This window comes from Pleurodeles waltl, chromosome 6, assembly GCF_031143425.1.
Source record: "Pleurodeles waltl isolate 20211129_DDA chromosome 6, aPleWal1.hap1.20221129, whole genome shotgun sequence".
Classification (NCBI taxonomy): Eukaryota; Metazoa; Chordata; class Amphibia; order Caudata; family Salamandridae; genus Pleurodeles; species Pleurodeles waltl.
The window spans coordinates 133089769-133666484 of NC_090445.1; the positions used below are offsets into that span (position 1 = coordinate 133089769).

Below are 576716 nucleotides of genomic sequence, written 5' to 3' on the forward strand. Positions count from 1 at the left end.
ATGACAACTGTCGGCATAATTCATTTCCGGCCAACTATCAGCACCTCATCTCTGCCCAAGAGCAATCAGACGCATGACATAATGACTTCTCAGGGAAATTGTGGTGAATCAGAGGCAGGAAATGGCTCAATAAGATCTTTTGAATCAGCTGCGTCTTAGATAAAATAGCATGAAATGCAATCATTAAGCTGATGAAACATACAGGAAGCAAAATAACGACAAGGAAAGTGAAATACAGGAAAAGTCTCACCATACTGTCACTATGTGCAATATATGTGATTCCTAACTAAGCTATGTTAAAGCACAGCAGGATAAGCCCTATCCACCCTTCAGGATTCCCCCCTGGGAAGACATCACCCCCCTATACCTGAAAATGACAGTACTGGAGAAGCCTGTTGTAGGAAGTTGGCTCTGTATGTGCTATTTCAAAGTAAGGAATAGCATGCACAGAGTCCAAGGGTTCCCCTTAGAGGTAAAATAGTGGTAAAAAGAGATAATACTAATGCTCTATTTTGTGGTAGTGTGGTCGAGCAGTAGGCTTATCCAAGGAGTAGTGTTAAGCATTTGTTGTACATACACATAGACAATAAATGAGGTACACACACTCAGAGACAAATCCAGCCAATAGGTTTTGTTATAGAAAAATATATTTTCTTAGTTTATTTTAAGAACCACAGGTTCAAATTTAACATGTAATATCTTGTTTGAAAGGTATTGCAGGTAAGTACATTAGGAACTTTGAATCATTTCAATTGCATGTATACTTTTCAAGTTATTCACAAATAGCTACTTTAAAAGTGGACACTTAGTGCAATTTTCACAGTTCCTGGGGGAGGTAAGTTTTTGTTAGTTTTACCAGGTAAGTAAGACACTTACAGGGTTCAGTTCTTGGTCCAAAGTAGCCCACCGTTGGGGGTTCAGAGCAACCCCAAAGTCACCACACCAGCAGCTCAGGGCCGGTCAGGTGCAGAGTTCAAAGTGGTGCCCAAAACGCATAGGCTAGAATGGAGAGAAGGGGGTGCCCCGGTTCCGGTCTGCTTGCAGGTAAGTACCCGCGTCTTCGGAGGGCAGACCAGGGGGGTTTTGTAGGGCACCGGGGGGGACACAAGCCCACACAGAAATTTCACCCTCAGCAGCGCGGGGGCGGCCGGGTGCAGTGTAGAAACAAGCGTCGGGTTTGCAATGTTAGTCTATGAGAGATCAACGGATCTCTTCAGCGCTGCAGGCAGGCAAGGGGGGGCTTCCTCGGGGAAACCTCCACTTGGGCAAGGGAGAGGGACTCCTGGGGGTCACTTCTCCAGTGAAAGTCCGGTCCTTCAGGTCCTGGGGGCTGCGGGTGCAGGGTCTTTTCCAGGCGTCGGGACTTAGGGTTCAGAGAGTCGCGGTCAGGGGAAGCCTCGGGATTCCCTCTGCAGGCGGCGCTGTGGGGGCTCAGGGGGGACAGGTTTTGGTACTCACAGTCGTAGAGTAGTCCGGGGGTCCTCCCTGAGGTGTTGGTTCTCCACCAGCCGAGTCGGGGTCGCCGGGTGCAGTGTTGCAAGTCTCACGCTTCTTGCGGGGAGTTGCAGGGTTCTTTAAAGCTGCTTCTTGAAACAAAGTTGCAGTCTTTTTGGAGCAGGTCCGCTGTCCTCGGGAGTTTCTTGTCGTCGTCGAAGCAGGGCAGTCCTCAGAGGATTCAGAGGTCGCTGGTCCCTTTGGAAGGCGTCGCTGGAGCAGAGTTCTTTGGAAGGCAGGAGACAGGCCGGTGAGTTTCTGGAGCCAAGGCAGTTGTTGTCTTCTGGTCTTCCTCTGCAGGGGTTTTCAGCTGGGCAGTCCTTCTTCTTGTTGTTGCAGGAATCTAATTTTCTAGGGTTCAGGGTAGCCCTTAAATACTAAATTTAAGGGCGTGTTTAGGTCTGGGGGGTTAGTAGCCAATGGCTACTAGCCCTGAGGGTGGGTACACCCTCTTTGTGCCTCCTCCCAAGGGGAGGGGGTCACAATCCTAACCCTATTGGGGGAATCCTCCATCTGCAAGATGGAGGATTTCTAAAAGTTAGAGTCACCTCAGCTCAGGACACCTTAGGGGCTGTCCTGACTGGCCAGTGACTCCTCCTTGTTATTCTCATTATTTTCTCCGGCCTTGCCGCCAAAAGTGGGGGCCGGGGCCGGAGGGGGCGGGCAACTCCACTAGCTGGAGTGTCCTGCGGTGCTGTGACAAAGGGGTGAGCCTTTGAGGCTCACCGCCAGGTGTTACAGCTCCTGCCTGGGGGAGGTGTTAGCATCTCCACCCAGTGCAGGCTTTGTTACTGGCCTCAGAGTGACAAAGGCACTCTCCCCATGGGGCCAGCAACATGTCTCTAGTGTGGCAGGCTGCTGGAACTAGTCAGCCTACACAGACAGTCGGTTAAGTTTCAGGGGGCACCTCTAAGGTGCCCTCTGGGGTGTATTTTGCAATAAAATGTACACTGGCATCAGTGTGCATTTATTGTGCTGAGAAGTTTGATACCAAACTTCCCAGTTTTCAGTGTAGCCATTATGGTGCTGTGGATTTCGTGTTTGACAAACTCCTAGACCATATACTCTTATGGCTACCCTGCACTTACAATGTCTAAGGTTTTGTTTAGACACTGTAGGGGTACCATGCTCATGCACTGGTACCCTCACCTATGGTATAGTGCACCCTGCCTTAGGGCTGTAAGGCCTGCTAGAGGGGTGACTGACCTATACTTGCATAGGCAGTGAGAGGCTGGCATGGCACCCTGAGGGGAGTGCCATGTCGACTTACTCATTTTGTTCTCACTAGCACACACAAGCTGGCAAGCAGGGTGTCTGTGCTGAGTGAGAGGTCTCCAGGGTGGCATAAGACATGCTGCAGCCCTTAGAGACCTTCCTTGGCATCAGGGCCCTTGGTACTAGAAGTACCAGTTACAAGGGACTTATCTGGATGCCAGGGTCTGCCAATTGTGGATACAAAAGTACAGGTTAGGGAAAGAACACTGGTGCTGGGGCCTGGTTAGCAGGCCTCAGCACACTTTCAATTGTAAACATAGCATCAGCAAAGGCAAAAAGTCAGGGGGCAACCATGCCAAGGAGGCATTTCCTTACACAACCCCCCCCCAAACGAAAGAGGATGAGACTAACCTTTCCCAAGAGAGTCTTCATTTTCTAAGTGGAAGAACCTGGAAAGGCCATCTGCATTGGCAAGGGCAGTCCCAGGTCTGTGTTCCACTATAAAGTCCATTCCCTGTAGGGAGATGGACCACCTCAACAGTTTAGGATTTTCACCTTTCATTTGCATCAGCCATTTGAGAGGTCTGTGGTCAGTTTGAACTAGGAAGTGAGTCCCAAAGAGGTATGGTCTCAGCTTCTTCAGGGACCAAACCACAGCAAAGGCCTCCCTCTCAATGGCACTCCAACACTGCTCCCTGTGGAGTAACCTCCTGCTAATGAAAGCAACAGGCTGGTCAAGGCCATCATCATTTGTTTGGGACAAAACTGCCCCTATCCCATGTTCAGAGGCATCTGTCTGCACAATGAACTGCTTAGAATAATCTGGAGCTTTTAGAACTGGTGCTGAGCACATTGCTTGTTTCAGGGTGTCAAAGGCCTGTTGGCATTCCACAGTCCAGTTCACTTTCTTGGGCATTTTCTTGGAGGTGAGTTCAGTGAGGGCTGTCACAATGGATCCATATCCCTTCACAAACCTCCTGTAATACCCAGTCAAGCCAAGGAATGCCCTGACTTGAGTCTGGGTTTTTGGAGCTACCCAGTCCAGAATAGTCTGGATCTTGGGTTGGAGTGGCTGAACTTGGCCTCCACCTACAAGGTGGCCCAAGTAAACCACAGTTCCCTGCCCTATCTGGCATTTGGATGCCTTGATAGAGAGGCCTGCAGATTGCAGGGCCTTCAAAACCTTCTTCAGGTGGACCAGGTGATCCTGCCAGGTGGAGCTAAAGACAGCAATATCATCAAGATAAGCTGTGCTAAAGGACTCCAAGCCAGCAAGGACTTGATTCACCAACCTTTGGAAGGTGGCAGGGGCATTCTTTAAACCAAAGGGCATAACAGTAAACTGATAATGCCCATCAGGTGTGGAGAATGCTGTTTTCTCTTTTGCTCCAGGTGCCATTTTTATTTGCCAGTACCCTGCTGTCAAGTCAAAGGTACTTAAGAATTTGGCAGCACCTAATTTATCTATGAGCTCATCAGCTCTAGGAATTGGATGAGCATCTGTCTTGGTGACAGAATTGAGCCCTCTGTAATCCACACAAAACCTCATCTCTTTCTTTCCATCTTTGGTGTGAGGTTTGGGGACTAAGACCACTGGGCTAGCCCAGGGGCTGTCAGAGCGCTCAATTACTCCCAATTCTAGCATCTTGTGGACTTCCACCTTGATGCTTTCCTTAACATGGTCAGACTGTCTAAAGATTTTGTTTTTGACAGGCATGCTGTCTCCTGTGTCCACATCATGGGTACACAGGTGTGTCTGACCAGGGGTTAAGGAGAAGAGTTCAGGAAACTGTTGTAGGACTCTCCTACAATCAGCTTGCTGTTGGCCAGAGAGGGTGTCTGAGTAGATCACTCCATCTACTGAGCCATCTTTTGGGTCTGATGACAGAAGATCAGGGAGAGGTTCACTCTCTGCCTCCTGATCCTCATCTGTTACCATCAACAGATTCACATCAGCCCTGTCATGGAAGAGCTTAAGGCGGTTCACATGGATCACCCTCTTGGGGCTCCTGCTTGTGCCCAGGTCCACCAGGTAGGTGACCTGACTCTTTCTTTCTAGCACTGGGTAAGGGCCACTCCATTTGTCCTGGAGTGCCCTGGGAGCCACAGGCTCCAGAACCCAGACTTTCTGCCCTGGTTGGAACTCAACCAGTGCAGCCTTTTGGTCATACCAAAACTTCTGGAGCTGTTGGCTGGCCTCAAGGTTTTTGGTTGCCTTTTCCATGTACTCTGCCATTCTAGAGCGAAGGCCAAGTACATAGTCCACTATGTCTTGTTTAGGCTCATGAAGAGGTCTCTCCCAGCCTTCTTTAACAAGAGCAAGTGGTCCCCTTACAGGGTGGCCAAACAGAAGTTCAAAGGGTGAGAATCCTACTCCCTTCTGTGGCACCTCTCTGTAAGCAAAAAGCAGACATGGCAAGAGGACATCCCATCTCCTTTTGAGTTTTTCTGGGAGCCCCATGATCATGCCTTTTAATGTCTTGTTGAATCTCTCAACTAAGCCATTAGTTTGTGGATGATATGGTGTAGTGAATTTGTAAGTCACTCCACACTCATTCCACATGTGTTTTAGGTATGCTGACATGAAGTTGGTACCTCTGTCAGACACCACCTCCTTAGGGAAACCCACTCTGGTAAAGATACCAATGAGGGCCTTGGCTACTGCAGGGGCAGTAGTCGACCTAAGGGGAATAGCTTCAGGATACCTAGTAGCATGATCCACTACTACTAGGATGTACATATTTCCTGAGGCTGTGGGAGGTTCCAGTGGACCAACTATGTCCACACCCACTCTTTCAAAGGGGACCCCCACCACTGGAAGTGGAATGAGGGGGGCCTTTGGGTGCCCACCTGTCTTACCACTGGATTGACAGGTGGGGCAGGAGAGGCAAAACTCCTTAACCTTCTGGGACATATTGGGCCAGTAGAAGTGGTTGACTAACCTCTCCCACGTCTTGGTTTGTCCCAAATGCCCAGCAAGGGGAATATCATGGGCTAAGGTCAGAATAAACTCTCTGAACAACTGAGGCACTACCACTCTCCTAGTGGCACCAGGTTTGGGGTCTCTGGCCTCAGTGTACAGGAGTCCATCTTCCCAATAGACCCTATGTGTTCCATTTTTCTTGCCCTTGGACTCTTCAGCAGCTTGCTGCCTAAGGCCTTCAAGAGAGGGACAGGTTTCTTGTCCCTTACACAGCTCTTCCCTTGAGGGTCCCCCTGGGCCTAAGAGCTCAACCTGATAAGGTTCAAGCTCCAAAGGCCCAGTTCCCTCAGAGGGCAGAACTTCTTCCTGAGAAGAGAGGTTCTCTTTTTCTGACTGTGTTGCAGTTGGTTTCCCAACTGACTTTCCTTTTCTCTTGGTAGGCTGGGCCATTTTTCCAGACTCCAGCTCTACTTTTTCACCCCGTGCCTTGCATTGTGTTCTTGTTTTTACACACACCAGTTCAGGGATACCCAGCATGGCTGCATGGGTTTTTAGTTCTACCTCAGCCCATGCTGAGGACTCCAGGTCATTTCCAAGCAGACAGTCCACTGGGATGTTTGAGGAGACCACCACCTGTTTCAGGCCATTGACCCCTCCCCATTCTAAAGTTACCATTGCCATGGGATGTGCTTTAGTTTGATTGTCAGCATTGGTGACTGTATAAGTTTTTCCAGTCAGGTATTGGCCAGGGGAAACCAGTTTCTCTGTCACCATGGTGACACTGGCACCTGTATCCCTCAGGCCCTCTACACTTGTCCCATTAATAAAGAGCTGCTGCCTGTATTTTTGCATGTTAGGAGGCCAGGCAGCTAGTGTGGCTAAATCCACCCCACCCTCAGAGACTAGAGTAGCTTCAGTGTGGACCCTGATTTGCTCTGGGCACACTGTTGATCCCACTTGGAGACTAGCCATTCCAGTGTTACCTGGATTGGAGTTTGGAGTGGAACTTTTCTTGGGACAGGCCTTGTCTCCAGTTTGGTGTCCAGACTGACTACAGTTTCGACACCAGGCCTTTTTGGGATCAAAGTTTTTACCCTTGTACCCAGGATTGTTTTGTGAAGAGGCTCTGGGCCCACCCTCCTGTGCAGGTTTTTGGGGGCCTGTAGAAGACTCTTGACTATTTTTATTTTTGGCTGTCTCACCACCCTTCCCCTGGGGAGGTTTTGTGACCCCTTTCTTTTGGTCACCCCCTGTGGAAGTTTTGGACACCCTAGTCTTGACCCAATGGTCCGCCTTCTTTCCCAATTCTTGGGGAGAAATTGGTCCTAGGTCTACCAGATGCTGATGCAGTTTATCATTGAAACAATTACTTAACAGGTGTTCTTTCACAAATAAATTGTACAGCCCATCATAATTACTTACACCACTGCCTTGAATCCAACCATCTAGTGTTTTCACTGAGTAGTCTACAAAGTCAACCCAGGTCTGGCTCGAGGATTTTTGAGCCCCCCTGAATCTAATCCTATACTCCTCAGTGGAGAATCCAAAGCCCTCAATCAGGGTACCCTTCATGAGGTCATAAGATTCTGCATCTTTTCCAGAGAGTGTGAGGAGTCTATCACTACACTTTCCTGTGAACATTTCCCAAAGGAGAGCACCCCAGTGAGATTTGTTCACTTTTCTGGTTACACAAGCCCTCTCAAAAGCTGTGAACCATTTGGTGATGTCATCACCATCTTCATATTTAGTTACAATCCCTTTAGGGATTTTCAACATGTCAGGAGAATCTCTGACCCTATTTATGTTGCTGCCACCATTGATGGGTCCTAGGCCCATCTCTTGTCTTTCCCTCTCTATGGCTAGGATCTGTCTTTCCAAAGCCAATCTTTTGGCCATCCTGGCTAACTGGATGTCCTCTTCACTGGGGTTATCCTCAGTGATTTCAGAGTTGTTGGTCCCTCCTGTGAGGGAACCAGCATCTCTGACTATTATTTGTGGAGTCAGGGCTTGAGTAGCCCTGCTCTCCCTAAGTAGGACTGGAGGGGGGGAATTTCCCTCCAAGTCACTATCTTCATCCTCTGAGTTGCCACCCTCAGAGGGGTTGGCCTTTTCAAACTCTGCCAAAAGCTCCTGGAGCTGTATTTTGGTAGGTTTGGGGCCTATTGTTATTTTCTTTAGTTTACAGAGTGACCTTAGCTCTCTCATCTGTAGATGGAGGTAAGGTGTGGTGTCGAGTTCCACCACAGTCACATCTGTGCTAGACATTTTGCTTCTAAAAGTTGGAATACTTTTTAAGAATCTACAACTAGTTCTAGGTTCTAATTCAAACTTTTACAAACTTTTAAACTCTAAAAGAAATGCTAAACAGGATCTAACACAAGGCCCTAGCAGGTCTTTAAAGAATTTAGAAAACTTTTCAAATTGCAAAAAATCAATTTCTAATGACAATTTTGGAATTTGTCGTGTGATCAGGTATTGGCTGAGTAGTCCAGCAAATGCAAAGTCTTGTACCCCACCGCTGATCCACCAATGTAGGAAGTTGGCTCTGTATGTGCTATTTCAAAGTAAGGAATAGCATGCACAGAGTCCACGGGTTCCCCTTAGAGGTAAAATAGTGGTAAAAAGAGATAATACTAATGCTCTATTTTGTGGTAGTGTGGTCGAGCAGTAGGCTTATCCAAGGAGTAGTGTTAAGCATTTGTTGTACATACACATAGACAATAAATGAGGTACACACACTCAGAGACAAATCCAGCCAATAGGTTTTGTTATAGAAAAATATATTTTCTTAGTTTATTTTAAGAACCACAGGTTCAAATTTAACATGTAATATCTTGTTTGAAAGGTATTGCAGGTAAGTACATTAGGAACTTTGAATCATTTCAATTGCATGTATACTTTTCAAGTTATTCACAAATAGCTACTTTAAAAGTGGACACTTAGTGCAATTTTCACAGTTCCTGGGGGAGGTAAGTTTTTGTTAGTTTTACCAGGTAAGTAAGACACTTACAGGGTTCAGTTCTTGGTCCAAGGTAGCCCACCGTTGGGGGTTCAGAGCAACCCCAAAGTCACCACACCAGCAGCTCAGGGCCGGTCAGGTGCAGAGTTCAAAGTGGTGCCCAAAACGCATAGGCTAGAATGGAGAGAAGGGGGTGCCCCGGTTCCGGTCTGCTTGCAGGTAAGTACCCGCGTCTTCGGAGGGCAGACCAGGGGGGTTTTGTAGGGCACCGGGGGGGACACAAGCCCACACAGAAATTTCACCCTCAGCAGCGCGGGGGCGGCCGGGTGCAGTGTAGAAACAAGCGTCGGGTTTGCAATGTTAGTCTATGAGAGATCAACGGATCTCTTCAGCGCTGCAGGCAGGCAAGGGGGGGCTTCCTCGGGGAAACCTCCACTTGGGCAAGGGAGAGGGACTCCTGGGGGTCACTTCTCCAGTGAAAGTCCGGTCCTTCAGGTCCTGGGGGCTGCGGGTGCAGGGTCTTTTCCAGGCGTCGGGACTTAGGGTTCAGAGAGTCGCGGTCAGGGGAAGCCTCGGGATTCCCTCTGCAGGCGGCGCTGTGGGGGTTCAGGGGGGACAGGTTTTGGTACTCACAGTCGTAGAGTAGTCCGGGGGTCCTCCCTGAGGTGTTGGTTCTCCACCAGCCGAGTCGGGGTCGCCGGGTGCAGTGTTGCAAGTCTCACGCTTCTTGCGGGGAGTTGCAGGGTTCTTTAAAGCTGCTTCTTGAAACAAAGTTGCAGTCTTTTTGGAGCAGGTCCGCTGTCCTCGGGAGTTTCTTGTCGTCGTCGAAGCAGGGCAGTCCTCAGAGGATTCAGAGGTCGCTGGTCCCTTTGGAAGGCGTCGCTGGAGCAGAGTTCTTTGGAAGGCAGGAGACAGGCCGGTGAGTTTCTGGAGCCAAGGCAGTTGTTGTCTTCTGGTCTTCCTCTGCAGGGGTTTTCAGCTGGGCAGTCCTTCTTCTTGTTGTTGCAGGAATCTAATTTTCTAGGGTTCAGGGTAGCCCTTAAATACTAAATTTAAGGGCGTGTTTAGGTCTGGGGGGTTAGTAGCCAATGGCTACTAGCCCTGAGGGTGGGTACACCCTCTTTGTGCCTCCTCCCAAGGGGAGGGGGTCACAATCCTAACCCTATTGGGGGAATCCTCCATCTGCAAGATGGAGGATTTCTAAAAGTTAGAGTCACCTCAGCTCAGGACACCTTAGGGGCTGTCCTGACTGGCCAGTGACTCCTCCTTGTTATTCTCATTATTTTCTCCGGCCTTGCCGCCAAAAGTGGGGGCCGGGGCCGGAGGGGGCGGGCAACTCCACTAGCTGGAGTGTCCTGCGGTGCTGTGACAAAGGGGTGAGCCTTTGAGGCTCACCGCCAGGTGTTACAGCTCCTGCCTGGGGGAGGTGTTAGCATCTCCACCCAGTGCAGGCTTTGTTACTGGCCTCAGAGTGACAAAGGCACTCTCCCCATGGGGCCAGCAACATGTCTCTAGTGTGGCAGGCTGCTGGAGCTAGTCAGCCTACACAGACAGTCGGTTAAGTTTCAGGGGGCACCTCTAAGGTGCCCTCTGGGGTGTATTTTGCAATAAAATGTACACTGGCATCAGTGTGCATTTATTGTGCTGAGAAGTTTGATACCAAACTTCCCAGTTTTCAGTGTAGCCATTATGGTGCTGTGGAGTTCGTGTTTGACAAACTCCCAGACCATATACTCTTATGGCTACCCTGCACTTACAATGTCTAAGGTTTTGTTTAGACACTGTAGGGGTACCATGCTCATGCACTGGTACCCTCACCTATGGTATAGTGCACCCTGCCTTAGGGCTGTAAGGCCTGCTAGAGGGGTGACTGACCTATACTTGCATAGGCAGTGAGAGGCTGGCATGGCACCCTGAGGGGAGTGCCATGTCGACTTACTCGTTTTGTTCTCACTAGCACACACAAGCTGGCAAGCAGGGTGTCTGTGCTGAGTGAGAGGTCTCCAGGGTGGCATAAGACATGCTGCAGCCCTTAGAGACCTTCCTTGGCATCAGGGCCCTTGGTACTAGAAGTACCAGTTACAAGGGACTTATCTGGATGCCAGGGTCTGCCAATTGTGGATACAAAAGTACAGGTTAGGGAAAGAACACTGGTGCTGGGGCCTGGTTAGCAGGCCTCAGCACACTTTCAATTGTAAACATAGCATCAGCAAAGGCAAAAAGTCAGGGGGCAACCATGCCAAGGAGGCATTTCCTTACACCTGTTACCTATAGAGACACCATCCCCATGTGGTCCAGGGAAGCGGTGGTTTCAGCGAGCAGCTGTAATGAAGTCAGACAGCATGCAGTCGTGGTCATCTGGCTGGAACCTCCCTCAGATGTGCATGAGACAGGGAAATGTTTTTATGTTAAAACAACTGGTGTTCTAGGAAAGTGTCCCCATGTACAAATAAGTGTGTTTCTGGCAATGTTAGAGAAACAATGTACCAATTGTACCGACAATCCTATCTCTCTGCAGCCTTGAGGAAAGCACAGAGTGAAAGAATGTTGTGCTAAGAAATGTAATGCTTTTCTAGGCAAAAGGACAACAAGATAAAATAAAATACCATCACGAATGGCACTGATTCTAAAAGAATAAAATAAAATAAAATGTTACGAGGGTAAAGGACCGAAGCAGCGGGCCTAATTGCTAAAATAACTTGTCCAGAGACATCACTAATAAACCAACACCATGCATTACATCAACAAGCAAAGATGCACACAGGGGGTCATTCTGACCACCGCGGGCGGCGGTAGCCGCCCGCCTGGCGGGAACCGCCAGATGACCGTACCGCGGTCAAAAGACCGCGACGGTCATTATGACTTTCCCGCTGGGCGGGCTGGCGACCGCCAAAAGGCTGCCCGCCCGCCCAGCGGGAAAGCCACAGCAACGATGAAGCCGGCTCCGAATGGAGCCGGCGGAGTTGCTTTTGTGCGACGGGTGCAGTTGCACCCGTCGCGATTTTCAGTGTCTGCTATGCCATTTAGTGTCCTTAAGTTGACCTAAGTGGGAAGGGTATGCCCAGACGTGGGTCCCTTGCTCACTGTGCCACTGTATTCAAGCTAGCCTGGCTGATGAAGGGTGATACCCTGAGACCGGACCCAGGATGCTTGTTTCCGGTCCAGGGAGGACCTGGCCTGGCAGTTCGGGCTGGACTGTTCCCATGGGGAACAGGGTCAAGACTGATTTACATATGGCTGGGTCCAAACTGGGGTGGCATGGTGAGCAAAAGAACAATGGATTAAACTCAGATCTGTGACTGGGGCTGAGTGGTTGAAAAGTTTCAGCACTCCGTCCATCATCCTTTTGTGTTGACAAACCAAGTCTAGGTCTGTCTGCAACTGCAGACTTGACGCTGCAAGTACTCACTGTGGCTCTCATTACAACCCTGGTGGTCAGTGTTAAAGTGGCAGTAACACCGCCAACAGGCCGGCGGTAAAAAAAATGGAATCATGACCACGGCGGAAACCGCCAACACATACAGCCATTTTAACACTCGGACCACCACAGCGGTAGCAACAAACACTGCAGCGGTAACCACCAACAGCCAGGCGGAAGACAATGTACCGCCCACAGCATTACAACCCGCCCATCCACTAGCTTTTCCGGGGCGGTACCAACGCCATCAAAAGCACGGCGGAAACAGTACTCTGAAGGGAAACAACACCTCTCGACACTCAAGGAAGAACCAGGACGCCAAGTAGTCGGAGCTGCAGGTTTTCCCCATGCTGGTGTATCTTCTCATACACCAGGATCATCAACACCGGCGACGACGAGCATGGGGAGTACTGCACCTAGCACACAGGGGAGGGGGGAGGACACACACACGCAACACCCCCACCCCCACCCTCACCCCTAACACCATACACACAAACACATGCAACAACATTACATATACACCCCGTAACCCTCTGGAATAACGTAAGGACAAAAGGAATGGAGTCAAATGAGTGTAATATTAGAAATATGTTCATAAATCAAAAACAGTATTTACAATATCTATAATATATACAAAAGGCGGGACAATGCCCACTCAAAAATGTCCGTGGCCCACTGGGCCAAACCCATAGGCCATGCCCACACTTGACTCCTGCCTCAATACGGAGAGAACACTGCAGGGGCATCAGGTCGAAAACACACAGGCACCTCAGGGGGATGTGGAATGGGGGGGGCCTCAGCCGGAAGATGGTACAACACCACTACTCCTGGAGGGGGCTCCATGCCCACTGCTTGGTCCTGGGGTGTGCAAGGCCACAGTCTCTCAAGTGGGTGGTTTGCCCACTGCTTGGTCCTGGGGAGTGCAAGGCCACAGTCTCTCAAGTGGGTGGTTTGCCCACTGCTTGGTCCTGGGGAGTGCAAGGCCACAGTCTCTCAAGTGGGTGGTTTGCCCACTGCTTGGACCTGGGGATTGCAAGCCCACAGTCTCTCTAGTGGATGGCTTCCCCACTGGTTCTGGGGTGGGCATTGTGCCCAGTGTGCTTCATCCTGGCAAGGAGGGGCTGAGTGGATGCCTTCTTCCACTGGTTCTGGAGGGGGCCTTGTGCCCAGTGTGCTTCATTCTGGCAAGGAGGGGCTGGGTGGATGGCTTCTTCCACTGGTTCTGGAGGGGGCCTTGTGCCCAGTGTGCTTCATCCTGGCAAGGATGGAGTGAGTGGATGGCTTCTTCCACTGGTTCTGGAGGGGGCATTGTGCCCAGTGTGCTTCATCCTGGGAAGGATGTGGTGAGTGGATGCCCTCTTCCACTGGTTCTGGAGGGGGCCTTGCACCCAGTGTGCTTCATCCTGGCAAGGAGGGGCTGAGTGGATGGCTTCTTCCACTGATTCTGGAAGGGGCCTTGTGCCCAGTGTGCTTCATCCTGGGAAGGAGGGGCTGAGTGGATGGCTTCTTCCACTGGTTCTGGAGGGGGCCATATGCCCAGTGTACATCATCCTGGCAAGGAGGGGCTGAGTGGATGGCTTCTTCCACTGGTTCTGGAGGGGCCATTGTGCCCAGTGTGCTTCATCCTGGGAAGGATGGGGTGAGTGGATGGCTTCTTTCACTGGTTCTGGAGGGGGCATTGCGCCCTGTGATGCAGATGTTTTGAAGTGCAAGGTCACAGTCTCTCACATGGGTGTCACAACTACAGCTTTTGTAGGGGCCAGGTCACACTGCAGCCCAGGTAGTCACCACTACACACAGCTCTCCGGCGGTGACGGCTGCTCAGTGAATCGCAGTTGCGCTACAGGTAGCGGTGCTGGCAATGGTGGTAGCCTTCAGGCCTCCACCTGCAGCCTAGGACGGCTGCCCACTGGGGCTGCTGCTGCTGGCAGTGGTGGTTGGTGGTGCTTTCAGCGGTGCTGGCCGCTGTGCAGGTGGCGGTGGTGGCAGTGGTGGTAGCCTCCAGGCCTTCACCTGCAGCCTCAGACGGCTGCCCACTGGGGCTGCTGCTGCTGGCAGTGGTGCTGCTTGCGGCGGTGCATGTAGCAGTGCTGCCCGCGGTGCAGGTGGCGTTGCGGGCGGTTGTGGTGGTAGTCTACAGGCCTTCACCTACAGCCGACGGCTGAAGTGCCATGGCTGGTGTTCTGTGCCCCTTCCTGCCCTTGGCAGATGGTGGTGCCTCCTTGCTTCTGCCAGCTGGAGTCTTTGACTTGGCCTTCCTGGCTGGTTGTGACTCCTTTCCCTTGCTGGATGCTGTCCTCTTCTTGCCCGTTCCAAGGTGGTGGAACCTTTTTGGCCTTGGCAGGTGTTGGTGGCACACTGGCTGGGCTGACAGGTGCCTCCTTGGAGCTTCTCACAGCTGCAGAAACCACAGCGGACGTGGACTGGGTGGCTGTGGTGCTGGGCTTATTTCTGGCCACCCTGGCCCGAGCTGAACAACGTGGGGGGTGGGGGATGGGAGTGGGCGGCGGGTGTTTGGGTGGGGTGGAGGGGGAGGGAATAGGTCATGGGTGGCAAGGAAAAGCTTCTTAGGGACATTGGGGCGGGAAGAGGGTGTCAGTCTGCTGTGTTTGGGTGCAGGTGCATGAGCTGGATGCTTTTGTGAGGTGATGGTTGTTGGGTGGGTGTGTGCTTGCGTTTGTGTACTTTGGGAGGAGGGGGTCACAGACACAGTGGGAGAGGACACAGGGGACGTGTGCATGGATGTGGGAGTTGTGACTGCCAGTGAGGGACATGTAGTGATAGGCGTGCTGGTGATGGAGATAGTGGATGAGGATGTAATGCATGCAGGTGTGAGTGGAGATGCTACTGGGAGGGAGGTGGATGATGAGGAGGAGGGGAACACAGTGGAGGCAGTGGATGTTGGTGTGTCTGCATGGGGATGTTGCTTGTGTGAGTGCCTGTGATATGTGGTGTTTGTGTTTGCCTGAGCCACTTCTGTGTGTTGATGTGGGTGATTGCTGGTCTGAAGGTGTGCTTGGGATAGGTTGGGGTTGAGGGGATTGACACTGGGTAGAGGAAGTTGGAGGGGGGAGGATGGAGACAAGGACAATGGCTGCCATCAGTGCAGAGGCCAGAGCCTGAAATGCTCTCTGTTGGGCCGCCATACCAGAATGAATGCCCTCCAGGTATGCATTTGTTAGTTGCAAATGTGTTTCGACTGTCAGGGAGTCCGGATCCTCGGGGTTTGCGCCTGTTCCCAATATGTCCACCTCTTGGCAGCTCCAAACTCTACTAGCCATTATAGCACAGAGTTAAAGAATGGCCAAGTGGGGGATGGGGTTTTAGGTTGGGAACAGCGGGGAAGGAGACCTGTGGAAGTAAAACTTAAGAACACAATAGCCAGATTATTCACATTGACTTTCATAAGCTTGGTTCAAAATATCTATATACTGATAACATGAATGATCAAGAGCTTTCCTATATCCTGACCTTATTAGCTCTGAGTGCCTGGAAAATAAATAAGGAGTATGCAAGCTTTCATATGAGAGTTTTGTAGAATACAATCTTATGCTCTGAACCTTGAACTGACTCAAGTTATTTCTTTGAATAGAAACTACTTAATAACAGTAATCAATAGACACGTTAGTTTTCAGGAATAAACTGCGTTAGACTCATGAATGATACTGCAAGGACACATTATAATAGTAATGAATGAACACATTGGTTTTCAGGAATAAACTGTGATAAGCTCATGAATGATACTGCAAGGATACACTCTGTCTAGACTTTCAAGATTCAATTATACACTTTGAATACCAAACTGTGCATCAAGATTTCAATGTCTAGAAATTATCGCGCAATCTGCCGACCTGAAACACAAGGGTTAAATGCCAAGAATGACGCACGCGCTCTGCCATTAATTCATCCATCAGAATTTAAATGCCAAAATACGATGGTGCACTCTGCCGATCTGAGTTGCAAGTTTTAATTGCCAAGAATGAATCGTGCACACTGATGCCGATTCGACCATCAAGGTTCAAATGTCAAAAACATAATCGCACACATTGCCGATCTGAACTACAAAAGTTAAATGCCATGAATGAATCGGGCACACTGCTGTTGATTCAACCATCAAGGTTTAAATGCCAGGATATGATCGCGCACACTGCTGATCCGAACTACAAGATTTAAATGCCAAGAATAAATCTTGCACACTGCTGCCGATTCAACCATCAATGTTTAAATGCCAGGCAATGATCACGCACACTGCCGATCCCAACTGTAAGAGTTACAGGCCAAGAATGAATTGTGCACTCTGTTGCCGAGTCAACCATCAAGGTTTAAATGCCAAGGTACAATCGCGCGCACTGCTGATCCAAACTGTAAGAGTTTAATGCCAAGTATGAATCGTGCACTCTGCTGCCGATTCAGCCATCAAGGTTTAAACGCCAACATACGATCGCGCACACTGCCGATCCGAACTGCAAGAGTTAAATGCCAAGAAAACCATTGCACACGCAATTTAACCAAAAAGGTCCCAAAACTCGAGTATTTCTGAAAACGGATTCGGGGGCCTAACCCGACCTCCCCCTTACCACCCTGCTTGAAGATCACCAAGGAAATGAAGACAGGGCCTGGAAATCCTAAGTAGGCCTCTGGAACAGGAGCTCAGGAAAATGTTGCTGCTCTGCACCGGGACCTCTGAATAGTGAGCACGTGGAGCTGGGCTGGCTCCCTTAAATAGAGCCAGGCCCCGCCCATGTGCCACACCCAGCCAGGCTGCAGGAAAGGTTTCTAGAAAGGCTTAGAATAGGGACCACACCCTAACCACACCCTGTAGTCCTGCAGCAAAGTCTTGAAAATGAGCAATACATTACAAACAGCATTAATGACGTTTCAATATGAATCTCTGCAATGCAAAAGGTTAACATACTGCATTAACACATAATTCATGAATTATTATATTATATAAGGATTGGCTTTTTGCATTACGTCGCCCGTATGGCGCGCACTGTCCTGATGTTGACATCGACACCCTGGATGGCATTCAGTATGGTTGACTGCCCAACAGTGAGGGATCTCAGGAGGTCAATAGCCTCCTCACTGAGGGCAGCGGGCTGACTGGGGCAGGGCCTGAGTTGCCTGGGACGAAAGAGATGCCCACCCTCCTGGGTGAGCGGGCATGGGAAAAACACTGAGGGGCTGCTGGGAGGGTGGTGCTGGTAGGGGGGGTGGCGGCTGTACCTGTTGTTGGGTGCTTCAATCAAAGGAGGAGTTGCTGTTGGGAGTGTCCCCTCCTGTCTGCATCGTGGTGCTCCCTTCGCCCACCGTCCCACTGGATGCCCTTACCGTCGGTGGATTCTGCCTCCAGGCCCATGTGGGATGCAGCTCCCTCCATCGCCGGTGCCTCTGCTCCTCCGCCAGATGATGCTAATGCACACAAGGACAGGGTGACAAAACAAAAAGGGAGAGACAGAGGATACATTTGGTCAGTGCCAGCAATAACACTACAGTTGGCGTACACAACACACAGGGATCTGCCCTATTCACTAGGCCATGCACTACCAGTTACAAAGCTAGTCACCAGCCCATGGGGTGCATTGCCTAACACCATTAGCTGCACACCTGAAACCAACAGGGCCCTGCCCAGTAGTAGATGCCCACTAACACTATTGGGGTTGGAGTGCTTCAGAGCCTGCCCAACAAGGGACCTACCCTGCCAGTTCGCCCTGGCCTATGGGCACCCTTAGCCCACATCCCCCACCCAGGTAACACCTTAATGCGCGCAAAGTCATGTTCTGAAACTTTTACTCACCACCTTGTGGCTACTGTGATGCCATCTAGCACCCATCCAACTCTGGATAGGCCACCGCCAGGATGCGGAACATCAGGGGGGTCAGGGTACGACGGGCACCTCTTCCTCGTTGGGAGGCCAAACCCAGCTGGGCCTCTGCCGTCTTCCTTGCCCAGCGGCACAGGTCCTCCCACCGTTTGCGGCAGTGGGTACTCTGCCTGTCAAAGACCCCCAGGGTCCGCACCTCCTTGGCGATGGCAGGCTAAATACCCTTTTGCTGATGGGCGCTGACCTGCAGGAAAATATGCAGAGAAAAAAGGGATTAGTCATACCGTCCGGACTGTTACACTCATGGCCCACAATATCCCTCCCATCCCCTTACGCACAGACAGTGACCACCAGACATGCAGCACTCTGCCCAGGACCCCTCAGCCCCCCCCTCCATGAGGCTTACACACACAGCAATCCATACATTAATGGCCCACGCATCATGCTCACAGTGTACTCACCTGTTTGTCTGGAGGACCATGGAGTAAAGTGTACTGGGTTAGGGCCCCATCCACTAGTCTCTCCAACTCCTCCACAGTGAAGGCAGAGGGCCCTTTCCCCAGAACCTCGATCCATTGTCGCTTCCTGACACAGGTCACAGCAGCACTTGCAGTGCAGGTCCTCTCCTGTTGATGGCCAGGTAGCAAGTGAGCGAACAGATAGAAAATGGTGGTGACGTCCGCGGCGGTGCGTACCGTCACTGCTGGCGTACATAGCCATTTGCTCCTGGAACCCATAGGGCCCAATGATAACCAATGTGAAGTTGCGCAGCGGTCGTCAACCGCCGACCGCAACGGTGCACAACGCCAGCAGAATTACCTCATTTCTACTTGTCTCGCCTCACGGGTCAGGCATCCGCCATTTCAGGGGGGCACAGGCCATGGCACCTAACTGCATCACAGCAGACATTGGCACATCAACTGACTCTTGAATTCACATACTGTTTCTATAAAGGAAGAAATGCATTTTTATTTTCACATATGTGTGAATATGACCCTCTGCTCACCGTTTTACGCCCTAGAGTTCAACTGCTGAGGATGAATAGGAGATGGAGACATCCCCCCATGTACAAACGCCTGGTGGACCGGGCTACAATGGAGGACAAGCACATTATCCTGACCTACAGACTTGATAGGGCCACAATCCAAGAGCTGTGTGTCTAATTGGAGCCAGACCTGATTTCCGCTATCCGCCAGCCCACAGGTATCCCCCCTCTAGTGCAGCTCCTGACAGAGCTCCATTTCTTCGCAAGTGGTTCCTTCCAAGCAACAGTGGCCATGGCATCAGGGATGTCTCAGCCAATGTGTTGACCAGAGTGTTGTCTGCCCTGCTGAAACACATGCGCAGCTACATCATATCCCCCAGGTGGTGGATTTGGCCAGAGTGACGGCTGACTTTTATGCCCTGGGACATATCCCTAACATCATTGGTGCCATTGATGGTACACATATAGCATTTGTCCCCCCACCCCTCCCCCCGGAGAAATGAACAAGTGTTCAGGAATAGAAAATGCTTTCACTCTCTGAATGTGCAGATGGTGTGTTTGGCGGACCAGTACATCTGCCATGTGAATGCCAAGTATCCTGGCTCTGTGCATGATGCCTTTATCTTGAGGAATAGCAGCATTCCATATGTGATGTCTCAACTCCAGAGGCACCGGGTGTGACTAATCGGTGAGCCCATGGTCCCCACCCAGTTGATGTAGGTATATGGGTGTGGGCTTGGCCCTAAGGGTGAGTGTGTGGCTAACAAGTATCCCTTGATATTTGCAGGTGACTCTGGTTACTCCAACCTCTCATGGCTACTGACCCCAGTGAGGAGTGCCAGGACAAGGGCAGAGGAACGTTACAATGAGGCACATAGGCGAACAAGGAGGATAATTGAGAGAACCTTTGGGCTCCTGAAGGCCAGATTCCGGTGCCTCCATCTAACAGGTGGATCCCTGTACTACTCACCCAAGAAGGTGTGCCAGATTATCCTTGCATGTTGCATGTTGCACAACCTGGCCTTGAGACGCCAGGTGCCTTTTCTGTAGGAGGATGAGCCTGGAGATGGTTTTGTGGTAGCGGTGGAGCCTGTGGACGAAGAGGAGGCAGAGGAAGAAGATGTGGACAACAGAAGTACACTCATTCAACAGTACTTCCAGTGACACACAGGTAAGTCACTGTAACTTCACTTTCCATTGCAGTTTTGTGTTTGACATTGAACATGGCAGCCTGATTTCCCTATGTCTGTGGCTACTTACTGTACCCTTTGGCATCTCTAGTTTCAGATCTCTGTGCCCCACTCTGACTCCTGGTGTGTTTACTGCTGCCCACTACAGGTTATACCCATGTTAATATTACAGTAGATTAGAAATGCAATGTTTACAGTCAGTGAAACAAATACATGTGTCATATAATCTATAGACTCCATACTTGAATTGGTTTAAAGGGTGTTTATTTATATGCTAATAAGTGGAGGGGGTATTGCAATGGGCTGGGTTGCTGATGGAGGAAAGTCCAGGGTAGAGTCCAGTCTATTTGTATAACAAGTGCATTGTCCATGGGGGCATAGGAAGGGGTGCAATGGCAGTTCAAGGTAGACATGGTGACAGAGTGGGACAGAAGGGTGACAATCAGGAGAGTCTTATTTCCTGGCAGGGGTCTTGGTAATGTTCTCTGGCTTCTGCCTGGATGGCAGGGACCGTTTGCAGGGTGGTTTTCCTTCTGCAAGGTGTGGGGTGCTGGTGGCCTGTTGTTCCTGTGGCGGGGCCTCCTGTCCACTAGCACTGGCGGAGATGGAGGGCTGTTCTTCTGTGTGGCTAGTGTCAGGGGCCCATTGGTGTGCCACTGCCTCCCTCATAGTGTTGGCCATGTCTGCCAGCACCCCTGCAATGGTGACCAGGGTGGTGTGGATGTCTTTCAGGTCCTCCCTGATCCCCAGGTACTGTCCCTCCTGCAGCCGCTGGGTCTCCTGCAATTTGTACAGTATCTGGCCCATGGTCTCCTGGAAATGGTGGTATGCTCCCAGGATCCCTGCAAGTGCCTCGTGGAGAGTGGGTTCCCTGGGCCTGTCCTCCCCCTGTCGCACAGTAGTCCTCCCAGCTTCCCTGTTGTCCTGTGCCTCTGTCCCTTGAAAGGTGTGCCCACTGCCACTGACTCCAGGTCTCTGATTGCCTTAAGTTTGTGGGGTTGCCAGGGGTCCCTGTAGTGGTTGAGGTGTCATGAGGATGGAGGTTAGGGCCCACTGGGTGGGTGCTGTGGTAGTGTTTCCTGAGGGGGAGGCTCTGTGGTGGGTTGGGACTGTGGCAGGGTAACCGACTGTCCAGAGGTCCCTGATTGGCCAGGTCGGTCATCGTGATCCGGCATGCAGAGCTGCTGTCATCACTGTGGGCCTCTTCTTGGGGGGGGGGATTGGATGTTGGTGGCACCTCCTCTCCGATGACGTTAAGTGGGGGTCCTGTGGGGATGTAAATGCAGTGTTATTGTATCTGCGTGTGCCATTTTGTGTCTGGATATGTTTCCCTCTATGGTTGTTATTAGCAAGGCACCTTTGGGTTGTGTGAGATGTTATTGGTTTGGCTAAGTGATTGTCACTAGTGTGCATGCTGTGGTGATGGGTGTCCATGCAGGTCTGTGATGGGGGTCCATACATTGGTGTTGCATGCAAGGCTTGGTGTTGCATGCAGGGCTTGGTATTGGGATGGGTGGGTTGTGATAGTGGGGTAAATTGTGAGGTGGTGGAGTGATGGCGGTGAGGGTATGGGTAGGAGTTTGTGATGGCATGCAGGTAGGGTGGGGGATATAGTAGTAAAGATTTAACTTACCAGAGTCCAGTCCTCCTGCTACTCCTGCGAGGCCCTCAGGATGCATGATCGCCAAGACTTGTTCCTCCCATGTTGTTAGTTGTGGGGGAGGAGGTGGGGGCCCACCGCCAGTCCCCTGTACAGCTACCTGGTGTCTTGCCACCACGGAACACACCTTCCCCCGTAGGTCGTTCAACCTCTTCCTGATGTCATCCCTTGTTCTGAGGTGCTGTCCCACGGCGTTGACCCTTTCCACGACTCTTCGCCATAGCTCCATCTTCCTTGCAATGGACGTCTGCTGCACCTGTGATCCGAATAGCTGTGGCTCTACCCAGATGATTTCCTCCACCATGACCCTTAGCTCCTCCTCTGAGAACCTGGGGTGTCTTTGTGGTGCCTTGGGTGTAGTGTGAGTGGTATGTGTGGGGTGATGTGGTGGGGTGCATGCTCTGAGGTGCGTGGATAGTGTTATGTGGCTCAGATTCAGTGGGTGCTCCTGTCGTCTCTCTCTCTCTCAGTTGGCAATATTTTTGTTGTTGTAAGGGGTTGTGGGTAATGTGGGTGTGTATTTTATATTGGATTGGGTGTGTGGATGTGGTGTGTGTATGTGTGTCAGGTGCGTGTAGTTTGAATTGTCCAATGTGGTGCAGTTTTGTTAGTGTGTGTGTATTTTGAGCACGGCAGTGTGTACCGCCAGTGGTTTACCACGGTTGAATGACCGCCACGGTGATTCGTGGGTCATGATGCTGTGGGCGTATTTCTGTTGGCGTAACGGTGTGGGTTTTGGTACCACCAGTTTATCACTGACCTTTGGGCTGGTGGACTTGTGTGGGTGTCTGTATAGTGGCGGATTCTCTGTGTGGGTCATAATACCCGTAGCGGTATACCGCCGCGGTCACGGTATGTTGGCGGCTGTCAGCACGGCAGTCAGTGGCATTTAGTGCCAGGGTTGTAATGAGGGCCTATATCTTTTAGCTCTTATGCACTTTCACTTTTATATATTGAAGCACCATTCTACACTCAGTGTGTTTGGCCTTTTTAACCAGTTTTTTTTAAATCTTGGTGCCTAATTATTTTAGTGACGCTCCTTCGCTTCATTTTCAGTAAAGGGATTGTTACCTTTGCCGCGTGACTGCCAGATGACTCTTTTCGGGTGAAGGACCTGTTAGAGCTCTCCCCGGTAGGTGGCAGCGGTGGCTATCTTTGTGGTAGAGGACTGGTGGGTGGTCTAGTTGTTTGCTCTGTTGCCTCGGCCCGATCGCCAACCGACATTTAAGCCGATGGGGATGTGCCCGCGCCTAAGGCAAGCACATCTGTGCCCATCCGCGCCCGGGGCCCGACTCTCTGAAGCAGTTTTTACACCCCCCTTACCGCAAAAGTATACCAGACAGAACTTTTAGACATCCGATCTAGGAAATCCTACAATGGATGTGACCATGTTGATTTCAATCGGATTAAGGGATGGAGGTGTGGGATATGTAACTGGGAACCTAAAACTGTGGGGAAAAAAGATTGCCCAGTGGCGAAGCCACAAGCCCCAGTTCAACCAGTGAAGCCTGGAGAAAAAGACCCTACAATATGTTAAATATGGTCTGATTAACGCTCGCTCATTGAGCAAACACTGTGTGGAAATAAGGGAGATGATTGAAGCCTTTAACTTGGACTGCCTTTTCATGACAGAAACATGGGCCAGAGAGGACTCTAACCCTGATTTTTTAGTTGCCTCTCCCCCTGAGTACTTGTTTTCTAGGCTTGATAGGACTGGGAAGAAGGGAGGAGGTCTGGTATTAATCTTCAAGAATAATTTGCATTGTGCACTTGTATCCATCAAGGTCAGCCCGGCCCTCTGTGAAGGGGGCTATTTTAAGATAAGACGACAATACTCCTTACTCTTTGAGGGCTTGTTAATTTATCGCCCTGTGGCCCGAAAAATGTCTTTTCATCTTCTTGGCCGGCCCTGATTAAACCCATTGCCATGGCCCCTAAGGCACTAATATTGGGTGATTTTAACATTCATCTTGAGGATACAAAGGACTTAGCAATAGCGGAATTTCTAGATCTGATGGCAAGCCTGGATTGGGGCGGGACAAGCTCAGCTCCTACACATTATACAGGACATACGGTAAATGCTATTTTTATTTGTCATGACAATGTTTGCAGACTAGACAATTCTCCCCTGGATTGGACAGATCACCATTTGTTAACCATAAAGGCTGCATGCATATGTGCCCCCACTAAGATTTCTCCTACCCTTAAATTTTCTAGACAATGGCACAAGATTGAGGAGCAGAGCGTGGCTTGTGCCCTCAAGGATGGCTGGAATCAGGTAAGAGAAACCATTACCTCAGAGTGGGAGTGTTTTGAACAGGGACTTAGAGGTGCCAGCGATAGGTTGCCCCCCCTGGTTAAATTGGGCCCTAAGCCTGAGAGGGCTATATCCTCCCCATGGTATACGGAGGAACTAAAAAACCTACAGAGATTATACAGACGCCAGGAAAGCAGATGGAGGGTCCACCAGAACCCTGAGGAGAGAGCCAAGCTTAGGGCTTAGCTTGAGAACTATAAATCATGAATCAAAAAAGCTAAACCAGATTTCTTTACCCGCAAAATTAAAGAAGCGGACAATGGGCCTAGAGAACTCTTTAAGATTGTCCGCACCCTAACTTCTCCCCCGTCCTCCCCGGTGTTGGAGAACTCCCCAGATTTCTGTCAAAGGGTCTCTGATCTCTTTAAGAATAAAATTATTCTGCTTCATGCTAACTTCAAGCAGCCCCCCATGGAGTTGGGAGGGGAAGATCAAGGAGCAGCTTCAGTCAGAGATTCTGGACCAAAGCTTACCTATTTTTCACCTTTACAGGCGTTTAAAATCAAAGAACTGTTGGGGAGAGTGAAATCAGGGTCGCCTTTGGACCCGTGTCCTCCCAAGTTTCTAAAATTAGTTCCTGATCTGATTTCGACCGCCCTTGAACCAGTCTATCAAGAAATTCTGATAGAAGGGCTCTTTCCTCCTGCCTGGAAGGAATCCATTGTGATTCCTCTCACTAAGAAACCGGGCGGGGAACCCAATGATTTTTTAAAAACTACGTCCCATCTCTCTACTCCCCACCACAGCTAAAATATTGGAGAAACATTTTAACACTGAATTGGCTAGTTTTCTTCAGCCTAGTGGGGGCTTGGTTCCATCACAACATGGGTTCTGCAAAGATCACAGCACTGAATCCGCTCTGGTCTCCTCTGTGGACATCATCCAGAGGAAGTTGATATTCCTGTTTGTGATGACACTGTGGCTTCAGGAAATGGTCGCCTTTACCCCAGGCAGAAATCCCAGATCTGGATTGCTGGTAAGCATCCTGACTAAAGCACTCTTCCAAGTCAATAATCATCCTTTCATTACCTTTCCACATGAACTGCAAGCCTGTTGGGAAAATCCACTGGTATTTGAATTGTTTCTTTTTTAGGACCTCTGTTTTCAGCTGAAGATCGCACCTGTGCTGTGAGGTGGCTGCTGAAATATCCTGAAAAACAACACTGTGCTACCTAAGTACTGACGTCATTCAATTTTCCTAGCATGGGATAGTATCTTCTCCTAGGACCAGTAGTCAGAACAATTTGCCACAATGTTTCCTGGCCTTGCCACTGGGTCTTTGGGGGGTGTCTCAACTCTGCACTTTAAGCATATTATTTGGCAGGTCTTTGTCCTCTTTCATGATGCCCTTGAAGAGCTCGATAATGCATGAATAAATATTTTCCTCTTCAGCTTCCTCCTTCAGATTATGGGTATGAATATCTTCCCATCAGGATCTGTCCTCAAAGTATTCACATTTAGTCATCAGTAGCTTACTCTGGAATTACAGATGGGCTATTGAGGTGCGCATGAGCTGTTTGGATACCATATTTGCCAATAGTTGACTTTCTGCAAGTGCCAGTCTTTGATATAGTGATGTATATTGGACTTGATGTCAGCCATGTCTCTGCCTATGTCAGCTAAGTGTTTTACTGCCACCACTAGAATGTTCTCAAAGACCACCTTAAGTTGAGGAACAGTTGTAAATTCCTCCTTCCCGAGAGCACAAGAGCCCTCCTTGTGATCTTTCCCTTGTTCTTGGTCACTACTGAAGTATCAGTACCCATCAGGTAGTTTACTATGATCCAAACTCTGCTCGTATATTATTTGCTTTAGGCATGTCAAGTCTCTTTCTGTGGCCCATCCTTTCTTTTTCCACAGGAAGCAAAGTCACAGTATGGAGTGATGTGCTAGTGCTGTCACTGTGACACCATCTTAGGTGGGGGTCTAGTACATATAATTTTAATAAAGCAGAAAAGATTCTTCCTGGCAGGCAAGTGTACTTAAAGCAGTTACAGTAATTGATTTTTTGGTTCTAATGCAAATGCCAGGAAAATACGATTCTTATTATCACATCAAAAAGATACTGTTGGATTTGAATTACTGTAACATGTAGATATAATTCAAATAAATAAGGATGACTAAAGAGGTTACAAATTGAAACAACAAAAATTGGCAAAGTATTGGTCCATCAACCCTGACAATTAAGTGTACTTCTTTTTAGACAGATGTGTGCATGTGATCAAGCAAAACAAACGCTGTATATCAGCTGCACAATCTGCGAACTTAAGAATAAAATCCTTGAACGTGCTAGAGCAACTCAAAACATGGATAAAAGCAATGTTGTTAAACATATGGAGCAGAGTCACCAAAGTGACTGGTCAAAGTTCAAATTCTACGGTATAGATAAGGTAGATACACCAGAAGAAGAAAACAGAGAACACAGTCTAAGACAGAAGGAATCTTGTTATATTATATCTCTATGCTCTTGGACACCATATGGATTGAATCAAGAAGAGGAATTGTTTGTACACTTATAAATACTTGAGAAAAAAGTGAAGACCAGTAATTAGAAGTACATAGTATGATTGCAGTTAAATAAGAAAAATTAGTATCAAGGATGAATCCAAAAGTCTGCTTTCCTTTTATTTCATTTTATATGACAATATAAGTCAAAGACACAAATAATTATGGATATTAAAGAGAATTTGGGAACATTTTCTGAAGAAAATAGGGAATCCGTTGAGCCCAATCCAAGAATTTTGCCTCTGGGGGGTTTTTAACACCCCCTCCCCCCCCCCCACACACACATAATTCACTTCTTTCACGTTTCACACTTATGTTGAGTGAACGAAAGACACGCATAATAGAAGGGAAACATTGATATTAGAAAAGCTTGTTCATCTACCCATGAAAGGGTAGGGAACCATTACTGAGAGAACAGTAAATGTAACAAACATCAAGCATTGTGTGTAGGAACAGTGAAGAAAGGGTCACAACTGCCCAACGGAGGGCTTTAACCAAATTGTGATAGTGAGATGTACAAGTATAACATCTACTGAAAATGTGTGATACATTTGTGACAGCAGTAGTGGGAAATATGGATGTATATGGAAAAGAAATTTAAAGAATAAGCCCACAGGTGCGCATTTGTAATGTGATAATCGAAAACTATGACTGAAGGACAGAGGAATAAACTACTAGTACCAGCAGCCCCTTCTATAGTCAGAACGACAATTTATCTCTCACAAAGAGGGGACAAACATTTAAATACGATTAGATATTATTGGGTTAAAATGAAATATGACACATGAACATTATTGTGAAACACTATGCATTGCTGCTTTCTCTTGATTTTAATTTAGAAACTATTACGTTTTCTGCACTTTATTCACCGTATTAATTCACCTAACACTTGTTACTAATGAAAACGGGAAAAAATAGGTAGCATGTAATTATAACTCCCATGTCACTGGAAGTTGTGGTGATGGTGAAAGAGGGAAACGATTTAAGTGTGTTCAAAAGTAATGAAGGACTATTACATTCTGTCAACTGAGCAAGGTCCCAGGTGGACCAAAACGTGTCAGAGCTTTTCAACCACTGCAGAGTGGAAAAATAAATGAATTGCAATCCTCCTCTAGAGTGCGACTTGTTATATACCGGGCTCAGTATTTTGGAAAGTTTTATATATAGACACTGAGCACAACCACAGTGAAAAACTGATTTATGGTCTGGCTCAAATGTGCAAAACTACTAAAATTCAGCAGTTACGGGTACTATTTCTCACCACACACACCATCACTCGAGCAGCATGCACATGGCATTTGGCCCTGCACAGTGGGCGTTGGACATGGGGACTGACCTTTGACTGGATGGTGCATTCAGCCTGCCACAAGACAGTCAACTCCTACTATTCATTGCATTTTGCCCTGCGCAGCAGGGTTGGCTGCAATGCACCTGATCACCGCTCTATATGCACATATATATATTTACACAAACATGATCATACCTATATTTTCCATAGGAGAACCATTTGAAGGTCCCCTACCCTGGCCTGGAAGCCAGGGTGTACCCACCCTGCCCTTTATATGGCCTATTGCCTTTGTTTTCATGATGCCACGAATATGCCCTGCTTGCTGAAATGGTCACAGGAAGGGAAAATGTTCTAGTCAGTTCACTTGGATCCACAGGACCCACTCAGGAACCGCATATTTGAAAGGGGCCACAACAGAAAAGGCTTGCTTGTTCAACTGTATTCCTTTTTCAGGGTTGAGCGCAAAGTGCTCTGTCCCTGTTGTTATCTCTCTATGGGCTTGTAACCAAGCCCATGTCAGACCCATCACTTTGGTTGGTTCGTGGGCTTGCCTTTTACAATTCGCTTAATTTCATTAGTGAAAGACATGCCTTTTTTGGTGTTTAGCCCTCCTCGAGCACACTGGCCAACTACTGAAAACATACGAGGCTTCATATTTTCTGTATGTTTTCTGGACTACATTTTCTCTTTATTTCATAGGCAGCGTGATCTCGCACCTTGCATAACATCGACCCTGTTACATATTTTTTCCCTCTTTGCTGGTTACATGGATAATTGCACTTTTGCCGATACGTTTCACTGCAAGCTAAATTCTGTTTCCTTTTGTGTGTTTGCTTTGCGCTCATGGCGGCCGTTTGCTCGCTTATGTGAAACTATTTTACTTTTCAATTTATGTGGCAAGAAAAGTCCGGTTAGGAGTTTACAACGCTAATAGCTTTAACTCGAGGAAGCGCGAGACCCATTGCATTACATATGCTGGTTTTATTACTGGTTTGGTGAAGGGTTTGCAAAGCCCAAAGAGCACAGTAATAATACTGTTAACCCTTTAGAACCCATGTTGCAACTTTTTTAAATGCTTATATCTCAAAAACTGATGAACAGATTTACATCAAACCAACAAAAGCATGCTTTCTACTTTCATGCCAAGTTTAATGTAAATTCTTTATGCAGTTTGGGGTATAGGCATAAACTAATATGCTACGAAAGCTAATATGGCATCCCTCCTTAACATTTTCCCCCAGTGATGACGGATCGGCATACCGGACATGATGCTATTCAATCAATCAATCAATTTATTTGTTGAGTGCGCTACTCACCTGGAAGGGTCTCAAGGCGCTGGGGGCGGGGGGTTCTATTGCTCGAAGAGCCAGGTCTTGAGGAGCTTCCTGAAGGTCAGGAGATCTTGGGTCTTATATAGGTTGGCAGGGACTGAGTTCCAGATTTTGGCTGCGAGGTGAGAGAAGAATCTGCCGCCGGTTGTAGTACGGTGAATGCGAGGGACTGTTGCGAGGGCGAGGTTGGCGGAGCGGAGCTGGCATGTCGCATTGTGGAAGTTGAGTCGATCGTTGAGGTAGGCCGGTCCAGTGTCATGGAGAGCTTTGTGTGCGTGGATTAGGATTTTGAAGATAATCCTTTTGTTGATGGGTAGCCAGTGGAGGTCCTTGAGGTGGGCAGAGATGTGTTTGTGGCGAGGGAGATTGAGGATGAGACGTGCTGGGGCGTTCTGGATGCGCTGGAGTTTTTTCTGGAGCTTGGCCGTTGTTCTGTGTAGAGGGCATTGCCGTAGTCCAGTCGGCTGCTGACGAGGGCGTGGGTGACCGTTCTACTGGTTTCTACGGGAATCCACCTGAAGGTCTTGCAGAGCATTCGAAGGGTGTTGAAGCATGAGGACGAGATGATGTTGACTTGCTGGGTCATGGACAGTGAAGAGTCTAGTATGAAGCCGAGGTTGCGTGCGTGGGTGTTGGGGGCGACCCCAGGGTGGCTGGCCACCAGGAGTCCTCCCATGCTGACTTGTTTGGGCCGATGATGATGATCTCGTTTTTTTTTTAGTTCAGCTTGAGGTGGCTTGCTGTCATCCAGTTGGCAATAGCGAGGAGTCTGATGTGGAGGTTGTTCTTGGCGGTTGCGGGGTTCCTCGTGAGGGAGAGGATGAGCTGAGTGTCGTCTGCGTAGGAAGTGATGTTGGGGCTGTGGGATCGGACGATGTTGGCGAGCAGAGCCATGTAGATATTGAAGAGGGTGGGGCTGAGTGAGTATCCCTGGGGGACTCCGCAGATGGTTTTGGTGGCCTTTGACTGGAACGGGGGGAGGGGAACTCTTTGTGTTTTCTCGGAGAGGAAGGGGGTGAGCCAGTCCAGGGCTATGTGGTGAATTCCGGCGTCAAAGAGGCGTGTTCTAAGGGTTTGGTGACATACGGTGTCGAAGGCTGCGGAGAGGTCGAGGAGGATGAGGGCAATGGTTTCACCTTTGTCAAGCCTGGTCCTGAAGTCGTCGGTGCAGGCGATGAAGGCGGTCTCAGTGCTGTGGTTTTTGCGGAATCCAGACTGGGAGACGTTGAGTAGGCTGTCGTCCTCCAGGAAGCGGGAAAGTTGGTTGTTGACTATCCTCTCTATGACCTTCGCGGTGAAGGGGACTAGGGAGATAGGTCGGTAGTTTTTTAGGTCTTCGGGTCGGCTTTGGGCTTTTTGAGTAAGGCGTTGACTTCGGTGTGTTTCCAGCTTTCCGGGAAAATGGCGGTCTCGAAGGAGCTGTTGATGATGGTCCGGAGCTAGGGAGCGATGATTTGTCTGGCCTTATTGAAGACGTGGTGAGGGTAGGTGTCGGCGGGGAAGCCGGTGCGAAGAAGTTTGAAGATTTTTTGCAAATCTGACTTCCCAGGGTCAAACATTAGCGGCAAATCAAACAAATGCCTTTCCAATGGAAAGTGTGGCTGAACCATAATTATACTGTGGCGACCGCTACTATGTTTAAAAGAAAAAAAAAATATATATATATACATATATAGTTATTGTCTGTCTGCAGAGTGCAGTATGCTGTTTATTACCTTTGTTGAGTTTTCACAGGAATGTGACTCCCAAGAGGTGACGCCTCAAGGAGTCATGATGCCCTTCCCTTCCTTCAACGAAAAGAATAAGTGTTGATTTCCCTAGAATTTTACATTACTAATTACTTAAGTATTTTTGTTGTCTACAAATAGTGTAGCCCATTATTTAACTCACGATTTAACAATAAAAATATCCCCTTTGAGAAAAACACATTTTTAACGTTACCACTTCAAAAATAAAAAATACATAATGGGTAATGTGTAACATGGCCCCGTATTGCGATCGCTAGGTTATGGTGACAATTACAAATCACCTGGCCTGCTGATTTGTGCTGTTACTGAACACATCAGTAACAATATAGGACCATATTACATGGTTAGTGTTTATGCCTACTCTCTACAAATCTAATATATATATATATATATATATATACACAGTCACACACACACTTTACTTTCTTCTGATATACCTAGGAGGTACACAAATATCTAAATAGATAGATAGATAGATAATTAGATAGTCTCAGTTTACGGCTAGTGCTGCAAGAGTTCTCTGTGCTCTGTTGATGAAAACAATGTGAAGAAATGTTCGTGTTTTCTTAACATAAACAACGCATAAACAACGGAGGAAGGCTTATTTTAAAGATATTTCCTGACGGTTTCCGCCTCCTTTTGCAGCAGATGCAGTTGAGCTGCCATCTCCCCTACCCCCAAAAACTCCCTGGAAATTGCATCTTGTCCCTAATCTCTGTTCTGTGACCCTGCGGTCCGAGGCGGTTCCTCTTGGCGCCAGGGGCTCTTTGATGGCGAGGCTACCCTAGGAATCCCATTGACGAGATGGAAAGCATTGGGGGAGGGGCACCCCGGGAGGGGGCGGTTAGAGTAAAGAGGCGGGGGGATCCTGTGAATGGGGGAGGCCACACCAGATGGTCAAATATTTATCACGCTTGGAGGAAGGATGGAAGTGGTTATACGCAGGTAACCCCCCCACTCAGTCTACTGCCCCCTCCCTCGGGGAGAGGACACTCCCTTCCCACCACCCACCCCAAAAAAAGGAGGTGGCTCCTCGATCTAACAAACCACGTGTCTCCCCTCCCCCTCCTTACACAAAACAATTTTCAGCCCATTTTTCAGGTCGATTTTATTTAGAGGCGGCGCTAAAGCGGGGCCGGGAAGGTCCTGTGACAGATTGAGGGGTGGGAGGAGAACTCAAAGGGGCCGGGGGCAGGAGTAGTGGGAGGAGGAGAGGTGCTGTAGCCCGCCATAGCCAGAGCCTCAGCCCTGCCCGCGCTGCCGTCGTTGCACCGCCGAGCCAGCCCCGGGGCCCCGCCATGAACAAGCTCTACATTGGGAACCTGAGTGAGGCCGTCACGGCCCCAGACCTAGAGCGGGTCTTTCAGGAACAGCACATCCCCGTGGCCGGCCAGTTCCTTCTCAAGGCGGGATATGCCTTCGTGGACTGTCCAGACGAGCAGTGGGCCATGAAGGCCATCGAAACTTTCTCGGGTAAGGCCCCCGGCCATGTCGGGTGGGTTTCATTCAACCTGTTTACCGCGCGCACACACTTCTTTCACTCTACACCGCACCACCTTGGCCCTCCTCCGCACCCACACGTGCTAGTAGAATAGGGCCCTGGCATGCTCACAGGGTCTGTGTACGTCCGGTATCCTGCCTTTCCCGGAGGCAGCTCTTTCGCTCTCAAGCGCTGGGAGTTCATGTGGGTTCCTGCCCCTGCAATTATTCTCCAGCCACACGGTGCATTCCCCTCTCGCCCCTACCCCTTTGCTTTTTGAACAACACTGCCCTTTCGGTTATGTGTTGACGCGAGGGTAAAGTGAAAGTGTGCCGTAAAACACACGCTTGCATTTTGTACCCACTCCTCTCCCTCATATGTTTGTGTCGAGCATAGTGTGCTGAGGGTTTCCTCGCCTTTACCCGTGGTGGAGCGGCCTGATCTCTACCAGGACGTCCGCACCATCCCTAAACCCTTCTATTTTGCTTAAGTTGTGTTTCCTCCTCCTGTATTTCCTACTGAGCTCAAAGGCCTCGGCAGGAAAATTCGAGGTTAGGATCTGAATGAGGGCTGACAGGAATGATCCTTCCTCGACCCCCATCTATAAGGCTGGTGTGAATGCCCCTATCCAGTGGTGTGGGGTGCAAGAGCCAAGGTCGCCATGCTGCCTTCACAAACTTCTGCAACCAAGGCAGAGCCCACGAAAACAGGAACACACAAGCCTGTACTGTGGGTGGACGTTCACAGTAAAGGCAAACATGCCTCCTTCACAGCACAATCTTAAGGGAAACACGGCCGCTTGTTAGAACCTTCAAACGGGCCCGCTTATGTGGAGCCGCCCAATCTCTACAGACGAAGTTGATAAAATAAATAAAATATTCTCGCTTTGCTTTCCAGTAGACTGATTCTGCATTTTGGAGGGGCGGGGTTGGTATGGCATCTCGGTTGGCTTCTGTCCCCAGGCCTGGGTTGGAGGGAGGTTGCATTGTTACATTCAGTTCGTTAGGCCTGCACATTTCCTTGCTCGCATTTGTTATTACAACCTACTCCCTAATTGTAAAGGAAAAACAAATCCCCGCTTTTTTTGTTTAGGTAAAGTGGAGCTGCACGGCAAACAACTAGAGATTGAACACTCTGTCCCTAAAAAACAAAGGTAACCCTTATTTTTCTAATTCACGTGTGCGTGCTTTTTGTTGGCAATAAAGTGGCAAACGTGAGACTGCTTCATACGTTAACTGTTTAATCACAGCTGTTTCTAATCAATCCAATCCTTTTTAAAGTGCTATGTGTTCTGCACTGCAATTTCTTTTGTATTTAAACGCGCAACAAGCGTCTCAAGTCTGGCAGTTAATATATTAAATTGTTTTTGGAAGGGAAGGTGTTACGATTAAATCGGAGCCAGGAGCAGACTTCGGCGTACATATGTTATTTCACAACTCTTTCTGTAGATTTGTCTGGCTCCGGCGTGTTTTGTGAGGTATTATTGTGTGTTTTTTTTTGTTGTTGTTTATAAATATTGTCAGTTTATTTTCCGCCCGTTGGTTGATGCATATTTGCCATTGATTACATAGTTAGCTTCCGTTGAAGGTAGTTAGAATAATCAATTGAAATCTCTGTGCAATATACGTTACTTAGCTCATTTGATCCTTGAACGGCGAGCCTTCTGTTTTCTCTTGGCAGTTGTATCCTGTTTGCGTAGGCCACCGTGTAGTTTTTTTTGGGGGGGGCAGTCACGTGACATCATGTCTTCTATGTTTGCATATCTTTAAAGATTCAGATTTTTCTTACCTGGTCACTTTTTATTGTAGTTCTATTCGTCTCAAGACTGCCATACAACAGTGTGTGTGTGTGTGTGTATATATATATGCATGATCAAGATATGGGCACTTCTGTTGCATGAACCGCCTTCCCTTGTGTGACGTTTAATGGTGGTGGCGTAATTTTTTTTGCTCTTTCTGAAATTGATATGAATCTAAATGTGTTAAATGCACGTATGTGTATCGGAGCAGATAACGTTTGAGTGCATGGTGCTTGAATATGTAGTATATCTAGTTGACTGACCTTTGCATGTGTGTGCATATCATTTGGCTAGGTGACTGTGTGTGTGTATGTATATATATGTGTGTATGTATGTGTATATATATATATATATATCTCACAGCAGTCGAGTTAACTGTACATGATGGGTATGTGCCATGCCAAACTATTGGGGGCAGTGACGTAACAAAGGCATATCTCACGTCATGCTGGGCACTCCCCCCTGAAGTCACCAGCCTTTAATTTCATGGTGGTTCGTAAGGGTTTATTTTGGTTTTTGAGTCACTGAGGGTCACTTGGGGAGTTAGGGCCATATGCACTAAAGCATTTTCCCATAGACACAGAATGGGTACAATCCATTGGTACATCTGGCCCTTAGTTCATTGTCCTGTGCATCCGTTGTGCCGTTTTCTTCGTTTTACCATGGGTTGACCAGAAGATAACAGGGCAAAGGGAAGGGGTAACTTACATCCTTTTTTTTATTTATTTGCCCTTTTCAGTATGTGCCCTTTGTTGGTGGGACTGGTCTTATTCATATTCGCTTCCCTACAGGTGTGGATAGGTTAGGACAGTTGTAGATAGTTAACAAAATAGAGCATTACAGATGGGTATGCTAATTCTATGCAGGCCCCAGACACAGGCCTCGTGTGTTTAGTTGACCAAACACGTTTGTCATTTGGATTTTTCCCCTCCGAGCCTCCTCATAATCTGTACCCTGCACATTAGCGACCCCTCCCCAGCAACGTTGGAAACAGTGCCTGTGGAGTCAAATGTTTTGGTGCTGGTTGCTGCTCTGACCACGTGATTTGGCAGTTAAGCCAACAACGATAATTTGAAATGTTAATGGGAAGCTCATTCTTTACTCAGTTTGTTCGGTGCTTGTTGTAAAATGACCTTTAGATTACGTGTCACGGGGGAGGGGAGGGGCGAGCTATGTTACGTTTTAGGTCGGGGCATGCGAGGCCTTGTCGTTGGTGCCATTTTGTTTTATTTTTGGCCCCATCTTGTGAGGGAACAGGAACTCCCAGCGGGTTATTGAGCAACTACATCCGGGGCTAGTTCGAGAACCTGCATGTGGTTGGGTGACCGCTGCGCTCCAACCAGGGGACCCTCACATGGAGTGAGGCACGTTGGCAGGCCTCTCGTGACGAAACTTCGAGCCAGAGTTGCGTTAAAAGATTCGGTCCTTATTTGCATCTCTCTCCCGCCATGTTCTTGCTAGAATGTTACGTCATGTAGCCTCTAACGCCTTGTAGTGGATACCCTTTTTCATGGGGTGATTGGGGTTGTTTTCTAGCAGACATTTGAAACCAAAACATTAGGTAATATTTATCAGTCTTCAAATGTAGGCACACTTTTTTTCCATGCTGGCTCTCCAGCTTTTCCAGGAACAAAATATTATATAGAATGATGCTTTTAACACAGCCAAGTGTCTACAGGGCCACAAACACAAGTACACCGTTGTAGTGCTGTTTATTATGTTTTAACGTGGGCTAATGTATGTGTTTGGGTGCGTGTACCTGGGTTTGGGCATGCTTTAGTTAAGATTACTGGTTTTGTGCTGTTTACATGCCACGTGTGCTCAGATATTGTAGGCTCTCGAGGAGCCGGTTTAAACGTGTGGGGCTTTTTCTTTGTTTCCATGTTGGTGGCTCTTAAAAGTGACCCAGAACATGCGTTTCAAAAAGGTTGGTTGCAGGGGTATCTTTATTTGTACCTTGTTTTGTTGACTAGTCAGAATTTATGTAATACTCGATTGCATAAATTATACGCTTCCAAAGCCTGGTGGGTCAGAGTTGCTTATGCCATTTATTTGTTTTACCCAGGGAAATCACGAGTATTGTCCATTTTGTCAACGATTTTACCATGAAATTGTGCTTGCTTTCATTCTGATTAGTGGGCTTTTTTATACCACGTGATTGTACAAACAGTTTATATTTTGAACCTTCATTACAGGCCTCTGCATGTACTGTACATACTGGCAAATACAGAAGCATTTCAGTAAAGCCTGTTACTGATTTGACTACTTAAGTTTGTCCAGGCCCGCACTGTTTGATTTCATACAATAATGTACTTTGAAACTTGAACCTGTTAAAAAAAAAAAAAAAAAACTGTGTATGTATGTATGTATATGTGTATATATATATATATATATATATATATATATATATATATATACTCCATTTTAGAGCGTTACCTCAAAATAGTCCTTGCGGCGCATGCTGCTTGATAAAACCATAATGATGTACATGGCATTGATTCTAGCCAGGTTTAGCTGTCACATCTAGAAAATGCATAAAAAATGTTCACGATGCCAGGTATACTTATTTCAGTATTGCATAACTGCTGTAGTGGTGTCTTGCGTGTTGTTGTTGCGTTTTTTTTTTTGTCAGTTGTTTTGGGTCGATAATGTGCTACAAATGAAGTGTGCATGGAATATTTTTTATACACTCGCCTTGTAATGTGGGCGTCTGTACCATAATCCCCCCCTTTCTGTGCATTTAAAAACTCTTTGCTAGTAAATTTTTTACATTTTAAAATAACATTTTTTTTTAAATAGTAAAAATGTCTCTGAGACCCTGCTCTGTCATTTCAAGTTGGATTTCAAATGTGCTAGAGCTTACATGTTAATGTTCTGCTCGTCCATGTTTATGGAGTGCCTGAAGTTCTTGCTGTTCCTATCTAGCCCCCATTTCCACCCACTTAGTCTGTACTGTTTTGGTATTTGTGTCGTGATTTGATGCACCTGCAAGCACTGAAGTTGTGTAAAATCCTACATGATGTCAGAGTAGACCAGCCTCCGAAGAGGAACATTAATTCACAGCTTCCTATATTTGATTTCAAATGTGATACAGATTACAAACACTCCACGTTTAGAAGCAGAGTTTAAAAATGCAAGGAATGCATGATGTATGAGCTGGTTTTGAAAGTTATTCTTTCTATGTTTAATTTCCAGTAATGAGTTTTCATGCTTGATTAAACGTTGTTCTACCCTGCATTCTGTTTTTCTATCGGTTGTATCCGTAACGTTGTTTGAAACGTCTTCATAACGCCTCACTAAAATCGGGACTAGTTGGTGCACTGTTGCTTCCTTATTGATGTCTTGGTTTTGTTTGTTGTATTTATTGTGGTCTGAGAGGGGTGTGCTCCACGTGGAGTCTGTCTTCTCCCCATACCCGAAAAGGCCATGCTGGTGCAGTGTTATTGTTTTTAAATGGCAAATCAGGCTTTATAATAACCTATGTAAAAATGAACACTCTTTAGAAACACGCAGTTTTTTTTTGAGTGACATGGTTCGGTGCTTAAATGTTTCAGGTTTGTGAGAAAAATGGGGAAGCGTGTTTTGATTCGGTTTCCTGTTCTGGGAGTGCTTAAAGAAGGCGGACGCTTACCCTCATTCTCATATTGAGCAAGTCGATTTTTTTAATAGAAAAATACTTGTTGTTGAGTCTAACACTGTACTGAGGGGTGATGGAGAGTGTGAGCTCGTGTCCAATAAAATGAAATATATCTTAGTTCAAATGCTGGCTTTATTTTTTTCAGTTGGCGTATTTTCGAATTCATTGTGTAAACACAGAGAATGAAGCCTTTTGTCCTGTCTTCATTAAGTACTTGCATCTTCTGAAACAGTGCATTTTATACCCCTTCATGTGGATGACTCAGTTTGTGGGTGTTATAGAGGGTCCCTTGAAGCTTAAGCAGCTACCCTTAATTTGTCTAGCTGACTAAATGTGCCTCTACCTTTCAAATTATCTTTAAAAAAAAAATGTTTATGTTCCAATGATCTTCCTCTTGGCTTGCTATGAATAAAAGGGGCAACATTTTTATTAACCATTTTTGCCCAAGGGTAAAGCCCCTCTTTTTCCACTTGATTTCCAAGAGGCTAGTATCGCGTTGCTCGAGGAAGGTTACAAATGAAGCACTTGTATAATTAGTGTTTAGTTGCCTTAAAGTGGTATAAAAACATACATAAACAGCATACTTAAGCGTCTTATTCTGTGCCCTAGTGCACGGGGACTTGCAGCGTGCTTGGTGGGTTTTAATGGCCAAAACAACGTGTTTAAAGGGTAGTAATAAGAAAAATACATGATTTGTTGACATATCTATGCTTCAACCATACACCGTTCGGGTGCTTTCGACGTTATTAGGTGTGGTAGAGGGAGTGGTTGCTTATTTTGAGCACACACCCCTGTCACTGTCAAGTCGGACCGATTCGCTTTGGCGTTGCTGTTGAATGCAGGTGTTAAGATGTGTCTGTAAAGAATTCTTTGAAAGTGGGACAAGTGTGGTCTGCTCAAGTCCAGTCCCATCCACTATTGTAACTGTTATGGTGGTGACTCTTATCTGCACTGTATCGGCAGTTTCCTGTCTGATTAGCTCACCTTTACCATCAGTGCCCTGGAAAAAGTCTTCGTGTCTCCTTGTCACATAATTTTCTCCCCCCGTTTCGTATTTTAGAAACGTTACGATTAAAACGTTTTTTTTCTTTTTGCCCCGCCCCATATCCCAGGAAGCCTCACTCACAGGGGCTAAACGGGGTGGGTTGCCTTATCCAATTTAAAATGTAAACGCGAGCACCACAAGCGGGGGAGGGTGCCACGTGAATATAAAACTCTCACTGTTAGTTCAATGATCTCTGGTTATCCATAACAATTCACTGTTTTTGATACATACTATTGAGTTTCCGCTGATTAAGACTAAAAGGGGGCGGGGATAGTTTCCCTTCCCTCAATTCGAGGGCCGGGTCTTTGTCACCCGGAATCCCAGCCCACCCCCACAGCCCCCCAGCACGGGCGCGCTGTTCTGATCTGAAACAGCAAACGAGCCCTGTTCTGGTGTGTTCTTTAATCTGCACCGGCGGGGGAGGGGCGGCATCTGGAGGGGCTTTGGAACACGCTTACACCCCTCCCTCAGCACGTAGGCTGTCGGGTCGCTTTCATAATTGAGGTTATCAGGTGACGGGTTTTCCTCTGGCCGAAGAGCTGATGGGTTTGTAGATCAACATCGTCTATTATACACTAATACATTTTCATGAAGCGCCCTCTCCAAGCCTCTTGGCGCTCAAGATGTAGGTGTTCTGCACGCGCGTTTACCCTACCAGTGTCACGCTGAGTATGTACATGTGCATTGTAAACACCTGTAGCGCAGCTTACGTTCACGGTATGTCTTTTGTGTTCCAATATCCTCAGCCATCTCTGCGTCCCTTTCTTTTCACCCGCCCTAGTCCCTTCAGTCTAACAGATGAATAATAACGCAGATACGACCCTTGTCTAACGACCTACAAGAAGTGCCCCTGGCAGTATGGGCAGCAGGATGGCAGATCACAGTGCCAGGCGGGTAAGATGGATAAGGACCATCCTCTCTCCCCTTTCCTTCCTTGCGTGGGGCGGGCTGGTAATAGCTGGGAGGACTTCCAGCCAAGAATAGCACTGAGTTTTTATGAATGGAAGGTGCTCCCTGCGAGCCTTGCTGCGGCGGCTCCTCGGGTGCGCACAGAGCGCGCCGAGCGCCGCCCAGGTAGAACTCCTTCAGCTGTAGCGTGGGCACCGTGCCGGCCTGCCCCTCCCGAAGGAAAGCACCCAGACTTCGCTAGGGACGCCCTGTCGGTACCGAGGCGGGGCTGTGGTGGGAGGCGCCCTCTGAGCGCTCGTCTCCTCCCCTCTAGTGTGCCGCGTGCTCCTGCCCGTGGGGTGGGAGGAGCAGGTCGGGCAGTGTAGTGAGGAGGGGGATGTTTACCCTGAAAGCCCCAGTACCTTACTAGCCTCTTGTGGGCTAGTCCCCCCCACCCCGTGCCCACCGGGGTTCCGGCGCTCTCGTCGTTCACTTTCTAGGGTCTTAAGTCCTGAAGTAGGGACGTTTCACCCAAGACGTGCGCAGCAATGTTCAGTTTCGAAATGTGCGCTCGGGTGGATTAGTTTCTGGGCGGTGGGTGTACCATCCCTAGAGGGTAAAGTAGCTGCTCGCTAAATAACCTTTGCTTTTTGAGAAATGTATTTCGTTGGCTTTGTTCTGATTTGAATTTCTGTAGGCTTGTAAAGTGCTATTCCTTGTTTTGGACAGGAACTAAAACAAATGTTCAAGCTGTATCCATCACTGTTTGGGAGTTCATTGTTTTGCTATTTGTTGAAGCTGTTAAATGCCTGTTTTGATGACTGAGTTCGCTGTGGTCTGAGGGTTAATGTTCTAAAGAGAAACCATGATGGTGTTCTGGTGAAAGATCTTATTTTCATGCCGCTCCCGTTAGGAATTGGTGCTATACGTTGAATTTGTCTAATTCGTAGTCGTAGACAATTTTTTTTATTAATTTACTGGACTTTACCGCGGCTTTGGTTCGAAAGTGTGCTTTAAAAAGGCTTGGGTTGGTTTAAAAATGTTTGTGGGAAGTATACCTATTACTTTTGCCTATGTAAAGGTAGATAGATCTGAATTGGCGATTTCGGTATTATTAGGAAATGCTTCTGTCGTGAAAACTTTCCTTTTATAAAGTTAAGCTAAGCCGTGATGTAGTAATTATGGGAATCTTTGATCACGTTTCTGATTAGTTTTTTGTCTGCTTGGTGTGATTTTAAGGTTAATACCTTTTCAGTTATAGAATATTAATGTATGGTAATACGGTTGCTTTGAGTTAAAGTACATCTTTTAAATATTTAGTTTTTGTTGCGCGTGAAAGTGTTTTTTTTTTAATGTGATTATTTCCGCTTAACGTCGGATAAGTGTCTTATCTGGTGTGAAAAAGCACATTAAAGTTTCCTGTTTAAGACGTGTGCAAAAGCTGTGTTTTGGTCAGATACATTAGGGGTTTAGAGAGGTACATAAAACAGTGTATTTACGTTTGATTTCTTTCCTTCAAATGGCTGTTTTCTGAAGTCATTTTGTGCTTTTTCGAAGAGACAAGTTGCTGCTTTTGAAACGTCAATAGTGTGCTTTTGAGCACTTCTGTAATGCAGTGTTCATGTTTTGGACTTTTTATAAATTCTACGTTCATCCACAATATAATTTGTTGTGAAATGTATGGCTCTCCGGGTCATTCTAACATGTTTGTGATTAGTTGGATAACTGCAGTTGGATTATGCTTATTGTGTTTGTTTTAATGGTCTGCTATCGAGTTCGGTGGGGGTAGGATGTACAAAAGTCATGTTCTGCTTCTCTATGTAGTTAGTATTGCTTCACAAAATGTTTATTCATTTGTTAGCCTCCTATAGCTTTTATAGGCGGCATATTTGTGTATTAATTGTTTTAACATCCAAAAGACGTAAACTTTTGATATATACTCGTTTTCCTATTGTTTCTCGTTTAACTTTTGTGGGCAGTAGCTCGTGTATTTGAACGCTGATCTATGTTGGATTCCAGATTTTTGACCCAGTTCGTGGATATAAATAAGCGCCTTTTAAAATAACTATTGTCCTTCTGCAGTTGTGTATCTCCCCGCCCCCATATCTTTGTTTGAATTTTCTTGCCATTCCAGAGATCCAGCGTTCACTTGTTCTTTTAATGGCTCTGATCCAAAAAGACCGTGTGCAGCTTTATATGTGGTGATAATGTCCTGAACAGACCCTTGTCTTCAGATGAGGAAGGTGCGGGTTTTCACCATTCCGATCATTTAGATATGTCGATCGACCTCTGCTCCCATTTCTTCCTTTGCGTTCTAACGCCATGTGTGATCCGCACCATGCTTGTTCCACGGTTGTGGTGGTACCACCATACCCAAAATAATCATCAGGTGCCGTCTTTGCCCACTTCCGGCTTTTTCCACCGTGTCCTTTCGTCTTCAGTTTGTCTCCGGTCGCAGGTGTGTTGGGACTATTTGTTACATCCTTGGTTCACGGTCTTAAACTTTTCCGGATGTTCCTACCCCCCCTTTCCTCTTTAAGTTAGTGTGTATTTAAAAAAATCGGGAAATGCACCATTTTTGTCTTTTAATTTATATTGTACTGCATTGTTAAGTGCTGGGCTTTGCTTTGCCATACGTAAGCCCTCTCCATAGAGGTCACAAGTCTATAGTCCATGTCATGATTTAACCCTTGAAAGCCAGTGAGATCCCTGCATCCCACAGCCCCAGTGCTGTAGCACTTAGTGGTGATTGCGGAAGGAGAGCGACCGCGGAGGTCCGCACCGCTGTGTCCCACCCCAGGAGAGAGCTGACCTCGCCCATCCCATCTTTCATCTGTATTCTGCAAAGCTCTGTCCTGCAGCCTTCTAAGGAGGGAGTTCCTCCATTAAAGCGAGGCGACCCCGCCCGATTCCAACCTGCAGCACAAAGATTCTTAGTCCATCCCTCCGCGCGGGATTCTCGACCGCGGGAAGAAGTCGCCCCTACAGGCATTAACATGCTTAGGCAAATAGACCTTGATGCACGGTTTCGCCGGTGGATAGCGCCCCTGGTCCTTTAAGCGCCACTCTAATCCCGTATGTACCCCTGTGACGGGGTGGCGCCTCACGAACTGGGGCGGAAGCACCAAAATCTGCCCCCTACCCGGCGGCGGCTCTGCTGTCCCGCAGACTGCCACCGAAACATCAAATTGCACGGGGCGTGGCCAGTAGTGATTCGCAAGCCGGCCCTCGTGGGGTGGGATCATACCTTGAGTCGCTGTTCTGCTGTGTGATCCTGGGCGCATATATGGCTGCTGTTCAGATGTTGCGCCTTGTGGTTCGTGCGTTGCCCTAGAATTGGATACCTTTTTGTCTTTCGACTCGCGTTATATTGTATCGAGTCGCCGGTGATAGCAGTCCCATACGTCTCCCGGACTGACAGTGACTAACTGACGCAGTGGGCACGTTTTATATTTCTAAACATGACTTCTCGTATATCCCACACATCACATGTATGGACCGGCTGCTCTGCCAACAGGGCTCCCCGTCCCAAAGACCCAGCTACCAGGTTGATAGCATGTCCCCCCCACCCCCCCTCCATCTTTTCAGATTGCTTCCAGCCCATCCCCCTGCCCAGGGCCTTTAAACCCAACAAGCTGAGCATTCCTAATTCCCAGCCCTCCCCCCACAAAAGAATTCCATGGAGGCGGAGCCCAAGGCTGGGAGAGTTCAGCGGTGGGGCCGGAAGATGGGGGCTGGGAAGAGGAGGGTTTGTGCCAGCAGCGAACACCAGGCAGTGTCACTGGCGACTTTTGTTACAAAGGGAATCTCTACCTTGTTAAGGTTGCGAATTATAATTTAATAGTATTGTTACTGTTTAGCCAGGCTTCCCTTTGAGTGAGGCTGTGACTAGCAGTTTGACGGGTTTTTGGCACTTTCAAAATAGCTCTAATGTTGGCAGATGCTATCTTTAAATTGCGCTTAAAGGAATGGCATTCCTCCCTGCTTCCAGTGTAGTCAAACCCCATCGAATAAAGTGTATGGTCCACCGTTTGACCACTCTGGATATAAAGGATAGCTATTGAAATACCATCTACGTTAACGCACGTTTTTGTTTTCCCTTCAGTATCTATTACTCCCTGCATAGCCTATTGCATCTGCCTTTTGCAGCGCCCCGGTGTGCTCCGGCGTGCCGTGTTTATCGGGACTAAGTGGAGCGTGTGGCCGAATGAGGTCGTTGAGCCGGAGTTTGCTCAGCTTCCTTTAACTTGCCCTCTCGTGGTCTGTTCGTGTGCTGATCTTTTTATATAGAAAATGGTACTCGGGTGTGTTAGCTCTATGGGAGTTTCCAGCCAGGAGATGTTCGCCTCTAGACGGGACCCTTAACATTTAATGAATTTTAGTGGCAATGTGTGAGCAGTCGGAGAAGTGATTTCTGCTCGTATACTATTAACATGCTCGTTAATGGACTGGGGTAAGCGTGTTGACGCAAGGACCGCAAGGAAGAGTCTTAAATACACATTCAGACGGTACTTGCTCACTGCATCAGTCATTTCAAGGGGCAGGCAGTTTCAAAGACTCCCAAGTATGTAGCATAACTGTTTCTAGGCTTGTCCCTGCAGTGATGAATGAAACCCCCTCTGCCCTGCAGGGCTGTTACTTATCGCAGAGCTGCACACCGTCGGTATAGTGTTATAAAACTTAATTCGGGTGTGTAGAATAAAAGCTTATTAGAAGAACTGCGTTCACAAGGGCATGTTTAGCAATGGGTGCTTCGTTTCAGCAACCCGTTCCACTCCAGGAGATAGCGGGGGAAGTTTAAATGAAATGGCTGCAAATGTTGAAAACGGTACCAGAGCGCATATGGTTATTTAAGAAAGCTATTCTTTTTCATTGGTATTGTAATCCCTTTTAGGAGGTAAAATGTGAAAGTAATGTTTTTGTTGCCCCGTGTTTTTTTTTCTTTCTGCGTTGCAGCATAATTTGACCTCGAATGTAGTAATTCCAGGGGCTCGGCTTCTACGGCAATGTTTAAGGCATCTTAAAAGGTCAGTGTCAAACCATGGTGCTGCCAGTCTGTTGGAGGTCGTTTGGTCCTTGATCAAGCCATTGCTGATTGCACAATTGGTATTTCTCCCCTCTCACCGCAAGCACAGTGTGAAAATAACGCGGTACCTGAGCCCCACTTCAAAGAACGCTGTGGTTCATACCCCAGAAATGAGCTGAAATTCCCCCCCCCCCCCCCACCCCCCCACCAAACGACCTATATGTAACACCATTATTTAACGAGCGCACACCGAGTGCAGCTCCTCAAACTACAACGCAACACGTTTCTGGACTGGATGGAACGCTGGGCCTCGGAATGCCCACAGCATTTCCTTATTTTGCCTTTTTAAAGGATTGTTCTTAACAAGGTTGGAGGGGTCCTGGCTCACCTGGAACGGGGGCCATATTTTGTGGGTTGCCGTGCCTTTTGTCCCAATGTACCTGAGTGACATAAGTGGACCGTGAATTTGATTCTTGTCACCACTGGGAGGCGTTGGAGAGCTTTCAATGTTTTTATACGGCTGTGCTTGCTAAGATCCAGGCAGTTTGGCTGCGTGATTTCCCAGTGTTATTCCCGTGCTCTTTCGGGAGCCCGAGGTAGGGTGTTGCAGTAGTCCCGCCGTTCCATCGCTACAGCGCGCCCCCAGCTGGGGAGGGGAGGCTTGTCTTGTATAAGGTGTTCTGCGCTTTGGCAGTTGAAGGCGAAAACTTCCCAAAGTTGGATGGATCTGTTTATGCTCCATTCAGGCTGGGTACTTTTTTTTCTCATTCGGTGGAACGCGTGGGCCTTGATGGTACTCTTGAGGTGTGGGAGTGTGTGCACGTGGAGCAGTGTGAAGAGAACCTCTTTAGGATGTAAGTGAGGCGTTTGGGCCACACCCCCTGCAAGGGTCGCAGTTCCTGTTCACGTGTTTATAAAAGGGCACTGCAACTTGTGATTGCGGGTACGTTGTAGACGGATGAAATGGCATTGGATGAAGATGCCACCGGCAATGGAGACCAGCGATCTTACCCCAAGTTATCTTGCCGTGAATCTACTTTCCACGGCTCGAGTGTCCATGCCCTAAGTTCCTATACACATGATGCACCCCCACAAAGTGGTGGACACCCACTCCAATACCGCAAAGAGGCCTTTAGTTTGTGAAGTCAAACTTTAAAAAGGTGCACTCCTTTTATGAAACACTCTGAGGAGCCTACTCACAAAAGCCATTTCGGCACACACAGTATTATTACATCCACTGGCCGATGTTTGGAGAATATCTTTTCTCTTGAGAGAGCTTTGCACACGAGGCATGGGTTTTAGTACACACACAACTCAGATCATTTCAGTTCATTTTCTGAATGAATATTACCGATAAAACGAGCTACAATAGCCAAACATGGCATTTACTCAAGTATGACACTTGACCAACAACTTGTACTGCAAAACCCATAGAAATAACTGGATGCAGGGGATATCTCTTATAGAAGCGAGTGAAAATCCAAAATGTTAATTTACTATCAAATATTTTCAGTGTTGCAACTTGCTGATTATTATTTTATTTTTTTGCAGTTTAAGGTACATTTCAACCATTAAATTAGTTTAATTGCAACAGTAGCTTAAATCAAAATGTATATTACCCTAAATCTCCACATGTAACCGCGATCGTAATACATTCTATACAGCTGATAGCATGACGGAGGCATTCATATTGTAGTTAATATGAATTGATACATTTAAAAATATGGACATAATACATATTTCAAAGATTTGAAATTTCGATTAACCGGCTGCTCATTTTTATTTATTTTTTGAGCTGGTGTGTTCGTGTGATGGTCCTAGAAGCTGCGGAGTTAGGAACGCGTTTTTTAAATTGTATTTATTTATAGATCATTGAAACAGCCCCTTGCTCTCATTGGACACCTACATTTTGAGCGCCGGGGGGGGCGGGGGTTGGGGGTTGGGGGGGGAAGAGAGTGTGCCTCACGAACATGTATTGGTATTGGACACTTTCTTGTCTGTCTAGTCTCCCTGCTTATCAGTGGCTTTCCTCTTTTCTGACTAGTGGATCTCTTCTTCGTTGTTCTGATTGGATAGCTTGTGGCCTTGCACTCCTTAATTAGGGACCCAGCTTTTCTTTGTGTTCGTCTCTCACGCTCTCCTGTGTGCTGCTCCCTCCTTCACACTCCCTCACCTTGCACTCTCCATGATGCTGCCCCACCTCGGCTCATCCGTTACTTACTTGATCTCGCTCAGCTTTTTTTTTTTAATCACCTGTTCTTGTTAGTCACTGCTCGTTGACATACATTTAATTTTCCCTCCCTATGCCCAGCTTCTCTGCTTCCTAACCCCACCCACACGTTTTGCTGCAATTTACAACTAACCTGCCTTTCACACACATTTTTGCCATCTTAGACAGGTGAAAAAAAACAAAAAAAAACACAATGAACCCACTATGAAACATGCTTGTCCATTTGTGGTGATGCCTGCAAAGGTCATGCAGGTGGAACTAGCGTCAGGGTGCTATTAGAGGGGGGGGGGGGGGGGGGAATTTCTGTGAATGACCAACACAATTTTACTTTAACATATTCCTGTTTCTTTCTATCTGGCATGAAATACACAAGTCCAGACGTGAAAATGAAATAACTCTGGCAGTTAGTCGATATTTAAACACAAAGAAATTTGGATAGCAAAAACCCATATTTAATTCCAGGAGACCTTTAAGGATTCTGGGTAAAATACTGCTTAATCTGGATTCTAGTCTTAATCTGAAAAGGCACAACCACCTTTACATTGGATGCTCGAATTGTTATCAATGAGAGCTTCCATATAATTTGAGTTCAATTTAGGGCGTTCTTTCCTTTACTTACACGTCCTTTTAATGTGTAATCCGTGAGGTAGCCCTTGTTTACTGTCAACACTGCTACCTACGTTTGATAGGTCTTGAGACGGAATTCGCAGCAGATGCCCTTGCTTAGTCGAGATCTATCTAAATCACTATGCACAAGGTCACCCCAGCACCCTAAGATCCACTGTGTGTTTTGTGGTGGGATACCTACTGAGGCGTAGGTTACTTTAGTTTTCTCAATGAACCGTGGTTCCTAACCTGTCCACTTCTGTGGACCCCCACCCTCCCTGCTACGTAATTACTGGAAGCCTGGGACCCCCGAAAAGCAATTTTGATTTGAGCCTCAAAACAATGCAGAAATAAACGTTCATCAAACTACACAAACGACAAAATATTTTATTAAATTCACAAACAATTCAAAAATGAAAGTTCATTTTAGTGTAGAGGTTATAGTTTTTCTAAATTCATCTGAGGCCACCATTCGCCCGTACTATATTCTGTTTGATTCGTCCATACCATATTCTGTTTGATGCATTTGCACTGATTTAAAAAAATACATGTGAGAAGGCCAACTTAATTTTCAGCTCACCAGTTTTCTTAAACTTTTTTCGTTTTTACATACTGCTTCTTTGTACACTTTAGTAATTAGAGAATATTTCATTTTCTAAGCAGTCACTGGGCGGGGTCCTGTGAGTAAGTGGTGCAGACCCCCATAACACGGTAAGATGTTAAAAACCACTTTTGCTGCAGAAGTGCATCCAGTTTGCTATACTGTCCTGAAGACGCTAAGAACGAGTCAACTTTGTGTGATGGTTTACTTTAAAATTGCACCAGACTCGAATGCTTTTGTTTTATGTTGGTGAATTCTGGCAATTTCAATATTTACCTTTTGTATATTGACCAGTTTCTTGTGGTGGTAACCGAATGTATAACGCCTATGCAACCTTTAAGCGGTTTCAGAGCGCCTGAGGGGAATCGAAGAGTATGTGGAAGGAGAATGCGCTTCAAACACTTGTTGCTTTAAAAAGTTATCCTTTGATTCTGCTCCTGTTACTGGATTGGAGCGTCGATGAATGGACCTGGGGAGGCGGGGGCTGTGGTGGTGGTGGTGGGGGGGGGGGGGGGGGGGGGGCGGAGAGAAGAGCTCTCGCAACAAAGCTGACCCTGAGTGACCCCCCCCCGCCCAGCCCTTGCTTGGAATCTCTGTTGCAGATTTTTGGTGTTGGGAGACAAAGCTGCTTGTTCGAGCCCCCTCTGGGGGAGATGCCTTGAAAGGGGGAGGGGCAGAGAAACCGCGCTGCTGGGTGGGGACTGACTCCAAATGGGCGTACAGGGGGGAGGAAGCGGAAACGAGTCTGGGCGAGGGGCGGGGTCGAAGATGTTTTCTTTTTGTGTACGTTTGCCTGCGCGAACAATATTACTGCGTTGGAGACCTGCGCTGCGGCTCGCACTCTTTGACCCGTTGTAGGGGGGGGGGGGGGGGGGTGCTCGCCGTACGGACTGCAGGAGCATTAAATGCAGAACGCACCCGATGCGTAAACCTGCCGAGCTGTCTTAGCCGATCCACTGCCTTGGTGCAGTAGGGGGATGAAGGCATTGTGAAGGGTAGCTTCGGAGGAGGGAAGGGGGCAGATCAATGGTTAGCTATACGTCATTTAGCTTTGTCCTAAAGCCGCCACCCTTCTCGACATCTTATGTGTTTTTCTAGTGGGGTAAAATCCCTATTATACATTGTTCGATAGACTTGATGGTTAATGTGTTCGTGATATTTTGTGTATATAGTACTTTTTATTTTTTTTATTTATTTCGCAAAGAACTCGGCCACCCATGGACACACTCAAATCCTATGTAGAAATTTTGCACTTGTAATGCTACATCGCCAACGAGGTGTTCCCCGATACATTCATCCCAGTTTCTGGTGTGTAGGTAAGTTTTAGCCCTACGGTGGCGTTGTATTAATTTGAAAGAATCGTTTGGAGACCTTTTTTGACCTGTTCACAGGCGTTCTTCCATCCGCCATAGTTAAGCGGGTGACCGTTTCTCACGTGCCACTTCTATGCGTCCAATACTGTCATTTGCTGAGGCAGAGTATAAGAATGGTGGTCGTTACTTCCGTTCCTGGTGGTTCTTCCCTGGAAACTTAGTCCAGATTTCTCTTGTTACCTTAGCTGATCATGCATGGGGAGAAATTGACCTTTCACACGTTAAAGGTGTCTAGCGCTTATAAAGTGTTTATTCAGGTGTGCCAAACCCCATCCTGTCATTGGATTTGAATAGTTCCAACGTCCACAGCAAAATGTCTGAATCAAATTGTTTTTTTTTGTGTGTTTTTTTTTTTTTTTTTACTTGCTGAATTGGTAAGCACCGTTAGTACACTACCCATGTTGAAAATATATTGGTATGTCTGGTCGTCATTCGCTTGAATTACCAAGTTTTGATAAAGTTCCCTTTCCTAATTTTATGCCAACATCCAGAAACCCCTCGACCGGTGTCTGTCACTTAAAAGATGTTGACTGCTTGACCGGTGTTGACTGTACTGTGTCTCTCAGGTAGATTAACGTGTTGGCCTCCACGACGTACGTTGCGTTGTCCCAACTTCTATGCCCTTCCGTATCAGTACATTAATATTGCGGCTTACATGCAGCTTGTTCCATGGTAACAGCAAATAGCATAGACTACAATGGACACATCACCTCTGTTTTACCACTTCAGCAGTGTCCATTCATCGAACACCCAATCCGCTGTGCTTACTCTTGCTATGGGTTAGTGAGATACTAGACTGGTTGAGGCTAAATCTCATTTGTTTTATCACTGCCGCGAGACTGTGTCGAAGGTCGCTCTAAGATTGCTAGGGTCAAATCCCCGTAAACTCCTTTAGGTAACTGGCAGATACTCTGTTGTGGTTACATGGGCACATCTTCAGTTCAGTTTTCCAGGTGAAGACTGTGCTTGGGGCTGGTTGATGGCTGGCTGGGTTTCCTTCTCCACCATAGCCCATAGTGGGCCAAGACCTGTTTGTGCACGTGGTGCTCGCAGTGCTCTCTTTCTTTAGTTAGAGGGTTCAGACCGTCAAGGTTTTTGCTTAATTTCCTCTATTGAAGTTTTGAGGAAGTGGTTCCAAACCTTTTGGCTTCAATGGACCCCCACTTTATCAAAACTGGACCCCCACTGAATCATTTTTGGAATCCGGGGACACCCGCCTCCCCTTCCCACCTTGCAGAGTCATTAATGAAAGGTGACGACCTAATCTGTTAATATAAATTTTTTCTAAGCGGTCGCGGACTCCCTGAGGAGGCTTCAGGGGACCCCGGACCACAGGTTGGGAACCACCAGTGTAGTACAACTTTTCCTTGCAGTCTCCGTACCCATGCGCCCCTTGAGAACTGTGGGGCTTTCATACTTTGGCACTCGAATCTTGTGGGCATTGCTTGCAAAGATGTTCCTCTGGACTCTTGTCTGTTAAAGGCTGATATCCAGGGACCTCCTGGGAGGCGTATCAAATACTAGAATTCCCTGACAGTGTCTTTGACTAATACACTGACTAAATGTCAGCCTATTTCTTTAAAGCGGTTTTTTCGCTGACTTTCGAAAGTGCCTACTCCAGTTGTGCCCATGTTTGAGTCTCAATAGTCTTTTGAGCTTCTCTTATGGAGAGAAACTGCGGCTAGTTTGCCGGCTGTAGCACCTTCCTCCATTTCTGTGGCTGGTGTACAGGCTTCTGTGTAGCCTCTTACACAGTTTGGGAACTTAAGGGCCTGTTTTCTGAAGGGTTCAGCTGCTTTCCATCGTTACACTTATTGCTCTGCATGGGAACACTGGCTAGCTTTCTGCTTTATCCGAGTTGGGGCCGTTGTCCTTTAACACAGCCTCTTGCACTATTTCAATCTAGTTTTGCTTTCTAGCGCTGGGAAAAGGCATAAAAGAGAGGCGCCTTTTTTGGCCATTTTTTATGTATTTAACTTTGACACTGAAGGATTTCTGACGACAATTTGCTGCCATCCTGGTGTGACCTCTCCAGCCTGTTCCAGTGCCTTCATCTGAATTGATTGAGCCTGCTTTCTTGTTTCTGGTGTTATTCAGAGGTGAAAAGGGAGTTGGAGCTCTCTCTAGCAGAAGATTTCTCGAGGACATTATCTTGGTGAACGCCACATTTCATATGGATGAAAAAAGGTGTTGGGGCAAAGTTTGCCACAGCTTTGAACTGTTTGAGCAGAACCCCCTCCCCTATTGGATAAAGCTTGTAATCAGTCAATTGGATTTATCTTGTATATTCCTTTGGATGAAACGTGTGCGGCACAGTCTGCTTTTGTCGAACTGCTTCAGTTCAACCGACAATCTTCAGTAGCCTTAGTATTGTCAGATTACAAGGGGAAAAAGGGGGGGGGGTCTGTATATTTTACGTTGACTTGTGTGTGGGTTTATTATTATTTTTTTACCACCCTCCCTGCACTCTTACTCTTGACAGTTTAAGACACATCATGGGGATAAGCTTGTTAGCAAAGGCTGCGGTGAGGGGAAAAGCCATAGTTTAAAGTTAAGCACGTGCTTGAAGACGGGTTGTTACATTACATTTTTTTGTAAGAACACATTTCCACTACTTGAGTCCAAAGCGCTCTTGGAATATACACAACCTAGATGGTTTATGGGGGTATTCACTAAATCAAAAGAAACCTTGTTGTGTTCCCTATTGTCGGTGTGGATTAAGTTTGGCAGCAAGAAAGGGCATGTGTGGCATGATGCACCTCAATTTGTGGTAGTAAAACTTTATTATGTAGTAGTTTTTACGCGTTACACATGTCTGGACAAGATTTGCCCCCATTAATACAGATTTAACACCCATATAAAGCAACAGAGGGGCGACTAGTCCACTATTGCGAAGGGGCTTCCACATGCTGCAGCATCATGCGTCGCTGCGTTTTTAGTAACTTTTGTTCGTCTTACGTCAAACGGTTTTTCTTTAAATCTGCAAATTAAGCAGCAAATGATTGTAGGAAGCTGGCTCTGTGTATACTGTATCAAAATGGCTAAAGTAGATAATACTAATGCTCTCTTTGTGGTAGTGTGGTTGAGCAGTTAGGCTTATCAGAGGGTAGTGCAAAGCATTTGTTGTGTACACACACAAGCAATAAATGAGAACACACACTCAATTACTTAACTCCAGACCAATGGTTTTTATATTGCAAAAATGTTTTCTTAATTGTTTTTTAGAACCACAAGATTCAAGTTGCAGGTAAGTACTTTAAAAGTTTCCTATTTCACACAGGTATCAACAGTACTTTGAAATAGGTAAGTACACAGTTTTTGAATAAAAAGCTATTTTAAAAATGGAACTGCATTTTTTTTTCAAACAGTTCCTCAGGGGAAGAAAAGTTAGATCTGTTCACAGGTAAGTATAACACTTAGTCTCAGTCTCCGGGTTTTAGGAAGTCCACCGGTTGGAGTTCAGGTTAATCTCAAACACCCACCACCAGCAACACGGGCCGGCTAGGTGCAGAGTTCAAAGTTGAGGACATTTAACATGGGGCTCCTATGGGGACTGGGGTATTCCGACTCTGGTCAGCAGCAGGTAAGTACCTGCTACTCGGAGGGTAGACCGGGGGGTTAGAAGAGCACTTGAGGGGCCACAAGTAGGCACCAAAATCATGCCCTCAGGGGCGGCAGGGTGCAAACAGAACGTTGAGTTTCCAATGCTGGTCTATGGGGAGACCCTGGGGTCACTCAGAGGCTGCAGGTGGGATCCAGGGGGGAGGTGTCTCCAGTACACCACTGGTCAGATAGGGAAGAGGGCCGCCTGCTGATCGATGAGGCACCGGGGGTCGGTTTCTCCTAGGCCTGGGGGGCTGCGGGTGCAGGGTGTCCTTTAGGTGTCGGATATCTTTGTTTAGAGTGCGCTGTCATGGGGGTCCTCGGGATGCCCTCTGCAGGCGTCATTGTGGAGAGGTAAACGAGGGTGGGCACTTGCTCACAATCACCTGGGGCCCTCTTTTGCTGGGTGGACCACCTGGACACGGGCTGTGGGCAGCGGGTGCACAGGGGTCAAGCCTCGCTCATCTGGAGTGAGGTGGGAGTCCGTGCTTGTAGAATTCTTGGTCCTTTTGAGTGCAGGGCAGTCCTGTGGAGTTAGCAGAGGTTGCTGGTCCTGCTGGACGTGTCACTGGTCTTTTTGCAGGTTCTTCGAAGCAGGAGATAGGCCGGTAGGGGCCAAAGCAGTTGTCGTCTTCCTTCTTCTCTGCTGGGGTTTCCTTCTTCGTGTAGGTCGCCAGAAATCTGGTGAGCTGGGTTCAGGGAAGCCCTTAAATACAAGATTTAGGGGCATGTCAGAGGGCAGTAGCCAATGGCTACTGTCCCCGAGGGTGGCTACACCATCCTTGTGTCCACTCCCTTGGAGGTGGGGGCACATTCCTAGCCCTATTGATCCCTGTCCTCCAAACCAAGATGGAAGATTCTACAGGGAGGGGGAGGGGGGGGTCACTTCAGCTCTGGACATTTAAGGGTGGTCCCAACTGAAGTGGTCACTCCTTGTTTTTCTTAAGTTTCCAGCTGAACTGGCTACCTAGCGTGGGTGTGGGGAGCATTAGCATCTCCACTAGCTGGAGTGCTTTTGGGTACTCTAATAGGAGGCCTGAGCCTTTGAGGCTCACTGCCAGGTGTAACAATCCCTGCAAGGGGAGGTGTGAAGCACCTCCGCCCAGGGCAGGCTTTGTGCTCTTGGGTCAGAAACAAAGGCCCTCACCCCGTGGGATCAGAAACTTGTCTGCTAGTGGCAGGCTGGCACAGACCAATCAGTCCTACACTAGAGGATTGGGTAAGGTACCGGGGCATCTCTAAGATGTGTGCTTTTATAGAATAAATCCAACTCTGGCATTAGTGTTGGTTTATTGTGCTGGGACGTTTGATACCAAACTTCCCAGTATTTAATGACTCCATTATGGCTCTGTAGAGTTTGAAATGACGAACTGACAGACCATGTGCCTAATATGGCACCACTGCCATGTGGAAACAATGGTGTGGAAACAATGGTACATTTTTTGGGAAAGAACACTGGTGTTGAGGCCTGGTTAGCAGGATCCCAGCGCACTGTCAAGTCAGCATCAATATCTGGCGAAAAGTGGTTGTAACTGGAACAAGTGCCAGTTTCCTACAATCGTGGTTTGTGTGGCAAATCCAAAGCTATGCAAATGCATAAATATGCGTGAAAACAGTGTTCTAGTGTATATTCCAGTGGCCCAGCCTATCTAGAGATACGCCATATTCGCCAATAGACAAAAAGGTTGGAGTAGAGTAATCTAGTGATTAAATATATGGGACATTGGTCGACTAAATGTTATTGTTCACTGTATAGTATTATGCACATGTACTAAAATACAATGCTGTTTACTTTCTTGGTGTACAGTTGTCTCTTGGTTTCCGGTTTGTTTCAGGGCACTTTCCTCCTGGTATAAGTAGTATTCTTTGTGTATGTAGGAGTGGCTAGATGAGAATGGATATATAATTGCATTTGAAAACGTGTAGCCAGTGACATTAGTTTGAGCTTTTTGCATGCATTGCATTGCCAGGAATGGTCTAATGTGTTCAATAGAAAGTCCTATCAAGGATCTGTCTGACTTCGGCTGTGTGATAAGTTGTGTAAGGGAAAAAGAAAGGTGTTCTGCAACATTTACCTTTAGAAACACCCTCATTTATAAATACAGTGTGCAACAAACGCACACGTGGATACAATCTCAGAACTCAAAGTGCATTTAAAGCACATAGAAGTGTTTCACATTAGTACATCGGATTATGTCACTGATTTGAGAGGCGTTTTCTTATATGAATTTAGAAACAGTCGTGTCTGACCATAATCCCACTAGTGAACACATGGGCAAGTTTATCTTGTGCACACCCTGGGTGGCCTCCGTTGTTATACATAAAACCTAGTTTATCAAATCAAAGATTTTGTACAAAGGTGGCTAAGTGAAATAAACAATTTTCTAGGATCACACAGTTTGATCAAGTGGGGAAGCTGAGATTATCCCAATCTTTTGGTTTCATATTGTGCGGTTCTGCTACTTAACGAGTATCCCTTTTTTCCAGTCTCGTGTTACATCTAAATGAATTGTCTTAAATTATTGGTGCATCAGGCTACAATGTGGGTGGCAAACGGAAGCCGCATAAATGTTCTACTTGTTTTAGGCTAGAGGATCCAAGAGATCCAAGAGAATTAGAGCTGAGCTAGGCATCTACCTTGAGCTTAGCTCAAGTGACTTGCCCACCTCTTGCACATAATGGCAATTAAGGTGACAAAAGTAGAGGAAGTTTATGAATAGACTATTATCAAGAAGTTTGGAACAGGAGTTTGGAACCTGAGTGCCCAGGGTTTGGTAGAGGGATAACGACTCATACAGCGTAACACGGTATTTGTAACTCCAGGGAACAAGGGCTTCATTTCGAGGGCAGTGTGGAATGAAAACTGTAAGTTAACACCACAGCTCACCAGCCACTTCATGCTCGTGCTTTGCTCCCTCTACGTCCACCTTACACAGCCCCACGCTACCCTCCTGGCATCGGTGCACCCTCTGCCACACCACAGACCATACCACTTTTCCCCCTGGGAAAATGTTTGTGAGCACACATGCACTGGAGCGTGTTACTGTACCAGTGTAGGGAGTACTGGACACAGACAACCTGTCCACTCAGGAATGACACATACAGATATAGTGATTGCAGAATGAAAACAGTTAGTCCTTTATGATATGTAATTATACACTATGGACTCTGTAAAGCATTGAAGTAGGAGTACACCGTGCGGTATAATTGTCGAAATGAAATGTTCAAGGTTTCACACTGGTCTCCAAAGTGCGAAGGTCTTCGGTTTGATTTACAGTAAGGCTTTTATATATTCTTTAATGTCTCCGTCATTTCATTAGTATTCAGTAGCGTTTGATAACCCACCCATGTACTGCAATTAAGGTCGCACATATCATCGCAATGACTTCTTTCTTAGCCTTACGCGTCAACAGCACAGGCGAAACCATTCAGAACCCTCAATAGGTTTGATCATTGAGTTTATCCAATTCTTCTCCTAATTCTTGTCTTAGACACACGAGTACTTTGCAAATTGTGTGCATAATGGGGCATTGCATCACTTTTCAGAATGATCCGATTGTGGAAACTCGGCTGTTTCCTTAGAGGAAATCATTTCAGGGTATATCTTAATCCACTCCAAGTTTCACATTTCTCCTCCCAACCCTGTAACAGAACAGAAACTGGTAACAAGTAAATTGTTTTTGTAGTATTTAACTCGGTGTTTGGGATTGAGGATCATATCTGCTCAGTCCCATCCCAGTAGATTTGATCCATTCTTTGACACACATGTCCTCGTGGCATAATTGTTATGAAATTCAAGCCCTTTCCCTATTTTTTCTTCTTTTTTTTTCTCTAACTTTAACTTCTTACCTCCACATGCAAACAGTGTGAAAAACGTGGTTAAAGTTTTCAGATTCTGGTTCCCTTACCAAGGTAATCAGTCTGCCATAATATTAATTTTGTGTCTGTTAATTAGTACATTGAAGTAAGGTTTGTTCTCCTTATTTGCCTTATTTCTACTATCTCTGCTGCTTCCACACTGGTCTCGTCCTCATTTACCATCAAAACGTGACTTTACATACTTTCTCATTGTTCACTGCCCAATGCCTTAACGACCAGTAATGGCTTCTATTTTCGTGTAATACTCACAATACATACCCATGCCCCCTCTTATATTAAAACTACTCCTGGGGCTTAAAACTGGACACTTTGTGGTTGGTAAGATACATAGGGATCACAACGCAACACATTACTTTCCCTTTGTTTGGAGATGAGACCAGGGTCGTTGACCTTGCTTAGATCCACTATTCTTAGTTGTAGGCTTGTCTGCACTACTCTTGTGAATACTTTTTTATCCCCTCCTGTTCCAGTTCCTACAATCAAAACTTTCATATATATTTACGGCTTTTTATGCAGTTAAATTTAAATTTGAGCAACGTTTTTTTTTTATTTTTTTTTTATTTTTTTTATTTAATTTATTTCCTCTATGTTAAGTTTATTTGTTAATATGGCGCCAACTCTAACCAGAGAGCACTGGAAACTGTATCCCCATACTAGGTCATGAGCTTGGAAGGTACTTATTGGAAACTAATCAGATGAGGTGATCCTTAAAGAGGAGTGTCTTAATCTTCCCTTTTTCTCCTTTTGAGCTGAAGCTGGTAGCATGTCTCAGTGCCCTCTTAATAAAAGGGGGTGGGTGTGTATATGTGTATCAATAGATATATAGATCTGTCTCATCACGGCTTATTTTCCAGTCAGTCTGGCATATGACGGTTACATTAGCTGGCTGAAGTGTGCAGTTTTTAGTTCTAGCCCACGAGACAGCACAAGCTTTGTGAAGCTCTTTGATATACACACCTAGTTGTGCGACTGTTCACCCAGGACTTTATAGTCAGACTCCAGCAAGTAAGGCATTGCTGTCATATATCTGAGAGGCCATGATCTTGGGCATTATTTATTTTTTTTGTTTAATGGAGGTACTTTTTATCCTGCAAAGCAACGATAGCTAGTATCGTACTGTCTGACTTTTTGGATTACGACTTGTTGGCAACAAATTCTGAATTTGTGTTTTAGTTGTGGTGGCGACTGCTGTGAATATGTTCTGGTTAATGTTGTAGAGCCATTGCTTGGTAGTATGATCAGTTGGATGCTTTAGTTGAGTTCAACTACAGGTTTGCTAAATATCGGTGGTCGAGTTTCTGTGTACTTACACTTTTCAGTGTACTTACACTTTTCAGTATTGTTGGATATCACTGATTGATCTTAATTCTGTGATTGAGTACATAAAGGGGCTCCGTGCCGAGGTTGAAGGTGACCTATTGGAGGATACTATTTGGGATAGGTCGCTAGTACTGTCTATCCCGCTATTGTGGGGGTACTGCTCTTGGCTGTTAGAGAGACGAGGCAATCGATTTGAAGTTGGATAATGCTGTGTTTTACGACAATGTTGAGCAGCGATTTTTATTTATTTTTTGGACTGTCATAGGCTGCAGTGGCATCATTCAGCAAAGGTTCAGTGGCAGGGATTGCTGTTGTCCATGACTTTGTTTGTTGCCTGGGTGCTGGATTGTGGTCTGGAACTACACTGACCATCTTGCAAGGGGCGTGCTTGTATATTGCAGTTGAATTTCCTGTTACCTGATTTCCTCCCTTCTTTGGTTCTGTCTTGGTTTGGATGTCCTCCATTGCTCCAGTTGACAATTAAAATTAAAGACTTGCTAGCACTTGCATCAGCGTTGATACCAACACGGACTAAAAGCAAAAACACAATTCCAACTTCCTGATAAGAGCAGTGAGCCTGGGATAGCTCCCACATGGGTACAAGCACAGTAGGCTATTACCCTACAACACACGTGCTTTTGTAGTCCCACTTATACAGCCCAAGTGTCCCCAAAAGAAGTTCATGATGTGGAAGGTGATCTTGACTAATGATATATATTCAGGGATTTGAGTTCTTTTTTTTTTTAATCTTTTTTTTATTTATTTAATATAAAGAGTGACTGCCTCCATGCTAGACCTAAATTATCTACCTTGGATGGATTTGGGTCTTCTTTCCTTATCCATTGGCCGGGTCGTCTTACTCGCATATTGCTTCAGCCCACTTTTGCCATTGGCTTTCTCGTACATAATGACAGTGTTCCCCTGATCATGTGTACATCAACCTAAAAAGTACACTTAATTTCCAGTACATTCCTTTGCTGGTTGCTTTTATTCATTTTGCTCTTTACATGTTTTAGTCTTCCTTGTGAACGTGATCCAAAGCAAATAGTGCTTTTTTTCTTTGCACCATTTAGAATCGCATCCAACAAATACTCCTCACAGCAGCTTGCCGGGGCCAGACCTGTTGGTTTTACCAGTCCTTGTTGGCATATGGTGGCACTCCGTAAAGTGTTCGAATTATATGCCATACAGTTCAGTGGCGGTTTGACCTTATTCTAAAAACCTCCCTTTGTGCCCTAACCACCACGAAGGCTATCTCTAAAGCATTTCTCCTGAAGTCGTCTTGTGCCCATGCTCTCACCACTTTGCATTCACCGAATGTTAATGCTCATAACTGGGAGCTTTTGGGGTGTGGCCCCAGAGGCGGGAGTGCCAGCATTGTAATCCTGATTGGCAGAGGACTCGTTTTTTTTTCTTTTTTCTTTTTCTATAAATCTTTCTGAAAGCCTGTTATAGGCTGAGGGGTAATTTGCAGTAAGTACTGCCATCTGCCCATTACAGAGCCGAGACAGTACTATGGCACAGACAGTGCGAATACTGGCATTAAGTAGTAGGATTTTTACAAGCCTTAGAAAGCAAGCCTAACCTACTATTTATGCATGTAGCCATGGTTAGCGAGATTTTGGGACAGGTCACAAAGTGAGCGCTTAAATTTTAACCTGGGACCGATATCTTGAACAGATATTCACTTACTGGCGGGTTAAAGGGTGATACATATGCTGCAGAACTATTTTACCACCCAAGACAATCGTGACTAACTTTAAAGGAACGAGTTGCGCCAGGCTGCAAATTCAGAAGCATTTGATGACCCGAATAAAGTGATAAAAGAGCACAAAATAACTCTGAACAATAACTTGAAGCAAAACAAATTAACTCCAACATAACTGAGGGCAAAACATCGTTCAAAACATACTCAGCAAACCTCAGCCATAATGTAAATGCCTCATTTTACGTTTAAAAAAAAAAAAAAAAGGAAAAGGACAAAACAAGTGCCACGAATGGCCGATTGTGTTCTGGTGGTTGTTCTTGGGCTCGGGCACTTTCAGTCTGCAGCAAAATGCAGCATAATTGCATGACCCTGGCATCAGTTTGGCGAGACCCCGTAGCGACCGAGAGATTACGCGAGTTATGTTGGTGTCCTTTAAATTTGCCAGGAAAGACTTTATATCTGGTGAAGTGTTATCTTGCCTTTCAGATCCCATCCGTTGATTATCCTGTTTTGCACAATCACTTCAAAACCAACAAATTTAAAGGAGGACTCGGTCATTGCTAAAATAAGCTATTCTTTGGTTTACTGGCGGCCGAAGTGAGGATAGTTACTCTGCATTTTACCTGGATCTTGCAGGCTTTATGTAGCGTAGGTACCCCAGATTAAAGAAGGCTCTGAGAGCTAATCTTACCTATGAACATGTCTTCCAGACTGAACTCTCAAGCTTGGTTTCTCGCCGAACCTCAGTCCATTTTAAACAAGGTCAGTGTTTTGCTGTTCCTGATTGAGCATGGTTGAGTATTATACAGTCAAATTAGGTTCGGCGACGTGTGCGTACACCCTAATTTACTTGGTGTAGATGTACCGAAACGCGTTGCTTGCACTGCCTGGATCCTGTGTATGCCAAAATCGAGACGTCTCCGCACAGGAAGCATTGGTTCTGCCAGTTGTGCCCCATAAGCCTCGGAAGCTAGCAGGCCCCTGTTTTCTTCGGACAAAGACTGAGGCACGGCAGCAAACCCGGTACACTTCCGCCTGCGTGGTAAGGCACCAAGGTCAGGAGGAAGTGACATCGCCGGAGTTGAATGGCAGGCTTCAATATTCCCGCCCTTTATGCAGTGCAGCGGCGAAAAGAAACAGTCGCACTGAAACGAAAAGTCTTAAAACTCACGGGAATAAATGAAAACGAAACTGAAGTCCCAGGACCCCTTGTTAGAGAGACGTTTACATTATTTATCATTGTCAAAGAACTAGGTGTTAGGTGTTAGCCGTTAAAGCTGCTTGGGGTGGTGCAAGTGGACTTATTGGGGACTGGTTTTATGTTACTTTTGAGATAGTTTTCACTTGTTTTGCACTTCGATATTTGAAAAATTATAAACGTTGCCTTCTACCCACCGACTGGCCTTTTTTTATCATGTATTTGTTCCTTAAGGCCTATGGCCTTGCTGTTTGATGTGCCTGTTTTAGATTGACAGAATCCATTTCTGTTCCGGGTGGTGCCTTCACACTTTCTATTGGGAAATCCTCTTCACCAAATGCAAAGTTGTCTAGGACGGCCCAGGGATCTTGTGATATGGCGCTGCCCCGTTGAAGAGTGCCATCAAGTTTTATTGTGTCGATTTTACATGGGTTCCTACATCAGATTGGGGGATTTAGGCCTGGGAAAGGAAAATAATATGAATACAGATAATCTAGGGCAGCGATTCTTAACTTTAAAAAAAAATAATATATATATAACCCTTCCCCCAGGACATTCGAATCCTGGGACCCTGGCAATAAGCAATTTCGTTGATTTGAACTGCAAAATACATACAAACTTTGAAAAAACATTGAACACACGTTGTTCAACTTTTTGTTGCATCACAGATCTATTAAAAAAAAAAAATCAATGACCATTTTGATGGGAAGGTTGGAGCTTTTCTAAGTTGAGTCCGCCCATGCTATATTTTGTTTGGCGGCTCCCAGAAATCAGTCTGGGGATACCAACATCGTTTTAGCCCTCAATTTAAAATTCCTTTACATAAACAGTTTTACAATTTTCAGTTCAACATTTAGATTCTTTATGTATATACTCCTTATTAGCCTCTTATTTTTTTAAAAATCTTTTAAGCAGTGGCAGACCGCCTGAATAGGCATTATGGACCCTTATGGGCCTTTGGGTCAGGTTAAGAACCCCTGGTCCAGGATGAATCCGGAGGCCAAATAGTGTTCTAAACATATGTTTACAAATAATCAGCTTCTTTGGGCGCTATGATTATCTACACCAGCATTGTGTAAATCCACCCTTTTCCCTTTTTTCATTTGAGTCCGCATTTCTGATAGTTTAGTTTACAAAGGGGCCAAAATGATAGCTGGCATTGTTGCTGTGCATTGTATGTTGGCTGATACGTATTTTGTAGGGAAATTATTTTGGTAGGTTAATGCTAATTTAAGAAAAACGTTCCTTCTGGCCTAGAGTATCCTTTGTTAATATGTATATGAGGTGAACTTCTCCTTATTGTAGGTAAGTTTATTACCCTTGCGTGAGAATAACGCATTGCGTTGACTTTCTAGGCTGCCCGTTTAGGTACTGGTTCACATCATGTCTCGTGGCCCCTTCCTGGAGTGGTGGCTAGGGCTTTGACGTTGGTGATCGGGAGATCCACAAATCTACCAATAATTAGCACATGAGAGCTTCAGCAGATAGTTTTCTGCATTTCAATACTTATTTCATATCGGCAATGTCTCGCAGTACAGAAGACTTGCTGGTTCCTTGTTTAGCTGAAACTACATTACTTCCAATTGTAAACAGTGGATCGAGGAAACCTGTAATGGGATGATACTTTCAATGTAACGGTCGTGTTCTGCACGAACAAACTTAAAATACGCACTAGAAAGGATGTAGTTTGAGAACAAAACTAGGAATTTAGGCCGCCAGACTACTAGTCTTTCACCGGACGAGGCCGCCTTGCTTAACGCCTCCCTTTAGCCTCTGCTGGTCCTGCTCTCAGTGCAGATACGGCGAGCCTAGTCAGTGCTGCGCCTGCCTGGTAGGGTTTGGAGGGGGTGGGGGATCCAGGGTATGTTTTCTGTTAAAAATAAACCCCCTTTGGCCCGCCCCTGTACTACAGCATTCCTGGCATTCTTGTGATCTGAGACATTCCCTCCTCTTCCTCTGTGTTTAGCACATGGCGCGGCGGCCAAACGGGGCACTTGGTCTCAGTTGGGAAACGACTTCTAGAATTCGCATCAAGCCTTCTAATGGAGGGACGAGTTAGATATCATTAAAACGGCTGCAAAGATCCCTTGAACAGTCGCAAGATAAATCTTTGTAATGTCACCATGTGAATGTTATTCATCGACGGTGTGTGCAGGCTTGAATACAGTTTGTGTGTAATATAACCATATATTAGTACATGATACAAAAATAGTTCATTGGGATAGGTTAATAATTTGTAGGTGTTCATAACCAACATAATTATTCGTTATTCTAATTGAAGCTTTGAACATAAGACCTATAAAATGAAAGCTCATTTCAGCTTGTATGTTGGCTTTGTGAGTAAGATTTATTTACTGCTTTTGTTTTGGAAACGGCATTCACGGTCCGACGAAGTGATCCATTGGCCATGAAAGCTTGCAGAGGAAATGCTTTCCCATTTGCTATCAACGAATAAACTGCGATATTTCAGACACGTGTATTTCTAGTAACGAGCAAAAAATCTCAAGTCGGGGTATTTTCTGAAGAGTAAAAATACAATGAAACCTCCAGTTTTAAAAATAACCTAATGGAAAGGCATTGAAGGTTAGTGTGGGCACACCTTTCTGGGCTACTGTGGTCCAAGGCACCGAGCTGTCTACTGGGAGCAGTTTCAGTCTCTGTGATAAGGTGCTGGCCAAGTCTGCCCACGAGCAGCCACTACTCCTTTTGTGCAGGGTAAGACACATGTGGCCACTCTCGGTGCTAGACTGGTGTATCCCACTAGTGCAAAGGGATAGTTGGTAAAGTCTGAATGATTGCACTTGAGTGAAGCCACCAACAGTGTCACGGGAGTCTGGATAAATTCGGGGGGTTGGGGAGTGGGGGGAGGTGTTGTCACAGTGCCGTTTAGTGAAAGCCATTCTGAAGAAGGCGGTGGCAATGGGGCCACAGGTTACTAAGCTTGAAGCTCTTTATCTCCGAATCAGTCAGCGCAGCACATTAATAACCTACAAATACGAGGGATGATCGAAGGTAAAATGGGTAGATTAGGCTAATTGCAACGTTTAACCAGAATGAGGCGTTTAAGAGCAGAATTGAGACATCAGTTTCAACTAAATAGAACCACACGCGCGATGCATTTAGGACACGTGAGCATAAGGTGAAGCATGGCGGAGTCCGGTGAGTTTTTAAATGTCCCCAAACGAGAAAAGCTAGCTGTGTGGGAAAGCTCTGGCATCGTGAAAGAACTATCAAATCCAAAAGCCAACGACATCCCGCCCTCCCAGAAACTCTGCAACGACCTCTCCACCTTCTTCCACCAGAAAATCGCTACCATCCACAACAGCTTCAACACCGGCCCACCGCCAGATCCCCCCCCCCCCCCCCCCCCCCGACGTCTCCAACCGTGACTGCCGCCTCACCGCCTGGACCCACGTGGACGACTCAGAAACCATGGCAACCATGAACACCATCCACTCAGGCTCCCCCACGGACCCATGCCCTCATCATGTTTTCAACACTGCCAACGCCACCATCGCTCCCAAACTCCGCAAGATCATCAACCTCTCCTTCACTTCCGCCACCTTCCCGGACAGCTGGAAACACGCTGAAATCCAACCCCTCCTCAAGAAACCCAAGGCCGACCCAAACGACCTCAAAAACTTCCGCCCGATCTTTCTCCTCCCTTTTCCAGCAAAAGTCATCGAGAAGATCGTCAACACACAACTCACCCACTTCCTCGAAGACAACTCCATCCTGGACCCCTCACAATCCGGATTCAGACAAAACCACAGCACGGAGACTGCTCTCCTCGCCGCCACAGATGACATCAGACATCAAATGGACAACGGCGAAACCTCGGCCCTCATCCTTCTCGACCTATGAGCCGCTTTTGACAGTCTGCCACCGCACCCTACTGACCCGCCTCCAGGAAGCCCTCCACTGGATCTCATCCTTTCTCTCCGACAGAACTCAGAGAGTCCGACTCTCCCCCTTTCGCTCCAAAGCCACCAACCTCATCTGCGGCGTCCCCCAAGGATCCTCCCTCAGCCCTACTTTGTTCAACGTCTACATGGCCCCCCCCTCGCAAAACTGGCCCGCCAGCATCACCTCAACATCATCTCCTACGCAGACGCCACCCAGCTCGTCCTCTCCCTGACCAAAGACCCACTCACCGCCAAAACAAACCTCTACGAAGGACTAAAATCCATCGCCGAATGGATGAACAGTCGCCTGAAACTCAACTCCGACAAGACTGAAATCCTCATCCTCGGGCGCTCTCCTTCGGCCTGGAACGACTCATGGTGGCCCGCCGACCTCGGACCCCCACCCACCCCTGCCAGCCACGCAAGAAACCTCGGCTTCATCCTGGACTCTGCACTCACCATGTCCAAACAGGTCAGCACCGTCTCCTCCTCCTGTTTCAACACCCTCCGCATGCTCCGCAGAATCTTCCAGTGGATTCCAACAGAGACCAGAAAGATGGTGACCCAAGCCCTCGTCAGCAGCAGACTTGACTACGGCAACGCACTCTACACAGGCATCCCAACCAAAGACATCAAACGACTCCAGCGTATCCAAAATGCCTCCGCCCGACTGATCCTCGACATACCCCGCCGATGTCACATCTCCCCTCACCTGAGGGAAACTCCACTGGCTCCCGGTGGAGAAGAGGATCACCTTTTAAACTCCTCACCCACGCTCACAGGGCACTTCACAACGCCAGACCCTCCTACCTCAACTCCAGACTCAATTTCTACGCTCCCACACGTCAACTTCGATCCGCCAACCTCGCCCTCGCCGTCGTCCCCCGAATCCAGCGCAAGACCTGCGGCGGCAGATCCTTCTCCTTCTCCTTCCTCGCCAAGTCCGGGAACTCTCTCCCCACATCTCTACGCCAGACCCAGGACCTCCTCACCTTCAGGAGACTCCTCAAAACCTGGCTCTTCGACTGCTAACTGCAGCACACCTCCACCCCCCCACCCCCTTCCCCCCAGCGCCTCGAAACCCTGACGGGTACATAGCGCGCTTTATAAATATCGTGATTGATTGATTGGTACTGTGGGTTGTAATAAAGTTACCTGGAGGGCAGCTCTTCGGGCGGATGAAGGCGGGTTCATGCTGGTTTTTAATGGGCGACAAAGGTGACTCCTGGTTTAAACCCGAAAGTCCAAGATAAGGGGCTTTAGATCAGTAGTAGACACAAAGTTCTCCCCTGTTCTTGGAAGGTAAGGTCGTAGTACTCTGAGGTACTTGGCAATTTTCAGCCACTTGTTGTGGTTCCAAAGCACTTATGAGAATGTTTAGGTGAATGAGAGGCGTACTACTTCGTCAATGCGTGGACAGGAAAGGGTGTTGCCTGAAGCAAATTATCAGTGTTTAGTTTTGGTGTCCTTTGTGAGGCGAGGAATGTGTGCTTCAGGCTTTGCTCTTGCAGCATGTAAATGTGTGAAACGTGCGAAAATAAGGATCGGATCGCAAATAGTTTGGATATGACGGGGCATATTTAATTTTTTTTGCCACCAGACCTAGTTTTCCTTGAACACGGGCACATTATCTGCCAAGAGAACAGATAAAAGAGCAAAAAGGGGTGGGTGGCAGAATATCAACATTATGTAAACCGTTAGGGACGCTTCTTTCGTCTAATTGAAACAATCTAGAATGAGTCTAAAATACTTATACCGTTATTAAAAACCCATAAACTCTTACAAAATAATTGCTCTTTGGTTTTTGACCCGAAGCAAAAGCAAAAAGGCATTTACCAAGGCAATAGGTCTGTTCTTGAAGCCTGCAACTATTTATTATTTGCCTGCAATCCTGCAGTAAGCCTAAAGTGTAAAAGTAATCATGTTGTATAAAGGTGGTTTGTGTGTGTTTGCTAGAAGTCACAAATTACGTATTTTAATCTTAAGTGAAAAACAAATTATCAGTTTATTCACTGAAGAGAAACTACCTTTTGGATTGATGTGCACGATCGAAAGTGTCACTTACAGTGAGGAACGCTTGTGGCTGAAATGGACTTGACCAACTGCGCGCCATGATGTGATTGTCGGAATCAAAATATGAATGACAGTTCAACAGACAAATTAATGAAGAGTTCTGACCAACAGTTCCTGTGTCTTTGTGTACAATAAAATATTTAACACCAAGTGCAAGGGGCAGGGTTGGGAAGGGGGTTTGTCAGTCTAAATTTGTGTGAGTGAAAAAGGGGCACTGCATGTTGAAATTGTTTTCCCAACCATCTGTTTAGCAAGCAGCTTAGTCTCTCCGGAGCAGCCATGGCTCTGGGAGACATGTTTGTAAATCTGCATCTATTCCACGTTTGCAGACGCACAGCGTTGGTGCGCATGAGGCAGAGCAGGGTTTACAGCTCGCACCAGGTGCATTGGCTTCATGGGCGGCTGCTTGCTCACGGCTCGTTTGTAACTCATCACAAATGCTCTAAGTGAAACTTAAGCGAGAGCAGTAGTGTTGCTTACTGTTTGCCTCCGCACAATGCTGCTGCAAGCTCGCTTCTCTTTGGGGTGGAAAGAAAAGTAAATAGGTGCCGTTGGAAAGCAGCGTCTGACATTTGATCTCGGTCTTTGAGTTTACAGCAAATGTGATGGGATGAGAACACGATTTACAGGCCTGTTTACAGAGAAGCTTGGAGCAGTGAAAACACAAGCGCTTGTGTGAAGTGCTCTTTAACAAAAAAAGTAGTTCCTAAAACTGTTCCTAAAATGGGAGCAGTGGATGTATAGTAGTAATTGGTCCATTCTCTCACAGTCTCGAAAAAACATAATGTTTATTAGACCTGCAGGTCGAGTAATTAAATAATCTACTCAACTTAACTGTAATGTACTTGACCCATAAACTGGTCTCATTGTGTGATCTTAGGGAAATAGTTCAGACACCTTTTTCTTTATTCTCACATATGATTACACCTCCAAATATGTGAGCTTAGCATTTCTGCAGTACAAAAAAAACTCTTGTTTTAGTTTGCTGCATGCATCACAAGAATCTAGCCTACATACCTATGACGTCTAGCCCACATAACCTAGGACTTTTAATTTACTAACAACATTGTCATCAGGGCAGGAGTGTTTCTCAGTTTGTTTAAACACTCAATTTTAATAAATATATAACAAACCATGATGTGGTAACATATTGTCACCTACACAGTAACTTTCCAAGAAATTTCTAAAAACCTCTCCACTAACTTGCAGCTTTAATAATAAAACTATATAGTGTATTCATCTCTGAAAATTGGGTTTCAGAAAACATATCCTTTGCACATCAACATATGGTATTCTGATTTGTTTTCATCCTATTAAATTTTTTTTTTTTCATCAAACCGAAATATAAAAAAGGGCTTTCACAACTACTGAAGTGTTTGCACAGTTGACTTAGTCGTTTAAGTGTGTTAGGAAAAACCTGACACCCGATATCCTTTTATTCTGTTCTAAGCAGCAGGTCGCAGTTCACCTTACAAAGTCCTGGAACTCTGCAGTCAGAAGGAAAATTAATTGTAAGAAAAACTGGCATTTGAACTCTGTGAACACAGAGCAAATGTGACATAAGAACAAGATTAAAAGGCATCTTTTATTGCCCCTCCACTTTTCAACTGTACATAACACCTGTTCCGTGTCAACTGCCAGAAAGGAGGAGTAAGTATTAAAAATAGCTGGACCTGATCAAATAACTCACCAATGTGAGTGGTGAGTGAATTTTTTTTCAGCCCCGTCTCGGGGAGGGCTAAACACAGAAAGAGGCATGATGCATGCATTCCATGAACAAATGGGTAGGAAGAATGAGTGATGATGGAGCCAGCAAATAGAAAGCCTACGGGTGGGCTTAAGCCACAAAGTATATACAAGAGTCTGTTCAAAAGAGTGTATGCACTGTCTAGCCGAGACCTAGAAACAACTCTTTCTAGATCAAGATCTAGCTTTTATTTGGTGTAATTGTGTTCAGCAGTTCTGGCTGTGGTACGTTCTACAAATTGCAAAATGCCTATAGACGTTGCATGGGCAAAGTGTTTTAAGGACCCCCCCCTTTTTTTTTTTTTCTCGGTCCTCGCTTAAAGAATCTCCCCAGAAACTTTACATGCACCAGCTAAAGTTAGTGACAAACTACTTTTGAAATTTTTTATTGAAGATTTGTCTAGGGCACCAAAGTTATTAGCAAACAAAATGCTTAGTCTTTGGGAAATGTTTGGTCCTAACAACTTGTAGGACATGGATACACACACACTTTTTTTTATTTTCATGAATTTTATAAAATATTTACTTCTCCATTGGGCAGGTTGCTTCATAAATCTACTTGTCGAAATGTAAAAAAAAAAAATCCACTTGTTCCTTTGGTGTCGAGTAGTGCGGCATTAAATTATAGCAGCAATCTCATTAAATAAGAGCTCTGATATTAGGCTTTCTGATTTTGGCAGGATCCCTACTATAGTAGGGTTTGAATTCTAGCAGTTGCCACATTTTGCCACCTTTTCACAGATCTAGAGTCTGGGTATGGAGGTAGCATTAAGCAATAATCCCAGAGTTGGAATGCTCTTTGAAGTCTGTGCAAACCTTCTAACTTTCAGGATTTAGGGGTTTTCACCAGCTTTTCCCATACTGAGAGAGGGTGGAAATTCGCTCCTGACAAAGGGAGAATGAAAATTTCTCCTAGGGTTAGGGGAAAAAAAGTAGGGGGGGGGGGAGGAAGTGAACTTGTTAATTTGCAATAGGTTTTCGCATGAGCAAATCTACACATGTATTTGCTTGTGCTAAAATGCAGTTTGCGAATATTTTCTAGATGTGTGATTTCCTGGCCTACTTCCGTACATTCTGAATTCATAAACTGTAAATCTACACTAATGCAAGGACATACATCATGGGTGCACTTTTGTGACTTTTATAAAGCATTGGGTACATAATTAGGACTTGCATTAACCAATCCCTTTATGTTTTTATTAAAATTCTGTCTTTATCTATCTGTAGACTGGCTTTACGGTGAGTGACCACATTCTGCCCTTTTCATAAGGAGCAAACCAACACACAAAGTAATTATTTAGTGCCAGGGACTAATCTGTGTTTTTTGAGACCAAAAATATAATATTACTTTTGCCAATGTTTGTTATAATGGTGAGGGTCTAGCAGCTCCCACAACAATAAAGTTGTACTAAACCATGCAAAAACATGACATGCATTGATTGACAAAACCCAAAGGCTGACCACCAATGTCAGAGCTATTGGCTTTGCCAAGGACGTTTTTTATGTTTTCCATAATCTTGTTGAAACTGGTTGCACAGATTTTCAATTATGAATATTTTTGGGAATACTAGCAGGCATCTGTACATTTTAATAGAGGTTGCTTCTAAGAAATGATTCCTAAAATTTCACAGAAGTTTAGCAAAACAATTTTTTTCCTAGTTCCAGTGGTTTTTGCGAACATTTAATTGATGAACAAAGACTCCTCAATCTTGCTTTCAAGCTTCTGCAAACATTTGGATCTAATCAGCGCTTTGTGGGAGCATTCTACCTTGCCTCACATTGTTAAACTTTGCAAACGTGTGTACACATTTTTATAGTGGGACCACTGTCAGCAATGCAGTCCGAGCTTTCATTTTCTTACAGCCCTCACCCTAATAGTTAAGACTTTGCATTAATGAACAATAAATACAATTTCGAACAACATTTGCATATCTGCACAAATTACCTTTACTGCAGGTATTGCCCTTCCCTGCTCTAGAATGCGGAACTGTAAACTGACAGCCAAAGGGTTTGTGCTGCAGGGGTTTGGGCCTACTTGTCCCAAGGACAAAACACTCACCTACTCTAGCATAAAACACACAAGCAAATACATTTTGAGACTCTTAACTTTGGTAGGACCTCTTCCCTACCCCAGTGAGCTCCTGCTATGCTGCTTGAATGAGGCTAATGCAGTGCAGTGTCGGAATTAATTAGCTCTCACTGAGTCGCATGTGAAAGTGAGAATATGCAATGATTCAAATACTCCACTTTCTTCTAAAAACCGGGACAAATATTTAAAATAGTTTAATGTCGGGACACTGGGATAGACATCTAAAACCTGGGACTGGTTGGAGAAATCAAGGATGTCTGGGCACCCTACCATGGCTGCCAGATTTCATGCAGATCTGTGAATTGACACCAAAGTTGTTACCAAAACAAATGTGTCCACCCCCACGGCCTCCTGCATTAACTTTGGTTTTCCTGGTCAAGCTTCATTGAAATTGAAACCTAAACCCACCCCTTACACTGGGCTTAACCTGCTAACTGCCTGCAAAAAAACTCATGCAGATGAAAGAGCCTCATTAAGTCGAGCCTAGGCAGCGCACAAGTGCTGTCTCTCTGTAATCTACATCTGTGGCCTTGCAACAAGCCCAACTCACGCCAATTACTTTAATTTGTTCCTTGGCCTGCCTTTCAAAATTCTCTTGATTTAATCGGTGAATGCTTTACATTTGTCCCGCCTTGAGACTGCTTTGTTACCACCATGGAGATGGTTGTATGATGGAACAACGCATGCGCCAGTCATACCTGAACAACGCGGTCAGAAAAACGTCAGCGTTGTTACCGTGCATGCCTTTTCAACAATTTTTCATTGTAAAGGCATGTGAGACTGTCGCATGCCACCCCACCTTAAAAACACAACTACCCCAACCCACCCCCACTGGCCCTAAAAACACTACCTGACCACCCAACCTGTCCCTAAAAACAAATACCCCAACACCCCTGCTCACAGCCCTAAAATCTTCCTCTGACCACCCCCACGTGCCCTAAAAACAACCGCCCTAAAATTAAAACTATCCCACCCCTTACAAAAAACCTACCCTGACACTCCACCCCCAAAAAGGAAACTACCCCACCCCTAACAACTACCCCGTCCCTAAAAACAAAATTGCCCCTGCCCCTAAATACAAAACTATCCTGACCCAACCTAAAATCCAAACTACCCTGACCCCCCACCCTATAAAATAAATAACCCAACCCCCACCCCTTTAAACTGCCCCAGCCCCACTTACCTTACTGCGCCCTCCCCTGATGCACTCTCCATTTTTCTCTGCCTTAACCACGCATGTGCGGTGTTCAGCACATGCAAGTTTAAGGCAGAGAAAAAGGGAGTTGTTAACGCAAGCGTGGTTCCGCTTACAATTAACAACGTAATCGTTGTTCCGAAGTAGGCATTCTGGTTGTTTCCCCATGGCGACTGACCCCGTTACATGGATTATTGCACGATCTGCCATATACCTTAGTGTGGCGCATTACTTTTTTATTTTGCTCCATGGTGCATGATGTACGTTGTTTCTTCCTTGTGTTGAGCATGCAGCTGTTTCTTTGTGTATTCACATAGGCTGCAAGAAGTGCTTTACATGAGTTACCACTTAACAAGTTTAGCAGTTGAAAAATATGCAAACTGGAGCATTTAACACAGAAAAAACACAGAAGTCTTCAAAGTGGCTCTTGGCTACTACAATATTCACTGTGTTTTCCCCCATAATGGAAATTCACCCCATAATCCTTTGGGGGGCATTTCTTGCAAAACATTTTTACCCATAACTCAGCCTGTGGCAGTCCTACGACAGTGGGACCACCACCAAAACCGTTCAACATGACGCACTCTGTCTAGGTAATCTCTGGGTCCCCACACTAGGTTTGGGGCACGGCCGTGCAAAAGAGTAACCGTTTCCACCTTTCAATGTCTTCTAAAGCTCTCTAATGGCTGGAACTTTTGTTTTATAGTGGGTAGTAGTTTGTGTTTTAAGGGCCTTGTTTGTAATATTATTTTAGTAGTCCTGCTAGGCCTGAAAATGTGTAATGCACTACGCTCTCTAGGGGCTATATTCATGGTTACACTGCATTATGTTATGCCATTCTGCTTTCATGTGGTTATGCTCTGTATGGGCTGACTATATGGTTACATGACAATCTTTCTTACAAATGTTATTTTTATAGTGGTGCCCTCTAGGGGCTGTTCTGAGCATTTCCGTCAAAATATTACAATACTTGCTGCACTCGGAAACTCTCCCCATAATGCTTTTACAAAATATTGTTGCCCATAACTGACTGCACGGAGTGTAGGTCGCATAGCCCCCCCTACCCGATTTCCATGAAACTAAAAATATCAGGCCACACGGAGCTGCCAAGCTAAAATAATTTCTGACCTCAAATCCCCTAAACACACACAGACTTGAAAGAAACCTGAGAATCGTGCACTGGGCTTTTGATAACAGCCTGCCGATGTTATGCTGATTAAACAGCACCAAAAATGTTAACATGTGTAAATACTCCCTCCCTCATTTTCCTGATCAGCAAATGTCACATCCAGTGAAGATTAAACATGCTACATGTTTGTAGCATTTCATGTTGCGTCATCAGCTGATGATGGAACGTTATTAGCCAATGTACCCTTTGCCACCCCTTAACTGCACACATCCATTTGAATCTGCACAGATCTCAAAAAAGTAAAACGTTGCGTGTCTAACCAATTTCATGCAGTTTTCTCGTGTGCTGAAGTTAAAATAAGCATAACTTTCACCTATGATAGCGCAACAATTTTAACTTTCGAATTCCACAGACACCTGTTTTGAAACGCTATTTTTGATTTAATAAATAAATTTAAAAAAAACGCAACAAAATGTATTTAAACCAAACCATGCAAAAGCTTTCCTCCGAGTAAAGTTCTATCTTTATGTCACTTATTTTGCTCTGTGGCCTAGGTGAAATTTAAATTACCCAAATTGCAGCATTGGAATTTTAGAAATTTCGTGTTTACTAATAACTTTCAAACTACACAATTACGCCATTGTATGTAATTGTGTGCCATTTGCAGTAAAAAAGTTTTTAAGTAACAACGCAAGTGGCTGTTTGCCGCGCCATTTTTTTTTGTTGCACTATTGTTTTAGTATAATGTGAGTCCTCCTGTCAAAATATTGACGCAATAAAGCGTTTTGTGCCAAAATATACTGCCAAGTGACAGATTTGCATTTCGTGTAATGCATAATTCTTACTGTCATTTCACTTAATTACCCAGAAGCAAATTGCGCAAATTTTACACCCCTGGTTTACCCCCTTTTCCAATTTATTTTTATCCCTACGCCTACTTACCTCTTCGAACTTCAGCCGTTTTGTGAGGATTCTTTGAACAGCACCAAAGTTATTAGGAAAATAATCCAGCCTTAACATCGCCTTTAGGATTTATTCGCTTTGTGAATACCTTTTAGCCATGCAGTTCAGTATCTCTGATGCTGTGCTGCATGGTTTGAGGGGGGAAAAAAGTGTAATATGTCATGTTGTACGTGCCTTATGTGTGCATGTAAAAAAAAATGTATTTTTCTTTTTTTCTGGAATTCAGCATTTTTTCCAAATAAAAAGCAAACAAAAGCTTTGTGTGAGGAGGGTTCAGAAGCAATAGGGTGTCCGAGACAACACGGATGATGCAGTCGGGGGAAGGAACCCAAAGAAGGTGCGCTGGGAGCAAACTGGGGAAAGGGGATGGGGTAGAGTGCAACATGGAGCTGTGAGGGGAAGAAGCACACAAGGGAGTTAAATGGGTGAAGGAACACAAAGGCGAGCTCATTAGAGAGGGGGGTGGTGAAAACCACACGGGTGAGAGCAGTGTGAGGAGAGAATGAACAGCATACTAGGGAGACGGCTAGAAAACATGCGAGTGCTCAACAAAAAAAGACAAGCATTTGCAATGGTTCTCGCATTTGCTCAAGTTAGAGCTATTAGCATTGCAAACTCCGAACCGAACAGTTCTTGCCACATGAACTGAAAATGTTAAAGTAAAACAGTTTTACGTAAGCAAGCCGATTCAGAGCGCCACAGTCGCCAAGACAAAAGGAAAAAGTTCGCTCGCAGTCAGACTTATCGGCAAAAGTGCAATTAGCCATGTAACAGGGGCGATGGCCAAGGCGGTATCAAAGCCTCCCCGAGAAAGGACAAACTTAAACCATTTACTAATGTCATCAATGGATTTTTTTGAAGGGCAAGCCCACGAGCAAGTGAAAGTAATGGGCATGGGGTGGGCCTGGTTAAAAGCCCAGATACATAGCAACAAGTGGGAAAAGCAGCGCTTCTGCGATGCCATGCTCGAGCAGAAAAACTTAGTGCCCGGATTTTTTTTTTTTTTCCATGTTCACAGGCGAGGATCAAACAAGAGGAAGGAAGGGCCACATATGCGAATGAATAAGAAGCAGGCAAATTAGTGAAATGAAACCACAAAGTAGGATGGCTCTAATCTTAAAGTAAGCTAGCAATACTTCTCAACAGGCGTGTCTGTGTGAGATGCACTAGAGAGCGAAGACCGGAAGCTGGTGAAACTGTCATTAGTTCACACCTACAAATAAAACTGAATTGATGTGATATTCAAGAATCTACACTTGAATACTCGAAAGGGGGGATATGATAGAAATTCATATTAAATTCTAAGCAGCGTAAAGTCACTCCCCTGTTTAAGTTTGTGTGTGATGCTTGTTCCATGTTAAATCCTACTATATCTTATACACATTTTAAGTGGTTTGGGGTCCGTTTCCTTACTCCTTGAGCTTTTTGTGCTCTGGTATCTTCAGGCATTGGATTGAGATAATGTTTATATTTTTTCGGTCTACAGCAATTCAGTATTTTTTTATTTTTTTTAAAGCTGTTAGTGCCCCTCCTCCAGTAAACAGACAAAGGGTGATGGGAGAAATGCTTGCAGTAGTCTAAAACGCTGGCAGTCGCCCAATGATGTATTTCATCCTTTATTTTTTTCCACCCACTGTGTCGCTCTGTCTGAGGACTACCTCGCTCTAATAACTACCGATCCCTGTCTTCATGGGAACAGTCTATCCCAAACTGCCAGATAGGGCCCTTCCAGAAGGAAACGCAAGCATCCACAAGTAAAAACAAGCAAGCATCAACAGCATTCTGTGCCCAGTGCATTCCAGCAGATATAGCCAATAACTAGTCATGGACCCGCACTTAAAGGTACTGTCATTGTGGCCCAAAATGAGGGGTAGGTTGGGGGAAAGCAACGATTAGCTTTTTCAGGGTTTGGGGCGGGAGACTATATAACATGTGTTCTTCGGGTATGGTGAGTAAACAATCATTGCTTTCCCCTACACAAGATACTGTAAATTACCCTTTGAGCGTCATGATCCACTACCTCAAGTTAAACACCAGGACAACAGTGTTAAAAGGCTCCAAATGCCGGTCTGACCCCAGTAACCCTTGATTATTCCTGAAAATTCCCACTCAATGTTTTTTTTTTTTTTTTTTTAAGGTCGAGTGTGCAAACGCTCCAATGTATGGTAATCTATCTGGGCTTATAACCACTCCCATCCCTATCAATCGTTCATAGGCTTGCCTTTCAAAAATCCTTTATCATTGGTAAATGCTGTTTGTCCCTCCTTTGGGCAGTTTTGTTACCGCCTTGGCCATCGACCCTGTTACATGGATATTTGCACCTTTGCTGATAATTTTGACTATGAACTTTTTTCCCTTTGTGTCTCTCCTTTGCGCTCATGCTTATGGCAGCTGTGCACTTTGAATTAGCTCTCTTATGTCAACTGTTTTACTTTTCATTTTAAATTTGTGGCAAGAAAAGTCTAGTTCAGAATTTACGGCTCTAACTTGAGCAAACACGAGACCCATTGCAGGTGAAGTTGCAGCACCTATATTAGGGTTACCCAGGCTCGCTGAAGTCTTATTTCTTTATGCTCCAGTCAGCTCTGACCTGGAGAAGAGCTACCCCTCAATTTTTGGCTGGATTTTTTTATTTTTTACATTTTGAGTTTTTTTGATTTTCCTCTTGATGTGATAGGAATGTCATCTAGGAAGACCAGATTTAAGCTCTGCGGAGCCTGCCATTAGCTGATATCTGATGGACCTGCACCATGTCAGCATGTGGTGTCTGGAGCGTGACCCCAAGTCTTGGTTTAATTGCTGTGCCTTGCATCTGAAAGCTTTAAGGAAGCAGTCCCAAAACCTCATGACTTCCTGGTATGTGACTGTGCAACTTGAGGTCCCGGTCGAGAGGAAGGGACCTGTTGCAGAGCCCGAAGTCATAGTCGTCCCACTCCAAGTCTTCTGGATGGTGGGGGTAAGTCGAGCTATAAGAATAGCAAGGAGTTAAGTCTATTGTAGACTTCTCTTCTGATGAGACGAGGGAGTGTCTGCATTGAAGGCCTGGTCAGATTCTGCGCCTCCCTGACTTTCTGGGAGCTGAAGCGACCTCGCCCAACTAAGTTCTAGGCGGCCACATGCCTCATTTGGGCGGCCTGATCCCTCTCACATGCCTTCAGCCCCCACAGGGTTGGTGGGGGGCATATGGTTCTGTACTGGCCGATCCAGCCCCGGCTCCAGTCCCCCCCCCCCCCCCCCCCCTTTCTCCCCCCAGTGATCTATTAATGAATGCAGACCAGCACCTGTCTTACCAGCTGTAACTTCCCTGGTGCTGGCCCTGATGCAGATGCTCCCAGCACCCATCTGTGGCACTATCTCTGTTGTGATCCCCGACATGGAGCCGGTGGGGCATCACCCAACGCTGCATAAGATGCCGGCAGGAGCCGTGCTTTGTAGATCAGAGCCTGATCCCTATTCCCTTGGGTTAGACCTAGGGGGAGAAACAAGGGTTTGCTGGACCCTACAAAATACCAGCCCTTCGTAGAAGACCCAAATATGGACTGGTGTGAGGAACTGGGTAAAACCAGTGAGCTGGCTGCTTCTCCAGATACTGGTATGCCTTCTCTCCCTACTGTGGCTACAAAGGAGGGCGCTTCATATGAAGTGGTAGTGCGAAGGGCAGCTGAGGTTCTTGACCTTCAGTGGCAGTCAAGATTAACATCTTGATAGAGAGGGTGGAACCAGAAGTTTTCTCATCTGAACCCCTCTCTTATTCAATGACGTCACTGACGTCTTTTTGGGAACTTAGTCTTATTCACAGGAGCCCCTGTGTTGGATTTGGACCATCGCCTGCCACCACTACTTCGCCCTAGTGGACCTAAACGCCATCACCCAACACCATACCCCAGAGAGCTTGGTGGTCCAAGCCTCGACATACCAAGGCACGTTCTCTACCATAAGTTTGCTTCCACCAGCATTACATTGCGGTCTGTGAACACCACATTCCTTTTGGGCCACTACGCCAACACATTGTGGAACATGGTTGTGCAAGTGCTGCCACAGGTCCCGGATGAGGCCCAGGCTGTGCGCTCTCAGGCTGTTGCTGATGGGAGAGTTGAAGAAAGTTTGTAATATGATGTGGACAGAACCTGCTCACTGGGCAGAACACTTTCATACACTGTGGCCATAAGGCACCATGCCTGGTGGAGGACAACTTGCTATTTTTGGGGATGTCCAAGCTTCCCTTATGGGTATGCTTTTCAGTGGCACCAGTCTCTTCAGAGACCAGGTTGGTTTGGAGCTGGAGCGAAGTCATTGGGCCTCTGCAGTCCCAAGTCATCCAGTCTGCCTTTTGCCACTGCGTGGCCATGGGTGCAGTTAACCACAAGCCTCCTGAGTCAGGTAGCCAGTGGTCTGGTCAGTCGATCACCCACCTGGCAGCAGCAGCCTCCAAGCCTTTCTTATCTGCCTTTTTACCTTCATGGACATCCAGTTGGCGGCAGGATTCACCATCACCTGCCCCAGTAGCTCTCCATTACATCGGACAGGTGGGATTGGCAGTTGGTCTGAAAGGACTACGACCTCCCCTTGCTGACTACTCCTCCATGTCACAATTTCACGACCAGCTGATGGAGAGTCATTTGTCCTATTTTAGATCCCTGAGCCCTCTTCTTCCTCAAGAAGGAGAAATTCAAATTATTCCTGTTGGCTCTTGTCCTGTCTTCCCTGGACCAAGGAGTCTGGATGGTAGCAGTTGCAGGACGGCTACTTCCATGTTCGCATCCTGTCTTCCCACGCGATCTGTGTTTTACATTAGGCCTCAAGCATTTTCAGTTCACTGTGCTCCCTTTTGGCCTTACCAGCACCCCTCAGAATTTCACCAAGTGATGGCAGTGGTTGCAGCTAATCTGTGGAGATCAGGGATGCCAGTCTATCCCCAACATTCCCCCCCCCAAATCTTCATTGATGAGTGGCTATTAAAGGCAGTCTCACCCCAGGCTACTGTACAACCCCCTTCTAGACTAACATTGGTATAGCTCCCTTTGGGGAGATATACACAATATAGGCACAAACTAATTAACAGAAATAGCATAAATATACAGGGCCCTATGGGAGGACCAAACTATATACTAAAAAATGGAATGTGAAATGGTGAGCCCAACCAAGGTAAGAAGTAGTTAGCTAGGGGTAGATCGAAACACCAGAGGGAAGTACTGGAAGTGTCCCCAGCGACCAGGTGCAAGGTAGTTACCCACCCAGTCTTCCCATAGGCTAACCGAGTTGTGGTTGGAGCTTGTGGGATTTAGGAGCCTTCCTAGTGGACCCTGAGGAAACCAGCAGACAAGAGGAAGGTTGGAGAGTGCCCCACTCCAGGATACCCAGAAGTCACGGGTACCTACCCCAGTAACCCGGGTACAGCAGGAAGAAGATACTCTCGTGGAAATCAGTGGATGCCTCCGATTGTCCAGCTGGGGGTCACGACCCGTGGACCAGGCTGGTGGAACCCAGGGATGGATTCCAGAAGTGGCGAACCTGCAAAGGATAGGTGAAGTCCAGCACCCTTGGAGGTGCCCAGGTGGTACAGGTGACAATGCCCACCCTCTGGTAAGTGAAGTTCCTGCAAGTTGGTGGAAGAAGTCCAGCTGCAAGGTCCAGGAGCTGCAGAAAATCCCAGGAGTTGCCTATGAGCTGTCCCTCAACTGTTGCCAGATTGCAGGAGGGTCAGTGACCAGCCAGGTTACCAACCAGCACAGGCAAATGAAAGTATGAGCTAAAGAAGTATTTGCAAAGTTTTTGAGGACCAGTAAGGTCCTGGAGCTCTACCCTTGAAGGGGAGTCAGGGCTGGCCCTAAACACAGGAAGGCTAGCAGAAGTCAGTGAAGCCCCCATGGGTGACCCACAGGTGGTGGACACTGAGTAGCAAGGAGGCCTTACTAGCACAACCAGACAGAATTCCCAGTCAAAGCTGTCGGTGGTGCTCAGAGGCCACCCCACACCACCCCTTAGACACTTAATAAACAGGGGGTTGGGAGGGGGGTGGGAGTGGTCACACCTCTCGCAGGAAATCTTTTGTTCTGCCTCTCCTGAACCTGGCTCAGCAGCAGGAAGGCAGAACAGTGTCTGGTGTCAGCAGCACAGGCAGAACCAGGGGATCCTCTAAGGAACCCCCAGAGTACATGGTATCATGCAACTAACCCTGGAATTGGTGTAGTTGCATGATTCCAGCATGTTTAATACCAAACATGCCTAGGTTGGGAGAAGCCATTATGTAGTTGGACCACTCGTGTTCACCAGTGTCCACTACATACCATAAGATGGCTCCCCTCCACTTATGGAGTCCAGGAATTGGCCTGGTGTCTGTAGGGGCACCCTGCTTATGCAGGAGTATCCTCACACTTGGAGACATGCACACCCTGCCCTTGGGCTGAAGGGCCTACCAGAGGTTGTGAAAAGGTGTATGCACCTTTTCACACAGGCATCAATGGCAGCCCTGTTAGACAGCCTGCATGGGCTCCCATGGGTGGCACAATATATGCTGCAGCCTGGGTACCCAAGTACCATATACTAGGGACTTGCATTGGAGCACCAGTATGCTAATTGTGGGATTGTCGTCGTCGTCGTCCTCATCCTCCCAGTACACTACACTCCAAACCATATTGACACCATGCAAATAAAATAGTGTGGAGGGGGTGGGGTGTACTACACCCAGTACCTGGCTTTCTACACTGAACTCACATCTGACTCCCTCTCTGCTTCCTTTCATTAGAGCTGTTCTGGACACAGTGCAGTTTAACATCTGGGGAGGTATTGCTTGGGTATCTATACAAAGGTAAGGAATCTGCAACTAGAATTTGCTATCAGATGAACAAGCTGCTTGCCTTCTGTAACACCTTATCTGTCAGACTACAGGGAGTGCAGAATTATTAGGCAAATGAGTATTTTGACCACATCATCCTCTTTATGCATGTTGTCTTACTCCAAGCTGTATAGGCTCGAAAGCCTACTACCAATTAAGCATATTAGGTGATGTGCATCTCTGTAATGAGAAGGGGTGTGGTCTAATGACATCAACACCCTATATCAGGTGTGCATAATTATTAGGCAACTTCCTTTCCTTTGGCAAAATGGGTCAAAAGAAGGACTTGACAGGCTCAGAAAAGTCAAAAATAGTGAGATATCTTGCAGAGGGATGCAGCACTCTTAAAATTGCAAAGCTTCTGAAGCGTGATCATCGAACAATCAAGCGTTTCATTCAAAATAGTCAACAGGGTCGCAAGAAGCGTGTGGAAAAACCAAGGCGCAAAATAACTGCCCATGAACTGAGAAAAGTCAAGCGTGCAGCTGCCACGATGCCACTTGCCACCAGTTTGGCCATATTTCAGAGCTGCGACATCACTGGAGTGCCCAAAAGCACAAGGTGTGCAATACTCCGAGACATGGCCAAGGTAAGAAAGGCTGAAAGACGACCACCACTGAACAAGACACACAAGCTGAAACGTCAAGACTGGGCCAAGAAATATCTCAAGACTGATTTTTCTAAGGTTTTATGGACTGATGAAATGAGAGTGAGTCTTGATGGGCCAGATGGATGGGCCCGTGGCTGGATTGGTAAAGGGCAGAGAGCTCCAGTCCGACTCAGACGCCAGCAAGGTGGAGGTGGAGTACTGGTTTGGGCTGGTATCATCAAAGATGAGCTTGTGGGGCCTTTTCGGGTTGAGGATGGAGTCAAGCTCAACTCCCAGTCCTACTGCCAGTTCCTGGAAGACACCTTCTTCAAGCAGTGGTACAGGAAGAAGTCTGCATCCTTCAAGAAAAACATGATTTTCATGCAGGACAATGCTCCATCACACGCGTCCAAGTACTCCACAGCGTGGCTGGCAAGAAAGGGTATAAAAGAAGGAAATCTAATGACATGGCCTCCTTGTTCACCTGATCTGAACCCCATTGAGAACCTGTGGTCCATCATCAAATGTGAGATTTACAAGGAGGGAAAACAGTACACCTCTCTGAACAGTGTCTGGGAGGCTGTGGTTGCTGCTGCACGCAATGTTGATGGTGAACAGATCAAAACACTGACAGAATCCGTGGATGGCAGGCTTTTGAGTGTCCTTGCAAAGAAAGGTGGCTATATCGGTCACTGATTTGTTTTTGTTTTGTTTTTGAATGTCAGAAATGTATATTTGTGAATGTTGAGATGTTATATTGGTTTCACTGGTAATGATAAATAATTGAAATGGGTGTATTTTTTTTTTTGTTAAGTTGCCTAATAATTATGCACAGTGATAGTCACCTGCACACACAGATATCCCCCTAACATAGCTAAAACTAAAAACAAACTAAAACTACTTCCAAAATATTCAGTTTTGATATTAATGAGTTTTTTGGGTTCATTGAGAACATGGTGGTTGTTCAATAATAAAATTAATCCTCAGAAATACAACTTGCCTAATAATTCTGCACTCCCTGTATATCTAGCTACAGATTCCTTACCAAACCACCCATCCTCCCTGCTCTCTGTCAGATTCCTGGAGACCGGGCTGATAGCTTTCTGGGGCCTACTTGCTCACACCAGTGGTCAGTGCACTTCATGGCTCTGTGCTTCTAGTGTGGAAAGTCAAAAAGAAGGGGGAGGTGTGCAGTGTTTGGGGTATACATATATTTCAACTCCAGGGGAGCAGGATGTGTGCTTTTCCCCTCCACAGATGGATTTCTAGGCCTGTAGATTTCAAACGTTGTGCTGCCTGAACATGGCAGCCATATGCTTGCAGTAAAAAAATGTGATAAAATTATATATAATTTCAGTAAGTCACGGTGTGCTTAGAGATGGAACACATTTCCAGTTTTAATACGCATCACAGGAAAAGGTTTGTAATTAATGCAGTTAATCACTATTGGCTTTGCATTAATGTAACATGAAGATTTATTTTAAACACAACCTATCAACAGGCAAAATGGCATAACTCGGTGCTAAAGGTTGTGTCTGAAGTGACGCTGCCCCGTACTATGTGTTGGTGAGAAAAAAGAAAAAAAAACAGTGAAATGGTTTGATAAAGAGGGCTCACCCAAAACCCCTCTGTTTGTGGTTTTATGATATATTTCTTTTTGAATAAATGATTCTGGTGAGATGGCTAAACCGGTTTCTGAGCCTTACTTTATAAAGAGCTTGTTGAACATGGGTAGGAAATTAATCTGAAGGGAGTGTAAATGAGAACCTAGCCAGGCACCTCCAGTCGGTTTCCAATATCTTAGAATATCAACTGGTAGGATCATTAAATCTTTGCATTTTGAAAGATAATGTATAGTATTTTGGGTATCTGTAAACACAGATGACTAACCGTAGGCGTTATAAAGCAAGGATGGCTTCTGTAGTAGTGTTCTGATGTTTGCAGGCACTACAGGGTTCAAAGGAAGAGTGTGGCATTAGATTATGGCTCGGTTATGCGAATATACCAGGAGGGTTGCACACAAATAGGTTGCTCAGATACCTTGGTGTCACTTGAGGGCACCATGTGCACAATGAAGCCCCTGAAGTCCTCCGTTTGATCTCTTGGTTTTAGAGAACTAAACAATCCTAATGTAAGTTTATCGTTGTATAGACCCACTGGAAGAAAGGTAATGCTAAGGACTTCATGCACGAAAGGGGCACTAGTTATGGCCCGAAACCTAAAATGGCCTGCCAAAGACCAGTGGCAGTGGTATTTTGCGCTACACGGCTGCATCTCACAACTGATTACTACAACTTTTGAAATCTGTGATACGTAAATCTGGACAGAAGACAGTCGATTTCCACACACTGTTTCAGCGAGCCACTGATCCACATCGTCTGCCTCATCTCATTATCTGGTGGGAGAAAAAGTAGGATAATGCACGACAGTTTAGGCTCGTTACTCGAGAAGAGTAGGGCTATTTTGATTCACCTACTGAGTGAGTTCCTAACCTGTTTAAGTCCTTTGTCGTACGAGGCTTCCATTCTTTTCGCAATGGATGCTTGGCTGTGGTGTGCACCACTCCCAACCCTCGAAATGTGTTTTGTTGCGTCTGTCTGCAGCCACGCTAATGTTACTGCCTAATTGTAGGAAGTTGGCTCTGTATGTGCTATTTCAAAGTAAGGAATAGCATGCACAGAGTCCAAGGGTTCCCCTTAGAGGTAAAATAGTGGTAAAAATAGATAATACTAATGCTCTATTTTGTGGTAGTGTGGTCGAGCAGTAGGCTTATCCAAGGAGTAGTGTTAAGCATTTGTTGTACATACACATAGACAATAAATGAGGTACACACACTCAGACAAATCCAGCCAATAGGTTTTGTTATAGAAAAATATCTTTTCTTAGTTTATTTTAAGAACCACAGGTTCAAATTCTACATGTAATATCTCATTTGAAAGGTATTGCAGGTAAGTACTTTAGGAACTTCAAATCATAAAAAATGCATGTATACTTTTCAAGTTATTGACAAATAGCTGTTTTAAAAGTGGACACTTAGTGCAATTTTCACAGTTCCTAGGGGAGGTAAGTTTTGGTTAGTTTTACCAGGTAAGTAAGACACTTACAGGGTTCAGTTCTTGGTCCAAGGTAGCCCACCGTTGGGGGTTCAGAGCAACCCCAAAGTCACCACACCAGCAGCTCAGGGCCGGTCAGGTGCAGAGTTCAAAGTGGTGCCCAAAACACATAGGCTAGAATGGAGAGAAGGGGGTGCCCCGGTTCCGGTCTGCTTGCAGGTAAGTACCCGCGTCTTCGAAGGGCAGACCAGGGGGGTTTTGTAGGGCACCGGGGGGGACACAAGCCCACACAGAAATTTCACCCTCAGCAGCGCGGGGGCGGCCGGGTGCAGTGTAGAAACAAGCGTCGGGTTCGCAATGTTAGTCTATGAGAGATCTCGGGATCTCTTCAGCGCTGCAGGCAGGCAAGGGGGGGGTTCCTCGGGGAAACCTCCACTTGGGCAAGGGAGAGGGACTCCTGGGGGTCACTTCTCCAGTGAAAGTCCGGTCCTTCAGGTCCTGGGGGCTGCGGGTGCAGGGTCTCTCCCAGGCGTCGGGACTTTAGGTTCAAAGAGTCGCGGTCAGGGGAAGCCTCGGGATTCCCTCTGCAGGCGGCGCTGTGGGGGCTCAGGGGGGACAGGTTTTGGTACTCACAGTATCAGAGTAGTCCTGGGGTCCCTCCTGAGGTGTCGGATCTCCACCAGCCGAGTCGGGGTCGCCGGGTGCAGTGTTGCAAGTCTCGCGCTTCTTGCGGTGAGCTTGCAGGGTTCTTTCAAGGCTGCTGGAAACAAAGTTGCAGCCTTTCTTGGAGCAGGTCCGCTGTCCTCGGGAGTTTCTTGTCTTTTCGAAGCAGGGGCAGTCCTCAGAGGATGTCGAGGTCGCTGGTCCCTTTGGAAGGCGTCGCTGGAGCAGGATCTTTGGAAGGCAGGAGACAGGCCGGTGAGTTTCTGGAGCCAAGGCAGTTGTCGTCTTCTGCTGCAGGGGTTTTCAGCTAGGCAGTCCTTCTTCTTGTAGTTGCAGGAATCTAATTTTCTAGGGTTCAGGGTAGCCCTTAAATACTAAATTTAAGGGCGTGTTTAGGTCTGGGGGGTTAGTAGCCAATGGCTACTAGCCCTGAGGGTGGGTACACCCTCTTTGTGCCTCCTCCCAAGGGGAGGGGGTCACATTCCTAACCCTATTGGGGGAATCCTCCATCTGCAAGATGGAGGATTTCTAAAAGTTAGTCACCTCAGCTCAGGACACCTTAGGGGCTGTCCTGACTGGTCAGTGACTCCTCCTTGTTTTTCTCATTATCTTCTCCGGCCTTGCCGCCAAAAGTGGGGCCTGGCCGGAGGGGGCGGGCAACTCCACTAGCTGGAGTGTCCTGCTGGGTTGGCACAAAGGAGGTGAGCCTTTGAGGCTCACCGCCAGGTGTGACAATTCCTGCCTGGGGGAGGTGTTAGCATCTCCACCCAGTGCAGGCTTTGTTACTGGCCTCAGAGTGACAAAGGCACTCTCCCCATGGGGCCAGCAACATGTCTCGGTTTGTGGCAGGCTGCTAAAACTAGTCAGCCTACACAGATAGTCGGTTAAGTTTCAGGGGGCACCTCTAAGGTGCCCTCTGGGGTGTATTTTACAATAAAATGTAAACTGGCATCAGTGTGCATTTATTGTGCTGAGAAGTTTGATACCAAACTTCCCAGTTTTCAGTGTAGCCATTATGGTGCTGTGGAGTTCGTGTTTGACAGACTCCCAGACCATATACTCTTATGGCTACCCTGCACTTACAATGTCTAAGGTTTTGTTTAGACACTGTAGGGGTACCATGCTCATGCACTGGTACCCTCACCTATGGTATAGTGCACCCTGCCTTAGGGCTGTAAGGCCTGCTAGAGGGGTGTCTTACCTATACTGCATAGGCAGTGAGAGGCTGGCATGGCACCCTGAGGGGAGTGCCATGTCGACTTACTCGTTTTGTCCTCACTAGCACACACAAGCTGGCAAGCAGAGTGTCTGTGCTGAGTGAGAGGTCTCCAGGGTGGCATAAGACATGCTGCAGCCCTTAGAGACCTTCCTTGGCATCAGGGCCCTTGGTACTAGAAGTACCAGTTACAAGGGACTTATCTGGATGCCAGGGTCTGCCAATTGTGGATACAAAAGTACAGGTTAGGGAAAGAACACTGGTGCTGGGGCCTGGTTAGCAGGCCTCAGCACACTTTCAATTGTAAACATAGCATCAGCAAAGGCAAAAAGTCAGGGGGCAACCATGCCAAGGAGGCATTTCCTTACACTAATGCCTTCCGGAATCTATTCCCAGAGACTATCTTTAAAGCCCCCACTGAACTTGTAGACATCAGATGTATGACATGTTTAGTCCACCCTGCCAATCTTCAAACTTGTAACCTGCCATGTGCACAGACCTCTATGCAGCAAGGTTATTTACCCAAAGAGCTAGCTGTTAAGATCAGACTTAACACTGCATTAGGCTTCCCCACCCCACCACTGTTGGTATGATCGTACTACATCCTCAAATCATAAAGCTCAAGCCTTGCCTTTCAGGGCGCAGGCAATGGTGTGTATGCTTTGGAATTAAATTATTTTTTTCTTTCTTAAAGCAAAGCACAGCTGAGGTTCCTGGCTAGAAGTAACATACATTCCATTAACCAATACAAAACATCAGAAAACCAAACTGTAGGAAAGCGCCTCTTTTGACTGACACTCTGTCTCTCTAGCTCTTTGGTTTCTGGTGTAATTTTGACTGAGCATTGGCTCCTGCGAACCAGGTCCTCGGTACCTCTCTGCCCCCCCCCCCCCCCCCCCCCCAAAACTGCACAGTTGTTTTGCCAATTGGCAAAGCCTTTAGCACCCACTATAAGTCCTTACTAAATGATACCTAGGGGTACTAATGAGTGTCCCTAATAGTTGCAGTACTAATTGTGCCATCCTTATGAGCCCCTCACCAAGAATGTTACAGGCTGCCGTTGCAGCCTTCCTGTCTTGGTGCAGACAAAAGTGAAAACACAACATGGCACACAGCATGTCCCCTAAACACTGCATGCAATATGTTGATCACCCCTTTAAACAGGCCTTACAGCTTTATGGCCGGGTGTTTTATGTTACATGTCAGGGCATATCTGCACGAGCAGTTATGCCACTGCTATGTCTGTCGATTCTCTTACCTAGTAAGTGGCCATCAGGCCATTTTAAATGCATGTGGTGGACACTGGTCACTACGAGCTTCCCAGCTACATGATGGCTTCTCTGAATATAGGAATGTTTGGTATCAAGCATCGCAGATTAATAAACCCTCACTGATGCCAGTAAGGGTTTTATTAATACCTGCACTCAGAGGGCACCTTTTTGAGGGCCCCCCTGAAAAAATACTAGTGGGTTGACTGACTGACTGGTCCAGACCAGTTCAGCCACCTTAGACCAGTTTCTACCTGGAACACCCCCCCATCCCCCCCCCCACACACACACACTCCCCCTTGCCCCCTTTGTTGGCAGAATAGGCAGGGAAATTAGTCAGTCTAGGGGGATGTCCCACACCTAAGGTAGGCGAGCTGAAGTGGCCACTACTTTTTTTTTTTTTTTTTAATTCCTCCATCTTATTTGGAAGGAACTAGGCCACTAGGGTAAGGGTTGTGTCCACTTCGCAGCAAAAGTGGTCATAGAAAGGGTGTAGCCCATTGACTGGCACTCCCTGTAACTCTCCTGAATTGAGTATTTAGGTGTCATTCCTGAACCCATAATAATCCGATCCTGACAACCTAAGAAAAGGACACAGAGGAGTTGCACCTGCAGAAGAGGAAAAGTATAAGGAGAAGCAGCTGACTTGGTACTAGCCCCACAGTCCTTCCTGCTGACCTCAACAGACTCTGCCCAAAGACTCTTCCTGCAGCTGTTTCCAGGAATTGCAAGAGGACTGTTTGCCCTCCATAAAGACTGACTCCCATGAGCAGTGGATCTGCTCTGCTCAAAGTCTCAAGAATGGACACTGCAGCCTCCAGAACAGCAAAGACCCGACACACGAAGTGCTCTCCACCTGACGTCCATGACCCGAGGTGATGCCAGCAAGGTTCCCAAGCTGTCTAGAGTCAGTCCCCCCCCCCCCCCCCCCCAAGTTGCCTGCAGTCTGTGCACGCAGGCCCCCCTCTAGTGGCCTTGTGGTGAGAGAAAACCGGATATCTCCAGCAACAACTGAACCTGTCGCTCTTAACCCAACCTGAGGTGGGTCACTGGTACAAATGACATCCCCTGGCTCCCATGAGCTAGAATCCACCCCTACTAGATTCCCCAACGATGCCTGCAGCCTCAACACAGAGGACCCCCTGACCTAGAGTGCTCCTGAATGGAGAAACCGGACACCGAAGGACACCACTGCAACTATCAACCCTGGACCCTTGAGAAAGACCGAAGGCGCACCTACATCCAGGAGCACCAGAAGTCTACAACCTACCTGTTTGTTGTCCCCAACTGGCTTCCTAGTCAGAGCCTGCAGCCTGTTTTCACGAAGACAAATTCCCATAGAACATTGGCACCTGATGCCTTTCTGCACCTGGCTGCCTGGAGTGACCTGCTGGTGTCGAACTGATCAGTGCCAAGTACTTACCTTAATACTCTGAGATTGGCCTCGTAAGTCTTTAAGTGTGTTTGCTGAACATTGTTTTTTCTCCATAGGTTAACACTGGAAGTTCCTTAAACTGCACTTTTTATCTTTTTATTTTTTTAAACTAAAGTATTTATGCTTGAAAATGTACGTACCTTATAATGAAGTTCTTGGGTTTGTAAAACACACACGTGTGTGTGTGTGTGTGTGTATATGTGTATATATATATATATATATATATATATATATATATATAATCTCAGAAGTATTTTTGTAAATTGGTCTTGGATTTATTATCTTGGTGTGTCCCGTTTGTTGTCGGAGTACAACAAATGCTTAGCACTACCCTCTAATAAGCCTAACTGCTCTCTCACACTGCCACAAAATAGAGCATTAGTCCTATCTACTTTTGCCTCTCCAAACCAACTGGAAATCCAATGGACTCTGCACAGTGTACTTCTTTTTAGTGCACTGTATAAAGAGCCTGCTTCCTTCACAAACCGGTCTTCCCAAACCAATACCAAAATACACTAATTACCTGGCTCAATGACTTGAACTTTAACTGTTTTGAAGCACATTAACCAAATGCCAAGCCACTTGGATTCACCCAGTACTCCAAACCCCCACCCCCACACACCCCCACTCCTCTTCATGGTCAGCCACAAACTTTTTCCATTTCCCTCCTGTCTTGCTGAATCTATACATTTTGTATTTTTTTTGCCTCTGGACTTTGTGGACTGTACCAATGCTAACCAGTGCTAATGTTCTTGTGGTATCTCCCTAAAACACAGTAAAATTGGGTTACGCCTGATTAGTATTTTTAATTTACTTACGTGCCTAGTAAAGTGGTATATCATATATCCAGGGTTGGTAAATTAAATGCTGCCAGTGGTCCTGCAGCACTTATTGCTACCCTCTTAAATGCCCTTAAAAACACGCCTCATGCTTGTCATTGCAGCCTGTGCGCAGTTCTACATTGCAAATTAGATGTGGCAAAATGAACCCCTTGACAGTCCTAATCTCTTGTGGTGGTGTTTTTTTTTTTTTTATTTTTTTTTATTTTTATTTTTTAGTATAAAAGTCTCCCCTATGGTGTGCCCTAAACAGCCCATAGGGCAGGGTGCATTGTATTTAAAAAGTTGGACACATACTTTTGGGTCTTTCACTATCAGTGATAAACTCACAAATGTGTGTTTTCACTGTTGTGAGGCCTATCCCTCCCAGGAGATAATATTGGATTACTTTTTGACATTTATTAAATGATAACATTTTGTGTCTATTTAGGATGGAAGGAGTATGGCTTAGGGTGGTGATTGAGCATGTGGGTCATATTGTAAAGCTCTAAATTGTGCAATGGATGAGACACCGGCAAATGAGTTATTGTGTTGGTGAAGATAGAAAATGTGGGTGTAAAGATGGATTTTGATTTGTGTTATGGTGTGTGGTCTAATTTGTGATGGAAAGTATTGTGCATGTGATTTTGATGTGTTGGTGTGTGTTTTGTTTTTATGGACAAGTGAGAGGAGACATTGATGTAGTGGTTTTCTAAGAAGGATTTGTATGTAAAGTACTGCTGGTGAGTGGTGCTTGAATTGTACAGGCGGTGGTGATGTGTTTTGGAGAACAGTATGTTGGGATGGACAAGTGTTTGTGTTAGAATTGATCACTGGAAGAGGTAATGTGTGCTGGAGTAGACTAAGGATTGTTTGGTTGTGTTTTTTTTTTTTTTTTTTTTTAAAAGGCGGGTTTTGGTGGATGATATGATGGAAGGCTGAGTATAGGTTTTGTTGTGATAACTGGGTCTGTTAGGAGAAAGAGGATGGAGCTGGTCTTTTTGTATGAATAGGGAGTGTCTGGGTGCATTAAAGTTATGTATAATGTGACTGTGTGGTGTGGATTTGTTAGTGGTATGAGACAGTTTTGTGTGAGAATGAAGGTGCTATAGTGTAATAGTTGGGTTAGAAGGGTGCATAGATGTGGTTTGTGGGTTTTTGTAGTGATTTTTGAGACACTGAAATCTGTATGAGGTTTGTTTGTAGTGCATGAGTAGTATGCATTGCTGATATTGTATTTTGATGTTTGTGGATGGCTTAACGAGGTTGCTGGTAAGGAAATAATTGGGCAGCATCTCTGGCCGTAGGACCAACAATTGCCCATGTCCTCTCCACCCTTAGCCTTGACGCCTGGGCTGAGACATCTGAACCCTAAGGTTAAATGCCTTATTGGCCAAAAGATCCCTAGCCCTAAACCTTAGAGCTAGTAGGAGACACCGTCCTCTAAACCAATCACAGCCCTAGCCCGATTAGCCAATCCAAACCCTAATCATTAAGTCCAATAAGCAGCCTAGCCTAACAGACCGTCAGAGCTCAAACCCTAGCCTTAGCAGCCAGTCGGAACTCAAACCCTAAGCTCTCAGCTCTGGTGCAACCATTCAGATCATAAGATGCAACAAACAGTAAAAACGTCTATAAGGGTAAGAACTTAAGCACAGGCTGCTGGGTCTGGGGGGGCGAGAAGTGTTCTTCAATTCAGAATCTCCTTGGATACAGACAGGCTCAATCCACACTTTCTAGCTTCCTAAGACTACTCTTCAGGTAAGGACCAATTCTGAGGCCACTGAAATACCTCTTTTCATGAACTTGAACTAATCACTTTATCAAACAAAAAACAGCTTAAACCATAAAGCAGATTAAACAGTCTCCTAAACAAATTCTGGTTAGCCACTGCGGTGTATTTTACATTTTTTAAACCTTGTAAGGGAAGATGGGTATGGGGTGGTGGTGAGGCCCAGCACAGTATGAGGAAAAACTCAAAGGAATGTATACAGTCACAGGTAGAAAAAAACTGTGGTTTAGAATGACTAAGTATGCTGAAAACCAAGAGAAATTTAAACCAATATGTGTAGGAGAAAAGCACTTTTACAATTACAAGAATACTGACCTCTTCTCAGGCAACCACCACAATCCTTCTAAGGGAGAACCACAAAGTCACTAAATTACCTGTGATTAACCATCTGCTAGCCTGGCACAAATGCAGTCGGGCTTAACTTGGAGGCATTGTGTAAAGTACTTATGCAGCACTTAAACAGTAATGAAGTGAAAACTCAATACAAGAAAAATCCCACGCTAATTTAGAGAAAGAATAAAATGTATTAAGTTTGACACCAAAAATCAAATCCGTAAAGCTCAAGGTATGAATTTTTAAAGTGAAAGTTAGCAACTAAAAGATTGAAGCCCCAACTGCAGACCTCTAAAAACTGGAGACTGGGGCACAGTTGAAAGTTGTGGCTGACCGTTGTGAAGTGCGTTCAGACAAAGTGGGTTGGGCCTGGTCTCTACTTACCTTTGGACTCAGACATTTTGAAGAATGTCTGAGAGGGTAAAGTTCAGCAGTGCAAGGCATCCAGTGATGTCCCAGAAGGGATTGTCATCGGGGAGCCGCAGGACTAAGTAACGGTGAAGATTTCTATGTTTTAGACTTGGGGCCTCATGTAGGTGGTGGCACTGCCAAGCCGCATTGGACCCGAGAAGACCAAGTCAACAGTCTAACACCACCATGACAAAATTATGTGTTGTTTGATGCAGGGTGACATACATGTGAAGGGTTGAGTGTGTGTGACATCTCTAACCCACGCACAAAGAGCAGCTGATGGACTGAATGTGGAGCCAAACAAACATTCACCTCCAGTCACAGATCTGGGTTTAATCAACATATTTTTTTTAGCTCCCCATGCCACCCCTTTTTGGATCCAGCCATATGCATATCGGTCTTGACCCTGTTCCACATGGGAATAGTCCAGCCTGAACTGCAAGGTCAGGTCCTTCCTGGACCCGAAACCTATGGGGAACAAGGTCAAGACGGCTGGGTCCAAACTGGAATGGCATGGCAAGCAAAAAACAGATGGATTAAACCCAGATCTGTGACTGGGGATGAGTGTTTGGTTCGTTCCACGTTCTGTCCATTATGCTCTTTTTGAATTTGTCGCCCTAAGTGGGAAGGGTATGCCCAGACATGGGTCCCATGCTGGCTATGCCACAAGATTCAGCTAGCCTGGCTGAGGAGGGGTGATACCCCAAAACTGGTCCCATGTTGTTGTTTCTGTTCTAAGGGGGGGGGGAGGGGGTTTGGTGGTTGAGACAGTGCGCAGCGCTACAAGGCCTAAATATGGGTGACTTTTTAATTTTTAAAAGGGAGGGTTTGATTAGTTAAATTGGTTTATTTTGTCAGGTTGAATTAGTCTTTACACTGCTAAAGGCAGATAACAGTGGGACGCCTGAAGCCAGGTTTGCACTGCCACTGTAGTTGATAGTACAATAGGTGCCTTGGTTTACTAGTGCCATTTAAATTCAAGGCCCTAGGTACTCTTTGTAATATATAGTAGTGACTTCTGGGCAAGATAAATATGCCATTCCCACCTAGTGTAAAGCAGAGCACAAGTACTTTCCTACTGGTACATAGGGATAAAGTGCAAAGAGTGCTAAAGCCAGAATTTTTTTTGGATCCAGCAAAAGGTAGACAATCCAGGGTGACTACAGAGAAAAGGCAGATTTCCTACAGAGACCCAATTAAGTGACATCAGATAGACCAGATAAACGTAACTACATTCAGAACACTCCCAGTAACCACACAGAATGAACACACAAATTCAGAAAACTACAAGAAACGAATGCAATAAGTGACCTATAAAAGTGCTGATTAAAATACGGTGCCATGTTTTTCCAGTTATCCTATCTTGTGCATTATACTTGACACAACAAGTGTCAACCCTCTCAGTGCTCATAGACAATCGTATGACAGCATGTGACTTTATATATCTGTTTCCTGGAGAATTTCATAAAATATTATAGGCGTTGTTTTTCCTAGAAGTTTTGAACGTACTTTGTAGTGCGTGCTGTTCTGGACTTCGTGGCAAGCTGGCCCATTAAACACATCGTTTATAGGTATTGGCAAAAGCCAGTAGGTCTGGCCTTGGCAAACAGGTGTGATTATAATTTTGTGTTTTTGTGTGTTTTTTATTTATTTTTTTACCTTTTTATGGAGAAGTATAAGCTGAAAAAGGAAAATGGAATATGCAGTACTCTTAACGTGGCTGCCTTATGCAAACAAGAATGTTAAACTTAAACTTCAAAATACATTCAGCTGCAGCCTTATTAGTGCATGTAAATAACAAGCCTTTCCGTCGTGCATAGCAATTTCAAAGGATACTAGCATAACTCACCACTTAACCAAGCAACCAAGTCACCCAGGTGCAACGTTAGTATGGTAAGGACACTTGATAACATCAAAGTAATGGAGAATACATTGCAACTGAAGGAAAAAAAACTATTTTAAATGTGATGTGAACAAAGTACACAGGCTTTGTGCAGTCACTCAAAGTGAACAGAACTAGTAGGTAATTTGGGCGGACCTCATTGTCTCATGCTGTATTCTATAGTGGTGGAAGCAAAATGTGAGTGAGTAACTGGTTCAGTGGGTGAAGGCTCTTGACTAAAAGCCCCTTTGCATGTATATAATGTAAGGGTTACAGTAGCTTGCAAACTGTTTCCAAGACGGACTCTAGGTAGGTTGCTAGCCTTGGCTGCAAATCAGCATTTGAGTCGCCCTGATGCTCTTGGCCATTATGGAAAGGGTGCAGTTGAATCACCCAACCTATATTCTGGTACCAAATTAGCAAAAATGGAATCCTTTAAACGCAACCGTAGGTCTTGCCTATAGATCTGAGTGAATCTGGCTAACTACTTCAGTAAACCTGCATCCTCTATGTAGATCTTTATAATAAGATAATATTCTCACCAACCTTCCTAAAGCAAGGTTTAAACTGTTGAAATGTTGAGCTGCTTTGTAGAGATTTCTTGTGCCAGCACTTTCATTTCTTGAATTCCGATTAACGCCACATTTAGCAGCGTTGTTTTTTTTTTCTTGTGGGCCTTTTTTCATTGGTAAAATCCTCTTCTCACGGAATTTGTAAAGTCACGTTTCTCTTATTGCAGGCTTGCTGGGCTTATTTTTTTTTATTCTTTTTAATCTGGTTTTTCCTATCCCGAAATAAAAACGCGGTAAGGTTTACTTGGAAAGTATGGTAAACTGAGCTGGTGCTACCGGGATTTTCCCGTTGACCTGCAGGCTGTAGCTTACTGCTGAATAATGCACGCCGTGTGCCATGTTCCAGTTGACTTTACAAGCCCGTTGCCTTCTGCTCATTTATACGGCTCACACCGCCTGTGGGTCAGATATGTACTTCATGAATACTCACACTCTTGTTCCTTTCTTTCGTCCTGCACAGGGTGTTAAATGGGGCCACTAAATTTAAGTTGCTCCATTCTTTTTTTTCCTTTCTTTTTAATTGGGCACGGCTATCTGGGTGCGCTCAGAAGGCTATTTTGCTGGTGCCAATCGAAGTGTTGTAGAGATGTGAATGTAGGATTCTGTGGCCACCCAATGGAAGTGGAAGGGCAGATAGAGTAGTAGGTGATGTGGACGTGGAGGGTTCTGCTTAGGGTTCAGAGGAGGCGGGCTCCTGATGTCCTTTTATGGTCTAAGACCCCCTTATGAAAGCGAGTCGAAGCATGCGTGTTCATTGCCACCAGTACAAAGGCGTCACTGTGAAAGCCATTATACCCACCAAGGCAGGACTTTAGTATAGCACGTTTCAGGTCCTCACCGATCCCATTTCTGACAGCTTGGGTTCCCTAAACAACGCTCCTCTTGTTTGGATTTATACAGCCTCCTGCAATCCAAAATAACCCAGAGGATGGGCTAGCCCAGGAATCCACCTTCGTGTTTCCCTCGGTCCTGCGGGTTAGGCTTTATTGTGAACATAGTGCTTTTTGGTGCCATATTCTCCCGTATCTGTAATATAATCTGTTGTATGTAGCGTTCATTGAATTGTCTGTAGGGTGCAGGTTTCAGGCAGCTCTTTACCTCAAGCCTGGGACTCAGTGGACACTCTTGCTTCCTGGGCTTGTGTGGATGCATCCTTGGCGACAGCAGGGCCAGGACAATCATCTAAAACCAACCGAGACAGAAATGTGAAAGAAACTGATAGGAAACTGCTGTTCCTTCCCTGCTCGATTTACCCGTCTCCTGCAGGAGAAGTAGTCGTGGCTGTAGTTAGCCTATCTCTAAATTCGGTGATGTGGCAGCGGGCTCAGTGGGTAGTCACTCACTGTGATGGCACCGTAGGCTTAGTAGTATGAGTCGGTTTGTGACTCTTAGCCTTGCCCAGCATGAATTATTCTGTGCCTTGACGTTTGCATCTAGGTGATTACTAATAGTGGAAAAATGTGTGCTTTTTAGAATAGTAAGAACTGCGCGTTGCCTTTGTCATTTCAGAGTACTGATTTGGCTGACCCTATTCTGCCTTCCAGAGAGTCTAGTTATTCCTATTCCTGACAATCTGTATTTATGTATGGAAAGACACTTTGAAGTGATTCACGAATGAGCCTATGACTCGCTTGATGAAGTGTTGGCTGTTGGAGTCTGCCGATTTGTGCATGGTATGAGCACTACTCCAATCCCTTCATGTCTCTTGTGGTCTTAGAATGTCTGCCAGTGAGAGGTAGCATTCAAGTTACAAAATCTATATGTACAGGTTGATTTTTAGGGTCGGGCCTGAGCCAGCGCATGTGTCTCACGAGCAGACTGTTGTGTACAGTAAAGGGCTTGGAGCCTGCCTGTCACTTACCATTTGTTTACTTACGTGGCATTCTGCTTTACTGCCTCGTAATTGGTCACTGCAGGCCTGGCATCTTTTCCGTTCCTCTGTCTGGAGCATTGACCAAACACTGATTGATTCAACTTAATCAGAGTCCGCCTGCTGCTCCCGAGGTGAATGAGGTACTGTTGTGTTACTTTTAGCTTCCAGTGCCCTGCAACTAGAAGGCGTGCGACTGTCAAACGTGCCCAGATGCAGCAGGACAAAGTTGTGTGTGTGTGTGTGTGTGTGTGTGTGTGTGTGTGTGTGTGTGTATATATATATATATATATATATATATATATATATATATATATATATATATTTTTTTTTTAATAGCTAGCTTTATTTGGCCAAGCCTTCTAACTTTGCACTCTTGCTTTGTGTTTGCTTGTGGGCGCTGTTATAAAAATATGATTATCTTGTTCTAAGTATTGCAAAGCAAAATTGTTTCTTTGTGTAATTTCTGAAATGATGCTCTAACACAATTGCACATTACACCTGTATCCAAAAGTCTTCCCCACTCTAGTCTCCAATACAACCCAACTCGCTTCACTCCAATCCAGTTCACCATACTCTAAAACCACCCACACCACCCCAACTCATCCCACTCAATGCAATCCACCCCACTCCAATAGTCGAGTCTGCGTGAATCCACCCTATCCCAATGCAATCTACACCACTCTACTGTGCCCCCACTCCAAACCAGTCCACCCTTCTTCAGTCCTCTATAGTAAATTCACCCCACCCTATTCCACATCACCTCAGTGCAGTCCACTCTGCTCCAGTCACTCCAATCCAACAAACACCACCCCACTGCAATTCAATCCATCCCACTGCAATCAGTCATCCTACTGCAGCCCATCACATCTAAATCCACTCCACTCCATTTCAATCCACCCAATTTACTCCAATCCACCCACTCTATCCCCATCCAATCTAATCTGCCCCACTCCAGTCGAACCATCTGCCCCACTCCAGTCTACCCCACTCCAATATACCACCCCTCCAATCCAAAACAATCTGCTACACTACAGTATGTACCCCCTCCAATCCAAAACAATTTACCAAACTCCAGTGTGCCCCTCTCAATCCTAAACAATCAGTCCCACCCAAATTCACCCCATTTCAATCTTCCCCACTTAAATCCAAAACAATGTGCACCACTCCAACCTGCCCCACTTCCAAACAACCCACTCTAATCCAACATCTGCCTCACTCCTTTTTGCCCTGCTCCAATCCAATCTACTGCACACCAATTCAACCCACTCCAAGCTATCAGTCCAACCCACTACAATCCAGTCCACCCAATCTAGTCCACACCAATCCAGCCCAGTCTACCCCACCCAACCCCCAATTCCTCCCCCTCGCTCCACTCTGATCCCCCCACCCCAATCCACATGACTGCTACCCAGTTCACCTCGCTCCACTCTATTCCAGCCAGACACCCCGATCCATCCCCAAATACAATCCACTTTAATCCGTTCCACTCCAATTAAATCCAGTCCACAATAATCCACCCTACTCCAGCCTGATCTACCCCTCTTCAAACCACCTCAGCTCACTCCAATCCACCACTCTATCCCAATCCACCACAGTTCAGTCCACCCCATTCCGCCATACCCACACTCAGCCCACCTCACTCTATTCCACCCCACTCCTGTCCAGCATACTGCAATCCACCCTGCTCACTCTACCCCACTCCACCTCCCCACCCCAGGTAGTCCACCCCAGTCCACTACAGTCCAGTCCACACAATCCACACTCTATCCCAAGCACCCCAGTTCAGTCCACCCACTCCAGTTCACTCCAGTTCAATCCAGTCTAATCTACCCCAGTCCATTTCACCCCATTTCAGTTGAGTCGAATCCACCCCACTCCACCACAGTGCAATGCACCCCCTCCTCCCCCAATCCACGCAGCCCTATGCCTCCAATCTAGGCTACCCTCCCAATCTAATCTACCTCACTCAAACACCCCAATCCCATCCACCCCGCTCCAATCCATCCCACACCACCCCACTCTGCCAATCAAATCCACTCCACCCTGCTACCGCAATCCACTCATCTCAAATCCAGTCCACCATACTACCTCAGTCCACTCTACCCTATTCAACTCTACAAAACTCTCTGCCACTGAACTCTGCTCCCCTCTTCGACTGTCTACTCTCTCTGACACTCCATTCCACTAACTCTTAGCTATGCTGGACAACAGCCACACTGGTGTACATTTCAAAACACATTTCCAAAGCAAATAGCTCTTGTATATGCGAGACCTATTAGCTCTGCCCCCGTGCTTGTTTTATTATGGTTTTGATCTTCCATAATAGTGACTTGTGGAAGAAATCATCAAGGCTCTTGTCAACATATGTACGTGGCGCTCCCACATAGTGCGAACCATCGGTTTACCCCTCTATTCCTTCTTCGAATCGCATGGAAGCGCTCATTACAACTGTTTGTTTATAATCAGCCACCTGGCAAACGAAGATTTGTGCACTTATTTTTATTATTTTTTTTTGTTTTAAACTGCTTGCTCAATTAAGCAAACGTTTTAATTTTAAGTCTGTGTTCAAATCTGGACTTTGTCTTTCAGGAGCCGAAAAATACAAATTCGAAACATCCCACCTCAGCTTCGATGGGAGGTAAGTTCCTTTCTCTTCCATGGTGGGAGTGAAGACAATTCGGGTCTGAATCCAAACAGAACTAGTGCACACATGTCCTGTATTATTCTTTCTGTCAAATAGGAAAGGTTAATAGGCTCTTAAATATTTCCTCTGTGGAAATTAAAAGGGGTTGCCGAGTCCACCTAGCACATCCCTCACGGCACGCTGCATCTCAGTATTGTATTATACTGGTATCTGTAGAGTGCTTCCTTACTCCTGCGAGTTTGCTTGCAGGAACCATCACCCTGTTCCTTCAGCTGTGCTCTGATGATCCCAGGGGCTACTGGGACATCTGTTTGGCAAATCCAAGGTACAGGCAGACTTTTTGGGTGAGGTTTGCTTACAATTTGATGCAAGGATTCAGTGTCTAATCAGCTTGGCTACGTCATTTTTTTCATACGTATATTGAAGATTTTTTTTGTTTGATAGTGCAGTATGAACGTCTGGCAGGGCTTGTACTAAAGGATTATTTTTAGAGGGCTGACTTTTGACACTTTGCCTTAACCATTAACCAGTGTGTACCAGTAACTGTAACCTTTTATCTTGAAGGTTACCGTTATTAGTGTGTTGTGTAATTAATTCATCTTATATTGGAGACACCCCCCGCCACCCCCGTAAAATAAAGATTTTCCAAGACATTGCACATTTCTCTAATTTAAAAAAAAGGTTTGTTAAATACCCTTTTCGCTATATTTAACATTTGATGGAAAGGAAGCAAAACGTGAAGACTAGAGGATGGAGTGCATGTTCGAGCTTCTGCGCCCAGGGATCTCCCATATTTTCACATAATCTAATAGGTGGAATGCAGTTGGTCTGGACACTGCTCCATTCCTGGCATCTTGAATTTTATTCCAGCATGAAATACGGGGGTGTGTGTGATGTGTTTTTTTTTTTTTTTTTTATCGGTCTTTTTTTTTTTTTTTTTTTTTTAAATGAATCTGTTCCTGAATCCCCAAGACCAGGGCCTAAAGATAGACACAGAATTGATGCTTCCAACCGAAATCAGTGACATAATGTTTACCATATACATTGTTCTAAACCTTTCCTTTTGAACATCTGGAATGGCAGGTTTTGTCCAAATTCAGTTTTCTATAAAGAATGCCTACAACATTCTGACTAGCTTTGCTGTTATACAGTAAGTTCCTGCCTCTGTAGAACATTGATTTATGAAGGTCAACTGACACACGTTTCTACAAAGCAGCCATGGACCTGTGGGTCTTGGTAAATGTCCCGGACGTGCTCAGAGGGTCCTAAAATCATACAACAGGCTGGCTGTCATCTGGCCTCTGGATGTCCGCAAAAATGATGCACCAACTAATTTTTTTTTTTTTTGCCATAAGTTAGGAGTGGCCTGGGTTTTAGGGTATGTGCGGCTGGAGTGATCAGGGTTGGCCATTAGATTCCACAGACGGTACCATGCTACTTTATCGTATGTCCTCATACTCGGAGAGCATATCAATTCCTTCTGAAAGGCAGCCTGGCTCTGCCAAGTGTCCAAGCAGAATTTTTTATAAGAGCAGTTGGGAGTAAAACGTTTTGTTAAGTAAAAACTTAAGTTGCCAACGGTTCCTGAACATGGACCCAATTCATCATACAAGGGATGTGCTCAGAAATTTCCTGTACCTCCAAAGAAGAAGAAAAAGGTCATTCCCACCAGTCCTGTTCTCCCAACTTTGTTTGCTTCTCCACCCCCATTAAGTCCTTTACCTTACTCACTACCACCACTTCATTCACTGCATCAGTTTAGTGATATAGGTGACATCACTCCACAATCATACGTAGAGGAACGGGGAGGGACAGAGGAACAGCACCCCACAGATCCATGGGACAGATATATTGACCCTATAGAGGATACTGACCCAGACCTATACTCAACCAAACCCTCACCCTCAGGTGACACATCATTCCAAGAGCTTATTGCCAGGGCAGCTACATATCATCAGTTCCCCTTACACAAGAATCTAATTGAGGATTATATTTTTGAGACACCAGCAAATACAACGAGGCCATGTCAATATCTGTCCATGTTAAAAGGCATGCTTCAACACTTGGACGAGATTTTTAAAGCTCCGATGCGAGCACAAGTTCTTTGTTTTTCACCTTACATCAACGGCCAACTATTCCCAGACTCGATAGTAGTTTCTAATGTTTGCAAAAGAGTAAATTCTCACAGGAGAGGCCCCTCCGCCAGATAAGGACTCTAAGCTTATCGATACATCAGGAGGGGGGAAAAAGGGTTGCAACACTAGCAGCTATTCATTGGTGCATTGCAAACACCCAAGCAGTGTTGGGAAGATATGACAGGGCACATAGAGATGAAATGGAGGAACTCCTCCAGTGTCTCCCTGATGTGATGAGTATTTAAAAAAAAAATGGGGGTCTTCAGACCAGCATACTGATGCGTAGACACGCTTGGCTGCACATATCTGGTTTCAAGCTAGAAGTGCAACAGGCACTTCTTGATACACCATTTCATCAACAATAGCTGTTTGGTTAACAGGTGGATCAAACATTTGAGAAAATGAAGACACAAGTTGCCAAGTCAGAGTGTATGTCCCTTCTCAAAGAAGCCCATAAAGCCACAACAAGAGCGTGTTACGCTGCTAAGTGGAAAAGATTTGTTTTACTGCCAGAGTAAACATATTGAGCCTTTTTCATGCAACTGTCCAAAGCATTGTCTAATTACTTAATTTACAGACATCTGGTCTAGCATACACTTCAATATTATTGCATCAGGCCGCAGTCTCCGCCTACTTGCAAAAGAGAGATAGCACTCATCACTATTGAAAGTTTCAGTTATAAAGCATTTCAGCTGTGTGAGCAAATGACTACCTGAAGGCCCTTGAATCGTCAGCGAAGTCTTGCGGTCTGTGTGTATTTTAGGTGGTGTTATGGGCTAGAAACTTGGATGCAGCTTGAGCCAGTAAATCACACCCAGGATCATACAGCCAGTCAGTGCCTTAGCTACTGAGAAGACCTGGACCTCATGGAGATGGAGAAGCTAGTACTAAACCGCAATTACAAATAATATTCTTGAAATAAAGTGGAAGCAAAGGCACTTTCTTGGGCCCATATGACAATGAATATAGTAGTAAAGTGCTAGTTCCTTTACAGATCAATAACCCAAGACCCTCAGGCTATTATTATCCCATGGCCGGGCCACTGTGTAACATTAACCTTATGGTCCAAGGTTGTTTATAAACTACAGGGCCAGAAGTTTTCTATAGAAGGTCTAATGGACAACTGATCCAATTTTCTAGCATAAACTAGTTTGCAGTTTTTTTTCTTCCAAAAATACAAGAGGTTGGTTAGTGTACCAGTTCCATCAAGATATGGAGGTTCTTAAGTGTTCCAAACTGTAATTCAGGTGTAGGCAGGTTCTTTTGCTTTTAGAGGTGGTACACCCAGTGTATGCACACACTCCATTAGTCTCATTGGGAGGTGGAATTTAGTGCTCATATCCTACCATGTCCTTTGAAACTACCGGGATGACTGGCTGCAGGCAATGAAAACAAATCTCCAAAGGCAGAGGTAAAGACATGAGTTGCTTTATATGGTATTAGACAGGTTGGGGATAGAACATTCTCCTAACATGTGCTACCCTAGGAGGGGCTCTGCATCTCGGCTATGGTTTATTTTGAAATTTCTGTTTATTTTTGTATTGATGCTTCTAACACACAGACTTCCTGGGCTTTTCTGCATCTTACATGGTTGAGATAGCATATGTGCTGATCATGGGCTGGACTTTGTGCCGGTGTTCTAGTAGTTGGGGTGGCCCCTCTTAAGCATGTCTTGATCTGGAATAACTTGCTTAGAATATCCTCTACTACTGCCAGGGAAGGTAGACCTGGTTGAACATATGCCTCCCAGTTTGTCATTCATAACGTTGGTGATCTCATCACACTGAAATGTATACATTGTCCCTCGTTAACACACACACACGCACTCTCTCGCACACTCACCCTCTTGCTTTCCTCCACCCCCCTTTCAGAGTGGCTTGTTGCCTAATAGACAAATGTCATGGAAGTCAGTTCGCTAGCTGTAACCCATTGAAGCTTACTGTGCTAAGCGAGCAACTTTTGGAGGAGCTTCAGTGGGTGTTGAAGGTTGAGGTTTTCAAACATCTCCCAGGCGTGAACACTGCTTCTCTGGCATTGCAGAAAAACAAATCAAATACCAAGACGTTGTTACCCGAATACAAATTCTAGATCCAACCTGAATGCCTCCGAGGAACTGTTCCGGTGTACAGCTTCATTTCGTTTATCCACAAGTATCACTCGTGCTGAAAATATTGTAAAAACTGATGCATCACAGAATGAAGGTGGCAAGCGTGCTCAGCAGGCTTTGGTGTTCAGATTGTTGTCACAAGACCCTACACAGGGCTTTGTATGCAGGCTCGTTCAGTCTAAACGGCCATGTCTTCCTTCTCTGGGCTTTACACACTGAACGCCCCCAATATAATCCTGTATGTTCTGTCCGACTGCATGCACGCTCAGAGTAAGCATTTGTCCCATGCTTCCCGTTCAGTCTTTGAAGAAACCAAATTACTGAGGAATAATACAGCATTACCATATCACCCTCTCTTGGGTATCGATCATCCGGTTTCCCTCTGAAGCACATCTTCTAAAATTTCATTTTTTTAATATCCCAGTTATTACATGTTTCTTCTTGCACATCATACCCTTTTCTCTTGGAAATTAATCTCCCCTTTGTAAGTATCTGAATTTAGGAGTCCTTTGTGCTAGGTCCTATTTAGACTTTTGACATTCACCATGGAAAGTTGCTGTTTTAGAGTAGCTAGTGTATAAAGCTGGCCTGGTGTGTGGTGAGCACCTATGGTGTTATCACCTTATACCATGTCCAGGTATCCCCTATTAGGGAGGTGTAGTCAGTGTCTAGGAAGCCAATGCTTTCTAGAGGTAGTTGTCAATGAGCAGCCAAGACTCATATAGGAGATATGCAAAGCTTATGCAATATCACTGTAGTCACACACCACTTACACATGTTACAAAAATAGTTACTTTATTATGGTTACACAAATACAAAAATACTGTATAGGCAATACTCTACTAGCAGGTGAGTAAACACACTATTGCATACACATTAGTAATTGGTAATGGGCATAGAAGACAATAGAAAACAGTGAAATACCAGAAAATAATACAGACCCTAGGGGGAGACCAAACCATATACTAAGTAAACAGAATGTGAAATGCAGACACCCACCCAAGGATGCAAAATCTGTAGAGGTGAGCTGGAGGAACTCCAAAAAAAAGTACCAGGATGCCCCTTGGCAACCAGCAGAGAAGAGGTAAGTTACCTGGGGTTTCCCCAAACCCACAGATAGACTTACTTTGCAAGAGGACTGTGCAAGACTGGAAGAAACAGAACATGGATCCTGACAGAAAGGTACCTAGTCCAGTTCCATTTGGAGGCGTCCGGCTGGGGCAGGAGCCACTACCGACCATTCAGGAGATGCAGGACCAGGTCGGTGAAGACCTGGAGCCTGCTATGCAGCACAGGAGAAGAGTTCCAGAAGTGATGCAGTTGACGTCCCACATCGGAAGAAGAGTGGAAAACCCACCAACAAGCCTTAGCAAAGGCAAGAGTTGCAAAAGAAGAATTGCAGAGCTGCTGGGGACCAGGAAGGTCTTTTGGTGGGGGGTAAAGTGGGGAGGGGGGAGGGGGGAGGAGGGGGGGAGAGTGGAGGAGAGACTCAACCCAAAGAGTGGAGTCCCAGGTGACCCTCAGCAGTAAGAGTCCGAAGTCGATGCAGCCCCCAAAGGCAACTACCAGGCACAGGAGGTGCATTGAGGCCCACTCAACGTACCTGGAGAGGACAGCTGGTAGAGAGGACCAAGGAGACCACTCCAGACCACCACCTGTGATGCAGGATCCACAGTTTTGCAGCAGAGAAAATCCATGCAGCTGGTAGTTGATGCAGTTGGTTGCCTGCGGATGCAGGAGAGTGATTCCTTCACGCCAAAGGAAATTCCTTCTTGCTTCTAATGCAGATTGAAGACTTGCCGACCTCCGAGGATGAACAGCCGGGGAAATGTTGCAGTTGCTGGAAGAAGCTGGAGAGGCAATGTTGCAGAGCAAATTTGTCGCTGGAGTTGCAGATTCTAGGTAACTGAAGTCCAGTTGCGGTTCCAGTGGCCAGAAGATGAAGTAAATGATGCAGAGGAGTCCTGCTGGAATTTTGCAAGTCGAATCTGAGGGCCCACCCAAAAGGGAGACCCTAAATAGCAGAGGAAGGGGCTTTGATGTCACCTGCCTGACCTGGCCACTCGGATGCTCCCAGGAGCCTCGGCCCACCTTGGATTCAAGATGGCAGAATCAAGTGGTCACATGGAGGAGCTCTGGGCACCACCTGTGGGGTGCTGATGGACAGGGGAGTGGTTACTCCCCTTTCCATTGTCCAGTTTCACACTAGAGGTCCCTGGACTGGTGCAGACTGGGTTATGCCAGGAGGGCACCAAATGTGCCCTTCAAAGGCTACCCCTCCCAAGCCATGCAGCACCTATTTCCAAATGGAGAGGATGTTGCCGCCCTTTCCCATTGTTCTGCCTTCCTGGGCTTGAGTTGGTCAAGCAGCAGGAGGGCAGAAATCTGTCTGTAGGATAGCAGAAGCGTAGGCTGCCCAGGAAAACGATGCAAACTAGTAGGAGCAAAGCTATGGGTCCTCTAAAGAGCACACAGAGTGCATGGCATTATACAACTAATACTGGTGACTGTATTGGGGTGTGATTCAAACATGTTTGCTACCAAATATGCTCAGGCTTGGTGTTTTCATTATGTAGCTGGACACAGGTTGCCAGTACATGGGTAAAATGGCATTCCCCACACTTATGAAGTCCAGGAAAATGTAGCTGTAGTTCTTAGGGGTTGCTCCCGTGACCAGTCGTCTTCACGGTCCAAGTCTTTTAGGTGAATTCAAAATCAAAAAGAAGCATAAAAAATCCAAGTGGGCCTTGTCTCAGCCTTATCATTTTACTGAAGTTAAAAGGACATTAAGGAGCCCCGGCCCTCCTACCTACCCCTAAGTATCCCCATGGCTCATACCAAGTCTCTTGATGAGGAGCAGATTCCACAGCTGATCACAGTGCCCTTGAATTTCCAGGGTTCATCAGTGATGTCGCAGCAGGTTGATGCATTCAAGGAAGCTATGTTCTGAAGAATTGGCACACTGCTGGCTCCCTGTGATGCTTCTTCAGGCCCAAAGGATCGGTGGAGGCCTCCAGTGGAGTTATCGCCAGTGGGCCCTGCTATCTGTGCCTCCCAAACCCATTGTGGGTTCAGCTCACACTCTGGACCAGACTGCGCCTCAGGTACCACTACTCGTGCTGATTCTTGCTGCATCAGGAAGAACACTGATGTCACCAACACAGGCGGAGGATGCAGATCCTGTTGCTCTGTCTAAGTTGAACTAGATCAGTCTCTATCCAGATTAAGGTCTCGTCCTGGAACAGTCCCAGTATGACAGATCCCTGTTGACTCGACATAACCGCACCTTTGCCTGTGAGCTGACTTCAACGTTTCAGAATGCATTCTGACCAAACAGTCAACCTTTGATTGTGTTAAATGTACCCCACAATACAATAACTAATTTCTATTTGGACCTAAAAGGGGTTGGTGAACTGGCCTCTTCTGACACAGAGCTGTTTTCCGCCCCCGGTCACTCAGCTGAATAGACAGCCTCATTTGTTTTCATCAAGTGGGCAACTGAAGTTCTGGACTTAACAATTGCTGTCTGAAGTCAAAACCAATGTCCTCACTAAAGTTTTACAGCCAAAACCGCCCTAGTCTAAACCCTTTTTCCATTTCTACAAAGCTTTGACTGATACTCATTGGCATCTGTGTTAAGCTGCGTTTCTGCCTACCTGTTACTAGGCAGGTAGAAGGATGCCACAAACCTGCTCCCAGTGACCAGGCTTTTTTGACATCATCCTACTCCTTACAGGCTAGTGGTTCAGGCCTCCACTTTGACAACCAGCCCAAACTATATTTCAACGACCACTCTAGATAGGGAGTCAGAGACTTGACACAGTTGGGAAGCCAGTATTCTTTTCAACTAGCCTCACCCATTGATCAGTCAACTCTTGTTTGCTGGACAGGTACTCCCACACATTACATGTAGGGCCGGCTTTAGGACTGGTGTCACGCTGTGTGACAGATTGTAAGCCCCCCCCCTCCTCGGTTTCACTCACTACCACCTGGCAAATGTTGCCCTCATCTCCATCGCTCCCCTTTCACATACATTCATGTGTTTTAAAGCACTTGTAAAGGCTGGCTTTACTAATCCACTCAGCTAGCCACATAAAATATAGGTGCATATTTAAGAGCCCCTGGCGCCATTCTAACGCCACATTAGCATAATTGTTTTACACTAATGTGGCGTTAAAAGGCCAAAAACACCATGCCATATTTACAAAGTGGCGTAATGCATGCATTGCGCTTCTTTGTATCCCTTTGCTCTACATTATGCCTGCGCCAGGCATAATGTAAGCAAAGGTGGCATTCCCCCGTTAGGGAGGGCCCAAAAAATGGCGCAAACCAATCTGACAGATTTTCTTTGTGCCGTTCTCCTCCCCCCCCCCCCCCCTGGCACTTTTAACACCTGTTCAGAGCAAGCGTTAAAAGGAGGCGTCTGTTGGTTACAATAGGCCTCTGGGTGCTTTGCAGGATTAAAATCGACAATTTTACACTAATCCTGCAAAGCGCCGGACTAGCGTGAAATTCTGACACTAGTCCCCTAAGTGCTGCCATGTTGTGCCATATTTTAAACACGGCGCGCACACAGTGGTGTTAGGGGAGCGCAAAGGGGCACAAGAAAAGTGGTGCAGCGCCACTTTTTAAAAGACCCTAGTGCCATTCTAACGCCACATTAGTGTAATTGGTTTTTAAGCTAATGTGCCATTAGAAGGCCAAAAATGCGGTGCCATATTTACAAAGTGGCGCAATGCATGCTTTGCGCCACTTTGTAACCTTTTGCGCTACATTATGCCTGTGCCAGGGATAATGTATGCAAAGGGGGGCATCCCCCCCGTTAGGGGGCAAGAAAATGGTGCAAAGATATCAGACAGATTTCTTTGTGTCATTTTTTTCCAGCACTTGTAATGCCTGCTCACAGCAGGCATCAAAAGGAGGCTTCCTTTGGTTACAATGGGCCTCTGGGTGTTTTGGAGGACTAGCGTCAACATTTTTGATGCTAATCCTGCAAAGCGCTGGACTAGCATAAATTCTGGCACTAGTCCCCAAACTACCGCCATGGTGCACCGTATTTTAAATGACACACGGTGGCCACTTTTTCCAAATATGCCCCATAGGGCAGTGCTTAATTTATAAATCAGTGTGCCAGTACTCACTTAAACTCATGTCTGCTGCAGTTAAATGTGTGAACACGGAATACAGGGGCAGCGTAATCCTGAATCCATCTAAGGCCTCTTCATCCATTTACAGGCACTCCCTGCCCCTTCAGCTCACTCCTGTGGGTTTCTGCTTTTTCCCATTGTGACACTTCTTCGGTTTTCTCTTCCTCAGTCTTTCCCATATGCGTCTTTCTTGCAGTAAATGCTTGAGGCAGAAAAATAAGCGCTGTCCCTCAACAATAAGTGCTGGTGCTCAGCCCCGGAAACAAGCGCAAATGAAGCACTGCGATAGGGGTATATTTAAATGCCACTCTAACACCAAATTAGTGTCCTTTTTTTCTTCTTTTTTTTTTTCTTTTTTTCTTTCCTTTCACTTCTTTTACTAATGGGGTGTTAGAAGGCCAAAAACACTGTGCCATATATACATAGGCGCAATGCATGCACTGCGCCACTTCGTAACCCTTTGCGCTACGCTATGCCTGCGCCAGTCATAATGTATGCAAAGGGGGCATACATTATGTGCAGTGCCACTTTTCTTAAATATGCCCCATAGTTCTGTTTTTTGCAGCAGGCATATTAACCCTGTATGCTACTTAATATTGAGTCAAAGCTGCCACTAGGCAAAACTCTCATCTCTCTCTCTAGCAGAAACATTAATCACAAGAGGTATCTTGACATTTGAATTGTTTCTTGAAGGTTACATACACAAGGAACTTTTCAGCAGGTGCTTTTAAGTCACAAGTTTCGGAAGTTACTGATAAACGCAGCGCCCCCCTGAGGTCGGTGCCCAGTGCGGTCAACGCCCAAAAGCAGGCCATGATTACATGACTTGGTCACAAAAATCTTGTCAGCCATCCTGAAAGAATCACAGGCTAATATGGCACATATTATACAGGATTGCCAGGGTGCAGCCAAATATGTCACATGGTCAGGCCTGACTGACTGTTTAAGCAGAGTAGTCAGAACTAGCATGGTGCTCTGGTGTCATCTGTGGATGAGATCCATGGGCTTCTTTGGTGCCGTTCAGGTGTTACTCATGGATATCCCTTTGGATGGGTCTTGCCTATTGTGAGAAGACCCACTCTGCCGAGGAGTGCTTTTAAAGAAAGCAACACCGCAGTGCACTCACTCAGTCTACACTGCAAGCCAGTGTCCTCAAAACATTTGCCCCATTTTGAGGCATCTGCATGGGTTTTGCTTGTACGTAATGTAATGTCAGTGTATCACCCCAACAGGAGGTACCTCAGTCCTTTTGGGGTCTGGTCCAGGAACCATGTCCAGGCCTGCAAGCACAGTGAGTCTCCTAGTCAATCTGGGTTCACTAACAATGTGCTGAAGTCCTATCGGACTCCTTCACAGAGGCTCCTATTCATTGGCACCATCCAGGGTTTGGTGCATTACTGGGCCTTCCTTCCAAATCAAAGTCTGATATTCAAGCTGTTATCTGTGTTTCAGTCTTGCTCTTGGATCTCAGTGAGCGTATGCTCTGAGACTACTTGAACTATTGATCTCCTGTACCCTATTCATTAACCATGCCAAGTGACGTGCATGCTCTGCAGTGGGACCTGAAGTCTCATTAGCCCAGAATCGAGGGAACCTATCTGACTCTGTCCAAGATTTGGAGGAGACTGCTCAGGGTCTGCAGTGGTGGCTCAGCAGCAGTTGGACTAGCAGCAGACCTTTCCCCTGCCCCGCTCAGAGCTGATGGTGGTGACTGGCGCATTTCTGCTGGGTTGGGGAGGTCATATGGAAAAGGTGGAGATGAAAAGGTCTCTCGTCTCCTGCAGAGCAGTGCCTCCACATCAGCTTGTTGTTCTGGTGGTCCATTTTGCTTGGTGTTGAAAGTGGCAACGTGGACTACATTAAGTCTTACTAAAAAAAAAAAAAAAAAAAAAAAGTAATGATTGTCATCAGTGCTACCAGGCGCCCTTCTACCAAGTCTGTTTACACTGGATGCTGGGACATGTTTGTGGGTTAGTATGGTATCTGTAATACAGAACCGTTGCAGCCCAAACTGTTGGATATCTGTGTGTCTTTAGCTGAATAGAACTTGAAGTGAACACTTTGAAAACGTATGGTTGGTCCAGTAAACAAAAAGGCAGAAAGGGAAGCAGACAACCTTTTAAATCTGTTATGATGTGATATCTTAGTTTTACTCGCATGTTTCCTCCTAAATCCTTTGTGGGCAACGGACTACTTGTGGGATTCACTGGGGCAAAGAAAGGTAAGGCAGTGCATGACGGAACATTAGCCAGGTGTACTCCTTTGCATTAAGATCTGCTGTACACTGGCCAACAAGCAACCCGTAGAAGGAACCAGGCTTCTACAACTGCACTGGCACACAGTACCTGTCCTGGACATTTGTCAAGCTGTAATGTTGTTGTCCTTGCCCACATTCATGAAACATTACTGCCTTGGCAGCCAGATTTGCCAGTAAGTACATTTTGCCCATCCGGCCCTGTAGGGTTTTCTGGTGTGTTTCCTATGCCACAGACCCTATAGCTTTGGGATTTACTACTTTTGGTATCTGTTGTAAAGGTGAATAATCTGTTGTTAGAAGTATCCATGAGTAGAACAAGTTGCTGTTCTTCGGTAGTGCTGTTTATGGGAGATACTCTTCTAACTGCTTGTGCCTCACCACCCTCCTGCCTCCCAGTGGAATGGACTCCTTTCAGTTCTAAAAATGTTTCAAATTAGAGAGCTGCACATTGGTGCAAATAATTGACTGTCAAAAAGCGGACGTCAGTGTGCTTGGGTGACTCGTATATGCGGCTCTAGCTGTCACTCGTGTGGCAGAGTAAGGATCGACTCGGGGCTACACAGCGTCACCTACTGGTGCACAGGGGCTTTTATGAAAGTCTCATTGTTCCACTCTGGCAATTTTGGATATTCCAAGGATGAGTGATCTACGATTAAATAGAGTATCCACTAGAAAGGGCTTCACCGAAGGCAAGTAACTTTTTTTTTTTTTTCTTCAATACAGTAAAGGGGTTTGTACAGTAAAAGTAACACCATTTACTATAAGAGCTAAATGTAGGCTTGTTTGCTGTGGACTGCAACTTGGTTATTTATTTTTTTACAGAAACTACATAGATCTATTAAGTCTTCAAATGGAGCTACCGATTTGATTGTTGTTTAACTTTTATGTTGCAGTATATGTCGACTTTTCTTTAAGCAACTTAACTTTTTCCTGATAAGCAGGAGTTTCTTTTTGTATTTAATATGCACAGATAATTTCACAGTTCTGCATATTTAACCTTTAATCACAAGATCCTAATTTGCAGTTCCGCTCTGCATCCTTCGCCTTTTCTTTGTAGCATAATTTAATCCTGCTTCACAATCTGCAGCCACTGACTTCTATGCAAGGATTCAAAAGGCTGTTGCGTTCTTCAGGGCCCATTTCTGGTCCTCTCTAGAGAAGTCTTCCAATCAAGGAGATTTTTAAAGCCTTATTTGCAGATCCACCCTCAAGCATTGACTCCAATTCCACTGCATCTTAATTATTTAGTGGAATTCTTATGTCAGTTTGGAAGAATGACCGCAGGCAGTTAATGACTAGTGTTTGGGTCTCTGGGTTTCTGCATAAATGTCTTGCTTTCCAGTGTATTTGTTAAAATTGCATCTAGAAATTTCACAACTCATTTACTAACTGAAGTTAACTTCTAAGTGCTACTGTTCTGATTTGATAGCACAGTTCAGTTGCTGTTCTATGACAAACCATACGTGCCGTCTACAGGGCCCAGAGCAGAAACAGTCTCAATAGTAATGGTGAAACAATATAATCTGTACACTTAATAAACAAAAAATAATAGTCCATTAAGGAAAATTAGGTGTTTATTCCACAAAGAACAGGCAGCTGACACGTGTTTCGTCTTTGACTTTTTCAAGGCTGCAAAGACATACATAACATATTGGTAAACAGTAATTCAACCTTATAAGCATAACTAAAAACCTACACTTTTGACACAAATGGGTTAATCAACACCAGTACACTCAATAAGGCATGAAAGGTGAAGTGCACGGAGAACGTGTGCCAACAGTAGTAACACAATACTTAAAAGTAGCAAACCGATGTGCCAGAGATGGATCACAAGATTTGAAACCAGAGGGAGAGAAACTCAATCACACTTTTTTTTTACACTAGTTGGGTAGCGTAGTGGCTCCACCTGTTGAGCAGACTATTGGTATTTATTTAAAGTTTATTTACTTATGGGAAGTGCGGTATTGGCTACACGGCAGCTACCACTTCTCCTCTTTTGCACAAGTGTAGTCTCTTTCCTGTCTCGTAATCTTGTGGGAAAGTGTTTTTAGGCACTCTGATATTTTCACAAGCGGAGTTCCAACTGGATTCCATGATCTTCAAAACCAATATAACTGGCAGTGATAAAGTGAGCAATTTGCAGCTGTCAGTACAGACTAGGAATATTTGAGACTTGTCTTAACAGTGCATATAGCGCACAGAATGAAATATTTGACTGAGGCTGTGTTATTTCTAACATGAAACCATCTTAGGGTGAATGTGCTAATTAGACTTTTTTGTCACCTAAAATTAAACGTCCTACTCATCCAACACATTGACTGTGAACTGTCAAATTGTTCCCTGAGCCATAGGTACTCTTGTTCTCATCCAAGAAGTTTCGGATGAGTTCTGTGGTTTCAGATGCTGTTTAAATTCCTGTAATAGCTTTGTGAGTCACCCATTCGAATGTTAAAAAAAAAAAAACCCATGAAAAGTAACTTCTTAAAAGTTGTGTTTTTTTTTTTTTTGTATTACCCTTTTAGTGTGACTTTGTTCTATTTATCAACAGGTCTTGGATGGTTTACTAGCTCAGTATGGAACTGTTGAGAACTGTGAACAAGGTAAGAGTCCTGATTCAACAGTATTTGTTTCTTTAATTCAGGTATAAAGTTTAGATTGTGAGTCAGTGGCACTGACTGGTTTGTTTACCGAGTCAGACTTCTCCAATACACAATTGGAATAAATCCGCATGTAGTGAATGTGCCGAGGTTGACTCATTGAGACTTCGTCTGTAGATCTAGATGTGTGATTCAGTGCAAGCATCTCGTATGGCAGTAATCCTAATTGAGGCATGCAAAATCTTAGGCATAAATGCAGCAGGGACGCTTCAGTCTCGCACACTCGCATAGTGGGTACGTTGTAGGTAAGCATGCAAGCTCCTGCGCTCAGAAGCCTAAGAGGTGTACAACAAGCATCACATGACAGCATACTTTCGGCAAACCTATATCACAAATGGTACATATTAACAGTGTAAGCTTCCATGTTCTGTACGCCTTAGAGTGAACAGACACTGTCTTCTAAGCTGCTAAAAACACCAAATGCTTGCTTCAATAAAAGCCAAATATATAGACCTGTTTTAATGTTTACATATTTGTGTATTTGAAGCATGTCTGCTTCTTGGCTAATATAGTAAACACTTAACTTTTGTAAAATGGGTTTTGCATCATTGGATCCTTTTCTGTTTCTGGATTCACATGCTGTGCATTATTTTGCCACCTAGTGGTTGGGTCTGGAAAGTTGTGTTGTAGTATTTTTTCCCCCTTTTTTTTTTTTTTTTTTTTTCTTCTTTTTCCTTTGGAGCGTCGTCAGCCGCCATTTGATGCTTAGTCCATCCTCTGTGTGATGTCAGACAGTTCTCTGGAAGTTCCTGTGCCTGGCTTCCATCTTAAGATTCTTTCTTCCATTGTTTGGTCTGGACAGAGGAGCACTGAATTTTTTTGAAATACATAATTTGTAAAAGAAGGAAAATTGGAAGTTTGTCGAAGGAGATGACGAGAGAAGACACCTCCACGTGTCCCACCAGGGGACACTGTTAGGAATTAGCCTCGTGCCCCGTCTGACAACTCTAGCCACGGAGAGGCATAATCTGCACTGGAGGCACCAGCAAACTCCTGAACCACACGATAAACAGGAAGAGCTCTTTAAGGCAGATGACGAGTACGCTCAAGGTTTTGCTGATTCCTGCTATTTCGAGGACACATGGCAGGATCTTGACATCGATTCACCTTAAGATGGTAAAGATAACTACTCATAAAGGCCATTGCCACTGAATGACCTGGCCATGTACAATAGCATTGTGAAAAGGTCTGCAGACACCCACGGGGTACTGCTTTAAGAAGAGGATGGGTTATGCTTCCTCCTAGAGAAACTATTGCCACCCCAAAAGGGAAACCTTTACTTGCCCATGCTTCCCAGAATCCTGGATCAGGGATAAAGAGGCCTTTAGGGAACCAGCTAACGTGAGGGCACTGGTGCCCAGAGTAGAGAAAAAAAATACAAACAGTGCACGCAGTACCCTAAATACATTAAGGATCATGTCCCCGCAGACCCAATTATTGTGACCCTTGCAAGGAAGAGAAACCTCCACAGGTCCACCACCTGAGAGTAAGAGGCTGGACCTGGTGGGAAGCAAAATGAAAGGGAGGCACCATGCAATGGAGGATAGCCAACACCAGTGCCTATATGAACCGCTACTGACCCCAGCAATGGCAGGAAATCAAAGACCTCATGCAACACCTCCATGAGGATTACAAAAAGAGTCCAGGTGATCATTTGGGAAGGGCATCTCAAATAAATGCTTAAAGTCAGCACTAGAAGCGGTGGATAGGGTCAGCAGATAGATGTGCACGGGCATCACCCTAAGGAGACACGCCTGGCTCAGGATCTCCGGATTCAAGCCCGATGTACAGGCGTTAATGATGAACATTCCCTTCACAGGGGGTTCCTTATTTAGACAGGCAGTGGATGACACCCTGCAATAAAGGACAATGAAACCGCAGGAGCAACAGGCGTTCTGCTGCAGTTAAGGAGGCACACATGAAGGGCACTCCCAGTAGAAGCCCCAGAGGCAGAATGCCTTTTTAATACAGGGCAGCAACAAAGTCAGCAATAAGCGTCTTCCTTTCAAGCCACACAACTGCAACCTTGCCAACAATGGCAGCATCCAGCAAGACAGCTCTTTTGAAGTTACTGTCCGGTCTAGGATGCCCAACACAGAACACCAGTTTGGGGGCAGGTGGTTGGGGGGGGGAGGGGGGGATTTGGAGGTAGGGGGGGAAGTTTGTGGACAGAATCAAGGATTTCCTCCAGAAATGGAGAAATATCACCACAGACCAATGAATCGTAAATATCATCTGCTACGGATACTGTATAGAACTGAACAAGCATCCCCCACAAAGACCCCCAAAAGGCAAGGTCTTCCAAAGGGAAAGAACTTGTGCCAGCATAAGAGAAGGGCACATGGAACTATTTACCATATTTCCTAATGCCAAAAGAAGATCTGACCTTAAGGCCAATCTTAGACCAGTGATTCATAAACAAATTCATATGAGCACAACGCTTCGAGATAACAAGCTTACAAGAAGTAATCTCACTACTGCAAGAGGGAGGTTTAATGGGTACCCTAGACCTAAAGGATGCATACCTACATATCCCTGTGAACAAAGGCCACAAATATCTGGTTCAGGCTAGACAACGAAGACTACCAATTCAGTACTACCCTTTGGCATAAAGTCTGTGCCAAGAGTCTTTCTTTACCAAGGTTCTCTCCGCAGTAGCAGCATACTTAAAAAGGCAAGGGATCCACATTTACCCCTACTTGGATGACTTGCTAATAAAGGCACAATCAAGGAGTAAATACAAGCGGAACATACAAATGGTAATGCACATGGCACAGCTCCTGGGGTTTACAATAAACCAGAAGTAGTCATCACCTCAGCCAGAACATGTAAAGGTGTTCTTAGGGGCACACTGGACTCCATGAGGGCAAAAGCATACCCAGTCCAGAAGAAGGTAGAAGCCATCGAGAAACTAGTCTGTACCAGAAAGGGGGAGAGGGGGTCAGTCTGACAGTAAGGATTGTCATGAAGCTCATGGACATGATGGCATCATGCATACCACTGATCCCACATGCAAGATTACCCACGTGGCCCATCCAGGAATGGATCTGCAACAAATGGTCACAAGCCGTAGAGAGCTGGGAGGATCTAGTGGTTATCATAACAAAAGTATAAAGGGAGCTACAGTGGTGGAAAACAGACATTAGCATAGGGAGAGCTTTCAATACACCAGCTCCAACTGTGACTATAACTACGGATGCATCACACAAGGACTGGGGAGCTCATACCAGCCCTCTGAATGTACAGGCCTATGGAACGGCTCCGATGCAGTGAAACACATCAACTACCTAGAACTGAAAACAGTCTTCCTGTCCCTAAAAGCCTTCCAAGCACACTTGACAGGCAGAACAGTTCTGATGTAGACGGTCAGTACAGCCACCCTGTTCTACCTGAATAAGACATCTGGCACTGGGCAATACAACACCAAATAACTTTCCAAACAATTCACCTAGCAGGAGAATCTGCTCAGAGGCAGACAATCTAAGCAGAAAAGAATAGTTCACACGAGTGGGAACTAAAGCAAGAGGTCATCCAAAGGATTTTCAACACCTGGGGCACACCAAGCATAGACTTGTTCGTCACAGCAACAAACACAAAATGCCATTACTTCACCTCCAGGTTTCCACACCCCTGGTCAAAGAGGGATTCCCTGTCCATAAATTGATCAGGGAACTTTGCATATGCCATTCCTCCAATTCCCCTAATCCACGTGGTGCTGGAGCAAGCCAGACACTCGAGCAAAATCATCCTCCTAGCCCCATAGTGGGACTGGCAGGCTTGGTACTGAGATCTACTGGAAATGTCCAAGGGGCAGATGATCACACAGAAACCAGTGAAGGACCTATTGACAGTACAACATGGGGAAGTCTGTCACCGAGAACCAGCCACACTCAACCTAGCAGCTTGGCTCTTGAATACTTAGAAGTCAGACCCCTACAATTCCCTCTAAAGATGACGGAAACCTGAGGGAAACAAGGAAACCAAGCTCACCGTACTGATTTACATTTAAATGGAAGAGATGCATCCATTGGTGCACAGACAATAAGATGGACTCAAGAAGACCCCAGAACACAGTACTAATATACCTAACCCACCTGCTTGATGGTGGCCTCACCTATGCTTCAGTAAGGGTACATCTGGCAGCAACAGTGGCATTCAAGAAGGGTACATCAGAATCCAGCCTCTTTACATTCACAGTAGTGAAGAGATTCCTAGAAGGATCAAATAGTGGCACCACCAAGATAAGCACCAACTCCATTGTGGAATCTGAACTCAATCGATGACAACCATTCAAATCCATGCACAAATCAGATCTACAGTCACTCTCCCTAAAGACCGCTTTCCTAATAAGAATTGCATAGCTACTCCGTCTGCGATCTGCAAGCACTAATGGTACAGGAACCTTGCTTACAGATACACAAGGACAAGGTGGTCCTCAGAACTAACCCTTAGTTCTTTCTAAAGGTAGTAACGCAGTTCCACGTTAAAGCATACTGGTACTGGCTTTTGTCCAGGAGTTCAACACAAGCAGAAAGAGCCCTCCACACTCTGGACATTCGAAGGGCCCTAATGTACTACTACAGGAGCATTTCGCAAGGTAAACCAACTTTTCGTGTTATTTGCCAAACTAAATAAGGTATCGCCAGTATCCAAAGCAACTATTGCCAGATGGATTGTTGCCACCATCCAAATCTGCTATGCAAAAGTGGGGAAACCGCTAACTAGTAGACTCACAGCACAATCAACCAAAAAGCGGTGCCACACTGGTGTATCTGGCAAACATACCTATTGAAGGGATCAGCACTGCAGCGACATGGGCATTGCCGCACACCTTCACAAAACACTATCATGTGGACATTCAAATGAACAAGGAAGTGCAAGTAGGACAGAAAATACTACAACGCCTATTTGTCATCTCATCCCCATTTCACCACAGCCAGCCCAGAGAAAGGGCACCCTTGTGTAATCGATCGCACAGCATATGAATCTAGAAAAGGCTTCATGCTGCAAAACAAAATGTTTTCTTACCTGTAGAAGTCGTTTTGCAACTCAGAGGTTTCTGGATTCACATGTCTGATCCACCCACCTCCCCAGAAATGGGATACGAAGCAAACCGGTGGAGAAAGACAGAAAAGGAAGAAAAAGAGAAAAATCTGAAGATGGACGCAACTCACAGGAACTTCTGGGGCACCGTCTGATGTCACACACAGGGCAGACTAAGCACCAAATGGTGGTCAACGCCACGATGGGGGGATGGGGAAGGGAAGGCTAGAACACAACTTTCTGAACCAAACCACTAGATGGCGGACTAATGCACAGCATGTGAATCCAAAAAACTCTTCGAGCTATAAATCTACCTCTACAGGTAAACCATTTTGTTTCTAGGCTGAAAAGGCATCTTCGTATATTTATTTTTATGACCACTTGTTAGTTTGATTCAGATTAGCGTGTCAACCAGAACTTCAGGGACAAATTTGGAGCTTTGACTTTGATTTGTAAAGGACACTCTTAAATTTGACCCTCTAATCAAGAGCTTGCATCATTCTCGCCAAGGCACATGTTCAAAATAGGAAGCTGGCCTGGTGTGTGGTGGGTACCTAAGGTACTTAAACCTTATTCCAGGTATCCCCAATTAGTGTAGGCAGTATCTAGAAGCCATGCTCTCTAGAGGTAGCTGTGGATGAGCAGCCTAGGCTTATCTAGGAGACATGCAAAGCTCATGCAGTACCACTATGGTCACACAGCACTCACACAAATGAAAGAAAACACTCAATGTGACCAAATAAAGGTAGACTAAAAACATGGAATGCGAACACAGAACCCCTACCTAGTTAAGTGGAATGTGTAAATGGGAGATGGGAGTACTAGGAAACCCCAAAGTTAAGTACAACAGTGCCCCCTAGCAACCAGGAGAAAGTGAGTAAGTTAGTGGATTTTCCCCCAAACCACCCAAAAGGAGGAAAAGAAGAAAATGCAACACCCAGACAAGACTGCAAGAAACCAGCAGTGGAAGAGGAGGACCTGTGGAAGAAGGGAACCAAGTCCAGAAGTCACAGAAGAGTCCACTAAGAGTAGGAGCTACTACCCACCCAGCAGTGGATGCAGAAGAAGGTCGACAGTGATTTGAAGGTTGTCAGCACTGCAGCCTGTGAAGAGTTCCTGAGGGTTGCAGATGACTTCTCACGCTGGAAGAAGAATTGCAGTCTGGTGTTGGTGCAGGAATTCCACCAACAAGCCTTGACACAGGCAAAGGTCGCGGTTGGCAAAAAGTGAAGCTGCCGGGGACCAGCAAGGCCCAGGAGGACTCCACTCCGAAAGGGTGGTGGAAAGATGGAGGGGACCCTCAGACACAGAGCCCACAGGAACAAAGGCAACACCCACATGAGTCCCACAGGACGAGGACACAGGAGTCGCAGAAGAGCCCACGCAGCACGATTAAAGAAGTATCCCACGCCTCCCGAGAACCACGCAGAGGGCTGTGCTTCGCAGGTAGGAGTGATGAGAGCTGGAGCTACATGTTGCCTGAAGATCTCTTGGCGATGCAAACAAGCCCTGGCAGCTGCAAGAGACGTGGTGCACGAGGGTACTGTCCTGCGTGGTAAGGCAAGAACTTACCTCCACCAAAGTTGGACAGCTGGCAGGGAGGACCAAGAGGACTACTCCGGACCACCACCACCGTGATGCAGGATCCATGCAGCTCAGGATGAGAGGAGATTTACACAGCCAGTCATTGTTGCGGTAGGTGCCTGCGGATGCAGGGGAGTGACTCCTTCACTTCTTCCTTCTCGTGCAGACCGAAGATATTCCGCCCTCGGAGGATCAGAGCTGTGGAAATGTTGCAGAAGCTGGAAGGAGCATTAGAAACAAAGTTGCAGGAATAGTCTTTTTCGTGGATCCAGATTGTCGATTCCTGGAGGAGTCCTGCTGGAATCTTGAAAGCCAAATCTGAGGACCCACCTAAGAGGGACTCTAAATAGCCCTAAATTGGTGACCTAACCAGGTGACCAACTATCAGGAGGAGGCTCTGCCTGGCCACGCAGATGCTCCGAGTGGACACTGCAACCTTGGATTCAAGGTGGCAGAACCCAAGGACCCTCTGGAGGAGCTCTGAGCACGACCCCTGGGGTGGTGATGGACAGGGGAGTGGTCACATCATGTGGAGGTCCCTGAGCCGGTGTAGACTGGTTTATGCACAGAGGGCACCAAATGTGCCCTTCAAAGCATACCAGTGGCTTGGGGAGGCTACCCCTCCCAAGCCATGTAACACCTATTTCCAAAGGGAGAGGGTGTTACCCCCTTCTTCCCCCGGCCCCCCCCCCAACCCCAAGGAATTGCTTTGTTCTGCCTTCTTGGAATTAAGCTGTTCAAGCAGCAGGAGGGAAGATACATGTCTGAGGGGTGGCAGCAGCTTTGGCTGACTGGAAAACCCTGGAAGGGCTGGTAGGAGCAATGCTAGGGGGCTTCTAAGGAGCCCCCAGAGTGCATGGAGTCATACTTTCAATATTGGCAACAGTATTGGGGTATAATTCTGACGTGTTTAATGCAATACATTACTGGGTTCGGAGTTACCATTATTTAGCTGCACATAGATAGTGGCCTGTGGTCAGTACACGCATGAAATGGTGTTCCTGCACTCACGGAGTCCATAAAAATGGCACTGGAGTTTGTGGGGGTACTGCTGTTAGTGCAGGGGTGCTGTCAAACACAGGAACTTTCACCCTGCCCTCTGGGCTAGGAGCTCCTGCCGTAGGGGTGACTTAGTGACCTGTGATGCACCCTTTCACGTGGACTGCAATGGCATGCCTGCAGAACACTTTGCCTGGGCTCCCCATAGGTGGTATTAAAAATGCTGCAGCCCATTGGGATCCCTGGGTACCCCCAATGCCCTGGGTGCCTCTGTACCATATACTCCGGACTTACATGGGGGCACCAGTATGCCAAATATGGGGTGAAAATGGTACAAGTTAGAAGGGAGAGAGCATAATCACTGGGGTCCTGGTTATAGCAGAATCTGTGGACACAGCCGAACACACTAACAGGCAGAAAAATGGGGGTAACCATGCCAAGAAAGAAGGTACTTTACTTCAGTCAGAGTACCAGAATTCCAATCAACTCGACTGATTTACTCTGTTGTAAACCCATCTCTTTATTGAGGGTTTCCACATCCATGATCTGGCCACTCTGGGCTTACTTTTTGTAACTGGAGAAGTTTGAGTTTATAGTGCTAGTGTGAGCTAGAAGTCTACTTTAATTCCTCAAGACCTAGTCTCTGTGACTGGAAGCATACAACTTTTGCATTTTTCGCATGACTAGGGATTTATTACACTTGATTTAATCTACTGTCTTGCACCAAACTAAACAAAAATGGTCTAGTTCAAACAAATTTTGTGTTTGCTTTTTTCACTGTCTGCCAGTGGCATAGTCTTGACAATCATTAACTGGTAACCTTTTAGTTGGTAGTTAATCGGTTTGGATTGTAAACTACTAATAAAATGAAGTACTTTCTGTAGGAAGTTGGCTCTGTATGTGCTATTTCAAAGTAAGGAATAGCATGCACAGAGTCCAAGGGTTCCCCTTAGAGGTAAGATAGTGGCAAAAAGAGATAATACTAATGCTCTATTTTGTGGTAGTGTGGTCGAGCAGTAGGCTTATCCAAGGAGTAGTGTTAAGCATTTGTTGTACATACACATAGACAATAAATGAGGTACACACACTCAGAGACAAATCCAGCCAATAGGTTTTTGTATAGAAAAATATCTTTTCTTAGTTTATTTTAAGAACCACAGGTTCAAATTCTACATGTAATATCTCAGTCGAAAGGTATTGCAGGTAAGTACTTTAGGAACTTCAAATCATCAAAATTGCATGTATACTTTTCAAGTTATTCACAAATAGCTGTTTTAAAAGTGGACACTTAGTGCAATTTTCACAGTTCCTAGGGGAGGTAAGTATTTGTTAGGTTAACCAGGTAAGTAAGACACTTACAGGGCTTAGTTCTTTATTCCAAGGTAGCCCACCGTTGGGGGTTCAGAGCAACCCCAAAGTCACCACACCAGCAGCTCAGGGCCGGTCAGGTGCAGAGTTCAAAGTGGTGCCCAAAACACATAGGCTAGAATGGAGAGAAGGGGGTGCCCCGGTTCCGGTCTGCTTGCAGGTAAGTACCCGCGTCTTCGGAGGGCAGACCAGAGGGGTTTTGTAGGGCACCGGGGGGGACACAAGCCCACACAGAAATTTCACCCTCAGCAGCGCGGGGGCGGCCGGGTGCAGTGTAGAAACAAGCGTTGGGTTTGTAATGGAAGTCAATGGGAGATCTAGGGATCTCTTCAGCGCTGCAGGCAGGCAAGGGGGGGGTTCCTCGGGGAAACCTCCACTTGGTCAAGGGAGAGGGACTCCTGGGGGTCACTCCTCCAGTGAAAGTCCGGTCCTTCAGGTCCTGGGGGCTGCGGGTGCAGGGTCTCTCCCAGGTGTCGGGACTTAGGATTCAAAGAGTCGCGGTCAGGGGAAGCCTCGGGATTCCCTCTGCAGGCGGCGCTGTGGGGGCTCAGGGGGGACAGGTTTTTGTACTCAGTCTTAGAGTAGTCCTGGGGTCCCTCCTGAGGTGTTGGATCGCCACCAGCCGAGTCGGGGTCGCCGGGTGCAGTGTTGCAAGTCTCACGCTTCTTGCGGGGAGTTTGCAGGGTTCTTTAAAGCTGCTGGAAACAAAGTTGCAGCTTTTCTTGGAGCAGGTCCGCTGTCCTCAGGAGTTTCTTGTCTTTTCGAAGCAGGGGCAGTCCTCAGAGGATGTCGAGGTCGCTGGTCCCTTAGGAAGGCGTCGCTGGAGCAGGATCTTTGGAAGGCAGGAGACAGGCCGGTGAGTTTCTGGAGCCAAGGCAGTTGTCGTCTTCTGGTCTTCCTCTGCAGGGGTTTTCAGCTAGGCAGTCCTTCTTCTTGTAGTTGCAGGAATCTAATTTTCTAGGGTTCAGGGTAGCCCTTAAATACTAAATTTAAGGGCGTGTTTAGGTCTGGGGGGTTAGTAGCCAATGGCTACTAGCCCTGAGGGTGGGTACACCCTCTTTGTGCCTCCTCCCAAGGGGAGGGGGTCACAATCCTAACCCTATTGGGGGAATCCTCCATCTGCAAGATGGAGGATTTCTAAAAGTCAGAGTCACCTCAGCTCAGGACACCTTAGGGGCTGTCCTGACTGGCCAGTGACTCCTCCTTGTTTTTCTCATTATTTTCTCCGGCCTTGCCGCCAAAAGTGGGGCCTGGCCGGAGGGGGCGGGCAACTCCACTAGCTGGAGTGTCCTGCTGGGTTGGCACAAAGGAGGTGAGCCTTTGAGGCTCACCGCCAGGTGTGACAATTCCTGCCTGGGGGAGGTGTTAGCATCTCCACCCAGTGCAGGCTTTGTTACTGGCCTCAGAGTGACAAAGGCACTCTCCCCATGGGGCCAGCAACATGTCTCGGTTTGTGGCAGGCTGCTAAAACTAGTCAGCCTACACAGATAGTCGGTTAAGTTTCAGGGGGCACCTCTAAGGTGCCCTCTGGGGTGTATTTTACAATAAAATGTACACTGGCATCAGTGTGCATTTATTGTGCTGAGAAGTTTGATACCAAACTTCCCAGTTTTCAGTGTAGCCATTATGGTGCTGTGGAGTTCGTGTTTGACAAACTCCCAGACCATATACTCTTATGGCTACCCTGCACTTACAATGTCTAAGGTTTTGTTTAGACACTGTAGGGGTACCATGCTCATGCACTGGTACCCTCACCTATGGTATAGTGCACCCTGCCTTAGGGCTGTAAGGCCTGCTAGAGGGGTGTCTTACCTATACTGCATAGGCAGTGAGAGGCTGGCATGGCACCCTGAGGGGAGTGCCATGTCGACTTACTCGTTTTGTCCTCACTAGCACACACAAGCTGGCAAGCAGGGTGTCTGTGCTGAGTGAGAGGTCTCCAGGGTGGCATAAGACATGCTGCAGCCCTTAGAGACCTTCCTTGGCATCAGGGCCCTTGGTACTAGAAGTACCAGTTACAAGGGACTTATCTGGATGCCAGGGTCTGCCAATTGTGGATACAAAAGTACAGGTTAGGGAAAGAACACTGGTGCTGGGGCCTGGTTAGCAGGCCTCAGCACACTTTCAATTGTAAACATAGCATCAGCAAAGGCAAAAAGTCAGGGGGCAACCATGCCAAGGAGGCATTTCCTTACACTTTCCCAGAAAATGGTAGTGTTAAAATGAAATAGTGAAATAATAATGCCAAAGAATGGGCCATATTGCTGCACATAATTTGCACTCCAGATGCTTCTGTTATCATTTTCCACCAACAGAGGACCAAATAATGCAGCACGATAAGATTAGGGAAGTTTGCATATTTGCTCCACACTCATCAGGGGCAGTAGCAGTGCAAACTGCTGTTGGCACATCCTACACAACTCCTTCCTCTAGGGTTGTCAGTAGCAGTACGAGTGTGGGCTTGGCATTGACAGTAGTTGTGCAAGCTTTCCGTGTAGACAGCCGATTATAGTACTTAAGCATCACACCAGTAGTCATTTAATGATTTGTTTGTCACGCTTTGTAAGAAACCTCATGTAGGAAAGTCCCTCTTTCTGGCATGGCTACTCCAACTTTTTGCCTGTTGTCAATGTGCTTTGACTATTTTCACTGGGATCCTGCTAACCAGGACCCCAGAGATTGTGTTCTCTCCTCTAAATTTGGTTTTCTTGGTACTCTTTAGACCCCACAGTTGGCACACTGGTGTATCTCTGTAAGTCACTGGTATATGGTACTTTGGTATCTAGGGCAAATGGTTCTCCCTTTGGAAATAGGTGGTACATGGCTTGGGAGGGGTAGCCTCCCCCGCCACTGGTGTGCTTTCAAGGGTACATTTGGTGCCCTTGCATAATCAGGTATGCACCAGTCCAGAGACCAGCCGCACCGAGACCCCCCACTGCTACTGGACTTAACAGGAACCAAACAATACTGCAACACCGAGACGACCTCCTTGCAGCATTGTTTCTGCAGCTTGTCAGGAACTTGCAACATTGCTTCTGCGGCTGTGCATCCTCTGGGGTTGGCAAGACTTTAGCTGTGCCAAAGAAGCAAGAAGGAATCTCCCTTGGGAGTGAAGGAATCACTCCCCTGCATCTGCAGGCACCTAAGAAAATAACAGCCAGCTGCAGGCATCTGCTGTCCCCTGGACCTGCTAAGATTCTTCCCTACAGGTGGTGGTTCTGAGGAGTCTACTTTCTGTCCAACTTGTGAGATACTGAGTCCTTACCTCTTCCTTGACGACCACGTAACTTACCTCCGTTCTCCTGGTCGCTGGGGTTCTTCTAGACACTTACCTCTTGGGGTTCCATTCTCTTAGCCCTTGGGTAACTACTCCATATCTACTAGTGGGGGCCCATTCATTCAATTTTTAGATCATGTGTGCAAGCGATTTAACCTGTTGTAAGTCTTGTGGGCTTTTAACTGCGCACACCACACACACCACTAACTCATTCGTGTACTTGCTTCTCAAAAATCCTTTATCATTGGTAAATGCGTTACATTTGGCCCTCCTTGGGGCGGTTGTTACCGCCTTGTACACCGACCCTGTTGCATAGATACTTGCATGACACTTGACTGTGAGCAAACTTTTCCCCGGTTGTCTCTCTCCTTTGCGCTCATGGCGGCTAGGAGGCTTTGAATCGGCTTGCTCATGTCAACTGTTGTACTTTACATTTTCAATTTATGTGGCCAGAAACGTCCAGTTAGGAATTTACAATGCCTCTAACTCGAGCAAACGCGAGACCTGTTGCTTTGCAAAGCAAATGCTTGTTTTAGTATATGATTTGCCCCTCCACCCCAATGGGGCCCTTGCTGTTTTATGCTATATCCTAATACTTGAGTATTTTGTGTGTACTTGCTTCCAGTAGGGGGGGGTTGCCTATAGTATTCTAGTTTGGTGTGCCTGTCATAAAGTACCTTTTTATTTTTGCATCACTGTAGTTCCTTTCGTGTGTTGTATGTTCCTTTGACTACTGTGGTATTGCAAATGCTTCACACTCCTAGTTAAGTCTTGGCTGCTCACCACAGCTACCACTAGACAGCCCTGGTAACCTAGACATTAACACTAATAAGGGCTACCTGAACCTAGTAAAAGGTGTAACGACATAGGTGTCCACCACACACTGGGCCAGCCTCCTACACCTCACAGCTCTACAATTGTTTAAAAGTGCAATATTTGGGAGGATGCTACCTGCAGCTTCTTTTTATTTTGAGTCATGTGTGATCTCCGATGTAACGGAATGAATGAATGAATGAATGATGGACCTAAATGTGTACTAACCCTTCCCCAACCATTTTTTTAAGTGAATACAGACAGTGAAACAGCAGTTGTGAATGTCACCTACGCAAATCGGGAGCACACCAGACAGTGAGTACTTAAATATTGTTAGCACATTGTACAGCTCTGTGCTCAGAGTAAATGTTAATACACTACTTTTGATTTGTTTGGTGCTAATTTTCTTTCAGTCCTTGAAAGCATGAAAACAAAGTGTTTTGTGTGTGTTCATCTTGGAGGTGGAACTTGAGATTTATATATTGTCTAACAATTTTTGATAGCCAAATGTTGATTTTCTTGAACAAAACACAATGAGAAAGGTATGTCAGAGAGACTGGCATATTCTGCCAAGCAGTGACCGCAGGATGGTGTTTTAAAGAAGAAAAGGGAGTAATTTCGCAGCTACGGCATAAGCATTTTTCTATTTTAATAGTTTCAGTAAAACATCAGTTAAGAATTTCACAACGGATGATATTGAGCTCACGGAGATAAACCATTAGCATGTCGCAGCATCTGTGCAATCCGATAACCTCCCACAATGACCTAGGTGTTTAAGCCGGAGATGATAATTATGATCTGTGTGGGTATACCCTGTAGATTGTTTTTACACTGAAACAAAAACAAGTTCCATATTTTTTTGGATCCGTAGTTCTGACCCAAATGGATTATATCTAATGTGCACGCAGCTATAAGAATGAAATAAATAAATAAATCATCTCACCTTTCAGGATTAGTGAACGATAGTTGACCAATAAGTGTTGAAAAAATGTATATCTGTGTGGCTACACAATATAATAGAATGTTAGGGGTAGTATAGTCCCCCCGGTATAATATTCGTAAAGTTTCATAGCATGAATCTTTTCTGGTTTCATCTGCTGTTATTCCACCATCTAATGGTTTTGTCTGGAAAGTTCCTTTTTTTTCTCTTCAGTGGGCTTAGTTGACCATTTCGGTGTAAACCCCTCATGGGATGTCAGACATATGCCCTGGAAATCTCTCAAAGACGTCGCCATCTTCAGACTTTATTCCGCTGTTTGGAGCTGTCCTTTAGTCTTCCAGACCAGAGTTAAGAAAGAGGGAATTGCGAAAAGAAAATGTTTTCCACCAAAAATCAGTCAAGGGAACAGGATTAACAGCTACTAATAGCCAAAAAAACAGAGAAAATGCTGAAACTCACTGAGTTTACACGGAGGTGCCTCCACAAGTACCCAGAGAAGGACACTCACAAGGTCTGTAACCTCGGCCTCTCCCTTAGGAAGGCAGTGCTGGAGGACCTCTTCCCTAAGACCATCGCAGCAAGGCAGAAGCAGAGATGTGCACACTACACGGTGGCATTGCTGCAGAGAAAACAGGAGTTGTTAAAAGACCTGGGCCTGTTAAGAGATGTCTCCACGATGTCCTCGATAGCAGCAGACAGAACGGAGTTTGAAGGCCAAACTGTCAAGTCACAAAAACTAAGGACCTCTGACTCGAAAACCAGCAGTGATGCCGAAATAGTTTATGCTGGAGGGCCAAAGGAAGCCCAGAGTGTCACATCGGTCTAAAACAAGGGTCACCGAAGGAGGCAAGCCCTCAACACCTGCTTCAACCTTGAGAGGAGCAAGGGAGGGAGATGCAAGTCAGCTCAGTGATGACTGGAGCCATGGCCCACGGAAACATGAGGCACCTGACTTTGACGTCAGAGTTCCTCTGCATGGATGTGCAAACCAAGAGAAGGCATAGCATGACTAACAGTCGCTTAAGGAAAAGCATCTCGAGGCAGAGCGTGAATCCCTCGTTAACAAGATGGAATTGAATGACTGAAGGGTTACAGAATTCCACTGAAAGGGGTGGTAGAAGAAACGTTGGGCAAGCTGCAGCTCTGGCGATAACCCAAAGGGTAGAGAAGTACCGCTTCTCCAAGAGATCCTCCTTACATCAGGGGTAATGTGCTAGCAGACTCAACTCCCTTATTCTGGCAATGGCATGGAAAAGAGTTAACGTCTATGGGACCCCCTCCTAACCAGAAAAGCAAGAAATTAGACATGGTGGGGAGCAAAATAGAGATCAGCAGCAACACAGTAGAAGATGGCCAACTCAAATCCTCTGCTAAACAGATATGCTCATCAGCCGCGGGACGAGACAAACTAATAATACATCTCCCAGAGGAATTCAAGAGAGCAAGTGCACTGTTGCTGGAGGACAAGACAATTTCCAAACCATGCCTAAGATCAACACAATGTGGCAGACTGACAGATCAGCACGGTTACAACCATGCGCAGACCCACTTGGCTGTAAATTTCTGGTTTTAAGGTGAGGAACAGTCGGCCAGCATCAATATGCCCTTCAGAGGTGATAGCCTATTTGAAGATTAGGTAGATTAAGCGTTTTTCACGAATGAAAAGAGAGCCCTCAGGGCAATGGGAACCCTACAGTGCAAGAGAACCTTCGTGGGGTTCTGGCCTAGAAAAAGAACAATCTCAGCAAAAGGAGTCCTATAACTGTACACACCTGATCCGAGCTTCAGCATCCTGCGAGTGAACCCACCACTGCCCCAGGAACATCTGCAAGTTAGTACAGGAGTTTTGCCATCAATACGTGGGGCAATCCCAAACTGCAAAAGTGAGACCAGTGCACTAGAGGGTTGAAGCAGACATTGTACAGTTGCTGTTAACAAAAGGGTCAACGTCTGAGAGGGGAAATTATAAGGCATGATGGCTTTCTGCATTCCCCTGCTACCACACGCAAGACTACACAAGACCAATACAAGAATGGATCCAACTGCAATGGTCACACTCAACTGGCAGTGGGACGATCTGCTGACTGTTAAAGACCAGGGTCGGAGTGGGATGCAATGGTGGAACCTCAAAACACTTCACAGTGGAGAAAACCAGCTCCCTCCATGACCATCACAAAGGATTCATCCTACATGGGATGGACAGCTCACACGGGGGAAAGCTCAACATCCGGGGTATCTGGAACCCCAAGGAAGTGGTGAAACACCTAAATGTGCTGGAACTGAAGACCGTAATTCTGGCAGTAAAGGCATTTCAGAAACGTGAGACAGGGAGGATGGTCTTAATTCAAATGTACACAATGATAATGCACTATTTGAACAAACAAGGTAAAACAAGACACTACCTGCCTTCAATCTTGGCTGAAGAGATATGGAGATAGGCGATAGCGAATAAGGTATCAGTTGCGGCAATACGCCTATCGGGGAAAAGAAAACGCAGAAACAAAAGAGGCTAATCAGAAAAGCAAACCGTACGCATGAATGGGAACAAAAACATGAAGTATCAACGCAGATCTTCCAGGGTCTGGGGATTCTGCAAGCAGATCTTTTTGCAACACACACGTGAAATGCCATAGCTTTGCATCAGATACTAGAACCTACAGTCACTGAGGAATGACTTGACGATAAAAGTCGGTGTGATTTGCTCACTTTTTCACAGATTCAAATGATACTGAATGTGATCCAAAAAAAAGCAGACTGAAACAAGTTAACCCGGATAGCCCCAAAATGGGCTTGACAGACCTGGTTCCAAGACCTTCTGAAAATATCCCAAGGGTGATACATCCCACTCCCAGCACACTGAGACCTGTAAACGATACAGGGGAACAGATGTAACACCCAGGAACAAACACCCTCAACCTGGCAGTCATGGAAGACTGGACACCTCAAGTTGCCAAGAAAAGCAATGGACATTCTAAGGGAGCGAGGTGACCAACAACAAGGACATGTTAAAGTGGAAAAGATTTTAGCTATGGTGTAACAGACCTGGAAAAAGTCTGGGCACAAGACAGTCATTACATACCAGACTCTTCTAGACATAAGCGTCCCATATGCATCTACCAAAGTCCACTTAGCCATTGTAGCGTACTGGGTAGATGTTTCTTCACACCATTGGCAAAGCATTTCCTAAAAGGATTTTAAAAAGTGGCACCCCCCAAAGAGTGTGCCAATGCAGTGGCTACATGGAACTTGAATGTAGTGCTCACCCAAAAGATGTCACTGATCCAATGCGAAATGCACAACTGAGGTTTGCAACCCTCAAAACTAACTTCTTTCAGTGGTAGTAGCGATCAGGTAGTGGGATTCAGGACATCAGGAAAGGATAACCATACTTTGTATCTGTAGAGAATTGCCCCTTTTTTGGCATGGTTACCCCACCCCACTTTTGACCTGGTACTGAAGCTGACATGACAATGTGCTGGGATCCTGATAACCAGGCCCCAGCACCACTATTTCCCTAGAAATGTACCATTGTTTCCACAATTGGCACACCTCTGGCACACAGATAAGTCCCTTGTAGAGGTATCAGTGGTAACAAGGGCCCTGTGACCAGGGAGGGTTCCTAAGGGCTGCAGCATGTTATGCCACCCTAGGAAACCCCTCACCAAGCACATACACACCACTGTTGCAGTGTGTGTGTGTTGGTGGGGAGAAGACCAAGTCGACAGTTCATCCCTCTGAGGGTGCCATGCCCACAAACCACTGCTTGTAGCATAGGTAGGTCACCCTTCTAGCAGGCCTTAGTTCTACGGCAGGGTGCACTATACCACAGGTGAGGGCATAGCTGCATGAGCAATATGGCCCTACAGTGTCTGTCCATTCTTGTACATTGTAAGTACAGTGTGGCCATATTAAGTATATGATCTGGAAGTCTGTCATTACAAACTCCACAGCTCCATAATGGCTTCAGTGAATACTGGGAAGTTTGGTATCAAACTTCTCAGGGCGCACACAATAAACCCACACTGACACCAGTGTTGGATTTATTCTCAAAAGCACACAGAGGACATCTTACAGATGCCCCCTGCATTTTACCCAATCCTCTAGTGTAGGACTGACTGGTCTGTGCCAGCCTGCTACCACAGACCAGCTTCTGACCCCATGAGGTGGTGGGGCTTTGTGCTCGCTGGGGCCAGAAACAGCCTGCTCTGGGTGGAGGTGCTTCACACCTCCCCCCTGTAGGAAGTGTAACACCTGGCAGTGAGCCTCAAAGGCTCAGGCCTCGTTTTACAGTGCCCCAGGGCACTCCAGCTAGTGGAGATGCCTTCCTGACCGCGACCGCCCCGGACGAAGATATCCGATGCCTAATAAGACCACTGCACCTGCAGCCCCTAGGCCTTGGAAAATCCGCGCTCCGGTGCAGCTCAGTTTGGCAGGTGGCCCTCATCCTCATCCAGTTGGTGGTCAGTCCTAACTGACCCCCCTCAACCTCACCTACATTGTGAGTGACCCCCGGGTCCCCTTATAGACCAGCATTGGGAGTCTGACGTCCTGTTTGCACCCTGCACCCGGCCACTCCAGTACTACTGAGGATGTGTGTTTGGTGCCTACTTGTGGGCCTCCCCTATCGGACCCCTAAACCAATATATCCTCTCCAAGCACCTTTACATGGTCACTCTTCAGGATGTCAGCCCACTACTACAACAGTCACTTTATGGCACCCTTCAGCCTCCAAGCCGCCTGTTTCCATATTCCCATTCACCTGGCGCGTTGCCAGTACCTTTGTTTCATAATAAACAATCATAATTTCGAGTTCAAGGTGCTACCCTTCAGGGTCATAACCTCCCCCAAGGATCTACACCAAATGTCTTGCAGTGGGTAGCAGCCCATCTGCGCAAGCAACACACACGTTTTTTCCATACCTTGATGATTGGCTCATCAAAGGCGCTACTCGTCATCAGTTCTTCCAACACACAAGCAACCTTAAGTTCGCTTCATTATCAATGCCCATCTCCAGCCTCTCCAGCTACAGCCCTACCTAGGAGCCATCCATGATTCACAGCAAGGTGCAACTTACCCCAGTGCCGCCAGGATTCAATCCTACCAAATGCTTATTCCCCTGTTTCAACCTAATCAGCAAATAACAGGACTGTCGTGCATCTCCTAGGTATGTCTTCATGTCTACCCATAGTACCTCATGTCAGACTGAATATGCGGCAGTTCAGGAGTGCTTAACTCAACAGTGGTCTCGGATTGAGGGCAGACTGGAGTATCTACTGTTGGCTGACTGTCAATTTTTCCATTCTCTGCTATGGTGCAACACCAACAATCTCCTAAAATGATGGCCTTTCCTGGACCCAGCTCCACAAAGAACCATATTGTACACCTCCCTTAATGGGTGGGGAGTGCATTCACAAGATCTCACTGTCCAGGTACACTGGACACTCAGGCAGAAACATCTCCATAACAGTCACATTGCGTTGTTAGCTGTTAATCCAGTGCTGAAAGCCTACCTTCCTTACCTGATAGGCAATATAGTTATCAAAACAGACAACTTGACTGCCGGGAACTATCTCTAAAAGCAGGGAGGGGTGGTTGGAATCACCAGATCCTCATCTCTCACCTGGCCCAAACTATTTGGAGATGGGCTGTCGGCTACAACATTCATCTGTTAGTGGAGTACCTTCCATGAACAGTCGATGACTTCGCAGCTCTCCTGAGCAAGAGGCGTCAAGTCCACAGATTTGAGCTTCACCCGTAAGTCCTCCCATACATCCAACATTGGGGGTCACCTAGAAATAGACCTTTCTGCCACAGCATAAAAATTAAAATGCCAAAACTTCGTCTGTTTCCACAGTCAAGGCACTATAGATGAGTTGATCAGGAATATTGGTTTATGCTTTCCCACCTCTCCCACTTCTTCAGTTTGTGGGTTCGCAAACTTTGGCAGACATCTTCTACCCTCATCGTAGCAACTCCCACATGGGCTCGGCAACCATGGATCACCACATGGCTAGAACTCTCAGTAGTTCCCCCACAAAGTACTGTCAAACCGACAGGACCTTCTCAAACAGAATCATGAAGACCTCAGACACCCAGATTCCTCAACCTCGCAATCTGGCTCCTGAAGTCCTAGAGTTTGGTTATTTGAACCTACCACAACCATGTATGGACATTATTATAGAAGCATGCAGACCAACTACTGTGCTTGAAATGCTGCAGAATGGAAAAGATTTGTCCACTAAGGTCATTCCAAACAAATCAACTGTAGGAAGTTGGCTCTATGTATACTATCTCAAAGTGAGAGATAGTGTGCACAGAGTCCAAGGGTTCCCCATAGAGGTTATAGTGGCAAAATTAGATAATACTAATGCTCTATTTTGTGGTAGTGTGGTCGAGCAGTAGGCTTATCAGAGGGTAGTGTTAAGCGTTTGTTGTACACACACAGGCAATAAATGAGAACACACACACTCAGATTTAATTCCAGGCCAATAGGTTTTTATATAGGAAAATATCATTCTTTATTTTAAAACCACAAGATTCGGAATTCAAGTAAGTACATAAATTGTAAGGTACTTTGCATAGGTAAATATGGTACTTTGAATTAGAACAGTAATGTACACAGTTTTGGCAAAAAATGGCAATAAGCTATTTTAAAAGTGGACATGGTGCAAAACAACAGTTCCTGGAGGAGGTAAGTATTAGTTACTTTTTCAGGTAAGTAAAGCACTTACAAGTTCTGTCTCCGGGGCATAGGCAGCCCACCGTTAAGGGTTCAAGTCCACGCCAAACACCCAGCAACACAGGGCCGGTCAGGTGCAGAGGTCAAAGTAGATCCCAAATAACATCTGTGCCTATGGAGACTAGGGGTGCTCCAGTTCCAGTCTGCTACCTGAGTCCCCGGGGAGCAGACTGGGGGATTTGTAGAGCACTGGGGGGGGGGGAGTGGGGGGGGGGGAGAGGGGTAGAGTAGAATCACAAAAAGGCACACAAAATACACCCTCAACGGCACAGGGGGCCGGGTTCAGTGTGAAAAGTAGGTGTTGGATTTTGCGTTGAAAGCAATGGAGGGACCCGCGGGTCACTCTGGCAATGCAGGCAGGGCACAGAGGGGCTTCTCGGGCCAGCCACCAACTGGTCAAGATTGAAGGCCACCTGCGGGTCACTCTTGCAACGCTAGTTGTTTTCTCTCTGGCCTGGGGGCTGCAGGTGCAGTTCTTCCAAGCATCTGTTTCTTTGTTACCGGGCAGGCACGGTCAGGGGGAGCCTCTGGATTCTCTGCGCATGCATCGCTGTGGAGGTGCAGGGAGATCGTCTAAGGGTGTCCACGTCGTTGGAGTTGCCTGGGGGGGTCCTCTCTGTGGTGTTTGGTTCTTCTGGACACGAGCCGGTGGTGTCGGGTTCAGAGTGTTGGGGACTTGGCTTCCAGAGTGAGGCTGGAGTCGATTTAAAGATGGTTTCTTTGTTGCTGTTTGGACAGAGCTGCTGCCCACGGGAGTTTCTTGGTCCTTTGGTTGCAGGGCAGCCCTTGGAGTCCTCAGGTCACTGGTCCCACTGGATATGTCGCTGTGGAGGTTCTTTGAGTCTGGAGACAGGCCTGTAGGGCTGGGGCCAAGTCAATTGTCTGTCATCTCTGTGGGGCTTTCAGGTCAGCAGTCCTTCTTGTTGTAGGTTGTTAGGAATATGGTTTCCTGGGTTCAGGGTTGCCCCTAAATACTCTATTTAGGGGGGTGTTTAGGTCTGGGGGGCAGTAGCCAATGGCCACTGTCCTGGAGGGTGGCTACACCCTATTTGTGCCTCCTCCCTTTGGGGAGGAGGGCACATCCTTAATCCTTATGGGGGTAATCCTCCAAAGCAATATGGAAGATTTCCTAAAGCAGGGGTCACCTCAGCTCAGGACACCTTAGGGGCTTCCCTGGCTGGAAGGCAGTGACGTCTTGTTTTTCTCATGATCTCCTCCGGACTTGGCGCCAAAAGTGAGGGCTGTGTCCGGGGGCGGGCATCTCCATTAGCTGGAGTGCCCTGTGGTGCTGTAACATCAGGCTTGAGACTTTAAGGCTCACTGCCAGGTGTTACAGTTCCTGCAGGGGGAGGTGTGAAGCACCTCCACCCAGTATAGGCTTTGTTCCTGGCCACAGAATGCACAAAGGCACTCACCCCATGTGTCCAGAAACCCGTCTGGATGTGGCAGGCTGGCAGAAACTGGTCAGCCTTGCACTAGTAGTCATTATACAGAGGGCATCTCTAAGATGCCCTCTGTGTGCATTTCTCCATAAATCCCACACTGGCATCAGTGTAGATTTATTGTGCTGAAGTTTGATACCAAACTTCCCAGTATTCAGTGTAGCCATTATGGCACTGTAGAGTTTGTGTTTGACAAACTCCCGGACCATATATTCTTTATGGCTACTCTGCACTTACAATGTCTAAGGTTTTGCTTAGACACTGTAGGGGCATAGTGCTCATGCAGCTATGCCCTCACCTGTGGTATAGTGCACCCTGCCTTAGGGTTGTAAGGCCTGCTAGAGGGGTAACTTACCTATGCCACAGGCAGTGGATTGTGGGCAGGGCACCCTGAGGGGAGTGCCATAGCGACAGTCTTTTTCTCCATACCAGCACACCCAAGCTGAGGCAGTGTGCATGTGCTGAGTAAGTTAAATTCCCTGTTTCCCCTCTGCAGATACCTCTAGACAGTTAAATGTTATTAAAAGTATACGAATTGGACCATCTCAATCTCAAGGACAGCTACTTGAAGGATTGAGGAAGCCGTAAGGTTACCACTGGTGATGGGTAAACTAGCTCTCCCTTAAAATCCTATCCCCCTGCTAACTTCAAAAAAACTACATCACAACATTTAATATAAAATCAAAAAAATAAATGTGGCCCATTATTTTAAAAGTGTCGCTCCTTTTGCACTGGTCTGTGGCAACATGTATCTGTTTTCTTGGAGTAAATGAGGTCATCTTACAGACCCCAGAAGCCTCATCAACTGGCACATTTGTAAGTGAAGCGGTGAAATGTATTTTTCCATTTAAAAAAAAAAAAAAAAAAAAAAGACCTTAAGTAATGAAGGGCAATTGGGTGGGTGAGCCCCCTTCCCCCATCGTAAACATCTGGGTTTAATTTTAAAAATGAAGTCAAGTCCCTGTCATAGTAGGTGCCTTCAGGTATGTCATACACTGAGATTCTGATGAACTTGGCTTTTGCCTTGATGGGTCGTGGCTTGACCCCTGATTGCGTGCCTGCATTATAACTGTTCTCTGGTAGAGTTTCTTGGATCACTTCTGACTCTGTGGAAACTTGTTGTGTTAGAAGAATGGCAGGGCCTAGGTCTTGATTTGGTGAGTGTTCATGTTTCTTGAATGTGATTGTTCTGTGATCTCACCACTCGAAGTACATCCTATTTCACCTTGAAGCTGTTATGTGGACAACTCTAATGTTTCCTTTGTGTTTAACTGACCCACTTGCTGCCACTCACCAAGTAAATCGCTGGGTGACCCATCAATGAAGGAAGGGACGAGAACGTGCCCACCAAGAAGTATTCTTGAGTTGTACTCTTGGCCAGACCCCTTATGCAAGTACTATCCTACCTCAAGTGACTCTTTAAATCTTCGCATCATAAGAGTGCAGTATCTGCTTGTGCCTTTCGAATATTTGTGTTTGCTTCCAGTAAGATTTCAAGGTGCTTAATATTGGCCTCCATCTCTAGTACTCATGACTTCAGAATGTATCATACTGGGCATATCGGTCTTGGCGCAGGCATCTGTGTTCTGTTACAGCAGGTCCTTCCATTCGGCCTGCGACGCTGTCCCACTGGTCCTTTTTAGGTCAAGTGCTTTGACCTGTGTAAGTATATGGACTTTTAGCCATGCCCACCTCATGCTCATCACTTTCACTTGTTTGTTGGCTTGCCTTTCAAAAATGCCTTGATGTCCTTGGTAAATGCTTTATGCTTGTCCCGCCTTGGGGAGGTTTTGTTACCTCCTTGCAGACTGACCCTGTTACATGGTTTATTTGTCTCTCCCCTTCGTGCTCCATGGCATCTATGGCCCTCGCAGCGCGAACACTGCAAACTCAATCAGCAGTTTTGTAACGATGGTCACATTGCTCACACTGTTAACTAATCAGTCGTTTTGTTTTTTGGCTCTCCCCTTCATTCTCCATAGCTTTCCCAAAAACACTTTTAATTGATAAATGCTTTAGTAAAAAGAAAATCTGCAACGCGGCTCTCCTGGCACAGTGGGAGAGCTGATACTACAATATTCACTGCACTCAGGAAAAGTCACCCCATAAAGCTTCGCAAGCTTTCTTTTTCATAACATTTTTCCCCATAACTCAGCCTGTGGTGGTCCTAGAACAATAGGACCACCGTCAAACCGTTCAGCCTAACGCGATCTTTCTATTTATCTGGGTCCCCACACTAAGTTAGTGGGGATCCCAAAATAACCCCTCCCACAATTCAGTCCCTTTTTAAGCTCTGTTATGGCTGGAACTTTTGTTTTACAGCTTTGCAGTAGTTTTTGTTCTTACTGCCTAAATATTGTAGTAGGCCTGAAAATGTGTAAGGCACTATGCGCTCTATGGTCTAAATATATGGTTTTCCTACATTACTTTGCCATTCTATTTTCATGTTATGCTCTCTAGGGACTAATTATATGGTTACATGACGATGTTTCTTTCAAGTGCTATTTTTATTGTGGTGTCCTATAGGGGGTTGTTCTGAACATTAGTCTTGATGTCAAACATGTATTTCTGCTAAAGGTTTTTATTAGGTTTGTATGATAATGGTATATATTTTAATAATATCTCCTTGTTGCAATTATGACCATTTTTAGGCAAATTTAACATCCTTATTACACTGTTTGAGCAATCTTGATATGTTTGGGTGACCCTTCTAGTTTTTATCTTGTTACTCCTCCATGGCTGTCTTATTTTGTAAACTGGGTTAGCCAGCAATTCCGACAGTGAGGTGGTGAAAGTGGTATTCTATTGGAATTAGTTTAGCAGATTTAAATTAGGATGCTAAATGGCAACATTTTCATTTTTGGCGGCACATAGAAGGCAAATATAAAGTGCTTTAGTTATATGCAGGGCCACTGGAATTTTGTGGCAGGAAAAGACTAAATTATGAGGTAGGGTTGACCAATTTATGTGGCAGAAAAAAAAGTTCAGTTATGAATTTACAACGCAAATAGCTCTAACTCATGCAAATGTGAGACCCATTGCATTGAAAATGCTTGTCCTAGGAAGCTACAAACTCCTTTCCAGATGCTGCACTGTTTTATTTTGGTTTTTTTTGCACCATATCTTTTCTGTCCCTGCTCCCAATGTCCCTAGGTGTCAGAGTGCTTTATAAGTGATAGTAAAATAAACATTCCTCCTCGTCATGGGCCCATCAGACGCCTTGGTCACATAAAATGCAAATGTCTTGACTTCTGTTGATTGAAATCTGTAATTCACGGGAATAGAACACTGAAGACCAAACCGGTGTTGACATCCTCAGTTCCACGAGATAGCATTGTTGGGTTGTGATTACAATAGCAGGAAATTGGTTCGGTCTGTAGTACTTGGTTTCATACAGAATGATGTGCTAAACATTTTTTAAAGCACCAAAGTAAAGGATGTAGTATACATGGGTTTCTGGGCAAAAAACATTACAAAAAAACGTTTTGAATTGACTTTAAAAATGAAAATAAATGTTATTGTGAAACAGCGGGGAAGTGTCGGCACAGAATAGTTACTTTTAATGTTAATTTCCAGGGTAAAAAGCTGATCCTGCAGTAGGGGGTTAAAGAAATTGGAATAGGATGCTAGAACTATTATTTGAAAATGAATATTGATCTAGAAACTGTTTTTTTGACTAGTTTGTGAATTTGACAGTGCAGCGGTCAAAGGGGCCTGTGGCTAACCATAGACATAGAGCCCTTTTCAACCATTGACTCGAGACTTTGCCAAGCATGTCTTGTCAGCCCAGGGGAATATTCATTTTCACCTAATGCAATTGGCAGTTTGGGTCTATTCGTCCGTCTGCGTACTAGCGATACGTTGATCTGGCTGATGTACTATAACTTTACAAGTATTACCTTATTTGTTAGATACTTGTAGCTCCTACTCACGTGTCGCGCTAATATGCGACCGCTCCGTGTGTTAGCTCAATAATGGGACCTGATGGATTTGCCAGTGCTTGTTTTGACTTTCAGGTAATTGGGTTTTCTGCATTCGAGGAATCGGCCATCCTTGTTGTGAATTATGGAAAAAATGCTAATGAAATGTGGGTTGCGCGACCATTGCTGTTATAATAAAAATAGCCAACCAATCTTGTTTTTATTTTTACAGTGCAGCCCTGAGCCGTTGTCATACTCGTAATAAAAGGCGTTCCGATGTGGTGACAAAAGTTGTACTTTTGAGAGACCACGAATGCAAAAGACAATGATGTTCTTTAAGTTAGAGCTCCCTCTGCTGGACGCCATTAGATAGCGAATAAGCTGGCCAATGATATAAAGCTTAATTGCTTTATCATAGAAAACGCCCCTCGAGAATTACTCTGTGATTGTTCACTGCTGATGTAAAATTTAGTTAATGGATGCATGTGTGTTCTTACAAAAGCTAGTGTCCATGTTTTCAAGCATGCACTTGAAATGCTTATTTTGCGACTCAAGTAATATATTAACTTTAATAATTTTTAAAAACCTTCTTCTCTCCAGGGCCATCATGAAGCTAAATGGGCACCAGATGGAGAGCCACGTCCTAAAGGTTTCTTACATTCCTGACGAACAGTCTGCACCGCCTCCAGAGAATGGGCGCCGAGGAGGACCAGGAGCCCGTGGGGGTGGCCGACAGGGGTCTCCAGGCCCTTCAGCTGGGTCCACAAAGCACCACTCTGCTGACATCCCTCTCAGATTGCTAGTGCCCACTCAGTATGTGGGTGCCATCATAGGCAAGGAGGGGGCCACAATCCGAAACATTACGAAACAGACACAGTCCAAGTGAGTGAGGAACAACCCCCTTCCTCTAAAATGGCCGTCTACTTCCCTAGAGCGACCAACCCTTTGTCACATACAATTGCTTGGCAGCTGAACAATAGCTAATCAAGAGGCCCTTAAATGTTGTGAAATTTCTTATAACAATGGCAGCAATCAGATTATTTAGCTATGCTCATTTGGTGTCTCCAAGGAGATGGTTTCGTTTCTAAGAGCGACATTGGGATCATGATGGTCCCCACATGGGCTAGAGGCCTTCAGACTTTAATGTTTTGTGAATGATAGCAGTGCTTCAAGAGTATGAGGTTCTTTTCATGCTACAGAAAATCCAATCTAACGCAACTCATGTAGCGGACTGGTTACTTAATACAGTTCATTGGCTCGCAGCTTGAATTCCCTTGCTCCTGTGCAAGTAAGCTAGTCTGGGAGCAGTCTAGAGTCCAGGTCTTCCATATGCCCGTTCACGAGGAGACTCTCGTTGAGTGTGGTACCCGTTTTTAACCTTTTACCTTGTCTGTAATTTTACGGGAAAAGCTGCAGAAGATACAGAAATATGCACCCTGTCTTGTATGTTCTGGTCAGTTACTTAGTAACATGTTCACAGCCTGCCAGCATGGAATTTGCAAAAGAATATTCAACGAGTAATAACTGCATTTATTACTGCATATTTCGTCACTAAGTGGAGAGAAATCCGCAGTATGAAATCTCACTTAAGGGGTGGAAAATCAATGTTCCAAGGTATGTTTACTCTTGAAAGTTTAAGAACTCCAAACACGTATGTTTCAGGCCACTCGCATTTCGATCCATCCTCTTCCAACTCAGGAAATGGATAGAGGCTTCCACGAAAATGCATTTTCACCTGGAGAGTTTCCCTGTGCAGAATTCTGTACTATGCAGAAGTTTGCACACGGGCTAGGGTCTCTTGGCACACATCACATTAGAGTCCCAGTAGTAATCCTGTAAGCTTGTAACCGATACTTCTTTCCGGGCCTACTATTGGAAATGTTTGTGAATGCAAAAAACGTGAAAGTACGTTTAATCCGAGATGTAAACCCCAGTCTATACTTTCGCTGCTTTTTCACTCCACTATCTCCTGGCTACTTATGTGTCACAGTAGGAAAACTATTCTAATTTATTTACGGTTTTACGATTTTTCATGCAGAATCTTATTACCAAGATGTGGTGGGAAGGCGGGGGTTACATAAATTATATGGTAACACTGCTAAACTTTCGAAAAAAGGCAGGACAACAGGAATTCATGTTTTACACATTTACCGTTGAACTGAAATAAGCATGCACTTGTTTCATTACACTCAGGATCGATGTGCACCGGAAGGAGAATGCTGGAGCTGCAGAGAAGGCCATCAGCATACACTCCACACCGGAAGGATGCTCCGCGGCATGCAAGATGATTTTGGAAATTATGCACAAGGAGGCCAAAGACACGAAAACGTAAGGAGTATGAAGAAACAACGGTAGACCTAGAGCTGAAAATGTACCTGTGAGCATGGGGGGCGAAACTCCGGCTTTGTGCACGTGCTCTGTTTTATGTATGTACGCAGGTGTTTCATAGAATATATCACTTATCCATTAGCTGCACACTACCATTTTCTTTGCAGCCTTTATGAAGGAGTTTCACTACAGGACTGAGTCAAAACCTAGTTTCCTGGTTACCACAACACCTTGTTTTTTGTGGATGCCTGGTTGAAGTCTCTGGCTTCTATACTTTGTTTTTAGGTCGAGCATAGCAGCGCACAATCACTTTGACTACTGGTATATATCTGGGCTTTTAACCACGCCCATCACTTTCGCTTGTTCGTGGGCTTGCCTTTCAAAAATCCTTTGTTTCCGTTGGTAACTGCTTTAAGTTTGTCCCTCCTGAGGGCGGTTTTGTTAGGGCCTTGGCCATTGATCCTTGTAGGAAGTTGGCTCTGTATGTGCTATTTCAAAGTAAGGAATAGCATGCACAGAGTCCAAGGGTTCCCCTTAGAGGTAAAATAGTGGTAAAAATAGATAATACTAATGCTCTATTTTGTGGTAGTGTGGTCGAGCAGTAGGCTTATCCAAGGAGTAGTGTTAAGCATTTGTTGCACATACACATAGACAATAAATGAGGTACACACACTCAGAGACAAATCCAGCCAATAGGTTTTTATATAGAAAAATATATTTTCTTAGTTTATTTTAGGAACCACAGGTTCAAATTCTACATGTAATATCTCATTCGAAAGGTATTGCAGGTAAGTACTTTAGGAACTTCAAATCATCAAAATTGCATGTATACTTTTCAAGTTATTCACAAATAGCTGTTTTAAAAGTGGACACTTAGTGCAATTTTCACAGTTCCTAGGGGAGGTAAGTATTTGTTAGGTTAACCAGGTAAGTAAGACACTTACAGGGCTTAGTTCTTGGTCCAAGGTAGCCCACCGTTGGGGGTTCAGAGCAACCCCAAAGTCACCACACCAGCAGCTCAGGGCCGGTCAGGTGCAGAGTTCAAAGTGGTGCCCAAAACACATAGGCTAGAATGGAGAGAAGGGGGTGCCCCGGTTCCGGTCTGCTTGCAGGTAAGTACCCGCGTCTTCGGAGGGCAGACCAGGGGGGTTTTGTAGGGCACCGGGGGGGGACACAAGCCCACACAGAAATTTCACCCTCAGCAGCGCGGTGGCGGCCGGGTGCAGTGTAGAAACAAGCGTCGGGTTTGTAATGGAAGTCAATGGGAGATCTAGGGATCTCTTCAGCGCTGCAGGCAGGCAAGGGGGGGGGTTCCTCGGGGAAACCTCCACTTGGGCAAGTGAGAGGGACTGCTGGGGGTCACTCCTCCAGTGAAAGTCCGGTCCTTCAGGTCCTGGGGGCTGCGGGTGCAGGGTCTCTCCCAGGTGTCGGGACTTAGGATTCAAAGAGTCGCGGTCAAGGGAAGCCTCGGGATTCCCTCTGCAGGCGGCGCTGTGGGGGCTCAGGGGGGACAGGTTTTTGTACTCACAGTCTTAGAGTAGTCCTGGGGTCCCTCCTGAGGTGTTGGATCGCCACCAGCCGAGTCGGGGTCGCCGGGTGCAGTGTTGCAAGTCTCACGCTTCTTGCGGGGAGCTTGCAGGGTTCTTTAAAGCTGCTGGAAACAAAGTTGCAGCTTTTCTTGGAGCAGCTCCGCTGTCCTCGGGAGTTTCTTGTCTTTTCGAAGCAGGGGCAGTCCTCAGAGGATGTTGAGGTCGCTGGTCCCTTTTGGAAGGCGTCGCTGGAGCAGGATCTTTGGAAGGCAGGAGACAGGCCGGTGAGTTTCTGGAGCCAAGGCAGTTGTCGTCTTCTGGTCTTCCTCTGCAGGGGTTTTCAGCTAGGCAGTCCTTCTTCTTGTAGTTGCAGGAATCTAATTTTCTAGGGTTCAGGGTAGCCCTTAAATACTAAATTTAAGGGCGTGTTTAGGTCTGGGGGGTTAGTAGCCAATGGCTACTAGCCCTGAGGGTGGGTACACCCTCTTTGTGCCTCCTCCCAAGGGGAGGGGGTCACAATCCTAACCCTATTGGGGGAATCCTCCATCTGCAAGATGGAGGATTTCTAAAAGTCAGAGTCACCTCAGCTCAGGACACCTTAGGGGCTGTCCTGACTGGCCAGTGACTCCTCCTTGTTGCTTTCTTTGTTCCCTCCAGCCTTGCCGCCAAAAGTGGGGGCCGTGGCCGGAGGGGGCGGGCAACTCCACTAAGCTGGAGTGCCCTGCTGGGCTGTGACAAAGGGGTGAGCCTTTGAGGCTCACCGCCAGGTGATACAGCTCCTGCCTGGGGGTGGTGTTAGCATCTCCACCCAGTGCAGGCTTTGTTACTGGCCTCAGAGTGACAAAGGCACTCTCCCCATGGGGCCAGCAACATGTCTCTGGTGTGGCAGGCTGCTGGAACTAGTCAGCCTACACAGACAGTCGGTTAAGTTTCAGGGGGCACCTCTAAGGTGCCCTCTGTGGTGTATTTTACAATAAAATGTACACTGGCATCAGTGTGCATTTATTGTGCTGAGAAGTTTGATACCAAACTTCCCAGTTTTCAGTGTAGCCATTATGGTGCTGTGGAGTTCGTGTTTGACAGACTCCCAGACCATATACTCTTATGGCTACCCTGCACTTACAATGTCTAAGGTTTTGTTTAGACACTGTAGGGGTACCATGCTCATGCACTGGTACCCTCACCTATGGTATAGTGCACCCTGCCTTAGGGCTGTAAGGCCTGCTAGAGGGGTGACTGACCTATACTTGCATAGGCAGTGAGAGGCTGGCATGGCACCCTGAGGGGAGTGCCATGTCGACTTACTCGTTTTGTTCTCACCAGCACACACAAGCTGGCAAGCAGTGTGTCTGTGCTGAGTGAGAGGTCTCCAGGGTGGCATAAGACATGCTGCAGCCCTTAGAGACCTTCCTTGGCATCAGGGCCCTTGGTACTAGAAGTACCAGTTACAAGGGACTTATCTGGATGCCAGGGTCTGCCAATTGTGGATACAAAAGTACAGGTTAGGGAAAGGACACTGGTGCTGGGGCCTGGTTAGCAGGCCTCAGCACACTTTCAATTGTAAACATAGCATCAGCAAAGGCAAAAAGTCAGGGGGCAACCATGCCAAGGAGGCATTTCCTTACAATCCTGTTACATGGATAGTTACACAATTGTCCATACGTTTGACTGCCAGTGAACATCATTTTCCTTTTGGCTCTATCCGTCGCGCTCACGGCGGCGCTTTGAATGTGCTCGCTTATGTCAACTGTTTTACTTTTTATTTTCAGTTTGTGTGGCAAGAAAGTTCCAGTTAGAAATTTACAAGACTAATAGCTCTAACTCGAGCAAACGCGAGACCTATTACATTGCAAATGCTTGTTTTTTCTGTGGTTCGGACTCTATAGAGGCAGCTCTAGCAGAGCATTTTCGGAAGTATCTTCAAAGCCAGTTGTCTGCGACTGTGATTGAACTGTACATAGAGCTGCACTGATGCCACGTTTTGCATTAAAAACAGCTTGTATACAAAATGACTTAGAGGAAGATGCTATGGAGAGAACACCTTTCCAGTTTTGTCTCTAATGTGATTCAAAATATACCTGAACTGAGAGCAGCGCATGTGCAACCTGTTTGTCTCCCAGATCAGGAGTCCACTTGCTCAGCATGCTCAGCTCAGCTCATGCTCAGCAGCATGCAGCAGCATGCATGCAGCAGCATTCAGTGCAAGAAAAAAATCAGTTTTGCAGCATGCATTTCTTACAGATTCATACTCGGTACACCATGCTGCCATCTATTGGTTTGGCCTAGCATCCGTCTGTTATGTCAGACGACTCCCCCGGAAGCCACTTTGCGTGGTTGCCATCTTCAGATTTTTCCCACTGAAAGGTTTGGAAGCAGAGTGATAACATGGACGATTGTCGAAGGAAAATCCAGGTTGCTTTGAAGGATTATTGCCCCAACACCAAGTAGCGCACTGACGTTAATAAGCTTTTCTCGGAGGAAAACTTTTTTTTTTAAATGTAAACACTATCGGAAGGACATAGGCTAGAAGGGAAGGATAATGTACGTTGGAATATGGAGCATACCCTCTTTGTATTTAACCCTAGGTGCCACCACAAGTTCACACAGAGGGTTTGTAACCTTTGTTTACCAAAGGACCACAGCACAGAGGGATGTGATGGGTGAAGAGCTTCAACCCAGGTCCCTGAGCATGAAGAAGAAAGAGGTAAATCATTACTCTATGGCAGTCACAAATTGTTGAAGTGCTCGGACTGTCCAGTAATAAGGAACACACCTAGGATGCAGGTAGTGCAGGGAAAAGGCTCAGACATCAGAGGTTGTTTAAATGCAGAAGGAGAAGGTGCCAGAGAAGAAGCACCAGGTAACACAGATGCAGTGGGGCCTAGATAAATTTAGGAAGGTGTCTGTCTATATGGTGCACTAAAAAGAAGTACACCATACAGAGTCCTGTGGATCCCCAATTGGCTTGCAGAGGCAAAAGTAGATAGGACTAATGCTTTATTTGTGTAGTGTGGGCAAGCATTTAGGCTTATCAGAGGGTAGTGCTAAGCAGTTGTTGCACTCGGAGACAATAAAAGGGACACACTTAGAATAAACCCGAAACCAAATTTGAAAAATAACGTTATATATGCTTCAAATCCAAAGAACTTTGTAATCCGGTAAGTACTTTTTCCAGCATAAATACTTTTCAGATTAAAGAATCAACAGTGCAATTCTCAGAGTTCTTCAGTGTTACCCTATGGAGGAAAATAATGTTCAGTAAACAGAGGGTTAACAGCAACTCTCAGCGCCAAACTCGAGTTAAGGTAAGTACTGGATGCTGATTAGAACCACACTCTGGGCGGCCGGGAGGAGAGGTGCAGTAAGGCATCGAGTGCACAGTGGTTTTCAATGCGAGTTGGTGCTCAGGACCAACAGGCTGTAGGTTATGTCTATGAAGTCAGTTGGGCACAACAAGCACGTAAGTTGTAGTCTTACAGTGCTAAGGGACATAGGTGCACCTTTGGTCCTTTTCTCTAGGGGCGACTGATGCAGGGCAGTCCTTAAGCGTCTGGTTTCTTCGTCCGGGAGTACTCAAGGTCAGGGTGTTCTGTGTTGAGACTGCAGGTGTTGTCGGGGAGTCAAGCAGGGGGGGGACGCAGGATGAGCTTGAACTCAAAGGAGTCGAGGGATGTCATTGGCACCAGTGGCCCACCTCAGATTGAGTTAGAGGCAACGGGTGCAGTGGTTGCTGGAAGTGTGGTTGGTTTTTTTTTTTGTTTTTTTTTTTTTCTCACCACAAGGCTGCAGGAGATGAGGCAACTTTGACTCCAAGAGGGATGAAACCTGAGTGGACTTGGACTCTGGAGAGCTGGGGGTCCTTGCTGGCACTGTTGGCTGGCTTCACCTTGAGTCGGGTGCAGTGGTTAATTCAGTTGTCGAGTCTCTGCTGTTCCGGAGGCTGCAGAGTCCTTTCTTGAGACCGTTTCAGAGCAGATCCGCTGCTCATGGGAGCCTCAGTCTTTGAAGAAGGAAGGCAGTCCTACTTGATTTCTTGGTGGCTCAGCTGCAGGGCGAGTAGTCTTTTTGGGCAGAGTCTGTCCAAGTCAGCAGGAATGCTTGTGGGGCTGGTACCAAGTCAGTTGCTTATTTATCTTTTCTGCAGGTGCTACTCCTCTGTTTCCTTTTCTTTGGAGGCCGATAGGATCGGAGTTTTAGGGTACCACCTAAATACTAATTTAGGAGTGTTACAGGGAGTGCCATGCAGTAGCCAAAGGGCTGTCCACCTTTTGGGTGACTACACCTCTCATGACCACCTCCGCTGCAGTGTTTAGGGGACGTGCCATGTCGTGTTTTCACTTGACTGCACCAAGACAAACAGCCTGCAATGGCAGCCTGTCATGCTTGGTGGGGGATCCCTTAGGGTGGCACAATTTGTGCTGCAGCCCATAGGGACCCTCCTTAGTACCCCAGGCCGTACGTACCAGGGGTACCACTTACACTGAAGGCTTTGCCAATTGGGAAAAACTGCAGTTTTTTGGGGCAGGGGGGAAGAGATCTAGCACTGGGTGTAGGAAGCTGGTCTGGTGTGTGGTGAGTACCTGTGGTGTTATCACCTTAATACCAGGTATCCCCTATTAGTGAAGTGTAGGCAGTGTCTAGGAAGACCAGACTCTCTAGAGGTAGCTGTGGATGAGCAGCCAAGACTTGTCTAGGAGACATGCAAAGCTTAAGCAATGCCACTATAGCCACACAGCACTACCAGACATGAAAGAACAACAAAGTGTTACAAAAATAAGGGTACTTTATTATGGTAACACAAATACTAAAATACTGAATAGGCAACACTCCAATAGGAGGGAAGAAAACACACTATTATGTACACATTAGAAGTCAGTGATTAGCATAGAAAGCAATAGCAAATGGTCAAACAATAGGGAATAAATAAGGCCTTAAGGGGAGATCAAACCATATACTAAGTGGAATGGGAAAGGCAGCCTCCCACCCATGGAAGTGGAATCAGAGGGGAGGTGGTGGAACTAGGAACCCCAAAAGGTAAGTACCAGGGTGCTGTGGCCCAACCCCAGCAACCAGGAGAGAAGAGGCAAGTACCTGTTTTTCCCCAATCCCACAGGAGAACTTTGGAAAAGGACTGTGCAAGACCCAGACAAGACTGGAAGAAACCAAAGTTAGATCCTGTCAGAAGAGGACATAGAAAAGAAGGGGACCAAGTCCAGTTGGAGTTGGCATGTTCGACTGTGGCAGGAGCCACTACCCACCCTGCTGTGGATGCAGGGCCAGGTGGACAGTGGATGAAGAAATTCAGCAGTGCAGCACAGGAGGAGAAGAGTTCCAGAAGTGATGTCCCAAGTAGACGGTGGTTTTACAGCACCACTGACTGTATCACGACTAACGAGTCTTGTCAAATGCAAAAGTCGGAGAAGGTGGTTTTGCAAGGCTGAAGAGGACCTGCAATGCCCAGGGGACTCAACCCAAGGAGGGGAGTCGGAGATGACCATCAGCAGCTAGGAGACTTCCAAGAAGAGGAGCAGCCCTCAAAGGCAATCTGTAGGCACAGGAGTCAGTGAGGCCCACCCAGCATGCCTGGAGAGGATTCTCACGTCGCTGGAGCAGGAGACTGTGCTGTGCTGGGGGCTGGGGCTACACAGAGCATGAAGCTCCCTTCGAGGAGGAACAAACAAGCCTTGGTAGTTGCAAGAGTCGCGGCGCACAGGGGTACTGTCTTGGAAAGAGAGGCGAGGGCTTACTGTCTCCCAAGATGGTAGAGAGGACCAGACCACCACCTGTGATGGAGGATTCACGCAGCTCTGGAGGAGAGAATATCCACACAGTCGGTCGTTGGTGCCTGTGGATGCAGGGGAAGGGAGATTTCTTCTTACTTGTGCAGGCTGAAGACTTGTCACCTTCGGAGGATGCACAGCCAGGAAAATGTTGCAGTTGCTGGAAGGAGCCGGAGAAACAATGTTGCAGAGCAGTCATCACTGGGGTTGCAGATTGTCAGTTCCTGGAGGGTCCAGTTGCAGTCCCAGTGGCCAGAAAATGAAGTAAGTGATGCAGAGGAGTCCTGCCGGAATCTTGCACACTGAATCTGAAGATCCACCCGGGAGGATATCCTAAATAGCCCAGGAAAGGTGATTGGTCACCTAGCCAGGGTGAACTCCTAACAGGAGGGGGCTATGAAGTCACTTGCCACTCAGATGCTAGCAGGGGCCTCTCCCCACCTTGGATTCAAGATGGCAGAATCAAGTGGCCACCTGGAGGACCTCTGGGCACCACCCCTGGGGTGGTGATGGACAAGGGAGTGGTCACGCCCCTTTCCATTGTCCAGTTTCACACCGGCGGTCCTTGGACTGGTTCAAAGTGGTTACTGCAAGTAGGTCACCAAATGTGCAGCTCAAAGCATACTGGTGGCTTGGGGAGGATACCCCTCCCAAGTCATGTAACACCTATGTTTGGCATGTGTAGCTGTAGATACACATGCTTTGCACAAGTCCGCCATCTAATGTTGGGCTCTGAGTGTTACAAGTTGTTTTTCTTCAAAGAAGGTTTTCGAGTCAGTGTTAAGTGGTGACTCCTCTCTGGAATACTGCTCATGGGCATAGTCCTTTGTTAGATTATTTTCTTTCCGCTGTCTGGTTCGGATGTGTTTCCTCTCACTTTGGGACATCTCGGTTCGGTATCTTCTGAGCCTTCTTCTAACCTTCTATAAATGTATAGTTTTCAGCACATTTTTCCACTCTTACAGTCGATCCGTTTATAATCCTTGGTCGATTTAATGCCCTTACGGGCGACCTCGCCCTTCTTGGGCCTACTTCAACACGTAGTCGAACAATGTTAGGCTGATGGAACATACTCAGTTTCGGTTCTGTCCTTGGTGTCCCTGCACTGATCAGCATTTGGTTTGCAATCTGTGCCTGTCTCCGGAACACAGAGACCTGCGACCCTTGTATATTTTGATCCAAAAAGACTCTTCGGGACCAAAGAGTGCGTCGAATGGAGATGGCGTCCAAGTCGTCAGAACACACACTAGACCTCTTTGGAGAAGAACAAGCACTAGAGGAAGTAGGACAGCGTGTAGCGGTTTCCACCGCAGATTTGGATTCGGATCGAGATTCAGATGTTGACAGCCAATTCATCCCAGTGGTGCAGTATGTGAGTACACCAGCCCCATCACACCAGACAGACAATTAAAAAGACTCCTGCATCAGTCTTCGGTCCTCCACTGCCTTCAGGCCATGGTTGGACCCGAAAAATACCTTTGGATGACCAACTGCCGGGTTCGGCACTGAAACAAAAGACCAAAGTGCATTTGGCATATACTCAACAGACTGCCACATCTGGTTCCGTATAGAGCCAAAAATCTGACTTTTCCATCTCAGAGCTGAAAAATAACAGCACTTTTGGAGCCGAAATTTTCGGTACAAGCCAAGTATTCTGTATCCAAACCTTCGGAATTGAAAGCTGCCAATAGTAAACATTATCCAGCTACTGAGGAGTCATCTGAGATACAACCTATTTTAGAGGTTATGGATGCTAAACAGCAAACAATTCATATACACAAGGAAACAGGAAGGATCATAGCCTCTCCTCCTCCAACAATTTAAAGAAAACTGACTTTTCAAGAGACGTTAGATGCTGGGCCTCCACCTTTCAAAGTCCTTACCCAAAAAAGGTGGAGGAAGTTGGCGCTCTGTACACACTATCTCTCACTTTGAGATAGTATATAGAGTCCAAGGGTTCCCCTTAGAGGTTGATAGTGGCAAACTTCGATAATTCTAATGCTCTATTTTGTGGTAGTGTGGTCGAGCAGTAGGTTTATCAGAGGGTAGTGTTAAGCATTTGTTGTACACACACAGGCAATAAATGAGGAACACACACTCGGAGACCATTCCAGGCCAATAGTTTTTATATAGAAAAATATATTCTCTTAATTTATTTTAGAACCACAAGATTTAAAGTAAATACACAAAATGCAAGGTACTCCACACAGGTAAGTAAGGAACTTTGAACTAGAGCAGTAACATACACAGTTTTAGTTAAAATGGCAAGCTATTTTAAAAGTGGACACAGTGCAAAAATCAACAGTTCCTGGGGGAGGTAAGTATTGGATAGTTTTTCAGCTAAGTAAGGCACTTAAAAGTTCAAGTTCCTGGGCATAGACAGCCCACTGTTGGGGGTTCAAAGCAACCCCAAAGTCACTGCACCAGCAACACAGGGCCGGTCAGGTGCAGAGGTCAAAGGAGGGCCCAAAACACACAGGTGCCTATGGAGAACAGAGGTGCTCCGGTTCCAGTCTGCCAACAGGTAAGTACCTGTGTCTTTGGAGGGCAGACCAGGGGGGTATTGTAGAGCACTGGGGGTGGGTGGGGGGGGGGGGGGGGAGAAACAGACACACCCTCATCGGCACAGGGGCGTTCATGTGCAATGTTGGTGTCGAGTTTGCTATTCAAACCAATGGAGCGACCCGGGGGTCACTTAGGCGATGCAGGCAGGGCACAGGGGGGCTTCTCGGGCCAGCCACTGACTGGGCTAGGCAGAGGGCTGCCTGATGGTCCCTCCTGCACTGGCGGTCAGTTCCTTTCGGTCTTGGGGGCTGCGGGTGCAGTGCTTGGCCCAGGTGTCTGGTTCTTTGTTCCAGGCAGTCGCGGTCAGGGGGAGCCTCTGGATCCCCTCTGCATGCGTTGCTGTGGAGGCTCAGGGGGGTCGTCTCAGATTACTCACGAGGTCAGTCGCCTGGGAGTCCTCTGCAGTGTTGGTTCTCTGGAGCTCTCGCCTGGGGCGTCTGGTGCAGAGTGTGAAGTCTCATGCTTCCAGTGGGAAGAGTGAGTTCTTTAAAAGTTGCTTCAAAGTTGCAAAAATGTTGCTGTTGGTGAACAGTGCTGCTGTTCTCGGGAGTTTCTTGGTCCTTCAGTTCAGGGCAGTCCTCTGAGGCTTCAGAGGTCGCTGGTTCCTGTCGGATGCGTCGCTGTGCAGGTTCTTTGAGTCTGGAGACAAGGCCGGTAGGGCTGGGGCCAAGTCAGTTGTCTCTGCAGGGCTTTCGGGTCTGCAGTCCTTTGTGTAGGTTGCAGGAATCTGATTTCCTGGGTTCTGGGTCATCCCTAAATACTGAATTTAGGGGTATGTTTAGGCCAGGAGGGCAGTAGCCAATGGCTACTGTCCTGGAGGGTGGCTACAAGATGGAGGATTTCTAAAGGCAGGGGTCACCTCAGCTCAGGGCACCATAGGGGCTGTCCTGACTGGTGGGTGACCTCTACTTGTTTTTCTCATTATCCTCTCGTGTCTTGCTGCCAAAAGTGGGGGCAGTGGCCGGAGGGGCGGGCATCTCCACTAGCTGGGATGCCCTGGGGTGCTGTAACAAAAGGCATGAGCCTTTGAGGCTCACCGCCAGGTGTTACAGTTCCTGCAGGGGGAGGTGAGAAGCACGTCCTCAGAGCGCAAAGGCTCTCACCCCAGGGGGGCAGAAACTCATATCAGTGGCAGGCTGGCACAGACCAGTCAGTCCTGCACTGAAGGGTTGGGTAAAATGCAGGGAGCATCTTTTTAAGATGCCCTCTGTGTGCATTTTGTAATAAATCCAACACTGGCATCGGAGTGGGTTTATTATTCTGAGAAGTTTGATACCAAGCTTCCCAGTATTAAGTGTAGCCATTATGGAGCTGTGAAGTTCGTTTTGACAAACTCCCAGACATATACTTAATATGGCCACACTGTACTTACAATGTCTAAGAATAGACTTAGACACTGTAGGGGCATATTGCTCATGCAGCTATGCCCTCACCTGTGGTATTGTGCACCCTTCCTTAGGACTGTAAGGCCTGTTAGAGGGGTGACTTACCTATGCCACAGGCAGCATTTTGTGTGCATGGCATTCTTTTTCTCCCCACCAACACACACAATCTACAATGGCAGTGTGCATGTGTTAAGTGAGGGGTCCCTTAGGGTGGCACAACATGTGCTGCAGCCCTTCACAGGGCCCTTGCTACCACTGGTACCTTTTACAAGGGACTTATCTGTGTGCCAGGGATTTGCCAGTTGTGGAACAATGGTACATTTTTAAGTGAAAGAACACTGGTGCTGGGGCCTGGTTATCAGGGTCCCAGCACACTTCAGTCAAGTCCGCATCAATATCAGGGAAAAAGTGGGGGGGTAACTGCAACAGGGAGCCATTTTCCTACAAAAGGTGATGCAACAACCTCAGCCTTCACCACCACATTCTCCTTCCCTTCTTTCTACCCCACGTTCGTGCTCAACACAGTTCTCTCCACAGGCCTCATCTACATCACCACATAGGGATGATTCAACTTATCCTCAAGAAGAGGTAGACCCATGGGATATGTATGACACAATCCCATTTTTCCCAATGACCCAGATTTATACCCAGCGAGGCCATCTCTCCCTGAAGATACCACTGCTTTATAATCAAGTTATAGCCAGGGCATCTGCGAATCATAACTTAGTTACATACAGATCCTATTGAGGATGATTCTTTTGCTTAATAGTTTAACATCTACTCCCATAGATTACCAGTGTCTCCCTGTGCTTCCAAGAATGCTTAGACATGCTGAAGACCCTTTTAAAGAGCCTGTAAAAGCAAGAATCATTACACCCAAGGTGGATACAAAAATACAAACCTGCACCCTCTGATCCAGTTTTTATTAGGGCACAATTACCATCTGATTCTATAGTGGTAAGTGCAGCAAGAAGACGAGCCAACAGCCAGTCTACGGGAGATGCTTTTCCTCCAGACAGTCGGAAATTTTATGCGGCAGGTAAGAGTTGCTACTCAAACTGCCAACCACAGGAGGATTGCAAATTCCCAAGCACTCCAAGCCAGGTATGATGGGGCTCAGTAGGATCAAATGGAAGACTTGTTATAATACCTTCCATTGGAACATCAAAAAAGGGGGCAACGAATAGTGGCAGAAGGACAGGCTATTTCTAATAATGCAATTAGATGCGCTACTGAGGCAGCTGATACAGTGGCAAGGGGAGTCAACGCCAACATAATCATTAGGAGACATGCATGGTTAAGAACTTCAGGATTTAAGCCAGTGTTATAGCAAGCGGTATTAAACATGCCCTTTAGTAAAGGACATTTATTTGGGCCAGAAGTTGATAACACAATAGAAAAGCTTGCAGAGTCCAAGACAGATAAAGCTATGGTTCCATTATAAACCACACCCACTAGAGGCACTTTTCGTAGGCCACAAGTTAGGGGTGGTTTCAAACTATCAGCCACAGAACCATCCACCTCACAACAAAAACAAGGGCCACACTTCTATAACAGAGGTTTATTCAGAGGCTCTTATAAAGGATCTAGTTATAGAGGAAGAGGTAAATCATCTGTTTCCAGAGGTTCCTCTACCTCGACAAAAGAGACTTCTTATGAATCACCACAGAGCATACATGTCCTGTGGGAGGAAGACTGGTAAATGTTTATCCACAATGGTACAACATGACCATAGATCAATGGATTTTATCAATTATCCAACATGGCTATTGTCAAACTTATATCTGCTCCACTAAACATTCCCCCATTACTCTGGAACATCTCACTTTATTAAAACAGGAGGTACAATCACTACTACTGAAAAGAGCCATCAAGATAGTGCCTATATTCCAATAGGGATCCGGAGTATATTCACTATACTTGCTTATACCAAAGAAAGATGGTACTCTAAGACTAATTTTAGATCCAAGACCCTGCAATCTATACATCCTTTCAAAACACTTTCATATGGTTACACTACAAGACATAATTCCCCTACCTCAAAAACAAGATTACATGACTGCATTAGACCTCAAGGATGCTTATTTCCACATTCCCATGCATCCAGCACATCGAAAATATCTAAGATATGTCATAGCAGGAAAGCACTACCAATTCAAAGTGCTACCATTAGGGGTAACAACAGCACCAAGGGTGTTCATCAAATGCTTCGCAGTCGCTGCAGCATTCCTCAGTTGACAACACATACATGTCTTCCCATATCTCGAGGACTGGCTCATAAAAGCTAGTACAATTCAAATTTGTCAACAACATGCTCAATGTACCATAGACATCCTACACAATCTAGGATTCACAATCAATTATTCAAATCTCACCTGCAACCATCACAGACAAAACTGTGTATGGGAGCAATTCTGAACATTCAATCAGGATTAACATGCCCAAACCCAGTGAGGATTCAAGCATTTCACAATCTCAATTACAATACAACCACACTTGTACAGAAACTAGTGATGAAACTATTGGGAATGATGGCTTCATTCATAGCAGTAGTCCCCCCAATGCAAGGCTCTACATGCGACCACTACAGCAGTGTCTTTCTCAGCCATGGTCTCCGGCACAGGGTCAAATTCAGGATCTAGTGGTGTTGGACTGCCAGACTCACCACACTCTGCAATGGTTAAATTACACCATCCTATCAAAAGGGCGTCCCATTCAGGACCCTGTGCCTCACCATAATCACACAGATGCATCACTGATGGTTTGGTGAGCTCATCTTAACAACCTCACTTTGCAGGGAGAATGTGACTCAATTAAACAGACTTATCACATAAACTACTTGGAATTACTAGCAGTATTACTCGCACTCAAAGCTTTTCAGAGGAAAATCACACATATTAGACAATATGACCACAATGTATTATCGCAACAAGTCCCCGGATGGGAAATTCACATAAATGATTCAATACTTCAAAATGTGGGGGACCCCAAACACAGATCTTTTCGCCACAAAAGAAAACGCAAAATGCCTAAGTTTTGCACCCATGTACCCATACCCTCAGTCCAAGGGCAATGCTCCATAGATTAACTGGTCAGGATATTTGCTTATACTTTTCCACATCTCCCACTAATTCCATCTCTGATTTAAAAATAAAATAAAAAATAATAATAATAATGGAACAAACCTCACTCAATAAGAAACTCATAGCTCCCAAATGGGCACGTCAATATTGGTATACAACACTATTGGACCTGTCTGTAGTACAACATCATAAACTGCCAAACAGACCAGATTTGTTGACTCATAAGGACAAATCAGACATCCAAATCCCAGCACACTCCACCTGGCAATTGGGCTCCTGAAGTCAGTTTGGCTATTTACAACTTACATCTGAATGTATGGATATTCTAAAAGAAGCATGCAAACCCACAACTAGACAATGTTACATAGCTAAATGGAAACGTTTTGTCTACTAAGGTCAACCCAAAAATATTGATCCATTTAAAGCTTCAGTACAAGATATCCTTTACTATTAGTTACACTTACAAAAAGCAAACATGGCATATTTATCTATTAGGATTAATTTAGCAGCTATAGCTGCTTACCTTCAAAACGGAGAACATATTTCCCTGTTCAGGATTCCTGTTATAAATGCCTTAATGTAAGCTCTTAAAAGGTGTAAGGAAATGCCTCCTTGGCATGGTTGCCCCCTGACTTTTTGCCTTTGCTGATGCTATGTTTACAATTGAAAGTGTGCTGAGGCCTGCTAACCAGGCCCCAGCACCAGTGTTCTTTCCCTAACCTGTACTTTTGTATCCACAATTGGCAGACCCTGGCATCCAGATAAGTCCCTTGTAACTGGTACTTCTAGTACCAAGGGCCCTGATGCCAAGGAAGGTCTCTAAGGGCTGCAGCATGTCTTATGCCACCCTGGAGACCTCTCACTCAGCACAGACACACTGCTTGCCAGCTTGTGTGTGCTAGTGAGGACAAAACGAGTAAGTCGACATGGCACTCCCCTCAGGGTGCCATGCCAGCCTCTCACTGCCTATGCAGTATAGGTAAGACACCCCTCTAGCAGGCCTTACAGCCCTAAGGCAGGGTGCACTATACCATAGGTGAGGGTACCAGTGCATGAGCATGGTACCCCTACAGTGTCTAAACAAAACCCTAGACATTGTAAGTGCAGGGTAGCCATAAGAGTATATGGTCTGGGAGTCTGTCAAACACGAACTCCACAGCACCATAATGGCTACACTGAAAACTGGGAAGTTTGGTATCAAACTTCTCAGCACAATAAATGCACACTGATGCCAGTGTACATTTTATTGTCAAATACACCCCAGAGGGCACCTTAGAGGTGCCCCCTGAAACTTAACCGACTATCTGTGTAGGCTGACTAGTTTTAGCAGCCTGCCACAAACCGAGACATGTTGCTGGCCCCATGGGGAGAGTGCCTTTGTCACTCTGAGGCCAGTAACAAAGCCTGCACTGGGTGGAGATGCTAACACCTCCCCCAGGCAGGAATTGTCACACCTGGCGGTGAGCCTCAAAGGCTCACCTCCTTTGTGCCAACCCAGCAGGACACTCCAGCTAGTGGAGTTGCCCGCCCCCTCCGGCCAGGCCCCACTTTTGGCGGCAAGGCCGGAGAAAATAATGAGAAAAACAAGGAGGAGTCACTGGCCAGTCAGGACAGCCCCTAAGGTGTCCTGAGCTGAAGTGACTCTAACTTTTAGAAATCCTCCATCTTGCAGATGGAGGATTCCCCCAATAGTGTTAGGATTGTGACCCCCTCCCCTTGGGAGGAGGCACAAAGAGGGTGTACCCACCCTCAGGGCTAGTAGCCATTGGCTACTAACCCCCCAGACCTAAACACGCCCTTAAATTTAGTATTTAAGGGCTACCCTGAACCCTAGAAAATTAGATTCCTGCAACTACAAGAAGAAGGACTGCCTAGCTGAAAACCCCTGCAGCGGAAGACCAGAAGACGACAACTGCCTTGGCTCCAGAAACTCACCGGCCGGTCTCCTGCCTTCCAAAGATCCTGCTCCAGCGACGCCTTCCAAAGGGACCAGCGACCTCGACATCCTCCGAGGACTGCCCCTGCTTCGAAAAGACAAGAAACTCCTGAGGACAGCGGACCTGCTCCAAGAAAGGCTGCAACTTTGTTTCCAGCAGCCTTGAAAGAACCCTGCAAGCTCCCCGCAAGAAGCGTGAGACTTGCAACACTGCACCCGGCGACCCCGACTCGGCTAGTGGAGATCCGACACCTCAGGAGGGACCCCAGGACTACTCTGATACTGTGAGTACCAAAACCTGTCCCCCCTGAGCCCCCACAGCGCCGCCTGCAGAGGGAATCCCGAGGCTTCCCCTGACCGCGACTCTTTGAACCTAAAGTCCCGACGCCTGGGAAAGACCCTGCACCCGCAGCCCCCAGGACCTGAAGGACCGGACTTTCACTGGAGAAGTGACCCCCAGGAGTCCCTCTCCCTTGCCCAAGTGGAGGTTTCCCCGAGGAACCCCCCCCTTACCTGCCTGCAGCGCTGAAGAGATCCCGAGATCTCTCATAGACTAACATTGCGAACCCGACGCCTGTTTCTACACTGCACCCGGCCGCCCCCGCGCCGCTGAGGGTGAAATTTCTGTGTGGGCTTGTGTTCCCCCCGGTGCCCTACAAAACCCCCCTGGTCTGCCCTCCGAAGACGCGGGTACTTACCTGCAAGCAGACCGGAACCGGGGCACCCCCTTCTCTCCATTCTAGCCTATGTGTTTTGGGCACCACTTGGAACTCTGCACCTGACCGGCCCTGAGCTGCTGGTGTGGTGACTTTGGGGTTGCTCTGAACCCCCAACGGTGGGCTACCTTGGACCAAGAACTGAACCCTGTAAGTGTCCTACTTACCTGGTAAAACTAACAAAAACTTACCTCCCCCAGGAACTGTGAAAATTGCACTAAGTGTCCACTTTTAAAACAGCTATTTGTCAATAACTTGAAAAGTATACATGCAATTTCTATGATTTAAAGTTCCTAATGTACTTACCTGCAATACCTTTCAAACAAGATATTACATGTTAGATTTGAACCTGTGGTTCTTAAAATAAACTAAGAAAAGATATTTTTCTATACAAAAACCTATTGGCTGGATTTGTCTCTGAGTGTGTGTACCTCATTTATTGTCTATGTGTATGTACAACAAATGCTTAACACTACTCCTTGGATAAGCCTACTGCTCGACCACACTACCACAAAATAGAGCATTAGTATTATCTATTTTTACCACTATTTTACCTCTAAGGGGAACCCTTGGACTCTGTGCATGCTATTCCTTACTTTGAAATAGCACATACAGAGCCAACTTCCTACAAAAGGGTTATTTCTTTTAGAGTTCCTCCAGCCCCAGCGTGGAATCTTAATATTGTACTCACAAGACTTATGGGGCCATCTTTTGAACCCATGCATTCTTGTACTCTACAGTTTCGATCATGGGAAGTTGCTTTCATAGTAGCAATCTCTTCTTTAAGAAGAGTTGGCGAAATTCAAGCGTTCACTTTACAAGAGCCTTTCTTTCAAATTCATAAAGACAAAGTAGTTCTTACAACAAATCCAAAATTCCTACCAAAGGTGGTTTCACCTTTTCATGTCAGTGGAATTGCCATTTTTCTTTCCACAGCCAGATTCATTTGCTGAAAGAGCTCTTCACACCTTTGATAAGAGCTCTCATGTACTATATAGACAGAACAAAAGATTTCATAAAATCCAAACAACTTTGTGGCATTTTCCGAACCTCACAAAGGTAATCCTATTTCAAAAAAATGGATTAGCTACTTAAAGCACCAGTAACTCCTAAAGCATATTCCACTAGGAAAAAGGGAGCTTTAATGGTATTCTTAGGGAATATACCAATGGCAGACCTATGTAAAGCTGCCACATGGTCTACACCACACATTTACTAAACACTACTGTGTGGATGGGTTCTCTCGCCAACAGGCAAATGTTGGACAGGCAGTACTTAGGACACTATTTCAAACTACTCCAACTCCTACAGGCTTCACCACAGCTTATTTTGAGAGGGGACTGCTTTACTATCTATGCAAAGCATGTGCATCTACAGCTACACATGCCATGTATTTAAAAATGTTACTTACCCAGTAGACATCTGTTCGGGGCATGTAGTGCTGTAGATTCACATTCGCCCTCCCTCCTCTCCTGGAGCCTGTTGCCGTTGTAGTACAATATATTGTAAATATGTGTTCGATGGCATCTGTCGCTGTAGATACACATGTTCTGCATAGCTCGCCATCTGGTGTTGGGTCGGAGTGTTACAAGTTGTTTTTCTTCGAAGAAGTCTTTCGAGTCACGGGAACGAGTGACTCCTCCTTCTGTCTCCATTGCGCATGGGCGTCGACTCCATCTTCGATTGTTTTCTTTCCGCCATCGGGTTCGGACGTGTTTCTGTCGCTCCGAGTTTCGGAACGGAAAGTTAGTAAATATCGGAAGATTTTCGTCGGTATTGTTGCGTTCGGGATCGGCGTAGTTGGATTCAACACCGCATCGAAGGTCGACGCGCTCCGGTGCCCTTCGGGGTAGTTTTCGATCCCCCGTCGGGGCCTGGTCGGCCCGACCGCGTGTAGAACAACGCCGATGGAACGGACCCCGTTCCGTTTTTGTCCCAAATGCCACAACAAATACCCGTATACAGACCAACATTTGGTCTGTAACCTGTGCCTGTCACCTGAGCACAGTGAGGAGACTTGCGAGGCCTGTCGCGCGTTCCGGTCCTGAAAGACACTCCGTGACCGTCGAGCCAGGAGACTTCAGAGACAGCGCACCGAGAGTTCGAGGAACAAGAGGAAGAGGAAACCTTTTCGATCCACGAATCGGACTCCGAGGAATTCGACGATCAAAGAACCGTGAGTAAGACGTCGAAAACAACACATAAGAAAAGTGACAAGGCCCAGGGGACGCCACTGCCACCAGGCCATGGCTCCACCCGTAAATTCGGTGACCGACCATCGGCACCAAAAAAGGCCCAAACAGTGCAGAGATCGTCCGACTCCGGTCGAGACACCGGCACGCAGCCTTCTCGGGATCGAGAAAGTGCTGGAGAAAAGCAACGACACCGAGATAGCGGTGTAGAAACGGCTCGACGCCGAGACAGTGGCACCAACGAAGATCGACGCCGAGAGGTTTTGACTCCAAAAAAGAAAAAAGCCACCTCGGAGCCGAAAAAAGATTCAGACAGGGTTTCGGTGCCGAAACAACCCGTAACCGACCCAGGTCCAGGCTCTTTTACAGAGGAGCAATCACTGTCCTCTCCGATGCGAAAGCATAGGTTTGAGGAAGAGCTGCAATCCACCGAAGTGGACCATACGCAAAAACGTATTTTCATACAGCAGGGAACAGGAAAAATAAGCACCCTTCCCCCTATTAGGAGAAAAAGGAGACTGGAGTTTCAGACAGACCAGGCGCCACAAACCAAAATGGTGAAAAAGGTGACTCCGCCACCCTCTCCTCCACCTGTAATTAACGTCTCACCAGCACAAACTCCGTCACATTCTCCGGCTCACACCACCATGAGCCAAGGTGACCAGGATCAAGACGCTTGGGACTTATGACGCCCCAGTGTCGGACAACAGTCCGGAGGCATATCCAACAAAGCCCTCACCACCAGAAGACAGCACAGCATATTCTCAAGTGGTGGCTAGAGCGGCACAATTCCACAACGTAAACCTCCACTCAGAACAAGTCGAGGATGACTTTTTATTCAACACCCTCTCCTCCACCCACAGCTCCTACCAAAGCCTGCCTATGCTGCCAGGTATGCTTCGGCACGCAAAGGAAATCTTCAAGGAGCCGGTCAAAAGTAGGGCAATAACGCCAAGGGTGGAAAAGAAATATAAGGCACCTCCTACAGACCCTGTTCATCACCACACAGCTGCCACCAGATTCCGTTGTAGTAGGAGCAGCTCGGAAAAGAGCCAACTCCCACACATCTGGGGATGCACCACCCCCAGATAAAGAGAGCCGCAAGTTGGATGCGGCTGGGAAAAGAGTCGCAGTACAAGCTGCAAACCAGTGGCGCATCGCTATCTCTCAAGCACTACTTGCGCGCTATGACAGAGCCCATTGGGATGAGATGCAACACCTCATCGAGCATCTACCCAAGGAACTACAAAAGAGGGCAAAGCAAGTGGTTGAGGAAGGACATAACATATCAAATAACCAGATACGATCCTCTATGTACGCAGCAGACACAGCTGCAAGAACAATTAATACATCTGTGACCATTAGAAGGCACGCATGGCTAAGAACGTCTGGGTTCAAACCAGAGATACAGCAGGCAGTGCTCAATATGCCATTCAACGAAAAACAACTGTTCGGACCAGAAGTGGACACGGCAATCGAAAAACTAAAAAAAGACACTGACACTGCTAAAGCCATGGGCGCACTCTACTCCCCGCAGACCAGAGGAACCTACAGCACCTTCCGCAAGACACCCTTTAGAGGGGGGTTTCGGGGTCAGGCCACACAAGCCAGCACCTCGCAGGCAACACCGTCCAGCTACCAGGGACAGTACAGGGGAGGCTTTCGGGGCCAATACAGAGGAGGGCAATTCCCTAGGAATAGAGGAAAATTTCAAAGCCCCAAAACCCCTACAACCAAGCAGTGACTCAGATGTCACTCACCCCCTCCACACAACACCAGTGGGGGGAAGAATAGGTCATTATTACAAAGCATGGGAGGAAATAACTACAGACACTTGGTGTAAGGAAATGCCTCCTTGGCATGGTTGCCCCCTGACTTTTTGCCTTTGCTGATGCTATGTTTACAATTGAAAGTGTGCTGAGGCCTGCTAACCAGGCCCCAGCACCAGTGTTCTTTCCCTAACCTGTACTTTTGTATCCACAATTGGCAGACCCTGGCATCCAGATAAGTCCCTTGTAACTGGTACTTCTAGTACCAAGGGCCCTGATGCCAAGGAAGGTCTCTAAGGGCTGCAGCATGTCTTATGCCACCCTGGAGACCTCTCACTCAGCACAGACACACTGCTTGGCAGCTTGTGTGTGCTAGTGAGGACAAAACGAGTAAGTCGACATGGCACTCCCCTCAGGGTGCCATGCCAGCCTCTCACTGCCTATGCAGTATAGGTAAGACACCCCTCTAGCAGGCCTTACAGCCCTAAGGCAGGGTGCACTATACCATAGGTGAGGGTACCAGTTGTAGGAAGTTGGCTCTGTATGTGCTATTTCAAAGTAAGGAATAGCATGCACAGAGTCCAAGGGTTCCCCTTAGAGGTAAAATAGTGGTAAAAATAGATAATACTAATGCTCTATTTTGTGGTAGTGTGGTCGAGCAGTAGGCTTATCCAAGGAGTAGTGTTAAGCATTTGTTGTACATACACATAGACAATAAATGAGGTACACACACTCAGAGACAAATCCAGCCAATAGGTTTTTATATAGAAAAATATATTTTCTTAGTTTATTTTAAGAACCACAGGTTCAAATTCTACATGTAATAGCTCATTCGAAAGGTATTGCAGGTAAGTACTTTAGGAACTTCAAATCATCAAAATTGCATGTATACTTTTCAAGTTATTGACAAATAGCTGTTTTAAAAGTGGACACTTAGTGCAATTTTCACAGTTCCTAGGGGAGGTAAGTATTTGTTAGTTTTACCAGGTAAGTAAGACACTTACAGGGTTCAGTTCTTGGTCCAAGGTAGCCCACCGTTGGGGGTTCAGAGCAACCCCAAAGTCACCACACCAGCAGCTCAGGGCCGGTCAGGTGCAGAGTTCAAAGTGGTGCCCAAAACACATAGGCTAGAATGGAGAGAAGGGGGTGCCCCGGTTCCGGTCTGCTTGCAGGTAAGTACCCGCGTCTTCGGAGGGCAGACCAGGGGGGTTTTGTAGGGCACCGGGGGGGACACAAGTCCACACAGAAATTTCACCCTCAGCGGCGCGGGGGCGGCCGGGTGCAGTGTAGGAAACAAGCGTCGGGTTCGCAATGTTAGTCTATGAGAGATCTCGGGATCTCTTCAGCGCTGCAGGCAGGCAAGGGGGGGATTCCTCGGGGAAACCTCCACTTGGGCAAGGGAGAGGGACTCCTGGGGGTCACTTCTCCAGTGAAAGTCCGGTCCTTCAGGTCCTGGGGGCTGCGGGTGCAGGGTCTCTCCCAGGCGTCGGGACTTTAGGTTCAAAGAGTCGCGGTCAGGGGAAGCCTCGGGATTCCCTCTGCAGGCGGCGCTGTGGGGGCTCAGGGGGGACAGGTTTTGGTACTCACAGTATCAGAGTAGTCCTGGGGTCCCTCCTGAGGTGTTGGATCGCCACCAGCCGAGTCGGGGTCGCCGGGTGCAGTGTTGCAAGTCTCACGCTTCTTGCGGGGAGCTTGCAGGGTTCTTTAAAGCTGCTGGAAACAAAGTTGCAGCTTTTCTTGGAGCAGGTCCGCTGTCCTCGGGAGTTTCTTGTCTTTTCGAAGCAGGGGCAGTCCTCAGAGGATGTCGAGGTCGCTGGTCCCTTCGGAAGGCGTCGCTGGAGCAGGATCTTTGGAAGGCAGGAGACAGGCCGGTGAGTTTCTGGAGCCAAGGCAGTTGTCGTCTTCTGGTCTTCCTCTGCAGGGGTTTTTCAGCTAGGCAGTCCTTCTTCTCGTAGTTGCAGGAATCTAATTTTCTAGGGTTCAGGGTAGCCCTTAAATACTAAATTTAAGGGCGTGTTTAGGTCTGGGGGGTTAGTAGCCAATGGCTACTAGCCCTGAGGGTGGGTACACCCTCTTTGTGCCTCCTCCCAAGGGGAGGGGGTCACAATCCTAACCCTATTGGGGGAATCCTCCATCTGCAAGATGGAGGATTTCTAAAAGTTAGAGTCACCTCAGCTCAGGACACCTTAGGGGCTGTCCTGACTGGCCAGAGACTCCTCCTTGTTATTCTCATTATTTTCTCCGGCCTTGCCGCCAAAAGTGGGGCCTGGCCGGAGGGGGCGGGCAACTCCACTAGCTGGAGTGTCCTGCTGGGTTGGCACAAAGGAGGTGAGCCTTTGAGGCTCACCGCCAGGTGTGACAATTCCTGCCTGGGAGAGGTGTTAGCATCTCCACCCAGTGCAGGCTTTGTTACTGGCCTCAGAGTGACAAAGGCACTCTCCCCATGGGGCCAGCAACATGTCTCGGTTTGTGGCAGGCTGCTGAAACTAGTCAGCCTACACAGATAGTCGGTTAAGTTTCAGGGGGCGCCTCTAAGGTGCCCTCTGGGGTGTATTTTACAATAAAATGTACACTGGCATCAGTGTGCATTTATTGTGCTGAGAAGTTTGATACCAAACTTCCCAGTTTTCAGTGTAGCCATTATGGTGCTGTGGAGTTCGTGTTTGACAGACTCCCAGACCATATACTCTTATGGCTACCCTGCACTTACAATGTCTAAGGTTTTGTTTAGACACTGTAGGGGTACCATGCTCATGCACTGGTACCCTCACCTATGGTATAGTGCACCCTGCCTTAGGGCTGTAAGGCCTGCTAGAGGGGTGTCTTACCTATACTGCATAGGCAGTGAGAGGCTGGCATGGCACCCTGAGGGGAGTGCCATGTCGACTTACTCGTTTTGTCCTCACTAGCACACACAAGCTGGCAAGCAGTGTGTCTGTGCTGAGTGAGGGGTCTCCAGGGTGGCATAAGACATGCTGCAGCCCTTAGAGACCTTCCTTGGCATCAGGGCCCTTGGTACTAGAAGTACCAGTTACAAGGGACTTATCTGGATGCCAGGGTCTGCCAATTGTGGATACAAAAGTACAGGTTAGGGAAAGAACACTGGTGCTGGGGCCTGGTTAGCAGGCCTCAGCACACTTTCAATTGTAAACATAGCATCAGCAAAGGCAAAAAGTCAGGGGGCAACCATGCCAAGGAGGCATTTCCTTACACAACCCCCCCCCAAACGAAAGAGGATGAGACTAACCTTTCCCAAGAGAGTCTTCATTTTCTAAGTGGAAGAACCTGGAAAGGCCATCTGCATTGGCATGGGCAGTCCCAGGTCTGTGTTCCACTATAAAGTCCATTCCCTGTAGGGAGATGGACCACCTCAACAGTTTAGGATTTTCACCTTTCATTTGCATCAGCCATTTGAGAGGTCTGTGGTCAGTTTGAACTAGGAAGTGAGTCCCAAAGAGGTATGGTCTCAGCTTCTTCAGGGACCAAACCACAGCAAAGGCCTCCCTCTCAATGGCACTCCAACGCTGCTCCCTGGGGAGTAACCTCCTGCTAATGAAAGCAACAGGCTGGTCAAGGCCATCATCATTTGTTTGGGACAAAACTGCCCCTATCCCATGTTCAGAGGCATCAGTCTGCACAATGAACTGCTTAGAATAATCTGGAGCTTTGAGAACTGGTGCTGAGCACATTGCTTGTTTCAGGGTGTCAAAGGCCTGTTGGCAGTCCACAGTCCAGTTCACTTTCTTGGGCATTTTCTTGGAGGTGAGCTCAGTGAGGGCTGTCACAATGGATCCATATCCCTTCACAAACCTCCTGTAGTACCCAGTCAAGCCAAGGAATGCCCTGACTTGAGTCTGGGTTTTTGGAGCTACCCAGTCCAGAATGGTCTGGATCTTGGGTTGGAGTGGCTGAACTTGGCCTCCACCTACAAGGTGTCCCAAGTAAACCACAGTTCCCTGCCCTATCTGGCATTTGGATGCCTTGATAGAGAGGCCTGCAGATTGCAGAGCCTTCAAAACCTTCCTCAGGTGGACCAGGTGATCCTGCCAGGTGGAGCTAAAGACAGCAATATCATCAAGATAAGCTGTGCTAAAGGACTCCAAGCCAGCAAGGACTTGATTCACCAACCTTTGGAAGGTGGCAGGGGCATTCTTTAAACCAAAGGGCATAACAGTAAACTGATAATGCCCATCAGGTGTGGAGAATGCTGTCTTTTCTTTTGCTCCAGGTGCCATTTTTATTTGCCAGTACCCTGCTGTCAAGTCAAAGGTACTTAGAAATTTGGCAGCACCTAATTTATCAATGAGCTCATCAGCTCTTGGAATTGGATGGGCATCTGTCTTGGTGACAGAATTGAGCCCTCTGTAGTCCACACAAAACCTCATCTCTTTCTTTCCATCTTTGGTGTGAGGTTTGGGGACTAAGACCACTGGGCTAGCCCAGGGGCTGTCAGAGCGCTCAATTACTCCCAATTCCAGCATCTTGTGGACTTCCACCTTGATGCTTTCCTTAACATGGTCAGATTGTCTAAAGATTTTGTTCTTGACAGGCATGCTGTCTCCTGTGTCCACATCATGGGTACACAGGTGTGTCTGACCAGGGGTTAAGGAGAAGAGTTCAGGAAACTGTTGTAGGACTCTCCTACAATCAGCTTGCTGTTGGCCAGAGAGGGTGTCTGAGTAGATCACTCCATCTACTGTGCCATCTTTTGGGTCTGATGACAGAAGATCAGGGAGAGGTTCACTCTCTGCCTCCTGATCCTCATCTGTTACCATCAACAGATTGACATCAGCCCTGTCGTGGAAGAGCTTAAGGCGGTTTACATGGATCACCCTCTTGGGGCTCCTGCTTGTGCCCAGGTCCACCAGGTAGGTGACCTGACTCTTCCTTTCTAGTACTGGGTAAGGGCCACTCCATTTGTCCTGGAGTGCCCTGGGAGCCACAGGCTCCAGAACCCAGACTTTCTGCCCTGGTTGGAACTCAACCAGTGCAGCCTTTTGGTCATACCAAAACTTCTGGAGTTGTTGGCTGGCCTCAAGGTTTTTGGTTGCCTTTTCCATGTACTCTGCCATTCTAGAGCGAAGGCCAAGTACATAGTCCACTATGTCCTGTTTAGGCTCATGGAGAGGTCTCTCCCAGCCTTCTTTAACAAGGGCAAGTGGTCCCCTTACAGGATGACCAAACAGAAGTTCAAAGGGTGAGAACCCTACTCCCTTCTGTGGTACCTCCCTGTAAGCGAAAAGCAGACATGGCAGGAGGACATCCCATCTCCTTTTGAGTTTTTCTGGGAGCCCCATGATCATGCCCTTTAATGTCTTGTTGAATCTCTCAACTAAGCCATTAGTTTGTGGATGGTAAGGTGTAGTGAATTTATAAGTCACTCCACACTCATTCCACATGTGCTTTAGGTATGCTGACATGAAGTTGGTACCTCTGTCAGACACCACCTCCTTAGGGAAACCCACTCTGGTAAAGATACCAATGAGGGCCTTGGCTACTGCAGGGGCAGTAGTCGACCTAAGGGGAATAGCTTCAGGATACCTGGTAGCATGATCCACTACTACCAGGATATACATATTTCCTGAGGCTGTGGGAGGTTCCAGTGGACCAACTATGTCCACACCCACTCTTTCAAAGGGCACCCCCACCACTGGAAGTGGAATGAGGGGGGCCTTTGGATGCCCACCTGTCTTACCACTGGCTTGACAGGTGGGGCAGGAGAGGCAAAACTCCTTAACCATGTTGGACATATTGGGCCAGTAGAAGTGGTTGACTAACCTCTCCCACGTCTTGGTTTGTCCCAAATGTCCAGCAAGGGGAATGTCATGGGCCAATGTTAGGATGAACTCTCTGAACAGCTGAGGCACTACCACTCTCCTAGTGGCACCAGGTTTGGGGTCTCTGGCCTCAGTGTACAGGAGCCCATCTTCCCAATAGACCCTATGTGTTCCATTTTTCTTGCCTTTGGACTCTTCAGCAGCTTGCTGCCTAAGGCCTTCAAGAGAGGGACAGGTTTCTTGTCCCTTACACAGCTCCTCCCTTGAGGGTCCCCCTGGGCCTAAGAGCTCAACCTGATAAGGTTCAAGCTCCAAAGGCTCAGTTCCCTCAGAGGGCAGAACTTCTTCCTGAGAAGAGAGGTTCCCTTTCTTTTGCTGTGTTGCAGTTGGTTTCCCAACTGACTTTCCTTTCCTCTTGGTAGGCTGGGCCATTCTTCCAGACTCCAGCTCTACTTGTTCACCCTGTGCCTTGCATTGTGCTCTTGTTTTCACACACACCAGTTCAGGGATACCCAGCATTGCTGCATGGGTTTTTAGCTCTACCTCAGCCCATGCTGAGGACTCCAGGTCATTTCCAAGCAGACAGTCCACTGGGATATTTGAGGAGACCACCACCTGTTTCAGGCCGTTGACCCCTCCCCATTCTAAAGTAACCATTGCCATGGGATGTACTTTTCTCTGATTGTCAGCGTTGGTGACTGTGTAAGTTTTTCCAGTCAGGTATTGGCCAGGGGAAACCAGTTTCTCTGTCACCATGGTGACACTGGCACCTGTATCCCTCAGGCCCTCTATTCTAGTCCCATTAATTAAGAGTTGCTGTCTGTATTTTTGCATGTTAGGCGGCCAGACAGCTAGTGTGGCTAAATCCACCCCACCCTCAGAAACTAGAGTAGCTTCAGTGTGGACCCTGATTTGCTCTGGGCACACTGTTGATCCCACTTGGAGACTAGCCATACCAGTGTTACCTGGATGGGAGTTTGGAGTGGAACCTTTCTTGGGACAGGCCTTGTCTCCAGTTTGGTGTCCATGCTGTTTACAGCTATGACACCAGGCCTTTTTGGGATCAAAGTTTTTACCCTTGTACCCATTGTTTTGTGAAGAGGCTCTGGGCCCACCCTCCTGTGCAGGTTTTTGGGGGCCTGTAGAAGACTCTTTACTATTTTTAATTTTGGTTGTCTCATCACCCTTCTGCTGGGGAGTCTTTGTGACCCCTTTCTTTTGGTCACCCCCTGTTGAAGTCTTGGACACCCTTGTCTTGACCCAATGGTCCGCCTTCTTTCCCAATTCTTGGGGAGAAATTGGTCCTAGGTCTACCAGATGCTGATGCAGTTTATCATTGAAACAATTACTTAACAGGTGTTCTTTCACAAATAAATTGTACAGCCCATCATAATTACTTACACCACTGCCTTGAATCCAACCATCTAGTGTTTTCACTGAGTAGTCAACAAAGTCAACCCAGGTCTGGCTCGAGGATTTTTGAGCCCCCCTGAACCTAATCCTGTACTCCTCAGTGGAGAATCCAAAGCCCTCAATCAGGGTACCCTTCATGAGGTCATAAGATTCTGCATCTTGTCCAGAGAGTGTGAGGAGTCTATCCCTACACTTTCCTGTGAACATTTCCCAAAGGAGAGCACCCCAGTGAGATCTGTTCACTTTTCTGGTTACACAAGCCCTCTCAAAAGCTGTGAACCATTTGGTGATGTCATCACCATCTTCATATTTAGTTACAATCCCTTTGGGGATTTTCAACATGTCAGGAGAATCTCTGACCCTATTTATGTTGCTGCCACCATTGATGGGTCCTAGGCCCATCTCTTGTCTTTCCCTCTCTATGGCTAGGATCTGTCTTTCCAAAGCCAATCTTTTGGCCATCCTGGCTAACTGGATGTCCTCTTCACTGGGGCTATCCTCAGGGATTTCAGAGGTGTTGGTCTCTCCTGTGAGGGAACCAGCATCTCTGACTATTATTTTAGGAGTCAGGGTTTGAGGGACCCTGTTCTCCCTAGATAGGACTGGTAGGGGGGAATTGTCCTCCAAGTCACTATCCTCTTCCTCTGAGTTGCCACCCTCAGAGGGGTTGGCCTTTTCAAACTCTGCCAAAAGCTCCTGGAGCTGTATTTTGGTAGGTTTGGGGCCCATTGTTATTTTCTTTAGTTTACAGAGTGACCTTAGCTCTCTCATCTGTAGATGGAGGTAAGGTGTGGTGTCGAGTTCCACCACATTCACATCTGTGCTAGACATTATGCTTCTAAAAGTTGGAATACTTTTTAAGAAACTAAAACTGATTCTAGAATCTAATTCAAACTTTTAACAAACTTTTAAACTCTAAAAGAAGTGCTAAACAGGATCTAACACAAGGCCCTAGCAGGTCTTTTAAGAATTTAGAAAACTTTTCAAATTGCAAAAATCAATTTCTAATGACAATTTTGGAATTTGTCGTGTGATCAGGTATTGGCTGAGTAGTCCAGCAAATGCAAAGTCTTGTACCCCACCGCTGATCCACCAATGTAGGAAGTTGGCTCTGTATGTGCTATTTCAAAGTAAGGAATAGCATGCACAGAGTCCAAGGGTTCCCCTTAGAGGTAAAATAGTGGTAAAAATAGATAATACTAATGCTCTATTTTGTGGTAGTGTGGTCGAGCAGTAGGCTTATCCAAGGAGTAGTGTTAAGCATTTGTTGTACATACACATAGACAATAAATGAGGTACACACACTCAGAGACAAATCCAGCCAATAGGTTTTTATATAGAAAAATATATTTTCTTAGTTTATTTTAAGAACCACAGGTTCAAATTCTACATGTAATAGCTCATTCGAAAGGTATTGCAGGTAAGTACTTTAGGAACTTCAAATCATCAAAATTGCATGTATACTTTTCAAGTTATTGACAAATAGCTGTTTTAAAAGTGGACACTTAGTGCAATTTTCACAGTTCCTAGGGGAGGTAAGTATTTGTTAGTTTTACCAGGTAAGTAAGACACTTACAGGGTTCAGTTCTTGGTCCAAGGTAGCCCACCGTTGGGGGTTCAGAGCAACCCCAAAGTCACCACACCAGCAGCTCAGGGCCGGTCAGGTGCAGAGTTCAAAGTGGTGCCCAAAACACATAGGCTAGAATGGAGAGAAGGGGGTGCCCCGGTTCCGGTCTGCTTGCAGGTAAGTACCCGCGTCTTCGGAGGGCAGACCAGGGGGGTTTTGTAGGGCACCGGGGGGGACACAAGTCCACACAGAAATTTCACCCTCAGCGGCGCGGGGGCGGCCGGGTGCAGTGTAGGAAACAAGCGTCGGGTTCGCAATGTTAGTCTATGAGAGATCTCGGGATCTCTTCAGCGCTGCAGGCAGGCAAGGGGGGGATTCCTCGGGGAAACCTCCACTTGGGCAAGGGAGAGGGACTCCTGGGGGTCACTTCTCCAGTGAAAGTCCGGTCCTTCAGGTCCTGGGGGCTGCGGGTGCAGGGTCTCTCCCAGGCGTCGGGACTTTAGGTTCAAAGAGTCGCGGTCAGGGGAAGCCTCGGGATTCCCTCTGCAGGCGGCGCTGTGGGGGCTCAGGGGGGACAGGTTTTGGTACTCACAGTATCAGAGTAGTCCTGGGGTCCCTCCTGAGGTGTTGGATCGCCACCAGCCGAGTCGGGGTCGCCGGGTGCAGTGTTGCAAGTCTCACGCTTCTTGCGGGGAGCTTGCAGGGTTCTTTAAAGCTGCTGGAAACAAAGTTGCAGCTTTTCTTGGAGCAGGTCCGCTGTCCTCGGGAGTTTCTTGTCTTTTCGAAGCAGGGGCAGTCCTCAGAGGATGTCGAGGTCGCTGGTCCCTTCGGAAGGCGTCGCTGGAGCAGGATCTTTGGAAGGCAGGAGACAGGCCGGTGAGTTTCTGGAGCCAAGGCAGTTGTCGTCTTCTGGTCTTCCTCTGCAGGGGTTTTTCAGCTAGGCAGTCCTTCTTCTCGTAGTTGCAGGAATCTAATTTTCTAGGGTTCAGGGTAGCCCTTAAATACTAAATTTAAGGGCGTGTTTAGGTCTGGGGGGTTAGTAGCCAATGGCTACTAGCCCTGAGGGTGGGTACACCCTCTTTGTGCCTCCTCCCAAGGGGAGGGGGTCACAATCCTAACCCTATTGGGGGAATCCTCCATCTGCAAGATGGAGGATTTCTAAAAGTTAGTCACCTCAGCTCAGGACACCTTAGGGGCTGTCCTGACTGGCCAGAGACTCCTCCTTGTTATTCTCATTATTTTCTCCGGCCTTGCCGCCAAAAGTGGGGCCTGGCCGGAGGGGGCGGGCAACTCCACTAGCTGGAGTGTCCTGCTGGGTTGGCACAAAGGAGGTGAGCCTTTGAGGCTCACCGCCAGGTGTGACAATTCCTGCCTGGGAGAGGTGTTAGCATCTCCACCCAGTGCAGGCTTTGTTACTGGCCTCAGAGTGACAAAGGCACTCTCCCCATGGGGCCAGCAACATGTCTCGGTTTGTGGCAGGCTGCTGAAACTAGTCAGCCTACACAGATAGTCGGTTAAGTTTCAGGGGGCGCCTCTAAGGTGCCCTCTGGGGTGTATTTTACAATAAAATGTACACTGGCATCAGTGTGCATTTATTGTGCTGAGAAGTTTGATACCAAACTTCCCAGTTTTCAGTGTAGCCATTATGGTGCTGTGGAGTTCGTGTTTGACAGACTCCCAGACCATATACTCTTATGGCTACCCTGCACTTACAATGTCTAAGGTTTTGTTTAGACACTGTAGGGGTACCATGCTCATGCACTGGTACCCTCACCTATGGTATAGTGCACCCTGCCTTAGGGCTGTAAGGCCTGCTAGAGGGGTGTCTTACCTATACTGCATAGGCAGTGAGAGGCTGGCATGGCACCCTGAGGGGAGTGCCATGTCGACTTACTCGTTTTGTCCTCACTAGCACACACAAGCTGGCAAGCAGTGTGTCTGTGCTGAGTGAGGGGTCTCCAGGGTGGCATAAGACATGCTGCAGCCCTTAGAGACCTTCCTTGGCATCAGGGCCCTTGGTACTAGAAGTACCAGTTACAAGGGACTTATCTGGATGCCAGGGTCTGCCAATTGTGGATACAAAAGTACAGGTTAGGGAAAGAACACTGGTGCTGGGGCCTGGTTAGCAGGCCTCAGCACACTTTCAATTGTAAACATAGCATCAGCAAAGGCAAAAAGTCAGGGGGCAACCATGCCAAGGAGGCATTTCCTTACACCAGTGCATGAGCATGGTACCCCTACAGTGTCTAAACAAAACCTTAGACATTGTAAGTGCAGGGTAGCCATAAGAGTATATGGTCTGGGAGTCTGTCAAACACGAACTCCACAGCACCATAATGGCTACACTGAAAACTGGGAAGTTTGGTATCAAACTTCTCAGCACAATAAATGCACACTGATGCCAGTGTACATTTTATTGCAAAATACACCCCAGAGGGCACCTTAGAGGTGCCCCCTGAAACTTAACCGACTGTCTGTGTAGGCTGACTAGTTCCAGCAGCCTGCCACACCAGAGACATGTTGCTGGCCCCATGGGGAGAGTGCCTTTGTCACTCTGAGGCCAGTAACAAAGCCTGCACTGGGTGGAGATGCTAACACCTCCCCCAGGCAGGAGCTGTGACACCTGGCGGTGAGCCTCAAAGGCTCACCCCTTTGTCACAGCCCAGCAGGGCACTCCAGCTTAGTGGAGTTGCCCGCCCCCTCCGGCCACGGCCCCCACTTTTGGCGGCAAGGCTGGAGGGAACAAAGAAAGCAACAAGGAGGAGTCACTGGCCAGTCAGGACAGCCCCTAAGGTGTCCTGAGCTGAGGTGACTCTAACTTTTAGAAATCCTCCATCTTGCAGATGGAGGATTCCCCCAATAGGGTTAGGATTGTGACCCCCTCCCCTTGGGAGGAGGCACAAAGAGGGTGTACCCACCCTCAGGGCTAGTAGCCATTGGCTACTAACCCCCCAGACCGAAACACGCCCTTAAATTTAGTATTTAAGGGCTACCCTGAACCCTAGAAAATTAGATTCCTGCGACAACAAGAAGAAGGACTGCCCAGCTGAAAACCCCCTGCAGAGGAAGACCAGAAGACAACAACTGCCTTGGCTCCAGAAACTCACCGGCCTGTCTCCTGCCTTCCAAAGAACTCTGCTCCAGCGACGCCTTCCAAAGGGACCAGCGACCTCTGAATCCTCTGAGGACTGCCCTGCTTCGACGACGACCAGAAACTCCCGAGGACAGCGGACCTGCTCCAAAAAGACTGCAACTTTGTTTCAAGGAGCAGCTTTAAAGACCCCTGCAACTCCCCGCAAGAAGCGTGAGACTTGCAACACTGCACCCGGCGACCCCGACTCGGCTGGTGGAGAACCAACACCTCAGGGAGGACCCCCGGACTACTCTCCGACTGTGAGTACCAAAACCTGTCCCCCCTGAGCCCCCACAGCGCCGCCTGCAGAGGGAATCCCGAGGCTTCCCCTGACCGCGACTCTCTGAAACCTAAGTCCCGACGCCTGGAAAAGACCCTGCACCCGCAGCCCCCAGGACCTGAAGGACCGGACTTTCACTGGAGAAGTGACCCCCAGGAGTCCCTCTCCCTTGCCCAAGTGGAGGTTTCCCCGAGGAAGCCCCCCCTTGCCTGCCTGTAGCGCTGAAGAGATCCGTTGATCTCTCATAGACTAACATTGCAAACCCGACGCTTGTTCTAACACTGCACCCGGCCGCCCCCGCGCCGCTGAGGGTGAAATTTCTGTGTGGGCTTGTGTCCCCCCCCGGTGCCCTACAAAACCCCCCTGGTCTGCCCTCCGAAGACGCGGGTACTTACCTGCAAGCAGACCGGAACCGGGGCACCCCCTTCTCTCCATTCTAGCCTATGTGTTTTGGGCACCACTTTGGACTCTGCACCTGACCGGCCCTGAGCTGCTGGTGTGGTGACTTTGGGGTTGCTCTGAACCCCCAACGGTGAGCTACCTTGGACCAAGAACTGAACCCTGTAAGTGTCTTACTTACCTGGTAAAGCTAACAAAAACTTACCTCCCCCAGGAACTGTGAAAATTGCACTAAGTGTCCACTTTTGAAATAGCTATTTGTGAATAACTTGAAAAGTATACATGCAATTGAAATGATTCAAAGTTCCTAATGTACTTACCTGCAATACCTTTCAAACAAGATATTACATGTTAAATTTGAACCTGTGGTTCTTAAAATAAGCTAAGAAAAGATATTTTTCTATAACAAAACCTATTGGCTGGATTTGTCTCTGAGTGTGTGTACCTCATTTATTGTCTATGTGTATGTGCAACAAATGCTTAACACTACTCCTTGGATAAGCCTACTGCTCGACCACACTACCACAAAATAGAGCATTAGTATTATCTCTTTTTACCACTATTTTACCTCTAAGGGGAACCCTTGGACTCTGTGCATGCTATTCCTTACTTTGAAATAGCACATACAGAGCCAACTTCCTACATTGGTGGATCAGCGGTGGGGTACAAGACTTTGCATTTGCTGGACTACTCAGCCAATACCTGATCACATGACAAATTCCAAAATTGTCATTAGAAATTGATTTTTGCAATTTGAAAAGTTTTCTAAATTCTTAAAAGACCTGCTAGGGCCTTGTGTTAGATCCTGTTTAGCATTTCTTTTAGAGTTTAAAAGTTTGTAAAAGTTTGAATTAGATTCTAGAACCAGTTGTAGATTCTTAAAAAGTATTCCAACTTTTAGAAGCAAAATGTCTAGCACAGATGTGACTGTGGTGGAACTCGACACCACACCTTACCTCCATCTTAAGATGAGGGAGCTAAGGTCACTCTGTAAAATAAAGAAAATAACAATGGGCCCCAAACCTACCAAAATACAGCTCCAGGAGCTTTTGGCAGAGTTTGAAAAGGCCAACCCCTCTGAGGGTGGCAACTCAGAGGAAGAGGATAGTGACTTGGAGGAAAATTCCCCCCTACCAGTCCTATCTAGGGAGAACAGGGTCTCTCAAACCCTGACTCCAAAAATAATAGTCAGAGATGCTGGTTCCCTCACAGGAGAGACCAACACCTCTGAAATCACTGAGGATAACTCCAGTGAAGAGGACATCCAGTTAGCCAGGATGGCCAAAAGATTGGCTTTGGAAAGACAGATCCTAGCCATAGAGAGGGAAAGACAAGAGATGGGCCTAGGACCCATCAATGGTGGCAGCAACATAAATAGGGTCAGAGATTCTCCTGACATGTTGAAAATCCCTAAAGGGATTGTAACTAAATATGAAGATGGTGATGACATTCCCAAATGGTTCACAGCTTTTGAGAGGGCTTGTGTAACCAGAAAAGTGAACAGATCTCACTGGGGTGCTCTCCTTTGGGAAATGTTCACAGGAAAGTGTAGGGATAGACTCCTCACACTCTCTGGACAAGATGCAGAATCTTATGACCTCATGAAGGGTACCCTGATTGAGGGCTTTGGATTCTCCACTGAGGAGTATAGGATTAGATTCAGGGGGGCTCAAAAATCCTCGAGCCAGACCTGGGTTGACTTTGTAGACTACTCAGTGAAAACACTAGATGGTTGGATTCAAGGCAGTGGTGTAAGTAATTATGATGGGCTGTACAATTTATTTGTGAAAGAACACCTGTTAAGTAATTGTTTCAATGATAAACTGCATCAGCATCTGGTAGACCTAGGACCAATTTCTCCCCAAGAATTGGGAAAGAAGGCGGACCATTGGGTCAAGACTAGGGTGTCCAAAACTTCCACAGGGGGTGACCAAAAGAAAGGGGTCACAAAACCTCCCCAGGGGAAAGGTGGTGAGACAGCCAAAAATAAAAATAGTCAAGAGTCTTCTAAAGGCCCCCAAAAACCTGCACAGGAGGGTGGGCCCAGAGCCTCTTCACAAAACAATCCTGGGTACAAGGGTAAAAACTTTGATCCCAAAAAGGCCTGGTGTCGAAACTGTAGTCAGTCTGGACACCAAACTGGAGACAAGGCCTGTCCCAAGAAAAGTTCCACTCCAAACTCCAATCCAGGTAACACTGGAATGGCTAGTCTCCAAGTGGGATCAACAGTGTGCCCAGAGCAAATCAGGGTCCACACTGAAGCTACTCTAGTCTCTGAGGGTGGGGTGGATTTAGCCACACTAGCTGCCTGGCCTCCTAACATGCAAAAATACAGGCAGCAGCTCTTTATTAATGGGACAAGTGTAGAGGGCCTGAGGGATACAGGTGCCAGTGTCACCATGATGACAGAGAAACTGGTTTCCCCTGGCCAATACCTGACTGGAAAAACTTATACAGTCACCAATGCTGACAATCAAACTAAAGCACATCCCATGGCAATGGTAACTTTAGAATGGGGAGGGGTCAATGGCCTGAAACAGGTGGTGGTCTCCTCAAACATCCCAGTAGACTGTCTGCTTGCAAATGACCTGGAGTCCTCAGCATGGGCTGAGGTAGAACTAAAAACCCATGCAGCCATGCTGGGTATCCCTTAACTGGTGTGTGTAAAAACAAGAGCACAATGCAAGGCACAGGGTGAAAAAGTAGAGCTGGAGTCTGGAAAAATGGCCCAGCCTACCAAGAGAAAAGGAAAGTCAGTTGGGAAACCAACTGCAACACAGTCAGAAAAAGGGAACCTCTCTTCTCAGGAAGAAGTTCTGCCCTCTGAGGGAACTGAGCCTTTGGAGCTTGAACCTTATCAGGTTGAGCTCTTGGGCCCAGGGGGACCCTCAAGGGAGGAGCTGTGTAAGGGACAAGAAACCTGTCCCTCTCTTGAAGGCCTTAGGCAGCAAGCTGCTGAAGAGTCCAAGGGCAAGAAAAATGGAACACATAGGGTCTATTGGGAAGATGGACTCCTGTACACTGAGGCCAGAGACCCCAAACCTGGTGCCACTAGGAGAGTGGTAGTGCCTCAGTCGTTCAGAGAGTTTATTCTGACCTTAGCCCATGATATTCCCCTTGCTGGGCATTTGGGACAAACCAAGACGTGGGAGAGGTTAGTCAACCACTTCTACTGGCCCAATATGTCCCAGAAGGTTAAGGAGTTTTGCCTCTCCTGCCCCACCTGTCAATCCACTTCCAGTGGTGGGGGTCCCCTTTGAAAGAGTGGGTGTGGACATAGTTGGTCCACTGGAACCTCCCACAGCCTCAGGAAATATGTACATCCTAGTAGTAGTGGATCATGCTACTAGGTATCCTGAAGCTATTCCCCTTAGGTCGACTACTGCCCCTGCAGTAGCCAAGGCCCTCATTGGTATCTTTACCAGAGTGGGTTTCCCTAAGGAGGTGGTGTCTGACAGAGGTACCAACTTCATGTCAGCATACCTAAAACACATGTGGAATGAGTGTGGAGTGACTTACAAATTCACTACACCATACCATCCACAGACTAATGGCTTAGTTGAGAGATTCAACAAGACATTAAAAGGCATGATCATGGGGCTCCCAGAAAAACTCAAAAGGAGATGGGATGTCCTCTTGCCATGTCTGCTTTTTGCTTACAGAGAGGTGCCACAGAAGGGAGTAGGATTCTCACCCTTTGAACTTCTGTTTGGCCACCCTGTAAGGGGACCACTTGCTCTTGTTAAAGAAGGCTGGGAGAGACCTCTTCATGAGCCTAAACAAGACATAGTGAACTATGTACTTGGCCTTCGCTCTAGAATGGCAGAGTACATGGAAAAGGCAACCAAAAACCTTGAGGCCAGCCAACAGCTCCAGAAGTTTTGGTATGACCAAAAGGCTGCACTGGTTGAGTTCCAACCAGGGCAGAAAGTCTGGGTTCTGGAGCCTGTGGCTCCCAGGGCACTCCAGGACAAATGGAGTGGCCCTTACCCAGTGCTAGAAAGGAAGAGTCAGGTCACCTACCTGGTGGACCTGGGCACAAGCAGGAGCCCCAAGAGGGTGATCCATGTGAACCGCCTTAAGCTCTTCCATGACAGGGCTGATGTGAATCTGTTGATGGTAACAGATGAGGATCAGGAGGCAGAGAGTGAACCTCTCCCTGATCTTCTGTCATCAGACCCAAAAGATGGCTCAGTAGATGGAGTGATCTACTCAGACACCCTCTCTGGCCAACAGCAAGCTGATTGTAGGAGAGTCCTACAACAGTTTCCTGAACTCTTCTCCTTAACCCCTGGTCAGACACACCTGTGTACCCATGATGTGGACACAGGAGACAGCATGCCTGTCAAAAACAAAATCTTTAGACAGTCTGACCATGTAAAGGAAAGCATCAAGGTGGAAGTCCACAAGATGCTGGAATTGGGAGTAATTGAGCGCTCTGACAGCCCCTGGGCTAGCCCAGTGGTCTTAGTCCCCAAACCTCACACCAAAGATGGAAAGAAAGAGATGAGGTTTTGTGTGGACTACAGAGGGCTCAATTCTGTCACCAAGACAGATGCTCATCCAATTCCTAGAGCTGATGAGCTCATAGATAAATTAGGTGCTGCCAAATTCTTAAGTACCTTTGACTTGACAGCAGGGTACTGGCAAATAAAAATGGCACCTGGAGCAAAAGAGAAAACAGCATTCTCCACACCTGATGGGCATTATCAGTTTACTGTTATGCCCTTTGGTTTAAAGAATGCCCCTGCCACCTTCCAAAGGTTGGTGAATCAAGTCCTTGCTGGCTTGGAGTCCTTTAGTGCAGCTTATCTTGATGATATTGCTGTCTTTAGCTCCACCTGGCAGGATCACCTGGTCCACCTGAAGAAGGTTTTGAAGGCTCTGCAATCTGCAGGCCTCTCTATCAAGGCATCCAAATGCCAGATAGGGCAGGGAACTGTGGTTTACTTGGGACACTGTAGGAAGTTGGCTCTGTATGTGCTATTTCAAAGTAAGGAATAGCATGCACAGAGTCCAAGGGTTCCCCTTAGAGGTAAAATAGTGGTAAAAATAGATAATACTAATGCTCTATTTTGTGGTAGTGTGGTCGAGCAGTAGGCTTATCCAAGGAGTAGTGTTCAGCATTTGTTGTACATACACATAGACAACTAATGAGGTACACACACTCCGAGACAAATCCAGCCAATAGGTTTTTGTATAGAAAAATATCTTTTCTTAGTTTATTTTAAGAACCACAGGTTCAAATTCTACATGTAATATCTCATTTGAAAGGTATTGCAGGTAAGTACTTTAGGAACTTCAAATCATCAAAATTGCATGTATACTTTTCAAGTTATTCACAAATAGCTGTTTTAAAAGTGGACACTTAGTGCAATTTTCACAGTTCCTAGGGGAGGTAAGTATTTGTTAGGTTAACCAGGTAAGTAAGACACTTACAGGGCTTAGTTCTTGGTCCAAGGTAGCCCACCGTTGGGGGTTCAGAGCAACCCCAAAGTCACCACACCAGCAGCTCAGGGCCGGTCAGGTGCAGAGTTCAAAGTGGTGCCCAAAACGCATAGGCTAGAATGGAGAGAAGGGGGTGCCCCGGTTCCGGTCTGCTTGCAGGTAAGTACCCGCGTCTTCGGAGGGCAGACCAGGGGGGTTTTGTAGGGCACCGGGGGGGACACAAGCCCACACAGAAATTTCACCCTCAGCGGCGCGGGGGCGGCCGGGTGCAGTGTAGAAACAAGCGTCGGGTTCGCAATGTTAGTCTATGAGAGATCTCGGGATCTCTTCAGCGCTGCAGGCAGGCAAGGGGGGGATTCCTCGGGGAAACCTCCACTTGGACAAGGGAGAGGGACTCCTGGGGGTCACTTCTCCAGTGAAAGTCCGGTCCTTCAGGTCCTGGGGGCTGCGGGTGCAGGGTCTCTCCCAGGCGTCGGGACTTTAGGTTCAAAGAGTCGCGGTCAGGGGAAGCCTCGGGATTCCCTCTGCAGGCGGCGCTGTGGGGGCTCAGGGGGGGACAGGTTTTGGTACTCACAGTATTAGAGTAGTCCTGGGGTCCCGCCTGAGGTGTCGGATCTCCACCAGCCGAGTCGGGGTCGCCGGGTGCAGGGTTGCAAGTCTCACGCTTCTTGCGGGGAGCTTGCAGGGTTCTTTCAAAGCTGCTGGAAACAAAGTTGCAGCCTTTCTTGGAGCAGGTCCGCTGTCCTCGGGAGTTTCTGGTCTTTTCGAAGCAGGGGCAGTCCTCAGAGGATGTCGAGGTCGCTGGTCCCTTTGGAAGGCGTCGCTGGAGCAGGATCTTTGGAAGGCAGGAGACAGGCCGGTGAGTTTCTGGAGCCAAGGCAGTTGTCGTCTTCTGGTCTTCCTCTGCAGGGGTTTTCAGCTAGGCAGTCCTTCTTCTTGTAGTTGCAGGAATCTAATTTTCCAGGGTTCAGGGTAGCCCTTAAATACTAAATTTAAGGGCGTGTTTTAGGTCTGGGGGGTTAGTAGCCAATGGCTACTAGCCCTGAGGGTGGGTACACCCTCTTTGTGCCTCCTCCCAAGGGGAGGGGGTCACAATCCTAACCCTATTGGGGGAATCCTCCATCTGCAAGATGGAGGATTTCTAAAAGTTAGAGTCACTTCAGCTCAGGACACCTTAGGGGCTGTCCTGACTGGCCAGTGACTCCTCCTTGTTTTTCTCATTATTTTCTCCGGCCTTGCCGCCAAAAGTGGGGCCTGGCCGGAGGGGGCGGGCAACTCCACTAGCTGGAGTGTCCTGCTGGGTTGGCACAAAGGAGGTGAGCCTTTGAGGCTCACCGCCAGGTGTGACAATTCCTGCCTGGGGGAGGTGTTAGCATCTCCACCCAGTGCAGGCTTTGTTACTGGCCTCAGAGTGACAAAGGCACTCTCCCCATGGGGCCAGCAACATGTCTCGGTTTGTGGCAGGCTGCTAAAACTAGTCAGCCTACACAGATAGTCGGTTAAGTTTCAGGGGGCACCTCTAAGGTGCCCTCTGGGGTGTATTTTGCAATAAAATGTACACTGGCATCAGTGTGCATTTATTGTGCTGAGAAGTTTGATACCAAACTTCCCAGTCTTCAGTGTAGCCATTATGGTGCTGTGGAGTTCGTGTTTGACAAACTCTCAGACCATATACTCTTATGGCTACCCTGCACTTACAATGTCTAAGGTTTTGTTTAGACACTGTAGGGGTACCATGCTCATGCACTGGTACCCTCACCTATGGTATAGTGCACCCTGCCTTAGGGCTGTAAGGCCTGCTAGAGGGGTGTCTTACCTATACTGCATAGGCAGTGAGAGGCTGGCATGGCACCCTGAGGGGAGTGCCATGTCGACTTACTCGTTTTGTCCTCACTAGCACACACAAGCTGGCAAGCAGGGTGTCTGTGCTGAGTGAGAGGTCTCCAGGGTGGCATAAGACATGCTGCAGCCCTTAGAGACCTTCCTTGGCATCAGGGCCCTTGGTACTAGAAGTACCAGTTACAAGGGACTTATCTCAATGCCAGGGTCTGCCAATTGTGGATACAAAAGTACAGGTTAGGGAAAGAACACTGGTGCTGGGGCCTGGTTAGCAGGCCTCAGCACACTTTCAATTGTAAACATAGCATCAGCAAAGGCAAAAAGTCAGGGGGCAACCATGCCAAGGAGGCATTTCCTTACAGACACCTTGTAGGTGGAGGCCAAGTTCAGCCACTCCAACCCAAGATCCAGACTATTCTGGACTGGGTAGCTCCAAAAACCCAGACTCAAGTCAGGGCATTCCTTGGCTTGACTGGGTATTACAGGAGGTTTGTGAAGGGATATGGATCCATTGTGACAGCCCTCACTGAACTCACCTCCAAGAAAATGCCCAAGAAAGTGAACTGGACTGTGGAATGCCAACAGGCCTTTGACACCCTGAAACAAGCAATGTGCTCAGCACCAGTTCTAAAAGCTCCAGAATATTCTAAGCAGTTCATTGTGCAGACAGATGCCTCTGAACATGGGATAGGGGCAGTTTTGTCCCAAACAAATGATGATGGCCTTGACCAGCCTGTTGCTTTCATTAGCAGGAGGTTACTCCCCAGGGAGCAGCGTTGGAGTGCCATTGAGAGGGAGGCCTTTGCTGTGGTTTGGTCCCTGAAGAAGCTGAGACCATACCTCTTTGGGACTCACTTCCTAGTTCAAACTGACCACAGACCTCTCAAATGGCTGATGCAAATGAAAGGTGAAAATCCTAAACTGTTGAGGTGGTCCATCTCCCTACAGGGAATGGACTTTATAGTGGAACACAGACCTGGGACTGCCCATGCCAATGCAGATGGCCTTTCCAGGTTCTTCCACTTAGAAAATGAAGACTCTCTTGGGAAAGGTTAGTCTCATCCTCTTTCGTTTGGGGGGGGGGGGGGTTGTGTAAGGAAATGCCTCCTTGGCATGGTTGCCCCCTGACTTTTTGCCTTTGCTGATGCTATGTTTACAATTGAAAGTGTGCTGAGGCCTGCTAACCAGGCCCCAGCACCAGTGTTCTTTCCCTAACCTGTACTTTTGTATCCACAATTGGCAGACCCTGGCATCCAGATAAGTCCCTTGTAACTGGTACTTCTAGTACCAAGGGCCCTGATGCCAAGGAAGGTCTCTAAGGGCTGCAGCATGTCTTATGCCACCCTGGAGACCTCTCACTCAGCACAGACACACTGCTTGGCAGCTTGTGTGTGCTAGTGAGGACAAAACGAGTAAGTCGACATGGCACTCCCCCTCAGGGTGCCATGCCAGCCTCTCACTGCCTATGCAGTATAGGTAAGACACCCCTCTAGCAGGCCTTACAGCCCTAAGGCAGGGTGCACTATACCATAGGTGAGGGTACCAGTGCATGAGCATGGTACCCCTACAGTGTCTAAACAAAACCTTAGACATTGTAAGTGCAGGGTAGCCATAAGAGTATATGGTCTGGGAGTCTGTCAAACACGAACTCCACAGCACCATAATGGCTACACTGAAAACTGGGAAGTTTGGTATCAAACTTCTCAGCACAATAAATGCACACTGATGCCAGTGTACATTTTATTGCAAAATACACCCCAGAGGGCACCTTAGAGGTGCCCCCTGAAACTTAACCGACTGTCTGTGTAGGCTGACTAGTTCCAGCAGCCTGCCACACCAGAGACATGTTGCTGGCCCCATGGGGAGAGTGCCTTTGTCACTCTGAGGCCAGTAACAAAGCCTGCACTGGGTGGAGATGCTAACACCTCCCCCAGGCAGGAGCTGTGACACCTGGCGGTGAGCCTCAAAGGCTCACCCCTTTGTCACAGCCCAGCAGGGCACTCCAGCTTAGTGGAGTTGCCCGCCCCCTCCGGCCACGGCCCCCACTTTTGGCGGCAAGGCTGGAGGGAACAAAGAAAGCAACAAGGAGGAGTCACTGGCCAGTCAGGACAGCCCCTAAGGTGTCCTGAGCTGAGGTGACTCTAACTTTTAGAAATCCTCCATCTTGCAGATGGATGATTCCCCAATAGGGTTAGGATTGTGACCCCCTCCCCTTGGGAGGAGGCACAAAGAGGGTGTACCCACCCTCAGGGCTAGTAGCCATTGGCTACTAACCCCCCAGACCGAAACACGCCCTTAAATTTAGTATTTAAGGGCTACCCTGAACCCTAGAAAATTAGATTCCTGCGACAACAAGAAGGACTGCCCAGCTGAAACCCCCTGCAGAGGAAGACCAGAAGACAACAACTGCCTTGGCTCCAGAAACTCACCGGCCTGTCTCCTGCCTTCCAAAGAACTCTGCTCCAGCGACGCCTTCCAAAGGGACCAGCGACCTCTGAATCCTCTGAGGACTGCCCTGCTTCGACGACGACCAGAAACTCCCGAGGACAGCGGACCTGCTCCAAAAAGACTGCAACTTTGTTTCAAGGAGCAGCTTTAAAGACCCCTGCAACTCCCCGCAAGAAGCGTGAGACTTGCAACACTGCACCCGGCGACCCCGACTCGGCTGGTGGAGAACCAACACCTCAGGGAGGACCCCCGGACTACTCTCCGACTGTGAGTACCAAAACCTGTCCCCCCTGAGCCCCCACAGCGCCGCCTGCAGAGGGAATCCCGAGGCTTCCCCTGACCGCGACTCTCTGAAACCTAAGTCCCGACGCCTGGAAAAGACCCTGCACCCGCAGCCCCCAGGACCTGAAGGACCGGACTTTCACTGGAGAAGTGACCCCCAGGAGTCCCTCTCCCTTGCCCAAGTGGAGGTTTCCCCGAGGAAGCCCCCCCTTGCCTGCCTGTAGCGCTGAAGAGATCCGTTGATCTCTCATAGACTAACATTGCAAACCCGACGCTTGTTCTAACACTGCACCCGGCCGCCCCCGCGCCGCTGAGGGTGAAATTTCTGTGTGGGCTTGTGTCACCCCCGGTGCCCTACAAAACCCCCCTGGTCTGCCCTCCGAAGACGCGGGTACTTACCTGCAGGCAGACCGGAACCGGGGCACCCCTTCTCTCCATTCTAGCCTATGTGTTTTGGGCACCACTTTGGACTCTGCACCTGACCGGCCCTGAGCTGCTGGTGTGGTGACTTTGGGGTTGCTCTGAACCCCCAACGGTGGGCTACCTTGGACCAAGAACTGAACCCTGTAAGTGTCTTACTTACCTGGTAAAGCTAACAAAAACTTACCTCCCCCAGGAACTGTGAAAATTGCACTGTGTCCACTTTTAAAGTAGCTATTTGTGAATAACTTGAAAAGTATACATGCAATTGAAATGATTCAAAGTTCCTAAAGTACTTACCTGCAATACCTTTCAAACAAGATATTACATGTTAAATTTGAACCTGTGGTTCTTAAAATAAACTAAGAAAAGATATTTTTCTATAACAAAACCTATTGGCTGGATTTGTCTCTGAGTGTGTGTACCTCATTTATTGTCTATGTGTATGTACAACAAATGCTTAACACTACTCCTTGGATAAGCCTACTGCTCGACCACACTACCACAAAATAGAGCATTAGTATTATCTCTTTTTACCACTATTTTACCTCTAAGGGGAACCCTTGGACTCTGTGCATGCTATTCCTTACTTTGAAATAGCACATACAGAGCCAACTTCCTACACTTGGGTCTTAGCAATTATCCAACATGGTTATTGCATAGAATTCCTAAAATTCCCTCCAAACATACCACCAAAAGCACAGAATTTATCAAAACAACATTCCGAACTTCTGGAAATAGAAGTTCAAGCACTATTGCAAAAGAACGCAATCGAATTAGTACCAAACACACAAACAAACACAGGAGTCTATTCACTGTACTTCTTAATACCAAAAAAGGACAAAACACTGAGACCAATCCTAGACCTCAGAATACTAAACACCTACATCAAATCAGACCACTTTCACATGGTCACGCTACAAGAAGTGTTACCATTGCTAAAACTACAGGACTACATGACAACCTTAGACCTCAAAGACACGTATTTCCATATACCAATACATCAATCGCACAGAAAATACCTACGGTTCGTATTCATAGGAATACATTACCAATTCAAAGTATTGCCTTTTGGTTTAACAACCGCACCAAGAGTCTTTACAAAATGTCTAGCAGTAGTGGCTGCACACATCAGAAGGCTGCAAATACATGTATTCCCGTATCTAGACGACTGGCTAATCAAAACCAATTCACTAACAAAGTGCTTACACCACACAAATCAAATCATACAAACCCTCTACTAACTAGGTTTCACCGTCAACTTTGCAAAATCCAACATTTTGCCGTGCAAAGTACAACAATTCCTGGGAGCCATAATAGACACAACAAAAGGAGTAGCCACTCCAAGTCCACAAAGAATTCAAAATTTCAACAAGATCATACAACACATGTATCCAACACAAACAATACAAGCAAAGATGATATTACAACTCCTAGGCATGATGTCCTCATGCATAGCCATTGTCCCGAACGCAAAACTGCACATGAGGCCCTTACAACAGTGCCTAGCATCACAATGGTCACAAGCACAGGGTCACCTTCTAGATCTGGTGTTGATAGACAGCCAAACTTACCTCTCGCTTCTATGGTGGAACAGTATAAATTTATACAAAGGGCGGCCTTTCCAAGACCCAGTGCCACAATACGTAATAACAGATGCTTCCATGACAGGGTGGGGAGCACACCTCGATCAACACAGCATACACGGACAATGGAACGTACATCAAACAAAACTGCATATAAATCACCTAGAAATGCTAGCAGTTTTTCAAGCATTAAGGGCTTTCCAACCAATTATAACTCACAAATACATTCTTGTCAAAACAGACAACATGACAACAATGTATTATTTAAACAAACCAGGGGGGACACACTCAACGCAGTTGAGCCTGCTGGCACAAAAGATATGGCGATGGGCAATTCACAACCACATTCGCCTAATAGCACAGTTTATTCCAGGGATCCAGAATCAACTTGCAGACAATCTCTCTCGAGATCACCAACAGGTCCACGAATGGGAAATTCACCCCCAAATTCTAAACACTTATTTCAGACTCTGGGGAACACCTCAAATAGACTTGTTTGCAACAAAAGAGAACGCAAAATGCCAAAACTTCACATCCAGATACCCACACAGGCAGTCCCAAGGCAATGCCCTATGGATGAACTGGTCAGGGATATTTGCCTATGCTTTTCCTCCTCTCCCTCTCCTTCCTTATCTGGTAAACAAATTGAGTCAAAACAAACTCAAACTCATATTAATAGCACCAACTTGGGCAAGGCAACCCTGGTACACAACACTGCTAGACCTATCAGTAGTACCCCACATCAAATTGCCCAACAGGCCGGATCTGTTAACACAACACAACACAACCAACAGATCAGACATCCAGATCCAGCATCGCTGAATCTAGCAATCTGGCTCCTGAAATCCTAGAATTCGGACACTTACAACTTACCCAAGAATGTATGGAAGTCATAAAGCAAGCCAGAAGGCCGTCCACTAGGCACTGCTATGCAAGTAAATGGAAGAGGTTTGTTTGCTACTGCCATCATAATCAGAACCAACCTTTACACGCAACTCCAAAGGATGTAGTGGGTTACTTGCTTCACTTACAAAAATCTAACCTAGCCTTCTCTTCCATTAAAATACACCTTGCAGCAATATCTGCATACCTGCAGACTACCTATTCAACTTCCCTATATAGGATACCAGTCATTAAACCATTCATGGAAGGCCTTAAAAGAATTATACCACCAAGAACACCACCTGTTCCTTCATGGAACTTAAATGTTGTCTTAAGACTCATGGGTCCACCTTTTGAACCCATGCACTCTTGCGAAATACAGTTCCTAACCTGGAAGGTTGCATTTCTCATCGCCATTACATCTCTAAGAAGAGTAAGCGAAATTCAGGCGTTTACAATACAAGAACCTTTTATACAACTACACAAAAATAAAGTCGTCCTAAGGACTAATCCTAAATTTTTACCAAAGGTTATTTCACCGTTCCACCTAAATCAAACAGTGGAACTACCAGTGTTCTTCCCACAGCCAGATTCCGTAGCTGAGAGGGCACTACATACATTAGATGTCAAAAGAGCATTAATGTACTACATTGACAGAACGAAAAACATCAGAAAGACTAAACAACTATTTATTGCATTCCAAAAACCTCATGCAGGAAACCCAATATCAAAACAAGGTATAGCCAGATGGATAGTTAAATGCATCCAAATCTGCTACCTTAAAGCAAAACGACAACTGCCCATTACACCAAGGGCACACTCAACCAGAAAAAAAGGTGCTACCATGGCCTTTCTAGGAAACATCCCAATGCAAGAAATATGTAAGGCAGCCACATGGTCTACGCCACACACGTTCACCAAGCACTACTGTGTAGACGTGCTATCCGCACAGCAAGCCACAGTAGGTCAAGCCGTGTTAAGAACATTATTTCAAACCACTTTCATTCCTACAGGCTGAGCCACCGCTTTTGGGGAGATAACTGCTTACTAGCCTATGCAGAACATATGTATCTACAGCGACAGATGCCATCGAACTGAAAATGTCACTTACCCAGTGTACATCTGTTCGTGGCATCAGTCGCTGGAGATTCACATGTGCCCACCCGCCTCCCCGGGAGCCTGTAGCAGTTCGGAAGTTAGCTTCAACTTTGTACATTTGTATATATATTATTTTAACCTTAAATAGGTACATACTTAGTCACTCCATTGCATGGGCACTATTACTACAACACAACTCCTACCTCAACCTCTGCGGGGAAAACAATCGAAGATGGAGTCGACGCCCATGCGCAATGGAGACAGAAGGAGGAGTCACTCGGTCCCGTGACTCGAAAGACTTCTTCGAAGAAAAACAACTTGTAACACTCCGACCCAACACCAGATGGCGAGCTATGCAGAACATGTGAATCTCCAGCGACTGATGCCACGAACAGATGTACACTGGGTAAGTGACATTTTCAATATACGTTGCATGGACATCTCATTTCTTTACTATAGATCTACATAGATATTAATATACTCTTTACTTCACGCTCCTGCGGAAAAACAGCCTAACAAAGGATTCGATGTCCATGCGCAGTATTACCAAGAGGAGTCACTCGATCCTGCGATTCAAACCTTCTTCGAAGATACACAACTTATAACACTCAAAGCCCAACACTAGATGGCGGACTTATGCAAAGCATGTGAATCTACAGCACTACATGCCACGGACAGATGTCTATTGGGTTAGTAATATTTTCCTTCCAAAGGGTGAGGGGGTGTTGCCTCCCTCTCCCAATGGAAATCCTTTGTTCTGCCTTCCTCTGCCTGAGCTGCTCAAGCAGCAGGAGGGCAGAAACCGGTCTGTGGGGTGGCAGAAGCACAGGCTGCCCGGAAAACCCCAGAAGACTGGTAGGAGCAATGCTGGGGGTCCTCTAGAGAGCCCCCAGAGTGCGTGGAATCATACAGCCAACAGTATTGGAGTATGATTACGACATGTTTGATACCAAACATGCCCTGGTTCAGAGTTATTATGTAGCTGGACACAGGTAGTGACCGGTGTCCAGTATACAAGTAAAATGTCTTCCCTACACTTATGAAGTCCAGGGAAATGGAGGTGGAGGTCATAGGGTCACCTCTGCACATGCAGGGGTGCTCTCACACACAGGTACCTGCACACCGCTCTCTGGGCTAGGGATGCCTGCCATAGGGGTGACTTACAGTGACCTGGTGCAATGACCTGTAGTGAAAGAGTGCATGCACCTTTTCATGCAGGCTGCAATGGCAGGCCTGCAGACACATTTTGCATGGGCTCCCATGGGTGGCACAATACATGCTGCAGTCCATGGGGAGATACTGGTATCCCAATGCCCTGGGTACCCAAGTACCAAATTCTAGGGATTTATAATGGGGGCACCCCATTAAAACTATGCCAATTGTGGCATGTGCGAAGTTTTGAGCAACCAAATGTAGAGGGCGAGAGCACATTCACTGGGGTTCTGCTTAGCAGGATCCCAGTGAACACTGTCAAAAATACAGTGATAACAGTCAAAAAGTGGTTAACCTTGCCAAAGATTTGGTACTTTCCCACACTGTGGTCCTGTTTAGCAGGAACCTAGTGCACTTTCAGTCAAAATTACACCAGAAACCAGGTAACAAGTGGGGGTGGAGGGTGACCATGTCAAAAGACACTTTCCTACAATAGAGCATTCAGACTCACAAATCTAAGGCTACCCCCAACACTAACCACAACAGTAGACACTAAATAAACTCCACATGCCAAAGTCAAAAGGCAGCTTGCAGTAATCCTTCGGAACAGGCCCAGACTCTGGACTTTTACCATGTTTGACAGTAGGGCCCAGCATCAAAGTGGAACAGCCCAACTTAAAACTGAGCTCTCAACGTTGAGAAAAAAACAAAGGCTCAAAGTGGAAATGCCCTTTATGACGAGGGAGTTTGAGTCTCTCAAGGGATGCAAAATTCCACAAAAGCCCCCGTTCCTCCCAAATTTAGTGTCCTGTATTGAAGAGAGATGCCTTTAGGGTACCAACTGCAGCTTAAGCTGTGACAGGAAGGGTGGAGAAAGAATATAATCAATGTTCCAAAAGATCCACCTTGCATCCGAGGCAATGTAGGGGCTGACTCAATCATGTTGGCCATCACATGCAAAAGAGACAGTGCTCCCACGGGCCCCATTTGGACAGAACAAGAGGATGGGAATATTTGAGGGGAAAGATGGCGAGATTGGTGCATTACCAACTATAACGTCCTGCTTAATAGATATGACCACGGGCAGTGGGAGGAGATGGTACTGCTCTGGGATGTAGTGCATCAGCTCTTCCAAGGCAGGGCAGATAGGCTAATCCTGAAAGGCAAAGCAGTACTAAACACATGCATCAAGTCTACGGAAGATGCAGCAGATACAGTGAGCAGACAGCTATACTGGGACATCACATTAAGGAGACATGCATGGTTAAGTCTCAAGATTCGGCAGGTGGTGCAGGCAACAGTTCTAAATATAACCTTAGTGGGCTTAAACTTGTTTGATCTAGCAGGAGATTAGAGGACAGCAAGAATTAAAAAAAAAAAAAAAGCCATGGAAGCTCTCCGATTCAGGGGGCTTTCAAAAGAGTTGGTGCAAAGACTATTGCCAATATGGGAGGACCACAACCAGTTCCCCCCTCCTCCCAATACAATACAATACAATACAACTGCATAGCAAGAGGGTCCTTTCAAAATAGATGTAGGAAATTGGCCTGGTGTGTGGTGAGCACCTATGGTGTTATCACCTCATACCAAGTCCAGGTATCCCCTATTAGCTAGGTGTAGACAGTGTCTGGAGGTAGCTGTGGATGAGGAGACATGCAAAGCGTATGCAATACCACTACAATCATACAGCACTTACACACATGAAAGAACCACACAGTGTTAGGAAAATAAAGGGACTTTATTATAGTAACACAAATATTAAATACTGTATAGGCAATAGCCCAACTGGAGGTGGGTAAACACACTATTATATACACATTAGCAATCAAAAAATAGCATAGAAAGCAATAGGCATTAGTGAAAGCAATAGCAAATAGTGAGGGCCCTAGGGGAATGCCAAACCATATACTAAACAAGTATTTGCAATTCAGCGGGTCTCGCATTTGCTCGAGTCAGAGCTATTAGCGTTGTAAACGCCTAACCAGACTTTTCTTGCCACATAAATTAAAAGGAAAAAAAAGGAGCGCGATCGCGCTATGTAAAACCCAGAATGATGGTGCTGTGTTGAAAATAAAAAAGATAAAGTAGTGCAGAAACCAGGCTGAAAACATGGAGCCTCATGTTTTCATTAGTTGGGCGGCGTGCTCAAGGAGGATTAAACACCGAAAAAGGCATGACATATACATGCCTTTCACTAATTAAATCCAGCCGATTTGAAAAGGCAAGCCCACAAACCAATGAAAGTGATGGGCATGACACGGGCATCGTTAAAAGCCCAAAAAGAGATTACAACAGGGGACGGAGGGTTTGTGTGCTCGACCCTAAAATGTTGAATGTGAAAGACAGTCTCTCCCTTTCCCCCTCCCCACCCCCCCCCCCCCAACCCAAGGAAGTGGAATCAGTAAAGGGGAACTGGAGGAAAGAAGAACCACAATAGGTGAATACCAGAGTGACCCCTAGCGACTAGGAGAGAAGAGGTGAGTTCCTAGTTTTCCCCAAACCCAACAGGAGGACTTTGGAAAAATTATTGTGCAAGACTGGAAGAACCCAGAGGAAGATCCTAACAGAAGGGGACTAAGTCCAGTTGGAGTGTCTGGTTGTGGCAGGAGCCACTACCCACCTTTCTGTGGATGCAAGACCAGGTCGACAAAGAAGGTCAGCAGTGCAGTACAGGAGCAGAAGAGTGATTGTGATGCAGACTGTCAGTGGAGTTGGTTTATCAACAACAAGCCTTGGCAAATGCAAAAGTCTGAGAAGGTTTTGCAAGTCTGAAGAGGACCACCAAGGTCCAGGGGACTCCACTCAAGAAGAAGAGTCCGGGGTGACCCTCACCCTGGAGAGTCCCTAGAAGAAGCGGCAGCCCCCACAGGTGACCCACGGGCAGCAGGCACAGGAGTCGCAGGGAGCCCCCCTCCGTACACCTGTAGAAGTGTCCCACATCAGTGAAGCAGCAGGCAGGAGACTGTGCATTGCAGGAAGAATGCTGGGCTAATCGGAGTCTGAAGATCCCTTGGAGGAGGAACAAACCAGCCTTGGTAGCTGCAAGAATCGCAGTGCACAGGGGTACTGTCCTGCAAGGAGAGGCAAGGGCTTACAGTCTCCCATGTTTGACAGCTGGTAGAGACGACCAAGAGGACCACTCCAGACCACCACCTGTGATGCAGGATCCCCACAGCTCTGGGAGGGAGAAGATCCACACAGCTGGTTGTCGTTGCAATTGGTGCCTGCGGATGCAGGGGAGTGACTTTCACTCCAAGGGATATTCCTTCTTACTTCTTGTGCAGGCTGAAGACTTGTCTCCCTCATAGGATGCACAGCCAGTGAAATGTTGCAGTTGCTGGAAGGAGCCGGAGATGCAGTGTTGCAGAGCAGTCTCGTCACTGTAGTTGCAGATTCAGTTCTTTGAGGGTCCAGTTGCAGTCCCAGTAGACAGAGGATGAAGTAAATTATGCAGAGGAGTTATGCTGGAATCTTGCACATCGAATCTGAGGACCCACCCAAGAGGGAGACCCTAAATAGCCCTGGAAGGGGGATTGAATTAGCAAAGTGCCCATGTAGGAAGTTGGCTCTGTATGCACTATTTCAAAGTGAGGAATAGTATGCACAGAGTCCAAGGGTTCCCCTTAGAGGTAAGATAGTGGCAAAAAGAGATAATACTAATGCTCTATTTTGTGGTAGTGTGGTCGAGCAGTAGGCTTATCCAAGGAGTAGTGTTAAGCATTTGTTGTACATACACATAGACAATAAATGAGGTACACCCACTCAGAGACAAATCCAGCCAATAGGTTTTGTTATAGAAAAATATCTTTTCTTAGTTTATTTTAAGAACCACAGGTTCAAATTCTACATGTAATATCGTATTCGAAAGGTATTGCAGGTAAGTACTTTAGGAACTTCAAATCATCAAAATTGCATGTATACTTTTCAAGTTATTCACAAATAGCTGTTTTAAAAGTGGACACAGTGCAATTTTCACAGTTCCTAGGGGAGGTAAGTATTTGTTAGGTTAACCAGGTAAGTAAGACACTTACAGGGCTTAGTTCTTGGTCCAAGGTAGCCCACCGTTGGGGGTTCAGAGCAACCCCAAAGTCACCACACCAGCAGCTCAGGGCCGGTCAGGTGCAGAGTTCAAAGTGGTGCCCAAAACACATAGGCTAGAATGGAGAGAAGGGGGTGCCCCGGTTCCGGTCTGCTTGCAGGTAAGTACCCGCGTCTTCGGAGGGCAGACCAGGGGGGTTTTGTAGGGCACCGGGGGGGACACAAGCCCACACAAAGTTCACCCTCAGCGGCGCGGGGGCGGCCGGGTGCAGTGCAGAAACAAGCGTCGGGTTCGCAATGTTAGTCTATGAGAGATCTCGGGATCTCTTCAGCGCTGCAGGCAGGCAAGGGGGGGGTTCCTCGGGGAAACCTCCACTTGGGCAAGGGAGAGGGACTCCTGGGGGTCACTTCTCCAGTGAAAGTCCGGTCCTTCAGGTCCTGGGGGCTGCGGGTGCAGGGTCTCTCCCAGGCGTCGGGACTTTGGATTCAAAGAGTCGCGGTCAGGGGAAGCCTCGGGATTCCCTCTGCAGGCGGCGCTGTGGGGGCTCAGGGGGGACAGGTTTTGGTACTCACAGTATCAGAGTAGTCCTGGGGTCCCTCCTGAGGTGTCGGGTCTCCACCAGCCGAGTCGGGGTCGCCGGGTGCAGTGTTGCAAGTCTCACGCTTCTTGCGGGGAGCTTGCAGGGTTCTTTAAAGTTGCTGGAAACAAAGTTGCAGCTTTTCTTGGAGCAGGTCCGCTGTCCTCGGGAGTTTTTTGTCTTTTCGAAGCAGGGGCAGTCCTCAGAGGATGTCGAGGTCGCTGGTCCCTTTGGAAGGCGTCGCTGGAGCAGGATCTTTGGAAGGCAGGAGACAGGCCGGTGAGTTTCTGGAGCCAAGGCAGTTGTCGTCTTCTGGTCTTCCGCTGCAGGGGTTTTCAGCTGGGCAGTCCTTCTTCTTGTAGTTGCAGGAATCTAATTTTCTAGGGTTCAGGGTAGCCCTTAAATACTAAATTTAAGGGCGTGTTTAGGTCTGGGGGGTTAGTAGCCAATGGCTACTAGCCCTGAGAGTGGGTATACCCTCTTTGTGCCTCCTCCCAAGGGGAGGGGGTCACAATCCTAACCCTATTGGGGGAATCCTCCATCTGCAAGATGGAGGATTTCTAAAAGTTAGAGTCACCTCAGCTCAGGACACCTTAGGGGCTGTCCTGACTGGCCAGTGACTCCTCCTTGTTTTTCTCATTATTTTCTCCGGCCTTGCCGCCAAAAGTGGGGCCTGGCCGGAGGGGGCGGGCAACTCCACTAGCTGGAGTGTCCTGCTGGGTTGGCACAAAGGAGGTGAGCCTTTGAGGCTCACCGCCAGGTGTGACAATTCCTGCCTGGGGGAGGTGTTAGCATCTCCACCCAGTGCAGGCTTTGTTACTGGCCTCAGAGTGACAAAGGCACTCTCCCCATGGGGCCAGCAACATGTCTCGGTTTGTGGCAGGCTGCTAAAACTAGTCAGCCTACACAGATAGTCGGTTAAGTTTCAGGGGGCACCTCTAAGGTGCCCTCTGGGGTGTATTTTACAATAAAATGTACACTGGCATCTGTGTGCATTTATTGTGCTGAGAAGTTTGATACCAAACTTCCCAGTTTTCAGTGTAGCCATTATGGTGCTGTGGAGTTCGTGTTTGACACTCCCAGACCATATACTCTTATGGCTACCCTGCACTTACAATGTCTAAGGTTTTGTTTAGACACTGTAGGGGTACCATGCTCCTGCACTGGTACCCTCACCTATGGTATAGTGCACCCTGCCTTAGGGCTGTAAGGCCTGCTAGAGGGGTGTCTTACCTATACTGCATAGGCAGTGAGAGGCTGGCATGGCACCCTGAGGGGAGTGCCATGTCGACTTACTCGTTTTGTCCTCACTAGCACACACAAGCTGGCAAGCAGTGTGTCTGTGCTGAGTGAGAGGTCTCCAGGGTGGCATAAGACATGCTGCAGCCCTTAGAGACCTTCCTTGGCATCAGGGCCCTTGGTACTAGAAGTACCAGTTACAAGGGACTTATCTGGATGCCAGGGTCTGCCAATTGTGGATACAAAAGTACAGGTTAGGGAAAGAACACTGGTGCTGGGGCCTGGTTAGCAGGCCTCAGCACACTTTCAGTTGTAAACTTAGCATCAGCAAAGGCAAAAAGTCAGGGGGCAACCATGCCAAGGAGGCATTTCCTTACACAACCCCCCCCCAAACGAAAGAGGATGAGACTAACCTTTCCCAAGAGAGTCTTCATTTTCTAAGTGGAAGAACCTGGAAAGGCCATCTGCATTGGCATGGGCAGTCCCAGGTCTGTGTTCCACTATAAAGTCCATTCCCTGTAGGGAGATGGACCACCTCAACAGTTTAGGATTTTCACCTTTCATTTGCATCAGCCATTTGAGAGGTCTGTGGTCAGTTTGAACTAGGAGGTGAGTCCCAAAGAGGTATGGTCTCAGCTTCTTCAGGGACCAAACCACAGCAAAGGCCTCCCTCTTGATGGCACTCCAACACTGCTCCCTGGGGAGTAACCTCCTGCTAATGAAAGCAACAGGCTGGTCAAGGCCATCATCATTTGTTTGGGACAAAACTGCCCCTATCCCATGTTCAGAGGCATCAGTCTGCACAATGAACTGCTTAGAATAATCTGGAGCTTTGAGAACTGGTGCTGAGCACATTGCCTGTTTCAGGGTGTCAAAGGCCTGTTGGCATTCCACAGTCCAGTTCACTTTCTTGGGCATTTTCTTGGAGGTGAGTTCAGTGAGGGCTGTCACAATGGATCCATATCCCTTCACAAACCTCCTGTAATACCCAGTCAAGCCAAGGAATGCCCTGACTTGAGTCTGGGTTTTTGGAGCTACCCAGTCCAGAATAGTCTGGATCTTGGGTTGGAGTGGCTGAACTTGGCCTCCACCTACAAGGTGTCCCAAGTAAACCACAGTTCCCTGCCCTATCTGGCATTTGGATGCCTTGATAGAGAGGCCTGCAGATTGCAGAGCCTTCAAAACCTTCTTCAGGTGGACCAGGTGATCCTGCCAGGTGGAGCTAAAGACAGCAATATCATCAAGATAAGCTGTGCTAAAGGACTCCAAGCCAGCAAGGACTTGATTCACCAACCTTTGGAAGGTGGCAGGGGCATTCTTTAAACCAAAGGGCATAACAGTAAACTGATAATGCCCATCAGGTGTGGAGAATGCTGTCTTTTCTTTTGCTCCAGGTGCCATTTTTATTTGCCAGTACCCTGCTGTCAAGTCAAAGGTACTTAGAAATTTGGCAGCACCTAATTTATCAATGAGCTCATCAGCTCTTGGAATTGGATGGGCATCTGTCTTGGTGACAGAATTGAGCCCTCTGTAGTCCACACAAAACCTCATCTCTTTCTTTCCATCTTTGGTGTGAGGTTTGGGGACTAAGACCACTGGGCTAGCCCAGGGGCTGTCAGAGCGCTCAATTACTCCCAATTCCAGCATCTTGTGGACTTCCATCTTGATGCTTTCTTTAACATGGTCAGATTGTCTAAAGATTTTGTTCTTGACAGGCATGCTGTCTCCTGTGTCCACATCATGGGTACACAGGTGTGTCTGACCAGGGGTTAAGGAGAAGAGTTCAGGAAACTGTTGTAGGACTCTCCTACAATCAGTTTGCTGTTGGCCAGAGAGGGTGTCTGAGTAGATCACTCCATCTACTGTGCCATCTTTTGGGTCTGATGACAGAAGATCAGGGAGAGGTTCACTCTCTGCCTCCTGATCCTCATCTGTTACCATCAACAGATTCACATCAGCCCTGTCATGGAAGAGCTTAAGGCGGTTCACATGGATCACCCTCTTGGGGCTCCTGCTTGTGCCCAGGTCCACCAGGTAGGTGACCTGACTCTTCCTTTCTAGCACTGGGTAAGGGCCACTCCATTTGTCCTGGAGTGCCCTGGGAGCCACAGGCTCCAGAACCCAGACTTTCTGCCCTGGTTGGAACTCAACCAGTGCAGCCTTTTGGTCATACCAAAACTTCTGGAGCTGTTGGCTGGCCTCAAGGTTTTTGGTTGCCTTTTCCATGTACTCTGCCATTCTAGAGCGAAGGCCAAGTACATAGTCCACTATGTCCTGTTTAGGCTCATGGAGAGGTCTCTCCCAGCCTTCTTTAACAAGGGCAAGTGGTCCCCTTACAGGATGACCAAACAGAAGTTCAAAGGGTGAGAATCCTACTCCCTTCTGTGGCACCTCTCTGTAAGCGAAAAGCAGGCATGGCAAGAGGACATCCCATCTCCTTTTGAGTTTTTCTGGGAGCCCCATGATCATGCCCTTTAATGTCTTGTTGAATCTCTCAACTAAGCCATTAGTTTGTGGATGGTATGGTGTAGTGAATTTATAAGTCACCCCACACTCATTCCACATGTGCTTTAGGTATGCTGACATGAAGTTGGTACCTCTGTCAGACACCACCTCCTTAGGGAAACCCACTCTGGTAAAGATACCAATGAGGGCCTTGGCTACTGCAGGGGCAGTAGTCGACCTAAGGGGAATAGCTTCAGGATACCTGGTAGCATGATCCACTACTACCAGGATATACATATTTCCTGAGGCTGTGGGAGGTTCCAGTGGACCAACTATGTCCACACCCACTCTTGCAAAGGGAACCCCCACCACTGGAAGTGGAATGAGGGGGGCCTTTGGATGTCCACCTGTCTTACCACTGGCTTGACAGGTGGGGCAGGAGAGGCAAAACTCCTTAACCATGTTGGACATGTTGGGCCAGTAGAAGTGGTTGACTAACCTCTCCCACGTCTTGGTTTGTCCCAAATGTCCAGCAAGGGGAATGTCATGGGCCAATGTTAGGATGAACTTCCTGAACAGCTGAGGCACTACCACTCTCCTAGTGGCACCAGGTTTGGGGTCTCTGGCCTCAGTGTACAGGAGTCCATCTTCCCAATAGACCCTATGGGTTCCATTTTTCTTGCCTTTGGACTCTTCAGCAGCTTGCTGCCTAAGGCCTTCAAGAGAGGGACAGGTTTCTTGTCCCTTACACAGCTCCTCCCTTGAGGGTCCCCCTGGGCCTAAGAGCTCAACCTGATAAGGCTCAAGCTCCAAAGGCTCAGTTCCCTCAGAGGGCAGAACTTCTTCCTGAGAAGAGGGGTTCCCTTTCTTTTGCTGTGTTGCAGTTGGTTTCCCAACTGACTTTCCTTTCCTCTTGGTAGGCTGGGCCATTCTTCCAGACTCCAGCTCTACTTGTTCACCCTGAGCCTTGCACTGTGCTCTTGTTTTCACACACACCAGTTCAGGGATACCCAGCATTGCTGCATGGGTTTTTAGTTCTACCTCAGCCCATGCTGAGGACTCCAGGTCATTTCCAAGCAGACAGTCCACTGGGATATTTGAGGAGACCACCACCTGTTTCAGGCCATTGACCCCTCCCCATTCTAAAGTAACCATTGCCATGGGATGTACTTTTCTCTGATTGTCAGCGTTGGTGACTGTGTAAGTTTTTCCAGTCGGGTATTGGCCAGGGGAAACCAGTTTCTCTGTCACCATGGTGACACTGGCACCTGTATCCCTCAGGCCCTCTATTCTAGTCCCATTAATTAAGAGTTGCTGTCTGTATTTTTGCATGTTAGGCGGCCAGACAGCTAGTGTGGCTAAATCCACCCCACCCTCAGAAACTAGAGTAGCTTCAGTGTGGACCCTGATTTGCTCTGGGCACACTGTTGATCCCACTTGGAGACTAGCCATACCAGTGTTACCTGGATGGGAGTTTGGAGTGGAACCTTTCTTGGGACAGGCCTTGTCTCCAGTTTGGTGTCCATGCTGTTTACAGCTATGACACCAGGCCTTTTTGGGATCAAAGTTTTTACCCTTGTACCCATTGTTTTGTGAAGAGGCTCGGGGCCCACCCTCCTGTGCAGGTTTTTGGGGGCCTGTAGAAGACTCTTTACTATTTTTAGTTTTGGTTGTCTCATCACCCTTCTCCTGGGGAGTCTTTGTGACCCCTTTCTTTTGGTCACCCCCTGTTGAAGTCTTGGACACCCTTGTCTTGACCCAATGGTCCGCCTTCTTTCCCAATTCTTGGGGAGAAGTTGGTCCTAGGTCTACCAGATGCTGATGCAGTTTATCATTGAAACAATTACTCAATAGGTGTTCTTTCACAAATAAATTGTACAGCCCATCATAATTACTTACACCACTGCCTTGAATCCAACCATCTAGTGTTTTCACTGAGTAGTCAACAAAGTCAACCCAGGTCTGGCTCGAGGATTTTTGAGCCCCCCTGAACCTAATCCTGTACTCCTCAGTGGAGAATCCAAAGCCCTCAATCAGGGTACCCTTCATGAGGTCATAGGATTCTGCATCTTTTCCAGAGAGTGTGAGGAGTCTATCCCTACACTTTCCAGTGAACATTTCCCAAAGGAGAGCACCCCAGTGAGATCTGTTCACTTTTCTGGTTACACAAGCCCTCTCAAAAGCTGTGAACCATTTGGTGATGTCATCACCATCTTCATATTTTGTCACAATCCCTTTGGGGATTTTTAACATGTCAGGAGAATCTCTGACCCTATTTATATTGCTGCCACCATTGATGGGTCCTAGGCCCATCTCTTGTCTTTCCCTTTCTATGGCTAGGAGCTGTCTCTCTAAAGCCAATCTTTTGGCCATCCTGGCTAACAGGAGGTCATCTTCACTGAGAGCATCCTCAGTGATTTCAGAAATGTGGGACCCTCCTGTGAGGGACTCACTATTTCTGACTAACACAGTTGGAGACAGGACTTGAGGGGTCCTGTTCTCCCTATTTAGGACTGGAGGAGGGACATTGGCCTCCAAGTCACTAATTTCTTCCTCTGTGAGGTCATCATCAGAGGGGTTGGCTTTTTCAAACTCTGCCAACAGCTCCTGGAGCTGAATTTTGGTAGGTCTGGAGCCAATGGTTATTTTTTTGATATTACAGAGAGACCTTAGCTCCCTCATCTTAAGATGGAGGTAAGGTGTGGTGTCGAGTTCCACCACCTGCATCTCTGTATCAGACATTATTCTGCTAAGAGTTGGAATACTTTTTTAAGAATCTAAAACTGTTTCTAGAATCTAATTCAAACTTTTAACAAACTTTTTAAACTCTAAAAAGACAATGCTAAACAGGGACTTAACACACAAGGCCCTAGCAGGACTTTTAAGAATTTAGAAAAATTTCAAATTGCAAAAATGAATTTCTAATGACAATTTTGGAATTTGTCGTGTGATCAGGTATTGGCTGAGTAGTCCAGCAAATGCAAAGTCTTGTACCCCACCGCTGATCCACCAATGTAGGAAGTTGGCTCTGTATGCACTATTTCAAAGTGAGGAATAGTATGCACAGAGTCCAAGGGTTCCCCTTAGAGGTAAGATAGTGGCAAAAAGAGATAATACTAATGCTCTATTTTGTGGTAGTGTGGTCGAGCAGTAGGCTTATCCAAGGAGTAGTGTTAAGCATTTGTTGTACATACACATAGACAATAAATGAGGTACACACACTCAGAGACAAATCCAGCCAATAGGTTTTGTTATAGAAAAATATCTTTTCTTAGTTTATTTTAAGAACCACAGGTTCAAATTCTACATGTAATATCGTATTCGAAAGGTATTGCAGGTAAGTACTTTAGGAACTTCAAATCATCAAAATTGCATGTATACTTTTCAAGTTATTCACAAATAGCTGTTTTAAAAGTGGACACTTAGTGCAATTTTCACAGTTCCTAGGGGAGGTAAGTATTTGTTAGGTTAACCAGGTAAGTAAGACACTTACAGGGCTTAGTTCTTGGTCCAAGGTAGCCCACCGTTGGGGGTTCAGAGCAACCCCAAAGTCACCACACCAGCAGCTCAGGGCCGGTCAGGTGCAGAGTTCAAAGTGGTGCCCAAAACACATAGGCTAGAATGGAGAGAAGGGGGTGCCCCGGTTCCGGTCTGCTTGCAGGTAAGTACCCGCGTCTTCGGAGGGCAGACCAGGGGGGTTTTGTAGGGCACCGGGGGGGACACAAGCCCACACAGAAAGTTCACCCTCAGCGGCGCGGGGGCGGCCGGGTGCAGTGTAGAAACAAGCGTCGGGTTCGCAATGTTAGTCTATGAGAGATCTCGGGATCTCTTCAGCGCTGCAGGCAGGCAAGGGGGGGGTTCCTCGGGGAAACCTCCACTTGGGCAAGGGAGAGGGACTCCTGGGGGTCACTTCTCCAGTGAAAGTCTGGTCCTTCAGGTCCTGGGGGCTGCGGGTGCAGGGTCTCTCCCAGGCGTCGGGACTTTGGATTCAAAGAGTCGCGGTCAGGGGAAGCCTCGGGATTCCCTCTGCAGGCGGCGCTGTGGGGGCTCAGGGGGGACAGGTTTTGGTACTCACAGTATCAGAGTAGTCCTGGGGTCCCTCCTGAGGTGTCGGGTCTCCACCAGCCGAGTCGGGGTCGCCGGGTGCAGTGTTGCAAGTCTCACGCTTCTTGCGGGGAGCTTGCAGGGTTCTTTAAAGTTGCTGGAAACAAAGTTGCAGCTTTTCTTGGAGCAGGTCCGCTGTCCTCGGGAGTTTTTTGTCTTTTCGAAGCAGGGGCAGTCCTCAGAGGATGTCGAGGTCGCTGGTCCCTTTGGAAGGCGTCGCTGGAGCAGGATCTTTGGAAGGCAGGAGACAGGCCGGTGAGTTTCTGGAGCCAAGGCAGTTGTCGTCTTCTGGTCTTCCGCTGCAGGGGTTTTCAGCTGGGCAGTCCTTCTTCTTGTAGTTGCAGGAATCTAATTTTCTAGGGTTCAGGGTAGCCCTTAAATACTAAATTTAAGGGCGTGTTTAGGTCTGGGGGGTTAGTAGCCAATGGCTACTAGCCCTGAGAGTGGGTACACCCTCTTTGTGCCTCCTCCCAAGGGGAGGGGGTCACAATCCTAACCCTATTGGGGGAATCCTCCATCTGCAAGATGGAGGATTTCTAAAAGTTAGTCACCTCAGCTCAGGACACCTTAGGGGCTGTCCTGACTGGCCAGTGACTCCTCCTTGTTTTTCTCATTATTTTCTCCGGCCTTGCCGCCAAAAGTGGGGCCTGGCCGGAGGGGGCGGGCAACTCCACTAGCTGGAGTGTCCTGCTGGGTTGGCACAAAGGAGGTGAGCCTTTGAGGCTCACCGCCAGGTGTGACAATTCCTGCCTGGGGGAGGTGTTAGCATCTCCACCCAGTGCAGGCTTTGTTACTGGCCTCAGAGTGACAAAGGCACTCTCCCCATGGGGCCAGCAACATGTCTCGGTTTGTGGCAGGCTGCTAAAACTAGTCAGCCTACACAGATAGTCGGTTAAGTTTCAGGGGGCACCTCTAAGGTGCCCTCTGGGGTGTATTTTACAATAAAATGTACACTGGCATCAGTGTGCATTTATTGTGCTGAGAAGTTTGATACCAAACTTCCCAGTTTTCAGTGTAGCCATTATGGTGCTGTGGAGTTCGTGTTTGACACTCCCAGACCATATACTCTTATGGCTACCCTGCACTTACAATGTCTAAGGTTTTGTTTAGACACTGTAGGGGTACCATGCTCCTGCACTGGTACCCTCACCTATGGTATAGTGCACCCTGCCTTAGGGCTGTAAGGCCTGCTAGAGGGGTGTCTTACCTATACTGCATAGGCAGTGAGAGGCTGGCATGGCACCCTGAGGGGAGTGCCATGTCGACTTACTCGTTTTGTCCTCACTAGCACACACAAGCTGGCAAGCAGTGTGTCTGTGCTGAGTGAGAGGTCTCCAGGGTGGCATAAGACATGCTGCAGCCCTTAGAGACCTTCCTTGGCATCAGGGCCCTTGGTACTAGAAGTACCAGTTACAAGGGACTTATCTGGATGCCAGGGTCTGCCAATTGTGGATACAAAAGTACAGGTTAGGGAAAGAACACTGGTGCTGGGGCCTGGTTAGCAGGCCTCAGCACACTTTCAGTTGTAAACTTAGCATCAGCAAAGGCAAAAAGTCAGGGGGCAACCATGCCAAGGAGGCATTTCCTTACAGCCCACCTATCAGAAGGGGGCTGTGACGTCACTTGCCTGACATGGCCACTCTTATGCTCCCAGGGGCCTCTCCTCATTTTAGATTCAAGATGGCAGAATTAAGTGGCCACCTGGGAGAGCTCTGGGCAATACCCCTGGGGTGGTGATGGACAGGGGCGTGGTCACCCCCTTTCCATTTGCCAGACTAGTGACCGGGGGGGGGTCCCTGGAATGGTACAAATTGGTTTATGCATGGAGGACACCAAACGTGCCCTTAAAGCATGCCGGTGGCTTGGGGAGGCTACCTCTCCCAAGCCATGTATCCCTTGTTTCCAAGGGAGAGGGTGTTACTTCCCTCTCCCACAGGAAATCATTTGTGCTGCCTTCCTCTGCCTGAGGTGGTCAAGCAGCAGGAGGGCAGAAACCTATCCTGAGAGTTGGCAGCAGTGCGGGCTGCCCAGAAAACCCCAGAGTAGGAGCACTGCTGGGGGCCCTCTTAGGAGCCCCAAGAGTGCATGGAATCATACAACCAATACTGGCAACAGTATTGTGGTATGATTCTGACATGTTTGATACCAAACATGCTCAGGTTCGGAGTTACCAGTATGTAGCTGGGCACAGTGACCTTTCCAGTACATGGGTAAAATGGCTTCCCCACACTTACAGAGTCCTGTGAAATGAAGCTGGAGTTCGTAGGGGCACCTCTGCTCATGCAGGGGTGCCCTTACGCACGGGTACCTGCACACTTCCCTCTGGGCTTGGAGGGCCTACCATAGGGGTGACTGTGTCCTGGTGCAGTGACCTGTAGTAAAAGGGTGCATGCACTTTTTCGTGCAGGCTGCAATGGCAGGCCTGCGTACATATTTTGCATGGGCTCACAGGGGTGGCACAATACATGGTGCAGTCCGTGAGGAGCCCTTGGTGCCCCAACGCCCTGGGTGCTTAAGTACCATCTACTAGGGGCTTACTTGGCACCAGTATGCCAATTGTGGTGTGTGCGAAGTCCTAAGCAACCAAACTTAGGAGAGAGCAATAGGGTCCTGGTTAGCAGGATCCTAGTGAACTGTCAAACAGTGACAGGCAAAAAGTGGGGGTAACCATGCCAAAGAGGGTCCTTTCTTGCAGGTAAAGCCTACCAAAACCAAGAGAGGGTGATGGCATTCCAACAACTGCTGCCCCTTTTCCAGACTCCATATCCTCTCATTGTGAGAATAGCAAGAAACTATTAAGGGTGTTGGCACACCCAAGCCAGAGAGCTGCATGCAAGAGTACATGTACGTCCAATACAGGGGAGCTTAACAAGCCAGTGGTCACAAGCGGAGAGTTTAAGAGGAAGATTTAATGTTGTTAAGGCCTAGAACCTAGTGTGGTGTCCGCTGGTTGGGGAAAAAAAATTGTTGCTGGGCACACAGTTGCTGGAACCCCCCCACCACCACTGCGAGTGATCATTACCACAGATACATTGCTCATAGGTTGGGGAGCAGATCTCAATCATGTTCTTCTGTGAATCCAGACGCAAGAGCAACTGAGATTCCACTTAGTTTATCTGGAGTGCTTGGGGCATTTCTCCCTCATTTGAGACAAAACAGTACTTCACAGCACTATGTTGACACAGGCAGTACACCCAGAAGGAAGTAGGACTTTGTCACCACTGTCCATGTTGATCTTAGTTTTGACATTGGGCCATAGGATTCACATTCTTCTACTAGTGGAGCATTTGTCAGAAGGGAAAAATTAATTGGCCTTGTGTGTGGTCAGCACGTGTGGTGTTATCAACTTATACCAGAATCAGGTATCCCCCATTAGTGAGGTGTAGGTAGTGTCTAGGAAGCCAGGGCTCTCAAGGTAGCTGTGGATGAGCATCCAAGATTTATCTAGGAGACATGCAAAGCTTATGCAATACCACTGTAGTCACAGCACTCGTACATATGCAAAAACCACACAGTGTTAGAAAAATAAAGGTACTTTATTATGCTAACACAATTACTAGAATACTGTATAAGCAATTCCCTCCCTAGCAGGTGAGTAGTCACCAATATATACACATTAGAAGTTTGGGATCGGCATAGAAAGCAATAGAAAACCGTGAAATAACAGAAAATAATGGAGACCCTATGGGGAGACCAAACCATATACTAAGTAAGTGGAATGCGAAAGTCAGGCCCCCCCCCCCCAACCCACCCAACCCAAGGAAGTGGAATCTGTAGAGGGGAGCTGGATGAACTCGGAACCCCAAAAGTTAAGTCCCAGCGTGCACCCCAGCAACCAGGAGAGGTAAGTACCTGTGTTTTCAACCAACACACAGGTAGACTTTGTAAAAGGACAGTGCAAGACTGGGAAAAACCAAAGGTGGATCCTGACAAAAGAGGACCTGCAAATGAAGGGGACCAAGTCAAGTTCCAGTTGGAGTGTCCAGTTGGGGTAAGGAAGATCCTCACAGCCAGTCGTCGTTGCAGTTGGTGCCTGCGGATGCAGGGGAGCGACTCATTCACTACAAGGCAAGTTCCTTCTTGCTTCTCGTACTGGCTGAAGACTTGTCGCCCCCAGAAAATGCACAGCCAGTAAAATGTTGCAGTTACTGGAAGGAGCCGGAGAAACAATGTTGCAAAATGGAGTCGTCCCTGGAGTTGCAGATTTGGTTCCTGTGGGGTCCAATTGCAGTCCTGGTGGCCAGAAGATGAAGTCAACTATGCAGATGAGTCCTGCTGGAATCTTCCACACAGTCTGGAGACCCACCTTAGGGGAAGACTCTAAATAGCCCATTAAGGGGGATTGAACTAGCAAAGTGACTGCCTATCAGGAGGGGGCTGTGATGTCATCTACCTGGCCTGGCCCCTTGGATGCTCCAGGGGCCTCTGCCCACCTTGGATTCAAGATGGCAGAATCAAGTGGCCACCTGGAGGAGCTCTGGGCACCGCCCCTGGGTGGTGATGGACTCCCCTTTCCATTATCCAGTTTCGTGCCAGAGCAGGGACTTGGGGATCTGTGAACTGGTGCAAACTGGATTATACACAGAAGGCACCAAATGTGCCCTTCAAAGCATACTGATGGCTTGGGGAGGCTACCCCTCCCAAGCCATGTATAGGAAGTTGGCTGTGTATATACTATTTCAAAGTAAGAAATAGTGTGCACAGAGTCTAAGGGTTCCCCCTTAGAGTTAAGATAGTGGCAAAAGTAGATAATTCTAATGCTCTATTTTGTGCTAGTGTGGTCAAGCAGTTGGCTTATCAGACGGTAGTGTTAACCATTTGTTGTACACACACAGGCAATAAATGAGGAACACACACTCAAAGACAATTCCAGGCCAATAGGTTTTTATATTGGAAAAATATTTTTTTAGTTTATTTTAAGAGCCACAGGTTCAAGATTTACATCAAGCACTTTAAATGTAAGGTACTTCACTTAGATACTTTAGGAACTTTGAATGAAAACAATATCATGTACAGTCTTTGTAAAAATGGCAATAAGCTATTTTCGAAGTGGACACAGTGCAAAAATCAACAGTTCCTGGGGGAGGTAAGTAAAGATTAGATTAGGAGGTAAGTAAAACACTTACAAGTCTTTGTCCTGGGGCATAGGCCGCCCACCATTGGGGGGGGGGGGGGGGGGATTCAAGGCAACCCCAAAGTTACCACACCAGCAGCTTAGGGCCGGTCAGGTGCAGAGGTTAAAGAGGTGCCCAAAACACATAGGCACCTATGGAGAACAGGGGTGCTCCGGCTCCAGTCTGCCTGTAAGTACCTGATTCCTCGGGGGGCAGGCCAGGAGGGTTTTGTAGAGCACTGGGGGGGGGCAGGTAGGCAAGCAACACACCCTCTGTGGCACAGGGGCGGCTGGGTGCAGTGTGCAAAGCAGGCGTCGGGTTTTGTATAGGTTTCAATGGAGGGACCCGGGGGTCACTCTAGTGGTGCAGGCAGGCACAGGGTGGGGGCTTCTCAGGACAGCCACCACCTGGGCAAGGCAGAGGGTTGCCTGGGGGGAGGGGGGTCACTCCTGCGTCGAAGTTAGGTTCCTTCAGGTCCTGGGGGCTGCGGGTGCAGTGCTGGCTCCAGGGGTCGGGTCCCTTGTTACAGGCAGTCGCGGTCAGGGGGAGCCTCTGGATTCTCTCTGCAGGCATCGCTGTGGAGGCTCAGGGGGGTCGTCTCTGGCTACTCACAGGCTCGCAGTCGCCGGGCAGTCCTCCCTGAGGTGTTGTTTTTCTGCAGGTCGAGCCGGGGGCATCGGGTGCAGTGTAGTCTTACTTCTGGCGGGAAACGTGAAGTCCTTGGAAGTTGTTTCTTTGTTGCAAAGAAGTAGCTGGTTTTGAAAAGGGCTGCTGTTCACAGGAGTTTCTTGGTCCTGTAGTCCATGGCAGTCCTCTGAGGCTTCAGAGGTCGCTGGCTTGTAGGTCAGCAGGCGTTCTTTTTTCAGGTTGCAGGAATCTGATTTCCTGGGATCTGGGGAGCCCCTAAATACTGCATGTAGGGGTGTGTTTAGGTCTGGGAGGGCAGTAGCCAATGGCTACTGTCCTTGAGGGTGGCTACACCATGTTTGTGCTTCCTCCCTGTTGGGAGGGAGGCACATCCATAATCCTATTGGGGTAATCCTCCAAACTCGAGATGGAGGATTTCTCAAGGCAGGGGTCACCTGAGCTCAGGACACCTTAGGGGCTGTCCTGACTGGTGGGTGGCTCCTCCTTGTTTTTCTCATTATCTCCTCCAGCCTTGCCGCCAAAAGTGGGAGCAGTGGCCGGAGGGGCAGGCATCTCCACTAGCTGGGATGCCCTGGGGCGCTGTAACAAAAAGGGTGAGCCTTTGAGGCTCACCGCCAGGTGTTACAGTTCCTGCAGGGGGAGGTGAGAAGCACCTCCACCCAGTACAGGCTTTGTTCCTGGCCAGAGTGACAAAGGCACTCTCCCCGTGTGGCCAGCAACAGGCAGAAACTGGTCAGCCTACACTAGAAGTCGGGTAGGTATTCAGGGGTCGTCTTTAAGATGCCCTCTGAGTGTATGTTACAATAAATTGCACACTGGCATCAGTGTGCATTTATTGTGCTGAGAAGTTTGATACCAAACTACCCAGATTTCAGTGTACCCGTTATGGAACTTTGGAGTTTGTGTTTGACAACCTCCCAGACCATATACTCTTATGGCTACCCTGCACTTACAATGTCTAAGGTTTTGCTTAGACACTGTAGGGGCATAGTGTTCATGCACCTATGCCCTCACCTGTGGTATAGTGCACCCTGCCTTAGGGCTGTAAGGCCTGCTAGAGGGCTGACTTACCTATGCCACAGGCAGTGTGAGGTTGACATGGCACTCTGAGGGGAGTGCCATGTCGACTTAGTCATTTTCTCCCCACTAGCGCACACAAGCTGTGAGGCAGTGTGCATGTGCTGAGTGAGGGGTCCCTAGGGTGGCATAAGACATGCTGCAGCCCTCAGAGACCTTCCCTGGCATCAGGGCTCTTGGTACCAGGGGTACCAGTTACAAGGTACTTACCTGAGTGCAAGAGTTGTGCCAATTGTGGAGACAAAGGTACAGTTTAGGTAAAGAACACTGGTGCTGGGGCCTGGTTAGCAGGGTCCCAGCACACTTTTAAATCATAACTTGGCATCAGCAAAGGCAAAAAGGTATGGGGTAACCATGCCAAGGAGGCATTTCCTCACACCATGTAACACCTATTTCCAAAGGGAGAGGGTGTTGCTGCCCTCTCCCAAAGGAAATCCTTTGTTCTGCCTTCCTCTGCCTGAGCTAGTTAAGCAGCAGGAGGGCAGAAACCTGTCTGTGCAGTGGCAGCAGCGCGGGCTGCCCAGAAAGCCCCAGAGAACTGGTAGGAGTAATGCTGGGGTTCCTCTAAGGAGCTCCCAGAGTGCATAGAATCATGCAACCAATACTGTCAACAGTATGTGGTATGATTCCGACATGTTTGATACCAAACATACCCAGTTCGTAGTTACCATTATGTAACTGAACACAGGTCCAGTAGATTGGTAAAATGGCTTCCCCGCACTTACGAAGTCCAGGAAAATGGAGATCGATTTTGTAGGGACTCCTCTGCTCATGCAGGGTTGTACTCACACACAGGTACTTGCACCCTTCCCTCTGGGCTAGAATGGCCTGCCATAGGGGTGGCTTACAGTGAGTGACCTGGTGCAGTGACCTGTGGTGAAAGGGTGCATGCACTTTTTCATGCAGGCTGCAATGGCAGGCCTGCAGATACATTTTGCCTGGGCTCCCATGGGTGTCACAATACATGCTGCAGCCCATGGAGAACCCCTGGTGCCCCTATGCCCTGGGTACCTAGGTACCATATAGTAGGGACTAGCATGGGGGCACCAGCATGCCAATTGTGGGGTGTACTTTGTCAGGAACAACCAAATTTAGAGAGAGAAGGCTGTCCCTGGTGTCCTGGTAACAGGATCTCAGTTAACATAGTCAAAATACACTGACCGGCAAAAAGTGGAGGTAACCATGCCAAAAAAAGGGTACTTTCCTATACCATGGTTGTTGTACTTTTTTTTTTTTTCTTCTAAATTTAGCTGTATTGGCATCCTACTTGTAAAACCGGGAACACTTGACACTTTTTAAAATTGAAATAAATGTAATCAAGGCCTTTGTTAACCTTTTTAAAAGGGTCTTTACTCCAACATCTTCTCCAGTGATAGCCTTGAATTTGAATGTATGTCTGAGAAGGTTGATGGTGCTTTCTTTTGAGCCACTTTGCTGTTGTGGCACGCCGGTCTTGTTTGAAAATAGCCTTTTTGGTTTCTACAGCCTCACTTTGAAGGGTCGGTGAGATTCAAGGATTGGTAGGGGAGGAGCCTTTTACACAAGTGCAAAGGAACTGGGTAGTTTTGCCAACAAACCCTAAACTTTCCTCTAATGTAGTTTCATTGTCAGTTGAGTTACCCTTTCTGCAGCAGATTCTAATTTTGGAAAGAGATGGCTATCACATGCCTTTGCTGTCAAAATGCTATTACATGACAATAACCGAACTAACCATGTCCGTAAAAGATTAGAGGGTGGAATAGGCAAATGGATTGTCCAGTGCAGTGTTACTTGGTATTGCCAAGAGAATATTCCTCTCCCCAAAAAAGCGGCTTCTAGGGCCGCCTTTGGAAATATTATCATTAGACCTCTCTAAAGCTGCAACATTGTCAACAATGGGGGGTGGGAGGTTAGTTCTGCGGTGAAGGACTTATCTTTTATTGTGGGCTGAGAAAGCAGTCACGATATCTCGGACTGAAAAGTTCCTCAAAGAAAAATGAGTTGCAAAAGTCTATGGCCAACACTATTTGGCCGGAGGTAAGCGGAGTATGTAAATCTGAAGCACTGCAGGATAAAAACTGATGATTAAGAGGGTAAGTAAGATTTCTTTCTTATTCCTGATGAAAGTTTTGGGAGTGCCCAGTGTAATCCATACCCCATAAAGGTAATTTAGGATTAGCATTGTTAAACTCCCTCCCCACCCCCCTTTCAACTCGTATTCAGAAATTTGCTTCCAAGTTCTCCTGTGTTGCAAATTTTACTGTGAATAGTCTGCTATTTGTAGTGGAAATGGTGCATGTTGCATACACTACTAGGCTCTAATGAAGAAATAAACAGAAGATGATTTTATGAAACACTATATATAGTACTTGCTTACATTTTCAGAAGAGATTAAGAATATATACAGTTTACACAACCACAACATATACTTAGTGTCCTGTAAGAGTTTAAAAAGATGCCTAGAACTGAGACAATTTGTTTATAAATAAGGAAAGTTTAGATAGTCTGTCCCAATTTTGAGCAGGTCTGTTATAAGTCAGTCGAATCAGTGTAACACTTAACGTCTTTACTCAATCTTGTCTTGTATTTTTCCACTAAGGGCTGATGATGTACCCTTGAAAATCCTCGCACATAACAACTTTGTTGGTCGTCTAATTGGAAAGGAGGGGCGGAACCTGAAGAAAGTGGAGCAGGACACAGAAACCAAAATTACAATTTCACCGTAAGATGGCACTTTTTGTTGGAGTGGAAATCTGCTCTTGTTCATGTTAGACCGGGCACATCAAATGAAGCCCGTTTGTTCAGACTTTGTGAATCAGAAAGTGGAATTATTCAGCAAAAGCAGAGGGGTCTTTGTTCTATGGTAGCTTGTCAGATTTTAATTGTAAGATGAGTGCTCCTTATTTGTAATGAAAGTTTTGACGTAATGGAAGAACTCATCCAATCATGAGGAATGGATAAAAGTTCAGGGAAGGAGTTTTAAGGGGAGGTCTGGCACTGGAGCGGGTAGGCTGAGCATTGTTTTTCCGTATGACTTAATCGTGTACTGCAGTTTAACTTGTTCTTTCAAGTAGCTTGGAAGTAAGAAATTAGAAGGCTTGTGTCTTTAGCGAGGTGCGATGAGCTACTGAATGAAGCTACCCCTCCATGAGAGGGCGTGTAAAGAGGACAGGTGGAGCGATGCACAAAAGCCTGCTCAAAGTACGTTCGCTTGTGGGCTTGAACCTTCTAACTGGTTGGCCAGGACCTCTTTGACTTGATACACACATGCCGTTAATCTTTCTTCTCTCCAGCCTCCAGGACTTAACTCTTTACAACCCCGAAAGGACGATCACTGTCAAAGGCTCGATAGAGAACTGTTTCAAAGCAGAGCAGGAAGTGATGAAGAAAGTCCGTGAAGCCTATGAGAATGATGTTGCTGCCATGAGTGTGAGTATTTTCACTGTAACCAGGAATTCCATGCTGCAAGGACAAAAAGCCACTCCCCAGCTCTCTGCAGGACCAGATACTCCCCACCCTAAGCATCCATTCACTGGACCAGACCTTTTTTATTATTTTTTTTTAAACTTCTTGCCCACTTCTGTGAGGAAATTACAGGAATGAATCCCACTCTTGCAGGGATTTGCAGTGTTCAGACACTGATACTAATGTGGATACCCCTTTGAAACACGACTGCTTTGTGTACTTAAGTTTAGAGTCCGAGTCTGTTCAGGTAGTTAGGTTACTTATGATGGCACTTCCTACTTCATGAGCTTTTGTTGCCTTTCTGAAGCTCATCAATCCTGCTAAGCCGCCATAAATCTCTACATCCTGTCCCAGTGATGTCCACCTGCAGTGTGCTTTTTCCCTGGATCTTGGCGGCTCAAATCGCATTTGACTCCGTTTGACTGGGGTCCTTTTAAGGAGTAATTCTACTGGGTTCTCTTTGGTTTCCCTTTGAAATGTTTGTGGTGTACTACATGTTTTTATATACCGGCTAAGACTCCCGGGGATACATGTAGTGTTGTACTGTCAACTTACTGACCGCTCTTGGGCTATTGAAACATCGTTCAGTAAGGGAAAATGGTTGCAAATGTGTATCAGTTTGCATAGCTACTTTAGCTATGTTTACTTATGGAGACCATTTTTGGATTTCTTATAAAGTTAAACCTTGGAAGACCTGGTCGGAAATATTATCAAAACATACTTGATATAATAAAGCTGTTCAAATAGTTTGAGGGTTCTGGTTGCAAAATTTACAAATGTGTTTTCTTTCAACCCCCAGTAGGAAATGTGGGCTCCACTACAGCAAGCATTATTGGATAGTTACACAGACTTGATATCGAGTTACTAGGCCTCACTGTATCCCCTTTGCTTGTCGTAAATCCATTCTTTGTTTTGCTACAGCAGCTATCTGAGAGGTGTAGAGGACATGCAAGGGATGGTGCCTCAGCAAGTGACTTGTATGTCCGCCCTGGCTTTTTATCCGACTTTGAGGCCATTTTTGCAGATTTTGAAAATGTTATATTGTAGTTGTGCAGCTGTACATTCTGCCATTTAATGGTTCTTTCAAGAAATTTTCTTTGTGGGTATTGACCACAGGCAGGGTCTAGGTGAGCTCCCTAAGGTGTGTACTGTAAGCCAACAAGACTCCAGTATGTTGCAATAGTCTTCAGAGGAGGTTTTTACTCTGTAGGGATCAGAAACGGGCATACCACAGTGGATAACATAGTGAAGTGACATTGAAAGAAAGTGACTAGGATCAACTTGTGCCCACATAGCAGAAAACAATTTATCGGCACACAGACACCACCTTGTGTATTTTCCTGTTGAACAAGAACATTTAGCTTCCCTTCCTTGGTTTTGGAATGTATGCCTGTATGGACATATGCAGGGCAGTTTCCTGGCAGTCTGTTTTGCGGACACTTTTGCAAAATAGAACTATAAATGTTCACGGCTGGTAAAAAGCTGCCCTAGGACAGACAACACTGAAAATTCTACTTTTGCCTACATACTGTTCTGACCCACTAACATAGGTGAACAGAAATAGAAGTGGGCAGGGGGTTTTGGGGGGGGGGGAGGGTGTTAACATGTGGTCCTATGCGTTTCTCAAATGACGAGGAAAAGCATTCATTGATTAAAGCTGAACACCCATACTGAACCCAGTTTCGAAATCTAGAATGGACATCAAACTTCTCAAGAGATTCACCCCAAAACTGTGGATTTACCCCTTAACGCTCTTGATCTTGCTTGATCACTAATCATTGCTGCTGTTGCTCCACCTTCCCCAGGCTAGTTGAATTCTCTAGTCTAGACAAGGGCAATGATCCCACAGAATGTTTTGTAAAATTAACATTTTAGCCGTTTGGTGCTGGTGATTTATCCCTCTTTAGTCATGCTATACAGGCAATCACCTCTCCTTTTATGGGCTCATTAAGCTTTTCTGACTGTTCAGGTGTTGATTTTTTTTTTTTAGCTCGAGAACCCTGTAGTTAGTGATGCAGGTCGGACATGATTGTTAATGTCACCTGAACTAAACCTAACAATCACAACATTTCTTTGGCTATATGTGGATCATCATGTTGCAAGCCCCGTTCTACTTTAGCAAAACTGTAATTCTGTCTTTACCCGTCTTTGTACAAAGCTTACAAGCCAGAGGTTCAGTGTTTACTGTTTTATTTTCTTTTTTTTCCGAGCAGGAAGTGTTCCTCCTTGATACCTAGTGTACTGTTTTTGTACTGCTTTTTGTTCTGATTGCAGTTATTTTACAACAGGGTTCCTTTGAGAGAGTGGCAGGAAGGATAAAAAAAACCTGAAGGATTGTGGTTTGGGGTGTGAATCTTTTCTGAATTCATATGCTGTACATTATTCTGCCACCTAATGTTTGGGTCGAACTCTCCTTGTGTAGTGGTCCTTTTTTTGTGGTTGATTGTCCTCACCGTTTGGTGCTTAGTCTAATCTCTTCTCCCTTGAATCCTTCATACGTGATCATCATCTTCAGATTCTTTTGTCCACCATGGGGGCTGGAAGCATCACAGAAGACCCTCCAGTTGGTGAGAGACTTAACGTTGCACTAAATGGTGTATTTTTCTAAGTCCTAGAGGGAAAAGCATTTATAAAGCAATTGCAAAGAAGTCTCATAAATCCAGCTCATTTTCAGCAGAGAAGTAAGGGGGAGTACAAGGTTAGCCAGCGAAGGCAAGCAGGAGAGTGCATGGGCAGAGGGCCCCTGCTCAGTGACATGGAGAACCCACCCTTCCACTTCTGCCTGTTTGTCACCACAAGTATGCCCAGAATGACAATCATCAGATGTGCAGCCTTTGCCTACCACGAGACCACAGCAACGAGGACTGGAAGGTCTATGCAGATTTAAAGTCCAAAACACTGAGGGCAAGGGAAAAGCAAAGGGAAGCACACTAAGCCTTGTAGCTTTAGAAGGAAACTCCATCGCTGAGAGACCTTGGATTGTCTAACGGGGAGGACAAGTTTGGCGAAGGATCTCGGGGAGAGGGCGTGGATGTCGGAAAGGAAGTCATCGTCGAGCGGGAGCACAGGAAAAGCAACGAAAAGTGGCCGCAGTTAACACTAAAGAAGCAAGGTGTGGGCGGGTCGTGAACATCCGAACCTCGAAAGCTGCCTAAGCGCTGAAGTTTCCTTCTGAACCTAGATGGCAAAGGTGCCAACACCATAGGTGTCCGCCACACACACCAAGCCAGCTGCCTACAGTCTTTCCCGATCTCCATCATGGGGAATTCGGTCTCTCGTCACGATGCACCCAGACTTACCACGTCCAACAGTGACGTCACAGAGTAGAAGATTTCATGGAGGCTACAGTGCAGACCTTTGGTACTTTTCCAGGCCTTCTGGCATGGCTACAGGCCCATGTAACTGCTGAGGATCCAGTCGGGTTTCCGCTGGTGAGTCTGCCAATGGTGCCCCTTGGACACACTCTGGGCCCAGCATTGACTTTGCTGCCACCTTATTCTCTGGAGCCATACCCAGCGATGCTGTCCCACTCGCACAGATGCTGATGCAGTCAATGCAGGATAAGAATGTACAGCCTTTGGTGCGTTTCAACTCTGAAGTGGTTCCTCTTGCAACTGAAGTTGCAACCGGCACACAGCCTCTTGGCAGTCCCTCTGATTCTGATACTTTGCCTTTACTACATGGTAGGGCCCAAACTTTACATACATTATTTCACACCGACAGAACTATGATGACTCAACCAATTATGTTCCCCAATAAAAGGGGCAGAAGTTAAAAAGAACTTCAGGATGCCAGTGAACTTAACTTTGCCCAGTACTGACCTTTATGTTTTAACCAATGTGAGCCACTGATGGCTTACAGTTGGGCACTTACTGATGCCTTTCTAAGGGCTGCCCATTAATAGTCTAGTTGCCTTCTGCCTGGTGATCCTACCTTCCAAACATCCCACTCTGGAGAACATAATGGATCAGTCAACACCAGCTGTCTCCTTAGCCATTATTCCATGCCCTTTAGGATATGGTTGCTCAAACATTACCCGCTGTTGAGAACGACCTTCGTGTGTCCCTCATGCAGGCTCCCATGCAGGGTGGTTGCATTGCAGCAAAGTTTGTGGTATGCTCGGGGCTGGACACAACTGATTTCCAAGGACTTAAAATGGGCACAAGTGTGGCTCTCCAAAGCCAAGTCTGGATGAAGTCTACAGGTGTCTGGAGATGTAAAGGCATCTTTAATTAACATACCTTTTGACGGATCTTTATTTTTTTAGAATAAAGCTGACTCTGCTTTGCAGTGCTTCAAAGAGCCAAGCCTCAGCACATTACATGGTCATGCATGCTCCTGCAAGGCAATTCCACTGGCAGTTTCACACTTTGTATCAACGGTAGGGAGCTCCCGGTCCGTGTACGCCAAACCCTTCCTCTAACACGCTCTGAGACCATGAGGATAGCAGGAACAACATACGGCTTAAGGCCCCAGCAGCCTCAATTACAGAACCACTTTAGTTTACTCAGCATCACACAGCCACCCTTCTGGAGGCAAAACCTCAGACCTCATACAGGGGTGGCAAGCAATCACAACTGAATGGTGGGTCATTCAAATTGTCCGCCGGGGATATGCCATTCCCTTTGTTTCTACCACATTTTTCTTTTCCACACCTTCAAGGCGGCTGACAGAGGACCATCTTCCTCTTACCTTGATAACTGATTTTGAAGGCAATCTTGTCCCAGTCCATCCTCAGACAACAGACCGCCTCCTAACATTTAGAGTCACTGTCATCTAAACAAAGTTACACCAAACTCCTTTGCAAAAAATTCCTTTTCACTGGAGCCATTCTGGGTATGTTACTATTTCATGCCTTTCCCAGGATATTGAGACTATGATCCTGATGTTTCAGCCTCTGCCTTGAATCTGTGTGAGTGACAGAGGCTGCTGGGATTGTTGGCCTCTTGCATCCTGTTGGTAATGCATGCCAGAAGGAGTGTGCAGACCCTGTAGGATCTGAAATTCCAGCGCGCACTACATATTGGATTGTATCCAGATTTTGGAGGTGACTGCAAAAGATTAGCAGTAGTGTCTACTTGACTGCGGTTCAGTTAGTGGGAGGGCCCTCTCCTTAACTGATGGTAGTCACAGATGGAGCACACATATATATAGATAGTTTTTTTTTTTTTTTTTTTTTTTTAATCGAGCTGGTGGCAATTTGCTTGGGTTAAGTCTTCCTGCCCACCTTCCGAGGAATACTGCTATAGGTACTCGGATACTAACGTGGTGCTGCAGTGCATTAAGGGGTGGGGTCTTGGGCCCTGTGCCACAAGGCTGAACTGCAAAGGGATTTCTCTGGTGGTGAATCACCTGGTGGATCTTGAAACACCAGGATGGACAAACACAAATGCAGGAGCTTTGTGTATTACAAATTAGTTGCATCTGGAGGTGACAGTGTGGAGAACCCTGGCAAGATCTTTTCTCGAACGCCAAGAACGTACAATGTGAGTACTTCTGTCAGCTAGAGATTCCAAAGCATCTTTTGCTTGGAGAGTGTAGCGGAGGACTCCTGTTTCTTAAAGACACTAGCTTTCCTTTCCAGAGTTCTGGAGATATGGAATGAGAGGGCCATTGTCATCCTAGTAGCACTGAGTTGGCCATGAGCATCTTTCCTCCAAGCTGCTGCCTCAAGATGACCGGTCTCAGCAGTGGGGCAGGGTGTTGTGCCTGGGCCTGCACACTTTCAATCTCCATGTTTGGCGATTGACCGACAACAGATGACCAACTTTGATCGCCATACAGAGGTGATTGATGTCCTCTTGGTAGCAAGGCGTCCCTCCCTCAATTCAGTGCATGCCAGCTGTTGGGAAGGATTAGTGGATTGGTACGGCATCCAACCAATTGACCCCTTCAAAGCTAAGTTGTCAAACTTAGTTTCTTCTGCCCCTAATCTTGCAAGGACTTGCCTTGGGTACGGATTAAAACCAACAGCTTTTTCTTCACCAAAGCCATTTGTGATGCCCCAGTTGGACTTGAACTTAATCCTAACATTCTTGTGACTTCAAAACTTAGTCTTTCATCGCCATGACATTGATTTGGCATATGAAGAAACTTTAGGTTGTCTAAGTCCACTTTGCACCACCCTCTTCCCTGAGGAGTTGGTTTGAAGGACTTGAGCTTCCTTTCTGCCAAACGCTGTTCTTACCTTTCATTTCTGCTGGGCCATCACACTTGCAGCATTCTTTGCTCCACCCAATTCCTCGGAGGAAAAGATTTAGTTTAGATCATAAGACATTGGAGCAAAAAGGGCAAAGCAGTGCAAAAATTGACGATCTCCTATGGCTTGTTCTCAGTCAGTCATTGATTTGTAAAGCGTGGCTATCACCCATGATTTCTCAGCATAAAGGTTTGCTAATTGCTATATGCTTGTCAAAAAGCAGCCCCCAGAAAGCTCATTTCCACCATTGCCAAAGCTACTACCACTATGCTAGCCTAGACATCTTTTAGACAGCCACATAGGCATCAGTACACAAGTTGAGCAAACACTCCCCTGCCCCCCCCCCCCCCCCCCCCCACACACGTACGTTTTGACTGATGCTGACTTGACTGAGAAGAGTGCTGGGACCTGCTAACCAGGCCCCAGCACCAGTGTTCTGGCACACAGATAAGTCCCTTGTAAAATGTTCCAGTGATAGCAAGGGCCCTGTGACCAGGGACGGTCCCTAAGGGCTGCAGCATGTGTTGTGCAACCCAAAGGGACCCCCCTCACATAACACATGCAGACTGCCATTGCAGCTTGTGTGTTGGTGGGGAGAAAAAGGCAAAGTCAACATGGCCTCCCCCTTGGGTGCCATGCCCACAAAACACTGCCTGTGGCATGGACAAGTCACCCCTCTAGCAGACCTTAAAGCCCTTCGGCAGGGTGCACTATACCACAGGTGAGAGCATAGCTGCATGAGCAAGATGCCCCTACAGTGTCTAAGTCCATTCTTAGACATTGTTAGTACAGTGTGGCCATATTAAGTATATGGTCTGGGAGTTTGTCAAAACAAACTTGTAAGGAAATGCCTCCTTGGCATGGTTGCCCCCTGACTTTTTGCCTTTGCTGATGCTATGTTTACAATTGAAAGTGTGCTGAGGCCTGCTAACCAGGCCCCAGCACCAGTGTTCTTTCCCTAACCTGTACTTTTGTATCCACAATTGGCAGACCCTGGCATCCAGATAAGTCCCTTGTAACTGGTACTTCTAGTACCAAGGGCCCTGATGCCAAGGAAGGTCTCTAAGGGCTGCAGCATGTCTTATGCCACCCTGGAGACCTCTCACTCAGCACAGACACACTGCTTGCCAGCTTGTGTGTGCTAGTGAGGACAAAACGAGTAAGTCGACATGGCACTCCCCTCAGGGTGCCATGCCAGCCTCTCACTGCCTATGCAGTATAGGTAAGACACCCCTCTAGCAGGCCTTACAGCCCTAAGGCAGGGTGCACTATACCATAGGTGAGGGTACCAGTGCATGAGCATGGTACCCCTACAGTGTCTAAATAAAACCTTAGACATTGTAAGTGCAGGGTAGCCATAAGAGTATATGGTCTGGGAGTCTGTCAAACACGAACTCCACAGCACCATAATGGCTACACTGAAAACTGGGAAGTTTGGTATCAAACTTCTCAGCACAATAAATGCACACTGATGCCAGTGTACATTTTATTGTAAAATACACCACAGAGGGCACCTTAGAGGTGCCCCCTGAAACTTAACCGACTATCTGTGTAGGCTGACTAGTTTTAGCAGCCTGCCACAAACCGAGACATGTTGCTGGCCCCATGGGGAGAGTGCCTTTGTCACTCTGAGGCCAGTAACAAAGCCTGCACTGGGTGGAGATGCTAACACCTCTCCCAGGCAGGAATTGTCACACCTGGCGGTGAGCCTCAAAGGCTCACCTCCTTTGTGCCAACCCAGCAGGACACTCCAGCTAGTGGAGTTGCCCGCCCCCTCCGGCCAGGCCCCACTTTTGGCGGCAAGGCCGGAGAAGATAATGAGAATAACAAGGAGGAGTCACTGGCCAGTCAGGACAGCCCCTAAGGTGTCCTGAGCTGAGGTGACTCTAACTTTTAGAAATCCTCCATCTTGCAGATGGAGGATTCCCCCAATAGGGTTAGGATTGTGACCCCCTCCCCTTGGGAGGAGGCACAAAGAGGGTGTACCCACCCTCAGGGCTAGTAGCCATTGGCTACTAACCCCCCAGACCTAAACACGCCCTTAAATTTAGTATTTAAGGGCTACCCTGAACCCTAGAAAATTAGATTCCTGCAACAAGAAGAAGGACTGCCCAGCTGAAAACCCCTGCAGCGGAAGACCAGAAGACGACAACTGCCTTGGCTCCAGAAACTCACCGGCCTGTCTCCTGCCTTCCAAAGATCCTGCTCCAGCGACGCCTTCCGAAGGGACCAGCGACCTCGACATCCTCTGAGGACTGCCCCTGCTTCGAAAAGACAAGAAACTCCCGAGGACAGCGGACCTGCTCCAAGAAAAGCTGCAACTTTGTTTCCAGCAACTTTAAAGATCCCTGCAAGCTCCCCGCAAGAAGCGTGAGACTTGCAACACTGCACCCGGCGACCCCGACTCGGCTGGTGGCGATCCAACACCTCAGGAGGGACCCCAGGACTACTCTAAGACTGTGAGTACAAAAACCTGTCCCCCCTGAGCCCCCACAGCGCCGCCTGCAGAGGGAATCCCGAGGCTTCCCCTGACCGCGACTCTTTGAACCTAAAGTCCCGACGCCTGGGAGAGACCCTGCACCCGCAGCCCCCAGGACCTGAAGGACCGGACTTTCACTGGAGGAGTGACCCCCAGGAGTCCCTCTCCCTCGCCCAAGTGGAGGTTTCCCCAAGGAACCCCCCCCTTGCCTGCCTGCAGCGCTGAAGAGATCCCGAGATCTCTCGTAGACTAACATTGCGAACCCGACGCTTGTTTCTACACTGCACCCGGCCGCCCCCGCGCCGCTGAGGGTGAAATTTCTGTGTGGACTCGTGTCCCCCCCGGTGCCCTACAAAACCCCCCTGGTCTGCCCTCCGAAGACGCGGGTACTTACCTGCAAGCAGACCGGAACCGGGGCACCCCCTTCTCTCCATTCTAGCCTATGTGTTTTGGGCACCACTTTGAACTCTGCACCTGACCGGCCCTGAGCTGCTGGTGTGGTGACTTTGGGGTTGCTCTGAACCCCCAACGGTGGGCTACCTTGGACCAAGAACTGAACCCTGTAAGTGTCTTACTTACCTGGTAAAACTAATCAAAACTTACCTCCCCTAGGAACTGTGAAAATTGCACTAAGTGTCCACTTTTAAAACAGCTATTTGTCAATAACTTGAAAAGTATACATGCAATTTTGATGATTTGAAGTTCCTAAAGTACTTACCTGCAATACCCTTCGAATGAGATATTACATGTAGAATTTGAACCTGTGGTTCTTAAAATAAACTAAGAAAAGATATTTTTCTATATAAAAACCTATTGGCTGGATTTGTTTCTGAGTGTGTGTACCTCATTTATTGGCTATGTGTATGTACAACAAATGCTTAACACTACTCCTTGGATAAGCCTACTGCTCGACCACACTACCACAAAATAGAGCATTAGTATTATCTATTTTTACCACTATTTTACCTCTAAGGGGAACCCTTGGACTCTGTGCATGCTATTCCTTACTTTGAAATAGCACATACAGAGCCAACTTCCTACATTGGTGGATCAGCGGTGGGGTACAAGACTTTGCATTTGCTGGACTACTCAGCCAATACCTGATCACACGACAAATTCCAAAATTGTCATTAGAAATTGATTTTTGCAATTTGAAAAGTTTTCTAAATTCTTAAAAGACCTGCTAGGGCCTTGTGTTAGATCCTGTTTAGCATTTCTTTTAAAGTTTAAAAGTTTGGTAAAAGTTTGAATTAGATTCTAGAACCAGTTTTAGTTTCTTAAAAAGTATTCCAACTTTTAGAAGCATAATGTCTAGCACAGATGTGAATGTGGTGGAACTCGACACCACACCTTACCTCCATCTACAGATGAGAGAGCTAAGGTCACTCTGTAAACTAAAGAAAATAGCAATGGGCCCCAAACCTACCAAAGTACAGCTCCAGGAGCTTTTGGCAGAGTTTGAAAAGGCCAACCCCTCTGAGGATGGCAACTCAGAGGATGAAGATAGTGACTTGGAGGGAAATTCCCCCCCTCCAGTCCTACTTAGGGAGAGCAGGGCTTCTCAAGCCCTGACTCCACAAATAATAGTCAGAGATGCTGGTTCCCTCACAGGAGGGACCAACAACTCTGAAATCACTGAGGATAACTCCAGTGAAGAGGACATCCAGTTAGCCAGGATGGCCAAAAGATTGGCTTTGGAAAGACAGATCCTAGCCATAGAGAGGGAAAGACAAGAGATGGGCCTAGGACCCATCAATGGTGGCAGCAACATAAATAGGGTCAGAGATTCTCCTGACATGTTAAAAATCCCCAAAGGGATTGTAACTAAATATGAAGATGGTGATGACATCACCAAATGGTTCACAGCTTTTGAGAGGGCTTGTGTAACCAGAAAAGTGAACAGATCTCACTGGGGTGCTCTCCTTTGGGAAATGTTCACAGGAAAGTGTAGGGATAGACTCCTCACACTCTCTGGACAAGATGCAGAATCTTATGACCTCATGAAGGGTACCCTGATTGAGGGCTTTGGATTCTCCACTGAGGAGTACAGGATTAGGTTCAGGGGGGCTCAAAAATCCTCGAGCCAGACCTGGGTTGACTTTGTTGACTACTCAGTGAAAACACTAGATGGTTGGATTCAAGGCAGTGGTGTAAGTAATTATGATGGGCTGTACAATTTATTTGTGAAAGAACACCTGTTAAGTAATTGTTTCAATGATAAACTGCATCAGCATCTGGTAGACCTAGGACCAATTTCTCCCCAAGAATTGGGAAAGAAGGCGGACCATTGGGTCAAGACAAGGGTGTCCAAGACTTCAACAGGGGGTGACCAAAAGAAAGGGGTCACAAAGACTCCCCAGCAGAAGGGTGATGAGACAACCAAAACTAAAAATAGTAAAGAGTCTTCTACAGGCCCCCAAAAACCTGCACAGGAGGGTGGGCCCAGAGCCTCTTCACAAAACAATGGGTACAAGGGTAAAAACTTTGATCCCAAAAAGGCCTGGTGTCATAGCTGTAAACAGCATGGACACCAAACTGGAGACAAGGCCTGTCCCAAGAAAGGTTCCACTCCAAACTCCCATCCAGGTAACACTGGTATGGCTAGTCTCCAAGTGGGATCAACAGTGTGCCCAGAGCAAATCAGGGTCCACACTGAAGCTACTCTAGTTTCTGAGGGTGGGGTGGATTTAGCCACACTAGCTGTCTGGCCGCCTAACATGCAAAAATACAGACAGCAACTCTTAATTAATGGGACTAGAATAGAGGGCCTGAGGGATACAGGTGCCAGTGTCACCATGGTGACAGAGAAACTGGTTTCCCCTGGCCAATACCTGACTGGAAAAACTTACACAGTCACCAACGCTGACAATCAGAGAAAAGTACATCCCATGGCAATGGTTACTTTAGAATGGGGAGGGGTCAATGGCCTGAAACAGGTGGTGGTCTCCTCAAATATCCCAGTGGACTGTCTGCTTGGAAATGACCTGGAGTCCTCAGCATGGGCTGAGGTAGAACTAAAAACCCATGCAGCAATGCTGGGTGTAGGAAGTTGGCTCTGTATGTGCTATTTCAAAGTAAGGAATAGCATGCACAGAGTCCAAGGGTTCCCCTTAGAGGTAAAATAGTGGTAAAAAGAGATAATACTAATGCTCTATTTTGTGGTAGTGTGGTCGAGCAGTAGGCTTATCCAAGGAGTAGTGTTAAGCATTTGTTGTACATACACAAGACAATAAATGAGGTACACACACTCAGAGACAAATCCAGCCAATAGGTTTTTATATAGAAAAATATCTTTTCTTAGTTTATTTTAAGAACCACAGGTTCAAATTCTACATGTAATATCTCATTCGAAAGGTATTGCAGGTAAGTACTTTAGGAACTTCAAATCATCAAAATTGCATGTATACTTTTCAAGTTATTGACAAATAGCTGTTTTAAAAGTGGACACAGTGCAATTTTCACAGCTCCTGGGGGAGGTAAGTTTTTGTTAGTTTTACCAGGTAAGTAGGACACTTACAGGGTTCAGTTCTTGGTCCAAGGTAGCCCACCGTTGGGGGTTCAGAGCAACCCCAAAGTCACCACACCAGCAGCTCAGGGCCGGTCAGGTGCAGAGTTCAAAGTGGTGCCCAAAACACATAGGCTAGAATGGAGAGAAGGGGGTGCCCCGGTTCCGGTCCACTTGCAGGTAAGTACCCGCGTCTTCGGAGGGCAGACCAGGGGGGTTTTGTAGGGCACCGGGGGGGACACAGGTCCACACAGAAATTTCACCCTCAGCAGCGCGGGGGCGGCCGGGTGCAGTGTAGGAACAGGCGTCGGGTTCGCAGTGTTAGTCTATGAGAGATCTCGGGATCTCTTCAGCGCTGCAGGCAGGCAAGGGGGGGATTCCTCGGGGAAACCTCCACTTGGGCAAGGGAGAGGGACTCCTGGGGGTCACTTCTCCAGTGAAAGTCCGGTCCTTCAGGTCCTGGGGGCTGCGGGTGCAGGGTCTCTCCCAGGCGTCGGGACTTTAGGTTCAAAGAGTCGCGGTCAGGGGAAGCCTCGGGATTCCCTCTGCAGGCGGCGCTGTGGGGGCTCAGGGGGGACAGGTTTTGGTACTCACAGTATCAGAGTAGTCCTGGGGTCCCTCCTGAGGTGTTGGATCGCCACCAGCCGAGTCGGGGTCGCCGGGTGCAGTGTTGCAAGTCTCACGCTTCTTGCGGGGAGCTTGCAGGGTTCTTTAAAGCTGCTGGAAACAAAGTTGCAGCTTTTCTTGGAGCAGGTCCGCTGTCCTCGGGAGTTTCTTGTCTTTTCGAAGCAGGGGCAGTCCTCAGAGGATGTCGAGGTCGCTGGTCCCTTTGGAAGGCGTCGCTGGAGCAGGATCTTTGGAAGGCAGGAGACAGGCCGGTGAGTTTCTGGAGCCAAGGCAGTCGTCGTCTTCTGGTCTTCCGCTGCAGGGGTTTTCAGCTAGGCAGTCCTTCTTCTTGTAGTTGCAGGAATCTAATTTTCTAGGGTTCAGGGTAGCCCTTAAATACTAAATTTAAGGGCGTGTTTAGGTCTGGGGGGTTAGTAGCCAATGGCCACTAGCCCTGAGGGTGGGTACACCCTCTTTGTGCCTCCTCCCAAGGGGAGGGGGTCACAATCCTAACCCTATTGGGGGAATCCTCCATCTGCAAGATGGAGGATTTCTAAAAGTTAGAGTCACCTCAGCTCAGGACACCTTAGGGGCTGTCCTGACTGGCCAGTGACTCCTCCTTGTTATTCTCATTATTTTCTCCGGCCTTGCCGCCAAAAGTGGGGCCGGGCCGGAGGGGGCGGGCAACTCCACTAGCTGGAGTGTCCTGCTGGGTTGGCACAAAGGAGGTGAGCCTTTGAGGCTCACCGCCAGGTGTGACAATTCCTGCCTGGGAGAGGTGTTAGCATCTCCACCCAGTGCAGGCTTTGTTACTGGCCTCAGAGTGACAAAGGCACTCTCCCCATGGGGCCAGCAACATGTCTCGGTTTGTGGCAGGCTGCTAAAACTAGTCAGCCTACACAGATAGTCGGTTAAGTTTCAGGGGGCACCTCTAAGGTGCCCTCTGTGGTGTATTTTACAATAAAAGGTACACTGGCATCAGTGTGCATTTATTGTGCTGAGAAGTTTGATACCAAACTTCCCAGTTTTCAGTGTAGCCATTATGGTGCTGTGGAGTTCGTGTTTGACAGACTCCCAGACCATATACTCTTATGGCTACCCTGCACTTACAATGTCTAAGGTTTTGTTTAGACACTGTAGGGGTACCATGCTCATGCACTGGTACCCTCACCTATGGTATAGTGCACCCTGCCTTAGGGCTGTAAGGCCTGCTAGAGGGGTGTCTTACCTATACTGCATAGGCAGTGAGAGGCTGGCATGGCACCCTGAGGGGAGTGCCATGTCGACTTACTCGTTTTGTCCTCACTAGCACACACAAGCTGGTAAGCAGTGTGTCTGTGCTGAGTGAGAGGTCTCCAGGGTGGCATAAGACATGCTGCAGCCCTTAGAGACCTTCCTTGGCATCAGGGCCCTTGGTACTAGAAGTACCAGTTACAAGGGACTTATCTGGATGCCAGGGTCTGCCAATTGTGGATACAAAAGTACAGGTTAGGGAAAGAACACTGGTGCTGGGGCCTGGTTAGCAGGCCTCAGCACACTTTCAATTGTAAACATAGCATCAGCAAAGGCAAAAAGTCAGGGGGCAACCATGCCAAGGAGGCATTTCCTTACACAACCCCCCCCCAAACGAAAGAGGATGAGACTAACCTTTCCCAAGAGAGTCTTCATTTTCTAAGTGGAAGAACCTGGAAAGGCCATCTGCATTGGCATGGGCAGTCCCAGGTCTGTGTTCCACTATAAAGTCCATTCCCTGTAGGGAGATGGACCACCTCAACAGTTTAGGATTTTCACCTTTCATTTGCATCAGCCATTTGAGAGGTCTGTGGTCAGTTTGAACTAGGAAGTGAGTCCCAAAGAGGTATGGTCTCAGCTTCTTCAGGGACCAAACCACAGCAAAGGCCTCCCTCTCGATGGCACTCCAACGCTGCTCCCTGGGGAGTAACCTCCTGCTAATGAAAGCAACAGGCTGGTCAAGGCCATCATCATTTGTTTGGGACAAAACTGCCCCTATCCCATGTTCAGAGGCATCAGTCTGCACAATGAACTGCTTAGAATAATCTGGAGCTTTGAGAACTGGTGCTGAGCACATTGCCTGTTTCAGGGTGTCAAAGGCCTGTTGGCAGTCCACAGTCCAGTTCACTTTCTTGGGCATTTTCTTGGAGGTGAGCTCAGTGAGGGCTGTCACAATGGATCCATACCCCTTCACAAACCTCCTGTAGTACCCAGTCAAGCCAAGGAATGCCCTGACTTGAGTCTGGGTTTTTGGAGCTACCCAGTCCAGAATAGTCTGGATCTTGGGTTGGAGTGGCTGAACTTGGCCTCCACCTACAAGGTGTCCCAAGTAAACCACAGTTCCCTGCCCTATCTGGCATTTGGATGCCTTGATAGAGAGGCCTGCAGATTGCAGAGCCTTCAAAACCTTCCTCAGGTGGACCAGGTGATCCTGCCAGGTGGAGCTAAAGACAGCAATATCATCAAGATAAGCTGTGCTAAAGGACTCCAAGCCAGCAAGGACTTGATTCACCAACCTTTGGAAGGTGGCAGGGGCATTCTTTAAACCAAAGGGCATAACAGTAAACTGATAATGCCCATCAGGTGTGGAGAATGCTGTCTTTTCTTTTGCTCCAGGTGCCATTTTTATTTGCCAGTACCCTGCTGTCAAGTCAAAGGTACTTAGAAATTTGGCAGCACCTAATTGATCAATGAGCTCATCAGCTCTTGGAATTGGATGAGCATCTGTCTTGGTGACAGAATTGAGCCCTCTGTAGTCCACACAAAACCTCATCTCTTTCTTTCCATCTGTGGTGTGAGGTTTGGGGACCAAGACCACTGGGCTAGCCCAGGGGCTGTCAGAGCGCTCAATGACTCCCAATTCCAGCATCTTGTGGACTTCCACCTTGATGCTTTCCTTAACATGGTCAGACTGTCTAAAGATTTTGTTCTTGACAGGCATGCTGTCTCCTGTGTCCACATCATGGGTACACAGGTGTGTCTGACCAGGGGTTAAGGAGAAGAGTTCAGGAAACTGTTGTAGGACTCTCCTACAATCAGCTTGCTGTTGGCCAGAGAGGGTGTCTGAGTAGATCACTCCATCTACTGTACCATCTTTTGGGTCTGATGACAGAAGATCAGGGAGAGGTTCACTCTCTGCCTCCTGATCCTCATCTGTTACCATCAACAGATTGACATCAGCCCTGTCGTGGAAGAGCTTAAGGCGGTTTACATGGATCACCCTTTTGGGGCTCCTGCTTGTGCCCAGGTCCACCAAGTAGGTGACCTGACTCTTCCTCTCTAGTACTGGGTAAGGGCCACTCCATTTGTCCTGGAGTGCCCTGGGAGCCACAGGCTCCAGAACCCAGACTTTCTGCCCTGGTTGGAACTCAACCAGTGCAGCCTTTTGGTCATACCAAAACTTCTGGAGTTGTTGGCTGGCCTCAAGGTTTTTGTTTGCCTTTTCCATGTACTCTGCCATTCTAGAGCGAAGGCCAAGTACATAGTCCACTATGTCCTGTTTAGGCTCATGGAGAGGTCTCTCCCAGCCTTCTTTAACAAGGGCAAGTGGTCCCCTTACAGGATGACCAAACAGAAGTTCAAAGGGTGAGAACCCTACTCCCTTCTGTGGTACCTCCCTGTAAGCGAAAAGCAGACATGGCAGGAGGACATCCCATCTCCTTTTGAGTTTTTCTGGGAGCCCCATGATCATGCCCTTTAATGTCTTGTTGAATCTCTCAACTAAGCCATTAGTTTGTGGATGGTAAGGTGTAGTGAATTTATAAGTCACTCCACACTCATTCCACATGTGCTTTAGGTATGCTGACATGAAGTTGGTACCTCTGTCAGACACCACCTCCTTAGGGAAACCCACTCTGGTAAAGATACCAATGAGGGCCTTGGCTACTGCAGGGGCAGTAGTCGACCTAAGGGGAATAGCTTCAGGATACCTGGTAGCATGATCCACTACTACCAGGATATACATATTTCCTGAGGCTGTGGGAGGTTCCAGTGGACCAACTATGTCCACACCCACTCTTTCAAAGGGCACCCCCACCACAGGAAGTGGAATGAGGGGGGCCTTTGGATGCCCACCTGTCTTACCACTGGCTTGACAGGTGGGGCAGGAGAGGCAAAACTCCTTAACCATGTTGGACATATTGGGCCAGTAGAAGTGGTTGACTAACCTCTCCCACGTCTTGGTTTGTCCCAAATGTCCAGCAAGGGGAATGTCATGGGCCAATGTTAGGATGAACTCTCTGAACAGCTGAGGCACTACCACTCTCCTAGTGGCACCAGGTTTGGGGTCTCTGGCCTCAGTGTACAGGAGCCCATCTTCCCAATAGACCCTATGTGTTCCATTTTTCTTGCCTTTGGACTCTTCAGCAGCTTGCTGCCTAAGGCCTTCAAGAGAGGGACAGGTTTCTTGTCCCTTACACAGCTCCTCCCTTGAGGGTCCCCCTGGGCCTAAGAGCTCAACCTGATAAGGTTCAAGCTCCAAAGGCTCAGTTCCCTCAGAGGGCAGAACTTCTTCCTGAGAAGAGAGGTTCCCTTTCTTTTGCTGTGTTGCAGTTGGTTTCCCAACTGACTTTCCTGTTCTCTTGGTAGGCTGGGCCATTTTTCCAGACTCCAGCTCTACTTTTTCACCCTGTGCCTTGCATTGTGCTCTTGTTTTCACACACACCAGTTCAGGGATACCCAGCATTGCTGCATGGGTTTTTAGCTCTACCTCAGCCCATGCTGAGGACTCCAGGTCATTTCCAAGCAGACAGTCCACTGGGATATTTGAGGAGACCACCACCTGTTTCAGGCCATTGACCCCTCCCCATTCTAAAGTAACCATTGCCATGGGATGTACTTTTCTCTGATTGTCAGCGTTGGTGACTGTGTAAGTTTTTCCAGTCAGGTATTGGCCAGGGGAAACCAGTTTCTCTGTCACCATGGTGACACTGGCACCTGTATCCCTCAGGCCCTCTATTCTAGTCCCATTAATTAAGAGTTGCTGTCTGTATTTTTGCATGTTAGGCGGCCAGACAGCTAGTGTGGCTAAATCCACCCCACCCTCAGAAACTAGAGTAGCTTCAGTGTGGACCCTGATTTGCTCTGGGCACACTGTTGATCCCACTTGGAGACTAGCCATACCAGTGTTACCTGGATGGGAGTTTGGAGTGGAACCTTTCTTGGGACAGGCCTTGTCTCCAGTTTGGTGTCCAGGCTGTTTACAGCTATGACACCAGGCCTTTTTGGGATCAAAGTTTTTACCCTTGTACCCATTGTTTTGTGAAGAGGCTCTGGGCCCACCCTCCTGTGCAGGTTTTTGGGGGCCTGTAGAAGACTCTTTACTATTTTTAGTTTTGGTTGTCTCATCACCCTTCTGCTGGGGAGTCTTTGTGACCCCTTTCTTTTGGTCACCCCCTGTTGAAGTCTTGGACACCCTTGTCTTGACCCAATGGTCCGCCTTCTTTCCCAATTCTTGGGGAGAAATTGGTCCTAGGTCTACCAGATGCTGATGCAGTTTATCATTGAAACAATTACTTAACAGGTGTTCTTTCACAAATAAATTGTACAGCCCATCATAATTACTTACACCACTGCCTTGAATCCAACCATCTAGTGTTTTCACTGAGTAGTCAACAAAGTCAACCCAGGTCTGGCTCGAGGATTTTTGAGCCCCCCTGAACCTAATCCTGTACTCCTCAGTGGAGAATCCAAAGCCCTCAATCAGGGTACCCTTCATGAGGTCATAAGATTCTGCATCTTGTCCAGAGAGTGTGAGGAGTCTATCCCTACACTTTCCTGTGAACATTTCCCAAAGGAGAGCACCCCAGTGAGATCTGTTCACTTTTCTGGTTACACAAGCCCTCTCAAAAGCTGTGAACCATTTGGTGATGTCATCACCATCTTCATATTTAGTTACAATCCCTTTGGGGATTTTCAACATGTCAGGAGAATCTCTGACCCTATTTATGTTGCTGCCACCATTGATGGGTCCTAGGCCCATCTCTTGTCTTTCCCTCTCTATGGCTAGGATCTGTCTTTCCAAAGCCAATCTTTTGGCCATCCTGGCTAACTGGATGTCCTCTTCACTGGAGTTATCCTCAGTGATTTCAGAGTTGTTGGTCCCTCCTGTGAGGGAACCAGCATCTCTGACTATTATTTGTGGAGTCAGGGCTTGAGAAGCCCTGCTCTCCCTAAGTAGGACTGGAGGGGGGGAATTTCCCTCCAAGTCACTATCTTCATCCTCTGAGTTGCCATCCTCAGAGGGGTTGGCCTTTTCAAACTCTGCCAAAAGCTCCTGGAGCTGTACTTTGGTAGGTTTGGGGCCCATTGCTATTTTCTTTAGTTTACAGAGTGACCTTAGCTCTCTCATCTGTAGATGGAGGTAAGGTGTGGTGTCGAGTTCCACCACATTCACATCTGTGCTAGACATTATGCTTCTAAAAGTTGGAATACTTTTTAAGAAACTAAAACTGGTTCTAGAATCTAATTCAAACTTTTACAAACTTTTAAACTCTAAAAGAAATGCTAAACAGGATCTATCACAAGGCCCTAGCAGGTCTTTTAAGAATTTAGAAAACTTTTCAAATTGCAAAAATCAACTTCTAATGACAATTTTGGAATTTGTCGTGTGATCAGGTATTGGCTGAGTAGTCCAGCAAATGCAAAGTCTTGTACCCCACCGCTGATCCACCAATGTAGGAAGTTGGCTCTGTATGTGCTATTTCAAAGTAAGGAATAGCATGCACAGAGTCCAAGGGTTCCCCTTAGAGGTAAAATAGTGGTAAAAAGAGATAATACTAATGCTCTATTTTGTGGTAGTGTGGTCGAGCAGTAGGCTTATCCAAGGAGTAGTGTTAAGCATTTGTTGTACATACACAAGACAATAAATGAGGTACACACACTCAGAGACAAATCCAGCCAATAGGTTTTTATATAGAAAAATATCTTTTCTTAGTTTATTTTAAGAACCACAGGTTCAAATTCTACATGTAATATCTCATTCGAAAGGTATTGCAGGTAAGTACTTTAGGAACTTCAAATCATCAAAATTGCATGTATACTTTTCAAGTTATTGACAAATAGCTGTTTTAAAAGTGGACACAGTGCAATTTTCACAGCTCCTGGGGGAGGTAAGTTTTTGTTAGTTTTACCAGGTAAGTAGGACACTTACAGGGTTCAGTTCTTGGTCCAAGGTAGCCCACCGTTGGGGGTTCAGAGCAACCCCAAAGTCACCACACCAGCAGCTCAGGGCCGGTCAGGTGCAGAGTTCAAAGTGGTGCCCAAAACACATAGGCTAGAATGGAGAGAAGGGGGTGCCCCGGTTCCGGTCCACTTGCAGGTAAGTACCCGCGTCTTCGGAGGGCAGACCAGGGGGGTTTTGTAGGGCACCGGGGGGGACACAGGTCCACACAGAAATTTCACCCTCAGCAGCGCGGGGGCGGCCGGGTGCAGTGTAGGAACAGGCGTCGGGTTCGCAGTGTTAGTCTATGAGAGATCTCGGGATCTCTTCAGCGCTGCAGGCAGGCAAGGGGGGGATTCCTCGGGGAAACCTCCACTTGGGCAAGGGAGAGGGACTCCTGGGGGTCACTTCTCCAGTGAAAGTCCGGTCCTTCAGGTCCTGGGGGCTGCGGGTGCAGGGTCTCTCCCAGGCGTCGGGACTTTAGGTTCAAAGAGTCGCGGTCAGGGGAAGCCTCGGGATTCCCTCTGCAGGCGGCGCTGTGGGGGCTCAGGGGGGACAGGTTTTGGTACTCACAGTATCAGAGTAGTCCTGGGGTCCCTCCTGAGGTGTTGGATCGCCACCAGCCGAGTCGGGGTCGCCGGGTGCAGTGTTGCAAGTCTCACGCTTCTTGCGGGGAGCTTGCAGGGTTCTTTAAAGCTGCTGGAAACAAAGTTGCAGCTTTTCTTGGAGCAGGTCCGCTGTCCTCGGGAGTTTCTTGTCTTTTCGAAGCAGGGGCAGTCCTCAGAGGATGTCGAGGTCGCTGGTCCCTTTGGAAGGCGTCGCTGGAGCAGGATCTTTGGAAGGCAGGAGACAGGCCGGTGAGTTTCTGGAGCCAAGGCAGTCGTCGTCTTCTGGTCTTCCGCTGCAGGGGTTTTCAGCTAGGCAGTCCTTCTTCTTGTAGTTGCAGGAATCTAATTTTCTAGGGTTCAGGGTAGCCCTTAAATACTAAATTTAAGGGCGTGTTTAGGTCTGGGGGGTTAGTAGCCAATGGCCACTAGCCCTGAGGGTGGGTACACCCTCTTTGTGCCTCCTCCCAAGGGGAGGGGGTCACAATCCTAACCCTATTGGGGGAATCCTCCATCTGCAAGATGGAGGATTTCTAAAAGTTAGAGTCACCTCAGCTCAGGACACCTTAGGGGCTGTCCTGACTGGCCAGTGACTCCTCCTTGTTATTCTCATTATTTTCTCCGGCCTTGCCGCCAAAAGTGGGGCCGGGCCGGAGGGGGCGGGCAACTCCACTAGCTGGAGTGTCCTGCTGGGTTGGCACAAAGGAGGTGAGCCTTTGAGGCTCACCGCCAGGTGTGACAATTCCTGCCTGGGAGAGGTGTTAGCATCTCCACCCAGTGCAGGCTTTGTTACTGGCCTCAGAGTGACAAAGGCACTCTCCCCATGGGGCCAGCAACATGTCTCGGTTTGTGGCAGGCTGCTAAAACTAGTCAGCCTACACAGATAGTCGGTTAAGTTTCAGGGGGCACCTCTAAGGTGCCCTCTGTGGTGTATTTTACAATAAAAGGTACACTGGCATCAGTGTGCATTTATTGTGCTGAGAAGTTTGATACCAAACTTCCCAGTTTTCAGTGTAGCCATTATGGTGCTGTGGAGTTCGTGTTTGACAGACTCCCAGACCATATACTCTTATGGCTACCCTGCACTTACAATGTCTAAGGTTTTGTTTAGACACTGTAGGGGTACCATGCTCATGCACTGGTACCCTCACCTATGGTATAGTGCACCCTGCCTTAGGGCTGTAAGGCCTGCTAGAGGGGTGTCTTACCTATACTGCATAGGCAGTGAGAGGCTGGCATGGCACCCTGAGGGGAGTGCCATGTCGACTTACTCGTTTTGTCCTCACTAGCACACACAAGCTGGTAAGCAGTGTGTCTGTGCTGAGTGAGAGGTCTCCAGGGTGGCATAAGACATGCTGCAGCCCTTAGAGACCTTCCTTGGCATCAGGGCCCTTGGTACTAGAAGTACCAGTTACAAGGGACTTATCTGGATGCCAGGGTCTGCCAATTGTGGATACAAAAGTACAGGTTAGGGAAAGAACACTGGTGCTGGGGCCTGGTTAGCAGGCCTCAGCACACTTTCAATTGTAAACATAGCATCAGCAAAGGCAAAAAGTCAGGGGGCAACCATGCCAAGGAGGCATTTCCTTACACAACCCCCCCCCAAACGAAAGAGGATGAGACTAACCTTTCCCAAGAGAGTCTTCATTTTCTAAGTGGAAGAACCTGGAAAGGCCATCTGCATTGGCATGGGCAGTCCCAGGTCTGTGTTCCACTATAAAGTCCATTCCCTGTAGGGAGATGGACCACCTCAACAGTTTAGGATTTTCACCTTTCATTTGCATCAGCCATTTGAGAGGTCTGTGGTCAGTTTGAACTAGGAAGTGAGTCCCAAAGAGGTATGGTCTCAGCTTCTTCAGGGACCAAACCACAGCAAAGGCCTCCCTCTCAATGGCACTCCAACGCTGCTCCCTGGGGAGTAACCTCCTGCTAATGAAAGCAACAGGCTGGTCAAGGCCATCATCATTTGTTTGGGACAAAACTGCCCCTATCCCATGTTCAGAGGCATCAGTCTGCACAATGAACTGCTTAGAATAATCTGGAGCTTTGAGAACTGGTGCTGAGCACATTGCCTGTTTCAGGGTGTCAAAGGCCTGTTGGCAGTCCACAGTCCAGTTCACTTTCTTGGGCATTTTCTTGGAGGTGAGCTCAGTGAGGGCTGTCACAATGGATCCATACCCCTTCACAAACCTCCTGTAGTACCCAGTCAAGCCAAGGAATGCCCTGACTTGAGTCTGGGTTTTTGGAGCTACCCAGTCCAGAATAGTCTGGATCTTGGGTTGGAGTGGCTGAACTTGGCCTCCACCTACAAGGTGTCCCAAGTAAACCACAGTTCCCTGCCCTATCTGGCATTTGGATGCCTTGATAGAGAGGCCTGCAGATTGCAGAGCCTTCAAAACCTTCCTCAGGTGGACCAGGTGATCCTGCCAGGTGGAGCTAAAGACAGCAATATCATCAAGATAAGCTGTGCTAAAGGACTCCAAGCCAGCAAGGACTTGATTCACCAACCTTTGGAAGGTGGCAGGGGCATTCTTTAAACCAAAGGGCATAACAGTAAACTGATAATGCCCATCAGGTGTGGAGAATGCTGTCTTTTCTTTTGCTCCAGGTGCCATTTTTATTTGCCAGTACCCTGCTGTCAAGTCAAAGGTACTTAGAAATTTGGCAGCACCTAATTGATCAATGAGCTCATCAGCTCTTGGAATTGGATGAGCATCTGTCTTGGTGACAGAATTGAGCCCTCTGTAGTCCACACAAAACCTCATCTCTTTCTTTCCATCTGTGGTGTGAGGTTTGGGGACCAAGACCACTGGGCTAGCCCAGGGGCTGTCAGAGCGCTCAATGACTCCCAATTCCAGCATCTTGTGGACTTCCACCTTGATGCTTTCCTTAACATGGTCAGACTGTCTAAAGATTTTGTTCTTGACAGGCATGCTGTCTCCTGTGTCCACATCATGGGTACACAGGTGTGTCTGACCAGGGGTTAAGGAGAAGAGTTCAGGAAACTGTTGTAGGACTCTCCTACAATCAGCTTGCTGTTGGCCAGAGAGGGTGTCTGAGTAGATCACTCCATCTACTGTACCATCTTTTGGGTCTGATGACAGAAGATCAGGGAGAGGTTCACTCTCTGCCTCCTGATCCTCATCTGTTACCATCAACAGATTGACATCAGCCCTGTCGTGGAAGAGCTTAAGGCGGTTTACATGGATCACCCTTTTGGGGCTCCTGCTTGTGCCCAGGTCCACCAAGTAGGTGACCTGACTCTTCCTCTCTAGTACTGGGTAAGGGCCACTCCATTTGTCCTGGAGTGCCCTGGGAGCCACAGGCTCCAGAACCCAGACTTTCTGCCCTGGTTGGAACTCAACCAGTGCAGCCTTTTGGTCATACCAAAACTTCTGGAGTTGTTGGCTGGCCTCAAGGTTTTTGTTTGCCTTTTCCATGTACTCTGCCATTCTAGAGCGAAGGCCAAGTACATAGTCCACTATGTCCTGTTTAGGCTCATGGAGAGGTCTCTCCCAGCCTTCTTTAACAAGGGCAAGTGGTCCCCTTACAGGATGACCAAACAGAAGTTCAAAGGGTGAGAACCCTACTCCCTTCTGTGGTACCTCCCTGTAAGCGAAAAGCAGACATGGCAGGAGGACATCCCATCTCCTTTTGAGTTTTTCTGGGAGCCCCATGATCATGCCCTTTAATGTCTTGTTGAATCTCTCAACTAAGCCATTAGTTTGTGGATGGTAAGGTGTAGTGAATTTATAAGTCACTCCACACTCATTCCACATGTGCTTTAGGTATGCTGACATGAAGTTGGTACCTCTGTCAGACACCACCTCCTTAGGGAAACCCACTCTGGTAAAGATACCAATGAGGGCCTTGGCTACTGCAGGGGCAGTAGTCGACCTAAGGGGAATAGCTTCAGGATACCTGGTAGCATGATCCACTACTACCAGGATATACATATTTCCTGAGGCTGTGGGAGGTTCCAGTGGACCAACTATGTCCACACCCACTCTTTCAAAGGGCACCCCCACCACAGGAAGTGGAATGAGGGGGGCCTTTGGATGCCCACCTGTCTTACCACTGGCTTGACAGGTGGGGCAGGAGAGGCAAAACTCCTTAACCATGTTGGACATATTGGGCCAGTAGAAGTGGTTGACTAACCTCTCCCACGTCTTGGTTTGTCCCAAATGTCCAGCAAGGGGAATGTCATGGGCCAATGTTAGGATGAACTCTCTGAACAGCTGAGGCACTACCACTCTCCTAGTGGCACCAGGTTTGGGGTCTCTGGCCTCAGTGTACAGGAGCCCATCTTCCCAATAGACCCTATGTGTTCCATTTTTCTTGCCTTTGGACTCTTCAGCAGCTTGCTGCCTAAGGCCTTCAAGAGAGGGACAGGTTTCTTGTCCCTTACACAGCTCCTCCCTTGAGGGTCCCCCTGGGCCTAAGAGCTCAACCTGATAAGGTTCAAGCTCCAAAGGCTCAGTTCCCTCAGAGGGCAGAACTTCTTCCTGAGAAGAGAGGTTCCCTTTCTTTTGCTGTGTTGCAGTTGGTTTCCCAACTGACTTTCCTGTTCTCTTGGTAGGCTGGGCCATTTTTCCAGACTCCAGCTCTACTTTTTCACCCTGTGCCTTGCATTGTGCTCTTGTTTTCACACACACCAGTTCAGGGATACCCAGCATTGCTGCATGGGTTTTTAGCTCTACCTCAGCCCATGCTGAGGACTCCAGGTCATTTCCAAGCAGACAGTCCACTGGGATATTTGAGGAGACCACCACCTGTTTCAGGCCATTGACCCCTCCCCATTCTAAAGTAACCATTGCCATGGGATGTACTTTTCTCTGATTGTCAGCGTTGGTGACTGTGTAAGTTTTTCCAGTCAGGTATTGGCCAGGGGAAACCAGTTTCTCTGTCACCATGGTGACACTGGCACCTGTATCCCTCAGGCCCTCTATTCTAGTCCCATTAATTAAGAGTTGCTGTCTGTATTTTTGCATGTTAGGCGGCCAGACAGCTAGTGTGGCTAAATCCACCCCACCCTCAGAAACTAGAGTAGCTTCAGTGTGGACCCTGATTTGCTCTGGGCACACTGTTGATCCCACTTGGAGACTAGCCATACCAGTGTTACCTGGATGGGAGTTTGGAGTGGAACCTTTCTTGGGACAGGCCTTGTCTCCAGTTTGGTGTCCAGGCTGTTTACAGCTATGACACCAGGCCTTTTTGGGATCAAAGTTTTTACCCTTGTACCCATTGTTTTGTGAAGAGGCTCTGGGCCCACCCTCCTGTGCAGGTTTTTGGGGGCCTGTAGAAGACTCTTTACTATTTTTAGTTTTGGTTGTCTCATCACCCTTCTGCTGGGGAGTCTTTGTGACCCCTTTCTTTTGGTCACCCCCTGTTGAAGTCTTGGACACCCTTGTCTTGACCCAATGGTCCGCCTTCTTTCCCAATTCTTGGGGAGAAATTGGTCCTAGGTCTACCAGATGCTGATGCAGTTTATCATTGAAACAATTACTTAACAGGTGTTCTTTCACAAATAAATTGTACAGCCCATCATAATTACTTACACCACTGCCTTGAATCCAACCATCTAGTGTTTTCACTGAGTAGTCAACAAAGTCAACCCAGGTCTGGCTCGAGGATTTTTGAGCCCCCCTGAACCTAATCCTGTACTCCTCAGTGGAGAATCCAAAGCCCTCAATCAGGGTACCCTTCATGAGGTCATAAGATTCTGCATCTTGTCCAGAGAGTGTGAGGAGTCTATCCCTACACTTTCCTGTGAACATTTCCCAAAGGAGAGCACCCCAGTGAGATCTGTTCACTTTTCTGGTTACACAAGCCCTCTCAAAAGCTGTGAACCATTTGGTGATGTCATCACCATCTTCATATTTAGTTACAATCCCTTTGGGGATTTTCAACATGTCAGGAGAATCTCTGACCCTATTTATGTTGCTGCCACCATTGATGGGTCCTAGGCCCATCTCTTGTCTTTCCCTCTCTATGGCTAGGATCTGTCTTTCCAAAGCCAATCTTTTGGCCATCCTGGCTAACTGGATGTCCTCTTCACTGGAGTTATCCTCAGTGATTTCAGAGTTGTTGGTCCCTCCTGTGAGGGAACCAGCATCTCTGACTATTATTTGTGGAGTCAGGGCTTGAGAAGCCCTGCTCTCCCTAAGTAGGACTGGAGGGGGGGGATTTCCCTCCAAGTCACTATCTTCATCCTCTGAGTTGCCATCCTCAGAGGGGTTGGCCTTTTCAAACTCTGCCAAAAGCTCCTGGAGCTGTACTTTGGTAGGTTTGGGGCCCATTGCTATTTTCTTTAGTTTACAGAGTGACCTTAGCTCTCTCATCTGTAGATGGAGGTAAGGTGTGGTGTCGAGTTCCACCACATTCACATCTGTGCTAGACATTATGCTTCTAAAAGTTGGAATACTTTTTAAGAAACTAAAACTGGTTCTAGAATCTAATTCAAACTTTTACAAACTTTTAAACTCTAAAAGAAATGCTAAACAGGATCTATCACAAGGCCCTAGCAGGTCTTTTAAGAATTTAGAAAACTTTTCAAATTGCAAAAATCAACTTCTAATGACAATTTTGGAATTTGTCGTGTGATCAGGTATTGGCTGAGTAGTCCAGCAAATGCAAAGTCTTGTACCCCACCGCTGATCCACCAATGTAGGAAGTTGGCTCTGTATGTGCTATTTCAAAGTAAGGAATAGCATGCACAGAGTCCAAGGGTTCCCCTTAGAGGTAAAATAGTGGTAAAAAGAGATAATACTAATGCTCTATTTTGTGGTAGTGTGGTCGAGCAGTAGGCTTATCCAAGGAGTAGTGTTAAGCATTTGTTGTACATACACAAGACAATAAATGAGGTACACACACTCAGAGACAAATCCAGCCAATAGGTTTTTATATAGAAAAATATCTTTTCTTAGTTTATTTTAAGAACCACAGGTTCAAATTCTACATGTAATATCTCATTCGAAAGGTATTGCAGGTAAGTACTTTAGGAACTTCAAATCATCAAAATTGCATGTATACTTTTCAAGTTATTGACAAATAGCTGTTTTAAAAGTGGACACAGTGCAATTTTCACAGCTCCTGGGGGAGGTAAGTTTTTGTTAGTTTTACCAGGTAAGTAGGACACTTACAGGGTTCAGTTCTTGGTCCAAGGTAGCCCACCGTTGGGGGTTCAGAGCAACCCCAAAGTCACCACACCAGCAGCTCAGGGCCGGTCAGGTGCAGAGTTCAAAGTGGTGCCCAAAACACATAGGCTAGAATGGAGAGAAGGGGGTGCCCCGGTTCCGGTCCACTTGCAGGTAAGTACCCGCGTCTTCGGAGGGCAGACCAGGGGGGTTTTGTAGGGCACCGGGGGGGACACAGGTCCACACAGAAATTTCACCCTCAGCAGCGCGGGGGCGGCCGGGTGCAGTGTAGGAACAGGCGTCGGGTTCGCAGTGTTAGTCTATGAGAGATCTCGGGATCTCTTCAGCGCTGCAGGCAGGCAAGGGGGGGATTCCTCGGGGAAACCTCCACTTGGGCAAGGGAGAGGGACTCCTGGGGGTCACTTCTCCAGTGAAAGTCCGGTCCTTCAGGTCCTGGGGGCTGCGGGTGCAGGGTCTCTCCCAGGCGTCGGGACTTTAGGTTCAAAGAGTCGCGGTCAGGGGAAGCCTCGGGATTCCCTCTGCAGGCGGCGCTGTGGGGGCTCAGGGGGGACAGGTTTTGGTACTCACAGTATCAGAGTAGTCCTGGGGTCCCTCCTGAGGTGTTGGATCGCCACCAGCCGAGTCGGGGTCGCCGGGTGCAGTGTTGCAAGTCTCACGCTTCTTGCGGGGAGCTTGCAGGGTTCTTTAAAGCTGCTGGAAACAAAGTTGCAGCTTTTCTTGGAGCAGGTCCGCTGTCCTCGGGAGTTTCTTGTCTTTTCGAAGCAGGGGCAGTCCTCAGAGGATGTCGAGGTCGCTGGTCCCTTTGGAAGGCGTCGCTGGAGCAGGATCTTTGGAAGGCAGGAGACAGGCCGGTGAGTTTCTGGAGCCAAGGCAGTCGTCGTCTTCTGGTCTTCCGCTGCAGGGGTTTTCAGCTAGGCAGTCCTTCTTCTTGTAGTTGCAGGAATCTAATTTTCTAGGGTTCAGGGTAGCCCTTAAATACTAAATTTAAGGGCGTGTTTAGGTCTGGGGGGTTAGTAGCCAATGGCCACTAGCCCTGAGGGTGGGTACACCCTCTTTGTGCCTCCTCCCAAGGGGAGGGGGTCACAATCCTAACCCTATTGGGGGAATCCTCCATCTGCAAGATGGAGGATTTCTAAAAGTTAGAGTCACCTCAGCTCAGGACACCTTAGGGGCTGTCCTGACTGGCCAGTGACTCCTCCTTGTTATTCTCATTATTTTCTCCGGCCTTGCCGCCAAAAGTGGGGCCGGGCCGGAGGGGGCGGGCAACTCCACTAGCTGGAGTGTCCTGCTGGGTTGGCACAAAGGAGGTGAGCCTTTGAGGCTCACCGCCAGGTGTGACAATTCCTGCCTGGGAGAGGTGTTAGCATCTCCACCCAGTGCAGGCTTTGTTACTGGCCTCAGAGTGACAAAGGCACTCTCCCCATGGGGCCAGCAACATGTCTCGGTTTGTGGCAGGCTGCTAAAACTAGTCAGCCTACACAGATAGTCGGTTAAGTTTCAGGGGGCACCTCTAAGGTGCCCTCTGTGGTGTATTTTACAATAAAAGGTACACTGGCATCAGTGTGCATTTATTGTGCTGAGAAGTTTGATACCAAACTTCCCAGTTTTCAGTGTAGCCATTATGGTGCTGTGGAGTTCGTGTTTGACAGACTCCCAGACCATATACTCTTATGGCTACCCTGCACTTACAATGTCTAAGGTTTTGTTTAGACACTGTAGGGGTACCATGCTCATGCACTGGTACCCTCACCTATGGTATAGTGCACCCTGCCTTAGGGCTGTAAGGCCTGCTAGAGGGGTGTCTTACCTATACTGCATAGGCAGTGAGAGGCTGGCATGGCACCCTGAGGGGAGTGCCATGTCGACTTACTCGTTTTGTCCTCACTAGCACACACAAGCTGGTAAGCAGTGTGTCTGTGCTGAGTGAGAGGTCTCCAGGGTGGCATAAGACATGCTGCAGCCCTTAGAGACCTTCCTTGGCATCAGGGCCCTTGGTACTAGAAGTACCAGTTACAAGGGACTTATCTGGATGCCAGGGTCTGCCAATTGTGGATACAAAAGTACAGGTTAGGGAAAGAACACTGGTGCTGGGGCCTGGTTAGCAGGCCTCAGCACACTTTCAATTGTAAACATAGCATCAGCAAAGGCAAAAAGTCAGGGGGCAACCATGCCAAGGAGGCATTTCCTTACACTGGGTATCCCTGAACTGGTGTGTGTGAAAACGAGAGCACAATGCAAGGCACAGGGTGAAAAAGTAGAGCTGGAGTCTGGAAAAATGGCCCAGCCTACCAAGAGAACAGGAAAGTCAGTTGGGAAACCAACTGCAACACAGCAAAAGAAAGGGAACCTCTCTTCTCAGGAAGAAGTTCTGCCCTCTGAGGGAACTGAGCCTTTGGAGCTTGAACCTTACCAGGTTGAGCTCTTAGGCCCAGGGGGACCCTCCAGGGAGGAGCTGTGTAAGGGACAAGAAACCTGTCCCTCTCTTGAAGGCCTTAGGCAGCAAGCTGCTGAAGAGTCCAAAGGCAAGAAAAATGGAACGCATAGGGTCTATTGGGAAGATGGACTCCTGTACACTGAGGCCAGAGACCCCAAACCTGGTGCCACTAGGAGAGTGGTAGTGCCTCAGCTGTTCAGAGAGTTCATCCTAACATTGGCCCATGACATTCCCCTTGCTGGACATTTGGGACAAACCAAGACGTGGGAGAGGTTAGTCAACCACTTCTACTGGCCCAATATGTCCAACATGGTTAAGGAGTTTTGCCTCTCCTGCCCCACCTGTCAAGCCAGTGGTAAGACAGGTGGACATCCAAAGGCCCCCCTCATTCCACTTCCAGTGGTGGGGGTTCCCTTTGAAAGAGTGGGTGTGGACATAGTTGGTCCACTGGAACCTCCCACAGCCTCAGGAAATATGTATATCCTGGTAGTAGTGGATCATGCTACCAGGTATCCTGAAGCTATTCCCCTTAGGTCGACTACTGCCCCTGCAGTAGCCAAGGCCCTCATTGGTATCTTTACCAGAGTGGGTTTCCCTAAGGAGGTGGTGTCTGACAGAGGTACCAACTTCATGTCAGCATACCTAAAGCACATGTGGAATGAGTGTGGAGTGACTTATAAATTCACTACACCATACCATCCACAAACTAATGGCTTGGTTGAGAGATTCAACAAGACATTAAAAGGCATGATCATGGGGCTCCCAGAAAAGCTCAAAAGGAGATGGGATGTCCTCTTGCCATGTCTGCTTTTCGCTTACAGAGAGGTGCCACAGAAGGGAGTAGGATTCTCACCCTTTGAACTTCTGTTTGGTCATCCTGTAAGGGGACCACTTGCCCTTGTTAAAGAAGGCTGGGAGAGACCTCTCCATGAGCCTAAACAGGACATAGTGGACTATGTACTTGGCCTTCGCTCTAGAATGGCAGAGTACATGGAAAAGGCAACCAAAAACCTTGAGGCCAGCCAACAGCTCCAGAAGTTTTGGTATGACCAAAAGGCTGCACTGGTTGAGTTCCAACCAGGGCAGAAAGTCTGGGTTCTGGAGCCTGTGGCTCCCAGGGCACTCCAGGACAAATGGAGTGGCCCTTACCCAGTACTAGAGAGGAAGAGTCAGGTCACCTACTTGGTGGACCTGGGCACAAGCAGGAGCCCCAAGAGGGTGATCCATGTAAACCGCCTTAAGCTCTTCCACGACAGGGCTGATGTCAATCTGTTGATGGTAACAGATGAGGATCAGGAGGCAGAGAGTGAACCTCTCCCTGATCTTCTGTCATCAGACCCAAAAGATGGTACAGTAGATGGAGTGATCTACTCAGACACCCTCTCTGGCCAACAGCAAGCTGATTGTAGGAGAGTCCTACAACAGTTTCCTGAACTCTTCTCCTTAACCCCTGGTCAGACACACCTGTGTACCCATGATGTGGACACAGGAGACAGCATGCCTGTCAAGAACAAAATCTTTAGACAGTCTGACCATGTTAAGGAAAGCATCAAGGTGGAAGTCCACAAGATGCTGGAATTGGGAGTAATTGAGCGCTCTGACAGCCCCTGGGCTAGCCCAGTGGTCTTAGTCCCCAAACCTCACACCAAAGATGGAAAGAAAGAGATGAGGTTTTGTGTGGACTACAGAGGGCTCAATTCTGTCACCAAGACAGATGCCCATCCAATTCCAAGAGCTGATGAGCTCATTGATAAATTAGGTGCTGCCAAATTTCTAAGTACCTTTGACTTGACAGCAGGGTACTGGCAAATAAAAATGGCACCTGGAGCAAAAGAAAAGACAGCATTCTCCACACCTGATGGGCATTATCAGTTTACTGTTATGCCCTTTGGTTTAAAGAATGCCCCTGCCACCTTCCAAAGGTTGGTGAATCAAGTCCTTGCTGGCTTGGAGTCCTTTAGCACAGCTTATCTTGATGATATTGCTGTCTTTAGCTCCACCTGGCAGGATCACCTGGTCCACCTGAGGAAGGTTTTGAAGGCTCTGCAATCTGCAGGCCTCTCTATCAAGGCATCCAAATGCCAGATAGGGCAGGGAACTGTGGTTTATTTGGGACACCTTGTAGGTGGAGGCCAAGTTCAGCCACTCCAACCCAAGATCCAGACTATTCTGGACTGGGTAGCTCCAAAAACCCAGACTCAAGTCAGGGCATTCCTTGGCTTGACTGGGTATTACAGGAGGTTTGTGAAGGGATATGGATCCATTGTGACAGCCCTCACTGAACTCACCTCCAAGAAAATGCCCAAGAAAGTAAACTGGACTGTGGAATGCCAACAGGCCTTTGACACCCTGAAACAGGCAATGTGCTCAGCACCAGTTCTCAAAGCTCCAGATTATTCTAAGCAGTTCATTGTGCAGACTGATGCCTCTGAACATGGGATAGGGGCAGTTTTGTCCCAAACAAATGATGATGGCCTTGACCAGCCTGTTGCTTTCATTAGCAGGAGGTTACTCCCCAGGGAGCAGCGTTGGAGTGCCATTGAGAGGGAGGCCTTTGCTGTGGTTTGGTCCCTGAAGAAGCTGAGACCATACCTCTTTGGGACTCACTTCCTAGTTCAAACTGACCACAGACCTCTCAAATGGCTGATGCAAATGAAAGGTGAAAATCCTAAACTGTTGAGGTGGTCCATCTCCCTACAGGGAATGGACTTTATAGTGGAACACAGACCTGGGACTGCCCATGCCAATGCAGATGGCCTTTCCAGGTTCTTCCACTTAGAAAATGAAGACTCTCTTGGGAAAGGTTAGTCTCATCCTCTTTCGTTTGGGGGGGGGTTGTGTAAGGAAATGCCTCCTTGGCATGGTTGCCCCCTGACTTTTTGCCTTTGCTGATGCTATGTTTACAATTGAAAGTGTGCTGAGGCCTGCTAACCAGGCCCCAGCACCAGTGTTCTTTCCCTAACCTGTACTTTTGTATCCACAATTGGCAGACCCTGGCATCCAGATAAGTCCCTTGTAACTGGTACTTCTAGTACCAAGGGCCCTGATGCCAAGGAAGGTCTCTAAGGGCTGCAGCATGTCTTATGCCACCCTGGAGACCTCTCACTCAGCACAGACACACTGCTTGCCAGCTTGTGTGTGCTAGTGAGGACAAAACGAGTAAGTCGACATGGCACTCCCCTCAGGGTGCCATGCCAGCCTCTCACTGCCTATGCAGTATAGGTAAGACACCCCTCTAGCAGGCCTTACAGCCCTAAGGCAGGGTGCACTATACCATAGGTGAGGGTACCAGTGCATGAGCATGGTACCCCTACAGTGTCTAAATAAAACCTTAGACATTGTAAGTGCAGGGTAGCCATAAGAGTATATGGTCTGGGAGTCTGTCAAACACGAACTCCACAGCACCATAATGGCTACACTGAAAACTGGGAAGTTTGGTATCAAACTTCTCAGCACAATAAATGCACACTGATGCCAGTGTACATTTTATTGTAAAATACACCACAGAGGGCACCTTAGAGGTGCCCCCTGAAACTTAACCGACTATCTGTGTAGGCTGACTAGTTTTAGCAGCCTGCCACAAACCGAGACATGTTGCTGGCCCCATGGGGAGAGTGCCTTTGTCACTCTGAGGCCAGTAACAAAGCCTGCACTGGGTGGAGATGCTAACACCTCTCCCAGGCAGGAATTGTCACACCTGGCGGTGAGCCTCAAAGGCTCACCTCCTTTGTGCCAACCCAGCAGGACACTCCAGCTAGTGGAGTTGCCCGCCCCCTCCGGCCAGGCCCCACTTTTGGCGGCAAGGCCGGAGAAGATAATGAGAATAACAAGGAGGAGTCACTGGCCAGTCAGGACAGCCCCTAAGGTGTCCTGAGCTGAGGTGACTCTAACTTTTAGAAATCCTCCATCTTGCAGATGGAGGATTCCCCCAATAGGGTTAGGATTGTGACCCCCTCCCCTTGGGAGGAGGCACAAAGAGGGTGTACCCACCCTCAGGGCTAGTAGCCATTGGCTACTAACCCCCCAGACCTAAACACGCCCTTAAATTTAGTATTTAAGGGCTACCCTGAACCCTAGAAAATTAGATTCCTGCAACAAGAAGAAGGACTGCCCAGCTGAAAACCCCTGCAGCGGAAGACCAGAAGACGACAACTGCCTTGGCTCCAGAAACTCACCGGCCTGTCTCCTGCCTTCCAAAGATCCTGCTCCAGCGACGCCTTCCGAAGGGACCAGCGACCTCGACATCCTCTGAGGACTGCCCCTGCTTCGAAAAGACAAGAAACTCCCGAGGACAGCGGACCTGCTCCAAGAAAAGCTGCAACTTTGTTTCCAGCAACTTTAAAGATCCCTGCAAGCTCCCCGCAAGAAGCGTGAGACTTGCAACACTGCACCCGGCGACCCCGACTCGGCTGGTGGCGATCCAACACCTCAGGAGGGACCCCAGGACTACTCTAAGACTGTGAGTACAAAAACCTGTCCCCCCTGAGCCCCCACAGCGCCGCCTGCAGAGGGAATCCCGAGGCTTCCCCTGACCGCGACTCTTTGAACCTAAAGTCCCGACGCCTGGGAGAGACCCTGCACCCGCAGCCCCCAGGACCTGAAGGACCGGACTTTCACTGGAGGAGTGACCCCCAGGAGTCCCTCTCCCTCGCCCAAGTGGAGGTTTCCCCAAGGAACCCCCCCCTTGCCTGCCTGCAGCGCTGAAGAGATCCCGAGATCTCTCGTAGACTAACATTGCGAACCCGACGCTTGTTTCTACACTGCACCCGGCCGCCCCCGCGCCGCTGAGGGTGAAATTTCTGTGTGGACTCGTGTCCCCCCCGGTGCCCTACAAAACCCCCCTGGTCTGCCCTCCGAAGACGCGGGTACTTACCTGCAAGCAGACCGGAACCGGGGCACCCCCTTCTCTCCATTCTAGCCTATGTGTTTTGGGCACCACTTTGAACTCTGCACCTGACCGGCCCTGAGCTGCTGGTGTGGTGACTTTGGGGTTGCTCTGAACCCCCAACGGTGGGCTACCTTGGACCAAGAACTGAACCCTGTAAGTGTCTTACTTACCTGGTAAAACTAATCAAAACTTACCTCCCCTAGGAACTGTGAAAATTGCACTAAGTGTCCACTTTTAAAACAGCTATTTGTCAATAACTTGAAAAGTATACATGCAATTTTGATGATTTGAAGTTCCTAAAGTACTTACCTGCAATACCCTTCGAATGAGATATTACATGTAGAATTTGAACCTGTGGTTCTTAAAATAAACTAAGAAAAGATATTTTTCTATATAAAAACCTATTGGCTGGATTTGTTTCTGAGTGTGTGTACCTCATTTATTGGCTATGTGTATGTACAACAAATGCTTAACACTACTCCTTGGATAAGCCTACTGCTCGACCACACTACCACAAAATAGAGCATTAGTATTATCTATTTTTACCACTATTTTACCTCTAAGGGGAACCCTTGGACTCTGTGCATGCTATTCCTTACTTTGAAATAGCACATACAGAGCCAACTTCCTACAAAACTCCACAGTTCCATAATGGCTACACTGAATACTGGGAAGTTTGGTACCAAACTTCTCAGAATAATAAACCCACACTGATGCCAGTGTTGGATTTATTAGAAAAATGCACACAGAGGGCATCTTGGAGATGCCCCCTGTATTTTACCCAATCCTTCAGTGCAGGACTGACTGGTCTGTGCCAGCCTGCCACTGAGAGACTAGTTTCTGCCCCCCTGGGGTGAGAGTCTTTGTGCTCTGAGGCCAGAAACAAGGTGCTTCACAACTCCCCCCGCAGGAACTGTAACACTTAGCAGTGTGTCTTAAATGCTCCGGCTTTGTGTTACAAGGCCCCAGGGAGCAGCTAGTGGAGATGTCTCTCTTCCCCCCGTTCCATCCCCCAGACACAGCCCCCACTTTTGGAGGCAAGTCTGGGGAGATAATGAGAAAAACAAGGTAACCCCCTCAGCCAGGACCACCCCTAAGGTGGCCAGAGCTGAAGTGGCCCCCCTCCTTGGAAAATCCTACATCTTGTTTGAGGATTTAGCACAATAGGGATAGGGATGTGCTCCCCTCCCCAAAGGGAGGGGGAGCACAAGGAGGGTGTAGCCACCCTCAAGGACAGTAGCCATTGGCTACTGCCCTGGGACCCTAACACCCACCTAAATTTGGTATTTAGGGGCGACCCTGAACCCAGGACTTTGGATTCCTGATGACCTAACAAGGACTGCTGACCTGAAACCCCCGAAGAGAAGGAAGATGACAACTTCTTTGGCTCCAGCCCTACTGGCCTGTCTCCTGATTCGAAGAACCTGCAACAGCAATGCATCCTGTGGGCCAAGCGACCTCTGCTGACTCAGAGGGCTGCTCTGCATCTCCAAAGGACCAAGAAACTCCCGTGGACAGCAGCTCTGTCCAAAGCAACAAGAAACCACCATCTTTAAAGGGACTTTCACCTCACTACAGAAGCGTGAGTTCCCATCACTCGGCACCCAACACCCCTGGACCATGTCCAGAGAAACCAACGCCTCTGAGAGGACCCAAGGTGACTCGGACGTGTCCACCCTGAGCTGACCTCTCTGCACCCCCACGACGACGCCTGCAGAGGGAGCACCACCTATCTCCATAGGCACCTATGTTATTTGGGCCCCTCTTTGACCTGCACCTGACCGGCCCTGTGTTGCTGGTGTTGGATGTTCGAGGTTGACTTGAACCCCCAATGGTGGGCAGCCTATGCCCCGGAGACTGAACTTGTAAGTGCTTTACTTACCTCAAAAACTAACATGTACTTACGTCCCCCAGGAACTGTTGAATTTTGCACTCCCTTTTAAAATAGCTTATTGCCATTTTATGCCAAACTGTGTACATAACTGTTTTTATTCAAAGTCCTATCTTTACCTATGCCAAGTAATTTACATTTAATGTACTTACCTGCAATCTGAATCATGTGGTTCTAAAATAAATTAAGAAAATATTTTTCTATATAAAAACCGATTGGCCTGCAGTTAAGTCATTGAGTGTGTGTTCTCATTTATTGCCTGTGTGTACAACAAATGCTTAACACTACCCTCTGATAAGCCTAACTGCTCGACCACACTACCACAGATAGAGCATTAGTATTATCTATTATTGCCTCTGTCAAACCTCTTGGGGAACCCCTGGACTCTGGCTCTGTATATACTATCTCAAAATGAGAGATAGTGTGCACAGTTTCCTACATACCCTAACCAGATACAATTAGAAATTGTATTAAGATATTTCCAATTGCATATTTTCCAGCATTAGAAAATTGACTTGTTGCTGGATTGTAGAGTATTATGAATAATTAAGATAGGATTTCATTTTTTTTTTTTTTTTTGACGCGCCCACATTTTTTCATATGCTTGTGTTCTTTTGGTCGTCTTTAGTCCATCCCAGTCAAAGCATAGTCTTTTTCCTTTACAGCTGCAATCACACCTTATTCCTGGCCTCAATCTGGCTGCTGTTGGCCTCTTCCCTGGCTCCTCTGGAGGGATGCCTCCTTCCCCAGGTGGTGTTCCTGGTGCTGCCCCCTACAGTTCCATGATGGTATGTATTCAGCTTAGAATGTTACTGGACAGATCTAAAACCATTGTTTTTCATTATAATTTTCAAAAGTATTCAGTTTGATCTGAAGTTACATTTAGTGCATGTTCAGGTTGTCACTGATGCTGTCGTATATAACATTCCTTATTTTTATAGGCATTAATTTTCAGTGTGAAATGCACTTTAGGAATGAAAGTCAGTCATATGTGAACCCTAACTGATCTGGCGGCAGGCCTGGCTATGTCTAACCACTAAAACTATTTCTCCACAGAATAACTGAATGACAATTAGGTAGACGCCCAAGATGAGACAACAGTGGTAGAATGGCAAAATAGGTTTCAAACCTGAATACTCTAGGTTTTGTGTATTTAAAATTTAACTCCTGCAACGCCAAAAGTGTTGATCACTTGACAGCAGTGCAACACCTACAAAGTAAGTTACCTACCACTTTCTAACTCTCTGCCTGCTATCAGTATGCTTGGACTGTTTTCACTGGGGTCCTGCTTACCAGTGATTGTGCTCTTTCCCTCTAAAATTGGTTGCTTAGGACTTTGCACACCTCACAATTGGCATACTGGTGCCCCCATACAAGCCCCTAGTACAAAGGTCTTCAAACGTGTTAATGCCAGGACCCCCTCTCAAAAAATTTCAGGTGTAAGGACCCTCTCCTGATAAACATTTCTAGAACCTGGTACTCATCAACAATCATAAATATCCCCAATTCCCACAGCATATCATTTTTACGGTGAGGAAATAATAGTTCGATGGCATCTGTCGCTGTAGATACGCATGTTTTGCAATAGCTCGCCATCTGGTGTTGGGCCGGAGTGTTACAAGTTGTTTTTCTTCGAAGAAGTCTTTCGAGTCACGGGACCGAGTGACTCCTCCTTTTGTGTCCATTGCGCATGGGCGTCGACTCTATCCTCGATTGTTTTTTTTTCCGCCATCGGGTTCGGACGTGTTCCTGTCGCTCCGAGTTTCGGAACGGAAAGATAGCTAATTTCGGAAGATTTTCGTCGGTATTGTTGCGTTCGGGATCGGCGTACTTAGATTCAACACCGCATCGAAGATCGAAGAGCTCCGGTGCCCTTCGGGGTAGTTTTTCGATCCCCCGTCGGGGCCTGGTCGGCCCGACCGCGTGCAGAAGAACGCCGATGGAACGGACCCCGTTCCGTTTCTGTCCCAAATGCCACAACAAGTACCCCTATACAGACCAACACTTGGTCTGTAACCTGTGCCTGTCACCTGAGCACAGTGAAGACACCTGCGAAGCCTGTCGTGCGTTCCGGTCCCGAAAAACACTCCGAGACCGTCGAGCCAGAAGACTTCAAATGGCGTCCGCGCCGACAGCCCACCGAGAGTTCGAGGAACAAGAAGAGGAAGGTACCTTCTCGATCCACGAATCGGACTCCGAGGAATTCGATGACCCACGAACCGTGAGTAAGATGTCAAACTACACATAAGAAGATTGACAAGGCCCAGGGGACGCCACTGCCACCAGGCCATGGCTCAACCCATAAATTCGGTGACCGACCGTCGGCACCGAAAAAGGCCCAAACAGTGCCGAGACCGTCAGACTCCGGTCGAGACACCGGCACGCAGCCTTCTCGGGACCGAGAAAGTGCTGGAGACCAGCATCGACACCGAGATAGCGGTGTAGACACGGCTCGACGCCGAGACAGCGGCACCGACGAAGATCGACGCCGAGAGGTTTCGGCCCCGAAAAAGAGAAGTCAGCTCGGAGCCGAAAAAAGATGCAGATAGGGTTTCGGTGCCAAAACAACCTGCAACCGACCCAGTTTCAGGCTCTTATACAGAGGAGCATTCACTAACCTCCCAAATGCGAAAGCATAGGTTTGAGGAAGAGCTGCAATCTACCGATGTAGACCATACGCAAAAGCGTATCTTCGTACAGGAGGGAACAGGGAAAATAAGCACCCTTCCCCCTATTGGAAGAAAGAGAAGACTGGAGTTCCAAACTGAACAAACACCACAAACAAAGGTGGTGAAAAAGGTTACTCCACCACCCTCTCCTCCACCTGTAATTCACGTCTCACCAGCACAAACTCCATCACATTCCCCAGCTCACACCACCATGAGCCAGGGTGACCAGGATCAGGACGCATGGAACTTATACGACGCCCCAGTGTCAGATAACAGCCCGGAGGCATACCCTACGAAGCCATCTCCACCAGAGGACAGCACTGCGTATTCTCAAGTGGTGGCTAGAGCAGCACAATTTCACAATGTAAGCCTCCACTCAGAACAGGTCGAGGATGACTTTTTATTCAACACCCTCTCCTCCACCCACAGCTCCTATCAAAGCCTGCCTATGCTCCCTGGTATGCTCCGGCACGCAAAATAAATTTTTAAGGAGCCGGTCAAAAGTAGGGCAATCACACCAAGAGTGGAAAAAAAGTATAAGGCGCCCCCTACAGACCCTGTTTTCATCACTGCACAGCTGCCACCAGATTCCGTCGTTGTAGGAGCAGCTAGGAAAAGGGCCAACTCCCACACATCTGGGGATGCACCACCCCCAGATAAGGAAAGCCGCAAGTTCGATGCAGCTGGAAAGAGTCGCAGCACAGGCTGCAAACCAGTGGCGCATCGCCAACTCTCAAGCACTACTTGCGCGCTATGACAGAGCCCATTGGGATGAGATGCAACACCTCATTGAACATCTACCCAAAGACCTACAAAAGAGGGCAAAGCAAGTGGTTGAGGAAGGTCAGAACATTTCAAACAACCAGATACGCTCCTCCATGGACGCAGCAGACACAGCTGCAAGGACAATTAATACATCTGTAACCATCAGAAGGCATGCATGGCTACGAACGTCTGGGTTTAAACCAGAGATACAGCAGGCAGTTCTCAATATGCCTTTCAATGAAAAAGAACTGTTCGGTCCAGAAGTGGACACAGCGATAGAAAAACTTAAAAAGGACACGGACACTGCTAAAGCAATGGGCGCACTCTACTCCCCGCAGAGCAGAGGAAACTACGGCACCTTCCGCAAAACACCCTTTAGAGGGGGGTTTCGGGGTCAGGCCACACAAGCCAGCACCTCACAGGCAACACCGTCCAGTTACCAGGGACAGTACAGGGGAGGCTTTCGGGGCCAATACAGAGGAGGGCAATTCCCTAGGAATAGGGGAAAATTTCAAAGCCCCAAAACCCCTACAACTAAGCAGTGACTCACATGTCACTCATCCCCTCCACACAACACCAGTGGGGGGGAAGAATAGGTCATTATTACAAGGCATGGCAGGAAATCACTACAGACACTTGGGTTCTAGCAATTATCCAACATGGTTATTGCATAGAATTTCTACAATTCCCTCCAAACATACCACCAAAAGCACAAAATTTGACAAAACATCATTCCAATCTCCTGGAGATAGACGTGCAGGCACTATTGCAAAAGAATGCAATTGAATTAGTGCCAAACACACAAATAAACACAGGAGTTTACTCACTGTACTTTCTGATACCAAAGAAGGACAAAACGCTGAGACCAATCCTAGACCTCAGAATAGTGAACACATTCATCAAATCAGACCACTTTCACATGGTCACACTACAAGAAGTATTACCATTGCTAAAACTACACGACTACATGTCAACTTTAGACCTCAAGGATGCGTATTACCATATACCAATACACCCATCGCACAGGAAATACCTAAGGTTTGTATTCAAAGGAATACATTACCAATTCAAGGTACTGCCTTTCGGATTAACAACCGCACCAAGAGTCTTTACCAAATGTCTAGCGGTAGTCGCTGCACACATCAGAAGGCAGCAAATACATGTGTTCCCATATCTAGACGACTGGCTAATCAAGGCCCATTCGTTAATAGAGTGCTAAAATCACACAAATCAGATCATACAAACCCTCTTCAAACTAGGGTTCACCGTCAACTTCACGAAATCCAACATTCTGCCGTGCAAGGTACAACAATACCTAGGAGCCATAATAGACACAACAAAAGGAGTAGCCACTCCAAGTCCCCAAAGAATTCAAAATTTCAACACCATCATACAACGCATGTATCCAACACAAAAGATACAAGCAAAGATGATATTACAACTCCTAGGCATGATGTCTTCATGCATAGCCATTGTCCCAAACGCAAGACTGCACATGAGGCCCTTACAACAGTGCCTAGCATCACAGTGGTCTCAAGCACAGGGTCATCTTCTAGATCTGGTGTTAATAGACCGCCAAACTTACCTCTCGCTTCTGTGGTGGAACAACATAAATTTAAACAAAGGGCGGCCTTTCCAAGACCCAGTGCCACAATACGTAATAACAGATGCTTCCATGACAGGGTGGGGAGCACACCTCGATCAACACAGCATACAAGGACATAGGAACGTACATCAAACAAAACTGCATATAAATCACCTAGAACTTCTAGCAGTTTTTCAAGCACTAAAAGCTTTCCAACCAATAATAGTTCACAAATACATTCTCGTCAAGACAGACAACATGACAACAATGTATTATCTAAACAAGCAAGGGGGGACGCACTCCACGCAGTTAAGCCTGCTAGCACAAAAAAATTGGCGTTGGGCAATTCACAACCAAATTCGCCTAATAGCACAATTTATACCAGGGATCCAAAATCAACTCGCAGACAACCTCTCTCGAGATCACCAACAGGTCCACGAATGGGAAATTCACCCCCAAATTCTGAACACCTATTTCAAACTCTGGGGAACACCTCAAATAGACTTGTTTGCGACGAAGGAGAACGCAAAATGCCAAAACTTCGCATCCAGATACCCACACAAACAGTCCCAAGGCAATGCCCTATGGATGAACTGCTCAGGGATATTTGCTTACGCTTTTCCTTCTCTCCCTCTCCTTCCTTACCTGGTAAACAAACTCAGTCAAAACAAACTCAAACTCATATTAATAGCACCAACTTGGGCAAGGCAACACTGGTACACAACGCTGCTAGACCTATCAGTAGTACCCTACATCAAATTGCCCAACAGGCCAGATCTGTTGACACAACACAACCAAAAGATCAGACACCCAGATCCAGCATCGCTGAATCTAGCAATCTGGCTCCTGAAATCCTAGAATTCGGGCACTTACAACTTACCCAAGAATGTATGGAAGTCATAAAGCAAGCCAGAAGGCCATCCACCAGGCACTGCTATGCAAGTAAATGGAAGAGGTTTGTTTGCTACTGCCATATTAATCAAATACAACCATTACACACAACTCCAGAACATGTAGTGGGTTACTTGCTTCACTTACAAAAATCTAACCTGGCTTTCTCTTCCATTAAAATACACCTTGCAGCAATACCTGCAGACTACCTATTCAACTTCCCTATATAAGATACCAGTCATTAAAGCATTCATGGAGGGCCTTAGGAGAATTATACCACCAAGAACACCACCTGTTCCTTCATGGAACCTAAATGTTGTCCTAACTAGACTTATGGGTCCACCTTTTGAACCCATGCACTCCTGCGAAATACAGTTCCTAACCTGGAAGGTTGCATTTCTCATCGCCATTACTTCCCTAAGAAGAGTAAGCGAGATTCAGGCGTTTACAATACAAGAACCTTTTATACAACTACACAAGAATAAGGTCGTCCTAAGGACTAATCCTAAATTTTTGCCAAAGGTTATTTCACCGTTCCATCTAAATCAAACAGTGGAACTTCCAGTGTTCTTTCCACAGCCAGATACCGTAGCTGAAAGGGCACTACATACATTAGATGTCAAAAGAGCATTAATGTATTACATTGACAGAACAAAGAACATCAGAAAGACTAAACAACTATTTATTGCATTTCAAAAACCTCATGCAGGAAACCCAATATCAAAACAAGGTATAGCCAGATGGATAGTTAAATGCATCCAAATCTGCTACCTTAAAGCTAAACGACAGCTGCCCATTACACCAAGGGCGCACTCAACCAGAAAGAAAGGTGCTACCATGGCCTTTCTAGGAAGCATCCCAATGCAAGAAATATGTAAGGCAGCCACATGGTCTACGCCTCACACATTCCCCAAGCACTACTGTGTAGACGTGTTATCCGCACAACAAGCCACAGTAGGTCAAGCCGTATTAAGAACATTATTTCAAACTACTTCCACTCCTACAGGCTGAGCCACCGCTTTTGGGGAGATAACTGCTTACTAGTCTATGCAAAACATGCGTATCTACAGCGACAGATGCCATCGAACTGAAAATGTCACTTACCCAGTGTACATCTGTTCGTGGCATCAGTCGCTGTAGATTCGCATGTGCCCACCCGCCTCCCCGGGAGCCTGTAGCAGTTTTGAAGTTACCTTCAACTATTTGTATATGTATCATCTCAACCTTAAATAGGTACATACTTAGTCACTCCATTGCATGGGCACTATTACTACAATTCAACTCCTACCTCACCCTCTGCGGGGAAAAACAATCGAAGATGGAGTCGACGCCCATGCGCAATGGAGACAAAAGGAGGAGTCACTCGGTCCCGTGACTCGAAAGACTTCTTCGAAGAAAAACAACTTGTAACACTCCGGCCCAACACCAGATGGCGAGCTATGCAAAACATGCGAATCTACAGCGACTGATGCCACGAACAGATGTACACTGGGTAAGTGACATTTTCATTATTGCATTCCAAAGACCTCATGCAGGAAACCCAATATCAAAACAAGGTATAGCAAGATGGATAGTTAAATGCATCCAAATCTGCTACCTTAAAGCTAAACGACAGCTGCCCATTACACCAAGGGCACACTCAACTTGAAAGAAAGGTGCTACCATGGCCTTTCTGGGAAACATCCCAATGCAAGAAATATGTAAGGCAGCCACATGGTCTACGCCTCACACATTCACCAAGCACTACTGTGTAGACGTGTTATCCGCACAACCAGCCACAGTAGGGCAAGCCGTATTAAGAACATTGTTTCAGACTACTTCCACTCCTACAGGCTGAGCCACCGCTTTTGGGGAGATAACTGCTTACTAGTCTATGCAAAACATGCGTATCTACAGCGACAGATGCCATCGAACTGAAAATGTCACTTACCCAGTGTACATCTGTTCGTGGCATCAGTCGCTGTAGATTCGCATGTGCCCACCCGCCTCCCCGGGAGCCTGTAGCAGTTCGGAAGTTACCTTCAACTATTTGTATATATATCATTTCAACCTTAAATAGGTACATACTTAGTCACTCCATTGCATGGGCACTATTACTACAATACAACTCCTACCTCACCCTCTGCGGGGAAAAACAATCGAGGATAGAGTCGACGCCCATGCGCAATGGACACAAAAGGAGGAGTCACTCGGTCCCGTGACTCGAAAGACTTCTTCGAAGAAAAACAACTTGTAACACTCCGACCCAACACCAGATGGCGAGCTATGCAGAACATGTGAATCTCCAGCGACTGATGCCACGAACAGATGTACACTGTGGTCAAAGGTGTGGCTAAAAACAAAGGCCCTAATTTATGAGAAGTTGGCGTAGAGCAGTACCACAAGTCTTTTTGCTACACTGCTCTATGCCGAAATAAAAGGGCAGGAATGGACCGTATTTATGAAATACAGTGCATTCCTGTCATTTCCCCCTGGGCCGGTGCACAAATTGCTGCCTAGCGCCAACAAAGGTAGGATTGTTTTTGTGCAGGAAGGGGTACCTTCCTGCTCGAAACAATCCCGAAAGGCATTTTTCTATTTCTATATGTACGGCAGAATACAACACACTTGGAAAGAAGAAAAAACTAGGAGAAATTAAAACATTTTCCCTCATTATGCCTGCTCTGGGGAGGCGTAACGTTTTGGCACTACTCCAGTTTGTGATTTTGTCACTCTGGGGAAGTGTCAAAACCCATGGGTGTTGCGTGGGAACACCCACCACAACGTCCATGGAACGCCTCATTGACGCAAAGTAAGGCAACACAGCGGCTTGCACTGCTTTGCCTTACTCCATATCTATGCAGCCATGCAGGTGGCTTTGCGTCACCTCACAGGTATGATTCAGAGGTTTGTGCCACCGGAGCGTCAAAAAGAGTGATGTTGCAGGGGGTGCAAGCCTCCAATAAATAAGCCCAAAAATATTCTGTAAGTTTTGTGAAGTCTTTCACCGTCCGGTAGCTACATAAAAAATAACAGCAAGCTTAAATGAAAAATAAATAAAAGAAAGTTGTTACTCATTGGGAAATGCACATTAGTGCATTATGAAAACCTCTTTTAGTTAATACACTGCAGAGGTCTGTGTGTAACCAGGGGGCAACATAATTAAATCTTTGTTTGTGCAGTGGTCTGAAATGCCTTTGTGACCCCAAAGGGCCTCCTGGGGAAACACAGATATTCCTGCTTTTTGCAGGGGGTACTTTAAATATACTTGTTTAAAGGGAAGCACAATATTAGTGAATACTTACAAAAGTATGTTCTTGTGGCTGTTTAGTACATGTTCATGACTGCACCCGATGGCACCCCAAATGTTTGTCCCTAATCCCTAAACTTGGATTTTCAGGGAAAAACCGCCATACTTGTGGATTTGTGATACTACTAAATTCCATTTCTTGGTGTTTAATTACTGCAGAGCTGAATTTGTGAACCAGAATGACCGAATCTCCATCCACGGATTTCTATTACACCTATGTTCTTTGGCGCACAAAATATCAGTGAATCCAGCCCAGGGGCATATATACACAAATCTAGTTCTAATACCAATTTGAGTACATTGTGAAAAATATGAATATTTTATTTCTCATTGTCCAAAGAGAACTATTTTGCATAGGAATTTGCAAATGTTCTGTTAACATCAGTTTTATTCTTCATGAGAACTGCAACACACCTCCTGTAGCTACAGCATAGTCATAACGTTATACTTTGAACGTAAGTCACATGAAAATTACTTCAAAATGTGTGTCTGCAAAGTTCCTTTGTGGCTACTTAACATCTTCAGTTAGAAATGTTCTGTGCCTGATACTCACTGTGCTTCTGAGGGTAATTTTTATTCTATCTTATAACGTTAGCAAATTATCTTCTTTATGAAGCTAATAAATGTGTGGAAAACGAATTTGACTGTATTGTGCGCCAGTGCACATAATCGACTTCCAACAAACAGCAACCACATTGTTGCAGCTCACATCTAAAAGGTACAGTGGTGGAAAAAATTTTCTAATGGGTGTTCTACAGATCTTGACCTTTCCACATTCAAGGTCACATTTGAATGATCCGACGGATGAAGTGAGGCTTGGGCAATGCGTGACCCCCTGGCCACGAGTCCACGGTCCCCCGGGGGTGTCGCGACCCACAGATTGAAGGCCTCTGCCCTGGTATATGGTACTTGGGTACCCAGGGCATTGGGGCACCAGGGGTTTCCCATGGGCTGCAGCATGTATTATGGCACCCATGCGAGTCCATGTAAAATGTTTCTGCAGGCCTGCCATTGCAGCTTCATGAAAAGGCAGATGCACTCTTTCACTACAGGTCACTGTACCAGGTCACTAAGTCACTCCTATGGCAGGCCCTCCTAGCCCAGAGGACAGGGTGCAGGTACCTGTGTGTAAGGATACCTTTGGAGGAGCAGAGGTGCTCTTACGAACTCCAGTTCCATTGCACTAGACTTCATAAGTGCGGGGAAGCCATTTTCCCAACGTACTGGACACTACTTGTCTGTGTCCACCTACTTAATGGTAACTCCAAACCTGGCCCTCAAGACCTTTTGACCTTTCATGGGCATGTTGCTCCAGGTTCTAACAACCACACATCTGCCTTGTCGTATTGCTGCAAGCAGAGTAGCATGGAGTCAAGTGGCTTCGGTGTGGAGGACCTCCAGCTGCTGAACTGGATGAAGCTTTATGAATTCTGTGAGTAAACTCATGGGGTCCTTCAACTTTCAGAGCAGGAGGAGGTGAAGAGTATCTTTGTCAAGTGGGGGACACCCTCAGGCTTTTTTTGATACCTCTGAAAATGAACGGTTTGAATTTCTACACATTAGATTTCTAATAGAAGATATGTGCCTCCTTTCGGCTTCCTGTAAGCGTGTCTACCACTGCAGCTGATAGATCTGGTTTAGATGAGGCCAATCTGGGATGGTTCTGGTGTGTTTCTGGATCTGGGTCAAGACCATCTGGTGTCCTGAACTACTGGCCTGTAATATCTGGCTTCTTCTTTGGGGGGAAAAACCACTGTCGTGGCAGCAGGTCGGTGTACGCGCCCAAACCTCATGAAGAATAAGAGGTCCAGTCAACGATCATTAACATGCCCTTTACGGTGGGCATTTTTTTTTTTTTGAAGACACAATTGACAAAGCACTGCAGCACATAAAGATAACTGTACTCCCAAGGCCATGAAACTCCAATACAACTGACCATTCAGAGTAGACATGGCACGGCACAAAGAGTGCTCACAAGAGGATCTACGCAGACGCACACCACGCATACAGTCAACAATGGAGTGCAGCAGCACCTCACTAATGGCAGTAAAGTGGAAATACAAGGCAGCCCTTTCTGTGAGGTGGAGCAGGGAGAGGAGGGACCCCAGGGGGAATTCCTTACAAACAAGTTACTGCGCACAGAGTACCTTCTTCACAAGTCTCTTATAGAAGGAAGCATCTGAAGGTTTCTCTGACGAATACTAAATATTTTGCAGCATGAAGCCTTTGGATTCACATGCTGTGCATTATCTGTTCATATTTTCTCTTGGGGTCAGACAAAGTCTGTAACCATTAGGTGCCATGTTCATCTTCCTAAGACATCAGATGTGTGCCATGGAAACCCCTTTGAGGGGTCTTCAGTTATTTATTTTTTTTTTTTTTCTATCATTGGGTCACGAAGCAAAGCTGAAACTCCGAGAGAAACTTCATCGCAAATTGTCGAATTAAAAAAAAAAATCGAAGATAACACCAAAATACTGAAAAACCTCAAATATGTGATGTAAGTGCACCGGGGAAGGGAGCAGACTGCGCAAGTCGTCGACCACGCAGGCAGAGAATGCACAAGTGTAGACTATTCAGTCTGTGGAAATGGAAAGTGCTACTTTTAGGTTCTACTCAGAGTGCCTGCGAAAAATAGCCCAGAATGACCATCAGAAACTGTAGGAAGCTGGCATGGTGCGTGGTGGGTACCTCGTACTTGCACCTTATACCAGGTCCAGGTATCACCTATTAGTGCAGTGTATTCCGTGTCTGGAAGCCAGGCTCCCTATAGGTCGCTGTGGATGAGCAGCCTTATCTAGGAGACATGCAGAGCTCATGTCATACCACTGTAGTCATACATGAAAGAAAACAGTGTTATAAAAATAAAGGTACTTTATTGTAGGTACACAATACCAAAAAGTAGTAAAGGCAGCCCTCCACTAGAAGGTAAGTGACACACTAGATATGTACACTAGTAATCCGCAATAGGCATGGAAAGTGATACAGTACAAATGCAGATGGACAATAGTGACCCTAGGGGTAGTCCAAACATACACTAAAACAATGGAATGCAAACACAGGACCTCCACCTAGGTAAGAAGAATGTGTAGAGGGGAGCTAGGGGTACTTTAAAACACCAAAGGTAAGTACCACAGTGCCCCCTATCGACCAGGAGGAAAGGAGTAAATTACTAGATTTACCCCCAAACCACCCACAAGGAAGAAAATGAAGAAAATGTAACACCCAGACAATACTGCAAGAAGTCAGCGGTGGATTCCTGAAGAGGGAGACCTGTGGAAGAAGGGGACCAAGTCCATAAGTCACAGAAGCTACTACACACCGCACTGTGGATGCAAGAGTTGGTCGACGGAAGTACAAAGATGGTCAGGGATGCAGCCCTGGAGCAGGTGAGTTCCTGGAGGATGCAGTCGACGTCTCACGCTGGATGGATGATTGTAGTTGGTTAGTGGCATGGAAATGCCACCAACAAGCCTTGGCAAAGGCAGAAGTTGCAGCGAAGCAAAAGTGGGGCTACCCGTGACCAGCAAGGTCCAGGAGGACTCCACCTACGGAGGGAGTCCTAAGGGGACCCTCAGCAAGGCAGAGAGACCACAGAAGAGGCAGTCCCCGCAGGAGACCCACTGGATGAGGATTCAGGAGTCGCAGAGGAGCCCACGCAGCACAATTGGAGAAGGATTCCACACCACAGGAGAAGCACAGAGGGCTGTGCGTCGCAGGAAGTGCTAGGGGGGGCTGGAGCTACACGGAGCCTGAAGATCCCTTGGAGGAGATGCAAACAAGCCTTGTTAGCTGCAAGAGACACAGTGCATGGGGTTACTGTCCTGCGTGGGAAGGAAAGGGCGTGCCTCCACCAAAGATGGACAGCTGGCAGAGGGCCAAGAGGACTACTCCCAACCACCACCCATGATGCAGGATCCACGCAGCTCAGGATGAGGAGATCCACACAGCCAGTCGTCGTTGCAGTTGGTGCCTGCGAATGCAGGGGAGTTTCTCCTTCACTCCAAGGGAGATTCCTTGTTCCTTCTCATGCAAGCTGAAGACTTGTTGCCCTCGGAGGATGCAGAGCCGGGGAAATGTTGCTGGAGGGAGCTGTGGAAACAATGTTGCAAGCAGTGTCTTCATCGGAGGGTCCGGTTGCAGTTCCATTGACTAGAAGATGAAGTAAAGGTTGCAGCGGAGTCCTGGCATCCTGCGAGCCAAATCTGAGGACCCACCGAGAGACCCTAAATAGCTCTGAAAGAGGGATTGGTCACATAGCCTAGTGACCACGTATCCGGAGGGGGCTCTGACATCACCTGCCTGACCTGGCCAATTAGATGCTCCCATAGGTCCCTGCCAACCTTGGATTCAAGATGGCAGAACTCTGGGACCCTCTGGAGGAGCTCTGGGCACCACCCCTGGGGTGGTGATAGACAGGGGAGTAGTTCCTCCCCTTTTCATTGTCCAGTTTTGCGCCAGAGCAGGGACGGAGTGTCCCTGAACCAATGTAGACTGGTTTATGCACAGAGGGCACCAAATGTGCCCTTCAAAGCATACCAGTGGCTTAGGGAGGCTACCCCTCCCAAGCCATGTAACACCTATTTCTAAAGGGGGACAGTGTTATCCCCCCTCCCAAAGATAATCCTTTGTTGTGCCTTCCTAGGCTTGAGCTGTTCAAGCAGCAGGAGGGCAGAAACCCGTCTATGGGGTGGCAGCAGCTTTGGGTGCCCGAGAAACCCCAGAAGGCTGGTAGTAGCAATGCTGGGGTCCTCGTAAGGACCTCCCAGAGTGCATGGACTCCTACTTCCAGTACTGGCAACAGTATTGGGGTACGATTCAGAAATGTTTGATACCAAATATGCCTAAGTTTGGAGTTACCATTATGTAGCTGGACATAGGTAGTGACCTATGTCCAGTACACGCATAAAATAGCGTCTCACACTCCTGAAGTCCAGGAAGATAGCAGTGGTGTTTGTGGGGGCACCTCTGCTAGTGCAGGGGTTCCCTCACACACAGGTACTTGCACCCTGCCTTCTGGGGTAGGAGGGCCTGCCATAGGGGTGACTTAGAGTGACCTGGTGCAGTGACCTGTAGTGAAAAAGGGTGCATGCACCCTTTGACGCAGGCTGCAGTGGCAGTCCTGCAGAAGACTTTGCATGGGCTCCCCACGGGTGGCATAATGCATGCTGCAGCCCATGGGTATCTCCTGGGTACCATTTACCTGGGACTTACATGGGGGCACCAGTATGCCAAATGCAGGGTGAAAAATGGTTTAGGTAACCAGACTTGTAGGGAGAGAGCATAATCACTGGGGTCGAGGTTAGCAGGATCCCAGTGAACGCAGTTAAATACACTGGGCCAGAAAACAGGGTTAACCATGCCAAGAAAGAGCTTATTTTCCTACTGGAGGTCTGCACTGCTGCTGGCCAAGGGACCACAACACTAAGATCTTCTGAAGCACGCTCATAATTTAGACCTGAAAGCAAGGGAAAAACAGAGACAAGAACACCACTCAAGCTATCAGACGTAATAGAAAGTGGGCTTGTCACTGTGAAACCTCAGACTGTCAAATGAGGAAGAAGCAGATAAAATTGAGGAGACCGATGTGGCACTGGCTTCAAAGCTTAACTAGAGAGGTTGATGAAACAAACTAAACAGCTGGCAAACACATGGGGGGGGACTTGCGGAGGCTGGGGAAGTGGAAAAAAACACTGCGGCAGAACCAAAGATTTTGGACTCCAAGATGCACAAGACTACCTTGGCCGCAAAGCACTTGGTGACCGAAGGAAGGTCCGGACCTAAATAAAAACCACATGCCCCAGAAGGGAGGTACCAATGGTGATTACCCCTTGGAGACATTTTTGAGGTCGAAAGGTGACGGAGAGAAGAAAAGGGCCAAGGAGTCAGTGGGTGTGCCAGACTCAATAAAAGATTGTCCAAGACCATTGTCTCTGAAGAATGAACCCTCAGTCGAGAGGAAGAAAAGACTGCTGACATAACCAATTCAAACAGTGACAGCCTCAATGGATGCATTCCACACAAGATGGGGAGTGCCCATGGAGGGACTAAATCTGAGGACTGTGGAAGGCTTTGGAAGCGATCCGGAGCATAAATATCCTGGAGCTGAAGGCAGTCTTCCTGGTCCTAAAGGCTTTCCAGACACGGGTAAAGAGAAGGGTGGCTCTAATTGGATGGACAACATAACCTTGATGTTCTGTCAGGGAGTAACCAGGGGTTGCACATGCTGTCCAAACTAGCCAAAGTGATCTGGAAATGAGCCATTCAGGGAGAAATAACCCTGATAAACATGCACCTGCCAGGTGTGGAGCACGGATAGGCTGCCAGTCTAAGCAGAGAAGCATCTGTTCTCCAGTACTGTATCTTTCATAGATATACATGCTTGAATCATCCCAGTCATCGAGGTGGGAGCCTCACGGTAACTTTAAATATAAATAGCAGTAAGTGTATCACACTAGGCCCCAGTGGCCCAAACAGGCACTGTTATAGCCTATCCATGTTCTTTAAAAAAAAAAAAAAAAAAAAAAACTTGAACTACAACCAATCCAGCGTTAGCACCCTCTAGAACACTCCCCACAGAGGCTAATTTCCCCCAGATTTTCTACCGCACGTTGTATGAAGGGAGTCTCCCTGAGCTCTGCTCAGTTTCTTTTTCTAACAGGACAATTTTCTCTCAGAATTTGGGTTTCCAGTGGACAGGATGTCCCAGCAGACTAAAAAAAGGACTTTTTAGAGATTGTGACAGTTGTGGGAGAAAGACTTCATATTGATGACCCCCAAAGGAAGTGCATATACTGCCTACATCCAGACCATAAGGTGAGGGATTGTAAGATTTGTCGCACCTTCAGTCATAAAACCCTGAAAGACAGGGAGGGTAGACTTTCGTTATGGCTCCAAGAGCAGAAAGCCATAGAATACCCTTCTTCTGAAGAGTGATCCTTCTCGCAGACTTCAGTCCCTAAAAAGGCCTAAAATGAAGAAAAACGTTATGCAGAACCTTCAAGGAAAGTTTAACAAAAATCTAAATACCTTTCTCTGGAAAAACAAAGGCCAAGGGAGCTCTGCCTCATCATTATCTGAAACCTGGGTAAAGCCCTGTCTGTCACCAAAGAAAAAACTGTGAAAATACTCGTCAGACTGACAGAAAAGGCTCATTGATTACATCATTGTCGACGACCAAGTCTACAATAACGACAACGTCTACGTTCACCACAGCAGTGCCCCCTATGATAGTTACCTCCTCGCCGCTTTCTTCGACGATCATCACATCTAGAATATACAAAAGGGCACCGTCGACGAAGAGGATATCCGCGACGAGAGACCAAGCCTCCCTCGTCATCAGACCAGTTGACGAGACACAAAGCGAAGCCCCGTCGATGATGGAACCGTTGATGCAACCATCCACAATAGCTTCATCTACGACAGCCTCGTCGACGACGCAACCGTCTGACAGACACAGCAGGGAGAGCAACGTCTGAATGATCTCATCATGCACACTTCAAGAACAGCAAAGTTTCTTTCTCTTTCTTTAATAAAAAAGACATCTCCAATCCTACCAATGCATACCTCCCCAAGCAAGGTGTTAACGTATCCTCCTCAACACTTATTAGATGATGACGTTTTTTCTAAAGATGATGGATTGTTCAGAGTAGCCAACAGTCTGCCACAGCTTAACGTCAAATGTCAGGACCTGGATGGTGATGATCAGGACAGCTATTCTTCACCCAGGGTCCAACCGGATCCATTGTATTCCACCAAAGTCCCCATGCCAAGGTCTTTGGTGACAGACCTCCAGAGTATGTTGCAAGACTACTACTGAAGGTTTTTGCCCTCACTACCAGCGACTCGGATCACCCAGCAGCATAAGTTACAAGCAGGACTGCTCACTCCTCTCCGTAGCTGTCCAGGGACACCACCCAGACCGGATACGAACATCCCTTTTTGGACAGCTGCCTCAGAATGACCCTCAATCCACAGACCAAGAGAAGAGGGAGAGATACTTGGAACTACTCCTAGTGAGTGGGATGAATACCGGATTCCTACGCCATCACCACCAGCAGCAGGACCGGTGGATTCACCCCCAGAGGACATAGGGGGGAGTCCATAATTTGATGGAAAGAGCGGCTAAACGTTTTGAATTACCCATTCTTTCTAGGGAAACTGATTGTTTCCTGTATGACTTTAAGGAGCCAATGAAAAAGTCAGTAAGAGCTATCCCTATAGTGGACTTTACATGGCAGGAAGGATTGAAGGCAAGGAAAAATCCATCTACAATAACTTCCCAAATCCTGTGTTTGGAGAAAGTATAAAGCCCAGGAGGATACTCCAGCTTGTTTAATTACACAACCAAAGCTGGATTCTGTGGTATTTCAAGCACCACAGCGCCGCTCGAAAAACCCTTGAACACCAGGGAAGGAAGGACGCCGGCTGGACAACAGAGAAAAGGTTCTCCTCAATAGCAGCAATAACAGTCAAAGCTGCCAACTCGTTAGCCATTTTAGGCAGATATGATCGCCAAATGTCCTCTTACGTTGACCTCTTGCCCGAGGATGCTAAACTAGAGGCAAAAAGTGTTGCAGGAAGGAGTGTGGATCGCAGCTGAAGTATCTCATGGATGGAATTCAGACAACTGGCAGGTGCAACGGTCTTGCAAAGATTGGGCTGGCTGAAATCTACTTCTTTTAGACCGGAGGTTCAAAGTAGGATACTTGACATGGCTTATGATGGGGAAAGCCTCTTCGGCAAGCATTTGGATGACTTGTTACAGTCCATAAAGGTGGATACGGACACGGCCAGATCCCTGGGTACGTTGCAGTACAAAAAGCAACCATTTCGGGGAGCGAGAGACAGATGAAGTTACTCCTTTTGTGGTGGTTTCCAAGCATATAGACCACAATACCAAACGGCTCAGGCAGGTTTTCGATAGCAGTACGGACAACACCAGCAGCAATATCTGGTACCACCTACAGCTGCCTATAAACACCCCACGAAGGGAAGAACTGCTACCTGGCGCAGAGACGTGGGTAGAAAACAATGACCGGGCATTCATACCAGCTACCAACTGCACCTGTGTTCCAAAGATTGGAGGCCGTATCGCTCACCACATCCCTCAGTGGTTGGGGATAACATCAGACAAGTGGGTACTGGATATAGTATCTAGGGAACATAGTCTAGAATTCATTCAGAAACCTCCAAATACTTCTCCATCAGGTCCACCACCTCCAATGTTAAAACAACTCCTCAAGGAAGTATGTGATGTTACACACAGGGGCAATAGAACTTGTTCTAACACCGCATAGGAACCAGGGATTTTAGTCTCGCTTTTTTCTAGTAAAAAAATGCCTTCGGGGATTGACGTCTGTAGGAAGTTGGCTTTGTATGCACTATTTCAAAGTAAGGAATAGTATGCACAGAGTCCAAGGGTTCCCCTTCGAGGTAAGATAGTGGCAAAAAGAGATAATACCAATGCTCTATTTTGTGGTAGTGTGGTCGAGCAGTAGGCTTATCAAAGGAGTAGTGTTAAGCATTTGTTGTACATACACACAGGCAATAAATGAGGAACACACACTCAGAGACAAATCCAGCCAATAGGTTTTGTTCTAGAAAAATATATTTTCTTAGTTTATTTTAAGAACCACAGGTTCAAATTCTACATGTAATATCTCATTTGAAAGGTATTGCAGGTAAGTACTTTAGGAACTTTGAATCATTACATTAGCATGTATACTTTTTACATAAAACACAATAAGCTGTTTTAAAAGTGGACACAGTGCAATTTTCACAGTTCCTGGGGAGGTAAGTTTTTGTTAGTTTTTGTCAGGTAAGTAAATCACTTACAAGTCTCAGGTTTGGGTCCAAGGTAGCCCACCGTTGGGGGTTCAGAGCAACCCCAAAGTTACCACACCAGCAGCTCAGGGCCGGTCAGGTGCAGAGGTCAAAGAGGTGCCCAAAACGCATAGGCTTCAATGGAGAGAAGGGGGTGCCCCGGTTCCGGGCTGCCAGCAGGTAAGTACCCGCGTCTTCAGAGGGCAGACCAGGGGGGTTTTGTAGGGCACCGGGGGGGACACAAGTCCACACAAAAAGTACACCCTCAGCGGCACTGGGGCGGCCGGGTGCAGTGTAGAAACAAGTGTCGGGTTTTCAATGGAAATCAATGAGAGATCAAGGGATCTCTTCAGCGTTGCAGGCAGGCAAGGGGGGGGGCTCCTCGGGGTAGCCACCACCTGGGCAAGGGAGAGGGCTTCCTGGGGGTCACTCCTGCACAGGAGTTCCGTTCCTTTAGGTGCTGGGGGCTGCGGGTGCAGGGTCTTTCCCAGCCGTCGGGAAATGGAGTTCAGGCAGTCGCGGTCAGGGGGAGCCTCGGGATTCCCTCTGCAGGCGTCGCTGTGGGGGCTCAGGGGGGACAACTTTGGTTACTCACGGACTCTGAGTCGCCGGAGGGTCCTCCCTGAGGTGTTGGTTCTCCACCAGTCGAATCGGGGTCGCCGGGTGCAGTGTTGCAAGTCTCACGCTTCTTGCGGGGAGTTGCAGGGGCCTTTAAATCTGCTCCTTCGAAACAAAGTTGCAGTCTTTTTGGAGCAGTACCGCTGTCCTCAGGAGTTTCTTGGTCTCTTGGAAGCAGGGCAGTCCTCTGAGGATTCAGAGGTCGCTGGTCCTGGAGAAAGCGTCGCTGGAGCAGGGTTCTTTAGAAGGCAGGAGACAGGCCGGTAGGACTGGGGCCAAAGCAGTTGGTGTCTTCTTTCTTCTTCTGCAGGGGTTTTCAGCTCAGCAGTCGTCTTCTTCGGTAAGTTGCAGGAATCTGAATTCTTAGGTTCAGGGAAGCCCTTAAATACTAAATTTAAGGGCGTGTTTAGGTCTGGGGGGTTAGTAGCCAATGGCTACTAGCCCTGAGGGTGAGTACACCCTCTTTGTGCCTCCTTCCAAGGGGAGGGGGTCACATCCCTAATCCTATTGGGGGAATCCTCCATCTGCAAGATGGAGGATTTCTAAAAGTTGGAGTCACTTCAGCTCAGGACACCTCAGGGGCTGTCCTGAATGGCCAGTGACTCCTCCTTGTTTTTCTCATTATTTTCTCCGGCCTTGCCGCCAAAAGTGGGGGCTGGGGCCGGAGGGGGCGGGCAACTCCACTGTTGGAGTGTCCTGCGGTGCTGGCACAAAGGGGTGAGCCTTTGAGGCTCACCGCCAGGTGTGACAGCTCCTGCCTGGGGGAGGTGTTGGCATCTCCACCCAGTGCAGGCTTTGTTACTGGCCTCAGAGTGACAAAGGCACTCTCCCCATGGGGCCAGCAACATGTCTCTAGTGTGGCAGGCTGCTGGAACCAGTCAGCCTACACAGATAGTTGGTTAAGGTTTCAGGGGGCACCTCTAAGGTGCCCTCTGGGGTGTATTTTACAATAAAATGTACACTGGTGTCAGTGTGCATTTATTGTGCTGAGAAGCTTGATACCAAACTTCCCAGTTTTCAGTGTAGCCATTATGGTGCTGTGGAGTTCGTGTAAAACAGACTCCCAGACCATATACTCTTATGGCTACCCTGCACTTACAATGTCTAAGGTATTGCTTAGACACTGTAGGGGCACAGTGCTCATGCACTGGTGCCCTCACCTATGGTATAGTGCACCCTGCCTTAGGGCTGTAAGGCCTGCTAGAGGGGGGACTTATCTATACCTGCATAGGCAGTGAGAGGCTGGCATGGCACCCTGAGGGCAGTGCCATGTCGACTTGTTTTGTTCTCACCAGCACACACAAGCTGGCAAGCAGGGTCTGTGCTGAGTGAGGGGTCTCCAGGGTGGCATAAGATATGCTGCAGCCCTTAGAGACCTTCCTTGGCATCAGGGCCCTTGGTACCAGGGGTACCACTTACAAGGGACTTATCTGGATGCCAGGGTGTGCCAATTGTGGAATCAAAAGTACATTTTAGGTGAAAGAACACTGGTGCTGGGGCCTGGTTAGCAGGGTCCCAGCACACTTCTCAGTCAAGTCAGTATCAGGCAAAAAGTGGTGGGTAACTGCAACAGGGAGCCATTTCTTTACAACGTCCCATCCTATATTTTAGGTCCTTAAACAACTTTCTGAAAAAAGACGTTTCGTATGGTAACGCTTCAGGACATTCTATGCCTCTTGAACACAGGAGATCACATGATATCTCCAGACCTCCAGGATGCATACTTCATCGAAACCATCGGAAATTTCTCAGGTTCAAGGTAGCTGGTATGCATCTACAGTTTCGTGTCTTCCCTCCCCCCCACACCCCACCTTTCAAATTTAAGTAGGCCCCCAGAATTTTTACCAAAGTGCTAGCACCAGTAGCGGCTCACCTATGCCTGCTGGGCATACAAGTCTTTCCATATCTGGACGAGTGGCTCATAAAGGCATCCCCAAGAACTCAGGTGGTAGACCACACATCCACTTGCCTCCAGTTGTTCAAAACTCTACGTCTTACCATCAATTATCATAAGTCACACTTCCATCCCACACAGAGGCTAAATTTCTTAGGAGCAACGCTGGATACTATCCATACCAAAGTATTTCCATCTCGGGAGAGGCAGCGAAAGCTATCCAGCATGGCTCAAAAGCTATCAGTAAAAGTTAGTTTCAGTTCGGAATTACAAATTATTCATGGGAATGATCACTTCATGTATGCCACTGATCCCAAATTGCTAACTGCACATGCGATCTCTACAGGAGCAACTAGTCTCAGTGGCTCCAAGTGAATCCATGTCTTTTCTTCAACAAGTGCTGCAATATATAATAATGACCCATGCGTCACTCGAGGGTTGGGGTGTCCACCTTCAAGATCTCTGGATAAGTAGCAACTGGACACAAAAGGACAAAGGGCTTCACATAAACCAACTGGAGCTCAAAGCAATCAATCTGGCGCTGAGGGCCGCCTTACCAAAAATACGAAAGTCAAAAATTCTCATCAGAACGGACAATACCACAAGTATGTTTTAACTGAACAAACAGGGTGGCACAAAGTCCTTGCAGCTTTCACGTCAAGCTTGGAGCATATGGGAATAGGCCAGAGAAATCCAAATTTCTCTGAAAGCGGAACACCTGCCAGGGCAAACCGATCTCTTAGCGGACACTTTGAGCAGGACATTCATCCCGTATCACATGTGGGAACTCTACCAATAGGTTCTCGACCAACTTTTCCAGAAGTGGGGCAAGCCGAATCTAGATCTTTTTGCCACATATGAGAACGGGAAATGCCCATACTATGCAAGCTGGCATCACCAGAAAGGGTCGTGGGGAAATGTGTTTTTGATGAGATGGTCAGGAATCTATGCCTATGCTTTTCCCCCGATTCCGCTCCTCCCCAGAGTGATCAACAAGATTGAAGCAGAGGGATGTTGTCTCCTAGTAGCACCCAGGTGGCCCAGGCAGATTTGGTTCACAGAACTCCTTCTGTATTCAGAACAATCACATGTTCTACTCAGACAGACACCAGCCCCACTGACCATGCACCAGGGCCAGATGGATCCTTCATCTTTACACTTATCGGCCTGGCTCCTGAATTCAATGAATATTCCACCTTGAACATTTCATCGGAATGTAGAGAAATATTAGCCAAAGCCAGAGCGGACACCACCAATAAAACCTGTAAACTTAAATGGAAGCGTTTCGGTTTGTGGTGTGCTGCAAAAGCAGTCCATCCTATCTCGTCGCCCCAGAGCAGATACTTTATTTGTTGCACTTAGCGGCAATCTCAAGATACCGCTGCTCTCAGCACACTACCTCACTATATTCTGCCAGGATTTTGAAACAATTCCCAAGGGCCTTTTTAGAGTGTTTCCACCGGTGTATGAACCTCCACTATTATGGTCCCTTTAATATAGTGTTGGGACAACTCATGAAGCCTCCTTTCGAACTAATCCACCGGTAAGAGTGAAAATTCCTCTCTTGGAAGACTTAACTTTTACTGGCTCTCCTATCAGCGAAAATGGTGAGTGACTTACAGGCCTTCACCATCAAAGAACCTTGTCTTCAGTTCACTACAAATGGGGTGCTACTTCAAACCAATCCTCAATATATACCAAAGGTACCATCAAACTTCTATTTAAATGAGCCAGTGGTCTTAAAATTATTTTTTTCTTACCCCACAAACGGTTGCGGGGAAAGCACTGCATTCACTGGATGTAAAGAGCTATTTAAAGTTCTATCTTCGAAGAACACCGAGCATTCAGAAATCGGACCAGCTATTTGTAGCTTTTGGAGATGCCAGAAAGGGCTCTGCGATATCTAAGCAGACCATTGCCATGTGGATCGGTCTAGCGATACAATTTTGTCATGCCCAAGCAGGAAAGTCGCTTCACAGTAAAGTTACAGCCCACTCTACCAGGGCCGTAGCTACATCAGCGGCGCTCTTTGCGGGAGTACCCTTGCAACACATTTGCAGGGCAGCAACATGGTCCAGCCAGCATACTTTTACAAAGAACTGCTGCCTTGATGAGACGAACAAGACTGACACGGCTGTTGGGCAAGCAATGATGAGACATCTATTCCATTAAGGTGAGCCTCTCTGGTTATTCCAACTTCCACATGAAAGGTGTGTGATCTAAACTTGTCTAATGTTATTATTGTTATTCTCAATACATATGTATATTGCTTTCTAATATTAGCTGAATGTAGCATAATTCCTATTATGGATGTTATGGCTAGTTTAAACAGTATTACTGCTCGCTACTCTTAATTCAAGCATGTGAATCTATGAAAGATCCAATACTGGAGAAGAAAATGTATCTGTATTTACCTGTACCTATAGTGCTCCAGTATTGGTATCTTTCATAGATTCACATGCGACCCACCCTCCTACCCTCAAAGGCTCCTCTCAATCATAAAACTATCTACTGCACACTCGTACTAGAAAATCTGAGGGAAACAGCCTCTGTGGGGGGTGTTTCCAGAGGGTGCTAACGCTTGCTTGGTTGTAGTTCAAGTTTGGTTCTTTTTTTATAAAAGAACAAGGATAGGTTATAACAGTGCCTGTTTGGGCCATTGGGGCCTAGTGCGATACACTTACTGCTATGTATATTTAAAGCTACAGTGAGTTTCCCACCTCAGTGATTGGGATGATTAAAGCATGTGAATCTATGAAAAATACCAATATTGGAGAACTATAGTTACAGGTAAGTATCCAGTTTTCTTACACATGAATTGGAAGTGAACAAACGAGTGCAGCAAGATGTATTATGCCTGTGGAGCACAGACATCGACCTGTTCACTATCCTGACAGCACAACGCCAAGACTTTATGTTCATGGGCCCACACCACAGATCCCAGGGGAATGCCCTGTCAGACTGGTCAAGGAAATTTGCAAATGGCATTTCACTGGTTCCCCTCAGACCTCTAGTGATAAGCAAGATGTCACAGTTGATATTGATCCTAATCGCCCTACGGTGAGCAATACGGGCCTGATGCCTGAGCCTGGTGGAAGTGTCGTAAGGAAATGCATTAAAAAAAAAAAAAAAATGCCAGAAGCTTGTTAACTCCTTTCCCTGCAGGGATGGATGGAAGCTGACACCCAGAAGTGAGTGGCCTGGCTCCTGAGGACATGGACATTCTCAGAGGTGAGAAGGACACGTGCAAGGAACTACTACACAGCAAAATGTGGTTCAATGGCAAAGTGTTTCATAACAGAACAGAGGGCACCACAGTGATCAGATAGCTCTCCTAACTGCAAGATAACTTGCTAGCATATGTCTCACTGAAGGTACACTTGGCGGCAGTAGTATCCTACACAAGGGACAAATAGGGATAAGCCTCTTCACAGCAACACCATTGACCACCCAGGAACCCTGCCTTTAAATACCAAGGACAGGGTAATCATGCAGACTAACCCACTTTTCCTCCCCAAAGTCATATCACAGCTCCATGGACACAGACAATTCAACTTCCGGCTTTCTTCAAGCAACCAACGATACAAACTGAGAGAGTGCTGCATACGCTAGACATGCACAGTCTTGTTGTATTATTTGGAAAGGGCAACAGAGATCATAAAGAGAAGCCAGTTCTTCACATCCTTTGCGGACTCAAGGAAGGGCTCACTCTGTCAAAGAGCGCAATTGCAAAGTGGATAGTGCAAACATTCCAGGTATGCTACAAAACAGAAGGCGTGTGCTTGAAACTAAAGCACAGAGCACACTCCACAAAGGAGTGCCTTTGGCCTTCCTAGCAAATGTATGGTGGCCACATGGTCCCCAGTCCACACCTTTAGCAAACACTATTGCATGGACAAAAAAGTGAACAAGGGGTCAGAAGTGGGCCAAAAAGTTCTGCACCATCCAAACTCTTTTTTTTTTTTTTTTTTTTTTTTTTTTTTTTTAAACACCACCACTAGGCTTGACCAGGAATACTGCTACATAATCATTGTACAGCATGTGAATCCTGAAAAGGATACATGGTGCAAAAGAAAAAGGTTACTTACCGGTTGGAGTAGTTTTGCATGGCTCACATGTGACCATCCACCTTCCCAGTACAATATGATGAAAGACAGAGGGAAAAGATTATGCCACTCTACAGAGACAGATGCCCAAATAAGTCGCCAAGGGCAAACCTGGGCAACTGCCTAGTAAAGCAAAGTCCTTTCAGCCAATGCAAGGACAACATTGACAAAGAAGGCATGCGACAAACTGGAATTTTACAAGGCTATTTTTGCCCTATAAGCATGAGTCCCAAGTAAACGAAAACCCTCCCAGTTGACAAGAGGGTCAAAGCTTGATGAAGCAGTCTTGCCTCTACTGCAAGGATCAATGTCTGACACTGGGGGAAAAATGATGGATATGATGGCCTCCTTTCCCCTCGTACCATACACAAGGTTACGCATGAGACCAGTACAGGAATGGCTGCAACAATGGTCAGTCAACCAGCGGTTACAGTGATCTAGTGGTTGTTACTATGTTAAGAATGAAATGGGAATGATTGAACTGACAGAGCCTCCTAGTGGGGGAATCATTCAAACCACCAGCTCCTCTCAGTGACCATAACACAGGATCAGAAGTTCACTTTCACCAATTAAATATCAGAGGTCAGTGGAACTCTAAAGAAGCTGTAGAGTACATAAATGTTTGAGAGTGGAAGACTCTTGCTAGCTGTAAGGAAATGCCTCCTTGGCATGGTTACCCCCTGACTTTTTGCCTTTGCTGATGCCAAGTTATGATTTGAAAGTGTGCTGAGGCCTGCTAATCAGGCCCCAGCAACAGTGTTCTTTCCCTAACCTGTACTTTTGTTTCTACAATTGGCACACCCTGGCATCCAGGTAAGTCCCTTGTAACTGGTACCCCTGGTACCAAGGGCCCTGATGGCTGGGAAGGTCTCTAAGGGCTGCAGCATGTCTTGTGCCACCCTGGGGATCCCTCACTCAGCACAGACACACTGCTTGCCAGCTTGTGTGTGTGCTAGTGGGGATAAAATGACTAAGTAATGACGAAGTCGACATGGCACTCCCCTCAGGGTGCCATGCCAACCTCACACTGCCTTTAGGTATGGATAAGTCACCCCTCTAGCAGGCCTTATAGCCCTAAGGCAGGGTGCACTATACCATAGGTGAGGGCATAAGTGTCTGAGCACTATGCCCCTATAGTGTCTAAGCAAAACCTTAGACATTGTAAGTGCAGGGTAGCCATAACAGTATATGGTCTGGGAGTCTGTCATGCACGAACTCCACAGCACCATAATGGCTACACTGAATACTGGGAAGTTTGGTATCAAACTTCTCAGCACAGTAAATGCACACTGATGCCAGTGTACATTTTATTGTAACATACACCCCAGAGGGCATCTTAGAGATGCCCCCTGAAACCTTAACAGACTACCAGTGTGGGCTGACTAGTTTTAGCAGCCTGCCACACACCAGACATGTTGCTGGCCACATGGGGAGATAGTAACAAAGCCTGTACTGGGTGGAGGTGCTTCTCATCTCCCCCTGCAGGCACTGTAACACCTGGCGGTGAGCCTCAAAGGCTCACCCCCTTTGTTACAGCACCCCAGGGCACTCCAGCTAGTGGAGTTGCCCGCCCCTCTCCGGCCATGGCCCCACTTTTGGCGGCAAGGCCGGAGGAGATAATGAGAAAAACGAGGAGTCACTGGCCAGTCAGGACAGCCCCTAAGGTGTCCTGAGGTGACTGACTTTTAGAAATCCTCCATCTTGCAGATGGAGGATTCCCCCCAATAGGGATAGGGATGTGCCCCCCTCCCCTCAGGGAGGAGGCACAAAGAGGGTGTAGCCACCCTCGGGGCTAGTAGCCATTGGCTACTAACCCCCCAGACCTAAACACACCCCTAAATCAAGTATTTAGGGGCTCCCAGAACACAGCAAGATAGATTCCTGCAACCTAAGATGAAGAAGAACTGCTGAGCTGAAAAACCTGCAGAGAAGACTGAGACACCAACTGCTTTGGCCCCAGCTCTACCGGCCTGTCTCCCCACTTCTAAAGAACTGCTCCAGCCACACGTTCCACAGGGTCCAGCGACCTCTGAAGCCTCAGAGGACTACCCTGCATCTAAAAGGACCAAGAACTCCCGAGGACAGCGGCTCTGCTCCAAGGAAGAAGCATCTTTGCAACAAAAAAGCAACTTTGAAAGAACACACGTTTCCCGCCGGAAGCGTGAGACTTTGCACTCTGCACCCAGCGCCCCCGGCTCGACTTGTGGAGAACAAACACGACAGGGAGGACTCCCCGGCGACTGCGAGGCCGTGAGTAGCCAGAGTTGACCCCCCTGAGCCCCCACAGCGACGCCTGCAGAGGGAATCCAGAGGCTCCCCCTGTAGGAAGTTGGCTCTGTATGCACTATTTCAAAGTAAGGAATAGTATGCACAGAGTCCAAGGGTTCCCCTTAGAGGTAAGATAGTGGCAAAAAGAGATAATACTAATGCTCTATTTTGTGGTAGTGTGGTCGAGCAGTAGGCTTATCCAAGGAGTAGTGTTAAGCATTTGTTGTACATACACATAGACAATAAATGAGGTACACACACTCAGAGACAAATCCAGCCAATAGGTTTTTATATAGAAAAATATCTTTTCTTAGTTTATTTTAAGAACCACAGGTTCAAATTCTACAAGTAATATCTAATTCGAAAGGTATTGCAGGTAAGTACTTTAGGAACTTCAAATCATAAAAATTGCATGTATACTTTACAAGTTATTGACAAATAGCTGTTTTAAAAGTGGACACTTAGTGCAATTTTCACAGTTCCTGGGGGAGGTAAGTTTTTGTTAGTTTTACCAGGTAAGTAAGACACTTACAGGGCTTAGTTCTTGGTCCAAGGTAGCCCACCGTTGGGGGTTCAGAGCAACCCCAAAGTCACCACACCAGCAGCTCAGGGCCGGTCAGGTGCAGAGTTCAAAGTGGTGCCCAAAACACATAGGCTAGAATGGAGAGAAGGGGGTGCCCCGGTTCCGGTCTGCTTGCAGGTAAGTACCCGCGTCTTCGGAGGGCAGACCAGGGGGGTTTTGTAGGGCACCGGGGGGGACACAAGCCCACACAGAAATTTCACCCTCAGCGGCGCGGGGGCGGCCGGGTGCAGTGTAGAACCAAGCGTCGGGTTCGCAATGTTAGTCTATGAGAGATCTCGGGATCTCTTCAGCGCTGCAGGCAGGCAAGGGGGGGATTCCTCGGGGAAACCTCCACTTGGACAAGGGAGAGGGACTCCTGGGGGTCACTTCTCCAGTGAAAGTCCGGTCCTTCAGGTCCTGGGGGCTGCGGATGCAGGGTCTCTCCCAGGCGTCGGGACTTTAGGTTCAAAGAGTCGCGGTCAGGGGAAGCCTCGGGATTCCCTCTGCAGGCGGCGCTGTGGGGGCTCAGGGGGGACAGGTTTTGGTACTCACAGTATCAGAGTAGTCCTGGGGTCCCTCCTGAGGTGTCGGATCTCCACCAGCCGAGTCGGGGTCGCCGGGTGCAGTGTGGCAAGTCTCACGCTTCTTGCGGGGTGCTTGCAGGGTTCTTTAAAGCTGCTGGAAACAAAGTTGCAGCTTTTCTTGGAGCAGGTCCGCTGTCCTCGGGAGTTTCTTGTCTTTTCGAAGCAGGGGCAGTCCTCAGAGGATGTCGAGGTCGCTGGTCCCTTTGGAAGGCGTCGCTGGAGCAGGATCTTTGGAAGGCAGGAGACAGGCCGGTGAGTTTCTGGAGCCAAGGCAGTTGTCGTCTTCTGGTCTTCCGCTGCAGGGGTTTTCAGCTGGGCAGTCCTTCTTCTTGTAGTTGCAGGAATCTAATTTTCTAGGGTTCAGGGTAGCCCTTAAATACTAAATTTAAGGGCGTGTTTAGGTCTGGGGGGTTAGTAGCCAATGGCTACTAGCCCTGAGGGTGGGTACACCCTCTTTGTGCCTCCTCCCAAGGGGAGGGGGTCACAATCCTAACCCTATTGGGGGAATCCTCCATCTGCAAGATGGAGGATTTCTAAAAGTCAGAGTCACCTCAGCTCAGGACACCTTAGGGGCTGTCCTGACTGGCCAGTGACTCCTCCTTGTTTTTCTCATTATTTTCTCCGGCCTTGCCGCCAAAAGTGGGGCCTGGCCGGAGGGGGCGGGCAACTCCACTAGCTGGAGTGTCCTGCTGGGTTGGCACAAAGGAGGTGAGCCTTTGAGGCTCACCGCCAGGTGTGACAATTCCTGCCTGGGAGAGGTGTTAGCATCTCCACCCAGTGCAGGCTTTGTTACTGGCCTCAGAGGGACAAAGGCACTCTCCCCATGGGGCCAGCAACATGTCTCGGTTTGTGGCAGGCTGCTAAAACTAGTCAGCCTACACAGATAGTCGGTTAAGTTTCAGGGGGCACCTCTAAGGTGCCCTCTGTGGTGTATTTTACAATAAAATGTACACTGGCATCAGTGTGCATTTATTGTGCTGAGAAGTTTGATACCAAACTTCCCAGTTTTCAGTGTAGCCATTATGGTGCTGTGGAGTTCGTGTTTGACAGACTCCCAGACCATATACTCTTATGGCTACCCTGCACTTACAATGTCTAAGGTTTTGTTTAGACACTGTAGGGGTACCATGCTCATGCACTGGTACCCTCACCTATGGTATAGTGCACCCTGCCTTAGGGCTGTAAGGCCTGCTAGAGGGGTGTCTTACCTATACTGCATAGGCAGTGAGAGGCTGGCATGGCACCCTGAGGGGAGTGCCATGTCGACTTACTCGTTTTGTTCTCACTAGCACACACAAGCTGGCAAGCAGTGTGTCTGTGCTGAGTGAGGGGTCTCCAGGGTGGCATAAGACATGCTGCAGCCCTTAGAGACCTTCCTTGGCATCAGGGCCCTTGGTACTAGAAGTACCAGTTACAAGGGACTTATCTGGATGCCAGGGTCTGCCAATTGTGGATACAAAAGTACAGGTTAGGGAAAGAACACTGGTGCTGGGGCCTGGTTAGCAGGCCTCAGCACACTTTCAATTGTAAACATAGCATCAGCAAAGGCAAAAAGTCAGGGGGCAACCATGCCAAGGAGGCATTTCCTTACACCCCCTGACTGCGACTGCCTGCTTCAAAGACCCGACGCCTGGTAAGGACACTGCACCCGCAGCCCCCAGGACCTGCAGGATCAGACTTCCAGTGCAGGAGCGACCCCCAGGTGGCCCTCTCCCTTGCCCAGGTGGTGGCTACCCCGAGGAGGCCCCCCCCCTTGCCTACCTGAATTGCTGAAGAGACCCCTAGGTCTCCCATTGAACTACATTGCAAACCAGACGCCTGTTTGCACACTGCACCCGGCTGCCCCCATTCCACTGAGGGTGTACTTTTTGTGCTGACTTGCTCTGTATGTACTATTTCAAAGTAAGAAATAGCATGCACAATGTCCAAGGGTTCCCCTTAGAGGTAAGATAGTGGCAAAAAGAGATAATTCTAATGTTCTATTTTGTGGTAATGTGGTCGAGCAGGAGGCTTATCAGAGGGTAGTGTTAAGCATTTGTTGTACACACACAGGCAATAAATTAGGAACACACACTCAGACAATTCCAGGCAAATAGGTTTTTATATAGAAAAATATATGTTCGATGGCATCTGTCGCTGTAGATACGCATGTTCTGCAATAGCTCGCCATCTGGTGTTGGGCCGGAGTGTTACGAGTTGTTTTTCTTCGAAGAAGTCTTTCGAGTCACGGGACCGAGTGACTCCTCCTTTTGTCTCCATTGCGCATGGGCGTCGACTCCATCTTCGATTGTTTTTTTTCCGCCATCGGGTTCGGACGTGTTCCTGTCGCTCCGAGTTTCGGAACGGAAAAAATAGTTAATTTCGGAAGATTTTCGTCGGTATTGTTGCGTTCGGGATCGGCGTACTTAGATTCCACACCGCATCGAAGATCGAAGAGCTCCGGTGCCCTTCGGGGTAGTTTTTCGATCCTCCGTCGGGGGCCTGGTCGGCCCGACCGCGTGCTGAAGAACGCCGATGGAACGGACCCCGTTCCGTTTCTGCCCCAAATGCCACAATAAATACCCCTACACAGACCAACACTTGGTCTGCAACCTGTGCCTGTCACCTGAGCACAGCGAAGACACCTGCGAGGCCTGTCGTGCGTTCCGGTCCCGAAAAACACTCCGAGACCGTCGAGCCAGAAGACTTCAAATGGCGTCCGCACCGACAGCCCAACGGGAGTTCGAGGAACAAGAAGAGGAAGGTACCTTCTCGATCCAAGACTCAGACTCCGAAGGATTCGACGATACACAAACCGTGAGTAAGACGTCGAAAACCACACAAAGAAACATTTACAAGGCCCAGGGGACGCCACTGCCACCAGGCCATGGCTCGACCCATAAATTCGGTGACCGACCATCGGCACCGAAAAAGGCCCAAACAGTGCCGAGATCGTCCGACTCCGGTCGAGACACCGGCACGCAGCCTTCTCGGGACCGAGAAAGTGCTGGAGACAAGCCTCAACACCGAGATGCCGGTGTGGACACGTCTCGACGCCGAGACAGCGGCACCGAAACAGATCGACGCCGAGAGGTTTCAGCCCCGAAAAGGAAAAAAGTCACCTCAGAGCCGAAAAAACACGCAGACAAAGTTTCGATGCCGAAACAAACTGCAAGCGACCCAGCTTCAGGCTCTTATACAGAAGAGCACTCGCTAACCTCCCAAATGCAAAAGCATAGGTTTGAGGAAGAGCTACAAGCAACTGATGTGGACCATACGCAAAAGCGTATCTTCATTCAGCAGGGAACAGGAAAAATAAGCACCCTTCCCCCCATTAGGAGAAAGCGAAGGTTGGAGTTCCAGACGGAACAAGCACCACAACCAAAAGTGGTGAAAAGAGTTACACCACCACCCTCTCCTCCGCCCGTGATTAACGTTTCACCAGCACAAACGCCATCACACTCCCCAGCTCACACCACCATGAGCCAGGGTGACCAAGATCAGGACGCATGGGACCTATACGACGCCCCAGTGTCAGATAACAGCCCAGAGGCATACCCTACAAAACCATCTCCACCAGGAGACAGCACCGCGTACTCTCAGGTGGTGGCTAGAGCAGCACAATTTCACAACGTAAGCCTCCACTCAGAACAGGTCGAGGATGATTTCTTGTTCAACACACTCTCCTCCACCCACAGCTCCTACCAAAGCCTGCCTATGCTCCCTGGTATGCTCCGGCACGCAAAAGACATATTTAAGGACCCGGTCAAAAGTAGGGCAATCACACCAAGGGTGGAAAAAAAGTATAAGCCGCCTCCTACGGACCCGGTTTTCATCACAACACAGCTGCCACCAGACTCTGTCGTTGTAGGAGCAGCTAGGAAAAGGGCCAACTCTCACACATCTGGAGATGCACCACCCCCAGATAAAGAAAGCCACAAGTTCGATGCAGCTGGTAAGAGAGTCGCAGCACAAGCTGCAAACCAGTGGCGCATCGCGAACTCCCAGGCACTACTTGCGCGCTATGACAGAGCCCACTGGGACGAGATGCAACATCTCATTGAACATCTGCCCAAAGACTTCCAAAATAGGGCAAAACAAGTGGTTGAGGAGGGACAGACCATCTCCAACAACCAGATACGTTCCTCCATGGACGCTGCAGATACAGCTGCACGGACAATTAATACATCTGTAACTATCAGAAGGCATGCATGGCTCCGAACGTCTGGATTTAAACCAGAGATTCAACAAGCAGTTCTCAATATGCCTTTTAATGAAAAAGAACTGTTCGGTCCAGAAGTGGACACAGCGATTGAGAAACTCAAAAAAGATACAGACACTGCCAAAGCCATGGGCGCACTCTACTCCCCGCAGAGCAGAGGGAATTACAGCACATTCCGTAAAACGCCCTTTCGAGGGGGGTTTCGGGGTCAAAGCACACAAGCCAGCACCTCACAAGCAACACCGTCCACTTACCAGGGACAGTATAGAGGAGGTTTTCGGGGACAATATAGAGGAGGGCAATTCCCTAGAAATAGAGGGAGATTTCAAAGCCCCAAAACCCCTACTACTAAACAATGACTCACATGTCACTCACCCCCTCCACACAACACCAGTGGGGGGAAGAATAGGTCATTATTACAAAGCATGGGAGGAAATCACTACAGACACTTGGGTTCTAGCAATTATCCAACATGGTTATTGCATAGAATTTCTACAATTCCCTCCAAACATACCACCAAAAGCACAAAATTTAACAACACACCATTCCAATCTCCTGGAGATAGAAGTGCAGGCACTATTGCAAAAGAATGCAATCGAATTAGTGCCAAACACACAAATAAACACAGGAGTTTACTCACTGTACTTTCTGATACCAAAGAAGGACAAAACGCTGAGACCAATCCTAGACCTCAGAGTAGTGAACACTTTCATCAAATCAGACCACTTCCACATGGTCACACTACAAGAAGTATTGCCATTGCTAAAACTGCACGACTACATGGCAACTTTAGACCTCAAGGATGCTTATTTCCATATACCAATACACCCATCGCACAGGAAATACCTAAGGTTTGTATTCAAAGGAATACATTACTGTAAAGAAATGGCTCCCTGTTGCAGTTACCCCCCACTTTTTGCCTGATACTGATGCTGACTTGACTGAGAAGTGTGCTGGGACCCTGCTAACCAGGCCCCAGCACCAGTGTTCTTTCACCTAAAATGTACCATTGTTTCCACAATTGGCACACCCTGGCATCCAGATAAGTCCCTTGTAACTGGTACCTCTGGTACCAAGGGCCCTGATGCCAGGGAAGGTCTCTAAGGGCTGTAGCATGTATTATGCCACCCTAGAGACCCCTCACTCAGCACAGACACACTGCTTACAAGCCTGTGTGTGCTGGTGAGAACAAAATGAGTAAGTCGACATGGCACTCCCCTCAGGGTGCCATGCCAGCCTCTCACTGCCTATGCAGTATAGGTAAGACACCCCTCTAGCAGGCCTTACAGCCCTAAGGCAGGGTGCACTATACCATAGGTGAGGGTACCAGTGCATGAGCACTGTGCCCCTACAGTGTCTAAGCAAAACCTTAGACATTGTAAGTGCAGGGTAGCCATAAGAGTATATGGTCTGGGAGTCTGTCAAACACGAACTCCACAGCACCATAATGGCTACACTGAAAACTGGGAAGTTTGGTATCAAACTTCTCAGCACAATAAATGTACACTGATGCCAGTGTACATTTTATTGTAAAATACACCACAGAGGGCACCTTAGAGGTGCCACCTGAAACTTAACCGACTGTCTGTGTAGGCTGACTAGTTCCAGCAGCCTGCCACACCAGAGACATGTTGCTGGCCCCATGGGGAGAGTGCCTTTGTCACTCTGAGGCCAGTAACAAAGCCTGCACTGGGTGGAGATGCTAACACCTCCCCCAGGCAGGAGCTGTGACACCTGGCGGTGAGCCTCAAAGGCTCACCCCTTTGTCACAGCCCAGCAGGGCACTCCAGCTTAGTGGAGTTGCCCGCCCCCTCCGGCCACGGCCCCCACTTTTGGCGGCAAGGCTGGAGGGAACAAAGAAAGCAACAAGGAGGAGTCACTGGCCAGTCAGGACAGCCCCTAAGGTGTCCTGAGCTGAGGTGACTCTGACTTTTAGAAATCCTCCATCTTGCAGATGGAGGATTCCCCCAATAGGGTTAGGATTGTGACCCCCTCCCCTTGGGAGGAGGCACAAAGAGGGTGTACCCACCCTCAGGGCTAGTAGCCATTGGCTACTAACCCCCCAGACCTAAACACGCCCTTAAATTTAGTATTTAAGGGCTACCCTGAACCCTAGAAAATTAGATTCCTGCAACTACAAGAAGAAGGACTGCCCAGCTGAAAACCCCTGCAGCGGAAGACCAGAAGACGACAACTGCCTTGGCTCCAGAAACTCACCGGCCTGTCTCCTGCCTTCCAAAGATCCTGCTCCAGCGACGCCTTCCAAAGGGACCAGCGACCTCGACATCCTCTGAGGACTGCCCCTGCTTCGAAAAGACAAGAAACTCCCGAGGACAGCGGACCTGCTCCAAGAAAAGCTGCAACTTTGTTTCCAGCAGCTTTAAAGAACCCTGCAAGCTCCCCGCAAGAAGCGTGAGACTTGCAACACTGCACCCGGCGACCCCGACTCGGCTGGTGGCGATCCAACACCTCAGGAGGGACCCCAGGACTACTCTGATACTGTGAGTACCAAAACCTGTCCCCCCTGAGCCCCCACAGCGCCGCCTGCAGAGGGAATCCCGAGGCTTCCCCTGACCGCGACTCTTTGAACCTAAAGTCCCGACGCCTGGGAGAGACCCTGCACCCGCAGCCCCCAGGACCTGAAGGACCGGACTTTCACTGGAGAAGTGACCCCCAGGAGTCCCTCTCCCTTGCCCAAGTGGAGGTTTCCCCGAGGAACCCCCTCCTTGCCTGCTTGCAGCGCTGAAGAGATCCCGAGATCTCTCATAGACTAACATTGCGAACCCGACGCTTGTTTCTACACTGCACCCGGCCGCCCCCGCGCTGCTGAGGGTGAAATTTCTGTGTGGGCTTGTGTCCCCCCCCGGTGCCCTACAAAACCCCTCTGGTCTGCCCTCCGAAGACGCGGGTACTTACCTGCAAGCAGACCGGAACCGGGGCACCCCCTTCTCTCCATTCTAGCCTATGTGTTTTGGGCACCACTTTGAACTCTGCACCTAACCGGCCCTGAGCTGCTGGTGTGGTGACTTTGGGGTTGCTCTGAACCCCCAACGGTGGGCTACCTTGGACCAAGAACTGAACCCTGTAAGTGTCCTACTTACCTGGTAAAACTAACAAAAACTTACCTCCCCCAGGAACTGTGAAAATTGCACTGTGTCCACTTTTAAAACAGCTATTTGTCAATAACTTGAAAAGTATACATGCAATTTTGATGATTTGAAGTTCCTAAAGTACTTACCTGCAATACCTTTCGAATGAGATATTACATGTAGAATTTGAACCTGTGGTTCTTAAAATAAACTAAGAAAAGATATTTTTCTATACAAAAACCTATTGGCTGGATTTGTCTCTGAGTGTGTGTACCTCATTTATTGTCTATGTGTATGTACAACAAATGCTTAACACTACTCCTTGGATAAGCCTACTGCTCGACCACACTACCACAAAATAGAGCATTAGTATTATCTATTTTTACCACTATTTTACCTCTAAGGGGAACCCTTGGACTCTGTACATGCTATTCCTTACTTTGAAATAGCACATACAGAGCCAACTTCTTACAATTACCAATTCAAGGTACTGCCTTTCGGATTAACAACCGCACCAAGAGTCTTTACCAAATGTCTAGCAGTGGTCGCAGCACACATAAGAAGGCAGCAAATACATGTGTTCCCATATCTAGACGACTGGCTAATCAAGGCCCATTCGTTAATAGAGTGCTCAAATCACACAAATCATATCATACAAACCCTCTTCAAACTAGGGTTCACCGTCAATTTCACAAAATCCAAAATTCTGCCACGCAAGGTACAACAATACCTGGGAGCCATAATAGACACATCAAAAGGAGTAGCCACTCCAAGTCCACAAAGAATTCAAAATTTCAACACCATCATACAACGCATGTATCCAACACAAAAGATACAGGCAAAGATGGTATTACAACTCCTAGGCATGATGTCATCATGCATAGCCATTGTCCCAAACGCAAGACTGCACATGAGGCCCTTACAACAATGCCTAGCATCACAGTGGTCTCAAGCACAGGGTCACCTTCTAGATCTGGTGTTAATAGACCGCCAAACTTACCTCTCGCTTCTGTGGTGGAACAACATAAATTTAAACAAGGGGCGGCCTTTCCAAGACCCAGTGCCACAATACGTAATAACAACAGATGCTTCCATGACAGGGTGGGGAGCACACCTCAATCAACACAGCATACAAGGACAATGGAACGTACATCAAACAAAACTGCATATCAATCACCTAGAACTTCTAGCAGTTTTTCAAGCACTAAAAGCTTTCCAACCAATAATAGTTCACAAATACATTCTCGTCAAAACAGACAACATGACAACAATGTATTATCTAAACAAGCAGGGAGGGACGCACTCCACGCAGTTAAGCCTGCTAGCACAAAAAATTTGGCATTGGGCAATTCACAACCAAATTCGCCTAATTGCACAGTTTATACCAGGGATACAAAATCAACTCGCAGACAATCTCTCTCGAGATCACCAACAGGTCCACGAATGGGAAATTCACCCCCAAATACTGAACACTTATTTCAAACTCTGGGGAACACCTCAGATAGACTTGTTTGCGACAAGGGAGAACGCAAAATGCCAAAACTTCGCATCCAGATACCCACACAAACAATCCCAAGGCAATGCCCTATGGATGAACTGGTCAGGGATATTTGCTTACGCTTTTCCTCCTCTCCCTCTCCTTCCTTACCTGGTAAACAAACTCAGTCAAAGCAAACTCAAACTCATACTGATAGCACCAACTTGGGCAAGGCAACCCTGGTACACAACGCTGCTAGACCTATCAGTGGTACCCTGCATCAAATTGCCCAACAGGCCAGATCTGTTGACACAGCACAACCAAAAGATCAGACACCCAGATCCAGCATCGCTGAATCTAGCAATCTGGCTCCTGAAATCCTAGAATTCGGACACTTACAACTTACCCAAGAATGTATGGAAGTCATAAAACAAGCAAGAAGGCCATCCACCAGGCACTGCTATGCAAGTAAATGGAAGAGGTTTGTTTGCTACTGCCATATTAATCAAATACAACCATTACACACAACTCCAGAACATGTAGTGGGTTACTTGCTTCACTTACAAAAATCTAACCTAGCTTTCTCTTTCATTAAGATTCACCTTGCAGCAATATCTGCATACCTGCAGACTACCTATTCAACTTCCCTATATAAAATACCAGTCATTAAAGCATTCATGGAGGGCCTTAGGAGAATTATACCACCAAGAACACTACCTGTTCCTTCATGGAACCTAAATGTTGTCCTAACTAGACTTATGGGTCCACCTTTTGAACCCATGCACTCCTGCGACATACAGTTCCTAACCTGGAAGGTGGCATTTCTCATCGCCATTACTTCCCTGAGAAGAGTAAGCGAGATTCAGGCGTTTACTATACAGGAACCTTTTATACAACTACACAAAAATAAAGTCGTCCTAAGGACCAATCCTAAATTTTTGCCAAAGGTTATTTCACCGTTCCATCTAAATCAAACAGTGGAACTTCCAGTGTTCTTTCCACAGCCAGATACCGTAGCTGAAAGGGCACTACATACATTAGATGTCAAAAGAGCATTAATGTATTACATTGACAGAACAAAGAACATCAGAAAGACTAAACAACTCTTTATTGCATTTCAAAAACCTCATGCAGGAAACCCAATTTCAAAACAAGGTATAGCCAGATGGATAGTTAAATGCATCCAAATCTGCTACCTTAAAGCTAAACGACAGCTGCCCATTACACCAAGGGCACACTCAACCAGAAAGAAAGGTGCTACCATGGCCTTTCTAGGAAACATCCCAATGCAAGAAATATGTAAGGCAGCCACATGGTCTACGCCTCACACATTCACCAAGCACTACTGTGTAGACGTGTTATCCGCACAACAAGCCACAGTAGGTCAAGCTGTATTAAGGACATTATTTCAGACTACTTCCACTCCTACAGGCTGATCCACCGCTTTTGGGGAAATAACTGCTTACTAGTCTATTGCAGAACATGCGTATCTACAGCGACAGATGCCATCGAACTGAAAATGTCACTTACCCAGTGTACATCTGTTCGTGGCATCAGTCGCAGTAGATTCGCATGTGCCCACCCGCCTCCCCGGGAGCCTGTAGCAGTTTGGAAGTTACCTTCAATTATTTATATATGTATCATCTCAACCTTAAATAGGTGCATACTTAGTCACTCCATTGCATGGGCACTATTACTACAATTCAACTCCTACCTCACCCTCTGCGGGGAAAAACAATCGAAGATGGAGTCGACGCCCATGCGCAATGGAGACAAAAGGAGGAGTCACTCGGTCCCGTGACTCGAAAGACTTCTTCGAAGAAAAACAACTCGTAACACTCCGGCCCAACACCAGATGGCGAGCTATTGCAGAACATGCGAATCTACTGCGACTGATGCCACGAACAGATGTACACTGGGTAAGTGACATTTTCATTTCTTAGTTTATTTTAAGAGCCACAGGTTCAAGATTTACAAGTAATAATTTAAATGAAAGGTATTTCACTCCGGTATCTTAGGAACTTTGAATCAACACAATATCATGTACAGTTTTGGCATAAATGGCAATAAGCTATTTTAAAACTAGAGACAGTGCAATTTTCAACAGTTCCTGGGGGAAGTATTGGTTAGTTTTGCAAGTAAGTAGAACACCTACAGGGTTCAAAGTTGGGTCCAAGGTAGCCCACCGTTGGGGGTTCAGGGCAACCCCAAAGTTACCACACCAGCAGCTCAGGGCCGGTCAGGTGCAGAGGTCAAAGTGGTGCCCAAAACGCATAGGCTTCAATGGAGTAGGGGGTGCCCCGTTCCAGTCTGCCAGCAGGGTAAGTACCCGCGACAGGGTTTTGTAGGGCACCAGGGTGGCACAAGCCAGCACAAAAAGTACACCCTCAGCGGCACAGGGGCGGCCGGGTGCAGAGTGCAAACAGGCATCGGGTTTGCAATTGGTTTCAATGGGAGACCCAGGGGTCTCTTCAGCGAAGCAGGCAGGCAAGGGGGGTGGGGGGGGCTCCTCAGGGTAGGCACCACCTGGGCAAGGGAGAGGGCCACCTGGGGGTCGCTTCTGCACTGGAGGTAGGATCCTTCAGATCCTGGGGGCTGCGGGTGCAGTGTCTTTACCAGGCGTCAGCTTCTTTGAAGCAGGCAGTCGCGGTCAGGGGGAGCCTCTGGATTCCCTCTGCAAGCGTCGCTGTGGGGGCTCAACTCTGGCTACTCATGGGCTCGCAGTCGCCGGGGAGTCCTCCCTGTAATGTTTCTCCGCAGGTCGAGCCGGGGGCGTCGGGTGCAGAGTGGAAAGTCTCACGCTTCTGGCGGGAAATGTGCAGTCCTTTAAAAGTTGTTTTTGTTGCAAGTTTCAGTCTTTATGGAACAGGGCCGCTGTCCTCGGGAGTTCTTGGTCCTTTTAGATGCAGGGTAGTCCTCTGAGGCTTCAGGGGTCGCTGGAACCTGGGGGACTAGTCGCTGTTGCAGTTTTTCTCGAAGTGGGGAGACCGGCCGGTAGGCCTGGGGCCAAAGCAGTTGTCGTCTCCGTCTTCTCTGCAGGGCTTCAGGTCAGCAGCCCTTCTTCTTCTTCTTAGGTTGCAGGAATCTAGTTTCCTAGGTTCTGGGGAGCCCCTAAATATTGAATTTAGGGGTGCGTTTAGGTCTGGGAGGGCAGTAGCCAATGGCTACTGTCCTTGAGGGTGGCTACACCCTCTTTGTGCCTCCTCCCTGAGGGGAGGGGGGCACATCCCTATTCCTATTGGGTGAATCCTCTAAAATCAAGATGGAGGATTTCTAAAGGCAGGGGTCACCTCAGCTCAGGACACCTTAGGGGCTGTCCTGACTGGTGGGTGACTCCTCCTTGTTTTTCTCATTATCTCCCCTGGACTTGCTGCCAAAAGTGGGGGCTGTGTCCAGGGGGCGGGCATCTCCACTAGCTAGAGTGCCCTGGGGCATTGTAACACGAAGCCTGAGCCTTTGAGGCTCACTGCTAGGTGTTAGTTCCTGCATGGGGGAGGTGTGAAGCACCTCCACCCAGAGCAGGATTTTGTTTCTGTCCTCCAAGAGCACAAAGGCCCTCACCACATGGGGTCAGAAACTCCTCTCTCAGCAGCTGGCTGGCACAGACCAGTCAGTCCTGCACTGAACAATTGGGTAAAATGCAGAGGGCATCTCTAAGATGCCCTCTTTATGTAATTTTTAATAAATCCAACACTGGCATCAGTGTGGGTTTATTATTCTGAGAAGTTTGATACCAAACTTCCCTGTATTCATTGTAGCCATTATGGAGCTGTGGAGTTTGTTTTTGACAAACTCCCAGACCATATACTTAATATGGCCACAACTGTACTTACAATGTCTAAGAATAGACTTAGACACTGTAGGGGCATATTGCTCATGCAGCTATGCCCTCACCTGTGGTATAGTGCACCCTGCCTTAGGGCTGTAAGGCCTGCTAGAGGGGTGACTTACCTATGCCACAAGCAGTATTTTGTGTGCATGGCATCCTGAGGGGGATGCCATGTCGACTTTGCCTTTTTCTCCCCACCAACACACACAATCTGCAATGGCAGTGTGCATGTGTTAGGTGAGGGGTCCTTTAGGGTAGCACAACATATGCTGCATCCCTGAGGGACCTTCCCTGGTCACAGGGCCCTTGGTACCACTGGTACCTTTTACAAGGGACTTATCTGTGTGCCTGTGGTGTGCCAATTGTGGAAACAATGGTACATTTTAGGTGAAAGAAGACTGGTGCTGGGGCCTGGTTAGCAGGGTCCCAGCACACTTCAGTCAAGTCAGTATCAGGCAAAAAGTGGGGGGGTAACTGCAACAGGGAGCCATTTCCTTACAAACAGTCATACCCTCCATCAAAATTAAGGCCATGAGATATGGAGATGGGCAATGGCCATTAGTAATGATGCACCGACCTGGAGAACCAAACAAAGAAGTGGACAGGCTCAGCAAGCAAACACCACACTCTAGCGAGCAAGAAAGTAGTGGTGTAAATCTTCTAGAGTTTGGGAACACCACAGGTAGACCTACAGTATTTGCGAAATGCCAAAGTTTTGCATCCAGGTTTACCATCCAAAATTGCTAGGGAATGCTGTGTGGATAAAACAATCGGGGAGATTTGCCAATGCTTTTCCTCCAATCCCAATGATATCGGTGGTACTATACAAGCGCAAGCAACACCTTACCTTAATTCTGATAGACCCACAATAGGCTCGACTCACATGGTTCTCAGATCTCATGGAGATATCTTTTTGGGACAGTTCATAAAGCTCCCAGTGTATCATGACCAGTTGACAATACAGGAAAGTCAAGTATGGCACTCTGAACCATACACCCTCATTTTGATAGCATGGCTCCTAAGGACATAGTTCGGTCACCTTAATCTACCAAAGAGAAGAATTGAATTTCTAAAAAAATCAAGTGACCAACACAAAGATGGCACAACAAGTGGAATAGATTCTTACACTGGTGCAACAAGGAAGGAGACCGCGGAGATTGGACACTAGATGCCATTGCGATAAGATCCTTGACTCACTTGCTGGTAAAGTGCCTCTCCTACGCCTCAGTCAAAGTCCACCTGGCGGCCATTGTAGCATACACAAGAGGGATACATAGGAGAAGTTTCTTCACAAAGCCTGTAATAAGCTTGTTCTTGGAGGAAGTAAAAAAGCTATTGCCGTCAAGAACTCCTATGCTTATCTGGAACCGGAGTACAGTGCTTACTCAGTTAACATAATCACCTCTTGAACTATTGCAAAACTCACCCACTCAAGTTCCTAACAGGCCATTTTAATCACCATAACCTCATGGTGAAGTGTTAACAAGAGCCAAGCAGTCGCCACACGAGAACCGTATCTGCGAGTATACAAGGACAAAGGGGTGATGAGAACAAATCCAAGGTTCTTACCAAATGTGGTAACAAGATTCCATGTTAATCAGGCCATCCCGTTACTGACCTTTTTTCAATCATCCAAAGATACAGGCAGAGAAGGCCTTTCACACACTGGTTATACAAAGATTAATAATGTACTATCTAGAACGAAAGAAAAACAATTCTCCCTATCCTTCGCTCACTCTAGGAAAGGCTACCCTGTCATCAAAGGAACTATTGCAAAATGGATAATACAGACCATACCATACTGTCACAAGACAGCAGGAGCAAAACTCAATGAAAGACCATAGCCACACAAAGTAAGGAAGAGGGGAGCAACACTTGCATTCCTGAGAAGCATGACACTGGATCATATCTGTGCAGGGGCCTCATGGTCATCAGTATATACTGTTACAAAGCATTACTGTGTGGACATCCAAGCAGAAATGGGACAAAGAGTGCTAAATCATTTGTTTGTAAATGCACACTCAACAGGACCAAGCCTCCTAACAGGTCAAAATACCGCTTTATAATCAATGCACAGCATGTGAATCCAGAAAACATTCACGCTGTAAAACAAAATGGTTCCTTATCTGTAGGAGTACTTTTGCAGCTTGGGCAAATCTCTGGATTCACATGCTACTCGCCAGCCTCCACTGATAGAGGTATATTTTACAAGAAAATGTAGAGAAATCACCAGGGGCAGAAGAACCTAGCACTTAAGTCACAAAACCAAAAAAGGAAAAGAAGAAAAAAGAATAAGAAGATTGGGACTATGTCAAATGATTTCTATGGGCACACAATACGGGGCATAATGCCAAGTGGTAAACACACCCATGCAAAAAATAGGAAACCGGGGGCTTGGGTGACTCAGGCCACATGTAGTCTCTGCTGTTTCCCATACAGATTCAGTACTCATCCCTCCCATGAATCGAATAATTCTTTGTCCATTTTCTGTTTGTCTTCACCAGTTATGTTTGCATCATTTTGTGAAAATGTGTATATTGCTAATGCTTTTCTTGTGAAGTGTCGGTCGATGTTTGTAGAAGTATGCTTTTGATTAAAGTTTCAGCCTCTGGCACGGTTAAATTTACTTCACTGAAAATATGCCAACATCAGGGCATTGTATGCAGTTGGAATATATATTCCACGCTGGCGTTATTGGAATGGTGGCAGGGTTGATTGTGAAGTGATACTTTTTAACATTAAAAGCTTACAACCACTTTGTGGTATCATAGCCATTATAATAGGCTTTTAACTTGCAGTCTATTCAGTAACATTCTTGACCTTTTGCTGTGGGACTTCTTTTGGGCTGAAGCTTCATTCATTCTGTTGTGGAATGCTATGAGAAGTTTTAATTTTATTTTGTTCCTAAAATGCTGTTCTTGATCAGTCTCCAGAGCAGGAAACGGTGCATCTTTTTATACCGGCACAAGCAGTGGGTGCAATCATTGGAAAGAAAGGTCAGCATATCAAGCAGCTATCCAGATTTGCAAGTGCTTCTATAAAGGTGAGTGCTGCTTTTATTTGAAAGATGAAATTGTAAGGAGTAACAATGTATCTTCCATCCTAAGATGTCTGTCACTGTACAGCTCGAGTTCTGTTATACAAATGATTATTAGGAGGGGCATTGGACGCAAGAAAAGGAAAAAAAACAGTGTAGGAAGGGAAGATAATGTTTATTTGTGAAGGCTCTGAACATCTGGAGGTGGGTGTTGGATGAATGGACTCTTTGTAGCTCTTAAATATATATTATTTCCAAGTTAATAGAGGTTCTTATAACATGCAAAACCACAAGGCCAAGGAGTATTCTAAACGTCGCCCACTCGCCAGGTGATATTTTAATAGTAATGTTGCCCATACGAGGCTGTGCTTTGCATTTTCTTTTTCTTGAGGTGGTGATTGGTGGAGGTGACAGGAAGTGGAGGAAAATGTATAAATGGGAATTACGAAACCCAAGTTAAAAAAAAAAAAAAAAAAAATGTGCACCGTCACATTTGAGCTTATAATCAATACCAACATTTCGGTCTATTCCCAAAATACTCCTTGAATCTTAACAAATGGGGAGAATCATGTTAGTTCTTTATTCCCTTATTAGTATGGGTAAATCGGACTTGGATCATCAGATATGAGCTAATCCAGTAAGTACAGACAATTTACTATCGGGCTGCAAATGTATTTGGTACACCTTATTTGTTTTAGCAAGTGACAATATGAATGATAATCATCAACAGGATATTACAGTTTCTTTCGGACATGTATATAGTTAAATATTTCACAAATTTATACCAGAGTTCATTTACCTTGTAAAACCTTTTGTCTATGCAAGTATTTTCTGTTTATTTACAGATTGCTCCACCAGAGACTCCAGACTCTAAAGTACGGATGGTAATAATAACTGGACCACCAGAAGCACAGTTTAAGGTACAATTTCTTAATCTAACATTTTTGTGTTAAGTGTTAGACATTACTTTGAAATGAATTGAGGTGTTGAAGCCTTATTACTAAGACAGCCTGGCCTGCAGAAATATGCATCTATTTTCTGGATCTTCTGAATGATCATTAAGGGTACATCATTGACTGCATTATACCTACCGGTCAGAGTTTGGCAGTACCTTTGAAACAAAGCTATTGCTTGTATTTATTTCAATTTTTACAACTGGTTCTCTTCAAACACCCCTTCCCCCCCACCCCCCTCCCCAGAACACACACACACACACCTACCTCCACCTACACACTTCTACGAAGATACTTCCTTAACCTCCTGTTTTGCAGGGTAAATGTTTTCTGGATTTTTTTTTTTTTGGATCTGCCGTCTAGAGGTTGGCTCTGGAATTCTCCAATATCCTAGTAGTCCATTTCGCTCTTTTTTTTTTTGTTGTCAACGTTTCCACCATTTGGTGTCTAATACTGCCTCCTGTGACGTCATATTCCCTCCCAAGAAGCTCCAACTTGTGTTCGCCTTCTTCAGATTTCTTTTTTCTGCCATTGGGTCTTGAAGCTAAGCCGAGGGCTCTCCAAATCGTAGAAAGAGTGCAGTTTGGATGAAGATAGTCTAAGACAATCAGAAGATCAATGAATATAAGTAACCCGAGACAATTCCGGTCATCAGAATGAGTTTGCCATTTTATGAATGCCTGGACATGGGGCTCCCTAGCCACGTAATAGAGAATACTCCTTTTCAGTTCTGCTGAAAATGCCATTGTAAACTAGTGAAGACCAACTCTAGGTGTGTAACCTCTGTCTACCACTCGGGTTCAAGCTGAAGACGTTGAAGACCATAGAAGCAGGACCAGGCACACTATACCATACAGGGACAGAGGCAGACACCATTGTTAGAAGACCCGGGTCTGTTGAATGACAAACTCATTGCAGAAGGTGCTGAAGGAGACGTTTCGGACGCTGAGTTCAGAGGTCAAAAGAGAATTGCTCAAGACGAAAGAGACCACAGGTGCCTCCTAAAAAGCATTCATTGTCAGTCTTGAAAACCAAACTCAAACATTCAAAAGGGAGCCTCAACATTAAAAACAAAATTAGCAAAGGCAGACCTAAAGAAAATGAGCCCCTCTGATTCCTCAACAGGGACACCACAGGGAGGAGAAACTCCCAAAAAGATTACTACATCGAAAGATGTTAGTAGTAGAGACGCTCTGATGTGTTAAAAACTTTTTTTAAAAAGGGGTGGTGGGGGCACGACAGGAGGCAAAAAGATACACATCGTTGAGATTCTTCAACATCAAATAAAATAAATGCTGATGTTTGACCCCCAAAGAGTGCTTGGCAGAAATCAAGCAAGAGAAGCGCCAACTTGAGGCTGATATGGCAGCATTTCTTTAGAAGAGAAAAAGATTTATAATCCTCGCGGAATTTCAAATTCCTGAAAATACTTTGGCGCTGAAAGAGCAAGTCAAAAAGGAGGTTTAGGAATTTGACCCTCGTATGACACCAGAGCCCCAGGAAGAAGACCAGGCATTCTTATTTGAGAAGGATGAGGATCATGAGGGCTTTGGGGTGTTTCAGGCTGATTATGCAGACAGTGGCAAGAACTAGAAACTGATTCTTCTTAAGATGGGATCAATTATCCATTGCTTTGCCGCGTGCAATATTGATATGTAGAGCCAACTAATTAATAAGGCTGCAGACAAATATGGGGTTCAGTTGGAAGAAGAGAATCGGAAGAAGTCATGCTTCCTCCTAGAGTTCCCTCAATGCTACCTAGCATTCTGGATCAGGGGAGGGAAGCTTTCAAAAAGCCTGTGATATGCAGAGCTGTGACCCTGTGGGTCGAGAAAAAATATAAACGATCATCAAAAAGATCATACATAAGAGGAAACAGTGCTTGCAGTCTCAGTTACATCAACAGCAAGAAAGAGAAGCAGTATATCAACGTCTCAACCCCACACCCCACCCAGACAAGGAAAGTAAGGAAATAAATCTAATAGGCCTGAAATGTGAGTGGAGCACAGCCAATCCATGGCGAATAGCAAAATTCAGCACCCTCCTTAACAGGTATGCGTACCAGCATTGGGAGGAAATGGCAGAACTCCATATTTTTTATTTTTTTTCATTATTTTTTCTTTTGTTGTTGGCGTCATTGACACCATTTGGTGGCATGTACAATCCCATGTGTGACTGTAGACTGCGGTACGGAACTTCCTGTGCATAGTTGCAATCTTGAGATTTTCGACTGTTGGGTCTGGAAGCAACAGAGGAGCTCCAAAAAGGTTTTTAAAAAAACAGTTTTAGAAAGAAATTCAACCAAAACGCAGAGACGGCGAAAAGGATTGCGACGAGAGAGGTGGGGGTCCTTTTCTTTTCTTCCTCTCCTGACGGTGATTAACGTCTAACAGTCACGTGGTTCGAGAATGAAGACAGGTTGGGGGTCATGGAAAACATTCCCTTTAATTTTTGCTCCAGACTCTGTCGACGACAAAGGCTGGAACGCCACACCACCATGGTCAGCACACAGAAAATGCAGGTTTTGCTGAAGGACTTCATCTGCTCAAGTGACGACGAGGAAATCGCCAAGGAAGGTGAGAGCTAATGGAGAAGAGACCGATGTTGATCTATGTTACCGACTTCTTTAAGCTGCAAAACTACTCCTGCTGGTAACAAACCATTTTGTTGTTCTTTGCCAGGAAACTGGCTTTTTCAGGTTTTATCCCACTTTTTGCTGCATTTTGGCTATTAGGTACCTAGTGTAATGGCTCTGAAATGCACAGAGCCCTGCTAAGTAGGACTCTGCATGTGTTCTGACCCTTAAAAAAATGCATTTTTATTTGGCTTGTCCTCCGTAGGCACAGACTAACTTACTTGTAAGCTCCTGGTTTGTTAGATACCCAGGAGCTGCAAGTTGGTGTTTCCCCATGGGCTACAGTACTTAAATATAGCTCCCAGTCTGCTATTCAGATTAAAAGGGCAGTTTTAAACTGCTTACTTGTTTTGCCATTTAAGGTCACTGCAAAACCTAAAGCTCCCTTTTAACATATGTCATCCTTAAGGTAAGCCTAACAGCCCTTGAGGTAGGGTGCTGTATTTTAAAGAGTGGAGCATGTACTAAATTGTCATTTTGAGTGTGGAAAAGCTAGTAGTCCGTCCCTTTGGAAAGTACAGAGTTACAGGCTAGCTGGTCAAGGGTTACAGGCTGACATCTCAGCCCTGCTAACTCTCAATGGGACTACTAAAGTTGGTACTGTAAGGCACTAAATGAATCTGTGCATAAAATCAGATTAAATGGTTAAATCAAATTTCATTTCACTGATGGGCAAAGGGCAATTTTAGAAGTTGCCACTTTAAGTTGCCCAAAATGTCAAGGGCATGTTTACAATTGTATACAGGGTCTGCCCTGCAGACACCTTTCTGGCCTCTTTGTGAGATGTTATGAAATCCCAGGTCAGAGGACAGTAGGTACCGTCTCGTGTTTCCTCCCCTCTGCAGGAATCCATACAGGAGTTGGCCCAAAAGGTGAGCTACATAGGTGAAAGCTGCCTTTGAAGGGCAAATGGGGGAATACTTGGGTAAAGGGCTGACCCGTTGTTAAGGCCGACCGGCTGGCTAAAAGGAAAGGAAAGCTAGTTGCCAAACCTGTTTTCCAGAGGTGTGTAGCCACATCTGTGTTGGGATAGGGAGCTCTGCATGCCAAGAGGGGTTCTGTCTTCTTTGGAATAGGCAGAGTGATGCTGAGATAGCCAGATGCCACACCTTCCAGAACTGAGGGAGGAAACCTGGTAGCCCATTGATTATCAGCCGCATCCTTCCCTGACAGCATTTTCTGAACATAAATGTGGCACCCTGGCACCCAGAACTCCAATCTAATCTGGACTGAAGGAGGCCTGTCCTGCTGCACCATGGAACTGGTAAAGAAGTTGCACCAGCGTCGACTGTGCCTGCTGTATCCTGCCTGTGGAGAAGCCTTCTCCAGAGCCTTGAGTGTGCATAGTCTGGGAGAGTCGTCAGAGTGCAGCTTGGTCACCCAGAAGTTGAGGTATTGCCTAAGAAAGGATTTGATTGTGACGGCGATACCCGTGACTGGTAGCCCAGTGGCGACTGAACTTCTGCTAGCACAGAGAGGACTTTGAGGGACATTGACTGTAACCTGGACCGCCTCTCCCCCTCGCAGGACCCCCCCCCCCCCCCCCCCCCCCCCCCCCACCCTCACCCCCATTGCATCCTTGAGCATCTTCGGCACCTTTATTCCCTTGTATCAGGACAGATGAATAAAAATGCCTGGAACAGACTGAGGATTGCTCCTCTGTCTCAACAAAGCCACAGCTACCCATGTTTGAGCTGAAGGTTTAACAAACAAAACCTACTGGTTCTAAAGGGGTTGGTAAGTTTATTACAAGGTGAGGTCGCACAACCACATAATACACCCCACTTCCTCACAATGTTTCCCCTTTTTGTGATGCCCCAATGGGACCTTAAATTGTCCGAGTGTCAGGCTCTTTGTGTTAATCCACCTTTTATACTACCTTCTTCACAGACAAACTGGTTCTTTGGAATCTGGCATTCTTCCTGTAGAAATTTGAAATGGCGTTCCACGTCTGTCAAACCATCATGCTGCTGTTCTGTACTCCACCTCCTCACTTTAAGAAGGAGGAGAGAGACTATTGCTTAGACCCCAAGAAAACGTTGTTACTACATCAGTTGTCCCAAGGAACACCACTCTTTTTGGTGTTCACTGGAGTGAAAAAGGCAATGCAGAAGAGAACTATCTCCCGCTGGATCATGCTCTGCAGTAAGATTTGCTGTGCATTAGCTAAAAAGCAGGCTTCGGAAGGCCTGCTTGCTAATGTAACCAGGGCCAAAGCTGCTTCCACTGTTAGTGTGTAGTCCTTTTCCTAGACAACTGATAGGGAGCTATGTGGGCCTCCAGCCATATGTTCATGAAAGACTTATTGTCTGGCTAGTCGGGTTTGCCAAGAGGTGTTTTGCCTGCTTGATCCTGCAGGGCATTCTGTTTTGAGTCCATGCACAGATATTAGGCCCCCCAATCCCCTCAAAAACTGCTTTGGTATCTATTCAGGCCAGTAATCTGCTGTTAGATGTCCCTATCAGATGAGCAAGTTACTTACCTTTGAAGATCTTTCTGGTGGATACTATCCAGCAGCAGATTCCTTGTCGACCATCCTATCAATAAGACAACTAGGACACCATTGAAGGTGCCTGTCAGGCTAATGGAACGGACTGCATTTTGCTTTTACAATTGGTGTAACGCTAAATTTCCATACACCGATCAGCACTCAGTGTGCAATCTGTCTTTCTCCAGATCAGAGAAGGCAGCTGTGAAGAGCGTCGATCCTTCCGTTCGAACAAGACTTGAAGATCGAAGAGCACGTCGGTTGGAGATTGTGTCAGTCGTCGGAACAAACACCCGACATCTTCTGAAAAGAACACAATCAAGAAGAGTTGGCTCATCAAACTGCAGTTTCCTTCGAAGACCGATTCGGATCAAGATGCCGATGGCAACAGCCAGTCCATTTCAGTGGCGCAGTACGTGTGTGCAGAAGCCCCTTCCCATCCACAAAAGACAACCAAAAAGACTGTAGCACCGTTCTTGGGTCCTCCACTGTTTTTAGGCCATGGTTTGACCTAAAAATACAGTTGGATGACCAACCCTCCGGTTCGGCCCCAGAACTGAAGACCAAAGTACATTCAGTGCCGACCAAACAGCATGCCACACCCTTTTCAGGATCGAGCTGAAAATGAGACTTCCACCTCTGAGGCGAAAAAACTGCCATCGATTTCTGAGCAGACATTTTCGGCCTGACTAAAAAGATTTGGTTTCCAAACTTTCGGAGCTGAAACCTGTGGGTGGGAAATATGCTCCAACTACTGAGGAGTCTTCTGAAATAAGGTCCATATTGGAAGTAATGTTCACTAAACAGCCAAAAATCCATATACATAAGGACACAGGAAGAATTATTGCTTCTCCTCCTACAACAAAGAGAAAATTGACTTTCCAAGAGACTAGAAGCTGGGCCGCCACCTGCTAAAATATTTAGGCAAAAGGAGAAACCAAAGGCGCTACAACAGCCTTCACCACATTCTCCTTTACTTCCTGCTTCTCCACCACCTACAGTTTTCTCCACAATCCCCTATCTCAACACAAGGGGATGATTTGGAGAATACTCATCAGGATATAGATCAATGGGATTTATGATTCAGCCCCCATACCTTTTTAATGATCCTGATTTATACCCTGCAAGGCCATCTCCACCTGAAGATACCACTACCTACAATCCGGTGATAGCTAGGGCAGTTGCATATCACAAGGTGCAATTACGTACGGATCCCATTGAGGATGATGACTTATTTGATACACTAATATCTACTCATAAGGCTTATCAATGACTTCCTATGCTCCCAGGCATGCTTAATCATGCAGAGGACATTTTCAAAGAGACAGTGAAATCTATAAGTTCGATGGCATCTGTCGCTGTAGATACGCATGTTCTGCAATAGCTCGCCATCTGGTGTTGGGCCGGAGTGTTACAAGTTGTTTTTCTTCGAAGAAGTCTTTCGAGTCACGGGACCGAGTGACTCCTCCTTTTGTCTCCATTGCGCATGGGCGTCGACTCCATCTTCGATTGTTTTTTTTCCGCCATCGGGTTCGGACGTGTTCCTGTCGCTCCGAGTTTCGGAACAGAAAAAATAGTTAATTTCGGAAGATTTTCGTCGGTATTGTTGCGTTCGGGATCGGCGTACTTACATTCAACACCGCATCGAAGATCGAAGAGCTCCGGTGCCCTTCGGGGTAGTTTTTCGATCCTCCGTCGGGGCCTGGTCGGCCCGACCGCGTGCTGAGGAACGCCGATGGAACGGACCCCTTTCCGTTTCTGCCCCAAATGCCACAATAAATACCCCTACACAGACCAACACTTGGTCTGCAACCTGTGCCTGTCACCTGAGCACAGCGAAGACACCTGCGAGGCCTGTCGTGCGTTCCGGTCCCGAAAAACACTCCGAGACCGTCGAGCCAGAAGACTTCAAATGGCGTCCGCACCGACAGCCCGACGGGAGTTCGAGGAACAGGAAGAGGAAGGTACCTTCTCGATCCAAGACTCAGACTCCGAAGGATTCGACGATACACAAACCGTGAGTAAGACGTCGAAAACCACACAAAGAAACATTTACAAGGCCCAGGGGACGCCACTGCCACCAGGCCATGGCTCAACCCATAAAATCGGTGACCGACCGTCGGCACCGAAAAAGGCCCAAACGGTGCCGAGATCGTCCGACTCCGGTCGAGACACCGGCACGCAGCCTTCTCGGGACCGAGAAAGTGCTGGAGACAAGCCTCGACACCGAGATGCCGGTGTGGACACGGCTCGACGCCGAGACAGCGGCACCGAAACAGATCGACGCCGAGAGGTTTCGGCCCCGAAAAGGAAAAAAGTCACCTCGGAGCCGAAAAAACACGCAGACAAAGTTTCGATGCCGAAACAAACTGCAAGCGACCCAGCTTCAGGCTCTTATACAGAAGAGCACTCGCTAACCTCCCAAATGCAGAAGCATAGGTTTGAGGAAGAGCTACAAGCAACTGATGCGGACCATACGCAAAAGCGTATCTTCATTCAGCAGGGGACAGGGAAAATAAGCACCCTTCCCCCCATTAGGAGAAAGAGAAGGTTGGAGTTCCAGACGGAACAAGCACCACAACCAAAAGTGGTGAAAAGAGTTACACCACCACCCTCTCCTCCGCCCGTGATTAACGTTTCACCAGCACAAACGCCATCACACTCCCCAGCTCACACCACCATGAGCCAGGGTGACCAAGACCAGGACGCATGGGACCTATACGACGCCCCAGTGTCAGATAACAGCCCAGAGGCATACCCTACAAAACCATCTCCACCAGAAGACAGCACCGCGTACTCTCAGGTGGTGGCTAGAGCAGCACAATTTCACAACGTAAGCCTCCACTCAGAACAGGTCGAGGATGATTTCTTGTTCAACACACTCTCCTCCACCCACAGCTCCTACCAAAGCCTGCCTATGCTCCCTGGTATGCTCCGGCACGCAAAAGACATATTTAAGGACCCGGTCAAAAGTAGGGCAATCACACCAAGGGTGGAAAAAAAGTATAAGCCGCCTCCTACGGACCCGGCTTTCATCACAACACAGCTGCCACCAGACTCTGTTGTTGTAGGAGCAGCTAGAAAAAGGGCCAACTCTCACACATCTGGAGATGCACCACCCCCAGATAAAGAAAGCCGCAAGTTTGATGCAGCTGGTAAGAGAGTCGCAGCACAAGCTGCAAACCAGTGGCGCATCGCGAACTCCCAGGCACTACTTGCGCGCTATGACAGAGCCCACTGGGACGAGATGCAACATCTCATTGAACATCTGCCCAAAGACTTCCAAAATAGGGCAAAACAATTGGTTGAGGAGGGACAGGCCATCTCCAACAACCAGATCCGCTCCTCCATGGACGCTGCAGATACAGCTGCACGGACAATTAATACATCTATAACTATCAGAAGGCATGCATGGCTCCGAACGTCTGGATTTAAACCAGAGATTCAACAAGCAGTTCTCAATATGCCTTTTAATGAAAAAGAACTGTTCGGTCCAGAAGTGGACACAGCAATTGAGAAACTCAAAAAAGATACGGACACTGCCAAAGCCATGGGCGCACTCTACTCCCCGCAGAGCAGAGGGAATTACAGCTCATTCCGTAAAACGCCCTTTCGAGGGGGGTTTCGGGGTCAAAGCACACAAGCCAGCACCTCACAAGCCACACCGTCCAGTTACCAAGGACAGTATAGAGGAGGTTTTCGGGGACAATATAGAGGAGGGCAATTCCCTAGAAATAGAGGAAGATTCCAAAGCCCCAAAACCCCTACTACTAAACAGTGACTCACATGTCACTCACCCCCTCCACACAACACCAGTGGGGGGACGAATAGGTCATTATTACAGAGCATGGGAGAAAATCACTACAGACACTTGGGTTCTAGCAATTATCCAACATGGTTACTGCATAGAATTTCTACAGTTCCCTCCAAACATACCACCAAAAGCACAAAATTTAACAACACACCATTCCAATCTCCTAGAGATAGAAGTGCAGGCACTATTGCAAAAGAATGCAATCGAATTAGTGCCAAACACACAAATAAACACAGGAGTTTACTCACTGTACTTTCTGATACCAAAGAAGGACAAAACACTGAGACCAATCCTAGACCTCAGAGTAGTCAACACTTTCATCAAATCAGACCACTTCCACATGGTCACACTACAAGAAGTATTGCCATTGCTAAAGCTGCACGACTACATGGCAACTTTAGACCTCAAGGATGCTTATTTCCATATACCAATACACCCATCGCACAGGAAATACCTAAGGTTTGTATTCAAAGGAATACATTACCAATTCAAGGTACTGCCTTTCGGATTAACAACCGCACCAAGAGTCTTTACCAAATGTCTAGCGGTAGTCGCTGCACACATCAGAAGACAGCAAATACATGTGTTCCCATATCTAGACGACTGGCTAATCAAGGCCCATTCGTTAATAGAGTGCTCAAATCACACGAATCATATCATACAAACCCTCTTCAAACTAGGGTTCACCGTCAATTTCACAAAATCCAAAATTCTGCCACGCAAGGTACAACAATACCTGGGAGCCATAATAGACACATCAAAAGGAGTAGCCACTCCAAGTCCACAAAGAATTCAAAATTTCAACACCATCATACAACGCATGTATCCAACACAAAAGATACAAGCAAAGATGGTATTACAACTCCTAGGCATGATGTCATCATGCATAGCCATTGTCCCAAACGCAAGACTGCACATGAGGCCCTTACAACAATGCCTAGCATCACAGTGGTCTCAAGCACAGGGTCACCTTCTAGATCTGGTGTTAATAGACCGCCAAACTTACCTCTCGCTTCTGTGGTGGAACAACATAAATTTAAACAAGGGGCGGCCTTTCCAAGACCCAGTGCCACAATACGTAATAACAACAGATGCTTCCATGACAGGGTGGGGAGCACACCTCGATCAACACAGCATACAAGGACAATGGAACGTACATCAAACAAAACTGCATATCAATCACCTAGAACTTCTTGCAGTTTTTCAAGCACTAAAAGCTTTCCAACCAATAATAGTTCACAAATACATTCTCGTCAAAACAGACAACATGACAACAATGTATTATCTAAACAAGCAGGGAGGGACGCACTCCACGCAGTTAAGCCTGTTAGCACAAAAAATTTGGCATTGGGCAATTCACAACCAAATTCGCCTAATTGCACAGTTTATACCAGGGATACAAAATCAACTCGCAGACAATCTCTCTCGAGATCACCAACAGGTCCACGAATGGGAAATTCACCCCCAAATACTGAACACTTATTTCAAACTCTGGGGAACACCTCAGATAGACTTGTTTGCGACAAGGGAGAACGCAAAATGCCAAAACTTCGCATCCAGATACCCACACAAACAATCCCAAGGCAATGCCCTATGGATGAACTGGTCAGGGATATTTGCTTACGCTTTTCCTCCTCTCCCTCTCCTTCCTTACCTGGTAAACAAACTCAGTCAAAGCAAACTCAAACTCATATTGATAGCACCAACTTGGGCAAGGCAACCCTGGTACACAACGCTGCTAGACCTATCAGTGGTACCCTGCATCAAATTGCCCAACAGGCCAGATCTGTTGACACAGCACAACCAAAAGATCAGACACCCAGATCCAGCATCGCTGAATCTAGCAATCTGGCTCCTGAAATCCTAGAATTCGGGCACTTACAACTTACCCAAGAATGTATGGAAGTCATAAAACAAGCAAGAAGGCCATCCACCAGGCACTGCTATGCAAGTAAATGGAAGAGGTTTGTTTGCTACTGCCATATTAATCAAATACAACCATTACACACAACTCCAGAACATGTAGTGGGTTACTTGCTTCACTTACAAAAATCTAACCTAGCTTTCTCTTCCATTAAGATTCACCTTGCAGCAATATCTGCATACCTGCAGACTACCTATTCAACTTCCCTATATAAAATACCAGTCATTAAAGCATTCATGGAGGGCCTTAGGAGAATTATACCACCAAGAACACTACCTGTTCCTTCATGGAACCTAAATGTTGTCCTAACTAGACTTATGGGTCCACCTTTTGAACCCATGCACTCCTGCGACATACAGTTCCTAACCTGGAAGGTGGCATTTCTCATCGCCATTACTTCCCTGAGAAGAGTAAGCGAGATTCAGGCGTTTACTATACAGGAACCTTTTATACAACTACACAAAAATAAAGTCGTCCTAAGGACCAATCCTAAATTTTTGCCAAAGGTTATTTCACCGTTCCATCTAAATCAAACAGTGGAACTTCCGGTGTTCTTTCCACAGCCAGATACCGTAGCTGAAAGGGCACTACATACATTAGATGTCAAAAGAGCATTAATGTATTACATTGACAGAACAAAGAACATCAGAAAGACTAAACAACTCTTTATTGCATTTCAAAAACCTCATGCAGGAAACCCAATTTCAAAACAAGGTATAGCCAGATGGATAGTTAAATGCATCCAAATCTGCTACCTTAAAGCTAAACGACAGCTGCCCATTACACCAAGGGCACACTCAACCAGAAAGAAAGGTGCTACCATGGCCTTTCTAGGAAACATCCCAATGCAAGAAATATGTAAGGCAGCCACATGGTCTACGCCTCACACATTCACCAAGCATTACTGTGTAGACGTGTTATCCGCACAACAAGCCACAGTAGGTCAAGCTGTATTAAGGACATTATTTCAGACTACTTCCACTCCTACAGGCTGATCCACCGCTTTTGGGGAAATAACTGCTTACTAGTCTATTGCAGAACATGCGTATCTACAGCGACAGATGCCATCGAACTGAAAATGTCACTTACCCAGTGTACATCTGTTCGTGGCATCAGTCGCAGTAGATTCGCATGTGCCCACCCGCCTCCCCGGGAGCCTGTAGCAGTTTGGAAGTTACCTTCAATTATTTATATATGTATCATCTCAACCTTAAATAAGTGCATACTTAGTCACTCCATTGCATGGGCACTATTACTACAATTCAACTCCTACCTCACCCTCTGCGGGGAAAAACAATCGAAGATGGAGTCGACGCCCATGCGCAATGGAGACAAAAGGAGGAGTCACTCGGTCCCGTGACTCGAAAGACTTCTTCGAAGAAAAACAACTTGTAACACTCCGGCCCAACACCAGATGGCGAGCTATTGCAGAACATGCGAATCTACTGCGACTGATGCCACGAACAGATGTACACTGGGTAAGTGACATTTTCATTATCACACCAAGGGTAGACAAGAAGTATAAAACTGCACGTTCAGATCTGTTTTTTTTATTAGAGCCCAATTGCCACCTGACTTTATAGTCAGTGCTGCAAGGAAAAGGGCAAATAGCCAACCCACAGGGGATGCTCCTCCCCCAGACAAGGAAAGTCGTAAATTTGTCACAGCTGGGAAAAGAGTAGCAACTCAAGCTGCTAATCGTTGGAGGATTACAAATTCTCAGGCATTTTAGCAAGATATGACAGAGCTAATTGGGATGAGATGGAGGATTTATTGCAGTACCTTCCACCAGAAAATGGCACAGCAGATAGTAACATAGGGGTAGGCTATTTCTAATAATCAAATTGGATCTGCAACAGATACAGCAGCAAGGCGGTATCAATACCAGTGTAATTATTAGAACGCACGCATGGTTAAGAACTTCAGGGTTTAAACCAGAAATACAACAGGCAGTGTTACATATCCCTTTTGATAGGCAACACTTATTTGGCCCAGAAGTTGATACCATTATAGAAGCTGAAAAAAGTCTGTTACAGCTAAAGCTATGGGTGCCCTTTACACAACCCCTACTCGGAACGTTTTGCATGCCTCAGTTTAGAGGTGGCTTTAAACCATCCACCTCTGAGCCATCAACATCCCAACAGAAACAAGGGCCACATGTTTACAACAGAGGCTCCTTCAGAGGCTTTTGCAGAGGAAATAACTATAGAGAAAGATAAATCAACTGCCCCAAGAGGTTTCTCCACCTCAACCAAACAGTGGCTTTTTACACATCCACACACAGCATACATCTCCTGTGGGAGGAAGACTAACATTTTTACCAACAATGGCACATTGCTACAGATCAATGGGTTCTATCAATTATCCAACATGGTTGTTGCCTAGAACTTACCTCTACTCCACCAAACATTCCCCTTTGCTCTCACAAACGTTCCCTGGGACATCTAAATTTACTAAGACAAGAGGTACAATCACTTCTACTCAAAGGTGCCATAGAGATGGTACCTATATCCCAACAGGGGTCAGGAGTATGTTCCCTGTCCTTCCTCATACCAAAGAAGGATGGTACACTCAGACCGATCTTGGATCTCAGATGCCTCAATCAGTACATTCTGTGAGAGCATTTTCACAAGGTCACTCTACAGGACATAATTCACCTGCTACAGAAACAAGACTACATGACAGCATTAGATTTAAAAGATGCTTATTTCCACATTCCCATACATCCAGCACATCGCAAATTTCTAAGATTTGCGATAGCAGGCAAGCACTACTAATTCAAGGTACTACCCTTTGGAGTAACAGCAGCACCAAGGGTATTCAGCAAATGCCTTGCAGTGGTCGTAGCATACCTCAGAAGCCAACATGTACATGTCTTTCCCTATCTGGACAACTGGCTCATAAAAGCCAGCACAATTCAAACCTGTCAACAGCACACACAGTACACAGTGTTCACCCTACACAACCTAGGATTCACAATTGTAAGGAAATGCCTCCTTGGCATGGTTGCCCCCTGACTTTTTGCCTTTGCTGATGCTATGTTTACAATTGAAAGTGTGCTGAGGCCTGCTAACCAGGCCCCAGCACCAGTGTTCTTTCCCTAACCTGTACTTTTGTATCCACAATTGGCAGACCCTGGCATCCAGATAAGTCCCTTGTAACTGGTACTTCTAGTACCAAGGGCCCTGATGCCAAGGAAGGTCTCTAAGGGCTGCAGCATGTCTTATGCCACCCTGGAGACCTCTCACTCAGCCCAGACACACTGCTTGCCAGCTTGTGTGTGCTAGTGAGGACAAAACGAGTAAGTCGACATGGCACTCCCCTCAGGGTGCCATGCCAGCCTCTCACTGCCTATGCAGTATAGGTAAGACACCCCTCTAGCAGGCCTCACAGCCCTAAGGCAGGGTGCACTATACCATAGGTGAGGGTACCAGTGCATGAGCATGGTACCCCTACAGTGTCTAAATAAAACCTTAGACATTGTAAGTGCAGGGTAGCCATAAGAGTATATGGTCTGGGAGTCTGTCAAACACGAACTCCCCAGCACCATAATGGCTACACTGAAAACTGGGAAGTTTGGTATCAAACTTCTCAGCACAATAAATGCACACTGATGCCAGTGTACATTTTATTGTAAAATACACCACAGAGGGCACCTTAGAGGTGCCCCCTGAAACTTAACCAACTGTCTGTGTAGGCTGACTAGTTCCAGCAGCCTGCCACACCAGAGACATGTTGCTGGCCCCATGGGGAGAGTGCCTTTGTCACTCTGAGGCCAGTAACAAAGCCTGCACTGGGTGGAGATGCTAACACCTCCCCCAGGCAGGAGCTGTGACACCTGGCGGTGAGCCTCAAAGGCTCACCCCTTTGTCACAGCCCAGCAGGGCACTCCAGCTTAGTGGAGTTGCCCGCCCCCTCCGGCCACGGCCCCCACTTTTGGCGGCAAGGCTGGAGGGAACAAAGAAAGCAACAAGGAGGAGTCACTGGCCAGTCAGGACAGCCCCTAAGGTGTCCTGAGCTGAAGTGACTAACTTTTAGAAATCCTCCATCTTGCAGATGGAGGATTCCCCCAATAGGGTTAGGATTGTGACCCCCTCCCCTTGGGAGGAGGCACAAAGAGGGTGTACCCACCCTCAGGGCTAGTAGCCATTGGCTACTAACCCCCCAGACCTAAACACGCCCTTAAATTTAGTATTTAAGGGCTACCCTGAACCCTAGAAGATTAGATTCCTGCAACTACAAGAAGAAGGACTGCCTAGCTGAAAACCCCTGCAGAGGAAGACCAGAAGACGACAACTGCCTTGGCTCCAGAAACTCACCGGCCTGTCTCCTGCCTTCCAAAGATCCTGCTCCAGCGACGCCTTCCAAAGGGACCAGCGACCTCGACATCCTCTGAGGACTGCCCCTGCTTCGAAAAGACAAGAAACTCCCGAGGACAGCGGACCTGCTCCAAGAAAAGCTGCAACTTTGTTTCCAGCAACTTTAAAGAACCCTGCAAGCTCCCCGCAAGAAGCGTGAGACTTGCAACACTGCACCCGGCGACCCCGACTCGGCTGGTGGCGATCCAACACCTCAGGAGGGACCCCAGGACTACTCTGATACTGTGAGTACCAAAACCTGTCCCCCCTGAGCCCCCACAGCGCCGCCTGCAGAGGGAATCCCGAGGCTTCCCCTGACCGCGACTCTTTGAATCCTAAGTCCCGACACCTGGGAGAGACCCTGCACCCGCAGCCCCCAGGACCTGAAGGACCGAACTTTCACTGGAGGAGTGACCCCCAGGAGTCCCTCTCCCTTGACCAAGTGGAGGTTTCCCCGAGGAACCCCCCCCTTTCCTGCCTGCAGCGCTGAAGAGATCCCTAGATCTCCCATTGACTTCCATTACAAACCCGACGCTTGTTTCTACACTGCACCCGGCCGCCCCCGCGCTGCTGAGGGTGAAATTTCTGTGTGGACTTGTGTCCCCCCCGGTGCCCTACAAAACCCCCCTGGTCTGCCCTCCGAAGACGCGGGTACTTACCTGCAAGCAGACCGGAACCGGGGCACCCCCTTCTCTCCATTCTAGCCTATGTGTTTTGGGCACCACTTTGAACTCTGCACCTGACCGGCCCTGAGCTGCTGGTGTGGTGACTTTGGGGTTGCTCTGAACCCCCAACGGTGGGCTACCTTGGACCAAGAACTGAACCCTGTAAGAGTCTTACTTACCTGGTAAAACTAACCAAAACTTACCTCCCCTAGGAACTGTGAAAATTGCACTAAGTGTCCACTTTTAAAACAGCTATTTGTCAATAACTTGTAAAGTATACATGCAATTTTTGATTTGAAGTTCCTAAAGTACTTACCTGCAATACCTTTCGAATGAGATATTACATGTAGAATTTGAACCTGTGGTTCTTAAAATAAACTAAGAAAAGATATTTTTCTATATAAAAACCTATTGGCTGGATTTGTCTCTGAGTGTGTGTACCTCATTTATTGTCTATGTGTATGTACAACAAATGCTTAACACTACTCCTTGGATAAGCCTACTGCTCGACCACACTACCACAAAATAGAGCATTAGTATTATCTATTTTTTACCACTATTTTACCTCTAAGGGGAACCCTTGGACTCTGTGCATGCTATTCCTTACTTTGAAATAGCACATACAGAGCCAACTTCCTACATTGGTGGATCAGCGGTGGGGTACAAGACTTTGCATTTGCTGGACTACTCAGCCAATACCTGATCACACGACAAATTCCAAAATTGTCATTAGAAATTGATTTTTGCAATTTGTAAAGTTTTCTAAATTCTTAAAAGTCCTGCTAGGGCCTTGTGTGTTAAGTCCCTGTTTAGCATTTCTTTTAGAGTTTAAAAGTTTGTAAAAGTTTGAATTGGATTCTAGAACCAGTTGTAGATTCTTAAAAAGTACTCCAACTTTTAGAAGCAAAATGTCTAGCACAGATGTGACTGTGGTGGAACTCGACACCACACCTTACCTCCATCTTAAGATGAGGGAGCTAAGGTCACTCTGTAAAATAAAGAAAATAACAATGGGCCCCAAACCTACCAAAATACAGCTCCAGGAGCTTTTGGCAGAGTTTGAAAAGGCCAACCCCTCTGAGGGTGGCAACTCAGAGGAAGAGGATAGTGACTTGGAGGACAATTCCCCCCTACCAGTCCTATCTAGGGAGAACAGGGTCCCTCAAACCCTGACTCCTAAAATAATAGTCAGAGATGCTGGTTCCCTCACAGGAGAGACCAACACCTCTGAAATCACTGAGGATAGCCCCAGTGAAGAGGACATCCAGTTAGCCAGGATGGCCAAAAGATTGGCTTTGGAAAGACAGATCCTAGCCATAGAGAGGGAAAGACAAGAGATGGGCCTAGGACCCATCAATGGTGGCAGCAACATAAATAGGGTCAGAGATTCTCCTGACATGTTGAAAATCCCTAAAGGGATTGTAACTAAATATGAAGATGGTGATGACATCACCAAATGGTTCACAGCTTTTGAGAGGGCTTGTGTAACCAGAAAAGTGAACAGATCTCACTGGGGTGCTCTCCTTTGGGAAATGTTCACAGGAAAGTGTAGGGATAGACTCCTCACACTCTCTGGACAAGATGCAGAATCTTATGACCTCATGAAGGGTACCCTGATTGAGGGCTTTGGATTCTCCACTGAGGAGTATAGGATTAGATTCAGGGGGGCTCAAAAATCCTCGAGCCAGACCTGGGTTGACTTTGTAGACTACTCAGTGAAAACACTAGATGGTTGGATTCAAGGCAGTGGTGTAAATAATTATGATGGGCTGTACAATTTATTTGTGAAGGAACACCTGTTAAGTAATTGTTTCAATGATAAACTGCATCAGCATCTGGTAGACCTAGGACCAATTTCTCCCCAAGAATTGGGAAAGAAGGCGGACCATTGGGTCAAGACAAGGGTGTCCAAGACTTCAACAGGGGGTGACCAAAAGAAAGGGGTCACAAAGACTCCCCAGGGGAAGGGTGATGAGACAACCAAAACTAAAAATAGTAAAGAGTCTTCTACAGGCCCCCAAAAACCTGCACAGGAGGGTGGGCCCAGAGCCTCTTCACAAAACAATGGGTACAAGGGTAAAAACTTTGATCCCAAAAAGGCCTGGTGTCATAGCTGTAAACAGCATGGACACCAAACTGGAGACAAGGCCTGTCCCAAGAAAGGTTCCACTCCAAACTCCCATCCAGGTAACACTGGTATGGCTAGTCTCCAAGTGGGATCAACAGTGTGCCCAGAGCAAATCAGGGTCCACACTGAAGCTACTCTAGTTTCTGAGGGTGGGGTGGATTTAGCCACACTAGCTGTCTGGCCGCCTAACATGCAAAAATACAGACAGCAACTCTTAATTAATGGGACTAGAATAGAGGGCCTGAGGGATACAGGTGCCAGTGTCACCATGGTGACAGAGAAACTGGTTTCCCCTGGCCAATACCTGACTGGAAAAACTTACACAGTCACCAACGCTGACAATCAGAGAAAAGTACATCCCATGGCAATGGTTACTTTAGAATGGGGAGGGGTCAATGGCCTGAAACAGGTGGTGGTCTCCTCAAATATCCCAGTGGACTGTCTGCTTGGAAATGACCTGGAGTCCTCAGCATGGGCTGAGGTAGAACTAAAAACCCATGCAGCAATGCTGGGTATCCCTGAACTGGTGTGTGTGAAAACAAGAGCACAATGCAAGGCACAGGGTGAAAAAGTAGAGCTGGAGTCTGGAAAAATGGCCCAGCCTACCAAGAGAACAGGAAAGTCAGTTGGGAAACCAACTGCAACACAGCAAAAGAAAGGGAACCTCTCTTCTCAGGAAGAAGTTCTGCCCTCTGAGGGAACTGAGCCTTTGGAGCTTGAACCTCATCAGGTTGAGCTCTTAGGCCCAGGGGGACCCTCAAGGGAGGAGCTGTGTAAGGGACAAGAAACCTGTCCCTCTCTTGAAGGCCTTAGGCAGCAAGCTGCTGAAGAGTCCAAAGGCAAGAAAAATGGAACGCATAGGGTCTATTGGGAAGATGGACTCCTGTACACTGAGGCCAGAGACCCCAAACCTGGTGCCACTAGGAGAGTGGTAGTGCCTCAGCTGTTCAGGAAGTTCATCCTAACATTGGCCCATGACATTCCCCTTGCTGGACATTTGGGACAAACCAAGACGTGGGAGAGGTTAGTCAACCACTTCTACTGGCCCAATATGTCCAACATGGTTAAGGAGTTTTGCCTCTCCTGCCCCACCTGTCAAGCCAGTGGTAAGACAGGTGGACATCCAAAGGCCCCCCTCATTCCACTTCCAGTGGTGGGGGTTCCCTTTGAAAGAGTGGGTGTGGACATAGTTGGTCCACTAGAACCTCCCACAGCCTCAGGAAATATGTATATCCTGGTAGTAGTGGATCATGCTACAAGGTATCCTGAAGCTATTCCCCTTAGGTCGACTACTGCCCCTGCAGTAGCCAAGGCCCTCATTGGTATCTTTACCAGAGTGGGTTTCCCTAAGGAGGTGGTGTCTGACAGAGGTACCAACTTCATGTCAGCATACCTAAAGCACATGTGGAATGAGTGTGGGGTGACTTATAAATTCACTACACCATACCATCCACAAACTAATGGCTTAGTTGAGAGATTCAACAAGACATTAAAGGGCATGATCATGGGGCTCCCAGAAAAACTCAAAAGGAGATGGGATGTCCTCTTGCCATGTCTGCTTTTCGCTTACAGAGAGGTGCCACAGAAGGGAGTAGGATTCTCACCCTTTGAACTTCTGTTTGGTCATCCTGTAAGGGGACCACTTGCCCTTGTTAAAGAAGGCTGGGAGAGACCTCTCCATGAGCCTAAACAGGACATAGTGGACTATGTACTTGGCCTTCGCTCTAGAATGGCAGAGTACATGGAAAAGGCAACCAAAAACCTTGAGGCCAGCCAACAGCTCCAGAAGTTTTGGTATGACCAAAAGGCTGCACTGGTTGAGTTCCAACCAGGGCAGAAAGTCTGGGTTCTGGAGCCTGTGGCTCCCAGGGCACTCCAGGACAAATGGAGTGGCCCTTACCCAGTGCTAGAAAGGAAGAGTCAGGTCACCTACCTGGTGGACCTGGGCACAAGCAGGAGCCCCAAGAGGGTGATCCATGTGAACCGCCTTAAGCTCTTCCATGACAGGGCTGATGTGAATCTGTTGATGGTAACAGATGAGGATCAGGAGGCAGAGAGTGAACCTCTCCCTGATCTTCTGTCATCAGACCCAAAAGATGGCACAGTAGATGGAGTGATCTACTCAGACACCCTCTCTGGCCAACAGCAAGCTGATTGTAGGAGAGTCCTACAACAGTTTCCTGAACTCTTCTCCTTAACCCCTGGTCAGACACACCTGTGTACCCATGATGTGGACACAGGAGACAGCATGCCTGTCAAAAACAAAATCTTTAGACAGTCTGACCATGTTAAGGAAAGCATCAAGGTGGAAGTCCACAAGATGCTGGAATTGGGAGTGATTGAGCGCTCTGACAGCCCCTGGGCTAGCCCAGTGGTCTTAGTCCCCAAACCTCACACCAAAGATGGAAAGAAAGAGATGAGGTTTTGTGTGGACTACAGAGGTGTAGGAAGTTGGCTCTGTATGTGCTATTTCAAAGTAAGGAATAGCATGCACAGAGTCCAAGGGTTCCCCTTAGAGGTAAAATAGTGGTAGAAATAGATAATACTAATGCTCTATTTTGTGGTAGTGTGGTCGAGCAGTAGGCTTATCCAAGGAGTAGTGTTAAGCATTTGTTGTACATACACAAGACAATAAATGAGGTACACACACTCAGAGACAAATCCAGCCAATAGGTTTTTATATAGAAAAATATCTTTTCTTAGTTTATTTTAAGAACCACAGGTTCAAATTCTACATGTAATATCTCATTCGAAAGGTATTGCAGGTAAGTACTTTAGGAACTTCACATCATCAAAATTGCATGTATACTTTTCAAGTTATTGACAAAGAGCTGTTTTAAAAGTGGACACTTAGTGCAATTTTCACAGTTCCTGGGGGAGGTAAGTTTTTGTTAGTTTTACCAGGTAAGTAGGACACTTACAGGGTTCAGTTCTTGGTCCAAGGTAGCCCACCGTTGGGGGTTCAGAGCAACCCCAAAGTCACCACACCAGCAGCTCAGGGCCGGTCAGGTGCAGAGTTCAAAGTGGTGCCCAAAACACATAGGCTAGAATGGAGAGAAGGGGGTGCCCCGGTTCCGGTCTGCTTGCAGGTAAGTACCCGCGTCTTCGGAGGGCAGACCAGGGGGGTTTTGTAGGGCACCGGGGGGGACACAAGTCCACACAGAAATTTCACCCTCAGCGGCGCGGGGGCGGCCGGGTGCAGTGTAGAGACAAGCGTCGGGTTCGCAATGTTAGTCTATGAGAGATCTCGGGATCTCTTCAGCGCTGCAGGCAGGCAAGGGGGGGATTCCTCGGGGAAACCTCCACTTGGGCAAGGGAGAGGGACTCCTGGGGGTCACTTCTCCAGTGAAAGTCCGGTCCTTCAGGTCCTGGGGGCTGCGGGTGCAGGGTCTCTCCCAGGTGTCGGGACTTTAGGTTCAAAGAGTCGCGGTCAGGGGAAGCCTCGGGATTCCCTCTGCAGGCGGCGCTGTGGGGGCTCAGGGGGGACAGGTTTTGGTACTCACAGTATCAGAGTAGTCCTGGGGTCCCTCCTGAGGTGTTGGATCGCCACCAGCCGAGTCGGGGTCGCCGGGTGCAGTGTTGCAAGTCTCACGCTTCTTGCGGGGAGCTTGCAGGGTTCTTTAAAGCTGCTGGAAACAAAGTTGCAGCTTTTCTTGGAGCAGGTCCGCTGTCCTCGGGAGTTTCTTGTCTTTTCGAAGCAGGGGCAGTCCTCAGAGGATGTCGAGGTCGCTGGTCCCTTTGGAAGGCGTCGCTGGAGCAGGATCTTTGGAAGGCAGGAGACAGGCCGGTGAGTTTCTGGAGCCAAGGCAGTTGTCGTCTTCGGGTCTTCCGCTGCAGGGGTTTTCAGCTAGGCAGTCCTTCTTCTTGTAGTTGCAGGAATCTAATTTTCTAGGGTTCAGGGTAGCCCTTAAATACTAAATTTAAGGGCGTGTTTAGGTCTGGGGGGTTAGTAGCCAATGGCTACTAGCCCTGAGGGTGGGTACACCCTCTTTGTGCCTCCTCCCAAGGGGAGGGGGTCACAATCCTAACCCTATTGGGGGAATCCTCCATCTGCAAGATGGAGGATTTCTAAAAGTTAGAGTCACCTCAGCTCAGGACACCTTAGGGGCTGTCCTGACTGGCCAGTGACTCCTCCTTGTTATTCTCATTATTTTCTCCGGCCTTGCCGCCAAAAGTGGGGCCTGGCCGGAGGGGGCGGGCAACTCCACTAGCTGGAGTGTCCTGCTGGGTTGGCACAAAGGAGGTGAGCCTTTGAGGCTCACCGCCAGGTGTGACAATTCCTGCCTGGGAGAGGTGTTAGCATCTCCACCCAGTGCAGGCTTTGTTACTGGCCTCAGAGTGACAAAGGCACTCTCCCCATGGGGCCAGCAACATGTCTCGGTTTGTGGCAGGCTGCTAAAACTAGTCAGCCTACACAGATAGTCGGTTACGTTTCAGGGGGCACCTCTAAGGTGCCCTCTGTGGTGTATTTTACAATAAAATGTACACTGGCATCAGTGTGCATTTATTGTGCTGAGAAGTTTGATACCAAACTTCCCAGTTTTCAGTGTAGCCATTATGGTGCTGTGGAGTTCGTGTTTGACAGACTCCCAGACCATATACTCTTATGGCTACCCTGTACTTACAATGTCTAAGGTTTTGTTTAGACACTGTAGGGGTACCATGCTCATGCACTGGTACCCTCACCTATGGTATAGTGCACCCTGCCTTAGGGCTGTAAGGCCTGCTAGAGGGGTGTCTTACCTATACTGCATAGGCAGTGAGAGGCTGGCATGGCACCCTGAGGGGAGTGCCATGTCGACTTACTCGTTTTGTCCTCACTAGCACACACAAGCTGGCAAGCAGTGTGTCTGTGCTGAGTGAGAGGTCTCCAGGGTGGCATAAGACATGCTGCAGCCCTTAGAGACCTTCCTTGGCATCAGGGCCCTTGGTACTAGAAGTACCAGTTACAAGGGACTTATCTGGATGCCAGGGTCTGCCAATTGTGGATACAAAAGTACAGGTTAGGGAAAGAACACTGGTGCTGGGGCCTGGTTAGCAGGCCTCAGCACACTTTCAATTGTAAACATAGCATCAGCAAAGGCAAAAAGTCAGGGGGCAACCATGCCAAGGAGGCATTTCCTTACACAACCCCCCCCCCAAACGAAAGAGGATGAGACTAACCTTTCCCAAGAGAGTCTTCATTTTCTAAGTGGAAGAACCTGGAAAGGCCATCTGCATTGGCATGGGCAGTCCCAGGTCTGTGTTCCACTATAAAGTCCATTCCCTGTAGGGAGATGGACCACCTCAACAGTTTAGGATTTTCACCTTTCATTTGCATCAGCCATTTGAGAGGTCTGTGGTCAGTTTGAACTAGGAAGTGAGTCCCAAAGAGGTATGGTCTCAGCTTCTTCAGGGACCAAACCACAGCAAAGGCCTCCCTCTCAATGGCACTCCAACGCTGCTCCCTGGGGAGTAACCTCCTGCTAATGAAAGCAACAGGCTGGTCAAGGCCATCATCATTTGTTTGGGACAAAACTGCCCCTATCCCATGTTCAGAGGCATCAGTCTGCACAATGAACTGTTTAGAATAATCTGGAGCTTTGAGAACTGGTGCTGAGCACATTGCCTGTTTCAGGGTGTCAAAGGCCTGTTGGCAGTCCACAGTCCAGTTTACTTTCTTGGGCATTTTCTTGGAGGTGAGTTCAGTGAGGGCTGTCACAATGGATCCATATCCCTTCACAAACCTCCTGTAATACCCAGTCAAGCCAAGGAATGCCCTGACTTGAGTCTGGGTTTTTGGAGCTACCCAGTCCAGAATAGTCTGGATCTTGGGTTGGAGTGGCTGAACTTGGCCTCCACCTACAAGGTGTCCCAAGTAAACCACAGTTCCCTGCCCTATCTGGCATTTGGATGCCTTGATAGAGAGGCCTGCAGATTGCAGAGCCTTCAAAACCTTCCTCAGGTGGACCAGGTGATCCTGCCAGGTGGAGCTAAAGACAGCAATATCATCAAGATAAGCTGTGCTAAAGGACTCCAAGCCAGCAAGGACTTGATTCACCAACCTTTGGAAGGTGGCAGGGGCATTCTTTAAACCAAAGGGCATAACAGTAAACTGATAATGCCCATCAGGTGTGGAGAATGCTGTCTTTTCTTTTGCTCCAGGTGCCATTTTTATTTGCCAGTACCCTGCTGTCAAGTCAAAGGTACTTAGAAATTTGGCAGCACCTAACTTATCAATGAGCTCATCAGCTCTTGGAATTGGATGGGCATCTGTCTTGGTGACAGAATTGAGCCCTCTGTAGTCCACACAAAACCTCATCTCTTTCTTTCCATCTTTGGTGTGGGGTTTGGGGACTAAGACCACTGGGCTAGCCCAGGGGCTGTCAGAGCGCTCAATCACTCCCAATTCCAGCATCTTGTGGACTTCCACCTTGATGCTTTCCTTAACATGGTCAGACTGTCTGAAGATTTTGTTCTTGACAGGCATGCTGTCTCCTGTGTCCACATCATGGGTACACAGGTGTGTCTGACCAGGGGTTAGGGAGAACAGCTCAGGAAACTGTTGTAGGACTCTCCTACAATCAGCTTGCTGTTGGCCAGAGAGGGTGTCTGAGTAGATCACTCCATCTACTGTGCCATCTTTTGGGTCTGATGACAGAAGATCAGGGAGAGGTTCACTCTCTGCCTCCTGATCCTCATCTGTTACCATTAACAGATTCACATCAGCCCTGTCATGGAAGAGCTTAAGGCGGTTCACATGGATCACCCTCTTGGGGCTCCTGCTTGTGCCCAGGTCCACCAGGTAGGTGACCTGACTCTTCCTCTCTAGCACTGGGTAAGGGCCACTCCATTTGTCCTGGAGTGCCCTGGGAGCCACAGGCTCCAGAACCCAGACTTTCTGCCCTGGTTGGAACTCAACCAGTGCAGCCTTTTGGTCATACCAAAACTTCTGGAGCTGTTGGCTGGCCTCAAGGTTTTTGGTTGCCTTTTCCATGTACTCTGCCATTCTAGAGCGAAGGCCAAGTACATAGTCCACTATGTCCTGTTTAGGCTCATGGAGAGGTCTCTCCCAGCCTTCTTTAACAAGGGCAAGTGGTCCCCTTACAGGATGACCAAACAGAAGTTCAAAGGGTGAGAATCCTACTCCCTTCTGTGGCACCTCTCTGTAAGCGAAAAGCAGACATGGCAAGAGGACATCCCATCTCCTTTTGAGCTTTTCTGGGAGCCCCATGATCATGCCTTTTAATGTCTTGTTGAATCTCTCAACCAAGCCATTAGTTTGTGGATGGTATGGTGTAGTGAATTTATAAGTCACTCCACACTCATTCCACATGTGCTTTAGGTATGCTGACATGAAGTTGGTACCTCTGTCAGACACCACCTCCTTAGGGAAACCCACTCTGGTAAAGATACCAATGAGGGCCTTGGCTACTGCAGGGGCAGTAGTCGACCTAAGGGGAATAGCTTCAGGATACCTGGTAGCATGATCCACTACTACCAGGATATACATATTTCCTGAGGCTGTGGGAGGTTCCAGTGGACCAACTATGTCCACACCCACTCTTTCAAAGGGCACCCCCACCACTGGAAGTGGAATGAGGGGGGCCTTTGGATGCCCACCTGTCTTACCACTGGCTTGACAGGTGGGGCAGGAGAGGCAAAACTCCTTAACCATGTTGGACATATTGGGCCAGTAGAAGTGGTTGACTAACCTCTCCCACGTCTTGGTTTGTCCCAAATGTCCAGCAAGGGGAATGTCATGGGCCAATGTTAGGATGAACTCTCTGAACAGCTGAGGCACTACCACTCTCCTAGTGGCACCAGGTTTGGGGTCTCTGGCCTCAGTGTACAGGAGTCCATCTTCCCAATAGACCCTATGCGTTCCATTTTTCTTGCCTTTGGACTCTTCAGCAGCTTGCTGCCTAAGGCCTTCAAGAGAGGGACAGGTTTCTTGTCCCTTACACAGCTCCTCCCTTGAGGGTCCCCCTGGGCCTAAGAGCTCAACCTGATAAGGTTCAAGCTCCAAAGGCTCAGTTCCCTCAGAGGGCAGAACTTCTTCCTGAGAAGAGAGGTTCCCTTTCTTTTGCTGTGTTGCAGTTGGTTTCCCAACTGACTTTCCTGTTCTCTTGGTAGGCTGGGCCATTCTTCCAGACTCCAGCTCTACTTGTTCACCCTGTGCCTTGCACTGTGCTCTTGTTTTCACACACACCAGTTCAGGGATACCCAGCATTGCTGCATGGGTTTTTAGTTCTACCTCAGCCCATGCTGAGGACTCCAGGTCATTTCCAAGCAGACAGTCCACTGGGATATTTGAGGAGACCACCACCTGTTTCAGGCCATTGACCCCTCCCCATTCTAAAGTAACCATTGCCATGGGATGTACTTTTCTCTGATTGTCAGCGTTGGTGACTGTGTAAGTTTTTCCAGTCAGGTATTGGCCAGGGGAAACCAGTTTCTCTGTCACCATGGTGACACTGGCACCTGTATCCCTCAGGCCCTCTATTCTAGTCCCATTAATTAAGAGTTGCTGTCTGTATTTTTGCATGTTAGGCGGCCAGACAGCTAGTGTGGCTAAATCCACCCCACCCTCAGAAACTAGAGTAGCTTCAGTGTGGACCCTGATTTGCTCTGGGCACACTGTTGATCCCACTTGGAGACTAGCCATACCAGTGTTACCTGGATGGGAGTTTGGAGTGGAACCTTTCTTGGGACAGGCCTTGTCTCCAGTTTGGTGTCCATGCTGTTTACAGCTATGACACCAGGCCTTTTTGGGATCAAAGTTTTTACCCTTGTACCCATTGTTTTGTGAAGAGGCTCTGGGCCCACCCTCCTGTGCAGGTTTTTGGGGGCCTGTAGAAGACTCTTTACTATTTTTAGTTTTGGTTGTCTCATCACCCTTCTGCTGGGGAGTCTTTGTGACCCCTTTCTTTTGGTCACCCCCTGTTGAAGTCTTGGACACCCTTGTCTTGACCCAATGGTCCGCCTTCTTTCCCAATTCTTGGGGAGAAATTGGTCCTAGGTCTACCAGATGCTGATGCAGTTTATCATTGAAACAATTACTTAACAGGTGTTCTTTCACAAATAAATTGTACAGCCCATCATAATTACTTACACCACTGCCTTGAATCCAACCATCTAGTGTTTTCACTGAGTAGTCAACAAAGTCAACCCAGGTCTGGCTCGAGGATTTTTGAGCCCCCCTGAACCTAATCCTGTACTCCTCAGTGGAGAATCCAAAGCCCTCAATCAGGGTACCCTTCATGAGGTCATAAGATTCTGCATCTTGTCCAGAGAGTGTGAGGAGTCTATCCCTACACTTTCCTGTGAACATTTCCCAAAGGAGAGCACCCCAGTGAGATCTGTTCACTTTTCTGGTTACACAAGCCCTCTCAAAAGCTGTGAACCATTTGGTGATGTCATCACCATCTTCATATTTAGTTACAATCCCTTTAGGGATTTTCAACATGTCAGGAGAATCTCTGACCCTATTTAAGTTGCTGCCACCATTGATGGGTCCTAGGCCCATCTCTTGTCTTTCCCTCTCTATGGCTAGGATCTGTCTTTCCAAAGCCAATCTTTTGGCCATCCTGGCTAACTGGATGTCCTCTTCACTGGGGTTATCCTCAGTGATTTCAGAGGTGTTGGTCTCTCCTGTGAGGGAACCAGCATCTCTGACTATTATTTTTGGAGTCAGGGTTTGAGGGACCCTGTTCTCCCTAGATAGGACTGGTAGGGGGGAATTGTCCTCCAAGTCACTATCCTCTTCCTCTGAGTTGCCACCCTCAGAGGGGTTGGCCTTTTCAAACTCTGCCAAAAGCTCCTGGAGCTGTATTTTGGTAGGTTTGGGGCCCATTGTTATTTTCTTTAGTTTACAGAGTGACCTTAGCTCTCTCATCTGTAGATGGAGGTAAGGTGTGGTGTCGAGTTCCACCACATTCACATCTGTGCTAGACATTATGCTTCTAAAAGTTGGAATACTTTTTAAGAAACTAAAACTGATTCTAGAATCTAATTCAAACTTTTAACAAACTTTTAAACTCTAAAAGAAATGCTAAACAGGATCTAACACAAGGCCCTAGCAGGTCTTTTAAGAATTTAGAAAACTTTTCAAATTGCAAAAATCAATTTCTAATGACAATTTTGGAATTTGTCGTGTGATCAGGTATTGGCTGAGTAGTCCAGCAAATGCAAAGTCTTGTACCCCACCGCTGATCCACCAATGTAGGAAGTTGGCTCTGTATGTGCTATTTCAAAGTAAGGAATAGCATGCACAGAGTCCAAGGGTTCCCCTTAGAGGTAAAATAGTGGTAGAAATAGATAATACTAATGCTCTATTTTGTGGTAGTGTGGTCGAGCAGTAGGCTTATCCAAGGAGTAGTGTTAAGCATTTGTTGTACATACACAAGACAATAAATGAGGTACACACACTCAGAGACAAATCCAGCCAATAGGTTTTTATATAGAAAAATATCTTTTCTTAGTTTATTTTAAGAACCACAGGTTCAAATTCTACATGTAATATCTCATTCGAAAGGTATTGCAGGTAAGTACTTTAGGAACTTCACATCATCAAAATTGCATGTATACTTTTCAAGTTATTGACAAAGAGCTGTTTTAAAAGTGGACACTTAGTGCAATTTTCACAGTTCCTAGGGGAGGTAAGTTTTTGTTAGTTTTACCAGGTAAGTAGGACACTTACAGGGTTCAGTTCTTGGTCCAAGGTAGCCCACCGTTGGGGGTTCAGAGCAACCCCAAAGTCACCACACCAGCAGCTCAGGGCCGGTCAGGTGCAGAGTTCAAAGTGGTGCCCAAAACACATAGGCTAGAATGGAGAGAAGGGGGTGCCCCGGTTCCGGTCTGCTTGCAGGTAAGTACCCGCGTCTTCGGAGGGCAGACCAGGGGGGTTTTGTAGGGCACCGGGGGGGACACAAGTCCACACAGAAATTTTACCCTCAGCGGCGCGGGGGCGGCCGGGTGCAGTGTAGAGACAAGCGTCGGGTTCGCAATGTTAGTCTATGAGAGATCTCGGGATCTCTTCAGCGCTGCAGGCAGGCAAGGGGGGGATTCCTCGGGGAAACCTCCACTTGGTCAAGGGAGAGGGACTCCTGGGGGTCACTCCTCCAGTGAAAGTCCGGTCCTTCAGGTCCTGGGGGCTGCGGGTGCAGGGTCTCTCCCAGGTGTCGGGACTTAGGATTCAAAGAGTCGCGGTCAGGGGAAGCCTCGGAATTCCCTCTGCAGGCGGCGCTGTGGGGGCTCAGGGGGGACAGGTTTTGGTACTCACAGTATCAGAGTAGTCCTGGGGTCCCTCCTGAGGTGTTGGATCGCCACCAGCCGAGTCGGGGTCGCCGGGTGCAGTGTTGCAAGTCTCACGCTTCTTGCGGGGAGCTTGCAGGGTTCTTTAAAGCTGCTGGAAACAAAGTTGCAGCTTTTCTTGGAGCAGGTCCGCTGTCCTCGGGAGTTTCTTGTCTTTTCGAAGCAGGGGCAGTCCTCAGAGGATGTCGAGGTCGCTGGTCCCTTTGGAAGGCGTCGCTGGAGCAGGATCTTTGGAAGGCAGGAGACAGGCCGGTGAGTTTCTGGAGCCAAGGCAGTTGTCGTCTTCGGGTCTTCCGCTGCAGGGGTTTTCAGCTAGGCAGTCCTTCTTCTTGTAGTTGCAGGAATCTAATCTTCTAGGGTTCAGGGTAGCCCTTAAATACTAAATTTAAGGGCGTGTTTAGGTCTGGGGGGTTAGTAGCCAATGGCTACTAGCCCTGAGGGTGGGTACACCCTCTTTGTGCCTCCTCCCAAGGGGAGGGGGTCACAATCCTAACCCTATTGGGGGAATCCTCCATCTGCAAGATGGAGGATTTCTAAAAGTTAGAGTCACTTCAGCTCAGGACACCTTAGGGGCTGTCCTGACTGGCCAGTGACTCCTCCTTGTTGCTTTCTTTGTTCCCTCCAGCCTTGCCGCCAAAAGTGGGGGCCGTGGCCGGAGGGGGCGGGCAACTCCACTAAGCTGGAGTGCCCTGCTGGGCTGTGACAAAGGGGTGAGCCTTTGAGGCTCACCGCCAGGTGTCACAGCTCCTGCCTGGGGGAGGTGTTAGCATCTCCACCCAGTGCAGGCTTTGTTACTGGCCTCAGAGTGACAAAGGCACTCTCCCCATGGGGCCAGCAACATGTCTCTGGTGTGGCAGGCTGCTGGAACTAGTCAGCCTACACAGACAGTTGGTTAAGTTTCAGGGGGCACCTCTAAGGTGCCCTCTGTGGTGTATTTTACAATAAAATGTACACTGGCATCAGTGTGCATTTATTGTGCTGAGAAGTTTGATACCAAACTTCCCAGTTTTCAGTGTAGCCATTATGGTGCTGGGGAGTTCGTGTTTGACAGACTCCCAGACCATATACTCTTATGGCTACCCTGCACTTACAATGTCTAAGGTTTTATTTAGACACTGTAGGGGTACCATGCTCATGCACTGGTACCCTCACCTATGGTATAGTGCACCCTGCCTTAGGGCTGTGAGGCCTGCTAGAGGGGTGTCTTACCTATACTGCATAGGCAGTGAGAGGCTGGCATGGCACCCTGAGGGGAGTGCCATGTCGACTTACTCGTTTTGTCCTCACTAGCACACACAAGCTGGCAAGCAGTGTGTCTGGGCTGAGTGAGAGGTCTCCAGGGTGGCATAAGACATGCTGCAGCCCTTAGAGACCTTCCTTGGCATCAGGGCCCTTGGTACTAGAAGTACCAGTTACAAGGGACTTATCTGGATGCCAGGGTCTGCCAATTGTGGATACAAAAGTACAGGTTAGGGAAAGAACACTGGTGCTGGGGCCTGGTTAGCAGGCCTCAGCACACTTTCAATTGTAAACATAGCATCAGCAAAGGCAAAAAGTCAGGGGGCAACCATGCCAAGGAGGCATTTCCTTACACAACCCCCCCCCCAAACGAAAGAGGATGAGACTAACCTTTCCCAAGAGAGTCTTCATTTTCTAAGTGGAAGAACCTGGAAAGGCCATCTGCATTGGCATGGGCAGTCCCAGGTCTGTGTTCCACTATAAAGTCCATTCCCTGTAGGGAGATGGACCACCTCAACAGAATTTGAACCTGTGGTTCTTAAAATAAACTAAGAAAAGATATTTTTCTATATAAAAACCTATTGGCTGGATTTGTCTCTGAGTGTGTGTACCTCATTTATTGTCTATGTGTATGTACAACAAATGCTTAACACTACTCCTTGGATAAGCCTACTGCTCGACCACACTACCACAAAATAGAGCATTAGTATTATCTATTTTTTACCACTATTTTACCTCTAAGGGGAACCCTTGGACTCTGTGCATGCTATTCCTTACTTTGAAATAGCACATACAGAGCCAACTTCCTACAACAATCAATTACCAAAAATCTTTTACAGCCAGCACAAATACAACTATATATGTGGGAGCAATTCTGAAAACTAGCACACCCAAACCCAGTGAGAGTTCAAGCTTTTCACAATCTCATATCTCAACTACAATACAACCACACTTACACAGTGAGGTTCATCATGAAACTTTTGGGAATGATTGCATCATGCATAGCAATAGTACCCAATGCACGCCTAAACATGAGACCGCTACAGCAGTGTCTCTCGCAACAATGGTCTCCAGCACAGGTCACCTTCAGGATCTAGTGTTGGACCGCAAAACTTTCCACTCTCTGCAATGGTAGAATCACACCAACTTATTAAAAGGGCAGCCATTTCAGGACCATAATCACAACGATGCATCAATGACCGGTTGGAGCCCATCTCAACAACCTCACCATACAAGGGTAACGGGACTCAATTCAACAAGCTTATCACATAAACCATTTGTAATTACTAGCAGTGTTTCTATCACTCAAAGCTTTTCAACCACAGATCACACTCAACAGTGTTGATAAGGACAGACATGACCACAGCGTGTGAACTGCAAAAAGGGGTGGGGGGGGAGGAGGAGACACATCTCAATTGTCCCTTCTAGCACAGACAATTTGGAAATGGCCAATTCACAATCACATTCAACTACTAGCAGAGTATATCCAGGGATACACAGCTAACTAGCGGACTTCTCAAGCAGGACGCAGCAACAAACACATGAATGGAAGATTCACCCATAAGTGATTCAACAATACTTCCAAATGTGGGTAACCCCAGATATAGACCTTCACCACAAGCAAACGCAAAATGCCCAAAAGCATCCAGGTACCCACACCCTCAATCGAGGGGCTATGCTCTAAAGATCAATTGGTCAGGGATATTTGCTTACGCTTTTCCACCTCTCCCACTATTTTAATTTTGATCAACAAGATCCATCACACCTCCCTCACTATGACACTCATAGCTCCCATGTGGGAAGGTCAACACTGGTACACAACACTGTTGGATCTGTGTCTGTAGTACCACATCACAAGCAGACCAGACCTTTTGAGTCCGAACAAAGGTCAAATCAGGCATCCCAATCCCAGTATGCTCAACCTGGCAATTTGGCTCCTGAAGTCATAGAATTTGGTTATCTACAACTTCCATCTGAGTGTATGGATATGCTAAAGGAAGGACGCAAACTTACAACCAGACAGTGTTATGCAGCTAAATGGAAACGTTTTGCATATTACTGTCAACCCAAAAATATTAATCCATTTAAAGCATCAGTATATGATATTGTCTGTTATTGGCTGCATTTACAAAAAGCAAATCTTGCATATTTCTCTATTAAAATCCATATAACAGCAATAGCTGCTTACCTCCAGAACAGACAGCACCCTTCTTTGTTTAGGATTCCTGTTATTAAAGCTTTCATGGACGGCCTTAAGAGTTATTCCACAAGCTCCAGCCTGGAATCTTAACATCATACTCAAGACCTATGGGCCCACCATTTGAACCCATGCATTCTTGCCCTCTCCAGTTTGTCATGGAAGGTTGCTTTCTTAGTAGCAATTACATCTTTAAGAAGAGTTAGGGAAATTCAAGCATTCACTTTAGAAGAACCTTTCTTTCAAATTCACTAAAATAAAATGGTCCTTATGACAAACCCAAAATTTCTACCTAAAGTAGTTTCACCATTTCTTATCAGTCAGTGGAATTGCCAGTCTTTCCACAGCCAGATTCAGTTGCTGAAAGAGCTTGTCACACCCTTGATGTTAAGGGGGCTCTCATGTATTATATACATAGAACAAAAGACTTCAGAAAATCTAAACTCTTTGTGACTTTTCAACAACCTCATAAGTGTAATCCTATTTCAAAACAAGGATTAGTTAGATGGATAGTAAAATGTATTCAAACTTGCTATCTTAAGGCTAAAAGACAGTTAATAATAACTCCTAAAGCACATTACACTAGAAAGAAAGGAGCTTTAATGGCATTCTGAGGAAATATACCAATGGCAGATGTATGTAAAGCAGCCACATTGTCCCCACCACACACCTTCAGTAAACACTACTGTGTGGGATGTCTTATCTTGCCAACAAGCAAATGTTGGACAAACAATACTTACAGTATTTCAAACTACAACAACTCCTACAGGCTAGCCACCGCTTATTCTGGGAGTGGACTGCTTTACAATATAGGCAAAGCATGTGTATCTGCAGCTACATATGCCATTGAACAGAAAATGTTACTTACCCAGTAGACATATGTTCATGGCGTGTAGTGCTGCAGATTCACATTCTCCATCCTCCCCGGAATCCTGTAGCCGTTGTGGTTCTTTATATAAATATGTATGTTCAATGGCATGTGTAGCTGCAGATACACATGCTGTACACATCCCGCCATCTAGTGTTGGGCTCGGAGTGTTACAAGTTGTTTTTCTTCTAAGAAGTCTTTTCGAGTCACAAGATCGAGGGACTCCTCCCCTTTCGGCTCCATTGCGCATGGGCGTCGACTCCATCTTAGATTGTTTTCTTTCCGCCATCGGGTTCGGACGTGTTCCTCTTCGCTCCGTGTTTCGGTTTGGAAAGTTAGTAAAATCTCGGAAAATTAGACGGTATTGTTTGCGTTCGGTATCGGGTTAGTTAAAACAGATCGACACCGAATTTTGAAGAGCTCCGTTGGCCCTTCGGGGTTTTCGATTCCCCGGCGGGGCCTGCTCAGCCCAACCTTGTGCGTCTTCAAGGCTAATGGAACGGACCTCATTCCGCTTCTGCCCCGAATGTCATAACAAGTATCCTTACACAGATCAGCATCTGGTCTGTAATTTGTGTTTGTCTCCCGAACACAAAGAGGATACCTGCGAGGCCTGTCGAGCGTTTTGATCGAGGAAAACGCTAAGAGACCGAAGAGCAAGAAGACTTCAAATGGCGTCGGCGCCGGCAGGACACCAACACGTGGAAGAAGAAGAAACCTTCTCCATTGCGTCTTCGGACTCGGAAGAGGTCGATTCCGAACAGACGCTGAGAACCGTGAGTAAGACGCCCAAGAATCACAGAAAATTCACTAAAGCCCAGGGGACGCCACCGCCAACAGGCCATGGCTTAACCCGAAAATTAGGTGACCGGCCATCGGCACCGAAAAAGGGCACACATGTGTCGAAGTCATCCGACTCCGGTCGAGATACCGGCACAGAACAGACTCGACACCGGTTCAGAGCAATCTCGACATCGAGAGAGCAGCACCGAAACGAGTCGGCACCGAGAGATCAGAACACCGAAAGGCAAAAAAAAGTGTCTTCGGAGCCGAAAAAGACGGTTGAAAAGGTTTCGATACCGAAACATCCAGCCTCGGAGCCGAAACCAAGTTCCTACACCGAGGAACAGGGCCTGTCCTCACAGATGCAAGTACACAGATTCGGACAGGAGCTAGAGGCAGGGGAGCCAGATTACACTCAAAGAAGGCTCCACATTCAGAAGGACACAGGAAAAATCAGTACTCTCCCTCCAATCCGAATTAAAAGGAAACTTGCCTTCCAAGAAAAGGACAAGCAACCACAAGCAAAAGTGGCAAAACAAATAACTCCGCCACCATCACCACAACGCTCACCACAACCATCACCGGTAGCCACTCCAACAATGATGCAGTCTCCAACTCATACAGGAATGAGTCAGGATGATCCTGATGCATGGGATCTTTATGATGTGCCAGTATCAGATAACAGTCCTGACTGTTATCCAGCGAGACCGTCACCACCTGAGGACAGTACTGCCTACACACAGGTGGTGTCAAGAGCAGCCGCGTTTCACAATGTCACCCTGCACGCAGAACCAATAGAAGATGACTTTTTGTTTAATACGCTGTCGTCCACACATAGCCCGTACCAGAGTCTCCCTATGTTACCGGGAATGCTGAAACACTCAAAGCAAGTGTTTCAAGAGCCTGTGAAAGGCAGGGCCATCACTCCAAGGGTGGAGAAAAAGTACAAACCTCCACCAACAGACCCTGTGTACATCACGCAGCAATTAACACCAGACTCAGTGGTAGTAGGGGCAGCTCGCAAAAGGGCAAACACACACCTTGGGAGATGCACCACCACCCGACAAGGAAAGTCGCCAGTTCGACGCAGGGAAAAGGGTCGCGGCACAAGCAGCCAACCAATGGCGCATTGCCAATTCACAGGCCTTACTGGCTAGATATGATAGGGCTCATTGGGACGAAATGCAACATTTCATAGAACATCTACCCAAAGAGTTCCAAAAGAGGGCACAACAAGTGGTGGAGGAAGGCCAAAATATCTCTAACAATCAGATACGGTCGGCAATGGATGCAGCGGACACAGCTGCTAGGACTGTAAATACAGCGGTCACCATACGGAGACACGCATGGCTACGCACCTCAGGATTCAAGCCGGAAATTCAACAAGCGGTGCTGAATATGCCTTTTAACGGACAGCAGTTGTTTGGGCCGGAGGTGGACACTGCTTTCGAGAAACTTAAAAAGGACACAGATATGGCCAAAGCCATGGGCGCACTCTACTCCCCACAGAGCAGAGGCACATTTCGTAAATCACAGTTTAGAGGGGGGTTTCGAGGACAGAGCACAGAACCCTCAACCTCACAAACAAGACCCACTTACCAGAGTCCATATCAGAGGGGAAGTTTTCGGGGACAATACAGAGGGGGACAGTTCCCTAAAACTAGAGGGAAGTTCCAAAGTCCCAAGACACCGCAAAATAAACAGTGACTTCAGCGTCACAAATCCCCAACACAACACCAGTGGGGGGGGGAGGCTAACCAATTTTTACAAAAACTGGGAGGAAATAACAGACACAAGGGTCCTAGCCATTATCCAACATGGTTATTGCATAGAATTTATACAATTCCCTCCAAATGTCCCACGGAGAACACACATGTCCAAACAACACATGGATCTATTACAACTGGAGGTCCAAGCGTTGTTGCAAAAAGATGCAATAGAACTAGTACCAATTCATCAGAAAGGAACAGGGGTTTACTCCCTGTACTTTCTCATACCCAAAAAAGACAAAACTCTAAGACCTATTCTAGATCTGAGAACATTAAACATTTACATCAAATCAGATCACTTTCACATGGTGACACTGCAAGACGTGATCCCATTGCTCAAACAACAAGACTACATGACAACACTAGACCTCAAGGATGCATATTTCCATATACCCATACACTTCCCACATTACCAGTTCAAAGTGTTGCCATTCAGGATTAACAACAGCGCCAAGAGTTTTTACAAAATGCCTTGCCATAGTGGCAGCCCATATCAGAAGGCAGCAAATACATGTGTTCCCGTACCTAGACGATTGGTTAATCAAAACCAACACGCAAGAACGGTGTTCACAACATACAAAGTATGTCATAGAAACCCTTCACAAGCTAGGTTTCTCACTCAACTACAACAAATCACACCTACAGCCGTGTCAAATACAACAGTACTTAGGAACAACAATCAACACAACAAAAGGGATTGCCACTCCAAGTCCACAAAGGGTACAGGCATTCCAAAACTTAATACAGGCCATGCACCCAAACCAAAAGTTCCAGGTAAAATTAGTAATGAAACTACTAGGCATGATGTCCTCATGCATAACCATTGTCCCAAACGCAAGATTACACATGTGGCCCTTACAACAGTGCCTAGCATCACAATGGTCACAAGCACAGGGTCAACTTCAAGATCTAGTGTTGATAGACCGCCAAACATACACCTCACTTCAATGGTGGAATACTATAAACTTAAACAAAGGGCGGCCTTTTCAAGACCCAGTGCCTCAATACGTAATCACAATGGATGCTTCCATGATAGGGTGGGGAGCCCACCTCAACCAACACAGCATCCAAGGACAATGGGACACTCAGCAGAGACAGCTTCATATAAATCACTTAGAACTATTAGCAGTATTTCTAGCGTTGAAAGCATTTCAACCTATAATAACCCACAAACACATTCTTGTCAAAAAAGACAACAATGTATTATCTGAACAAACAGGGAGGTACACACTCGACACAGTTTTGTCTCTTAGCACAAAAGATATGGCATTGGGCGATTCACAACCGCATTCGCCTAATAGCGCAGTTCATACCAGGAATTCAAAACCAGTTAGCCGACAATCTATCTCAGGATCACCAACAGATCCACGAATGGGAAATTCATCCCCAAATACTAAAAACTTACTTCCAAAGATGGGGAACACCGCAAATAGACCTATTTGCAACAAACGAAAACGCAAAATGCCAAAACTTCGCATCCAGGTACCCACAGGCTCACTCTCAAGGCAATGCGTTATGGATGAGTTGGTCAGGGATATTTGCATACGCTTTTCCCCCTCTCCCACTCCTTCCGTATCTAATAAACAAATTGAGTCAAAACAAACTCAAACTCATACTAATAGCACCAACTTGGGTACGACAACCTTGGTACACAACACTACTAGACCTCTCAGTAGTGCCTCATATCAAACTGCCAAACAGACCAGATCTGTTAACTCAACACAAACAGATCAGACACCTGAATCCAGCATCGCTCAATCTAGCAATTTGGCTCCTGAAATCTTAGAATTCGGACACCTAGGCCTTACACAAGAATCCATGGAGGTTCTAAAACCAGCTAGGAAACCAACCACAAGACATTGCTACGCAAATAAGTGGAAAAGATTTGTTTATTACTGCCATAATAATCAAATTCAACCATTACACGCATCTCCTAAAAACATCGTAAGCTACCTACTACACTTACAAAAGTCAAAGTTAGCTTTTTCATCCATTAAAATACATCTCACTGCAATTTCAGCTTATCTGCAAATAACGCACTCAACTTCATTATTCAGAATCCCAGTCATAAAAGCATTTATGGAGGGTCTAAAAAGGATTATCCCACCAAGAACGCCACCAGTTCCTTCGTGGAACCTCAACATCGTATTAACACGACTCATGGGTCCACCATTTGAACCCATGCACTCATGTGAGATACAGTACTTAACATGGAAAGTAGCATTTCTAATAGCTATCACATCTCTCAGAAGAGTAAGTGAAATACAAGCCTTTACCATACAAGAACCCTTTATTCAAATACACAAACAAAGTAGTTCTACTAACAAATCCTAAATTCTTACCTAAAGTCATATCACTGTTCCACTTAAATCAAACAGTGGAACTCCCAGTGTTCTTTCCAGAACCAGATTCTGTAGCTGAGAGAGCATTACATACATTAGACATCAAAAGGGCACTAATGTACTACATTGATAGTACAAAACAAATTTGCAAAACAATTGTTTGTTGCTTTCCAAAAACCTCATACAGGGAATCCAATATCCAAACAAGGCATTGCCAGATGGTTAGTTAAATGTATTCAAACCTGTTATATAAAAGCAAAAAGAGAACTGCCTATTACACCAAAGGCACACTCAACCAGAAAGAAAGGTGCTACCATGGCCTTTCTAGGAAACATACCAATGACTGAAATCTGTAAGGCAACCACATGGTCTACGCCTCATACATTTACCAAGCATTACTGCGTGGATGTGTTAACACAGCAAGCCACAGTAGGACAAGCAGTATTACGGACTTTATTTCAAACAACTTCAACTCCTACAGGCTGAACCACCGCTTTTGGGGAGATAACTGCTTACTAGTCTATGCACAGCATGTGAATCTGCAGCGTCTCATGCCACGAACAGATGTACACTGGGTAAGGGACATTTTCCTTACATTGCATGGACATCTTATTTTCTCATTTCTACACTCTTTACTTCACCCTCCTGGGGGAAAATAATCTAACAAAGGACTCCATGCCCACGCGCACTATCACCGAGAGGAAGAGTCACTCAATCTCGTAACTCGAAACCCTTCCTTGAAGAAAAATAACTTGTAACACTCCGAGCCCAACACTAGATGGTGGACTTATGCAAAGCATGTGAACCTGCAGCACTACGTGCCACGAACAGATGTCTACTGGGTAAGTAACATTTTCCATACATTTACTGAATCTGCAGCACTAGATGCTACAAACAGATGTTTATAGGATAACCTTTTTCTTTACCATCATTTCAGGCCCAAGGGAGAATTTACGGCAAGCTGAAGGAGGAAAACTTCTTTGGACCAAAGGAAGAAGTTAAATTAGAGACTCACATTAAAGTGCCGGCTACAGCTGCTGGACGTGTTATTGGCAAAGGAGGCAAAACAGTGAGTGAAAAAAAAAATCAGTATTTAAATCTGTGCATGAGGTCCAGGAGGGAAGTGGGTCCTGAGCAAGGTTTGATTGTGGTTCCAGTGACACTAATTGGACATGCTAGTGTTTTCTATACCTTGTTGAAGATAGAGTATGTTGGTTCCCAGTAGCAGTGGAGGATGTACTGTATGGCCCTATATCCCATTGAAGCATGGTTAATTTCAGGACTCTGATTAGATGTTTGTCCACCAGTCCATTAATTTCCTCGTCTAACTATTCCACACTGCCCCTTTAATATCGCTTGTGTAGCCGGAATGCACAAGGGCATCACAGATTGAACAATTATTCCACATTTCATGTGACAGGTTTGTAGTTTTGCTATTTCAAATGAAATATTGCAGCTGTCACTCACACTTGGTTCTCTACATTTTCAAGCTGTACATCCTTGTTAGACTACTCATTGGTAAAGGCAGTACTTAGATTGGTAGTTAATTTTTTTATTGTAATTTGACAAGCCAATCTATTTTTACTACTGCTGTAAAGCCCTACATCTGGTGTGAGCGTTGTTCTAAGCTATACAAAGATTCTAATTGCCAATATTAAACTTTTCACTCCTTTGCAAGATAAAGGTATCCTGTTAACAAAAATGTCTTAATTCTTGAATTTCATTTGATTACTAGCTCGGTACTTTTTGGTATTATGAACGAAGAAAAAAAATGTAGCAATTTACAATAATTATTGCTTTTGAAGATGTAGGATGTTTATGCTGTTGCTGACGAATCTTGGAATCTGTCACTTTTGCTTTCTTTTCTACAGGTGAATGAGCTGCAGAACTTGACGGCTGCAGAGGTGGTTGTGCCACGGGATCAGAGCCCAGATGAGAATGAACAAGTCATTGTGCGAATCACTGGACACTTCTATGCTAGCCAGGTGTGTGATCTACTACTCTCTGGCTAAAACAAATGGGTATTTTAAATCATTAACTTGCAATAGAGATGTTTACTTGGCAGTTGTAAAACTGCATTGCAGTAGCCTGTATGTATAGCTGTTTTGATGTACCGGGGTCTCCAATCTCGACGACGGGGAAGGATTTCAAGCATGTGAATTTATGAAAGATTCCAATACTGGAGAACTACAGTTACAGGTAAATACATTTTTTATATATATATCTAGCTATCCAGTTGAAGGCGTTTGCCGAAATGCGTAGACATTTGGTCAGGACAGCGTGATTATGAATTTGTTCTGAATATACCTTGACTGATTTTTCACAAACTGCTGACTGAAGATCTTTAGCTGAGGAAATTTCAGTCTTTCAGCCGTTGCGATTTTTTTTTTTTTTTTTTGTGTGGCTGTTAGGGGTAGTTTGCTCTTAGGGCTCCTACTGGAAACCCTCATGCCTTCAAGCTATACATACCCATGTTACACAGCGTACTGGACCAAGGTGAGGAGACCTTCAAGGAACCCGCAGCAACCATGGGGGTTCCACCAAAGGAGGACAAGCAGTACAAAACCTTTCCGAAGGACCCTAAATACATTCTGGGAAACAGTGGCTGATTCCATTATAGTCACAACAGAAACGAGGAGCAATGCACACTCCTCCACAGGCCCCCCTCCAGAAAGAGAAAACAGACTGGACATGATGGGTAGGATGATAAAAACACAGAGGCGTATAGCCAACTCCAACACCTTCCTAAACAGATACGGTCACCAACAATGGTAGGAAATTGAGGAACTCAAGAAAAAGCTCCCAGAAGGTGATAAGAAGAGGGCAAAGGTGATTTATTCAAGAAGGAAAGACCATCACCAATTCATGTTTAAAATCCGTGCTGCGGACACACTGGCAGGCAAATGTGCACAGTGACAACACTCAGAAGGCATGCATGGCTGAAGATATCTGGCTTCAAAATCCGAAGTGCAGGCCTCCATATTCAACAAGCCCTTCACTGGAGAGGCCTTGTTTGGCCAAGAAGTGGACGAATCCTTACAACAAATCAAAAAGGATAATGATACAGCCAAAGAGATGGGGGAATAATTCAGAATGAACTTCAAGAGAGGGAGCAACATTTAGAAGCCCCTCAGGAAATGGAACCTTCACCTCTGGGCAACAGCAGTCAGTCCAGGGGAGTACCTTACAGGGCAGCCAGCAAAACAGGTACCAACAATGGCAACACCCCGCCAGACAGCCCTTTCGAGGCAGAACAAGAGGAAGCGGCCATCCCTCCAGAGGAGGGGGGAAACAACAGTGACTTGCAAATGCCCTCAAGCATCCACACAACACCGGTAGGGGCAGAATAGCTCTATGCCCACACCAGTGCGAGAAAATTACCCCAGACAATTGGGTACTAAACATTGTACATCACGGCTACTGTATAGAACTCTCAAGGCTACCTCCATTAAATCTGTCAAGGAAGAAAAGATATCAGACAACGGAACTGATTCAGCTGAAAAGGGAAATGAAAGAACTCTTGCAAAAACAGGCAATAGAAAATGTACCAAATGGTGAATTAAACAAAGGAAATTACTCACCCTACTTCTTGGTGCCAAAACAAGACCTTACACTAAGACTGATTCTAGACCTCAGGTTCATAAATTAATTTGCACTGAACATTTCAAAATTACAACACTTCAGGAGGTACTACCACTCCTCCAAAGAGATTACATGGCAACCATAGACCTCCAGGACGCATATCTGCACATACCAATAAATCAGGCACATAATAAATACCTCTGATTCGTACTCAGAGTGCACTATCAATTCAAGGTCTTACCATTCGGAATAAAATCCACACCAAGAGTTTTCACAAAATGCTGAGCGATGGTCATGGCATTCATAAGAAGGGGAGTGCATGCGTACCCCTACCTTGATGACTGGCTTATAAGGGCACACACAAAGGAGAAATTTCAGACACCGAAACAGACCATGCCCCGGACCATTATAGGCTCAGAGTGAGGGCAAAAACAGGTCTGTCTCAATGACCGGCTGAGTCATCATACTCATGCTGACCGTCGACCTATTTTAACCGTACCAGCGGATTTCCTTATTAAAGGTAAAATGACCTGTACCTGTAGTCCATTGTGTATTTTTATGGATTTGGACCTCCGCATTACACAGCAAGCATTATTTAAGAAGTCCCTCTGGTAGGTCCGAACCAAGAGCCGTAGTCTGCCTTAGTGGCACTGTCCTACCAGTGTGGGGAGAGGTGGTCTAAGATGAAGCATGACACAACTGTGTGAGACCGCTTCTATCAACAAGCATTTGCAATGGAACGGGTCTCGCGTTTGCTCGTGTTAAAGCTGATAGCGTTGTCAACTTCTAACCGGACTTTTCACTCCTCATGAAACCTATCGGCAAAAGTGCAATAACCGGAAAAAGTGTAATTATGTGCGTAACAGGGTCGATATTATGTAAAGCGCTCGACTTCTGCCAAGCGAGATCACGCTGGGAAAATAGTCCACGAACCGGACGGAAAACAGCAAGCCTCGTATGTCTTCTGTACTTGGTCGATGCGCTCGAGGAGGGCTATCCACCGGAAAAGGCATGACGTATGCGTGCCTTCCACTAATGAAATCAAGCAGATTCTAACAGGCAAGCCCACGAGCCAATGAAAGACACTGACGTGGACGGGGCTCCGAGCCCTTTTTAATTCCTAAAGCGCCTTGCTCAGCGAAACGCATGTGCAAGCGACGCAGGCTGGACCCTAAAAAGGAGGATGCCCCCCCCCACGTATTCACCAATGCAGCATTTTTCTAAGACACTAGTTAGTGTTTTGGTCACGACTTAAGTGGGCCCACAACAAATAAGCCTTCTCCCTCCACACCTCTTGTGTGCACTGCTTTATTTTGGGAGGACATGTGGAGCGGCGTGTACCTCCACTCTCCCTTTGTTTTGCACGTTCAAGTATCTTACAAAGTGCTAATCGCACATTGGCTGCTAAACCCCAAACATGCAAATGGTGATTTTTTTTTTTTTTTTTTTTTGGGGGGCGGTGGGGGATGTAGGAAGTTGGCTCTATTTCTTACTTTGAAATAGTATATACAGTGTGCACAGTCCAAGGGTTCCCCTTAGAGGTAAGATAGTGGCAAAAGTAGATAATTCTAATGCTCTATTTCGTGGTAGTGTGGTCGAGCAGTAGGCTTATCAGAGGGTAGTGTTAAGCATTTGTTGTACACACACGGGCAATAAATGAGGAACACACACTCAATGACTTACTCCAGGCCAATAGGTTTTTATATTGAAAAATATATTTTCTTTATTTTAAGAACCACAGGTTCCAGATTTACATCAAACACTTTAAATGTAAGGTACTTCACGTAGATACTTTAGGAACTTTGAATGAACACAATATCATGTACAGTCTTTGTAAAAATGGCAATAAGCTATTTTCAAAGTGGACACTGCAAAAATCAACAGTTCCTGGGGGAGGTAAGTAAAGGTTAGGTTTGAAGGTAAGTAAACACTTACAAGTTTCAAAGTTGGGGCATAGGTAGCCCACTGTTGGGGGTTCAAGGCAACCCCAAAGTTACCACACCAGCAGCTCAGGGCCGGTCAGGTGCAGAGGTCAGAGGTGCCCAAAACACATAGGCTTCTATGGAGAACAGGGGTGCCCCTGTTCCAGTCTTCCAGTAGGTAAGTACCTGTGTTTGTAGGGCACCAGGGGGACACAAGAAGGCACAAAGTACACCCTCAGCGGCACTGGGGCGGCCGGGTGCAGTGTGCAAACAGGCGTCGGGTTTTGTATAGAAAGTAATGGAGAGACCTGGGGGTCACTTCAAAGATGCAGGCAGGTACGGGGGGCTCCTTTGGGCAGCCACCACCTGGGCTAGGCAGAGGGTCGCCTGTGGGTCGCTCTTGCACTGGAGTTCGGTTCCTTTGAGTCCTGGGGGCTGCGGGTGCAATGTTGGTTCCAGGCGTCGGGTTCCTTGTTACAGGCAGTCGCGGTCAGGGGAGCCTCTGGATTCTTTCTGCAGGCGTTGCTGTGGGGGCTCAGGGGGGTAGTCTCGGCGACTGCAAGCCCATGAGTAACCAGAGAAGTCCTCCCTGAGGTGTTGGTTTTCTGCAGGTCGAGCCGGGGGCATCTGGTGCACCGGGTGAAGTCTCACGCTTCCGGCAGGAAACGTGAAGTCTTTGGAAGTTGCACTTTTGTTGCCAAGAAGTAGCTGGTTTTGAACAGAGCCGCTGTTCACAGGAGTTTCTTGGTCCTTGGGTGCAGGGCAGTCCTCTGAGGCTTCAGAGGTCGCTGGTCCCTGTTGGATTCATCGCCGTTGCAGTTTTCTTCGAAGTTTGGAGACTGGCTGGTTGGGCTGGGGCCAAGGCAGTTGTCGTCTCCGTCTTCTCTGCAGGGCTTCAGGTCATCAATCCTTCTTTAAGGTTGTAGGAATCTAGTTTCCTAGGTTCTGGGGTGGCCCTAAATACTAGATTTAGGTGTGTGTTTAGGTCTGGGAGGGCAGTAGCCAATGGCTACTGTCCTGGAGGGTGACTACCCCCTCTTTGTGCCGCCTCCCTGTGGGGAGGGGAGGGCACATCCTTGGTCCTATTGGGGGAATCCTCCACTCTCAAGTTGGAGGATTTCTAAAAGCAGGAGTCACCTCGGCTCAGGACACTTTAGGGGCTGTCCTGACTGGTGGGTAGCTCCTCCTTGTTTTTCTAATTAACTCCTCCAGCCTTGCCGCCAAAAGTGGGGGCAGTGGCCGGAGGGGCGGGCATCTCCACTAGCTGGGATGCCCTGTGGTGCTTTAACAAAGGGGCTGAGCCTTTGAGGCTCACCGCCAGGTGTTACAGTTCCTGCAGGGGGTGGTGAGAAGCACCTCCACCCAGTACAGGCTTTGTTCCTGGCCACAGAGTGACAAAGGCACTCTTCCCCATGTGGCCAGCAACATGTCTGGTGTGTGGCAGGCTGGCAGAAACTAGTCAGGCTATACTGGAAGTCAGGTTGGTATTCAGAGGGCACCTCTAAGGTGCCCTCTGGGTGTATGTTACACTAGATTGCACACTGGCATCAGTGTGCATTTGCTGTGCTGAGAAGTTTGATACCAAACTTCCCAGTTTTCAGGGTAGCCATTATGGAACTGTGGAGTTCGTGTTTGACAAACTCCCAGACCACATACTCTTAAGGCTACCCTGCACTTACAATGTCTAAGGTTTTGCTTAGACACTATAGGGGCATAGTGCTCATGCACATATGCCCTCACCTGTGGTATAGTGCACCCTGCCTTAGGGCTGTAAGGCCTGCTAGAGGGGTGACTTATCTATATCTATAGGCAGTGTGAGGTTGGCATGGCACTCTGAGGGGAGTGCCATATCGACTTAGTCATTTTCTCCCCTCCAGCACACACAAGCTGTGAGGCAGTGTGCATGTGCTGAGTGAGGGGTCCCCAGGGTGGCATAAGACATGCTGCAGCCTTACCATTTACAAGGGACTTACCTGGGTGCCAGGGTTGTGCCAATTGTGGAGACAAAGGTACAGTTTAGGGAAAGAACACTGGTGCTTGGTTAGCAGGGTCCCAGCATACTTTCAAATCGTAACTTAGCATCAGCAAAGGCAAAAAGTCAGGGGGTAACCATGTCAAGGAGGCATTTCCTTACAGGGGAAATATACAGTTTTTCCCACCCTCAGGGCTAGTAGCCATTGGCTACTAACCCCCCAGACCTAAACACACCCCTAAATTGAGTATTTAGGGGCTCCCAGAACCTAGCAAGATAGATTCCTGCAACCTGAAGACGAAGGAGGACTGCTGACTTGAAAGCCCTGCAGAGAAGACGGAGACACAAACTGCTTTGCCCCCAGCCCTACCGGCCTGTCACCCCACTTCAAGAAAAACTGCACCAGCGACACGTCCCCAGGGTCCAGCGACCTCTGAAGCTTCAGAGGACTACCCTGCATCTAAAAGGACCAAGAACTCCTGAGGACAGCGGCTCTGCTCCAAAGAAGAAACCTTTGCAACAAAGAAACAACTCTAAGGACTCCACGTTTCCCGCCGGAAGCGTGAGACTTTGCACTCTGCACCTGATGCCCCCGGCTTGACCTGCGGAGAAACAACACTACAGGGAGGACTCCCCGGGGACTGCGACCCTGTGAGTAGCCAAAGTTGACCCCCCTGATTCCCCCCCCCCCCCCCGCGACGCCTGCAGAGGGAATCCAGAGGCTCCACCTGACCGTGACTGCCTGCTTCTAAGAACCTGACGCCTGGTAAAGACACTGCACCCGCAGCCCCCAGGACCTGAAGGATCCGGCCTCCCGTGCAGAAGCGCCCCCAGGTGGCCCTCTCCCTTGCCCAGGTGGTGGCTACCCCGAGGTGCCCCCCCCCCCCCCTCCCCCCTTTGCCTGCCTGCTTCGCTGAAGAGACCCCTGGGTCTCCCATTGAATTCCATTGCAAACCCGACGCCTGTTTGCACTCTGCACCCGGCCGCCCCCGTGCCACTGAGGGTGTACTTTTTGTGCTTACTTGTCCCCCCCCCCGGTGCCCTACAAAATCCCCCTGGTCTGCCCTCCGAAGATGCGGGTACTTACCTGCTGGCAGACTCGAACCGGTGCACCCCCTTCTCCATTGAAGCCTGTGTGTTTTGGGCACCTCTTTGACCTCCGCACCTGACCGGCCCTGAGCTGCTGGTGTGGCAACATTGGGGTTGCCCTGAACCCCCAACGGTGGGCTACCTTGGACCCAACTTTAAACTCTGTAGGTGGTTTACTTACCTGCAAAACTAACAAACACTTACCTCCCCCAGGAACTGTTGAAAATATGCACTGTCTAGTTTTAAAATAGCTTATTGCCATTTTTGTAAAAACTGTACATGCTATTTTGCTGATTCAAAGATCCTAAGTTACCTAAGTGAAATACCTTTCATTTGAGGTATTACTTGTAAATCTTGAACCTGTGGTTCTTAAAATAACTAAGAAAATATATTTTTCTATACAAAAACCTATTGGCCTGGAATTGTCTGAGTGTGTGTTCCTCATTTATTGCCTGTGTGTGTACAACAAATGCTTAACACTACCCTCTGATAAGCCTACTGCTCAACCACACTACCACAAAATAGAGCATTAGAATTATCTTTTTGCCACTATCTTACCTCTAAGGGGAACCCTCGGACTCTGTGCATGCTATTTCTTACTTTGAAATAGTACATACAGAGCCAACTTCCTACACTGTTGATGTGTGTACACTGCAGACAGTGATGCAGGTAAATACCGCTTCTGCAGCATGAAATCTGTTCTAGATTCACATGCTTTGAACGCTTTTCATTGTGCTACACTGCCAACTCAACCAACCTCCGACCACCTTATTGTACTAAAAACTTTCTCTTTTTTTTTTTTTTTTTTTTTTTTTAAATCATTTGGGCTTCTTGTCCATCTTCTTTGAAAGGCCCTCCTTCTACAGCTCAGAGATAACCCTCTCCTTGACTTGTGTTTAGATGTGGACTCCAGTACATTTTCTGGCTCTGGAGTGAGCAAGCACACGTCTGAAAGTCTCCTCTCTGATTACTAGGTTTTGTAATTATGTGCGTATATACATTTGAATTCCATATCAAAACGAAGTGTATCACCCAACAAACCGATCTCCCATCAGAACTTAGTTACCCGCTGGATTTGTTCTTCTATAATGTAAATATGTACATGCTGCGTATTGAAGGATAACTATGCAGGTCCGCTTTCTAAAGCCACTCATGATGCTCACATTTCTCTTTCTTTAGTTGGCCCAGCGCAAGATTCAGGACATCCTAGCTCAGGTGAAGCAACAGCAGCAGAAAGGACAAAACAGCCAAGCACAAGTGCGGAGGAAATGAGAGCCACCGAGATGCAACAAACGCAACACAAGGAGAGTGAACCAATGCCAGGCTTAAGAGTGACTGTGAATCAGTGACCGCCACTGCCGGTCAGTGATCACCGCCGATGGTGACTGCTGACTGTTGGTGTCCACAGACTGTGCCCTTGCTTAACAGGATCAAAAATGGTTCTGGGAAAAATTAGATTTGGGTCAGGGGGAAAAAAAAAAAATCTTTGTAATGTAGACAAGCTTAAATACGTTGTGCTTTGACAAAATACAGATTTCAGGATGCCGAGAATCTGTTCAGAAAAAAGGATATTAGTCCAATGCTCTAAAATTTCCCAACCTCTCAAGAGACGAATGTTTTTTGTGCTATCTGTATAGATCATGCTGGTTCATGGAGGTCGTAGGCTGCTGTCTTGAAAGACTTCCCCGACGGAGCACAGGCCTGCTCAAAAAAGGCAGCTACACGTGTTTGTCCAAAGGTGTCTAGGAAGGTATATTTTAGGCTCCAGAGGCTAGAGTTTTAGGAACCCCACCTGTCGAATTGCCCATATTCTACCCCATCCATATGCGTTATATTTGGTTGATCCCTATATTTAAGGTAATTGGCAGAGGAGTCGTCCGACTTCTGAATTCTGCCCGGCAGTCTTCTTTCTGGTATTGAGCTTTATGCTCTAAAAATTGATTTTTGTACTTTACCGTTACAGATAAGGTGACATGTCATGTACTCGTCTTGTTTTTTTTGTGGCACTCTGACTCGTAGGTCAATTAGGGGAACATTTAAAGTTACCAAATGACTTGTGCCACCAAGGGAGCAGTGCCCTGGTTTTCAGTTTACTATGTAGTTTACTTTTCTTGATCAATTGCAAACCCGAAAACATGATTTATATATAAGAAAAGGCGCAGATCTAGAGTATTGCGTCTTGGTGTCTGGGATTCGCCAGTTGGCTGTCCTCATTTATTCCATGGCTTTTAGATTTCTCGTTTTTCTACGACCGTGTTTTTTTTTTTTTTTTTTCCCCAATACCTGCATTACATCTTAGTGTCCAATTAATTTACTTCCTAGGTAGGAAAAAAACTTGCACTGTTACTGGTCTGTGATAGTGAGAAAGCAATGACCTTGCACATGAGTTAACGCATGTCCACGCCCCATTTCATTGTGTTCCTATTTTAGGTTGACACGCGTCTTGTACTCGTGCGGAAATATAATATATAATAAACTCAGACTGAAAGTCATGTGCATTTAGACCAGAAACCAAGCTGTAAACTCTCATAAGCTAATTGATTTACAGCCAGGCTAGATGATTGTTGAAATCTGCTGTCTGAGTGTAGGCCCCCTTTCCTCCATTTCAGTTATTGGAGGGATTACCGCAGATATTCTAATTGCAGGGCTGAGCCCTCTTGACAATAGCAAGTAAACTGATTCCAGTCATGGTCCCATGGATTGGCACTGCCTACCAGCTGAACGTGCACATTTCCCAATGCTCTTGAGAGCACAGAGCACTTAGTTTGGACATCTGTCCACTTGATTCTCCCGCCCCATCTCTTAAAATATTGCAGACATCACTCTTCTAGTGCATGTTACCGTGAATTCCCATTTGGATGTGGGGTGCTAGTTCAGGTTCTGGAACAAGAGCTTTGATCCCCTTGTTACCTGCTGTGGCACGTGCAGCATGGTGCAGAGCTAGAAGTGGAGGAAAGTCCGAAGTAATGTCATGAAGCGGTGGTGAGACTAGATGTCTCTTCGCAGAAACCTTTGTTCAGAAGAATCTTCATTTGTAGTTGTGCATGACCCTGGCTAGTCTGGCCAGCATGAGCTCCCCTAGAACCCGTGAGCAACGCTTCTGGACTTTCTACACCCTGCCTAGAGCTTATGAATACCTGAGTTAGCCCATGTACGAGTAGTGTTTGTTTCCAGTTACTTTTAGGGCATAATGCCCCACAGATTATTGGTGGAATGCCCCTCAAAATGTGATACTACTTTTAAGAGTACTGGTCAACCCTCTGTGGTTTTCCATAACTATTGGTACATGCAAAATTGGTTACCTGTATTTTCGGGATTGCTGTTATACTGGACAGCCCATGCTGAAAGGTTTTTTCAGAAAAATGTAGCTAAATAGCCTGTAACTGGAACCGCTTTGCAAGTTCAGGCTGTTGTACCACGAAAGATACTCGGCATGGCACTCTTGTGCTCACTAATCTCGGTGTCTACATTAGTTGAGTAGCTCATCCAACCCGACTCCTCCACCCCCAACCGATTATCGATAGTTTTTGCCATCAGTTTCAGATGGAGAGTAGAGAGTACAAAGGAAGAAAAACTTGATGAACTGACAACATAAGTAATAAACTGCATGAAATGTACCCTTGTTATTGTTAGGAGCACAAAGTATACCTTCATTTTATCCTAGGCACATAACCTTGTTGTATTTCTGTTTTGGACAGACAGCTGCTTACAGTATTAGAACCAGTATGAATCATGGGCATTATCATTTTACGAAAATGGAAGTACCAGATCTCACTTCTGTTTGTTTACCTCGGCTTGTCTTGTTGTTTGGCTCTGAACCACCTCGAGAAATGCTTTGATTGTAAATGAGCAGTAGTTCAAAGGATTGCAGTTTTTTAAAGACAAACCAAAATGATAGGACAACGGAACGTTTGGTTCTTGATTCCAGTCACTCTTAATGTGAATTTATATATTTTAAAATATATTTCATTGATTTTATATCTAGAGTTTTCAGAAGGGCAGTGGCTACTTGTGTGGAATGCTGTGCTCTGATGATGCCTTGTTTACACTTAGGGCTTTGCCCGTAATCAAAATGTGGAAGAGTTGCCAATGAATTAAGGAACTCTTCCAGTTTATGGCCTGTGCTGTCCTCGAGTGCACCTCTGCTGTGCCTGGAGGTCACGACGAGTGTCATTGTAGGTACACCCTACTGCCCCTCTTAGACGGAAGGAAGAGTTTTCAGAAATACTACACCCTGCATGAAGGGAGAGGACACTCGTGATCAGTGGCCACCCTTGTGCCTCTACATGTCTGTTACCAGAAGGAGAAAGCTTACTTGAGCTGAACCAGTGTGCTTGTCTTAAAAATATGCATTCCTATTACTTTTAAAGTTTGTGGAAGTCCAACTGCTTGGCGCCATCTTGCACTCTGAAGCACGTTGTAGGTAGTAAGGGTTTTGCTAGGGAGTGTCTTCTGCGGTCCCTGCAGGGTGGTCCTCGGATTCAGTTGAGAAAGCACTTGCAGGTCAGTGAGTTTCAGACCAGCAGGAAGGGATTAACCTCAGGGCCACATAAAGCGCCCCCTCAGTGGGTGTTTACTTGTTTGTCCAAGACCCTCGCTTCGGAGAGTGATTAAAAGTAAATTGGAGTACATTTCACAAAATCACTGCTGTTCTAGCAAAGGTGTCCTCTTTCAGTGGAGACGTGGCATTTCTGGGTAGAGTCGGCCTCCTCATGTAATCTGTTCACACATCCATTGTGGATTTGGCAACTGCAGGGTCGCTGCCCTTAACGAAAGGCAGCCTTACAGCAATGTAGTTATTGTCCTTCTATAATGTTGCAATAACTTTGAGGTGTGGTAATAGCAAGGCATTGCTGTGTGTGTATCAAAAGAATGGAAAAACAAACTTTAAAAAAAACCTACCTCAAGGCATGTAGTTACCTCAGCAATTGTTTCCTTTTTTTCGCCTTGCTGATATTTTATATAAAAGCTGATAGTCTTGAATATTTTTATTTTTTTAATTAAAAAGAAGTAACGTTTCCTTATGTCATGAGCCAGGAGTTATGTGCAGGTAGCAACGAGCTCTCTATTGAGAACGACCGAAAAATGACCGATCTAACGGAGAAATGTATTGGCCTGTGACTCATCGCCCGGTGGTTTGCACGAGAAGACCCCATTGACACTAAAGGAAGCTTGTAAAGTAGCGTGGGGACCAACCCACACAAATGTAAACACCCGCCCCTGCTATCTCGTAAAGCTGCAGGAACAGCTAACTAAATGCGTAACTCGGTTATCTCGTAAACCACGGTGCTATTCAACTAAGTGTGGGTGCCTCCCTCCGCCGCCTCGTAAAGCAGACGTTCAGCCAAGCGCTTGAAAACAGCCACCCGTCGCATGTGGCGAAACAGCTGGACTGTCAGGCTTACACATGCAGATCCGTGCGCCATCAGCGGTTCTCAAGCAAACGGAACCGTGGCCGTACCTTCTGCTCAGCTGTCTGACGGCACGTGCTGGCCACGTCTGAGTATTTAAACACCCTCCCTGCGTAAGGCCACAGTAGTAACCAGGACTTCTAAAATGAGTTCCTTCACCTACCTCGGGAAGCTGAAGGGCCAGCCAGCCGTTAAAGCATGCCCCATCTCCTTAAGCTGTCACACATCAAGTGTTAAAAGGTAACCATTCCCACATAAAACTGACACTAAATAATCTCTGACAACCCAAGCTGTGGCCGGCTTTTAACAAAGTACTCATTAGAAAAGTCCTAAAAGGAAAGAGTCTGAAGATGGGACAAACAATCCCATTTAGTAAAGCAGCATATAACTTGACAGATCTTGCAAACGCGAATATCTTCTTGTGATGCATGGGTGTAACCAGTCCTTGCAAATGCTTACTCTTCCGTGGTAAGGCAGCTGTATTTCCAACTTTTACATATATACACCTCTTTAAAAAGCCGCATGTATACGACACCTGACGAAGCTGTTCTAAGCATCTCCTGCGATCTTGTAATAGAGCTGCACCAGTGTAAACATCCCCCGCCGCAGGACTGCTGAGCGCTCTTCCACCGTCTCGTGGTGCGCCGCTGTGGCCCCGAGCAGACCCAGCAGCGTAAGCTCCCGTTCTCCCCGCCTTCCTGTGTGCTGCATCTTGCTCAACGTCCAAGGGTTGTAAACTGTCCCTTACTAAGCAGTGCAAATGCATGTATGCATCACACTTATCTCGAAGAGCTGTTGCTTCAAACTTCAGTCCTTCACACGGAGGCCAGTCCTTCCCCGAGGTGTGGAAAAATATTTGTAACAAGAGAGCAGCATTTAATGCCTTCAGAGCGGCCTTCGAGAGCAGCGGATGAGTCACTAGCCAATCCATTTTACCGCTCGGATTTTGTTGAAGGAGTTATTGCCTCCGTTTTAACGAGGACATAAAGGTAAGTGGGAGCTAGATTTTACCCACACTGAAGACGTAAGGTGTGAGTGCAGGCATCGACTTCAGCCATTTTTTTTCTTATCGTTTGAAGTAGAAAAAAATGTCTCCTGCCGTATTCCCTGTTACCTGCAACAATTAACTCATCGGATTGTAATTAAAAAGATATTTGAAGTTGTAAAAGTTAACTCTGATCTGTAACACATGCAGTTTTGAAGAAGTGGCAGCCGTTTTTCTGTGGAAACTCACTGAAAAAGGGGAGGGAGGATTGTGACTTTTAAAAAGGCAGTTTTCTCCATCAGAGAAGCTCGTTTTGTAGATCTGTACCTCATTCCTCATAGTCTGCCTGTGACCGAGGCGCAAACATGGGAGAGAATTTGCGAATTTCTCCACAACACCCATCTTTGTTTCCTATCCCCTTCGAAATGGTTTCGTACTTCTTGAAATCTGTAGGATTTATACTTTATCGACTTTACATGGAACCGTTTATTCAGACATCGGCCTTCGTCTTTCTCGTCTTTATTTGTGTTATTTTCTGCAGCAAGCATTTTTGATATCTGGTTAAAAATAATAAACTATCACCTAGATCCTTTGCCATCTCTGCCCTCCCCTACCCCCAGAGTACTGGAAAGCTAATCATTGCAGTGGTCATTTATATTTTCTTTAATCTTAATTTTTTTTGAGAATTCCTGACATAAAACGTTTGCATTCAAGAACATATAAAACTTCACGAGAACTGTTTAAAATTAAAAAAAAAAAAAACTGACTTGGGGTCATGCATCTAACTGCCCACAATGTCGATAAGTAAGAACTCTGAAGTTGCATGCAGAACTGCATTTATTCCCAGTGTTTTAGTGAGTTAATATGTTTTCAAAATGCCGTTTTTAATTAAAATGACCAGCATATTTTTTACATTTCTAAATAGTAAAGCTGCTAATTGGAAACTCTTTCCGTGTGATTTTGTGTATTTTATTTTTGGTTTCTGCTTGTAATTCCTTCAACTCGTGTAGTATGCCAGACGTTTGTGGATTGACGATGATCTGTCGGACACCTGGATTGTTAACATTTGTCATGAGGGATGGGTTAATAACTTCAAACAGTGGTGGTTTTGGTCTTTAAATATGGAAGACGCCTAAGTGGCTGGCACCAGTTAAAGCCCACAGGCAATCAATCAATCAAGAAATTTGTATAGCGCGCTAGTCACCCGGAGGGTCTCAAGGCGCTGGGGGAGGGGGGAACCGCTACTGCTCAAACAGCCAGGTCTTGAGTTGCTTCCTGAAGGAGAGGTGGTCTTGGGTCAGACGGAGGTGGATGGGGAGGGAGTTCCAAGTCTTGGCTGCCAGGTAGGAGAAGGATCTTCCGCCCATGGTGGCTTTTCTAATGCGTGGCACGGCGGCGAGGGCGTGGCTGGTCGATCGTAGCTGGCGGGTGGGAGTGTAGAAGGTCAGGCGGTTGTTGAGGTATCTGGGGCCCAGGTCGTGGAGGGCCTTGTGTGCGTGGGTGAGGAGGCGGAACGTGATTCTCTTGCTGACGGGGAGCCAGTGCAAGTCTCTCAGGTGTCCGGAGATGTGGCTGTGTCGGGGGATGTCAAGGATGAGGCGTGCGGAGGCGTTCTGGATGCGTTGGAGTCTTTTCTGTAGTTTGGCCGTGGTTCCGGTGTAGAGGGTGTTACCGTAGTCCAGTCGGCTGGTGACGAGTGCCTGGGTGACCGTCTTCCTGGTTTCGGTGGGGATCCATCGGAAGATCTTTCGGAGCATGCGTAGGATGTTGAAGCATGATGATGAGACGGCGTTGACTTGTCTGGTCATCGAGAGGGAGGAGTCCAGGATGAAGCCCAGGTTGCGTGCGTGGTCCGTTGGTTTGGGTGCGCTGCCCAGGGCAGGGGGCCACCAGGAGTCGTCACAGGCAGAGGGTGATGATCCAAGGATGAGGACTTCAGTCTTGTCTGAGTTCAGTTTCAGGCGGCTGTTCATCATCCACTCGGCTACGTCTTTCATCCCTTCGTGCAGGTTGGTTCTGGCGGTGGCTGGGTCGTTGGTGAGGGAGAGGATCAACTGGATGTCGTCCGCGTAGGAGATGATGTTGAGGTTGTGATGGCGTGCGATGGCTGCGAGGGGGCTCATGTAGACGTTGAAGAGGGTGGGGCTGAGTGATGATCCTTGTGGTATGCCGCAGATGACTTCGGTGGCCTCGGATCTGAACGGGGGGAGGCGGAATCTCTGGGTTCTTCCGGTGAGGAACGAGATGATCCACTCTAGTGCCTTCTCTTGAATTCCGATGTTGCTGAGGCGCAGCACTAGGGTGCGGTGGCAGACAGTGTCGAACGCTGCGGAGAGGTCCAGGAGGATGAGGGCCGCTGTTTCCCCGTTGTCGAGCAGGGCTCGGATGTCGTCAGTGGCTGCGATGAGGGCGGTCTCGGTGCTGTGGTTGGCTCGGAAGCCAGACTGTGAGTGGTCGAGGGATCCATTAGTCTCGAGGAAGGCGGCCAGCTGTCTGTTGACGGACTTCTCGATGACTTTGGCAGGAAACGGGAGGAGCGAGATGGGGCGGTAGTTCTTGAGGTCGGTGGGGTCTGCTGATGGTTTCTTCAGGAGGGCGCTGAGTTCGGCATGCTTCCAGCTCTCCGGGTAGGTGGCGGTGTTGAAGGAGCAATTGATGATGTCCCGGAGATGGGGTGCGATGACTGAGTCGGCCTTGTTGAAGACGTGGTGGGGGCATGGGTCGGTTGGTGATCCGGAATGGATGGTGTTCATCGTATGGATGGTGTCTTCGGTGCTGACCGGGGTCCAGGCGCGGAGGGTGGTGTTGGGGGGCGTCGGTTTGGTGGTTGGGTGCGTGGTCTGTGCGCGAAGCTGTTGTGTATGTCGGCGATCTTGCAGTGAAAGAACGAGGCGAGTGAGTCGCAGAGGTCTTGTGAGGGGGTGATGTCGTTTCCGGCGCTGGGGTTGGAGAGCTCTTTGACGATGCTGAAGAGTTCCTTGCTGTTGTGTGCGTTGTTGTCTAGTCGTTCTTTGAATGCTGTCTTCTTGGTGGTGTGGATCAGCTGGTGGTGTTTACGGGACGCGTACTTGATGGCGGTCATGTTGTCTGTAGTCAGGTTTTTTCGCCAGGCTTTTTCGAGGGTGCGGCAGTTCTTCTTGGAGTTCTTGAGGTCGTTGTTGAACCAGGAGGCTTTCTTGCTGTTGGGCCTGATGGGATGGGTTTTCAGAGGTGCGAGGTTGTCAGCGCAGTTGGTGATCCACTGTGTGAGGTTGTTGGCTGCTTGGTTGGGGTCTGCTGAGCTGGCAGGAGGGTTCTGGCTCAGTGATGTGGAGAGCTGGTCGGTGGTGATCTTGTTCCAGCTCCTGCGGGGAGCCTGTTGTGGGTGGTGGTGAGTCGTGGTTTTTCTGAAGCTGAAGTGGACGCAGCTGTGGTCTGTCCAGTGGAGTCCGGTGGAGTGGCTGAAGGAGATGTACTTGCTGGAGGAGAAGACTGGGTCAAGCGTGTGTCCGGCGTAGTGGGTGGGGGTGTTCACCAGTTGCTTGAGTCCGAGGTTGGCGAGGTTGTCCAGCAGGGTGGTGGTGGTGGTGTTGTCGTTGTTGTTCTCCAGGTGGAAGTTGAGGTCCCCTAGGAGGATGTAGTCAGCGGAGGGGAGGGCATGTGGGCTGATGAAGTCTGCGATGTCTTCGCTGAATTGTGTGCGGGGTCCTGGGGGTCTATAGATGAGGGTGCCTCTGAGTGTGGTCTTGGGGTCGGTGTGAATCTGGAAGTGGAGATGTTCGGCAGCTGTGAGGGTGTCGTCGGAGTTGGTCGTGATGCCGATGGTGTTCTTGTGGACAATGGCGATGCCGCCTCCTGTCTGGTTGACGCGGTCCCTCCGGGTGATCTTGTATCCGTCCGGGATGGCGATGTCGTGCGCTGAGGAGGCGTTCATCCAGGTTTCTGTGAGGAAGGCGACGTCTGGAGATGTGGTGTCGAGCAGGTTCCAGAGTTCCACGGCATGTCTGTGGATGGAGCGGGTGTTGAGCAGGCTGCACTTCAGGTGCTTGCTGCTGGTGCTTGGTTTGGCGGGCGCGGTGCGGGTCTGGATGCAGGAGAACTTGCAGGATTGGCAGGTGAAGGGTCCGTGGGTGCGTCTTGGGGCGGCACGGCAGCACCCGGGGATCCGGCCGGTGTTGAGTGCAAGGAGGGTGGCGGCGCTGTAGGTCTTGCGGGTGGGCTGGCCTCTGCGGGGGCCAGGGGGTCTGGCGCTGGGCGCGGGCCAGGCGCGGACGGGCGCAGACGGGCTTGCTTTAGGCGCGCCTTTGGCGCGCCAGCGACGCGGCCTCCATAAGAGTGGGAGACGGAGGGAGGAGCAGCTGGGAGGTGGGAGCGGGGCGGCCAATGGGGAGCGAGGGGGGCGGAGCTACGAGTCGCGGCGGCGGGAAACAGGGGGAGACGCTGGGCGCAGGGACCCAGGAACAGGACCAAAGAAGGTGAGGAAGCGAAAAAGGCGGCAACAGGACACAGGTAAGGAGCAGCGGTCAGCGGTCACACAGGGGCTGCGTGGCGGTGAGGGGAGCGACCTGCCTGGTGAACAGGGTCAGAGGTCGCTCTGTGCAGTGTTTTTGCATACATTTAAAAAAAGACTGCTGGCTAAAGTATTATTAATGAGCTATTAATGGGCCAATTAATTCATATTACTTTGAGTACTGTTACAGTTTAGTACGTTGTGCGCTTTTTCTGTTGGTGAAAATGTACACTATAGCCAGAAGGTGCACCATGTGTCACAGTTGACGTCTCTTACCTACTCTACACTGAAAGTGCCTTTTAATTTCCAATGCGTGTTTTCTGGTAAACTTTCACAATTAGAATATTTCAGCGGGATATGGAACAACGGGGCACCTTTATGATAACTGTTTAATAGTAAAAAAAATAATAATCAAATAGCATCATAAGAGGCACAGATAATTTGATATGTTCCTATAGACTAATGCCCCGCTCGTACCCACAGGGCCCTGCACCAGTCAATTTCTTCAGTTTAATTTTCTGTGAGACTAAGAAGGATTCCTGAATACAGACACTCCTATTTTTCTGCACTTTACTTAAAAGCTCCCCCCTCCCCCCAAAAAAATGCCCTCCATTACAAATGGTACCCGGTTTATAAAATTTCCTGTGCATGGAAAGAAAACGCATAAGGAAGCCTGAGTTTCTCCGAAGCATTCTCTCCATAATGGAGAACATTGTAAACATAGCAGCAGGGCCGGCTTTAGTATTGGTGGCGCCCTGTGCGACAGACTTTTTTTTGTACCCCCCACACCTTGACCACCTCCCCGGATTCCCTCACTAACACCTGGCAAATGTGGCCTGCATCACTCCATAGCCCCCCTTTCATAAACATTCATTTCTTTTAAAGCGCTTGTAAAAGCTGGCTTCATTAATCCGCTCACCTAGCCACATAAAATATCACTCTGTTCTTTGCAGCACGCGTATTAACCTTGTAAGCTACCTTCTGGCGAGTCAAAGCTGCCATTTGACAAAACTCTGATCTCGCTCCCTAGCAGGAACATTATTCATAAGAGGTACCTTGACATTTTAGTTGCTTCCTGAAGGCTGGACACACAAGGGACTGTAAGGAAATGCCTCCTTGGCATGGTTACCCCCTGACTTTTTGCCGTTGCTGATGCGAAGTTTTGATTTGAAAGTGTGCTGAGGCCTGCTAACTAGGCCCCAGCACCAGTGTTCTTTCCCTAACCTGTACTTTTGTTTCCACAACTGGCACACCCTGGCATCCAGGTAAGTCCCTTGTAACTGGTACCCCTGTTACCAAGGGCCCTGATGCCAGGGAAGGTCTCTAAGGGCTGCAGCATGTCTTATGCCACCCTGGGGACCCCTCACTCAGCACAGACACACTGCTTGTCAGCTTGTGTGTGCTAGTGAGAACAAAACGAGTAAGTCGACATGGCACTCCCCTCAGGGTGCCATGCCAACCTCACACTGCCTATGCAGTATGGATAAGTCACCCCTCTAGCAGGCCTTGCAGCCCTAAGGCAGGGTGCACTATACCATAGGTGAGGGCACAAGTGCATGAGCATTGTGCCCCTACAGTGTCTAAGCAAAACCTTAGACATTGTAAGTGCAGGGTAGCCATAAGAGTATATGGTCTGGGAGTCTGTCATGCACGAGCTCCACAGCACCATAATGGCTACACTGAAAACTGGGAAGTTTGGTATCAAACTTATCAGCACAATAAATGCACACTGATGCAAGTGTATATTTTATTGTAAAACACACCCCAGAGGGCATCTTAGAGATGCCCCCTGAAACCATACCGACTTCCAGTGTGGGCTGACTAGTTTTAGCAGCCTGCCACAAACCAGACATGTTGCTGGCCACATGGGGAGAGTGCCTTTGTCACTCTGTGGCTAGTAAAGCCTGTACTGGGTGGAGGTGCTTCTCACCTCCCCCATCAGGAACTGTAACACCTGGCGGTGAGCCTCAAAGGCTCACCCCCTTTGTTACAGCACCCCAGGGCACTCCAGCTAGTGGAGTTGCCTGCCTCCTCCGGCCATGGCCCCACTTTTGGCGGCAAGGCCGGAGGAGATAATGAGAAAAACAAGGAGTCACTAGCCAGTCAGTCACCTCAGCTCAGGACACCTTAGGGGCTGTCCTATTAGAAATCCTCCATCTTGCAGATGGAGGATTCTCCCAATAGGATTAGGGATGTGCCCTCCCCTCCCCTCAGGGAGGAGGCACAAAGAGGGTGTACCCACCCTCAGGGCTAGTAGCCATTGGCTACTAACCCCCCCCAGACCTAAACACGCCCTTAAATTTAGTATTTAAGGGCTCCCCAGAACCTAGAAACTCAGATTCCTGCAACCTAAGAAGAGGACTGCTAAGCTGAAAAACCCTGCAGAGAAGACGGAGACACCAACTGCTTTGGCCCGAGCTCTACTGGCCTGTCATCCCACTTCTAAACACACTGCTCCAGCGACGCTCTCCCCAGGGACCAGCGACCTCTGAATCCTCAGAGGACTGCCCTGTTCTAGAAGGACCAAGAAACTCCTGAGGACAGCGGCCCTGTTCACCAAAGACTGCAACTTGGAAACAAAGCAGCAACTTTGAAACAACTTGCGTTTCCCGCCGGAAGCGTGAGACTTGACACACTGCACCCGACGCCCCCGGCTCGACTTGTGGAGAACCATCACTTCAGGGAGGACTCCCTGGCGACTGCGAGACCGTGAGTAGCCAGAGTCGTCGTTCTCCCCCCCCCCCCCCCCCCCGAGCCCCCACAGCGACGCCTGCAGAGGGAATCCCGAGGCTCCCCCTGACCGCGACTGCCTGCTCCTCAGATCCCGACGCCTGGTAAAGACTTTGCACCCGCAGCCCCCAGGACCGGAAGGATCCGAACTCCAGTGCAGGAGTGACCCCCAGGAGGCCCTCTCCCTTGCCCAGGTGGTGGCTACCCCAAGGAGCCCCCCCCCTTGCCTGCCTGCATTGCTGAAGAGACCCCTTGGTCTCCCATTGAAACCTATTGAAAACCTGACACGTGTTTGCACACTGCACCCGGCCGCCCCCGTGCTGCTGAGGGTGTACTTTCTGTGTGGACTTGTGTCCCGCCCGGTGCCCTACAAAACCCCCCCTGGTCTGCCCTCCGAAGACGCGGGTACTTACCTGCCGGCAGACTGAAACCGGGGCACCCCCTTCTACATTGAAGCCTATGCGTTTTGGGCACCACTTTGACCTCTGCACCTGACCAGCCCTGAGCTGCTGGTGTGGTAACTTTGGGGTTGCCCTGAACCCCCAACAGTGGGCTACCTTGGACCCAAACTTGAACCCCGTAGGTGGTTTACTTACCTGCAAAAACTAACAAACTCTTACTCCACCCAGGAACTGTTGAAAATTGCACCGTCTGTAGTTTTAAAATAGCTATATGTGATTTATGTGAAAACTGTATATGCTATTTTGCTAGTTCCAAGTTCCTAAAGTACCTACCTGCAATACCTTTCATTTGAAGTATTACATGTAAATCTTGAACCTGTGGTTCTTAAAATAAACTAAGAAAATATATTTTTGTATAAAAAAACCTATTGGCCTGGAATTGTCTGAGTGTGTGTTCCTTATTTATTGCTTGTGTATGTACAACAAATGCTTAACACTACTCCTTTGATAAGCCTACTGCTCGACCACACTACCACAAAATAGAGCATTAGTATTATCTTTTTTTGCCACTATCTTACCTCTAAGGGGAACCCTTGGACTCTGTGCATACTATTCCTTACTTTGAAATAGTGCATACAGAGCCAACTTCCTACAGGGACTTTTCAGCAGGTGCTCTTAAATCGCAAGTTTCACAAGTTATTGCTAAACACAGAGCCCCCCAATCTAGGTCAGCACCCAGTGCGGCCGCAATGCTCGCCTGCATTGGAGGGGCATGCTTTAACGGGTTTCTGAATGGATTTAATGTCCACATAATGTCCTTCCTCATGCGACTGTGTGCAATATATTACATTATTTCATTTATTCTCCAGCTTTGGATTTTTCGTAGTCATATGCTTGTGCTTGAGCCATTCCCCCATAATCGAATTGGAAGTGTCATGGTCCCCAAATTCTACCACACTCCTGGAAAATGATTCTCTCCTTTGCACTCTTGAGATGGATGTCTTACATTTGTAGTTTGTTGATGCAGGTACACATGCAGTGTATAATCCTATCTACTGCTAAGCAGATATTTTCAAGATGTTTCTGAAAGCATTTGGTCATGTTTTGCAGCATGTCCTAGCCCAAAATGCTCCTAGACAAAGACTCCACATCAGAGTGTATTTTCCTGCGGTCTATTTCAGACATTTCAAGGATAGCTCTGGAATTGTTTAGCATCTGTTTGCTTTGGTTGCAGATACCAGGGAAACCACATCCATCGTCCGAAAATACATTGAGGGCATCACCACTTCAGGTTTGACCACATCAAAGTGTTTTTTTCCTTGTGTGGACTCTGGTTATAGGATAGTGACTTGAGTAAAGGGTATGGAAAATACACTATTCCAGTTTTCCCCCAGGTGTAACACTAAGTTCCTGTCATCCATAGAATATGTAATCTCTGCCTCCTAGATCATGATAAATCTAACTGCCCAGTATGCATGAGGGAAACAGATGACTGGCAAGATATTTATGCAGATTCCCCCAGAAGAAGGGATGGAGTCTTACCCAGCGAAATGATCACCACCGAACATTACTACACACACCACAGTAGTAAAGAGCTTCAGGCACCCACTGAGTGCAACTAGAGGGAGAAGAATCAGAAGCCTGTTTCGTCCTGGAGATGCTACTAAGAGAACAAAAAAAACCTGTTTCTTCCAATGCTCCCAGGCATGTTAGACTTGGGCAGAGAAGCATTTAAAGAATTTGCTATGGCTAAAGTAACCCCAAGAGTAGGGGAAAAGGTCTCCCTTCTCATCAAGGGGACCGTGCCAGCAGACTCCCTTATCGTGCCAATGACACGGAAAAGAGCTAATAAACCTACGTCTATAGGACCACATCCTGAGGAGAGGAAAGCGAGAGAGTAGACATGGTGGGGCAGATAATAGAAAGCTCAGCAACAACACGATGGGTAGCTGACTCACGTGCCCTGCTAATAGATGTGCTCACTAAAAGTGGGACGAGAGCGTACGAATGGAGCATCTCCCAGAGGAATTCAAGAAGAGGGCAAGCACTGTTGCAGGAGGGCAAGAAAATTGCCAACTTGTGCCTAAAGCCCATGCTGGATGTGGCAGATGCAGCCAGTAGACAGCTCTGTACACCCCAGCCTTGCACAGAAACGCTTGGCTGAGTAGCTCCGGTTTTAAGAGGTTGTCAGCCGTTGTCAATATGCCCTTTACACGGGTCAACCTATTTAGAGAGGCAGTTGGCAAAGTGCTTCAGCGCATGAAAAAGGGCCGCACGACCTCCAAGGCATTGAGGGCCTTACAATAGAAGAAATTCCTGGGGAGGCATGACCCAGAAAACGAGAAGCCCAGCAAAAGGAGCCATGTACTCACACACACCTCAAACAGCCTTCAGCAGCCAGTGGAGTGAACCCACTACCGCCCCCACAGAGGTAGGACTGCTCACTCCTGCCAGTCTTTTGATGGCTGAAGAAGAGGGGGAACCTCACACTACCAAGTGACTCCTCACAAGGAAGCCTCCTACACAAGTCACCAATAGGAGTATGTATCATGAGATTCCTTGATGGGAGAGGATTATCACAGACAAATGGTTTTGCAGCGTAAATCTTTTCTGGGTTCACATTCTGCTATTTAGTGGTCAGGTCTGGAATTTTCCATTTCAATGTTTTTTGTTTTTTTTTGTCTTTCCACTGTTTTGTTTATTGGTGGGAGTCGACAGAACCTCCATTTGGTGTCCCATTTGTGATGGTGTCCTGCTTCCTCGATGTTCCAACCTTTAAAGCCATCTTTGGATCCTTTTTTTCCGCTGTTGTCTGGATGTTTGCAGAGAGGTCTCAACACAAGGAAATCTTTCAGAAGATTTAATTGAGAAGATCATGAAAGTTGACTAACGCCATCGAGAAGGAGTGACTGAAGGGAAAATTAGGAGAGAAGTTCGAATTTTATTCAATAGATTGTCTGCCTGTTCAGGGGGCTGCCTGTTTGGAGTAATGGAAAAACGCTGTTCCAGTTTTGCAAAAATTGTCACCACAAGTAAGCACAAAAGGACAAACACCTGGTGTGCAACCGGTCTTCAAGTTAACCACCGAAGCAAGGACTGCCACGCCTGCTCAGTTTTTGCACCAAAACCCTTGAGCGGTAAGAGCAAAGCAAAGAGTGGCCCATCATACCATGCTGGGACAGAAGTCTACACCATCCCTGTAAGATCTGGGTCTTTCGAAGTGTTGACAAAGAGAATGTTGCTGAAGGGGAAGAACCAGGGCAATCGGGAGATCATTGATGCTGAGGAACACATGACAAGCTGGTGGTAAGAGACCTCGGCCTGTACAAAAAATGCACAAGTCCCAAAAAAAAAAAAAAAATCTGACTCTCTGACACATAAGGGGAACCTTGCCATTGAAACACTCGCTGCCTGCAGGCATGCCCCACGACCAGGAGTCTCACAGGTCCCTCGAGGGGAACTGCAGTGGAGGTAAAACTCTTTGGAGTGGGTGGGGGATACAGCTTGTCGAAAGATTTTCAGGGAAAAGACACATCGTCAAAATTACACCAGTCAAGAGCTGAAGACCGAAGTTCGACTCATTTGTTTTCCAAAGAAATTAGGACGTTGAAAAGAAAGCCCTCGAGCTCTGACCCTGAAGAATAGTCTGTAGATTTTTAAAAGAAAAGGAAGCGACTCAAGGTGGAAATGTCTGCGCTTCTTCAGGAGAAGGAATTCTACAGCCGTCTGAGGGGATTCTGGATCCTACAGAAGACTTCCATGCCGAAAGAAACATCAGACTGAAGTTGAAGAAATACAGCCTTCACTCACACCTGAGCTGCAAGAGGAGGAAGAGCTCTTTTATAAAGAGGATGACCAAAGAGGGATGCATCAGGCGTCTGAGGAAGGTGAACACATCGAAACACAATGGCAAGACCTAGAAACAAACTCACCTGAGTAGAATCTTACCCATCCAAGCCTTCACCTCCAGATGATATTGGGATGTACAATCGGCTAATAAAGAATGTAGCTGACATTTAATGTACAGCTAGATGAGGATAAACCAGTCATGCGTCCTATTGCAAACACTGCTGCCCAGTCAGGAAAGTAGCCAGTTTCTGCCTATGCTCCCAAGAATCCTGGTCCAGGGTAAGGAAGCTTGTAAAGAGCCAGCCGCTTGAAGAGCATTGACTCCAAGGTCTGAGGGGGAAAAAAATATAAATATCCCTCCAAGGATCCTGCTTATATTAAAGGCACTGTCCCAGCAGACTCCATAATCACAGCAGCAGCCAGTTAGAGGGCCAACAACCTCTCAACCTCGGTGCACCCTCCTGAAAGGTAAAGTAAGAAAATAGTACCCAGGGGACACACTTGGGTGTAGTGCAGCAAACCAGTGGTGTATTGCAAACTTGAATGCACTACTTAATAGACTCCCTCATCAATATGGGGAGAAGATGAGCGAACTTGTGAAACACCTCCCTGAGCAGTATAAGAGGGCAGCGCATCTTGCGGAAGTGGCAAAAACATTGCCAATACTTGTTTAAAATATGCTCTGGATGTGGCATATACATCATGCTGCCATAATGTTAATGGGCATCACATTGGAGTCACTCATGGTTGAGAATTTCAGGGTTCAAGCTGGAAGTCCAAACTAACATCATAAACACTCCCTTGAGGAGGCAGCAGTTGTTTGGAAACTGTGGTTGATAGTCTCAACCAGTTGAAAAAAGACCATGAAACAGTGAAGTCTGAGGGTGCTCTGTAGTTTTGGGGAGGAATATGAAAGTTAAGATTGTCTGCACGAAGACCAGTCTCCAGAGGAAGCTTTCAGGCTAGAAATTCACAAGGATTCCAGAGCAGCAACCAAACTGCCACAACACAGCAAAGCTAGCAGTATCAACAACAGGGTTGCAGTTCCTTTAAAGGAAGAGCCAGGGGGATGGGGCAGCCAAGCAGAGGAGGCTCAACCCCCTTGAGTAAGTGACTGCACAACAACTATTACTCTTTTGCAAATAATGAGAAAAACCATGAGGAGTCACTCCCCAGTTAGGACCGCCCCTAAGGTGTCCTGAGCTGAGGTGACTCTGACTTTTAGAAATCCTCCATCTTGCAGATGGAGGATCCCCCCCCCAATAGGATTAGGGATGTGCCACCCTCCCCACAGGGAGGAGGCACAAAGAGGGTGTAGCCACCCTCAGGGCTAGTCACCATTGGCTACTAATCTCCCAGACCTAAACACACCCCTAAATTGAGTATTTAGGCGCTCCCCGAACCGAGGAAGATAGATTCCTGCAACCTGAAGATGGAAGGACTGCTGACCTGAAGCCCTGCATAGAAGACTGAGACTCCAGCTGCTTTGGCCCCAGCCCTACCGGCCTGTCTCCCCACTTCAAGAAAAACTGCAACAGCGACGCATCCCCCAGGGTCCAGCGACCTCTGAAGCTCCCGAGGGCAGCGGCCCTGTTCAACAAACCTGCAACTTTGCAACAAAGAAGCAACTTTTAAAGACCACACGTTTCCCGCCGGAAGCGTGAGACTTTCCACTCTGCACCCAACGCCCCCGGCCAGGCCTGTGCAGGAGCGACCCCCAGGCGAACCTCTGCCTAGCCCAGGTGGTGGCTGCCCTGAGGAGCCCCCCCCGTGCCTGCCTGCATCGTTGAAGAGACCCCCAGGTCTCCCCATTGAATCCTATTGAAAACCCGAAGCCTGTTTGCACTCTGCACCCAGCTGCCCCAGTGCCGCTGAGGGTGTACTTTCTGTGCCTGCTTGTGTTCCCCATCCCCACCCCCCGTGCCCTACAAAACCCCCCTGGTCTGCCCTCCGAAGTCGCGGGTACTTACCTGCTGGCAGACTGAAACCGGGGCACCCCCTTCTCCATTGAAGCCTATGTGTTTTGGGCACCACTTTGACCTCTGCACCTGACCGGCCCTGAGCTGCTGGTGTGGTAACTTTGGGGTTGCCTTGAACCCCCGACGGTGGGCTACCTTGGACCCAACTTTGAACCCTGTAAGTGTTGTACTTACCTGTGAACTTAACATTTACTTTCCTCCCCCAGGAAATACCTTTCATTTAAAGTATTGATTGTAAATCTTGAACCTGTGGTTCTTAAAATAAACTAAGAAAATATATTTTTCTATATAAAAACCTATTGGCCTGGAGTAAGTCTTCGAGTGTGTGTTCCTCATTTATTGCCCATGTGTGTACAACAAATGCTTAACACTACCCTCTGATAAGCCTAGTGCTCGACCACACTACCACAAAATAGAGCATTAGAATTCTCTTTTTGCCACTATCTTACCTCTAAGGGGAACCCTTGGACTCTGTGCATGCTATTTCTTACTTTGAAATAGTACATACAGAGCCAACTTCCTACAAATATCATTAGGGTCAAACATAGGAACCCCTTCCGTGTCAGTAATTATACAAGGTTTGGAAGCCTCTTGAGCCAAATATTTCTTTCTTTGGAGGAGGGGGTAGAAAACAGGCCCCTGTTATCATTGTCGCATTTGCATGTATCCGAGTCAGCATCTTGTAAATCCTCATCGGTATCAATTTTTTTAATGATCATAGTAGAGGAGAAGTGCTTAGATTTAGAGGTACATTTAAGAGACCATTTTTTGTTTTGTTATCCCCTTCTGTAAGGGAGGCCTGTGAGGAACCACTTGCCATTTGTGAAGATCCTTAGGGACTTTTTTTTTATTTTTAGAAAAAGGGTGCTTTATGCTATCCCCCGCAGACTGGGCCAAAATCATCTTGGAAACCAAATTAAAAACTGAATTCTCTAAATTCTTTGACAATTTCTCCATTGAGCAGAGACTGCCTTTTCCACAGAAACTTGAATAAAGTCACTTAAGTTATCCTTAATAGTCTCCTCCTCCTCATTCAGAGCATGAGAAATAGGAGAACTATCAATCGCCATTCTAACAACTTTGTAAAGCTGTTATTATAATAGAGGCTGGTGGTGAAAGGGTTAAAATATCCTCCAAACGAGGGAAAAACAGCTTGACTCCACCTACAGGCAGAGAAAAGGGAGGGACCAGCAAGGGAAAGGCAGAGAAACAGAGGCACCCTTTAGCACAACAGCTATGCTAGTGTCCGGAATATCCAGGGAACAAAACTGAAATTGCAGAAGTCTTTGACAGCAGAGACAGGTAGGAGTTTGATGTTTCCCTCAACAGCTGTTAAAAAAGGCGACCGCAGGCTGAGGGGAATGTCAAAGGTTCGGGGGGGGGAAAAAAAAAAAAACAGCGTGCGAGGCAGGAGCGCAAAGCAATGTGCGGCTACAAGCCAACTGGGAAAAGCCAGTGAAAGAAACCGCGCAATAAAGCAAACGTGCATAAATCCATAAACATTAAACAATCACTGTAACCAGTAGATATTAAGAGTATTCTGAAAATATAAGTTCGATGGCATGTGTAGCTGCAAATACACATGCTGTGCATTATCCTGCCATCTAGTGTTGGGCTCGGAGTGTTACAAGTTGTTTTTCTTCGAAGAAGTCTCCTCGAGCCACGAGATCGAGGGACTCCTCCCATTTCGGCTCTATCGTGCATGGGCGTTGACGCCATCTTAGATTGTTTTCTTTCCGCCATCGGGTTCGGACGTGTTCCTTTTTGCTCTGTTTCGGTTCGGAAAAGTTAGTTAACTATCGGAAAATTCGATGGTATTGTTTGCGCTCGGTATCGGTTTAGTAAGAGCACATCGACACCGAAGAAAAGAAGAGCTCCGGTGGCCCTTCGGGGCTTCCATTCCCCAACTGGGCCTGGTCGGCCCGACCGCCTGCGTCTTCAAGGCTTATGGAACGGACCGCATTCTGCTTCTGCCCCAAATGCCACGCTAAGTATCCTTATACAGACCAGCATTTGGTCTGTAATTTGTGTTTTTCCCCCGAACACAAAGAGGATACCTGCAAGGCCTGTCTGGCATTTCGCTCGAAGAAAACGCTGCCGGACCGGAGAGCTTGAAGGCTTCAAATGGCATCTACGCCAGCTGGACACCCCGACGTCGAAGAAGAGGAGACATTCTCTATTCCTGATTCGGACTCGGACGAGCCCGAGAGTGAGCAGCCGGCGAGGCAACAAACCGTGAGTAAAACAGCCCCGGCCAAAACGCACACAAAAATAATGAAAGCCCAGGGGACGCCACCGCCAACAGGCCATGGCTTAACCTGTAAGCATGGTGACCAAGCATTGGCACCGAAAAAGGGCACACACATGCCGAAGACATGCGACTCCGGCACAGAGTATACTCTGCACAGAGATATCAGCTCCGACCAAACTCGGCACTGAGATATCGGCACCCCGAAACCAAAAAAGGTGGCTTCGGAGCCTAAAAAGACTGCTGAAAAGGTTTCGGTGCCGAAACATCCAGCCTCGGAGCCGAAACAAAGCTCCTATACCGAAGAACAAGGCCTTTCATCACAGCTACAAGGCCATAAGTTTGGACAAGAACTAGAAGCGGGAGAGACAGACGATACACAAAGAAGGCTCCATATACAAAAGGACACAGGGAAAATAAGAACTCTTCCCCCAATTAAAATGAAACGGAAACTCGCTTTCTAGGAAACTGAAAAACAGCCAAAAGCAAAAGTGGCTAAAGAAAAAACTCCACCACGTTTTTCTCCACAGCCATCGCCACAGCACTCACCGCAACTGTCCCCAATGGCAACACCCCCAATGATGCAATCACCAACGCACACAGGGATGAGCCAAGATGACCCAGATGCATGGGATCTATACGATGCACCAGTATCTGACAATAGTCCGGATTGCTACCCGGCAAGACCATCACCACCAGAAGACAGTACTGCTTACATGCAGGTGGTTTCCAGAGCAGCTACTTTTCACAACATTGCACTGCATTCTGAACCTATAGAGGATGACTTCTTATTCAATACCCTGTCATCAACACATAGCCAATACCAGAGTCTGCCTATGTTACCAGGCATGTTAAAACACGCGAAACAGGTGTTTCAAGACCCAGTCAAAGGCAGCCATCACACCTAGGGTAGAGAAAAAGTACAAACCTCCCCCTATGGACCCTGTGTACATCACGCAACAACTAACACCTGACTCGGTGGTAGTAGGGGCAGCCTGGAAAGGGGCAAACTCAGACTTCTGGGGATGCACCACCACCCGACAAAGTCAAAAGTTCGATGCAGCAGGGAAAAGAGTTGCAGCACAAGCAGCCAATCAATGGCGCATTGCCAATTCACAGGCTTTATTGGCAAGATATGACAGAGCTCATTGGGATGAAATGCAACATTTCATTGAACATCTACCCAAAGAGTTTCAGAAGCGTGCACAACAAGTGGTTAAGGAGGGCCAAAGTATCGCCAACAACCAAATAAGATCGGCTATGGACGCAGCGGACACAGCCGCAAGAACAGTAAACACGGCGGTCACCATTCGGAGACATGCATGGCTACGCACCTCCGGATTTAAGCCATAGATCAGCAGGCTGTGCTGAATATGCCTTTTAATGGACAACAGTTGTTTGGGCCGGAGGTGGATACAGCTATAGAAAAGCTGAAGAAAGCGGCCAAGGCCATGGGCGCGCTCTACTCCCCACAGAGCAGAGGCACCTTTAGGAAGCCACACTTTAGAGGGGGTTTCGGGCCTAAAGCACAGAACCTTCAACCTCACAGGCCAGACCCACATACCAGGGCCAATACCAAAGAGGCGGCTTTCGGGGACAATATAGGGGTGGACAGTTCCCTAAAACAAGAGGGAAATTCCAAAGCCCACAAACTAAACAGTGACGCCAATGTCACAAATCCCCAACACAACACTGGGGGGGGGGGGGGAGAGAGACTCCCAGATTACAAAAATTGGGAAGACATAACTATGGATTTGTGGGTCCTAGCCATTATCCAACATGGTTATTGCATAGAATTCCTACAATTACCACCAAATGTGCCTCCAAAAGCACACATGTCCAAACAACACTTAGATCTATTACAACTAGAAGTCCAAGCGTTGTTACAAAAAGAAGCAATAGAACTAGTACCCAACCATCATAAAGGAACAGGTGTTTTGTCCTTTTTTGGTATTAGAAAATACAGGGAGTAAACACTGAGACCCATCTTAGATCTCAGAACACTAAGGGGGTCATTCCGACCCTGGCGGTCCATGACCGCCAGGGCTGGGGACCGCGGAAGCACCGCCAACAGGCTGGGGGTGCTTCCAGGGCCATTCTGACCAGAAAAGGGCAACCGGCGGTTTCCCGCCGGTTTACCCCTGGCCCAAGGAATCCGCCATGGCGGCGCTGCTTGCAGCACTGCCATGGGGATTCCGACCCCCATACCATCCGGACCATACCATACAAGAACCCTTTATACAAATAAAGTGGTTCTACACACAAATCCTAAATTGTTTCCAAAAGTTATATCACCGTTCCACCTAAATCAAACTGTGGAACTCCCAGTATATTTTCCACAACCAGGATCTGTAGCTGAAAGGGCATTACATACATTAGACATCAAAAGGGCACTAATGTATTACATTGATAGAACCAAACAATTTCGCAAAACAAAACAATTGTTTGTAGCTTTTCAAAAACCTCATGCAGGAAATCCATTATCCAAACAAGGCATTGCCAGATGGATAGTAAAGTGTATTCAAACCTGCTATGTTAAAGCTAAAAGAGACCTGCCTATTACTCCAAAGGCACACTCCACTAGAAAGAAAGGCGCTACAATGGCCTTTCTAGGAAATATACCTATGACAGAAATCTGTAAGGCAGCCACATGGTCTACGCCTCATACATTCACGAAACATTACTGTGTAGATGTGTTAACAACACAACAAGCCACAGTAGGACAGGCAATATTACGGACATTATTTCAAACAACTTCAACTCCTACAGGCTAAGCCACCGCTTTTGGGGAGATAAATGCTTAATAGTCTATGCACAGCATGTGTTTATGCAGCTACACATGCCATCGAACGGAAAATGTCACTTACCCAGTGTACATCTGTTCGTGGCATGAGACGCTGCAGATTCACATGCACCCTCCCACCTCCCCGGGAGCCTGTAGCCGTTATAAGTTGATAAAAATTATGTATATTATATGTTGATAAAACTTGTAAATTTGTAAATATATTATATTGTATTGTAATCGTATTTATATAGCGCTTACTACCACTGACGAGCCTTCGAAGCGCTTTTCAATGAGTAGCACACTACTCCGGAACCCAACAAGAATTAGTGATGGATTAGTATCGTTAAATAATGAGTACAGTTTTAGTATTAGGAGTACATTTGAGCCGCGGATATGAGAGTTTGTTAGTTAGATTGACTGGAGTAATGGAGGGGTGGAGGAGGAAAGAAATCCAGAAGTATTAATTGGGAGTATATCCTTCATTTACTCAACCCAAAGGCTTGGGATGAGTAAAGGGGGGCAGAGGGGGAAGAGTATGTGGAAGGGTTAGGGAGAGCATAGTAGCAGGGTGAGATGAATGCAGGAGAATTTAGTAGGGTTGTGTGGGAGGTCACAGAGTTAGTGAGGTTTGGTGAGTTAGATGTGGAAGTGGAGGGAAGAGCTTAGGCAGAGATATTGAGGAAATGAAAGTGGTAGAAGGGATTTGGGATGAGTCAGTGAGAATGGAGGATAGTTTGATGGAGACATGACATAAGAGTGATGAGTAGATAAGTGTGGTAAGATGAGAGCAGGAATTCATAGATATCTAGTATAACAACCCACCCAGGAGCCATGCAATGATCCACGAACATGCCAAGCACAAAAATACTTAGACAGGTTTAAAGAGTGTGTGTGTATTTTATTGTTATGACATAGTAGCAATACATATTTTCCAAAGAAACTATAAATCAATAGAAATATACATATAACCTGAAAAAAATATTTATCCACATAGGCATATGCAGTTCATAGTTGTTTGAAAAAGGTGGTTATGAAGGAAAGAGCCAACTCTTGAGTAGTTTTCTGAAGACAAGAAAGTTATCTGTGGCTCTTATAGTTGGGGGTAATGAATTCCATAGTTTGGCTGCTTAGACGGCAAAGGATGTACCACCTATAGTCTTTTTCTTGTATGGTGGTGTTCTAAGGCAGGGTGCCAATCTTGAGCGGAGGGTTCTTTGTTGGATATATTTGGTAATTTTCTTTCTGATAAAAAGCGGTCCTGTTCCATGTATAGCTTTGTGGGTGATACAAAGCAGCTTGAAAGTGCATCTTCTGGCAACGGGTAACCAGTGTAGTGCTCTCAAGGCAGGGGAGATGTGGGCTTGCAGCTTTATATGTAGTAGTAGCCTGGCTGCGGAATTCTGGATATGTTGTAGTTTTTTTTTATAACAGATCGAGATCATCCATGGTAGAGGCTATTGGCATAATCCAGTTTGGATAGTACAAGCGAGAGAGTAGCTTGCACCTTGTGTGGAAATCCGAGGTGGGGGAAGATGCGTCGTAAAGTCTTCAAGGTGATGAAGCTTGTGCGTGCTAATTTGTCTACTTGGGCATTCATAGTTAACTTGGAATCCATGGTGATTCCTAGGTTTTTAACTCCCTTGGATAATTGAGGAGGTGGTCCGAGATCGTCCGGCCAGACGCACAGAGGGTCATAATTTTTCCAGTCACCACATATGAGTATTTCTGTTTTGGAGGTATTTAGTTTGAGATGGCTCCAGGTCATCCACTGATCAACGGCTCTGAGGCAACGGAAGATTTGTGAGTTTTCAATGTTTTTGGGGCCTTCTAATTTAAGTAGTATTTGTGTGTCATCTGCATAGTTGTAGCATGTGAGATGGAAATCATTGATCAGTTCTGGTAAAGATATCATGTAGATGTTGAAAAGCAAAGGTGAGATTATTGACCCTTGGGGGACCCCTGCTTTTGTGAGGTAGGGTTCGGACGAGAAGGGGGGCGAGTGGGTGATATTAGATCTTTTTTGAAGATAGGAAGTAATCCAGTCGAGAGCAATCCTTTGTATGCCGGCTTCGTTGAGTCTTTGAGTTAGGGTGTCATGGTCAACCGTGTCAAAGGCAGCTGAGAGGTCCAAGAGAAGTAGTGCAGCAACTCCATTTTGGTCGACTGTGTTTTTAAGATCGTCCCAGATTGCCATGAGTGCCGATTCAGTGCTTCTTCCTGGGGAGAATCCAGTTTGAAAGTATAGAATTGTCTTCAATGAATTGACATCTGGGCGAATGCTGCTCTTTCTATCAATTTGCCCAGGAAAGGTCCATTTGTGATTGGTCTGTAGTTGTTGGGGTCTTGCGGGTCTAGGCTTGTTTTCTTTAATAAAGGTCGTATGTATGCCTTTTTCAGGTCTGCAGGAAAAGTTCCTGAAGTTAAAGAGTTGTTGATGATTCTTCTTACAGGTGTGGCAGCAGAAGTAGATAGCAGGATGTTCTTGAAGATTTGTGGTGGGCAAGGGTCAGAAGGGCAACCAGAAGGTCTGCTTGCTTTGACCAAATCCATAAATTCATCCTGGGATATTTGTTTGAAGGACTGTAGAGGTTGGGATGGTTTATTCTTAAAGGGTATTTTAGGAAAGGGGTTGGTGCTGATGGTTTTCTTCTGTTTTAAATAGGAGTCCAATGTGTCTACCTTGGTTGTGTAGTGAGTTGCCAAGTTTTTTGTGAAATCTTGAGTGGTGGGATGACTTCCTTCCATGCATGTAGGTTTTCGAAATTCAAGCATTTTGAATTCTGTCTGAGTAGTATTTTTTTTTAGCTTTTTTGATTGATGATTTGTATATCCTGTTAAGTTTGTGTAGCTGCAGTTTGTTTGGACTGTTTGTTTTGAGCCAGGTCTGCTGCAACTTTCTGATTTGTTGCTTTATCTTTTTAAGTTCTGTGTTTCTCCAAGGTGTTGGTTTTCTTTTGTTGTGTTTAGTTTTTCTGAGTGGTATTAGGACATCAAAAGCTTCCTGTAGCCACTCATAAAGTTTTGGTACAGAATTAATTGTATCTAGATCTGTGTTTGCTGTTAGTTGTGTTTCTAAGTGATCCAAATTGAGTTTGCTCCATGGTTGATAGGTGTATGTATGTAAGTAGTTGTGGGTTGTGTTGATTTCTGGAGTTGTATGTCGGAAAGTTATCATATGGTGGTCTGAGCAGGTGGTTGGTGTGATGCTATGAATAGTAACGAGTTCAGGCTTAGCAAAAATGACATCTAGGATGTGACCAGCAATGTGTGTGGGATTGTGTACAATCTGATGTAGGTTCAATGCGAGTAGGCCAGTGGTATATCACCTTTAGACACATTATGTACATACATACTTACTCCATTACATGGGCACTATTATCATATACACAACTCCTACCTCACCCTCTGCGGGAAAAACAATCTAAATGGAGTCGACGCCCATGTGCAATGGAGCCGAAATGGGAAGAGTCCCTCGATCTCGTGACTCGAAGACTTCTTCGAAGAAAAACAACTTGTAACACTCCGAGCCCAACAGTAGATGGCAGGATAATGCACATCTCATGCCACGAACAGATGTACACTGGGTAAGTGACATTTTCCTTACCTTGACTGTTCACGGTCAAGATAAGTAATATGGGACCATCTAATCTGTGATTGGTGTATTACTACAGACTACACGTTTCTTCCCATTGGCTACTACAGTTCACCCATGTTAATGAGTCCAGCCTCAGGGAGGCTCACCATTTTGGCACAAACCTATGTGAACAAATCTTTGTATTCATGGGTTTGCATCAAAATACATACGTGGATACATTAGAATGCCCATGTAATGCCTACATGACACATGGCACATGGCACAGTATACACCGTCACCTTTTTTTTTGTATACAAAGCCACAGGATTTGTGTGGTTCTGCAAATATGGTTAGTCTGTGACCTAAAAGTGACACAACCCAAAGCAAAAACTTAGTAAATCTGGGCCTGAATTTGAGAAGGGCATTCATGTATTACCTGGAGGAAATTAGTCAAATCAGAAAGGCAAACCGAGTTTTCCTCTTTTATACCAGCAGTCAAAGGCTCACTAGTCACTCAGGGGATTATCGCACAATGGACTGTTAAGACAAATGAGACATGATAAATGCCAGCAGGAATAGTACTGCGATTAAAAACAAGCAAGCACATTTGACAAGGAAAAAGGGAGCAACCCTGACATGTATAGATAACATCTCTATAAATTGTAATTGCATTTATGTGGTGCTTCCTACCCCCGACAAGGCACTGAAGCACTTTACACTAGGCAGTACATTGCTCCAGAACCCAAGGTTAGTGGTTAGTCCAGTGTTAATGGTTGTTGGTTATTGGAGTTAGTCTTGGGCACTCAGAAAACTGTTCCATTCATTCATTCATTCATTCTAGGAGTGATATAGTAGATGAATTTGAAGTGATTAGGAATTGTTAGGTTGCAGGGGTATGACTTTCAATTAAGAAGAGGTTGTGATCTTTTATATGAGTTGTAGTATTTTCCAGAAATACAATCCTAGTGATTAGGGCAAACGTGTGTGACTTTTAGGAGGTTGTGTGCAGAGAGAGGAAGCATGCAGAAGATGAAAGGGAAGGAGGGGGCAATGTAAAAGAAAATAGGACAGGAGCAATACTGCAGAAGCAGCATAGTTTGAATGCAAAGACACAGATATGTAAATTCTGATAGACTGTTAGCCTGATTCTAGACGCTATTTATTATGTGGCTCCCACTAGACCACCGTGCCAACAGTCAGCAGATCAGCATACGGGTTGCAAAGCATATGGTAATGGTTGGGCGCATATACTAGGAAATATCCAGAGCTTTAGGCTGTGCTTGAAAAAAACAGTAAGCAATGTGAGAAAATATGAGTAAATAGTGCTTATATTGAAAGGGAGGTTCTCCAAATGCTGGAGTGGATGCCTAGGAATAAATTGCATCTGTTGCAGCCACATGGTCATTCGTATACACCTTCACAAAATGATGTGGTAATATCCATGCTCCCAAAAGGGCACAAGTGGATGAAAATGCTTGAAACACTGTCTTGCAAACACATTCATTTTTACCCAGAGGGAGAATACTGTTACAGAATCTGCACACAGCATGTGAATCCAGAAAAGATTCATGCTTCAAAAAACAAATGGTTACTTACCTGTAGAAGTAGTTATGTAGCCTGAAGACTTTTTCGCATTCACATGTGACTCTTGCACATCCCCACAAAAGAGGAATTTAAAAAAAGCGGTGGTAACAGTATGTAGAGGGAAATAGGAACCCAGAAAAATGGTAAGTTACCAGTGTGAAAAAAACATCTGAGAATACATAGGGGATTTTGGGGCATGTGTCTGACATCACAAGAGGACCAAATGGCCAAGCTGCAAAACTACTCGTACAGGTAAGTAACCATTTTGTTCACAAACTGGTGCAGGAAAGAGAACCTATCACTCAATATAGCAAAGGATACTTGTATAATCAGGTATATAATGTAACTCTTGGATGAAAGACTCTCATACAATTAACACTTTTGGATTTCTTTCCTCCTCCACCCCTCCATTACTCCAGTCAATCTAACTAACAAACTCTCATATCCGCAGCTCAAATTAACTCCTAATAATACTAAAACTGTACTCATTATTTCCCGATACTAATCCATCACTGTAGGAAGTTGGCTCTGTATGTGCTATTTCAAAGTAAGGAATAGCATGCACAGAGTCCAAGGGTTCCCCTTAGAGGTAAAATAGTGGTAAAAATAGATAATACTAATGCTCTATTTTGTGGTAGTGTGGTCGAGCAGTAGGCTTATCCAAGGAGTAGTGTTAAGCATTTGTTGTACATACACATAGACAATAAATGAGGTACACACACTCAGAGACAAATCCAGCCAATAGGTTTTTATATAGAAAAATATCTTTTCTTAGTTTATTTTTAAGAACCACAGGTTCAAATTCTACATGTAATATCTCATTCGAAAGGTATTGCAGGTAAGTACTTTAGGAACTTCAAATCATCAAAATTGCATGTATACTTTTCAAGTTATTGACAAATAGCTGTTTTAAAAGTGGACACTTAGTGCAATTTTCACAGTTCCTAGGGGAGGTAAGTTTTTGTTAGTTTTACCAGGTAAGTAAGACACTTACAGGGTTCAGTTCTTGGTCCAAGGTAGCCCACCGTTGGGGGTTCAGAGCAACCCCAAAGTCACCACACCAGCAGCTCAGGGCCGGTCAGGTGCAGAGTTCAAAGTGGTGCCCAAAACACATAGGCTAGAATGGAGAGAAGGGGGTGCCCCGGTTCCGGTCTGCTTGCAGGTAAGTACCCGCGTCTTCGGAGGGCAGACCAGGGGGGTTTTGTAGGGCACCGGGGGGGACACAAGTCCACACAGAAATTTCACCCTCAGCAGCGCGGGGGCGGCCGGGTGCAGTGTAGGAACAGGCGTCGGGGTCGCAATGTTAGTCTATGAGAGATCTCGGGATCTCTTCAGCGCTGCAGGCAGGCAAGGGGGGGATTCCTCGGGGAAACCTCCACTTGGGCAAGGGAGAGGGACTCCTGGGGGTCACTTCTCCAGTGAAAGTCCGGTCCTTCAGGTCCTGGGGGCTGCGGGTGCAGGGTCTCTCCCAGGCGTCGGGACTTTAGGTTCAAAGAGTCGCGGTCAGGGGAAGCCTCGGGATTCCCTCTGCAGGCGGCGCTGTGGGGGCTCAGGGGGGACAGGTTTTGGTACTCACAGTATCAGAGTAGTCCTGGGGTCCCTCCTGAGGTGTTGGATCGCCACCAGCCGAGTCGGGGTCGCCGGGTGCAATGTTGCAAGTCTAACGCTTCTTGCGGGGAGCTTGCAGGGTTCTTTAAAGCTGCTGGAAACAAAGTTGCAGCTTTTCTTGGAGCAGGTCCGCTGTCCTCGGGAGTTTCTTGTCTTTTCGAAGCAGGGGCAGTCCTCAGAGGATGTCGAGGTCGCTGGTCCCTTTGGAAGGCGTCGCTGGAGCAGGATCTTTGGAAGGCAGGAGACAGGCCGGTGAGTTTCTGGAGCCAAGGCAGTTGTCGTCTTCTGGTCTTCCGCTGCGGGGGTTTTCAGCTGGGCAGTCCTTCTTCTTGTAGTTGCAGGAATCTAATTTTCTAGGGTTCAGGGTAGCCCTTAAATACTAAATTTAAGGGCGTGTTTAGGTCTGGGGGGTTAGTAGCCAATGGCTACTAGCCCTGAGGGTGGGTACACCCTCTTTGTGCCTCCTCCCAAGGGGAGGGGGTCACAATCCTAACCCTATTGGGGGAATCCTCCATCTGCAAGATGGAGGATTTCTAAAAGTTAGAGTCACTTCAGCTCAGGACACCTTAGGGGCTGTCCTGACTGGCCAGTGACTCCTCCTTGTTGCTTTCTTTGTTCCCTCCAGCCTTGCCGCCAAAAGTGGGGGCCGTGGCCGGAGGGGGCGGGCAACTCCACTAAGCTGGAGTGCCCTGCTGGGCTGTGACAAAGGGGTGAGCCTTTGAGGCTCACCGCCAGGTGTCACAGCTCCTGCCTGGGGGAGGTGTTAGCATCTCCACCCAGTGCAGGCTTTGTTACTGGCCTCAGAGTGACAAAGGCACTCTCCCCATGGGGCCAGCAACATGTCTCTGGTGTGGCAGGCTGCTGGAACTAGTCAGCCTACACAGACAGTCGGTTAAGTTTCAGGGGGCACCTCTAAGGTGCCCTCTGTGGTGTATTTTACAATAAAATGTACACTGGCATCAGTGTGCATTTATTGTGCTGAGAAGTTTGATACCAAACTTCCCAGTTTTCAGTGTAGCCATTATGGTGCTGTGGAGTTCGTGTAAAACAGACTCCCAGACCATATACTCTTATGGCTACCCTGCACTTACAATGTCTAAGGTTTTGCTTAGACACTGTAGGGGCACAGTGCTCATGCACTGGTACCCTCACCTATGGTATAGTGCACCCTGCCTTAGGGCTGTAAGGCCTGCTAGAGGGGTGTCTTACCTATACTGCATAGGCAGTGAGAGGCTGGCATGGCACCCTGAGGGGAGTGCCATGTCGACTTACTCATTTTGTTCTCACTAGCACACACAGGCTTGTAAGCAGTGTGTCTGTGCTGAGTGAGGGGTCTCTAGGGTGGCATAAGACATGCTGCAGCCCTTAGAGACCTTTCTTGGCATCAGGGCCCTTGGTACTAGAAGTACCAGTTACAAGGGACTTATCTGAATGCCAGGGTGTGCCAATTGTGGATACAATGGTACATTTTAGGTGAAGGAACACTGGTGCTGGGGCCTGGTTAGCAGGGTCCCAGCACACTTCTCAGTCAAGTCAGCATCAGTATCAGGCAAAAAGTGGGGGGTAACTGCAACAGGGAGCCATTTCTTTACACAAGCCCCCCCCAGCCCACAGGCCAGGAGACTCAGCCCAAGCTGGGAGAGTCTTCCTAGTCTGTCAGGCGAGGAAGAGTAGGAGAAATAGGCTGGTTAGTTGCAGGGCCTACTCTGCCTTACATCCTTCTGTTCAGGTCATTCCCTTTGGGGAACTGACCTACTTCCACAGTGATAGGACCTAGTCTGAATTGCCTCTTGTCTGCCTCTTCAATGTCTCCACCCATTCTTTCTATTTTGGTCTTAGAGGTATCCACCTCTGCTAACCTTATCTTGGCCAGGGTTACCCCTAGCTTACCCAGAGAGGTTACCCAGAGCTGGAGTAACCCCACCATGACCAATAGGGTCAGGGGGCCTAACTTGCTATTTGGCATGGGGTCAGACCACCATGCTAAGGATAGTGCAGCCATAAAGGCTAACACCCAGCAGAGGCCACTGACAGCTGTCAGTGCCCAGAACCACACCTTTAGCTCTTCACCTAAAAGGGAAGGGGCTAAGTTACAGGCCTCTTTGGGTTCAGGTTGCCTGTCTGCTGTATTAGAGTGGGGGGTTACCACATCTTGTAGTAAACACCCTTCTTCCACTCTTTCTTCTGTTAGCTGAGGAGCCACCCACTCAGGTTTAACAGTTGCCTGACTAGCCAGGACTTCTTGTGGGTCAGGTTGGACTTTATCAGGGCCATTTTTGGAGTTCTCCCCTACTGGAGCAGAATCTCCTTGGCTTGCTGTAACCTTGGCTAAAGGTTGTCCACCCTTCCTACTCTGTTTTCTTTTCTTCTTCTTCTGGGGCCTGCTTGCATTTACTGCAGAGGCAGGACTTCCAGAATCCTTGGGAGAGGACTGGCACTGGACCAGTTCCTCTCTTGGGCTCTGACTAACCTCTGGGTAGTCATTTCCAAGGAGACAATCAAGGGGGAGGTCTGTACTGACTACTACCCTTCTCCAGCTAAGAGTGCCACCCACTTCTATGGGCACTAAAGCCACAGGCCTCTTAGTGACCCTGTCTAGGCTAACTCTTACCCTGGCAGTCTCACCTGGGATGTACTGGTTTGAGAGCACCAGCCTGTCATGCACAATAGTGTGACTGGCACAAGTGTCTCTCAGGGCAGTGGTTGGGATTCCATTCACCAGTAGGTGGTGGAAGTGTCTACTTCCCTCTGGAATCTCCAACTCACCTGTTGGGCCCTGTTTCCAGTTGAAGGCTATGAAGACCTCCTCATCTGAGGAGTCATCTCCCATGGCTACACTGGTTACCCCTGGAATTTTGTTCTGGGGTTTGTTTTTGGGACAAGAAGTGTCCTTGGTGTGGTGCCCAGACTGTTTACAGTTGTGGCACCATGCCTTAGTGGCATCCCAGTTCTTACCCTGGTACCCACCTTTGTTTTGGGTTGTGTCTTGGGGCCCACCCACCTGTTCTGGTTTTTGGGGGCCTACAGAGGACTCTTTTTCTTTGTTTCTAGTGTCACCCACTTTCTCCTGGGGAGTTTTTGTAACCCCTTTCTTTTGGTCACCCCCAGTGGAAGTTTTGGTTACCCTAGTCTTGACCCAGTGGTCTGCCTTCTTTCCCAATTCTTGGGGAGAAATTGGACCTAGGTCTACCAGATACTGATGCAACTTTTCATTGAAGCAGTTACTTAAAATGTGTTCTTTCATAAACAAATTATAAAGCCCAACATAGTCACACACTTCATTTCCAGTTAACCAACCATCTAGTGTTTTTACTGAGTAGTCTACAAAATCAACCCAGGTCTGGCTCGAGGATTTTTGAGCCCCCCTGAACCTAATTCTATACTCCTCAGTGGAGAATCCAAAGCCCTCAATCAGGGTACCCTTCATGAGGTCATAAGATTCTGCATCTTTTCCAGAGAGTGTGAGGAGTCTATCCCTACACTTTCCAGTGAACATTTCCCAAAGGAGAGCACCCCAGTGAGATCTGTTCACTTTTCTGGTTACACAAGCCCTCTCAAAAGCTGTGAACCATTTGGTGATGTCATCACCATCTTCATATTTTGTTACAATCCCTTTGGGGATTTTTAGGATGTCAGGAGAATCTCTGACCCTATTTAAGTTGCTGCCACCATTGATGGGACCTAGGCCCATCTCTTTTCTTTCCCTTTCTATGGCTAGGAGCTGCTTTTCCAAAGCCAATCTTTTGGCCATCCTGGCTAACTGGATGTCCTCTTCACTGGGGTTATCCTCAGTGATTTCAGAGGTGTTGGTCTCTCCTGTGAGGGAACCAGCATCTCTGACTATTATTTTTGGAGTCAGGGTTTGAGGGACCCTGTTCTCCCTAGATAGGACTGGTAGGGGGGAATTGTCCTCCAAGTCACTATCCTCTTCCTCTGAGTTGCCACCCTCAGAGGGGTTGGCCTTTTCAAACTCTGCCAAAAGCTCCTGGAGCTGTATTTTGGTAGGTTTGGGGCCCATTGTTATTTTCTTTATTTTACAGAGTGACCTTAGCTCCCTCATCTTAAGATGGAGGTAAGGTGTGGTGTCGAGTTCCACCACAGTCACATCTGTGCTAGACATTTTGCTTCTAAAAGTTGGAATACTTTTTAAGAATCTACAACTGGTTCTAGAATCTAATTCAAACTTTTACAAACTTTTAAACTCTAAAAGAAATGCTAAACAGGATCTAACACAAGGCCCTAGCAGGTCTTTTAAGAATTTAGAAAACTTTTCAAATTGCAAAAATCAATTTCTAATGACAATTTTGGAATTTGTCGTGTGATCAGGTATTGGCTGAGTAGTCCAGCAAATGCAAAGTCTTGTACCCCACCGCTGATCCACCAATGTAGGAAGTTGGCTCTGTATGTGCTATTTCAAAGTAAGGAATAGCATGCACAGAGTCCAAGGGTTCCCCTTAGAGGTAAAATAGTGGTAAAAATAGATAATACTAATGCTCTATTTTGTGGTAGTGTGGTCGAGCAGTAGGCTTATCCAAGGAGTAGTGTTAAGCATTTGTTGTACATACACATAGACAATAAATGAGGTACACACACTCAGAGACAAATCCAGCCAATAGGTTTTTATATAGAAAAATATCTTTTCTTAGTTTATTTTTAAGAACCACAGGTTCAAATTCTACATGTAATATCTCATTCGAAAGGTATTGCAGGTAAGTACTTTAGGAACTTCAAATCATCAAAATTGCATGTATACTTTTCAAGTTATTGACAAATAGCTGTTTTAAAAGTGGACACTTAGTGCAATTTTCACAGTTCCTAGGGGAGGTAAGTTTTTGTTAGTTTTACCAGGTAAGTAAGACACTTACAGGGTTCAGTTCTTGGTCCAAGGTAGCCCACCGTTGGGGGTTCAGAGCAACCCCAAAGTCACCACACCAGCAGCTCAGGGCCGGTCAGGTGCAGAGTTCAAAGTGGTGCCCAAAACACATAGGCTAGAATGGAGAGAAGGGGGTGCCCCGGTTCCGGTCTGCTTGCAGGTAAGTACCCGCGTCTTCGGAGGGCAGACCAGGGGGGTTTTGTAGGGCACCGGGGGGGACACAAGTCCACACAGAAATTTCACCCTCAGCAGCGCGGGGGCGGCCGGGTGCAGTGTAGGAACAGGCGTCGGGGTCGCAATGTTAGTCTATGAGAGATCTCGGGATCTCTTCAGCGCTGCAGGCAGGCAAGGGGGGGATTCCTCGGGGAAACCTCCACTTGGGCAAGGGAGAGGGACTCCTGGGGGTCACTTCTCCAGTGAAAGTCCGGTCCTTCAGGTCCTGGGGGCTGCGGGTGCAGGGTCTCTCCCAGGCATCGGGACTTTAGGTTCAAAGAGTCGCGGTCAGGGGAAGCCTCGGGATTCCCTCTGCAGGCGGCGCTGTGGGGGCTCAGGGGGGACAGGTTTTGGTACTCACAGTATCAGAGTAGTCCTGGGGTCCCTCCTGAGGTGTTGGATCGCCACCAGCCGAGTCGGGGTCGCCGGGTGCAGTGTTGCAAGTCTCACGCTTCTTGCGGGGAGCTTGCAGGGTTCTTTAAAGCTGCTGGAAACAAAGTTGCAGCTTTTCTTGGAGCAGGTCCGCTGTCCTCGGGAGTTTCTTGTCTTTTCGAAGCAGGGGCAGTCCTCAGAGGATGTCGAGGTCGCTGGTCCCTTTGGAAGGCGTCGCTGGAGCAGGATCTTTGGAAGGCAGGAGACAGGCCGGTGAGTTTCTGGAGCCAAGGCAGTTGTCGTCTTCTGGTCTTCCGCTGCAGGGGTTTTCAGCTGGGCAGTCCTTCTTCTTGTAGTTGCAGGAATCTAATTTTCTAGGGTTCAGGGTAGCCCTTAAATACTAAATTTAAGGGCGTGTTTAGGTCTGGGGGGTTAGTAGCCAATGGCTACTAGCCCTGAGGGTGGGTACACCCTCTTTGTGCCTCCTCCCAAGGGGAGGGGGTCACAATCCTAACCCTATTGGGGGAATCCTCCATCTGCAAGATGGAGGATTTCTAAAAGTTAGAGTCACTTCAGCTCAGGACACCTTAGGGGCTGTCCTGACTGGCCAGTGACTCCTCCTTGTTGCTTTCTTTGTTCCCTCCAGCCTTGCCGCCAAAAGTGGGGGCCGTGGCCGGAGGGGGCGGGCAACTCCACTAAGCTGGAGTGCCCTGCTGGGCTGTGACAAAGGGGTGAGCCTTTGAGGCTCACCGCTTGGTGTCACAGCTCCTGCCTGGGGGAGGTGTTAGCATCTCCACCCAGTGCAGGCTTTGTTACTGGCCTCAGAGTGACAAAGGCACTCTCCCCATGGGGCCAGCAACATGTCTCTGGTGTGGCAGGCTGCTGGAACTAGTCAGCCTACACAGACAGTCGGTTAAGTTTCAGGGGGCACCTCTAAGGTGCCCTCTGTGGTGTATTTTACAATAAAATGTACACTGGCATCAGTGTGCATTTATTGTGCTGAGAAGTTTGATACCAAACTTCCCAGTTTTCAGTGTAGCCATTATGGTGCTGTGGAGTTCGTGTAAAACAGACTCCCAGACCATATACTCTTATGGCTACCCTGCACTTACAATGTCTAAGGTTTTGCTTAGACACTGTAGGGGCACAGTGCTCATGCACTGGTACCCTCACCTATGGTATAGTGCACCCTGCCTTAGGGCTGTAAGGCCTGCTAGAGGGGTGTCTTACCTATACTGCATAGGCAGTGAGAGGCTGGCATGGCACCCTGAGGGGAGTGCCATGTCGACTTACTCATTTTGTTCTCACTAGCACACACAGGCTTGTAAGCAGTGTGTCTGTGCTGAGTGAGGGGTCTCTAGGGTGGCACAAGACATGCTGCAGCCCTTAGAGACCTTTCTTGGCATCAGGGCCCTTGGTACTAGAAGTACCAGTTACAAGGGACTTATCTGAATGCCAGGGTGTGCCAATTGTGGATACAATGGTACATTTTAGGTGAAGGAACACTGGTGCTGGGGCCTGGTTAGCAGGGTCCCAGCACACTTCTCAGTCAAGTCAGCATCAGTATCAGGCAAAAAGTGGGGGGTAACTGCAACAGGGAGCCATTTCTTTACAATCACTAATTCTTGTTGGGTTCCAGAGTAGCGTGCTACTCATCGAAAAGCGCTTCGACGCCTCGTCAGGGGTAGTAAGCGCTATATAAATACAATTACAATACATTCATAAAGGTAGACCTCACAGCCATACCTGCGAACACTTGAGGCACCATAGGTAAAAGTTATTTTTACCACACCAATCCTTAAAAGACTCCTCAAATGTGTACAAAGAACCACACCACCAAGATCAGCGCCTGCACCTATATGGAACCTTAATATTTTTCTAACACAGCTAATGAAGGCACGGTTTGAGCCAATGCACAAAGCTGTACTTAGTTCTAACATTAAAAAACTTTTGTAGTGGGTATTACTTCCGTACAAATTACAGGCTCTCGGAGTAAAAGCATACCTCCAAATACACGAGGAAAGAATAGTTAAGAGGACAAATCCACTTTTCTTTAACAGTAGTTTCACTCCGCTGCAGGTAGTCATTCTAATTTCAAAACAATCCTAAATTGCTGTTGTCATTTTATTTGTGTCACCTGCACAATTAATGTTTCAACTTGTACATCACTTACAGACTTCTTTAACGGGGGACTCTCCCTCACACTCCTCGGGCCGCCACGGCTCTCTTGGAGCCAATTGTTGCAAAAAGAGCATGCTGCATGCTGCTGCCCAATTCCTGGTTGAGGGCCAGCGTTCTAGTCGTTCTTCAGTCTGAGAAGACTATATACTACACAGGAGTGCACGGACGCACCAGTAGTTGCACTCTGACGCAGGTAGTCATTATAAATTTAAAATACTCCTAAAATGCGGTTATCCTTTTATTTGCTTTGCCTGTACAATTGCTGTTTTATTTTGCACACCACTTACAGACTTCCATAATCGTGCACCCCCTCATACTACTGTCCGCCACGGCTCACTTGGTGCTGATTGTTGCAGAAGTAACACGCTGCACGCTGGTGCTCACTTCATTGTTGAAGGTCAGCACTCTAAACATTTTCCAATCTGAGATGCCTATATAGTGCTCAGGAGTGTGCGGACACACAGCGGATGCAGAAAGCGGGTGTGCCCGCTGGTGCGCCAAAGGCAAGCCCGTCTGTGCCTGGATCCCAGGCTCTACTAAACCAGGATTAAACTCCCCCACCCCTCTCCCAGAGAGTACGCCAGAGAACAGTTACTGACTGTCCAACAATAGGGTAAGCCACCCTTTTGCATTGCTTTTGGGTCTGGTGAACTTTATCATCGTAAAACAGGGTTGTGTGAAACTTGTGGATTCAAGATCAACAACCCCCCTCTACTCAGTTACTGCCTGATTACCATAGCCCCCCCTCTAGTGGACTTAACTAATAAAGAGCCAGATGGGAGAGAGGTAAATCTAAAGGGGGATTCCTAGTAAATGTCAGGTCCTTCATCAAGCACAAAACCAAATTCACAGAATTCATGCTGGACCGCTGCCCCGATTGGGTGTTTATTACGGAGTTCTTGGCCAATGAAGCCTCCGGCCCAGAATTGGTAGATGCAGTCCCTTCAGGATATGCAATCCTAGGATCAGATAGGTTAGGCAGACCAGGAGGGGGGCCTGGCTATTATATATAAGCTAGACAACTATGCCATTTGGAAAGGATACAGTGCTTAAGCCCCTGTGAGGCACTGTTTCACCATAAAAATCATAGCAACTAATTCCTTTGCCGGAATGCTAATCTATAGGCCCTCCGGACCAAAGACTGCAACCGAAGTTACCAACTATATTGAGCCGTATCAGGCGAAAAACTAGTTTACGTTCATGGGAGACTTTAACTTCCACCTGGAGGACCTCGACAATAAAGAGTACTTAAACAAATGCTCGCCTTTTTGGGATTGCCCCAGGAGGTTATTGCTCCTACCCTTGTGGGTGGACATACCCATGATGGAATTTTTACTAATGGCACCTGTCGGTAAGTACAATAGGTACAGCCCCTTACTTGGCCTGATCAGAGTGCAGTGTCCTCTTTTAATTTCTCATCTTCCCATAAGAGGGACATCGTGCCTGGTAAGAAGATTCGTGCCAGAATCTGGAAAGGGGTCTCAGCTGAGTCGTTTATCAATGCCCTTAAGAGCACCCCAGGCACTATCAAGAGGGTGCGGACAGTGGGGTGGAAAGCTTTTCAGCACGGCTGTGCACTGCGGCTGACTCAGTGCTTCATCCTTACAGGAATCTCATCTGCAGAGGAAAGTGCCGACTGCCCTCTGGTTTAATAAATGGTTTAGGCTCCTCAGGCAGGCCGCCGGCAGGAGCATGCCTGGAGGAAACTCAACGAGGAGCAGGAGGGGTCTTCATGTAAGGCAGCCATCAACATAAGAGAAGGAAAACTGCAGTATTATAACAACAAATTTGAGGCAACTGACTCCCCTAAAGAGCTTTTTAAACTTCTCCATCAGTCATCGCCCTCGGCCTGTCCAGGTAGGAAATAAAGGGAGAATTACACTGGCTTCCCTGTAGAGAAGCGTATCCGGTTTAAGGCAGTATGTATGGTACACACGGCAAGCCCAACTGACATCAAAACTATGTTCCAATGGTATGTCCCTGATAGACATCTCCCCTCAGCACACCAAAACAGGGTAACAGTCTCCAGAGTCCCTAAGAAGACACGGGGAGGCAGAGCCTTCTCAGTCGCACCTGTAAGGCTCTGGAACACTTCTCCCACCATCTTACATCCCTGAAGTTGCACTTCCCTTTTAGAAAGGCCCTAAATACCTGGTTGTTTACCCTTTAGGTTGGCACAGCACAATGAGAAGTTTTTTTACCAGTTCATTATATGGCAACCAAGTCTGCAGTGCCTAGACACCCATGGGCCTTTTGTGCGCTTTACAAGTCTTGGTCAAATCAAATCACTCTGAAGGTGAGAGCTTCCAGCCTTCTTCGAGCAGCCAAAAACGCGCAGAAAGAGTCTTGCACACACTAGATGTGAGAGCAGGGATGTACTATGTGCAAGAAAGAAGGCAGAGTAGAAAGGGAAATTGATTCTTTGTTTCATTCACACATGCAGGCCAATCCACCTGTAGCTAACCTGTGAGTAACATTAGAGGAAAGAACGGGTGAACACTCTGCTATGAAGAAAGGGGAAAATACACACATAAATGACATTTGCATGGGACGATCATCAGTCCACATATTTATAAAAAAAACTACTGCTTAGACATTCAGACTAACAAAGAATCTCAGGTAGAACTGAAGGTATTAAACACCGGTGCTGCATAGACTGCAGAGCAGTTTCCACCCAGTAATGGTGGCTATTGAGCAGATGATGCAGGATTCTGGAGTAGTGTTTTACACAGTTTGGAAAGTAGTGTTTTCTAGTAGTGTGAAGTGTTGACCATGTAGCAGCTTCACATACATTTGCTATTGGATTATTTCTTAGGAAGGCCATAGCTGCTCCAGTTTTGTTAGGGGAATGTGCTTTTGTGGTGAATGAGAGATTGCATTTTGCTTTAGCGTAGCATGCTTGGACGCATTTAACCATCCATCTGCCAATGGCTCCTTTTACAATGTTGTTGCCTGTAAGCAAAGCCCCAAAACAGCTGTTTGCTTTTGCAGGTAGATGTCCTGTTACATGGTACATTTGTGCTCTCAACATCTAATGTGTGTAGAGTGTTTCCTGGAACTGACTGGAGTGGTTGTGGAAGAGCAGCAGAGGTCTTCATGTAAGGCAGCCCTCACCATTAGAGAAGAAAAACTGTTCTGTTATAACAGCAAAGTTGAGGTGAATGACTCCCCTAAAAAGCTTTTTAAACTTTTCCATCCGTTATCTTCTCCCACGGCCTTTCCAGAAATAGAGGGCCCACAAGAACTATGCAACAAGCTGGCTGATTTCTTTCAGCACAAAACTGCAAACTTCTATATGGAGCTTGTTGCCCAAGATATAGCAGAGGAAGGTTTCCCTAGCCTGAGCAGGGAATCTGAGCAGAATTCATGAGCAGCTGAAGAGGACAAGGAGAAACGTGGAAAGAAGATGGGCAATGCAACTATATAATTCACATGAAAACGGGAAACTGTCTATATCAGTGTTTCTTAACATTTTGACTTTAGTTTACCCTCCATTTAATCATTACTGGAATCAGGAAGGGGGCTACTAAATCATCATGGAATCCAGGACCTCTAATGAGTTAGAATCTGGTGCCCCTGGCGTAAACAATTATGATGATTCAAACCGCAAAACAATGCACAAAATTACAGAAACAAGCATTCATCAAGCAAATGCACAAATTATATTTTTTTAGTTACTTCACAACTATAAAAAATCAATTTTAATTTTTAGGGGAAGGTTAGAGCTTTTCTTAATTCAGTTAAGGCCACCCCTCACCCATATTATATTCTGATCAATGCAGTTGTAGTACACCCATGAATCAATCTGAGAATGGCAACTTAATTTTTAGCCTCCAATTTAGTTCACATTTATAAAACGTTTTCTATTTAAATTTAGCATTTTGCAATTGCTTCTTTATATACACTTTATTAAACTCTTAATATTATTATATTTTCAAAGCAGTCATGAACCCCGAGTAGGCTTTGCCAGGGGTCGAGGACCACAGATTGACAACCAATGGTCTATATGAAAAGTTCTACTCAGTGACAGGCTGGCACTCACTGACCCGCGTGAGTGAAGTGATTGCAACTAGAGACTACATTCCATGACAGGAATTGTATTTCAAAGGAATGTAATGGGTCAAATGGGGGACCAATAAGTCTTTAAAATACAATTGTAAGGTCTGCATAGGGGCTAGTAGGGTACTAGGAGGGATTACCCTCTTAAGCCCTTCCTTAAGGTACTGTGAACAGGGAGGTGTGTTCTGTGTCTTGTATTTATGCTGACACAGCTGCTAAATGTAACCACATAAAAATGTATGCCAACTCTGCTTTTTGAAGGTGCAGCAAAAAGCAAGGGATGTCGTACACTCGAGTAGAGTTGAGTACCACGGTTGCCTCACCCAAGTTGGTGCAACTAGAATGAGGATGTTTGCTTCATTTTACTCCCTATATACAGGATCAGAAGCAGTGGATGAAATATGTAGGCAAAGATCCTTGACCAGTTGATCTATAATGAATTGCCAATGGAGTCTATATTTAGGTAGCTGGAGATGATGTTTGAGGATTCTGTGTTTTTTGTGTGAAAAGCAAATCCGCCATGGGAGTGCCCCATTTTTAAAGTAATTGTGAAGTGCATCGGGGTTCATTTCCCACTCTTGGACTTGTTGATTTATCCTGCTTTGCTGTCCTCAATGTTATTGTCCATCCCTGTCAGATCTATTGGACAAGGAGCAATAGCTAAAGAGAATGTGTCCCTCCTTGCTTTAGGGTTTAATACATTTCAGTCTTGACTAGGACAGTCTTCCCTAGAGTGAGCGTATAAATCAGTCAGAGGGCTAATTAAATCACTCTCAGCTCCCATGTAGTTCATGTCCTACTCTTGATGTTCCTGTGTCTAGGCACCTTTAGTAGTCATGTGGTTGAGGCACCCCCTAACACCTAGTGAGGCATCCGTGGTAATGGTCACCTGTGGCTAAGGGTCAAGGAATAGGAGCCTTATAACAGATCCCTGTGTGCCACCATTTGAGCTTTGTTGAACTGGGAGATCCACCAAAACCAGATCTTCCCATTGAGCCTCTGCTTGCTAAGGACTGTTGTAGCGGGTATATGTTTAGTCTTGCATGAGGTACAATCTTTATACATTTTGCCATCATTCCAACACTTAATCACTGTCTTTACTGATTGTCAATATAGTGTCTGGAAAAGAGACACCATCTGTTGAAACGCGAGACTCCTCTCTTGGTTTCGGTAGGCTTTCCCCTTAACTGTTGAATACTGTCACCAGAAAATGCTGGATCTGCTTTGGCTCGAAGATGTGACTTTTTGGCATTTACTGTGAACCCTAGCTTGTGTAGCAAGCACACCGCTGCTTGAGCATGTGCTAGGCATTGTTGCTTGCTGCTGCTCTTTATAAGCCAATAGTGGAGGTAAGGAAATGTGCTGTTAAACACTTGGTGAATACTATTGGGGCTGTTGGGACCCCAAAAGGTAAAACTTTGAACTGGTAGTGTTGCCAACTTATCACAAACTGCAGGTAGTGGTGGTGCCCCAGATGTTTGGGAATGTGGAAGAAGGTATCCTGTAGGTTGAGGGTGTAAGTAAATGCCTCCTTGGCATGGTTACCCCCTGACTTTTTGCCTTTGCTGATGCCAAGTTATGATTTGAAAGTGTGCTGAGGCCTGCTAACCAGGCCCCAGCACCAGTGTTCTTTCCCTAAAACTGTACCTTTGTTCCCAAAATTGGCACACCCTGGCATCCAGGTAGGTCCCTTGTAACTGGTACCAAGGGCCCGGATGCCAGGGAAGGTCTCTAAGGGCTGCAGCATGTCTTATGCCACCCTGGGGACCCCTCACTCAGCACAGACACACTGCTTGCCAGCTTGTGTGTGCTGGTGGGGAGAAAATGACTAAGTCGACATGGCACTCCCCTCAGGGTGCCATGCCAACCTCACACTGCCTATGGCATAGATAAGTCCCCCCTCTAGCAGGCCTTACAGCCCTAAGGCAGGGTGCACTATACCATAGGTGAGGGCATATGTGTATGAGCACTATGCCCCTACAGTGTCTAAGCAAAACCTTAGACATTGTAAGTGCAGGGTAGCCATAAGAGTATATGGTCTGGGAGCCTGTCAAACACGAACTCCACAGCACCATAATGGGTACACTGAAAACTGGGAAGTTTGGTATCAAACTTCTCAGCACAATAAATGCACACTGATGCCAGTGTACATTTTATTGTGAAATACACCCCAGAGGGCATCTTAGAGATGCCCCCTGAAAACATACCCGACTTCCAGTGTGGGCTGACTAGTTTTACCAGCCTGCTACACACCAGACATGTTTCTGGCCACATGGGGAGAGTGCCTTTGTCACTCTGTGGCTAGTAACAAAGCCTGTACTGGGTGGAGGTGCTTCTCACCTCCCCCTGTAGGAACTGTAACACCTGGCGGTGAGCCTCAAAGGCTCACCCCCTTTGTTACAGAGCCCCAGGGCATTCCAGCTAGTGGAGATGCCCGCCCCCTCCGGCCACGGCCCCACTTTTGGCGGCAAGGCCGGAGGAGATAATGAGAAAAACAAGGAGGAGCCACTGGCCAGTCAGGACAACCCCTAAGGTGTCCTGAGCTGAAGTGACTCTGACTTTTAGAAATCCTGCATCTTGCAGATGGAGGATTCCCCCAATAGGATTAGGGATGTGCCCCCCTCCCCTCAGGGAGGAGGCACAAAGAGGGTGTAGCCACCCTCAGGGCTAGCAGCCATTGGCTACTAACCCCCCAGACCTAAACACACCCCTAAATTGAGTATTTAGGGGCTCCCAGAACCTAGCAAGAGAGATTCCTGCAACCTGAAGACGAAGGACTGCTGACCTGAAAGCCCTGCAGAGAAGACTGAGACACCAAGTGCTTTGGCCCCAGCTCTACCGGCCTGTCTCCCCACTTTAAGAAAAACTGCAACAGCGACGCGTTCCCCAGGGTCCAGCGACCTCTGAAGCCTCAGAGGACTACCATGCATCTAAAAGGACCAAGAACGCCCGAGGACAGCGGCTCTGCTTCAAAGAAGAAACAACTTTGCAACAAAGAAACATCTTTTAAAGGACTGCACATTTTCCGCCGGAAGCGTGAGACTTTCAACTCTGCACCCGACGCCCCCGGCTCGACCTGGGGAGAAACAACACTACAGGGAGGACTCCCGGCGACTACGACCCTGTGAGTAGCCAGAGTTGAGCCCCCCAGCCATGCCTGCAGAGGTAATCCAGAGGCTCCCCCTGACCGTGACTGCCTGCTTCTAAGAACCCGACGCCTGGTAAAGACACTGCACCTGCAGCCCCCAGGACCTGAAGGATCCGACCTCCAGTGCAGAAGCGACCCCCAGGTGGCCCTCTCCCTTGCCCAGGTGGTGGCTAGCCCGAGGAGCCCCCCCCTTGCCAGCCTGCTTCGCTGAAGAGACCCCCGGGTCTCCCATTGAACACCATTGCAAACCCGACGCCTGTTTGCTCACTGCACCCGGCTGCCCCTGTGCCGCTGAGGGTGTCCTTTTTGTGCTGACTTGTGTCCACCCGGTGCCCTACAAAACCCCCCTGGTCTGCCTTCCGAAGTCACGGGTACCTACCTACTGGCAGACTGGAACCGGGGCACCCCCTTCTCCATTGAAGCCTATGTGTTTTGGGCACCACTTTGAGCTCTGCATCTGACTGGCCCTGAGCTGCTGGTGTGGTAACTTTGGGGTTGCCCTGAACCCCCAACGGTGAGCTACCTTGGACCCAACTTTGAACCCTGTAGGTGGTTTACTTACCTGCAAAACTAATAAACACTTAACTCCCCCAGGAACTGTTGGAAATTGCACTGTCTAGTTTTAAAATAGCTTATTTCCATTTTTGCCAAAACTGTACATGCTATTTTGCTGATTCAAAGTTCCTATGATACCTAAGTGAAGTACCTTTCATTTGAAGTATTGATTGTAAATCTTGAACCTGTGGTTCTTAAAATAAACTAAGAAAATATATTTTTCTATACAAAAACCTATTGGCCTGGAATTGTCTTTGAGTGTGTGTTCCTCATTTATTGCCTGTGTATGTACAACAAATGCTTAACACTACCCTCTGATAAGCCTACTGCTCGACCACACTACCACAAAATAGAGCATTAGAATGATCTCTTTTTGCCACTATCTTACTTCTAAGGGGAACCCTTGGACTCTGTGCATGCTATTTCTTACTTTGAAATAGTACAAACAGAGCCAACTTCCTACAGAGGGTCACAATGTTGCCTCCTATGCAGAGCAGCGGGATGACATTCTGCAGGGTTGTCATTTGGAAATGCTCAGACAAAACACAGCGATTCAATGGCCTGAGGTCTAGGTTTGGCTGCAAGCTGTCATCTTTGTTTGGGAATAACACCGGTTTGCTGAGGGATTATTGGCTTAGTAGCATCCTTGCTGAAAAGATCCTGTACTACTTCTGGCAACAGTTGGAGCTATTGTGGAGCTGAACTCTAAGCAGGATCCCTTTAGAACAATAAAGAGGACCCACTTGTCTGAGGTTATTCCCTCCCGTTGGGAATCTACCCACGACAGCAGTCTGAAGTATGTGCCTGGAGATGCCACATTCATACCTGGCACAAGCTAGTGGGTGGGGTGACTCCTAGAGTCCTCGCACATCTAACACTAAAATCCAATTGGGAGTAGACTTTAGGCCTCGTCACCACTGCAATTGGCAAATGTCCATCTTTGACCGCCTAAGAGGTCTGCTAGTGGTGCTTGGAGTAAATACATGACTCAAGGCTGTGCGAGCAGTGATATCTTCTGCACCCCAAGTTCAATGTCATTCACACTCCAGAGATCTCATTTCTTTCTTTTCTTGAGGTCCACCAAAGATAATCAGTGGAAACATAAGGAGCAGATAAAGTATGGAGGGGATTTTTCTCAATGGTGGTCAAGGTTTAAAGGTACGTTGCTTGACCTACTCCACCTCCAGCAGAGCCACTCTTCGAGCCATAGTTAGTTTACATCACTCCACCCAACCACCTATGGCACCAGCTGTACCAGTTCCAGGACCCTTGGTGGTCCCCCTGCCACTGAGGCCATTCAGGGTCCCGCCCCTGGCTTATCCAGAATTTCAGGTGCCGGGATCTGTTCCAGCTCTTTGGCTCCATGCAGTGATGGACATGTTGCATGCATGTATTCAGTCTGGTGCACCACCAGGACCTTTCTGACCTCAGCTCGGGATTCCATCTGCAGGCCCCATTCCAGTGTCCCCTGTTCTGCAGAGAATACCTCCAGCACGGACCGGAGCAAATCTGGTGCTGATACTTTTGCCAGTATACTCTTTGCCATCACCAATACTGGTGCCACTGATGCCCTCACTGGCCACACCAACACCATTGCCTCCCACAAAAAGGCTGGCAGTGGAATAGGTGGATATCTTCTTGAGGTCTAGTAGAGAGCCATAGGGTACTGGACGAGGAACGATATATGCAAGAACAAAGGGGCCCCTCCTTTGGACATTTTTGGGGGCAAAGGATACTGACCCAAGCCCTTCAGAGATGCCAGAAGGGGGACAACACAATACTGATGATCGCAGTGAACCAGCTTATTTGCTTCCTCCCCGTTCATTATTCCTGCGGATTATTTAGCCCTTCAGAATGCGAGTGGGTTGGACACTTCACCCGGAATAGACCTCAACCCCACCTTCCTGACCTGTCACTGGACAAGTGGCCTCTTTTCATTTTGTTCTCAAGAATGCAGCTTACGTACTGGAACTGATTTTGCCTACTGTAGAACTAGGGGGCAGATTTATACTCCATATGCACTGAATTTGCGTCATTTTTTTATACAAATTCGGTGCAAAACTAACTCTATTTATATTTTGACGTTAGACCCGTCTAATGTCAAAATATTAGAGTTTGCACCATTTTTTTGATGCATGAACCTGCCTTGCGTCAATGAGATGCAAGGTAGGCGTTCCCATCTAAAAAATTGTGCTATCCCCATAGCCCCATATTTATCCCCCGTGCTAAAATGATGCACGGGTGGGAGGAGGAGCTAAATAATGGTGCAAAGCTTGCTTTGAACCAATATTTAATGCCTGGGTCAGACGAGACGTTAGGGGACCTGTGGACCCATTTCCTTGGTTAAACACGATGGAATGGCTCCACAGGTGCCCACCTCAAGCCCCAGCGACACCCCACCCACATCAGAGGGACACCGGAAGATGGGGGACCCCATCCCAGGTAAGTAGGGTATGTATAGGTAAGTAATTCGTTTTTTTTAATCAAAGTGCCATCGGAGGCCCAACTTGGAGCCCCCTGAATAGCACAGGGTGCAATGGCCATGCGCAGGGGACACTAGTCCCCTGTGCTGGCCATTGGGATGATGGGCATGACTCCTGTCTTTTCTAACACAGGAGTCATGTGGTATGGATGGTTTTGCGTCAGAAAATTACGCTAGGCTGTTTAGAGGCATTTTTTTTTTTGCCTCTAACCAGCCTAATGTCATTTTTTGGTGCAAAACCCCCTTCTCCCATACCGCCAGCCCCACCCAGCTAACGTAAAAAAAAAAAAAAAATGCTAGGCCACCCTTTGCACCAGCTTGCGCCATTTCATATATATGGCACCCGGCTGGTGCTCAGGAATGGCGCAAGCCGGTGCTAAATGTTTTGATGCAAAACTGCGTTAGTGCAGTTTTGCATCAAAAAGTATAAATATGTCCCTAGGGCTTCACGGCGGTGCTGCCTCTTTCTCTGCCCAGGCACTACTGCACGTCAATGAGGCGCTCGTGGAATTTGGAAAGATGTCTGAGAAAACCCCACATCCTGCAGTAAGAATCATGGTGGCAAGAAGGTACAGGCTAGCAGCTGGTAACCCAGCGTTTCTGTCACTACACCCTGCCCCAGAGTCTGGTGGAACAGGCGTCAACCTCCATGAAACAAAACCCGAGCGTCTTCCCGGAACATCCGCCTGAGAGGGCATCGAAAAAACTGGCGATGGAGGGAAAAGATATTGTCACTGGGAAGCCTGGCCCTTCGCTCTTTCAATGCAGCTTATTTCCTGGGGAGGTTTACCCATGCTGTGTGGGACTTGGTGGCAACCGTTGTCCCAAACTTGCTGGTCCACAATCGGGTGCATTTTGCAGAGGTGGTCTGTGACAGACAAGACGCGTTTAGACAAGTCGTTAGGGCTGCACTGGACACTGCGGGCTATGTGGCTAGGGCCATTGGCCCTTCAGTAGCCTTGCAAATACACCCTTAGATCAGGTTGATGGGCTTTTCAAGAGGCATCCAAGTGTTGTTGGTGGCTAAGACCTTGGTGATGGAGCCCGTCTCAGGACGCCGCCTTGGAGAGATTCAAGGTGTGGAGAGCAACCGGCTTTGGGACTCTGGGCGTCCACAGACGATTGTCTGCAGTTACAAACATTGTGAGGCTTCTCAGAGGGATTTAATGTTCACATTTTCTCAATTTTCGAAACCATCAACCCTTCCAGCCACGCAGCAACAGAATTGGTTGCTCCAACAATACAGGATGGGGCTCTTGGTACTTACAACCCTCCTCTTCCTCTTGTTTATCCCAGGCACCGCAGGGAAAGCCACTTTACTTCCCCTTAAAGAGGCATGTGTGGCCCGTGGAATGACTGATAACCTCTTTTCTACAGGCGAGACTTTTGACCTTGTGCAAACTGTTACAGGTGAATTTAACAGCTCTAAAACCTCATTGCTTCTGGTAGGCCTACAAGACAGAGTTTGGTGTTTTTTCCTTTCACACATTTATCCTGTAATTTTTAGTCATCCATGTGTATCTAAACTGTATTTTCCGTTTACAGCACCTTTTTGTACTAATAAAAGTCTCATTCCTCTGATGAACATTAAAAAGAGTTCTACGTCCTTGTCTGCCAGATAGGTAGCACCAGCAATGTTCTATTATATTCGTCTGTGCTTGTTAAGTTATTTTTAAAGGTATACTTTGTATTGAAAGCAGCTGCCACGTTTAGGTAGTGGCATTTTCTTATTATTTTGTGGCACGTGCTTGCGAAAAAAAATACAAAACATTAACCAACTCCGTGCCATGGAAATACCTGTGTTTTTTCTAAGTGATTGCTGGAAAGGCTACGTACCTAGAACAATTGTTGCCAGAAATGTACTATCACATTTTGTTATGTCACTTCTTAGGATACCCTTGCTACACCCCTTTCTGGGATGTCACTTATGCCAAAGTTCATACCTTAAGGCTCGGCGTCCTCACCTGTGAAATGTGGCGTTTTTGCTACTCAATTGTTAGCCAAGGTCTGTGTTTTAATCCCTATCGATACTGTGTTCTTTCAATCCCTTGCTGTGCTAGATTTCCTCGACGGAGAACCGGAACGCTCTGCAAGCTGCACTAATTTATATAGCCAGCAGGTGTCGCAATTTCCTTCAAATTTTTGCAGATGCAAAACGCAACATACACGCGAGCGCACTCAGAGGTCTGACACGGATTTTGAACTTCACAACCTTGGTATTCGGGGCGCTGACATTCAATTGCACAGGCTTCTGAGCAGAGCTCTGGGCACCTATACTCAGGATCAAATTTATGACAGAGGTTGCGTCGCTCTTACACCACGCATCATGGTGTATGCATGATGCAAGCCCAAAATGAGATTTATGAAGACCTTGTGCGTCCCTGAGTGGCTTCATAAATGTAAATTAAAGGAACACAGCACAAATCGCTGTGTTAATCTGCCCTGGGAAGACTTTGCATGGGTGTTCCCACTCAACATCCATGGATTTTGATGCATTCCCAGAAGTGGAAGACCTGGGAATGTGACAAAATGCTACACCTTCCCAAGAGGCATAACGAGGAAAAATATCTGTATCTCTCTCCGTTTTTTACTCTTTCTACACGTGCTGCATTTTGCAGCACACATCGAAAGAGGAAAATGCCACATGGGATTGTTTTCTTGCAGGAAGGTGCCCCATCCTGCCAAAAAAACAAACAAAAAAAAACAATCCTGCCTAAAAGGCACGCACTCTTGAACTATGGTGCAAGGGTGACTGTGTTGGTGATAGGTAGCTAAAATGGCACCAGAGCAGGGACAAAGGCAGGAATGCGCTGTATTCTTTTAAATACAGGGCCTTTCTGACCCTTTACCTGTTACACAGTGCAGCAATGTGACTTGCAGCATGACTTTGGCTTAAAAATGGTCCTCATTCTTTTACAAGTTAAGCACTGCTTATGCCAGAATGCAAACATACATCCAGAGGGGTCTCACTTGTATACCGATTCTGGAGAATGTATCCTCTGCTAGGTCAAAAAAATACAGACAACCATTGTGCACCTCACTCATGGCAGATGGCTCCAGTTGGTCACATGTATGAGGGGTGAACGCGTTGTGAACAAGTTTGTACCCGCAAGAAAAATCCTACAAGCGAAGTGGAGCTCAGTAATTATGCCCTGCCCACACCTCCTGCTGCCAATTAATGCCCCATCGCCAGCAAGGCAGCGTTGTACGAAGGTGAGAGTGAGTGGGGTAGCAGGTTGGTACTTAACACTCCCTCTGGCACTGTGCATGCAGAGCTGCAGACTGCCGCAGAGGGGGCGCAGCTATAGCACTGTTTTCTGGGTGACTGGGGCCATACTGCTCATACCTCTGCCACAAAATGCTGCCCCCTTCCTGCCATGCAAAGGGCCTGGCTGACAATGACAGTGTGGGAGAAGCCAGGACGTGCACTGTTTTCCCTGCACAAAGTCCTGCACTGTAGCATCAGACTGCACCATTTACCACAGTTCCCGAATGGAGCAAGGGGTGTACTACTGTGGTAGGCACTCGCCATTTAGTGAAATTGTAATTGTATTTATATAGAGCTTACTACCCCTGACGTGGTGTTGAAGCGCTTTACGGCGCAGAGCATGCTACTCTGGAACCTAAAAAGGATTGATGGTGAATTAGTATAGGGAAATAGGAATTCATTTGAGTGGTGGTCATGCTGGTCTGTTAGGTGGATTGAGCAGGATAATGGAGGAATAGAAAAGGGAAGAGTCTACAAAGTGTTATTTGGGAGATCATAGTAGTAGATGAGGTTTGAGATGAGTAAAAGGAGAGATGGAGGGAAAAGTCTCTAGTGTTAAAAGGTGCTTTATTTCTAGGTACTGGTCTATTCTAAAGGCGGATGCAAGCTTTTATGAGGTATGTCACAATCACTCCGGTGGAAAGATATCCGTCCTGGAGCCAGTCATTAGACTGCTGCACATCACCACATAGTTTTCTCGTTCTCTGAACATTTAGGCCCATATTTATACTTTTTTTGTGCTGCATTTGCGTCATTTTTTGACGCAAAAGCAGTGCAAACTTACAAAATACAATTATTTTGTGAGTTTGCGCCGCTTTTGTGTAAAAAAATGATGCAAATGCGGCACAAAAAAGTATAAATATTGGCCTTAGTGCCTATTTCTCCTTCTGAGTCTTGTTTAGAAAAGAGCAGCAGATTAGCCCTGATGTTTGTGAAACCAGAGGTGAGCGCCTCAGGCTGGCGCTATACAGAGGGTGGAAGTGAGGAGGACTGGCATTCTTGGGAATCAGGGCAGTGTACAGAGAAGTTTTACATATTTGGTGAGCCCAACTTTTAGAGCTGGTGTGTTATGCTTTTGGAAACACTGTAGTCAGTGTCTGGGTTTTTCAAGGATCCCTCTTATCAATATTTTTAGGATCATTACTTCTGACCATGGGATGGAAGACTTGAGTGCACTCAGAGCCGTCGGTGTCTTCTCTAGGCTGACTCTTGTCGCAGCTGTCCCCAGTCTTAGACTGTCCCAGAGTCGGTCAACACTTGGCCATTCCGTGGCTTGCCCTCCTCCCTGCTAATAAATGGCGTTGTGAAGGAAGATACAGAGACCTGTGTGACTCAGGTAGAAAAGGAAAAAACACTGCACTTCCTGGTGGTGTGTGTGTGAGAGAGAAACTCATAGTCGAGGAAGCGATCTGGGGCATCCAGAGTGCCCAGCTAGGCACCACTAAAGAAAAATCTTTAATGTTTTTCAAGATTTTCTTTTCTAATAAAAAAATGTATTTGATTCAAAACTGACAGAATTAGTGCTCCAATTATCCAGTGTTTATCTGAAGATCCATGTGAATTTTGTTATTAAAGGGGCATAGTTAACAAAGATTTGGATTGCTCTTATGCCACCAGCGCAAGAGTTATGCAACTCTTAAGTTAGATTTATCAAGCCAGGCAGGGCCACTTTGTATGGCCTTGCCTGGCTTGATAAATCTAGAGTAATGCACCGCAGCGGGTGTTCTCACGCATCCACTCTTGGACTTTGGCACATCTCGAGATTTACCATTACTGGTGGAACTGCGAATGCGTCAAAATCCTACACCTCCCCAGGTGAGGCATAACAAGGAGAACTATCTTTATTTCTGCTCATTATTTCCTCTTTGCATGTATGCTACATTCTGTTTTTTAATTCTTTTTTATTAAACAGCTGCTCAGTGTACATACAGCAGAAATGGGTCAGAATTCATGCAACAGACATTTTACTAGAACTAATTGCAGTGCAAATTTTATGCCCTTTGGGTAGGGGGTTTGGGTATTTATTTTTAGGGCTGGGGGGATTGGGCTATTTTCCTTTTTTTTTTGGGTTAGGGTGGGGGGTAGTTTATTTTTAAAGCGGTGGGGGAAGGTTTAAGGACGGACGGGAGGAGAGAAGAGGAGGAAAGATCAGGAGAGGACGCGGTGAGGTAAGTAGAGTTGGGGCAGGGTTGGTGGGTAGTTTTTAGCGGTGGGGTGGATTTAGGGCTTATGGTGGGAGAGGGGTGTTGGGATACTTTCGTTTTTAGGGGAAGAGGTGGGGGGGGATCAGCTTAGTTTTTTTTAGGGCTCAGGGCGGGTGGGGGGAGTCGGGGTAATTTTGTTTTATGGGCAGGGGTGTGCGGGTCGGGATAGTTTCTTTTTTTAGTGCTTGGGGTGGGTGGGGGGGTCGGGTAGTTTACTTATTAGGGGTAAGGTTTTAGGTCTCAGGGCGGGTGGGGGGTGTAGGTGTAGGTGTAGTTTAGTTTTATGGCACAGGGGTGGGGGGGTAGGTTTCAAAATTCGTTGTAAAGGCATGCATGGTAATGGCATGTGTCGAAACAAGGCGGTCTTGGTTCCGACCACGTTGTTAAGGCATGCGTGGTTCCATTATACAACCCTCTGGTACAGCACATGTTAAGCCCTCTGGCACCAGTCCACATCAGATTCCCAGTCAGAAATCTGTGCCAGCCCGCTTGATCCCCAGGTCCAGGATATATTTCTCTTGGCAATCCCAGAACCCAGCATAAGCCATATTTGTTGGTATCTAGGCCACTTTTTCTCACCCGTTATACCAAGAAGTTGCCACTGGGCAGACAACGGTACTTTGAGCCCCGTAACTTTGGCCATAATCTGAGTCACCACCCTCCAGTATTGCTGTATTTCTGGGCCTGCCCAAAATATGTGGTAGAAGGTCCCTATATCACCACGGCCCTTTGGTTCAGCGGGCGTTTTCACACCTCCCCAGACAATGCAGAAGTAATCTGGAGAAGTATGACCTGTAGAGGATGCACAACAGGGATCAGGCAGAACTGTGCCCTTATGGCTCTCTTTTGGGGGCTTTGTAAAGCCTCAGCCCGTCCTCCTCTTCCAGGAGTCCCAAGTCCCCCTCCCACACCTCCCTCAGTTTTTGCAGGGGGTCAGAGGAATTATTCATCAATTTCAGATAAGTTAGTGAGTTTGTCTTTGCCATCATGGGATCCAGGGATCCAGGAGGAGCCGATCCTCTAACTGAGCTGATTCTAGTAGTTGCCCCCCCTACAGTATCTGACGCCTCAGAGCTTGTCCCAATTGCAAATATTTAAAACGTGCAGATTCTGGCATCTCATATTCTTGCTGCTGCATCTCAAAGGTGAATGCATGCCCTCTCCATACACCCCCCAGGTATACCTATTAGTTCTCATTTGGCAAACCCTTTCAGATTACGAACTTCTGGCAGGAGGTTGCTATCCCATAGTGGGGTCCTATCTGACAATTTGTCACCCCACCCCAGGAATTTAGTAGCCTCTCACCATACTCACACCATCGCTTGTGTATGGAATGGCAGGGCTTCATTGCATCTTTTCCAATACAGTAGTGAGGAACAGCCTCGGCCACCCATGGCCTCCCTATTTACAAGATATGCTGGTTCAGTCCTGTCTAGGAATACCCAGTTGTATATTACTGTCAAGTGTGCCGCCCAATAGTACTTGCGTACATCCTGGACTGCCAGTCCCCCATCATATATCCCTCTTTGGATCTTGCAAAGTGCTACTCTGGAGCTATCCCAATCCCACAAAAGTTGCAGAAGTTCACCATCGACTTTCCTAAAGAAGTCAGATGGAATTACGTAAAGGGTGTTCTGTAAAGCGTAGTGCAATCTCAGGAGGATCATCATTTCAAAGAGTGTCACCAGGTCCATCAGTAAAACCAGAAGCGCCCGCCTGTGGGTGACCTCATTCCGGAGGTGATCCAGCTGTGGATATAGGTTCTTTTTCAGGAATGCTTCTGCATCCCTTGTGATGAAGATGCCTAAGTATCGGATGCCCTCCTTTACTATAGGGGCTACACATTGCAAGGTCAGTTTGGGGGTACCTCCCTGCAGGTGGAAGTCTAGTGATTTGTCCCAGTTAATTTGGTAGCTGGAGTATCCTCCAAATAGCTAGAAGATGTGTAAAATCCTGTCCACCTTGGTGCGGGGCTGTGTGGCGTACAAAAGGATATCAGCATATAGGGAAATCCCCTCTTCCCAGTCCCCTCCTCTACTGATGGCCCATCTGATGGGGTCTTGGTGAACCCAGGCCTTCAGAGCTTTGAGTGCAAATATCATTGGGGATAATGGGCAATCTTGCTTGGTGCCCCTATGGAGAAGGAATGGCTGTGAAAGCATATTGTTGAGTCGCACCCGAGCCCGCTGATCTAGGTATAGGAGCCTGATCCATTTACGAAAATGAGGACCAAAGCCCAGCTTTTCAAGGGCGGCAAATAGATAGCTCCATTCAATACTATCGAAAGCCATCCTAGCATCCAATGAGAGCAGCACTGCCGGTTCGGTCTGCGCTGTTTCAGTCATATGGATTACTCCATAGAGCTGCTGCAGATTTAATCGGTTACCCCTATGTGGCATAAAGCGAGACTGATCTGGATGTATCACTGTGGTGATAACTGAACTCAGTCTATTAGCCAAAATCTTAGCTAGGACCTTCGCTTCTACATTTAACAACAATAAAGGTCTGTAGGAACTACATGCTGCGGGCTGCTTATCTCTCTTGGGTATGACCACTATAGTAGTGGTTCTTTGATTTTCCGGTAGACAGCCCACCTCCTGTGCCTCTTTGAACTATGTAGCATGTGTCCTGCTATCTTGTTTGCCATGCATTTATATAGCTCCTTTGGCAGGCCATTAGGTTCTGCCGCATTTCCTGATTGCAGGGCTCGAATTGCCTGTGCAACTTTGTCCGTAGTTAGTTCCTGTTCTAATGCGTCCCTATCATCGTCCGAAAGGGTTGGTAGGGGAAAATCCCTTAAAAGATCCACACAGTCCTCCTCTGTCCTAGTGGATGCGTATAAGCCCTCATAGTATGTTGCAAAAACCTCTGCTATCGTTGTCCGCGTAGTGTGACTTCTGTGTCCTCGATCTTCAAAACCCAGTTCCTTTTCCAATCCCTTCTGTCTAGCCACCCTATCAGTTTGCTGGCCTTATCACCTACATCATATAGTCTATGCTGTGTAGCCAAGGCATACACACATGCCTTATGTTCTACCAGGTCCCTGAGCTTGTGTTGCTTTAGACGGAGCTGATGCAATATTTGTGGATTGGGCTTGTCCTCCCCCAGCACATGATGCTCTCTCTCCAATATCTTGCATTGTATCTTTTACTCTTTCTTTTTCCCACCAACATCACCTGAAGGTAGCCATGCAGGACTACTTTAAAGGCCTCCCATAGGACACAAGTCGACTGAACTGTTCCCTCAGTGTCTAAGAAGTATTGGTCTGCTCGCTCCCGCATTTTGTTCCTAAAAGTTACCTCCTTCAGGTGCCGGGGTCAATCCTGGGAGGCAAGGTTGCGTCTCTTGACGGGCCACAGAGTAGCACTTCAACTGGATAGTGGTCAGATATGCCTTGAGCCTTGTGTGTTGCACTGCGAAATAGGCTGAAGTGCATGCTAGCTGAAAAAATGGTCTAGTCTAGAGTGACTGCCATGTGCACCTGAGAGATGGATAAATTGACACAAACCCGTGTTATGCTTTCGCCATAGATCCACCAAGCCCATGGCCTCCACAAAGGCCTTAATAGACTGGGTTCTCCTTCAGTCAGGGGCTTAGCATCTCTGTCCAACTCTGGGTCCATCGTTACATTAAAGTCCCCTCCCGGTGTAAGGATCCCAGGGGGCAGTTGCAGGAGGATTGCCCCAAGTGTGGGATGGGTCTCTGCATGGAGCTGTGGTGGCACATAGGCCATGCAAATGTTGAGTGTTCGCCTCTCCCAAGTGCCCGTTTGCGCCACAAAGCATCCAAATGGGTTGGTCCGTGTGTGATGAGGGATATAAGGCACTGAGGCTTGTGAAGTATAGCCATGCCCCTGGAGCTAGTGGTGAAACCTGTGTGTACTAATAAGGTGTATTCGAATCGATCCAGGGCCCTGTAGTGGTTACCTTTCAAGTGAGTCTCTTGAAGGAGTATTATGTCTGGAGCATGTTTACGGAGCTATTGTAGGACAACTGTATGTTTAATTTTGTTGCCCAGACCGTTCACGTTCCACGTCAGCACTTTCAGTGCTAATTGAGAGTGGTGTGCCATCTAATGTGTTTAGGTCTATAAGGCTGTCTGCATGTGTATTAGTAGAATGGCGATCCCAATGCATACCAGCACGCCCTGGTCCCTGTCCTGGTGTGCCATTTCCTACTGAGCTAGAGAGAGAAAGAAAACCCAAGAAATATAAACAAAAGACCAACTGGTGTCTAATACCCCAACAGTGTAACTCCCCCCCCCCCCCCCCCCCAATCCTGCTACCCTTCACACTAGGCTCAGAACTGCCCAACCCCCCCCCCCCCCCCCAACATGCTGAGTGCCTGTCGCCCCAACAATTCCATGCAATTAACTAGGGTTGGACCACACGGCCACAATAGGCCGAACTACTGTGTACCTATTTTCATACCCCTGTTCCACATTATGTGAGTTACCTGATCACTACAAGTGTGAGCACATCTTCAAGACCTCCCACCCTCAGGAGCTCCCCGGTCCCACACCCAGGCACACTCAGTTACAAAATACCTGACAGCAGTAGGTACAAAGGAAGTCCTCTTTCATCTTAACTGTCTGATTGGACAACTGGTGTTGGAGGACCAAGCTTAGTGCGCAGGGCCAAGGCATGCGCCCACTCTCCAACCGCGCCCAGGCCTCCTCCGAAGTGGTGAAGTGCCTAGATTTGCCATCATCTACTAACCCGTAGCTTTGCTGCGTACATCATGTACTTGCGGTCTCTGGCACGTAATTGTTTTTTTTACTTTCTCAAAGCTTTGGCGCTGTTGCTGTACCTGCAAGGTTAAATCCAGGAAGAAGCGCACAGTTGAATTTTTGTAGGCCAGATTACCATACAACCGAACAGCCTGCAGGATAGCGTCTCTGTCACGATAATTAAAGATCTTAGCTATAATCATTCGCATGGGGCCCCAGGCCTTGGTGGTGGGATAGGCGCTCCGTGTGCATGCGCGACAGAAAAAAGTTTGAGAGGCGTTTGGGGCATAAACTATTGTTATTAAGATCCTCAAGGAAAAGGTTGATGCTGGGCCCCTCTGCTCCCTCTGAGACCATCACCACCCTGATGTTATTCCTTTGAGCTCTGCCTTCCTGAACCTCCAGTTTCGCTGCCATGATGGCGTTTTTTTATAATGAGATGTTGCACTTGCTTTTCAAGTCTTTTGAACGTAGATTGCTGCAGATTAATATGGGATACCGCTTTAGTGACTTTTCCAGAAATCTTTTTAAAGTCAGCTCTGAGAAGGTTAACATCAATAGTTACCACATCCAACTTCGGATCAATGATGCCCTTGAGGTCGCAGATAGCAGCCATTATGTCACTGAGGGAAGGCTCCGTCCCCTCGGTATGTTCCATCTGCTGCCGGCTTAGGTAGGGCGTATTTATCTATTTTATTAGACTGTGTGTGAGACATTTGTTTAGGTTTTATTATGGCCTCAGGGGGTATAGTTGCCAGGTTCTCACAGCATACCCCATTCCCCATATGCGGTCAATTGTTCAGTTCCCGAGGGACTCTGCTCCAGTCAGTCACAGCCCTGCCAGGACTTTCGCTTCCGCGCTAGCACCCTCGCCACTATAGTGTCTTCCTAGGGCACCCAGTGCCAAACCCGCCGAAGGGCTGCCGCTACACTGCACTGTTGACCTATGCCTGTGTTCCTTCTGGGCTACAGTCTGTGCTCTGCCTTGGGTCTAGCCAGCGTCAGGCCCTCCTTGGGAAGTTCAAGGAAGCAAATGCCTTCATATGGGCCCACTCACTACTTTTCTTGTCCGGCCGGCCGTGGCCTCTTGCAGTCAGTTCAGGATCTGGCTTCTCCGCACTCCCGATGTTGGCCAGCGCCAGGCCACTCTGCACTGCAGCGACAACTGGGCATAGCAGGTCACTCCCTCCTGTGGCCCCTGGACTGTATGCAGATGGGCACCTCCTGTGCCACCTGTTCTGCTGTCCTCTGATCTGGTGTCCGTGTCTGGCAGTGGAGCAACAAGGTTATACAGGTATTGAGGGTTGGGGGGGAGAGGGAGGAGTGAAACTGTCCCAGTGCAACTCCTGCGCCCAACATCAAGCCCCCGGCAGCATCACTCCCTCACCTCTCCGTCAGCCGCTGCATATGTCTTGGGGCCTGGGTCTTCCCAGTCCCTACTCATATCGCCGGAGCCGAGAACACCATTGTGTGCATTGCAGTGAGTCCTTTAGAGAGCAAATTCAGTGTGTGCCATTTCACTCCCGTGGGCCACCCCACAGGCCGCAGACCGCGTCTAACTTGGCCTTCGAGGCATTGTGATTATCATGTCCTTTTTCCCCCCAAAGGGTGCCCAAGTCCAGTCGGGAGGAGGGGGGCGAAAGAAAGGGGTCTCCTTCACACATACTCACCTCTGGATGTCGAGGGCTTCCCCATGGGGCAATCTGATCCCTGGTAGTGGGACCAAGAATTCACCACCTCCAACTCGAGGCGGGCTCCACGGGTTCTGGATGATGATCGTTACAGGCCCTGGGAGGGCCAGCGCTGTATGCACCGGTGTCACTGATCGTTGCTACGGGCTCCAGGGGTCTTCTGCTGGTGAGTAGGTACTGAGAATGTGTCGGATGTTGGGGTTATAATTTCAGCCGCTCTGAGCTCGTTTAGTGTGCAGCCATCTTGACTGAAGCCAGGCCACACCCCTCCACCCCCGTGTGCTACGTTCTGCGGCACACATAGAAAGAGGAAAATGCCTCAGAGGACTGTCTGCAATGCAGATAGTACATTGTGCGCCAGTGCAGGGAAAAGACGGGAATGTGCTGTACAATGTTACGTACGCCACATTCCTGCCCTTTCCCTTTCAACGCAGCACAGCAAGGTGAGTTCTGCGCTGCATGATTTTTTAAGTATGCCTCCAAGCATCAGTTTCCATTTGAAAACAAAAGATACTAACATCCTGATGCTATTGCTCGCGTGATGCAATTGCCTGTATTCCTGCTCTACAAAACTTTTGATACATATTGGAAAAGAAAGCATTTGCTTGAACACATTGTTTCAATCACATTATCATAACACTAATTGTCTATGTGTAATAATGTCGCACTTATCAAGTGTGACAAATAGTCTCAAACTTGTCTTTGTATCTGACCCTAAACTGGGAACTAAACACAACAATCCATCAAGACAAAAAAATACACAAGGTAACAGGTTAGAAGTCCTGCTAGTTACTGGCTGTGTATGGAGCACAAACAAAGGCCCCCGGGGTGCAGGGGAGCTCCAGGGTTCAGGGTACACCCGCCCCCCCTCAAGTTTCGGTACTCCACTGAACTGAAGAGTATAAAGCATGTTAGTGTTGCATTGGAAAATACGTAAACTATGCCGCAACTCTGACAAAATAATAGGCAGGGGCGGAGCTTCGGGGAGTATTCGGGGCATTCCAACCCCCTAATAAATGTATTTTATAGTAAATAATAGGGAATAGGTGCTTTAAGTCAGAAATTGTGAGATGTTGATCAGATTTAATTTGGGATTTTAACATACACACGCTGTTTTAATGGTCTTAAAATGGTTTATTTTATAAAATATTTAGTTTCAAACCCCTAACATTCCTCTCTCCTTTCGCTTTCTAAATTAAATTAAATGATCCCAATGATCCTAATAATGCTCCTTAGGCCCCCCCATCCTCCTTTCCTTTTTTAATGTTCCTTAAGCCCGCCAAACCACATGGCCTGCTTCTCATATAATATTCTCATATAATATATTTTAACCATCATGACTGTTTAAAAATCTGAAGCTCACCCCCTGCCCAATTTACTGCCCAAGTTACACCCCTGATAATAGTACCAACAGCTACTCTAAATGATCCTTGCCCCAAATTGAAGCCAATGAGGCGTACTTTCGGAATTGTTAGAGTTGCAGCCCATCTTATGATGAAAGCATGCTGGCCTCAAGCCACACTGTGAGGACTGTGGTGTCAATGACAACCTCTGCTCCACCCCAGGCCTGGCCCTCCGACTGCCTATAGCACTCTAGCAGCTGCAGAACCTGTGCGGAGCCACGCTGATAGAGGTAAGAGCCTGGAGCAGTGTGCCAAGGAGCTGATCTTTATGTAGGACAGTAGTGCGGGGATGCGGAGGCAGTTGCGTGATAATAATCCTAGATGAGCGGTGCTTGTCAGGCTGCCAGAGAGTGCGTAGACGTGGCTTGGTGGCATGTGGTTACATCCTGTGCAATGTATTGCATTGAAAGTGAAAGTTTATCGGGGGTAGCGCAGCGCAGGCTGCGTGTTATACTTTGTCATAGTGGCTGACCCCAGAGCATGACGCTGCACCCGTTCTGCTCAGACCAAATAATTCCCACGAAAACTCAAGTTGGAGTTGTAAACACACAATACTGCCTTAAGGTTACACGAGCAGCTGTGCCTACCATTTTGGAGTTTTGACTCTTGCATGATGGGGACATCTGCTCAACAGGGATGTAGCCTGGCCATTAAGATTGGGGATGGGGTGGGGTGGTGAGCTTCGGATTTCCCAATTTTCACGCTGGAGTATCTCTTTAAATACATTATATGAGATGGAAGACATGAGGGCTTAAGGTGGAGCAGGAAGGGTGCGGAATGCGCATTGTTAGGGGTACTTAAAACACAATAATTCTTCAGCTAATCATTTTAAGGTCTTCAAAACAGAGACGAGACTGTGTGCGCGTGCATGTTTTTGTCAATGTAGGCATTTAAAAATCCCATTGGAGCTGTGTAGGAAGCTGGCCTGGTGTGTGGTGGGTACCTAAGGTACTTACACCTTATACCAGGTATCCCCTATTAGTGTAGTGTAGGCAGTGTCTGCAAGCCAGGCTCTCTAAAGCTAGCTGTGGATGAGCAGCCAAGGCTTATCTAGGAGACATCTAAAGCTCATGCTATACCACCGTAGTCACACAGCACTCACACACATGAAAGAAAACACACAGTGTTACAAAAATAAAGGTACTTTATTTTAATGACACAATAACCAAAAAGTACTAGAGAGGCAACCCTCGAATAGGAGGTGGGTAACACACTAAATATATACACTAGTTACCAGAAATAGGCTTAGAAAGTGATAGAAAACAGTGCAAATGCAGGTAGACAATAGTGACCCTAGGGAGAATCCAAACATACACTAAAACAATGGAATGCAAACACAGGACCCACACCTAGGTAAGTGGAATGTGTAGAGGGGACCTGGGGGTACTAGAAAACACCAAAGGTAAGTACCACAGTGCCCCCATAAGGACCAGGAGAAAAGGAGTAAGTTAGTGGATTTTCCCCAAACCACCCAAAAGGAAGGAAAAGAGGAAAATGCAACACCCAGACAACAGTGCAAGAAACCAGCGGTGGATTCCTGGAGAGGAAGACCTGTGGAAGAAGGGGACCGAGTCCAGAAGAGTCCAGGAGGAGTGGGAGCTACTACCCAACCAGCTGTGGATGCAGGAGTTGGTTGACGGTGATGTGAAGAAGGTCAGCACTACAGCCCCGAGAGTCAGTGAAGAATTCCTGCGGGATGCAGACAACGTCCCATGCTGGAAGACGAATTGCAATCAGGTGTTAGTGCAGGAAATCCACCAACAAGCTTTGGCAAATGTCGCATTTGGTGAAAAGTGGAGCTGCTGGGGACCAGCAAGGCCCAAGAGGAGCCAACCCAGCAACACAGAGAGCCCATAGAAGCAAAGGCAGCACCCACAGGAGTCCCATAGAACGGGGACAAAGGAGTCACAGAAGAGCCCATGCAGCACGACTAAAGAAGGGGCCCACGCCGCAGGAGAACCACGCAGAGGACTATGCATTGCTATGCATTGCAGGAAGAAGTGCTCGGACCGCAGCTACGCACAGCGTGAAGATCCCTTGGGGGAGATGCAAACAAGCCTTGGCAACTGCAAGAGACGCAGTGCACGGGTTACTGTCCTGCGTGGGAAGGCAAGGGCTTACCTCCACTAAAGTTGGACAGCTAGCAGAGAGGACCAAGAGGGCTACTCCGGACCACCACCACCTGTGATGCAGGATTCACGCAGCTCAGGATGAGAGGAGATCCACGCAGCCGGTCGTCATTGCAGTACGTGCTTGCGGATGCAGGAGAGTGACTCCTTCACAGCCGGGGAAGTTGCAGAAGCAGAAAGGAGCTGTGGAAACAATGTTGCAGGAAGAGTCTTCTTCGTGGATGCAGATTGTCAGTTCCTGGAGAGTCCAGTTGCGGTTCCAGTGGCTAGAAGTCAAAGTAAGGTTGCAGAGGAGTCCTGCTGGAATCTTGCAAGACGAATCTGAGGACCCAACCAAGAGAGCGACCCTAAATAGCCCTGAAAGGGGGATTGGTCACCTAGCCAGGTGACCACCTATCAAGAGGGAGCTCTGACGTCACCTGCCTGGCCACTCAGATGCTCCCAGAGGTCCCTGACAACCTTGGATTCAAGATGGCAGAACCTAGGGCTCTCTGGAGGAACTCTGGGCACCACCCCTGGGGTGATGATGGACAGGGAAGTGGTCACTTATATTTTGTGATATTGACTTGCACCCCGCTCCCTCTGGGCTAGGAGGGTCTGCCATAGGGGTGACTTATAGTGACCTGGTGCAGTGACCTATGGTGAAAGGGGGTCCATGCACCCTTTCACACAGGCTGCAATGGCAGTCCTGCAGAACGGTTTGCATGGGCTCCCCATGGGTGGCATAATACAGGCTGCAGCCCATGGGGATCCCCTGGTACCCCATTGCCCTGGGTACCTTTATGCCATATACTAGGGACTTACATGGGGGCACTAATGTACCATTTTCACCCCACATTTGGCATAAGTTACCAAGCTAGAAGGTAGCGAGCATAATCACTGGGGCCCTGGTTAGCAGGATCCCAGTGAACACAGTCAAACACACTGATGATGAACCCTTAGGGCCCCAAGAGGGAGAATAACAGTGGGAGGATTACATATTTTGAACCCCCCCCTCACAAAGGATCCCAGCCTCAAACTCTACCGTGACAAAGCCAGGTTTTTGTTTTTGGAAATAAAAAAAAAGACCTCTCTCACAATAGGATTTTTCTCCCATGTCGTGGGAGTATTTTGCAGTTTTCACTCCCCCCTATTGCTGGGTTTTACCTGGCAGTGAAGGACAGTAAAAACTTGTCATTTGTCCACCCACTCTAAATCCGGCGGGTCAACAAATGACAAAATGTCTGATGGAATTCAATCTCTCAGACCATCTGAGGTATATGTCTGCGGTGAAGGTGGACTAGTCTCTGCTGTCCACATACTGAAGGTCTGCTCGACTCTAAATGAAAGGGGCAGACTTTCAGTTTGGTGGAGAGAGTACTTTGTTGCTCTTGCAACAGTGTACTCTCTCTGCCAAACTCTGAATCGGGCCCTAAGACATTTAGGAAGTCCGATCAACTTTTTGTAGCCTTTGCCAAACCCCACATGGGGCACCCCATCTTTAAGCAAGCATTGCATGATGGATTGAAAAGTGTATCCAGACCTGCTTTGCTAAGGCCAATCACACTCTTCGTGCCTCCTAGACTACTTTACCTTTTCTAAGTAACATCCTGTTGTAATGCAATGTACCTTTAATGTAGGAAGCTGTAGCAGTTGTAATAGTAGCAGTGACATTCTACTTCTAACAGCTGCGAGGAGCTGGCTGAGGGAGAGGTCACATCCAATCTGTTGGCTGATTAAATCTTTCTACCTACTTAAATGTAAGTTTACAAATAAATTTGGTGACGAGTTATAATCCAAATGCAGGATGCAGGATGAACGGCATGGCACCTATCTTGACTGTTCAGCCCTAAGTTGGAGGAAATTTTTCTCGGCCTACCGCTTTGCTTTGCATAGAGAGGTATTTATTTATGTTTGGCGCTTAAAGACTGAGGGTTTCTTTGGTCGTAGTTTATTCAGGACGTGCAAGCGCAGTTCTGCATTGGAGTAACGCGTTTCACTGCAAGGAGGGGTGAGAGTGTACTGTGGAACCCAGTGCAAGTCACGCACAAGCACTGCATCACATGCCTACGCGATTGTTCATGAGGAGTGTGGGCATCATATTTAAAAATATAGTGTGGAGTTGTGCGCATGTGGAGTCGCTGTGCTAGAAATAAAGTTAACAGGGAAGCAGCACACAAAACAATGTGTTGCTCGGAAGCTATAACGTTTATTTTGGAGCAACAAAGTAACCACTTGGGCAGCAGAACAATGCATGAACTGCATTAAAATACTTACATGCTTTTGGTGATTCTTGAGGACCGGATTCTCTTTATTCTCCACGATGCAAGCTGCTCTCCTTTGTTACCACTGCTCTCATTCGTTACCCTGGAGCAGAGAGAACCCTTCTCTTCACGTGATACTCTCATAGAGGAAAGGTTTGCAAATGATGGATAATTAGAGGAAAGACCCTGTAGCAGTGTTTGGCAGAGAACAAATTATACAGTCTTCTCGTTGTGTTTATTGGTGAGGGAAAGATACACAAGAAGTCACTGTATAATTCTTGTTAGTGAGGGAAAGGTACACAAGAAGTCATTCTATGATTCTTTGTAGACTTTAATAGTTACATAGGATGGATATACATTCCTCCATAACACCACCACCTCCATTTTTGTCTCAGCCAGAAGAGCCATCTATTGAATGGGAAGAATGGTTAGATGTATTCGACAATTACCTTGAGGCATTAGATGGCCAGGGTATCCTCCCAATTGGAAAAAAACTATTTTTTGGGCTGCATTGGGGAAAGAGAGACAATATATTTTTTAATATTTGCCTGCATTACCTAGTCAGGAGGGTCAACCTGATTTAGATGTATTTGTTGAAACACTGAAGAAATTAGAGGTCAGGTTCGCAAAAGGCAGAAATGTAGTTATGAGGCTTCACAAATTCTATATACAACCGCAGCGTGCAGGAGAATCAATTGATGACTTCGTTTCTAGGCTGAGAGAGTTATCAGTGAAATGCCAGTTCAGCAAAAGGTAATGTATCAGCGTTGTCAGATATTCTCGACGAAACTACAAGTTTGTGTGCGGACAGAGTTTTGTGTATTCAAGCTCAAGTGAACAGGAGACAAAGAGCAATAGCTCAGTTTCTTGTTCGTGGAAGGACAATAGAATTGATGGTCGATTCAGGGTCATTATATACCATTGTTCTAAAAGAAATATTTACAACTGAATGGCCAAATGTTAGGTTACTGCCTAAAGATATCAGTCCTGGTGGCTACCAAGGGGAGTAAATTGACATCATAGGGTACATGTTTGCTGAAATTAACTTTGTATCAAGAAAGACACGAGGAAAAGTATATGTTGCAGAGTCAGGTCCACCGATTCTAGGTGGGGTTCATCAAAATGATCCACACATGGTGATAAATCCACGTGCCATTGATCCCATAATGGTAGTACAGGAAGTAACCTTGGAAGACATTATCAGGAGTGCAGATAAAGTGTTTGGTAACGGGCTGGGAGAGTTAATAGGATACACACACAAAATCGAGTTAAAGCAAGGGGCAATTCCTATGCAACACAAAGTTAGAAGAAAACCCAAAATGGTTAGAGAAGACGTAAAACAGTTGTTGCAAGAAGTGTTGGATTGTGGGGTCATAGAACCTGTAGAGACTTCAAATTGGATTTCCCCTGTAGTCATAACTCACAAGGTGGATGGTAATTTGAGATTCTGTGTTGATTTGAGACGGCTGAATCAAAGTGTGGTTGCGGATAATTTTCCTCTTCCTAATATAAAGGAGCTTTTAACTTTGTTAAAGGATGGAATATATTTCATTAAGTTAGATTTGAGGCACGCTTATCACCAAGTCAGGTTGCATGTAGATTCAAAACCTCTCACAGCATTCATAACCATGGAAGGCACTTTTCAATTTACCAGGATGCCTTTTGGGTTGTGGCCAGCCACCAGCATTTTTCAAAGAATAATGTCAAATGTATTTCAAAGTTTGAAAAATGTTGTTTACTTTCAGGATGACATTTTAGTTTTTGGAGATTCTGTGGAGTCTCATAACTTCACATTGAAGCAAGTCTTAGACAGAATTTCAAGAGCAGGTTTAACTTTTGAGAGAAGAAAATAGTGTATTCATGGTCAGGGAAATTGATTATCTTGGTCATACATTATCAGCAGAAGGGATTAAACCTTTAAAAAATCTATTGGATGCTAGAAGGTCAGCCCCAGCACCTCAGGACAAGGACCAGCTGAGGTCTTTTTTAGGCATGATCGAATATTACTCTAAATTTGTAAAAGACTTTGCTACTAAAATGGAGAACCTCAAGGTATTGATAAGAAAGGGAGTCACATTTTCCTGGTCCGGTGCACACAAAAAGAAGTTTTGTTGACATCAAGAGAGAAGTGTGTGACGCAGGCATATTAACACTATTTGATATTAAAAATAAAAATTGGTCATGGTAGATGCAACTGCATCTGGTTTAGGTACTGTGCTTTTACAAATGCATTCCACTGGTGAAAAGACAATTGCATTTGCCTCTCGTTCTTTGACAAACACTGAGCACAATTACTCTGTTATTGAGAGAAAGAGGCATTAGCTGAGGCATGGAATATTTTCGAACATTTTTTGGGGGAACTCTAGTGAGGTTGCATTCAGATCACAAACCTTTGATGAAAATGTTATCTTCTGGGGGAGCTGGCAGAGGTTTGCCAAGACTTGCCCGGTTAACAGCTAGGCTGCAAGAATATAACTATGTTTTAGAATACATACCGGGTTGGAAAAATGTTCAGGCACGTTGTCGGTCATGTCTGCCATTGGAGTGGAAATCTGTCGATAAAGAGGCTGTAATGAGGAGCGAGAATGAGGGTGCGGTTGCGATTGTGGGGGATGTAGTACAGTGGTCATTAGGGACTGTAAGTGAGGACGAGTGGAATAAAGCTGTGACACAAGATGACGTTTTGAAAGGAATATTCAAAATGATTTTGAGAGGAGGAAGGAGAAAGAGTAATTTACCCAAAGCTTTAAGGTCATTTGGAAAAGTGTTAGATGAACTGTCTATAATAGGTGATAGTATTTTGATGCGGGGTGAAAGGTTAGTACCACTGATTGGGGTTTGGAAAAAACTATTTTATATAGCTCATGAAGGTCATCTTGGACAGACTATGACAAAAAAAAAAACGCCTCAGAGAGGAATTTTGGTGGCAAGGATTAGATGACCATGTGGTGAATTGGGTGGAAAGGTCTGCTTAGTGCATTGAGAGTCAGAAAATATTGAAGGTGGGCAAGCAATTTGAGAGTGGGAAGGCTTGGCACACGGTGTGTGTAGACTTCATTGGTCCAATGGATGGAGTTAAGCAAAATCAAAGGTTTGCTTTTGTCTTAGTTGATGTACATTCAAAGTGGTTGATTGTGAAGTTTGTCAGAAGGGACAACCACATCCATGATAAAGGTTTTATCCGAAATCTTTAATAATGAGGGATATCATAAATGTCTTATAATGGACAATGGTACACAACTAACTTTGCATCTTATGAGAGAGTTTTTGAGTATGTGTGGTGTGAAACATTCACGTACAGCTCTCTATAGTCCTCAAGGAAATGGAATTGCAGAAAGGGCTAACAGGATGTTAAGGGTGTCATTCAATTGCCCATGGCTAATAAGATGTATGTGGGAAAAGTTGTGAATGACCTGGGAAAGGGCGTATAGCACAATGATAAATGCAACAGTGTCCGATTTATCTTTTTGGGTCATGCGTGGTAGAAAGCCTTGACACCGTCTTGGTTGATAGCCTTGTTAAAGGGCAATGAAGGAGTACCAGAATGTGCAACAGAGAAAGAGGGACATACATATAAGATTGTGTCTGGTGACTGGGTGAAGATAAAGTCTGGAAGAAGTACAAGAGGGTTGAACAAGTTCCGAGGAACTTTCCAAGTCAAGGAGGTTTATAAGTGGCATGTGGTATTAAACTATGGTGAAAAGTGAAATTTTAGAAGAGTAACGAGATTTGGCAAAGAGGATTGTGTGCGTGAATGTGGCCTACAACTGAATGTTTGTGATGGTTTCATGATGATGGAAGACAAAGACCTTCAAATTATGAGGTTTTTCCAAAATCAAACACTGATTGCTCTTTATGTGTAAATATCCGAAGTGCAGAGGGAGAAGTTTCACAGGAAGACCATTCTGCCAGTTTAAGCTCTGCAACACTTCAAAGACAAAGGTGTCCTTCAGGTGTAAACATCAGAAGTGCAGAGGGAGAGGTTTCACAGGAAAACAATTCTGCCACTCTATACTCTGCAAGACTTCAAAGACAAAGGTTTTCTCTCTTGTACTTACAGGATTATGTGAGATAACTATATTTACCAATTTTGTTTTTGTTTTGAGCTTCCATATTGTTTATCTTGTTAATGTTTTTTTTTTAATCTCTTTATTATTGTTGTGATATAAAGTGGTACAAAAGAGGAGGATATGTTTTAATGCAGTGCACCTTTAATGTAGGAAATTATAGCTGATGTCATAGTAGCAGTGAAATTCTACTTCTGACAGTTGCGAGGAGCTGGCTGAGGGAGAGGTCACATCCGATCTATTGGCTGATTAAATCTTTCTTCCTACTTAAACTGTTTTACAGTCTATGGAAAGCATGTGTATTTACAGCCACACATGCTACAAATAGAAATTGTTACTTATCCTCTAACAATTTATTCATATAGTGTAGTGCTTTAGATTAACATGTGTTCACTCTCCTCCCCGGAAAACACCAATGATCACAGATGTTAAGTTTCCTTTTTCACTCCTTAACCCTTTCGAAACCTCTAGACACCAGGGATCATTTATTTCTGTTTTTTTATTTTTTTACATGTGAGGAGCGACCCCTTAAGCAAGGGTTGCTCCCCGGGGGGGAACATTATCTTTAGGCCATTTATCGGCCTATTTTTATTAGGCCTCTCTGACCCCAAGGGAGGCAGAAACCACTAGACACCAGGGATTTTTTTTTTGCACCAATTTCACGTAAGGGGAGCGACCCTTTAGGCAAGGTTCGCTCACCTGGGGGGGCGGGGCACATTTATTTTAGGCCATAGGCACCAGAGATTGGTGTGTGTGTTTTGTTTGGGGGGGGGGGGGGGCAGCCCCTTGGGCAAGGTTCGCTCCCCATGGGGCGCATTAGTGTTGGCCATAAATGCCCCCCTTGAGGGCAGATCAGCCTAATTTTGGGAGGCCCACCTGCCCCCAAGGGGGGCAGAAAGCCCACCAGAGAAGATTTATTTTTCTCCAAAAAAAGAGGGTGGGGCTATGACTATACCCCCACCCCAAATAACTGGGGCCAAGGTTGTTCTACCCACCGGTGGGCAGATGGGGCAATTACCCCCTGTAGACGGGTGTCTTCCACCGCACCTACAAACTCCTCCGACTGGCGCCGTTCGCACTCCTCGGAGGACGGAGTTTCACGTTCCCATGACAACATGGGGGCGGCAGCAGACGCCTGGGACTCGGATTTCCGGGTCCCGGGCACAGAAAAGGAGGACGGACTCGAGAAGCGAGGGAAGGAGTTTCCCACGGCGACGGACGTGAGGGGAGAACACCGGGAGCTGGAGAACGCGGCGGCAGCAGCAACAGGGGAAGGAGAGACCGGGAAGCCGGAGCTTCCCAAAACGTGGGCAACATTCGAGAAAAACGCCAGCCAGCAGGAGACAAGCACTTTCCGCCACGCCCCAGGAGGGACGTGGCTCAACAAGGTACGGTCCTTGTTCCAAGGACACCATAAGCTCACAAAATCCCAGAGCACAGAGGAGAGGGGAACGAGACAGGAGGGGAGGGTGGCAGAGGGGGGGTTTGAAGGGGGTTTAAAGGGGGTTTGAAGGGGGTGTGAAAGGGAAACCACTACTGATAATTATAGACACAGGGAAGACCAACCTGAGTGCTAATAAGGACCTACAGGGGAGCACTAAGGGTGTTTGTGTGCAACACATATGTTCCTGCCGTCCCACTCATACACAACCTGGTCTCTCTCTCTCTCTTTCTCTCTCTCTCTCTCTCCCCCATTATCTCTTAAACTCTCACTTGTGTGTTAGAGATATCTCTGCGCCCGACTTACCTTCCATTCCGTTCCTTTGTTTTCCGGTACACCTGGGAGTCCACATCCAGTCAGCGCCAGTCAAGAGGGGAGCCTTTAAAGAACACGAAGAGAGAGACATTAAAGAGGAAAAGAGCACGGAGAATTAAAACAACATTTTTTTTCTTGTTTGGCACAAACTCTTAAATAAATAGCACCGTCGCCTAAAAATATGTCTCAGAGTCCTTCGTACCACCCGCGCACCCCGTCACAGTGGTGTCAGAAGTGGGATGTGTACATAGGTGGTACGAAGAGGCAAGCAAAGATGGGGGATAAGCCAACACTGGAGGACATGAATCAACAGCAAGCTGAAGGTCAGAGGCACCTTCAGCTCATATGGGAGGCACATCAAAGGGAGGCAAAAGAGGACCGGGAAGCCCTGCAAATGGCACTAAAAAGCCAAGCTACCATCATGGCTAGTAATCAACTGGTACATGAAACTGCATTACAGAAATTAACTGATACCATCGCAGCAAGTAAAGTACATCCGAATGTCCCGAGTTCTGTCCTGCAAACATTTCAAGAGGGGGAGGACCCCGACGCGTTCTTCACAAACTTCGAACGCGTGGCATCCTCGGCCCAATGGCCAGAAGAACGCTGGGGTCAATACATTGCCCCTCTCTTAACAGGCATTTTGCAAACGGCGTACCAAGCTGCCAACCCAGGAGGTACTACACCCTATAAAGATATCAAGAGCAGTATCTTGGAAAGGGTGGGCCATGACTCCGAGTATTATAGAATAAGGTTTCGGAAGATTAGGTGGGGACAGAGTGAGGATCCCCGAAACTTTTATTTCAAAGTTAAAGACCTCGGGTTAAAATGTTTGGGCCCGCTAGGGACAGAAAGAGAAGACATCATCAAAGCGGTTATACTGGAGCAATATTTGGACTCACTCCCAAGCTCTAAGAGGAGTTGGATAAGGCAACACCCAAAAATCGATACCGAACTGGCGGTAGATCTAGCCTGTGCCTATCACAGATCTGCTGAATTTAAGAATCTGGGACTCAAAGTCAATACCAAACCTCCCGTGGCACCCCTCAAATACCCTCCACGTCGACTCCAAGAAGAACCCAGACCACATCGGAGTGGGGGGGTAGCCCCCATGCAACAGCCCCAATGTTACAGCTGTGGGGAGTGGGGCCACATCGCCAGAATGTGTCCGAGGAAAGGCGACAGGGTAGAACCCATGGAAATCGGGGTTACTAGGGGTAGAGTGTTGTGCACTGGTAAGGGAAACCTTAAGTTCAAACAAACCGTCAAAATAAATGGGAATCCCATACAGGCTCTTATAGACTCAGGGTGCAGTCAGTCGGTGATACGAGGAGACCTGTTAAGCCGCATGGACCAAACTTCCAACCAATGGGTTACCATCTGCTGCATCCACGGGGACAAAAACAATTACCCATTGGCTCTGGTAAAACTAGAGTGGGAAGAGCATCAGGATTTCCTTTCGGTAGGAGTCATGGATCGGTTAGTAGAGGACTGTGTCGTATGTACAGACTACATAAGGTTCTCCGAACTATTAGACAAGGCAAGTTCCCCCATAATTTCCTCAGACTGGTGGGCTGAAGCACCTTTCCATAGCAGTCATATTGAGAAAACCCCAACCCGTGTAAAAATGACTAGATGGGAAAAAAGACAAGGGAAACAAAACTATCAACTCTCAAGATCCGGACAGAACCCCGAGAAAATGGTAGCCAGTACATCTAATCCCTCTCTCTCCTTTCGAGCTAGTCATCGAGAGGATCCCACACTATGTCACGCATGGAAAAGTGCCAAAACGGAATCCGCAAATGAGGTGGGTCCCTATTTTTTTTTATCCAAAAGAACCTTCTGTATAGGATCATCAACTCCGCAAAAGGGGAAAAGAAACAGCTGGTAGTACCCGAGCCCTACCGTAGCCAAGTCCTATTCCTGGCACATAACCAACCTGGGGGCGGGCATTACGGTAGGGAAAAGACAGAGGAATATCTACTAAGACGATTCTATTGGCCAGGGGTTTATGCCCAACTTAGAAAATATTGCGCCCAGTGTCCCTGCTGTCAACTGATAGACCCAGGAGCTCTGAGGAAGGCCCCTTTACAGCCACTCCCCATTATCGATATTCAATTTTCTCGCATCGGTATGGATTTGGTCGGACCCCTGTTACCTTCCACAAAGGGGCACACCTATATATTAGTCTTATTAGACTACACTACTAGGTACCCGGAAGCAATTCCCATCTCTAGCATGACCACGAAGGCAGTAGCCCAAGCCATGATCACCTTCTTCTCTAGAGTTGGGTTCCCACAGGAGATACTAACAGATCAGGGAACGCCTTTTATGTCCGCCCTCATGAAACAGATCTGTAAAGCCCTGGGAATCAGACAGTTAAAAACCTCTGTATATCATCCCCAAACTGACGGTTTAGTGGAACGCTACAACAGTACCATAAAGACCTTGCTAAGGAAAACAGTTGAGGATTCATTCAGGGAGGGACTGGGACCAGAAACTACCTCTAGTCCTCTATGCCATCCGGACCCATGAGCAAGCATCCACGGGACATAGTCCTTTTGAACTAGTGTTTGGGAGACAGCCATGAAACTTACTCGACATGGCCGCAGAACTGTGGGAGGAAGAGGGGGAAGAAGAAAGACCCCTGTTAGAATATGTCAGTAAATTGAAAACCCAACTGCAGGTCGTGTGGGATGATGTCCGGAAACATCTAGAGAAAGCTCAGAGAAACCAAAAGACTTATTATGATCAAGGGACCAAAATGCGTTCCTTCCAACCGAATGACCGAGTTCTAGTATTACGACCCTCATCCGAAAACAAACTCTTAGCCAGATGGCAGGGACCCTATAAGATCATAAAGTCAGTCTCCCCAGTCACATATCTGATCAAATTATCTCAACACCCGAAAAGGACCCAAATATATCATGTCAACTTGCTTAAGAAATGGGAAGAACCAGAAGAAACTACAACTCCCACCGCTACCGGATTTTTGGTAACCCCAACCACAGCTTTAGGGATGGACCTATTCCCGACAAACAGAGAAGAAATATGGGAAGCCCCATGTGTTAATAGCTCTCTTACAGAGAATGAAAAAACCCAACTCACAGCCCTCTTAAACATACATTCACAGTTTTTTTCAGGGACACCGGGAAGAACCAAGTTAATTCAACACCACATTAGAACACCTGAGGGAAAAACCGTCCGGTTACAACCCTACCGGATTCCCGAGGCGAGGAGACACCTCATTGAGGAAGAAGTAAAAAAAATGCTAGACCTTAATGTTATTGAACCATCTACAAGCCCATGGTGTTCTCCTGTGGTCATAGTACCTAAACCGGACGGTTCCGTCCGGTTTTGCATTGACTTCCGTAAACTAAACGAAATCTCCCTCTTTGACACATACCCCATTCCGCGGGTTGACGATTTACTTGAGAAATTAGGGAATGCCCGATATATGTCAACCTTGGACCTAACGAAGGGTTACTGGCAAATCCCACTCGCTCCTGCAGACAAAGAAAAAACAGCCTTTTCCACGCAGTCAGGGCTCTATCATTTTACTGTTCTTCCCTTTGGTCTCCATGGGGCTCCAGCCACGTTCCAGCGCTTAATGGATCATCTTTTGAAACCGTTCCAAGCGTTTGCCGCAGCATATTTAGATGATATCGTAATCTTCAGTGATACATGGGAAGAACATTTGCAACATCTACATAAAATATTCTACACCTTGTATGAGGCCGGCCTCACGGCCAACCCTAAGAAATGTGCCTTAGGAAATGAACACATCGCATATCTCGGATACTTTATAGGAAACGGGTTTCTACAACCCCAATAAAACAAAGTAGAGGCTATTTTGCAGGTATCTGTTCCCACGACCAAAAGAGATCTCCGCTCTTTCTTGGGTCTTGTAGGATACTATCGCCGATTTATTCCCCAATACTCCACGATAGCTGCCCCTCTCACTGATCTCCTTAAAAAGCACTACCCAACAAAATTACCCATGTTCTCGGACTCCCAACTGTCCAGCTTTCACCGTCTGAAACAGTCCCTTACGACAGAACCCGTCCTGAGATGTCCCGATTTCTCCAGGACGTTCCATTTGTATACCAATGCTTCCAATGTGGGGTAAGGGGCTGTCCTTACTCAACCTGACGATGAGGGCCGGGACCATCCTATTGTATATATTAGTAGGAAGTTACTTCCCCGGGAATGCAATTATCCGGTTATCGAAAAGGAATGTTTAGCTATCAAGTGGGCTGTTGAAAACCTGCAATATTACCTGTTAGGCAGACCTTTTGTCCTATTCACCGACCATGCTCCTTTAACCTGGTTGGCTTCGCATAAGGACTCGAATGCTTGGGTGCTGCGTTGGTTTCTGGAACTTCAACCTTTTACCTTTCAGATCCGGCATATCCCTGGTGCTCAACAAGGTCCAGCCGACTTCCTGTCCCGGTTTCCCGATCCTACGGTACTCTATCAGTCCCGGTCATGGGATGGGGTGTGTAGACGGGTATCTTCCACCGCGCCTACAAACTCCTCCGACTGGCGCCGTTCGCGCTCGTCGGAGGACAGAGTTTCCAGTTCCCATGACAACATGGGGGCGGCAGCAGACGCCTGGGACTCGGATTTCTGGGTCCCGGGCACAGAAAAGGAGGACGGACTCGAGAAGCGAGGGAAGGAGTTTCCCACGGCGACGGACGCGAGGGGAGAACACCGGGAGCTGGAGAACGAGGCGGCAGCAGCAACAGGGGAAGGCGAGACCGGGAAGCCGGAGCTTCACAAAACGTGGGCAACATTCTAAGAAAACGCCAGCCAGCAGGAGACGAGCACTTTCCGCCACGCCCCAGGAGGGACGTGGCTCAACAAGGTACGGTCCTTGTTCCAAGGACACCATAAGCTGACAAAATCCCAGAGCACAGAGGAGAGGGGAACGAGACAGGAGGGGAGGGTGGCAAAGGGGGGGTTTGAAGGGGGTGTGAAAGGGAAACCACTACTGATAATTATAGACACAGGGAAGACCAACCTGAGTGCTAACAAGGACCTACAGGGGAGCACTAAGGGTGTTTGTGTGCAACACATATGTTCCTGCCGTCCCACTCATACACAACCAGGTCTCTCTCTCTCTCTCCCATTATCTCTTAAACTCTCACTTGTGTGTTAGAGATATCTCTGCGCCCGACTTACCTTCCATTCCGTTCCTTTGTTTTCCGGTACACCTGGGAGTCCACATCCAGTCAGCGCCAGTGAAGAGGGGAGCCTATAAAGAACACGAAGAGAGAGACATTAAAGAGGAAAAAAGCACGGAGAATTAAAACAACATTTTTTTTCTTGTTTGGCACAAACTCTTAAATAAATAGCTCCGTCACCTAAAAATAAGTCTGAGTCCTTCGTACCACCCGCGCACCCCGTCACACCCCCATACACTCCCGGGGGGGCAGAAAGCCTACTAGATGCAAGGGAATTTAAAAAGAATTAAAAAATAGTGGGGTGGTGGCTACCAACCAGGTTGGGCATGGCAATGACCCCACCCCATTCCATGGTCACATGTGCTCTCCCCCGCACACTAAAACATCTTATCTCACAGCAAGCAAGAGAACATTTGATTATTTAGGCTTTTGGTTTTAATTTTGGGCCATGTGAGCTTGGCTAACTCTCAAAATCGTCCCACTTGGAACGGTGAGGGCTGCACTTTTTGGACTTTGGGATGCTGCCATGTAGAAAAATCGACAATACCTAGACACAGCTGAAAACTAAACATCTGAGTGAGTCCAGGGTGGTGTGCTTCACATGCACCCTGCACCATTTTCTTACCCACAATGCCCTACAAACCTCCAACTTTGCTGGAAATCACACATTTTCCCAACATTTATTTGATGGAACCTTCCGGAATCTGTAGGAATAAACAAAATTCCTTCCACCCAGCATTGTCACATCCATACCAATAAAAATTCTGCCCCACTTGTCAGCCTAAATTTTTTTCAAATTGCCCTTTTGGGCCCTGTTAGACCTGACAGCCTTAGGGTGGTCACCCATATCTTTTTGCCTGCCTCCCTCCACTTTTTGGACACTGCTTTTGCTGGCTTTTAGACTCTGCGCACTTTACCACTGCTAACCAGTGCTCAAGTGCATATGCTCTCTCCCTTAAAACTTGGTAACCTTGAATCATACCTGATTGGACTAATAATTTACTTATAAGTCCCTAGTAATGTGCCCTCTATGTGCATAGGGCCGGTAGATTAAATGCTACTAGTGGGCCTGCAGCACTGGTTGTGCCACCCACTTAAGTAGCCCCTTTCCCTTGTCTCAGGCCTGCCATTGCAAGGCCTGTGTGTGCAGTTTCACTGTCACCTCGACTTGGCATTTAAAAGTACATGCCAAGCCTAAACCTCCCCTTTCTCCACATATAAGTCACGTCTAATGTGTGCCCTAGGTAACCCCTAGAGCAGGGTGCTGTGTGGGTAAAAGGCAGGACATGTACCTGTGTAGTTTACATGTCCTGGTAGTGTAAAACTCCTAAATTTGTTTTTGCACTACTGTGAGGCCTGCTCCCTTCATAGGCTAACATTGGGGCTGCCCTCATACAGTATTGAAGTGGTAGCTGCTGATCTGAAATGAGTAGGAAGGTCATATTTAGTATGGCCAGAATGGTAATATGAAATCCTGCTGACTGGTGAAGTTGGATTTAATATTACTATTCTAGAAATGCCACTTTTAGAAAGTGAGCATTTCTTTGCACTTAAATCTTTCTGTGCCTTACAATCCACGTCTGGCTGGGCTTAGTTGACAGCTCCTTGTGCATTCACTCAGACACACCCCAAACACAGGGTACTCAGCCTCACTTGCATACATCTGCATTTTGAATGGGTCTTCCTGGGCTGGGAGGGTGGAGGGCCTGCTCTCACACAAAGGACTGCCACACCCCCTACTGGGACCCTGGCAGACAGGATTGAACTGAAAGGGGACCTGGTGCACTTCTTAGCCACTCTTTGAAGTCTCCCCCACTTCAAAGGCACATTTGGGTATAAAACAGGGCCTCTGCCCTACCTCATCAGACACTTGCTGGAGAAGAAACCTGAACCAGAAACCACATCCTGCCAAGAAGAACTGCCTGGCTGCTCAAAGGACTCACCTGTCTGCTTTCTACAGAGGACTGCTGCCTTGCTGTTGGCCTGCTGCCTTGCTGAACTCTTGTCTGGCTGTGAAAGTGCTCTCCAAGGGCTTGGATAGAGCTTGCCTCCTGTTCCCTGAAGTCTCAGGACGCTCCGTGCGCCGAAATTTTCGACGCACAGCTTGTTCCGCGGCGAGAAAAATGCCGCACACAGACGCTGATCGACGCAACGCCTTCGGGACGACCGGAACTTCGACGCACGGCTTCGCAAGGACAACGCCGCCCGACCTCCACAGGAGAAATCGACGCGACGCCTGCCGTGAGATCGAAATTTCTACGCGCAGCCCCGCAGAACGACGCGCAGCCGGAAAACAAGCAGGAAAATCCACACACAGACCCGGGACATCTGGTAATCCCCGCGATCCACAGAAAGAGACTGTCTAAAAAGAAAAAGGGAGCACACTGCCTTGCATTCGAGCGGAAAATAGCCCCAAGGCATCATGGTAAATGCAGTCATTTAAATATAAATAACGAGAATTTAAAAAAAATTATTCACCCTAAGTAGGTGCAGCAAGTGCTGTATCGCTGTAGAAAGTTCTTCACCTAAGGTAGGTGCAGCGAGTGCCGTATCTCTGGACACGTGTTTCTTGCTTTCGGCCGTCATCAGCAGAGAGAGTATGTAACTGAAGGGGTCGCTTGAAATGCCGCCAAACGTCTTCACAGGTTTTTGTACCACTCAGTAGGCGCACAGGTGCATCGCCAGTGCTCGTCAGCAAGAGGCTCACGGGAGCCGTCATTTAGACATCCAAAAAGAAAAAGGGAGCACACTGCCTTGCATTCGAGCGGAAAATAGCCCCAAGGCATCATGGTAAATGCAGTCATTTAAATATAAATAACGAGAATTTTAAAAAAATTATTCACCCTAAGTAGGTGCAGCAAGTGCTGTATCGCTGTAGAAAGTTCTTCAACTAAGGTAGGTGCAGCGAGTGCCGTATCTCTGGACACGTGTTTCTTGCTTTCGGCCGTCATCAGCAGAGAGTGTATGTAACTGAAGGGGTCGCTTGAAATGCCGCCAAACGTCTTCACAGGTTTTTGTACCACTCAGTAGGCGCACAGGTGCATCGCCAGTGCTCGTCAGCAAGAGGCTCACGGGAGCCGTCATTTCTGCTGCTGACGGCGAAAGCCAGAAACACGTGTCCAGAGATACGGCACTCGCTGCACCTACCTTAGGTGAAAGACTTTCTTCAGCGATACAGCACTTGCTGCACCTACTTAGGGTGAATAATTTTTTGAAAAATTCTCGCTATTTATATTTAAATGACTGCTTTTACCATGATGCCTTGGGGCTATTTTCCGATTGAATGCAAGGCAGTGTGCTCCCTTTTTCTTTTTGGATGTCTAAATGACGGCTCCCGTAAGCCTCTTGCTGACGAGCACTGGCGATGCACCTGTGCGCCTACTGAGTGGTACAAAAACCTGTGAAGACGTTTGGCGGCATTTCAAGCGACCCCTTCAGTTACATACGCTCTCTGCTGATGACGGCCGAAAGCCAGAAACACGTGTCCAGAGATACGGCACTCGCTGCACCTACTTTAGGTGAAAGACTTTCTACAGCGATACAGCACTTGCTGCACCTACTCAGGGTGAATAATTTTTCGAAAAATTCTCGCTATTTATATTTAAATGACTGCATTTACCATGATGCCTTGGGGCTATTTTCCGATTTAATGCAAGGCAGTGTGCTCCCTTTTTCTTTTGGATGTCTAAATGACGGCTCCCGTGAGCCTCTTGCTGACGAGCACTGGCGATGCACCTGTGCGCCTACTGAGTGGTACAAAAACCTGTGAAGACGTTTGGCGGCATTTCAAGCGACCCCTTCAGTTACATACGCTCTCTGCGGATGACGGCCGAAAGCCAGAAACACGTGTCCAGAGATACGGCACTCGCTGCACCTACCTTAGGTGAAAGACTTTCTACAGCGATACAGCACTTGCTGCACCTACTTAGGGTGAAGAATTTTTTGAAAAATTCTCGCTATTTATATTTAAATGACTGCATTTACCATGATGCCTTGGGGCTATTTTCCGATTGAATGCAAGGCAGTGTGCTCCCTTTTTCTTTTTAGAAAGAGACTGTCCGCGCGCCGGAAAACGACGCACAACTTCCCCGCGTGAAAAATAACGACGCAAGTCTGTGTGTGCTGGGGAGAAATCAACGTACACACCCTTTTTCCACGTATCTCTTCTTCTGTGGCCCTCTGAGGAGATTTTCCACCCCAAACCAGGTACTTTGGGCCATATTTATACTTTTTGACGCAAAACTGCGCTAACGCAGTTTTGCGCCAAGAAAATTAGCGCCGGCTAACGCCATTCTGAAGCACCATGCGGGCGCCGTATTTATTCAATGACGTTAGCCGGCGTTAGCCGCCGGCGCTGTCTGGTGTGCGTTGAAAAAAACGACGTACACCAGGCAGCGCCGGCGTAGGGGGAAAATGGCATATGGGCATCCACAAATGGTGCAAGCAGGCTGAGGCAAAAAAATCGCCACAACCCGATTTGCGCCATTTTTTTATGACGCCCATCCCCCATTGGAATGACTCCTGTCTTAGAAAAGACAGGAGTCATGCCCAATGGCCATGCCCAGGGGACTTCTGTCCCCTGGGCATGGTCATTGGGCATAGTGGCATGTAGGGGGGCACAAATCAGGCCCCCCTATGCCACAAAAAAAAAAAAATACTTACCTGGACTTACCTTAATGTCCCTGGGGTGGGTCCCTCCATCCTTGGGTGTCCTCCTGGGGTGGGCAAGGGTGGCAGGGGGTGTCCCTGGGGGCAGGGGAGGGCACCTCTGGGCTCATTCTGAGCCCACAGGTCCCTTAACGCCTGCCCTGACCCAGGCGCTAAAATCCGGCGCTAATGCAGGTTTTTTAGACCCGCCCACTCCCGGGCGTCATTTTTGCCCGGGAGTATAAATACGACGCATATGCATCAGAGTCATTTTTTAAGACGGGAACGCCTACCTTGCATATCATTAACGCAAGGAAGGTGTTCACGCAAAAAAATGACGCTAACTCCATGCACTTTGGCGCTAGACGCGTCTAACGCCAAAGTATACATATGGAGTCCGTTTTGCGTCGAATCTGCGTCGAAAAAAACGACGCAAATTCGGCGCAAACGGAGTATAAATATGCCCCTTTGTGCTTGAAAGAGACTTTGTTTGCTTTTTAAAGACTTAAGACACTTTATATCACTTTTCAGTGATATCTCTACAAATTCACATTGCAACTTTATTCGTTTGGACCTACAATTATCCTGATAAATATTATATATTTTTCTAAACACTGTGTGGTGTATTTTTGTGGTGCTATATGGTGGTATTGTATGATTTATTGCACAAATACTTTACACATTGCCTTCTAAGTTAAGCCTGACTGCTCGTGCCAAGCTACCAGAGGGTGGGCACAGGATAATCTTGGATTGTGTGTGACTTACCCTGACTAGAGTGAGGGCTTTTGCTTGGACAGGGGGTAACCTGACTGCCAACCAAAAACCCCATTTCTAACAGGCCCGCTTTGGTTTCCCCTCAATTTCGACATGTTTTTGGCTCTTCCCTGTCAAAAGCACTTGGCCCACCTACACAAGTGAGGTCTCATTTTTACCAGGAGACTGAGGGGACCGTTGGGTGGTAGGAAATTTGTCCTAGTGCGGTGATCCCACAAGGAAGTGTGAGAAAAATTTGATTTTTACCTAAATTTGAGGTTTGCTGAGGATTCTGGGTAAGTAAACACTGGGGGATCTACGCAAATCACACCTCCCTGGACTCCCTTGTGTGTCTAGTTTCCAGAAATGTTTGGGTTTGATAGGTTTCCCTATATGGCTGCTGAGCCCAGGACCAAAAATGCAGGTGCCCCCTCAAAAACATGTAGTTTTATATTTGATCATTTTGATGTGTTCACATAGTGTTTTGAGCCATTTCCTTTCGCCTACCCATACAAGTGAGGTACCATTGTTATCTGGAGACTTGAGGGAACGCTGGGTGGAAGGAAATTTGTGGCTTCTCTCAGATTCCAGAACCTCTTATCACCAAAATGTAAGGAAAAAGTGTTTTCTTGGCAGCATTTTGAGGTTTGCAAAGGATTCTGGGTAACAGAACCTGGTGAGAGCCACACAAGTCCCCCCCATCCTGGATTCCCCTAGGGATCTTATTTTAAAAAATGCACAGGTTTGGTAGGTTTCCCTAGGTGCCGGATGAGCTAGAAGCCAAAATCCACACATAGGCACTTTGCAAAAAAACACGTCAGATTTCAATGTAAAAATGTGATGCGTCCATGCTGCGTTTCCTGTCGCAGGCACTAGGCCTACCCACACAAGTGAGATACCATTTTTATCAGGAGACTTCGGGGAACACAGAATAGAAGACCAAGTGTTATTCCCCCTTGTCTTTCTCAATATTTTTTCCTTCCAAATGTAAGACAGTGTGTAAAAAAGACGTCTATTTGAGAAATGCACTGTAATTCACATGCTAATATGGGGACCCCAGAATTTAGAGATGTGCAAATACCCACCCCTCCTCAACACCTTGTCCTGTGCCGATTTTGGAAATACAAAGGTTTCCTTGATACCTATTTTTCACTCTTTATATTTCACCAAATGAATTGCTGTATACCCGGTATAGAATGAAAACCCATTGCAAGGTGCAGCTCATTTATTGGCTTTGGGTACCTAGGGTTCTTGATGAACCTACAAGCCCTATATATCCCCACAACCAGAAGAGTCCATCAGACGTAACAGTATAGTGCTTTCAAAAATCTGACATTGCAGGAAAAAGTTACAGAGTAAAATGTAGAAAAATTGATATTTTTTTCACCTCAATTTCAATATTTTTTTATTTCAGCTGTTATTTTCTGTAAGAAAACCTAGTAGGATCTACACAAATGACCCCTTGGTGAATTCAGAGTTTTGGCTACTTTGCAGAGATGTTTAGCTTTCCGGGATCCAGCATTGGTTTCACATCCATTTCTGTCACTAACTTGAAGGAGGCTCAAAAAATTAAAAATGGGGTATGTCCTAGTGAAATGGCAAAATTGTGTTGAAAAATGTGGTTTTCTGATTCAAGTCTGCCTGTTCCTGAAAGCTGGGAAGATGGTGATTTTAGCACCGTAAACCCTTTGTTGATGCCATTTTCAGGGGAAAAAACACAAGCCTTCTTCTGCAGCCCTTTTTCCAATTTTTTCTTTTTTTTTTTAAACAAAACTTTCGCTGTATTTTGGCTAATTTCTTGGTCTCCTCCAAGGGAACCCACAAACTTTGGGTACTTCTAGAATCCCTAGGATGCTGGAAAAAAGGACGCAAATTTGGCGTGGGTAGTTTATATGGACAAAAAGTTATGAGGGCCTAAGCGCAAACTGCCCCAAATAGCCAAAAAAAAAAAGGCCTGGCCCCTGAGGGGGTAAAGGCCTGGCAGCGAAGGGGTTAAAAAAATGGTACTGCCATTCTTTTACTGTGATTCCATAGGAGAACCCACAGTATCGCAGCAACAAAACTCATTTTTTTTATTTTGACCTGGGGAAGGTCCCACTGGAACCCCTCGACAAGGGCTGGGGGACAGAGTATCCGTACCCTGCCCCTTATATTCTTTTTTTTAAACGTTTCCAGGACAGGGAAGTAAGCCAGTAAGTCCTGTAATTGCAGCTGCAATATTTCTTTTTATGTTGCCGCCTGTTGTGGACGTTCAACCTTCATGTTACTAAACTGGACAGAACACCACATGCTTAAATTTAGGCTACCCATCTTTCCACAAAACAACAACAGGGGCACTACGACTAAAAATCCCCGGAAAAGGCATTTAGTGAACGGAGAATATGAGTTACACAATGCTCAGCTTCACTCTCTGTTTGAATCACAATATTAGCATAACTGCTGACAATAATCAATGGCTGAAAGTAGCAAGTGGCCAACATGCCCCACTAATAGAGCCCAGAGTTAAGATGCAGACCTGATCAGTTCCTTGGATTTCCGAGGACATAAAGGAAGCTAAGCTTAAGTTATACCAACTTGAAGACCAACAGCGGAATGATTATACTACGGTAGCCAGGGACATCTTTAAGAAAGGGATGACTAAAACATTATGAAATCAAAACAAAAATGTATTTTGTTTTCGCCAAGATCATGGATCCCACTAGCAGAAATAAAGATATCTTCAAAACAGTTAAGAAACTTTTGGCACCAGAAAGAATTATTCAGACAGTCGCAGCTACTTTAGAGTTTTGTGACTTGCTAAACAGGTATTTTACAGATAAAATAAATTAGAATAAAGACCGGCATTCCTAACATTCTTACTAAGTCCGACATGTCATTATCCTCTTCAGATAGGAATCCTACTAGTACACCCCTCCCATCAACAAAGAACGGATACTTCTTTTGATGTAAAAGGTGAACTCTGGCTCCCCCTTAGAGCCCTGTCCTCTAGGTATCTTAAAACTTCGTATACCCAAAATTGGAAGTCCTTTACAGGCCCTCCTAAACACATCCCTGTCTCAAGGGACATAGATAACTCTTTCAAAGAGACTATTAACATCTCGCTTCCAAACACAAAGGGTGAGGCTCCTGGAACTCCCTCTCCGTCAACCTACATCTGACCCAGGACCTCCTGACCTTCAGGAAGCGTCTCAAGACCTGGCTATTCCAGCACTAGCACCCCCGGCAACTCCCCACCAACCCCCAGCGCCTTGAGACCCTATCGGGTGAGTAGCGCGCTTAACAAATGGCTGATTGATTGATTGAAGCTCCAAGGTGTTAAAAAATGACCATCCCATCTCACTGTTAACGCTCATGTGACTCAAGAGTAATGTCGCCACTTACGGGAGACTAACTTCCTTGATTCTGTACGGGCTGTTTTTTGCCAGCCCGTAGCACTGAGTCACTTATGCGTTCTGTACTTGGTGATATGCAAGAAGTGGGAGACATTGGACAAACATTAGCCTTGGTTCTGCTGGACCTATCTGCGGCATTTGACACCATCGGTCAAATTTTGTTGGTTGATCGTGTGGCAGCCACTGTGTTAAAAAGGTCTGCACCTGAGTGGATTAAATCCTTCTTAGTCAATCACACTCATGATGTACACCTCTGCTAGTCTACAGCCACAGCAGTACAGGTTAAGTGTGGGGTGCTTCAGGGTTCCTCCCTTTCCCTTCACCTTTTTAACCTTTATGTCAGGCCTCTCATTAAAGAACTTCGGAATAAAGATTGCATTTTATACAACTATGCCATGACTCCCAGATTCTATTCCAGTTGGACGTGTCTACCGCCTCTCAGGAAAAGTGCCAAAACACCATGCATTTTATCTGGTCGTTGATGGCCAGCAACCAGTTGAAACTCACACAAAAAAGACAGATATTGTGATTTTAAACAATAGACTGTTTTTGGAATCAACTATACTGGCTCCCAATCTGGGCCTGGTTCCCACACGTAAGTATCAATCAAAGAGCTTTGGAGTTACTATTGATGGCGATTTGTTTCTTAAATCCCAAATCGGCACAGTAATTTCATCTTACATCTTCGCAGTGATAAAGATTACAAAATTGCTATATTACTCTCCCAAGATATTATAGAAAATGATAATTCTAACACTAGTTATATCTAAAGTAGACTCTGCAAATTTGTTATACATTGGTCTTCCAAAAAGATTTTTACAGATTAGTCAGTTCAGAATCAAGCTGCTAGGCTGATTCACAGGTCACCGAGGTATTTACACCACACTACCTCTCTACGTAGAGAACTCCATTGGCTGCCCTTGGAACAAAGAATTCAATTCAAGGTTTGCTGTCTCACCTTTGAAGCAATTTCATGTAAGGGATCTCAATTTTTTAGCAAAAACATTAATGGGTACTGTTGTGTTCAGGAGCTGCTCTCCTCCTCATCTTTTCTGCTGGCTGCTCCTAGATTCGAGAAGGCTGGAATGGGTGGTCGTAGCTTCTATTTTTATTCCCCCTCTCTATGGAAATCTCTTCCTTGATCCCTACAGTTTCAAACTAACTACGTCTTTTTTAGGGAAGAGCTAAAGTCTTAGCTTTTCAAACAAGCACATTCTTGTCTTTAACTGTATATTTTGACTTTGGTTGATATCTAGCCAATAGCGCCCCCAAAAAAAATAGGTAAAAAGTTAGAGATATCTGGACTGTTGGTGTCTAGATATGCTATGATTGGCCTGTTCAAAGCGGATGGACAGATCTTGATTTGCCTGCCACAACATGGAGAATAGGTCCTACCAGCCATTACAGGATCTGGGGTCTCAGTCCCCAAGTCCTGACAAAAAAATTGAAAGCCACATAAGAAGGCAGGGTAGACACACCCTGACCACTGGACTATCTGGTGCCCAAAAGGGACCAACCCTTAAGTTAAACTATAAACAAAATATATATTTTGGAGCAAGGGTACAGCAGTACCAGTGCCTTGCACTGACATACCCAGCAAGATACCCCCTTTATGATACTGTGATATTGGTACTGTAGTGCAGATACTGCGGTACCATTTATTTCTTTTAAAAAGAGAAGAGTCATAGACCAGACTCTGTTGCCCACTACCATTGTGCAGACTGTAAGCTGTGCGCAGTGGTGGCTTGGCTACCTGCATTGGGTTGGGTGGTGGGCCAGCCCACCGCTGTGCACAGCTGAAGGCTATGCACAGCTGAGGGGTTGAGCGCCCATAGGTGGTTGGGCACACATGGGGAGTTGGACGCAGATGGGAAGTTGCATCCAGAGCATAGTCAGAGGACATGCTGTGCAGTCAACCCTGTGCTGTGCATGGTCAGAGGCTAGACCCTTTTGCCAGTCCAGGAACCGCAGTGCCCCAAAAGGCCTCCTGTGAGGTACTATAGAATGGAAAAAACATTTTTTTTTTTTAATGAGAAGGGCCTGCCATAGACCAGATCCTGTGACCAACCACCATTGTACAGACTGTAGGCCATACGCAGTGGGAGTTGGTTGCATGCAGTGGGTTAACTAAATAACCAAGTCAATGGTCCGCACTGCTGAAGGTCATGCGCAGTTGGGGGGTTGGGGGTCTGAGAAGCTGTGTGCATAATGGGAATTTGGTGCTGGTTACCCAAAGGGGTTGGGCATATGCAAAACCTCAAATATGATAAAAAACAACCACAGAAATTCACTGAAAAAACACAAAGGTTAAAGTTAAGTTATAGTTAATTATGGTATAAAATTGCAACTTACGTTATGAAAAACAGAAATTCAATGAAAAAAACAGGGGCTAAGTGATGTTATAATTTGGAGCTAAAATGAGATAAGAACTAATGTTTAAAAAATAGAAAAAAGAACATTGAATTTGCCATTTGTAGCCAGGGCCACCGAAATGATGTGGTAAGGGTAGGACAAATTATGCGGCAGGGTTAAATGAATTATGCAGCAATAAAATGGAAATTATGCAGCATACTGCAGCACTTTTTGTAATAGTATTACTTCATTATTTCATCATTTTAAAGCTTGGTAACACTCTCTTAGCATTGGTTACACCTTGTTCGTTCCAGTTTAACCCCCAAATATAGCAATAAGCAACAGAAAGTCCATCCCAGCTTTGCAAAGGGCCTTCTACTGTGCTGCAACACGTGTTGTTGCATTTTTAGTAACTTTCAGTGGCGGTTTCTCTTCAAGGGCGTCGGGGCTCCGCCCCTTTACATTCTCGGTGAAAAATAATGCATGGAAGCAAAGCTGAAACTGCTTCCTTAAAACAACTTGTGAACACAGTGTATATACATGTTGAATTATCTTTCTGAGGCTGCTCTACACTACGAACTGTAGTCCTTGCAGTGATGACAGTGGAGTGACGTTTCCTGGGCAGGCACAAAGTCTAGAGAATTTTGCTGGGCTGACAATCTCACATCCCTGAGGCCTGTGAGGTCACAACTCGGCAAAGACACTGCATCAAGGTTCAGTCTCCACCCCCTGATGACGTGGAGGTAGAGTTAGCCCTGGGCGTTTCAGATTCAAGCCCTGCAGCTCTCGGCCTCCACATCAATCAGTGAGAGGAGACCATTATCACCACACCCTTTTCCAACTCGTCACAGGGTGGGGTGGTACCAGATCCTGTGACGAGTGGGGTAGAGACTACAAGCAGGAAGCCACGAAATCAAGTGTGCGCAGTGTGTGAGCTGGACTTTTGAAGACACACTGCGCAGACTCGAGGTGCTGCTTCCCACGCTGCAGTTCATGCTGGATGCCTTTTGAGCTCCGGTATGCCTTAGATTTACTGCCAGCAAGCAGACTCGTGGGGACAGTGAAGCAAAGAGCAAGGTGTTGCACATTGCATGTGCGTGTGTTTATTTTAATTAGTCAGTCCCGACTCGCCTGGCTTGAAGCTTCCCTCCATGTCACCAGGTGAGGAAACAAAAATGTCAGCTGGGGTTCATAAATAACGTGAAAGGGTGAATGGGTGTATGTGTGAGTGAATGGATGGATGGCTGATGGATGGATGTGTGAGTGAAAGGGTGGATGGATGTATGAGTGAAAGGGTGGATAGATGGGTGAGTAAACAGTTGGAGGGTAAAAGTGAAAGGATGGATGTAGGATGGATGAGTAAAAGAATGGATGGATGAGTGAAAGAGAGGATGGATGGATGGGTAAAAGGGCAAATGGATGATTAAGTTCAAGAATGGATGATGGATGGATGAATGAAAGAGGGTGAAAGGGTAGGAGGATGGATGAGTGAAAGTGTGGATTGATGAGAGAAATTATGGATGCTTGAGTGAGTGAAAGTATGGATGGTTGAGTGAAATGTCAGATGGATGGATGTGTGGTGTGAAAGGGAGGATGGATGGATGTATGAATGAAAGGGTGGATGGATGGGTGAGTAAAAGGGTGGGTGGGTATATTAGTGAAATGATGGATGTAGGATGGGTGAGTAAAAGAATGGATTGGTGAGTAAAGAAAGGATGGATGAGTGAAAGAGAGGGTGGATGGGTGGATGGATGATAAAATGGTGGATGGATGAATACATGAAAAAATGGATGGATGAATGAAAGAAAGGGTGAAAGGGTAAATGTATGGATGGGTGGATGAGTGAAAGGGTGGATGGATGATGAGAGAAGGTATGGATGGTTGAGTGATGGTATGGATGGATGGAGTGAAAGTGTGGATAGATGGATGAATGAAGGAATGCACGGATGAGTGAAAGGATGGATGAGTAGAAGAATGAATTGATGAGTGAAAGTGGGTTGATGCATAGATTAAAGGGTGGATGAGTGAAAAAATGGATAGATGAGTGAAAGGGAGGGTAGATAGATGGATTAAAGAGTGAATTGTTGGGTGAGTGAAAGGTGGATGGATAGGTGGATAATGGATGGATGGATGGAAAGATTATGAGAGATAAAATGATGGATGGATGAGTGAAAGGGTGGCTGAGTGAAAGTATGGATGGATGAGTGAAAGGGAAGGTGGATTGATAAATGGATTAAAGGGTGGATAGATGGATGAGGGAAATAACGGATGGATGAGTGAAAGGTAGGGTCGATGGATTGATGAAAGGGTGGATGGATGAATGACTGAAAAGATGGATGTGTGAAAGGATGGATGAATGATAGGTGCATGGATGGATAGGTTTGATGGCTATATATTGAGATGAATGGATAGACTGGAAATGTATGGGTGTTCGGACAGAATGGTGAAAGACTGAATGATGGATTAAAGAATGAATGAACGACATAATGAAATGGTGGATATCAGCGGCGAATGGAAGGAGGAAATGGGGAATGGATACAATTAAAACAGGAGCGCTCTTTTGGGAAGGGATGTGATGACTTATTTTGTTTGCTTGGTGCCATATAGTAAGAGCTTTTGTTCGAAGTGTGTGATGTTTCAATTTTCTGGCTTCTCCCTTGAACCAGCCACAGAGCAGATATAGTGAACGCTGGGCCAGAAGTCCCCAAAGGGCATGCAAACCCATTAAAACTCCTGTAGGGGAAGGTGCCAAGTGTGCGCACAGTTGTGACCGAAAAACATGCCAAACACGGTATATGTTGAAACTGCCCATTAACATGTTTAGGGGGCAGTGATGGATTCATCCATTAGTGCAAACATGTTGTGTGGCCAGGGAGACAGATTCTCTCCAGACACCATCTTAGTGTTGGTGTAAAAACAGACAGTACAATTAACATGATATATGTGATTTAAAACCATGCTAACCAATGTAGTGCACATAATACGCTATAGGATAACATGTAGTGGGTGTACTAAAGTAATCACGTAATATTGCAAAGGAAAGCTGATTCTTCACTAGCCCCCATCCGCTGATCAGTGTTAAGTAGCCCACAATAATGTGGAAATAACATGGATTGTACTTAGAAAAATGGGTTGGTGCCAAATTGAAAACACTGAAATGGTGACTAGCATCCCAAAAATTGCCATGCTTCCCACCCCCCACAATGTGAACCTCTTCCTCCCCCGACCCCGGGCCAAGCCCAGCCCCACCACTCTCAAACTTCACCAACCGCCACTGGTAACTTTCGAACTGTTTAAGGTAGAATTATTTTTTTTTTTGTTAAAATCTGCAGATTGTGGCATATAATGGATTATGTGTCAAATACAGCAGACCTATAACTATGTGAAAATCATCGCGGCTACACAACCGCATAATTCCAGTAGCCCTGGTTATAGCTTAGTGAACTACCTATAACTTGTGTGCCATCATGCAATCCTTATGTCATCATATTTTACATCACGCATGACATGTTAAATGACATCTTTGATGTCATCACTGATGACATTTATATCAGATGTATTATGTGGTATGACAAAAATATTGCATTTATTGCATCTACCTGACCACTACATTACAAGGTAATATTACATCTGTGCCGACAGCAGTATCAAGAACTCACCAAGACTACACATTCAGGCAGGCATAAAACATAACTTGCGCTGCTGGCCAGGGTGTTCTACAACGCCACAATCATCACAGGACAGGACGTCCATGCACTCAGACCACACTGACTTTGCCACAGTGATGGCCATCCAAAGTGGAAATCTGCATGGAGTGCTAGGCATAAAAGGCAGTGATGAGAATGTGGCATCTAGTGCAGAGCGAGGGATGTTAAGCTTGGCCCTCTTAAATTAAATTAACAAACAAACACATGACTTTCTGGAAAGGGGTGCGGAGGAGCCTTATAACCAGTCATTCCCAAGATTGTGGCCTGCCCAAAGGACGCTATTTGTGATTCCCAACCCAAAATGACAAAAGTATTTTCCTGTGACGTGAGATCCTGTTTGAATCGTAATAAGAGAGGCAATCATAAGAGCAAAATGCAGGCAATTTGTTTTTTCGTTCACTATTTTTTGTCCCGGGTTTTTGCTTCTACCAATTGAATCTTCTGTGTTTTTTTCCGACTGGAAATCTAGTTTGTCTCTTTTCTCCTTCCTGTTGTCAAAGCGACATTTGCGCCCTGCTGATTTCTTCAATTTTAATATTCGCCTCTAAACAAGGCCTACAAGACTGTCAAGGATGTTTTTCCTTCTAACTGGGACCTTCTTCAGGAGACACTTGGAAAGTTTCCTTCTATGCCATCTGTGCAGGGTGGCATTGATGGAGGCGAAACAATTCCATTTATAGAGTAGTGCCGGCAATCTAATAAATGTGATATTATTGAAGGCCGACATCACCGACCTCGATCCAGTCCCATCAGTTATATTATCTTACCAGAGATTTGAATAACTCGTTTGCCATTACTGTTGCCTCACAGCACTGTCTAGTGCCTTGAAGATTCTGACAAAGGAGTCTATTTGAGTAACATCATCAGTGGTGTGTGAGCGTTACATACTCCGTGTACATTTTGCAGCATTGCTCAGTATTACGTGCATTACCCAGCTTGAGGTACGTGCATGAGGTATCAGATTTCTGGTGCCTTGCTAGGGTCCCCAGTTACCATATAAATGAGTCTAGCTGTGTATTGTTGGATCAATGTTTGATTTAGTGTGCTTTGGTTTGTCTTGGGATATATATTGTTTAAGTGTACTGATGTTGTGAGGTTGTTGCTGCCTCTAAACTGTGATGATTGTATAGGTGTTGTTCTTACTATTGTGCTCTGTTGCAGGTTTTGATTGTTTACTATGGTTGTTACTGTTGCGAGTTTTCTGATACCCAACTATAGGTCGGATGTGCTGTATCTGTACTCATTGTTCTAATTTAAGTAGGGGATGTCTGGGATGGTTGTGTTACCTGGTGGAATGTGCTGTCGTACTGTCACATCAACCACATGTGTGTGCACATCAACCACTATCTAGCAGTCAGATTCACAGGAATTAGAGCTCCCAAGTGCATCTCCAGGAAGTGTGCACAGTTCTGTAGAATCGCTGCTAGAACTATGCTCCCGAATTGTGATTGTACGATGGAAGCACGAATGCCTAAAGCACACATGCCAAAACAACGCGGTCTTAAGAACCACAGAGTGTTTACAAACGCATGCCTTTACAACGAATTCTGTTGTAAAAGCATGTATGGCAAAGAAAGATGCAAGGTAAATGTTCCCCCTGCCCTTGACCCTAACACCCCACCCCTTAAAACTGCCTCTTGGGCCCTAAACCCCCCAAGCCCTGAGCCCTAAAACGGATCCCACTCTGCCCCTGAAACTACCCTGACTCCCTTGCTAATGCCGAAAACCTCGTCCATACTTAAAACTACCCTGACCCCAGCACCCCCACCCTGAGCCCTAAAACTGTCCACAGCCCTGCAAAGTGACTCTTCCCCCAGCCCTGAACCCTAAAACCCTACCCCACCCCTTACAACGGCCCCACCCCCACAGTCCAGAGCTCTACAACCCTGCCCCAGCCCTCACAAGTACCCCAATCCCCCACTCTGAGCCCTAAAACACTCCCCCTTCCCCTAATAACTAACTAAACAACTCCGACCCTCCCACTCACCCTAAGCCCTAAAAACTATCCTGACCCCACTATCCCGCCCCTAAAAACCAAACTACCCTGACCTCTACCCGCCCTGAGACGTAAAAAAAACAAACTACCCCCCACCTCTGCACCTTTAAAATAAACTACCCCGAACCCCCACACACCCTGAGCCCTAAAAAGAAAACTGCCCTGACATCCCCTCCCCTGCCCCTAAAAACTAAACTACCCTGACACCTTCCACCCACGCTGAGCCCTAAAACCTCCCCCCTAATAAGTAAGCTACCCCGCCCCCACCCACCCTAAGTAGGCTAATAGTTACCAGCCCAAAAGGAGCGACAAAAACAAGAAAGGTGCAAAACACAGGAAGTGCAGGTGTGAACTATAAGGCAAACAAAAGACACAGCACCTCACATTGTTGCCAAAGACTCACTTCCCAAGTGAACTTTTATAGAATCCCTGCTTCTAATAACACAGAGGTGCAGTACCCAACAGAAAGTAAAATACATGGGGGGGGGGAGGCTTTTACCAAACTGCATTTTGTAGTACATTTATTTAGAAATACTAATAGCATACTACAAAATGCTATTCTCTAAACTATACGCAGCGATCCTTGCCTCCACCTATTTTTTTTTATGAGCGAAGATCTCTGCATGAATGTGGAGAAATCCACAGACGTAGGTATACATTTTAGTAGTAAATGGAAGAGGAATGGGGTAAGTGGCTGGAAAATGGGGAATTTTTATGACTAAATGGGAGGAGTTTAGGGAGGAGAAAGTGAGGGAAAGGGAGGAGAGAGGTTTAGTGAGGGACTTGCACCAATCCACAAAAGAGTAAGCCCATTGCTATTCACAAATTGCACTTCTATAGTTACTACAGCCGAAAAATAACCAAAACAGTAGTAAATGTACTCCAACTCAGAACTGGAATAAGTCCAGCACCCCACATGGCCAGTCATTGGTCCTGTAACACCTTCTCCTAGAAAATAATAGCAATGGGGACTTAAAATAAAACGCCATAGAAAATAATATTAAAATAAATTAACTAGTTTTAGTTATTTAAAAATATATATAACATTCTTTTAATTTCAAGCAATTAAATATAACTTATAATCAAATATTACAATATAGTAGAAAATTAAATCACATTTTGTCAATTTAAAAATGAATGTAACTATTGTTTTTAATATGATTAGATTTATTTAAACTCTATGCATAATGTTTAGTTACTGTTAATATAATATAAATATAAACATTTTACTTTAGATGGGTGTAATTTTTTTTAATATATCTTAAAAATAATTGTAATTCATTTTAATATGCTGAGACTAATTAGACAAAAAGCCCCCTCCCCCTGCTGCAAAGCAACAGAAAAATAAAATGATAATAAAAGCATTTTATGATCATTTTATTTTTCTGCCTAGGTAGGGCGGGCCAGCATCCTCTGCGTCAGTTGGGGGAGGAGTGCTAGATGCACTCTAAGTGCACATGTCGGTTTGGCTGGCCTTCTGAGTAGAGCCCGGTGGAGACCAAGCGCAGGCTCCCACTCCCTCACTGAGTGACATTTCAGCCCCCTCAGGGCAATCCCAGCGCTTCTTTCATGCTGTTACACAGCATGAGAGAAGCCTCTGGACTGGGAGGGGAGGGGGGCAAGGCCAAGCACAGAAGCACTGAGGCGGCGGGAGCAGCGATGGTAAGTCGGCAGGTAAGTCTTATTTATTTTTATTGTTAAGTCTTCTTTATTTTTGTTATTGCCACCCCCCACACCCACTCCATGTGCTGATCCACCAGCCCTTCCTGGCTTCAGCCGCCACTGATTTTAAAATGTATCTAATAATGCTGTACTTTTTAACTTTCTTTTTTTTAAGTTTCCTTATTCTTTACCATAAGGGGATCTGTGTCCCGATTATGGAGGTCTTTGCCAAGTGTGCAGAATGCCAGATACAATGGTAACATCACTACTAGTTGTAACTTTAGCAACGTGTATGATTGTTTCATGAGGTAGGGAGAGGGAGGTGTACACTTCTGAGTAACATTAAACTCATAAATGGTGAACAGGCAAAAGTAGTGAAGTTACTCAAAAGTGCAAGAGTAAAATTACATGTGTAGATTTACTCACATAAATGCTTACCAACAACACAGTTCCCCATGCAATATTCTGTGTAGTCTCATTCTCTTTTGAAGATGGCAACAACTGTTTAAGTCAGACTGATGGTGCATGGAACACACTGCCGGGCAGCGACCAGTTGCCACAAGTGCTGCATCCCTCCATGAATGTTCTTCCCATTAATATGAACTGTAAATCAGTGTTTGTGCAAGGCCTGGTGTGACTTCAAGACTAATATGGTGTTGTCTTCAATACCCAACTGTATGGAATAACTGAACTTTGCTAATTGAGTGTTAGGGTATGGTCTGATGAGTTGTGTTAAGCGTTTGTTTGCTGCAGTTGACAGGTGTACTTGTGAGTGTTGTGTACCCACCAATATGGTGTATCTGCACTCTCGCTGAGTGTCTGCTAGGTGTTGGCTAAATTTCCTGTTGAATGCGTTGAATAGGCACATAGATGTCCTAACCACGTTCCTCTCCTTACCTGGACATGAGTCTCAATTGGACTGCTACTTCCACATCATGGCTGTTGAAGCAGTTCATTTTATCTGCCTGGACAGAGTAGAACTCCTTTCCCGCTGCCAGACCTGCTGAGATAAAGGGGTGTCTCTGGGAGCAGAGCAGATGTGGGGTATCTAGCTCAGGTTGTGACAATCAGAGCTGTTTATCACACGTCTCTTGGGCATTAGATTACTATCTAGCCCTAAGCTAGGCACCCATAAGGTACCCACTACTTGTTCGCTAGAGGTCACATCTGGGCACTCCATGTTATAACAGGTTTTCACCGCTAGAAGGCCTAAACGTACTGGACTGACAATCCCTGGGTGTGGATGAAGCACCTTCCCCCCCTAAAAGGCAGGTCTTGCTATCTTCCGTTGGTTCTACGAATCCAGTTGTCTCAACCACCAATGTACTCTATTGGTACCTTGCTGGCTTGGTGTCTGTCATATCCAGACTGGTGCCAATTCATAGACTTATTTGACATTTGTTTGATCCAGGAAACATGGGCTTTGACGCCACAGTTTTACCCAGGGTTTATTTGCTTTGACTTAACTGCACAACTGTCAGGGAAAGGGCAACCTTCCGAGGGACTGGCAACTTGGATCAAGTCTACTCTTCAATGCGTGTCTAAAGCTATTGACCTGGGTTTGCATGATGTCCTATGTGTCCAATTGCAGTTCCCATCGCACGTCTCTTTGTTTGTAGGAAGCAGTCTCTCTATGTAGTGCACTAAAATGAAGTACAATTTGCAGAGTCCATTGGATTCCCAATTGGTATTGCAGAGAAAAAAGTAGATAGGTCTAATGCTCTATTTGTGGTACAGTGGGTGAACAGTTAGACTTAAGCATTTCAGAGGCAATAAATGAGACACACTTGTTTTCCTCACACACCGCCATCTTTTCCACAGTCTCAGTGTAGGAAATTGCTCTTTCTGCAGGGTCATCCCCAGACTTTTTGCCTTCCTGCTATTTTTCTGACCTTGTTTTTGTTGTTTTAGGATTCTGTGCACTTTATCACTTATGACAAGCGCTAAAGTGCAGGTGCTTTGTACTCTAAAACATGGATTGGCTTATCCACAATTGGCATATTTAATTTACTTTTACGTCCCTAGTAAAGTGCACTAGGTGTGCCCTGGGCCTGTAAATTAAATGCTACTAGTGGGTCTGTACCACTGACTTTGCCACCCACTACATATATCCGGCCTACCACTGCAGAGCCTGTGTGCCCAGTTTTAAACTGCCATTTAGGCCTTGTAAGTGTACACACTTGCCAGGCCCAAATCTTCCTTTTTATTACATATACGTCACCCCTAATGTAGGCCCTGGTTAGCCCCAAAGGTAGAGTGCAGTATATTTAAAAAGTGGGATTTGTACTTTATAGTTTAATATGTCCTGGTAGTGAAAAACTCAAAATCATTTTTCACTTTGGCAAGCCCTATCTCTCCCATAGGTTAACTTTGGGATTGCCTTACAACATCTTTTATGTGTAATTTTCAATTGGGAAAAGATAGAACTATGAAGTGTGGTGTCTCAGGACTCGCAATTTAAAATCACAACTCATGGTAAATTAGGATTTTAAATTGTAAGTCTGAAAATGACACAGTATTTTCTTACTTTAACTTAGGCTGTCTCAGAATACACATCTGGGCTGGGCTGGGTAACAGCTACCCTTTGTGAATTCCCTCTATACAGGCACCTACACAGGACACTCAGCTGCATTGTAGGAAATTGCCCTCTTTCTTGGCACGGTTACCCCCATTTTCTGCCTGTTGTCAGTGTGTTTGACTGTGTTCACTGGGATCCTGCTAACCAGGACCCCAGTGATTATGCTCTATCCTCTAAATGTGTTTGTTACTAACCTTTTCTCCCCACAATTGCCATACTGGTGCCCCCATGTAAGCCCCAAGTATATGGTACCTAGGTATCCAGGGCATTGGGGCTCCAGGGGACCCCAATGGGCTGCAGCAGTTATTCTGCCACCCTTAGGGAGCCCATGCAAAGGGTTCTGCAGGCCTGCCATTGCAGTCTGCGTGAACCGGGTGCACGAACCCGGTTTCACCACAGGTCACTGTAAGTCACCCCTATGGTAGGCCCTCTCAGCCCAGAGGGCAGGGTGCAGGTACCCGAGTGTGAGGGCACCCCTGCACTAGAAGAGGTGCCCCCACAAATTTCAGCTCCATTTTACTGGACTTTGTGAGTATGGGGATGCCGTTTTATATATGTACTGGACGTAGGTCACTACTTATGTCCAGCTGCATAATGGTAACTCCAAACCTGTGCATGCTTGGTATCAAACATGTCAGAATCATATCCCAATACTGTTGCAAGTATTGGAAATATGATTCTATGCACTCTTGGGGCTCCTTAGCAGACCCCCAGCATTGCTACCACCAGTCTTACAGGGTTTCTCGGGCTGCCCAGCTGCTGCCACCCCTCAGAGAGGTTTCTGCCCTCCTACTGCTTGGTCTGATCAAGCACAGGAAAGCAGAACAAAGGATTTCCTTTGGGAGAGGAGGTAACACCCTCTCACTTTGGAAAAAGGTGTGACTGGCTTGGGAGGGGTAGCCTCCCCAAACCACTGGTTTTGCTTTGAAGGGCACATTTGATGCCCACCGTGCATAAACTAGTCCACACCGGCTCAGGGACCCCTAGCCCCTGTTTTGGTGTGAAACTGGACAAAGGAAAAGGGAGTGACCAATCCCCTGTCCATCACCACCCCAGGGGTAATGCCCAGAGCTCCTCTAGAGGGTCCCTGGGTTCTGCCATCTTGAGTCCAAGGTTGGCAGGGAACTCTGGGAGCATCTGAGTGGCCAGGCCAGGCAGGTGACGTTAGAGGCACCCTCTGATAGGTAGTTACCTGGTTAGGTGACCAAGCCCCCCTCTTTGGGCTATATAGGGTCTTTAGATTCAGCTTGCAAAACTCCAGCAGGACTCCTCTGCAACATCTGCTTCGACTTCTGGCCTCAGCAACCGTGACTGGACCCTCCAGGAACCTACAAGTTGCAGATCCATGAGAAAGACTCTTCTGCAACATTGTATCTGGAACTCCTGCCAGCTTTGCAACATTTATCCGGCTGTACATCCTAAGAAGACTGCAACTCTTCAGCCTGCACAAGAAGAAGAAGGAATCTCCTTTGGGGTGAAGGCATCACTCCCCTGTAACTACAGGTACCTGGTGGCTGCATCGACAACCAGCTGCGTCGATCTCCCCTTATCCTAAGTGGCGTGTGTAGGAGAATGCCACTGTTGGCATGGTTACCCCCTAACTTTTTGCCTTTTGTTGATGCCAGCTTTGATTGAAAGTGTGCTGGGACCCTGATAACCAGGCCCCAGCACGAGCGTTCTTTCAATAAAACTGTACTGTTGTCCCCACAATTGGCACAGCCCTGGCCCACAGCTAAGTCCCTTTTAAAAGGTACCCCTGGTACCAAGGGCCCTGTGGCCAGGGAAGGTCTCTAAGGGCTGCAGCATGTATTATGCCACCCTGGGGACCCCTCACTCAGCACATGTACACTGCCTCACAGCTTGTGTGTGCTGGTGGGGAGACAAAGACTAAGTTGACATGGGACTCCCCTCAGAGTGCTATGCCCACAAACCACATAGGCATAGGTAAGTCACCCCTCTAGCAGGCCTTATAGCCCGAAGGCAGGGTGCACTATACCACAGGTGAGGGCAGAGCTGCATGAGCACTATGCCCCTACAGTGTCTAAGTCAATTCTTAGACATTGTAGGTGTAGGGTAGCCATACTGAGTATATAGTCTGGGAGTTTACTTTTTTTTTTATTGCATTTATAAATGTAGAACAACCAGCAAATAAAGTAAGGTCCATGACTAGACAGCAAAGGGCTGATGCAAACTGCAAACATTTCTATCAAAGTTAACAACCTTATTCAGGCAATAAAGGAAATAACAGGATAAAGCAGTCTCTTGTGGCAACATGAACATCCATCAATGAGCAAGGCATGGAAACATGGAAAAAAAGGCGGAAAGATGAAGGAAAAAAGAAAAACAACAGGAAGGAAGGGAAGTGAAAAAAACAGCATTGGCATGAAACAGTCCTGAAGAGAGGATCAGGTCATCTCAACGCCTGCAGAGGAGGCCAAGCACCACAAAATAAATTGAGAGGGAGGCACAAGAAATCAATCAGCTCCCCGAGCGTGGGCTGCCAGGTACGTCATCAAGGGGGGGGAGCATATATCACACGGGCCAGATCCCTCCGGCATCAGCTCCCAATATGTCGCCAACTGTTCCCGACAATATACGGCATCCTTCAGCCAGTCCGCACAGCAGGCGCCCGCCCCGACCCCAGCACATTGCCACCCTACGCTTTGCAAGTAGCAACAGCAAACCCACAAACCTTCGAAAGGCAGGGGGACCTCCTGTACATAACTCAGAAGCACCACCTCAGGAGTGCGTGGCAGTTCCAGGCCCATCATCTCGTCAAGCGCACCCAACACCTCAGACCAGTATTCACGCAACGCCTCGCAGTCCCACGCCAAATGCAAAAAGCCCACCTCCAAAGCCGAACAGCGTTTGCAGCGAGCATCCACCCGCAGAACCATTCTTTTCAGTCTGCTAGGCGTGTAATATACCCGCTGTAGAAAATTTCAATTTATGAGGCGAAGTCTGCAGTTAGGGGGGAGCGCCTTCATCCGGGCGCAGCAATAACTCCATTTCTCATCTGGAATAGACACAGCCAACTCCGCCTCCCCAGTCTCCAGCGAGACAAACGTCCCCACCGGGAACCAGGCTCCAAGCATAGTCATATCTAACTCCTGGAGTCGATCTGAAAGCTGACCATCCTCCAATAGGGAGAGGCCCACCACATCCTGCACTGGCATAGACGTCCCACAACCCAGCCTGCCGCAGCAAGCAAGACCATGCCCATGCCGAGCACGCCACGGCGATAGGGCCGAGGTGGCCTGCCAACCACCCCACCCAATCTGTCTGGCCACACCAAATCAGCTTCAGGAGGCAAATGTGGAAAATAACAAACAGGATGCAGCCAGAAATAAACAAAATGGGCCTGTGCACAGTAATAATAAATTTCCAGATCCGGGGCCGTTAAGCCACCCCGCTCAAACGGCAACGTCAATGTTTCCCAGAGGTTTCTGGGCTGTTTTCCGGCCCATACAAGGGTCACAAGCAAGGATCGGAGCAGTCGCAGAAAGTTAGTGGTAAGAACAAGAGGCAGATTAACAAAAAGGTACAAGAACTTAGGCAATACCACCATCTTGGCTATCGCAATTCGTTCGGCCAGGGAAAGCGGCAACGAACGCCAAACCGCCACTCTTTCCTCCAGCCACGCAACCACTGCACCATAATTAGCTGTCCAGAGCTCGTCCACCCTCCGGCTCAACCAGACACCCAAATATCGCACCGGCCCATCCGCCCAACATACAGGGTAGCTAGAGGAACACCGCACAGTACTATCAGTTAAGGGCAGCACCACCGACTTGGACCAATTGATCATAATCCCAGAGATCTGACCAAAATGGACCACTTCATCCAGCAGGATATCAAGATGAAGCTGCGGGTCGCGGACATATAGCGCTACATCATCTGCGTAGAGTTAAATCAAAACAGGGTGCTGCCGGAACACCAACCTCCTTTGATTGTGATGCTGATGTAATCACGCCACAAGAGGTTCAGTAGCCACACAAAAAGAAGCCGTGAAAGAAGGCAACCCTGACGAGTCCCACGAGCAATCGAAAAAGAGTCCGAAAGCGATCCATTGACCCTCAAACGAGCAGTCGGCTCGGAGTACAGCAGACAAATCAGCTGAATGAATCGTGCGCTAACGTCCACTCTGGCCAGAAGAGCAAACATATACGTCCAGGCTAGTGAGTCAAATGCCTTTGCGGCATCCAAGAAAACCGCCACCGCACGATATTCAGGCCCGAGCATATGGAAAATCGCAAAAAAGGTACGGAGATTATAAGAGGTCGAGCGACCCAGCACAAAACCAGATTGGTCCGGCGATATCAGGGACGGAAGCAGGGGCTGCAGTTACGTCACAATAAATTTTGCCAAGATCTTAGTGTCTATGTTTATGAGCTAGAGTAGCCAGTAAGAGTCAAACCTGCTAGGATCTTTCCCGGGTTTTAAAATCATCACTATAAGAGCTTCCCATAGCGAAGGCGGGAGGACACCACCCTCAAGTGCTTCAGCATAAACCTCAAGGAGACGCGGCGCCAGTACATCGGCATATGCCTCATAGAAGGCAGGTGCCAACCCATCCAAACCCAGGGCCTTGTCACTAGGGAGGCTACGTATAGCCTGATTCACATCGTCAACGAGAAGGGGACATCAAGATATTGCCTGTATGAATCTTCTAGCCAAAGCAGACTAATCTCCTCGAAGTAACTGACGCCATCCAATGCAGACATTCCCGGGTGCTCGTCGTACAGATCCGAGTAAAAGTCAGACATGATGTGCTGAACCTCAACCGTACCCATGAGCAGCGTCCCCCCAGAGTCCGCGAGTTCAACAACATAGTTCCTGGCCCATGGCATGCGGAGCATAGCCGCCAACGTCTTCCCAGCCCGCTCGCCCTCATCATAACGCTGCGCCCTCGCCTCCTTACCCAAATAACATACCTCACGCTGTGCTGCCTTATCATAACAGGACAACAACTCTGGGAATTCAGCCAGAAGGCTTGCAGACCAGGCAGACGCTAATCTCCTTTCCAAATCAGCTAGGAGCGCCTCCAACCCCGCCAATTCCCTACAAAGTGTCCTCATCACCCCATGTTGTTTAGCAAGGCAAATTCTCCGAATAACAACCTTGAAGGCCTCCCAAAGGGTGCCCACTGATGACACCGGGACCTGATTGATATCAAAGTAGTTGACGATAGCAGTATGAATTTCGTCCCGGAAGACAGGATCCCTCAGCGCCCCACAAGGCAGCCGCCACGAAAATGCGCGTCCAGGGCCCCCGGGCACATGCAACTCCATCAAGACCGGCGCGTGGTCCGACAGTGTACGAGGCATATGCTCAACAGAGGTAGTCCAGAGTCCCACATCCCTGATACCTAACCAGCGGTCTTTTCTAGACCAGCTGCCGAGCGCATGATTGATGCATGTTCCCTGCCTTTCCTCACCATGCTTGGCTCTCCATAAATCCACCAAAGCACCTTCCTCCATAATATGGGCTAAGGCTGTCGCCGCAGGTACATGTGTAGGTCTGGCCCTACTTTCCGGTCCGCCACCGGGTCCAGAACCACATTAAAGTCTCCACTGCACAGCAGAGAACCAGGGCCCAGCAAGCCAATCAAGCGCCAGACCTCAACAAAGAACCCAGGATCGTCAACATTGGGGCCATAAAGGGAGACAAGACAGAACGGCCTATCATACAACATGCCCTTCAACAGGACATATCGACCACACGGATCTAACAGCACCCTTCCTGTGCGCCACGGTAGGCCCTTCTGGACCAGAATCACAAAGCTGCGCGCATACCCCAAGTATGTCGCCATATGACTCTCATCCAATCCAGCCAGACCTCACCCTCGCCTTCATACTATCAGACAAATGAGTTTCCTGCAACATGCAGACATCAACCCCATGGCGCTGTACATACGCTGACAACAGTCTCATCTTGCGGCTATCATTCAGCCCCCTGACATTCCATGTAAGGCACATAACGGCAGGCGCATCTGGAGTCACCATCCTGACAATCACTCAAATGCACACCAACCCCAGTCAGCCGACAGGAAGCCACAGCTGCTAATAAAAGAAAAGAGGAACAACAAAGAAGAGCGATAGCAACAACACCATCAAAGACCCAACAGCTATCCCCCACCCACGCTGGCTCCCCAATCATGCCAGCCCAGTAGACCACCCCCCACCCAAACTCAAAACCTGCAGCAAAACAACAAACATCTGATTTGGACTCATCCACCGGGGCATCAATGAGGCCATCCGACAACCGCCCCAGTAGGGGGTGGATGAGCAGGGGAATTAGGATAGTGTTAATAGTCCAGCATCAGCCACCAAGAAACCGGCTCCTCACAAAGCGAAGTTCAGGCTTGGCCCACAAGCAGATGCGCAGAGCAGTCAGCAGCAGCAACCAAAGTTTAGTCATTATCACTATCATCAGGCAGTGCATCACCCGCCTCCCCCGCCAGAGCACAAGCCGGAGGCGCCTTCTTAGGAATAGTCTTAACATATTTGGCCGCCAGCTTTGGATCAGTAAAAAAATGCAACTTGCCCTTGTGCAGTACACGTAACTTGGCAGGATAAATAAGAGAAAACTTAGCATCTGTCCGGCTTAGGGTACACTTGACCCGGAGAAACGCCTGGTGCGCAGCCTGCACCCCAGGCAGTAATCCGGAAAAATGCTGAGCTCATTATTGTTATAAACCACTGGACGTCGCTCCAAAGCCAGTCGAAGTATGGCATCTTTATTGTGATAGTTCAGTAAACGCACAATGATTGGCTGCGCTGGTGCTCCCGGTGGAGGCCTGGGACCAGCGATCGATGCGCCCGCTCCACCACCAACACCTGAGAGAGCTCGCCCGGAACAATGATGTGAACATAGTCTCCACGTAATCCTCAATGCGTCCCATGGCTGTCGACTCAGGTAGGCCCAGGATGCGAACATTATTGCAGCGGGAGCAGGCCTCCAGGTCTTCATTTTTATTACGAATGAGCTTTAGCACACGTTCCATCCTCAACAATTTCTCTCAATCTTCGCGGCTGTTCTCTTCCAAATCTGACATCTGAGACTCCACATGGTCAAGACAGGTGGCATGCCCATCCACCTTTTCCTTCAGGCGATCCATCTGCGCAGTCAAGTGGTCCAACTTGCCATCAATACTGGCTAGGCTATGCTTAAGGTCTGCAAACATAGCCTTCACAGTGGACGATTGCATATCCACTCCCTGGGGAAGGTCATCCATCGACCTACTCGCCTGTCTACTTTTCTTCTTGCCCTCAAACGTCAGCTTGGGCTGTTTCTGACCCGCTTTCCCCATTCTGGGGCCAGGCACCACCACCCGCCGGTGGCCGCCGTAAATGTCCCTGCTCAAATGCACACGCGGGACAAATAAAAAATGCACGAGAGTCCCACCCGCTGCCCGGCCAGGCCAAAAGACGTACACCAGCACCGACAGCTCCAAGTAAAGCTGATTGAGCGCACCAGACAGGGCCCAGTCACCATGTTGTAAGGACAGCGGCTAGCAAGAACCGGCGCCGTCATGAAGCCACCAAGGCCGACAGCAGCGCCAAAGGCTGCAAGATGTGAGGCCCACCCCCCCGAGCCAAGAGGCCAATCGTCCCACCCAGGGGCAGCTTCTTCTTAAAAAAAAAAAAAAAACACAGGCCAGGAGCAGGGCCAGCACCCACTCACCGCACCGCGCCGTCCTCCGTTGTCCAGGGCCAAACGCGGCAGCAGGGCAGCTTCAGGCATCTATTGTACCTAGCAGGCCCAGATGCACGATATAGAGCGACGGCACAGCTCCAACCGCCCCACCAGGCCACCAGCCACAGCGCCCGCGGGCTGATCTACCCGCCGACCGAGCCCCGTGAGCAGCCCACCTGCCAAGATCCTGCACGGTCTCAGCCTCAAATAACAGCATCTCCCAGCTTCCCCGCGCGGGAAGCTGGGAGCAGCCAGCCGCGGGAGCACCAAAATCCAGGCCGCTCCCGCGATACAGCCACGAGGCGGGCACAAGGCCCAGCAGCGCCTCACCTCTCCTCACCGCCGCCACCGGTCCCGCAAGGGAATCCGCAGCGCTTCGGGCCTGTGCAGCCTCAGCTCGACCCCCCCACACAAGGGGGGCCCCAGCCAGAGCCCAGCCGCCGATCATAGCAGGGGAAGTGACAGGATAAAATTCCCTGCTCAGCAGAGCGCCACGGAGTGGCGGCCATTAGCTGGAAGGCCAAGCCACGCCCTCCATAGTCTGGGAGTTTTCAAACAAGAACTCCACAGCTCCATAATGGCTACACTGAATACTGGTGAGTTTGGTATCAAACTTCTCAGCACAATAAATCCACTCTGATGCCAGTGTGGGATTTATTGAGAATGCACACAGAGGGCATCTTAGAGATGCCCCCTGCATGCCAGCCCAACTGCTAGTGCTAGGCTGACCGGTCTCTGCCAGCCTGCCTCTTCCAGGCAAGTTTCTGGCCACATGGGATGAGTGCCTTTGTGCACAGGAACAAAGCCTGTCCTGGGTGGAGGTGCTTCACACCTCTCCCTGCAGGAACTGTAACACCTGGTGGTGAGCCTCAAAGGCTCAAGCCTGGTGTTACAGTGCCCCAGGTCACTGCAGCTAGTGGGGATGCCCAGCTCCCAGACACAGCCCCCACTTTTGGCGGCAAGACCGGGGAGATAATGAGAAAAACAAGGAGGAGTCACCCCCTCAGCCAGGTCTACCCCTAAGGGACCAGAGCTGAAGTGACCCCGCCTTAGAAAATCCTCCATCTTGTTTTGAAGGGTTTAGCCCAATAGGAATAGGGATGTGCCCTCCTCCCCAAAGGGAGAAGGCACAAGGAGGGTGTAGCCACCCTCAGGGACAGTAGCCATTAACTACAGCCCTAACACACCCCTAAATTTAGTTTTTAGGGGTGACCCTGAATCCAGGAAATCATATTCCTGACGACCTACAAAGAAGAAGGACTGCTTAGCTGAAAAACCCCACATGGAAGAAGGAAGACGACAACTGCTTTGGCCCCAGGCCTACCGGCCTGTCTCCTTCTTCAGAGAACCTGCACCAGCGATGCATCCTGCAGGCCCAGCGACCTCTGCCGACTCAGAGGACTGCCCTGCACCTAAGAAGGATCAAGAACTCCCATGGACAGCGGACCTGTTCAACCAAGAAGAAGAAAACCATCTTTAAAGGGGCTCCCACTTCACTACAGAAACATGAGTCCTCAACAGTCTGCACCTGGCGCCACTGGCCTGTGTCCAGAGAAACCAATGACCCAGAGAGGATCCCCAGGTAACTCCAACAACGTGTCCACCCTGGGCTAACCTCTCTGCACCATCACCACGACGCCTGCAGAGGGAATCCCGAGGACCCCCTGACCATGACTGCCCGGGAAAAAGATATCCGACGCCCGAAGAAGCACTGCACCCACAGCCCCCCAGGCCTGTGAGAAACCGACCACTCGTGCAACAGTGACCAGCGGGCGCCCCTCATCAGTGCCCAGTTGGTGGCTGGCCCGAGAAGCCCCCCTGTGCCCGGCCTGCGGCATCTGAGTGCCCCCTGGGTCCCTCCATTGAATCCTACTGAAAACCCAACGCCCTGTTTCCCCACTGCACCCGGCCACCCCTGTGCCGCTGAGGGTGTGTGTTGTGTGCCTACTTGGGGCTCCCTCTGTGCTCTATCAAAACCCCCTGGTCTGTCCTCCGAGGACGCGGGTACTTACCTGCCAGCAGACGGGAACCGGAGCACCCCCGTCTCCATAGGCGCCCATGTTATTTTTGCTCCTCTTTGACCTATGTTTCTGACCGGCCCCATGTTGCTGGTGCTGGGTGTACAAGTGTATTTTGTAAGTTTGCGTCGCTTTGCGTCAAAAAGCGGCGCAAATGCAGTGCTAAAAAGTATAAATATGGGCCTAGCTTTGGAAAACAGCTCATAGCTATAGAAAGGGAGACACAAGAAATGGGTTTACCACCCATACATGGTGACAGCAACATAAATAAGGTCAGAGAGAATACTGACATCCTAAAAATCCCCAAACTGATTGTTTCTAAATATGAAGAAGGTGATGATATCCCCAAATGGTTCACAGCCTTTGAGATGGCTTGTGCAACCAGAAAAGTAAGCAGATCTCACTGAGGAGCTCTCCTGTGGGAAATGTTCACTTGTAAGTGTAAGGATAGACTCCTCACACTTTCTGGTAAGGATGCAGAATCCTGTGACCTCATGAAGGCTACCCTTATTGAGGGCGTTGGATTCTCAACTTAGGAATATAGACTTAGGTTAGGCCAGTCCTGGGTTGATTTTGTTGACTTCTCAGTCAAAACACTAGATGGTTGGATAACTGGAAGTGGAGTGCATGACTATGATGGGCTGTATAATTTATTTATGAAAGAACGTCTGTTAAGTAACTGCTTCAATGACAAGTTGCATCAATATCTGGTAGACCTAGGTCCAATTTCTCCCCAAGAATTGGGAAAAAAGGCAGATCACTGGATCAAGACAAGGGTGACCAAGACTTCTACAGGGGATGACCGAAAAAAAGGGGTCACAAAGCCTCCCCAGGGGAAAGGTGGTGAGACATCCAAGGACAAAACTAAAGAGTCTTCTCAAGGGCCTCAAAAACCTGCTCAAGAGGGTGGGCCCGAGCCGCTTCACAGTCCACAAATTGGTACAAGGGTAAAACCTTTGATCCCCAAGAAGGACTGGTGTCACACCAGTAGACAGCATGGACACCAAACTGGAGACAATGCCTGTCCCAAGAAAAGTCCCACAACTTCTACTCCAGTTAGCACTGGAATAGCCAGTCTCCAGGTGGGATCAACAGTGTGCCCAGAGAAAATCAGGGTTCACACTGAAGCTACTTTAGTCTCTGAGAGTGGGGTGGATATAGCCACATTAGCTGCCTGGCCACCTAACATGCAAAAATACAGGCAACAGCTCTTGATAAATGGGACAAAGGTAGAAGCCCTGATGGATATAGGTGCCATTGTCACCATGGTGACAGACAAACTGGTTTCCCCAGGACAGTATCTGGCGGGACAGACATATCCAGTCACCAGTGCTGATAATGAAACTAAAGTCCATCCCATGGCAATGGCGACTTTAGAATGGGGAGGGTTTACTGGCCTGAAACAGGTAGTGGTCTCTTCTGCAATCCCAGTAGAGTGTTTGTTAGGGAATGATCTGGAGTCCTCAGCATGGGCTGAGGTAGAGCTCAAGACCCATGCAGCTATTCTGGGTATCCCTGAACTGGTATGTGTTAAGACAAGGGCACAGAGAATTGCACAGGGTGAAAAAGAAGTGTTGGAGCCTGGAATAATGGCCCAACCTTCCAAAAGAAAAGGTTAGAGGACTGGGGGATCAGCGTGTGTACAGCAAAAGAAACAGGACCTCTCTTCCCAGGAAGATGTCCTATCCCCTGAGCGAACAGAGTCCATGGAGCTGGAGCCTTACTAGGTAGAGCTCTTGGGCCCAGGGGGACCCTCAAGGGAACAGCTGTGCCAGGGACAAAAGACTTGTCCCACTCTTGAAGACCTGAGACAGCAAACAGTTGAGCAGGAAAAACGAAGTGTCAGTGGATCCCACAGGGTCTACTGGGAGGATGGACCCCTTTACACTGAGGCTAGACATCCCAAACCTGGTGCCACTGGGAGAGTGGTAGTGCCTCAAGAGTTTAGAGAGTTCATCCTCACTTTAGCCCATGACATTCACCTAGCTGGGCATTTGGGACAAACCAAGACATGGGACAGATTAGTGAACCATTTCTATTGGCCCAATATGTCCCAGAAAGTAAGGGAGTTTTGCAACACTTGTGCCACCTGTCAAGCGAGTGGCAAGACAGGTGGCCATCCAAAGGCCCCCCCTCATTCCACTTCCAGTGCTGGGGGTCTCTTTTGAAAGGGTTGGTGTGGACATTGTGGGTCCACCTGTACCTCCCACAGCCTCAGGGAACCAGTACATACTGGTAGTAGTGGATCATGCTACCAGGTACCCTGAAGCAATTCCCCTTAGGTCAACTACTGCCCCTGCAGTAGCTAGGGCCCTAATTTGTATCTTTACCAAAATGGGTTTCCCTAAGTAGGTAGTTTCTGACAGAGGTACCAACTTCATGTGAGCTTACCTCAAACACATGTGGAATGAGTGTGGGGTGACTTATAAGTTCACCACACCTTATCACCCACAAAGCAATGGTCTTGTTGAGAGATTTAACAAGACATTGAAGGGCAGGATCATGGGGTTCCCTGAAAAACTCAAAAGGACATGGGATGTCCACTTGCCATGCCTGCTTTTCACCTACAGAGAGGAGCCACAGAAGGGAGTAGGGTTTTCCCCCATTCAGCTTCTGTTTGGCCATCCTGCAATGGGACCACTAGCACTTGTAAAAGAAGGCTGGGAGAGACCTCTCCATGAGCATAAACAAGATGTGGTGGACTAAGTGCTTGGCCTCTGCTAAAGGATGGCTGAGTACATGGAAAAAGCATCAAAAAACCTTGAGGACAGCCAACAACTCCAGAAGTTGTGCTATGACCAAAAGGCTGTACCGGTTGAATTCCAACTAGGGCAGAAAGTCTGGGTTCTGGAGCCTGTGGGTCCCAGGGCACTCCAGGACAGATGGAGTGGCCCTTACCCAGTGCTAGAGAAAAAGAGTCAGGTCATTTACCTAGTGGACCTGGGCACTAGCAGGACACCAAAAAGGGTGATCCATGTTGACCGCCTTAAACTCTACAATGACAGGGCACACATAACCATGTTGATGGTTGCTGATGAGAATCAGGAAGCAGAGAGTGAACCTCTCCCTGACCTCCTCTCAACTGACCCTAAGGATGGATCAGTAGATGGAGTTGTCTATTCAGATACCCTCTCTGCCCAACAGCAAGGCAGGCAAGTCCTACAGTAGTATGCTGAACTCTTTTCTTTGACCCCTGGTCAAACAAATCTGTGTACCCGTGATGTGGACACAGGAGACAGTTTACCTGTCAAAAACAAAATGTTCAGACAGTCTGACCAAGTCAAAGAAAGCATCAAAGTGAAAGTCCACAAGATGCTGGAGTTAGGGGTAATAAAGCACAATGACTGTCCCTGGGCTAGCCCAGTGGTCTTGGTCCTCAAACCTCACACCAAAGATGGGAAGAGAGAGGTGAGGTTTTGTGTGGACTACAGAGGGCTCAATTCTGTCACCAAGACAGATGCTCACCCCATACCCAGAGCAGATGAACTGATTGATACATTAGGTGCAGCCAAATTTCTTAAGTACCTTTGACTTAACTGCAGGGTACTGGCAAATTAGAATGGCACCTGGAGCAAAAGAGAAAACAGCATTCTCAACACCTGATGGGCATTATCATTTACTGATATACCCTTTGGCTTAAGGAATGCCCCTGCCACAGGTTGGTGAATCAAGTCCTTGCTGGCTTGGAGTCCTTTAGTGCAGCATATCTCGATGATATTGCTGTCTTTAGCTCCAACTGGCAGGATCACCTGGTCCACCTGAAGAAGGTTTTGCAAGCCCTGCAAGCAGCAGGCCTCTCTATCAAGGCATCCAAATGCCAGATAGGGCAGGGAAGGATGGTATACTTGGGCCACCTTGTAGGTGGAGGCCAAGTGCAACCCTTACAACCCAAGATCCAGACAATTCTAGACTGGGAAGCTCCAAAAACCCAGACTCAAGTCAGGGCATTCCTTGGCTTGGCTGGGTACTACAGGAGGTTTGTGAAGGGATATGGATCCATAGGGACTCCCCTCACAGAACCTACCTCCAAGAAAATGCCCAAGGAAGTTTACTGGACCTTAGACTGTCAAAAGGCTTTTGACACCCTAAAAGAAGCTATGTGCTCAGCACCAGTTCTAAAAGCTCCAGATTATTCTAAGTAATTCATTGTGCACAGATGCCTCTGAACATGGGATAGGAGCAGTCCTGTCCCAAACCAATGGTGATGGCATTGACCAGCCTGTTGCTTTCATTAGCAGGAGGTTACTCCCCAGGGAGCAGCGTTGGCGTGCCATTGAGAGGGAGGCCTTTGCGGTGGTTTGGTCACTGAAAAAGTTGAGACCGTACTTGTTTGGTACTCACTTTGTAGTTCAAGCTGACCACAGACCTCTCAGGTGGCTCATGCCAGGAGAGAACCCTAAACTGTTGAGGTGGTCCATATCCCTACAGGGAATTGACTTTGTAGTGGAACACAGACCTGAGACTGCCCATGCCAGTGCAGATGGCCTTTCCAGGTTCTTCCACTTAGATAATGAAGACTCTCCTGGGAAAGGTTAGTCTCATTCTCTTACGTTTTTGGGGGGGAAGGGTTGTGTAGGAAAATGCCACTGTTGGCATGGTTACCCCCTAACTTTTTGCCTGTTGTTGATGCCAGCTTTGATTGAAAGTGTGCTGGGACCCTGTTAACCAGGCCCCAGCACCAGTGTTCTTTCCCTAACAGTATACGTTTGTCTTCACAATTGGCACAGCCCGGCACACACTTAAGTCCCTTCAAATTTACTTCTTCCCTGCTCTGGGGGAACCAAGATCTTCATGTGGTTAACTACTGCTTTTCTGCTCCAGCGCGTGTGCTGCATACCTTTGTCTCTGTGAAATCAGTGCGCCTTCACCTCTAACTCCAGCGTGTGTGAAGCGCTTCATTGCTTTTCTGACCCCAGTGTGTGTGCTGTGCTCTTTTGTCCCCATCAGAGCAGCGCTTCATCGTCTTACTAAACCAGCGCATGTGTAGCACCTCATCACCTCTCTAAACCAGCACATGTGCCGTGCTTCATTGCCTCACTACACCAACATATATGTAGCGGTTTATTGCCTCCCTAAACTAGTGCAAGTGGAGTGTTCCCAGCGAGAGTGCCGCAGCATCGAGGGAATCCAGCCCAGAGATGCCAAAGGGTTGGCTAGTGACGCAGCACCCCGGCGACGTGACCCCTAGGCCCTCCTGTTCACACTGAACCGCTGGGGTTAGTCCCACCTAGTGAGGCCCCCAGGGGTCACTTTTGATTGCCCTAAGTTGTGCTGGATTAGTGATATTGAGACCCACGGATCGGTCCGAAGACCACAATGAAGCCCATAAACTTGAGTGCTTTCTCGCATTCACCAATATGAACATTACCATAGTTCCCTTAAAGGGAACATCAGCATCTTCTGTGAGCACTGGGGTTCCCCATAAGAAGGGCCTATTAACTTTAAAACTTGTATATCTCTTGAAATACTGATTGAAAATTTGTCGTTTTGGTCTTTTTTTAATTAAACATTCTCTATTTTTCTAAATTGGTATAGAGTCTTTTTGTAGTGTTCTTCACTGTGTTATTGTAATTAAGTGTTGCACAAATACTTTACACATTGGCTCTTAAGTTAAGTCTGACTGCTCTGTGCCAAGCTACCTGAGGGTGAGGACAGGTTAATTTAGGGTGTGTATCTGACTTAGCCTGACTAACTTTGTGGTCCTTACTTGGACAGGGTGCATACCTCTACTAACTAAAGACCCAAATTCTAACACTCGGTCACTCTACCACTTCATTCTCCCCTGTATCATTCCCATCCGCCTCTTCTCATTCTAACCACCTGTGTAACCGTTTTACTTACTTCCAAGCCTCTTTTCTTCTCTCGTCCTCATTCTTCCGTTTCCTTCTCATCTTTCATTATTTCGGTTTCCCTCTTATCACCACTTCATGTTGTCTCATACCCATTTCCCCAATAGATAATTCTCATTTATATATTTTCCATGGTCAACATCTCCTCTCCATTTCTTCTCTTAGTCTGTTTTCGTGAATTCTTGGTTGAGTTTTCTTTCCATGTCTCACTTTTTTCCACCTCTGTCTTACCTTCATTCTTGTACTTTCTTGCGTGATCTTTTTTCTTTCATTCTTTCTACATTTTTCACCCTTGTTTTCTTTATCTTGCGTTCTCATTGCCACGGTTTCTTAATTTCTACTCCTTTTATTCATCCCCTATTTTAATTGTTTCATTTCGTTTTTTCTTTTCTCTCTGTTGATTTTTCTTTTATCTTCTACTTCCATCTCTGTTTTTTTGCTCTGTCATAAACTTCATGCCTATGCCCTTTCTCAAGCCCTTATGGGTAGTGACTTCTGATTAGTGACCCTAGTAGTCTGATGGCTGCCCCAACCTTGATCTCTACACAAGTCCCTCTCCTTCAGGACCAGCACACGCAGCTGTACTAATTGTCTCCCCTTCCCTTCATACCATGAGGGGAACACTACACTTCCTGGACCACAAACAAATATTGCATCATAAGGTCCATTGATTACCAAATTTAGCAGGAGTTTACCAGGCCATGTGACAAGTCAGCAGCCATGTTGTTTGTGACCTGGTTATATAAGCCACGCCCTCCCACTTGGTTCTGCTTCGCTTTGCTATCACTGGACACAGCAACAACATCTAGAGGAAGTTCCGGGCAGGTGTCCTTTTCCTCCACTCATCACCCTTGCACGCGGGACTCCTGGAACCAACAGGGGCCTTGCCTGGAATCGAGCATCCTAAGTAGAAAAGTGAAAGAAGCAACAGGTTAGTGTGCATGCATAGTTGCTCCTTGGACCATGCTAAAGACTAGTTACGTGCCTGCCATAACAATCATGGGGCTGGAAGCTAACAACAGTTTTAGACATGTTCCTCTTTTTAAGTCACGGGGCTGTTGTAAGACTTGATTGCACATGCCAAGTTAGGAAATCCACCTTTTCTGCATGGTCACACCAGATTTTTTTGCCTTTGCCGGACCCTATTTTTATTTGCTGGCTTCAGAGCTCTGTAGACTTTACCTCTGCTAACTGGTACCTAATCGCACATACGCTCGCCCTTTAAACATGTTTGAACTGACCTATTTTAGTATATTTAACATGTCTGTAAGTCCCTGGCATATTTTGTAAAGAGTGCACCCGGGCCTGGAAGTTAAATGTCACCAGTGGATTACAGCATTTATTGTGCTATCCACTAGAGTGACAAGGAAAACATGGCTTCAGATCTACTATTGAAGCCTGACTGCTGCAGTTTAAATCTGCAGTGGGACCTATTAAAATAACCTTCTCTTTCTAAATTTTAATGTTACCTCATGTAGGCCGTGTGGCCCACAAGATAACATGCATGCTATTTAAAAATGGGACATGTAGAAAAATAATATTACCAAGTCCCTACAACAAGGCACAGAATGCTATTTTCACTGTGACAGGCCTAGCTGTTCAATGTAGCAAAGCAAAGTACAGCTAAAAATCCTATTACTGTATCTCGTCACTGGGACCAGCCAGAAAAATAATTAAACAACTCTTTATAATAGCTATTAAAATTCCAATTCAATGGTGAGGTAGATTTGTAATACATATTATGGAAAAGTAAGTTTTAGAAAGTTATCTTTTCACTGTCTGAAGCTCCTGGAGGCTTATTTCCATTTGCTTTCTCAGTACTGCAAGCCAGTACAAAGCATTTGGATATGTGTGAAAAAAGTGTGAAATGCTTCCCAGATGCAAATTGAATGGGTAGAGATGACTCATCTGAACCTGACAGAATATGCAGGGTGGGGTGTCAGTGTCCCTTTTTTCTCATTACAGAGTAAAATCCTGCCTTAATGTCAACTCCTGCTTGACTGGTGTGCTGGGTTTACATATAACGTTGTGGGGCACACTTGAAAGGAAGAGAAACAGGATGTCAGATAATTCATGTGTATCCATGGTGTGGTTGCAGAAAATCCTACTTTTGTTCTACCAGGCTCCTGTTTCTGGGTTTTAAACATAACCTTGGGGGGGAGGGGGGGCTTCAAAGGAAGGGAAACAGGCTGCCAAAACAATTTTTGTGTATCCACTGTCTTGTTGCTCGAAAACCCTACTTTTGTTCCACCAGACTGGTGTCTCTGGGTTCATTGTGGGTACACCGTTAGCACCAAACTGGATTTTACTCCTAGATATGAGAGGACACTATGATTACCATAGTACACACCTTCCCACATACACCCAGCCCTAAGGACCCACATTTAGAGTTGCTGAAGACTTTTGCCATCTTGAAAATGCCTGGAGTGACAAGGGTTGTCACTGATTACTTTTACCAGTGGGTTAGGGCATACCCAAGAGTCACCACACCCCTCCCACTACCTTGTGCCAGACATAAATGTGGCACCTCCAGGCACCCACTTCAGAATACTCCATGGAAGCTCAGAAGAGGACTGAAACTGCTATCTGCGACCTGAGAAGAGCTCTGAAGGATTTTATACTATTTTGGTACTATATAAATACTTTACATATTGCCCTAGGATAAGCCTCTATGCTCTGTGCCACAGCTACCAGGGGCTGTCATTGTTCCGTGAAGTGGGTAGCCACCCACTTCATATAATAATCCAATTTCTTACAGCAGCGCTAACGTATGGTAAAGAGGTCATGTGAATTGTGCACCCCAGGTACACAAACGTTCAGAACCTAGGTATTTTGACAAAAAATGCATTGGGTGGATTGTGAGGAATCATCTATTTCAGGCAGTAGATTTAGCGGAACACATATATATGTATGAAAAACCACACACTCAGGGGCGTAGCTTGGTCAGTAAGATTGAGGAGGGGCGAGAAAAATGATGCTGGCATATGGTGTTAAAATACATTATGTGGCAAGCAGAGTGCATGAAAGAGGTCTAAGGGGCAGTGGAAAGGGTGAGGAGAGTGGATTGGTAAGAGTACTAAGCAAGAGAAAACATAATATTTTGTAAAATAACTAACATTTGTAGGACTTTTAAAACAGAGAGAAGGGGTGAGTGTCTGTGTTTTTGACTATGTGTCTGTAACAATTCCTGTTGAAATCCAACAGACACCTCAGTATACCAGCCTGAAAGCCCCTTCATTTAACTATTCATCAGAAAATACATTTTGTAGGGGGGTTTAACACCCCAAACACCCTCCTCTCCTGAAGCTATGACCCTGAACACACTGCTGGTGGACTTCTGCACCGCAAGGAAGGAGAGCAAGGCAACTCCTGGGTTAAAAAAATGGGTTTTTGGACTGCAGGAGTACACATTTAAAACTGAGGCCCATATTTATACTTTTTTAGCGCCGTATTTGCGCCATTTTTTCACGCAAAAGTGGCACAAACTTACAAAATACAATTGTATTTTGTAAGTTTGTGCTGCTTTTGAGTCAAAAAGCGGCATAAATGCGGCGCTAAAAAAGGTATAAATGTGGGCCTGAATGTGTACCAGGATCAAAAACATTGCAGCAGATTGTCTATCATGCTTACCCTCATCTGATAAAATGAATTGTGAAGTGGAGGTTGAGTGTATTGCGGCAGAGGTATATGACTCTACACAGAAGTGCATTTTGCGTGACGAGTAGCTTAAGGCTCTAGATGATGACATGATGCTGCAAAACACTGGGAATATTTCATCAGAGATGGGGCACCCAATATTCCAAGGACGAAAGGTAATAAACTCATAGAGAACATTGTTCCCCTAGGAATCATTCATTTGAAAACTAATACATGATACAATTGCCCAAAATGAGTATACATGTAATCGACACAAATGATGACTGATGCTTAAATATTCAAGTATCATAACATACGTCCAATGGATAATCAAAAAAATGTCAAACCAATGTAGGTGCTCCAAGAGACGGTGAAGTGTGAGTGTAAACAGGTGAACCATACAATCACCAAATTATATTACATTGATAATATTTACAATATGTACAAAATGTTCCTGTCCCTGGGACAGAAACTGATTTATTGAACCCCAATGACACAGGCATTAGGGTTTGAACAGTCCAACAATCAATGATATGGGAGAAACCGATCAGTGAACATTTCAGCCCCTTAAACTGAGTCACATGGGGTCTTCATCAGGACAGTAAAGGTAGCACCTGTCCCAAACAATCTGGTCTATTTTAATCCATTTTCACCTATCTTGGACGAAAAGTATCTGATTCAGGTAAGAACACTTGATTTAGGCTCACTTAAAGGTGCCCGTACTGGACCTGTAACAGCGCGGGGACTATCCATTAGACAATTTATCATGGAAAACTCTGGGAGGAACTGTGACCTGATAAAGGTGTATTGGGAGAAAAGGAGGACATTTCTTGAATGTGGCTACAGTGTTAACATGACAGGAAGATGTTTTGGGAAGGAAGGAATTATTGGTGCTACAGAGGACTTTGAGAGAAAGACAGTGGTGGCCCGTCCTTTAGGGCGAAGGGGCCACACCCCCCACCTTTTGCCCCTCATGAAGAATGTCTGTCAGGCTGAACAAAGGTCAGCCTGACAGACACTCCATGTTCAGCTCAGGCAGCCAGTAGCAGACATGCGCGATTTGCAAAGACTCCTGGCTGGCTGAGCTGAACTTTGCTGGGCTGAGGAGGTCACAGCTCCTATGGGCGTGACCTCCTCGGCTCAGCAAAGGTGCCTCGAGGCCCTCCCCTGGGTGACGAGGAAAGCGGCACCAATTGACACTCTCCCTGGGCACTTCAGTTTAAGCCCTGAAGTGCCCAGGGCGAGTGTCAATCAGTGACACTTCGTCACAGAGTGGGGTAGGGTCAGCAGTCTCACTGACCCCATCCCACTCTGTGACGAGGCTGGGACTGCTGCCTTCCCTCATTGGCTGATTTAGGTCAGCCAATGAGGGAAGGCATCAGTCCCAACCCTCCTGGGACCTGGAGGCTGAAGGTAAGTGTGTGTGTGTGTGTGTGTATATGATGTTTTAAATTGAATGTTTGGTGGGCGCGTGCATGTTTGAGTGTTATGAGTGTTGTTAATGGATGTGCGTGCGTGTGTGTGTGAAAGAATGAGTGTGTGTGTGTGTGCGATCTTTTTCAAATGAATGTTTGGTGCGTGCGTGCATGTTTGTATGGTATGAGTGTTGTTAATGGATGTGCGTGCGTGCGTGTCTGTGTGTGAAAGAATGAGTGTGTGTGTGTCCTGCCCGCCCCCCTCCCTCCTAAAGCTGCCACCTGCCACTGGAGAAAGTTTGTTAAAAATTGTGTATAAAGGACAAAATGGAACGAGTGCAATGAAGAAAAGGTTCAGGGCAGATGTTTGGTGTCTGGGGCTTGACAGGGATGGGGGTGGGGCACTGTTTGGCATGTGCGTGGTGTGACAAGTCACAGAAAGGGTGGTGTATCCATCGCAGGACAGTGTTTGTCTTGAACTGACAGTGTTTACCCATGCTATGAGGACCGAACCGGTCCTGACAGCGTGGGACACACACACCACACGCCCTCCCTCCTCAGTTGTAATGGTTTTAATCCGGTCCTTACGGCGTGGGGGAGCAGACACACACACACACACTCCTCAGTTTTAATGGTTTTAAAATGGTTTATTTGAGAAAATATAGGGTTTTAAGTACCCCCAACATTCCTCTATCCTCTCCTTTTCTAATGCTCCGTAGACTCCCCCACCATTGCCATATAATATATTTTAACCAGCATGACTGTTGGAAAATCTGAAAGTCACCCACGCCCCGCAAACATGACTGCCCAAGCTACGCCCCTGGTAACCCTGTGCTTTTCTACACGAGTTCAGCCAGCTGAAATGAGATTCTCCTTTCACGGCTCGTTTTATGGCAGTTTCTATATGGCTCTGGCATGGAAACCCGGGTAGAGGTGGCTTCAGAATTGGAAATGCAGTTATTACTGCGAAGCCTCCCAAGGCAGACTGCGCTCCTACTGCATTACGGTGTCACTACTCGTCTATAGTTACATGGGACTAGTCACATCGTTTTCTAATTACAAGCGAATGTTGACTTCAGAACTTGCTTTAAATCAGAAAATAAATCACAGGCTTTTACAGACCCCCATCCATCATAAATAAATAACAGGGAACACTTTGATTTCCATGAAATGCTAACTCAGCTTCGCTGTTCATTCCCTCCCCTTCTAATTAGATGTCATATTACTGTCACAAGTTGTTTTTCTGTGCTTCTGTCTTGCTTGAAAGCATTTCTTCTCTAAATAGGAGTCTAGGTTTGTCATCTACATAAACCCACAGGGACAATTGAAAAAAAATCCTATGCTGGCGGTTTCAGACCATCTGAAAAGTTTTAGAGCGCACAGAAGCAGCGCGAGTGCTTGTGCAGCCTGTCCCCCCTTCCAGCTCGAGGACCCCTGTAGTGGTGACTAGAATATGGAGCGGGCAAAGCTTCAAGGGCTAATTTATAAAACGGCCCTGTGTGTTTGCACCCAGACTTCTCCGGCAATAGCCCAGTGGTAGTATTTTACTCTCAAATACATATGTGCACAAAGTTTTCTTTTAGCGTTATTCTAATTTTTTTCAGTACGTCACAGGGGCGGATTCCCGAATGCATTTTGCAGTAGGTAAAGCAGTACTCCTGCATACTGCTTTACGTACTCTCCAACGCCTTTCCGAATCCGCTCGATATGTCTATATCCCTATTATTAAAAGGGCAAAGACGGCACCGTCCTTTCTATTTATAGCATTTTATTCCCTTTTATATGCTTTGGACCCAATTTCAGAAAGCACTTCAGAACTGTGATAAGTACTAGAGGAGTACTACTTTAATACTCCAAAATGCATTTGTGCATATGCACCAGAATGTTTACCAAACCGGCAAAAGATGCAACGTTCACAGCGCGGACACCAGGTGGCGCTACCAAACCTTTCTGACAGGGCCTTCTAATCCTACACTTTTCATCACTTTTGTAAGAAAGACAACACTGAACCTGAATCGACGGTGTCCCGGAGGGGCCAAAGCACAGCGTTGGTCCCTGGCTGGATGAGAAGGAGAATAAAGGGCGCACACAGCAAGGGGGTGCTGTCCCTCCCCTCGCTGATCAGACACTGGCAGTGATTCTTTATGCTTATTGGGTAGGGACAATGCATAATTTGTTTATGTGGTTACAGGACAGGGGCACTGCCACTCAGTTTTGTGACTAAGGCTTATTTTTCGTCACTGGGCTTTGAACCAGAACAAAAGAGAGAAATGCAGAAAAAGGGAGTACGAAGACAAAGATAGGACACAGCGAAAAAAAGGGAGAAAGGAGGAATGAAAAAAACAGCTTGCAAGCTCGAGAGAGAGACAGAAAGAGAGGGGTGGTGGAAGAAACGAGGATGAGGTGGAATGAAGGCCGGCTGTCTTGGTATTCGGCAACCCAGGCATTTGTGAGTGTTTGGGTCCCATGGCGTATTTTTTTTAAACAATTAGGCACTGCAAATGTATATTGAGTGGCATATTTATACTCTGTTTGCGCCGGATTTGCGTCGTTTTTTTTTTACGCAAATCCGACGCAAAACTAACTCCATATTTATACTTTGGCGTTAGACCCGTCTAGCGCCAAAGATCTTGGAGTTTGCGTCATTTTTTAGCGTGGACACCTTCCTTGCGTTAATGATATGCAAGGTAGGCGTTCCCGTCTAAAAAATGACTCCGAGGCATGTGCGCCGCATTTATACTCCAGGGCAAAAATGACGCCCGGGGGTGGGCAGGTCCAAAAAAAATGACATCCAGCCGCTTTAGCGTAATTTTTTAGCGCTTGGTCAGGGCAGGCGTTAAGGGACCTGTGGGCTCGGAAGGAGCCCAGAGGTGCCCTCCCATGCCCCCAGGGACACCCCCTGCCACCCTTGCCCACCCCAGGAGGACGCCCAAGGATGGAGGGACCCATCCCAGGGAACTTAAGGTAAGTTCAGGTAAGTATTTTTTTATTTTATTTTTGTGGCATAGGGGGGCCTGATTTGTGCCCCCCTACATGCCACTATGCCCAATGACCATGCCCAGGGGACAGAAGTTCCCTGGGCATGGCCATTGGGAAAGGGGGCATGACTCCTGTCTTTGCTAAGACAGGAGTCATGTCAATGGAGGGTGGGAATAAAAAAAAATGGCGCAAATCGGCTTGAGGCAGATTTTTTTGCCTCAGACCGACTTGCCCCATTCTTTGACGCCCAAGCTCCATTTTCCCCTACGCCGGCGCTGCCTGGTGTGGGTCATTTTTTTTGACGCACACCAGTCAGCTCTGTCGGCTAACGTCATTCCATAAATAAGGCGCCCGCATGGCGCTTTGGAATGGCGTTAGCCGGCGTTAAATTTTTTGACGCACAACTGCATTGGCGCAGTTGTGCGCCAAAAAGTATAAATACGGCCCTGAGTCTTTTATGTAGAAACGGCATGCCACCTTTCAGCTGTCTCGGGGCACTTAAGGCGATGAGCGTGCAAAACTATGAAAACAACCGCCGAATCCGGAAATGGAGGGCCTGTAGCAAGCTGAACACGCGCTGCCAATCAGGGACTTGAGAGGGAGGCCTGTCTCATGGAGGACTCCGAGCACTATTGGGTAGTGGAAATTTTAGGAGGCTATTGGTTTAAATGGAGCGCTTTAAAAGGCCTCCCATGCCCTCTATGTCTTCATTTCTCCATTGTTGCAGCTCTTAGAGACCCTTAATTACCCCGGCTTTCTTCTGGGCACCACAAGCTGTCTCTCTGTCCCTTCTTCATTCTGTTTCTTGTGTCCACGCATCTGTGTTTGCAGTGAATCTTCCCTATGGGCATCCCGTTTGCACTTTCTGCCACCTGGCAAGAGGAGTCCCACTATAATTAGGGTATCGGGGCCTGAGCCCTCTTTCTGCCTCTTGACAAGAGGAGATTTATTGTAATTTGGATTTGGTGCTTGTAACACAGGGCCCCGGCTCCACGGGCATGCTCCGGTGTTGCCGGCCGGAGGCATACACATGACCACACCAGCCGGCTGCGCCCACTTTATTGAGTCCTACTCACGTGACCTGTGGGTCACTTCATTAACATACAACACTAGGGAGGTATCGCGAAATACCCCTCCGAACAAACTACACTGGGTAGTGGTCGCGACACCATTGCGTCAGGGGCACGACACTACAGGTGCCCTGAGTCTTCTGTGTGAACCAAGATGTCCCAAAATACAAAGCTCCTGCAAGTTTATGACCTGCTCTACCCATATTCATCCTTGAGTTACCCTTTTGATTTATGGAGCACTGTTTTTGTTGTTGTTTTTAACCTTTGGTGTAGTGTGATTCCTGTTTACCAGGCCTCAGCCACTATGGAACCAATTGCAAGTTGGGGCAAAGCAGGAACCCCATGAGAAAATCACTCTGCCCAATCACGACTGGCCCAGTGTGCAGGTACCTGGATTTCGTCGGTGCAGAAACACCAAACAGTCTGGTATGATCTCTTTGGGATTCGCTGCAAGTACAGCCAAGCCCCTATCTCCAGCCCGACCGACTTCTACCAAGACAGGGGAGCAAGTCATACCACTCCCTACCAGGCGCATGGCATCCTCCTCTTCTCCCTGCACCAGCACTCACCACCAGACGCCCTACTCCCATTTACCACCTCCTTAGTCAGATGGGAAATGTAAACATTAACTGCTATGTAATTGGGAGTTCCACATGGAATTTTGTATGGAAAAACTATGGCTGCAGTTATTCCCCAGTACCATGTGATCAACTTATAATCAGGGCCACTAGAATTTAAACAAAGTTGCGGCTACAAATTTTTTTGCATAGTTACTAAGTGCAGCATTTGCCCATGAGTCCATCGTCTGTTGCATTATATGTTGATTTTAACAAAAAATTAATGTTTCGAGCTTAAATGGATCAAAAGTTAATAAAAATACAGCAACATGTGTTGCAGTGCGGCGGTAGGCCCTTTACAAAGATTTGCTTGTCATCTTTCTGTTGCCAATTCCTGTATTAATTTGTCAGACTAGGAATACTAAAGTCAAACTTTTGCCTACATAGTGTCAACATGTGGAAAAAAAAAAGGTAATAGTATCACAAAATGTGCTGCATTTTTTTCTTGACACATAATTTATTAGATGTTGCCACATAATTGGGTCCTCCCTTGCTGCATAATTCAAGTGGTTCTGGTTATAATAGCTGGGGTTATGTGAGTGGATGCTGGTGTGAAACAGTATTTCTGCCCACACAGTATGTTATGAGTAATTTAGCATTTTAATCGGGGCCCATACGTTTTGTCTAAAATGGTCTTCCTGTTCTCCCAGTGCTGCCATTATTGCAGTCGAAATGGCCTGCCATTGTGCTAACTATGAGAGGTGTTAAATCATAACCAGACCAGCACCATTCTTCAAACTTTTTATGTCACGATCCCTTAAGTAAAATATGTTTAAGAATGAATGCGGAATACTGTCCGCATACCTTTCCATAGGTAACCCTCCATATGTAACCCTGTGCTGAGATGCTGAGGATTCAAGTGGGTCTTAACTGTCCAGGAAAGACTCTTACCAAACTGTGGGAACCCCTTAGCTGATCTCCACACCCCTCAAGGTAGTCCTCAATTACCTATACCTGGCCTCACTGCCCCCCCTTGCACCCACAGACCCTCAGTCGGCTCTTTCACTCACCAACTCACACACACACGTTGCCCGTTATACATATATGTGCACATATTTCAACATATTTTTATATGCCACTTATTACCATAGTCATGCATGTTTAGTAGTAAATTTAATATTTCTTCTGCACAGAACTGCATGTCACTTTCAGACCACCGTTTTAAATCCTACTGTGTCCATGCATTCTTAACTTCTAACCTGAAGGTCTGAAGTTCCCATCCTCATATGTTTAGTAGGTTATGCGCCTGGTGCAAACATCTTCATGTGATCCGTGCACCATGAGTTTGAATACTCATGGGGCATCATCCTTAAGGCACTTATTAAAACGAATGCCATTGAATTGGGTATCAATATTATTAAGTAGCAAAATCATTTATGTATCTACTGTGGGCTAAATGAACATTGATTATAAGTTTATGTTATGAAATTATTAATCACTATTGCCCACTTATGTCAGGAATCCAGTGTGCAGAAATAACAGGTACTATTAAGACATGGTTGTTTCCTGAACCAGGAAGTTTGGCCCGCCATGAGTTGCCTTCTTCCACACCAAGTGAGACCCTTTGTAGGGGCTTGTCCCGATTTCATAGGGGAGGAGACTAAGGGTGTGTCTGAACATATTACAACCAGTAACCTTTACTCTTCCATTGAAAAGGGACACCCTTTCAGCACCAGGGACAATGGACTTGAAGGGGAGGAGTCTGGAAGGGAGTGGTCTTTAGAAAATTCTCTATATAAGCAGACACATTCTATCATTCATTCAAAATACTTTGGGCCAGATTTACAAGGCCCTATTGCCACCAGAGAGTCACTTTTTGTGACACTCTGGTGGCGCAAAGCTCCCACCCCATATTTACAAGGCGGCCTTCAGCCACTTTTTGTGGCTTAAAGCCACAGTGTAAATACGGCCCCTTCACACGCAGCACTTTGTGTGGAAGGGGTGTGCAATGGGTGTTGATGTAGGTGTGCCACAGCAACACCCATTGCATTTTGACGCTGCCTCAGATTTACAATATTTTGTAAACCTGAGGCAGCGACAAAATCTAACACCACCCCAGGGGTAGCGTTAGAGTGGCACAATGAGGAGAAATGCTTTCATTTCTCATTTTTTGCCCTTTCTATGTATACTGAATTCTGCCGCACACATAGAAATAGCAAATTGCCATTTAAGATTGTTTTTGTGCAGGAAAGCGCCCCTTCCTGCACAAGAAACATCTCTCCCCCTTAATGCAGCCATCCTTGCACCATGGCGCAAGAGTGGCCGCGTTGGCACTCAGCAGCAATTTTAGCGCCGGCACAGTGGGAAACACAGAGGTGCGCTGTATTTTATTAAATACAGCGCATCCCTGTGTTTTGAAAATGATGGTGTGGCCAAATTTGGTGCTGGGCTGTGATTTGTCATTTTCTAGTAAATCTAGGCCTTTGTACGCCTTGTCTGAGCCATAAAAGCCACAAAAACACTCATAACATTAAAAAGAAGTAAAATACCGCCATCATAGGATTTTTGAAAAACAGTCCTCAGTATCCAGAGCGTATTTTTAAAGCACTTATTATAACATTTAAAATGCCATAAATAACCATTTCATTTCATTACCTAACTGGTTCAAATAAGCGAAAGCAACATGTGATTTAGTATCTAGTGCACATAAAACTGGGCGCAGGTACTGTTTTCTTTGAGCAGAATAAAAGGAGCAAAACAGTATAAAGTGCAATGTGCTCTGTTCTGCTGGTATTTCAGTGGCAGTGGGGGAAGAGATGGGAACCAAGGGCCAGATGTAGCAACATTTAGAATTGCGACCCGCAAATTGCAAGTCAGAGTGACTCGCAATTCTGAATGTTGGATGGTGTCCCTGACACCATCTGCAATTCGCAAGGGTGTCGCAAATGCCCACCTCATGAATAATCATGAGGTGGGTCGCAATTTGCGACCCCCTTGCAAATGGTGGCCCTCACAGGGATGGTGGCCTGCTGCGGACAGTAGACCACCATGTCTGTGACTGCTTTTTAGTAAAGCAGTTTTTTGTTTGTTTGTAATGCTGCCCGTTTTCCTTAACCTCTTAGCTGCTGGGCCTTCCCTCGACCCCCCGCCGTGCTGAGCCCTTTTTTGGCTATTTGGGGTAGTTCGCGCTTAGGCCTTCATAACTTTTTGTCCACATAATCTATCCACGCCAAATTTGCGAACCTCAAAATTTGGCCAAAAAAAGCACTTTTTCCTCTCATTTCGGTGACAGAAAGTTCTGGAATCTGAGAGGAGCCACACATTTCCTTCCACCCAGCATTCCCCCAAGTCTCCCGATAAAAATGGTACCTCACTTCTGTGGGTAGGCCTGGTGCCCGCGGCAGGAATAGATCACACAACGGTCAATGTTAGTCCTTACATGAGGCAGCTGTTGACCCTGGGGTGATCCATTCCTGACACAGGCACTAGGTGTAGGCACTCAAGTGGGGTAGTGTTTTTATCAGGACAGGTGAGGAATCACTGGGTGGTAGGAATTTTGTGGATCCCAGCATATTCCTGTAGTTTGTGTGACAGAAATGCGAGACAAATAGAGTTTTTATTCAACATTTCAGCTTTGCAGGGTATTCTGGGTAAGAAAACTTCGGGGAATCCACACAAGTCACACCTCTGTGGACTCCCCCGGATGTCTAGTTTCCAGAAATGTTTGGGTTTAGTATGTTTCTCTATATGGCCGTCGAACCCAGGACCAAAAACACAGGTGCCTGCCTTACAAAACCAGTTTGTTTTGTGATAGATAATTTTGATGCATCCACAATACGATTTGGGCGGTGGAATTTGGGGCTGAACTAAATTGGGGAGCTCCCAAGACAGCACTCTCTCTCTCTCTGCCTGCCGCCACATTCACCTGCTCTCTGGGTTGGGCTAACCCACTATTACCCCGTTGCACAGACTGTGCTTGCGAAGGGACAGCAGGACTGTCCTCATCACCTCCCTCATAATTTGCTGGAAGAGGAGTTATCGAATGGGACTCCTCCGACTGAAAAATCACTCCGAGTCTGCGCCATTGTCCTATCCCTCAGATGCTGTCTCAGTATCTGATGTCTCAGTCTCTGATCCTATGTCAGAGCTGTCCTCTATAACCCGAGTGATGGCAGCAGTCATCCATCAAGATGCCATCTCTGCTATTGAATAAACTGTTGCTCTATGTTAGAAATGGGGTCCTTGGTTGACAGTCAGGTTACCCCCTGTTCAAGCAAAGACCCTCACTCTAGTCAGGGTAAAAGAGAATCACCCTCAGCTAACCCCTGCTTACCCCCTTGGTAGCTTGGCAGAGCAGTAGGCTTAACCTCAGAGTGCTAGGCGTAAAGTATTTGTACCAACACACACAGTAACTCAATGAAAACACTACAAAATGACACAACACAGGTTTAGAAAAATAGGAAATATTTATCTAAACAAAACAAGACCAAAACGACAAAAATCCACCATACACAAGTCAAGTTATTAATTAAAAATCAAAAAGAGTCTTTAAGTAGTTTTAAAAACACCTTAGCGCTGCTAGAGTGAAAATGTACCTGGTGTGCGTCAAAAATAACCCCGGGCGGGCGTGCGTCGAAAATAACTCCGCACGGCGGTACTCGAGTCAAAAATCCAGCCTCCGTCAGCGATGCTGCGTGTCGTTTCTCATGCTCCGTGCGTAGATTCTTCGGTCGCGTTTCCTGCGAGCGTCGTTTCTCAGCCACGGAGCTGGCGGCGCGTCGTTTTTCAGCCGCCGATCGGATTCGCGTCGATCTTTTCCCCGCACGGCGCTCTGTGCGTGGATTTTCTTGTCTTTAGGCTGCCAGCTTCTCCTTTCAGGGTCCCAGGAACTGGATGGGCACCACAGGGCAGAGTAGGAGTCTCTCCAGAGGCTCCAGGTGCTGGCAGAGAGAAGTCTTTGCTGTCCCTGAGACTTCAAACACCAGGAGGCAAGCTCTAGATCAAGCCCTTGGAGATTTCTTCTCAAGATGGAAGGCACACAAAGTCCAGTCTTTGCCCTCTTACTCTGGCAGAAGCAGCACTGCAGGAAAGCTCCACAAAGCACAGTCACAGGCAGGGCAGCACTTCCTCCTCAGCTAACAGCTCTTCTCCAGGCAGAGGTTCCTCTTGATTCCAGAAGTGTTTCTCAAGTCTGTAGATTTGGGTGCCCTTCTTATACCCATTTTAGTCTTTGAAGTCACCTTTCTTCAAAGGGGACTCACACCTACTTGTGAAATCCTGCCTTGCCCAGGCAAGGCCTCAGACACACACCAGGGGGTTGGAGCCGGCATTGTTAGAGGCAGGCACAGTCCTTTCAGATGAGTGACCACTCCACCCCTCCCTCCTAGCAGAGATGGCTAATCAGGAAATGCAGGTTACACCCCAGCTCCCTTTGTGTCACTGTCTGGTGTGAGGTGAAAAACAACCCAACTGTCAAACTGACCCAGACAGGGAATCCACAAACAAGGCAGAGTCACAGAATGGTTTAAGCAAGAAAATGCTCACTTTCTAAAAGTGGCATTTTCAAACGCACAATCTTAAAATCAACTTTACTAAAAGATGTATTTTTAAATTGTGAGCTCAGGGACCCTAAACTCCACATGTCCATCTACTCTCTAGGGGAATCTACGCTTTAATCATATTTAAAGGTAGCCCCCATATTATCCTATGAGAGAGACAGTCCTTGCAACAGTGAAAAACGAATTTAGCAGTATTTCACTGTCAGGACATATAAACCACATTACTATATGTCCTACCTTATCCATACACTGCACCCTGCCCTTGGGGCTTCCTAGGGCCTACCTTAGGGGTGCCTTACATGTAAGAAAAGGGAAGGTTTAGGCCTGGCAAGTGGGTACACTTGCCAAGTCGAATTTACAGTGTAAAAATACACACACAGACACTGCAGTGACAGGTCTGAGACATGATTACAGAGCTACTTATGTGGGTGGCACAACCAGTGCTGCAGGCCCACTAGTAGCATTTGATTTACAGGCCCTGGGCACCTCTAGTGCACTTTACTAGGGACTTACTAGTAAATCAAATATGGCAATCATGGATAAACCAATCACATACAATTTCACACAGAGAGCATATGCACTTTAGCACTGGTTAGCAGTGGGAAAGTGCTCAGAGTTCAAAAGCCAACAGCGACAGGTCAGAAAAAAATAGGAGGCAGGAGGCAAAAAGACTGGGGATGACCCTGCATAAGCAAAAGTCCAACACTCTACAACAGTAGCCTACGTAGACAGTCACAAAATCGATGGTGTGTGTGAGATACGTGCAACAGTAGAGGCCACCTTACCTGCGCTTCTTCCCTCAATCAGCACGTTCTTTCAAGACACTCAAACACCTTGTCACATAACATTCGTCACAGTCTTTAGCACCTCCTGCGCCCAGTCCAACAATCATTATTGGTGCTCCCACTCCCTCCTCCTCGGATTCCCTCATTACCACCCAGCAAAAGTGCCCTTCATTCTCTCCATAGCCGCCCCCCACCCCGCACATACATTTAATTTGTATTATAGCGCAGGTAATGGGTGACTTTACTAATGTACTCAGCTATTGACATAAAATACAGATTTGCTCTTTGCAGTAGGCATATAAACCTTCTGCGCTTCTTTATGGCACTAAAACTGCCACTAGACAAAAGTCTGATCCTTTTGTAGCAGAAACATAATCACAATACTTACTTGACTTTTTTATTGCTGCCTAAAAGCTACAGTTGAAATGCGTCAGTTGAAGTATGTGCATTGCTTTGAAGACGCAAGCTGCAACTGCAAGACAACTGGTGGCAAATATATATATATATATATAGATAGATCTATATATTTTTTTAGTAGTTGTATGGTTTCCTTGGGGGCCAAAATGGCCCCCAGGGAAACCCTACAACTACAAAAAAAAAATATAGCCCCCACAGGGGGTCGCCCTGCCCACGGGCGACCCCCTGTCCATTTATTTTTTTATTTTTTTTATTATTTTTATTTTTTTAAAATAAAATTTAGCCCCCCCAGGGGACACCTACCTTTTTTTTTCCGAGGGGGCCGACCCCCCCATGTGAAATCCCTGGTGTCTAGTGGTGTTTCCTGGCCCCCGATCGAAACACTTTCAGGAAGGCCTTGTAAGAAAGGGGAGAGTCTCCCCTTTCTTACGAGGCCTTCCCGAACGTGGGGAAGGCCGTTTGGGCCCGTTTTCCGCATCGGAGCAGAAAGCAATCAACAAGGTGACGTCAGCGCGCCGCGACGTCACAAATGGGCAGGTGGGGGGTGGGGGGAGACACAGAAAAGTTTCCGTGTCTCCTGGGGATAAAAAAAAAAAAAAATCCTCGGGTGCGATTTATTAACCCCCTCCCTGGTGTCGGCCACTGGTTGTGACCCGCACCTGGGAGGTAGTGTGGGCGTCGGCCAGTGGCCGACGCCCGCATTTAAAGGGTTAAAGGAAAACGCAATGCATTACAAAAACAAAAAATTGCCTGCTCTGAAAAAATGTTTGCAGTGCCATTCTCAACGAGGAAGGGGTCCCATGGGGACCCCTTCCATTTTGCGAATGGGTTACCGCCCATTTCAAAAGGGTGCAAAATGCGATTGGTTTGCGACCACGTTCGTGGTCACAGACCAATCCTGCATTGCACTGCGACTCGCAATTAGGAAGGGAAAACCCCTTCCTAATTGCGACTCGTAACCAGGTTACCGAATCGCAAAACGAGGTTTGTGCATTGCAATGTGCTTTTTGCACGTCGCAAACAGCGAAACTCGCTGTTTACGACGTGCAAAATGCTAGCTACGTCTGGCCCCAAGTGTCTTTATGAGGGAAAGCCACCAGGAAATGAACTGTTTTAAGATGAAACTTGGTCAATAAAAACTTCTCTTTCATTGACAATAATCTGCAAATATAGTGCCTGGCATGCAGGAAAACCATCGGGGTGCTCACTATCTCACCCTGCTTGGTGTCAGAGCGTGACCTGAAATTATGTTGCTTAAAGAATTCTTTGATTTGTTTTGAGGAGATACAGGCTAGACTTGCAGGATTATTATAAAAATCAGGAGTGCCGAGACTTTCAATGTACTTTAACCAGGGAATATGTAAATGCTTATCAGAAGTCAGGCAGTCCATCATTAGGTCCTTGTAAGGAAATGCCTCCTTGGCATGGTTACCCCCTGACTTTTTGCCTTTGCTGATGCCAAGTTATGATTTGAAAGTGTGCTGAGGCCTGCTAACCAGGCCCCAGCACCAGTGTTCTTTCCCTAAACTGTACTTTTGTTTCCACAATTGGCACACCCTGGCATCCAGGTAAGTCCCTTGTAACTGGTACCCCTGGTACCAAGGGCCCTGATGCCAGGGAAGGTCTCTAAGGGCTGCAGCATGTCTTATGCCACCCTGGGGACCCCTCACTCAGCACAGACACACTGCTTGCCAGATTGTGTGCGCTGGTGGGGATAAAATGACTAAGTCGACATGGCACTCCCCTCAGGGTGCCATGCCAACCTCACACTGCCTATAGATATAGATAAGTCACCCCTCTAGCAGGCCTTACAGCCCTAAGGCAGGGTGCACTATACCATAGGTGAGGGCATAAGTGCGTGAGCACTATGCCCCTACAGTGTCTAAGCAAAACCTTAGACATTGTAAGTGCAGGGTAGCCATAAGAGTATATGGTCTGGGAGTCTGTCATGCACGAACTCCACAGCACCATAATGGCTACACTGAAAACTGTAAAATTTGGTACCAAACTTCTCAGCAAAATAAATGCACACTGATGCCAGTGTACATTTTATTGTAAAATACACCCCAGAGGGCATCTTAGAGATGCCCCCTGAAACCTTAACCGACTACCAGTGTAGGCTGACTAGTTTTAGCAGCCTGCCACACACCAGACATGTTGCTGGTCACATGGGGAGAGTGCCTTTGTCACTCTGTGGCTAGTAACAAAGCCTGTACTGGGTGGAGGTGCTTCTCACCTCCCCCTGCAGGAACTGTAACACCTGGCGGTGAGACTCAAAGGCTCACCCCCTTTGTTACAGCACCCCAGGGCACTCCAGCTAGTGGAGTTGCCCGCCCCCTCCGGCCACGGCCCCACTTTTGGCAGCAAGGCCGGAGGAGATAATGAGAAAAACAAGGAGGCGTCACTGGCCAGTCAGGACAGCCCCTAAGGTGTCCTGAGCTGAGGTGACTCTGACTTTTAGAAATCCTCCATCTTGCAGATGGAGGATTCCCCCAATAGGATTAGGGATGTGCCCCCCTCCCCTCAGGGAGGAGGCACAAAGAGGGTGTAGCCACCCTCAGGGCTAGTAGCCATTGGCTACTAACCCCCCAGACCTAAACACACCCCTAAATTGAGTATTTAGGGGCTCCCAGAACACAGCAAGATAGATTCCTGCAACCTAAGACGAAGAAGGACTGCTGAGCTGAAAAACCTGCAGAGAAGATGGAGACACCAACTGCTTTAGCCCAAGCTCTACCGGCCTGTCTCCCCACTTCTAAAGAAACTGCTCCAGCGACGCGTTCCACAGGGTCCAGCGACCTCTGAAGCCTCAGAGGACTACCCTGCATCGAGAAGGACCAAGAACTCCCAAGGACAGCGGCTCCGCTCCACAAAACTGCAACTTTGCAACAAAGAAGCGACTTAGAAAGAACACACGTTTCCCGCCGGAAGCGTGAGACTTTGAGAGTAGCCAGAGTTGCCCCGCCTGAGCCCCCACAGCGACGCCTGCAGAGGGAATCCCGAGGCTCCCCCTGACCGCGACTGCCTGCTTCAAAGACCTGACGCCTGGTAAAGACACTGTACCCGCAGCCCCCAGGGCCTGAAGGATCCGACCTCCAGTGCAGGAGTGACCCCCAGGTGGCCCTCTCCCTTGCCCAGGTGGTGGCTACCCCGAGGAGCCCCCCCCTTGCCTGCATCGCTGAAGAGACCCCTTGGTCTCCCTTTGAAACCTATTGTGAACCAGACGCCTGTTTGCACACTGCACCCGGCCGCCCCGTGCCGCTGAGGCTGTACTTTTTGTGTCGACTTGTGTCCCCCCCGGTGCCCTACAAAACCCCCCAGGGCCCTCCGAAGACGCGGGTACTTACCTGCTGGCAGACTGGAACCGGGGCACCCCCTTCTCCATTGAAGCCTATGCGTTTTGGGCACCAATTTGACCTCTGCACCTGACCGGCCCTGAGCTGCTGGTGTGGTAACTTTGGGGTTGCTCTGAACCTCCAATGGTGGGCTACCTTGGACCCAACTTTGAACCATGTAGGTGGTTTACTTACCTGCAAAACTAACAAACACTTACCTCCACCAGGAACTGTTGAAAATTGCACTGTGTCTAGCTTTAAAATAGCTATTTGCCATTTGTGTGAAAACTGTATATGCTATTTTGCTAATTCAAAGTTCCTACAGTTCCTAAGTGAAATACCTTTCATTTAAATTATTGTTTGTAAATTTTTAACCTGTGGTTCTTAAAATAAACTAAGAAAAGATATTTTTCTATATAAAAACCTATTGGCCTGGAATTGTCTTTGAGTGTGTGTTCCTCATTTATTGCCTGTGTGTGTACAACAAATGCTTAACACTACCCTCTGATAAGCCTACTGCTCGACCACACTACCACAAAATAGAGCATTAGAATTATCTCTTTTTGCCACTATCTTACCTTTAAGGAGAACCCTTGGACTCTGTACATGCTATTCCTTACTTTGAAATAGTACATACAGGGCCAACTTCAAACATTGGTGGATCAGCGGTGGGGTACAAGACTTTGCATTTGCTGGACTACTCAGCCAATACCTGATCACACGACTAAATTTCAAAAATTGTCCTTAGAAACTGATTTTTGAAATTTGAGCTATTTTTCTAAATTTTTAAAAGTCCTGCTAGGGCCTTGTTTTAGTCCCTGTTAGCATTTCTTTTAGAGTTTAAAAGTTTTGTAAAAGTTTGAATTAAGTTCTAGAGATAGTTTTAGATTCTTAAAAAGTATTCCAACTTTTAGAAACATAATGTTTAATGCAGGAGAGAATGTGATGGAACTCAACGTCACCCCTTACCTGCATCTTAGGATGTCAGAGTTAAGGTCTCTCTGCAAAACCAAAAAGATTAAAACTGGTTCAAACCCTACCAAAGCACAGCTCCAGGAGCTTTTTGCAGAGTTTGCTAAAAACAACCCCTCTGCGGATGCCCTCCCAGAGGAAGAAGCTAGTGAAGTGGATGATCTCCCACCTCCACTCCTAGTTAGGCAGAACAGGGTCCCTCAAACCCTGACTCCAAATGTGATAGTCAGAGATGCTGCTTCTCTCACAGGAGAGTCCAGCAACTCTGGAAGCATTGAGGACAACCTCAATGAAGATGACCTACTGTTAGCCAGGATGGTCAAAAGATTGGCTTTAGAGAGACAGCTCCTAGACATACAAAGGGAAAGACAAGAGATGTGCCTAGGTCCCATCAATGGTGGCAGCAACATAAATAGGGTCAGAGATTCTCCTGACATGTTGAAAATCCCAAAAGGGATTGTAACTAAATATGAAGATGGTGATGACATCACCAAATGGTTCACAGCTTTTGAGAGGGCTTGTGCAACCAGAAAAGTAAACAGATCTCACTGGGGTGCTCTCCTTTGGGAAATGTTCACTGGAAAGTGTAGGGATAGACTCCTCACACTCTCTGGAAAAGATGCAGAATCCTATGACCTCATGAAGGCTACCCTGACTGAGGGCTTTGGATTCTCCACTGAGGAGTATAGAATTAGGTTCAGGGGGGCTCAAAAATCCTCGAGCCAGACCTGGGTTGATTTGGTTGACTACTCAGTAAAAACACTGGATGGTTGGATTCAAGGCAGTGGTGTAAATGAATATGATGGGCTGTACAATTTATTTGTGAAAGAACACCTGTTAAGTAATTGTTTCAATGATAAACTGCATCAGCATCTGGTAGACCTAGGACCAATTTCTCCCCAAGAATTGGGAAAGAAGGCGGACCATTGGGTCAAGACTAGGGTGACCAAGACTTCCACAGGGGGTGACCAAAAGAAAGGGGTCACAAAGACTCCCCAGGGGAAGAGTGTTGCGACATCCAAAGGGAAAAGTAAAGAGTATTCTATAGGTCCCCAAAAACCTGCTCAGGAAGGATGGTCCAGTGCCTCTTCACAATCCAATTTTGGGTACAAGGGTAAAAACTTTGAGCCCAAAAAGGCCTGGTGTCGTAGCTGTAAGCAGCAAGGACACCAAACTGGAGACAAGGCCTGTCCCAAGAAAGGTTCCACTTCTAACTCTACTCCAGCTAACACTGGAATGGCCAGTCTCCAAGTGGGATCAACAGTGTGCCCAGAGCAAATCAGGGTCCACACTGAAGCTACATTAGTCTCTGAGGGTGGGGTGGATTTAGCCACACTGGCTGCCTGGCCCCCTAATATGCAAAAATACAGGCAGCAACTCTTAATTAATGGGACAAGTGTAGAAGGCCTGAGGGATACAGGTGCCAGTGTCACCATGGTGACAGAGAAACTGGTTTCCCCTGGTCAATACCTGGCTGGACAAACTTATCCACTCACCAATGCTGACAATCAGACTAAAGTACATCCCATGGCTATGGTAACTTTAGAATGGGGAGGGGTCAATGGCCTGAAACAGGTGGTGGTCTCCTCAAATATCCCTGTAGACTGTTTGCTTGGAAATGACCTTGAGTCTTCAGCATGGACTGAGGTAGAACTCAAAACCCATGCAGCCATGCTGGGTATCCCTGAACTGGTGTGTGTCAAGACAAGGGCACAGCGCAAGACTCAGGGTGAAAAGGTGCTGTTGGAGCCTGGAAAAAGGGCCCAACCCTCCAAGAGAAAAGGAAAGAAGACTGGGGAACCAGCTTCTACACAACAAGAGAAAGAGAACCGAACCTCTCTTCCCAGGAAGAAGTTCTGCCCTCTGAGGGAACTGAGCCCATGGAGTTAGAACCTTATCAGGTTGAGCTCCTAGGCCCAGGGGGACCCTCAAGGGAACAGTTGTGTAAGGGGCAAGAAACCTGTCCCTCTCTTGAAGGCCTTAGGCAGCAAGCTGCTGAAGAGTCCACTGGAAAAATAACAGGAACACAGAGTCTATTGGGAAGATGGACTCCTTTACACTGAGGCAAGAGACCCCAAACCTGGTGCCACTAGCAGAGTGGTAGTGCCTCAGGAGTTTAGGGAGTTCATTCTAACCTTAGCTCATGATATTCCTCTTGCTGGGCATTTGGGACAGACCAAGACGTGGGAGAGATTAGTCAACCACTTCTATTGGCCCAACATGTCCCAGAAGGTCAAGGAGTTTTGTGTCTCCTGTGCCACCTGTCAAGCCAATGGTAAGACAGGTGGACACCCAAAGGCCCCCCTTATTCCACTTCCAGTGGTGGGGGTCCCCTTTGAAAGAGTGGGTGTGGACATAGTGGGTCCACTTGAACCTCCCACAGCCTCAGGGAACCAATACATACTAGTAGTAGTGGATCATGCTACTAGATACCCTGAAGCAATTCCCCTTAGGTCGACTACTGCCCCTGCAGTAGCCAAAGCACTCATTGGTATTTTTACCAGAGTGGGATTTCCTAAGGAGGTGGTGGCTGACAGAGGTACCAACTTCATGTCAGCACACCTGAAACACATGTGGAATGAGTGTGGGGTGACTTACAAATTCACCACACCATACCATCCACAAACCAATGGTCTTGTAGAAAGATTTAACAAGACATTGAAAGGCATGATCATGGGGCTCCCTGAAAAACTCAAAAGGAGATGGGATGTCCTCTTGCCATGTCTGCTTTTCGCCTACAGAGAGGTGCCTCAGAAGGGAGTAGGGTTTTCCCCCTTTGAACTTCTGTTTGGCCATCCTGTGAGGGGACCACTAGCTCTTGTAAAAGAAGGCTGGGAGAGACCTCTTCATGAGCCTAAACAAGTTATAGTGGACTATGTACTAGGCCTACGTTCAAGGATGGCAGACTACATGGAAAAGGCAAGTAAAAACCTTGAGGCTAGCCAACAACTCCAGAAGATGTAGTATGACCAAAAGGCTGCTATGGTGGAGTTTCAGCCAGGGCAGAAATTCTGGGTTCTGGAGCCTGTGGCTCCCAGGGCACTTCAGGACAGATGGAGTGGCCCTTACCCAGTGCTAGAGAGGAAGAGTCAGGTCACCTACCTGGTAGACCTAGGCACTAGCAGGACCCCCAAGGGTGATCCATGTGAACCGCCTCAAACTCTTCCGTGACAGGGCAGATGTGAATCTGTTGATGGTAACAGATGAGGACCAGGAAGCTGAGAGTGAACCTCTCACTGATCTCCTCTCCACAGACCGAAAAGATGGCTCAGTTGATGGAGTGATCTATTCAGACACCCTCTCTGGCCAACAGCAATCTGACTGTAGGAAGGTCCTGCAACAGTTTGCTGAGCTCTTTTCCCTAACCCCTGGTCAGACACACCTGTGTACCCATGATGTGGACACAGGACACAGTGGGGGTGACTCCTAGATTGGCTGGCGGCGGTCGCCGCCCGCCAAGCGGGAACCGCCAGAAGACCGTACCGCGGTCAAAAGACCGCGGCGGTCATTCTGAGTTTCCCGCTGGGCTGGCGGGCGACCGCCAGAAGGCCGCCCGCCCGCCCAGCGGGAAACCCCCTTCCACGAGGATGCCGGCTCCGAATGGAGCCGGCGGAGTCGAAGGGGTGCGACGGGTGCAGTGGCACCCGTCGTGATTTTCAGTGTCTGCAAAGCAGACACTGAAAATCTTTATGGGGCCCTGTTAGGGGGCCCCTGCACTGCCCATGCCAGTGGCATGGGCAGTGCAGGGGCCCCCAGGGGCCCCACGACACCCGTTACCGCCATCCTGTTCCTGGCAGTGAAAACCGCCAGGAACAGGATGGCGGTAAGGGGGTCGGAATCCCCATGGCGGCGCTGCAAGCAGCGCCGCCGTGGAGGATTCCCTGGGGCAGTGGGAAACCGGCGGGACACCGCCGGTTTCCCGTTTCTGACCGCGGCTTTACCGCCGCGGTCAGAATGCCCCCGGAAGCACCGCCAGCCTGTTGGCGGTGCTTCCTCCGTCACCTGCCCTGCCGGTCTATGACCGCCAGGGTAGGAATGACCCCCAGTATGCCTGTCAAAAACAAAATTTTCAGACAGTCTGACCAAGTTAAGGAAAGCATCAAAGTGGAAGTCCACAAGATGCTGGAATTGGGAGTCATTGAGCACTCCGATAGCCCCTGGGCTAGCCCAGTGGTCTTAGTCCCCAAACCTCACACCAAAGATGGAAAGAGAGAGATGAGGTTTTGTGTGGACTACAGAGGACTTAATTCTGTCACCAAGACAGATGCCCATCCCATTCCAAGGGCAGATGAATTGATAGACAAACTAGGTGCTGCCAAATACTTAAGTACCTTTGACTTGACAGCAGGGTACTGGCAAATCAAAATGGCACCAGGAGCAAAAGAAAAGACAGCATTCTCCACACTTGATGGGCATTATCAGTTTACTGTTATGCCCTTTGGTTTAAAGAATGCCCCTGCCACCTTCCAAAGGTTGGTGAATCAAGTCCTTGCTGGCTTGGAGTCCTTTAGTGCAGCTTATCTTGACGATATTGCTGTCTTTAGCTCCAGCTGGCAGGATCACCTGGTCCACCTGAACAAGGTTTTGAAGGCTCTGCAAGCACCAGGCCTCTCTATCAAGGCATCCAAATGTCAGATAGGGCAGGGAACTGTGGTTTACTTGGGACACCTTGTAGGTGGAGGCCAAGTTCAGCCACTCCAGCCTAAGATCCAGACTATTCTGGACTGGGCAGCTCCAAAAACCCAGACTCAAGTCAGGGCATTCCTTGGCTTGACTGGGTATTACAGGAGGTTTGTGAGGGGATATGGATCTATAGTGACACCCCTCACAGAACTTACCTCCAAGAAAATGCCCAAGAAGGTAAACTGGACTGTAGAATGCCAACAAGCCTTTGACACCCTGAAACAAGCAATGTGCACAGCACCAGTTCTCAAAGCTCCAGATTACTCCAAGCAGTTCATTGTGCAGACTGATGCCTCTGAACATGGGATAGGGGCAGTTTTGTCCCAAACAAATGATGATGGCCTTGACCAGCCTGTTGCTTTCATTAGCAGGAGGTTACTCCCCAGGGAACAGCGTTGGAGTGCCATTGAGAGGGAGGCCTTTGCTGTGGTTTGGTCCTTGAAGAAGCGGAGACCATACCTCTTTGGTACTCACTTTGTAGTTCAAACTGACCACAGACCTCTCGGATGGCTAATGCAAATGAAAGGTGAAAATCCAAAACTGTTGAGGTGGTCCATCTCCCTACAGGGAATGGACTTTATAGTGGAACACAGACCTGGGACTGCCCATGCCAATGCAGATGGCCTTTCCATGTTCTTCCACTTAGAAAATGAAGACTTTCTTGGGAAAGGTTAGTCTCATCCTCTTTCGTTTGGGGGGGGGGGGGGGGGGTGTAAGGAAATGCCTCCTTGGCATGGTTACCCCCTGACTTTTTGCCTTTGCTGATTCCAAGTTATGATTTGAAAGTGTGCTGAGGCCTGCTAACCAGGCCCCAGCACCAGTGTTCTTTCCCTAAACTGTACTTTTTGTTTCCACAATTGGCACACCCTGGCATCCAGGTAAGTCCCTTGTAACTGGTACCCCTGGTACCAAGGGCCCTGATGCCAGGGAAGGTCTCTAAGGGCTGCAGCATGTCTTATGCCACCCTTGGGACCCCTCACTCAGCACAGACACACTGCTTGCCAGATTGTGTGTGCTGGTGGGGATAAAATGACTAAGCCGACATGGCACTCCCCTCAGGGTGCCATGCCAACCTCACACTGCCTATAGATATAGATAAGTCACCCCTCTAGCAGGCCTTACAGCCCTAAGGCAGGGTGCACTATACCATAGGTGAGGGCATAAGTGCTTGAGCACTATGCCCCTACAGTGTCTAAGCAAAACCGTAGACATTGTAAGTGCAGGGTAGCCATAAGAGTATATGGTCTGGGAGTCTGTTTTACACAAACTCCACAGCACCATAATGGCTACACTGAAAACTGTGAAGTTTGGTACCAAACTTCTCAGCACAATAAATGCACACTGATGCCAGTGTACATTTTATTGTAATATACACCCCAGAGGGCATCTTAGAGATGCCCCCTGAAACCTTAACCGACTACCAGTGTAGGCTGACTAGTTTTAGCAGCCTGCCACACACCAGACATGTTGCTGGCCACATGGGGAGAGTGACTTTGTCACTCTGTGGCTAGTAACAAAGCCTGTACTGGGTGGAGGTGCTTCTCACCTCCCCCTGCAGGAACTGTAACACCTGGCGGTGAGCCTCAAAGGCTCACCCCCTTTGTTACAGCACCCCAGGGCACTCCAGCTAGTGGAGTTGCCCGCCCCCTCCGGCCACGGCCCCACTTTTGGCGGCAAGGCCGGAGGAGATAATGAGAAAAACAAGTAGGAGTCACCGGCCAGTCAGGACAGCCCCTAAGGTGTCCTGAGCTGAGGTGACTCTGACTTTTAGAAATCCTCCATCTTGCAGACCATTGGCTACCAACCCCCCCGATCTAAACACACCCCTAAATTGAGTATTTAGGGGCTCCCAGAACACAGCAAGATAGATTCCTGCAACCTAAGACGAAGAAGGACTGCTGAGCTGAAAACCCTGCAGAGAAGACGGAGACACCAACTGCTTTGGCCCCAGCTCTACCGGCCGGTCTCCCCACTTCTAAAGAAACTGCTCCAGCGACGCGTTCCACAGGGTCCATCGACCTCTGAAGCTTCAGAGGACTACCCTGCATCTAGAAGGACCAAGAACTCCCGAGGACAGCGGCTCTGCTCTACAAAGACTGCAACTTTGCAACAAAGAAGCAACTTAGAAAGAACACACGTTTCCCGCCGGAAGCGTGAGACTTTGCCCTCTGCACCAGACGCCCCTGGCTCGACTTGTGGAAAACAAACACTACAGGGAGGACTCCCCGGCCACTGCGAGACCGTGAGTGGCCAGAGTTGACCCCCCTGAGCCCCACAGCGACGCCTGCAGAGGGAATCCCGAGGCTCCCCCTGACCGCGACTGCCTGCTTCAAAGACCCGATGCCTGGTAAAGACACTGCACCCGCAGCCCCCAGGGCCTGAAGGATCCGACCTCCAGTGCAGGAGCGACCCCCAGGTGGCCCTCTCCCTTGCCCAGGTGGTGGCTACCCCAAGGAGCCCCCCCCCCTTGCCTGTCTGCATCGCTGACGAGACCCCTTGGTCTCCCATTGAAACCTATTGCGAACCCGACACCTGTTTGCACACTGCACCCGGCCGCCCCCGTGCCGCTGAGGGTATACTTTTTGTGACGACTTGTGTCCCCCCCCTGTGCCCTACAAAACCCCCCTGGTCTGCCCTCCGAAGACGTGGGTACTTACCTGCTGGCAGACTGGAACCGGGGCACCCCCTTCTCCATTGAAGCCTATGTGTTTTGGGCACCACTTTGACCTCTGCACCTGACCGGCCCTGAGCTGCTGGTGTGGTAACTTTGGGGTTGCTCTGAACCCCCAACGGTGGGCTACCTTGGACCCAACTTTGAACCCTGTAGGTTCTTTACTTACCTGCAAAACTAACAAACACTTACCTACCCCAGGAACTGTTGAAAATTGCACTGTCTAGCTTTAAAATAGCTATTTGCCATTTGTGTGAAAACTGTATATGCTATTTTGCTAATTCAAAGTTCCTAAAGTTCCTATGTGAAATACCTTTAATTTAAAGTATTGTTTGTAAATCTTGAACCTGTGGTTCTTAAAATAAACTAAGAAAATATATTTTTCTATATAAAAACCTGTTGGCCTGGAATTGTCTTTGAGTGTGTGTTCCTCATTTATTGCCTGTGTGTGTACAACAAATGCTTAACACTACCCTCTGATAAGCCTACTGCTCGACCACACTACCACAAAATAGAGCATTAGAATTATCTCTTTTTGCCCCTATCTTACCTCTAAGGGGAATCTTTGGACTCTTTACATGCTATTCCTTACTTTGAAATAGTACAGACAGAGCCAACTTCCTACAGTCCTGCACAACTGTGCTTCCGGGTTGCTCCATACCCTATGCCATAGTAGCAGAGGCCGCAACCTGGCATAGAATTCTATCCTAAATAGCCCAACCTCATCATGGCAAAACATTGCAGAGGTGGACTGCGGCACTGCCAGCAATCTTCTTAGAAACTTATTTTCAGCTATTTGAGAGCTTTACGATTCAAGTACCCCCATACACCTTCTCCAAATGAAGCTGCTGGCACAAATTTACTTTTTTTTTAATACTACAGAGAATTTACCTCACCAGCCGGTGGCCCAGCCACAAGGAGAATCTAAAAACAGCATCTATTGCCTGTTGAAACAGTGTCACTCTCACATTAAAGAAAAACTTCCAGTGAAGATCAATGTCAAACTGAATACCCAGGTAAGTAAAATGGGTGGGGGGGTCATGATCTCCTCACCATTAAGTAAATTTTGTTTTAGTTTTTGAAAGTTTGGGGCCATATTTCATCACAAAGGACTTGGTGCAGTTGGTTCTAAGGACTAGGCTCCCCATAAATGTACTAAAAGCATCTAAAAGAAGCTGTAGTGCATTGGCTGTTTAAGCAATAAGGATGGCATTGTCTGCATAAAGCAGGACAGGGATTTCTCTAGAATTCATCTTGGGAATATCTTTTACTGCCCTCAAGTGATCACCAAGAGAGTTAATATAAATAAAAAAAAAGAAAAGGGGCCAGAACACAACCTTGTCTAACCCCTATAAGTGACAAACTCTTCTGTGAGATCGCCTCTCCTACTGTACGGCACTCGGGCTGTAGTATGACCATGTAGCCGGCACAAAAGGGAGACGATAGTCAATCCCTACCTCTATCATAATAGACCAGAGCTTTGAATGGTCTACTGTATTCAAAGCTCAGGTTAGGACACATTCTATCAGTAGTCAAGAAGGCAATGGACTGGGAGGATGTGCTATTGAGTGAATCTTACTCTTGAAACATGAACAGGAGGCAGTGACTAGCAACCATCTAACCACAACCAGGTTTGGAATCCACCCTTCTTCAAGAGAAGAGGGAGACTTGAGAGACTAAAAACTTATCTTGTAGCCCTGATGGAGATTCTTAAAGAGAAATCTTTATAGGATAATAAAAGTACTTGATGTTGATTTGTTGTATAACCTTGTTTGACAATTGAAACCCAAAGAGAGCTACTTTGTTTCCCCTTCATTGCCCACTCTATCTAGCAGCCGGTGTGAATCAACTATTCACACTAATGGAAAGAATGATCACTTATAATCAAGGCCCCTGGAATTATGCAGTAGGACCAAATTATGCGACAGGGTTGACTAAATTATGCAGCACGGAAAGGTAATGCGACTTGGGCCATGATTTATACTTTTTGGTGCAAAACTACACCAACGCAGTTTTGCAACAAATAGTTTAGCACCGGCTTGCACCATTTCTGTGCAGCAGCCGGGCACCTTATTTATGGAATAGTGCACGCCGGTGCAAAGGGTAGGCTAGCGTAAAAAAAATGACAGTCGGGTGGGGCTGGCTGTATGGAAGAAGGGGGTTTTGCACCAAAAAATTACATTAGGCAGGTTAAAGTAAAAGAAATATGACTCTAACCTGCCTAGAGTCATTTTCTGACGCAAAACCATCCATACCAAATTACTCCTGTCTTAGAAATGACAGGAGTCATGCCCACCACCCCAATGGCCAGCACAGGGGACCAGGGTCCCCTGGGCATGGCCATTGCACCCAGTGCCATTTAGGGGAGCCCATTTCAGGGCCCCCAATGGCACTTAAAAAATAAAATGAAATACTTACCTGGACTTAACTATACTTCCCTGGGATGGGGTCCCCCATCCTCCACTGTCCCTCTGGTGTGAGTGTCCCTGGGGCCTGGGGAGGGCACCTGTGGGCCGATTCCATGATGTTTCACCATAGAAATAGGCCCACAGGTCCCCTAACGCCTGCCCTGACCGAGGAGTTAATAAATGGTGCAAAGCAAGCTTTGCACCATTTTTTGACCCCGCCTTTCCCCCGTGCGTGATTTTAGCACAGGAGGATAAATCAGGTGCTAGGGCCTTAGAGTCATTTTTTGCACTAGAATGCCTACTGTGCATCTCATTGTCGCATTGTCGCAGTTTTCCACGTCCAAAAAAAGACTTTAACTACATAAATTTGCCGCTAGACAGGTCTAGCGCCAAAGTATAAATATGGAGGTCATTTTGCACCGAATTTGCATTAAAAAAAATAACGCAAATTCGGTGCAAAACAATTATAAATATGCCCCCTAATGCGGCCCATCTAGTGATAGCTTTACTTCATCATTTTGTCATTGTAGGAAAATGTCTCCCTGTTGCAGTTACCCCCCCCATACTTTTTGCCTGATATCGATGCTGACTTGACTAAGACGTGTGCTGGGACCCTGCTAACCAGGCCCCAGCACCAGTGTGCTTTCACTAAAAATGTGCAATTGTTTCCACAATTGGCACACCCCTGGCTCACAGATAAGTCCCTTGTAAAAGGTACCAGTGGTACCAAGGGCCCTGTGATCAGGGACGGTCCCGAAGGGGTGCAGCATGTGTTGTGCCACCCTAAGGGACCCCTTGCCTAACACATGCACACTGCCATTGCAGATTGTGTGTGTTGGTGGGGAGAAAAAGGCAAAGTCGACATGGCATCCCCCCAGGATGCCATGCACACAAAATCCTGCCTGTGGCATAGGTAAGTCACCCCTCTAGCAGACCTTAAAGTCCTAAGGCAGGGTGCACCATACCACAGGTGAGGGCATAGCTGCATGAGCAATATGCCCCTACAGTGTCTAAGTCTGTTCTTAGACATTGTAAGTACAGTGTGGCCATATTAAGTATATGGTCTGGGAGTTTGTAAAACGAACTCCACAGTTCCATAATGGCAACACTGAATACTGGGAAGGTTAGTATCAAACTTCTCAGAATAATAAACCCACGCTGATGCCAGTGCTGAATTTATTTTAAAAAATGCACACAGAGGGCATCTTAGAGATGCCCCCTGTATTTTACCCAATCCTTCAGTGCAGGACTGACTGGTCTGTGCCAGCCTGCCACTGAGACGAGTTTCTGACCCCCTGGGGTGAGAGACTTTGTGCTCTCTAGGGCCTGAAACAAAGCCTGCACTGGGTGGAGGAGCTTCACACCTCTCCCCTGCAAGAACTGTAACACCTAGCAGTGAGCCTCAAAGGCTCAGTCTTCGTGTTACAATGCCCCAGGGCGCTCCAGCAAGTGGTTTTCCCCCCACTCTCCCCCCCAGACACAGCCCCCACTTTTGGTGGCAAGTCTGGAGGAGATAATGAGAAAAGCAAGGAGGAGTCACCCACCAGTCAGGACAGCCCCTAAGGTGTCCTGAGCTGAGGTGACTCCTGCCTTAGGAAATCCTCCATCTTGATTTGGAGGATTCCCCGAATAGGATTAGGGATGTGCTCCCCTCCCCACAGAGAGGAGGCACAAAGAGGGTGTAGCCACCCTCAAGGACAGTAGCCATTGGCTACTGCCCCCCAAGACCTAAACACACCCCTAAATTGAGTATTTAGGGGAGACCCTGAACTCAGGAACTCAGATTCCTGCAACCTGAAGAAAGAAGAAGGACTGCTGACCTGAAAGCCCTGCATAGACGACAACTGACTTGGCCCCAGCCCTACCGGCCTGTCTCCTCACTCAGAGAACCTGCACAGCGACGTATCCAGCGGGACCAGCGACCTCTAAGGACTCAGAGGACTGACCTGCACCTAAAGGACCAAGAAACTCCTGAGGACAGCAGCTCTGTCCAAAACTACAACCAAGAAACCAACTTTAAAGAAGACTCCAGCCTCACTCCGGAAGCGTGAGTCTTCACCTTCTGCACCCGACGCCCCCGGCTCGTGTCCAGAAGAACCAACACCGCAGAAAAGTCCCCAAGGCGACTCCAACGACGTGGACACCATGAGTCGACCTCCCTGCACCCCCACAGCAACGCCTGCGAAGAGGATCCAGAGGCCCCCCCTGACCTTGACTGCCCGGTAACAAAGGAACCCGATGCCTGGAAGAAGCACTGCACCCGCAGCCCCCAAAACCGAGAGAAAACAACCACCAGTAGAGAAGGGACCAGCAGGAGGCCCCCATCATAGACCAGTCGGTGGCTGGCCCGAGAAGCCCCCCTGTACCCTGCCTGCATCGCCAGAGTGACCCCTGGGTCCCTCAATTGACTTCTACACAAAACCTGATGCCTTGTTTACACACTGCACCCAGCCGCCCCTGTACCGCTCAGGGTGTATTTTGTGTGCCTGTTTGGGACCCCCCCCCCAGTGCTATATAAAAAAACCCTGGTCTGCTCCCCGAGGAAGTAGGTACTTACCTGCTAGCAGACTGGAACTGGAGCACCCCTGTTCTCCATAGGTGCCTATGTTATTTGGGCCCTAATTTGACCTCTGCACCTGACCGGCCCTGTGTTGCTGGTGCTGGGTGTTTGGGGTTGACTTGAACCCCCAACAGTGGGCTCCCTTCGCCCAGGAGACTGAACTTGTAAGTGCTTTACTTACCTAAGAAACTAACCAAGACTTACCTCCCCCAGGAACTGTTGAGTTTTGCAGTGTCCACTTTTAAAATAGCTTATTGCCATTTTTTGCCAAAACTGTGTATATTACTGTTTTAATTCAAAGTTCCATACTTACCTGTGTGAAGTACCTTACAATTTATGTATTTACCTAAATTCTGAATTTTGTGGTCCTAAAATAAATTAAGAAAATGATATTTTTCTATATAAAAACCTATTGGCCTGGAGTTAAGTCTTTGAGTGTGTATTCTCATTTATTGCCTGTGTGTGTACAACAAATGCTTAACACTACCCTCTGATAGGCCTACTGCTCGACCACACTACCACAAAAAAAGAGCATTAGTATTATCTAATTTTGCTACTATCAACCTCTATGGGGAACCCTTGGACTCTGTGCACACTATCTCTCACTTTGAGATAGTATATACATAGCCAGCTTCCTACAGTCATTATTTCTCATATTGACACTGTTGAGGCAACTGCTTCCCCTCCGTACTACTAGTTAAATATGCAAATACAGTAATAAGCAACTGAAAGATGACCATTCAACCTTTGGCATAGAGCCATCCTCTGTGCGGTTACACCGGTTGCCTCAATTTTAGTAACTTTTGATCCAGAAACATTGTTTTCTGTGAAAATCAGCAGACTGTGCAGCATATGATGGATTAAGTGGCAAATGCATCAAACACATAATTATCTGAAAAACGCCACAGCCGCATGACCACATAACACCAGTGGCCCTCCTTAAAATTCACAAGTGGACTTGGGGAGAAGGCTCTCCCTTTTGTTTACACAACAGAACAGAGCTTTAAGGAAGCAGAGAGCTTTGTTTCTGTGTGTCTCCACATCCCACTCCCAAAATAGCTTGGGTCCCTCCAGAGGGATACAACCCACAGTTTGAAGACCACTGCTGTATAGTATTAGTTAACTTTGGTAAGTAATTGTCACCATGACCAGCTATCAATGTATTGGTGTATATGGCTGTAAACATAACATGGTCCAGGAATCACTTCCAGGCTGTGGGTGGTTACATCCAGGTAAGCATAGGAAGAGACAGCACAAGAAGCAGTCAGGTTAGTTACTCCTTGCCTGGCAATGTCTTGAGTTGTTGTTGGCTCTAGTGAATTTTCAGCCCTAATTTGCATATTGCCTTATGTCAAAGGGGAAAGTACGTCCCCCCTTTTTTTTCCAAAATCTACCACTTTTCAGTTTTATAATGTTGGCATGTATGCCAAGTGTACCTGACCTTCATAATTGCATTCCCCACCTCCACGTCTGGTAGGCGGTGTTCCCTCATACTTTACTACTCCTGCTTGTATATATGGGGCACATTTAGTCTCAATATTGTCTCCTACAAGCACAGTGCTGGCCGGACTCCAGCTGCACCTATCTCATGAAGCCTGGCCGGGGTTGCTTTTCGTTCCGGTTCAGAGGGCATGTATCCTAGCAGTGTAAAATGATGTAATCCTAGTGGAGCAGGACTAGGCTTGATTTGCATATGGTTGGTCCATGTCTATAGCGGCCCTGCGGGAAAAAACTGGCTGGAATGCGTCCAGAGGTATTTAAGGGAATTTTATATAAACGTTCTTATGTTCTTAAGTACCACCACACTCCCTCGTTCTATGAAGGTGTGTTACATACAATGGGGGAAATTTACTTGAGTTCAAGTACAAATTATCTGTTCGGAAGAGAGGCTTGCATTCCCTGGTGTGACACCTGCTCCGCCAGTCCGAAGACCGACCAGGGCCCCCTCTCCCACCCTGCCTTGGGGTCCACCAACAATCTCCCCGTTGTTTAAAAATGAATGGCACAGACCATGGAGTAGTACCTTTTCGGTGGAAGACGCTGGGTTCCGCTAGCTAATTTCTTTAAGGCGCTGTGTTTTTTTCCAGGGCCCACGTCTGCCCCCCTGTTTTTTATTACTTTTCTTTTAATTATAATTGAAGGCAGATTGCATCGCGGGAGTCCCTTGCCAGGCGCGAGGAGACAAAACGTGTGTACCCGAAGTCTTTCTGTTCCCTGCCTGCTGCCATCAGAAACTCTGACCGCAGATGGTGTTGCCGGGCAACCAGCGATGGCACGACAAGCTCTGTCTGTGTGCGCCCCCTCCCCCCGCCGCCTCCCACCCCATCAGGCGCAGATCGGTGTACCATCGGAGACCATTGTACAGAATAACGTGCCTGAATGGGGGCGACGGGAGGGGGGGCTAAGGATTACACAAGGCTAGGACAGTTTGTGATTCTGGGGTGCACGCCGCACCCTCGAACTACGGAAACCTGATCCACAGGAGTGGTCCTGCCCCGCGAAATGACCACTGGTAACGAACGGGTCTGATTCCTCCTCCGTCGAAATATTACAACCTGTGTCATAGGGGTGTTGGGTCCCTTGAAAGAAAACTCCACGTGAAACATGGCTGCGCGCACCTCTTGATTTACCTCATTCAGTGATGCAGGGTTGTACGCACCCCATGACATACGTCACCTTGCGATTCATTCTGTGCCACATGCGCCCTATAAAACTGGGCATCTTTGATGCAGGACTGCTCGCACCCCATAAAGTATGTTACTCTCTGGTAGAGACTTTACTCACCTCTTGAAATATGGCATCCTGTGATACTGGGGTACACGTACCCCTTAAAATAAAGCAGCCTACGACACAGGGCTGCACGCGCCCCTTAAAATGTATTATTTCATTTTTTTAACTTGTTAAAACGGTCTGAGCAAATGTTCCACCTCAACTCCTAACTATAGCAATAAGCAACAGAAGGATGACGAGCCAAGCTTTGTGGAGTGTCTTCTACTCTGTGACAACACGTGTTGCTACGTTTTTAGTAGTTTTTTAAACGTTTGAGATAGAAACTCTTTCTTGTTAACATCTGCAGATTATATAGCAGATGATGGATTATGCGGCAAATGCGGCAAAAAAACAACAAAGCAAAAAAACACAGCTGTCACAAAAGCGCACAATTCCAGTGGCTGTCTTGATGGTACACTTCTGTGGGGCTCTTGTGGTGCAAAAGTAAGTGGGGGTAATGGACGCGGAATGCTGTTAGAGTTATAGCCTGTTTACCTGGGGCTGACTACACCGTGAGAGTAAGCAGTGTGTATATGGAAGAGGTGTGCTTACGTCCCCGCTTCGATATCAGTAATGCATGTGATCTTGGGCAATCGTCTGGCATGTAACTAACTGCTCCATCGTTGCTACTTTGACATGTGACTAACTACTCCAGTCCCACTCCAATGTCACTGGCCTGCCATGTCACTAGGCCGTCTCCTTTCAAACTAGCTTTGTCGAGGCACTCACGTCACACACAACTCCTCCTTTCCAGTTCCAACTAGTGTTTCAGAGACCGTGTCGGCCATTTGACTGACTCTTCCCCATTCCCATCGGCCTTTCAGCGACATTACCTGGTCTTATAAGTGCCGGACTTCGCAAGGCTCGTGCCTTTGAGTGGCACTGGTGTGATTTGTGCCTGCCCCAGCCCTACCGGCCTCTCGCGACAGCCGCCTGGGCACGAATGTCTAGAGTTTCTCACACCTCAGGCCGCCTGGGAGATTTCTGAAGGCGCCATGTTATCGCAGCTGACGCCCTTGCTCCGTGGAGGGAGAGGCCGTGGTCCCCGCCCCTCCGGGAGCAGGTGTGCGTCGCTCTGCAAGTTCCAGCCTGCAAGGGCGCCTGCAGGAGCACCTGGCTTATTTGTAACCGAGGCAGGGGCCAGACGGTCACGTGGGTTCGTGCACGTGCTGCAGAGCTCTGCGTCCCAGCTTCTCCGTGCTCACATTGGGCTATTGGCTGAAGGTGTTTGGCCCAGCATTTTATTTTTAGAGATTTCGAAAATAGCTATTTCCAGCTCCTTGGGCCTAGGATGCTGAAGGGCTGTTTCCGGTGCAAAATCAACTTTGTGCTGAAAAACTGAAACGAACGAAGCGCCAAATAGCTTTGTATTGGAGCAACAACCCTTTTTTAACGGGCTGGCCCAGCGCAAACACCAGCAGGTGGGGGGCCATCTCCAGTGCCTGCGATCTTGTGCCTAGGCGCCATGTTCATATGTTTTCACGCAGAGAGAAATTTACTAAAATATTGTTATATGATGTTACCTAAATTTATAGAGCGCACTTACACAAAGTGGTTTCATGGCGCGAAATGGTTCTAAGTAACAGAGGCTTAGCCCACCATAAGGATCATTACCTCCCGTCCCTCCCTCGCTTTCCTTTAGACCAATGAGGCTCCCTGCCTCCCCATAGACCCTCCCTTCCCCTTAAACCCCCCACGCACCCCCTACACCTCCTGTTCTTTTTTGTCTAGCCCCGCTAGACTTACCTTCTTCTTCGTCCTCCATGGCGGGGCCTGAGGGTCTTCGGCTTTGCTCTCCTCGAGGCGCGGAGCTCCTCGGGAAGGGTTCCTGGCGGTCGCGTCTTCGAGAGGCAGGCGTGGCTGCCTTGGAGACGCGTCCTGGGAGTCGGCTGACGAGGTCGGTCGGCTCTTTGAGGCTGGGGCAACAACTTCCGGATCTTCGGCTCGCACGGACGAGCAGATGTGCCGGTTTGGATTTTCGGCATTTTTGGCAGTAGTACGGGCGTTCTGCCCGCGTTTTTCAAAGGTTTTGGCTAATTGTTTATATATTGCCATTTGCTGTTTCTTTTTTAGGGGGAGGACCTTTCTCTTTTATTTAAAGGGGTTGAGGTCCTATGGCTGGCATTTCTGGTTTGTATCATGCCGAAGGTACCTGCCAAAAGACGTAGGATTGTTTCCTCTTCATCGGGGGAGGATGGTGAGGTTCCCCTCTCCACACCTGGGGGTCGCCAGGTTACGGTGGGGGCTTCTGCGCCACTCATGTCCAGAGGAGAGGTTCAGGACATGATTGAGGTGGCTGTCTCTCGGGCTCTCCAAGCTGGGGTGGCCAGGCCTGGTCGTTCTCCGGCGGCCCGTCCTCCTGGGACTGCAGAGAAGTCCTCTTCTGGGGATGATGAGGATGACGCTCCATCTACTTCTTCTGGTGGGAAATATGTCTCCAGGGAAGAGATGTGGGAGGTGATGTCGCATGTTCGGGACAATTTAGGTTTTCCTGTGTTTCAACCTACGGGGTCGGATTCGCATTTGTTCCCTCAGTATCAAACGCCTTCTAAGTTTGCCATGCCTTTTCAGGGCCCTGTGAAGGAGATGCTATTCCGGGAGTGGAAGGATGTGGATAGGTCTCAGGTGCCATGGTTCCTTCAGTAACTGTACTTGCTGGAAGGGGAGGATGTGTTACCTCCCTCAATTAAACTGGATTCCATTCTTGTGACCCTGATTGGCAAGACGGTGGTCAATCCTGAGGATTGTGTGCCTACGGATGCCACTGACCGTAAGGTGGATTCTGGTCTTAAGAGGGCTTTTGCAGCGGAGAATTTGGCCCTCAGAGCGGGTATATTTTCTGCTTATTCTGCACAGTTTTTGGTGCAGGATTTTGACAAGCTGGCTGTGGCTGTTCAGGATGGTTCGGAGTGCTCGGAACTTCTGGCTGTTATGGAGCAACAGGCCAGGTTGCTGGCAGACATGTCTTCTGATGTGGTCCGTACTTCGGCTCTGGCTTTGGGAGCTTTGATTGGGGCTCGTAGGTCCCTCTGGTTGAGGTTGTGGAAGGCGGATCCTGGGGAGAAATCCGCTCTCCTGAGACTACCTTTTGAGGGGTGTAATTTGTTTGGTGATCAGTTGCCTTCCATGCTTTCCAAGGCATTTAAGAAGAGGAAACACGCCTTGCCTTACAAAGGTGGTTCACTTCTGGCAAGGGGTGGAGGAAGCATTCGCGCTCATCTCCCAAGATGGATTCCAAATCTTTTTCTTTCAGGAAACGTCGTTTTCAGCCCCGTTTTTCTCCTACGAAGTCTGCCCCTTCGAACCGGGGTGGGTTCAAGAAGGGGTCCTGACAATCATTGTGGGCCTGGCATAGGGCAGGTTGGGGGACTGCTGAGGCACTTTCTTCCAGTGTGGCAGAAGAGTGTCAGCGATCGTTGGGTGCTGGACATTGTGGACAACGGCTACGCCATAGATTTCAAAGTGGTACCTCCAGATTCCGGGGTGCGTCCCACTCCTCTGCCTACAGTCGGGGCCCAGAGACAGGCGTTGTTGGATGGGGTCCGGGACTTGCTTCTCAAGGGGGCCATCACCCAGGTTCCTGTGGGGGAGAGGGTTCTGGGCACTTATTCAGTCTTTTTTCTGGTTCAGAAGGTGTCAGGGGGTTTTCGGCCTGTCCTCAATCTAAAAGAGGTGAATTCCTGGATCAGAACTATACATTTCCGTATGCTGTCCATTCAGACTATATTTCTTCTGGTCAGTCCGGGGGATTTCCTGGCATCTCTGGATCTGCAGGATGCTTACCTGCATGTTCCAGTGGCTCGGTCTTCTCAGAGATTCCTACGTTTTGCGGTAGGCCTGGACCATTATCAGTTTTGTGTTCTACCCTTCGGCCTCAAGTCCTCTCCCCGCATTTTCACCAAGGTGCTGGCCCCTCTGGTGGCTCTTATACATTCAGAAAGGGTGTTTATTCATCCTTATCTGGACGATATTCTAATCCAAGCGTCCTCTCAGGAGCTGTTGCAGAGGCATGTGGCCCGGGTTCTGGTGGTCCTGCAAAACCACAGGTTTTTGGTCAACTGGGGGAAGTCAGATTTGGTTCCTTCCCAAGATCTGGTGTTTCTCGGGGCTCGGTTTCTGACTCTTCAAGGTTTGGTGACTGTGTCGGAGAAGCGGTTGTTGGTCCTCCAGTTTCTGGTGAGGTCGATCTTGTCACAGCCTGCTCCCAGGGCCCTTCAGTGGTTACGTCTGCAGGGTCATTTGGCGTCGGTGATTTTTCTGGTTCCCTGGGCACGGTTCCATCTTCTTTACCTGATGAACTGGTTCCTGGTTCATTGGTCTCCAGGGTCAAGTTCTCTTCTGGCGCGGATTCAGGTGTCGGGGTTGGGTTGGTGGCTGGTGCCCTCTCATCTTCGGGTAGGGGTGTCTTTATCTCCTCCTCTCCCGGTGGTGGTGACGACCGATGCCAGCCTCTCCGGTTGGGGGGCTTGGATGGGGTCGGCTCAGATCCAGGGGTTTTGGTCACCTCTGGAAGCCAGACGCTCCTCGAATTGGCGGGAGTTGAAGGCGGTGCTTCTAGCTCTGATTCATTTTCAGGACTCCCTGAAAGGTGTTGCGGTTCTTATTCGGACAGACAACTTGGTGACCAAAGCTTATGTGAACCGGCAGGGGGGGACCAGGTCGTGGGCTCTGTTCCGCCTGGCCAGGAAGATTTTTGTTTGTGCTCAGGAATGGGTTCTTTGCCTACACGCCACCTACATTCGGGGTGGTCAATGTTCAGGCGGATCTTCTGAGCAGGGTGATTCCTTCCTCTCAGCTTTTCTCCCTCCGGTGGTCTCTGTTACATCATCTGGTTCACCTATGGGGTCTTCCAGTGGTTGATGTGTTTGCGTCTCCAGAGAATGCGAAACTCAGTCACTTTTGCTCCCAGTTTCGTTGTCCTCAGGCTTGGGAGGTGGACGGGATGTCGAGTCCTTGGCCTCAGGGTCTTTTGTACGCTTTCCCGCCCTTTCAGTTGCTCCGTGCGTTTCTATTGAGAGTACGTCTTTTGAAAGCCAGGGTTCTCGATTGCACCCCATTGGCCGAGGGCAAATTGGTTTCCGTTGCTTCAGTTGATGGCGTCGAGTCACGTGTGGACTCTTCCTCTCTGTCCATCGCCTCTGGAGTTTCCTTGCCTCTCGGTGGGGTCGTTGATGCGGTTGCACTTGACGGCCTGGAAGTTGAACGGCGGGGTTTAACGGGTTTGGGAGTTCCGATAGCTTTGAGTTCTACTTTACTGGCTTCCCGACGGCGTTCCACTTTGCTGTCTTATTGTCAGCAGTGGAAAGTTTTTTCTTCTTGGTGTTTCCGGCATAAGTTGGATCCTATGTCCGCTTCTCTTTTTCATGTGATGCAGTTTTTACAGGATGGTGCCCAGTTGGGTTTGTCAGTGGCTTCTCTACGGGTGTAGTGGGCGGCGATTCAGGCTTTTAGGGGTCCATGGCGTAATCTGTCTGATGAGGGTCATTTGATGCCTCGGTTTTTCCAGGGTCTTCTTAACTTGTTTCCTCGTCCGGTGTGTTCTTTTCCTTCCTGGGATCTTTCATTGGTATTGGGTGCTTTGACTGTTGCTCCCTTTGAACCTCTGGGGGACTGTGACTTGCGTCATCTTTCTTTGAAAACTTTTTTCCTGGTGGCCATTACTTCGGCCAGCCGTTTAGGGGATTTGGGGGCCTTGGCCTGCTCGTTTCCTTTTTGTAAGGTTTTTCCGGATCGCGTGGTGCTCGTTCTGGTTCCTTCTTTTGTTCCTAAGGTGAATTCGTCTTTCCATGCTCGCCAGGAGGTCATCCTTCCTTCGTTTTGTCCGGATCCTTCCTCGGATGAGGAGGTTCGGTTGCATTCTTTAGATGTGTGTCAGGCCTTGTTGGAATATCTTCGGGTAGTTGCTCCTTTCCGTAATGGGGATTCTCTTTTTGTGAATTTCGGTCCGGCTCGGAAAGGTGAGAAGCCTTCCACGGCTTCTTTGAGTCGGTGGGTTTGCTCACTGATACTGATGGCTTATTCTTTGAAGGGGGAGGTTCCACCCCAAGGGATTCAGGGCCGTTCTACGAGGGGTATGGCTGCTACGGTGGCGGAGCTTCAGGGTGCTTCTGTGGTGGAAATTTGCAGGGCCGCTACTTGGGCCTCACCTTCGACTTTTGTTCATCATTACAGGCTGGTGGACTTGGGCACTCTGGAGTCGGTGATGGGTCACTGTGTCTTGTCCTCTATGATGTAATAGGGGGGTGGGGACGCGGTGGTCTTTATTGGTTGTGATTAAACTTGTTGCAACTCAGTGTCCGTCTCCTGTTTTCTTTTGCTATGTCTCATTGGTCTAAAGAAAGGCGAGGGAGGGACGGGAGGTAATGCATCCATTACTTACGTTAATGGCATTACTCCTAGTCCTACTCCCTCGCCTTCCTTTCCGTTCCCTCCTGCCCTCCCGGTACGGACCGCCTGAGTTGCTGCTTGGGCTTGTTTTTGTACAGGAGGTGGTGGGGGTTTTTTAAGGGGAAGGAAGGGTCTATGGGGAGGCAGGGAGCCTCATTGGTCTAAAGGAAGGCGAGGGAGTAGGACTAAGAGTAATGCCATTAACGTAAGTAATGGATGCATTAATCATATGCCTGTCTAAATAGCCAGGTCTTCAGTAGTTTCCTAAGATTTTGATAGCAGGAGGTGGATCTGATCTCCTGGTGGGGGAGTTCCAGATGTGGGGAGCACGAACTGAAAAATGGGAATCACCCAGACTTTCTTTTTTTTCAAAAGGTGGAGTGTAGAATAAGTTCATATGGGTCGATCTTAAGTTTCAGATGGGGATTTATTCTTTACTTCTAGCTGAGATGAAGGCAGGCCTTCTTCAATAAATGGATTTAAATATAATACATACAGTCTTAAAGATGGTGCGTTGTGTCACCGGTAACCTGTGGAGTTTCTTCATCAGTCGTGTAATGTGACACTGTCTTGGTTGTTTGAATATGAGTCTGGCTGCTTGATTTTCAACAAGTTGAAGTCTGCAAGAATGATATTTAGGGAGGCCAAGATATAAGGCGTTGCCGTAGTCAATACGTGAAATGGCTAAGGCATGGATGATCAGGACTAGGGCTTCCACAGTAAGAAACTTGCTGATTTTTTTTTATTTTCTGCAACTGTAAAAAGCATGGAGATATGACTGATCTAACTTGGGATTTAATTGACAACTGTTTGTCAATGACGATTCCTAGGCTTTTTACTGAGTGCTTGGATTGGGAAGATGGGTTGATGATGGCTAGAAGGAAGGATTCCACCTCTCAATTTTATTTAGACTTATAACAATCTCTGTTTTATCAGAGTTCAACTTAGAGCTGATTTTTATTCATCCAATCCCTGATGAACAGCATAGTATTTTGGAACATTTCATTGGCTTCACTGGAATCATTAATGGTGAACAGAAGCTGCATGTCATCAGCATAATAGTAAATTCTGACATTCATCTTCTTGAGGGCACAAATTAAGGGTCGAATATATATACCGGAAATATGAGGGGCCATAGCAGACCCTCGAGGAACTCTACACAACAGCTGGACTTTAGAAGATTTAAAAGGAAACAGCTGGACAGATTGCCAGCGATTCGTAAAAAAAGATACAATCCATGCCTGTGTTGAATTCTATAGGCCAGCCGCCTTGACACAGCCCACCAATAACTCATGGTTCACCGTGTCAAATGCAGCAGAGAGATCTAAAAGAACCAGTGCCTGAGTAATACAATTATCAGCCGCCTCCCACATATTGTCTACAACTGAAAGAATGACGGATTCAGTTGAGTGGGCTGGCCGTAAACCTCATGGGAGTCAAGAAGTTTGGATTCTTCTAAGAAAAGGCATAGATGTTTGGCAACGTGTGCTTCAAGTACGTGCGCCAGACATGACAGCAGAGAAATGGGGTGGTAATTTTTCAAAATGAGAAAATCCTAACCAGATTTTTTTCTGAAGATTGATCACAATTGCTTTATTAAATGTATCAGGAACCACCCCTTGACTAAGAGATTGATTGAGGAGAGATAGAGCTACCTCAGGAAAATGAGAACTGTTTTTTTGTATTTTAGGCGGACAGATGTCATTAGTGGAACCTGATTTGATCTTTGACAACAAGTCTGTGAGGCAATCTTTGGTAGGGCAGGAAATTCATATAGGGTAGATGAATTCTTAATATTAGAAGATAATGAACTAGATGGGTAACTTATCAGTATACTATCCTTTATTGGCTTAATCTTTTCTACAAAGAAAGTATTACGATTGTCACATAAGTTCTGTGAGTGGAGAAAGGGTACAGTCACCCTATCAGGATTGGATAATTCAGAGACTATATTGAAGATTTCCTTTGATTTGTTCACTGAATTTAGATTTCTGTTAGAAAAGAAATCAGATTTTGCTCGTTTATTAGATTTGTATAGCTGTTAAGACATATAGGGGGTCATTCCTACCCTGGCGGTCCGAGACCGCCAGGGTAGGGGACCGCGGATGCACCGCCAACAGGCTGGCGGTGCATCCAGGCACATTCTGACCGCAGCGGTAAAGCCGCGGTCAGAAAAGGGAAACCGGCGGTTTCCCGCCGGTTTTCCCCTGGCCTGCAGAATCCCCATGCAGCGCCGCCATGGGGATTCTGACCCCCTTCCCGCCAGCCTGGTTCTGGCGGTTTCGACCGCCAGAACCAGGCTGGCGGGACGGGTGTCGTGGGGCCCCTGGGGGCCCCTGCAGTGCCCATGCCAATGGCATGGGCACTGCAGGGGCCCCCTAACAGGGCCCCACATTGATTTCCAGTGTCTGCATAGCAGACACTGGAAATCGCGACGGGTGCAACTGCACCCGTCGCACAAAAGCAACTCCGCCGGCTCCATGCGGAGCCGGCTTCATCGTTGCTGTGGGTTTCCCGCTGGGCGGGCAGGCGGCCTTTTGGCGGTCGCCCGCCCAGCGGGAAAGCCAGAATGACCGCCGCGGTCTTCTGACCGCGGTACGGTCTTCTGGCGGTTCCCGCTTGGCGGGCGGCGACCGCCGCCCGCCAAACTAGGAATCACCACCATAGTATAGGCTGCCTTGTCCTCAGAAGAATAGTTGGTCCGCCGTTTATATTCTATGCGCCGAAGAGGAGCATTTGCTTTTTAACATTGTCAGAAAACCATTTGAATGCCTCGTGGCATTTGACCTGTTTCGATTTCCGAAGCGTGGCATCGATGTTACTGGCATTAGTTAGCCAGCTGGTAATATCTTCCTCCTGGCAATGTAAACTATTCTGAAATAAAGGTATTGTTAACAGAGATTCACAGAAGGAGTTGGCATTTATCAGCAACCAGTTCCTGGAAACAGTTCCAGGACGAACAAAATTTTCCAGAGGGGTCAGGTCATTTAAGAGGAATTTAATAAGATAATGACCAGACAATAGACACAGTGTGGCAGATAAATTGGTAGAGGATAAATTAGTAGTCCATTCCTATTCTAGTGTATGCCCCTTGTTATGAGTGGGTAGGGACACATGTTTAAAGTTAAAGTTATTGAGCAAATCAGTTAACTCTGCAGAAGCGGGGCTGCCGGCTTCCTCGTTTGCCCAGTAGTTAAAATCACCTATTAAAAGAATTTTAGCATGATCAATCACTAAATGGGATAAGGATTCTGCTAATAGCTGAAGGAATTGCTGCATATAGCCCGGAGGTCAATACACTACTATGCTGATCAAAGGACAAAGATGAGAATTGAGCTTGATCACCAGACTCTCAATCATAGAGATATTTAAGGATTCAAGATTAGTAAATCTAAGATGCTTCTTAATTACAGCAGCCGCTCCTCCCCCAATTTTACCAGTGGGTGTGTTTGCTTGTATTAAGTAATATCCAGGTGTGAGCGCGGCTAATATATCCGGGGATGATTTGTCTATTAACCAAGTTTCTGTTAAAAAACAGGATGTCAGGGGATTCAGAATCGAGTAATTGAAATTTTTACCTGGGTTTGTGTGAAATTCTAGTGCCAAACAAAACATAGCTCAAACAAGGGGCAAGAGGGATATTACATGATATTCCACTAGGTGAGATGTCTATTACCATAAAATTACACATTTTATGAAGCTCACCATTTGACAGTTGTTGTTACAAAGACATTTGTACTAGATGGTGTAATTCAAGTTAAAATGTCACATTAGCTATCACTGTCTCATTTTTATGATATAGCACAGGGCTTAGTGTTGCACTAAACAGGTTCTTCTGTGCCATTCATCTAATGGCATCAATAAGGAAATCAGGTTCTTCACCGCTTTTTACCATTTGCACAATGTTGTAGATCTTCATGTAGTAATTTGCTGTGCAAATGATGCTAAATCTGCACCTAGGTGTATAGAAGAGTAATGTTCTAAAAAGTTAATATCTGACAATCAATGACACCAAGTATGTGCACCTGATGATAAGGGTCCTGAAATGAGTTCCCTCTTGCGTAGAACCAGTTGTGATTCTTCTGGTTTCCAAAACATGGTCCCTTCCACCAAGTTCAACTGTTTCTAGATCGAGCCAACCAAACAACTTGTACTGTAGATCTACAGGGAGTGCAGAATTATTAGGCAAGTTGTATTTTTGAGGATTAATTTTATTATTGAACAACAACCATGTTCTCAATGAACCCAAAAAACTCATTAATATCAAAGCTGAATATTTTTGGAAGTAGTTTTTAGTTTGTTTTTAGTTTTAGCTATGTTAGGGGGATATCTGTGTGTGCAGGTGACTATTACTGTGCAGAATTATTAGGCAACTCAACAAAAAAAAATATATACCCATTTCAATTATTTATTATTACCAGTGAAACCAATATAACATCTCAACATTCACAAATATACATTTCTGACATTCAAAAACAAAACAAAAAAAAATCAGTGACCAATATAGCCACCTTTCTTTGCAAGGACACTCAAAAGCCTGCCATCCATGGATTCTGTCAGTGTTTTGATCTGTTCACCATCAACATTGCGTGCAGCAGCAACCACAGCCTCCCAGACACTGTTCAGAGAGGTGTACTGTTTTCCCTCCTTGTAAATCTCACATTTGATGATGGACCACAGGTTCTCAATGGGGTTCAGATCAGGTGAACAAGGAGGCCATGTCATTAGATTTCCTTCTTTTATACCCTTTCTTGCCAGCCACGCTGTGGAGTACTTGGACGCGTGTGATGGAGCATTGTCCTGCATGAAAATCATGTTTTTCTTGAAGGATGCAGACTTCTTCCTGTACCACTGCTTGAAGAAGGTGTCTTCCAGGAACTGGCAGTAGGACTGGGAGTTGAGCTTGACTCCATCCTCAACCCGAAAAGGCCCCACAAGCTCATCTTTGATGATACCAGCCCAAACCAGTACTCCACCTCCACCTGGCTGGCGTCTGAGTCGGACTGGAGCTCTCTGCCCTTTACCAATCCAGCCACGGGCCCATCCATCTGGCCCATCAAGACTCACTCTCATTTCATCAGTCCATAAAACCTTAGAAAAATCAGTCTTGAGATATTTCTTGGCCCAGTCTTGACGTTTCAGCTTGTGTGTCTTGTTCAGTGGTGGTCGTATTTCAGCCTTTCTTACCTTGGCCATGTCTCTGAGTATTGCACACCTTGTGCTTTTGGGCACTCCAGTGATGTTGCAGCTCTGAAATATGGCCAAACTGGTGGCAAGTGGCATCGTGGCAGCTGCACGCTTGACTTTTCTCAGTTCATGGGCAGTTATTTTGCGCCTTGGTTTTTCCACACGCTTCTTGCGACCCTGTTGACTATTTTGAATGAAACGCTTGATTGTTCGATGATCACGCTTCAGAAGCTTTGCAATTTTAAGAGTGCTGCATCCCTCTGCAAGATATCTCACTATTTTTGACTTTTCTGAGCCTGTCAAGTCCTTCTTTTGACCCATTTTGCCAAAGGAAAGGAAGTTGCCTAATAATTATGCACACCTGATATAGGGTGTTGATGTCATTAGACCACACCCCTTCTCATTACAGAGATGCACATCACCTAATATGCTTAATTGGTAGTAGGCTTTCGAGCCTATACAGCTTGGAGTAAGACAACATGCATAAAGAGGATGATGTGGTCAAAATACTCATTTGCCTAATAATTCTGCACTCCCTGTATTGTGGGCTTACCAAGATCTTACAGTAGATTTAGAGGCTGCTCTTTGCTTTTTTTGGTTAACTGTATTGTCACTCTTGTTTGCGTGCTTCTTATTCAACAGCTTTCCTTATCAATCTTGTATTTGTCTCTCCCAGAAGCATATCCCTTCATTACCATCCTCTTAAATGGCTGACTTTTGTCCTTTCATTGCTTCAGTGCTCGTTTTTCTGGTCAAGCACTCCGTAAGAGTGCATATATTACCATCTCTGCCCTTGTGAGCAACTACTGCCAGCACTCCATATTCAGTGCTTAATCTGTAAATACAAACGTGCAGGTGCTCAAAGCTCTCCTCTGAAACATGTGGCTGCTGCAATTAAATATGCGGAATACTGAGGCAGCATAATCCTGAAATCATCTCGGGCCTCTTTAATCCATTTACAGCCACTACGTGCCCCTTCAGTTCACCTGTGCAGCTTTTTGCTTTAGCCCTTTATGATGCCATTTAGTTTTTCTCTTCCTCCGTCTTTCCCATATATGAGTGTTGCAGTATAACATATCTGAATGCCAGTCTCTTAAGGTCAGAGGGGGCCAGGGACCCATTTCATAGCTATCCTGCGTTTTGCCAGCAGCATTCCAATGGACACCAAATGTCAGCTTTCCTTTTCCACATCCCTGTCATATCCTAGGAAGGCCAAGAGTGGCGTACGCTCCAGCTGGCTCCCTACAATGACTTCCAGCTCGGTGAACACACTCTCCCAGAAATGCTGTATGCCCAGGCAAACCTACGCAATGTGTAAAAAGCCCGCTTCTGACTCCCCACACCTGGGGCAATCTTCTGTATCACGCAGTCCATCCCTGAATATCCTAAGGGGTGTATAGTATGTCCTATTGATATATTTCAAGTGGACCAGATGGTGCCTTCCATTTAGTGATATGTGTCGAGCCATAGAGCAGCAGTATTGCCACTGCGTGTCTGTTAAGTGTATCCCTGTGTCCCTCTGCCATTCCACCCTTTCTTTCATCAGCCCAGTCCCTCGTGCCTCCTGAGCATGTGCATATAATCTGCTCACTAGCTTACGGTGCTGGGTGTCCTCAATAATCATGGAGAGAGCCTGCATTTCAGGCGGTTCCATCAAATCGTCCCCTAGTAGTGCGTGCATAGTGTTACAGGCCCTATAATACTGATAATGCATGAGTGGGGTCGTTTCCTGCATCCGTACGGTGATGGATGCCCACGTATGCATTGTTACAACCGCATTCTTGTCTTGCCCCAAAGGGAACCAGGCACACCATTCAATTGGTATATGAGGAGAATATAACTGGGAGAGCGCTTGTCCAGCCATGAGGCTGTGCCACGGATGGGTAGTCGTATTTAGAGAGTCAAAGGTTCTATGCCTACGGGCTGGGGGCTGAAACAGCCAACTTGGCAGGGGATGCGGTGCCGATGTGTCTCGTTTTAGTTTCAGATGCAGCGCCTCAGGGGGTCCGTGCATCAAGAGATGTGTGAACATTGAGTGTGCTGCTCTATAATATGTCTCCAGGTTGGGTGCATTGAGTCCGCCCATCTCATATGGAAGGGTTCGTACCCGCCACTGTACTCTCTGGTGCTTACCGGCCCATGCAAGTTTGTTAAGAAGAGTCCGCAAAGTGGAGAAGACTGTCTTCGGAAGCAGGATAGGGATATTCTGGAAGAGGAATAAAAACCGTGGTAATATCACCATTTTCATAAGTGCTATGTGTCCCACCAGTGACAATGGCAGCCTAATCCACCTCTCCACATTTTCTGTCAGCTTTTGTATTGCTTTACTGTAAATGGCCGACATAGCTATCTGGGGGTCTGTGTGTATTTTAATTCCTAGGTAGCATACCGAGCCCGTTTCCCACTTAAGGGGAAAATCCATGACTATTGGATGCGTGGCCAGTGTTAGGGGGAATGCTTTAGATTTATCCCAGTTAATCTGCAGGCCAGAAAGAGCTACGAATCTTGTGACCTCTCGGAGCGCAGGCGCGAGAATACGTCTGGGGTTACGTATGTACAGCAAAGTATCATCTACATAAGCAGAGATCTCAAGGTTATATCCTGGAAATCGAATACCCCTGTGTCCATGGTACTCATGCAACACACATGCTCTGCAACCATCGCATACAGCAGGGGCGATAGTGGGCATTCCTGCCTAGTGCCTCTAATAATGGATATCACCTTGGCGATAGATCCATTAATCCTAATTCTAGCTACGGGTGCTGTATAAAGAGTTTGCACTAACTGTAAAAAGATGTCACTGTAGGGAAATGTCTCCCTTGGCATGGTTACTCCCTAACTTTTTGTCTTTTATTTATGCTAGTTATGATTGAAAGTATGCTGGGATCCTGCTAACGAGGCCCCAGCACCAGTGTTCTTACCCTAAACTGTACTTTTGTTCCCACAATTGGCATAGCTCTGGCACACAGATAAGTCCCTTGTAACTGGTACCCCTGTTAGCAAGGGCCCTGTGGCCAGGGAAGGTTTCTAAGGGATGCAGCATGTAATATGCCACCCTGGGGACCCCTCACTCAGCACATGCTCACTGCCTCACAGCTTGGTGTTTGCAGGTGGGGCGAAAATGACTAAGTCGACATGGCACTCCCCTCAGGGTGCCATGCCCACACACATCCCACTGCCTGTGGCATAGGTAAGTCACCACTCTAGCAGGCCTTACAGCCCTAAGGCAGGGTGCACTATACCACAGGTGAGGGCATAGTTGCATGAGCACTATGCCCCTACAGTGTCTAAGCCAAACCTTAGACATTGTAAGTGCAGGGTAGCCATAAAAGAGTATATGGTCTGGGAGTCTGCCAATTACGAACTCCACAGTTCCATAATGGCTACATTGGAATCTAGGAAGTTTGGTATCAAACTTCTCAGCACAATAAATCCACACTGATGCCAGTGTGGGATTTATTGTAAAATACACACACAGGGCATCTTAGAGATGCCTCCCTGTATACCAGTCCGACTCCTAGTGTTAGGCTGACCTTTTCCTGCCAGCCTGCCACAACCAGATGAGTTTCTGGCCACATGGGGCGAGTGCCTTTGTCACTCTGTGGCCAGGAACAAAGCCTGCACTGGGTGGAGGTGCTTCTCACCTCCCCCTGCAGGAACTGTAGCACCTGCCAGTGAGCCTCAAAGGCTCATGCCAGTTGCACCCCAGGGCATCCCAGCAAGTGGAGATGCCCGGCCCTCCGGACACAGCCCCCACTTTTGGCGGCAAGTCCGGAGGAGATAATGAGAAAAACAAGGAGGAGTCACCTACCAGTCAGGGCAGCCCCTAAGGTGCCCTGAGCTGAGGTGACCCCTGCCTTTAGAAATCCTCCATCTTGGTTTTGAAGGATTCCCCCAATAGGAATATGGATGTGCCCCCCTCCCCTCAGGGAGGAGGCACAAAGAGGGTGTAGCCAGCCTCAAGGACAGTAGCCATTGGCTACTGACCCCTAGACCTAAACACATCCCTAAATTTAGTATTTAGGGGCGACCATGAACCCAGGAAATCAGATTCCTGCAACCTACAGCAACAAGAAGGGCTTCTGACCTGAAAGGCCCACAGAGACTACGGAGATGACAACTGACTTGGCCCCAGCCCTACCAGCCTGTCTCCAGACTCAAAGAACCTGCACAGCTACGCATCCAGAGGGACCAGCGACCTCTGAGGACTCAGAGGACTGACCTGCACCTGAAGGACCAAGAACAGCGGCTCTGTCCAGAAAGAGCAACAAAATTGCAACAAAGAAGCAACTTTAAAGAGACTCTCACTTCCAGCCAGAAGTGTGAGTCTTCACACTCTGCACCCGACGCCCCTGGCTTGAGTCCAGGACAACAAACACCGCAAAGAGGACTCCCAGGTGACTCCAACAACGTGGACACCCTGAATTGACCTCCCTGCACCCCCACGGCGATGCCTGCATAAAGGATCCAGAGGCTCCCCCTGACCGCGACTGCCTCCTAACAAAGGAACACGATGCCTGGACCAAGCACTGCACCCGCAGCCCCTAGTACCCAGAGGAACCACCTACCAGTGCAGGAGTGACCAGCAGGTGGCCCTCATCCTAGCCCAGTCGGTGGCTAGCCCGAGTAGCCCCCCTGTGCCCTGCCTGCATCACCAGAGTGACCCCCGGGTCACTCCATTGATTTCTCCAGCAAACCTGACACCTACTTTGCACACTGCACCGGCCACCCCTGTGCAGCTGAGGGTATGTTTTGTGTGCTTGTGTGTGTCCTTGCCAGTGCTATACAAAAAAACCTGTTCTGCTCCCCGAGGACACAGGTACTTACCTGCTAGCAGACTGGAACCGGAGCACTCCTGTTCTCCATAGGCGCCTGTGTGTTTTGGGCCCTCCTTTGACCTCTGCACCTGACCGGCCCTGTGTTGCTGGTGCGGCAGCTTTGGGGTTGCCTTGAATCCCCAACGGTGAGCTGCCCATGCCCAGGAGACTGACTGTGTAAGTGCTTTACTTACCTGAAAAACTAACCAATACTTAACTCCCCCAGGAACTGTTGATGTTTTGCAGTGCCCACTTTTAAAATAGCTATTTGCCATTTTAACCAAAACTGTGTTTACTACTGTTTCAAATCAAAGTTCTATACTTACCTGTGTGAAGTACCTTGCATTGTATGTACTTACCACAAGTTTGAATCTTGTGGTTCTAAAAATAAATTAAGAAAATATATTTTTCTATATAAAAACCTATTGGCCTGGAGTTAAGTCTTTGAGTGTGTGTTCCTCATTTATTGCTGGTGTGTGTACAACAAATGCTTAACACTACCCTCTGATAAGTCTACTGCTCGACCACACTACCACAAAATAAAGCATTAGTATTATCTAATTTTGCCACTATCAACCTCTAAGGGGAACCCTTGGATTCCGTGTACACTATCTCTCACTTTGAGATAGTATATATAGAGCCAACTTCCTACACCCACCCCTACGTGGCGTAACACTGCCAGCATGAAGCTCCATTCCACTGAATCGAATGCCTTTTCAGCACTGAGAAAGACTGTGACAGCACTCACCTCTGGATCTTTGTGTTCTATGGCACCAAATACCGTACGAAGATTTACTGTTAGGCTGCGACCGGGGATGAATACCACTTGCTCCGGTTTTACTACTTTAGACAGCAATGTCGCCAGCCTACCTGCAAGGATTTTAGCACACATTTTAGTGTCCATGTTGATCAGAGATAGTGGCCTATACGAAGAGCACTGTGCAGGGGATTTACCTGGCTTAAGTAGTGTAATGATTAGTGCTTCCCTCATACAGAGTGGCATTTCCTTGGCACCCACCATTTCCTCATACATTTCCTCATACAGTGTCATCAAGTGTGGGACCAACAAATCTTGATAAGTCTTGTAGCGGTGCCTTTAGGTATTCTGCGTCATTATTCATGAAACAGGGCATGGTAATCTGTGTCAGGCAGTCTGAGATTGTATCAATGTCTGGGGGGATCTAAGTGGTATATAGCGCTGCATAATATTTGCAAAACCGGTTTACTATCTTTGCCGGTTACTTAATGAGGCTACCATCCTCATCCTCATCCTGTACCTCTAGGATTGCATGCTTCCCCATGTGTGGACCTGTCTTGTGTACTTCTTGTGTGCCCCGCTCGGTGTTGTAATTCTTTTGTGTGCTTCCCACTATTCCTATTGCTGCTCTGTCCATTTGCTGCTTGCCACTCTCCCCTGTAACTGTCTGTTACAACCACTACCCGCTCCTCTGTGGCGCAGAACTTTTTTAATTTTTTTTTTTTTTATGCATTTTTTTTTTTTGAGGACCGAGGAGAAGCCGTTTGCTGCCTTGGTGTTCCCCAGTGTTAAAAGTGCTTTTACGCCACTGAAATATATATATTTTTTTAATTTAGAAATCTGAGTGGTGTCCTCTGTCTTTCATTGTTAAATAAAAATATTTTCTCTATCTGCGTACGTGTGATTATGCATGTGCACTGGCATTAGCATTATTGTATCTTTTTCCAGTTTTTTGTGCCAGTTTTATAGCATCGACAAAAAGATTCTGCTTTTCACCAATGCTGCACATCATCGCATCACGCCAGTGTACAGGCAGTTTGTATGACCTAAGAATGCATTAAATGCAACGCCTTAGGGTACAACTCTGAGAGATTAACGCAAATAAGGGAGTGTGGGTCTTTGTGACTTCATTTGGTAATAACAGGCCTAAGCAACAGCATTTATCCGAGCCAGTAATTTGAGGGACAACTCCAACCACAGGCTCTAAAGTTTAATGGGGTTCTGAACTCCCATGTCCGGATTTAAAATAATAAGTAATCCAGGAAAAAGTTGTTTGCAGTAGAACGTTTAGGCCTCTAAGAGTAGAATTCCACTTTTGGCGGCATTTTTTGTAAGTGGGCTGTGTGAAAATATAGTTTTGCCAGTAAAGTTGTACAAAGTAGACCTTTTTTAAGACTAACAGCATTATGAGGCTAGTGTACACTTCCCAACCTCATATGATTCAACGTTAATGGCCAAAAAAGAGTTTCAGGCACAATTTTTCCCCAAAACCCTTTTTTGCTGCTGAAAGTAGGTTTTGCTAAGTTTTTTTCCCATAAAAAATCTTTTACTACACTTTTCCATACACATTTAAAAAAAAAAACACGTTGCAACCTTTTTGGAGTTAAGGAGATTTCCCAAAGATATATATATATATTTTTTTTTTAAAGGCATAATAATGGAGTTGGCAAAGATAAAACTTATTTTCTGCTAGTAGTAAACTGATTTTATCCATTCAGCGTTTGATGTCATGAAAGCAACTACCCGTAATGGACACACACAGCTACAACTACTTGAAACTACTTGAAACAGTTAAGAGCATTTACACTACTGATGATCCCGCTGAAACAACCAGAAATCTGACTCTAGTCTGAACAGATGAATTGTTCGACCCATGTTGTAAAGGCATCCAAACTCTCAAAAACACCGTAAGTTCTTACTAATGTCAGAATTACACTTTGAAACAACTCCAACATAACATCTCTAAATTGTCTTTTTGACCTATTTCTCTCAGTATTTCCTGGTAAAGTTGGATGTTCTATAATATGATTGAGAACATACCCAAAGACTTTTTTACCAACAATAGTTATGGGCAACATACAGACTTAAGTCCAAGGGCCGTATTTATAGGAGCGCCACAGGAGCGTCACCTTTTGTGACGCTCCTGTGGCGCTAAGCACAGTGCCGTATTTACAAGGTAGCGTTAAGCCACTTTTAGTGGCTTAAGGCCACCTTGTAAATGCAGCACCTTCCCACGCAGCACTGTGTGAGGAAGGGGCGTGTAATGGGTGTTGCTGTGGGCGTGCCACAGCAACACCCATTGCATTTTGATGCTGCCTCAGATTTATGAAATTTCGTAAACCTGAGGCAACACCAAAATCTAACACCACCCCCAGGGGTGGCGTTAGCAGGGCGCAACGGGGAGGAATACTTTTATTCCTCCTCGTTTTTTGCTTTTTCTATATGTGGTACATTCTGCCACACGTATAGACAAAGCAAAATGCCAGAAATTATTGTTTATGTGCCAGAAGGTGTCCCTTCCTGCACATAAACAATAATTTGAAAATGACGCTTTGGCACTTACGTGTGTGCTGCATTGTGCAGCACACACGGAAGTGCCAAAGCGCCATTGGTGATTGTTTATGTGCAGGAAGGGACAACTTCCCGCACATAAACAATCACTCCCCTCAATACAGACATTCTTGCACGATGGTGCAAGGATGCCTGCGTTGGCACTGGCAGCTAAATTTAGCGCCAGCGCAGGAGGAAACGCAGGAGTGCGCCGTATTTCCTTAAATACGGCGCATCCTTGCATTTCTAAAGTGACGTGGCACGGCCAATTTTGGCGCAGTACCGCTCTGCGCCACTTTTCTTTAAATCTGTCCCCAAGTGAGTACATAGTGGAGCCTTGAGGGACTCCACAAAACTCTCCACACCCCAACCCTGCTGGTTGGAAATACCCATCCTGTAAGACCTCTTGTACAAGACACATTAAGAGCGATGTTTGCTAAGACTACAGATTAGTTAGTGATTGACAATGATCTACCGTAGCGCATGCCACAGACAGATCCAGGTGGAACAATGCTCATAGTTGATCAAGCAAAACACACATAATCAAATGTATATTCATTGACATCTTAAAATAGCACGCTCTGTTGAAGTGTGAAGATTACAATTCCAAATTCTAATATACAAAATTAAGTAAAAAAGACACAATATACTAGTCCGATAAGTGCATTTCTTCTGCGATAGCTAATATCCTGTCATTAAATTTGGTGAATTTGAGCCTTGTGGCTTAAACCCCACCAGGTAATCTAATTTAAGCTTCTTTGCTTGAGGCTTTACAATAGTATTTTTTAGAGCTCTCATAGATACTGAAAAGGAATGTGATTTTCTGTTATCTTCCAAGTTGTATGACTATAGTGAAAAAGTATTTCCTGGTAACCTCATTGGTGGATTGGGATCCCAATAATTACGACACCTATAGCCTTCTCCATCTATGCACCATGACCTGCAGCAACATGCCCACATCCAGGTGGACAACCCCAGCCCTACTCTGATATAGAAAGAGCTGAATCCTCACCTTTTTAAAGAAATCTGCATCACAGCACAGTAACATGACCCTTCCAGCTTCATCCGAGCTACCCCTCTAATCACTCATTAATGGTATCTTTGCCTTTGACCCTACACAGTCCTGTGCTGCCTTTTGATCATGTTTGTGCTATAGAAATACCCTATATACATGTTTGTTGTCACTGTGAGCAAGACCACTTCCTGTCTGGCAGAACCCAGCGAGTCAGACTCCTGCCTTACCTGTCAGAACCTACGGAGATTAGCTGTGGAGTTCTACAGGGATCCTCCCTGAGCCCCACAATCTTCAACCTCCACATGGCCCGCTCACATCAATCGTAAGGAACCACGGGCTGAACATTGTCTACTATGCCGTCAACACCCAGCTGATCATCTCTCTGACCGAAAACTGCCAAGAAGAATTTCAACAAGGGGATGGAAGCCGTCACCACTTGGATGAAGGACACCTGCCTCAAGCTAAACTCTGACAAAACCGAGATCCTCATCCTGGGACCCCCCACATCAGCCTGGGATGACTCTTGGTGGCAATCCACACTCGGCACCCCCATCGACACCGACAGACCATGCACGCAACCTCAGCTTCATCCTGGACTCCTCGCTCGCCATGACCCACTGAGTCAACTCAATCGCATCTTTCTGTTTTCACACTCACCAACTGCTCCGGAAGATCTACAAATGGATCCCAAAGGACGGCGCACAACTCCATTACTGGACAAACCACAACATGTTCAAGGCACGACTTCAGGGCGTGGCTTCCCAATGAACGCGTAAGACAATATTTGATAACGTGACTTGCACCTTCCTACAGGTCTTTTAGTAAAATAATTTTCCTGAGAAATACACTTTTAGTGAAAAAGACATGGTATACATTTTGGTGGAAAGTGCTTCAATAGAAAGGATATTTATTGAAAAGTCATTAAACTATGACTGATCCGCCATTTGTAATCCTACCATCACTTTTACTGATGTTAATTTGACGTAGCCATCAAGCTCACTGTTAAATGTAAAGACTTAATTGGCTACAATAGTATATTAGAAAAACGATGGGCCTGGTTTTGCCGGATTCCAAAGTTTAAGTAAGGGTAGTAAACACCAAGATGGGACAAGTGGAAAGAAACAATAGTTTATTTTGAAAAAACATATTTTCGGTGCTTTAAGTGTGGCTTCACTGGCAAATAAAAGGTTACAGCAGGAAACAGTTCGTGACGCACTTCGGAACAGTAGTTACAACAAAACAAAGCGTTAAGGGTGTTATTGAGAGAATAAGAATTTAAAATCCACACTCCACACCATTTTTGAAACAATAAGCTAGTCACACATTTATTTTTAAATAAAGTGTAATTTACCTTGAGATCCAGTGCCCCCGCCCTCCGTCCAACCATAAGGTGGGGGGGAGGTAGGGGGGCACGTTTAGTGGGATGGGAGCTCTGTCAATTCCAATAAGGTCCTCAGTTCCTTTTAATGGGGACAGCGTGCATTTTGCATGGCAGGGTCAATGTCCCACTGCCCCCCCCCCCCCCCACCCCATGTAAAATGCATGCTTGTGCCCAGGGTACAAGAAGAACTTGTAAATCCAAATACGGCAGATTCCCACCAAGCATGCAGTCACCCCATAAGGAGTTAATGGGCTTGTTATCCTCCTGAGGACGAACCGGGGGGAAAGAGGGGAGAGGGGGTCTTTTGGCCCCCTTCCACCCAGCAGCAAGCTAGTTTTCTTCTGGGGAGCTCTTACAGATGACCCTGCGATGGTCTCTCGGTCAGAAATCATGGATGTGAAAAATCCGGCAGGCACTTGTAAAAAGTTTAAAAATCAGAGCAGCTCCGGACTTTCATTCTTGTGCACGTGAAGCTTCATTACATTTTAAAGTATTGTAGTAAATAAGTTACAGTTCTGTGTGTGTTGTGGTTTGTCCAGGTGTGGAGTGGCGCCTTGCTCGTGTATGATTTGTTAAGTCACAGCATAGTGGTTACAGTTGTGATGTTCTGCTTTGTACAAGTGTGCTGCCTTGCACACGTAGATTATCTCACCTTGGGATGTTACCTTGCACATGTTATGGTTTATCAAGCCCTGAAGTGGTGTTTTGCATGATTTCTGTGATATTAGCTGTTAACCCTGGTTAGCCCTACCCCGCAGTAGTGCGCTTCACAATGTAATGGTTTGTCCAGTGATTTCCTTGCACTGTCCTGGAGAGCTGCCTTGTATGCATCGTGGTTTGTGGAGTCAGGAAGCGCATCTTTGTTTGTGTGTTGAGCCCTGACGCCAGGGCTTGCATGTGTGTGATTTAGTTTAATGTATGTGTCATGTCTATTGACTCGCGCATGCACAGTTTTCCAAGACCTGTAGTTTCACTTTGCACGATTACGTTATCCCGGCCTGTTGCACTGTCTTGCGTTTCCCTTGGTAAGTCCAACCCGCAGAGAGCACTCTGTTCTGGCCATGGTTTGTCCAGTCCTGGCCTGCACGTGCTGTGGGTCCACCACACAGCGCTTCATTGGTGAAACAAAGGGGCATATTTACAAGAAAGTGGCGCATCGGTCCAGATGCGCCAGTTTTCTTTCGCCCCCCCAAACGACACCATGGTTGCACCGTATTTTAATACGGCACGCCATGTCGGTTGTTACCACAACAGCGTCTACATTTTTGACACTGTGGTGGCATTTTGCTGGACTAGGTCAAATACAAAAAAGCACAGGGAGGTCCATAGATTATTAAGGGTGCGTCACTTTAATGCCTGCCCTGAACAGGCGTTAAAAATGATGGAAAAAATGGCACAGTGAAATCTTGTAAATTTCACAGCGGCATTTTTTCAGGCCTCCCTGCATGGGAACGCCCCCTTGCATACATTATGCCTGGTGCAGGCAACATTTGGCACAAGGGGTTGTCAAGTGGTGCTTTGCACAACTTTGTAAATATGGTGCTGGGGAATGGCCACCTTAATGCCACCTTAGCATCATTAGGTGGCACAACGGGCTTGTAAATATGCCCCAAAGAGTGCAGAGCTCTGTTGAATGCTGGCATGGCCAAATACCAAGACTGCTTCTTCTGGAGGCCCCCTTCCGCACCTTTATTTCACTCCTGCAGGTTCTGTGTAATCCCTTCTTCCTCTCTCTAAGTTCCTGTTTTCCTATTCTCCTCTTCCGTCTTCTATGTCTACGGCTCTGGGGCAGAGTCTGCCCTCCTGTCTCCACTGCCGCCACCGCAGGACCGACAGGCCCCGCAAGGGCTGGGCAGGCGGGTGGTAAAAACAGGCTGCTGCAGAATGACTTCTCTGTTCCAGCGGCCACATCGTTCAGTATTTACAAGTTTCCCCGTGGACTTTGATCACGCTGCTTTTATTTTTGTGGACAGAGTTGAGGGGCGGAGATGGGGCGCGAGGGCGTCCCTCGGTTTTACACTTGAGTCCCCTCCCCCCTGCAGGTAATTAAGCCCTGCCCAGTCTCTAGAGCTGAGTAATTCGATAAGTATGCTAGAGCAGGACAAACCGATCGTCGCGTGATCTTAGAAGTGTGCTTCGATTCCTCGCCCCTGAAGGGAGCAGTGAATATCCCTGTTCTTTTCAGTACAAGGAGGGCTCCTGATGCCTAACTCCTTCCCGCGAGAGCTAGTTTTCAGCTAACTTCAGACAGTTTGAGGCTCTAAACCAACTAAACCAGTGTGTCCACGCTGTTGTGTGACACACTTAAACAAGCATTGGCAATGCCAATAGATCTTGCCTACGCAAGAGCTATTGACTTGGCTAATGTGTTTTAGCCATGTTGTACACCACCGTGGCTGCTGTTCAGCATGGCTAAAAGTGGAGTAGAGAAGAGTGACATGGAGTGTGGTAGAGTGGAATGTGGAGGAGTGGAGTGGCAGAGAGTCATGCATTGGAGTGGCATAGTGGGGAGTCATGCAGAGTGGCATACACTAAGTGGCATAGAGTAGAGTGGACTGGTGTAGAGGGCTGCAGACTATAGTGGCGTAGAATGCACTGGCATTGAATTCAGTGGCATACAATGCAGCATTATGGAATGTAGTGGCATAGATTAGAGTAGTGTTTAGTACAGTGGAGTGGTGCAGAGTAGAGTGGCATAGACTGCAGTGGCATAGAGTTGAGTGGCGTAGAGTGGTGCAGAGTGAAGTGGCATAGAGTTGAGTGATGCAGAGGGCGGTGGCGCAGAGTAGAGTCGAGTGACATAGAGTGCATTGGCATAGACTTCAGAGTAGATTTGAATGGCACAGTGCAGTAGAGTAGAGTGGTGCAGAGTAGAGTATAGTGCAGTAGAGTGTAGTGGCATAGAGTGCAGTGGTGTACAATGGAGTAGGGTGGAATGGGGTAGTGCAGAGTAGAGTGGTGCAGAGTTCAGTGGCAGAGAGTGCAGTGTTGCAGAGAAGTGTGTCAGAGTGCAGTGGTATAGAATGGAGTAGAGTGGCGTAGAGAACAGTGGCATACAGAACAGTGATGCAGAGTAGAGTGCAGTTGGGATAGAGCGCAGTGAGTGCAGTTCTTTAGAGTGCATTGGCGTAGAGTGCAGTGGTTAAGAATAGAGTGGCATAGAGTGGAGTGGCATCAAGTAGATTGTTTCAGAGTAGAGTGAAGTGGCGTGAAGTGGAGTGGTGCAGGGTATTGTACAGTTGAGTAGAGTGGCATAGAGTGTAATGGTGTAAAGTGGTGAACAGTGCAGTGGCATAGAGTGCAGTGCTGGAGAGTAGATTAGAGTGGAGTACAGTGGATTGGCGTAGAGTGCAGGGGCATAGAGTTGAATGTTACAGAGTAAAGTGCATTGGCGTAGAGTGCACTGACGTAGAGTGGAGTGGTGCAGAATGCAGTGGCGTGGAGTGTTGTAAAGGGGGATTGGTGTAGAGTGGAATGCAGTGATGTGGAGTAGAGTGTAGTGGTGTGGAGTGGTGCTGAGTGGAGTGGAGTGGCGTAGAGTGGAGAATGCATGGTGTGGTAGCACACTGCCCTTACAGACAACACATTTTCAATTGAAATTTCCATTACATTTGCATTATAAAACTATATAGTTAACAGATGAAATGGGAATAGAAATTGCATCACCTAGTGCATTACCTAGATTTGTGTAGATCATACTAAAGCATTTGCTTCCAACACACTTAAGAAATAACAAAAAATTTGCTTAATTTGTCTTCTTAATTCTGAGATATTCTGAAATGCTTACACAGTTTATTTAAATGTTGTTGTGTGCTAGAACCCTACCCGCAGTATCCAGCAAGATTGTCACGTAAATCCTCTCACTTTGAAGTCAGAGAAAGAAAAGTAAATGCGCTCTCAGAAGACAGCGCCTGACATTTAACCTCTATTAAAAAAAAAAAAACGTTATTTACGGTTATGGCACTTACAAAAATACAATTCTCCACAGTTCAGTTAATATTGGCAAGATGTCGAATCCGCATCATATCATATACAATACACACAATGGCATCAGGAATACACCTTTAACAATATGCAAAATGACTAAAAGTTCTTCACTGGAGGCATCAAAAACCATAGCAGCCACATCCCACCCACCCACCACTTACATCTCTAATAACATTGGCAAAGCAATAGAACTTCGATCTTTGAATGCCTAGCGAATGTGATGAGATAAGAACAAGATTTACAGGCCTGTTTACAGAAATGGAGCACTCAGGAGGATACTGTAAATAAGGTTTGGGCAAGAGAAGTTACAATCTCAAGCTGGAAAGCCTAAAACAAATAAAGCCAGCAAATGTAAAGCAAGAAAATGTGAGTTACAAACCACAAAGCCAATGGCAAGCAAAGAGCAGAATTAATTCCCAGGTCAGCTTTCTGAATGAACCCAGATGCCTTTAGCAAACCAGACAGCTGCGACCTAACAGTGTTGGATGGGAATTTTGGGTAGCCTGGCACTGATAAACGGGCCAGTGTGAAAAGCAAGTGTTTGAGCTATTGTTTTGGTCACATTATGGCCCACTAGATAAAAAAAAAAGGCCTACACACAAGCTCTTTCTAGCTGGCACATCTGTCAGTGCCCAAAATTCCGGTCCCACACCCCAGGTAGAATGAAACAAACAACAAAGTCCTTCAGCAAACATATCCGTATAAATAATGTTCTATGCAGATCCTTAATAGGATATAGCCCCTTCTGCTGAATTTGAGCCAACAATACCCAGTTCTACCTAGCCAGTCACTATGCAAGATGATTAATTTCTAAACAATATCAAATACGAAGTCCACAGACCACACTGACTCAAGCCAATGAGAAACCAGTACTGTACGGGGTGCCCAGGTTCTGAAAGTCTCAAGGGAGCGGTTCCTAACCTTGGGTCTACAGACCCCTGAGGGTTTGCAACACTTACTCAGCGGTCTGTTACTGACTATTTAGAAAAATAATATTAGTAGAATAATAAACTATGTAAGTATGTATACATTAAGCAGAATGTACAATCAACATTTTTTAAGTCTCTGTAAATGTAAAGGAGTTTGAAAACTAAAGGTTAAAAATGTAGTTGGTATCCTTAGTTTAAATTGTGGGAGCAGTGTAAGAACAGCAAATGGCATCTAGTATGGACGATTGGGGGACTCAGCGGAACCACTGGTATGTGCTGACAAAACAGAGCATACATTAGGAGTGAAAAAGACAAAGTCATACGTTAGATTCTAGCATATTGCTTCCACGTGTAAAAATAAAATAAACTTTTTTAAAGCTCTAATCTCCCATTAAAATTTCATTTTTTAGTTTTGTTTTAGTTCATTATTTGCGTATTTGTGTATTTCACTATGAGAAAATCATGAGAGAAAACAGTTTTCTCTCAAACATGTTTCATCAAATCCTAGCAGATGATAAACATTTTTTATAGGCTAAAATCACCAGGATTCCTCAAGTGTAATAGCACCAAGAAATATTTTATATTGTTACTAAAATCTGTTATCACTCTTTATATGTGCTCCTATTTGTAACCCTCAATACCTGGCATTCACTACAATACATTTCAATGAGGATCATATCCCGTCTCCCGTAATGGCTACCACAACATTTGGTGGCCAATAGATCAAGGGGGTCACTTTGAGCCTCCACCTGACCCTTGGGGTCAGGGTGTATTTTCACTATCTATTTATATTTTGAATTCATTTTCAGAAGATAGGTACCATGTCCCTACATCCTGTAATGGCTGCTACAACATATTGCTGATGTTGTGGCTAGCCAATCAGGATTAACTAGCCCCATTCAAATAAACCAGTCAAACCGTATCTGGACACCATTGGTCCAGATGCACCTAGCTTTCTAACCCCTTCATGCCTGACCCGAGTGTTTCTTTAAACACTAATATTTTGAAAACGGCTTACCAGATTTACATCAAATCGGAAAAAGAATAGTTTTTGAGTAGAGTGCTAACCTTTTGCCAAATTTGGTGTAATTCAGATCAGCCATTTTTTCTGTGTCAGAGAGTAAATTTGCCTCTGGGAATTTACATGGGAAATTGCACTTTTGTCTCCTTACCCTGCTTTTTCTTGGCCACCACTTCACAGATCAGTGCAAAATTTCAAATGAAGGAGCAGAGGGGGGAATTAACTTTTTTTCTGGAAAGTTTCATGCAGATTCATCAAACAGCATCAAAGTTATTAGCGAAAAAAAAAATCTTTCCCTTTGGAAACTCTGACTGAACTATACCTGCACAGTGGCAACAACCACATTGTAATATACATTTTAAACAGCCCTGTCCATTAAAAGAACACAGGCTGCTTTAAAAACAAGCACTGGCAATACCAATCTGACTCCACTTTGTGACCTAAAGGCCTTGCTAATGTTTTTAGCCACGGTGCACAGCATCCTCACTGCTACGGCTAAAGATAAACAAAAAAACCTTGATGCAGCCACACAGGTAGTTTTGTAGGTACACGCATGCACCATGTAAAAAATAACATAGCTGTTTTTGTTTTGTTTTTAGTTACCAATTTGAGTCAGATCAGTAACAAAAAACAAAACATGCAAAAGCAGGTAAGGGAAGGCACTTGGGGCGTGGGTGGACACAGACACAACAAGGGGAGGGCAGGAGACTCGTAAGCAACACAGGGGAGGGCAGGGAAACATGGAAGCAAAACAAAGAGGGTGTATACAACCTTTTAGGCTCAACCTAAAATTGTATTGCATGCATGGGCTTCTATCCCTTGCAGGCCACCAGTCTTCTACTAGCAGCCAACCTAGGGGTCATAAATTGCTACCTGCCTAATTAATATTAATTAGACAGGTGATTTTGTGGCCTACTGTAATTAAGCAATTTGTGATACAACCTCTTTGTATATAGGTCGATTCTAAAATTACATACCTGTCCTAAGGTAAATACAGTCGATCAGACTGCATAACTTTTGCTCTAACTAAATGAAGTTTAGCCCAAGTTAACCTTTTCAGAAATTGCCTGGGGAGCGTCACACATAAATACTACAAACAATCAGCAAAGAGAGAAGTGAATAGAATATTTCTTACTTTTTTTATTCTTTTTTCGAATATTAGTGGCAGAGTCTCTCTTATGTAGGCGACTCCTGTGTGACATTTCAATGTTGATCATTTGATATGTCAAACTGTCTGTCATCATCATAGTATTATACCATGCTGATGATCCTTATACAATTGTCAAATTAATAAAGAATTGTTGTAAAAATGTAATTAATTCTATGGTCACTGACTCTGTTCATCTATGGTCCATTTTGAGAAACCATCACAGATCTTCATAGATTTGAGGACAATGACACCAAAGCAGTGGTGTCCATATCCATTAAGCAGAGATGAGCAACACCTGGAGAATATCCCAGTAGGCCTCAGCTGTGGCTTATGCTCAGCTCATTGTCAGCATTAGTCATAGCACAAAGAAAGTGGATCCTGGAAACCAGAGGACCGTAGCCTTTGTAGCTCAGGTGTCAACAGAGCATCGTTATCATTGTCTTATGGCTCTTACTAATCCTGCTCTTGAGTATAATAAACTGTTAATTTAGCTATTATTCAGATTAACCTTTGCTTCATTTCATGCTGGATTGAAGAAGGCAGGTAGGGGACTATATGTAGAAATTCTAATAAGCCTTTGACTCTGGTAGGCTGGCACAGCTTAGGAGGTGTTAGTCAAATGTTAGACTTCATATGGGAAAGTTTGGCCCCAGCTGTCAAGACCGTCCAGAGGTACCCAGCCATCTAGAATTATTTCTCCGTGCTCTATCCTCCAGGTCCACCAGAACATGGAATGAATAGAGGTTGAATTTAAATTACCTTGATCAGGAGTCAGACGTCACAGGCTGTAATCCAAGTGCAATATTCCATTTCACAGAATGGGCTTTGTTCTACCGAGCCTCGCAGACACCGCTCTGTTGTGAGCAAGGCACCAAAGTTCATGGCTTGTGTTTTACAGACTACAAACAAGAATGCCCATTAATGTTTCATGTACAGTAGAGAGAGGAAGGGGCAGACAGGCCCATCCAAGAAGGTTTTTAATTTCCTGAGTGAAAAGCTGTAAAATATTTATTGCTCCTTTTATTTTCTATTGTCGAAGCCCTTTTAACAATGGCAATGGCTAGAGAGCCCCAAGGGCATTGCTGTCCTGCCAGGCATTAGAATAATAATATTGATTATGCATACAGGGCATAGCACAAACCGAATGGCCTCTTGTAACTTTACAAATAGATGTTCATTTTGCTCAACTCAACGAAGCACATTTTATCATCCTCAGATGAATATAGTACTGAGCGGCATATTTATGACCCGGTTTGCTTCTCATGTGCACCACGCAAAGTGGTACATGTGCGATGCAAACCTTAAATGCAAGTTATGAAGGTGAGTAAGGCCACTTTGCGTGGCCCTGAGTGGCTCCATAAATCTGGAGTAAGGCAACAGAGCGCAAATTGCTGTGTTGCCTTACTCTGCCCTGGGGAGGTGTTTCATAGGTGTTGCATGGGTGTTCCCACGCAACTCCGATGGATTTTGACGCATTCCCAGATTTACAGAACTGATAAACCAGGGAATGTGCCAAAATGCTATGCCTTCCCAGGGAGGGAGTAACAGGGAGAAATATTTGTATTTCTCCTTGTTACTTCCTCTTTCAAGTGTTCTGCATTCTGCAGCACACATAGATAGAGGAATATGCCTCAGGGGATTGGGCTTGTGCAGGAAGGTGCCCCTACCTGTACAAAAACAATCCAGCATGCAACACAGGCACTCTTACACCATGGCGCAAGGGTGTCTGTGTTGGCGGTAGGCAGCAAAAGTGCGCCTGCGCCGAGGAAAAGTCAGGAAAGCACCATATAGACTTAAATACAGCTCATTCCCATCCTTTCCCTGTCACGCAGCGCAGCAAGGTGACTTGCGGAGCTGCACTGTGTCACAAACTCATAAATAAGCCGCTGAGTCTCAACCCGTGGCAGGTACTAGGAAGCCTCACAACTTTCAAAAAGCGCTATGTAAGAAACGTTTGCTCAATGAAATTACGGCCAATATTTATACTTATTTTGGGCCGCGTTTACGTCATTTTTTGACGCAAAAGCAGTGCAAACTTACAAAATATAATTGCATTTTGTAAGGTTGCGCCGCTTGGGGTAAAAAAACATTGCAAATGCGGCGCAAAAAAGTATACATATGGGCTAAGTGTATTTCAAAGTGATAAATGCCAATGTCGACATGGTATAGAAAAAAATAACCATAAGTGTAAAACAAAATTAGAACTCACAAATAAGTCCCAGTGTAGAAAGATAAAATGAAATAATGACATGACGACTGACCATAGCTAAATATACAAAAGCAAGCAAGGTATGAGCAGTCTGTAGTACTATCATTACATGAAAGATCGTGTGTTCATGTATAGGTGTTTATGGCATTAACAGTCTGACTAGAATACAATACTCGAGAAAAGAGAGAGAAATGAAAGCCTCGGAATCACGTGCAAAGCCACCGTAGACAGCTGAGTAGTGCTATGAGGCAGGGGTGCATTCAGCATTGGCAGAGTGAGGGGCAAATTATATAAACTATCCTAGAGCATTGGGGCACAGGTCATGGTGCCTGGTGGGCATAGTGGGTAGGAGTTGGTTCAAATGTAGTGCCAAGTGGCACACATGTCAGCACTTTATTGGTCAAACAATTTTACAATATAATGGCTAATCAACAGAGGGCTGTGCATTTCCAACAATTCCAGGCTAATAAAATTCAAATATAATTTAATATGTGGAGGCTACAGTTCTAAAGCATTTAATGAGAATACACCAGACAGCTTACAGTTCCTCTGTTATTAACAGAGGCCTTTCGTTTGGGGGTGTTTTAATGGTTTATTTTGGAATCTATCACATTATTAATTAGTTTGAAAAAGAGTCAGGCAAGCAAACTTATTTGTCATGGTACAGTATAAATTAGAACCTATAGTTCAATTTCAACTTCATCAGTTTGTGGGGAGTTTGTCTCCGGGGCTACATGAATTATGTTTACGTTGCATTGGTGGTTAAAAACATAACCATATGCTGTTTAAAGCATATAATTGGTTTCCTTCCACTACCAGAAATTGCCATTAGTTGTTCTAAAAAAATACAAGCACATGACACATGATATAAGTACAGGAATTATGTGATACTTGCGCGGACAACCTAAATCCAGTGGGGTTTATTTATGGTCAATTGACATAGGGCAGTGCTGCAAGCCTTCTTGCTACGCTGCCCTAAGCCAAAGTGAAAGGGCAGGAATGCACTGTATTTATGCAATATGGTGCATTCCTTCCCTTTCCCCCTGCGCTGGTGAATATTGGTTGCCTAGCACCAATGCAGGCACCCTTGCACCTTGCTGCAAGGGTGTCTGCGTTGCATGCAGGATTGTTTTTGTGCAGGAAGGGGCACCTTCTTGCACAAAAAAACTCCTGAGAGGTGTTTTCCTCTTTCTATGCGTGCTGCAAAATGCAGGGGAAAACCCATCACAATGCCCATGGAGCGTCTTCCTGGCACAGAGTAAGGTAACACTGTGAATTGCGCTGCTTTCTCTCTATATCTATGAGGTCATTGAAAGTCCTCATAGATACGGTTGCGAGATTTGCGCCACTGGAGCATCAGAAAAAAGTGGCACTCTGGCAGTGCAAGCCTTTCATAAATAGACCCTGTTGTGTATACTGTTGTTTTGTTATTAGCCATGGCTTGGCAAATGTTTTCAAAAACTCCTCTGCCTGTTCATTTTGACAACTCCACCGTTCTGCCGCTCAGGATGTAAGGTCTCTTCATGTTCTTTGCTTGTTATATTACAACTGGTGTTTGGCTGCTTTATGTTATCTTTCAGCAAACGTTTCACCAAACCTTTCACAATAAAACCAGCATGAGATGAAACAAAGAGGGTATCTCTTGCATACCCTTCTCTTTAAAATTCTTGTTAATATGGTTGCTGCACACGTGTGCCGCTGAGCTCTCTCTTAACAATTCTGTTAAGATACGCACACACAGGTTTTTAGGTTGAGCATAGCAGCGTGCAAGCGCTGCTTTTTTCACGTGTTGGTATCTATGTGGACTTTTAACCATGCCCACGGCACTCCCGTCACTATCACTCGTTCGTGGGCTTGCCTTTCAAAAATCCTTTGATTACATTGGTAAATGCTTTACGTTTGTCACCCCTTGGGGAGGTTTGGTTACCACCTTGGGGACCGACCTTGTTACATGGATAATTGCACATTTACAGTTATGTTTGACTGTGAGGGAACTTCTTTTTCCTTTTGTGTCTCTCCTTCGCGCTCACGTGCTGTGGCACTTTGAATTGGCTCACTTATGTCAACTGTTTTACTTTTCATTTTCAATTTATGTGGCAAGAAAAGTCCAGTTAGGAATTTACAGTGCTAATAGCTCTAACTCAAGCAAACGGAAGACCCATTCCATTGCAAATGCTTGTTTTCCTTAAGCCACACAACTTATTTCCAATGATGAGTACACAGACTACTATCAAAAACAATATACAGCCTAGGATAACCAAGTAAAGAAGAAAACTTTTACAATGTTCAAGTACTTCCTGTTACATATTCATTTGCATTAAAAGGATATCCTAAACATAGTAGAATGAATACATTGACATTTATGTACCACTACCATTGTGCACCAATATAGCTACAGGCATGAGAGCCTCTCATACAGCCCAGCCTACCTGTCAATAACTAAAAAGTATTGATGGTGAAAGGTAATCTAGAAACTACTACATGGCAAATTGAGAAGAGAAGTCGTATTTTCAGTCTGTAATGGTATTGAGAAATCAGGATTTTGTGACTGACTGTACAGTCATGGCTATCATGAGTCTCCCTTTAATGAGAGAGATCAGAATATAATGTACGGAGTACTCTAATCTGGGTGGAGAGTGCAGCATAGGCTTCAGCAGAGCCCAGCTTAGAGGTGTATTTTAAGCAACATGTGGAACATTTCTTGTTGGCACACACCCATGCCCAGAGAAAGGGACGTTTTACATTTTTTAACCTCCTGCTGCCGATAGCTCCAAGGAATAATCATTCTTCCAATTCAAAATCATGTGACTGATGCCCTTCTTGTGCTATCTCCGCCACTAAAGCTTTTAACATTTTTCTAATTCATTTAAATAGGACCTCCACATTTCTGTATTTACAGGGCAGTTGACTACCTTTTCTGCCACATCCATCAAAAGGCCTTTCAATCATTATGTTCTGAAGCTTCTTTAAAAAAGTGTCACATTTAGGTTTCCAATTTTGTCTAGTTGTGTTTATAAATGTTATAATATATTTCTTTTACCCATATTCTATCTAAATTCGTACAAGTACTCCTATGATCCAACCTCATTTTTTGGCATCTCACCTTTTGATAAATTCTGCATTTTTTATCCACCTTCACTACTCTGTTCTGAGAAGATAGTTGTGTTTACTTTCTTTTTCAAAAAGCTATACAATTGGTTAAACTATACTTAGTTAAGGTATACGTTGGTTAAATCATTCTATTTTTCTAATGTTCTCCTAGGAATAACAGCAATTCATTACTATTACGACTAGCTTATTTTATCACTAACTGTTTCCAAACTGTCAGTCCTGTAAGTAATAACTTGGTTTCTCCTTGTTGTTCTTTAAAAAGTCGAGTTGGACCCTAATGTGTGCATCATCGCTACAACATAATTCATCTGTAACATCAATATCTCTAATATACTCCATTAAATGGTAATCAAAATTATATATTCTACAGTAGAATAATTCTCACTTCTTCGCCCCAGGGGAGCGTTTTTCTAATTATATTCTCTCTCGCCCATAATTGTCAATTTCAACCAAGAAAGCCAATCTAACAATCTATTGCCTGTAATGTATGGCTTTTATTTACTATTATATATTATTTGAAACTCTTGTAAGTCATGCATACCATCTTTTTCTGTAAGTCATGACTTCATGTATGCCCTACTAGTTATGTTTGCATTACATTCACCTAATAAAATCATCCACCAATGAGGAAATTCATATTTCACATTTTGTATGTTCAGGAACTTGGTCAAGAAAGATGTTATTGGACACACCTTGGCGAATACAAACATTGCAGATTAAATTAGATGGTTGTTTTACAACTTTTCCTGTGACACGTTTCATGCTCAGTAAGACGTATCAATGGTCAGTCAGTTTTCAAGACTCTTAGGCCCATATTTATACTTTTTTAGCGCCGCATTTGCGCCACTTTTTGACGCAAAATCGGTGTAAAGTTACAAAATACAATGGGATTTTGTAAATTTGCGCCGATTTTGCGTCAAAAAGCGGTGCAAATGCGGCGCTAAAAGTATAAATATGGGCCTTACTTTCTTTTTCTGTGCTTTTATGTATGTATAAGAACCACTTCTAGCATCACCATTTTTATACACTCTAAAGATGTAGGGCTAATGAACATATAATACTCCACTGAAAAAATATATTATGTTGCCCAGGTTGCTTGTAAATATGAAAGTGATGCCTTGTGCTCTCTTTTTAAATTGATCATTGGTGAAAACCTTTGTGAATTCCTCAAAGTGGTAAATATATAGCCATGTGAGGTCTAATGGCTGTGTTCTAGAATCGGTCTCTGTTAGAAATGGGGTCTCTAGTTGGCAGTGGTTTGCACCCTGTTCGAGCAGGAACTCTCACTCTAGTCAGGGTATGGGAGTCATACAGCTAAGAAAACCAATGCTGACCCCGTTGGTAGCTTGGCACGTGCAGTCAGGCTTATCTCAGAGGCAATGTGTAAAGTATTTGTACACACACACACACACACACACACACACACACAGCAACACAGTGAAAACACCACAGAATCACTCAGCACCAGTTTAGAAAAATAGCCAATATTTATTTGAATAAAACAAGACAAAAATCACCAAAATCCAACATACACAGGCAAAGATATCATTTTTAAAGAGTTGCAAAGAATCTTAATCCAGAGGAATCAATGGTTGTTTCTTTTTAACACACAGTACCTGGGATGCTTCAAAAACAAAGATGATGCGGGCTGCAGAGCAGGTGAGGCACTGGGAAACAAAGTGATGCGTAGGTTTCTTACTGAGCAGGGAGGTGATGCGTTGGTTCCTTACTGGCAGGGGAGGTGATGCATTGGTTCCTTACTAACAGCAGAGGTAATGCTTCAGTTCTCTCTCCATAGGAGAGGGGATACCTCGGTTTCCAGTCACACAGCCTCGGTTCCTTGCTGCGGTGCGGGGTTGATGCGAAAATGACGCCCAGGGACGATGCGTGGGAAAATCCAGACGCACTGTGATGATAGAGCCGCGGTGTAACAGGCGCTGCATTGATCCTTCAGGTGCTGCATCAATCCTTCCACCACAAAGCAGGTGCTGCGTCGATTTTCAGCCATGTCATGTCAATGCGTGGATTTTCTTTCTCAGGACATCAGTTTCCACTTCCAAAGGCCCAGAGGCTGGATTTGGCACCATCTGGCAAGTCAGAACTCTCAGCAGAAGTTTCCAGGCACTGGCAGATGAAGTATTTGTTATCCCTGAGACTTCTAACAGGAGGCAAGCTCGGTTCAAGCCCTTGGAGAACCTTGGAAAGCAGGATGTAGAAAGCAAAGTCCAGTCCTTTCACTCCCAGGACAGAAGCAGCAAGCAGCAGGCCAGCATAACAAAGCAACAGGCAGAGTGGCAGTCCCTGCTACAGCATCCAGCTCTTTTTCCTGGCAGAATGTTCTCAGTCCAGAAGTGTGCTGAAGATGTGGTCTCAGAGGCCCAATACCTAAACTAACTTCTACTTTTGAAGTAAGCAACTTCAAAGGAAAGTCTTTGTAGCGCACACAACCTTGTCTTTCCTGCCCCGGCCCCAGACACAATCTAGAGGATTGGAGACTGCTTTGTGTAAGGACAGGCACAGCCCTATTGCGGTGCACGTGGTAGACCCTACCTCCACCCTAGCCCTGGAAGACCCATCAGCATATGCAAGACACACCTCAGCTTCTTTTGCGTGACTGTGTAGAGTGAATTCACAACTAGCCAAACTGTCATCCTGACCCAAACGTGTATTCCACAGCCAGGCAGAGGCTCAGAATGGTTAAGCAAGAAGACACCCACTTTCTAAAAGTGGCATTTTCAAACTTACAATTTAAAGATGAACTTCATCAAAGATGTATTTTTAAATTGTGAGGTCAGAGACCTCAAACTCTATATCTCTATCTGCTCCCCATGGGAAATTACACTTAAAAGATATTTCAAGGCAATCCCCATATTAACCTATGGGAGAGATAGGCCTTGCAAAAGTGAAAAACAAAGTTATCAGTATTTCACTATCAAGACATGTAAAACAAACCTGTACATGGCCTACCTTTTAAATACACTGTACCCTGCTCATGGGCCTGCCTTGGGGGTGACTTACATGTACGAAAAAGGAAGATTTGGGTTTGCAAGTAGGTACACTTGCCAGGTCAAATTGGCAGTTTAAAACTGCACACACAGACACTGCAGTGGCAGGTCTGAGCCATGTTTACAGGGCTACTTGTGGATGGCAGAACCAGTGCTGCAGGTCAACTAGTAGCATTTGATTTACAGGCCCTGGGCACCTCTAGTGCACTTTACTAGGGACTTACTAGTAAATCAAATATGCCAATCATGGATAAACCAATCACCAAGACCATTTAGACAGAGAACACTTGCACTTTAGCACTGGTCTGCAGTGGTAAAGTGCCCAGAGTCCTAAAACCAGCAAAAACGAAATTCAGCACAGGATCAAAAACAGGAGGTCAGAAGCAAAATGTTTGGGGATAACCCTGCAAAAAGGGCCATTTCCAACAGTGTGGCTGATTTTAGGGGTATTCAGGGTTGGACTGGCATACATAACAATCTGGCGGTCATTAGCCAAAAAGACAGTGGAAACCTTGCAGAAAGGGCCATTTCCAACAGTCCCTGACATAGATGTTGTCAGTAAGCCTATGTCAAGATGCGGAAACACCTGGAGTAACAGTGCTTGAAGTCTGTAGCGAGGCAAACCTCCAAATGCTCAAAGCAGGGCTACATGTTTCCTATCTACTGTCTGGCACTCTTTTGTCTCCTGTTACACCTAGATGTGATGGGCTTTATGGTGGTAGGCATTGTAAATATATGAATAGTAAAATATGAATGAATGAAATATCATTGCTCTACTTAATACTACCTCAGAGACAGCATTTGTTTCTAACATGCATTTCATTAAGGTCTGTTGTATTTCATTTTCATGCCACAATATCTAATTTCAGCAAAGGAAGTGTAAGGAAATACCTCCTTGGCATGGTTGCCCCCTGACTTTTTGCCTTTGCTGATGCTATGTTTACAATTGAAAGTGTGCTGAGGCCTGCTAACCAGGCCCCAGCACCAGTGTTCTTTCCCTAACCTGTACTTTTGTATCCACAATTGGCAGACCCTGGCATCCAGATAAGTCCCTTGTAACTGGTACTTCTAGTACCAAGGGCCCTGATGCCAAGGAAGGTCTCTAAGGGCTGCAGCATGTCTTATGCCACCCTGGAGACCTCTCACTCAGCACAGACACACTGCTTGCCAGCTTGTGTGTGCTGGTGAGGACAAAACGAGTAAGTCGACATGGCACTCCCCTCAGGGTGCCATGCCAGCCTCTCACTGCCTATGCAGTATAGGTAAGACACCCCTCTAGCAGGCCTTACAGCCCTAAGGCAGGGTGCACTATACCATAGGTGAGGGTACCAGTGCATGAGCATGGTACCCCTACAGTGTCTAAACAAAACATTAGACATTGTAAGTGCAGGGTAGCCATAAGAGTATATGGTCTGGGAGTCTGTCAAACACGAACTCCACAGCACCATAATGGCTACACTGAAAACTGGGAAGTTTGGTATCAAACTTCTCAGCACAATAAATGCACACTGATGCCAGTGTACATTTTATTGCAAAATACACCCCAGAGGGCACCTTAGAGGTGCCCCCTGAAACTTAACCGACTGTCTGTGTAGGCTGACTAGTTCCAGCAGCCTGCCACACCAGAGACATGTTGCTGGCCCCATGGGGAGAGTGCCTTTGTCACTCTGAGGCCAGTAACAAAGCCTGCACTGGGTGGAGATGCTAACACCTCCCCCAGGCAGGAGCTGTGACACCTGGCGGTGAGCCTCAAAGGCTCACCCCTTTGTCACAGCCCAGCAGGGCACTCCAGCTTAGTGGAGTTGCCCGCCCCCTCCGGCCACGGCCCCCACTTTTGGCGGCAAGGCTGGAGGGAACAAAGAAAGCAACAAGGAGGAGTCACTGGCCAGTCAGGACAGCCCCTAAGGTGTCCTGAGCTGAAGTGACTCTAACTTTTAGAAATCCTCCATCTTGCAGATGGAGGATTCCCCCAATAGGGTTAGGATTGTGACCCCCTCCCCTTGGGAGGAGGCACAAAGAGGGTGTACCCACCCTCAGGGCTAGTAGCCATTGGCTACTAACCCCCCAGACCTAAACACGCCCTTAAATTGAGTATTTAAGGGCTACCCTGAACCCTAGAAAATTAGATTCCTGCAACTACAAGAAGAAGGACTGCCTAGCTGAAAACCCCTGCAGAGGAAGACCAGAAGACGACAACTGCCTTGGCTCCAGAAACTCACCGGCCTGTCTCCTGCCTTCCAAAGATCCTGCTCCAGCGACGCCTTCCAAAGGGACCAGCGACCTCGACCTCCTCTGAGGACTGCCCCTGCTTCGAAAAGACAAGAAACTCCCGAGGACAGCGGACCTGCTCCAAGAAAGGCTGCAACTTTGTTTCCAGCAGCTTTGAAAGAACCCTGCAAGTTCCCCGCAAGAAGCGTGAGACTTGCAACACTGCACCCGGCGACCCCGACTCGGCTGGTGGAGATCCAACACCTCAGGAGGGACCCCAGGACTACTCTAAGACTGTGAGTACCAAAACCTGTCCCCCCTGAGCTCCCACAGCGCCGCCTGCAGAGGGAATCCCGAGGCTTCCCCTGACCGCGACTCTTTGAATCCTAAGTCCCGACGCCTGGGAGAGACCCTGCACCCGCAGCCCCCAGGACCTGAAGGACCGAACTTTCACTGGAGAAGTGACCCCCAGGAGTCCCTCTCCCTTGCCCAAGTGGAGGTTTCCCCGAGGAACCCCCCCCTTGCCTGCCTGCAGCGCTGAAGAGATCCCGAGATCTCTCATAGACTAACATTGCGAACCCGACGCTTGTCTCTACACTGCACCCGGCCGCCCCCGCGCCGGTGAGGGTGAAATTTCTGTGTGGGCTTGTGTCCCCCCCGGTGCCCTACAAAACCCCCCTGGTCTGCCCTCCGAAGACGCGGGTACTTACCTGCAAGCAGACCGGAACCGGGGCACCCCCTTCTCTCCATTCTAGCCTATGTGTTTTGGGCACCACTTTGAACTCTGCACCTGACCGGCCCTGAGCTGCTGGTGTGGTGACTTTGGGGTTGCTCTGAACCCCCAACGGTGGGCTACCTTGGACCAAGAACTGAACCCTGTAAGTGTCTTACTTACCTGGTAAAACTAACAAAAACTTACCTCCCCCAGGAACTGTGAAAATTGCACTAAGTGTCCACTTTTAAAGTAGCTATTTGTCAATAACTTGAAAAGTATACATGCAATTGAAATGATTCAAAGTTCCTAGTGTACTTACCTGCAATACCTTTCAAACAAGATATTACATGTTAAATTTGAACCTGTGGTTCTTAAAATAAACTAAGAAAATATATTTTTCTATAACAAAACCTATTGGCTGGATTTGTCTCTGAGTGTGTGTACCTCATTTATTGTCTATGTGTATGTACAACAAATGCTTAACACTACTCCTTGGATAAGCCTACTGCTCGACCACACTACCACAAAATAGAGCATTAGTATTATCTATTTTTACCACTATTTTACCTCTAAGGGGAACCCTTGGACTCTGTGCATGCTATTCCTTACTTTGAAATAGCACATACAGAGCCAACTTCCTACATTGGTGGATCAGCGGTGGGGTACAAGACTTTGCATTTGCTGGACTACTCAGCCAATACCTGATCACACGACAAATTCCAAAATTGTCATTAGAAATTGATTTTTGCAATTTGAAAAGTTTTCTAAATTCTTAAAAGACCTGCTAGGGCCTTGTGTTAGATCCTGTTTAGCATTTCTTTTAGAGTTTAAAAGTTTGTAAAAGTTTGAATTAGATTCTAGAACCAGTTGTAGATTCTTAAAAAAGTATTCCAACTTTTAGAAGCAAAATGTCTAGCACAGATGTGACTGTGGTGGAACTCGACACCACACCTTACCTCCATCTTAAGATGAGGGAGCTAAGGTCACTCTGTAAAATAAAGAAAATAACAATGGGCCCCAAACCTACCAAAATACAGCTCCAGGAGCTTTTGGCAGAGTTTGAAAAGGCCAACCCCTCTGAAGGTGGCAACTCAGAGGAAGAGGATAGTGACTTGGAGGAAAATTCCCCCCTACCAGTCCTATCTAGGGAGAACAGGGTCCCTCAAACCCTGACTCCAAAAATAATAGTCAGAGATGCTGGTTCCCTCACAGGAGAGACCAACACCTCTGAAATCACTGAGGATAACTCCAGTGAAGAGGACATCCAGTTAGCCAGGATGGCCAAAAGATTGGCTTTGGAAAGGCAGATCCTAGCCATAGAGAGGGAAAGACAAGAGATGGGCCTAGGACCCATCAATGGTGGCAGCAACATAAATAGGGTCAGAGATTCTCCTGACATGTTGAAAATCCCTAAAGGGATTGTAACTAAATATGAAGATGGTGATGACATCACCAAATGGTTCACAGCTTTTGAGAGGGCTTGTGTAACCAGAAAAGTGAACAGATCTCACTGGGGTGCTCTCCTTTGGGAAATGTTCACAGGAAAGTGTAGGGATAGACTCCTCACACTCTCTGGAAAAGATGCAGAATCTTATGACCTCATGAAGGGTACCCTGATTGAGGGCTTTGGATTCTCCACTGAGGAGTATAGGATTAGATTCAGGGGGGCTCAAAAATCCTCGAGCCAGACCTGGGTTGACTTTGTAGACTACTCAGTGAAAACACTAGATGGTTGGATTCAAGGCAGTGGTGTAAGTAATTATGATGGGCTGTACAATTTATTTGTGAAAGAACACCTATTGAGTAATTGTTTCAATGATAAACTGCATCAGCATCTGGTGGACCTAGGACCAATTTCTCCCCAAGAATTGGGAAAGAAGGCGGACCATTGGGTCAAGACAAGGGTGTCCAAGACTTCAACAGGGGGTGACCAAAAGAAAGGGGTCACAAAGACTCCCCAGGGGAAGGGTGATGAGACAACCAAAACTAAAAATAGTAAAGAGTCTTCTACAGGCCCCCAAAAACCTGCACAGGAGGGTGGGCCCAGAGCCTCTTCACAAAACAATGGGTACAAGGGTAAAAACTTTGATCCCAAAAAGGCCTGGTGTCATAGCTGTAAACAGCATGGACACCAAACTGGAGACAAGGCCTGTCCCAAGAAAGGTTCCACTCCAAACTCCCATCCAGGTAACACTGGTATGGCTAGTCTCCAAGTGGGATCAACAGTGTGCCCAGAGCAAATCAGGGTCCACACTGAAGCTACTCTAGTTTCTGAGGGTGGGGTGGATTTAGCCACACTAGCTGTCTGGCCGCCTAACATGCAAAAATACAGACAGCAACTCTTAATTAATGGGACTAGAATAGAGGGCCTGAGGGATACAGGTGCCAGCGTCACCATGGTGACAGAGAAACTGGTTTCCCCTGGCCAATACCTGACTGGAAAAACTTACACAGTCACCAACGCTGACAATCAGAAAAAAGTACATCCCATGGCAATGGTTACTTTAGAATGGGGAGGGGTCAATGGCCTGAAACAGGTGGTGGTCTCCTCAAATATCCCAGTGGACTGTCTGCTTGGAAATGACCTGGAGTCCTCAGCATGGGCTGAGGTAGAACTAAAAACCCATGCAGCAATGCTGGGTATCCCTGAACTGGTGTGTGTGAAAACAAGAGCACAATGCAAGGCACAGGGTGAACAAGTAGAGCTGGAGTCTGGAAGAATGGCTCAGCCTACCAAGAGGAAAGGAAAGTCAGTTGGGAAACCAACTGCAACACAGCAAAAGAAAGGGAACCTCTCTTCTCAGGAAGAAGTTCTGCCCTCTGAGGGAACTGAGCCTTTGGAGCTTGAACCTTATCAGGTTGAGCTCTTAGGCCCAGGGGGACCCTCAAGGGAGGAGCTGTGTAAGGGACAAGAAACCTGTCCCTCTCTTGAAGGCCTTAGGCAGCAAGCTGCTGAAGAGTCCAAGGGCAAGAAAAATGGAACACATAGGGTCTATTGGGAAGAGGGACTCCTGTACACTGAGGCCAGAGACCCCAAACCTGGTGCCACTAGGAGAGTGGTAGTGCCTCAGCTGTTCAGAGAGTTCATCCTAACATTGGCCCATGACATTCCCCTTGCTGGACATTTGGGACAAACCAAGACGTGGGAGAGGCTAGTCAACCACTTCTACTGGCCCAATATGTCCAACATGGTTAAGGAGTTTTGCCTCTCCTGCCCCACCTGTCAAGCCAGTGGTAAGACAGGTGGGCATCCAAAGGCCCCCCTCATTCCACTTCCAGTGGTGGGGGTTCCCTTTGAAAGAGTGGGTGTGGACATAGTTGGTCCACTAGAACCTCCCACAGCCTCAGGAAATATGTATATCCTGGTAGTAGTGGATCATGCTACCAGGTATCCTGAAGCTATTCCCCTTAGGTCGACTACTGCCCCTGCAGTAGCCAAGGCCCTCATTGGTATCTTTACCAGAGTGGGTTTCCCTAAGGAGGTGGTGTCTGACAGAGGTACCAACTTCATGTCAGCATACCTGAAGCACATGTGGAATGAGTGTGGAGTGACTTATAAATTCACTACACCCTACCATCCACAAACTAATGGCTTAGTTGAGAGATTCAACAAGACATTAAAAGGCATGATCATGGGGCTCCCAGAAAAACTCAAAAGGAGATGGGATGTCCTCTTGCCATGTCTGCTTTTCGCTTACAGGGAGGTACCACAGAAGGGAGTAGGATTCTCACCCTTTGAACTTCTGTTTGGTCATCCTGTAAGGGGACCACTTGCTCTTGTTAAAGAAGGCTGGGAGAGACCTCTCCATGAGCCTAAGCAAGACATAGTGGACTATGTACTTGGCCTTCGCTCTAGAATGGCAGAGTACATGGAAAAGGCAACCAAAAACCTTGAGGCCAGCCAACAGCTCCAGAAGTTTTGGTATGACCAAAAGGCTGCACTGGTTGAGTTCCAACCAGGGCAGAAAGTCTGGGTTCTGGAGCCTGTGGCTCCCAGGGCACTCCAGGACAAATGGAGTGGCCCTTACCCAGTGCTAGAAAGGAAGAGTCAGGTCACCTACCTGGTGGACCTGGGCACAAGCAGGAGCCCCAAGAGGGTGATCCATGTGAACCGCCTTAAGCTCTTCCATGACAGGGCTGATGTGAATCTGTTGATGGTAACAGATGAGGATCAGGAGGCAGAGAGTGAACCTCTCCCTGATCTTCTGTCATCAGACCCAAAAGATGGCACAGTAGATGGAGTGATCTACTCAGACACCCTCTCTGGCCAACAGCAAGCTGATTGTAGGAGAGTCCTACAACAGTTTCCTGAACTCTTCTCCTTAACCCCTGGTCAGACACCCCTGTGTACCCATGATGTGGACACAGGAGACAGCATGCCTGTCAAAAACAAAATCTTTAGACAGTCTGACCATGTTAAGGAAAGCATCAAGGTGGAAGTCCACAAGATGCTGGAATTGGGAGTAATTGAGCGCTCTGACAGCCCCTGGGCTAGCCCAGTGGTCTTAGTCCCCAAACCTCACACCAAAGATGGAAAGAAAGAGATGAGGTTTTGTGTGGACTACAGAGGGCTCAATTCTGTCACCAAGACAGATGCTCATCCAATTCCTAGAGCTGATGAGCTCATAGACAAATTAGGTGCTGCCAAATTCTTAAGTACCTTTGACTTGACAGCAGGGTACTGGCAAATAAAAATGGCACCTGGAGCAAAAGAGAAAACAGCATTCTCCACACCTGATGGGCATTATAAGTTTACTGTTATGCCCTTTGGTTTAAAGAATGCCCCTGCCACCTTCCAAAGGTTGGTGAATCAAGTCCTTGCTGGCTTGGAGTCCTTTAGCACAGCTTATCTTGATGATATTGCTGTCTTTAGCTCCACCTGGCAGGATCACCTGGTCCACCTGAAGAAGGTTTTGAAGGCTCTGCAATCTGCAGGCCTCTCTATCAAGGCATCCAAATGCCAGATAGGGCAGGGAACTGTGGTTTACTTGGGCCACCTTGTAGGTGGAGGCCAAGTTCAGCCACTCCAACCCAAGATCCAGACTATTCTGGACTGGGTAGCTCCAAAAACCCAGACTCAAGTCAGGGCATTCCTTGGCTTGACTGGATACTATAGGAGGTTTGTGAAGGGATATGGATCCATTGTGACAGCCCTCACTGAACTCACCTCCAAGAAAATGCCCAAGAAAGTGAACTGGACTGTGGAATGCCAACAGGCCTTTGACACCCTGAAACAAGCAATGTGCTCAGCACCAAAAGCTCCAGATTATTCTAAGCAGTTCATTGTGCAGACTGATGCCTCTGAACATGGGATAGGGGCAGTTTTGTCCCAAACAAATGATGATGGCCTTGACCAGCCTGTTGCTTTCATTAGCAGGAGGTTACTCCCCAGGGAGCAGCGTTGGAGTGCCATTGAGAGGGAGGCCTTTGCTGTGGTTTGGTCCCTGAAGAAGCTGAGACCATACCTCTTTGGGACTCACTTCCTAGTTCAAACTGACCACAGACCTCTCAAATGGCTGATGCAAATGAAAGGTGAAAATCCTAAACTGTTGAGGTGGTCCATCTCCCTACAGGGAATGGACTTTATAGTGGAACACAGACCTGGGACTGCCCATGCCAATGCAGATGGCCTTTCCAGGTTCTTCCACTTAGAAAATGAAGACTCTCTTGGGAAAGGTTAGTCTCATCCTCTTTCGTTTGGGGGGGGGGGTTGTGTAAGGAAATGCCTCCTTGGCATGGTTGCCCCCTGACTTTTTGCCTTTGCTGATGCTATGTTTACAATTGAAAGTGTGCTGAGGCCTGCTAACCAGGCCCCAGCACCAGTGTTCTTTCCCTAACCTGTACTTTTGTATCCACAATTGGCAGACCCTGGCATCCAGATAAGTCCCTTGTAACTGGTACTTCTAGTACCAAGGGCCCTGATGCCAAGGAAGGTCTCTAAGGGCTGCAGCATGTCTTATGCCACCCTGGAGACCTCTCACTCAGCACAGACACACTGCTTGCCAGCTTGTGTGTGCTGGTGAGGACAAAACGAGTAAGTCGACATGGCACTCCCCTCAGGGTGCCATGCCAGCCTCTCACTGCCTATGCAGTATAGGTAAGACACCCCTCTAGCAGGCCTTACAGCCCTAAGGCAGGGTGCACTATACCATAGGTGAGGGTACCAGTGCATGAGCATGGTACCCCTACAGTGTCTAAACAAAACATTAGACATTGTAAGTGCAGGGTAGCCATAAGAGTATATGGTCTGGGAGTCTGTCAAACACGAACTCCACAGCACCATAATGGCTACACTGAAAACTGGGAAGTTTGGTATCAAACTTCTCAGCACAATAAATGCACACTGATGCCAGTGTACATTTTATTGCAAAATACACCCCAGAGGGCACCTTAGAGGTGCCCCCTGAAACTTAACCGACTGTCTGTGTAGGCTGACTAGTTCCAGCAGCCTGCCACACCAGAGACATGTTGCTGGCCCCATGGGGAGAGTGCCTTTGTCACTCTGAGGCCAGTAACAAAGCCTGCACTGGGTGGAGATGCTAACACCTCCCCCAGGCAGGAGCTGTGACACCTGGCGGTGAGCCTCAAAGGCTCACCCCTTTGTCACAGCCCAGTAGGGCACTCCAGCTTAGTGGAGTTGCCCGCCCCCTCCGGCCACGGCCCCCACTTTTGGCGGCAAGGCTGGAGGGAACAAAGAAAGCAACAAGGAGGAGTCACTGGCCAGTCAGGACAGCCCCTAAGGTGTCCTGAGCTGAAGTGACTCTAACTTTTAGAAATCCTCCATCTTGCAGATGGAGGATTCCCCCAATAGGGTTAGGATTGTGACCCCCTCCCCTTGGGAGGAGGCACAAAGAGGGTGTACCCACCCTCAGGGCTAGTAGCCATTGGCTACTAACCCCCCAGACCTAAACACGCCCTTAAATTGAGTATTTAAGGGCTACCCTGAACCCTAGAAAATTAGATTCCTGCAACTACAAGAAGAAGGACTGCCTAGCTGAAAACCCCTGCAGAGGAAGACCAGAAGACGACAACTGCCTTGGCTCCAGAAACTCACCGGCCTGTCTCCTGCCTTCCAAAGATCCTGTTCCAGCGACGCCTTCCAAAGGGACCAGCGACCTCGACCTCCTCTGAGGACTGCCCCTGCTTCGAAAAGACAAGAAACTCCCGAGGACAGCGGACCTGCTCCAAGAAAGGCTGCAACTTTGTTTCCAGCAGCTTTGAAAGAACCCTGCAAGTTCCCCGCAAGAAGCGTGAGACTTGCAACACTGCACCCGGCGACCCCGACTCGGCTGGTGGAGATCCAACACCTCAGGAGGGACCCCAGGACTACTCTAAGACTGTGAGTACCAAAACCTGTCCCCCCTGAGCTCCCTCAGCGCCGCCTGCAGAGGGAATCCCGAGGCTTCCCCTGACCGCGACTCTTTGAATCCTAAGTCCCGACGCCTGGGAGAGACCCTGCACCCGCAGCCCCCAGGACCTGAAGGACCGAACTTTCACTGGAGAAGTGACCCCCAGGAGTCCCTCTCCCTTGCCCAAGTGGAGGTTTCCCCGAGGAACCCCCCCTTTGCCTGCCTGCAGCGCTGAAGAGATCCCGAGATCTCTCATAGACTAACATTGCGAACCCGACGCTTGTCTCTACACTGCACCCGGCCGCCCCCGCGCCGCTGAGGGTGAAATTTCTGTGTGGGCTTGTGTCCCCCCCGGTGCCCTACAAAACCCCCCTGGTCTGCCCTCCGAAGACGCGGGTACTTACCTGCAAGCAGACCGGAACCGGGGCACCCCCTTCTCTCCATTCTAGCCTATGTGTTTTGGGCACCACTTTGAACTCTGCACCTGACCGGCCCTGAGCTGCTGGTGTGGTGACTTTGGGGTTGCTCTGAACCCCCAACGGTGGGCTACCTTGGACCAAGAACTGAACCCTGTAAGTGTCTTACTTACCTGGTAAAACTAACAAAAACTTACCTCCCCCAGGAACTGTGAAAATTGCACTAAGTGTCCACTTTTAAAGTAGCTATTTGTCAATAACTTGAAAAGTATACATGCAATTGAAATGATTCAAAGTTCCTAATGTACTTACCTGCAATACCTTTCAAACAAGATATTACATGTTAAATTTGAACCTGTGGTTCTTAAAATAAACTAAGAAAATATATTTTTCTATAACAAAACCTATTGGCTGGATTTGTCTCTGAGTGTGTGTACCTCATTTATTGTCTATGTGTATGTACAACAAATGCTTAACACTACTCCTTGGATAAGCCTACTGCTCGACCACACTACCACAAAATAGAGCATTAGTATTATCTATTTTTACCACTATTTTACCTCTAAGGGGAACCCTTGGACTCTGTGCATGCTATTCCTTACTTTGAAATAGCACATACAGAGCCAACTTCCTACAGGAAGCCTTCACATGACCCATGGGGGATCCCACACAAGACACCGCTGCTACCTTTGAGCCTATGTCTTGAGTGCTAACAGGGCTTAGGAGGAGGGGCAGCTCACACACAGGTGAAGATGAGGCTGCACTCCCCGGGTATCACTCAGGTGGCTCTTTTGAGGTTCCTTCTTGAGCTTAAATACAAGCCCAGTAATTAAGCTATATTCAAAGTGAAGAGACCACCTCAGATTGCAGCAATGATGTAACTGATGCTTCTCTCCAAGAGGTATGCAGATCAGTGGGTGTACTGACCAATATACATATAGAAATAACACAAACCTCTGGGCAATATCAAAAGCAGGTAGGTCTGCCGCCCACTAGGACAAACTGTGGACAGCGCCACACCAGCACATCACAAAATGGAGTCAGGTGCACTGAGGTACCCGTACCTACTGTGTGACTGTTTACAAACACATCTCATATCCACAAATGACATCATGAGCACAAATGACCATGGTATTTTTCTGCGAACAAAGGTGATATCTTCTGGTGATAAACAAATGAAGAGAACAAGTACACGCAACAATGGTATAGCTTTCAAAAACAAACAAACACAACCAAATAATTCAAAGGTCCTAAGAACACTACGTCACAATCCCATTAAGTCCTGATAATCTATTTAAGGTTAGGGAAGAGGTGTAGCTCATTTGAAAATGGGTTGTGTTTACAAAAAAAATGGATGTATGCAAAATAGCTCATTTGAAAATGGGTTGTCGTTTGCAAAACCTTTCTGCACTTTGTTCAGAGTGGCACCAAGCAGTCACTTGTGATTGCTGGACTTGTCTTTAGTTCATATGCAAACATGTAGAGATCGCCACCTTATCACAAGAGCTCTCTTTCCAATTCCATAATTTCAGCAGTAAAAGAATTCCACATGCCCTATGGGGGCCTTTACTATGAAGACCTTATTGTGTTAAAAAACAGCTGGACACAAAGGTCTTGGACAGTACCTACCTCCCTTTCTTTGAGAGTTGATGGCAGGAAAGGCAGTAAGTATCCTGATGACACTGAGTTCACCTCAATGCTAAGGGTACAGGAAGTGTAATCACAAGCCCACATCACATTTGCCCCACCCTACCATGACATCACGGCTGTGCACATTTTTTGTTAGCTTAAAACATTCAAACCAGCCGTACCAAAAATTCATGAACTACATAGGTTCTAAGTCAGAAAAATAATCTTGTTTTAATCACTCGGTATTGTGCACCAAATTTTGTACCATGCACTACCTAATTTCTAAGGTCGAACAATATTTCATCATCATCCCTGCAAAATTTGCACTCCAGCTATAATTGGGTATTACAGTTCCTAAAACCATACACACCACAAGATGTAGCCAATCATTTATGGCTTGATTCACAAACTGCATTTTTCTTCAAATTTAATCAACTTTTTTTTTTTACTTTTCCCTATTCATTTCCATATGGAGATGTCTGCCATCAGGGTACATTTTCTACTGTTTTGGGTCCTTTTTTGGCTGTAGTAACTTTAGAAGTGCAGTTTGTGAGAAGCAATGGCCTTACTCTTTTGTGGGTGGGTGGATGTCCCTCACAAAACCCCTTCCTACACCCCCCTTACGCCTTCCATCACCTTGCCCACTCAGTAATAAGCATGCCTTCATTTCAGCAATGCTCCTGGTCCCAATCATATTTACTATTAAGTAGTAAACTTATGTGAGGCTCTCCCCACTTAAAAGATAGGGGGGTCTGAGATTTACACTTGTATGCTTGTGAATTGCATTTTGTAGTAATTCAGCTATAGTGCATATAAACCTTGTAGTCTAAACGCCTTCAGATCTCATGACCTTCTGTCGCTCCAAACTATGCCTGCTCAGGAACTTAAACTTTAAACTGAAAACCTCATTATGAACTAGCTTAATGAACTGTGACCATAAGAAATACCATTAGGAGACCTGCAGAGCTGATCAACGCTCCCAGCTTACTGAAAACAATAAACTTCACACCTATCTCTTACACCTCTTAATCCATCATAGTGCTAAGCGCTGCATCCCATAAGACAATAACTGCACATTGTAAGCCCTCAAGCAGAACACGTAAACGCTTCCCATATAGGACAAAACAAAGACAATAACCTTCCAACATTTCCAAGATTGTGTAGCATAGTGGTGCTTAACCTTTTGGCTTATGTTGACCCCCACTTTATCATTACTGGAACCCAGGGACCCACAGAGAAACATTATTGGAATCCAGGGAACCCCCACTGAGACTTTACTGGAAGCAGGGTACCCTGTTCTAAACATTGTTGATGAATTGAACCGTAAAACAATAAGCAAAGGTTACAGAAACAAGTATTCATCAAACACAAGCACAAATGATAGCACATTTTATTTAATTTGCTAACAAATATAAATGTATAAAAAAAATGAATAGGAAGGTTGGAGCTTTTCTAAATTCAATAGAAGCCACGCATTGTCCATACTATATTCTGTTTGATGTAGCCTCCAATTTCGAATTTCTTGACGTTTATAGTATGTTTTAAATTTTACAACTGTACACTATTGTGCACTTTATTAATCTGTTAATAGTATTTAATTTTCTAAGCAGTTGCTGAGACCCTGAGGCGGCTTTGCGGACCCCCAGGGGACCACTGGTGTAGCAGGCTACCCAGGTAGACAATTGCTTCGAAACGCTCCACGTTTGTATAATAAACGCTATATATCCTCCACCCCTCCATTACTCCAGTTAATCTAACTAACAAACTCACATATCCTCGGCTCAAATTAACTCATAATAATACTAAAACTGTACTCATATTTCCCTATACTAATCTACCACTAATTCCTTTTGGGTTCCGGAGTAGCGTGCTACTCGCCGAAAAGCGCTTTGTCGCCTCGACGCCTCGTCAGGGGTAGTAAGCGCTATATAAATGCTATTACAATACAAAACAATAAATGTTACAATACAATATGTTTTAGATAAACCGCAAGACCCTCAATAACCTGTCATGTGCTGGCAAAGCCCCACATTGGACAAGAATAAACAAGTTTCTCATCCTTTTAGTGCCACAAGCCTCCAGCCAGAGGCAGCAAGTGCAGGGGTATGAATGCGTGCGCTGGAAGGAATAGCTGATGGGGGCTGTCCAGAGTGCTCTCCGCATAGAATATCAGGGGCTACCTGCTGACAAGAAGCTCATTTGTCAGCCTCGCCAGCCTCTGCAGGGCCGCTGCTGGCCGTGTTCTCCTGACTACCCATAAATGACCACTTTGCTGGGGTGACGTGCTGGCAACTCACCCTGAATCGAGGATAAACATGAGCTGGCCCTGTCTTCTGAACTCACGAGCTGTATCCATGACAACAGGCTGCAGTACCAAGCTCCTCACTAAAGACGATTGTCACTCTTTATTGAAGACACAAGGCCGGACACCTCGTGCATCGGGAGAAATAAGGACCCAAAGTTAAAACCAAGATTCACTTAACTATTCAGCTGTCAGGTCCTGTTTTCTCAAGCTTAGATTCTGCATAATGATTGACTTTTAAAATCAACCAGAATTAGTGGATTTAGAGCCAGTCAGTCAGGCTGCCAAACCACTGGGGATGCCGAGGCTCCCTCCCCTTCCTTCCCTGAAGTGACCTGTCAGCCACATTTTGAGTTCTCCACCGTAAGCAGGGGAACCTTACCATGAAGCAGAGGTCTTCAAACTGGGGGGAGGAGGGTTGGGGGAGAGGCAGGGCAGATGGCCTTAATTGACCCCAGGAGGGCGCCAGGCTCTAGCCAAGAAAAACATTGTGTTGATAACAGTGCATTGTTTTAAGTGAAACAAGCATGGGCAAAGCCAATAGGTCTCATCTATACAAAAGCTGTTTGTTTTGTCATGTTGTACACCAGTGTGGCTGCTGTTCAGCATGGTGAAAAGGTAGTGGCGTGGAGTGTCAGACTGGAGCCTGGGAGTAGACTGTTTTAGAGTGGATTTGTTGGAGTCTAGTAGAGTTTCGTACAGTTGAGTAGAGGGGAGTAGAGTACAGTGGTTCAGTGGCAGAGTGTGTCATGGAGAGAAATGGGGTGGAGTTGGTTGGAGTGAATCTAAGTAGTGGTTTGGATTGGAATAGAGTGGGGTGGATTGGATTAGCGTAGAACGGGGTGGATTGAGTGGAGTGGGGCTGATTGGAATGGAGTGAGGTGGATGGGAAGGGGTGAATTCGAGTGAGGTGGTGTAGGAAGTTGGCTCTGTATATACTATCTCAAAGTGAGAGATAGTGTGCACAGAGTCCAAGGGTTCCCCTTAGAGGTTGATAATGGCAAAATTTGATAATTCTAATGCTCTATTTTGTGGTAGTGTGGTCGAGCAGTAGGCTTATCAGAGGGTAGTGTTAAGCATTTGTTGTACACACACAGGCAATAAATGAGGAACACACACTCAAAGACTTAACTCCAGGCCAATAGTTTTTATATAGAAAAATATATTTTCTTAATTTATTTTAGAACCACAAGATTCAAGATTTGAAGTAAATACATAAAATGCAAGGTACTCTACATAGGTAAGTAAGGAACTTTGAATTAGAGCACTAACATACACAGTTTTAGTTACAATGACAATAAGCTATTTTAAAAGTGGACACACTGCAAAAATCAACAGTTTCTGGGGGAGGTAAGTAAGGTTAAGTTCCTGAGGTAAGTAAAGCACTTACAAGTTCAGTTTCCTGGGCATAGGCAGCCCACCGTTGGGGGTTCAAGGCAACCCCAAAGTCACTGCACCAGCAACACAGGGCCGGTCAGGTGCAGAGGTCAAAGGAGGGCCCAAAACACATAGGCGCCTATGTAGAACAGGGGTGCTCCGGTTCCAGTCTGCCAACAGGTAAGTGCCTGTGTCTTCGGAGGGCAGACCAGGGGGGTTTTGTAGAGCACTGGGGGGGACACAAGTAGGCACACAAAACACACCCTCAGCGGCACTGGGGCAGCCGGGTGCAGTGTGCTTAGCAGGTGTCGGACTTTCAATAGGAATCAATGGAGGGACCCGAGGATCACTCTAGCGGTGCAGGCAGGGCACAGAGGGGCTTCTCGGGCCAGCCACCAACTGGGCTAGGCAGAGGGTTGCCTGAGGGTCACTCCTGCACTAGAGATCAGTTCCTTCTGGTCCTGGGGGCTGCGGGTGCAGTGCTTGGTCCAGGTGTCGGGTTCTTTGTTCCAGGCAGTCGTGGTCAGGGGGAGCCTTTGGATCCTCTCTGCATGCATTGCTGTGGGGGTTCACAGGGGTCGTCTCAGGTTACTCACAAGGTCGCAGTCGCCTGGGAGTCCTCCCTGCAGTGTTGGTTCTCTGGAGCTCGAGCCGGGGGCGTCAGGTGCAGAGTGTGAAGTCTCACACTTCCGGAAGAGTGAAGTCTTTGAAAGTTGCAAGAAAGTTGCAAAGTTGTTGCTGTTTTTGAACAGTGCAGCTGTTCTTGGGAGTTTCTTGGTCCTTCGGTTTCAAGACAGTCCTCTGAGGCTTCAGAGGTCGCTGGTCCCTGTCGGATGCATCGCTGTGCAGGTTCTTTGAGTCTGGAGACCGGCCGGTAGGGCTGGGGCCAAGTCATTGCCGTCTCCGTCGTCTCTGCAGGGCTTTTAGGTCAGCAGTCCTTCTTCTTGTTCTAGGTTGCAGGAATCTGATTTCCTGGGTTCTGGGGCAGCCCTAAATACTAGATTTAGGGGTGTGTTTATGTCAGGTGGGCAGTAGCCAATGGCTACTGTCCTGGAGGGTGGCTACACCCTCTTTGTGCCTCCTCCCTTAGGGGAGGGGGGCACATCCCTAATCCTATTGAGGGAATTCTCCAATCTCAAGATGGAGGATTTCTAAAGGCAGGGGTCACCTCAGCTCAGGGCACCTTAGGGGCAGTCCTGACTGGTGGGTGACTCCTCCTTGTTTTTCTAACTATCTCCTCCAGCCGTGCTGCCAAAAGTGGGGGCAGTGGCCAGAGGGGCGGGCATCTCCACTAGCTGGGATGCCCTGGGGTGCTGTAACAAAAGGCATGAGCTTTTCAGGCTCACCGCCAGGTGTTACAGTTCCTGCAGGGGGAGGTGAGAAGCACCTCCACCCAGTACAGGCTTTGTTCCTGGCCATGAAACTCGTCTGGTTGTGGCAGGCTGGCAGAAACTGGTCAGCCTAGCACTAGGAGTCGGACTGGTATTCATGGGGCATCTCTAAGATGCCCTCTGGGTGCATTTTACAATAAATCCCTTACTGGCATCAGTGTGCATTTATTGTGCTGAGAAGTTTGATACCAAACTTCCCAGATTTCAGTGTAGCCATTATGGAACTGTGGAGTTTGTGTTTGACAAACTCCCAGACCATATGCTCTTTAAGGCTACCCTGCACTTACAATGTCTAAGGTTTTGCTTAGCCACTGTAGGGGCATAGTGCTCATGCACATATGCCCTCACCTGTGGTATAGTGCACCCTGCCTTAGGGTTGTAAGGCCTGCTAGGGGAGGGACTTACCTATGCCACAGGCAGTGTGAGGTGGGCATGGCAGTCTGAGGGGAGTGCCATGTTGACTTAGTCATTTTCTCCCCACCAGCACACACAAGCTGTGAGGCAGTGTGCATGTGCTGAGTGAGGGGTCCCCAGGGTGGCATAATACATGCTGCATCCCTTAGAGACCTTCCCTGGCATCAGGGCCCTTGGTACCAGGGGTACCATTTACAAAGGACTTATCTGGGTGTCAGGGCTGTGCCAATTGTGGGAACAAAGGTACAGTTTGGGGAAAGAACACTGGTGCTGGGGCCTGGTTAGCAGGGTCCCAGCACACTTTCAATCATAACTGGCATCAACAAAGGGCAAGAAGTCAGGGGGTAACCATGCCAAGGAGGCATTTCCTAACAGGTGGATTAGATTGGATTGGGGAGGGTGGCCTAGATTGGAGTGATATGGCTAGGGTGTGGTGGATTGGATTGGGGTAGAGTGCATTGGCGTGGGGTAGATTAGATTGGAGTGGTGTGGGGTGGATTGTATTGGATTGGAGCGAGATGGTTTGGAGAGGGATGGATTGGAGTTGGGTGGGGTGGATTGGGGTAGACTGGATGGATGAGTGGGTTGGGCTGAACTTGGATGGGGTAGGATGAATTGGATTGGGATAGAGTGGGTGGATTGGAGTAGAGTGTGGTGGATTGGAGTGAGTGGGGTGGATTGGAATGGTTCGTAGTGGATTGGAGTGGTGTGGATTAGATTGGATTGGATTGGATTGTGGTGGACTGAAATGTGGTGGGTGGATTGGATTGAGGTGTTGTGGGTTGCAATGGGATGGACTGAATTAGAGTGGGGTAGGGGGGTGGATTGATTGGATTGGGATGGGGTGGGGTGGATTGTTTTAGACTGGAGAGGGGCAGTGGGGCAGATTTGAGTCAGACAGATTGTTTTTGGATTGGAGTGGGGCAGATTGTTTTGGATTGGAGTGGGGCAGATTGTTTTGGATTGGAGTGGGGCAGATTGTTTTGGAGTGGTGCAGATTGTTTTTTGTGAGAGTGGGGTAAATTAGAGTGGAGCAGATCAGACTGGGGTGGGTTGGAAGGATTGGAGTGGGGTGGACTGGAGTGGACTGGACCGGGGCAAGGGGTGTACTGCACAATTATGTGTTAAAGCACAGTTTCAGAAATTACACATAATAAAGAAACACTGTCACCTTGTAATATTTTGAACAAGTTAAATGTCATCATTTGAGAAGAATGCCCACGAGCAAAAACAAAAGAAAACATGAGTGGAAAGTGAGAAAAGACTACTTGGCAAAATAAAAGAAAGTTAGCTTAAAAAAATATACCTGTGCAATTTTGTTTGTCCTGTTGCGCATGATTTGGCCAGTCAAAAGCCTTCTGTTTGAGCGGCACTAGAAGTTAAAAATAACAAAATAGTACCTTGATCACGTCAGGAGCAGTGGTCGAGCACCAAGTTGGATCAATCAGTGCTTGGTCCCTGCTCCACACAGAGGAACAGAAATGATGCCAGGCCTGTCTTGACAAATTATGAGGATATAAAGAATAGTGCCACACATTCCACCAAATGGTGAGCGACAGGTGGGCTCCAAGCATGAACGTCAATTCACCAAAATGCCAGGGCTAATGGAGGTGACATCACATGCCATTTAACCTTTACTTTCACTCACACACGAATGCTTACAAATACACACACTTTTACACATACAAACACTCTTTCTCACATAACCATACGCTCACCTGCAAGGAGGCATACAACATATATTTAAAATCATTTTTTAGTTACCTCAGCTGCCAGGGAGGGTCATATTATAGCAAATGATAATTCATTCTTTATTACACTAATTGTGAGTAATAAAATATTATTCACTATTAATGTTATAAAGGAGTGACACAAAACAAGGAAAGTGAAGATGCCCTTGTCTGCCTGTCACTGATTTTGCACCTCTGAGGCTAGGGGTCGAAAGACAAAGCCAGGGGTTGCAAGGGACAAGCCAGGGGTTGCAGTTGCGACCCTGGCAACCCTAAAATGACGTCCATGGCTCCAAGCCCTTTACTGTGCACAACAGAGTCTTGCATGCAAGACACATGCGCTAGCGCATGCACTCGCTGGCTTGACCCGAAAAATGAGCGGCAATAAGCCACTCTGTAATGGGCCATCACTGGCACTAGGCGTCAAAGGGGAAAGGGCTCTAAAATATTCTCCCTTATTTCTTATAATCGCACTGTAGATACTTTTACACTTTAGTAAGACCTGCTTGACCACAATAGTATGCTTGACAATAATATTGGATTGCATTCTAAAAGGGATAATAGAACTTGAGTTCACTGTTTAAATATCTTTTAGGCATATTTAAATATTGCCAGTTTAACACAATAATTGAGAAAGATTGTGGGGATCCCGATACATTTATTTTACATGGGGGGCAAGACATTAAAAAGTTTGAAGACCACTGTCATGAAGGTATGAAGGACAAACTGGCATTTTTTTACATTTTTAAAACGCTAACCTCCCTCCTTTTCACTGGTGGATCCCAAAATCACTGTCATTAATGCATTGAGTGTTTTCTTCTAGTGCAGGGGGGCATTGATTATTTTTCTTCACATAGTTTTGCAGCCTGGCTGACCTGGGAACAGAAAAATAAGACAGACTAGAGTCGCTCTAAATAAAAGCATAGCAACACAGAGCTGGCATTTGGACTGCTGCGTAGTTGATTGTAGCAGCTGAGTTTCCATTGTTCCTTTTATTTTTTTATTTTACAGTTGTATAGTCAGTGAGCTTAGCCTAAGGGCATTGGAACTCTTTGCAGGAGCACCAGATTACATTACATAAAATCAGATTCATTTTTTTTTTAGGTACAGGGAGATTACTAATTTGCCCAGGACCACAGGATGTTGGGCAGCCACCAGGACTAAAGTCAGCGGCTCTGACCAGCAGGCCACATCTCCTCCGTTTGAAACAGCAATTCCCTCAACTCTAAATTTGGAGAGAGAAACAATACGTGGGTGGGTGCACATCCATTGATTTTCAGTGGATGTTTTGTAACCACCCACCTCTAAATGAGGCTGTCAGTCTCCTCTTGCGTCTGAGGTGTCAGTCATGTCTTCACAGTGCCAACTCTGTTTAGTGGTCTAGTGACTTTTTTCAGTTGATTTCCACTAATGCCTGCATTCCTTCTTCCTTTGTTTCAGCTCTCTTTCCATGGGCATGATTCTCTTCTAGTTGGCGGAAACAAGTGCCTAAATTAAACCACACAGACTCACTGGAGTCAGGTGTGAAGATCCTTCTACCAGTCATAAGCTGAGGGAATCATACACCACCCTACAGATTCATAGGAATAAACTTCAGCATTTGGAAACAGCAACTGGAATAATGGGGAAAAGGTGTTAACAAATTGAAGGTCAAGAAGGAATCAGTGGACAAAAGGTGCACGGATCCAGGTGTTATCCATGAAAATACTGGGACTGCATGGCATGGAAAATGATGATCTTCATAGAATCTCATAGGGTCCAGTACATGAATGATGGTTATAGGAAATCAGGTACTCGCTGAGGGGGTGAGAAACACTACTCAAGCAGCAACCACAATTCTTGTCGGGGTGAAACACCAGTAATCCTTAAATTAGTCCGCACTCAACCCTCTAGTAGCTTGGCACAAAGCAGTCAGGCTTAACGTTGAGGCAATGTATATTTACGCAGCACTTCAAACAGTAATAATATAAAAACACAACACAGGAAACATCCCTCACCAATCTAGAAAACTAGAGCAAAATGTAATAACTTAACAACATACATCTAATCAGTAGAACCAGAATTATGCAATTTTAAAGGTTTATGTAACAATGTTGCTTAAAAGCACAAAGCTCTAACTGTGGGTATCTGGTTGCGCCAATCTGGGATACAGTCACCAGTTCAGGCTTACCGTGATGGCAGAAGGGTCGGATATAGGGACCAAGTAAGTCCTGCTGAGAAATGTACCTTAAATCCTGGTTGCAGAGCACTTACTAAATGTAATAAGGTAACCCAGTGTTACCCTGTGGGAGAGATAGGCCTTGCAATAGTGAAAAACGAATTCAGAGTTTGTCATTACCAGGACATGTAAAACTTAAAATACACATTCTACGTTTTAAATACATTGCACCCTGACCTAACGGCAGTTTAGGGCCTATACAAGGGGTGACTTATATGCATTAGAAAGGAAGGTTTAGGCCTGCCAAAAAGTTTATTTGGTGAGGCCAAAATGACAGTTTAAAACTGTACACACAGGCTGCAATGGCAGGCTTGAGACAAGTTTGAAAACACTACTACTTGAGTGGTTTGCACAATACGTGTTGCAGGCTCACTAGTTGCATTTAATTTAGAGGACCTGGGTACAACTAGTACCACTTTTCTAGGGACCTACAAGTAAATGAAATATGCTAATTGAGTGTAAGTCAATTTTACAATATTTAAATGAGAGGTAGCACTGCTTAGCAGTTGTAAAGTATGCAGAGTCCTAAAGCCAAAAACCTTTGTTCGGAAAACAGGAGGGCTGAAGGCAACAAGTTTAGGGATGACCCCGCAGAGAGGGAAAAGTCCAGCAATGGTCTGTTCCAAAAACATCCCTGCAGTGCTGTTCCCTAGATGCTGGTACCTCTGTCTGCATTAATGCTGTACTGAGCATGGATCCCGGTGCCACCCTTGGAACCATTAGGTGTATTGTGCATGGCTCTTAGTGCCTCTTATGACAGCTCTGCTGTATTGTGCATCGATCCTGTTGACTTTCATGATACCTCTGCTATATGGTGTATGGATCCTAGTGCCATGCATGATATTGCCATTATAATGTGTCTGAATTCTGGTCCTACAATAGTATGCCTAGATGTATTATGCAGGGATCATAGTCCCCCCCATGTAACCTCAAAATACAGTGCATAGATTCTGGTGCCTCTAAGGGTACCCATGCTGTATTGTGTATTGTGCATGGATCCTGGTGCATCCCATGGAATGTCCTAGAAGCACAATGCATGGATCCTTCTGCATCCCATGGAACGCCCTCGAAGCACAGTGCATGGATCCTGGTGCCTCTTGTGGTATCTCTGCTGTACCATACACAGGTATCTGTGCTATCCATGATATTCCTGCCATATTGTGCTTGGATCCTTTACCTTTCCTGTTATAATTGAATCTGTAGTGACTGATCCTAGTGCCTACCATAGAATCCCTGAAGTGCCCCCATGAAACCTCCTCGAAGCATAGTGCATGGAACCTAGTGAATCTCATAATATCCCTGCTGTGCGATCCATTGCACCCTGTGCCTTCCATGATATCCCTCACATACCATGCATAGATCCTGGCACCTCTCATGGTAACCTTAGATATACAGTCATGGATCCTGGTGCCTCCCAATGGAATTCCTAGATGTACAGTGCATGGATCCTTGTCCACCTCATCATATTCATTCTGTACAATACATGGATCCTGGTGCCTCCAATGGTATCCTTAAATGTATAGTGCATGTATCTTGGTGCCTTCTCCGGTACTCCTGGTGTACAGTGCATGGAACTGATCCCTATGTGTGCTGTACAGGGATCTGGATATGTCCCACTGAATCACTAGCTGTTCTCTGTATCAATCCTGTTGCTGGCTTGGTATCCCTGTAGTACGGTGCATGGATCCTGGTGCCTTCTGTGGTGCTCCTGCTGTACTATGTATTGATCCTGGTGTCTTCCATAGTATTCCCAGTGGACTGTGCATGGATCCTGGTGCCTACCATTGAATTGTTGGAGGTATAGTGTGTGGAGACTGGTACGAACCTTTGGATGCCTGGTGTATTGCGCATGGATCCTGGTGCTTATGTGGTATGCCTGCTGTGTAGGACGTTGATCCTTGATGCCTGCGATGGTAACCTAGTTTGGATCATGGCGCCTTCTGTGTTATGCTTATCATATTGTGCATGGATCCTGGCGCCTTTCATGATATCCCTGGTATACAGTGCATGGATCATGGTGCCACCCATGGTGTCCCTGGTTTGCACAGCATGGATCCTGGTGCCTCCCCTGGTATCATTAGGCTAGAGAACATGATTCCTGTTGCCTACCATGGAATTGGTGAAGATGCAGTAAGTGGAGCCCGGTTTAAACCATAGAATTTCTGCTGTATTATCTATGGATCCTGATGCCACCTATGAAATGGCTGAGGTGATCCAATGTGTGGTGATGGTGTCCCTCATGGAATCACAGACTGTACCATATGTGGAGCCTGGTACAAGATTTGGTAGTGGAGAGTGATCATACAAATACATCAATTAAGTCCTGTAAATAAAATACAGATAATTCTAGTATAAAGTAAATTGGGGTTCAATTCTTCAAAATTTCTTGACAAGTTCTTCTACCATATAGATGACAAGCTATTTTTTCTTGTACTACATCCAGCACATGGTTTGCCCAGAGGGTTGGCCTGGGACATTTTCAAGGCTGTAATAGTCATTCAAGAAACAGAAAGGATCAATTCTCAACAATATTAATATTGTTTTGAGTTAATTGTGAATATACTCCTGTGTAGTCACAGCAAATGCAGGTTGGAAACCAAAGTGGAGGTGTGTTCAGTCATACGTTCTTACATACATCTCACTAGACATATCTACCTTAAAATTTCAATTACCTTTCAAGTGTCCTCTGTTGTCATGTCTATGGAACTGTAGGGTTTCTGGTCATCAAAACAAACACCCTTCTGAGGTAATATATTCATAAACATTAATGTATTATAATTAAAAAAAAAAAAAAATCCTTCAAACAAATATAGGTATAATAAACAAACAGTATTAATTGGAATATTTGTGAGTTTTTGCTATGATGCATTGTTTTACACAGAGTATTAGAGTATTTAAGGGAAGATTAGTGCAGCCCCACTTTTCTTGCACCCCATAGCACCCCCCTAACGCCACCATGTGTGCGCCGTATTTAATATACGGCACACAATGGCGGTAGTTAGGGTGATTAACGTCATAATTGTTTATGCTAGTCTGGCGCTTTGCAGGATTAGCATCAAAAATGATGACGCTAATCCTGCAAAGTACCCAGAGGCCTATTGTAATCAATGGGAGCCTCTTTTTAACAACTGCATTTAGCAGGCCTTACAAAATGTGGATAAAAATGGCATTTTTATGGCCCTCTTAGTGCTGGAACTCCCCCCTTGCATACAAAATGCCCAGCGCAGGCATCATGTGGCGCAAGGGGTTACAAAGTGGCACAATGCAGCATTGCACAACTTTGTAAACATGGCGCAGCATTTTTGGGCTTTCAACGCCACTTTAGTATAAAAAAAATAACGCTAATGTGGAGTTTCGGTCGACAAATAGCAATATATTTAGTCCTAAATGAACACAATCTTTTCCCGTATTTTAGAGGTGATTGGACTAAATATACGAGCATTGGCCACGCCTGCAGGTCTGGAGTTATTGTACATGTGTTTGCACATTAGTGCTCAGCTAGATATGGAAGGATACATCCAAACAACCAATGGCATTAGGTGAGAGATAATTAGTCCAGTGGACTGAGCCAAGAGGTGATTGACAAATTGTCAAGTCAGTGGCTGAAAGAAGCTGATCAGAGAAAGCCAATACTTGAAAGGGATGAGCCCAAAACATAGGTGCCTGACAACTTCTAAAATATTTTCACCAAGTGAGAAGGAGATGGGACCTTGGAGGATGCAAGGTTTGTGCCAAGCACTGCTTGTGAGACACTAGCACCCTCCTCCTCCGAAAAAGAAAATAAACAAACAAAAGCTTCTTTGTCTGCAGCAGATGTCCTGGGAGATTTGAAAGCCTCTAATGGACATTGGCTGTGCAGAACTTCCAAACAAGAGCTGGAAACCCACACTGCACCACTTACCATGTGATATTGGCTCCACACTGGTTGACCAATTGAAAGGAACTGATATTATATTGTATTGTATTGTATTGTAATAATATTTATATAGCGCTTACTACCCCTGATGAGGCGTTGAAGCGCTTTTCGGCAAGTAGCACGCTACTCCGGAACCCAAGAGGAATTAGTGGTGGATTAGTATAGGGAAATAGGAGTTCAGTTTTAGTATTTTTAGGAGTTAATTTGAGCAGAGGATATGTGAGTTTATTAGTTGGATTTACAAGAGTAATGGAGGGATAGAGGAGGGAAAATCCAGAAGTGTTAATTTGGAGTTTATAGTAATAGGATGAGGCTTGGGATGAGTAAAGGAGAGATGGAGAAGGGACGAGTCTGTGGAAAGGGTTAGGGAGATCATAGTAGCAGGAGGGGTTTTGGATGAGTCAAGGTGAGATAAATGAGGGAGAATTAATTAGGGTTGTTTGGGAGATCATGGTAGTAAAGTGAGGTTTGGGTGAGCTAGATGTGGAAGAGGAGGGAAGAGCTTAGGCAGGGTTAATTTGGAGATGAAAATAGTAGAATGGGTTTGGGATGAGTCAGAGTGGGGATGGAGGATAGATTGATGGATACATGACATACGGTGATGGGTAGACACAGTAAAGCTTACAAGAGAGTACATTTATATTATGTTCATTTATAAATATATACTTTTTTAATCATTTAATTTTTCTATAATTTATTATTTATTATTTTTTATTTATTTTTTACTTTAATTTACTTATTTATAATTTGAGTTTTATTTATAGATTGTATTTATACACACACACACATATATATATATATATATATATATATATATAAACGTACATATAAATTTTATTGGGTGTAAATATACATTTGGTAAACAGGTTTAAAGAGTATGTGTGTAATTTATTGTTATGACATAGTAGCGATATCTATAGATCTTTGGAAATATGTATCTAGAATATACACATATTCAGATTAAAAATATTTATCAACACAGGCATACCAGTCCCTTGCTGTTTGAGTATGGTGGTTATGAAGGAAAGAGACAACTCTTGAGTAGTCTTCTGAAGACTTTTCCGTTTCCGTAAGTGACAGCCTCGTTGATGTCTTCCACTACAAAATCACCAACATATAAAGAAACATCAACCCCCAACTCAAGCCTGAAGACTTTTTCAACAGCCATAACTCCACACACACTCAAGACACCGTCACCATCATGAAATACATCCATTCAGGGACCCAATCTAACCCATGACCTCACCACATCTTCAATCTAGAAGCATCCAGAATCGGCCTCAAACTTTCCACTCAATACCTCACTGGATTCTGCCACCTACCCAGAAAAATGGAACCACGCAGAAATCAGACTCCTGCTGAAGAAACTTGTAGAAGATTGCAACAAACTCAGCAACTTCAGACCCACCTACCTGCCCTCTTTCCCGGCCAAATTAATTGAAAAAGCCAACCATCACAATCACCTCCTAGCTGTCTCCCAGTCTGGATTCCGCAGCAACCACATCACTGAAACAACCCTGATCGTGGACACAGATGATATCTGGGCCCTTCTACACAAGAGAGAGGCAGGATCCCTTATCCTCCTTGATCTCTCAGCAGCCTTCAACTCCATCTCCCACCACACGCTCATCACAAGACTTTAAAACGTAGGCATCCAAAGAGCTGCCCTCAGATAAATCGCCTCCTTCCACACCGACAGAACACAATGACTCCACCTTCCAACCTACACCTTTGAACCTAAAGCAATCATCTGTGGAGTCTCTCAAGGCTCATCACTCAGCCCCACCCCATTTAACATCTACATGTCCCCCTCTGCCAACACAGTCATATCTCACAGACTCAACATTATATTCTATGCTGAAGACATGAAACTCATTTTCTCCCACTCCGAAAACTCCACCGCTGCCAGAAACAACTTTCACCAATGAATGACCAGCATCTCCAGGTGGCTGAGGAACATCTGCCTCAAGTTCAACACAAACAAGACAGAGGTCATGATCTTTGGCAGTGACAGCTCCCTCTCGGACACCTCCAGCAAGTCAACGCCATCTTCTCCTCCTGCTTCAACACTCTCTGCATGCTCCGAAAGATCTACAAATGGATACCCACCGAAACCAGAAGAACAGTCACCCTAGCCCTCGTAAGCAGCAAAGTGGACTACGGCAATGCCCTCTACGCAGGAACACGACCAAACTCCAGAAGAGGCTGCAACGCATCCAGAATGCCTCCGCACGCCTCATCCTGGACATCCCCCACCACTGCCACATGACAGACCACCCGAAAAACCTGCACTGGCTCCTAGTCAACAAGAGAATCACTTTCAAACTCCTCACCCACACTCACAAAGCACTGCACAACACCGGACCAGAATACCTCAACAGACGACTCTCTTTCTACATCCCGAACCAGCATCTCCACTCCGCTGACCTCGCCCTCGCAACCGTCCCACGCGTCCGCAGAACTAAAACCGGCAGTAGATTATTTTCGCACCTCGCCGCCAAAACATGGAACACTCTTCCCACCCACCTGCACCAGACCAAAGACCTCCTTACCTTCAGAAAACTTCTCAAGACCTGGCTGTTCGAGCAGCAGCAGCACCTTCCTCCTCCCTTCTCACCGACTCCTCAGCACCTTGAGACCCTCACAGGTGAGTAGTGCGCTTTACAAATTCCTAATTGATTGGTGACCCAGACAACTGGGGTCTACACCACCCCCAGCTGAGCATGCCAGGAATCTCAGTATCATCCTGGATAGCAAACTCACCATGAGGTCCCAAATCAATGCAGTGTTATCCTCTGCATTTTCATCCATGTTACATAAGATTTCCACATGGCTTCCCCAAAATGTGAGATGCATCATCACCCAAGCCCTTATTACCAGCCAACTAGACTACAGAAGGACCATCTACATGGGATCGAGACCCACCTAGTTCAAAGACTACAGACAATCCAGAACGCCACAGCAAAACCCTCCCTTGTCGCACCCACATCACCCCCCACATCAAAAAACTCCTCTGGTTCCCGGTTCAGAAGAGATGCCAGTTCAAGCTGCTCAGCCATGCATTCAAGGCCCTGCATGACTTCGGACCCACCTACATCAACCATCACTTGAGATTCTACAAACCCTTGGGACTCCTCTACTCTGCCTCCCTCAATCTGGCCTTTACCCCCCACATACAATGCAGCAGAGCAGAAGGAAGCTCCTTCCCCTACCTCACAACCAAAGCCTGGAGTGTCCTGCCATGGAGCTCACGACCTCCCCTACTCCATAGGAGTTCCAAAGGATGCTGAAACCTGGCTCTTTCACTGGACACTGGACCCTGCCAGGTACTGGGGGCCATATTTATACTTTTTGACGCAAAACTGCGCTAACGCAGTTTTGCGCCAAAAAAATTAGCGCCGGCTAACGCCATTCTGAAGCGCCATGCGGGCGCCGTATTTATTCAATGACGTTAGCCGGCGTTAGCCGCCGGCGCTGTCTGGTGTGCGTTAAAAAAAACAACGTACACCAGGCAGCGCCGGCGTAGGGGGAAAATGGCGTATGGGCGTCCACAAATGGTGCAAGTCAGGCTGAGGCAAAAAAATCGCCTCAACCCGATTAGCGCCATTTTTTTACGACGCCCATCCCCCATTGAAATGACTCCTGTCTTAGCAAAGACAGGAGTCATGCCCCCTTGCCCAATGGCCATGCCCAGGGGACTTCTGTCCCCTGGGCATGGTCATTGGGCATAGTGGCATGTAGGGGGGCACAAATCAGGCCCCCCTATGCCACAATTTTTTTTAAAAAAAACACTTACCTGGACTTACCTTAATGTCCCTGGGGTGGGTCCCTCCATCCTTGGGTGTCCTCCTGGGGTGGGCAAGGGTGGCAGGGGGTGTCCCTGGGGGCAGGGGAGGGCACCTCTGGGCTCATTCTGAGCCCACAGGTCACTTAACGCCTGCCCTGACCCAGGCGCTAAAATCCGGCGCTAATGCGGGTTTTTTTGACCCGCCCACTCCCGGGCGTCATTTTTGCCCGGGAGTATAAATACTACGCATATGCATCGGAGTCATTTTTTAAGACGGGAACGCCTACCTTGCATATCATTAACGCAAGGAAGGTGTTCACGCAAAAAAATGATGCTAACTCCATGAACTTTGGCGCTAGACGCGTCTAACGCCAAAGTATAAATATGGAGTTAGTTTTGCGTCGAATTTGCGTCGAAAAAAATGACGCAAATTCGGAGCAAACAGAGTATAAATATGCCCCTGGATACCCTCACAGGTGGCAGGTCATGCTCTGCAAGTCAAGTAATTGATTGTTTCATTGATTGAATTATGAAGTGGTAATGGAGGGTGGCAGACGTGATGTTGCATTTACACAGTGGCATGAACATGTAGCAGCATGCACATGTGCATATGTGTACACATGAACGTGGAGCAATCACTACATCGAAGTCTGCACTGGGCTCTGTCCTGACTCTGCTGTGTCTCTGTATCCAGACCAAGGTCCGCCCTGCGCTTATAATACAGCCTGGGAGACCCCGAGGCTGGCTCCCAGGTTGCACATGGGTTTAATGTTTTTCGATTGCTCTGACTAGAGGAGGAAGGTGTTGTCTACCTCTTTTACATTTTAACGTGAATAACTTGTTTTAAGGAAAGCTACAATTGCTGATCATTTTATTTTGACAAACTTTGGGTGTGAAGGATTTGTTTTAGTAAACACATGATAGAATGTGCCTAACTACTTTTGGTTACACTTCTGTGAGAACTGTGGCATGTGTAAACCTTGACCTCCCAATGCGTTTCCATTTTTAGTACGATAGTGAGCAGGAGGGAAATAAACTACTGTGACAGGTTTTCACATATATTGTGTGATATTCCATCGCCTAATCTACGACAACGTAAGTGACATGGTATAAGAAAGTGAAACGCAGAGTATACAGTTTTTTTTTTTTTCCAATTTTTTTTATTTGCTTTTAAACCCGGACACAACAAGTCCAGCGAAATAATATAACTCAGGCAGTTACTAGCAATCAGATACATGATTAACATATTTGTTAGAAACACAGAAAGAATCTTCCCCAAATCCCACCTCCTCCCAACATTTTCAAAACACATTCCTTCCAAAAGTACACCATCTTGTAGTGTCTTCCCATGTCTTCCTATTCTGTTTCGGTGTGGGTGTGCCTGGAGTGTCTCGGACCAACCCATAAGACCCTTGAACTCTGGAATTTTCTGACTATACTTCCATAGAGTAGTATGTTATCCAGTCTCCCCATATCTTTTGAAATTTCTGCAGGCATCTCCTGTTTATGTACGTAGTTTTTTCTCCCATCATAAATCCATCCATCCCTCTTCTCCAAGTATTCAGGTTTGGCCGGGATTGGGATCCCCACTGTCTAGCTATGTCTCTTTTCGCGACCATCAGTCCAAGTCCGCACAGCATAAGTTTCCTTCTGGGTAGATCTATGTCGTTGGGGATGCCCAAGAGTATGTATTTGGGATCTGGGGGGATCGTCTCACTCAACACCCCCGAGAGTTCTCCCAGTACCCCCTCCCAGAACTCTCTTATCACTGGACATTCCCATATGACGTGTATAAAGGTACCAGTTTCACCTCTGCATCTAACACATTTTGGGTGTCTTATCTTCCCCATTTTGTATAATCTGTTTTGGTCGTAATACACTCTGTGCAGTATTTTGAATTGGATCAAGCGAAGTCTTGCCCTTATTGCCACCTCTCTTGGAAACATTAATGCAGCCTCCCAGTCTATTTCTTTCAATTGCCCTATATGTTTCTCCCATTTGCTACGAAGGTTTATTAGTGTGTTTGGCATGTTGTTGTTAATGGTTTTATATATCAGAGACACTGATTTCTCCATTATTTCACTTATTAACAGGCGGCTCTCTAGCGGGGAGAATTCCATAATTTCTTGTCCTGTTAGCCCCTCCTTCCCCCACGCATGCTTGAGTCTTATGTATTGGAAATATTGTGTCTCGTTTAATGCATATTCTTGTTGTAGTGACTCAAAGGGCTTGAGTCCACCGTTTAACATCAGGTCTCCAATCTTGGAAATCCCAATCATGTCCCAGCCCCTGAAGCCCCTAAGCTTCTTGATTTCCTTTAGCCAGTTTCCTCCCATAACGGGGTCTCCATGGTAGGGCGTCTATACCATCCTATCTTTTTATTAGCCCTTTTCCATGCCAGCAGGGTCACCTCCGTGGCCGGAGCTAGGTGACTAATTCCATTTCCTTCATATAAGAATTGCTTACAAGATCTCCCTTCCCATTGCAGCCTCTCCAATCGAAAGGTGGGGTGTTCATCTGCAGCGAAAATCCAGTCGTTGACATTGGCTAGGTGAGTCGCCCAGTAGTAAGCCTCAATGTCCGGCAGTGACAAACCACCCGCGTATTGGTTGCGTTGTAGCGTATTTAAGGCAACTCTCGGGTGTTTCCCCTCCCATAGGAAGAGTCTAATATCCCTGTCTATGTTCTTGAATTGGCTGTTGGGGATTTGTTAGTATGTGTTTTGCAACATGTACAGAAACTTTGGTAGTGCGATCATTTTTATCATAGCCACTCGGCCCATTAACGTCAGGGGAAGCGTTTTCCATCTGTTAAAATCGTTACTGCATTCTCTCGCTACCCTCCCTATGTTATGTTTGAGGCCTCTATTAGCTTCATGGGTTATATATATCCCTAGATATTTGAATCCTTCTTTCGTTTTTGTAGTTGCATTGGCAGAGGTGGGAGGGATGTCTCCTGCTGTGGTATATATAATACCGATTTGTGCCAATTGATACAATATCCTGAATGCCTACCGTATTCCTCTATCACGAGGAACAACCTCAGGATTGTTACCTCTGGGCGCGTGATATGGAGGAGAACATCATCCGCATATAACGAAATGCGTTCCTCCTCTTCCCTTTCGGGTCTCAGTCTAAAACCAGTAATGTCGTCGGAGTGTCTAATCTTGCACGCTAGGGCTTCCAGTGTGAGGGCAAATAGTAGGGGGGAAAGAGGGCATCCCTGTCTTGTTCCTCTTTCAATAGGGAATTGTGAGGAGACATCTCCATTTACCCTAACCACCGCTATAGGTCCTGTGTATAGCAACTTTACCCATTTAATATATTTTGGGCCGAAGCCGAATCGTCTCAAGGTCTCCATCAGGAATGGCCAGTGTATTGCATCGAAGGCCTTTTCCGCATCTAATGCCAGGAACAGGTGGGGCTCTGGGCGGTTTAGTACCGTGGCAAGCCACATGTGTGCCCTTCTTAAATTATGTCTTGTGGACCTTCCCGGTATAAAACCGGTCTGGTCCATGTGTGTAGGAAGTTGGCTCTGTATGTGCTATTTCAAAGTAAGGAATAGCATGCACAGAGTCCAAGGGTTCCCCTTAGAGGTAAAATAGTGGTAAAAAGAGATAATACTAATGCTCTATTTTGTGGTAGTGTGGTCGAGCAGTAGGCTTATCCAATGGAGTAGTGTTAAGCATTTGTTGTACATACACATAGACAATAAATGAGGTACACACACTCAGAGACAAATCCAGCCAATAGGTTTTGTATAGAAAAATATCTTTTCTTAGTTTATTTTAAGAACCACAGGTTCAAATTCAACATGTAATATCTTGTTTGAAAGGTATTGCAGGTAAGTACATTAGGAACTTTGAATCATTTCAATTGCATGTATACTTTTCAAGTTATTCACAAATAGCTATTTTAAAAGTGGACACAGTGCAATTTTCACAGTTCCTGGGGGAGGTAAGTTTTTGTTAGTTTTACCAGGTAAGTAAGACACTTACAGGGTTCAGTTCTTGGTCCAAGGTAGCCCACCGTTGGGGGTTCAGAGCAACCCCAAAGTTACCACACCAGCAGCTCAGGGCCGGTCAGGTGCAGAGTTCAACGTGGTGCCCAAAACGCATAGGCTTCAATGGAGAGAAGGGGGTGCCCCGGTTCCAGTCTGCCAGCAGGTAAGTACCCGCGTTTTCGGAGGGCAGACCAGGGGGGTTTTGTAGGGCACCGGGGGGGACACAAGCCCACACAGAAATTTCACCCTCAGCGGCGCGGGGGCGGCCGGGTGCAGTGTTAGAACAAGCGTCGGGTTCGCAATGGAAGTCAATGAGAGATCAAGGGATCTCTTCAGCGCTGCAGGCAGGCAAGGGGGGGCTTCCTCGGGGAAACCTCCACTTGGGCAAGGGAGAGGGACTCCTGGGGGTCACTTCTGCAGTGAAAGTCCGGTCCTTCAGGTCCTGGGGGCTGCGGGTGCAGGGTCTTTTCCAGGCGTCGGGACTTAGGTTTCAGAGAGTCGCGGTCAGGGGAAGCCTCGGGATTCCCTCTGCAGGCGGCGCTGTGGGGGCTCAGGGGGGACAGGTTTTGGTACTCACAGTCGTAGAGTAGTCCGGGGGTCCTCCCTGAGGTGTTGGTTCTCCACCAGCCGAGTCGGGGTCGCCGGGTGCAGTGTTGCAAGTCTCACGCTTCTTGCAGGGAGATTGCAGGGTTCTTTAAAGCTGCTCCTTTGGATAAAGTTGCAGTCTTTTTGGAGCAGGTCCGCTGTCCTCGGGAGTTTCTTGTCGTCGTCGAACCAGGGCAGTCCTCAGAGGAGTCAGAGGTCGCTGGTCCCTTTGGAAGGCGTCGCTGGAGCAGAGTTCTTTGGGAGGCAGGAGACAGGCCGGTGAGTTTCTGGAGCCAAGGCAGTTGTTGTCTTCTGGTCTTCCTCTGCAGGGGTTTTCAGCTAGGCAGTCCTTCTTCTTGTTGTTGCAGGAATCAAAATTCTTAGGTTCAGGGGAGCCCTTAAATACTAAATTTAAGGGCGTGTTTAGGTCTGGGGGGTTAGTAGCCAATGGCTACTAGCCCTGAGGGTGAGTACACCCTCTTTGTGCCTCCTCCCAAGGGGAGGGGGTCACATCCCTAATCCTATTGGGGGAATCCTCCATCTGCAAGATGGAGGATTTCTAAAAGTTAGAGTCACCTCAGCTCAGGACACCTTAGGGGCTGTCCTGACTGGCCAGTGACTCCTCCTTGTTATTCTCATTATTTTCTCTGGCCTTGCCGCCAAAAGTGGGGGCCGGGGCCGGAGGGGGCGGGCAACTCCACTAGCTGGAGTGTCCTGCGGTGCTGTGACAAAGGGGTGAGCCTTTGAGGCTCACCGCCAGGTGTTACAGCTCCTGCCTGGGGGAGGTGTTAGCATCTCCACCCAGTGCAGGCTTTGTTACTGGCCTCAGAGTGACAAAGGCACTCTCCTCATGGGGCCAGCAACATGTCTCTAGTGTGGCAGGCTGCTGGAACCAGTCAGCCTACACAGATGGTCGGTTAAGTTTCAGGGGGCACCTCTAAGGTGCCCTCTGTGGTGTATTTTACAATAAAATGTACACTGGCATCAGTGTGCATTTATTGTGCTGAGAAGTTTGATACCAAACTTTCCAGTTTTCAGTGTAGCCCTTATGGTGCTGTGGAGTTCGTGTAAAACAGACTCCCAGACCATATACTCTTATGGCTACCCTGCACTTACAATGTCTAAGGTTTTGCTTAGACACTGTAGGGGCACAGTGCTCATGCACTGGTACCCTCACCTATGGTATAGTGCACCCTGCCTTAGGGCTGTAAGGCCTGCTAGAGGGGTGTCTTACCTATACTGCATAGGCAGTGAGAGGCTGGCATGGCACCCTGAGGGGAGTGCCATGTCGACTTACTCATTTTGTTCTCACTAGCACACACAAGCTGGTAAGCAGTGTGTCTGTGCTGAGTGAGGGGTCTCCAGGGTGGCATAATACATGCTGCAGCCCTTAGAGACCTTCCCTGGCATCAGGGCCCTTGGTACCAGAGGTACCAGTTACAAGGGACTTATCTGGATGCCAGGGTGTGCCAATTGTGGAATCAAAAGTACAGGTTAGGGAAAGAACACTGGTGCTGGGGCCTGGTTAGCAGGCCTCAGCACACTTTCAATTCAAAACATAGCATCAGCAAAGGCAAAAAGTCAGGGGGTAACCATGCCAAGGAGGCATTTCCTTACACAACCCCCCCCCAAACGAAAGAGGATGAGACTAACCTTTCCCAAGAGAGTCTTCATTTTCTAAGTGGAAGAACCTGGAAAGGCCATCTGCATTGGCATGGGCAGTCCCAGGTCTGTGTTCCACTATAAAGTCCATTCCCTGTAGGGAGATGGACCACCTCAACAGTTTTGGATTTTCACCTTTCATTTGCATCAGCCATTCTGTGGTCAGTTTGAACTAGGAAGTGAGTCCCAAAGAGGTATGGTCTCAGCTTCTTCAGGGACCAAACCACAGCAAAGGCCTCCCTCTCAATGGCACTCCAACGCTGCTCCCTGGGGAGTAACCTCCTGCTAATGAAAGCAACAGGCTGGTCAAGGCCATCATCATTTGTTTGGGACAAAACTGCCCCTATCCCATGTTCAGAGGCATCTGTCTGCACAATGAACTGCTTAGAATAATCTGGAGTTTTTAGAACTGGTGCTGAGCACATTGCTTGTTTCAGGGTGTCAAAGGCCTGTTGGCATTCTACAGTCCAGTTCACTTTCTTGGGCATTTTCTTGGAGGTGAGTTCAGTGAGGGCTGTCACAATGGATCCATATCCCTTCACAAACCTCCTGTAATACCCAGTCAAGCCAAGGAATGCCCTGACTTGAGTCTGGGTTTTTGGAGCTACCCAGTCCAGAATAGTCTGGATCTTGGGTTGGAGTGGCTGAACTTGGCCTCCACCTACAAGGTGGCCCAAGTAAACCACAGTTCCCTGCCCTATCTGGCATTTGGATGCCTTGATAGAGAGGCCTGCAGATTGCAGAGCCTTCAAAACCTTCTTCAGGTGGACCAGGTGATCCTGCCAGGTGGAGCTAAAGACAGCAATATCATCAAGATAAGCTGTGCTAAAGGACTCCAAACCAGCAAGGACTTGATTCACCAACCTTTGGAAGGTGGCAGGGGCATTCTTTAAACCAAAGGGCATAACAGTAAACTGATAATGCCCATCAGGTGTGGAGAATGCTGTTTTCTCTTTTGCTCCAGGTGCCATTTTTATTTGCCAGTACCCTGCTGTCAAGTCAAAGGTACTTAAGAATTTGGCAGCACCTAATTTGTCTATGAGCTCATCAGCTCTAGGAATTGGATGGGCGTCTGTCTTGGTGACAGAGTTGAGCCCTCTGTAGTCCACACAAAACCTCATCTCTTTCTTTCCATCTTTGGTGTGAGGTTTGGGGACTAAGACCACTGGGCTAGCCCAGGGGCTGTCAGAGCGCTCAATTACTCCCAATTCCAGCATCTTGTGGACTTCCACCTTGATGCTTTCCTTAACATGGTCAGACTGTCTAAAAATTTTGTTTTTGACAGGCATGCTGTCTCCTGTGTCCACATCATGGGTACACAGGTGTGTCTGACCAGGGGTTAGGGAGAAGAGTTCAGGAAACTGTTGTAGGACTCTCCTACAATCAGCTTGCTGTTGGCCAGAGAGGGTGTCTGAGTAGATCACTCCATCTACTGAGACATCTTTTGGGTCTGATGACAGAAGATCAGGGAGAGGTTCACTCTCTGCCTCCTGATCCTCATCTGTTACCATCAACAGATTTACATCAGCCCTGTCATGGAAGAGCTTAAGGCGGTTCACATGGATCACCCTCTTGGGGCTTCTGCTTGTGCCCAGGTCCACCAGGTAGGTGACCTGACTCTTCCTTTCTAGCACTGGGTAAGGGCCACTCCATTTGTCCTGAAGTGCCCTGGGAGCCACAGGCTCCAGAACCCAGACTTTCTGCCCTTGTTGGAACTCAACCATTGCAGCCTTTTGGTCATACCAAAACTTCTGGAGCTGTTGGCTGGCCTCAAGGTTTTTGCTTGCCTTTTCCATGTACTCTGCCATTCTAGAGCGAAGGCCAAGTACATAGTCCACTATGTCCTGTTTAGGCTCATGAAGAGGTATCTCCCAGCCTTCTTTAACAAGAGCAAGTGGTCCCCTTACAGGGTGACCAAACAGAAGTTCAAAGGGTGAGAATCCTACTCCCTTCTGTGGCACCTCTCTGTAAGCGAAAAGCAGACATGGCAAGAGGACATCCCATCTCCTTTTGAGCTTTTCTGTGAGCCCCATGATCATGCCTTTTAATGTCTTGTTGAATCTCTCAACTAAGCCATTAGTTTGTGGATGGTATGGTGTAGTGAATTTGTAAGTCACCCCACACTCATTCCACATGTGTTTTAGGTATGCTGACATGAAGTTGGTACCTCTGTCAGACACCACCTCCTTAGGGAAACCCACTCTGGTAAAGATACCAATGAGGGCCTTGGCTACTGCAGGGGCAGTAGTCGACCTAAGGGGAATAGCTTCAGGATACCTAGTAGCATGATCCACTACTACTAGGATATACATATTTCCTGAGGCTGTGGGAGGTTCTAGTGGACCAACTATGTCCACACCCACTCTTTCAAAGGGGACCCCCACCACTGGAAGTGGAATGAGGGGGGCCTTTGGATGCCCACCTGTCTTACCACTGGCTTGACAGGTGGGGCAGGAGAGGCAAAACTCCTTAACCTTGTGGGACATATTGGGCCAGTAGAAGTGGTTGACTAACCTCTCCCACGTCTTGGTTTGTCCCAAATGCCCAGCAAGGGGAATATCATGGGCTAAGGTCAGAATAAACTCTCTGAACGACTGAGGCACTACCACTCTCCTAGTGGCACCAGGTTTGGGGTCTCTGGCCTCAGTGTACAGGAGTCCATCTTCCCAATAGACCCTATGTGTTCCATTTTTCTTGCCCTTGGACTCTTCAGCAGCTTGCTGCCTAAGGCCTTCAAGAGAGGGACAGGTTTCTTGTCCCTTACACAGCTCCTCCCTTGAGGGTCCCCCTGGGCCTAAGAGCTCAACCTGATAAGGTTCAAGCTCCAAAGGCTCAGTTCCCTCAGAGGGCAGAACTTCTTCCTGAGAAGAGAGGTTCTCTTTTTCTGACTGTGTTGCAGTTGGTTTCCCAACTGACTTTCCTTTTCTCTTGGTAGGCTGGGCCTTTCTTCCAGACTCCAGCTCTACTTTTTCACCCTGTGCCTTGCACTGTGCTCTTGTTTTTACACACACCAGTTCAGGGATACCCAGCATGGCTGCATGGGTTTTTAGTTCTACCTCAGCCCATGCTGAGGACTCCAGGTCATTTCCAAGCAGACAGTCTACTGGGATGTTTGAGGAGACCACCACCTGTTTCAGGCCATTGACCCCTCCCCATTCTAAAGTTACCATTGCCATGGGATGTGCTTTAGTCTGATTGTCAGCGTTGGTGACTGTATAGGTTTTTCCAGTCAGGTATTGGCCAGGGGAAACCAGTTTCTCTGTCACCATGGTGACACTGGCACCTGTATCCCTCAGGCCCTCTACACTTGTCCCATTAATAAAGAGCTGCTGCCTGTATTTTTGCATGTTAGGCGGCCAGGCAGCTAGTGTGGCTAAATCCACCCCACCCTCAGAGACTAGAGTAGCTTTAGTGTGGACCCTGATTTGCTCTGGGCACACTGTTGATCCCACTTGGAGACTAGCCATTCCAGTGTTACCTGGATTGGAGTTTGGAGTGGAACTTTTCTTGGGACAGGCCTTGTCTCCAGTTTGGTGTCCAGACTGACTACAGTTTCGACACCAGGCCTTTTTGGGATCAAAGTTTTTACCCTTGTACCCAGGATTGTTTTGTGAAGAGGCTCTGGGCCCACCCTCCTGTGCAGGTTTTTGGGGGCCTGTAGAAGACTCTTTACTATTTTTATTTTTGGTTGTCTCACCACCCTTCCCCTGGGGAGGTTTTGTGACCCCTTTCTTTTGGTCACCCCCTGTGGAAGTTTTGGACACCCTAGTCTTGACCCAATGGTCCGCCTTCTTTCCCAATTCTTGGGGAGAAATTGGTCCTAGGTCCACCAGATGCTGATGCAGTTTGTCATTGAAACAATTACTTAACAGGTGTTCTTTCACAAATAAATTGTACAGCCCATCATAATTACTTACACCACTGCCTTGAATCCAACCATCTAGTGTTTTTACTGAGTAGTCTACAAAGTCAACCCAGGTCTGGCTCGAGGATTTTTGAGCCCCCCTGAATCTAATCCTATACTCCTCAGTGGAGAATCCAAAGCCCTCAATCAGGGTACCCTTCATGAGGTCATAAGATTCTGCATCTTTTCCAGAGAGTGTGAGGAGTCTATCCCTACACTTTCCTGTGAACATTTCCCAAAGGAGAGCACCCCAGTGAGATTTGTTCACTTTTCTGGTTACACAAGCCCTCTCAAAAGCTGTGAACCATTTGGTGATGTCATCACCATCTTCATATTTAGTTACAATCCCTTTGGGGATTTTCAACATGTCAGGAGAATCTCTGACCCTAGTTATGTTGCTGCCACCATTGATGGGTCCTAGGCCCATCTCTTGTCTTTCCCTTTCTATGGCTAGGATCTGTCTTTCCAAAGCCAATCTTTTGGCCATCCTGGCTAACTGGATGTCCTCTTCACTGGAGTTATCCTCAGTGATTTCAGAGTTGTTGGTCCCTCCTGTGAGGGAACCAGCATCTCTGACTATTATTTGTGGAGTCAGGGCTTGAGAAGCCCTGTTCTCCCTAAGTAGGACTGGAGGGGGGGAATTTCCCTCCAAGTCACTATCTTCATCCTCTGTGTTGCCATCCTCAGAGGGGTTGGCTTTTTCAAACTCTGCCAAAAGCTCCTGGAGCTGTACTTTGGTAGGTTTGGAGCCCATTGCTATTTTCTTTAGTTTACAGAGTGACCTTAGCTCTCTCATCTGTAGATGGAGGTAAGGTGTGGTGTCGAGTTCCACCACATTCACATCTGTGCTAGACATTATGCTTCTAAAAGTTGGAATACTTTTTAAGAAACTAAACTGGTTCTAGAATCTAATTCAAACTTTTAACAAACTTTTAAACTCTAAAAGAAATGCTAACAGGGACTAACACAAGGCCCTAGCAGGACTTTTAAGAATTTAGAAAACTTTTCAAATTGCAAAAATCAATTTCTAATGACAATTTTGGAATTTGTCGTGTGATCAGGTATTGGCTGAGTAGTCCAGCAAATGCAAAGTCTTGTACCCCACCGCTGATCCACCAATGTAGGAAGTTGGCTATGTATGTGCTATTTCAAAGTAAGGAATAGCATGCACAGAGTCCAAGGGTTCCCCTTAGAGGTAAAATAGTGGTAAAAAGAGATAATACTAATGCTCTATTTTGTGGTAGTGTGGTCGAGCAGTAGGCTTATCCAATGGAGTAGTGTTAAGCATTTGTTGTACATACACATAGACAATAAATGAGGTACACACACTGAGAGACAAATCCAGCCAATAGGTTTTGTATAGAAAAATATCTTTTCTTAGTTTATTTTAAGAACCACAGGTTCAAATTTAACATGTAATATCTTGTTTGAAAGGTATTGCAGGTAAGTACATTAGGAACTTTGAATCATTTCAATTGCATGTATACTTTTCAAGTTATTCACAAATAGCTATTTTAAAAGTGGACCCAGTGCAATTTTCACAGTTCCTGGGGGAGGTAAGTTTTTGTTAGTTTTACCAGGTAAGTAAGACACTTACAGGGTTCAGTTCTTGGTCCAAGGTAGCCCACCGTTGGGGGTTCAGAGCAACCCCAAAGTTACCACACCAGCAGCTCAGGGCCGGTCAGGTGCAGAGTTCAACGTGGTGCCCAAAACGCATAGGCTTCAATGGAGAGAAGGGGGTGCCCCGGTTCCAGTCTGCCAGCAGGTAAGTACCCGCGTCTTCGGAGGGCAGACCAGGGGGGTTTTGTAGGGCACTGGGGGGGACACAAGCCCACACAGAAATTTCACCCTCAGCGGCGCGGGGGCGGCCGGGTGCAGTGTTAGAACAAGCGTCGGGTTCGCAATGGAAGTCAATGAGAGATCAAGGGATCTCTTCAGCGCTGCAGGCAGGCAAGGGGGGGCTTCCTCGGGGAAACCTCCACTTGGGCAAGGGAGAGGGACTCCTGGGGGTCACTTCTGCAGTGAAAGTCCGGTCCTTCAGGTCCTGGGGGCTGCGGGTGCAGGGTCTTTTCCAGGCGTCGGGACTTAGGTTTCAGAGAGTCGCGGTCAGGGGAAGCCTCGGGATTCCCTCTGCAGGCGGCGCTGTGGGGGCTCAGGGGGGACAGGTTTTGGTACTCACAGTCGTAGAGTAGTCCGGGGGTCCTCCCTGAGGTGTTGGTTCTCCACCAGCCGAGTCGGGGTCGCCGGGTGCAGTGTTGCAAGTCTCACGCTTCTTGCGGGGAGATTGCAGGGTTCTTTAAAGCTGCTCCTTTGGATAAAGTTGCAGTCTTTTTGGAGCAGGTCCGCTGTCCTCAGGAGTTTCTTGTCGTCGTCGAAGCAGGGCAGTCCTCAGAGGAGTCAGAGGTCGCTGGTCCCTTTGGAAGGCGTCGCTGGAGCAGAGTTCTTTGGGAGGCAGGAGACAGGGCGGTGAGTTTCTGGAGCCAAGGCAGTTGTTGTCTTCTGGTCTTCCTCTGCAGGGGTTTTCAGCTAGGCAGTCCTTCTTCTTGTTGTTGCAGGAATCTAAATTCTTAGGTTCAGGGGAGCCCTTAAATACTAAATTTAAGGGCGTGTTTAGGTCTGGGGGGTTAGTAGCCAATGGCTACTAGCCCTGAGGGTGAGTACACCCTCTTTGTGCCTCCTCCCAAGGGGAGGGGGTCACATCCCTAATCCTATTGGGGGAATCCTCCATCTGCAAGATGGAGGATTTCTAAAAGTTAGAGTCACCTCAGCTCAGGACACCTTAGGGGCTGTCCTGACTGGCCAGTGACTCCTCCTTGTTATTCTTATTATTTTCTCCGGCCTTGCCGCCAAAAGTGGGGGCCGGGGCCGGAGGGGGCGGGCAACTCCACTAGCTGGAGTGTCCTGCGGTGCTGTGACAAAGGGGTGAGCCTTTGAGGCTCACCGCCAGGTGTTACAGCTCCTGCCTGGGGGAGGTGTTAGCATCTCCACCCAGTGCAGGCTTTGTTACTGGCCTCAGAGTGACAAAGGCACTCTCCTCATGGGGCCAGCAACATGTCTCTAGTGTGGCAGGCTGCTGGAACCAGTCAGCCTACACAGATGGTCGGTTAAGTTTCAGGGGGCACCTCTAAGGTGCCCTCTGTGGTGTATTTTACAATAAAATGTACACTGGCATCAGTGTGCATTTATTGTGCTGAGAAGTTTGATACCAAACTTTCCAGTTTTCAGTGTAGCCCTTATGGTGCTGTGGAGTTCGTGTAAAACAGACTCCCAGACCATATACTCTTATGGCTACCCTGCACTTACAATGTCTAAGGTTTTGCTTAGACACTGTAGGGGCACAGTGCTCATGCACTGGTACCCTCACCTATGGTATAGTGCACCCTGCCTTAGGGCTGTAAGGCCTGCGAGAGGGGTGTCTTACCTATACTGCATAGGCAGTGAGAGGCTGGCATGGCACCCTGAGGGGAGTGCCATGTCGACTTACTCATTTTGTTCTCACTAGCACACACAAGCTGGTAAGCAGTGTGTCTGTGCTGGGTGAGGGGTCTCCAGGGTGGCATAATACATGCTGCAGCCCTTAGAGACCTTCCCTGGCATCAGGGCCCTTGGTACCAGAGGTACCAGTTACAAGGGACTTATCTGGATGCCAGGGTGTGCCAATTGTGGAATCAAAAGTACAGGTTAGGGAAAGAACACTGGTGCTGGGGCCTGGTTAGCAGGCCTCAGCACACTTTCAATTCAAAACATAGCATCAGCAAAGGCAAAAAGTCAGGGGGTAACCATGCCAAGGAGGCATTTCCTTACAATGTGTATTAGTGAAGGAATGCTTTTGATGATCCTGGCTGCCAGCACACTCGCTAGGGCCTTTACTTCCACATTTAGCAGGGATATCGGCCTATAAGAGGAACATTTATCTTTAGGTCTTCCTTCTTTATGATTTACTGCTATTTCAGCCCTTCGTAGGTCTGGGGGGAGCACCCCTTGTTCTCGGGCCTCTATGTACATATTTACCAGGTGTGGAGCCAGTATTTCCCTAAAACTTTTCAGGATTTCGGCCAGGAATCCATTCGGACCCGGTGCCTTACCCGGTCTTAGTTTCGCCAGCGCGGCAGAAATCTCCTCTACTGTGATATTCTCCTCTAGCTCCTCTCGGTCTATCAAGTCTAATCTCGGCAGGTCTATCTCATTTAAGTATGTAGTAATGGAGTCCATTCCTGCCAATGGTCTAGCTTTATAAAATTCTTTATAATAGCCTGCGAATGCTTCCGCTATGTCGTTATCTTCAGTAGCCCTGGTTCCATTTTGTGTCTCTATTTCTTGGACCCATCGCGCTTCCCTTTCTTTCTTTCCAAGCCATGACAATAGCTTCCCAGCTTTGTCCCCTGTTTCATACAGTCTACACTGCGTTGCTCTCAGGTGGGCCTTTGTCTCTTTTTCTGCTAGTTCCCTATATTCAAATTTTGTTAGTTCTAGTTGTCTCAGCAATGAGCTTGTGGGCATATGCGTCGCCTTCTTTTCAGTCTCTAGAAGTTTGGCCTCTAATTCGCCTATTTGTTTATTCTCTCTCCGTTTCTTTTGGGCAACCAGGTTTTGCGCACTATCTCTAAGCACTGTCTTATATGCCTCCCACAAAATCACTGCTGATTTCACCGACCCTTCCTTTTCTTTAAGGTAGAGGTCAGTGTCTAGTCTTAAACCTCTTGCCACTTCCCCGTCTCGCATGTCCCATGGATTCAATCTCCAGCTCCTTCCTTTCTCCGATTTCCCTCTTACAGTGATCAACAGGGGGGAGTGATCTGACAAGCCTCTAGCGAGGTATTCCGCTCCTTGTATCTTGCCTATTTCCCCTGCTGGCGCAAAGATATAGTATAGGCGAGAGAATACCCTATGGGCTCCCGAGAAATATGAGTAGTTCCTCTCCCTCGGGTGTCTCCATCTCCATATATCTGTTAGTACCAGGGCGGCTGTAAAATCATGTAGTGGGGTGCCCCGACCTACTGTCTGTTTTCCCCCGATATGTCTAATGTTGGGTCCATTACATAATTGAAGTCTCCTCCTAGGACATGTAGGGTAGCAGAGGACTGCAGTAGTGTCTTTGCAATCTTTTCCAGGAGAGGGGCTTGCAGTCTCGGCGGGGCATATGCGCTCATGAGCATAATTTCACGTCGTCCCCATACCCCCTTCCACTCCTACAAAGCGTCCATCTACATCCTCCCATTTACGAGTGACCCTGAATGGGGGGGTCCTACGGATCAGTATTGCCACCCCCCTAGAACCGGATGTGTACCCTGCATGCGCAAGTACTACATAGGGGCCTCTTGCCAGAAAACCACACCTTGTACCTTTCAGATGAGTTTCCTGTAGGAGTACTATGTCTGGCTTTTGTCGCTTGATATATTGGGAGTCCAAACCTCTTTTGACTTTATCCCCTAGCC

At 47.1% G+C, this 576716-nt stretch overlaps 1 protein-coding gene and 1 long non-coding RNA gene across 3 annotated transcripts; one reads left to right on the forward strand and one right to left on the reverse strand.

Moving 5' to 3' along the window:
• The first annotated feature begins 31959 nt into the window (after nt 1-31959).
• On the forward strand, nt 31960-350845 carry IGF2BP1 (insulin like growth factor 2 mRNA binding protein 1). 2 transcript variants are annotated; one of them, XM_069237576.1, is made up of 15 exons: nt 31960-32330; nt 33430-33490; nt 99679-99727; nt 113928-113979; nt 127372-127435; nt 140762-141043; nt 142355-142489; nt 212990-213112; nt 213684-213819; nt 251456-251578; nt 295369-295485; nt 296325-296399; nt 335875-336006; nt 336809-336922; nt 344682-350845. In XM_069237576.1, the coding sequence occupies exons 1-15, from the start codon at nt 32156-32158 to the stop codon at nt 344772-344774; spliced, it is 1731 nt and encodes a 576-aa protein (XP_069093677.1). In that variant the 5' UTR covers nt 31960-32155; the 3' UTR covers nt 344775-350845. The 2 variants fall into 2 exon arrangements, with proteins under 2 accessions (XP_069093677.1, XP_069093679.1); XM_069237578.1 differs by lacking the exons at nt 31960-32330; nt 33430-33490 and adding an exon at nt 40256-40321.
• Nucleotides 350846-416507: 65662 nt separating this feature from the next.
• On the reverse strand, nt 416508-495171 carry LOC138301877 (uncharacterized). Its single transcript, XR_011205135.1, has 4 exons — nt 495004-495171; nt 459031-459258; nt 421702-421774; nt 416508-416581 (listed from the first exon to the last, which is right to left on the reverse strand). It is a non-coding gene; the product is annotated as an uncharacterized lncRNA (long non-coding RNA).
• Between the last annotated feature and the right edge of the window lie 81545 nt (nt 495172-576716).

Excerpts from the sequence above, each read along its gene's own strand:
- IGF2BP1 (XM_069237576.1), top strand. The coding sequence starts at position 32,156 with ATGAACAAGCTCTACATTGGGAACCTGAGTGAGGCCGTCACGGCCCCA. Across the intron at positions 32,331-33,429 it reads GGCCATCGAAACTTTCTCGG|GTAAAGTGGAGCTGCACGGC; the intron begins GTAAGGCCCCCG and ends TTTTTTGTTTAG. Across the intron at positions 251,579-295,368 it reads CCCCCTACAGTTCCATGATG|TCTCCAGAGCAGGAAACGGT; the intron begins GTATGTATTCAG and ends GTTCTTGATCAG.